This window comes from Rhinolophus sinicus, chromosome 2 (genome assembly GCF_057876585.1).
Source record: "Rhinolophus sinicus isolate RSI-liver-muscle chromosome 2, RSI-T2T, whole genome shotgun sequence".
NCBI classification, from domain to species: domain Eukaryota; kingdom Metazoa; phylum Chordata; class Mammalia; order Chiroptera; family Rhinolophidae; genus Rhinolophus; species Rhinolophus sinicus.
In genome coordinates this window covers 1,952,689-2,410,278 of record NC_142502.1, presented here as the reverse complement: position 1 = coordinate 2,410,278, position 457,590 = coordinate 1,952,689, and the positions used below count along the sequence as shown (strand labels likewise).

At 47.8% G+C, this 457,590-nt stretch overlaps 3 protein-coding genes and 1 long non-coding RNA gene across 18 annotated transcripts; 2 read left to right on the top strand and 2 right to left on the bottom strand.

Annotated features, from left to right (window-relative positions):
• Positions 1 to 1,425: 1,425 nt before the first annotated feature.
• On the bottom strand, positions 1,426 to 301,208 carry RPS6KA2 (ribosomal protein S6 kinase A2). Of its 6 annotated transcripts, none has more exons than XM_074333812.2 (23): positions 300,791 to 301,208; positions 296,638 to 296,697; positions 251,988 to 252,041; positions 80,839 to 80,955; positions 76,539 to 76,620; positions 57,452 to 57,532; positions 55,250 to 55,329; positions 52,361 to 52,467; positions 49,603 to 49,640; positions 46,982 to 47,124; positions 41,090 to 41,160; positions 39,401 to 39,489; positions 38,829 to 38,893; positions 31,888 to 31,990; positions 26,337 to 26,467; positions 25,234 to 25,359; positions 17,714 to 17,803; positions 15,973 to 16,131; positions 14,136 to 14,297; positions 11,206 to 11,282; positions 9,491 to 9,608; positions 6,429 to 6,566; positions 1,426 to 4,576 (listed from the first exon to the last, which is right to left on the bottom strand). In XM_074333812.2, exons 1-23 carry the CDS (start codon positions 300,851 to 300,853, stop codon positions 4,451 to 4,453), a joined length of 2,280 nt encoding a protein of 759 aa, XP_074189913.1. In that variant the 5' UTR covers positions 300,854 to 301,208; the 3' UTR covers positions 1,426 to 4,450. The 6 variants fall into 6 exon arrangements, with proteins under 6 accessions (XP_074189913.1, XP_074189914.1, XP_074189917.1 ...); XM_074333813.2 differs by having other exon boundaries at positions 25,234 to 25,356; positions 300,791 to 300,984; XM_074333816.2 differs by lacking the exons at positions 296,638 to 296,697; positions 300,791 to 301,208 and adding an exon at positions 252,140 to 252,243.
• On the top strand, positions 229,926 to 239,333 carry LOC141571740 (uncharacterized). Its single transcript, XR_012496831.2, has 3 exons — positions 229,926 to 230,047; positions 235,584 to 235,691; positions 239,195 to 239,333. It is a non-coding gene; the product is annotated as an uncharacterized LOC141571740 (long non-coding RNA).
• A 39,073-nt stretch (positions 301,209 to 340,281) lies between the features above and the next one.
• RNASET2 (ribonuclease T2) lies at positions 340,282 to 359,577 on the bottom strand. Of its 4 annotated transcripts, none has more exons than XM_074333821.2 (10): positions 359,464 to 359,577; positions 359,101 to 359,274; positions 357,021 to 357,081; positions 354,177 to 354,295; positions 353,018 to 353,075; positions 349,717 to 349,787; positions 346,239 to 346,352; positions 343,372 to 343,417; positions 341,979 to 342,053; positions 340,282 to 340,681 (listed from the first exon to the last, which is right to left on the bottom strand). In XM_074333821.2, the coding sequence occupies exons 2-10, from the start codon at positions 359,187 to 359,189 to the stop codon at positions 340,490 to 340,492; spliced, it is 825 nt and encodes a 274-aa protein (XP_074189922.2). In that variant the 5' UTR covers positions 359,190 to 359,274; positions 359,464 to 359,577; the 3' UTR covers positions 340,282 to 340,489. The 4 variants fall into 4 exon arrangements, with proteins under 4 accessions (XP_074189922.2, XP_074189919.2, XP_074189920.2 ...); XM_074333818.2 differs by having other exon boundaries at positions 354,240 to 354,295; XM_074333819.2 differs by lacking the exons at positions 353,018 to 353,075; positions 354,177 to 354,295.
• A 28,177-nt stretch (positions 359,578 to 387,754) lies between these two features.
• On the top strand, positions 387,755 to 418,461 carry CEP43 (centrosomal protein 43). Of its 7 annotated transcripts, none has more exons than XM_019712399.3 (13): positions 387,755 to 387,965; positions 388,541 to 388,594; positions 391,847 to 391,901; positions 392,263 to 392,351; positions 393,060 to 393,197; positions 395,702 to 395,782; positions 398,649 to 398,708; positions 405,545 to 405,771; positions 407,803 to 407,915; positions 409,880 to 409,948; positions 414,380 to 414,419; positions 415,323 to 415,419; positions 416,525 to 418,461. In XM_019712399.3, the coding sequence occupies exons 1-13, from the start codon at positions 387,864 to 387,866 to the stop codon at positions 416,603 to 416,605; spliced, it is 1,206 nt and encodes a 401-aa protein (XP_019567958.1). In that variant the 5' UTR covers positions 387,755 to 387,863; the 3' UTR covers positions 416,606 to 418,461. The 7 variants fall into 7 exon arrangements, with proteins under 7 accessions (XP_019567958.1, XP_019567961.1, XP_019567962.1 ...); XM_019712402.3 differs by having other exon boundaries at positions 387,759 to 387,965; positions 415,323 to 415,429; positions 416,525 to 416,658; XM_019712403.3 differs by lacking the exon at positions 393,060 to 393,197 and having other exon boundaries at positions 387,760 to 387,965.
• The last annotated feature ends 39,129 nt before the right edge of the window (positions 418,462 to 457,590 follow it).

Genomic DNA, 457,590 nt, shown 5'->3' with positions numbered 1-457,590 from the left:
CCATAAGCAGGTCTATACTCAGCTCGATGTAGTGTGGTTGACAGGATAATGGGCCCTCAAAAGTTGTCATGTCCTCGTCCCCAGAACCTGCGACTATGTCAGGTTACATGGAGAAGGGGGACCGAGACAGCTAATGAGTTGACCTTCAATAGCGGAGTGTCCCAGTGTCCCCGTGTCATCACAAGCGTCCTCAGTAATGCAGGAGGAGGCAGAGGGGTGAGTGCGCGACAAAAGGGGAAGTGGACCTGCTGTGCCTGGCTCTGAGGAGGGAGGCAGGCAGGGACCTCCAGGAACTGGGGGAGTGGGTTCTGCCTCTCCCTGCAGCCTCCAGAAGGAGCGCAGTCTGGCCGACACCTTGATTTTAGCCCCAGAATACGTGTTTTGGACTTCTGACTTCCAGAACTGTAACCTAATGAATTGTGTCATGCCACTAGGTTTGTGGGACTTGGTCATGGCAGCAACAGAAAACAACACACATTGAATGGAAGGGATGTTTTTCCAAGTTTGCAGCATTTTCAGTCGGCACTCTCCGAGCGCTCTGGTGAAGCAGGAGCCAGAACTTCTCGGGCAGCAGTTCTTGGCCCTGAAAGTCCCCGGCGGTTTCAATGTGCCTGCAGGCGCAGGCAGTCTTGGGTTTCAGGGAGAGTCCCTTACTCTGCTGGGGCAGCAGCCACAAAATGAGGGCAGAATGTGTGTGTGTGTCACCTGGTGACACAGCAGGTTAGGAACTGGCCAAGTGGGAAGAAGATGGTACATTGGAGAGCTGACGACCAAGCTCAGCTTCTTGGTTTGTTTCTGTACAAAGAAAGGATGGGTGGGCATGTGGGGGCAGGTGACACAGCAGGGATGGCCCCCAGCAGCCACCGCTGGGCCACCTGCTTCACCACCAACACCACCATCCACTGTCTCCTGCCAGCGCCCCCGCCCTGTCCCATCACACAGCCAGGCTCTGCGTGCACACACATGTGTACACACATGTTCTCACTCATGCAAATGCATACCACACATGTACACTACATACATGTTCACCACACAGGCATGTGCACGCACACCATGTGTGCACCATAGATGCACACACATACACACCACACACAAACAGGCTGATACCACACACGTGCACAGTATACACACAAACATGTACACACATGCACACACCAAACATGCTCCCACGTCACATGGAAGTACATGCTCACCTGACACATTCACATGCACACATGTACACACATACGAGCATGTACACACACACACACACACGGTGCTCCCTGTGGAGTGCATGGCAATACTGCCCGCATCCCCCAGGGAGATGCCATCTCGTAGCAGCAGAGGCTGGCAGCCGCCCCAAGACGGGGGAGTAAGGAGCTATCTGCAGACTATTATTGGTGACTGTGTAGAAAGTCTAAAGGTTACTGTAATGCTAGAAAAATATTACACTTCATAAAACCCATGTTTATTTAAAAAATCTATTCAGAAAGTCTGGAAAGCGTAATAAATATCTGTACAGTGGCCGCCCATCTCCACATAAAACAGAAAGCATGAACAAAAGAATGGCCTGTAAACATCAACGCGGCTTGTAAACAAAGTGCTGAGTCAGGGGTCTGGGTAGAAAGCGTGCTCCATGCCAGCGACCACAGCGTCTGGACAGGTCTCGTCCTTTCCCCAGTGGTTTCCTGAGCTCTGCAAGGCCACCCTGGAGTCACCACTGCCTTTTCCTCACCACTCAGGGGCATTTTCTATTCTAGAGAATTCACGCCTCTCGGAGAGGTGAAGGGCAACCAGACCCCGTGGGAAATGAACAGAGTGCAAATCAAGTTATCACGTGCTTGAGGGACCCAGTAAGCACGAGGCAGTCCGAGAGGCCGCGTCAGGAATAACACCGTGTAACGAGCAATACTGGCTGACACTGAGCACTACTGTCACCGAGAAAGCCAATGCAGTTCCAAACATCAACACACACAACGCTAGTTTAAAACCAGACAACAATCTGACCTGAGGACAGAAGTGATGGACGGCTCACTCTTGCCCAGTCTGGGGGGTGGCATCTATGAAAGCTCCCACACTGGTGGGGCCACTCAGGTGTTTCTCCTAAACAGGGGGGCTGTCAGGGTGGGGTGACACCACACCTGTGGGTGCCGTGAAGGGGCCCTTGGGGGTGGGCTAGGAGGCCTGAGATGTGGGCCTTGGTTTTCTGGCGACAAATGCTGTGGTTTCCTGATCCAAGGGATGTGGTGAGAGGTGTGAGCAGGGCAGCTATTTAACTGTCACGTGTGCGATCCTACCCAGCCTTTCACTAAGAGAGGTGCCTGTACAGGCGCCATGAGAATGGCCATGACACCTTCGTTCACATGCCGACGGCACAGCCATTGGCGTTTGAACGTTCACTTTGCGAAACGGTATCATCACTGCTCTAGGCTGACTTTCTGCTGAAGGGGCTGTTGTGGGTATAGGAGAGAAAGCGGTGGTACTGGACAGACATTCAAGTAGCGCTGGTTCAGCAGAGCAGCTGGCACAGTAGCTCTGGGGACGCACACCCACTCCCCGCTGAGGGCAGAGTGTGGGCCACAGGAGCCTGGGGATCCCGCTGGGGCCGGCAACTACAGCACACGCAGGAGTGTAGCCTCCACACCTGCTGCTCCCCGGCACGCCCCTCAGTCCTCAGCCTCCCTTCCCTCCATCAGAACTGCGGACCTTAAGCAAACAAACCGCCCAGCAGACAGGCCAGGCCCAGGGGCTGAGCAGTTGCCCCTGCAGCCAACACAAGATGGAATGACTTGGGTCGACTTCTGAAGGCTCTCCAGTTTCTCCTAAGTTTCTAACAATAAGTGACATAACTCAGGTCTAAGATGAAGCTATTGTGGGTGGAGGTCACGTGAGCCTGGAGAAAGCATTTTCTGTTGAGAAAACATGAGACATGCTTAACGGGGCTTGGTGGGAAAACATGTGCATGAACTTGCCCCCCACCTTTTATTTCTTGTGGTTCTCTGAGAGAGAAAAAACACCTCATGGAATAATTAAAGCTTCTGAAATCGTTTATATTTTAAGGTCTGAAAATAGTAGACCAAGCTAAGGAGTAATTTTTCAGAACGCAGAGTGTGTGTGTGTGTGTGTGTGTGTGTGTGTGTGTGTGTGTGCGCGCGTGTGTGTGTTGGGTACCAGAGAGAGTTGAGATGCAGGGACAAAAGAAACAATGAAATAGCGTCTCCTTAGTGAAAACCTGACTGTGAGCAACAGATGCTCCCGCAGTCCAGCCTCAGCGCAGAGGGACAATTGGACAGACAGAGGGCGGGCTTGAGTCTCCTGTCAGCCTGGCAGGTGGCTCCCTGGCTTGGGACCGGCTGGGAGGAGACAGGACACACGCACCGCTCCTCCAGGCCTGGGCAGTGGCACTGAGCCTGTGCCGGTTTTCTTTACCAAAGCAACGCACGCCCGCTTGCTCTGCACCACACCACACCTGTGTGAACACAGCCCAGGGGGACACTGCCCATCACTGACTGGCCAGGTGAGGACAGACTGTGCAACAGACACACAAGGAGACAGCTTCCACAAAGTGCATCGCTGCTCTGCTCACGCAGCTTCCAGCTCCCCGGCCCCCAGGCTGGGGCAGCGGCCTCATGTGCCCATCCTGTCACCAGTGGGGCTGACAGAAGATTGATGGGAGGCAGCAGAGCTCACGGTTCTATGGTCATAGCTTTTCTGGGACCAGGAAAGCAGAGCAAACCCACAGCAGTGGGGAAACAGGTGGACCGGGCCCTCAGCCAGCGGAGCCAGGATCCTGGAAGCTCCAGTGGCCTCTGCGATCTAGAGCGGGGGGCAGGGGCATGGGCCCTGGGATGAGGGGGATGGGCGACTCTTGTGAAATGTGGTACCAAGGCAGACACCGCTGGCCGGTTCTGGGGGGCTCCTCCCGCTCAGATCCGCGACAGGACACAACACCTCAGTCAGAAACGCAGGCGCAACAAGACAGGGCTCTTTGGGTCAACTTGAGGGGGCCAGGCATCTGCTCCTAGTGCCATGTGTCCCCTGTCCTTCAGCCCGCCAGGAACTCCAGGACCACCAGCCAGCTCCTCCCAGGGAGGCACGGCCGTACACTGCTCGAGACATTCCCTTACATAACGACTAGGGTGCACGTGTCGGAAATCTCACCAGGAGACTGGCTTTACGATTGGAAAAAATGTCTCCGCAAAGCAGGAGCCATGGGTCAGAGGCCCACAGTCAGAAGGGACCCCACAGGCGTTCAGCGTGGGTGCCGGTGGTGACGGGAGTCCGTCTGGTTTTGCTGGGGAAGGAGGTGGCAGGTCAGCAGAGCGAGGAGCTGGGAGGTCACCGTTGATCCTCTCTGGGCTGAACAAGGAAACGCAGAGCAAGCGAAGGCGCTGTGCTCACTCCAGCAGCGCCCGTGACCGGATCCCAGGCCAGCGCCCGCGAGCCGACGATGCTGCAGGCCCTGCTGCTGCTACAACCTCGTGGACGTGAGTCTTTTCATGCCTCTGCGCTGGGCCAGGCTGGACGACAGCACTGGCTCCAGCCGTGGGGCCTGAGGGGTTCTGTTTAGAGCAAAGTAGGTGGCAGCCATTGCGCCCTGCAAAACAAAGGAAAGGGCCAGGTGACTGCAGTGTCACCAGCTCCTGAGTGGGAGCCTGCAGCCATAGGCCTCTCTGGGCCACTGCCGGACACTGGGGTGCTGAGCAGTGAGCCCAGGGCGCAGCCTGGCACACACTGGGCCCCTCGTAAATAACAGCGATTTGTTCTTCTCACCGCATCCATCCACCATCCCACACCAGCCTTGAGCTTTGCTTGTGATGTGCGGTAAATATTTCTGACTCATACGGCGCCCCAGGCTGAGGTCAATGACCCTCACTTCTGGCAAGGGGACCGGGTCTGCTCTGGCCTGCTAGGTCCGTAGGTGCATATTCACGCCCCATAGGGGCCTGGCCACCTCCACTTTGCCCATTCGGAGGAGTTTGGACTAACGCGGGTAACTGGGTTTCTCCTGGAGCAGCTTGGAATCCTCAGCATGGTCTACATGGGACCGCTCTCAACTGAGTAACTCCATCCATCATCGGATGGCACGTCCTGCAGGTTGGGCCAGTCCCCAAAGGCAGCGCCACCTGCGAGAGGAATGCTGCTCTGGGGTAGGTCACTTGTAAAATGACAGCCTTGGTGGGCTTTATGTCATTTCTGGGTGTTGTACTGGGAGTTCTGGGTCTCACACATCCTACTGAGATGAAGAGGCCACGGGAAAGTGTTAGAATCATGAGCCGAGAGGCGAGTGTCACATCTCTGGCAAGGCTGTCCAAGATGGACAAAATACATAGATAAGTAGCTTAGTGAGCCGGTGGTATGCTGTAGACCTCCACAGCTGACCTCACAGGATTGGCATCAGCCCCCACGGGCTGACCCTGAGACCTGGCAGTATGTGGCCTCAGCCCTTTCCCACGCAGAGCAGCAAGAGGCCGCCCCCGGCATGTGAGGCAGAACTGGCTTGTGGCAGTGTAGACCCCCCGTCCTCGGGGTGGCCATCCGTCCGTCTGGACTGTACAAGAGGGTGCTGGTATGTCCCGACGGAGGTGACCAGAAGCCACTCACCGCCTTGCTAGGTAGGTTCGGGGACACCTGAGTGCAGTGACTCAGAAATAACAGCTGTACTAGTAGGTTGTCGGGTGGCAAGCGTCTGCTGTAACACATGAATGAAATGAGTGGCTCCACTGTCGGTGGGAACCTCTTGGTCCCTGGGAGTGACACATGTCTGCTGAGGTCTGGCATGAGCTCAGAGAGGACGGCCACACCCTGAGCTCTGCTCGGCCTATAGCCTTGTGCTTCTTTCATGGCCCCGAGGTCTCAGGACGCGCTCATTTAAGAGGCGAAGCCGATTCCTTGATGCACGTGCCAGGGGAAATCTATTAGGAAATTAAGGGAGAGAGCAGTGGCCCAGGCCAACTGCTTTGCAAATAAAGTTTTACTGAAACGCAGTCACACTGCCTGCAGATGCGCTGTGTAGGGGTGTTTCTGTGCTATATTGGTAGAGCTGAGTCATTGAGAGAGAGAGACATCGGGCTCAAAAAGCCTAAAATATTTACTGTCTGGGCTGTTATAGAGAAGTCTGCAGACCTTTGGTCTAGAATTGAGGATTTGGGGACCTGGAATTGTCACAGCCCCGAGACTCAGTCTCTCTCTCTCTCTCTCTCTCTCTCTCACACACACACACACACACACACACACTCACACACACACACTGAAGCTGTCAGCAATGTTCACAGAAGCTGTAACTCATGTATGTGCGGAAAGCTGTAAAATACAGGGTTGGGATCCCTGTTTGGGTCTGCGGCTCCCTTTCTGCACACTGCGATTCCTCAGGTTTGATCGTAAGGTATCAGAGCAGCTTTCCTGGGTCCCCCACCCCCACACTTTGCTGTCATGCCGCCTGTGGGTACCTTCACGAGGTGGACGTCCTGTCGGCTGAGCTGCTGCTGGGACAGGTACTCTCTGTTCACAATCCACGGGTGTTTGAGGACCTGCACCGCCGTCAGGCGCTGATGGGGGTCCACGTGCAGCATCTTGGACACCACGTCCTGTCGGGGGAGGTGGGGGGAGACGAGGGGCACCATGAGCACGGTCCTCAGAGCCTTCCCGGCAAAAGTCCTTTCTCCCTTTCTTGGCAAAACCCGACCACTGTTCTCAGTGACTCTTTGCATTTTAGGGTCAAATCTTTATTTTTAGGTTCATAAGTATGTGGATGATTTCTAAGCTTTAACCAGCACCAACTTTAGTGGTTCAGCCCCGGTTTATACTGTGTCAAAGATATTTTGTCTACAGAGAAATCCAACATGGAGACGTCACATGCTGCAGGTAAGGCACTGAAATACCATTTTAGTACAGATGACATCTTCCAAAGGAAGAAGCTGAAATAATTAATATCCCACAGATATAAACTAATTCATAACAATGTATATAGTTCCATTTTTATCATATTATCCACAAATATTTGCTACAAATAACCATCAACCATGGAATAGACAATCTGCAGCCATCACATATGTCCAGCGGGCTCCCATCCAGGTGGCATGATTTTCTTATTTGATTTTAGAGTGACAATAAAAACTCCTAAATCTGGTTAAACACAGAGCTCCACGTTACATTTACACGATGCAATACAAGCACACATGTGTACATACGTGTACACACATGTACAGCCACAACTGTGGTTTGCATTTGCACAGCGTTTCTGTGAATGTCTTCACAGGCTGCTGCAGCTGTTGTCGTGAGCCATCAGATTGTCCTGGGGGGAGGGCAGTGATCTTCCCTGCTGTGCAGGTGAAGGTGTGGACGTCTGTGGGGATTAACTTAGTGCCCAAGAAAGACCTATGACGAGAATCCACACTTTCCCACTAGTTGCTCTCCTTCCCTTAGAGTTCCCACCAGACTTCAAAACGAAATGAATACATCCTGCGAAGCTGAATTACACAGCAGAATCATTGATCAAATGATTCTGAATCAAATGATCTTTCTGGTCATAAACGACCACAAAGAAATACCATGTACGATAACAATACCCTTTCTCCATAGAGAAACCCGCTGCTTTTAGTATGTGCTACCGTGAATCTTGGTAACTTCTTGAAACAAATATCTCCTGGAAGCATTGTTGTGCCTGTGGCCACGTGTAAAAGTGGAAGCAGAAAGACCGCTACTGACTTGCTCAAGGTGTCACGGGAAAGCAATATGTTTCTATACACGCAGGATGCAGGCCAAGTAAAAAGAGACGCCCCTGTGGGCTTTGCCTGTTTCTGCAGGACTGGAGGTTTTGTTGGGTGGTGAGCACACAGATGGGGAAAGGTGCCAGGAACTGAGGAAGGAGAGGACCGGGCAGGAAGAACTGTGCAAGGCCCTGGAGGCAGCAAAGCCCTCGGCCCACGGCTGTGATCTTGGTAATGCATCCCCTACATGACTTCACGCTTTTCCTGACACCTTCTCCCTGCCCCCACTCCTGCTTTGGAGATCCCGTCCCAGAGAAACCACCAGCACCCAGGTCCTGGTCTGTGGCTCTGCTGTGGGAAGTTCCTAGTTCTGAGACAGAGTAGATGGGAGGAAGCACTGGAAACGTCAGAGTCCGACACATAGAAAGTGCTCACTAAAGGCCAGCTACCATCACCCCCTCTGCCATCACCTCCTCCATGACCTCACCGTCACCGTCACAATCACCTCCACATCTCCTCCACCACCTTCTTCACCATCCTGTCTCCTTCACTACCACCTCCATCATCTCCTCTGCCATCACCTCCTCCATGACCTCACCGTCAGCTCCACCATCACCTCCATCATTCCCTCTGCCATCTCCTCCACCATCACTGTATGAAGTCACACTGTGCTGGTGATGGTAGAGTTGGAATCGTCTACTCTTCTTCCAGTCACTTTATAGTAACACAGGAAATACACTTGATGCTGCTTCTTACTAGTGGTTGGATTCTAATTTACTATTTGATTAGAGAGAAGTTTGATGACGTCAACTAAAAAAGACCAAGTCTGATGGACAGAAGAAACAGTTCTGGTCACAAAACAGTGCAGCTGTGGGGAAGCCCAGATGCAAAGTATTTTAAAATAAGGATACAGGGGTGGCCAGTTGGCTCAGTTGGTTAGAGCACAGTGCTCTTAACAACAAGGTTGCTGGTTCGATCCCCACATGGGCCACTGTGAGCTGTGCCCTCCACAACTAGATTGAGACAACTACTCAATTTGGAGCTGATGGGTCCTGGAAACACACACTTAAAATAAAATAAAAAAGTTAAAAAAGAAAAAACAAGGGAAATACAGCTCTGCTGCAAGCCCTCTGCTGGATCAGTCTGTGATCACCTTGGGCAGCCATTCTGCAACATCGCTACGAGTCTGATGGTTAATTTTAGGTCAACTTGGTTAGGCTGCAGTACCCAGCATTTGGTCAAACACCAGTCTAGCTGTTTCTGTGAGGTATTTCTTAGATGAGATGAACACTTATGTCTTTTGGCTCTGAATAAAGCAGACTACCCTGCATAACGTCGGGTGGCCTCGTCCAATCCGCTGAAGGTCTTAAGAGAAAAAAGACTGAGTTCCCAGAGGAAAATGGAGTTCTGTCAGCAGATGGCCTTTGGACTAGAGCTGCAACACACGTGCTCCCCTGAGTCTCCAGCCTGCTGCTCTGCCTTGCGGATGTTGGGCTCACCAGCCTCCATAGTCATGTAAGCAACTTCTCTAAAAGAAATGCGTCTCTGTCTCTCTCTCTATACATCCTGCTGGTTCTGACTCTCTGCAGAACCCTAATACAGCAAGACTGTATAAAATGTAAAAAATGCCATAAAATATTTTTGCCTGCAATTTTTAGTTTTTAGCTGAGCAGCTTTTAAAAAATCTATGAGGATAAAATAGCTCTATTGTTTACATGAAAGGTGTCCTCTAGCTTCGTCACAGACAGACGTGCAGTACAGAATCTCCACACCTCAGAGAGACTACTGGGCTATGAGCTCACCTTTGCCGCATCAGAGATGGAATCCCAGTTTCCCCCCGAAAGGGCGTACTTCCCGCTGCCAATCCGCGCCAGAATCTCCTCGGGAGTGTCATCCGGTCCATTTGCAAAAGGGGTGAATCTGTGTAACGAGAGGGTTACGGGAATGAGAGCTTCCATTTTACCATCCAAACCACGGCTCACACTGAATACTGCCTCTTTGTTGTTAAAAAGAAGAGCTTTTTCTTCCTCCTTGTGTTCCAAATCCAGGATTCATGAAAATCACAGTTTATTTCTTAATGCTTCATCCACTTGTCTTGCCGGGTCATGCTAAGGGTCGATAGCACAGAAAGCTCTGTGGGGCCCGGATGACCCTTCTGGACTGTTTCTGGCTTCCGTGGTGACTGTCACAGTGGTCTGCCTGTGACTCAGTTTACATGGTGGTCGCATGATATAATGGATGAGGACCTGACATCTGAAGTCTGAGAAACCCCCGGTCGATCTATGACCAACTCTGGGTTCTTTGACAAATTATTCTTTTGAGCTTCAGTGGCAAGAGGGCCCTTGAATGGGTACGTGAATGATGTACTGACAGGATCTCAGCAGTGACGTGCACACACGCATATCAAGTGCATACGTACTTGCCCCACTGGAAACGCGGGCACTGTCACCCCTTAGCATAAACCAGGGCATGTCAGTATATGCTTTCCTAGAAAGGGAATTATATGTGACTCTAGTGACACTCCCTTTAGTGGCAAAGTTGGTGGCCCTAGTTTAATGTACAGGCAAAGCGAGTATCAGAAGAATCACAAAGTAACAGCAGTGTGGCCTCAGGAAGCGTCGCAGGTTGTTCTCCTTCCATAGTGGACACTAATGACATTTACTATGAAATCGCGCATCAGGCCACAGACAGAGCAGGCCATTCTTACCCATTCTGTGACGGCACTGTGCCAACCAGCACGGGATGGTCTAGGGACCCCATCCCTTTTATCCCCTCCACTCAAGTATTTAATAGACCTAACAATGTAGGGAGCCAGAGGAGTTCTTGGAATTCTAGACCTTTGAGGCTGGAAGGAGCCTTGACTCTCATGCAGTGTCCTCTCCTCACTGAAAGTGTGGGAAGTGCAGTCAGCGGAGGTCAGGAGTTCAGCCCGGGAGCAGAGCTGGCGAGGGCAGGGCTCAGGTGGCAGGCACGACCCTTCTGTAACACCGGTGTCCTGTCCGGGTACAGTCCAGTACACCGGTCCAGTACACCTGTCCAGTAAACCGGTTCATGCCCGTCTGACAGGCACAGAAGTTGGTGGTCAGCGCCACTGCTGGCTGCCTTTCTCAGGGTGCTGTGTCACCATGAACCTACGGCTGCTTCTTGGCTCAGGAGGATGGTTTAAGGGGCAGATGTTTGGACCCTTTAAGGGAGGGCATGGAGCAGTGGCAAGAACGTGGGCACGCAGCCGAGGCCTGGGTTTTTGTGGAGGACCTGAGTTCTGTAGCCCCCCGCACAAGGGGGAAGAAAAAACTCTTCTTTTGAACAATTCTGGAGATAGCTTTTAACGAAAATGCAGGCAAAAACCCCTGTCTTTGGTCTTCAGTTCTGAAAGGGGCTGGGGAAGGCTTGCCCACACCCATGCCTGGGGCGGGCCCAGCGCTGGCCCCAGCAGGGACAACCGTGGACACCTACAGCCTAGCCTCATGGGGGACAATGCCCTTGGGTGCCGGCACCAGTCTGAGGTTCACATTACCCGGCCAGCATGGTGTACAACAGGATCCCCAGACTCCAGATGTCACACGCTGCATCATAGCCTTGCCGTTTCAGGACCTGGAAGGGGACACGCAGACAACAGATAAGCAAGCAGCACAGACAATGCGAGCTCACAGTATGCTGTTCCGATGGCACCACGATCCTGGCAGGTGGACAGGGGATGACATTTATGAAGGTTGAGCCGACTCTAATGCACTGAATAGGGCCCCCAAAGACCAGCAAACACAGGCAACCATCGCTCTTGCCGGATACCCGACAGATAGACTGAGAAGGAAGCTTTTAATTTTAAGGCAGAAGAAATAGTCTTATTATGGTAAAATATACACATCATAAAATTTACCACCTTAACCATTTTTAAGTGTACATTCAGTGTCAAGGACACTCACACTGTTGTGCAGTCGTCTCCACCATGATCTCCAGAACTTGGCATCTTCCCAAACTGAACCTCTTTCCCCATGAAATGCTAACTCCCCCCCCCACCCCCAGCCCCTGGCACCACTATCTACTTTCTGTCTCTGTGAATGTGACAACCCCAGGAACCTCATATTAGAGGAATCACACAGCATCCATCCTTTTGTGTCTTGCTTATCTCACTTCACATGATGTCCCAAGGTTCATCCATGCCATAGCGTGAAGCAGGACTCCCTTCCTTTTGAAGGGCTGGCTAATGCTCCACGGGGTGGAGGGACCACGTTTGGTCCACCATTCAGCCACTTCCACCTCTGGCTGCTGTGACTAATGCTGCTGTGAGCCTGGTGGATGGTTATCGGTTTGTGTCTCTGCTGTCAGCTCTTTGGCTGGGTCCCACGATCATTCCATGCTTAACTTTCTGAGGACTCGTGAAGGCGGGGTTTTCGCGTGTCCCTGGGTTACATGCTCCCACCGAGGGCAATCCCCTGATACGCTATAGCTGGGTCACAATAAGGAAGCAGCTAGCTCAGGGATTACCGTCGGGGTGCAGCGTTAAGTGTGGGTTCAGCGGAGCTTGTTCAAGGTCACTGTCCCGTCTGTGTGTCTTTGTGCCTGCAGCTGAGCAGGGGTCAGCCAGTACGCGGTGAACAAAGTGAGCACTCACCGCTCCCCTTGCCTCAGCGCTCACTGGCTGCGAGGTCTTCAAAAGTCACGTCAACATTTGCAGGCTGTTTGGGTTTGTTTGTGTCTGTGAAACGTGGCTGACAGTATCTATCCTGTCCACTTCATACGATGTAAGAGGATACATGTTAGAAAAAAGTGGTCAAAGTGTTTTGCACACGGCAAAGCAATATACCAATTTAAGGTAGTCCATAATCGCTAAAATCAATACTATCAATATTAATACTGATCAAATAAAGCACTAATAGGGGCTTATTACCAGATTATGTTTGAAGGGGCCACAGGTAAGAGGCTGGAATAACAATGGATGACCTAACAATGGCCCCCAGCCAACCCACCGCTGCAGCGCGCATCCATCTGTTTCTCCACCAGGCCACTGACTGACCCCTTCCTCGCAGGCCGGTGGCCGGGCGAACCTCTGACGGCTCACAGACCAACCACTAGGTGTCAGCATGCCTTCCTCTTGGGACTTGCTGTACAACTCACTGCACTCAGGCTAGGGCCTCTGATACAGTTCCATCAACAACCAGGAGGGTCCACACAGAATTTAATGTCTGTTTCCACCCCCGACCTCCTCTCCATCCGTCAGCAGGACCAGCCTCTACCTTCCACACCTGCTTTCACAGCATCTCAGGCTTGGGTGCTTTTCTAAAAAGCAAGAAACTGGATTCATCTTCATAAACATATCCATGACTTCAGAACTAATGGGCATGATCCCCGGGGATGGACATGATGCCTCTGCTGGGCTCCCGGGTCCTCTGAGATGAGGGCACGAGCCTGTGGGACTGATGTGAGCACTCATCTGCAAATCTCCATGGGGCCCTGACACGAAATTTGGTAGAAGCTGACTTGCTTCTGTCGTGGAAGATCACCTGGAGTGAGAATTACGGCGCACAGTAGGTCCATGAACCTGCTGTCTCTCCCAGTGAGGTTGCAGGTAGGGTTCTGACCACAGGTGACCCACAGCTCCCTTTCTGGATGCACAAGAGCCTGATGGCATCAGTTCTCACTGTAACTCCTACCAGATATGCAGCTGTTATCCAAAAGGGCTGCAGCATAACGACATTTTACATGAAAGCATTATGTGTAATATATACATATACATACATATATACATATATATATGCATGTGTATATGGAGCCACTTTAAAATGGAGCAGGAGCTGCCCTCCCAGAGGAACCGCCCTGCACGTCTGATGCCTCAGACCTCTGGGTGTTCAAACAGGGCCAAGTGACCTGTGGCCTGGGCCTACGCAACACTGTGCCCCAAAGAACTGTTTGCGAGGGTGACAAGAAAGCAGATAGTATAACAACCGGACTGATGATGACAGCACTGAAAACTAAAACACTGTTTACAATCAGCGTCACTATGTCATGTTATCCACACGGAGAGCAGCGCCTTCCATCTGTGGATGTCACTGTCCCCTTCCCCTTCTCATATACACCATCGCCTTTCTCTCCTCATTGGAACATTATTTGGGTTTCTGGAAAGGCAGGAGGAAGATACTGACCTGGGAGGCCTAGGACGCAGAATTGCGAAGCACTGAGTCAGGCAGAAGCCCAAATCAGTTATTCCGATTAATCTCAAATCAGTGCTTATTGTCTCTTACTTTGAAAGCCTTTTATTTTTAGGTTAATGGTCACCATCAAACATTTTATAAAGAGGAAAATAAAACATTAAAACTGTGTTTGAGCAGGACTGGGGGCCGATTCTCCTCGGATTCATTTCTATTCTGACATTGATGCTGTGCTAAATCAGACGCCCCCACACACCAGGCGACACAGGCCTGTCTCCCACGGGCTCCGAGCCCTTCTTACCTCTGGGGCAACAAAGTTGGCCGTGTAGCAGGGCGTCATCAGCAGCCCATTCTCGGCTCGCAGCTGCTTGGCAAACCCAAAGTCACAGATCCGGATGGATTCAGGGTTCCCAGACTCATCCACATACAGGATATTACTCGGCTTCAGGTCCCGGTGAACGACCTGGACGGAAAGGCAGGAGAAAGACGCCTGCCTTGAAGGCCTCGGACGCGGCAGGACAGAGAAGGGGGGATGCATGCAGAAGGTAGGGCTTATTTTGGGGTTCCTTATTCTGAGCAGGTCCTGCAGCAGGAAGCAATTCAGCCTGGATGCTATATTTGGAGGGGCCCTCCCTCCTCTCTCTCTCTCTCTGACCCCTGTGATGGTGGATGACTATTTGAATGAATAAATAAATAAGCAGTTATCTAAGGTGAGGGACTCACTTACTGGGGTCATTACATAAAAGGGGATGTTGTGGTGAGTTCAGGTAATGTGAATGCAAAGATTTCCAAAGATAATCATTTGCCTCATGTCTGCCAAGGTCCAGCACGTTTAGGTGTGTGATGCAGGGACTGACGCAGGCAGGGACCTCTTCTGTGGGGCATCTGACACAAAAGCCCTGAAGCTGCACCTGAGCTGAGGGAGGGTCTGCAAAAGCCATAGTGACGGCTGGGCCAGTGACACCTCAAAGCAAAGTGGTTACGTGGGGGCACTCAGCGATTCCTCCTGAAGGGGACAGAAGCTGACACGAGGGCCAGAGGTGCCACTGCACACAGCTTGGATCCTGAGTGTGTCCACTGTCCTGGTAAAGCCCAGTGAGAGGACACAGGAGGGACATAAAAGGGACACACGCAGGCAGCTGGCTTAGTGTACAGAGGCCCGGGTGGCAGGAAGGCGAGTGTGCTTCCGGTTCCATGACCTCCTCTCATTAAAACAGAAGCTACTCTGCAAAAGCCAGCACGCAGGGGCTGCCTCTAGAAGGGGAGTGCTAGGAAAACCAGGGAATGCTGACTATTCCCAAATCACAAAAAGGGCCCATTGTGTGGTCCTGCAAGGATATCCTCCAGGATAAATGCAGCGATAACTGCATTTTCAAAGCTTCTGACCACACGCATGCTGGCCGAGGAAGTTCGCCTCCTTCATGGAAGCACTGAAATGGGGCAGGAGCGATGATGTGGCACCAGCCTCCCCATGAGGCCACGTCTGGGGGCTGAGACGTGGGGTGGGGAAGCAGTGTTGGGTGGAATGGCTCTATCACTCACTTGTGTGTGACCTGGGGCAAGATGTTTGACCTATGTGTGCTCTAGTGTCCTCATCTGTGACCTGGGTGTCATCCAGAGTCTAGCCGTGAATAAACGAGGAGCTGAGAACAGTGGCTGGGCCACGGGGAAGGCATGGGAAGCTCAGCTATATTGTCACTTTGTCCTACAGTACCCCCCGTTGGTTAAGGAATTCAACTTTAAATAGGGCAAGCGATGAAAATTCCAACATTTCTCTCTATCAAGCTAAGAGCCTCTTTCTGCTGTAATGGATCCGGGTAAACTTAACTTCCTCCCTCAGCTCCTGGATACACTACGGGCACGAATGACTTTAGACGCAAGAGGGACGCCCGTGATGCAGAAGGAAGCGGGACAGCCGAGCAGCAGCTCCCGCAGCTCCCGCGGCTCGCCGCCCCCCCCCCCCCGCCCCCTCCCTCCGGCCCCCCCTGCCCCCTCCCTCCGGCCCCCGCCGCCCCCTCCCTCCGGCCCCCCGCCCCCTCCCTCCGGGCCCCCCCCCCCCCCCCGCCCTCTCCCTCCGGCCCCCTCCCTCCGGCCCCCTCCCCCCTTCCCCCTCCCCCCCGCCGCCCGGGGCCGCTCACCCCCTGCGAGTGCAGGTAGTCCATGGTCTTGGCGATGGTGCACAGCACGTCGCTGGCCTCGCGCTCCGAGAAGCACCTCTGCCGCAGGATCCGGTCCAGCAGCTCCCCGCCGCGCATTAGCTCCATCACCAGGTACACGGACTTGCCGTCGTCGTAGACCTGCGAGGCGACCGGAGCGCACGAGCCTCATGAGCGGCCGTGCGTCACCGGGCGCTGCTCCCGGCAGCGGGGACAGCGCCACAGGGGCAGCAGCCCGTGCGTGCGCACATTGGCTGGGGTCCCCTGCTCCCCGAGTGGAAGCGGACTTCTGTAGGAAGGGCGGGAAGGCCCGTCCCGTCACCCCAGACGTGGCTCTTAGGACAAAACCGGCTACAGTAACTCGCACTGAGGGGGCGAGGCCAGGAGCTCACAGCTGCCCGAGGACATTTAGCTGAAAGGAAGGAACCTCGGCGGTGTCCCCCCTCCCCGCCCCCGGGAAGATGCGGACGCCGGCACAGCAGCCGCAGTCCCAGCGCAGTGCCTTTAGCCCCTTGGGGGACCTTGACCGGCAGGTCTGACCCCGCAGGTCCGGGTGCAGGGTGACCCTGCGTGTCTGACGAGCCCAGCGCCGCTGTGCGTGGAGCAGCCGGACGCCGGGAGAGTCCCAGCCGTTAGGCGTCAAGCGAACTGGAGCAGTGAGTTCAGGAGAGCAATAGAAAGGGGGAGCTTCCGTCCTGCTACCTGTCATCTCTGGAACTTAAAACAAAACCCAACCAGCGCTCAGGCCCTTGTGAGGCCACGTGCTGTGTGCACCAGTCGGCTCACAAGCCCGGCGCTGAGAGAACTGGACGGAAGCGCAGGAAAACACCTAAACACGGTTTCTTTCTAGCTTATAAATCAATGGATTTTCATAACAAATGACTAAAATAATTTACCTGACGCTGGAGTCCATAAAAGATGTTAATTTGCTGCATTTGTTTGAGTTTATGAGCTCAAATACTGTCCTCACAATGTACACACAATGCCGTTTGTGACAGACATGGTTGGAAATGCTTAGACAGTTTTCAAACTAGTTGATTTGTTTGTGGGTCTTAACAGAAAAAAACGACAGGGCCAGGGGATTGGAGGTGGGTGTGACGACTAGGAATACACCCAAACTTTGTTGACATAAGGTACTTGTTTTGTGTTTTCTTCAGATGTGAAGTGGCATTTGGAAGTCCTCTCACTCCAGGAATTTACGGGGCCCAACGGGAAATCGAGGTGGCCCCAATAATGTGTGGTTTCGGGTCCCTGAGGGGACGGTGGAGAGGAAGGAAACTCTCCCCTCTGGCCTCAAACACCACAGCCCCTAGGCCTTCCTGGATTGTGGGGGGCACCTCCTCATGGGGGCGGGGGCTCAATGGGGCCACTAACAGCCCACCAGGGAAGCTGTGAGGAGCCCCCACCGGAGCGGGAGCCTCCAGCCTGCCCTCTCCGTCTCATCCACCCATACTCCCCGTTGCTGCATCTTCAGGAATCTGTAGGAATGGCGATGGAAAGGAACGCTTCTGGATTGGAATTCACACCACTTATCTTTTTCTCTTTTACGTTATGTTGTTTGGGAGAACAGGGGGACGTGAGCAAACGGTCGGGTGGTGCGTGCGGCAGAAGCTGGCTCCGGCATGCGCCCGGGGGCCCTGAACATCAGCCGTGCAGAAAGCTGGCTTTTTGGTGCCAGGTGAACACAGAGTGGAAGCAGCACCGCTGCCTGGAGACCACTTACGTCTTTGAGGGTGATGATGTTCGGGTGCTGGCCGTACCTCAGGAGAATCTCAATCTCTTCCGAGGGGTCTCGTTTACTCTTATCGATAACCTGGGATAAACAGAGGACACGGGCTATGAGGTTTTCCGACTGGCGTCTGCCGGCTTGGACCCTTCCTGCCTCCTCCCCCTCCCCCCCAGCTCACACTCGACCCAGACAATTGATGCCTGGAAAACCGTGACGGTCATCTTTCCCAGTGTAAGATGGGCATTTACCAAAGAAGGGCGTGACCCTTTGGACGTCAGTTTTAAGATATTACAGGGTTGGATGGAGAAGGTTGGGTTTGGGGAGCTCATGCAGGCCCCATCATGTAATGGAAGGTGCTTGTCAACCCTGATAGGCTCTGGGTAGGTGGCCTTTGCCCTCTGCTCTGCCCAAAATGAGACTCCCGCTGCTGTGCGTCTCTGGCTCCACACCAGCAGCAAAATGTGATCAGGTCACTGAGACGCGGGGCTGGTGTACATGCTGCCACTGGCGCTTAGACACAGACTCTCTCTCTTCTTTCTTTGTCCCCACTGCGCATGTCAGGTAACACATACAAGCCTTGTACCCGTGAAAGTGGATGGCTTCCAAGGACAGCGAGCGTGTCATGAAGGAAAGCCCACGTGAAACAGGGAGCCATCAGTTGGCAGATGGCTCACAGCTCTGTAGGTAGCTGACCTCCGCCCTCACTCCCACTTTTATGGGGATAGAATGGTGGGGGCAGGGGACCCCACTCATGTGAAACCTACCACTGTGTGTTAGAAACAACACTCAGAATAGAAGAGTAGTTTGTACTGTTCTTAGCATTAGTCCCACCTAATTTAAAAAGATTTGCAATTTGAAGAATGTGCAATCGTTTTACTACTAGAGTGTGAGGGAGCTTTGCTCTCACCTGTCTTGTCAAAGACTCTAAGCAGAGCTTCGCATAAAACCCTTTCGTGTAGATGAACAGCGTGCTTGGGCATCACTGGCCCCGCTGTCTGAGCTCTGCCCCAGCACCCATCCTCCCCTCCCTTCCCCTCGCTGCTGGGAGACATCGCCTTGGTGCCAGGTTTCTCTCCCATCTCGGTTTGAAGCCCACTGCCAAGCTCTGATGCCGTCGGTGCCCCAGAACTGTGAGTCCAAGGACATGGTAAGCATCAGAACCTCAGGCTCCCTCTCCTGACACAGCGTTTTTCTCCTCTTGCTACATTTAACTCTACGGCCATTCTAGCTGGGACACCGGGACTACTCAGTCATTGAAATGAGGCAACAGATGGAGCCTTGCTCTCAAGGACACACATGTGGAAGCCTCCTTCAGTGTGCGAGGCTGCCTAATATCTGACACTTGCCGGCCGCTGGCAGGCCGGCCGGTCTTCACACAGCTGGGACTGCAAGTTGGCCAGCAGGGCTGTAGGAATGTCTCTGCCCCAACTACCTGCCGGGCACTCTGATCTTCCTGGGCTGGGACCTTCTCTTTGCAGTTCAAAAAGGTTAAAATATATTAGTGGGTTAAAAAAAAATTAGTAGTAGCTTCATTTTTCCCAAATAAATTTCACAATAAAAGAAATGTATTCGTTGCATAAATCTGTTTTGCCACCCTCCCAATGGAACATGGTGTAGGATAAACAAGAGAAATCTTTTACAGCTAGTGGCCGGGGGGAGGGGGTGCAGCCACATGGAGAGGGCTTCCCACAGGACCTGGGGGCTCACCGTCCTCCCACCCTCCTCCCTCCCTGTGGTGGCACTGATGGGAAGCAAAGCACCATGACGCAATCCCTAAAGGTCAGGGAGGTGAGGTGGTTCTGCAGAGAGATGAGACACCCAGCCTGGGAGGGAAGCCCCCCCACCTTATGTTCTCACTGCCCTCCTGGCCCACCTCCTACCTTCCCCCGACCTGCTCAGGGCCACTTCACACCTAACCTGAGCTGGCATGGGCCCAGCTGCACGTTTTTGTTCAGACCCCGTGTTTTGATCCTGTTGTCAGCAAGTGCTAGCTGCTTTTATCCACAAGCCCTTTTCTGGTTTTTGTTTTGTTTTGTTCTGCAGGGATGAAGAGCTCTTTCCGGAAGGTAAGGAAGAAGAGTCCTAAGTGGCCCTGCGTGGTGAGGTGCTGTCACTGCGTGGTGAGGTGCTGTCACTGGCCCCTGAGCGCAAAGCCTCAGCCTGCGCTGCGGACAGCAGAGCCCGCACGGGCGTTGAGCATATTGTCCAGACACGTCAAGGAAGGAATTTCTTCCCTGTGGGGTCAGTTTCGTGGACTTGATAGTGTTAGATCTGCTTCTAGTTCAAGAAGCCTTGGCAAGGCAAGTCCCTTATTTTGAGAATCATAGTGTTTTATAATCTTCCCTACGTAACAAAGCTGAGGGAAGACTTCTCAGTCAGCACATTCACGGGTGAGGTGTCCACTCAGCATTTCCATGCTCAGGTGACAAGGATGGGCCACCAAGAAGTCGGGGGAACAGTCTCTCTCATTGTTATCTGGTAATGGCCAGAGAACGGGTGCGGCCCAGAGGCCAGGCAGCCACCACGGCTGGTGAGGGAGCCTTTCCGGGGTTGCTCCGATAAGCAGCGTGTTTCCTGAGCCTTGTCAGGTCGGAATGCCCGTGCTGTGCAGGGTCTGGCCTTGGCGGCAATGGCCCATGGCGATGGCTGTCCTCAGCAGGGACACAGGGGCCACGTCACATCCATTCCTGTTCAGGGCGCTGAGATGGAGACAGGCCTGGGTGGGGCTTGACCATCAGCAGCGGCCTTTCCTTGTCCTTCTGTCCTTGTGTTTCCACATCTGCCTCGTCTTCCTCATCTCTCTCCAGCGGGGCCCCCTCTGCAGCATTGAGCACTGCGGAAATGGGTGCTGGGGTGGGGACTGAACACGACATGGGGTGGACGCCCTGGCCTGCAAAGCTCCCGCACGACGCAGGTTACTTCCGCTCACCGGTCAAAAAGCTCAATGTCACATTTGAAACGAGAGTAGCAGAGCATGTAATGGGTCCCTTGTTGGATTTAACAGACACCGTCTCCCATATGATTAATTTAAACAAATGAAACAGAGGAAGAACTCCATATTTTCCTGCTGGAAAAAAATTAAATTTCCATGCCAATCAGTTTTCCTTCTAAAAATGAGTTCTATTCATGTCAAACATCTGTTTTAATTCCACTGCTTTTTCAGTTGACAAATGACATACACAGTATGAAAGTGAGCACAGAAACGCTGCCATTATTGTACACGAGCTGTTGTGAATATAAATTGGGGCCCTTCTCAGGAGAGGCTGACCCAGCCTCAGGCGTACGTGTGTCAGCCACACTCCATCATTGCATCAAGAACTGGGTGACACAGACGCTGGCCCAACTGTAAAGCTCTCACGTTTTTTCTTTTAAGCCTGATTCTATTGCTAAAACAAACTAAGGCAATTTTAATAACATGACAACATGTTACTGAAAAGAAGCGTGGCCGTCTCTTAAGGCACGTGCTTCCCGCCAGGAACGCTTGGCCTGTGCTGGCGCTGGGCTCCAGCCCCGCACGGACCTTTCAGAAGGACAAAGGCGAAGCTTGGAAGTGGAACTTTGATGAAGAGATGCCTGTGTCCGTAGGTGTGGAGGTAAATGGCCGATGGGAAAAGCTGCCAGGGCAGTAAAGCTCACTGAGTTGTGGACCCTTCAGTAACATCGCGCTTTCTGCTTCGGCCTATGGTTCTGTGGTCAGTGAATTCCTGAAGGGCTGGATGGTGGTGAGTTTCGCGAGGGCAGGTGCGCGTTCCTGCCTAGACGCTAGCACCGTGTCTGCCATAGAAAAGGCGTCTGTAAGAAACTGCGGAAATGACTGAGAACCGGCTTGCTGAACACAGGCACGTTTGCTGAACAAAATGGAATCTTAGACAAGAAACGCTCTATGGAATAACTGTCGTGTCAACCTGACAATACGAAAGCCAGAGAAAGGGGCAAAGTGACGTGGGATGTGAAGAAAGGCTCCTGACTCATCTTCCTCTTATCCTGGATGCCACCGAGCACTGCAATGTGCTGTGGGGACAGGAGCCAAGCTACGGGGACTGTCGGGGTAACAGCGGCCACACAGGAAGGTACGACAGGCTGAGGAGCACGGCGTGGCAGGACAGCAGGCACAGGCTGCCCAGGAGCAGAGACCCGCAGAGACGAGGTGGCACCCACGCTCAGAGAAAGTTCCAGCCCAGGGAGGACAAGCCGGGTGGTCCAGGTGGGAGTTTCCTGAGTTGTGGGACCAGCTGGTGAGAGCTTCTGACCCCACACATGCCGTGAGGCTGTCGGAGGCCTGATCTTCGTGGAGGTGACAGCGGGCCTGCCGTCCTCTCAGAAAGACCTGCACTTGCACCTCCCCTGTGTCAGTGTCACAGTGTCACAGTGTCACAGCCAGGGCTGCCACGCCCCTGCACACAGCTGGGGAGTGCTGAGCTCTTGGTCAGTGTCATCCTGCTACCAGAATATTAAGCGGAAGCTTAACAGGGGAGAGCCCCTCCCCCCTCCCCAACACCAGCCTGCTGGAACTACCCCCACCCTCAGCGTTTGTGACATTCGGGTCTGGTAATTCGTTGTGGGGCAGTGGGACGGGCTGTCCTGGGAGGGAGGGGGAGGAGCTTCCTGGCCTCTGTACACCAGCCGCCTAGAGCGACTCGACTCGCTCTGTCATGACCAGATGTCTGCAGACACTGCCAGTTTCCCCAGGGGGCAAAATACCTCCCCCCACCCCCGTCATGACTGCCCTAGGGTTCAACCCTGTATTCTGGCCACAGCCCAGCTGTTCAGCCAACATTGCAGGTTCTCTTTCCTGCTCCTTACTCAGTGGGGACGGTTCTGAATCACCCACATATCTGGGTGAGGGGCCCTAACTGACTGGGACTGGATTGCTTCTCAAAATGAAACAGACACCCTTTCCATCCAAGGATTTGGACGCTGAGCTTGCACACTGCTCCGGCGGCAGCTGAGAGAGGTGGTGCTAAATTCTAGTGATGGAATCAAGACCAGCCCCCAGGCCATACTCCGGCTTCTGCGTTACGTAGAAAACACACTTAATTCTTCTGTGTCTTAGTCTCTCCGTCAATAAGGGGGGGTATTGCTGCTTGTCAACAACTCAGCTGACATAGAAAGAGACACAGGAAATCTGAATTCCATTCTCCCTGGAAAATGCTGAAGACAAAAGTGGCATGGGGACGTGAAGGCAGTTTCGGTAGCGAACGCTGACCTCTGCCACGAAACTCCTGCCGGCTCTCTCACCTCGGAGGGAAAGCCAGACAAGGTGTTGCCTAAGCTCAGAGAGCTGGCTGCGGCCAGCCCCCCAGCAGTGCACACGTGCCCTCAGATAGCTCTGGCTCATGGAGAAAGTCACCCTCTGTGCTTGGCTTTTAAGCATCTTCCAGACAAAAAATGGTGGCCCATGTGGTCTCCGAGGGGATCAGGGACCTCCCTGTAAGGTCCAGCAGCTCAGCTGCCCAGGGAACTTCGACGCTCGTCATGGAGAAGCAGGAGGCCAGTTCTTCCTCTTACCGTCACCCGCGGCTGCGGCGCCAATGTTTCTCAGAAATCCTTATTGCAGAGTTTGGCCTCATCAAGGTCTTTGGGACAGAGTTATGAGCCGCTTAACAAAGCTGCATTCAGATGGTGTCCTTTCATGAGCGCTGGACGTGGGAACACGAGGGGGAAACATCCCATGGCCTTTGTCAGTGGGGTTTGTTTTCAGAGGCACAAACGATGGCTGGTCAGCCTCACAGTAGCCGTGTGTCCTCTAGAAGGGCGTCGTGGCTGCCCAGCTGGCTGAACAATACACCCGTTTCTTTGTGCTCACTGGCGGAGGCCATTGTTTTCAGGATTGCTGCAGGTCACCCGATAAACTAAAGAAATGCTGTGAGAAATGACCCACGCCAAAAACAACCCTAAGAAGCCCATGTATGAAGCGTATGTGAAGTACATTTCAACGTGGAAATGAAATTCTCTCGAATGAGGCAGAAGTCAGGTCTGCTCCCCACCATCCTCATCTTTGCATCTGTACACAGATGGGCGAATGCTGGGCGTCCACCCAAGCTCTCCTTTAAAGTCTCCCAAGGATGAGGGAAAATAAAAGGCTTCACCAAGTCAGACCCTAGAAACACAGCACATCACGTGCCCAGGCTGTGGAGGTAGCCGCGTCATGACACAGCTGGTTCTCTCTCGCTCAGAAGTCCGCTGTTGGGCAGTGGGACACGACAGCAATCCTCAGTGCAGTGTCAACCCTGTTCTCCCAGGAAGTTTAAGTAAAATTTAGGCCGAATTTTCTTCCTGCAAACTCTCCTTAATGTGTCAAGGCACGCGACAGGCTGGACATGGAGAACCTATCAGCGGAACTTACAAGTTAATTGTTCCTTCACATTCTTAGTTGTTTGAGGAAGTCAAGACAAATTTGTCAAAAAGCCATAAATTCCCAGCCCGGGGGCCTGAATTTTTTGCCCGGTGTCTTTGGACAGGGCTAAGCATTTTCCTAGCACAAGACACGCTGGGTACACATTCTGGTGAGCATGCACGCCGTTCTTGGGAATCTACCTTTGGAAAGACCTGTGTACACAAAACGGCAGTGGAGCCTGTGTGAGCTGCGATGGGTCAGGACGGGGTCATCTCACCTAGTCATTGTTTTGAACAATGCTTTTGGAGCCTAGGAGAATCACAGTGGATGGAATCCCTCCTCTTTACACTGCTGCCTGCTGAACAGGTTCCATCTTTATCCTAATGTCCTTTGAAGAACATGTACAGTGCCATGTGCTACAGACATGTTTGGGATGAGCCAGAATAGGGCCGGTCACAATGACACCCAGGCTGGACCTGGCTTCTACAGCCTCCAGTTCAGCTTCATGGGAAAGTGATGGACTTAGAGCATCTCGTAGAGAGAATGTGCAGCTTATCCTTTTTCCATAAATTAGAGTATGATTTTAGCAGGAAACCTTAGTTGCAAGCCACACTTTACCAACCAGAAAACTCAAGAAACTGATATTTTGTATTTCCAGATCAAATATTTAATCTAGCAACAATTATAGAAGCTGAAGTTACTGTGTAGAGAATAACAAACTGGATTACAGAGAATTGATACTATTTACTGTTGTTGATGATTGAGAGTAACACCAGCTGTCTGCTTAAGGTTTTGTAAATACTACCAGGTGGTGCTTCTACAGTTACTCCTTGACTTGATTTTGGTGACTCTGTCTTCCTCCCTCCCTTGCCCTCCCTCCCTCCCTTTGCCAATGGCTATGCCCGTCCCCGGCTCTTATTCAAAACACAGTGTCCAGAGCTACTGCTCCAGTGTACACTACATACTGAGCTACTACAGGTAAGCAGCACCCAAATGCTGGGTAGGACTGAAAATATTCATGATTTGAAAAATAATTTTTTAATGGGTGACCTACTGTCAAAGCAAAGTAAATTCTACTATGTTCGCGCCTGGACAGTGGTGAAGGGAGAGAAGACTGCTGGTCAGAGGTGCCTGCTGGGGCCGGGGGCCAGCACCCCGCAGCCCAGGTGGGGCTCACCTTGACGGCGTACTCTGCGTCAGTGGCCTTGTGCACACATCGCTTGCACACGGAGTATGAGCCCACGCCGATGTCCTCCTTGACCTCATAGCCGTCCGTGAAGTGGATGTTGTTCCCGTGCAGCTGCTGGGAGACGGAGGCAGCGCATGGGGTCTGAGCACGTGTGCACGGGCACATGACATAGGAGCAAAGGGGTGCCCAGACTGTGCACTTGGGGACACTGGGGCCACAGGCAATGGAGTCCCCTGGCCAAGGTCACAGAGATAGTAGCGATGGCCCCCTGATCTCTCAGGTTCTGAGTTTTCAGACACCACCGTGCACTGTGTCAGCTGACAGGCCATGTTTCCCCCAAAGCTCTGAAAGCAGGAGAATGTGGAAGTGAAGGGATGGAGCCCTATAGCTCCAGGGCTGTGACTCTGATGCTTGTGTCCCAAGCAGGCATTTGGATGTCACCATCTAACTGGAAATCTGACCCCATCATGTGCCAGTCACAGCCGGCTTCGCCTGTGCACCCATCCAATCCTCCACCCCCTGCTCAGAGCGTACACAGGAAGCCACCAAGAGTGACATACACTGTCACAGCAAGTGCCCACTTTAGAAGGCTGCGTTTTTCCAAAAGGCTTTGGGGAGAGAAACATGGAAATCCAACGCCTTCCAATTTACCCCGTCTCAGTTCTTAGATAAAATTGAATCATAATTTCTTCTTAGAATTCTATCTGGTTATATTTTAAGGTAGGAAACTCCTTACAAAAATGTCACCACATTTGTTGACTTCCTCAAGAGTACGTTTCACAACCGGAAAATGGTACCCACAAACTCTCGGGGTACTGGCTCAACTGTGCACCGTGGAGATGCCCACATGTGACGTCTGTGGGCTCCAGCTGCAGCCCACCTTGGCGAACTTCACCTCACGACTCTGTCCCTTCTTTAGGGTGCGTGTGAAGCAGGGCAAAGGGCCACAGTGCAGACACCAGGGCCGACACTCAGCAACCCCGGAGGCCAGTGGAGAGGCAGGATGACAGGGCTGTCTGCATGTGACCCTGGTGCCAGCGACTCCTGGTCCTGACCCGCTGGGGACGCACAGATCCGGGCACTCCCGTTACCTGCACGATGGGGTGAACTGTGGCCTTGTGCACATCTTGCTGGGGGGGCTCCTGGACCAGGCTGGAGGCCACAAAACTGAATCCTCTGAACAGGTGGTGAGCGTTGGCGCTGGGGGGGACGCCAGGCGAGTCTGCAGGGCACAAGGACAGAAGTCAGCCTTCCGCGAGGAGCCGAATCACAGTGACCGTGGCGGGTGATAGCTCCGTGGTGTGTGTGTGGTGTGTGTGTGTGTGGTGTGTGTGTATGTGGTGTGTGTGGTGTGTGTATGTGGTGTGTGTGCATGTGGTGTGTGTGCATGTGGTGTGTGTGGTGCGTGTATGTGGTGTGTGTGCATGTGGTGTGTGTGGTGTGTGTGTGTGGTGCGTGTGTGTATGTGTGTGGTGTGTGTACGTGGTGTGTGTACGTGGTGTGTGTTGGAAAAGGAGACAAAACGGAGGCTGAGAAACGAGGAACCATATGAAACTGCACTTTATTTTGGGCAGTGCCAGGGGTGTGATTTTTAAACAGCAAAAATACCTAGAACAAGGACTTTAGGAAAATCACAGCTTACTAAATATTCTCAACCACAACCCTCTGCCCCTGTCCGCTGCAGACTGAGGCCCAAAGCTGAGGGTGCAGCTGTCAGGTCAGGACCCATGCCCTGGGGCCGCGTCAAGTACTGAGGTTCAGCAGGAACCTCGCTCAGGGAGGGAACGGGGAGTGAAGGGCTTTGCTGCCCCTCCTGCTCTGCTGCGCTGCCAGCCCTGCCTGCCCCAGTCCGCTGAGCTGTGTGCAGCCGGAGCCTCTGCTCTTCAAGAAACAGTGGGGGAGGGTGCGCTCTGATCATGGAGGGACAGGGTGACAGGGGTTATGGAGTAACTGCCCCCAACTATGGCTCCTCGCACTGCACCATTTGTTCAAAAGTTTGGCTGCTGTGTGAGACCGTCCCGTTTCAGGTTTACCATTAAGTAAAACAAAAGGATACATCGCTGGTAGGGTGAAAATATTTGCACCATAAATAATAGACAAGGGGCTGAACTCTGTCACCCAAAGAGCACGCAGAAATTGATGAGAAAAAAGCAAAATGCCCAGAAGAAAAACGGGTAAAAGATGGACTGGCAATTGCTGTCCTGCGTAAGCAAGGTGCTCGTCTGTCTGACGAGCAGGCATAGGCGCATCTGAGATAACAAATTAGCAACAATGAAAGTGATCCATCATGACTGCTTGGGGGGTGGACGTGACGATGGTGGGCGGGAGCATGGCAGGCAGAGCCTTTGGAAGGTCATTTGGAAGTGCCTACCCAAATTTAAAGTTTGCATGTCCTCTGAAGGCCACTCCCCCTCTAGGAATGGATCCTACAGAATCACTTTCAAAAGTGCTTAGAAGTGTACAAAATGTTTGTTTCAGCTGTATTTGTAACAGCAAAAACAACCTAAATGTTCAGCATTAAGGAAATCACAGGTGTGAGCAACCACACATGCACAGAGGGGGCCTTGCCCGGGGTGCACGTGACGCTATGAGACACCACAACCAGCATGGGACAGCCGCGGGGACTGACCCCAGGGATGGACCCAAGAGCTCGTCAAGTCAGAAAGAGAGAACAAGCTGCAGGATAAGATGGAGAACACATGCATTCAAGAAAAATGTAAAAACATGTAATGCATTGTCATATACATTATATTACAATGAAATGATAAGCAGTACATAACACTGTAATAAGAAATCCTATGTGTACATTATAAATATGTAAATCTATAAGAAAATGTGTTTAAGTTTTTTCTCACAATGTACATATACACAAAATTTAAAACACATCTTTTATATAAATCCCTGGAGCGCGGACTGGAAAACCCACAGGAGTGGCTTTGCCTTTCTGCTTTTTACCCTTTGTGTTCATACTTTATTTTGACATGGAAACCACACACGATAGTTTTAGTTTTATCCCTTCATGGTGGAGCAGGTGGGTGGGTGGTCCAAGAACAGGGTTCTTTCATCCTCAGCATTTTATCTGGGGACAGTGGCGAGGTAGGCGGCTCCTTCCAGCCCAGGCGCTGAACCTGAGCTCCTGGTCAGCACTGTGGACAGCGAGGGGCCAGACTCTGGGCTCAGCCCTGACCCGTTACCTTGCAAGCGCCTCCTCAGTCACCCACCCAGCAAAATGGTCAGAGCAGAAGGTGCTTGGAGATAAACGGCCAACATGCTAGAGATGCTTAATTAAAACCAAGGTGCTCGTCTGAGTAGATTTTAGGATGTAGAAATTACAGGCTGCGAGGCGCGAAGCAGAGGCAGCACGCACCTTCGGAAGACCCAGGGGCAGCACGTGGCCGGCCGCTCCAGATGGGGGCTCGCTCCTGGGCTAGCTCTGCACCCTGGTTCTCCTTTTCCTGTACAGAATTCTTGCTCTGAGGTTGCCCTGCTCATAAAAATCCCCCAAGCTACCACGTGCTGCACCGTCTCCAGCCAGCACATAGGTCCACCCTGTTTTAAGCAATCGCCCACCCAGGGGCGCTCCAGGTCCGCCCACAGGGCTCTGCATTGCAGAACTCAGCGCCCTGGTGACTGAGGGTGACCCTGCTAAGGGCGAGTAGACCAGCACAGAGTAGACCAGCACAGGGGAGTATGCGCGGGCAGACGGCACAGCGCTGTTAATACCGTCCCTGTTATTTAACTTGAATTGATACAGTTTCATTAGGGATGGAAACTTGGTAGTCTTTTAACTCACAAAGGGGCGGGAAGGACACGGCCACGCCTCCCGTGGCCACGCCTCCCATGGCCAGGGGCTGCCTCTTCCTATACAGTCAGATGCTACCTGAGGCTCTGAAGGATCTTTAGGCTAGACGCTAACAGTGGACTGATGGGAACAATGTGGTTAGATGGGAACAATGACAGATGGCACAAATAGCATTTAAAATGCTTTATAATCATCTTGGGGATGCTGATTTGCTTTAGCTCAGTACTTAAGAAAGATAATATATGATTTGGAAAGAATAATTAAAACTGAGTACAATCAACCTTTGTTAATCCCATGGGTATTTTCTGACTTGTGCAAAATGTTTGATGGGTTTTTAAATCTTAGACTGGTGTCGCTCTGCAGTCAGCACGCTACAATGGGCAGCTGATGTGTGACCAGGAACTATAAACTAGCTTTAGCACTGACTGAAATATTAAAAAAAAAGAAAAGAAAAGACTCGGCTACTACTGGAAATCCCGACACTGCCTCCAGGAGCCTAACCGATGGCTGTGGACGATCTTCAGCTTCAGTCCCGTCGCTGCCGTCTCCCTGTAGTCTACCTATGTGCTCAGCTCACATGCCTAGAAAACTCTACCCTGTTGTCAGTATACAGAGAAGGATTTTTCTGTGTCCTTAGCACTTCCATTGCTACCTACCTCAAAGGTGTAATAAACTAACTTTAAGTAAAATTGATTGGAGAACTCACAATAGTAAGGCATGAAAAACCCATTTCTAGACAGCATTAGAATGCACTGTGTCTAATTTTGTTTTCCTTAGGCCAATACGAAAATGAAATTGAATTCTCTATGTGCACAAAAGCCTTATAAGGTGCTTAAAACAGCTAGCTGGCCGACTAGCTTGGAGTTCCTGTCCTTTATGGATCATTTAAAATGCATGTGTGTATGAATAGTTGAGAGTTGGCTGTATTACCATTTTCTTATTAGGTAGCACCAGTATGGTCCTTATTGCAGCATTTTAAACACACCGCTCCAAGTCATGTACACTCATGATGAAACACCACCATGCCCTTAAGGACTCAGAGGTTTGCGTCCATGCTCACAGGCAGTGCTCTTTGTGGGGGCGGAATGCGTTGGTGCTCCTTTCCCACTCAGGAAAACCACAACAGGAGAAATAAAGCCACCTGCTCAGGTAAGCTGTGGGCAGAGGCAGGATGCAATCCCTGGCTTTCCAACCTCTGATTCTGTGAAATGGGTCAATTTTGTCAACAATAAGGACCCACCCTGACATACAAATACTTCCTAAGGCAGTTGGGAGCCCGGTGAAAGTGCCCCGCCTCTATTAGAGAGGACAGACCCATGGCTCCCCTCCTTGGTAGCCGCATTAAACCTGGCACCAGTGGCCACTCAGCACTCTGACGGCTGTCATCACTCAGGCGACAGTCTTGGTTTCATCTGGGGACAACAGGAGGACCGGAAAGAACTCAGTGACAGTTTATGTCAGGACTCCCTAGGGCGCCCCGAATCAGCTTTCTCCCAAGTTTAGGAGCCAATGCCACCGGTCAGGAGCTGCCGGCCCCTTAGGGTCCCCAGAGAGCCCCGAGGCTCCACCCCTCTCAGCTCCCACCTGGCGAGCTCACCCTGGTGGGCAGCGGCTTCTCCAACAGCCTAAACCAAAGGAGCGAGTGGATTGTTGGTCCCAATGTGACCCACTTGATGTTTGTATTTCAACATCTATGTATTTCTTCCAAACATCACAGAAAATTTCAGATTCCAAAATATTAATAGTAAGGACCCCAGTAACCACCAACAGGCTGACGCCGTCCCACTTAGATCTCCGAAGGGGGCTTGTTGATTTGTCTGTTTGTGAGTTTTTAAGTAACTACTAATGTTATGGACTGAATTGTGCCCCCAAAATTCCTGTTGGAGACTTAACCCCCAATGTGACTGACTACATTTGGAAAAAGGGCCTTTGGGAAGGTAATTAAGATTAAATGAGGTCATGAGGGTGGGCGCTGCTCCAATAGGATGGTGTCCCTTATAAGAGGACGAAGAGACACCAGGGACCCCTCTCTCCTCGAGCACAGACTCAGCCTGTGTGAGGACACAGAGCGGGCAGCCGTCTGCCAGCTAGGAGGAGAGCCCGTACCAGACACCAAAATGAACGTCTGCTGTTTAAGCTGCCAGTCTGTGCTATTTTGTTATGGCAGGCTGAGCAGACTAAGACAATCACTGTATCTAAACATGTTACTATTAATTCATAATATCACAAAAGGATAACTTTTAAAGGGAGCTGACCAGGTCTACTTGAATCCGATAAGCCTTAAGAGTAATTTTAGACATACCATGAAAGCTAAGTTTATACATCCGTCTGCTAAATCCAGTGATATGCTGAGATCCAGTGATAACATGTTTCAAACAGGTGTTTGTTTTTGCACAAAGATCTGTAGTTCACAGAGCTATGCACTTAACTGACTGCCTCCTTCTTCCAGTAAAAACTCTCTAAATGAGGGATTTTCATTGTCCTGAGGTGCTTGCCTCTGTGTGTCCCTCTGGAAGAGGTGGTCACAGGACTAGCAACTCAGACCAAGAAGTGGAGGGTGGGGGGTCTGCAGGACACTGGGATGATTTCTAAACTGGATGTCACAGGGCAGGGTGGGGTGTGGGGTGGGGGGTAGCTGAGAATTGGTTCTCACCTAAACCTTTACAATTGAGCAGAGAAAATTAAAACATCAAACAGCACTGACTGTTATCTTCCATGAAAGCATTCTTGATCCTCGGACTCTCTGGTTCCTGGGTATCCGTCCCTACCTGGCCAGGTAGGAGGGAGGACCCACCATTGGCAAGAACCACAGATCTGATCCCACTCGTGCGGGCACACACCTGTGGGTGTCCGGGCTGTGAACTCAGGGTCAAAGTGGAAGGTGTCCTCGGGTCGGCCCACTGCTGGCTTGAAGGGCGGCTTGATCTCCTTCCTGTACAGCTTCTGCAGGAAAATCAAGTCAGGGACTGAGTGGGTGGTGCAGGGGCCACAGATGGCACGAGAGCACGCTGAGAGGCAGCAGAGGCGTATGACAACTCTGTGAGGACACTGGAAACTGCCTCCTGTAAACACTCCAGGGTCCCCTGCTGTTCTCACACCCCAGGACCCGTGCTCTGGGGGCCTGGGCACCCTCCCTGCACACCTACTCTGCCTGTCCCCCTATGTGGGCGGCCAGGCCTCTCTGCTCACGTGGGTTGGGGCTGGCTTTTGTGTTCTTTCACACGGTGTTGTGCTCTCTAATGGCCGTCGGAACACCTGTGTCTGATGAGAACCAGCCTTCCCGGGGCCACATCTGGGGCCCTGAGCTTATTTCACTGCTATGACCGGGATGCAACGCACAGAAAACCCACACCGCCTCACTCCAGTCTCCAGCACATTCGTGGAAATGCCTTCCAACCCGATAGACGTTGTTTCCAGGCCTCTCAGGCATGGCCATAACTCACTTCGGGGGGGTTGGCGATTCAACTTAGGGAACAACACAAAGGCGTTTGGGACCAGGCTCAGTGGTGCGTGGACCACTGCAGGTGTGGGTGGAAGGGAGCCGGGAGGCTTGGGGTGCCAGCCGGAGGAAGGGTTCTGGGCGCAGGGTGGCAGGGCATTGTGGAGGGGCTGAGCCTGCAGCAACCCTGCTCCCAAGGAGCCCTGACAGGGGTTTCCTCCCAGGTGTGGAGGGGTTCTAGCTGGGGAGGATTTAGAGGTCACAGTGATGGCCAATGTGCTGAACGGCTGTGCACCTGGCAGGCTGGCACGCCAGCAGCTGGGCTTGGAAACCAGGTCTTGCTGTAACCACTTAGCAGGTATTTCTTGAATCCTGCCAATCAGAGTCCCCCAGGTGCTGGCTGAAAACACCAGTTCCCAGACCTTCCATGGCTCTCTGCACCTCAGCTGAGTCAGGGACCCTGATGGCTGGGCAAGTTTGGGAAACAGACACAGTGACTCTTGTGGAAACTGCCCTAAATCTCTCAATAACGCTGAAAAGCAGATTTTTATCACTCCCATCTTACAGATGTGCAAACTGAGGCTCAGACAGGTTAGGTAACTTGTCTAAGGTCAAGAACAACTAAGGGGCAGACAGGAGGGCGAGGGGACCTGGGTGTTCTGGGTCTCCTGAGTCTTCCCATTACAGAAGAGCTCGGACGAAGGTGCAGCTGGAGGCAGGAGGTGCAGATGTCCAGATCCCTGCCCAGAGCACAGCCTTCCGGAAGCCCCTGCGGCCTGAGGAAACTGCCGACTCAGCTCTCAGAGCCACAGCCATGTCCAGGGATAAGGTACCAGGAGGCCATTCAGACTGGTGACCGCTGGGCTCCCATTCGCCTGTGCACTTGGGAGCCATCAGAGGAGGAACCATGAGTGAATGCAGCCCCGAATTATCTGGTCGTTTCCTGCCCCACATGAATAGATTTCATTTGAAATTGAGCTACTCCTTAAGCCCTTTTCAGAATGAAAGATGCTGCTTGCCGTGGTGAGGTACTTGTCGGGCTGGACAGACTCCTGGCTGCTGCACTTGTCAGAGGAAACCTAACAAGCGGGGCAGGCCCTGCACCCTGGTTAAAATGCAGTCGTGACCAGGACCCACAGCCACCCAGTGGGGCCCATGGGCTTGGCCCTGCCCTTTGTACTAGTGAGTCTGCTTTTGCCACATCTGAGCCAGGTTATTAAATAAATGTCTGTCCTTCTCACATCAAAGTCACATCCCCTCCCTCTGCATGCTTCCCAGAGAGGAGGGAGGGTGGGAGGGAGGGAGGGAGGGGGAAGGGAAGCCTCTACCACAGGGCCAGGACCCTACTTTCATTCTCAAGGGGCATTTATTTACACAAGAGATTGCCACACACACACACACACACACACACACACACACACACACGCCTGGTCTTCACTTAATCCAAATGAAAGATGTTTTGCATCTGAAAGCTGAAACTTGTACATTTCAGTTCTTCTTTTCACCCCAACTCCACGCCACTGGGACCCACAGGAGCCCACAGGAGCCCACAGGAGCAGGAGGGAGGGCAGGGTAGTCTCCCATGTCTGCCCCCAGCTTTACAGTGGCAGATAGAACCATCCCCTTGACCCAGTGCTTCTTGACCAGGCGGTTCTGCCCCCACGGGACAGCTGGGTTGCCACGCTGAGTACGACTGGCACCCGCTGGGCAGAGGCCAGTGGTGCTGCTCTCTGTCCACTGTGCTCAGATGGCCCAGCAGCCTCGCTTCCTGTCGCCCCTCAGCAGTGTGGCCGTCAATCAGCCTTGTTCTGGGATGTGGAGGTGACTCTGCTTTCCTGGGACCCCTCCCCAGCTCTCACGGCTTGTCTGCCATGGCCCCTACCCCACCCTCCCACGGAGGACCTCAGTGCCTCCAGGACCCAAGCTGACCGCAAGCACAGATTTCATCTGTAACCAGGCTGCCTCCCACGGCCTCACGCGGAGCAGCCGCCGCCGTCCTCCTCCCACGAACTCGCAGGAGAGTTCGGCCGTCGGGCCGGGAGGCTGTCCTTGGAGGGGACGCCGCTTCCCACCTCCAAGTCTTCACCCACAAGGAAAAAGTTCACCAGCATCAGATCTGTAAGCCAGCAGCGGGGCTGCTGTGAACGTCCTTTGGCTGGAGAGCCCCGTGTCCCCCTCATTGAAGTATTTAGTGGTAACTCAGGGAGGGAGGGAAGCCATGGTGCCCCGGCACCCCCATCCCAGTATGCCGTGTCACGGGGCTCAGATCCCACTTAAACCCGGCTCTGCCCTGTGCTGAGTCCCAATTCCAGCATGTCCCTATGTCATGGGACCCAGCAACCACGCAGCGTGTCAAGTCCACTGGCTTTACACCGTAGCTTGTCTGCTGTCCCTCGCCCTTTCCAAACCGTAGGTGTCAGCCTGTGCTTCAGGGAAGGAGATCCTAAGTGACCAGAAGGGAAAGCATGTGCGAGTCCCCAGGGCTGGGCCGGTGGGCGGGGCTTCGCCGGTTGGTGGGCGGGGCTTCATCATGCCGGTGGGCGGGGCTTCATCAAGCCGCAGGAAGGTCCCGGCAGACCCTTCAGGCCCCCACTCTGGTCCCTGTGCCGGCGTCGTCTATGAGCGTAATCGGCCCCCAGGACAGCACCTGCTCCGAGCCCTGATGTCGCTGTGGCTTCGTTCTGGTTTCCCGCAGGCAAAACGGGCGGCATAGGCCCCCGGGTCTTCTGGAGCCGTCACGGGTTCGTTGGCGTCCCCTCGGGCTGGATGCAATCCCGAAGGCCGGCCACTCCTCCCGGTTACTGGATAACATTGTGGAAAGCGCTAGTATGTGTTACTTTTATACATGCTTTCCTTTCCGTGCCCAAACCTAGGAGTGGGTTTGAGGGTGCATTTTAGGGGAAAAGTAACCTGCTTTCCCTTTCCTAATGTTCACACAGGGTTAAACCCAGAATGGACCAGCAGCAGCGTTTTGCGTAGGAGTTTGAGCTGACGAGATGCATTACATTATAGTTCTGACCTAGATTTCCTCTCCGAGTCTCTGGAACAGTGCGTCCCACACGGATGACGTCTCCTGATCAAAGTCACCGGCCTCACTCCAACGTGTCGTCTGTCCCCGCCCGGATCGCAGGGGACACAAGTCGTAGGAGGTCAGAATGATTTCCCATACCTAGGAACCTCTGAGCAAGTGCATTAGGTTCCATTTATGCCTGAAAGACCATCAAAGGGAGTCAAATAAAAATGGCAACTGGATAATGCAATCGGAAAGTGTAGTGTTTGGGGTCACAGACCCCACATCTGCTTTCTGCAGGCACTTTTGGCCCAGGCATTTTAAAGTTAAATGTTCCAGTTAGGCAAAAGGCACAGCTACCGATGATTCCTGAAACTACACTGTCCAAGTCGGGCTGTGCGCAGAGCACTGCCAGGGGGCAGGGTCACCGGAAGAGCTTGGATGACACCAGTACACAGTGGTGGCTCTCTGAGCCGGGGGTCGGAGGACCAGCACTCTGCCTACACAGCTGTCCCCCGTCATAAGCGATTCCAGCAAAAGTACCTCGAGTCACAAATCTGCTGAAGCCCAGGGTGATCAGTCACTGAACAGAGTCCTGTTGGATCCCTGGAAAGGATGACTTTTCCTGGTGTATTTGACACGGGAATCAATGGATGGAAATCTTTTTCCTGAGCAGCGGAAGGAACAGCTGCACACTGCGGCCTCCAGTTCTGCGAGGTACTGAGCTGTAGGGACAGGTCCCAGGAAGCAGCCCCCTGCCATCCACCTTCCGTGCAGTCCTGTGTGAACCCCACTGGTGGGAAAGGAGCCCTGGGGGCCTGCAGCCTTCTCTGCTTCTGCTGGTACGTGCTGTCAGACCACCCAGTGACCCTGGGCACTCTTCTCACTGCCCTGTGCCTCAGTTTCCCCCAGGACTTCCTCCCATCTCACAGAATAACAACTGATGATGCGCTTGGAAGGGTTTCGGAACGTCAGCAGAACAATGCAAGCACAGCTCCCAGCATTAATAAGAGCAACTGGAATAACAAATACCCACCAGTTACAGTGAGGGTCTCGCCTTGGGCAGGAGAGGAGGAAGCTGACCTGCAAACGGCCGTCCCGTGACGGGTGCTGTGGCAGCCCCTCACTCCCACTGAGGCTGACGGAGTCCTCCACCTGCTCACTGGCCTGCACTGAGTCACATTTATGGAGCTCACCTGGGGTTTGTGCTGTGTTCTGGGCACCGCTCCAGCCCCAGGGCAAGGAAACACAGCTCACTGTCTGGCCGCTCCCCTAACCATCCACTGAGGCATTCCATCTGTAATTAACTCTAATTTCTCATTCAGCTAATCAAATGGAGCACGCTTTCGGGAAGAAGCCTCCTGCACAAAGCTGGGCTCTGAAGGCAAGTGAAGGGCAGAACCGGGCAAACAGGCTGCGCCCCCCACTTCTATTGTCAGTTTACTTATTCTGCTGCCGCAGATCACCTGGAGACCCTGGAAGACGTGTTAGATGGCAGGTGTTTACTTGAAAAACAGACAGACTTCTGCTGGCAGTTTTGGGACACAGAAGGAAACAGGAAGCGAAATAAGTATCCTTGTCATCCAGACTGCATCGGAGGCAGGCACAGGGCTGAGATGAGAGCGGGCGGCCAGGGAACCGGCTTCTCACCACCCTGAGCGTCTTCTTGACAGAGGGGAGGCCTCTGGGTCACAGCACGTTTTACAAATGCGACTCCACTGTGGTTTTCAATGATCACAGCTGCTGAAAACGGGGCTAGGGAGTCAGGGTGCTGGGTGAGGAGCTGTTTTGTCAGGGGCAGGTTTCCGTTTAAGAGAAGACTTGAGGAGATGAAGTGAGCTGTTCATCTTGGGGAGGATTCCAGAGGACAGACCAGCTCCAGAGCAGGGAGGCCAGCAAGGAGAGCTGCGGGGGCAGCGAGGTCCCGACTCTCCCTCCCTTTTCTCCATGTCTCCAGCCCTCCCTGCTCATTCCTCTTCATCGCGTGGCCTTCTCTTTGTGACCAAGTGCAGGTCCCTTTGTTTATTGCCTCTCTCCCAATAAACAATCTTACCATTGCCCAGATGGTGAGCCCCGGTGGGTGTAGGGCTTTGCCCACCCCACCCACTATTCTGTCCCCAGGCCTGGAAAGTGCCTGAAACATGGTCAACAAGCATGGCTGAATAAATGGAGAAATGAGTAACAACTGAAGGGCCGTGCGGTTCTACCCTGAGTACTCATGGAAGGGGGAGGGGGCAGGGGAGCGGGCGGGGGAGGGTGGAGCACGGCGGAGCCCCCTCACGTCACCAGAGTCACCAGTGCTCATCCACTCAGGCGTGTGCCGCCCTGTGCTGTGTAATACAGAGCCCCGTTGTCACCTAAATTGTGCGTCCGAGGTCTAATTATCACGTGCAGCATAGTTTCCACCGAAAATCATTCCGACTCACAATCAGCTGCGAATGGTCGTCAGGTGCCCATCCGTGAGCTGAGGACGGCCTGAGGTCCTTACAGGCCTACGTGTCAGGGAAGCTGAGAAAAAGGTTTCAGACGGAGGCTGTGGCCTTCACTTCTTTGAGGGCCTCGACTCTCAGTTTTGTGGGTGACAATTTAACAATCTGATTTCTACTTTGTCTTTAACAGGCTTTTTTTTTTTTTTTAACCTGGCCTCAGAGGTCACAGATATGCTGATACTGTATCTGCTTCTCTCTAATCTTATCTTTGGAAAGAAGGCTAATCTCATAAAAGCTCTATAAGCAGAACTATAAAGCTCATCAGAGGTGAGCCCCATTTCTCTCCCGACTGAAGACCATGCTGCCAGGGTCCCTACACCCATCTCGATGGCCCCCTTGAATAGTCTCCTTAGGTCTTTAACAAGTGTCATGAATAACTTTAACAGCCTGGGCCATATTTTTTCTTTAACAACAAGAGAGCTGTGTGGGCCTGAGCCCCGTTGGAGATCAGAAATGCAATGCAGACCCTGGGGTGTCCAGAGGCCCCAGCACTAAAAAGGCCCGCACAGCCCCTCCGAGCAGCCCTCCGAGCACCCCAGGATCCTTGTTAGCTGAGGAGGATCTCTGCTCTGTCCTCAGTGTGGGGAAGGGCCGCAGGGTCACCTAAGCCCCCTCTAACGGGCCAAGAATAGTAACAGATTTCAGGCCCAGAGCTGGTGGGGAGGGGTGGTGGTGGCTCCTGGGCTGCAGCTGCGAAAGGCCAGCCCCTGCAGAAGGCTCGTGAGAGCCCACCCCTTTCCAGGGCACAAGCTGATGTTTACCTCTGGTTTGTACTGAGCGGCGGGTGTGCCCTGCACCCCACCTCCCTGCCATTCGTGTGCAGTGGGGACTGCAGCAACTTACGTTCCAATCTATGGTGACAAAGAAAGGGTGACGCTTGATCTCCTCCACGCCATCAATACCAGCACCTGTCACAGTGACAACAGAGTGGCATGAGGACAAAGATTTCATAGATGTGTGACCTATGGAAGTTCTAAATACCCAGTCACACTGTGCGAGATTCCCACTGAAAGGCAACTATGTGAAATCTTTCTGTAAGGAATTATCTTAAAAATGAATTGTTACTTAGTTACCATTCATGTAAGTCTCGACTTCAATATATATTGAAATTTCTTAAGGGACATTAAACTGGAAGCAGCTTTTCAATTGTTCTGTCCTGAGTTTGTAGAGTTCCAAAAGTAAGGGAAGTAAAAGAGTTAAAAAAAAAAGTAAAAACAGTGACTTCTAGAAAATCGTTTCCACTAAAGCTTGGGCGGTGACTGTGTGTTTGGGCGTCCTCAGAGCTCGCACAATATGTGGCAGTGTTCCCACCCACCTTAGGACCTTTTGCTTTCAGGGACCTAAGGGGCAGGCAGTTGGCCCATGTGTCCCCATGGCACCCCACCGCAGCGGGCGCAGGGCCCTGGGGCTCTTACCCAGCCGGTTGCAGGGGTTCCGCTTGAAGAGGGCTCTCAGCAAACTCTGGGCCTCCATGCTGAGGAACTGGGGCATGCCCAGCTTGGCTCTGCAAAGCAAGTCAGACTTAGGGGGAGGGCAGCCCCTAGGGGACCGGCTTCTTCAGGCTTTGCCGTCCTGCTCAGTTAGCATCAACAGGCCAACAGGCTCAGCTCAGAGTGACCGCAGCAGCGCGCCCTGCCGTTTTGGCTGTAGGGCCTTTTGCATGGAGAGTCAGTGGGGACACCAGAGTTTTTGTTTATGTGGGTTGTACACATTAGAGACGGAAACAGAACATTGTACACTAGCTAGTTAATAATTGATCTTAAAAATAACCAAGCCTCGACAAATAGACAATCCCAATCCCAGGACTGTCGGTCGCATTTTTAAAGGGAATTAACTAGGATTTCCAAAGGAGCAACATGACGGCTTTGAGCCAAGCGGTGAGATCCACTTTGGGAATCTCTTCCAGGCCTGCCGGAAACCAGCGGGGTTCTCTTTCCTGCCTCTGAGCTTCCTCCGTTGTACTATTACAAGGAAATCAGGGAAAGGGGTCTTGCGAGCCCCCAGAGGGTCTCAGGCCCCTGGGACCACACTTTGAGAACCACGGGACCACAGCTGGGTGCTGCGTCTCAGAAATGTGGCCCCTCCTAAGTGACCGGTCCCGAGCCCACACCTGGGATTTGCTGGAGGGAATTATTCTAGCTTTAGAAAAGGTACACATCTTATGACCCCTTAAAATAAACAGGAACTGAGGTAATCAATACAAACACAAGGCACTGCGGCTACAGATGTCATTCACAACGTAAGGCCACCTGACACAGGAAGACACTGATGAAATCTTCCTTTTGGGCCTCCTCCACCGACCTCTCTCCTTCTATTTATACAATGGCACCATCTACAAAAACTTAGGCTTTTTAGGTGCCTCTGGGTTGCATAAAGGTTACAGACCATTTGTAGGGTTTGAGAGAGCTGGTCGTGAGGACCAGCGGCTGTATGAGGTCCCCTTCAGGCGCACAGAAGTCCCCTTGTAATGGTTTCCTGGCCTCCTCCCCACTCCCGGGCACCCTCCCATCTGCTTTCTTCCTCCTAGAGCTCTCCCTCTGACATGCTGCTCAGACAGAGCCTGGACACATTGAAGACATCACAGTAGACGTCTTTCTGGGGCTAAACTTCTTTCTGGGGTTCTGGGAGCCAGAACTTGCGTGGTAAATGATTCCTCATGAGCATTAAGGAGAGAACTATGTTTATATTCAGTCACCCGGGCAACTTGGTTCCTGCCAACGTCAGGCAGGAGAGCTCAGGTATCTGCACAAACGGGGTCAACAGGCAGAGAAGAAAAGAAGCCCCAGCCCTGCATCCTCTCTGGAGCCTTAAGTCCTCTGCCCTCTGATCTGTGCTTCACTTCTGATGGTCACCACTCATCACATCTAAACACTTGCTGTTGGGCAACTTAGAGGATCCTTACTGCTGGAAAACTTTATCTACGGTAGAAGCGGTCGTCAGAATCACTCAGTGCCCCGTTCACGGCTGGCCATTCACTCCATCCACTGTAGCCATCATTACTGCCAGTAGCTGCCTATCACCCAGGTTTCGAAGACTGAAGCTCTGAATATCAGAGGTGCTAACAGCTCTGGGTGGGTCCCCAAGGGTGGGCGTTTCCTACTCACTTGAGGATGAGGGCCATGGTCTCCTTCCTGTCCTTCCCCTGGAACGGCAGGGATCCCGTGAGCATCTCGAACTGCAAAGGAACACAGGACAGGGAGAGCGCGTGTTCAGATGGCGGGACGCAGCCGCAGAGAGTTCCAGGCAGCCCAACGCAGCCCATTCACTTCCCGCTCAGTGGGATGCAGGCATCGCCGCCCTGCTTGGTGAACATCAGCGAGCAGAACTGCTCATGGAGGTCACGTGGGGGGGATGTGGACAAACGATAAAAGCAGTCAATAAATCAACTCTGTGGTAGGTGAGGAGGTGCTAAGTGCAATGGGCAAGAGAGAGTGGGTAGTGGGGGATGGGGGGAGGGCATCTCGGGCCATACGTCTTCTGTGGGGTTGGCCAAGGACCCCGTCCTCTGGCAGGTGCTGGGGAGGGGGCGGCAGCTAAGTCGTACTGAACATCATTACGTGTCAGGACGGGCCGGGGAGCACACTGAAATGCACACAAACGCTTTCCTAAGAGTAGGACTCATCCTTCTCACAGTCTCCTAGGAGGGGAACTACAACCCTAAAGACAGGAACGCATTTAAGGCTTCACTAATGTCACTGGTCTACTCTCTGAGAGCAAATTTCAAAAGAAATTAAAAAACCCTGTGCATTCGGGTGTTTGAAGCTCTCTCACATTAACTAACGTCTGCTGTCCCTGCCACGTGTACCCAGTGAGTGAAGGCACATAGAGCAGACAGGCTGCAGGAAACGATCAATATACAATAAAAAACGAGAGTGAGAGGGTCCAAGGAGAATCTAGAAATAGACAAACGCGATCAAATTGAAAGGCTAGAAAGCTCTGGCTGGCAGGTGAGCTAGTCTTCTGATAAAATAGGACACATTTTATAAATTGATCACACAAATTAAAATATTTCTTAAAAAAGAACCACATTAGCAGAGAAAATTCTCTTTCTATTTTAGTTCTTCCTTTTTCCCTCTTCTTTCTTTCTTGAGTCTAGTACGGATGAAATTCCATGTCAGAGGAAAGCCTGTCTGGCCACGTGAAATGAAAAGGCTATTACTTGACTTGCTGTTTAATCTTTGCCACGCAGACAGCGCCCATTCTGATGCCTGTATATCATCTACCTGTTGATGACGATATCATGCAAACACTTGCTGAGTGGTTTCTTTTCAGCTTTGACTACAAATCCCTAATGATCAGGGTCTAAATCCTTTGTGTTTCTCTCCTTCCGTCCTGTTCTTCCCTGCACTTTGTTCTTTCCCCTACAGGTCCTTAACCATTTATCAACCCGCAGAACATCCAACACAATGGTATGCATGGGTGTTCAGTAAATGTTTCTTGGGGATGAGGTGGTGGTGGTGGTGGTGAAGCTATTCTTTTTCAGCCCACACGTGTCATGGTGCTCTGGCTTCACTTCCAGCCCCCTTCAGCGTGCCCTTTTCTGTCAGCCGTGGAGGAAGGGGATCGTGTCAGTATTACCATTCTGAATAAAGCCGCTGAGGAATTTCTCAGCATTTAAGTGTCTCATGAAATTGGGTTATTACGGATGAGCACCCCTGAGACACCTGCCAATTGTGCTCTGGTGTTGGACAGTCTCGAGACTGACCCAAGTCTCCAGGGCCAACTGATAAAAACCACGGTGGGCGGTGGGCTCCCACACTGGATCACATGTTTGGTGGGATACCTCCAAGCGATTCATTCACAAGTCAGCACCCAGGCCGGCTGCAGAAACGGAGAGGGGACCCGATAAAACATGGGTGCAGTTTCACTGTGAGTAGTTACGATGCTCCCAGGAGGGTAAATAATTCGATGTACTAAAGCAGTGGTTTTCAACTGGAGACAATTTTGAGGCATGTCCCAATGTCCAGACACAGTTTTGCTGGTCAGCACTGGGGGTGCTGGTGCCCGTGGCCAGGGGTGCTTCTCAGCGGCCCACAAGGCCCAGGACAGTCTCCAGCACAAAGAACTGCCCGGCCCCAAACCCCAACAGTGGCGGGGTGGGAAGCCCTGTGTACACGGACATCTAATGAACCTAGAGGTGGCCAGCCCTGGGGCACAGGCATGTCACCACTCCAGGAGCCTAGATGGTGCTGGGCGCAGAAGAATGAGAAGGTCTCGGTAAGGGAGACACGGGTCAGAGGGGGCCAAGAATTCCAGTTCATTTGGCTGATCAACATTCTCAAAACAAAAGGAAGAGCAAGTTGCTGTCTTTATCTAAAAGTGAGACGATCTGAGGGGGCAGCAGCCCCACTGTGTGGGGTGTGGGTGGGGCTGGATCTCGCTCGCCAGACGAGCGTGTGAGCATGTGTCAGAGCCTGTGGGACACACGTCTTGTGTGAGAGCTTCAGATCTCGGCACTGACCCCTCCTCCAAACAGCCTCAGGAGGAAGGGGCAGCTCTTCCTGCCTGTTGCGGGGGCCGCGCCCCAGCCCAGAACCAGTCCCGTTTGCTGCAGCAGCATAAGCCTTCACACGGAACCCGCATGTGATGGCGCTTGCACTTTCAGGGCCATGGTGAAGAAACGGGTGGAGAGTGGAAGGCGGGCTTCTGCACGAACCCAGAGCGTTCAGCTGTGTGTGGAACGTGCATGAAATGCAACCCCGACGTTATCCTCGACACCGACGTCCAGGCCATGGTGCGGATGTGCTGGCGATGCACTGTCGCCGTGTAGCCATCAGCGTTTGTTTGCGCTCCTTTCTGGTCACAAGTGCGTTGCCTCAGACGTTCCATTTTGTGCAGCACAGGCAGCGCCACCATCAACACGAGTGTCTTCCCTCCAGCTGTGCGGAGGGATTGTGGATTATCAGAGGACATGGGTGGACAGTCCCGACTGAGGAAATTCAAGGAGGGGATGGGCAGCGGCCCCTGTAGTGTGAAGACCCTTTCCGCAGAGGTAAGTGTGGATTCTACAACAAGGAAGGGGTCTTATCCAACCTCTCCTGTTCTTTGAGCCTTGGTGTCCACTTCTGTACACAGAAACAATGCTACCTTTCCTGCTTAACTTAGTGATTTCTTGGTTCAGATCAAACAAACGTGAGGACGCTTTGTAAACTCTGAGTGCGGTGCAGATGTAACTTGTCATCAGTGTGACCGCCCCTCCCCCGCTTCATGCTAATGAGCAAAACCTCGGTTCTGGGACCAGCGTGATCCACTTCTCCAGCTGCAACGACGCACTGAGTGTGGAGCCCCTTTGACCAAAATGACTGGACAACTCCAACAAACAGGTGAGCCAGTCGGTTAGAAATGTGCTGTGTCCGGTGAGAAATGTCCGGGCCGTTCCTGCTGTGTCAGAGATGCCAGGCGCCAGCCGGGGCAGGCGTCCTTTAGAAGCAATGAGCCAGCCTCTGCATCAGCTCCTCACTTCCCGGACCACTGGGGACATGGGGAAGGTCCCCTGGTGCTTAGGAAATGCCCTGTGCCGGAGACGTTCCGAGAAACGGATTTTCACAATGTAAGATGACAGATGTTGCAACAGCAACATGTCCAAGTGCCAAGAAGACACAAAAGACAGTGCCACCAGCTCTGCAGGGAGAATTGGGAAGGCTCCGGGAGTGCCTGTGCCGTCCTGGGGGACACTGAAGGGAGGTAGTCTGGGCAAGGCCTGGGGAAGGGAGATTAGCTCAAAACAAGTCGTATTTCCTCTTGTCTTCCTTGGTCCTCATTTCTGCTGTCCTTTCTCTCAGGTGTGCGTGCATAGGTGTTTTTTCTTTCAATCTTTCTTGTTATATACCTCTGCTTTTCTTATTTTTTTCTTTCAGCTTCTCCATTTATTTCTTTAATTTGCAATGATTCTGACCAGGACACACTTTTGAGGTCTACTTTGTATTATGGGATAGATTTTATGGTCCATTGTGTTAATATATAGAAACAGATTAGGGGAATATCACATCCCCCTCTCCACCCCCCGGGAGGCTCCCCATAAGTCAAGTGGGCTTTGACGTAAGTGTGGCTTTGGCTGCCGGCTCCTCACTGCGATCACCTGCTCAGTTGTCCCTTCTCTCCAGTCTCAGGCTGGCCTCCTGTTGAGACATCAGTTACACTGCGACACATGCAGTCCCAAGTCGTGACTTCAGCTCACTAGGAGAGGGTTATCTGGAGGACCGCTGTGTGATCCCTCGCAAGCCCAGTTTAGTCACTACCTGTCATCTTCAAGGGTTTTGGGTTTGATTTCAGAGGAAGCGATAACAGCTGGGGGTCCCCAGCAAGGAAAGACAGAACTGAGCCAGGGACAGGATGAAGCATGGGGTCCCCTACGGGAACCTGCCTTTCTGCAGAGGGATGCTCTTTGCAGGAGGGCGGGACTTAGAAACCGGAATTGCTCCTGAAGCTGCACACCTGTGACCTCCGACTTATCACCCAGTGTTGGGAAGGCAACCTCGAACTTCCCAGGGAACTCTGCAGCAGGTGGTGAGGCCAGTCCTCACCCCACCACCAACCTCTCCAGGCAGGGGACACAGGAAGCCCCGGCCAGTGAGAAGGAAGCAGAGCAGGGAAGTCTAGAAACAGTGGTGGGGTCTCCAGCGTGGGGACTGACTGCACTAGCTTATGCCACTCCATTTCTCAAAAACCGTAAAGACAGTAACCCAACTCCTCCTCTTAGCTGACATCTATGGAGCCTTATTATGTTGCAGACGTGTCTCGGTTCCTTTGCCTCTAATAAGCTGTTCAGTGCGTTGTGATCCCATTTTAGGGAGCGGCCTTCTCATTACAATTCGAGTTTCCTGGCAGGTGGCTAACAGGCCAGAGAAGGTGCTGGCCCTGGGGACAGGAAACCACCAAGATGGTGTCATGTAGGTCTGCCTCACAGAGGGAGGTCAGTAGTCTGTCTGTGTGCTGACAACCAGACGCCGCCAGCCTTTCTGAGCCCATGGGGCTGAGGACCGGACCTACAGACCAGTGACCGTGCCCCTCAAGGAGTCCTGGGTGCCGGCCGAGGGCTCCCCAGTAACACCTGGGAACCATGGGAGATGCAGCCCAGCGGGTCCATAGCAAGGGGAGCAGGTGTGTGCGGTGGGGTGGGGGGCTGAGGGAAGCTGGGGTGCAGACGCACACAGCTGTGCCTCGTGCTGGCTGAGCGAACGTCGGCAAAGCTACTCAAGCTCCTGCAGCCTCAGTTTCCTCATGTGTTGCCTGTACAGGGTGCAGGTGGGGTGGGGGGGGGACTTGGACAGCCCTGAAATGCCACCACACCACTGTCATCCAATGTCAGATTCCACAGTGTCTCAAGTCTGGTCTCCCCTGAGGGCTGGAGAGCATGGAGGCCACAACACGGCGTCTGGCTGGGAGGATGGACAGAGTGAGCACGTAGAAGGAAGGGAGCGCGGGAAGGGCCACCTGGGCGTTGGGGACAGGGAGCCAACACCATTCCTATTATGACGATAGGGTGCCTGGTGGAGACAGGGCCTGTTTTATGCTCTATCTGTGAACATGATCGAAAGAAAATTCAGGTTTCTGGGTGTAGATATAAAAATGTTTAACTCCATGTGTATTTTGGCTCATGTTAGTTTTTATGACTAAGTGGAAGGATTTTGTGTTTGAAGAAAAATATGTTTAATATGGAAATTGCGGCACCTCTTAAAATCTTCATGTTAAACCTGCAAGAGCATTAAGTATAAAGAAGGTTTGGCTCTTGCTACATTTGTGTCCTTATTTGAATCCCAGTTCTGTTTCCTGATGGTGGGAATTTGGGATGGGCAGAGAAGGAGGCGGCCAGGAAATGTAGGGGTCAGGACTGGGTGGCTGCGTCCTTGCTGAGTCACATAACGGGCACTGGTTGTGTACATTGCAAGCACTGTTTTCCCCGGGTCATTCCCGGATCTGTGAACCAGCCTGGGGCTGGAGGCGGGGGAAGCAGGTACCACGGGCACTGACGCGGGCCGAGCAGGACGGGCCGTTACCATGAGCACGCCGAAGGACCACCAGTCGGCGCTCTGCGTGTGTCCTCTCCGGTTCACCACCTCGGGCGCCATGTACTCGATTGTCCCACAGAAGGAGTAAGCTCTCTTGTCGTGGTCGATGGCCTCCTTACTCAGCCCGAAATCTAAAGGCAAATAGCACACAGCACTGCTCAGTCTCCGAGGGGCACTCAGGGCCATTTCCATGCCGAGTCCTAATGGGTGGGCTTCAGTGTCACTCCTGTGAATTCTGTCTGACCGGGCGTCACTTCCCCAGCTGCTCTACCTGGCCCCACAGAACCCCTCCCTCCCCCCCAGCATGGAAGCATCATGGCCACACATGCTGTGGAAAGCCTGGGAATTCCCCAAGTCAACGGTCTTTAGGAATCTGCAGACTCAGAAGGCCTTGTGAGGAGGTGAAGAAATTGTATTTCTTAGTGACCAACATGTGCTCCCCAGGACACCGCTTCCTAGCAGGCCCAGGCAGGTGGACCTCAGAGCGCTAAGCTGCAGGTCAGGCCGAGACAGGAAGGAAAGGACCGGAACGGAGGGCTACTTCAGAAGGAGGTCCCTGGTTGGCGAGGCTCGAAGCGGAAGACAGACAAGTGCGAGGGGACGTCAGGGCACCTGCCTGGGGTGTGCAGTGAGCACCCTCCCCTCCACCTCCTCCGTGAAATCTTCATTAAGTTCTCCCTCCCTCTGATGCCCGTGTGCTCACGCACTTAGCGGAGGGAGCACACAGAGCACGTGGGTTCTAAGATTATAGCACCGCTCAGTTGATCATCTATGAAAATAAGGATGACATCAGCTCCTCCCAGGGCCACGTGAAGGTGGAGTGAGGCCACGTGCTGAGTGAGAGTGTCAAACACCCACGGGTGGCTGCTCGTTCACTGCTGCAGTGACTTGCTCGGCACATTAGACTTTCAGGGGTTTGTTTGTAATTTGTGCCTGGCCAAAATGACAGATTACCACATATTATTTACTTGGGTCCCAAATAAATGATACAGACCCTGACAATTAAATCACAAAAAGCCAAAACTCTAATATTACAGATAAACTTGATGTGGTAGCTCTACTTTCTCCAGCTACCGCTGCACATGGGATTTATATAGGACACGGGCAGCTCCTCACTCAGCAGAGAAAACGTGTACAATGTGAGCAGAATCTTAGATCCACACGAAAAGCCACCATGAGCCACCCTAACCAGCTGTGGAAGCTGATTTGACTTTCTCAGCTTGTTAGGGGTGGATTCCTTCTGCCGTCACACTGGCCGGGGAAGGCACAAAAGGCAAGAACACATCAAACTAGAGGGAGCCCAGGGGCAGCCCTGCCTGCTGCCGAGTCATGTGACACTCCAGGTGCCCTAGAACCTGTGATTCTCCTGCCAGCTGCGTGTAGTCTGAAGGTTCTGCTAAAGGGATAATCACGATCTTGTGTATAATTAGAGAGAAATTGTAAAGGTCTAACTTTTCAACTTTAACAAGCATTTAAAAATATTTCCTGAGTACGTATGGTCAGCTATTCTGTTAGGTACTGGGGATCTGGAGAGAGCAGGGGAAACCTGCCCTGGAGAATGACTGTGTGGCCAGAAGCAGACCAGTAACTGAGTGGCAGGGAGACCGTGTGGGAGCTTCGGGAAGAAGGAGCAACCCCTGAAGGAAGAGCAGGGGTTGACCAGCTGCTCGAGCAGGGATGTGCTCGAGCACATGTGGATGTGGGAGGGGATGTGTGTGGAGGTGAGGCCGGGCCCAGGTCAACCCCGGAACCTGTGACTAAGTCACCGTGCACGGGAAAGGGACCCTACAGGTGTGGTTATGTCAAGGATCGTGACACAGGATGTTACCCTGGGTCACCAGGGGGGCCCATGAAGCAAAGGACCCTTACGAGAAGGAGGGGGCAGAGGCCAGAGTCCCAGAGATGAGAGGCTACGCCACTGGCTCTGAAGATGGAGCACAGGCCTCGAGCCAAGGGACGCGGTGGCTCCTAGAGGCTGGGAAGACAAGGACACGATGCCCCTCCGGAGACTCCAGAAAGGAGCGCGGCCGGCCCACACCTGATTTCAGCCCCATGAGCCCCATTTTGGACTTCTGGCCTCTAGAACTGTAAGACGATATATTTGTGCTGTTTGAAGCCCCCACGTTTGTAGTAATTGGTGACAGAAGTCAGAGGAAACTAACACAGATGGGTGTCGTGGAACTAGAGAGCACGTCCTCAGGGTGACTGAACTTGGCATTGATGAGAAGGGCTTGAGGTCTCAGCAGGGAATGGGTCCCTCAGAAATGATGAGGGTGGGAAGGGGTGCAGGGCTGGTGACGCTACAGTGAGATCATGGATATCCGTCCTAAGATCAGAGTGGTGCATCGACACTCCTGGGCCAAACACACAGTGGTGCCCAGTGTCCACAGGGAAGGTGCTAGAAGGGTCTTAGGCCAGAAGGAGAGAAGGAAAGAGGGACAACCTGGGATGTTTGAGCATTTCTCGATGCTGCAAGGACACATAGCCCCACACTCATCCATAGCGATAGAAAGTCAGCCAAATCAGAGGCACGTGTCTGCACACGCTAGCCCCAGATTTTACCAGGACTCAGATGTCGGCAGCGAGGGAGACCAGCACCTTTTACAAACCTGTGATTTTAATGTGTCCCTCTTCATCCAGGAGGATGCTGAAAGACAGGGGGAGAAAACAGATGCTTTATGAGACCTGACATGCTGGGGACATGGGAGCCAGGGCCGCTTGGGGTGCAGTGTCCATGCAGGAGTTGCCTGCTGTCCCAGACGGGGGCTTTCAGATTGCTGCTCCCTAGTCAGCAGCTTCTGCTGGGTAAGGGGGAGTTTGGATCCATGGTGCCTGGTTAACCAGGCACATGCTAGGACTACAGGTTTGAGAGCATAAGCCCACGGGGAAGGTTTGGGACCCTCCAGACTGTCCAGTGTGAGGAATGGGACCGAGAGGGCCCGGACTGCCCTGGGCCATGGACACTCAGAGCCGCTGAGGGGATGTTTCTGTCCCTGCAGCCCCTCAGTTGCTGGAGGCCTGCTCCTGCTCCCCTGATCGCTCCCGGAGCCCCACCTGGCTCTCGGGACCAACCTGAACTCCGGGGAAAGCCTGTGACGCCTTGGGGGTCCTTGGCACTGAGGAGCCTTGGGGTCGGCAGTCTTCACCTTGTTATAGGAGCTATTCCCGCTGGGTCCCTGCCTTGTTCCCTGGTCCATGCCCCCGTCATGCCAGCATCTGACATCTAAATGCCCCACAATGGAGAGCTGGCCTTGCTCTGCCTAGCTCCCCAGTGGGCGGGTGGAGAGAGTCTACAGGGTGGACGCAGGCCAGCTCTCCTGAAGCCATTCTTCTAGGTGGTCAGCCCTCGGGGTCCCTGGGCTCCTAGCCTCCCGTTTCTCTTTTTTGCTGTAATTAAATCCTGTTCCACCAGCTCCCAAGAGACCAGGAAGTGGACAGGACAGAAACCAAAGCAGGCTATGAAGATTAATATGTGATAACTTAAAAAAATATCTGGGAAACGAAGGAAGTTCTGACACTTGCTCCCACATGGATGGACCTTGAGGTTTGTGAGTATTTGTCACAAAAAGACAAACACTTTACAATTCCACTCACATGATGTCTTAAAGGAGACAGAGTCATAGAGACAGAAGGTGGACGGGCAGTTCCCGGGGACTGGGGGAGGGGTGGGGAGTTAGTGATTCATGGGGACAGTTTCAGTTTTGCAAGATGAAGTGGGTTTGGGAGATGGACGGTGGGGATGGTTGCAGCACACTGAGAACACTGAACACTACGATACTGGACCCTTACACATGGTCACGATGCTGCAGTTTGTTAGGTTTATCTTACCACAACTTAAAACATCTGCCATGGGATTAAAAAATACCTACTATTTTATGGAGACAGGAAGGGAAATGTTACAGGGTGTAATTAAGATGACAATTTATAATGAAAGAGGCAATGTTTTTATCTTTGCTTTTCAGTTAGACTCAATCTTTGCCCAGAAATGAGCAGCGCTCAAGACAAATTCTAATTGACAACAAATCTTTTTTCTTCAACCCTGTAATTACACATCACTATTTTTAACTGTAAAGATCCCTTTGACCTTTAAACAGAGAGAGAACCAGGGCTCACAACCGGTGAGCACGGGAGATCTGCCCTGCTCGCTGCAGGAAACAGCCTCATTAACAGGATGCTGATTTCTCTGGGGGGACCCTCGAGGGAGGGCCTGTTACAATTACACAGGCGGTTATTTACATGTGCAGCTGTGATGCTGCACCGTGCTAGTTACGTCACAGTGTCAACGTGCACACACGTCACCGGGCACAGGCAGACGCCCTTTGCATCTCCCATAGACGACCCTGCGTGGCATAAAGTTGGCTTTGGAGAGGAGTTTGTGTCTGTCTCAGTCCATGCAGGAGAAAGAGGAAGGGATCTGGAGCACGGGCCAGAATCCCCCTTCCTGATAAGGTCTTAGCTCACGGCGGGGGCTGCCTGTGCCTAAAGCTGGTGGGTCCCACCAGGCGCCACCTTGTCCAGGGGCAGGAGTGGGCTGCACAGGACAGTGACTAGTGAGTGACAAAACCAGTGACTTTACCTTGGGGTCAACCACTAGGTCAGCACTTGAACCTGAAATGGCCTCCACTAGATCGCTCTCTCTTTTCAAGGGGCTCACTCCTAATTCGTGGGTCAGCTCTCCATGGAAAATATAAGAAAAAAACCTGAAATGGAAAGTGTTATTACAGAGGCACTTTCCTCTTCTAATTTAGACTAGATCAGCAAAATATCCCAGAAACGACATTACAGATGATCTCTGCCAAACAAGCACGGATCTTACTGGAACTTGGGCCTGGGCAATCCGGTGCCATTGTCTTTGAGAAAAACTCTGGGAAGAACTCATCTGACTTGTCACCTAGAAAGGGGCTTCTTGAAGTAGTCGAAAGGGCTTCCTAAAGCTGGGCACCGGAACAGAAGAGACAGACCAGCGGGGAGGAGGCCAGGTCTGACGCTCCCCAGGGCAGGATGGGCGCACCTCTGGGAAGGAGACGCCTCGTGGCAGGAAGCGGATGTGGGATCAGGAGGTGAGGGCGGGCTTCCCACCTATCCAGACTGACCTGAAGAAGAGGGACACGGGCTCTGCCTCGTCCCCCCCAGGATCAGGGCAGAGGGGGCTGGGAACGTACTCTACAGCTCACCTGTGTCTGGGTACCTCGTCAGGCGGCCAGGTGGAATCTGCTGACCACACCTGGAATCCCAGCCCGGGAGGTGCCAGCATGAGGATATGCCCAGCCTGCCTCCTGATGTGCAGTCATGTGGGAGCTACACACTGAGCAGACGTGGGCAGGCAAGAAACGGGGTGTGGGGGCTGCGCCCTGCTGGCTCACTTACTTCTCAGGCTTCAGGTCCCTGTAGATGATGCCCAGGCTGTGCAGGTGGTCCAAAGCCAAGGCTAACTCAGCCAGGTAGAACTTCACGTCCTCCTCCGTGAACATGACCTAGTGACAGGGACACAGACTGTTCAGCACCTTTGGGGGCTGGCTCGCTTTCAGGAAGTCTGCCCGAGAGACCATGCCTCAGCCCCACAAGTACACACTGGGGCTCTGTACAACATCACGGCCCCCCAGTGATGCACTCTGGCTCCTATCATGGGAACATGAGTTCTGTTTATAGCTTTAAGATCGGGGAAGGCAGAAGAGCGCTTCTTACAAAGACGGCTTTGTTGGTCTTGTGAGGGGAGCACGTGGATCTTAGTCACCTGCCGGTCCTTCAAGCCCTCACAGACCACGCAGCTCTGGACTGCAGCTCTGGGTTTATACTTTGGTACGAGCGCTTCTGATGTGAATTAGTAAGATTTTAATACACAACGAAACCACACTATAAAAGCCTGAAGAGCTCCTGGAAACATGTGTAACTCACTCTTCTCCCTTTGATTTCACATCTTCACGTTGGGTGCATGCAAACTAGCAACCTGCTGTCCAGCCAAAGTGGGCCGAGTTCTACCAAAGACAACAAGATCGTGCAGAGTCAGTGGGGTGCCCCAGGCCTGGGGAGGCTGGCTGGACAGGGGACGCGTGGGTATCAGGGTCCATGAGTCGGGGCACCCTGATTCAGGCAAGCTAAGTCACACATGAGTTCAAGGTCATGGTCTCATAGTGACACTTCTCTGTCCCTGGTGGTTCTGAGAAGCAGCACATGTTTCTGTAGTCACCTTACTAGGAAGGCAGATCATTATCAGAAACCATTTTTCACATTCACCATGAGGTCAATGTCACAGAGACTAGGAGTCCACGGTGCGCTCTCTGAAGGCAGACATTTGAAAAATCAATACAAGGTTGTCTGATAAGCATGGACTTAGGAATCAGGGCGGCCAGGTGATGGATGGTGGATGTCAGGCTAATGCCAACGGCGCACATCCATGTCCCGGAAGGGGTGCTTCCCAGTGGGGCCGGGACGTGCCCCTCGTCCTGGTGGGGACGCTTAGGAGCTGCCCCCTCCAGCCCCTGGAACCTCCGGGTCCATCTCCCATGTGCAACCAGTGCCTTTCCTGGCTAGACGTTTATTTTCTAAACTCTTCACAAATTCATGGGCTTACTTACAGTCAAGTTCTGCTGGTCACCGACTTCTCCTTCCTCTGACCTTATATATAAACACCACGGGGTCGTGTCTGCAGTTTAGTGCTCAGAGGGCAACCGGATTTCTCTACCTGCCCATGTGAGGGCACATCTCAGTGTAGCCCCCAAGTACAAATGACAGACCAAATCTCCACAGAAATTAAACACCTCAGGAATGTGAGTCCCTGAAGGTGGTCAGCATAGTGACCTGACTGACACACTGCAGGGGGCCGTCCAGCGGACGTGCTGAATGAGAACACACGTGTTTCCGTTGTGCGGCGCCTGACAGCCTCACATCTACTCTGAGGTAAAGGACTAGGGGATTCTCCCTGTGAGGCGCGACAGGGCTTTCTGCTCATTACTGTTGCTTTTTTGGTCGAGGAGACCAAAACATGGTATCATACTAGACACTGAACAAAACCAAAACCAAGATGGCCTGATTTTCTGTAAACAAGAGAGGGGGAGGGAACAAATCAATAGAAATCAGATGAGAAACTGGAAGACGTCAACAATCGTCCATCTTTAGAAATGTGAGTGCAAACGGGGGGCATAGGAAGGGACTAGACTCCTGCCCCAGAAGCAATAAGACATCTGCTTGAGAAGGGACCAGAAGACAGCAGCTCCAGAAGGGACGAGACATCAGCTTCAGAAGGGACCAGATACCTGCTCTAGAAGGGCTTTTTCTAGAACTTAGATCTGATTCTTTAGCCTTAGGCTTTGAACCTATACTTCAAGGAGCCCAATTATGTCAATTTTGCCATCGCTGGAGGGACCATAGGAAATAGAGGGAGAGAGCAAACTGAGGTCCCTGGGCCCTTCATACCTGCCACACCCTGATCTAGCATTCATTTTGGGGTCTCATGCAAGATGGAGGGAATCTCCTGATAAAAGAGGTGGAAGGGGTGAAAAACGGGGAGAGGGCAGTCTCAATCCGTTATAGTCCAATAAAAACCTTGTGCTGGGGTAGATTCCATCAGAAGGGCTGGAAACCTCTTCTAAGCATCTCTGTAATGTGTTGTTGCCTTTACCCCTCTGTATAAAGGATGTTCATATAGACTCAGGGTGAAAGCCCAGTGTTATCTCCACCTCGGTGATGGTTTCTCCCACCCCATGAAGCAGAGGACTCTTCAGGTCAATTAGGGCCAGGGAGCCTTCATGTTGCATTAAGTAACATTCCAGAAAGTTCCTACGTCAGGTACTGACAGATCAAGGATAAATCTTGGGGCTGTGGAGTGGCAGCTGGTCATGGAGACCTCATGTGTGAAGACCTGAAGCTCCTCCCTGGATGTGTGGTGAGCGTGTTAATAGCATATTCATATGGTGGGAAGTGAGATACTGTGGGATACTGTCTTTCCCAACTGTCACCACAAACCAATCTCCTGTTTTCACCTGGTCTACATGGGGCAGGAAACAGAGTGCAAGGAAGGTTCGAGAGCTTCATAGGGGTCTTTGGAAGAGTCAGTTTTCTTAACATCTTTCAAGGACAGAGTTCTTCCCTGTGCAACATGTAACTTCTTACACACACACGCGTGCGCGCACACACCCCCTCTATATACCTCCCCATAATCACCCACACCCCACCCTTCCACTCTGTTTTCTGTCCCTCTTTGTCCCTTGAATCCCAGACAGAAGCCAACAGCCTGTGGCCTCCTAGGAGGGACATTACCTCTTTGGAGAGCCTGGTGAACAGGTCCCCACCCCGCAGGAAGTCCAAGATCAGGTAGAGTTTCCCTTCCGTCTGAAAGGCTGTGGGAGGACAGAGAGTGAGCATGTCAGTGTCACGGTCCTCATGGTCCCCTGGAGTGGACAGGGTGCTTTAACTCAAGCAATACTGTGTAGTCATTTCAGAAACGGGGCTGGAACCAGTTGCCGACAGCTTGCCAGGGGCAGAACTTAGGGACAGGGAGCCAATATTAATGAGTTCTGTCTGCCTCTGTCACTTTTATTACGAGTCTTGAGACTTTTTCCTCATTTCTCTCCCTTCCCTTCCTGTCTTCCTTCCCCCACTCCTTCCTTTTTTAATCATAAAGGGGATTGAAAGGCACAGGGAGAAAAGGATTTGTAGGTTCCAACTCACTGTCATTATCACCATGATCAGCGTTGGGCTTTGGGGACAAACAGGTATCAGCAGAGACACTTTTGCTAGAAGCTGTTTGGAGGAGCAGGATGACAGCCTCTGACCATGTTTGGCCGAGTCCCCTTTCCTTCCTATCCCATTGCATTCTTACAACTTGGCGTTCAAGGGCACCCGTTGTTCGAATCCTTCTTTAATGGCAGCACTGGTGACGGGTCGGCCCGGCTACTGGACATGGCAGTGGGGCTTGTGTTCTAGGTTTAATCAAATGCCACAATTATGGGCTTACTGCTTAGGCTTCAGGCCTCTGGCAGCACACAGCGCTCCCACCCACCAGTGAGCCAGGGCGTGCCTCAGTCAAAGGGGGCTGAATGCCATGTGAGGGTCAAGAGAGACCAGGACCATCACTACTGGGTGGCCAGCCAGTTCAGTGGGACTGATGCTGTGTCACTGGTCATCTATTTTACATGCATAGGAAGCACGGCAGGAAGGGTCCTGATGGCTGCACACCTCAACACTTTCTGATTTCTAAAAGTAAATGCGAAGGTCACTGTAGATGGTGGCTTTCAGAAACACATGGCCTCTAACTAGAAAACCCTTGGTTAGAATTGTGTGACCTGGAGTGTGGATTAAATGCTCTATCCTAGGGCCTGACGGGCAGACGGAGAACACGTATCATTTGATCAACCAGAGGTAACGCAGAGGATGCGATTAAAACTCTTTGTAAGACGTCCAGTTCTCAACTTCTGCAGAAAACACCCTGGATGCCAACTGCAATGACATGTGGTGTTGGATCTGCCAACAGGCCTGAGGGGTGACAGCCACCACATGGCTTCCAGAAAGTCCACACCTGTATCCGCTCATACTACTTCTTAAAGAAAAAGCCACAGAATTTCCAAACAGGAATGAACCGTTTTCTTAGTAAAATCAGAAACTCACCAGCACACAGCAGCAGGCCCCGCCCTCCCACCTCTGGGCCAGTGTTAACGCTTAGCTCCCGACTTGTGCAAATGTCACAACAGTGTCTCCCAACTCTGCCCGCCCCGGCGCCTTTCAAACCAACAAGGTGCCACTTTTGTTCTTTTCTGTACGTTACTCATGTTAGTTACTCAAGCCAGGCGGTAAACTTTAACACAGCACACATGGCTCCACTGTCCTCATTTTATCCGTTTTTACACTTATTGCTTCTCTTAGGAGATAAAAAGGCCGAAGAAAAAGTGAGCAGAGTTGTGTGTTTCCCCAGATATGTGGTTCTGGGAAGACTGTTTGATTCCAGCCTCAGTTTGGTCTTCTGAGAAATGGAAGCAATACTCGTAACCTACCTTGAAAGCAAGTTTTGAAGGTTCAATAAACTACCATCTTTAAAATGCTTGAAACGCAGTATTGACTTAAAATGCAGGAGGGGTCACCATTTCTGCTTTAAAGAAATTACTGGGTCACAAAGCATTTTATTTTGAAGCAACACAGAAATATGTCATAGATTCACCCCAATCTAGGTCAACAGACGTGTTTTCATCAGTTAATTAATAACAGTAATTTAATGAATAGTAATGTGTAGCCGCCTCACATTAGGTCTTGAGTGAAAGATAAGGCATCTTGCTCTTTTAAAGAAAAATACAGAGAGATTAAGGAATCGGGGAGAGGGTAACTCCGTCCAGACAGGGCTCGACACTCACCCAGGAGAGTCTCCCTCTGACAAATCATGATTTTTTGATGTCCTGTGATTTGGGGAAAGTTGCCCTAGGTTCTCTCAAAAGGAGGTTATTTTATTTTATTTATTTTTACTGTATTTACCATAATGAAGCTTTACAATGAAAGGGTGATTCACTTCTGCCAATATGTCTCTCTCCATTTTTGATCGGACTCGATCCCGAACTGCAAAACAGAAGAATAAAAACTGTTAAGAGGCAGGAATTAGGGTTCTGATGAACATGGAATATAAAACACTGAGGCAAATAATTTCCACCAACTGTTAACAAAAATTTTCAGACACATACAAAAGTTGAAATAGGAGAGTAATGATTGCCCTGAAACCCTCCACTAGATTCAACAATTGCTTACATTCTGATACATCTATGTTCTCTCTCTCTCTCTCTCTCTCTCTCTCTCTCTCTCTCTCTCTCACACACACACACACACACACACACACTTTAGCTAAAAATCTGACAGTAAATGGTCAACACCATGACACCCGACTCTCAGGTGTACTGTCGTGCAGCACCCCTGTGAATAAGGACAACCTCTTACATAACTAACTCGACTGTCACGCCTAAGAAAATGAGCTGTCATTCCATAATAACATTTAATATCCAACCCAAATTCAAACCCCACCCCCATGTCATTTACAGCTGATTTTTTTCCCCCCAACCTAGGATCCTGTCAAGGTTCACACATTACATTTGGTTGTTATAGTTATGTGTTCTTTTTACTTTTACAAATAGCCCCACACCTTTTTCCCCTCTGTCCTTTTTGGTGGACTTCTTGGTAAGTCCAGGCCAGTTTCCTATAGTTTCCTCCTCATTCTGGGTTTGATAGATTAACTGTTTGTTCTGATGCTTATATTTCTTGCAAACTGAGGACAGGTCTGAAGGTTTTATGAGACAGAGGCTAAACATTTTTTCACAGACACCTCTGGGTGACGCTGTCGCCTTAGATGGAGGAGATGATGGGTGATGCTATGTTACTCTTCGCTATATGATGATAAATTCAGCGACATGGTTAAGGTGGCAGGTCATCTGTCTCTCACTGTAAAGAGCTACTTGTCCCTTTGTAAATGAGTCACCTGTGGGGTGATGTTTTGGTATCAAATGACTTGGGGTTCCCTACCAATTCTTCATCCAATGGTGACATCAGATACATATATATACCCTTGCTTGAATCATTTAGGGTTACAAAATGGCAGTTTCCTCATTTCTGGTGGAACTGGCAATCATGAGGAAGCTTCTTCTCCCTCTCTCCCTGAGACTAACTATGGAGTATGGATTTTGTTATAATGAATTACAATATTACTCTGTTTGGTGCTGACATTGTGCAATGTTTAGCCATCTGTGAAAACAGATGGAATTAGTTTTGAGGCAAAAATAAACCAACCAACAAACAAAGACCACCACTTGAGAATAAGAACAACTCCAAGATTCCCACAAACAAACTGGTACACCCAGGGCAGTATCCATGTGACCTCATGTGGTCCCGTGTGGGTGATGGCAGAGAATTTCCCCAAATACCAGTAAGTGTGACACGTAGGTGAGTATTGCATCGCTGGGCCAGGCACTTACATTCATCTGTACGTGGCCCTGTGAGACGCACTTTTACAGTGTCAGTTAAGAAGTCTCCCTACAGGTGGCCGTAATGAACAGTGGTCACAAGCACTGGCAAGGACATGGAGAACTTGGGAGCCTGTGCACTGCCGGTGGCTGGAACAGGCGCCCTGGGAGGCAGCTTGGCAGGTCCTCAGAGAGGACGTACGCAGGAACTGTTAGGTTTTTAAGAACTGGTTTCTCTAAGTTTCCTCAGGCTACCGAGGAACAGTTTTTCCAAATAAGTGGATATGTTCATTTAAAATAACAAAGATAACACAGTTTCATTAAAAATACCTTGACTTTTTAGTTGCAATTAGACTTTTTCTCAGTGACTCCATTAGTTTTGCTGTTTTAAATACACAGTGAAACAGTATGTTAATTAATAATTTGAATTTTAGAATCTGAAGAAGTATACATTTATTTCAAGCAGTGGACAACAGACGTCTGCAAGAATTATTTTGTTCCTAACTGTTCTCCAATTAAAAGCAATCCCAGTCATAAAAATGGTGGCGTGAGGTGAGCCTCTTAAAATCTCCCCTGAAATTTACAACAAATTGAACAACTATAACTCCACATAGGATTCCCTCTACAGCAGACAGGTAAGACTAAGAGGCTCACTACTGAATTCACCTACAGGTGGGCGAATCTCGCGAGCGGGAAGGAGGGAAGGGAGAAGTGCGGAGATGGAGCCGCGCGGGCGCAGGACGCAGACCCAGCTCAGTGCTCCGAGCTCGCTGCTTCCCAGAGCTACCGCAGCTGCGGGACAGGGAAGAACTCGGACTGCTAGGGCTCCGCTTATGGCCCACAGGGCTGAGGGGGCAGCATATACCACGGCTGAACCCAACGCTCATGGCAGAGACCTCGGAGAAAAGACTGAAGGAAAAAGGCTGAAAATGGTGGTTTAAGCCCTCACTGCCGAGCAGAGAATGGAGCCTTAGGCACTGAGACCAGCTGCCCCCTCCCTCCCCTCCCAGAGCTCGCCCCGCCCCCACCTGCCCGGTGCTAGAAGTGGAACAGTAGCAGTGTCAGATCAAAACAACAGAAAATTTGCAGTTCTGAGAACTGTGGTCTGCAGACACGGACTCGCAGCCCAACTAGTACCGGCAAAGGGGAGGGAGCTGTGGAAGCAGGACCGGCTGTGGTGGTGGTCGCCGCCATTGCTCTGGGCCACCTCTCACAATCCACCCTGCCCCAGTCCCCAGCTGTCTGGGTGGATCCCTGTAGGAGTAAACAGAACTGCTGAAACACACGGGCTCTGAATCTGGTGCAGGAAGAGCTTTGAAACTTCAGAAGTTCTCCGCATCCCCACACGGAGATGGCGCTGTCAGACCCAGGTGAACTATTCACAGAGGAGAACCCCACCTTCCAGGGAATCCCCACATTGTGTGAGAAGCTGGAATAGCGCAGAGAAAACATAACACTACAGTGTGAGAGAGAATAAAAGGCTGCAATCAGAGAGAAAATAAAATATTCTATCAGCACCTACTGGAAAACAAAAGAAAGACCTCTTTCTATCAACCTGTTGCAGAACCCATTCCTGTAGATGTCTAGGAAGAGAAATAATAAGTCATTAATTGCCATGGTATATTATGGAATACCATGGTATACATGGAATAACCAAGGTAACAAGACAGCTCAGAAAGAAAATGAAAAGTCTTCAGAAAATGAATTTAAAGACATGGAAATATGTGACTTAAATGACAGAGAATTCAAGATTGCAGTTCTGAAAAACTCAAAGAAATGCAAGAAAACACAGATAGGCAGTTTAATGAACTCAGAAACACAATCAAAGAAAAAAATGAACATTTTACCAAAGAGATGGAAATTTAAAATAAGAACCAAATAGAATTTCTGGGGATTAAGAATTCAATAAAAGAAATGAAGAATGAAATAGCCAGCTTAGGTAGTAGAGTTGAGCAGATGGAGGAAAGAATCAGTGACATCGAAGACAGAAATCTGGAAATGCCATGGATGGAAGAAGAAAGAGACCTGAGACTTAAAAGAAATGAGAGTTCTATAAGAACTTTCTGATTCCTTCAGAAAGAGCAATATAAGAATAATGGGCATACCAGAAGGAGAAGAGAGAAGGGAACAGAGAGTATATTCAAACAAATAGTCGACAAGAACTTCCCAAACTTGTGGAAAGAACTGGATCCTTGAATCCAAGAAGCAAATAAAATGCCTAATTACCTCAACCCCAACAGGCCTTCTCCAAGGCACGTTGTATTGAAGCTGTCAAAAATTAACGACAAAGAAAGAATCCTCAAGGCACCCACGGAAAAGATGGTAACCTACAAAGGAAAGCCCATTAGATTATCACCAGCTTTTTCAGCAGAAACTCTACAATCCTGGAGGGAATGGAATCAAATATTCAAACTATTGAAAGAGACAAATTATGAGCCAAGAATAATATACCCAGCAAAGATCTCCTTTAGATATGAAGGAGGAATAAAGACCTTTCCAGACATACAGAACCTGAGGTAATTTTCTAGCACACGACCTGCACTACAAGAAATACTAAAGGAGGCTATTCGACCACCATCAACAGGAACAATCTGTGGCAACCAAAACATAAAAGGGTGGAGAGTAAAGGCCTGAACTGGAATATGGGACTGGAGAAAGTAAGCGTGCTGAAGAAAGTGGAATACTCTAAATACGAAACTTTCTTTTACATAAACTTAATGGTAACCACTCAAAAAAAAAAATAAAAAAAAAATCCAGAACTGAAATACAGAACATAATAAAAGAAGAAACAGAGGGGAAAATCATAGAATACCACCACACAGAAATAACAGACAACAACAAAAAGACAAAGAACAATGGAAACACAGTCTTACCAGAAAATCAAAGATAGAACGATAGGAAATCCTCACATATCAATAATCACCCTAAATGTAAATGGACTGAACTCACCAATAAAAAGGCACAGAGTAGCAGATTGGATGATTAAACTAAACCCAACCATACGCTGCCTCCAAGAGACACATCTCAGCTACAAGGACAAACATAGAGTCAGAGTGAAAGGGTGGAAATTGACACTCCAAGCAAATGGTATCCAGAGAAAATCAGGTGTAGTCATACTGATATCAGATGAAACAGACTTCAGGATATAAAAGGTAACTAGACAAAGATGGACAGTTCATAGTGATAAAGAAGACATAACAGTCATCAATATGTATGCCCCCAATCAGGGAGCACCGAAATACACCAAGCAACTACTAACAGAACTAAAGGGAGAAATTGACCAAAACACAATTATACTAGGGGACCTAAATACATCATTGACAGCTATGGATAGATCATCCAAACAGAAAATAAAGAAAGATATAACAGCCCTAAATGACACATTAGATGAAATGGACATAATTGACATTTATAGAGCACTTCACCCTAGAACATCAGACTATACATTTTTTTCTAGTGTACATGGAACATTCTGAAGGATAGACCATATATTGGGACATAAAACTAGCCTCAGCAAATTTAAGAAGATTAAAACCATATCAAGCATATTCTCTGATCACAAGGCTTTGAAATTGGATATCAACTGCAAAAAGAAAGCAGAAAAAAACCACAAATATGTGGAGATTAAACAACATACTTTTAAAGAACGACCGGGTCAAAGAAGAAATAAGAGAAGAGATCAAAACATACACAGAAACAAATGAGAATGAAAATACATCCTACCAAAATTTTTGGGATGCAGCGAAAGTAGTTTCAAGAGGGAAATTTATATCATTACAGGTCTATCTCAAGAAACAAGAAAAATCCCAGAAAATAACCTCATCTTATACCTTAAAGAACTAGAAAAAGAAGAACAAATAAAACCCAAGATCAGCAGAAGAAAGGAAATAATAAAAACCAGAGCAGAACTAAATGAAATAGAGAACAAAAAGACAATAGAAAAAATTAATGTGACAAAGAGCTGGTTCTTTGAATAATTAACAAAGTTGACAAACCCTTGGCTAGACTCACTAACATAAAAAAAGAAAAGTCACTAATAAAATCAGAAATGAAAAGGGGGGAAGTTATCACGGATGCCACAGAAATACAAAGGATCATCCAAGAATACTATGAAAGACTATATGCCACCAAATTCAATAATCTAGAAGAAATAGACAACTTCTTAGAACCATATAGCCTTAATCGGCTGAACCATGAAGAACTGGAAACTCTAAACAGACCGATCACCAGTAAGGAAATTGAATCAGTCATCGGAAACCTTCCCAAAAGCAAAAGTCCGGGACCAAATGGCTTCACTATTGAATTCTACCAAATCTTCAAAGAGGATCTAATACCAATCCTACTCAACCACTTCCAAAAAACTGAAGAATAAACAATACTCCCTAACTCATTTTATGAGGCCAACATTACCCTGATACCAAAACCTGGTAAGGATAGCACAAAAAAAGAATATTACAGATCAATATCTCTGATGAATACAGATACAAAAATCCTAAACAAAATTCTAGCAAATCGAATGCAACAATACATTAAAAAGATTATTCATCACGACCAAGTGGGGTTCATCCCCGGGGCACAAGGATGGTTCAACATATGCAAATCCATCAATGTGATACATCACATAAACAAAATAAAGGACAAAAATCATATGATTATATCTATTGATGCAGAAAAAGCGTTTGACAAGATATAACATCCATTTATGATTAAAACACTTAATAAAATAGGTATAGAAGGAAAATACCTTAACATAATAAAGGCCATATATGACAAACCCTCAGCTAATCTCATAATTAACGGTGAAAAACTGAAGCCCTTTGCTCTACGTTCAGGAACATGACAGGGCTGTCCCCTATCACCTATGCTTTTCAACACAGTGTTGGAAATCCTTGCCAGAGCAATCTGGCAAGAGAAAGAAACGGCATCCAAACTGGGAATGAAGAAGTTAAACTGTCACTTTTTGCAGATGACATGATGCTATATATAGAAAACCCTAAAGACTCCACCAAAAAGCTATTAGAAACAATAAACGAATACAGTAAAGTTCCCGGCTACAAAATCAATGTACAAAAATCCATTGCATTCCTATATGCTAACAATGAAATCTCAGAAAAGGAAACAACAAAAAAAACCCAATTCCTTTTGAAATTGCAACAAAAAGAAGAAAATACCTAGGAATAAACTTAATCAAGGATGTGAAAGACCTATATGCTGAAAACTATGAGACATTTTTAAAAGAAATAGAAGACACAAAGAAATGGAAAGACATTCCGTGCTCATGGATTGGAACAATCAACATAGTAAAAATGGCTGCATTACCCAAAGCAATATACAGATTTAATGCAATCCCCATCAAAATCCCAATGGCATTTTTTAAAGAAATAGAACAAAAAATCATCAGATTTGTTTGGAACCACAAAGGACCCCGAATAGCCAAAGCAATCTTAAGAAAAAAGAACAATACTGGAGGTATCACACTCCCTGACTTTAGCTTGTACTATAGGGCAACAATAATCAAAACAGCATGGTACTGGAGAAAAACAGATACATAGACCAATGGAATAGAATTGAGAACCCAGAAATAAAACCACATAAATATGGACAGATAATTTTTGACAAAGAAGCTAAAAACATACAATGGAGGAAAGACAGCCTCTTCAATAAATGGTGCTGGGAGAATTGGATAGCCATGTGCAAAAGAATGAAACTGGACTGCTGTCACCATGTACCAAAATTAATTCAAAATGGATCAAAGATATAAGTATAAGACCTGAAACAATAAACTGCAGAGAAAAAAAACATAGGTACTAAACTAATGGACCTTGGGTTCAAAGAGCATTTTATGAATTTGACTCCAAAGGCAAGGGAGGTAAAAGTTAAATAAACGAATGGGATTATATCAAACTTAAAAGCATCTGCACAGCAAAAGAAACCATCGACAAAATAAAGAGGCCACCAACTGAATGGGAGAAGATTTTTGCAAACAGTGCCTCTGATAAGGGGCTAATATCCAAAATATACAAGGAACTCATGCAACTCAACAACAAAAATCAAACAACCCAATTGAAAAATGGGCAGAGGACCTGAAGAGACATTTCTCCAAAGAGGACATACAAATGGCAAATAGACATATGAAAAAATGCTCAACATCATTAATCATCAGAGAAATGCAAATAAAAACCACAGTGAAATATCACCTCACCCCAGTCAGAATGGCTATCATCAACAAGACAAATAGCAACAAGTGTTGGAGAGGCTGTGGAGAAAAAGGAACCCTCATACACTGTTGGTGGGAACGCAGACTGGTGCAGCCATTATGGAAGGCAGTGTGGAGGTTCCTCAAAAAATTAAGAATAGAATTACCACATGACCCAGCAATCCCTCTCCTGGGTATCTACCCAAAAAATCTGAAAACATTTATCCCTGAAGACATGTGTGCTCCAATGTTCATTGCAGTTTTATTTAAGGTGGCCAAGACATGGAAACAACCAAAATGTTCTTTGATAGATGAATGGATTAAGAAGTGGTGGTATATATACACAATGGAATAATATTTGGTGTTAAGAAAAGATGAAATAGGACCATTTGTGACAACCTGGATGGGTCTTGAGATTATAATGCTAAGTGAAATAACTCAGACAGAAAAAGTTGAGAACCATATGATTTCACTGATATGTGGGATATAACACTGAAAACAACAAAAGAACAAGATAAACAAATGAAGAAACAAAAACTCATAGACACAGACAATAGTTTAGGGGTAATGAGAGGGTAAGGGGGAGCTGGGCTCTAGAAGAGGGTAAACGGAGTCTAATATATGGTGATGGAAAGAGAACTGACTCTGGGTGGTGAGCACACAATGTGAGATATAGATGATGTATTACAGAATTGTACACCTGAAATCTATATAACTTTACTAATAATTGTCACCCCAATAAACTTTAATTTTAAAAAAAGCAATCTCACCTGCTATTTAAAAAACAGAAAAAGGTATGTGTAAACACAGTACTGCTATACAACCCAGCAATTCCTGTCCTAGGTGTAGACCCAAGCTAATTAAAACGGCTCTAACAGACACCTGTAGTCCTGTCTTCACAGCAGCGTTATTCACAACAGTCAAAAGGTGGAAGCACCCCAAGTGTCCCTGGACAGATGACTGAGAAACGACATGTGGTTCATCCGTAAAATGGAGTATAATTCAGCCTTAAAAGGACATAAAATCCTGATACCTGCTCAATATGGATGAAGCTTGAAAACATTATGTTCAGTGAAATAAGCCAGACACAAGACATGAATACTGTGCGATTCCACTTCCATGAGGCACCTGGATTTCACATTTATAGAGACAGAAAGTGGAACGGTGGTGCCAGCGGCGGGGGAGGGGAGTGAGGAGCAGTGTGTAATGGGGGCAGGCGTTGTTTGCGGTGATGGAAAGTTTGGGGGATAGATGGCAGTGATGGTTACACAATACTATGCATGTGTTTAGTGCCACTTACAAGTGGTGAAAAGGACCAATATTATATTATGGATTAGGGTTAGGGAACCCAAAGGCCATAACAGCCTGGTGAAACAATTAGAAAAAGATCTTACATCCAAATTTCCAAGGGCTGTCTAGTTATAGTGAAAAAATAAATATCTATTTCCTCCCTACATTTTACATAAAAAAGTACATCTAGATCTATGAAAGAGTTAAGTGTTAAGCAGAATCGAGCCACAAAAATGGTAACGAAGATGAATACCTATCTGATGTCTGGGCGGGAATCTCTTTTTCATAAAGGCAACTGAAGCGATGACAGGAAAGAGAGAGAGGCTGAGTTACAAAACACCTGCAAATTGGCCATCCAGAAAGATCGTCACATTCAAAGGCAAACAAAAAATTGAGAGATTGTCTGAAACACACAGAAAAAGGGCCAGGAGCCTAAGTCACCACAATATATAAATCGTCTCATCAAGTCTAAAATAATAGAGAAAGGAACCAAGACTACAGCCCTGACGACAACGTAATGTAACACAGATTAAACACATCAGTTTGGGAAAACGTGTCCACAAATGTGTTTTATAAGATTGACTCCATGGGCATACATTGACAAAACACAAGCAGACATCAGCTCTAGGGTGGCAGGAAACAGGAAATGGCTGTGTTCACTCCAGGACAGGATTTATCACTGCGGACAACTAACTGTGTAACTGACCATGCCTGGTTTCCATGGACCCATGCAGGGACACGTGAAACACGTCAAAGGACGGTCGTCACACCAGGCGATGCCCTTCAGATATGAAACAAGCCCCATGAGACCAGCTCTCTAAAGGTGACTGGGGGCTCTCCAGGTCTGTGCAAATTCTACTGTGTTGGGCAAGGTCCCCATTCTGACCCTACCAGTGCCCTCTCTTTGTGGTGTTGGTCACTTCTGGGCCAGATCCACAGATGGAGTGAAAGGGCTGGGACCATGGCTCTGCCATTTGACCGACAGCCACGGATGGTCCTTCCACTAAGAAAGAAACAGACATGAGGGAAGGTGCCCCATTTCTGAGGCCGAGCATGTTCACGCTGCCTGGTGGACAACTAAGGCTTCCGAGACGCTTTCACTCCTAAGACCTAGATGCACGAAAAAGAAAGCCCAGAGATGACTCCTTAATCCTTCCACTGTCACTGTGCCAGTGAGTCACAGAAATCAGACAGCAACATGTGGGCAGCACTCGCCCGCCGGGCAGTTGTAGACCAGTGTGTGGAGTCTGCAGCCAGGTGATGGGCCCCCGTGGTGGTTTTCCTCAGATACTTACGGGTGAGCCCGGAACCAAGTGAGCTTGCTACTATGGATGTAAAAAGAAAAATGTTCCAGGCTATTTTGAGATTCACTAACAAACCGCAGGTATTGGGGATAAATGAGCCTTTTTCGGTACTTTAAATCAAGCCTGTACTTGTGGCCCACCTGAAATGGGGAGCGCTAGGGGGACATGGTTTTGTGGTTTGCTTTGCTCTGTACAGCAATCTGTACCTGCCAGTACCAGCTCTGACCTTCATGTGTCCTTCAGCCGGCGTGGCCCTTGGCCGCCCCTAGGGCTGAGATGAAGGTGGGGACACCTATAAATTCATCCTGCTGTGCAGGACACAGGCTCCTCCCCAGGAACCCAGGGAGGAAGCACATTCTGACGTCACCCTGGTGGACATGAAACACTAGGAAACCCAGAGCGACCCTCTGGCCCCCTCCCCTTTGGATCAGGCCACGTCTTCACGACTTCCAAGTCCCACAGCCCTTTACACGACTTTGGGTGGACCTGCTCCTTTGTGCTCATGAGGAACTGAAGGTTCAGGACATTCCGAACTGTTGATTTTGTTTCCGCAACCATGTGGACTGTTCTGAATGTTTATGAGTTAAAGAGTGGGCCAACGCCCCTGTCAGTCCTAACAAGATGTCTCCATAACCACAGTCCTTGGAGGGCTCAGGGCAAGTGAAAATCAAAATGCAAGCAGGCCTTTTTGCCAGAACCTGATGAGGTGGACACTGGAGCCAGTGGTTGTGAACCTGAGGCCACCTCTGGGCAGCTGCAGGCCCACCCTCCTGCGAGTCACCAAGACTCCCTGTAGATGGCCGACGCAATCTTATGGCGCTAGTTGGGGACATGCTCATGAAATTGATCTCAAAGTATGTGGCAACTGCAAGCTTCATAAGCCTCCCTGGTAAGAATAAGTAACTTATTTTGGAGGATGGATTTCCTTAGCAAAGCTCCATCTGCAACAAGGGGACCCGAAACCCTCTCTTCAGAGTTGGATACCATTGCCTGCATTTGTCTGAGTTTCAAATGATCTCTACCACTATAATTACTCTATGTTACATTATATACCAGATTGTGTCACATTACATTATGTTACATTACGTAACATTTCATTATATTATATATAGATGGTATTTTAAAAGAAAATTGAGGGTAAGATAAAAATAAATGTTAATAAGCGATCTATCAGTCACTGTGAAGATGAGAAAGGGGCAGCCAGTAAGCACACCTTACAGGGCACATGGTGGGTGGGACGCTGCACGTGCAGTGACCACCCAGAGGACCGGAGAGGACAGCGTCCACCCACACCACTGCAGACTGCTCCAGTCACAAAGAGGCATGACGGTGACAGATGGTGGCTCGGGGGTCCAGGCAGCACAACTTTAAGGATTCTGAAGACAGAGGTGGGGCACAAGGTTTCAGCCACATCAGGTTCCGCCTGGCTGAGCGACCGCTGCTCACCACTTGTTCCTTTGCCCGTGAAACGCTACTGGGTTTGAGATCACGCTCTGAGCAGCCTCCTGGCTGCAGAATAACAATCCACCTTCACACACCGTCTTTTGCCTACAAAGGTCTAACTCAGCAAAAAGTGGCCCCCCATGAGAAGTGGCCGAAAGCTTGCACTGTTTACTCCAGAGAAAAAAGAGAGGAAGAAAACTGTGAGGAATAAACACTGTGAACCACGTGGATTACCAGGTCAGGCACAGCCCCCCAGGATGTCAGCCTCTTTCTCTATACTAAGTTATTTAAAAGAAAACCAACCTGCTTATTTAACTAACTTCTTTACCAGAGAACTTTTCTGTGGATCTGTCTTCTGTATTTACACTGCACAGATATTAAAGATGACAAGTAGTGGAAAAAAGCAATTTCCTACTTTTTCATATCTACAAGATATGCAAATTTGGTAGAAACAAACATACAGAGAACCCCCGCGTATACAGGTGGTGTATAATAACGAATGGGAGTACCTAGTACATTGGGACAAGGGACAAGACACACCCCTAAGAGCCCGAGAAAGACAGGAGCCAAAGGTGCCTAAGGGGGGCTCATTTCATTGTACCTTTCATCTCAGACCATCTACTGGGAAAAGAAACGCCCGAGGGAGCAGAGCCCTCAGGCGCAACCAGCTGGCACATGGCCTCCTGATGAAGACACGCGGCCAGGTGTGGCAGGGAGGCGGACGGCCTCTGACTCCACGCCCTCCAAACCACGGGACTGTGTGTGAGGGCTTCACTGCGTTGTGCCTCAGTTTCCTCCTTTGTAAAACGAAGATGATAAGACCAGTAGGGACACTTAACACATATGGTTGAAATTGGCCTTAGCCCTCCACCCTCGGAATTTACAATCATCCAAATGCAAATCAAATAACATACATGAATTCGTGTAGAAATAATATCTATTCAAACTAAGGGGCTGATTGAAGCTTAGTTTCTGAGTAAGTCCGTTTCTAAAGGAAGCATCTCAGTGCAAGAGAGAAGGACATGAATAAAATGGTGCTGAAAGTGACATTCTGAGGTTGGAAAGCACTGAGCTGGCTCTGAGCAGGGACTAGGGCATGATGTTGTCACCCACAGGAATACAATACACGCGTCCCTGTCCTGGTCCCCACGTGCACTCCACACGGCCTAGTGCACCTGGGGACATTCCAGGAGATGGAAGCGGAGCTTCTTAAAGAAGGTGGGGGGTGAGCAGCAGTCAGCCTCAGGTCCACGTCCCTCCCCCCTCACCAGCCAGGCCACTGCCGGAACCCACCCACAGACGCCAAGAAACACACGTGAGATCACCAGAACTGTCTGTTCGTTACTTAACTGTATAAACAAAAAGATTTTCCCAGAATATTTTTCTTCTCCTTGAGAACCAACAGGACACAAACCCCATCAATTTCCTTCTGATTTCCTTCAAAGCAGGGGATGTATATCACCGTTGGCCTTTGAAAATGTATCTTACAGGGAAAATGGTGGAAAACCTAGCTAGGCATGAAAACACAGGTGAAGTCCTACCAGAAAATCATCACTGCAAAGAGCTACTTCACATAGAAGCTCTGTCCCTGTGGACGCTGAAACAGAGTGCAGGAGAGCTGCCCTGTGCGTGTGCGGCCGCGGTCACGACACAGGGACCAGCTGTCCTCTGGAATTGGCATGATCCCAGGCTCTTCACGCCACAGCTGGAGGCATGAGGCTGAACCAAGAGGTAACTTTTCTAACCTGACGGCCATGTCCTGTCCGCCTCCCTCCCCACTGCCCCACTCAATCAGACCCAAACCAAACCAAACCAAACCAAAAAGGCCCAAAGACAGTTTTTATGGAGCAAAGACCACAGGGGAGCACAGCTGGCCCTTGCTGAAGCTCGGCTGTCCAGCAGCACCGCACAGGTAGCGGGGAAGCTCGTCCTCACTACGCTGTGAGACGGGCACTGTTCTGACACCAGGCCACGCTAAGGAGCCGGACACGGAGGCCAGGAGCGCTTGCCCAAGGGGACGCAGCCAGTCAAGTTCGGGATGGATGAGGCCCCCGAGTTGGGCTCCCAACCACAGCCCCAGGGGTGGCACACTACAGACACAGGGGTGGGGGTGTCCACCGGGGGGAAGGGGATACCAAGTCTCCCGCCCAGAACACTCCCAGAGCCACTAATTTAGAATCCTGGGGAGTGGCCCCCAGGTGTCAGCATTGTATGAATGTCCCATGGGCACTTCCAACCAGCAGTCAAGGCTGGGAACCACTATTATCACCATGGTGACAGCCGCCACTTGGCAGCTCACTAAACCGGGACTGAGATCAGGGGCGCTCCAGTTCTGGTGTCATCATGCTTGGGGTGTTTATAGTCTTTTATGCCGAATTCCCACAGCACCAAGTGGGCACGTCTCCCTTTGGCACTTATTCCACGGAACTGTGACCTAGAACAATGGAATGTAGCATTGTGGACACAGAAACTGTCAGCTGAAGAAGTTGAATATTTTCAAAGGGTCCTTAAGTGATGAGGAGACACGCAGTGCCATCCACGTGAGGTGGGAAGATGAGGAGAAAGGAGCCAGGCAGGGGCCAGCACCCCTGCCTGCCTGTGACACCTCCCGCTGCTGGAGCAGCTGGCTTTCCCGCAGAAACGAACGCACCACCTCTCTAAAGAGGGGCAGGCGCCTGACAACTGCAAACTGCTGAAAGACCAAACAGAGCTGTCAGACTTGCATCCTTCATGTCTAGTTATTTGTTACCCCACTGACAACAATTCTCACTTCACACACGACACTCGTGTCTTTGAGAACAATCTGGAGTTTTACAATTATTTCCACAAGGCCGCCGCCCCCTTTCCATCTTTTCCTTTTGCAAACAATTTCCCTGTTGCATCTTCCCTCGGACGGCTGTCTGTACTTTCAGGTTTCATCGCTGACAGTGGGGCGTGTCAGGGCCATTGTCACAACACTCCTTTTCTCTTTCACATTCTTCAGAAAATGAACTGGCTTGCAAACTGCTGAGGCTGTACAGATGGAGCATGAGTTATGGACTATTTTCTGAGTTTACGGAATCTTTTAGTAACCCAGGCTAATGGAATGCAGAGGTGTCGGAGCAAAAACAGATTTAAATAATCCTTTGAACCAATCCTCCTCTTTCACAAAGGGGGAGAAGCGAAAGTGTAGAGGGGCCCAGCGGTGCACGAGGGCGGCGTCCCCTCTGTACGTCCCCATCCTCCTGTGACTGGCTGCAAGCACCACCTCACGCAAAGGACTGTGTCATCAAACTTTTTTGTTTTCTCTTAGGAAAACAAATTCCAGTTGCATTTCTGGAAATAAAAAACACCTGTTTTTTTAGTGATGGACCATTATGGGAAGCTGGAAAAAAACACTGTATGATATAAAATAAAGTTTGGGTTTAAAGCTGGGTTTTAAGGAGCACAGGGAACGGGAGATTTTTCTACTCCTTTATGCTTATATGGCCCATTGTCACGATGTAAAAGTGACTTTACACAGTCAAGCACATTGTTCCGGAATATTTTATAATAACTTTACATTACAAGTCAAGTATGTTTCATTTGTGTTGAAAACTTGAAATATGGAGAAGAGAGAAGAACGTAAACGCTACCAATAATCATACAGCTGTTTTCATTGTGGCGTCTTTCCTGTGGCATATATTTAATATTTAGTGTTTAACATCAGTACATCTCCTGTACTGGTGGAGATGCTTGTGCCTTTAGCAATATTAGGATCGGTCTGCACACATGCTTATCTCCTGCCTCCTCCATGTAACACGGTGCCAGAGACTGTCTCGGGGACCCCGGGCTGGATGGTAAATGAACCTGGAAAGTCATGCATCCACAGAGGTGAAATCACTGAGACAGAGGGCTTTGCACCTGAGCGGAGAGGTCAAGTTAACACAGATGGCGTACAGACTTAGCAGCCATTCAGCAGAGAGAATCCCAGCTCCTGGCCTGACCTCGCCCCTTCCGAGCAGCGTGGACAGCCAGTGCCTCAGGTTCCAACCCACTCCTACTTTTTCTCCTCGTCCTTTCAGGGGCAGGAGGAGGGGGTTGTATTTGAGGAGAAAGAAGGAGCAGGTAGGATTTAAAGAGAAAAGGAACAACTGAAGGTCACGGTGCCCTGACTGGCAAGTTGAATATGGAATCTGCTGATGGAAAGCAAGCTGCTGACGGGTGTGTGATCAGGATCGGAGGACAATCCGCCTGGGAGGATGAACCGTCACAGCTTCCCGTTTCTACCGCCTTTGTCTTAATCTGCAGAAACCTGCCTGCTCTGTCGGGGAGGGTCGATCTCAATGCTTTTAGGATGAAAAAGTGGGTTTTAGCAAATGGCCGTGTTATTTAGCAGCTATTGGCTTTAAAATGACAGCTTCACTGAGACGTAATTTGTATACTATTCAATTTTCTCGTTTAAAGTGCACAATTCAATGGTTTTTAGAACATTCACAGCTATGCAGCCATCACCACAATCAATTTTAAAACAGTTCCATCGCTCAAAAAGAAACCCCATCCCTATTATTAATCATCCCTTTTCTCCCTAAGTGCTCCCCAGCTCCTGGCAACCGCTAATCTACTTTCTGTCTATGGATTTGCCTCTGCTGTTCTTTCACATAAAGGGAATCATACAATCTGGGGAGCTTGCTGCCTGGCTTCTTTCACTTAGTTTGCAAGATTCATGTTCATTGTAGCATCAGTATTTCTTTTTTCTTTTTATTGCTGAATAATATGCCATTGCATGGCTATAACACATTTCATTTTCCCATTGATTGTGGGACATTTGGGGGTTTTGTCCACTTTTCGGCTACTGTGAACTGACTAGTGGGGCTATGAACACTTGTGAAAAGTTTCTGTGTGGACACGTTTTCATTTCTCTTAGTTACACACCTGGGAGTGGAACAAATGGGTCATAAGCTAACTTTGTGTGTGACCTTTGGAGCGAGGGTCAGAACGGCCATTCGTTTCTCAGACACCCAGGTGATTTGGAACTAAAAGCTGCCTAATTTTCTATTTCTCTGCAATTGTTCTTAAGTGAGGAGATTCTTTCACTAGTAATAAAAGGTGGGGACAGAACGTCAAAACCTGTTTCCTATGCATCTTTGTTTCCCGCACATGCTTTAATGCAGGATAAGGCATTTGACAAAACCATTCTTCTTTTTTTAAAATTAAAGTTACTTGGGTTTACAATGGTCAGTAAAGTTACATAAATTTCAGGTGTACAGTTCTGTAATACATTATCTATATCTCGTATGGAACCACAAAAGACCCCGAATAGCCAAAGCAATCCTAAGAAAAAAGAACAGTGCTGGAGGTATCACACTTCCTGACTTTGGCCTGTACTACAGGCTACAATAATCAAAACAGCATGGTGTTGGCAGAAAAACAGACACACAGACCAATGGAATAGAATTGAGACCCCAGAAATAAAACCACATCAATATGGACAGATAATTTTTGACAAAGAAGCAAAAAACATACAATGGAGCAAAGACAGCCTCTTCAATAAATGGTGCTGGGAGAACTGGATAGCCACGTGCAAAAGAATGAAACTGGACTGCTACCTGTCACCATGCACCAAAGTTAATTCAAAATGGATCAAAGACCTAAGCATAAGACAAAACAATCCTTTAAAATTATATTATTATGAGAATCTTGGAATATGTGGCCAAGTTCAATTGACAGTTTTAGAAATATAATTATATGTTTCTATATAAATAATCATACATACATGTATATATTATAAAAAGCACTCACTATAAAAAGCAAGGCTTAAATTATGTTCTATTCATAGTGCGGCATTAAAAACTCAGGCGTCTGCAACAAAGCAGAAGGCCTAGTTCAGAGGGTCCAAAGCTTTGTACAGAGTCACTGGGACAAGTTGTTAGAACGGTCAGCTTCGAGGCTCTAAGGATTCTGATTCAGCAGGTCAGGAGGGGGCCTGGGCGTCTATTTTGAACAACTTTTGCTTCCCAGACACACATAGGTGGTTCTGTGCAGCCTCCAGTCTGGCCGAAGTGGGCACCACTGGCCGCGGTGACAGTGCCATCCTGATCCCTGCCTTTTCTTCACCCACCGTTGCAGACTGGAGTCTCACTTACCTTCTTACTCCCTCGTGAATGACCTCATTTGGAGCAGCTCTTCGCCTCCTTAGCATACTAAAATGTTTAGGTCTATCTATTTGGTGTATATTGTCCTACATTTGTAGTTCAGGATGTGTTCTGATTTACCAGCTAGACAGTAAGCAACTTGAGCACAGGGAATGACAGATTCTTTGCACTGCCCCACATGCACTTGCTGAGGCCACTGTGACATAGGACCGACACATTCAGAGTTGCCTTGACATCTTTGAGTTTCATGGCCCCAAAGCTTCACCATGAGTCCCTGCTCTTGAAAGGTGTCTGTCCTCCCCCATCCTGCTGGTTCCGCTATGGGCTGGACCAGCTGGACCTCATCTGGTCCTCAGACTAACAGGCTGCCGTTTCCTGCCCACCCACAGAATTATCCAAACAAGTCCATCACATCTGCCGAGGAACCAGAGGCCACCTCACCCTCTCGTTACTACAAAGCCGCCTCCCACAGCCCCAGCTGGTTCAGGCTGCTGAGCACCACCTGTGTGGCCCAGCATGGCACGTGCCCTCCTCAGGGGGTGATGAGCTTAGGTGACTAATACAGTCCATTGTCTCACCTGCCCAGTGACGGTGTCAGGTGTTCAGCCCTCTTGCACTGTTAAGGGCACAGGATCCCTCCGTCACCAGCGGTGACTAGGAGGTGATCAGAGCAGACGCAGTAGGTGTTCAGTTCTTGTGTATTGTTGGCTAGATGACCATGATCGTGGAGTAGAGATTTTAGACAACAGCTTTAGTTTGACCTGGGTTTAGTGCTGTTGCTTTACTGGAGGGTAGGAGTACCAAGGGCTGGGAGCCAGGTGTGGGACTGTATTTCTAAATCCCAGTCACCAGGACAACAAAGGGGAATATTACAGCCATAGATCACGTTTTGTTTAAAACTGAGCAATCCAGTCGGACAAAGAACTTAGGCTGGACTGTTGTCTACAGGCAGCCGTGACAGTCTGCTTTGGCTCCCCCGCCATGCTTTCCGCCAAATGGTTCGCTACAGAAAAAAACACATGTGGAAAGATGGGATTTACGCATTACGGCTTTTCTCTCTAAAAGTGGTGGCAAGTTTGCAGGGATATGTGGACTATGCTGGGAAATGTTGATACCGTTTATCATCAACTAGAGAGTAACGTGTCTGATATACTCCTTTGGAGATAGCTTCCGAAACCCTGCGGCATGGAACAGAATGAGCAATTTACTCAAATAACGAGCGGAGCATAACGCAGTTATATGCCTCAAACATGACCTTTTTGAAATCCTCACCTTTTAAGGTAGCTTTCTTAAGAACCTTCATTGCGTAGAGCTGTCCTGCATCCGACCCCTTGATCTTCCTCACCAGGAACACCTGATAAAGAGAACGCAGAACACATGAAATTGACAAGACTTCACATGTAGTTTCCTTATTTGATCTGACAAGGGGTTTAGAAGAATTCCAATACAATAACTATGCTGTAGGAAAAATTTCAATGTAAAATTTTCTCTGACATCCAGGCTGCCAGGAAAAGTGTCATCTAATTCACACAACTCTGTGGTGACATCATTACGTGTTTGTATGAAGAATTATCATGGTTTTGGCCATTGACTTTCCATTAAACGTTTTATAGAAGTAATAGCAACTTTCTTCTTTCTTTTCTTTCTTTCTTCCTTCCTTCTTTCCTTCCTTCCTTCCTTCCTTCCTTCCTTCCTTCCTTCCTTCCTTCCTTCCTTCCTTTCTTCCTTCCGAAGACTAGTTGTTTAGAAAACCAACTACTATTCACAAGTTTTAAGGGAGAGCATTTGGTTTACTGTAAATACCCCTTTGTAGCCCCGCCCCGTGAAGACCACCCGAGAGCTAGTACCAATCACACAAGACAGATTCTGAGTCTCAAGAGCAACTAGTTTCTCTTATTCTAAACTTGCTTTACTTGAACGTTAGCTTTGAGTGGCTTAAGCTTACAGACAGGCTGCTTTCTAAGAGGCTCTTACATGGACTCACGCGGACATTTAGGAGCGCTTTCTGAAACACTTTCTGGGGGGTACATTGAGAACCACCGAATGATCTTGCTGTATTTTCCAGTGTTTCATTGCTTTCCCGTTTCAACGCGTATGCGTAAATCGCTTTTCTGTTTGAAGATAAGGCTGTGTTTCTCTTGACCCAAGCCCTATTGCTACCCGTGCTCCCTGGACAGCACAGAAATCACGATGGTCTGAATGGACTGCAAAGGGCCATCGGCTGTCTCCTTTGTTCCAGCAAACTGGTCCAGCACTGGTTTGTTGGCTCCCAGTGCTTTGCAGGACTGACCTCCAAGATGAGAGCACATGCGAGTGTGTGGTCCTGTACGGAGGACACCTCACAGTTCAGCTGCCAGTTCAGCTGTCCCCGCACCAGGGGCTCATTCCTCCGGGGTTTAGTGTTGCCTCTGTTACAGGGACAATCTTATTTTGGCTGCCCAGCGAACAGTAGATGTTGAGGATGAGATTAGTTAGTGAAGGACTCGTGCAGTCAGGATGCGATGACAAGTCACTCAGATGGTTCCTTGGAGTTTGGGGTCAGGAGCAGGCATCAGCGCAAAGGTCTACGTGGCAGAGACTGCACTTTGTTCATTTCTGCATCTTGAGCCTCTGCAGTCACTGACTGAATGAAAGAAGCACTGGGGGGACTGGTGATGGGCAACTTGCGAGCCGGGGACACTGTGGTCCAATGTCACACCAGCTCTCAGCTCTTTGGAGCAGAGGCAAGAGGTAGAAACGTGTTTAACAGGCGTTTTCGGCAGGAGGAAAACATTTAGTGTCGCCTTTCTTTCTCGTATAGATAGCAAAAGGAAGATTACTCCCACATAAAGGCACTTATTTGGATTTACAGATGAGGAATAAAATAATACGGGCCATTAGAGCACACGGCTTTCCCTCCTCTTGTCATCAGTTCTGCTTTTATAAAACATTCATAACCAACAATACTGAGTGGACAAATACAAGTTGTACTGGGGCTCTCAGTTGCCTGACATTGGCTCTGTGCTGTTCCCGGGGAACCTCCGAGCGAGGATTTCCAGAATAATAACTCTCTTTTCCAGAGTCCTGGCACGTTACTTCAGCACCCTCATCCCCCCGCGTCCTGAACTTTCCCTCCAATGCCAACAATGGCACTGACCGGCCGGCTGACCCGGCCCCACACACATGTCATGGTTGAGCTGGTGAATCAGGTCGTTCGTGGAGGTTAAATGTTCGTAGGAGCTGCCTCTGCCTTTCACTTCTCCTGTTCATTGTCTTCTGAACTTTATCTTTTTATTCCTCATATGATAACGGCTGGGAAGGGGAGATACGGACTCTTACCAAGGTGATCATGCCAAGAAGATCCTGCCAAACACCGGTGTGTCACGTGTGGTTTTCCACAGGACGGTTTCTTTTTTTAAAGCAAAATTGAAATTCAAACTTTGAAATTTGGAGGGAATTGGGAAAAGCCCTTTCCCTGTCACTGTTAACCTGCCAGCCTCCGAGGAGGATGTGGTCAAGTTGCTTTCATTCAGTCGAGCTTCTGAACGGACACACAGAGCCTCACGTGTGTCGCCACTGAGCCCAGAAAGCACTGCCCCATCTTTGCTGTCACCAAGCACCGGGACACGGGGGCAGCATCAGAGTGAAAGATGAGTCACTTGGTAACGACTAGTTAGCCATGGTCTGGCCGGTGCTCGCTGGACCTCGTCTTCCTTCACTGCGGACACAGGGCACCCGGCTGAGCCTTGCTGGCCTGGGTTGAATTCGTTCTCAGGACACAACACGGAGCACGTCTTCAAAGGTAGGAAAGGGAGACAGCTTTGTTGGTCTCTATTTCCAAGTCATGGTTCTTCGAGAAAGAATCTGCCCCTTTCCTTTTCGCCGACATTTCTAATCAATGGCGGGACATTCCATCACCACATCACATAGGTCCTATTTCTGTGTTTTCAGTTCCAGCTATTTTCACTGTGAGAGACTGAAATCTTTACTACCATAAATACCTGATAAACTACATCAAATAGCCATTTTTGTAAGGGACAAAATTTTGAATACTGGTAATCTCGTATGATCCAAACTAACATGCTTGCGTGTACATTAGTACAAACACATTCCTTACCACATTACAGTGTGGAAAAGAGAAAGAGAAAAGAAAAGACATTCCACCCGATAAGAATGCCAAAAGATAAATTTTGCACAATCGAATCTTTGTGGTCTGTAGGAGACCATCCAGAACATCATTAATATACTATTGAGCCTACATGAAATCAACAGGGCCCGAGTTCACTTTGGCACAAAGTCCCATGAAGAATGGAGAGTTTTGGGGAATGCCCACATACCATAAATAATAGTTATTTTAAAGAGCAAGGATTCTGTTCTGCTTATACTCCAGGAGAGGTTGGCGTCAGGGTTTATTTCATATTATGGAAATCATGCTGTTAGGGTCGACATACTTCTAACAACGACACCAAGGACGTAGGGAAATGAGCATGGCGCTGGAGTAACTCACCTCTCCCTGTAACGGACAGGATTTACTGATAGCCTGTTGTAGAGGACGTGGCCCTAAACAACCAGCTATTTCTCATTTCCTGAGGGGAGTTCGCTTTATTGTAATTGGAACATAAACAAGAAAGGAAACAAACAATTTATGCAAAATACATCTTAGGCAACTACTAGGAAGGATTCGTGTCAAATTAAATCACACAGTATTAACCCCCTTTTATAGATGGGAAACTGAGGCCTAACCAGGTAAAACAACCAGGCAATTGACTTGCAGGGTAAGGAGAGGAGCTGGTCCCAGGCTTCCTGAATCCTGAGTGACCAAAGGGGACGTCGTTTCCCCCTTTTCTTTCTTTCTTTCCTTTCTTTAAAAAAAATACCTGTAGAGCATGCACTGTCAAAGATGCATTGGCTCGAGTTCAATAACCTGCTCACTACGGTAATAAACTAAAAGCCCAGGGAAGCTATTAGAAGAGGGAAATGTATGTGATATTTGGGAGGGCTACGGGCAGCCCCTACTTTGCACAGCTCTGTGGTGATGGAATTCCAGCCACGCAGTGAGATCGCAGTTCTGACATGCTGCCGGGTTCCAGGTACTGTGTTTCCCCGAAAATAAGACCTAGCCGGACAATCAGCTCTAATGTGTCTTATGGAGCAAAAATTAATATAATACCCGGTCTTATTTTACTATAAGACCAGGTCTTATATAATATAATATAATATAATATAATATAATATAATATAATATAATATAATATAATATAATATAATATAATAAATATAATAAATATAATTAATATAATATAATATAATATAATATAATACCGGGTCTGATATTAATTTTTGCTCCAAAAGACGCATTAGAGCTGATTATCCGGCTAGGTCTTATTTTCGGGACACGCGGTAGCGTGGGACCCTGAAGCGGGAGGGCCGCCTGTAAATTTCATTCCGTCAGGCGCAAGGCCATGCTTCCTTTGTGCTCAGGAGGCATCAGCACCATCTTTCCTGTCACCAGACATTTGAGGACTTCCGCCTCGAGATGGGGACCAGCCCCAGTGGAACAAGACGCTCTCAGGAAAATCAAAGACCAGCTTACCTTTCCGTAGGACCCTTGTCCCAAAACCTTCAACAGCTCAAACTGGGAGGGGTCGGCCTTTTCAAACCCTTCCTTCACATGATGGCTGATGTCAATCTCCTTTACGACGCCTTCTTCCTACAAAACAGCAGTGACACCAGATAAGCACACAAGTCAGAGGGTCCTTGGAATTCACGTTTCATCCAACATGGAAGTTAGGATGAGTTGGGTATGCTATGGAATTTTAGGGTTGGAGTTTCAAAGTCATGATGTCATGTAGCCTTACATAATTAGCCTAGCTACTTGTGCTGATTACTCCATTTGCAGGCCACGTGAGCTGGTGCTTCTTTTCTCCATGGATTTTTGTCATGTGGTCTTACCAATACAACAAGGAAATGGAAAGGGACTCTCAATGAAATCCATTTTGCTTCTGAACAGTTTGGGCAAAAGTCTGGATAGGGATGGATATGGAAACTAGGGAACAAAATGGTCCTCCGAAAATGTGTGTTAATGTCCACACTGCCATGCTCGAAAGCGCCATCGGTGGGTCCCACGTGTGGAAGCAGCTTGTGCAATGCTGATTTATTTCTCTTCCTCCTCCTCCTCCTCCTCCTCCTCCTTCTCTGTCTCCTTCCGACCATCCCTGGCATTTTTGCCACAGCTCACACAAGGAACGTTTCACTGCCACCCTAGAGATTATATTTCAGAAGAAGCAGAAGACATGTGCTGCCAGTCCAGAAGCAAGATTCCCAACAGGAAAGAAAAGTCCCTGATCTTTGTTTTTTTTATTTTTTATACATTTTATTGGGGAATATTGGGGAACAGTGTGTTTCTCCAGGGCCAATCAGCTCCAAATTGTTGTCCTTCAATCTAGTTGTGGAGGACGCAGCTCAGCTCCAAGTCCAGTCACCGTTTTCAATCTTTAGTTGCAGGGGGTGCAGCCCACCATCCCATGTGGGAATCGAACCAGCAACCTTGTAGTTGAGAGCTCGCGCTCTAACCAACTGAGCCATCTGGCCACCCCTCCAGAAGCTCAGCAGCAGCTCATTGTCTTTGATCTAGTTTTGGAGGGCACAGCTCACTGGCCCATGTGGGAATCGAACCTGCAACCCTGTTGTTCAGAGCTTGCGCTCTAACCAACTGAGCCATCTGGCCGCCCCAAAAGTCCCTAATCTTTAAATTAAAACATGAACAGGAAGCACTAGAAACATTCATCAGAGAACTTCCTGTCCCCAAAGGTGTATTACTTCACTTGTAAAAGGCGATGCCATCTGCCCAAACGCCAGCAATTGGAAACTGGAGAGTTGGAAAGTAGGGTGTTTCCTGACATTAGAGCCTAACTGGTCTTTCAGGTTATCTCTGGCTTCTCCGGGATCGCCCTGCAATCCCTCCGTCCATCTGACTGTTCCTCCCTGCTTGTACTTTTGCCACTGGTTGGATATAGGAAAACGTCAACCTGGACTGGCAGAAAAGCTCTAAAAATAGCTGTCAGCGATTGCAAACTGTGTTCTGGGCACCCAGGGCTTTTCATAGATTATTTCTTTTCTTCCTTAAGAAATCCTATGAAGTAGAGATTTTGTCCCGATTAAGGTCACACAGCTATAAGTGTTAGAGTTGGGCTTCTAACCAAGGAGTACTTTAAAGCCACACATGTCCTCCCTATATTTAAATCTAAGGGCCAATATTTTCCAAAGAAATCATAATAGCAATAGTTTACAGTGGTATCTAAAATGTTTGAAAAATTCAGCTTCTCAAAAGTTACAAATTTTATCTCCATATAACCAATATGGGACGCCTTTAAGGGTAGGCAAGGTCATATGTGCTGTCAAACCTCACTCAGCAGGTCAGTGGCCTAAGCAGTTACCATTTGCTTTTTTTATTGCGATGGTTAAAGGAAACACTTCAATGTCTGCATCTGCAAGGATTATTTACCATTTTTGGAAAAACACTGGTTCTCGTATTTGTAAAAATAGCGAATATCGCCAGCCATGATGGAGTCTCTTCGGTCCGTTCATAAGGCTTGTATAAGCGCAGTTAGGAGACAATTGCTTTGCAATTACTTCCTGAATAAGTCAGTAAGAATGCTGGGACCAAGCCAGCCAACGTGCATTCTGCTTAGATCAGAGTTTTGGGGTCACATTGGAAGCCCCTTCAGCTTTTACTGTGGCTTTCTGGGGCTGCAGGACCCTTTTAGCCACGGGACAAATCTTTCCATCTGTAACAGGGAAAGAAGGGTACGGGAACCTTGGGGCTCATGGTGTCACCTGGCTTTCTGAAGGGGAACAGTCTGCAGCGCGGCTGTGGCAGACTGATTCCCACCTAGAACACAAGGCTGAAAGCTGAAGTTCAAGAAAATTCTCCGAGTCCCTACAGAAACATAAATGCATATGTTGCCTTTTCCTCCTGGTGACTTTCCAGAAACGGAAGATGATTTGCCACTCAAATAAGAATAAAAGGCCCCTTGCCTGTTATAAAGCTCTTCCCGGGCAGTGGGCCCGTGGCCATCCTCTACCTACACACCTGCACAGCGTGACTCATCCAGAACCCCAATTTCTTCCTAACATATCTTCAACCACGCAGCTGTGTTCATGCAACACCTGTGTTATGAAAAGGTGACGTTCAGCCAGTCACAGCTTTCTGTGACTTCATTTTGGTCCTGTGAACACATAACGTCATGCTGCTGAATAAAATGTCAGATTCAACACCATCCAAAGATGGGGCGTGGGGTGGAGGGAGAATGTGATGCCAAGGAAAGGGCCATGGAGGCAGGTGACAATGGGGGCAGGGACTCTGCCTCTGCTGGTCTCTTCCCTGAGCACATTCCACAGCACACGTGTGCATTTACCGAAGGTTTCCAGACCATCCCTATTCTTCACTTGCTCTTCTTGGAGGTCCAGAGGCTCAGAACTGGGGTAAGTAAGGTCACTCAACCCGCTGGGACGGCAGTGGCCGCCTCTGCCTCTGCGAACCGGTCATCACAGGTTTGTCCAGCTCTGGGTGGGAATCTCGGGGCTCCCTGCCCCCTGTGCACGGTGCCCCAATCCTGGAGGTGGGGTTCACACCTTTCTAAGAACACTGGGGTGAGCATCCCGCTCCTCTCTTCTCCGGTCCCTGCCCCCAACCCCATCTCAGTAGTTCACCTTCTTGAGTCATCGCCTTAACATTTCAAATCAAAGGTTTTGACACAAATGTCTCAACATTTCAAGTTTTGTGTGGATTCTTGCTGTCAAAGTATTTAGAGCCAACGTACCCAAAGCACACACCGGATTTCATCTCCGAGAATGGCACTGAAGCCTCAGGGTTATTCCCTGATATGACTGCAGTACCGTTCACTTCCCACTTAAAGTAATAAGGTCTTAATAGCGAAAAATTTCAACTGCCGGCAGATAAAGAACCAAGAGTGTCACACTGTCGATTTTAGAGTTCTGCATTCATACTGACGTTTTGGCTTGAACTTGCCTGAGGATACTTTGCTCTTCTCTTTCCCAAGAAGTTTAAAAAAAAAAAAAAAAAAAAAAAGAGGAAGGAAAGAAAAAAGGTCTGGGATCCAGTGCCGACTGCAGAGGTCTGTGTGCACAGAGAACATCTAGAAGGAGGCGGGAGGGGAACACGCCCAGGCACGTCTGCTTCTGTTTCTGGGATGGTCCCATTTTCTGGATCATTTCATAATTATTGCCCTAAAGGGCAACCAGAATTAAAATATCATACATGCCTTATTTTGAAATAATTGCCTTTTTTATGGGGCAGGTCGTTTTATCTAGAACTCTGGGTTTTAATGCCATTCCCCTAAGAAAATAAGGTCTGTTCCCAAATTCTCTACCTACAGTACTAAACATTTGGTTTCTAGCGTGATTCCTGTGAAAGGGTATTTTCTTTTTAATAATTTGGGGGAAGAGGCTGGTATCATGATCTGAGGCTTGTTCCTCAGGCAAGTATTTGAAACATGTTCTAATGTGAGAGATAGAAACTGGAGAAATAAATTGCTTGGGTGCCATTTTGATATGAAAAAATAATTTGTGACAATGAATTTTTAAATCCCCGTTGAACTGTATTTGAAGTTCTGACTGATTGGAGACATTCCCGGGCAGGTTAACTAGCAGCTGTCGTGAGAGGCTGGTGAGTCGGAGAGATGGTGATGAAAAGGGGCCAGAGGGAGAAACTCACAGCTGTTCACCCTTCTCTGCACCGAAGTCACCTTCGTAGGTAATTTCCTCTGTTCTGAATCGTCTGCTTTCATGTTTTTAAAAGGAGAATATTTATGATGCATAAATGCAAATTAAGTTGTGAATATTGATGATAAAGACATAAAAAATAAAAGTTGGGCAAATGCTAGCTTTATCTCCATAAAAAGGGGAGAGGTCATTCTAGAAATCCCCGAGTCCCATGTAGGATATCAATTTATAGGAAGATTATGGAGATTTGAAGGGGGACAGGGACAGGTGTACCTCTGGAGGTCTCAGCTTTATGTAGGTAGGTAAGAGGTCTACTGGGAGCCAGCTGGGGCTTGGTCACCTGTGCCCTGCCTTGGGGGGTTATGAGTTCACGAACCCCAAGTTCACCAGCTTTGCCAACTGCCCTCAAGGGGAAAGTTGGCTTCAACTGTCTTCTCACCCTGGGTTCTTCCTCTAACACAGATTTTGGCCTCTGGGTATTTCCTTCTAACTTCCCAACTCACCCATACATTTAAATATTTTAAAAAGGATATTTTATCCAGTACTTCTAATTGTTTTTAGCAAGAGGGCTTGCCACATCTAGTCTACAGTATTGCTAGAAATGGAAGTTCAGGAATGCTTTCCACATGGAAAGAAGAGCCACCACGTAGCTTTTGTGGCTCCTGTGGGGGGAAAGACAGGAGCAGACCCCCAAAGAGGTCCTCATGGGAGGGACGTCTCCCAGGGGCCTGTCGCTGTCCAACGCTTCACTGCTTGTAGTTTTGGGGTCTTTGTTACCAGCCAAGCAAATGGCACCAATGAACATACGCTGTGCACTACGACATCCTAGAATGGGTGATTTTGTACAGATGACCAACATAAAGTAAGAATAACCAGACACTTGAGCCCTGGACTCTGGGAACCGGGAGGAAGCTCCTCCTTTCAGACAGGCTGGCGGCTTCTCCGAGAGAACCCCGGCAGCTGAGCCAAGAGCAGATTCTGACCTCCCGGTGCCTACACTCGCACTCCAGACAGCACCACTTCCCTCTAGCCAGGCCTCAGGAGGTTTGGAGAAGCAGCAGTCAATGAATTCCAGTGTCGTCTCTGCTGTTTAAATAGCCTTTACGCGTCTCAGCAAATGCGTCTGCTTTCACGGCTGTGAGCAATTGTGAAATGGAATTATAGGACCAGCTGCACTTATCTAGTCATTTCTTAGGAAACTATTCCTACAAAAGCTTTCCTCTCCATCTCTGATGGGCTAAGTAGAGGCTGAGCCTCTTAGGACGGTGGCACCACTCCCCACAAGTGTCAAGCTGGTTCCATGGGCACTTGCTGGAATTCAGACAAAAGGTGGCTTATTTAAGAAGAATGAACTCTCCACAAAATCAGGAGTCAGAGAAGCAGGAAGGATAAGGGGCGGGGAAGAAACAGGAAAATACTGGGTGAGATATTCAGACGGAGGCAGTAGCTCTGAAATTTCAAGCGTGTGACACACCACCCCTGAGTAGGTCGGAAAGACCTGCTCAGCTGGCCACCCGAGGTCTGTCCTCCACCCCTGGTAATTTTCAGTGCTTGAACTACAGATATATTTGCCACGATGCCAACTGGATGCAGCAGATTTCCCAGAGGAAATTTCTCATCTTTCCAGGAATACGGCTTTTCCTTTTTCTTACCAAAGAAAGTGATTCCACACCAGGGAGCCGTCATTGAAGCGGCTCACATGCAGTGAGAAGCAGAAAGGCGTGCGTTGGTAGCTGAGGGCCGGATTCCGCCTTCAGAAAGAAACCGTACGCTGCTCACCGTAGCCCTCAGAGGTGCAACTGGGCTAAACTCGGGGTTCTTAGGTCACAGCACCATAAGAAGGGGCCGTGGAGGACGAAGGGAGGGGGGCTGATGAAGAAAAGCTCCAACAGTTGTTTTCTTTCTTTGCCTTTCTATCCAAACTCTTGCCTTTCAACCTCCTCCACTCCTAATAATTTTGGTTATTAAGGCAAGATGAATTTTCCCCTCCATTTTTAAATGAAAGCTCCACCCCTCACTGTTCCTGTCTTTCTTCGCCCCCATTGCCTATTGTTCCCCCAAATAATTTTCCCTTCCATCCTTCTGAAAACCTGTCGGTCTGCTGGTGTTTTTATAAATCACACTCTATGCAGGTCAGGCTCCCTGAGAGCTGGGATTATTAGCGGTGACGGCAGAGGGACCGCGGGTGTGCTTGGGCCTCCCTCACACGGACGGATTTGCAAAGGGTGGGGGACGGTGTCCCACAAACACAGGCTCCCAGGTTCTGACAGCCACCGTCCTGGGCGCGGGTGAATTCTAGGAGGTTCCCTCAACCCCTGAGCTCCCCGAAAGAGCAACAGATAGCAGGTCTTCAAATACTGTGGTTTTGTTCACTGACGAGATGCTGCAGGAATCTAACTCTCGTTTCCATCAATTAGCCAAGAGTAACACTGGTTTTTTTACACATTGTTTCATCGCAGTTCCAAGAACCCATTGATGACGTCAAGTGAGGACGGATTGTACTATGAAAAGCCAACCGTGAAGGGACAGTGACAGCGTGAGGCTCTGGCATCTGATGCTGTGTTTTACATGTTGACCATCTCATCTTGAAAGCTGCCTTCAGTGCTGGGCTTTATAGAGTCATTTCTAACAGGAGGGGATCAGGAAGCTGTTACCTATTGATGCAAATGTGTTAACATGGACGGAAGAACCTCCCAAGAGCCTCAAAACTGGGAAGGGTGGGAAACGCACGCCGTTGGTCCAGCCGCAGAGGGGTGTCCTGACGGAACAGACAGCTTTGTCCATGACAACGTCTGTTCCGGGCAGTTGGCTGTGTGCCCAACGGGGGCTCAATAAATTCTTATTCTTCAGCACAACTTTAAGAGCACTGTCAAGGGAGACCCGGCAGAGGGTAACGCAGTGATAGCTGGCTGCCCGCCTGGTGGGACCGCCAGGCAATGCTCACACTTCTCTTTCCCTCCCGCACACTCAGAACACGTCCTCTGTCTTTGGGATGCGCAGTAGGGAAAAAGGACGCTCCCAGGGGAGAGAAACCTGGTCTCAAAGGCTGTAAAATCCCAAACGGAGACCTACACGATGAAGCCCACGGGATCAGTATAATCAGGGAAATCACAGCCACGCCCCAGGGACATCTGCGGGGACGAGCTTCCTAATTTTTCCAGAAAAGGGAAGATGACAATGACCTGAATGTCATCTTCTCCAAGACTTAATCATTTACATGTTTCTGACCTGATAGCCTAGTTTGTTTGTTGTTTTTCCAAGTCAACATTTTGGTAAACGTTTTGTAACTGTCTCTATCAGAACAAGTGTGGCTACCTGTGGGGCTGCTGATAAAGTGGAGTAAGGAAACGCTGAATATCAGGCAGTCAGGACGCTGTGCTCACAGGACTCCTCACTCACACTGGACAGCGCCGTTTCTCGCCTCTGTAACTACCGGCCATGCGACGCTGGCTTCCCTGCGCCCACGGCCGCCAGTCATGTGAGAATGTGCAGGCCGCCGTGTGAACAGCCAGAGGTCCGTTCTAACGACTGCTCATGGTCAGCGCTGGTCCCTCTCACACGACAGGTGGCAGAGTCATCGCAAAACTACATACTCAGAGGCAGAAGACTAACTACGAGTATCATCCCAGAGGCTTCATTTATTTTTCTCATCAAGAGAATTCAAGGTGTGGTTCTCCAGAACCACCAAGAATTTCTTTACATTCGAGGCAGGTGGTCGGATGGTGGGTTTGCATCTTCCAAAGGGCACAGACTATTCTCAAAGGTAGTGTGAACGCTCAAAGCCTTCATAGATTGTTCTTCGTTTTCCTTGCCATATTGGAAGGTCATCACTGTGAATTTGTCATTGGAACATTTAAGACAAACTGTCATGACAGTTACAGATTCTCTAGCCCTCAACTGGCAAACTAGACCTAAAAAGTGATTCAAGGGTGAATATCAAACTATTGGGCAGAACCATGGGCTGCATGAATTCCACCATTCAGACGTTCACTGGGAGACACCAGTGTGACCCATTCTGCTATTTAGTGAGCAGAGAAAGGTGCACACACAGGACACACATAGCATCTCTGAGCAACACCTATGTAGAGAAAGGTAATTTGGGTTCTGCAAAGAAAAAGGTGCTTAATATAGTTTTTTTCATGGTCCAACAAATGCACAGCAATAGTTACTAAAACCGGTTGCTATGACTGGGAAAGTCTTACTCAAGAAGGTCTATATTCACAGCTCGTCCCCTGAAAGCGGCGATGGAAAGTCCCCCCAACCCCCATAGAAGAGATGCAGGCGTATGTTTGTGACCTGCAATGGGGCAGGAAAAGCAGAATCTTTAGGGTGTAGAGAAGGATGACTTCTTCAAATTGATAACATCTTAGCAAATGTGAATAATTTGCAAGGGGATCAGAAGGGGCCACTTGGGTGGGAGGATGATGGCAGCACATTTAGCACATAGGCAAGTACGCAGGATGAGGTCATGATTTGGGGAAAGTAACTGCCCTATCAGGAATTTTATATTGTGATAGAGAATAATCAACCCCAGTGCCCAAAAGGATCTAAAGAACCACTGAGTCCATGTTCTAGAAAGAGAAATGGCACTGTGACTGGTCGTATTGGGCAGACTGGCAGGCACTGTGTTCTTTTGTTCCACACACACACCCCCCGGTCAAACAAGAGGCTCAGGCGTCCAAACCTTCTGACCCAGGGATCTCCCTCCTCAGACTTCATGAAGAAAATCTGAATACGAAAGCTGTTTGTTACAATGTCTTTTATGAGAGTGAAGCAAGGGGAAACCATTTAAATGTCCAGCAAACATGGGAAAACGAAGTAGATGCTGACACCTCCATCAAATGAAATTTTATGTAGGCATTAAAAGTGATTGCGCCGTTTACACTTGCCCCCAGAATAATGAAACCCTTAGGGAAACGAACTTGTACAGTATCCGTGTGCTGAAAACGACAGACTGCTACGAAACGAGAGAAGGAGAGAGCTAAATAAATGGAGACGTGCGGTGTTCACAGATCAGAGGACTCAACACAGTAAAGACTTTAATTCTCCAAAAATTGATCTGTACGTATAACGCAATTCTTATCAAAATCCGAACAAGGCTTTTTGTAGATACAGAAAAGTTTATTCTACAATTTATATGGAAATGCAAAAGACCTGGAGAGCTAAAAAGAGTTTTGAAAAAGAATGACAAACTGGGCGGGATTATTACTGCACCGATGTTACAATGTAGCTGCATCGATCAGGACAGGTGGTATTTGTGGACAGACAGACGCATAGACCAAAGGAACAGAACAGGGGCCTGGAACAGATCCATTCAAATATACCCAACTGATTTGTGACAGGGATGACAAAGCAATTCAATGGAGGAAGGAGAGTCTTTGCAAGAAATGGTGCTGGAGCACTGGACCGCCAAAGGCCAAAAGAGAAAAAAGACATTTGATATAAATCCTGGACCAAGTTCTTGGAGAAAAATTCTTAAACGTGACAGCAAGAGCATGATCCATAGAGGAAAAAATATGTTAAATTAAACTCTAAATGTTAAATCAAAATTTAAAACATTTGCTCTGCAAAGATTCTGCTAAGATGAAAAGAGAAGCTACAGACTTGGAGAAGTATTTGCAAACCCCTTATCCAATAAAGGTCTTGTATCTGTAACATATAAAGAGTTCTCAAAACTCAACGGTAGAATAAAACAACCAATCTAATTAAAAAATGGGCAAAAGAGATAAATGGTCATTTCACAAAAGAAGATACACAGATGGCAAATAAGCACATGAAAATATATTTCACATTGTTAGCCATTAGAGAAATGCAAAACTACAGTTAGATATCACTACATACCTATCAATAACTAAAATTTTTAAAATAATGATAACATCAAATGCTGGCAAGGATGCAGAGAAACGGGTCTCAAACGTTGGTGGTGGGAACGTCAAGTGGTACAGCCACTGGAAAACAGTCGGATACTTTCCCATCGAACGAAACCTGCACCTACGTTACAGCCAGCAGTCGTGCCCTTGGGCATTTGTCCCCGGGAAATGAAGACCATCTTTCACACAAAAAGCTACATGCGATGGGTCCCAGGCGCTCATCGCTTAACACCCCAACTGGAAACAACCCAGACGCCCTCCAGTGGGTGAATGGTTAAGCAAACTGAGAGACCATCCCACAGCAATACACGGGAACAAGCCGCTGACACGCAACTTGGATGACTCTCCAGAGAATATGCTGAGTGATGAAAGCCAAACTCAAAAGATTCTATTTATAGAATTCCATTTGTATAACGTTCTTGAAATAACAATATTATAAAGAAAAAGACCAGTGGTTGTGGAGGTAAGGGACGGTGTGTGTGTGTGTGTGTGTGTGTGTGTCCCTAAGAGTAGCAGCAGGGGTCTTTGTGGAGAAGGAACAATTTTGTGTCTTGACTGTGGTGGTGGTTACATGAATCTGCACACGTTATGAAATTGTGTAGAACTAGGTGTGTGTGTGCACACACGCACACATGCACATGCGCACACACATGCACACACGCACACCCATGCACACGCACACATGCACACATACACACATGCACGCGCACACGCGCGCACACATGCACATGCACACACACACATGCACGCACGCGTGCACACACACACGTGCGCACACACGCACGCACACGAAACGGGAAATCCAAGTAACTACTGATGGCATCAAACACAAATTCCTAGTTTTAATATTGTACTATAGTTTTGTAAAATATTACCAGGGTAACTGGGTGAAGGGCAGACAGGAGCTCTGCACTAGTTCTTGTAACTTCCTGTGACTCTGTAATTATTTCAGAATAAAAAACAATTCATAAGTGATTTTGAAGTCTATTCGGCAACGTTGAAAGAGCCTTGTTAGAATGTTTTAAAGAACTCACTAAATAAAATTTATATATGATGGTTACCATGACATTTAAAAGATGTGGGAAAAATATTACGGGAAATAATTTGAGATATTAATGGTGACAATATTAGAAGACTATAAATGGTTAATTTTCTTTCCTTTGTTTTCCAAATTTTTCTATATAGAAATATGAAAATGATCAATGCGACCCAGGCTTCTATATGAGCACATTTAAAACAATAAAGTCACCTCACTAACCTCCTATGTGGGGTTCCTACGTTCAGCCACTGCTAGCACATCCAGCTACACTGATACACAACGCAAAGTGTAAGCAAAATACACTGAGCTAATTAACCAAATACGATTAAATACCTGGCTGCAAGAAACGAAAAGACGGAAGCGAACATCAAATAATTTGGAGACCATTTCTGGATGCGATGAATCAACCTGCCATTTGGTGAAAAACAAAGGCTCAATATTTTTAAAGCTATCACAATTTTATACTCAACATGCAAGATTCATCTTGTAGATTAACACAGAATTTCTAATCAGGTACAGATGGTAAACATAAATACATGCATATGGAGACCCACACAAGCTTGCCAGCCTGGCAGGCAGCCAGGGCGCTAATAGGTTTTCTTCCTGGGAGGTGGGGGTGTTTGGGGGTGGGTGGTATGAATTTACTGGAAACTGACAAAAGAAAAAAACTGGTTTAAAGTGAAAGTAGAGATGACTGCTAGAGCTGTTTAGAATGAGTTAAGTAATACATTTATTTCTCTTAAATAATTTTGCAGCTATAAATATGAAGTGCTTAAATTCTTTTTCTTGAATAGTCATGAGTAATAATGAGTGAAATCAACTGTAGTCACTTTTGTAGTGTGTGTGTGTGTGTTGGATTAATAACCCCTTAATCGTTGAGGGGAGGTCCCATGTGAGTGATGTCCCTGTGAGGCCAGTGAATAAATGTGACACCTGGGGGGATGGGAGAGAACCGTTTCTGTCAATACTTTGATCTCAACGACTTTTCCAGTTTCCAGCGGCTAAAAGTAGGTCATCCCCAGTACCCTGAGGGAAGCTTGCCGACTTGGCGATCAGTCTCAGGACACGTGTGACATGTAGTGGCCCTGCTGCATGCACGATTTTTCCTATCGCAATGGTTCTCAACAATAACACTCAAAGACAGAAAGCTACCATGAACTTCAGAACTAAGTTTAAACGATTTCAGTGGTAATGTGCAGGTAATCTCTTACTAGTTTCCAAAATTGTTAAAAAGATGAAAGTTTTGGACAAAAACCTCGTTCAAAGGAGTCAGCTGAATAACCGACCGTCCCCTGTTCATTTTTTAAACCAACTTAGTTGACATTTTAAAAGAAAAAAAAAAATCAGATACGGCTTCAAGATTTCAAATCCCCCCACCAGCCGGCCCATCACATTGTCCTCGACCCCCCCAGAGCTGTCAGGCTGGGAGAACGTGGCCCAAAAGACCAACTCAAATGGAATTAAGCTAACTGTTGAAATCCACACATATGTTCGTTTTGCCAGTCAGCTACAAATTACAGATCTCCACAGTCACGGCACAGATGCAGTATTTCAAGCGAGGTGACAAACTGAACTGGTTTGCACAGTACAGCACCCTTTTCGGCTCTCTTACAGCTCACTGCCACCACATTGCCACTGTTGTCCCCATCATGGGACACCAAGGCTCCTTGGAGGCATCCAGACAACTAGAATTTTACTCCACAGTAGGTGGATTTCCTCTGCCTAAAGTGGCCTGGGGTGCGGGGTGGAAGCTCGCCAAACTGGCGAACGCTTCTTGGACAAATCAGAGGTCGCGCACAGGGTGGCTCGGGATCAATTTCATTATCAGTTGACCCCCCATCGCCTGGCCCCTTCGTGTGAACCGCTGTTCTGATCTCGGTGGACCCTCCTACCTGGCCAGTGCCCAGCACGCAGTATTTACTAGGTGAGTGTTTGTACAGGAATAAAGGCAAGCTTGTGGGTGGTTTAAAAAGCATGTCACACCCTCACGTTTGGCATCCACAGGACGTCCGGCTCAAAGCGTCATCTGTGGAGCCACACGTGTGCGTGGTCACGCCCCCGTGATGACAGGTCATCCCATGGACGGTCTAAGACATGGACTTGGGAACTGTTCACACTCTTGGAGTCATTATTTGTATTACACATAATTTTTAAACTCAAAGAAACCATAAGCATTTTTAAAAGTCTACCCTGGCTTGGGGTTTGGCCAAAATGCTTCAGTCACGTTCAACAATTCCAGTATCTGGCTGCAGGTCGAGACCACACACTTTGTCCATAACAGACGTAAGTGGGGGAGAAAATCCCACAACTTTTCTGAAGCTCTGGCACAGCATGCCAGAAAGTCATCTATACTAGAACAAATGATCTGAAAACTTGTCTAGAAAACCCCGTCAGGTGAGGATGTTCTACTGAACAGCTGAGAACTTCTATCACCTCCTACAGAAGGCACAGCCGCGACAGACCCACACTACGCCGGCCCCTGAACTCCGGGTGCTGGCTGGCGTCCTGGCGGCAGCCACAGGCGCTCAGAGGCTCTCTCCATCCATTCTGTGGTCCAGCTGTGACATGCAACCCAGCAGGTTATGTTAAGGGTGTAAAATCGGAATGGTTCCGTAAGTCATTAGCAGACGAGCTCACTATTGTAACTTCGCAGAATGAAAATTCTCATGGTGGGCTGAGCTCATCTCTGTTGGCACCAAGGACCTTAGCCACTGACTCATGTTTATTCTCTTTCCTTTTCTTTCATTTTCTTTTCTCCTTCTTCTCCTTCCCCTTCCTCTTCTTCTTCTTCTTTTTTGCTTCAACTCATTAATATGAGACAATGCCTACAAGGGACATGGCTCATTTAAGCAGAATGGCGGCCAGAGGTGGTGTGTAAGAGCAGCAGGCATCCTGAGCAGAGCAGGACGGACCCTGCAGGGTAGCCCCGCCCTCCCCTCTAATGCACTGCACCCCTCCTCTCTGCGGTGCCCCCCTCTGACTCAACTGTCACATGTCACATGTCTGACTCATTTCACTGTTGAAGACACTATGACCAAACATGGTACTGCTTTCCATGGACTTGGCTAATTCCTGTGGCAATTACAGCTGAGATATTTAATAAAGAGAACGAGCTTCCTAGCATCTGTCTCTGAACGTTTCCAAACTGCTCTTCTTTCCCAGAATGAGAGCTTTGAAACATCAGTGCAAATCCCAAGAGATGTGCATTGTGCTCTTGGACCTTACCCAGAACTGACCACACAGAAGATACACAGGTTACGTCAAAGTCTGTCGGTGAGAAATGGGCACTAGTGGTCAGAAGGAGCTCCTGCCAGCAGGCTGCCCGATGCGATGGCTGCAACTGCACCAAACCCCATGGTGTGTGTGTGTGTGTGTGTTGGGAGGGGCTGGATGGAATGATCTAGTGCAGTTCTCACAGCTGCCATCATTGAAGCAGCGAATGCAGTTCATAAGTTCAGCTTCCAGCTCCTTCTTCCCACAGAATGACATATTTTTCTTATTATCCTTGGAACTTTTCAAATAATGGTTACTGGGAAATGGCTATTTCCATAAGAACGCTGCACATTTTCACTAGCTCGTGCAAATTTTAACTTCTGTTTCAAGCCTCAGGACTACCAAATTCCCAGGCTAGCTTTGTAAAGTTGAATGTGACACAGAACTTAGCCTGCCTTCTTTTGCTGTGAAAATTGGATGCAAAGAATTCACAACTGGACTAGGAGCTGCTGACCGAGTAAAATTCCCACGGGAATTACGCTTCCATTGCCATTCCTCTTCCCGACTCCAGATGTGCACCCGTGTGGGGGAGGGGGAGAAGCGCAGGAAGAACTGAGCCCGAGGCGTCATGTGATGAGAAAGCAGAGGCAGGCGTGCCGCTGACGGGCAGGATGTGGTCTCCCTCTGCTGTGGTTCCCAAAGGACACACACTGGCCCAGAGGTGTCAGATCTGTAACAGGTGTTGTTTTTTTTTAAAGAAAAGAAGTGTGACCTTCCGCCCTGAGGAAACCCGACCTAGGATGGGATTCTGACATACAGGTGAGGTGACACTCCCACACTGTGACTCCACCCGCAACTTTATTGCAAGTGTTAAAAATACACCAACTGCATGTGCACTCAGGGCCCATCAACGAATGGCAGTCATGAGTGTCACAAAGATAAGTTGGGAATCGAGAAAACCTGCTTTGAAATGGTTTTGGGATTTCTTTGCTCCTACACCCGTTCTCTGTGTAGCTAGAATACTGTTCAAATGACGGCACAAAACACCCATTCAATACACACCGTGTAAAAATTTACAATGTCTTTAGCAATTTGGACTCAAATACACTGAAAGCTTGAACAGGGAGCAGCCTAAGGGAATCTGCACTCCTCGCAGGTCTGTGCATGGAGGGTTTTACAACCAGAAAAGGGGCTCTTCTTCAAGTGAGTTATTTACGCATCTCGTTACGAGACAGTTACCCTGTCACCTTTAGTATCGGAGGTTTCTTTATTCTGATAAAGGACAAAGAGTCATCATCATCAAGACAGTGTCCTTTGCACAGAAAGGAAAGTGCCTGAGGCGTGTTGGCCTCTAGATAAGGGACCACGGAGGGTGAAGGTGACGGGAGAAGTCCTAGGACACTGCCAGGACCTAGATGTCGGGCTTCCCCAAATCCACACGATGAAGACTTAACCTGAAGTGTGACGGTATAGGAAGGGGTTCTGGGGTGACTAGGTCATGAGGGTGGAGCCCCCATGATGGGATTAGTGCCCTTATAAAAGGGACCCAGAGAGCAAATGGTGAAGCTCTGGGGGTCTCTGCTGATGGGCCAAGACCTGTTTGCAGAACGCTGGGGACCCGTCTGCGCAATGCTGAGAATGAAGCCTGTGCTGGCCATGTCTCGTGCTTTGTTTCCTAAGGAAACTGATCTAGTCAGACGAGCAGCCAGGCAACGTGGCCCAGGAAAAGTAAAAACTCATTCACAAAGCAATTAGGCCCGTTTTTATCTCCCTGTCCCCTCCAGGTCCTCACTGTGTCATCCGAACCTCTCTGCCGGTGATGAGATCAGAGACCAGCTATCACGTGTCACATTTAGACCTCGTTTTGGCCTCATTGGCACTTACGGCCCTGGACTCCTCCCCCCGCCCCCCTTTCCTGTCATGTTTCCTGGGTTGATTTTGGAGTGACGGGTGCTGTCTGGAGGCAGAGCCGTCACTCAGTTTCCAAACCCGGCCTGAGCCTGGCATTTACATCAGCAAAGTGCTTGGCAGCTTTTGTTCTTTTTGTGCATTTTATCTCTTAAGATATTTGCTGTCTGTCCCACGCATTCCCTTCCTTTTTTCTGTCTCATCTCCAATCTTGAAGAGTTTCTGAAGGAAACAAAAATAAGAGTTGACAAATTTCTAGGCGCCTTTTTCTTCCTTTTAGCTGTCTGCCTCGCACCTGCACTTTAACCTGACATGTTCTGAATATTTCCTTCTGTTGTACGAGTGCTCATGGTGACACTATGAAATGGGCATTTTGCTGGCACGCATTGGGCAGTCTAGACAGATGGAAGCAAACGTGGGAACTTTCCACCGAGGAGTTGCATGTTCTCCTGGAGGTCATCTACCGGGCATCGGTTCACTGACCGAGGGTCGCCAGTCCTTCCTACATGGCCCAAGTGACCAGCTCTCATTTCAACAGACCCAAGTGCCAAGGAGAGGGTGGTGGCTTCAGGATCCATGACCCCTTTTCATATCTGAGGCGTCCATGTGTGGCCATCAACGCTGTCAAAGGTGATCATTTTAATGACCTGTGAAGGGGCTTTTCCCGAGTTACACTAAGACACCACCACAGGGAGCAAAGTGGACAACTGAGACCACTGGATAAGGTGGCGAAGGCCCTTCTTAGAATAAGTCACCCTTTCCAGGTGACTCCTGTTTGAAGTTCCTGAGGCTGGCAGACCCTCCCCCCTTACCCGCCAGGACCTCCAGTTTATGGGGTTTTAAGAGAAAAAAGCTGCCTCATGCATGACCACCAAATTGGTTCTATTCCTCTCAAAGGTTCCCGAAGTAAATGCCTAACATTAAAAAGAGAGAAGTGGAATGTTCTAGAAAACCTCACCAAAGATCACACTTCATGTTGCACAGCATAGAACTGTCTTACATTCCAGATGGAGACACGTGTAAGAGAAGCAAGTCTATTCTCCCACTAACATGAATCTAAGCAGTGACTCTACATGAACAGTGCGCGTGGGGCTCTTTTAAAGCTTAACCCCCCCCACTGGCCCCCACCGTGCCTGGAGCAGCTTTAGAACGACAGCTGCTTGGCCACCTACTGAGGGGTTACTGGCTCCGCCTGGACCTCCTTCTCCAAATAATTTAATTTACAACGAATTCCGAATCATTAAACTCAGGCTGGGGGACAGAGTGTCACTGTCTGAGCTATAAGACACTCGTGACAATGAGAAGGACTTGGCTTTACATTTTAAAATCCTGAATTCCCTCTTTGGCGTTGTACTTGGGTCTTTTTTCCAGCTTCCCTCAGGAGGTCTATGATGTGTGTCTTCTTCCGGCTCTTCGGTCCCTGGGATGCACACACCAGTCACCCTTGGTGACGTCAGTGATGTCCAGTGTCACGGGAGCCCTCCCCCGCTGGCTGTCCCGAGGGCTTGCCGAGCGTGTACAGTAACTTTGAGCCACCAGAACCAGCCTGCCCATTGCCAAGAGCTGGCCACTGCTCCTCGGCTGTGCTGGTATCTCGCAGGAGAGGACGGCCAGTCCCAGGTGGGTTAGACTTCTGTCAGCAGTTGGTGCCATGAGCCAGCCCACCATTGGCCGGAGGAGTCCAGTGCCAGACCGACGGGTGTGTGACAGCCTCGGAGGACCAGCAGGGCCCCAGACAACGTCCTTAAAGATGGGGCGCTCTGTGCGAGGGCTTGGGGTTGCACAGGGAGCTAGAGCCCCCTCACCAGGAGGGGCCATCGCTGGGGGGACGCCACCAGGAGGGACGTTTTCCTGTTTGGTGAAATTTCCTTGCAGTTCTGGTGACTACTGCTCAAGAGAGACGCATGGAACTTGGGGGAGTAGGGATAAAGAATGGGAAGGTTTTCACACAAATCCTGGCTAGAATTTTGGAATCAACCTATGAGTCAGGTCTGAGATCTGAGACAACTTATGACATCATCAGGGTTTGCACAAGAAGACAACAGACTTCTCCCTCCGCTCCCAGAACCAAGTGTCCTCGGCCTGTCACCACCCATTACTGCAGGGTAAGGCCACCTGCCTGCTTCTGACTGCACTGCACTGGGAGGAGCCTACATCAGCGGCACTCCTGGAACATCCCCCCGAAAGTGTTCACGGCTGTTTCCGGCATCTCCCGAGGACCCTCGCACGCACGGCCCTGTCGCAGCCCGACGAGCTCAGGCCTGCTGTCCCTTCCAACCGCCTCGCCTGCTACGCCGCTGATGGAGGTGCTGCCCCTCCTTTGTCCCCGGGACCACTTGCCGTTGCCACAGGCTCTGCCTCCGGGTACCCTGGAGGCTGTGTCTCTGGATGGTTCGGAAGGGCCGCCCGTGGTGATCTCTGGGGGAGCAGAACCCACCAGGTGGGGACGACGGCTTTGTCTCTAACTGTGGGCCGTGCTTTGCCATCAGCCCCAAGCCCTCATGTGCATCTAAGCTCATTAGGCTCTGAACATCGCCCGCCCCTGCCTGGGAGGTCACCAAGCCCTTCACAGGAGGGGGCTGTGGATGGGGCTCCACCGTGGACAGCTAGAGGGGAGAGACGGACACTGGCTAGCATCCCCTCCTGCACCCAGCTGGGCCCAGACAAGCCCTCTCACTCAAGGTCACACAGTAGCCGACTAGAGCGGTGCAGTGAGGAGAGAACACAAGCTCGTCACAGCCAGGGGAGCAGACTGACCAAAAGGGATTTCCCTCAGATTCAGTGCCACAGAGCAAAAGTCCTCTTTACACAGCAGATGGCGAGTGTGAACTGAAGGGCTGTGTTAGCCCACAGTGTGGGGAGGGCCCCAAAAGCTTCCAGATGGACCAGGAGAATTAGCGCATCAAAACCCATGGTGAGCTATTGAGGTACATGAGGAAGGCATTAAAACACCAGGGGTCCTGGTCCTACCTTCCACCAAACACCTTTTCTGCTTCCTGTAAAAACAGGCGCTTACACGGATTGACTGTGGGTCATAGCCATTGTGGCCGGCAAGTCTGATGCTCCTTGTAATTTGAGAAGAAAGTCCCCTCCCGGCCCTCCCTGCGCTGTCCTCCTCGCTGAAGCCACGGCCACACATCCTGGCCCGTCTCCGCATTCCCTTTCCACATGGCCCTGGGCATGACGACAGGGGACCATCGCCAGAAGATTCACACTAGTGACTCCAAAGCCAGAAGGAAACCAGGGGCAGCTAAGTTAGAGTGACAGATGAGCAAAGCTCCCAGGGGGAAAGAAGGAAGATGACTAATTTCGGTCCATTTCCCAGGGCTCCAATTTAACACAAGAGTGCAGACAAGGACGGATTAACTATGGAGAAACGCCGACATGTTAACAGTATTAGGTTTCTAAGAAAATGCTTTTTGACCAGGAAACCAGCTTAAAACAGAGTGCTCCATCAGCAGTTGACTGCCTAGCTTATAATACGAAGTATGATTAATTCACCGCATCACTGAACCGAGCCCGGGTGAGACTAGCTGGATTGGGACATCCCAGCACTCGCTGCCCAGTCTGAACCGGGAAATCTGCTCAGAGGAAACCCATGGTTTTGCAAGGAAATAGGCAGAATTTCTCAGGCCCGTAGTGTACAGGAGGTTACACCTCTCTCAGGCAATCTAAGATCAACTTAAATTTCCCAAGGGTCTGTTAGAAATAATGGCTCAGAGAAACCTATTTCCCTTTTCTTAATCGAAAAGCTAACCATTTGGGGAAAGAGCACAGCACCCCAGTGAAATGACCCCACACTGCAGGTCGCCCCCTGGGAACCCACAGGCAGGCTCACGTCTCGCATCCAGGTGGAGGACAGACACCCCCCTGCTGGCCTCGGGGTGGTCCCCTCAATGCCACTCCCTGCTCTCTGTAACCACCAAGGGGAACCTGGTGTCATGTAACAGATCTCGGCTTTCCTGCTGACAGAAATCCTTGAGAACATGACGAAATCTTGGCACCTTCTCCCCAGAACACTACACAAGTGACACACACACGAAATGTATCCCAGAATGTCAGCAATTCATGAGGCCCATCCACAGAACCCCGAGTTAGGAACGCCTATTCACGTTAAGAGAACAGAATCCGGAGTCTATAATTGACTATTATCTTTTGGGGCTGAATTTATTTCAGTGTTTCTGAAACATAGCAGACATCAGAAAATCCACTCGGCCTAGAGTCTGTACATAGAGTCTAACTGTCACACTTCTCTGGGTAGCTGGTAACCACAGCACAGACCCCAAGCCTTCTCTGACTGGGACCACTGAAGGTTTTTGGCAAAATTCCAGATACTGGAAAACAAACAAATAAATGTCCAGGCCGCCAGTTCCCTGTCCTTCTAACGGCGATGTCCCTTCCGCGAAGGTGTGAGGACCGGAGCTGCCAGAGGCGGCCTTACGTACGGGGGCAGCATCCATGTGTGCTTACTTTTTGTACGTTCCTCTCCCTTTCTGTATCCCATGTATTGATGTGTGCTGTCTTTTTCTATGGAAGGACCTGGGTGGCTTGGAAAAGGCAGGACCATCCTTTCGGGTGGTCTGTGCTTTGTCACGGGTTCTCCCTTCTGACTGCCTGTCTGAGGCCAAGCTTCCTTGCTGGGCTCTGGCGGTGGGTCCGGCAGCTCTCGCGCTGGCCTCCTGGTCCTCAGTAGGAATGCTCTGTGGGGGCCTCCTGGCCACTCCTACGATGCCCCCCAACTCTGCCCTCATCAACTGTGAGGACTGTACCTCGTGGACTGTTTTCTGGATTCTCAGGTCTTCACAATCCCACTGGCGAAGGACATTTTTCCTGCCACTGTGACTCGGGAAAATGTTTCTGAAAAGACTTCCCTCGCTAACCACACATCTTCCCAGCATGGAGTTGGTGCTATTTCCTAGAAAAGCATCTTCGCCTCCGCCCACACAGTTGCTGGGGGAAAGCTGCAGCTTAACATTTGAATTCTGCCTTCCCAGGAGAAAAGAAAACTTTTAACCCCTTCCTATGCCCTCCCAGAGAGAATCCCCAGAAGTGATTAAAATTCTTTTTTCACTTTGGGGTTCCAAAAGCTCATAATACAAGTATTGGTAAGACAGTTACCACTTGGAAAGACATTCAGGAAATCATATACATAGACCTGAGGAAGAAGCCCCAGCATTTAGGATGAACTAAAAACATGTTGACACGCTCCGCAGCCTGAGCTACCGTGCTTTGTTCATTTAATACCGACTGACACTTGTGCTCTGTGCTACGCCAACTTCCAGAGACATAGCTGGGTTGACCTGGCCACTGCCCCCGAGGAAGGCTCACCGACAAAGCTCCAAAACCCGTGGGACAGCGACCCTGCACACGCAGGCTGGGACATCTCAGCACGGGCCATTATGATCCAGTCCATAAGATGCACATATGACAGTCCCTCAGAAGAGGCGTGTATGACGGCCTGCTGCCACCTACCTGTAGGAAGCTAATGCTGACAGCTATCACCGTTCCACAGTCGGAAAGTAATGTCGCCAATGAAAATACTTTAATTTTCGTTTCTTGTATTTCATGCAAAACACAACAACCAAAACACCCGAAACTACAGGATTTACAAAGGTACACATAATTACCACCATTACTTGCCTCTCCCCTAGAAATTCGAGAAAGTGCGATAAGCACAGAAATAGAAATAAGAGCGGTAAACGTAGCTCGAAGGCAGTGTGTGCATTTATATGGCCCCAAAGAGCATAAACCAAAATAAATACAGTAGATCTAATAATAGAGGGTTTCAACACAAAACAAAACACACAACTCAATTCCATTCTTATCAACCAAAATTAGCAAGATAGTAAAAGCAACAGGGAACCAGGTAACAGGCAAAGCAGTAATAAAATATCAAACATAACACCTCACAGGTATATAGAAAAGCAGAGTAAAACATTATAGAGACACAAAAGTAGATTTGAATAAGTAGAAAGAAATGGCGGGAAGACAGTGCTGGTAATTCTTTCTGGTGTACGTATGTTTAACCCAGTTTACTGAGGTATATGGACAAATAAAATGGTGAGCTATCTCAGGTCATTCGTGCAGATGTGCTATACAATGTGTGCCCACACTGGGGACAGGGTGCCCCATCCAGCGACGCAAAACATCCATCACCTCATATATTTATAACCAACTTGGTTTAAGTCTAAATTTTAAGAGGTTTCTTCTGGGATTTAAAAACAAAATTTTCCTAAACTTTATGTGAAATAATAAAGAGTAGCACCAAAATTTTGCAAAAATAAAAAGCCTCTCAGGGGATTTGCCCTCTCAGGGACTGAACACTATGGTAAGTATGTAGCCGTGCAATGGTGTGTAATGTGTGCGATCACTGCTAGAGGAATGGGTACACGCACTGAGACCTTGGGCCGACGCTGCAGACACGGAGCCTCACACACGGTGACAGTGCCGGCATTCGGTGACAGGGAGTAGGAGGCAACCAGCAACTGAACTGGGAGAACTGCCTGGGCATTGGGGGAAATTCAGTCCTTCCCCCACTGACATCAGATACCCAAATACCTTCCAGTTGGTTTAATGGAAACGTGCACACACACTGACACACACACACACACACACCCCACAGAAAACTAGGAAAAATCCAGGCGAAGACATCACCGCTGTCAGAACAGAAGGAAGTCTAGAAGGAAAGGCAGAGCAGAAGGGTAAAGATTTAACCACGTGAATCGTTCTGGACTTGAAAAGCTCACCAAAAGCACTAAAAAGCAAACGACAAACGGAAACTATTTGGAACCTAAACAGCTGTCCATGTATGGGCTCCAGCGCCCGAAAGAAAAAGCGGCCAGTGCACTGAGTGGGAAAGTCTCGTGCAAGGAAATCAAACATCTGAGAAATGCATGTTCAAAGTCGTCTCCCCAGTGCGCATAGAGGAAAAATATTAAATAGATGAGATACTTTTATTTTGTTGGTCTATCTAGTTAGTCAAGATCCTGAAAATAAAATCGACCAATGTTTGCTGAATTGAAACCAGGTGACCCCCTGCTGACACAAACACAGTTAAGTTCCTGCCAGGAAGCTACTTGGGACCTTCGTGCCCTCAACCTTCATCTTGAAACAAACGATTTCACTTTCAGGATTTCTGGAAACAATCAGGGGTAGGGACATATAGTTCAGTGTACAATGCCTACCAGCTCAGCATTATTTATAGTGAAAAGATTAGGGGGGAAAAATCCAAAACATTCTGTGTTGTTTAAATAAATTGAAGATATACAACTGACCATTATATAAAACATACTATTAATTTTGATGGTATTTAATGAGATGGGAACACACTTATGCTATAATATTCATTGTTTTAAGGAATCAAATTTCTATGTTCAGAATGATAACAAAATTCCTACGTAGGCATACACTTCAGAAAGAATGCACGTGTCCCCAAAACTAATATATAAACGGTGCCAAAAATATGTATACACATTTTAAAAAAGGAAAAAACTATTAAAATAGAAATAGTCAATATATACTGCTAACAAAAGATGAATACAAGTCACATGTGACTTCTGCAATGACAAGAGGTGCTCAAAGTGGTTCCCATCAGCGTCCAGACACTTCTGGTTATGGCGAACTCCTGCTTGAGCAACATTGACCAACGTGTCCACTTGTACACTTTGTTTTTGGCTCCCCCGGTATTTCGTTCTGTGCAGTGGGATTCAGGAGGGCGTCTAACTTGCTGGGTAATGTTCTGCATCCTGGTGCAGTGTATCCAACAAATGAATTAATAAGTACTGGTGAAGAGAAGGAAAGCATTTCAAATTACCAGCATGAACATATATACAACTACTAATTTTATATTAAGAACAAAAACAACACATTATAAAACAAAAATTAATTTAAAAATGATCGATGTACGAGGGCAGTCCCATGCCTCCAGCAAGTGGCCTGTCACCTAGCTGTCCTCCTCGGCTCAGGGGGTGTCAGATCTCACATGCTCAGCTGCTCCCTCGGCAGCTCTAGAGGATTTGAGGCGCTTCTTACATACACGCGAGACAACTCCCCTCACAGCACACACTGCCCACTGCTTCCCTGAACAGCTGTCAGCCCTGCCCCTGTTGCCACTGGCAGTGACAGATACCAGGGGACGCAGGTTGTGGAGCCTGTCCCTCCCAACACCGAGTTTCCTGGGGAGCAGCAGCACGGGGTGGGGGGGCTACCCGCATATCAGAGCTCCCACGTCCCAGGGCCCCTAGAATCACATCTTGGGGTCTCACCACTGCCCACCTGCAGGCGGGCAAGGGGAGTCTATTCAAGGCCAGGGAACAGAGGCCATGGCGGGATGGGAGCAAAGGCTGCCTCTGCCAAGCCCCTCGGCTTCACCAGGGGACAGTGGTGCCCATGAGTACCCAGGAGTGCCCAGGGACTGTCAGGACGCACGCAGGGAACCTCCTTCCCTCCGTGCTGGGGCTGCCCGCATGGGGAGAGAGGGAGGCGACAGGTTCCTTGGTCTCTGGGCGTGAAGCTGCCCCAGATGCGGAAAGTCCATTTCAGAGACAGCACTGGTGGCAGAGTTCAGCTGCTCATGGCCTCATGGGGTCACACTCCCTGGGAAAAGCATGGGCTTGCTTCTAGCTTAGCTCCTTGTGACCTGCAAGCTCCATCACACACACAGACGTGGGATGTCACTGTCATCCCAGAGGAGGTGGACGACCGCTGAGGATGACCAGGCAGGCTTGCAGGGAATTTATCGTCTTCTGTGTCAAGGACAACAAACCACATGCAGATACACCAGCTCTGGAGGACTGACTGCTCTTCATTTAAAGTCTGGACCAAGGCAAAACCGGCCGGGGAGGTGGCCAGGTGCCTCTGTGCAGAATGTGCGCCGGTCGTCCTGTGTGGTTGACAGCTTACAGGGGGAGCTTGTCCTGCAAAGGTGCACGTGGTTCTACCACAGCGGTCGTCAGGCGCTGCCGACTGTGCTGGTGTGACCCCTGCCTAAGGTGCCGGGGTCATTCTCCGAAACACTCAAGTTCTCTCTGACAGCCTGAGAGGGTGACAGTCCAACCTAGAGGCAATGAGCTGGATAGTGAAGTTGTGCTGAATTTGGCCAATTTTGAAATAAAATTAAAGATAATACAATAAAGGGTTCAAAGGCAGATGTTCAGTTCTCATCTAATTGAAATAAAATCATTCCTGTTCAATGCAATGAAGATATCCGTAGGCAACGTCACGGGTGATCACGTTATCTCTTTACCACATGGAAGGTTAAAACATAGACTCCTCACTCGTTTCCTAAGTCCTAATATACTGACCATAGCTGACCACACGAGTATTGTAAATATAACCTTATATAGATATCACGGTAAAATAGAAACAGAAACCACACAGATGATTACAGGAAAACCATGTTAACTCACCAGCTGGCTTGCTTGAAAGGCAGTACTTTCTGAAGTAGTAAAATATCTGACTAATAGTCCTTATAAAAACAACACTTTTATTACCTTAACTATAACAGTCTTATTAAGATGCTGAGAACAACCCAGAAGAGCTCCGTGGGGATCCTACTTTTGCCAACAGATAAGAATGACTTTAAATTGACAAAGTAAGATGGAGCAAATGCTCTCAGAACTCCCCTCTCTACATTGCGCACTGTTTCTATCCGAGCCAACAACCACAGGCACCGCCAGTCTGAGCTGCACACATAAACCTCCAGGCTCTGAAACACAGCTTTGGCTTCGAAGCTGAAGGCTGATAAAAGCAATTCTGCTTCTCACAGCGCATTGGATAAATATAAAAACGATGGAGTTAAACTATAGAAAACTATAACGCTTTATGTCATTTTTTTTTTTTGTCTTTACGGTAAAATACAGAAGCATGACGCTAGGCTGCATTTGGCCAGGGCTCGGCAGGGGCACTCAGGAACTGAGAACCGTTTTCCGTGCTGGTTTTGGCGTGGAGGCCTGAGTCTCCAGATCTGGCAAGGACGGGTACCTTAGTGCAACATAGAAAGCACTTCATCGGTGTGGGGGCAGAGCCCCAGAAAGTAGTTTCCAGGCTCTCGGCCTCACGTGGAGGGGTGCTGGCTCGGGTAGTAGATGGCCGTCAGCTGTGGCTGGTTGGCCGTCAGCTGTAGCCAGTTAGCCAATTAGCCGCCAATATAACTGCTGTGGCTACGCTAGCAGAGAGAGGAGAGAGAGAGAGGGAGAATGGGGGCCTAGCAAGAAGATGGCGGCTGGGCTGGCAAGTGTGGATGGCGGTTTGCGGACAGTGTGGATCCAGCCTCCAGTGAGAGTATAGTGCCGCCAGAGAGAATATAGTGGTATGACTCCCCTACCTATGGCTCCATGGGTGTTCCTTTTTGGCCTCACCATATCCTGCGTTATGAGGGGAGCGGGACCAGAGACCCCGCAGGCCGCCCCGCATGACAAATGGCGCAGCGAGCAGGGTCTCCCGCACGACAATCGGCTTTGTCCATCACATGCAAACGTGGAATGTCACTGTGCAATCTCAGAGGAGGTGCTCAGGTGGTTCATTCTGTTTGTTTTGTTTGTCATGAGATAAACAAACTGGATTTTCAGAGAAAAAAGCCAATTTCTGTTTTACATGATAAAGCACTGATTAGCCAATGAGTTTAGTGGTGTTTTTTGTTTATTCTCCACATCTGGAAGTATCTCAACATTTTGATGTCACAGAAATTGAGTGTCTTTCACATGCGCTTTTGTTATTAAACAGTTTATCTGAAGAGTTAAGAACTCAAGACAATGCCCATCCCCCTAAATGAATGGAAGATGGTGGTGGTGGTAAACATGATGGGTCTGTTGTCTCTTTATCAGCAAGGATCATCATCTCTCTTTACAAAGAGGGTTCCCTTCTCACTTGACTCTGAAGAATACAATCTTCAGGTGGAAGGGAGCTCGTTGGGAAATCAATCAGTTCATTTCAGATGAAGAAATGGGCTCCAAGGCGACAGTGAATGACTTAAAGTCATAAACAGGACAACCTGGGCCCCTTCTTCCTGAAAGCATGTGCCATGCACCCCTCATCCCTGCCCTGGATGGGTGGCTGCCACACACAGGTGTGCCATTACCTGATGAAAGAGTTTATAACTGAGCAACCACGTGAAGTTGAAGGCTCCCGAAACAGCAAGTCTGGAAGAGACCCCTTATGAGAGTGAAGCAGCCTGTTAGCCCTCAGACCCGAGGACACTGGATGGGCGGCCTGGGTCCAAACCATAACCCTAACCCTAACCCCTAACTCTAACCCTATCTCCTAACACTAATACTAACCCTAACCCTAACCCTAATCCTCTCACCCTAACCCTAACCCCTAACCCTAACCCTAACCCTAACCGTAAGTGTTCATGAGCTGTGTGACCTCAGCAGGTGTCTTCATCATTTGGTACCTTACTTGTCCCCTCTGTGAAGCGGAGGTGAGTACCTCAACAGTGACAGTCAACACTGTTAGATTCTGTGGAGCCAAGAAAGCATTTGAAGAACCTTAGCTCCTATTGTAATACAGTTCTCTCTTCTTTCTTAAAAAATTGTGGCCTAAAAACCCTCTGGACCACCAGGCTCCAATGTAGGGGAGGTTCTGCCAAGCTCATCCTTAGGTGACGGCTCGTGTCCAAGCCAGCAGGGCGCTTCCTGCCAGGTAGGGTGCTGGGCATGGCCTGTAAATCAGGGCCTCTGGGCTCAGGCAGTGAACTGTCACCATGTGTCCCAGGCCATTGTTACACGGAGAAAAGTGTGTGCACTGACCCAGGTATTGCAAGGATTCACAGAGACACGGACAGCTGTGGAACAGCTTAGAAATGAGACTGACGAGATTCCAAACAGCGTAAGTGCATTCAGACAGACAGACAGACAGACAGACAGACAGACAGACACAGACACACACACACACACACACACACACGAGCCTCTGCATTTCACCTTCAGTCTTCAGTGCGGAAACCCAGGTGGAGAGGAACAGTCAGTCGGAAGGAGAGCAGCACGGAACAGAGACGATCACAGCAGAGGAGCCGGTGAGTCCGACCCGCCCAGAGTCGTGGGCTCGGCCACGGCCACGGACGGATTTGAGAACGTGCACGTGTGTTGTGTACGCCATCCAGTAAACTGCATACAGTTGTGTTCTGTTTTCTGGGCTCAGCCCTTTTTGCAGCAACGCGTATGTTGTCATCTTAAAGTTATTACAAAACGCAGGTTGCCATGGGCCCAGGGGACGTCACTGCTTCGTGTACAGAACGGGAAGCAGAGCCCGCCACAGAAGGGTGCCCCAACAAGACGCCCTGGTGCGCCATCCTCGTGCTGCTTTCCGCCCTGCAGTGTGCGCACCTCCCGGGGGTGGGTGTGGGCAGGTGTGAGAGAGCAGTGCGCTTCCAAGGGCTCGGTGGCAGCAATTCCACCGCGATTCATAAAAATACATTATCCTGGCATTGCTAGTTATAAGAAGATCGTATTTAAAGAAAATTTAGAGAAAAACATTTTTTAAATGTTGCTAAGTACAAAACCGTTTTCGGAGAAGATGGACGCTATGTCACCGTGACGTCGGCACAGCTGAGTTCAGGCCAGTAGGAAGTGGACTGGCCATGGGCAGGGCGCAGGGCCGTAAACTCTGGTACAGCTCACTGGGCAGAAAACCGGCAGTTCCGTGGTATTTCACGTTACTACATTTCACGATTTCACATCCTCCACATGTTCTCTTTTTCCACGATGTAAAGATCACATAATAATCTCATTTCTAGATTAAAAACGAACCTTTTAAAAAGTCCCCTTTTGTGATTACACAGAAACTCAAATGCTGTTTTCAGAAGGAAAAAACAGACAATTAAATACTTTGACAATGATTTTTCGGACCTCCAGGCCAGAAAACAAAGCGGAACGCAAAATTAGAAGGCACCTCAATTGTGACTGTCAGAATCCCGGCACTTCATCAATTCATGGCATTCAAAGTGCTGAAAAGAGCTATTTTTCTACAACACGCACCCAGAGGTTCTGGGTCGTCCTCCCATCATCACAGCGGCCTGTTCCCTCACTCTGGTGACCAAGGATGTCCCCACTTACCCAGCCACCTAACCCCCGAGCCAGAGGCCATGAGGAGCTGGAGGTGAAAGGGCCCATGGCCCTCAGGAATGTGGGGGCAGGCCACGTCAACTCAGGTGCCCACTGTGCCCAGCCTAAGATGGCGGCCTCAGACCCTGGCTCCAACACACCTCGGTTGGCCTGTCCTGTGAATGTCCACAGGTCTGAAAGAAACCTGAGGCTCCACCAAGCCCACGCATGGCCTTGGATGGAACTAAACGAAGCAGAAAGATCTGATGTGGTCACTGAGTGTCAGTCAGTGGTGGTTTTCAGTTTACTCCTGCCCCCTCCTCGTCCTCCATCCATACCCCACGGGGCATGAGGGGGTATTGCTGACTGTCGAGGCCTCTGCCCTGAGTCCTGGGCTGTGGGGCACAGGGTGGATGGGGCACAGCAGAGCTTTCTTGTGAGACGTGCAGACACTGCAGGAGGCCGTGGGTGTTAGGGACGAGCAGTACATGGAGTCAGGGGACCTCCGGGGCATTGTAAAATGTAAAGCGTCTTACAAAGCACAGTCATGATGGGCTGACACCCTCCAGGGATGGCTGTCCCCACAGTGTTACCCTCATCCCCTGGTGACACTCCCACCAAGTGAGGAAACACAGGCGTCAGCACACGTGGTGGCGGGCAAGGCCCACCCGGGGTGACATGACACGTGCCGGTCACCGTCCCTGGGGCTGGGCGAGGACTAGATGTCATGTCTGGTGGGGGGAGGAGAACTGGGGACATCAAACCTCTACGTGGCTAAAGACACAAAACTCACAGCAATTAAAACCTCCTCACTGCATAGACACACTGCCCATCATTCTCCATTTGAAAATCCACTCAAATATCCATTCAGCTTTTGACATTATCCACTTTTCTCAACCCAAAAACTTTCCCACGGCGATATGTCCCAGGACCCTGGCCCAATGTGTCCTCTGGGCCTCTCTGACCTGGGGCCCTCTCCACCCAGACTTGGCCCCACCCCATATCCAACTGGACACGAGGTCCACCTTGCTCCCCAGGAGGGAGCTGATGTCCCCTTACCCCCCCAGGAGGGATTCAGTATTTCCCACAAACCCAGGAAGTCACATGAGCAGAATATCACATAGACGAGAGGTTAGTGGGGACGGCCAGGTAATGCGTTGTGAATGTTTACTGTACATCACCTTTCCATTTGTGCGGAGATGCCCACTAGTTTAGATCTGAAAAGCCCATGGCTTTCGTCACTTGCACCTCAGCCAAACAGGTGCGGCCCAGAGCAGGAGGGCCCAGTAACAGGGCCTGTGGAAGGCACACACTTCCCATCTACCCACTGTGCCATCAAAGGCGGCTGGATCTGGGAGCCTGGCTGCTGGGGACGCAAACTTTTTGAAATATAGCCTTCTACATGTCCAATAAAACCAAACTTCTAGGGAGAGGGAAAGATTTTTAAATTTTCATCTCCTGGCCCATCGCATGGACCTTTCAAAGCAGCTTAGCCCTGTGACCTCAGGAATGGGTGTCCATGGATATGCAATAATCTTACAAGTACAAACTATACTCACAAGTTAAACGTGCCATGGATCTGTGGGAGTCATTTTTTATCACAAGTGTTATAGTATGACATTAATTTTTACCAAATTCCTAGCATAACATAAACATATACAAAATTTAACAGGCATTTATTTTCTCTATGGCAATAAAGTGCCAACAGATAAGCAGATGGTGATAAAATTTCTATTATTAAAAATGTTAGATGTGATTTCCATCTTAACTGAAAAAGCAGAAATTGGAAAGCACATTTTAGAGGTCTTATGTCAGGACGCCCTTATGCATCCAATTTACAGAGTGGGAAGAAACCTCTTGAATATGAAATGCATAAAATACAGCAGTGTAATGATGAGCTGGTTTTAGGACTTAAATATTTCTGTAACTTGCTGTGGATAAAATTTGAAGGCTTAGGAAAAATACCTCACAATGTTTCTTATCCTCCGTGCTTTCTACTAGTTTGAAATTCATTCAACTCATCTCAATTTGATTGCTGACTTCTTTATTCATAAAAAATTCACTTTGGGGAAAAGAGAATGAAAGCATATACACATATTAAACTTGGAAAAACAAAATAATTATTTCAATGTCAATTCTAATTAAGATAAAGCAATCTAAGTGTTACTGTAAATTTGCATGTTTTTCAAAGCATTATATTACACATAAATTAGTTCCTGGAAATTACCAAATTGCTGTGTGTGAGCTAAAAGCACTGAAATTGTGCTTACTTAGTAAGCACATGGCCTGCCTGTGTGGGTTTGATCCATCATTAGTCACCAGGCTCCTGGCAGGACCGTCTCAGCGTCCATCACCTTTGACCTGTGAAAGTGACACCCTCCACTTTGCCTCCCAGGTATCTTAGTGGCTGAACTGAACAGCTCACGAGATTCTCGCACAACTTCGAGAGTGCAGGGGGGAAAACCCAACTGCTAGAAGGAATTGGTTAGGAAGGGTATGGGTATCCTGCAAATCTTTCATAGCTCTGGTCAGGCTAGTGTGGGACTTTCGGGCACGCATACCTACGCAGGCTCCCTCCACTGCCCAGATGTGACGAAAAGAGACGCCCCTGAGAAATATTTGCATGTGACAGCATGTCGTAAAAAATGAGGTAAAGCCATCACATTCCTTTTGGGTGCTTATTAAAAGCACCCACAGCCAAGAGCGACGACAGCATCACGAGACCCTCGGCTTGCCCTCTGTGAGACTGTGGACGCGCCTCTCTAGTCTCATTTCCAACCAGGGGCACCGCGCCAAATGAAGACTGCGTCTGTTCAAGAAGCAATGTGCAAGCTTGCTGGTGCTCCTGTTTTTCTACAGCACTTTACCTCCATCAATGTACCAAGGTTCTGTTTAACGGGCACACCGCTTACAGCAAGACGCAGTCAGTATATTTGTTTTATTGATAGTAATCTCAAAAGCTCACCCCGTGCAGGGGTGAACAGAGACTCTCCAATTAAGTGCCCATAAAAATGTACATCTTAACATCTAATTTATGGCCAGGAAATGCCATATAGTTATGCCATGAAATACTGTCACTAAGTGAAAAAAGCCCAGGCTTCCTATGGCTACCACACAGCCCTCAGTGTGTAAAGAACGCCAATACTGTACCCCAGTTTGCTCATTTTCACACTGTGACTGTGGCCGTGTGTGGCACTCTTGTCCCCCTTATTTTATAGCATGTCCAACTAAAAGTTTAAACAAGACAAAGAGGTGACGCTGCCATGCCCACTTTTCAGTGAATAAATTCTTTCAAGAGCTGTGAACACAGACATCATTGCAGGAGATTTCGTTTCCCATGGAGCAGATCATGAGTGACCTATTTGAAATGTGATACGGGTCCAGAAACTCACACTTTTGGAGAACTCGGGGTTTGCACAAACAACAGCAACTAAAGATTCACTTTGGGGATGTTTAAGATCTTCGGAGGGGGTGGCCCATCAGAGTGTCTTGGAAACATACAGCAGGTTTCTATTACGGCCATTCATGGGCGAAACCTACAGCTTCTGGGCCGTCTGTGCCCCTCCCGGCACCGGCCACACCCACGCAGACAAACGTCCACAAGGACGCAGGGCTCTGGGAGCGTAGTCTCCAGAAGAAGCCCAGGGCCAACACATTTTCTTTCCACCCAGAATGTCCTGAATTGACAAAGGAGCCCCAGCACTGCTACATGCAGAAGGTGGTGGGCTGCGAGGGGGTGGGAAATCACGGCACCGCCCCCCAGGATACCATTTTGCACACGTTCAGAAACTGCATCTTCTTTGTTATGATATTTTTCCTTTGGAAAATGAGGAATTGAGGGTTGCTCACATATAGCATTGACTAGTTACAGTTCTCCATTATGTCCAGCTGTCAATCTAAGCACAGAACCTAATTCTGAAATTTATTTATAACTGTTTGCAACTGTCCAGGCTGATTGTTTTTAACATTAAAGTGAAAAACTCAAACATGATATCAAAAGATTTTTAAAAAAAAATAAGGCCTATGAACTTCTCCATAGAATTAGCAAAGTTTATTCTGAAGTAATGACAGATTTAATGTAAATCAGTTATACATGAAGTCAAATTTCCTATTACCACTGTGAACAGAAATCTATCTTCTGCTGTACTGCAAGGGCCTCCTAGCAGGACTACATTTCCCAGCCTTCCTTGCAGCCAGATAGGGTCATATGACTAGTTCTCACCAATGGAAGGGGAGGGGATAGTATACCTTTAAGAAGCTGCAGCCTCCTTCAGTTCCTTCCCCTTAATGGGGAATGCAGAGTCCTTCTGGTGGGGGTGGGGGGGTGGGATGGGGGATTGAGGGGATTGAGGGGATGGGGGTGGTGGTGGTGGGGAGTGGTGCTTGGGGGACAGAGGGGTGGAGCTATAAGATGTAGAGACTGTAGCCCCAACTCACCACCACAAGGAAGAAAACTGGCCCCTGACCAGGATCACTGACATTAGACTGATACTTGATCAAGAAATGAACTTTTATTAACTCACTGCGATATCGTGTATGGCATTGCTTTAAAATACCAAGAAGGTGCAGAGCCCCTGGGAAACTCTACAGGCCCAAGAACCGCTGGGTAAGCCTGGCGTCTGAGCTCACACACTATGTGGGACAGCACGACACAGGTGAACGCAGAGCAAATGAGCACAGCCGGAGCTAAGCGTCTGCTTTCACGAGGGAGCAATGGCACCAGAACCGATCCAATTCCTAGCATCCCGATGGTGTGACACTGGGCAAACACCTTACGCTTTCTTGACTTTGCTCTCTCCTCCACAGAAAGGGCAATCCTCCCTTAATTGGTTATCATGAGAAATAAATGAGCCGTCACAGGTGAAACACTCATATCAGTCCCTGGAACGTGGTAGGCACTCAAAATATTACTTGTCATAATAAATATCATTATTATTATTATTCCTGAATATCTGACACAGTGATATGTAATGTCTCCTTCAAAAAAGTTTTTGCTTCCACAGTAAAAGATCCAGAATTTACGTCATCATAAAGTCATCATAAAATAATACACAAACTCAGAAGTATAGGATGGAGGGCCTGAATCTTTGAAAAAACAAAGCTTTAGATGATAACACTAGAGAGTTGGTTTCACTGGAATATCCAGTAGAGTCTGACTTTCTCCTGGCAGGTAACAGTGTCATATATGGCAGGATTTTATAAATACTTGTTTTCCTGCAGTGTTGGGGAGCCCCGGCTCCCCGCCTACTGTGAGTATCCTGAGGCGAAAATCCTCACCTGCCATACTCCCCTCGCCCTCCAGACAGGCCTTCAGTCAGTGGGTTTATTTTGTTTTTATTTGTCTTCTGATTACATCCTAATGGGAAAGTCTTGGCATAAAATGAATGAAAATGGAGACCCACGTGTTGGTCAGAGAATATCAGTACCATGAACTAAATGTGGACTTCTTCAAAATAGGAGGTATCTTCCTTTTGCTCCCCAATTTAAAACCTCAAATGCAGGCCTGACGTAACCCGGTGCTCCCGTGGAGAACGCAGGAACTGAGTCCCATCACACTGCCTGCACCCTGGGCTGCTTTGGGACGAAGTGTGAGAAAAGGGGTGGACACGTCCACAAAGTGGGCTCCACAATGAGGGAGACTAGCAATAGCAAATCTTCTCATGGAAATCGCACACACCTGTACACATGTGTGAGTTCGTGTGCAGACGTGTGTGCCTGTGTGTGCACCACCCTCCCTGACACCCTCAGGGCACGGAGGCTGGGGGGCGTTATACTTTGTGAGATAACCTGCGCGAAACTCCACCCTCCCCACCACCGTAAACAGCCGTGGGACCCTGAGGAAATGAGTTAACCTTCCCAAACGCACTTTCTTCTTCTTCAGGACAACGTGGAAAATAATATCTACAGTAAGATTGTTTTGAGAATTGGATAAAAAATTAAAGTTTTAAAGAAACACTGAAAGCACCATTTATAGGACTTGTTACATGGTAGCTGCTCAAAAAATATATTACTGTTTTCAGGTGAGGAGAGAGCAAGTCACCGCACTTCCGGTGGGTGAGCGGGACCGCCAGGTGCTAGTACATCTGGGGCATGTCGCTCCTGGAACTCGGGTGGCAGAGGACTCCTCTGTCCCCTGCTGGCCTCTCTCCACAGAGGACCCTGAGCTGAGGGCCCCCAGCAGGCGCCTAACAGGCCGCAGTTCCAGTAAAGCTCTGCATGTCCCCACCCTCTGCCCCGGGCCAGGCTGAGGGTGTCAGCATGAGAGCAGACTCACCTGGTGACCTGTAGCTGTGCATGTACATGATTCCTAGTCCTACAGGAAAGCAATCAAAGGTTTACTGGTTCCCGCCACCTCAGTGCCACCACTGCCAACTTTGTTGCTGGGCGATTGGGAGCACCGCTAGCCTGGGGTTTCTGTGTGGCCCTGTCACGTGTACAGGGGTCCCTGGATGCCCGCGGTCCTGCTGAACATGGTGCTGCATATTCGGGCCAGAAACAGTCACTATGCCTGCTGGATGCCATCTACTAAAGCCCAGGTGTGGCTTCGTGCCTGTGAGCAAGTCACCGGAAAGGTAGCTTTGTCAGAGCTTATTCCAAGTGGGGGAGGAGGAGTGGGTGGTTAGGGGACGCTAAGGGCCGGGGGGCCGGGGTTGGGCCCTGCGCACAACAGGCGGAGAAAGCTCTCAGCCTTTGATGCATCACAGCCGGAAGCAATAACGTACCTCCCAAAGACATCCAGTTGTCACCTCTCTCTCATAAGTTAAGTGCTGTGTAAAAGAGCCCTGGCACAGATGGTCACATTGAAATGAAAATACTGGCCGTGGGGCCGATCGCCTCCTACCACCACCAAAAGCCAAAGTCCACTGTGTTTCACAGCCAGTGGGTAAATACTGAGCTCAACATGTCACCACGGAACTGAGTGTCCCCAGGGCCCTGCACAGCACACCTTTTCCATTTTCACATGAAGAAGCAAAGGGAATGGGTGGGATGAGTCTGCAGCTCAGATAAGTATGTGGTTTTGTGAACACAGGATCGAAACGACGGCCGTCACATAGTCACACTGCAGGTGGAAAATAAGCCGGTTCTCTCACTGGCCCAGTGGACCCAGCCTCCATGGTCGGAGTCCACCCTACTCCTGACAGCAGACATGGTGCCTCCGGAATAGAAATCAGCTGCACTTTGTCATGTTTTATGGAAAACTGCGTTAACAAGGCATTCTGCGCGTAGGTCTTTTATCCATTTTTTTAAACTCAAGGACGATAAGGGCGTAACTTGTGGAGACTGGAAACTGGCCTTGCTTTTAACACTGGCTCCGATGTTGGCTGCTAGTAGGAAGAGAGTGAAAAGTGGTGCTGATGCTGAAGAAAACGGAACACTCTCAATATGAAACTTTCTTTTACACAGACTTAATGGTAACCACTCAAGAAAAATCCAGAACTGAAATATAGAACATAATAAAAGAAGAAACAGGGAAAAATCATAGACTATCACTACACTAAAATAATAGCAACAAAAAGGCAAAGAAACAATGGAGACACAGCCTTACCAGAAAACCGAAGATAGAATGACAGGAAATCCTCACATGTCAATAATCACCCTAAATGTAAATGGACTGAACTCACCAATAAAAAGGCACAGAGTAGTAGACTGGATCAAAAAACTAAACCGAACCATATGCTGCCTCCAAGAGACACATCTCAGCTACAAGGACAAACATAGACTCAAAGTGAAAGGGTGGAAATTGACACTCCAAGCAAATGGTATTCAGAGAAAAATCAGGTGTATCCATACCGATATCAGATGAAACAGACTTCAGGATTTAAAAGGTAACAAGAGACAAAGATGGACATTTCATAATGGTGAAGGGGACTGTACAACAAGAAGACATAACAGTCATCAATATTTATGCCCCCAATCAGGGAGCACCGAAATGTACCAAGCAACTCGTAACAGAACTAAAGGGAGAAATTGACCAAAACACAATTATACTAGGGGACTTAAATACATCATTGACAGCTATGGATAGATCATCCAAACAGAAACTAAAGAAAGAAACATCAGCCATAAATGACACATTAGATGAAATGGACATAATTGACATTTATAGAGCACTTCATCCTAAAACATCAGACCAGCAAAAGAAACCATTGATAAAATGAAGAGGCAACCAACTGAATGGGAGAAGATTTTTGCAAACAGTGCCTCCAATAAGGGGCTAATATCCAAAATATACAAGGAACTCATGAAACTCAACAAAAAAACCCCAAACAATCCAATTAAAAAATGGGCAGAGGACCTGAAGAGACATTTCTCCAAAGAGGACATACAAATGGCAAATAGACATATGAAAATATGCTCAACATCACTAATCATCAGAGAAATGCAAATCAAAACCACAATGAGATATCACCTCACCCCAGTCAGAATGGCTATCATCAACAAGACAAACAGTAACAAGTGTTGGAGAGGCTGTGGAGAAAAAGGAACCCTCATACACTGTTGGTGGGAATGCAGACTGGTGCAGCCGCTATGGAAGGCAGTGTGGAGGTTCCTCAAAAAATTACCAATAGAATTACCGTATGACCCAGCAATCCCTCTCCTGGGTATCTACCCAAAAAGTCTGAAAATATTTATCCATTAAGACGTGTGTGCTCCAATGTTCATTGCAGCTTTATTTCTGGTGGCCAAGACATGAAAACACCAAAATGTCCCTTCGATAGATGAATGGATAAAGAAGTTGTGGTATATATACACAATGGGATACTATTTGGAGGTTAGAAAAGATGAAATAGGACCATTTGTGACAACATGGATGGATCTTGAGATTATAATACTAAGCGAAATAAGTCAGACAGAAAAAGTCGAGAACCATATGGTTTCACTGATAGGTGGTATGTAAAACTGAAAACAACAAAAGAACAAGACAAATGAAGAAACTAAAACTCATAGACATAGACAATAGTTTACGGGTTACTAGAGGGTAAGGGGGTTGGGGGGTGGTAGATGAGGGTAAAGGGGATCAAATACATGGTGATGGAAGGAGAACTGACTCTGAGTGGTGAACACACAATGGGATTTATAGATGATGTAATACAGAATTGTACACCTGAAATTTATGTAATTTTACTAACAATTGTCACCCCAATAAACTTTAATTTAAAAAAAAGAAAAGAAAAGTAATGCTGGGCTTTAAAGACACATCACTTGTGCCCCCAACATGTCTTCATTAAAAACAGCATGTGATATCAGTCTCATAAAAGACATTCAAGAAATGTTTAGACCCAATTGTATTTGTGAGAAACATTTTTAGACCCAGTTGTACTTGTGAGAAACATATTCAAAATTTCTAACTCTCTTCCTTTGTAAACCAAATAAACTAAACTCTCACAATGAGAACAGAATGGAGATAAACTTGTAGTCTCACTGGGAGACCAGATCACATATCCTCAGACAGAAACATGGAGGTCATGGAGATGCAATATGAGATGTGTGGACAATGAGAGAAGGAGAGGTCAGATGAGGGAGGTCAGAGGACGGGAATGGGTCTGGCTTGATAAGGGTTTGCTTCCCGGAGGAAACAGGGCAATTGGAGGGATCAAGGATTGTGGCAGGGAGAGGACCTTCACGGTGAGACAAACAGCTCAAGTGAAAGACGCAGGGGCTGGAGGAGGCAAGCATCTTTTGGACAACAAGGCCTAAGTCTATCTGATTAGAACAGGCTTCTTTTCTTTGTGGTTGTTTTATTTTTATTTTTTGCTTAAAATGTGGCAATGGTGGCAAATAAGATCAGATTAGTAAGTCACGAGTTTCCACGTCAGTGAGCTTGGAGAAACAAGGACCTCCCAAGAATTAAGGTCTGGCAGATAAAACATCAATTTAAGATTGGTTTACAGATGCCCAGATGTGACCTCAAATGTCCCTCAGAGCTGGGAGAGACAAGATCCTATTTCGGGGCCCAGCGCACCCAGATGGATCACTTTAATCTTTAATAGATGGAGGAATGGAACGACAGCTAATACCAAGGGCTCACTCAGCGAAGATACCAAGCATGCCTTCTGGTTCCAGTGGTGCTGAGGGCGAATCTGAATGACATCAGATAGGGAGCAAAGCTAAGAGCTCAACAACACACAAGTTCTACGCATATGTGGCACTAGCAGCATGTGTGTGGCCTGGCAGTGGTGGGGCTGCTCCCACCAAATGGTCATTAACGTGTGCTAGGGATTGAATCGTGTCCCACAAGAAATATATGTTGAAGTCCTAGCCCCTAGTCCCTGAGACTGTTACCTTGCTTGGAAATAGGGTCGCTGTACATGTCATTAGTTAAGATGAGCTCAGACTGTAGCAGGGTGGGTCCTGATCCATAGACGACCACGAGAACGCACACACAGACGAGTGTCACGCAATGACGGGCGGAGGCTGGGGTGATGATTCCACAAGCCCAGGAACGCCTGGGGCCAGCAGAGGCTGGAGGAGGTGAGGGAGGGAGGGTTCTCCCCGAGAAGCTGTGAAACAGCAGGGCCCTGCTGACACCTTGATTAAGCCCCCAGTTTGTGGTAGTTACGCCCACCACAGGAAACTAACCTAGCACGCACCAAACACTGACCCTTACTAAAAACATCGTCAGTGTCCAATGTCCCCAGTGGTGAGCATGACCACCTTTGGGATTGTCTACGTTATACAATTTATACCACAAAATATAATAACAATAAAACACGAACCAACACAAAAATCATTCATACCTTTAAGGGAAAGAAAGCATGTCTGATATAGAAATAGTTTACCGTTTACGAAATGAGAAAAGGACGGAAGGTTTACTTAATAGAAAGATAACGACCCCACAGCCTTGCTGGAGACCCCGGCAGGATGCAGTAGTGCACCAGAGAGTTTGCAGAAATCCTGAAAGGTGGGCAAGAGACAGGACACTGATGTCACAGAACGAGGACCATTCCCAAGGGAATCGGGAGGGTCAAAATTATAAACGGCAGGCGTGGTCATGGGAAAATCAACGGGATAACTGATGAGCAAGTGCATTGGGAAAAGCTGGCCTCTAAAGAGCGGCAGCTGGGTGTTGCCTCCGACTGAAACCAGGGAACTGCTCTCCCGGAAGGAAGGACCTGGCGTGGGTGCTGCGGCCACTGACAGCAGCAGGTGACCCTCGACGCCTGCCCTGCAGGCTGTTCTCCGTGCTTTCTACGCACCAAGTGAACCCACGGCCCTGTGTGTTAGCCTCCTTCATGTGGGGGCCTAAGTAACTTACCAGTCCCTGACTTAACTAGTAGTAAGTGAGGAGCTGGAATTTGAACCCAGGACCCAGAGTCGATTTCTGACCACTCGACTCTAATGTCTGACACACAGGAGGCAGCACATCAGGACGGGAGCCTGTGCCGGCCCCTCCATCAGACCCTGAGTGATGAGAGAGAGGCGTCGGGAGACAGGGAGGGGGCAGGTGGCGGAGAGCAGGCAGGCTGCCGGAGCCTGCTCTCTACGGGAACAGCACCCGTGCCTGAGAACAAGCTTGTGGGAAAGCAGACCAGAGCAGCACCTGTCCTAAGTATCTCCATTTAGTCAGAAGTATGACTCAGTGACAAAGAATCATTAGGAGTCTGAGAACAGAAACAACACCAGCACGAAATCTTGAGTATTCTGAACTTCTAAGCCAACGTCTAGCTGCAACATTCCTCAGAGGACAGGGCACAACAAAAACACTTTAAAATGTCATTCAAGGTCTCAGCTTATGACTCCCAGGTGCACCAGCGACAGAGCAACACAGGAGAAAGGGTGACATGAGTCACCGGAGAGAGAGGCTGGGGAGCGTGATGTGAGAGCCAGACGGCAGGTGAGACACCCGACAGAGCGCATTCGGTCTCAACACTTAATTTTCCTGAGTAACTGATGAGTTTATTCCAACCCCAATCAAATCCCAACGTGTATTTTTGGGTCCTGAAAAGAATTTTAAGTGTTTGGAAGAGAAATGCTTTCAAGGTTACACCAGTGCTAAAAGAGAAAGAAGGGACGGAAGAAAACAGAGTAGGACAGAGTGAAGTCAATCTGAGAACATATTAAAAACGCACATGACAAAAGTAGCATTTAAAATTGTGGGTAGTTAGCTGGTTCCAAAGGCAAGATGCTGTCTCGCACTACAAAATTATGTGAAGTCATTGTGATGAGGTGTTAAAAGAGAAGATGAAAACACAGCTAGTGTAAGTAAAGGTAACATCTTCCCAAATCTCACAGGGATGCAGATCTTTCTTATTTAGGTTCAAGAGCAAAGGGAGATGTTACAAAGGAAATGATTTACAGATTTGGTTACGTTATTATTTGTATGAGGTTGGTGCAAAAGTAACTGCAGTTTAAAAGGTTAAAAAATTACAAAAACCACAATTACTTTTACACCAACCCAATCCTCACACAACCTACTAGTAGATGAAGACAGGCAGAAGGGTATAAAAGAAGCTCGGAAGAACTCACAACTAATGGAAGGGATTCCCTTCAACTGATCATTGCCCAATCATTAAGCCGGTCTGAGGACTCAGGCAAATGCAAGCCAAGGGCAGACCGAGACCTCCAGAATGGCTCTCAGAATGCAGTGGGGTGGCATGCAACTAAGTTTTAAAAGCTTAACATTAGATAAGTGTAGAGGCACAGACGGGGTCTGGATACAGAAATCCTTGAGCAGTCACTGCTATCTGACCTCGTAGAAAGGGACCTGCACGCCGATGTCATGGGCACTGCTCTGGACTCCACATGCAGGATAGTCTGGACAGCGGGACAACCTCGCGGCCGTGGGAAAAGCTGTGAGGACCAGACTGAAGGGAGGAAAAGGCAGATTTGCGTTTCATGGCACACACCATGCGAGCAAACGCACACACTGGACCTGCACGTGGACGATGAGGCGTGGAGGATTCCAGCATGGAGACTGTCACTCTGACCTGAGAATGGTGGTGCCACTGCAGAGAGATGCGAGGGAGGAGGGGAGATTCTGAGGGAAGATGGTAACATCCACTGACGTGTGGCGTGAAAACCTCGAGAGACAGGCCTGCGTGACAGTCACATGGAGATGGTGGGAACACCCTGCCAGCGGGTGAGCTCGCGAAGGGAGAGAAGGGAAAGCTGCTGAAACCAGAATCTGACACTTTAGCTGTGCAGCTTGCCCACGTTACCAAGGAAAAGGAAAAATCAGCGACAAGTTAGACAGGGTGATATGTCAGAGAGAAAGGGGGCGGATGAGATCGAAACTCGGCAGCAAGGGGGCGGGAGCCAAGTGGTTCCAGTGGAGATGGCAAGTGAGTCAGGAAACTGGTGACCTGAGCTGGGGGCGGGGCGGTTGGTGAGATAAAGATATTCAGTCTGTCAGGGAAAGTTAAGATGGCAGTGATTTCAGGAAGAAAATGCAATGACTGTGTAGTTGATAATGCACAAGATTATAGATCTAAACATAATGTGGGCAAAACCACCATTTTCATGGGGTTTTCTTTGATTTAACCAGCAGCATGTACACACATCTGCAGAGCCGGGCGGACGACGATGGTCCCGGGTACCCACCCGCTCTCCAGTTGTGCAGCCTGCAGGGCACGAGTCGCTCTGGGCTTTCACACCAGCTCCTGCTGCTTCATTTGCAGCACTTGTCCCCTAATGGCACCACCGCAACCATGCAGCAGGCAGAGCTCTGGTGCAAGCGGCACTGTCTTCTGCTGTTACCATGTTCCACTGTTCCCACCTAAATGGGCTCAGGAGCAGCCCAGGGACATCTGCAGTCACACTGGGCATGGTCTGCTGTGACACAGGCGCCTGACAACCATAATTGTTGCTACTGTTCACCTCTTGGGCAGAAGCTGCACTTCTTAGGAGGGAGGGAGGGAGGGAGGAAAGGGTAAAGCAGGCACTGTGGGGCCCGCGGGAGCACAGGAGCGGCCTCTGTTGGAGGCTGACTTCCTCTGGTGTCACCACCCTGCTGTGGGACACAAAGCCTGTCCCCCTCCTCAGCCTGGCCTGGAAGGCGGCCCTGCAAAAGGCAGTGGGGACAGACCCACCACACTCTTTCCTCACAGGCCTTTATGCTCCTACAGAAATAATGTAGAGAGGCACATGGATGGATTACATAGTTTTCAAAATTAAGACGGGATTCTCAACAATGGAGACAGGCAGGAAACACAGAGGAATGAAAAGTCAGGCGACATCCGGAGCTGTTTCAAAGCCAGCTCTGGATGGAGACTGTGGAATCAGATAACCCTTTGAACTTCAAGGCATTTGGTTAAACAACCTGGAATCTGCTCACCATGAACTGAATCCTGAGTGGTTTGTGTAGGTAAAGCTCTAAACATTTTGGTTGTAAGTGTCTTTGTTTATACAACATTCTTTCCTGTTGCGTCAGGAAAAGGAAGCCTGTTTTCTTTGAGAGAACGGAGGCAGGGAAGAGAAAGCATGTCCGGCCTCTGCTGGCTTCTGGAGCCGTCCAGGAAACAAAGGGGCTCCCGTGAGTGGGCACCAGTTTTCTCCTTCCTGCTGCCCAGCTTTCTGTCCTCCGTCCTCGTCCTCCTTCCCAGCTGACCGGGACTCAGCCGCCAGGCACCACCTCCATTGCTCTCAGATGACAGGCTCATCTGGTGCCTCAGAGCCCAAGTGGGGAGGGCTGGTGCGGGCAGGAGGACGGGCATGGCCCAGGTCACCTGCCAGGCCCCATCCCGTGGTGTCAGTGTCACAGCTCAGTACCTGAAGACCCACTCCTGCTGGTATTTGAATAAGCTGAACTGACACTAAGGACATGCAAGGACTTTAGGATGGCAGATTCTGTAACCTGTGGGCCAGGGGGCTTGAGGGTAGTTAGAACGCGTTAGACAGGAGGCCAGGATCGACGGTGGTCAGAGTGACACTAAAAGTAGGCTGAGTTCCTTTCCTTCTGTCATGAGGCTACCAGACGGGTGGATGAGGGTGATGAGGTAAACATACTGTCTCTGGCCCTCGGGAAGACATTATACAAGTTGTTCTCAGAGCTGCACTGAATAAAATGGACCAGTAATGGCTGGTGGGCTAAGTGCTGCTGCTAAGTCCCCCGAAGCGGAGCATGGCTCAACCAGGAGGCAGGTTTCCAATGGGGATCCTTGGCCCTCTGCCAGGCCGCATTCTCACGTGTGCCTGGGTGACGCAGGCAGCTGCCTGAAGCTGAAGGGACAGAGCTCTTGCAGGGTGACAGAATACATATGTATCTCTAAAAATAGTGACAAATGGCAAGGAAGGATTTAACAACAAAGACAACTGAAATACAAAAAATAAATCTATGGCCTCACTCTCGTTAAACAAAAACCAAACAAGCTGCAGAATAGCGATGGGTTTGAGCCCCATGTGAGGTCAGCAACATGACAATAATGACAATGGTGAGAATTACACGCAACAGGGCACAGGACAGTTCAAGTGTCTTCTGAGAAAGTCAGCTCACATCTAGAGTTACTGCTCCTCTTCCTCCCAGGAACACTCCCTCGACCTTGGCTTGTGCAGTCTCCCTTTGGTTTGCATGTTCCCCTCCAACTATAGTTGCCACTCACTGACCTGTCACTCCTTTGTTAAGACTTGGAGCAAACGCCACCTCTTCTAGGAGGCCTTTCCTGATCACCAGTTAGGGTAGATCCCTCAGTTATATGTGCCATGGCACGCTCTGGTCTTCTGGTTACGTGTGACACTACATGCTGGTTCCCCAGTAGATCACGGCTCCGAGGACAGACACTGTTTCTGTCTCCCTCTTGGAGTTTTCCCCAAGGTAGGGCCTGGCATGCTGTAGAAACCCAATAAAGAGGTATTCGATGAAGAAATGAATGAGTCACCCAGTCAGATGTGACATCTCCTCTCTGCAGTTATCTAGCGTTTCCTCTTTGACACACTGCCCCAGGAACTGGGGGACAGCTCTCACTTTTGACGGATTTAAGACCCCTTAGAGCTGGAAGCATGCCTCACTGGTCTTCGAATGAGCACCTACGAGAGTGTCATGCCCCAAGGTTGGCTGGATAAGTGAGTGGGAGCACAAAACAATGATTCTTTTAACACACAAGTTGCTGTTCTTGCCCCATTTTCAGGACTAGATAATAAAAGCTGCATGTCGACTATTTTAAGTGAAAGGAAATTTCAAACATGTAGAAATCAGTGAAAGAAGCTCCTTTTTTCACAAAGTGAATAGAAATGGCAAATGGAATACTTGTGCATTTTGAAAATGGTCTTATCACCATCAGTAGGAAATTAAATTTAAACTTGAAGTCACTTTTATTGCATTATCCTACTGAAATATCTTGCTTTTGCCTAGTCGACATAGGGAGCAACTTATTAAAATATCCTGCATATCCAGTACTTCTTAAAAGGAAAAAGAAAAAATCGAAAAACCTCTTGCCCTCACCTCAAAAAGATGGTAATAAATGAAGAAAGAGAAATATAAAAAAACCAAAACCGGCTAACTGGTTTACCTGAGCCTGGCTAACTAATGATTCCGTTCTGGTATTTACTGAGCACTACAGTCCACATGACATTATAAAGAGAAAGTAATAAAAATCAAGCCATATTTCTTTACTTGTAAGCAAGTTATATACTAGCAGACACATGGACTATAGAGAGGGATCTTAAATCCATATAAACCACGACACTCATGATACGAATATCCACAACTCAAATGTACACAGCACTCCACTGCTCATAAAATACTTCCACGTCAGACTTCCTATTTAATTTGAGAGCAAGCTAATCTGGTTAAGGTACAGGGCTGTGTCAATGACCAGCTCTCTCTAAAGGCAGCTGGGAGTGTAAAGCCAAGACGCTATTGAAGAACAATGTGAACGTAGGAAAGACTTGCTGCTTTTGATGTCAAGACTGACTCCACAGCGATGACAAATAAGTCAGCGTGGGTCTGGCCCAGGAGAAGTGGAAGAGACATAGGCCCAGTCCTTCTGGGAACCTCGTAATGTGACACAGTGGCCGCGAAGGCCAGTGGTGAAAGGATGGACAATTCAATAAGCAGTGGTGAGAAAACTGGTTATCTTATTTTACAAAACAGAAAACAAACTTAGTTCCATATCTGGGTAAAGAGCTGCAGCCTGAGGCAGCTGGACTCCTGCGAGGTCGTCATCAGTGCTCTGCAGCTGCAGCCGGCAGGGCACCGTGAAGACGGCAGCACGCTGGAGGGTCCTCAGTGTGGCTGAGCCTTGGGGCACGCTGGGGATGGGCTGTGGCCCAGGCGCTGCACAGGACGGACTGTCAGGGATGGTGGAGGGTCCAAAGGGCCCTTGAGCCAACACCAGCCAACCTGGCAGTCAGGGCTGGTCCAGGCTGAAGCGGACACCTCCGTGTGTGTGTGTTGGAAACGGTGAGGCTGCAGCTAAGAACCTGTCCAGCTGTCCCCAAGGCATCCCCCCCTTCTAAGGTCACTAAGGAAAAGGGGAGGGGCCACAGAACAAGGGGAATGAAATGTCCAAACGTTTAACAGTGAAAAGGAGTGATAATAATAAAATCAAGAGAAGCTCCATTCTTACTAACCCTCCATGAAGAAATTCCCAAGAAGACAGTCCCCATTTAAAGTGTTTAACTGTGCGCGACACGATTTTAAAAGACACGGGCACTAACTTCCCCCTTGCAAACAGCTCTGGCTTTGAGATGTAAGGACAAATGGTCTAGGAAAAAATTAAAATCAGTGTTTGGAAGTTTCAGACTTTACTTAAATTGGAACATCACAGTTCACGAATAAAAGTAAGAAAAATGCCTTCCTTTCTGTTTAAAGCTTCCCCGCAACACAGGTTTCCTTGAGGACCTGTTTGGGGGTTTGGAGTGGGCTTGTGGAAAACTCAAGGAGAAAAAGGGAGAAAAGCCAGAAGCAAACAAAGGAATGGACTCCACATTTCCTACTGTCCAGAGCGGCCACATTCCCTGGTCGGTGACTGAAATCGCCCTGAGCTACTTAGCGGGGGGTGCTCAACAGCAGACGGGGTGAGAGGGCTGGGCCAGCTGAGCGGGAGGCGAGGCTGGGCTGCTGGCTGGCCCTGGACCTCCGGGGATGGGTGACGGGGCCTCCGAGCCCTCACTGCCTCACCAGCGAGGCGGTTGATCCAAGTGCTATCTGATGGGACTGCTGTGTGAACCCAGCAGAAATGTGGAGCGAGCGCAGAGCACGGTGCCTGAGGTCGGCGGAAGCACACCACTGTCACACAGGGACATTTCCACAGCAAAGCAACTGTCCACAAGATGTGAGGCGACGATGAGACGGCAGAGCGGCCCCTCGTGGGGGCACAGCTCTCCTCACCGGCGTACCCTCCCTTCTCCAGGCCAGCACCCACTCCCTTTGCCTCTCCACAACCACCTCCAGTCTGACGTTGTCTGAAGATCCCAGCCGGGGAGACGCTGCAACTGGCAGCCAGGTCTGCGTTTGGGTCCTGGTTCCTAAGGCCTGTCCGCGGACATTTGTTCATTACATCTATGAGGAGGAGCTCGGCCCTCCAAGACTTTCCTTTCTTCTAAAGCCCCATGGTTTTACAGTCGATTTATTTACAGTAGACCCCTGCTGGTCTGTGCCACGCACGTAACATAAAATCCTACCGCATTCACAATTATTTCAAGAATACTACTCTTGTCTCCTTAATTAGGTTATAAGCTCCTTAAAAGGTCATCACATAGCCCGAAAGATGAGCCTTAACATGGGTTCCTAATATGCCAGTCTGGCTTGGACCTTCAAATTGCTTGTTGAGGCTTAATCCAATTACAATAGCATAATTTCTATTTGTGAGTCTCCAGGAGATATCTGTATTTAAAATATCACGCTTTCTATCTTGGGCATTTAAATTTGATGTGACATTACAACAAAAAATTAACAGACAGCTTATGATTCTAACAGCAAAAGGGCTGCGTCGGGGTGGCATTTTAGAAAGAAATACACGCAGGAGTATGCACACACTCCCCGTTATGCATCCAGCGGAGACGTGTTAAAGGGTTCATAAAAATAAAAATGGCACACAAATTTTACTGAAAAGAGCAAACTGCTTTTTGGGGTGGTAAGACCTGAAACAAAAACATGGTGAATGGATGAGCTATAAAGACATTATCCTGCCTAAGACATAGCAACTCAAATAGACAGGTTTTTACTTGGCAGGCTGCTGTGAACTTAGCCAAAGCCACAAAACACCACTGGCCTCTGGGCCCTGATTTCCTCCTGCAGGTTCAGAACCCAGTTCGTGTCTACAGGAAGGCAACACCTGTGCAAGGTCGCCCCATGGATGGGAGGAGGGGGCGCCACATATTAGATTCTCAGTACTTCTCTGTTACAGCTGCAGCCCAGGCGTCAGCAGTCCTGCCTGTGTGAAAATAAAATGGTGAACACAGTACGAGACTGTTTAAATAGATCAGACGTTAGCCAACTGTACTCTGTTTCTTTTGTGACCCATAGAGATGCTTGTAGAAGGTTAAAATTGGTTTCTTTGAAACACGCTGTGGGGGAACCAAGCTAAAGAGACACCTTGCCTTCCTTGCTTTATGACACGAGACAAGCAAGTGGCACTGTGAGTTTGATTCTGCACAAATCTATCCTGAACACAACACCCCACTAGAAATCTGGATGTCTGAGCAGGGCTGCAAAGGCCCTTCAAAGTGCCTGCAAATCCTGGTGGATGACATAGTTGACACAAAACTTACGGCATTCGTGCTGTAAACTATACCACCAGGAAAGTGAAGAGAGCCTGCAAAATTCAGAGAAATATTTGCAAATAACATATCTACTAAGGGACTTGCACCCAGAATATATAAATAACTCTGGCAACTCAATAATAATTTTTAAGTCACCTGATTTTTAAAACGGGCACGTGATCTGAACAGACGTGTCTCCAAAGAAGACGTCACTCATATGAAAAGATGCTCAATACCAGTAGTCATTCGGGAAATGCAGCTCAAAACGACACTCATACAGCCCTTCACACGCACTAGGATGGCTGGGACCATAAAGCAAACGACAACAAGAGTTCGTGAGACACCGGAGGGGACATGCACCCCTCTGCTGCTGTCGGTGGGGATGGAAACTGCCTCAGCCACTTGGGAAACAGCCTGGAAGTTCCTCCAAAACTTAAACAGAGTTACCATCTACCCAGCAATTCTAGTCCCAGGTTTAATACCAAGAGACATGCAATCGTGTCCACCCAGGAGCTTGTACACAGCGTACACAGCGGCACTAGTTACAAGAGCAAAACAGTGGGAACAACTTACATGTCTATCAACTGATTATTGGATAAACAATGTGTGTTATGTCCATAAAACAGAACATTTGGTGATAAAGAGAAATACCTGCCATGATGTGGATGAACCTTGACAACTACACTACATGAAGCCCATCACAAAACACCACGTTTTATGATTCCATTTACACGCGGTGTCCAGAATCGGCCAAGCTGCAGAGACACAAAGCGACTGGCGGTTACCTAGGGCTGTTGGAGGGGCTGTGGAGGGAGGGGAGTGTCACAGCTAATGCGTACAAGGGATTTTTCTGGGGGGGTGATGAAAGGTTCTAGAGTGTGACGATTGCGTAGCTCTGCGAACATACTAAAAAGCTTGGAACCGTACTCTTTAGATGGGGAGTTGTGTGTATGTGATTACAAAAACAAGGAAAAGTCATGGCATTCAAGGGAATTTAGGACAAAACGACTGAGGTGACTGAAAGAGGAAACTTTCTTGCTGGCTTTTATGATAATGCAACTTCTAACATGGCACGGAGTTCATTTTTCTCATCAACCTCATTACCTCATTTTAATTCTGAATCAGTTCTCGGGAAAAATTTTGGAGTTGGCCCAATGTATGATGGGCAATCTCCACAGGGTATCTGCTTACTGACAACGTGAGAGAATTCAGGATGGGGCCATTGCACATTTCAGAAATGGACAACCACTGCTCCCCTAAAACTGTATAAACAGCCACGTACATTTAGAAGTTGGGTACCTTTACTTGTGTGGTGGCAACCGGTATCTCTATATCCACAGAAACTTAACCCAATTTGGCGCTACAAAAATAAAACGCTTGTCTCAAAATTCTCACATCGGATTTAACCACCTATGGGTATGTGGAAGAAAAAAATCCCATCGAAGAATTTCCAGTTATAGATTCGGGATTGTTTTGTCCATGAGGGAGGAAAAATCAGGAGTGACTTTTGAGTCTCAGGGAGAACCTAACATTTTGACTACTGTTTGGATCTAGACGGATTAGAGCAAAGCCCCTGGACGCCACGCAGATAAGGCAACATTTTAGATGTGGGTAAAGGGCTGTCACGGCTTTATTCCATCTCTCCCACAGTTGATAGACATTCACGCACAAAGTCAAATCCAAACAATCGGGAAGCGCAGGATATCTTTTTATAATAGAACTTTCATGAAATAGAAAAATGAACGAAACACAAATAACTAAACAATTTAAGATCAGATTTACTTCCAGGGTGCATAATGGGATCAGCCCAAATTCAACCAGATGGCTGGGGACATGTGGAAAACTGTCAGGCAGGACACAGCGGGGGGCTTTGTTTCCTCAGGGTGGGACAGTGGCAGGAGATGATAAAGATGAAAAACGCTTGTCTAGGCTGGTGGTTTTCAAACTGGGGTTCTCTGGGACCCTGGAGTTCTGTGGCCTGGTCTCAGTCCCTCAGAGGGACCAGGCGGAAGCCACAGGGACATCAAGACCCCCCACATCCCATGCAACCAGAGTGGCTCTTTGTCAAAATCTATTTCATATACTGCAGTTCTGCACAAGACGTTTGAAAGCGGGGTCCCAGTGTATGAGACGAATGGAAACATTTTGATTTAAATTTACTTGCAGTGTTATTACAGGAAGGACCGCTGGGCTGCTCGGCAGCTGGATTAGATATCACATCATTTTTATGATATGCTATAGTTAAAGCTATGGTTGTGGATGGCAGTGTCTGAATTTATATCAATGACCTAAGAACATTGAAACATCATAGAGCATATTCTGAATTATCAAAAGCTTAATTTTATTTAGAAAATATATTCTATAAAATGAATACATGCATAACCATTTATTATATAAAGTTGTAACTCAGGATAATTTTGAGAAGTGGGAAGCCAAGTATAATAAATAAAAGACCTTTTCTAGATCCCGTCCCCATTTCTGTCTTGTTTTGAATCCCTCTTGAAATTATTTACAGTCTAGATTTTAGGCTGAAGGTTACTATGAGAAAGCAATGCAGAGAGGAAAGGGACACAGCATCCGTGGCCCCACTTAATCCAATGAGAGGGATGTTTCAGCTGTGCTGTAGGAGATTTCACGCACTGCGGGGTCCCCTACCCACACGTGGACACTGAATTCACTTGCGGCTGGCGTCCTGGAGTTCTCGATGCCTCAGCTACACGCAGGCGAGGAGGACACCGTGCTGGATGCCGCTGCCCCTCTCCTGGCCACTGGGCTAATCCCGTGACTCTACTGAGGGTCAGGAAGACAGTGCTCGGAGCCCACAGGTGTCACCCCACCCACTGCGGTGCCGGAGGCCTGTTCAGGTGCTGACGTCTCCCCATCTGACGCTCTTCCTAAGAGGTCAGACCAGATCTCAGTGTCGTCTCGCACCTTTTTTATGCATCTTTCTCTCTCCCTGTGCTACTTCCTTGGGCTCCTGCGGACGGCACCCTTCCCTTCCCTTTGCTTCCCTCTCTTCTCTCGCCTTCACTCCCACCCATTAAGTATTTCTTCTTAAAAGTAAGTTGTTGGGTGTGCCCAGGACGCACAAAGGCGGCTTAGCCAGAGGAATGGAGCCGTCCGTTTGTATTCCATTTTCAGGACCTTTCCTTGAATTACAAGCCTTTGGTGAAAAGCATCGTGTCTGAATTGTCTAAGTCAGAGGGGAAGTTCGACCTCACAGTCAGGAGCAGTTCCAGCCCTGGAACGTGGCCGCTCGGCCTGGAGCGCCTCACTTTGCGCTGCATTTGCGACTTTGTACTAATGCTCCCGACGCACGACTTACCAACCTCACTGAGTTGCGGCGAGTCCCAGGCTGGCACGCAGGACCCGCAGCAGTGCTCCGAGAAGCTGGACTCGGTGTTGTAAACAGACGGCAGTGTAAGGGGAAGGATGGAGCTTTTCAAAAACAATTTTGTCTACTGCCTTAATTTGCTAAGCAAATCGCTGTCTGAAGGCATCTGGAAGCCGCACCTACACAGGGAGTCCCGATGTGCTTCCCACCCCCACACCCGCAGGTCTTCCCACTCAGATGACACCTCCACCGGCAGCTCTGGCCAAGGCCTGGAGTCATGCGATTCCTCCCTCGCGTATGCCGGGTGGTCTGGGTTCAGAACAGCCGCAAGACCTACCACGCCCGTCAAGTGGCAACTTCTCCTGCTCCTTCTGCCACCTGGTGTCCAGCTCCCACACCCCATCCAGAGGGCGTGCCAAGCCAGACCTGCTACCACGCCCTGGCGTGACACCCTCAGGGTCTCCATGAACGGTGCACTGCAGCCCATCCCTCCCACGCTCTGGCCTCGTGTTTCTGGGTCCTGCGCCCTCATCCCACCCCTCCTCTCCATCTCCTCCTCCTCACGCCTCCTTCCTGCTCTGGGGACAGACCTACTAGGGTCCCACCTCAGGACCCACACACGTGCTTCTCCTTCGGAAACACTCAGAAACACGTGCTGCTCCCCATTTCACTCAGCTCTGCTAAATGACCCAAGACATTTTCCTGGGCCTCCTTATCAAAACTTGTTCTCCGCTGCCCCCCACCCCCGGAGTCCCCCACTCACTCTGCAGGGATTTTCTCACCAACATGTGTCGCTACTTGAAGTTGGTGCATTTTTCTGTGTAAACCTGGCTTTTCCTTCCTCCCCACTAGAATAAAAGCTCGCGGAAACAGGTACTTCACCCTGCTGGTGAGTGACCCACCAATATTGTGTGCACGACACAGGAGCCTCCTGTGACGACGGGGGTAGAATGCCAGGCACCACTCCTAGGATGCACAGAGAAGGCGAGTGGTGGGGTCCGGCATTGGCCACGCTCCTGGAGCCCCTGCAGGGGAGCCCTGCACCTCCCGACACCCCGGGATGCCCCCACATACATGCTCAGCGTCGATTGCTCCTGCCACTGTTTCCTGACCTGCCCCATCCCCCGAGACTGGAGAGGGGAGGTGAGCGCTCACCGCCTCACTCTTCCTCTCCCAAAAACTGGAATCTTCCCTCGAACTAGACTGATCTGTTACGTCAGTTCCCTTCTGCTGCTGTGACAAATCACCACAGACCTAGTAGCTTGAAACAGCGCACGTTTTTCTCTTGTGCTTCCAGAGGCCAGACGCCTGAAATCCATGTCACTGGTGTGGACGGAGCGGTGCCTTCTGGAGGCTCCGGGAGAATCCGGTCCTGGCCTTTCCTGGTTCGTGTCCCTTTCCTCCATCACCAGTCTACTTCTGCCGTCACACCCCCGCTCCTTCTGATGTCACGCCTCCCTCAGCCCCCCTCCTGGAAGGACACCTGTGATTACATTTAGGGCGGACACTCCAGGACCATCTCAGATCCTTAATTTAACCCAATCTGCTGCGTGCCTTTCGCCAGGTGTGCTGACCTTCACAGTGTCCAGCCCCCCAGGTGCCGTGTGCCCGCACTAGAGCCCAGAGAGTCCATCATGTGGACACTGGGCTGGGTCCTCGGGCGCTCAGGGCCTGGATGTGGGGGCTTCGTGGGGTCTTTTTACTTTATTCCCTGCCACAGGAATCCCAGCAGGACACGCCAGCCTTGTTCATTAGCACCTAAATGGACGTTTCCTCTCAGTGGACTCACCCGACTAGGAAACAAGCATGTGGACTCCACGGGTGTGGACACTACGCCCGTCGGCTTTGCCGTAGAGAACACGGCCCCATACTTGCGGGCTCTCGCGGCACTGTTGGCGTCCCGAGCGCATGGGCCAGGCCTGGCAGAAGGAAAGAGGCAGAGGAGCAGAGAGCAGACTGGGATGAGGGCTGGCTTGGGAAGATGCCAGATATGGGGGCTTTTTCCTTTTCACCGAGGGGAGTCCTGGATGCAGGTGAGGGTAGGATTTCACGTCATGTCGGGATGGACTGCTGACCTGGAACCTGAGAGTAGCCGTCACTTTCCTGCCTAAACCATGAAGAACAGAAAGTTCTTGCCCATAAAGTGTGATCTGGGTTTGAAGGGGAGCAGTGACAGTAAAATGCCTGGGGCTGGGAAGGGTGGAGGGAGGCTGCAGATTAGATACTGAGGGAGGGTGCCCACAATTAAGAGGGGGAACAAAATGAGGACCCAAGGAAGAGCTGAGCCTGGAGGCCCGTGCCACACTCCTGGAGGGAATCCTGGACAGAGCCCGCCCTCCTGTGGGGAGGTACCACCTCACGGAAAGCAGCCCTGGGCTTATAAGCTTGAAACTGACATTGTTTATTGCCAAAAAATCAGCCTTAGCAGTTCAAAAGCTTTTAAATTTGATTAGAAACTGCCTTCAGGGATGTCACCAGAGCCGTCCATCTTCCTGGAATCAAACCTATTCTTCCGTAAGCACCAGCTTTACAAACAAAAACCCTTATTGACTTGTCGTGTGTACCAGTTATTAAAAATTGCTAGCGGGAATACACTTTGAAATTTCTGAATTTACTTTGAAAATGTTGAGAGTTTCTCCACCTTTTAAGATATTTTACAGCTTTAGAATTTTTAAGTGATAAAAATGATTTGCTTTGTTTCTGCCCACAATCCTTACTGTGAGATGGCACTCGCCTGCCTGCTGTGTTGTGAGTGTAGGTTAGATGCCATTTCCATGGGACGTTTGGATCACCGAACAGTAGACTTAGGGTTTGTAAACTGCCTAGTGCCAGGAATAGCTAAAGTTGACATGCGGTGCTAATGGCTTCTTACTGATTTCACACATGCAGTGGTTTTGATCCCCCCACTGGTCTCAGGTCACAACCGTGTTTCCTACATTTCAACCCCTAGACCTACGTCCTACAGATCATTTCCAGGCACCTGGTGAGTAGTCAGTTAAGACCTGAGACAGAAGTGTCTAAGGGACCTCCAAGGACCCAGAGACACGCACTTCACAGAGAACGGCCATGTAGGACAGAGTGTGGGAATGGTCTTGACAGTCAGTCCTGGCTGTACCTGGACATGGAGCCACCGGAGTCCAGCCTGATGTGGCCCAGACCTGCCACACGATGGTTCAGGAAGGTTTTGTACAAACGCACGTGTGACGACCAAGTCCTGAACTAGCACGGAGGAGTCGTCGGGTCCGCACAGATGACACTGGTGGGAGGACGGAGGGAGGCCCGGCATATTCTGCCCCAACAGCAGAGGGAGCATGGAGCTCCCGAGCCCTGGCCTGGCCTGCAGAAGGACACGTGATGCAGAGAACTCTCCGAAACGCCAGAACATCACAGGAATGCGTGCCGAGCCCACAACACAGGGGAGAACTCTTCCGGTCGTCTCTCCGTCCAACACACTACCCTCCCCTTAGATGCGATTTTGGACACGAACCACCCAATAGGCTGGACTCAGGGCCAGCGCACTGCACTCCAGCCTCGGCCATTCAGCAAAGGACATTTACCCTCCCCGCGTCCCACAGATCCTCCCGTCCAAATCCGAGAGCTCAAGGGCTGGAGTCCTCCAAAGAAAGAGATGACTCTGAACCCAACCGGCAGATGAGCTCAGAGCAAGGTGGGCTGGGTGTGGACAGAGAGCAGGGTGCAGGGCCATGGGCTGATAACAGCCCCGAAGGACAGACGGTCAGGGGAGGGAGGACTCGTGGGGTAGAAAGTGACACGAGGGAGGGTCCACAGATGGACCAGGCTGGGGTGCAGGCTAAGGAGTGATGACAGAAGAGCCATCTCATAGGTGGTGAGAGGTGCTGTTTAGCTGGCGCAGCTGGGTGGGAGGTGGAGATGTTAACACGGAAACACAGGGCCGCTCCTGACCTCCCATGACGGTTTGGACAAAGGTCCATCACCCTATTAAGCGTAGGTTCTGTCAGGGTCGGGATGGCGTCTCAAACACACACCTCTTCTCCATCCCTCACCCACATAGAGAATGACTACAGCCCGTTTATTGTAACAAGTCACTGTCACTTCCTTAAATCGATCACTGGAGTTCTACCCCCTACCGGGGGTCAGGGGAGTCACCAAGCTCAGCAACACACAGGGTGTCACAGGAAACAGGAAGACATGCTGGTGGGGATTTAAGCCAAAGGCCTGAATACTTACACCCACTGCAGTGCCCCCTGAGCGTGTTGGGGAGCTCGGCCTCTCAGCGCCCACATAGCGGGCCGGCCGGACATCTGTGTTCACTTCTCAGTTGGGGTGCACCCTACAAAGTCTTGACTGAGTCACACATCAACTTTCATGCCTTCTCTCTTTGCTGAGGTCTATAAATACAGGAGTCCTGCTCACCCCATGCGGTTCCCGGGTTCTCCGGGATGAAGGCCACTCGCTAGAATTGCTCCTTTATTCCAGCGCCCATCTTCCCTGCTCCCCCACGAGACCACAAACCAAGTGAATGCAAGGAGCCCACCATGCTCTAAAAATAATGTCTGTTCTGCTTTGTTTGCCTGGTTTCCTGTCCTTACTGTATCTTCAAAGTCAACCAGAGTCACTATGGCAAGTCACAGAACGAGAGTGTCTCTGGTGGCACCTCGCACGTCAGCCACGTGGGCCATGGGATGTGATGCACCAGCATCTCCAGCGTTTCACTGACAGCCGTGCAAACGGGATGCCTGGTGGGTGCTGCAGGGTGGGCACACTTCCAGGGGCCCCTGCAACCTCTGCCGGCTGGGCCTCTGCTTTTCCAGCCCCGTGCCATCTCCTGTCACACAAACAGTCTAAGGCATCTCTCCCCTCCTCTGGGGTTACTCACATTTCTGGGTTTTTACATCCTTAGAAAGAGACTGTCCACACTATACTTTGGATGTAAAAATACATGTGGCTATTAATATTGTGTCTAACCTTAGTTCTAGAGAGTTTGCAATTATCCTGGGTCAGGAAATGATCAAATTGGGACCGTCAACGAATGAGCAATTTTTTAAGTAGGCACTAGAGCATTTCTACCAAACCATTCCAAAATAAGTCTTTCGAAGGCAAGTCCCCCATCCTTTTCCCTGAAAAATTCGGCCACACATTTTAATGAGTAAACACTGTGAGTCTGTGGGTCTTGGGCAGGATGGTGTGGCCGGGATGTCACACCACAAAGCATGTCACAGCTCACGCTGACCGCACAGACACGCCAAGGCAGGTCCCAGCCTCGAGTTCTGGTTAGTGTCCAGCTGACAATGCCAAGGCTGGGAAACGGGGCAGAAGAATCGATCCAGGGAAGCCTGTTTTTCTTAGTTTGTCAATCTTATTTAGAACCTTTTCTTTGGCCACTGGAGGAAACGTGCAGCCAACAACCTAAACGTCCATCCTCCGATTCATGTTTCAGAAACTTACGCATTTCACACAGGACAGCAGGATAGCCAAAAGAAAAAACCAATTCTTTTCTGTAAGAAGCCAGATACTTTCTGCCAGCTCCTCACCCCTCCCACAATGAGCTAGGGGGCTGACCCCAGGAACAGCAGGAACCCCATTCTCTGCTTCACAAGAGCCACTATCTCCCTGAATTATGTTTAAAATGGCAGCAGTGTAGATCAAATCTTCACTCTCGGGAAACTTAACAGAGTTACAACCTAGGAAAAGCTGGCTTCGTGGTGATAATACTAATTAGAAACAGATGTGTCCTCAGAAGGTGAGGAAGAGGAGGCTATCAAGAGGAAGACCTCCCCCTGCCCCGTTCCCCCCCACACAATATAGTGCAAAACCCCACAGACAGGGTCCAAGCAAAGCCAGCTTGGTGTAACGCCACAGAAGGTGAAGTGCAAACTCTTCCCTGACAAGGCACAGGCCGCGTTTGTAGCATCCGGTCACTTGAGGTCAGCATTATGTGGTCATCCCGGATTTGTAGCTGAGGAGACAGAAGGATGAAGTGGCCTCTGAGGCCGATGCCAGGCAGGACGAGGGAACATGAGGGACCAGGACGGGCGGTCAGCAAGCTCGGGCATGTCCAACGCAGGGAGCTCCGTGGGGGTGGGGGACAGGAACACAGCCTGTGGGTCGTGGGGACTTTTGCAAATGAACCCTGTGGACAAGAAGTGGCTGCCGAGTACCTGTGGTTGTGATCAAGCAGGGCTCTCTGCTCAGTGCTGGTCCTGGATGCCCTTTAATGGTCTCAACCAACACATGCAAATGACCCACAAAATATGTGCTGTTCTGATGCTGGCTGGGGACGTAAGAAGCTTTTTTTCAAGGGACCACTAAGGTGGGGGAGGGCTTGAGCCAACGTAAGGAGGAAGCGTGGGGAGTTATGGGCCAGGGAGTGTGTGTGTGGGGGGTGGTCAGTGATGGAAATGTACTAAGAGGGCCCGCTGATTCCTCCCAAAGTGACCGACCAGGGTTCTTGTGGAAGGAAGGTCAGGGTCACCAGACATCACCCAGGGGATGGTGGGGATGAGGAATGTGATCAGACGTGGAGGGTGGGGGTCCTCTCTGAACCGACTCAGCAGGATTCTTGCTAAAACTGGGTGCTGCATGTCCTGCAAGGACCACAGAGAAGCTCAAGGTCAGGGCCTGGTGGAGAAGGGGTCAGGTGACGCTGAGTAAAGCTGCTGGAGGACAGTCTTCCTCAGTGCACATCCCGGCGGTGCCAAGCCCTGCTCTTGCTTCGTGACAAATCACAGCAGTATGGCTCCCGCACAGTCACCCTGTGTGCCCTGGTGTGCAGGTCCTCACACTTAATTATAGCTGCACTCCATGACGTCGCCTCAGCCAACACGTCAGCAGCAAAGGCTTCTGACACAGCTGCACATTCTATACGATGAACCAGACTGTACACCGAATAGATTTGTGTCTGAGCCATTTGCTTCATTAAAGTCACACTGTAGCTTAAGACTATTTGTTGGTCATTCCACTTGAGTGTAATGTAATAGCTTTTACCGGTGTAAATGTATTAGCAAACATACAATCACAGCAGTGGGGAAATGCAACGCAACATAAGCCAGTGTCCTCAGGAGTAAAAGGAGAGCATTCTAGAGAACGCTGTTTGTGCTGGGCTAGCTTTGCTTATAAACAAGCACAGAGCCTGGGAGAAGTATTTCTGGCTAAGCAGCGGGCAGCCCTCCTCTCCAGACAGAACGAACTCATCTTCGGTCTCCCCACATTTCAAAGGGGCACATCCCACTGCAGCCCAGCCCCAAATGCACTGAGCGACCCACACCACACCGCTGCTGTGCCCCGTTCTTCATCTGTCTGCTCAAGCACCAGGGCCCCTGTCCCCACCCCTCCCTGTCTCAGGGAGTGCAGATGTCCATCTCCCATTATTAATTTGCCACAGCTAAGACACTGCCCCCACCCACCCCCAGCATGCAAGACAGCGTGAAATCCCGGGGAATCAGTAAGTCAGAGGAAGTGCAGAAACACTCCGCTTCCTCACTAACTGAGCTTTCATGTCAGTCTCTGCTTCTGAAGGCATGAAACATACAACCACATAGTCACTGTTGCATCGAGGCGTGTGCTAGAGGAGACGGCACACGGGGTTACTGAAAGAATGGGTAGAGGGGATGAAGAAAGAAGAAGGGCTGAAATCTCAGTATTTTTGGCAGTCTTCTCACATATATTTGAATAAGCAGCAATACTCTGGGACGTTTACTTGGATGTAAGGAGAGAAAGTATGTAACGAACTTGCAAAGATAAGGCGTACCACAGAAACAGTGACCACAAATAAGGAATGTGATTTAGGGTCTTTAAAATGGTGATACACAAATTAAATAGTCACTAATATGCACCATTTATTGTGGTCCTCTCTGATTTTTTTTGGTCCTGTTGCCCTAAAGTCCAATAAAAATCAAGATTAACATAGAATTCCTTTGGGTGCATGTATTGAAAGTACCTGAAAATTATTTTAATTAGAAATGGTTTTCCTGGAAAGCACCCAACATCCAGAAGAAGAGCTTTACCTATCAAACACCAAGAAAAAGCCTTAATGTTTAACTTTCCAGGAAGCCTTTTTTTCCATGACTGGAGCCAGCACTGCTCACAATATTTGCTAAGAGTCCCTTTATTTTAGTAGGACACCATGTTTCTCTTAAGAAGGGGGAAGCAGTTAAAATACATTCATATGTACATACAGATAGCATTTGGTTATCTGCAACCACGAGAGATAAAAAAGACTTGACAATTGACACCATGATGCTACTCCAGTGATGGCAGAGACGTCTCAGGATTTCACCCTACAAAGCAGTCTTGCATTTCCGTTTTGGCCTCTCTCGCTAGATGTTAAGTTCATTGAGGGCAAGGCTCCCGCCCTTCCACTCCAATCGCTCAGCACAACACATGTGGGATATGCTCATTTTTCTGAGTGTGCAACAAATGAGCACATATAGAAATAAATGAAATTCTTCTTCCACTAACAGTTTACCACGATCAATATCCCATGTAAAAACTTCCATTTTGTTCTTCTTACACGCCCCCAATCATCTTTCAGTAAAAATGTCAACAACAGGTGAAATAATAGGTAATGGAAGAGAACCAAGCCCGACCTTGCTATCCCCAAACTAAATAACCATTCCCCAAATGAAGTACTTTGGGTATTGATATCTGTAGGAAATTGGTAGATAAATTGTACCCTGAGTAAATCATATCACTTTTCATTCATTGAAAACCTATAAACCCTCCTAGCCACCTCTCTCAACTCTCCCCAGCCCCCCAGCCAGGCTTGGAATCTTGCAGGTCCGGTCTTTGGTGGCTTTCCCGGAGTCCTGAAGGTGAGGTGGGGGAGGATTCCTTCTGGAAGATCTGCTAAGTTGGGACACTGGTGCTGGCATTTCCTGGCTCTCGAAGCCGCCTTAGCTCATGCTGCCACGGCGAGAGCACCTGCATGGCGATGCGTTCGCAGATCAGGACAGCTGACTCACGGGCGACGTGCAGGCTACGGAAGAGGAACACTGACATCCCGGGACGTGCTTTACCAATATCCACAGCTAACAATGATTGACTAGCGTTTTTATCATCCAGACTCCATGTTAAGTCTTTACATATGGTAGCTCATAACTGTCCTGTCGATCCTATGACGTGGGGACTATTATCACCCCATTCCACAGGGGAGGAAAAGGAGGCTCACAGAGTTTAAGAAACCGCCCTGCTCGAGAAAGGTAGAGCTGAGAATCCAATTCAAGTGCACCTGATGCAAAGCCCAAATCTGCCAGAACTTTCTAACTTCCAGAAAAGGCTCTCTAGCATAATTTTAGGTTGTGGAGCATATTCCAAAATACCTCAGAGAGTGATTTCTTTTTTAAAATGACAGTAGCCCTCCTTCCTGTCTCGTCTAATACATGGTAAACTCCAATACCCACACGACCGAAATGGCTAAAATTAAAAATAGATAGCATTTGCTCTTACATTAAAAACTTCCTTTAAAATATTTTAGGAGTAGGAGCATAATAAGCAAGTCATTCTGCTTCCCCAGACCCCGTTTTCTCATGTGTGAAATGGACTGACGAGTGAGGCAATGGTTACACCTTCCAGCTAGGGGCTGGTTCTTAGCCAGTGTTGGCAATGACCTGAAACCACAGCTTTCCTGTGGGTGAGAGTCTAGCAGCCCCTGAACCTGGACACTTTTCCGGGGTGTGTACATGGCAGTGTATGCAAGGCATCCGATTCCCTTTAGAAAGCCTGAGACCATTCTTGCCAGAGTCAATTATGTAGCCATCTCACCTGCTGCAATGCTGATACACCACAAAAATATTTAAGCTGTAATTCATAAACAGTTCCCAAATCTGATTAAGTAACCTGCCTTCTCTGGTGGTTAGAGTTTACCAAATGTTGGGTTCTTGATGTACAGTTACTTTTAAACTCAAGTATGAAAACATAAATCTCTCTGTGAAAGTCTTTTTAATAAAATGATACTATTTTAAACTTACAGTAACTACTGTTACTTTCCTGTTTGTGTCACTAGATTTTGAATTTCAAATAACATTTTTGAAAGTCTCCGTGTATATTTTAAAATATAAATTTCACAGAAACAATAAAACCTTTTTTTTTTTAAACAGAATGTGTTTTCTTTTTTATTAGTCCAAACAGAGGAATTACACATCTTTGTTAAGTGCTCCGTATGTCCTATTTCTCACCTTCAAACTATTGACAGACCTTCCCTCCTAAATTTGACATTTTTTTTGACAGGTGATTCTTAGGCTATAATCTGCTGTGAATATACAAACGAATAGGCAGGCTTCTGTGGAAAAAGATGGGGAGGCAGCTGGGCAGGGATATGGAATTTACTGGACTGAGGCACAGGGTCAGACCCCACAGGTTGGGACACAACGACTCCAGGCATTCTGAGTCTTGTATTTTTTTGGAGCTACAATGCCCAGAAAAGGGCTGAACCCACAGCAGGTTCTCCATAAACACGTGCAGAATAAATTGGTTGGTAAGCTTCCAGCAAGACCCTCCATTTCTCAGGGCTTTTCCGCCTAGAATAGAATGAGGATAGTAAAACATGCCTGCCCAGATTTTCACAAGTACCAACCAACAGAAGCTGGCAAGGACACGTGCAGTGATCAGAGCATGGGCCAGTGATGCTCATCTTTATTAGGGCTTCACCCAGCACCCAGCACCGCCTCTGGGTCAGATGGAGTGCTCACTGATTACGTACCCACAGACTGCATTTCTTTCTAGACAATTTGACCTTCTGCGTATCTGATGGTTTACTAATGGTTTTTAGATACTTAGTTTTCACAATGAAAAAATCTCATTTCTCTCCCCTCCCACTCTTGGCTCCCATTATATTTTCTGAGGCACTTCCACAACCCAGTTCTCCTTTTTGAACCGTAACATGGGGGTGGGGGGGAGGATGGGGGGGAGTGTATCCTCCCCCACCCCCCCCATGGGTTCGCCCGGTGCCTTCCTGAACATGCCAGGAGCTGGGTCACACGTGTGCCTCCCCTTGGAAAGAACAATAAATGGAAAGTGACGAGGAGCTGTATAATAATAAACCTGGTGTTTTGATGACTAAAAACTTATCAGGTATAAAGGTAAATACTGTTCTGAGTTTCTGTTCTTGTCAACTTTAGCTTTTGAAAGTGCATAAGACGCAGGAAAAATGACTTACTTCAATGAACTTAGGTTTAATTTCTGTCAGCCTGAGGTTTAAAGCAAGCCCTCCTCCATTATTTGATTAATAGTTGCATTTGTTTGAAAAGACATTTTACCGTCAGAAACCAGCCACAAAGACCCTTTCCAGTACTTTAAATTCTGATTTACTGATACCATAACAGAAACTTTTTAAATAAGTAATTCCCTGTTGCTTTCATGTCTATTGCTGAGCTTTGCTTTAAGATCTCTTAATTACAGAATCCATGCCTGTAGCTCATATCATGGCAGCTGCAACAAAGAACACCAAGATGAAAAATGTGGCATTGTTCCAATTGATTTGACTTCATTAAAACAGACACGCCAGAAACCTCCATAGGTGCCCGCCTTGTGGCAAAGCCAAGGGCACCGTTGAAGGAAATCCCTACCGTTGTGTCATAAGCCCCCCCCCCCCCCGCCCCCTCTGCCACAATGTATCTTTTTCACTTGAATGTATTTCACCATTTTGTCATCTGTAGCTTCAACAATACAATTCGGACACTGGGATGAAGATAAGATTTGATTGTTGAAGAAAGAAGGAAAACACATTACAGTACCAACTGTCCACAGATGACTTTGGAAATCTGAAGATGACAAGACGAGGGACAGGAGAAAAGGACATGATTTTCAGGGTTCCCTGGGTTTCAGGACGAATCCCTACGAAACACAGAGCGGCAGGGGCATTGCATGAGCACCTTTCAGACGGGCTGGAGTCGATTGTGTTGCTGCAATTTTTTTTCATCATTTTTCGTTAATTCTACACCGATTGAAATACTCGAAGGATCTGCCCCGTGGAGTAGTACTTGTGTGGCTCCGGCTACTGTAACACAAACCCCATCAACATGAGCAGAGGGCAGGGCTGGGGGGTCCAGCAGAGGGGGCTTCTGAGGTGCCAACCTGAGCGGCCGCCTAGCCTTCCTCATCCAGCTGACTACCCAAATCCTGCTGTGACCGTGGAACAAAATTAGTTAGAAATTCAGCAGGGGCAGAGTTTAGTCCCCGCGGAGAACCGAGGACCAGTCCAGTTATTACTAGTAAGTCCCAACGATAACGTTCGATGTTAGGAAACCGGGACCAGCTCTCAAATAACTTTCACTCCCTGACATGCGTCTGCGGGCACAGTGCATGTGACAATGGGAAGGGCTCGGACGGCCCCGGGACCCGCGGCGGGGACCGGGAACCTGCGTGCGTGAAGGCAAAAGCATTTACCTCGAGCCGACTTAGACTGGAGCTCTTGGAGCGCGATTTCTTGCGCAGGTACACGGAGAAGAACCTGCGCACGGTGAACTTCTTCATGCTCAGCTCCATCACCCCGCGCCCAGCCGGGAGCAGCCGCAGGGCCGGAGGACGCGCATCCCCGGCGCATCCCAGGCGCGGAGGTTAGGTCCGTGGGCTGGCGCGCGTGGCCAGGGAGCGCGGCGCTGCGGCCAGCCGCGCGGGGCGTAGGCTGCGGGCACAAAGGGCAGGCCAAGCGGGCCACCGCGGTCGGGGCCGCGATCCCTCCTCCTCCACCTCCTACTGCTGCCGCCGCCCGGCGAGGACCAGGCAGCCCCGCCCCGGCCCGCCCCACCCGCCGCCACTACCACCAATCAGCGCCCGCAGCTCCAGGCGCTCCGAGCAACCAGCTCCAAGCAACCCCGCCCCGCCCCGCCCCCGGCTACTACTGCCAATCGGCGTCCGCCGCCACGCCCAGCCACGCCCACCTTCTCCCTCTCCTCCACTACCACCAATTAGCGCCCACCGCTCCACTGCTCCAGGCATCACTCCTCCCCCTCCTCCTCCTCTTCCCCCCTCCCTCCGAGTAGTCCGCGCTCGGAGAGGCCCGCTTTGCCTCCGCTCCGCCCACCGCACCCAGCCAATCAGCGCCCGCCGTGGAGCATGCCTAATAAGCCGGGGCGCTGCGCAGCACCACACAGGGACGGTAGTGCCGGGACTCTGCTACGCCGGTCGCGTGTTCTCTGTTTTCCTCCAGTGGCCTACTAGGCTTTTTTTCTACTTTAGGAGGTGTCGTTATGTTTTCCTTCCCTAAAACATCCTTTTACTCACTTTGGCACAATGCTGTTCTGTGCCGAACAAAACTTTGCTGATGAGCAAACACTTCTAGAAGGTGGAACAAAATCGGGAATACGTGCACTCTGCACCTCTCCCCGATCCAGCCCCATGACCCTTTCCTCGCTCCAGGTCCTGCAGCCCCAGCGCCCCGATAGGGGAGTCCACCCGTCACTAGCCCCACGTGGTCGGGACGCCGGCAGCCAGCTGGGAAGCCGCCCTTGGCAATGGTTGGAGAACAAAGACACATCCGTTCACCTTGACCTCCGACTCCATATATAGAAAATTATCCAAGGGATGACCTATCAGGGCCTGCACAGACAGTGTCCTGAGACAGGACTCTCAGAGGCCAGCGGCTGGCTGTGGGTCTGCAAGAGATTTGCCTGAAAGGGAAATATTTTTTTTTTTTTTTACAAATGCAGTCCCAGATAGGCAGGCGGGCTCTGTGCAGCCTGTCCTGTTTCACTCGTGTGCAATGTCCACCTGTGGAGTTTATGTTTAAGATAGGGTCAGCCGATCTCATTAGCATACTGCCACCAGCTGCTGAAAGGTCCCGAAACAGTTATGTGGTGTTGCTCAGACTGAAAATCCATGTGTCATGCTATGCCCTTGGCTAGATCAAAAGTTGTATTAATACCTGTGATAGGGGAGCAGCCAGATGACTCAGTTGGTTAGAGTGCAAGCTCTGAACAACAGGGTTGCAGGTTCGATTCCCACATGGGCCAGTGAGCTGCACCCTCCACAACTAGATTGAAGACAGCAACTTGGAGCTGATGGGCCCTGGAGAAACACACTGTACCCCAATATTCCCCAATAAAAAAAATAATAACCTGTGATAGACTATCTTTGCTGAAGTGAGTAAAGAGGGACCCCAATAAGAGTTCATGCTGCACCCAGGTCACAGGTGACGCCAGATGGCTCTCGGGGATTCATGGATGCCGCATGCTCCGTGGTGACAAGCACCGAGTTCGGTGTCAGGAGGCTGGTGCTGCCACCTCTTTGCTTGGTGAACTTGAGTTCACCGGCATGTTTTGTGTTCCCACCGCAAATGTCTAAGGTAAAACTATGCCAGTGAAAACCGGTTCCTGTTTCCCTGGAGGGTTCTGGTGGAGGGCGATTATTCCGACTTTGGGAACCAGCTTCTTACCACCCTGTGTCCACCACCCTCACCCAACCATTACCCCATACCACTCAGGCATCCCTGCTCTAAGCACACAGGCTGTGCCACGTTGCTGTTCTGACAGACACTGGACATCTGGCTGGTCACCAGCAAGGGATGAGGGAGGGCACATCTCCTTCAAGCTTCACTGCGGGGAGTGGGTCCAACTTACTGGCCAGGAGTACCATATGCCAGTTACGCCAGCTCAAGGCAAAAGGCTTGGAGCAGGCATAAATCCAGGCTGCATTTTACAACAAGAGCACCTGACCTGGTGTGACAGAGCCGGAAAGGAGACGTCTTATGGGACATTCATGACTCTCCAAAATTTGTACAACAAAACTGTTCTATTGTACTTGGACACCTCAAAAGAAAAAAGAAAAAAAGCTTTCATATTTCAACTGTGTAATTCATTTCTTTGCTAGAACAAATCTGTTTGCCTTTGTCTGCGCTGGTAAAACAGAGGTATGTCAACATCCCTAGCAGTCACCTACCACCATTCCATGTGCTTATACAATGAAACCCTCCAGGCCACCACATCTGGCGTCGGTCTCAGGACCCACTTGAAGCTGGGCCCAAATGATCCTTACCAAACACTGGAGAAGAAAATGTGAACTTCACAAAGGCTGGTGCCCAGAGTGGGTGGAGGGGCTTGGAGAGAAGACACAGAGTTCTATAGACCCCTGGTTATCTCCAGTTTCTCTCTGACTTAGGCACCTAAGTGTGTGACTGAACTCCATGGCTGCTGCGTGTAGAGTCCCGGCATGACCAGTGCACATTCAGTTTAGTCCACCCAATGGCTATGGGTCACCTCCTAGCTCTTGGCACTGTGCTTGGCATCAGGAACGCAAAACAAAGGTGACATGGCTCCTGACCTCCACATGTCCACAGTCGTGTGGCAGAGAGGGGGAGTGGACAGACAAACGCAATGCAGTTTTATGAAATGTGAAGAAACATAAGAAAATGCTATGTGAACAGAGATAAGAAAGAAGTCCATTCTAACTGGAGAAGCGCAGGAGGAGCTGGCATTTGGGGTGACCCCTGGGGTTAAGGAGATGTTTTCTGAGCAGGCAGGGTCCCAGGCTGCCGAGAAGTTAGAACAGGATTTCGTGACTGATTAATAAAAAAGTAAAAGTTAAAGTTCCTACCAAATGCTCCAGATACAGGAGGTATAAAATTTCAAAATTTCAAGGGCAAATGATTATGTCAATCAAAGGAGATGCTGAGAGCCTGTTCCCCACGCGGGGGACTTCCACCGGCTCTGAGAACACACAGTGTCCTGGACACTGCAGGAGTGGATGCTTTTGTCAGGAAGGTGACTGAAGCAGAGCATGCGGTCGCAGCCTTCCCTCTCCTCCCCTCAAAGGCCTAGGAACGGGTGTCGCCTCCCTTATTTTAAACCCCACCACGAGACCTGTGACCTGCTGGGGACATGGCAGCTTAGGTCTGGCATCTGGAGGAGAGAGCAAGGATGGACGTCTCTCAGGGAGGCCCAGAGGGGCTGCTCATTGAGCGGACCTGTATTCACAGGGCCTGTGTCAGGCAGGACACAGGACAGTTTCCTACAGACCAGAAGTGACCACGCAGGACGGGGGCCAGTCTGGAAGTGTCTGAAACCCTGTCGGGAGCAGAAATGTGTGTGCAGCACCAGGCCCAGAGAAGAATTCTACGTGACCCCCAAACCGAGGGCCCTCTGTCTTGTAAGTGGGCTGCAGCCTGGGGCGGGAGTTTTCAGTCACAAAAACCTTGGAAGAGGACACGACAGTTCTCCCTGAGAGAAAGGGTCAGGCTGGGCTCAGGGATGGGGGCCAGCGCACTTGGGAGCAACGCAAGTAAATTTCTCTATGCCTTATCTCTCCTCTCCTCCATGAAAGGGACCCTGCAGGCTGCCAGTGTGACGACGGGAACTCAAGCCAGGCAAAGAGGACACGTCTGAGTTGGATCAGTCCCTTGGATGGGAAATCCCAATTTCTTAATCAAGTTTTAAAACTTAAAACAAATGTGACAGTGGGAAGAAAAGCTAGAAATTCACAAGCGTCCTTCCGTCGTTTGCTCCACAAATACTGAAGGGTGTGTTTTGATCTGATCACAGGCCAGGTTTGTTCAACAAACCAGTTACACCTGGATGCAGTGAGAGAGGAGAAGGAGGAGTCAAGGTTGGTGTCCAGGTTACATCACAGAGATTCCATTTTGACAGCCGGCAGGGCCCCAGAGGACAGGAGCCCACCCACCCGTGTGTGGGCGCCTCGCAGGGCTGAGCCTTCAGTGAGAGGCTGGGCTACCATAACCCCCTGCAGACATGACCCAACTCTGGCACTAAGGGGGTGTGACAAGTGTGCCCTGGGATTCGTGAGCCCAGGCAGCCCTTACATAAGCTGTGGCTTCGATCACTCTCACTCTCTGTGCAATCCAAAAACAACAACAACAGTTGGAGCTGAGAATTTCAAGGAGCCTCAAGTTGTTCTTAAACCAGGTTCCTAGTAAAGATGCACATGAAATCCAGGCTTCAGAGAATTCCTGGGATACAGTTCGGGGCTCCCAGTTACTGAAAATGCAGTTCACAAGGACACTGGGTATCACCGATACAAGACAACTGGCCACAGATTCAGACATGTGAAGTTCGGCTCCTGGACTTGTCAGACGGAGAATAAAAAACTCATCACGCAACACTGTGTTTAAGGGAATGAAAGAAATGAAAATACAAGGTGTGATCAAACAATACAGTGAATGTTTACATTTTTTAAAATTTATTACAGTAAAAGTCACATTGCCATTCATCCCCCTCAAAATAGTCCCCCTCACTTCGAACACACTTATCCCATTGTTCTTGCCACTTTCTGAAGCAGTTCTGGAAATCGTCTTTCGTGAGTGTCTTTAGTCGCACTGTCCTGGCTGCCTCGATGTCCTGAATCATTTTGACTTTGGGAAAGAGTCGGAAGTTGCACATGACAGATCCGGCGAATAAGGTGGATGAGGACACACCGTCATATTTTTATTTGACAGAAATTGCCACACCAGAAGGGATGTGTAACACGGAGCGTTGTCATGATGGACAATGACATAAAGACACTCAGGAAAGAGGACGTCCAGAACTGCTTCAGAAAGTGGTAAGAACGATGGGATACATGTGTTTGAAGCGAGGGGGAGTATTTTGAGGGGGATCAATGGCAGTGTGTCTTTTACTGTAACAAATTTTTTTATTTAAACTTTCACTATATTTTGTGATCACACCACATGATTGAAGAACAAGAGACTCTAGAAGTGACCGAACAAATAGAAAAATGAACAATATACTTCTGGAAATGAAATGATGTCATACTAGACACAAAACAGATACAGCTGAACATAAAGTGCTTGTCATGCAGGGACTCATGTGGGGTCTCTGGTCCCCCTCCCCGCACAAGAACGCAGGATATGGTGAGGCCAAAAAGGAACACCCACGGAGCCATAGATAAGGGAGTCATACCACTATAGTCTCGCTGGCGGCTGGGTTGGAGACACAGGAAGCAGGAGCCACACTGTCCGGAACCCGCCATCCTAACTGCAATCCGCTCTTGCTAGCTCAGCCACCGTCTTCTTGCCAGCCCCCATTTTCTGCTAGCGTAGCCACAGCAGTTATATCAGTGGCCAATGGCTCACTGGTTACAGCTGATGGCCATCCAATCACAGCTGATGGCCATTTACTACCTGAGCCAGCACCTTTCCACGTGAGGCCGAGAGCCTGGAAACTGCACTCCTGGCTCTGTCCCCACAGTGCTCCTTGTTACAGAGCAGATCTGCCAGCTGCAGACGGTGAGAGATCTAAGCTGACGAAGCAGCACGTGAAGTAATGTGAAGGAACATGCATAAGAAAGTGACTGTGGGGGCGGAGCCCCAGAGAGTAGTTTCCAGGCTCTCGGCCTCACATAGACAGGTGCTGGCTCAGGTAGTAAATGGCCAACTGTGATTGCATGGCCATCAGCTGTGGCTAGTTGGCCGTCAGCTGTAACTAGTGAGCCATTGGCCACTAATATAACCGCTGTGGCTATGCTAGGAGAAGGAGAGAAGAGAAGAATGGGGCCTAGCAAGAAGATGGCGGCTGGGCTGGCAAGTGTGGATGGCGGTTTGCGGACAGTGTGGATCCAGCCTCCAGTGAGAGTATAGTGCCGCCAGAGAGAATATAGTGGTATGACTCCCCTACCTATGGCTCCGTGGGTGTTCCTTTTTGGCCTCACCATGTCCTGCGTTCTTGTATGGGGAGCGGGAGCAGAGATCCCCCGAGGCTGCCCTGCATGACAGTGACATATCTTGAATTAAATTTCTACCCGCTGTTCTGAGGGTGACTTCACCTTTGCTGAGATTCTCTGAGTCTTGAGAACAGGGGTTCTCAACTGGAGGGGACTTTTTCCCTAAGGGACATTGGGCAATATCTGGGGACATTTTTGGCTGTCACTGCTGGGGTTAACAGGAGGGGTGCTATTAGCATCTAGTGGGAGGAGGCCAGGGATGTTAAAGACCATCCCATAGTGCACAGGACGGCCCCTCAACAAAGAACGCCCCCCGCCCCACCACGCAATGAACAGGGAGCAAGGGGAAGGCAAAGGGGGAGTAGAAACCTGCGGCACTTTTCTCATAAGACGGTTATCTGCAAACATGGCAGTTCCATGCAGTTAAACTACTAATGTGGGAGCACCCTATACAGTGTAAAATGCTCAACAAAGTTATTTGTTAAAACCCTAGAGATCCACACAGAAAACCAATGACATAACTGGGCAAGGAGCAGGTCCCCCGTTCTAGAATTTTTATCTGAAAGCTCTCTCTATGAGACTATGCTTTTTATGCAGGACACGGCCATTCACCCCATTGTCCAACCCAGAAGGTGAGAAATACCACTCCCTTCCGTCACTTCCTTATTCCCTGGGTCTAACACTCACTTATGTCAATGATCCTTTCTAAACACTGTTCACATCTCCCCTTCTTCCCAGCCCTGCTCTCAGTAACACAGTATGGACCCCAGTCAGGTCTTACCAGAACATAGTAATTACCGGCCAAATGTTGTCCCCCACAGCCCCCCTGCAATCCTGCTACCGAGCTGACCTTTTTAGAAGTGGGTCGAGTAACTGTAATGCAACACAGCTGCCGCCTCAGCCAGGATGGAGTGCGACCCCAGGCTCGGCAACCGTGTTTTGATCACGGCTCCTTGCTTGCCCTTGGCCTCTCCTCTCTCTCCCCCAGAGCATGGCTGTGCCCTGACGCGCGGTGTGAAGTTGAACTTCCAGTCCCCTCCCGATGCTTTGTGCACTGTGGCCACTGCCCAGGACGTCTTTCCTGCCCTCCGGCCACACCTACCAGCCACACGTCTTTCCCACATTCTCCATGATTCCCTATTGCTCCTGGAGAAGCCCACTGACATCCCTCCACGCCACGGCTGTTAGGGAGTCTGCGCCTGGGGTCCTCAGTTCCCTTGTTACAACTCCTGGCTTCTCTGTCTGCCTCTCCCACCAACTTGGAAACACTCAGGGGCCACTGTCTATAGCAACTGGGACATGTTTGTTTCATGGGATTTTAGATGGTTATTTTCAGAGATTTACTGGCAGTGAAGAACTGGTCCTATATCATAATGTCATCTCTGTAGCAGGCTTATGAAATCTACAAAACAGACACCAGGTCGCCAGTCTCACGAGGTGAAGAGACTGAGGCCCAGGAGGCCAGCCGACCAGCTACACTTCCACAGGATGAAAAGGGTTCCGACAAGGTCTGGGTGTCAGCGAGTTCTCAGATTCTCCACGTGCCAAGCACTATACCAGCTGCGATCCAGAGAAATCACAAGAGGGAGTGGCACCGAGAGGGTGACAGACCGGGGTCCTCACTTCCCTAGACACTTCCACTTGGCCCAGACATGCCACAAGGCCACCCTCCTGCGGTCAGAGCATCTCTCAGACGGAAGTCTGGGAGGCGGCCTCAGACGCTGAGGGTGCCCTGACAGCTGGCATGCTGTGGTCCAGAGGCAGAATGGCTAGGTTTTCTTGTTAATGTTTTCGTTACTCACGAGACGGCAGAGGGATCCCAAAGTGAGACTCATTCCATGCAGTCATGGCCTTCAGAGGAAAAGGCGCCCTGCTAGGCATGCTGAGGGTAAGAAATGGGAAGACATTTGAGGCGGATGTTATGACTTGCCTGGTCTTCCTTAACCGTGGTATTTTTAAAGGGGCAAAGGAGCTGTTCTTTCATTCGGAGGTGACAGCATCTGTAACTTTACTATTGCTTACATGTTGTTGTGGGTTGAGCGGTATCCACACCCACCCCCACCCCACCGCCAAAAAAAAAAAAAAAAGTTATATTGAGGTCCTGACCCCCAGGGCCTCAGAATGTGACTTTATTTGGAGATGGGGCGGTTGCAGGTGTAATTAGTTAAGATGAAGTCACATTGGGGTAGGGTGGGTCCTAGTCCAATATGACTGGTCCTCCTGAGGCCACGTGAAGGCCGAGACAGCATGAAGAAGGCCATGTGACAATGACGGCAGAGGTTGGAGCTGTGCAGCCACAAGCCAAAGACTGTCACGGCCACCAGAGAAGCTAGAGGAGACAAAGAAGAATTCCTTGACACATGTCAGAGCAGCGCGGCCATGCAGACCCCTTGATTTCAGACTCCTGGCCTCCGGGACTGTCAGATAATCCATTTCTGTTGTTTTAGGCCCCAGTTTGTGGTGCTCTGTCACGGCAGCCACAGGAGACGAACACACTTCTCATTCCATAAATGTTACAGGGAACCTTTGTGACAAAGATGGTCCATAGAAAGTCTCCCCTGTTGAAGAGAGTCTTTGGGCTAGCAGTATATAAGGAAACTTAGCTGTAAACAGAGAAATAAGGGGCTTTTGGGGGGTCAATCCAAGCCTAGCCATAAATTACAGAGGAACTTTCAAAGGGAGCTCGCAGGAAAGAGGAAACAGGTTAGAACTATAGCAGGAAGGATTTCTGTTACTTAAAGAGGAAAAATAAAATCCTCGTAATAGAAAAGTCTCCCAAGACCTGGAACAGATACAAAGGAGAATATAAAAGTCTTGCCAGAATTTTTCTTTTTTTTTTTTTTAGGCAAGAAATGTTCATCTTTTAAAAATATTTCATAGACATCTACCGCATTTCAGGTAGTAAATACTTACATTAGAGATGGGAACTAGATGGACTCACAGAAGAAGCCCTCAGGGACACCAAACACAAGGGCGTTTAGGGTCCCTGGCACGTCATGCCTGCTGTTCCATCTCCCCTCCTACTCGTCAGAGGGGTCCGAGGGCCACGGGACGGGGTGGGGGCACCATTCTTGGCAACACAATGGATTACATATGTAGACACATAAAAATGCTGGACAACAGAAGGGGACTAGCCTCTTCTTTTAAAAGCGTGGCTGATCTAATAGTAAGTGGGGGAGGGGGAAAGGAATTTAGGCAAACAGTAGGGAAAGAAGATATTCCCCCAAGGTAAGCAATGTTGCAAGTATGTGTGGGGTCTATGTGGAGCCGAGGTTTTCACAGGGTCTGGAGACGTGGGAAGTGGAGAAGGCCAGGGCCCCACGCAGCGTGGGGGTTCCGTCAGACCCTCAGAGAACAAACTGTACCGTGAGCTGGGAGAATCTCTGTGCTGGAGGAGAGGGGCTTCTTCAGGTGTGAGCGCTGGACAGGGCGTGGGAAGGGACTGTCCCCTCGCAGACTGCACCAGCTCATGTCTACTAGTGAGGCCAACGGAAATCACTGCCTGGAAAACATCCACCCAAAAATTTACTCTGTAAAGGTCCAGATTGTAGCGCCTCACGGGCCAGGCAGAGGTAACCAAGTCCTCTGACACAGCTGTACGTGTGTCTCAAGCTCACACACAGAGAACATTCTAAGGGACACGACTCATAATCCTGAATTGCTGCGTACCGACCGGGAACAAGAGTCGGGAGAGACGACAAACTGCAGAATGAGACTTGTAAAGACTGCAGAGGGTGACATTTTTCTAAAAATAATAAAAAACGTTTGCTTAACATGTTTAAAAACCAAAAAGGGAGATTGAATGCATTATATGGAAATTAGAGATGATAAAACACTCAAGCAGATTGGTAAACGTAAGTAAAACTTTAAAACTTACACTATTATACTTTAAATTATAATCTCAATAGACAGATTAAACAGCAGTTTAGAGGAAGTCCGAGAAAGAGTTAATAAGAGACAAGTTAGGTCAGCTGAAAATTGAAAAAACCAGCAAGTCAGAAAGGCAGGAAATACAGGCAGACTGGAGAAACATCCAGCACGCCTCTGAGTCTTAGAGTAAGACAGCAGAAAGAGAGAAAGGAGATAGGCACCATCCAAAGAGGTGAGACAACAGTTGAGAATTATTCAGAGTTGATAAAAATACCAATCCTCATATTTGTAAAGGCCCAAAAATCTTAAGGAGAATTAAGTAAGTATAAACCCATTCCTAAATACATCATATTAAATCATCAGAATGCAAAAAATAAAAAAAAAAAACAAAAAAAATAAAAAATCTCTCTCCAAAGCACCCAGAAGAAAAGACAGATTTTCTACAAATGAAGGCTAAAGTGTCAACTAACATATCACTGGAAGCCAAAAGAGAGTTTCATATATGTGAAGTGCTAAAATAATTTCAACCTCAACTTCTCGACCTTGCTAAAGATCTTTGAAGAACAAGGATGAAATAAGGACACTTGTAGGTGAACAACCAGAGGAAGTTTACTTCAGGTAAAGGTAAACACTCATGACTGCATGACAGAAATAAAAGTATCGCCTACTTTGTGGACTTAATTCAAGTCAGGAATGAAACACTGATTTTAAAAATAGCATTTACAGAAGGAGGGTGATCAGAGTTACAATCGTCTCATGTCCTTGTATTTCTCAGGAAGTCAATGAAGATGTGGGTTAATAGTAGACTAAGTAAACATATGTGCTAAAATTGCTAGGGTAAGCAATAAAAAACAGAAATTCACTGTGTAATTGCTAAACTAATAGAGCATAGAACAAGAAAAACATTCCAAGAGTAGGCAAGAAGGAAGGGGAAAAAGGAACTCAGGGATAGGAGAACGCACAGGAAACACACAGCCGGAGCGGCAGCGCCATGACCTGAGTGTCTCTGTCAGGATAGGAGAACGCACAGGAAACACACAGCCGGAGCGGCAGCACCATGACCTGAGTGTCTCTGTCATTCAGTCTTGAGTGATTTCATGGCCATGTCGGTCAGTCTCGCTGAGCACGTGAAGAATAGCAGCCCCTGCCCATTCTTGACCCACCATTTCTCAGGGCTGTGTCTGCAACCAGCAACCTTGAGGAATGAGGCTCTGTTCCCTCCAAGACAGAGCAGGCTTGCTCACCCCTTATTATAAAACAGTAGGGACCCCAAGTTCAGGCTCCCTGGATTCGGTTGCAGTTTCACTGTGAGCATAGCATCCATCTGGGCCCCCCTCCATTAGCCACTTGAGATTTGTGGGGCAAAGGAAACCAACGCAAACATGGTACTCATGCCACGTGAGTGATAAAGTCCCTTCTTGCCGATCCTGGAAGCTGTGTCTTCTTTTAGCACCCACAGAACAGTAACGGGTGAATTATTAGTTTGTAAGTAAGGTGAAATGCAATCCTAGACCTTACACAAACTAAACGGGTAAAAACAAATCAAAATATTACAATCAATGTTCATGGGCTACATCTTCCAGTTAAAAGACAGAGTGTCAAACTGCTCTAAAGTAAATGTATAGAGACACGTCTAAAACAAGAGACATGGAAAGTTTCAAATAAAATAATTAAAAAAGATATATCATGCAAGTACTAACGAAAAGAGCTGATGCAGCAATATTAGCGTCACACAAATTACACAACAAGCATTCAAAGATACAAAAAATTCACTACATATTGATGAATGTTTCAATTCGCTAGGGAGATACAATAATTATAAACTTGCACACACCATATAGTTTCAAAATATACAGTATTAATCAAAAAAGGCAGAACCAAGAGGGGAAACCCATTATCATTTCAGGAAATACTTAACACATCTCTGAATAAGTGATAAATCAGCAGAAAAACAAAAATCAGTAAGTATATGAATAATCAAACAATACACTTAAGAAAGTTGACTTAACACTTTGTATGCGGGCATTTTCCCGCCAAATCGCATCGTAACGCGGGGCTTTTTTGACATTTTCTCGCCAAAATTAGACTTTCCGTAAAATATTCATATCTTTCAATCTATTTGATATTTTTCTATGAAACTTTCAGTGTTTTAGTTTAAAAAGAGGTCTCTATTTATTCACTTTGCAAAATTTTTGCCGGTTCCAACTAGAGGCGATATGACGAGTTTACTCGTTTCCCACAAACAATGTGATATTATTTAAGGAACACGCATTGCACACAACAACCAGCCACTTCAGATTGCGTCTTCTTTCCAAGTACACATGAAATAGTTACAAAAATTGATCACGTTGTAATCTAGGCCACAAAGCTCAGGTCAGGAAATTAACTAGAAGAATCTCACAAGTAATTGTTATCATATAGATTAATAGCTTCTTACCAAACCATAAACACCACTTCCATTTCGTGTGACTAACTCCATGTGATTAGATTCCACACACTCCAGTGTACAGAAGCCAGGTGCTCTAACAGGACGCTTCCCGAACCACCCAGGACGTCCTGACACACGCCTGGGCCCTATTTCCAGATCAATGACTTGGGCTACATTTCTTTTCCTACAAACCCAGGCAAGGCTGCTGGTCTTCCCCAGTTCTACAGAGCCAACCTGATGTCAACACACCCCCTGAGCTCGGCTCTCTGTGCCCATCTCACCACACGCTTTCTCTTGCTGCCTGACTCAGGGTTTCAGATGCGCCATGCTTCTTGCTGTCTCGGGGCCACGGACATCCGGTTACCGTCCTCTGGGCCATGCTGCACCCCCACTCTAACTCACTGAGATTAGCCCTCCTCCAGCTCTCACCTCCAACACCAGTCTGTCAGGGACGCTTTCCATGCACCCCAGAATCAGCCCGGCCCCCGGAACATGCACTGAAGGTAACGGGAATACTTAGTGTATGAGGACGATTGTTGGGCTTGTGCTGTCATTCCCACGGGACTGCAGACTCTGAGGCCAGGAACTGTGTGTTTTTCCAGGCACTATTCACAGCACCCGTTGTGATGCCTGGTACATGTGGAACCAATATGTGCTGACTGCAGATAAGTGACTTGGGCAGTGGACGGGTAGCCCGTCAGCCACGATCACTTTTGGACACGACGTGACCCAGCACAGAGTGCAGAGTGAGGACTGACTGGGAAGGGTCGCCCGCCCCCACTGCAATTATTAGCACATCACCTCCACTACCTGAGGCGACAGCGACCCTCAATGCTATTTCTAGGACTGCTAAGGACCTATGACACATACTATTTACAGAACACAGAATTCTTTAGCAGAGAACAGATGTTAGGTGCACAATGGCACATCCTGAAGCTCAGCACTATGTACGTATAGCCCACATTTCTGACCCGACGTGTGTCCCCTGCACCGTTCCTGCTCCCCGGCCGGTGACGTCACTGCTTCCAGTCATTCTTGTGATTGCACTTCCTTCCCGGGACAACTGGCTGGGGAGTCTGGTGACTTTTCAGGACGTCTGACACTCCAGTCCTGTCACCACTCGCCAGGGACAACTGCTAGAGCTCAATTTCCCAATCTCTTCAGGGAGGGATTAGATGCAAGTTGCAAACAGGAACGAACGTATGTTGCAAAAGCATTTTAGCTTGGAAGTATTTTAAATAACAGACTAAAAATATGAAAACCCAAAAGGAAGTTAAGGTCTGAGAATTTTTCTTTTCTATGTAGTGTGAACGTGACTACTGTGGTGATGTGCTCCCTCCCACAAAAGATGGAAGTCCCAGCCCTACACCTGTGAATGGGACCCTATTTGGAAATAAGGTCTTATTTGCAAACGGAATCAAGTTAAGATGCTGCCATAACTGGATCAGGGAGGACCATAAACCCAATATCTGTCATGTTCTGATAAGAGACACACACACAGAACGCCATGTGAAGGTGGAGACAGAGGTTGGGGTGACGCGTCCACACGCCAAGGGCCACAAAGGACCACGGCAGCACCACAAGCTGCACAGAGGCCCAGGACAGAGTCCGAACCTTCAGCGAGAATACGGCCCAGCCCACACCTCGCTCGTGAAGTCCTGGCAGGAGGAGACCACCTGAGAGTCAGGGTGGGGGAGGGGCCTTACTAGGGTGACTTCCACGGGGTAAGCCCTGGAGCGAGAAGTCCCGGTCAAAAAGGCAAGAGTCCCTGCAAGCAGCGAGGTGTCCTCTTTCTTTCATCGTCCTCTTTCTACTGCCAGCACTTGAGGGTCAAGAAATGATTATTTCTTTTCAGGCCTGTGTCCTACACTCGCCATTCATTACAACTTGCCTCAGACACAAAGTCCATTGGCATCCTTCTCTTGCAAGGTCGTGTGTAAAGGTAAATTGAGTCAGACACATTCTACAGGCTGGGGAAAGCTCAACGTGTTGGCTTCAAACTCATCAATTCCTCCCCCTCCTGTGTGTCCCTGGGAAATTCTAAATGATTTCAGCTCTCGGAGCAATCTGTAGACAGGTACCCCCACCCAGGACCCTGGACAAGACTGCGGGTTGTGTCTGCATCTGGACCCCCGAGCAGGATTTGGGTGGGTGCGTAAGCTGGGGAGGCTCAGGACGGTTTGGGTCTATACCTGGTCAGGCTGTATTTCTGTTTCAGCACCTACATGATGGCCCACGCACATCTCCATGCGAAGGTCCCCTGCCTGCTGGGACAGGGACCAGCTACAACCGCATTCTGTGCCCTTGCCCAGCTTCTCATTTTACAGCTGCGGACACGTGTAGCAAAAGATGTCGGTGCTTTGCTCAGGCTCACGATTTAGGTCAGAACCCCGGTCTCTGGGTTTTACATTGCTACTTTTTCTACTTTATCTCATAGTTACATCTTAATTTTTTTTCTCTTTCTTTTTTGGTGAAAAGCAGAATATATCTTCTACTTCTAGTTGACCATCTGCAACCACTTGCACAACTCAGCAAGTACAGAAAAGTGTTGTAGTATGTGGGCAGCATTTCAAAGGTTTTTTTTTTGTTTTTTTTTTTACCAGATTATGCAATTATCTCAATGCACTGAATTATGTAAGCGTACCTGAAAAACAGGTTACTGCAAACGGTAAAACTAGAGATTTGAAGTGGATCTACTTCTTACATATTTCTAATCTTTGCAAAGGATTTGTAATGTCCACTGGCTATTTTCTTGCTTAGTTTAACATTTTTGTCAATAGTAGAAAATTCCTCACTGAAAGATACAGAAAAGCCCAGGAAAGGCATGAAGGCTGTTAGCTTAAGAGGAGGAAAACTTCTTTTAGCACTTCACACTGTCACTTTGAAATACTGGTGACAATGATCAAATATGCCACCAATTCCTAAGCTTGCTTAGAATCCACACAGATGACCACAACACTTACACATGGTCTTAACTATTATGTGTGACAGGCCAGCTAATGATGACATTTACGTGGTGACGTGTGGCTTATGAGGTGTGTACACAATACTCTGTTGGCCGGCTATTCAGTGAAGACATCACAGGAGGTTTTCCCTGCATCCATGTGGAAAGTGACATCGCTCCTAGGAGCCACGTGCCAGCTGCTGCTCTGTATTATTTCAGGTGTCCAGGCAACTGTAGCCAGGCCGGTCAGTCCTTTGCTTTCTGCCCCACCCTGAACGCTGGCAGTGAGCCGTCCACATCCAGGGCAGGACGCTCGGCCTTTCAATTGTGTTCATATTCCCGCCACACTTCCACTCACCTGCACTTATTTCTGCTCTTAGGTTCTTACAAGCGTGGATGCGAAAAGAATTTAAGAATGTTGAAGAATGTTAAAAGAGAGCATCCATGAGAATGTTGTCCTTAAAACATGGTCAATATATGAAGAGTAGTGGAAGTTGGAAGGCTGGGCTGAGGATTTTCCTAAAGAAAACACCTTGAAACTACATGTGGCAAAGGCCATTTTGGGGTATTCCATCCTCTCGTCTCTATTTGGTATTTTGAAAAAAATAAAATCTCCCCAAGAACTTATTTCCATGTGCATTTTCATTCCAATTCTCTCCTCACTTCAAAAAGAGCATTGAGTATCTAAGCTTGCTTGGGAAATTTACACCAACTGGTTCTACCCAAAGGGCAGTTGACGAAGCTTCGCCAGTTTTCAAAGCAACAGCAATTCATCTGCTTTCCTTTAAATGTCTCCCACGTGAGTGGACTGGACGATGTTCACTTTGTTCCCTCGAGGAACTTCGCAGAAGGCTTTCAGATGACGTAGCTGCAAACCCAACACCATTTCTTGACTTAACCAACTTATTTCCTATTTTTGCTCAGAACGAGCTTCTTTATGTTGCTGAAAGACAGCCTGCACCCTTGGCAGAGGGCGAAACTGTCACAGGCTACACTGGTACCTTGTTGTAACACCCTCTTGGATGCCTGGTGTTAGCGGACATCCAGGGTAGGAACCTCAGGCTGGGCCGCCTGCGGACCTGTTGGTCACTGTGAGTGGGCTGATTTTCAAGACTGGTCTTGAACGGTGTAGCGTGATACAACCGTTGTTTCATTAAAGGGCGAGCAGCGCGATTCAACTCCCATGTCACCAGCTCTGGCAGAGCACACGCAGCGTGCCGGGTCCCCCCCACGGCCCAGGCTCCCCGGCTGGCCCCTCACAGGCCCCACTGGGCCCAGACACCGGGCTGCAGAGGTCCTGTCTTCCCAGAGTCGTCCTGGGCCTCAGAACCCGCCACAGTGCTGCTCATTACTCCACGTTTTCTCCTACGTCCTGAGTCAGGCTCATTCTTGGTACGAGCGCCAAGCAAGCCGGGCCCCTCAGTTCCTGAATCAGACACAAGAAGGCAGAATGTCTACTGTCATCAGCGTTTAGAAAGCTGGTAAGCGCTTCGCAAATCAAGCTTCCCTCCATGGAAAAGCACGCACGTTTCCTTGGATTTCGTTAGTAACAGGCATGCTGAGGGCAGAGCAACCTAAAGCCCACACAGGTTTTGTATGACTTGACTAAAGTAGCCAACAGGATGGAGAAGAGAAAGGATGATAATGCCTTCAGGTCTAAGAGGCCCGTGAAACTCCAGTTAGGGGTGTCCCAGTTTAAAACAAGAACAGAAATAAATGGGGTGCGGCGGGGGAAAGCGGGGAATACACCCAGAAATCCCAGAAAGGGGGAAGTGATGCAAAGCGCGTTCACTTGTTTCATAAAATGCAAATAAATGTGCTCAGTAACCCCTATGTTTTATTTAAAACATATATTTTCAAAGGTTTACTAACATGGATTATATGGCTTTGTAAAAACCCCCGAGTACTCTTCATCTGTTCCACTGAGACATTGTCCCACCACACACTGTGAGGCTGAGCAGGTCCCCTGCAGGAAAAATACCTGTCGTGACAATGCGGGAACACAAACAAGACCGAAGAGCGGATTGTATCTTTATCTAAGTTGAATGATTCTCCAACCACACTGGTCAAGGTTTCAAAGGCATTTACTTGCCCATTCTTCAGGGTAAAAGGTTCTTAATATCCTCTCATTTAATGAGTGTTTGCCTCCCAACTATAGAAACAAGAAAGATCCACAGTTAATTACAGGGAGTAATGTGCCCCATGCTGCATGTGACCCTTGTGGAAATTAGACATTTTTCCACGGATGTTCTGTGGAACAGCAAGAAAGGTCGTCACAACGCTTCCCACTGGCATTGAACACGGAGCAAGCAGCCCTTCCCGGCTCCACTCAGCAGGACAGGGCCTGGGTGTCCTTCTGTGGGCTCCCCTGTCACAGCAACCTTGGCAGGAGGGGGTGCAGCAGAGGCTGCAGGAGGGTGGAGTCAGGGGCTGGTCCTGAGGGCAGCTGACTTAGTCCCTCTCAGCCCTTCATCCTCAGTAAAGTCAGGGTGTTTTACTCCGTAACTCACAGATGGTTTCCAACACATTATGATCAAAGAGTTTAATTTTCTCAAATAAGAGGAAATAATCTGGAATGTGTGAAATAGGGCCCACTAGGATGTCCCCCTTCCTCCACGTGGCATTGCCTCTCCATGTCCCCGAAAGTGACACGGCAGAGGTAGGGGTGGGTAAGCCACCTCTGAGACAGCTGAGAGCTATTGAGGGTCTCGGGACCCGGGGGGGCTTCAGAGCCTGCACCTCCCTCTGCTTTCCACCCCGTGTGACTGACAAGCTGTCACAGACCCACCAGACCAAGGAACGCCAAGGGACAAAGTCCCCCCATGTCCATAGGCCTGCAGGTGAGCGAGCTTAGGACTGAAAAGGAAACTCCCGGGATCTGGAAGACCCTGTGAGGTTCTCATTTCCTCCCAGCTCACACAAGCTGCCGGACACTCAGCGGGAAGTGAGAACTCACCCTCATGGAGCCCTACGCTGCACCTCGTCTGAGGTGCTCCCCGTCTAAGACGCACTCCATTTCGCTAGTGTTAACACGGACACAAATGTGCATCTCAGCACCAGTAGGATATGGGGAAGTTTTAACCTTAATTTAACTGGCCAGTTTAGTTCATGGAAGTCAGGGGGTCTGTGACCTGTGGGAGGGCTAATGCGCTCTTTTCTTGGCCAGAGGGGTTCGACACACATCTGCCCGTAATCCCATTAGCTGTCTGTGTACCTGCTGCACCCTCGTGGATGTGACTAACCAGAAGTGCTGTGGACCCCAGCCCCGCTCCGAGGACGACCCCTCGGCGGCCGTGAGCTCAGGACACTTTTGTTTGTCACAAAGTCGTGACCCACCATACCAGGAATCACTCAGACACGGTGCGTCTCCCCACTGTGTGCTTCCTGAAGGGGAGACTGCAAGTCCCTAAAATAGAGCCATCTGCAAGCAGTTTGTACTCAGCAAATGTGCATTGATGGGCACGGAGGGAGTGGTTCGATGAGCCTCATGTAATGCTTCCCACCTCCCGCACACCAGCTGTGTGCTCCAGGAAAGACGAGGGCACACAGAGTGCTGCCTGGTTTCTAGGAACTCTTGATTTAGGTTGGGGAGCGGGGAGTGTGGGGGAGCAGCCATTCGCACCGAAGCATGAAGCCCACAGGCTGTGAGCACGACGGACCTGCACACAGGGCAGTAAGCTCTGCCGCCAGCACTCAAGCCACGTGGCAGGATATGCAGCAGGACGGCCCTGACCCAGAACACAGGCTCAGGCGCAGGCCGGAACATTCTGGCACCTCTCAACCCATTTATCCAAGAAGATGCCACCCCTCCCAGGGCTGGTGATCGGACACACGCTGGTGGAGGTAAACAGGTGGTGCTCAGTTAACAGAGCAAGTCCTGCCAGCATTTGGGTTTTGGGAGATGTCAGCTGACTAAGAACATGAAGACAGGACAGCTGTATTTTCAGTCCCTAGGACCAAGGTCTGAGCCACATACTCACTCCACACCTTCAGCAAGACCCTCAAACCCCCGAGGGTCGGCTCCGTCACCTCGCAAGGGGCATAACCAGGCTGAGGTGAGGAGCCAATGGGAGTGCTTGAAGCTGTAAGCACCACCTGAGTGTCTGGCATTGTCACCAGGCCCGGGGCCCAGGAGCCCCGTGGTGAAAATTAGAACTGTCATCATTGGATCTGACGCCCACCCCTCTTCTGGTTTGGAAACACACAGAACAGAAAGCAAGCTGAACAACGGGACCCTGTCCTCACGCTGGGTAAAAGTTAGATGATAAACACCGGTTCTGCTCTTGCTGATTTTCTTAAAAAACAACAACAAAAAACAAAAAACTTTAGGGAAGCTTTCAATAGCTACTAGGAGAGAAAAACAAAGTTTCAACAACTAAAGTTCACCAAAGGATGACCCAGATGAGGCTCAAATATGTATAACACACATATTCCTCGTGTTCTGTAACAGGTGCCGCAAAACTTGGGGGAGTGGTGGGGGGTTCTGCAGAGCAGTGCGCAAACGGTCACAGAAGCACGTGTGCAAATACGCACGAGACGTTCGGGGCAGAAACCCAGAACTGTGGCGGCAGGTCCGCAAACAGGCAGCCAGCATCAGCCTCCCGTCTGAAGGAGGGTTGGTTTCTGAGTCCAGCGTCGCTGGGACACCAGGCAAACAGTAAAGCAGGTGACCCAGACGGGTCGCAAGTGTTCACACTTACTGCGCGTGCGCTATGGGTCCCCAACTCTAAGAGTTCACATGGATTCTCACCGTATCCTCCGCACAGCCCGTCCGACAAGTGACTGGGGCCTCGAGAGTGGGCCCTGAGGACGCCAGGGCCCGGTCTGCCTGCTGCACTTCGCAGCCCTCACTTTAGGTGACCCCGCGGGTGACACGCAGCAGGTCAGCACCCGAGGGGCACAGGTCAGCTGAAAATTGTGTGAAGGTCCTTCACATACGAGGCCTGACTGCCAACAACAGCCATCTTCAATCTGAGGATGCACCTGGACACCCTGACAGAATCGCCAATGGCCCGGGGGACGGCAAAGAAGCCCCCCTGAGAGGGGCTCCCGGGGCTCCCCGCACAGCGCAGGAGCGGTTGTGGCTTCACGGTGGCAATTCTGACACCCCTGCCCCCCGCATCTCAAGGGGACTTGCTGAACTGACATCCTGAGGAACTCAGGCCCCTCCCCTCTGTGTCCCTTAGCGTCCTTAGAAAGATCCTAGGGAGTCAAGTTGTGGCTGGGACTTGTCCTTGGGGGGCCAGAGTGGACAAACGCTGCCCTCATGCCCCTTGGGAATGGGCTCGTGGTGTGGGTTATTGGGCCGCAGGCTGCACCCCAAGGTGAATGACCAGGGAAGGCACCGAACAGGTGAGCAAACTTGGTCCTGCAGAAGATCAGCCCAAGTCCCCTCGGTTCCTTGTGTGCTGGGTGTGACGTGTGTGTCAGCTGTGGTGCAGGAGTGCATGGGTCAGAGAGGGGAATGCATGGGGACACACCTTGAGCCTCAGCATCACAGCCCTGACACGTGGCTAAAAAACTAGATTCCACGGAACAACGAATTCTAAGTTGTGCCCCTTGACAAGCGTGTGAAGGGTCCACGTCCCTTCCAGAATTCTATACGCTTCTCCAGTAAATGAACCCCTGTCTTCTTCCTCACCCCCAATGGACGTGACGGTTAAGCAACTTCACTTCTCAAAGGCCTTCGGTGGCACTCACATGGGGACCCCAGAGCCATCAGCTGAATAGGGACAAATGTCCCAAAAGAAGTGGCAATGAGGCAGGAAGAAAAACAAGTCAAGTGTGTAAATATATTAAGACGGCGAGTCCCTCTCCCAATCTCAGCCTAATAATTAAAAACCAAAATCAAAATTATGTAGGATAAGTCATTAAGTCTTTCATTTAAACACAGGCTGGCAAAACTAATTGCACTAAAACTGTCCCCCAGCTGTTCCCTGCAGCCTCAGTTCTGGAAGGACTCGGTGACGGTGAAGGCACAGAGGGCTCTTGCTGGCCACAGAAGGACCCCACGCCGCCCGTGGCCCGTCCACAGGAGGACAGAGCTGAAGCAATTCAGCGGTGACGGGATTGTTTCCTTTTCTACCCTGGAAAGAAAGTACTTCCGTCCAAATTTTGCTTTGTTTCTTTCCTAAACGGGCTGGAGCTACAAACATGCTCTGTGCAAATAAGTGGCATGGGTTCTTAGGCCCAGGGATTTGGACAGAGGAGAAGGAGGGGGTCAGGGCTGCTGGTCCTGGGAGGCGGTGATGGGAGCCCACGGGGTGATGTGCACACTTGGGTCCCGGAGCTCCAGTCTCGGTCCTACTGCCCTCTGGCTCCAGCGCCAGTCACATGACCGGGGACAGTGCCCCGGATCGCATTCCCTTCGTGGGAAGCTGTGGGAGACTGCTCTTATCTTACTGGGCAAATCCAAGGAATCAAAGGAAATTAAGAACATTCAAAAATCACTTTTGTAAACTGGAAAACACTAGACAAGCGCAAGGCATTAATACTCACTATGAGGACAACGGAGGAATTTTAAAGTCGTTTTAATTTCTTTGCAGTACTTATGATAGATGGTTGTTTCCTAAATCAGATGGGAACATATGCCATTTTTTAAAAGTAAAGAATCTTACTTCTGTAATCAGTACTAATATTTTGGCATATTCTCTTACAATGCATATGAGTCAGCCTGTAGCTCACTCCCTTTGTGTGTGTGTGTGTGTGTGTGTGTGTGTGTGTGTGTGCGAGAGAGAGAGAGAGAGAGAGAGAGAGAGAGAGAGAGAGAGAGAGAGAGAGATTACTGAACAAATATTTGAGAAATATTTATATTTGACTGTCTGCCAAACACACGGCATGCTGGGAATATCCCTGGGGATTCTGTGGCCAAGAAGATACACACAGTACCCACCTCCTGGGCACCAGTTCTGTTCGGAGGAACATAAACAACCACACAATTAAAGTTTAATCACAGAAAGGGCAAGCATTACGACGAATACTTTGGGTGACAGGAGAGTGTGTAATGGGAGAGCACCTACCAAACTGACCCTTTACAGCTCACACAGTTTTTAAGCCTGATCTCCCCACTTAACATTGTTTAAAAGGCATTTCTGCAAGCTTTCATACTATTGTATAATAGTCTCATGTTGTGGGGTAACATAATTTGACCATCTTCCCGTTTATTTTTAAGTGAAAATATAATACTGCAAGGAGCATGCTTGAACATAAATCATCGATTAATGTCTTATTATTTCCTTAGAAGACATTTCAACAAATTGCAATACTGAGTTAAAAGTCCCCAAAACTTCTAGGTTAATAATACATATGCCAAATTGTTTTCAAAAAGCTTGAAGCAATTCACACCCCCCAGCAGAGTCGAACCACATCGCTCAAAGAACACCTACCAGTGGTCAAGTTTTGCCCTTAAAAAAGTGCCAAAGCTCATGGCCAAAAGTCATTTACTATTTTAATTTGCATCTATGTGATTATTAGTGTTTAAAAACAGTTGGTGGTTGTTTGGATTACTTTTCTATTCTGTAAATATATCCACGTCCTTGCTCCCCTTTTTTTAGAGTTAATATTTTGCTTATTGTTTTCTAAGAGTTCTTTGTACATTAAGGAACTAAGCCTTTGTCAAAGTTTATGTATAGATATTTTCCCAGTCTATCGCCTTCTCATTTTATTTACAAAGTGTGACATAGAAACGTTTTAAAAAATAGTTTAGAAAGTCACATCAAATGATGCCTTTTATGAAACACTTTCCTTTAACTGTATGCCTAGAAAATCCTTTTCCACCCTGAGATTGGTTAAATGTTCAACTATATTTTCTTTCTTTCTTATTTAGCTATTTCTATTTAACTTTGATCCATCTGTAGGTTTTTGGAGTGCATCCTTCTTTACCCAGACTCGATTTTCCAATGTGATTTCCTGAATCGTATATATGCCCCCATTTCCAATGCATCTTTAATAATACACTAAGTATTAAAGGACTATTTCAGGCTGTTTGCTCCTGTCCTGTACCTCATGACACAAACTCTCAATGGTCCAGTGGGAAGCCTTACTTTATTCCTGACTTAATGGGGCTGCAAATTAAGTGAGTGAAGATAGGTTTTCTTTATCATCTTATGAATATTTCTTTATTTGTAACTATTTAATATCTTAAAATCAGAAATTATCTTCGATTTTAGAAAATTACTTTTTCTCTTTTAAGATTGTCATGGGTGTAGAATTCACTGCGAACATAAATCCTATTTCTGGGATATTGTCATTCTAAGAGCTGTTGCAATTGTGAGTGACAGCCTTTTGGTAAAGTAATTTAGCTGTCGACTGGCTGGTGATGGACACGCTTGACGCAGGGTGGCAAGCGGTGGCAGCACAGGAGGCTCGGAGGCTTTCCAGACTCCACATTACATTACAGGACTCCATTAGGCGTCTGCGCTGGGGGGTGTAAGCACGGGTCTGCCTGCAAACCCACCCCTTGTCACACTAACACGTTTTCATGTTTGGGAGTCGCTTAGCATTACGAGGGGTCGTTTATGGATCAATACCAGTCAGTCAGTACCAGCTCCAGGATGCGGGAACATGGAAAGGGACCAGCAATGAAATTCAAAAGAGAAGACTGGTTTCTTCACTTAAGCACAACAGGTGAACAAGTATGTCCTCTGAACCAGCCCAGCCTCACGCAGAAGCATCTGTGCCTCCCTGGCTCCCTAAACTCGGTGCAAGCGTGGAACCAAACTGAAAAATAAGCTTTACATGGCGACCCAGTTTAACACATGTGAATGGAATCAAACATGGTGTTGGGGCTCTCAGTGTGGCTTGGACCAGCCTGGGTGCTGATTTAGCTTATAAATCCAGTATTTCATCATAGCATAGCCCTTTAAGCCAAGTAACGGTGGGGGGCTTCACCTAGCTCCCTGCAAGCCATGTGCTAAGGCCCCAGGACCACAGAATGTGGCTGCATTTGGAGCTGAGGCCTTTTAAGAGGTGATTAAGGTAAAAGCAGACCGTTATGGGCCCTGATTCAGCATGATGGGCGTCCTTGAAAGGAGCAGAGATTTGGGCATGGACAGAAACCAGGGACGCGCACACAGAGGAAAGACCATGACAAGAGGGAACAAGAAGACGGCTGTCTGCACGCTGAGGACGAGGCCTCAGAAGGAACCAGCCCTGCCAACACTGTGTCGACTGCTTCCTCACCAGAGATCTGCACGGCGAGACTGTCCAGAAACAGCCAGTGGACGACCAGCGTCCTCCTGCGGCCGGTGTGCACGCCCGACCTTTACCGAGCAGCTCTGCTTCCAGCCTGGGCTGTGCTGTCAGACGCAGTGTGCCAGGACGGCTCCGGGACAGGAGGAAACCCAGGGTTGCAGCTTCGTCGGCCGCAGCACTCTGTCACTCATCCCACCCAGGGATCTGGGTGTCACATTTGTGAGACGTGGAAGCACGGTGAGCTCCCCACAGAGGGGCCTCCCCATCAGGGCCCAGGGCTCTTCAGGAACGTGCCAAAGGCTGGGGGCATGGAAAGGGCCTGCCCGTCCTCGGTGGCTTGGACCTACCTCTGCTCCAAAAGGAGGACGGATTGTAGTTTCTGCAGCATGATGGTTAGAATAATTATTCCCACCCTCCCTGGAAGACTCTAAAACACCCAGAACGGCACTTTGTGGAGAAGCAGCTGTTGGAGGTGCTCTCCGTCCTTCGGGGTGGGCTCTAGGGGAGGGAATCGGGGGAGGAGGGACCCTGCAGATGGGGAGGCAGCATGGCCACTGCGACTGGCTCCAGTGCCCAGGACACAGGCGGCGGGCACCACACGCGTCCACTGCTGAAAGGGAGGAGCGGGTGTCAGGAAACAGCACGAGACACCACGTCAGGGCCCGAGTCTGAGTTCTACACTGACAAGCCAGTAGTTGTGGGACTTTAAACAAACTACTTAGACTTGTGACATCTCGGTTTTGTTTCCTGTAAATCAGCACCACCCCTCTTGCAGGTTTTCTGGAAGTTCAATGACGGTTGACAATGGTCTGTAAACTTTGCATTCTAGAGGAAGTTCGTTAGGACTGTTAGAAACACATGTGTCACGTGCACGTTGCGAGCAGCATGGGCCGTCCAGCACTGCGCTGGCACTGATTTCATGTCCCTCGTTCTGCCCAGCCTCCTAGACCTGCGCTGACTCTGTGCCATCTGCACTGGCCTTTGCTCTGCGCAAACCACGGCAAGGTCCAGGGCGACGTGCCTCTTCCTGCGGAGCCAGCCCCAACCCCCACCTGCCCTCCCCCACACACACACTGGACCAGGGCTCCAGACAAGTGGGAAATAAACACACTGTACGAGACAAGTCATCGCTGGTCACGGTCAAAGTCTCCCATGTTCATGAAGAAGAAACTTTCTTAGAACCACTCACTGACCAAAACACACACTCAGCACCAGCTGTGAGCTTAAGACATTCAAGACCTGTGTCAAGAAGAGGAGGTTGTGCTGAGCTTGAGCTACTGAGGCGCGCACACACACACACACACACACATTCACACACATGAACATTTACACACATTCATACATTTACACACATTCATACACACATTCACACATGTAAACATTTAGACACACACCAACACATTCATACACACATTTACACAGACATTTGTTTTATTTCATTTCACTGTGTTTTGCTTGTTTAAGAATAGAATTTGCAAAGCTGTATGTAAAGAATCTTGAATGGTATAATAAACAAATTATTAGGGTGAGCCACATGAAATTGCCAAAATTTTTAGCATTTTTCAATAAAAATTATGATTCTTATACGTCATATGTTAGAACCTAAAGAACACACCATGTACCAAAATTAACTCAAAATGGATCAAAGACTTAAGCATAAGACCTGAAACAATAAACTGCATACAACAAAACATAGGTACTAAACTTATGGACCTTGGGTTCAAAGAGCATTTTATGAATTTGACTCCAAAGGCAATGGAAGTAAAAGCTAAAATAAATGAATGGGACTATATCAAACTTAAAAGCTTCTGCACAGCAAAAGAAACCATCGACAAAATAAGAGGCAACCAACTGAATGGGAGAAGATTTTTGCAAACAGTGCCTCCAATAAGGGGCTAATATCCAAAATATACAAGGAACAAATGTAACTCAACAACAAAAAATAAACAAACAACCCAATTGAAAAAACGGGCAGAGGACCTGAAGAGACATTTCTCCAAAGAGGACATACAAACGGCAAGTAGACATATGAAAAAATGCTCAACATCACTAATCATCAGAGAAATGCAAATCAAAACCACAATGAGATATCACCTCACCCAAGTCAGAATGGCCATCATCAACAAGACAAATAGTAACAAGTGTTGGAGAGGCTGTGGAGAAAAAGGAACCCTCACACACTGTTGGTGGGAATGCAGACTGGTGCAGCCGTTATGGAAGGCAGTGTGGAGGTTCCTCAAAGAATTACGAATAGAATTGCCATATGACCCAGCAATCCCTCTCCTGGGTATCTACCCAAAAAATCTGAAAACATTTATACATAAAGACATGTGTGCTCCAATGTTCATTGCGGCTTTGTTTACGGTGGCCAAGACATGGAAACAACCAAAATGTCCTTCGATACTGAATGGATAAAGAAGTTGTGGTATATATACACAATGGAATACTATTCGGCGGTAAGAAAGATGAAATAGGACCATTTGTGACAACATGGATAGATCTTGAGATTATAATGCTGAGCGAAATAAGTCAGACAGAAAAAGCAGAGAACCATATGATTTCACTGATATGTGGTATATAAACCAAAAGCAACAAAAGAACAAGACAAACAAATGAGAAACAGAAACTCATAGACACTGACAATAGTTTAGTGGTTACCAGAGGGTAAGGGGGGTGGGGGGTGGGAGATGAGGGTAAGGGGGATCAAATATATGGTGATGGAAGGAGAACTGACTCTGGGTGGTGAACACACAATGGGATTTATAGATGATGTAATACAGAATTGTACACCTGAAATCTGTGTAATTTTCTAACTGTCATTCCAATAAACTTTAACTAAAAGAAAACAAACAACAAAACCCCCCCACAAAAACAAACAAACAAAAAAAGCGATCACACCCCCCAAAAAAAAAGTGAAAAAAAAGAGCCTGAAGAACAAGAAAAGTCTATGAAGTGGTATTTGTGGAGATTATTCTCATGGGTGGTGGACGAGGAAAGGAAAGAGGAGACAATACGAATGACAACACACCGCCAAACTGGAGGTGCACACGAGCAGTGATTAGTGACCCAAAGCAGAACAGTTATGGAAGGCAACGTGCTTCCAGCGGATTGACCTGGAAATGATGGAAGAAAAAGCTGAACTCTCATCAGAAGTCCATGTCGACAACCAGGGACTCGCACCGTAAGGCACGCCTGGGTCACCATGTCCACCAGCTCCAGAGGCTCTGTACGTCAGAGAGAGGGCACGTCCTGTGGCACCTTCCCAGGGGAACACGGGCCAGGAAAGTGCCCTTTAAAAGTCACTGATGGTTTCTAAACCAATCCATTTTCCTGCTAATGTCAATAATAATATTCCACTTAGTGAAATGTTTGGTCAGGTGTCTGACGGCTGACACTTGTCTGTTCTGTAGAAATGCAAGAAAGTGGCATTTTTAAGAGCTAGTAAGTTTTGTTTTTGTTCATGGAACATGAAGATACTTTCTCCAAAGAAGAGACACGGATGGCTAACAAGCACATGAAAAGATGCTCAATGTCACCAATTATCAGGGCAATGCAAACTGAAGCCACAACGAGATGTCACCTCACACCCATTAGAATTGCTACAATTAGGATGAGAATGTAGAAAACAGTACAGCAATTACTCAAAAAATTAAACACAGAACTGCCACAGGAGCCAGCAATCCCACTTTTGGGTACACACCCCCAAAAATTGAAAGCACGGCCTCAAAGAGAGACACGCACACCCATATTCATAGATGTGTTATTCACGTCTGACTGTGCGTGTGCAGCGGGCTGAGGAGCTGACTGGGTGGGGGGGACTGGGGTAAAACCCTCCATGCTTCCTTCTGATAAAGAAAGTCGGGGAGCAGCACAGATGCCCCTGTAGAGCCGGAAACAGGAAAAGCCGAGTTCCTCCCCAACACAATCCGTTACAGCCATCCATGTCAAGAAATAGATTACGTTTAAAAAGAAAGCAACGTAATGCATTCAGTAAGTTATTTATGGGAAACAGGAAAGTTTGCGTTGGAAAAAGCTTTTGACTTCAATTAGGGACAATGGTGCTTTGAACACAGTGGCAGGTGGCTCTTGGGGAAACCACTGCCTGGCCAGGCTAGCGAGGGAAACACGTGAATTCCCGTTTGGTCCTGGAGGAGGACGCGTGGTAGGGCGCTGACCCAGGGGAGAGAGGGAGGTCACCCAGTTGTAACATCTTGAGTCTGAGGGGACCGCTGCACACATTTCCAACAGGCACCCAGAACAATGGCTGATGTCTTTGGAGGGAGGTCGGGGTGAGACGAGGACGGAGGAATCCGGAAGCACACAATAGGAAGTCAAGGAATGCACTCAAGAGTTATTTATGGAAACAACAAATCTACTTGAAAGAGGTAGGAAGTGACAGAAATAAGCATTATGATCGCAAAGGATTTCTTTTTTAAACTGTGTTTCTACAAAATCTTTCTGACACTAATGCAGATAGATACGTGGAAAGTGACCTTCGGCCAACAGATAAACCAGGTCCTGAGGATCTAGAGAGACTCCTTTCTCCTACCAAGGCCACGGCTGTGCTCTCTGCACATGCCCCCACCCAGCTCACTGAGGACCCAAGGTCAGTATCAGACCCAACTCTTCATTTCAAAAGGATGCAGAAAGACAGACACAGCAAAGAGAGTCTGGCAGGCATGTTTCACCTTGACCCTCACTTGTTCCCGACGGGTAAGGACCCTGGTCGTCCCACCCCCACCCGCACCTTCAATCCCACTTTCCCCATCATCATCTCCCAGCCCTGACGCCGGCCCCAATTGTCACCCCCATTTCTCCTCTTTGTTCATAAGCTACCTTTACAAATATTCATGACAGGTCCTACATGCAGAAGGTCATCAACTAAACAAAACAGAAAGGCTGGGGACACACGGCAAGTCCCCGGCATCTCCCCACAGTCCCAGTGTGAGATGGTCCTGACATCAGCCTTTCTGGATGGTTCCCTCCGAGGGTCTGGATAATGCGAGATACCTTCTGTCTTGGTGCTTGAAGACTATGATGGCGTCACCGACAGGACAGGTGAAGATCGAATGAGGTTTCTCCTCTTTTTGATCATATGTTCTCTGTCTGTTTCCTACATCTACATACTAGAAGAATTCCTCAACATTTTCCTAACTTTTCTGGTGTTTTTTTCCCCCAGCAATCATATCTTAAATCTGGAAGAACGCTTTCTTCTTCCACGGTGATTCCTCCTTCATTTCATCCTGTTTGATTTATGCCGTTAGTGTCCTATTTTCTGAAATCTCTCAGGGTTTTAAAGGTCTCGTCTGTTCCCTGAGCTAATCTGCTTCTTCTGAGGTCAGTTTGTTTGCGTTTGTGTCAGTGGGTAAGGGAGCTGGCAGGGAAGAGACAGAAGACCCAGTGCAACCTGGCTCAGCCGTGATAAGCGACTTTGCCGGCTCACACGTGAGCTCTCCACGGAGTCCAGCTTCAGACACCGCCTTATCATTTCTTTGCCCTGAACTTCCGAAGCACCCTTCTCTGGCCTCCCCTCCAACACAGCAGATTAATCTCCTAAGTGCCATCCCATTCTTGTCACTGTGCTCCTTAGGTCACAGTGGTTCCTCAGCCTAGTACACTCTTTAATGCCTCACGCTGCCAAGGAGAGTCATCGCAGTAAGCGCTCACCTAACCCCCATGGAACTTAGATCCAGACGGTTCCCACTCTGCCTGCCCTGCTTTCCCTCTGGGAGTGTCCCCGAGCCACACCCAGGAAACCAGCTTTCTGGACCCCAGCTGCTAAGACTTCCCCCCTCTGAACTCCGCTCTCACTTATGGCACTCATCATGTTGTGGGGTGAACGTGACTCTGCAAGTCTACACGTTTGGACCCCATCAAACTTCCGTCAGCGTATAGCTCTGCATGTCCCTGCAGCCAGGCAGAGTGCACTGCACATGCCAGAGGCTGACGATGGCGCCTGAACTATTTCCCTTGTTCTCCTCACATTCTGACTAATCAGTTGTAGACACCGCCCTTCGTAACCCAGCACAAAAGACAGCTGTGTGAGGGGGACTGCAGTTCTCTTCAATGTAGTTTTAGTTAAATGGATGAAACTCTCCTATTACTATTGTACGCGACTCTAGCAAACGTAGGAGAATTCCCATAGAGTTGTTTGCATATTTTGAGAATTTATAATCCAACACAGAAAATACTTCCAATACGTCAACAACTCCCCCAGGGAGCTGGGCTGGTGTGGAGGTGGGGAGGGCCAGCACTGGCTGTCCTCCCAGAGGCAGGACGAAGGACCAGTTTTCCACACACGAGGCAGGACTTCCTGGTGTCAGAATTGGGCAACACCCAATGGGACACAGGGAGGCGCACGGTCTCACTACAGGGAGTTTAAAAATAATAACCTTGCTCACATCAGCTTTATTTGTCAACTTGAGTAGGTGTTGGGGCTGCTCACTTTCTACCCTTTAAAGGAGGAGGGGAGATTTTCGGATTAAATTATAGGATTATTAGGATGTGTCTCAAAATAATGTGGAGCTGGTGGGGGTTGGTACAGGAAGGTTAGATGCATAAATAAAACAAGGCTGGCCTTTACTTGATAATTTTTGAAATCACATATCTGTGACAGATCCACGGAGGTTTCTTATACTCTTCTATGCGCGCTTGTAATTTTTGATAATAAAATTCATTTTTTAAAGAAGGGATTTAACCTCTCAAGCAAATGAGTGTGGTTGTAGATTATTTGTAGCGAATATGACTTTTTAAATGCTTCTAATATTAACATCACTCCCAGAGCAGCATGGAGTAAGTCATTTTTAAAGGGTGTGCTCTGATGTGGCCGCGATCCGGCAAACAGAGAACTAACTTCATATGTCTCCACACCTGGGAGGTACTCACCCCGCCAGCCCCGCTCCGGATGCTCTGCCATGTCTCACCACTGTCTCCTGCACCACCCAGGCTCCCCTCAGGGTTCAAGCCCCAGGCCCCTTATCTTTCCACTTCTCTCCCTCCGCTTTCCAGCCTCACTCTCCTCTCGGGCGCCTCAAAGCCCCTCTGCCCCATACAATGGCTGTTCCATTCTTTGGAGCATCTCACCCTCCCTCCCACCACAGAAGCAAATCTTCTCGCAGCTGCATTCTTCAGGATGCAGGGTACGTCGATGATCACAGGCAGTTGTATTCCTCAATCATTTAGATCAAAGTGTTCTCTTCTCAATTTTCATTTCACTTAAATACAACATACAGTTTACTCTTGAACACTGAGGGGGCTTGGGGCCCTGATACCTTGTGCAGTCAAAAACTTGCATATAACTTTGGACTCTCACAAACTTGATTGCCCCTTGGTGTCCATGGGGGATAGGTTCCAGGACCCCTGCAGATACCAAAATTCAAGGACACTCAAGTCCCTTGTATAAAATGGTGTAGACACAGTCAGCCCTTTGCAACCGCTGACTCCCAGCCATAAATGGAAAACAGCTCAGGAGTTTATTGAAAAATAATCTGCATATACGTGGACCTGCACAGTTCAAACCCATGTTGCTCAAGGGTCGTCTGTAAAAAGAAACTCAGTGCTCTGCCTCCAATTCTTCTATTTTTAATTTCTTATAAGTAATTTTGGTTCTCTTGAGACTTGCGCTCTGCACGATGAGGAGAGTGTTTTCATGTCTTTCCCAGCAGGTAAGCGCCTCTGTGTAGACTTTACAGTGTGTGTTCTCATACATCCCAACAGGTACATCAGTGCGATTCCTGATTCCTACCCAGGAGGGCTGGGGAGAGGTGACAAAGGACGACAGGGACTGAGGTCCCAAGAAGCAGGACCGACGCATCCGACTCCAGCGAGAAAGTGGCCAACAGGGGCTCAAAGTCCGGTCTTCTCACTCTGAGTGCCTTCTGCCTTCCGCTGTGCTGGGCGACATTCAACCCTGAAGGCACAGCTGATATCGGGTGACCAAAAATGAATTTCTAAAGTTTGGCCAAAGGGTCAAGAACTCCAGGAACTGTGCACATTTAGATGTCTACTCCCCAAGTGACTTTATTACTAATTAGAATACATTTTTTGGATCATGGACTTTCGTAGATGAAACCAGATTTGTTCACCACAGATACGAATTCTATAGGATTTAGTTCATGTTACAAAACCTGGCTGCCCACCTATCAGCACCAGTAGCAGAGTGGTAAGTCTGGAAAGTCAAACGGCGAAGAGAAAGACAATTACACGAGAGTTGTTGCTTTGTCAATCACCGCACCACAAAAATAATAACTATTTTCTCTTCTATTTGCCATTTAAATAAGATAACGAAGATTTAGAAAATAAGTAGGACACAGCCAAAAAGAGAACGTAAGGTAAAATAGACATTCTGCCAGCAGCCACGTCGCTGAAGTTTCGTCCAGATGTAAAAGCAGACAGTGCCCCCGCCCCTCTGCCATTCTTCTCTGACCTTGACCCTGAGCAGGCCAGCCGTGGCCGTGAACTCGCCCCTCAAACCGAGTGCCCTTCTTCCCTATCAGCCACTGTCTCCCTGTCTCTTCTTATCTGCTTTTGCTCTAAGTGAACCTTTGCTCTGCAGTTAGGAGCAAAGGCAGGAGGAGAGTTTAAAAAAGAAAAAAAAAAAAAGCCAGAAAGACAAAGGAGTGAAAATTAGAGCACGAGCAGAGTATTCCACGATGTGCCAACCCGTACACGCCTGGAAGAACACAAAGAAATACACACAAAGCCCGCAGCTTCAAACGCGCCATTTGAAGACTCACCTGAGTGCAAGAAGTAGCTACGACACTCCAGGGCAGAAAGAACCAGAGGGCTGCAGGGCGACTGTCACCTTTCCTAGCACAAATGACCCTCACTCTCAAGCAAACGAGGCACATTCGATGTCCTAGGAGACAACGCTATAAACCAGTTACTGCCCCTGGAAGCCAAGGCCCTGCCCAAGCTCTGTCTTGACACAGGGGCCAGGCCCCTCTCTCACACTTGCCGTCCAGGACCGACCAGGACCCCAGGAAGGTTAGCATCACACCTCGGGTTCTGGGTGGCCTCAGCCTCAGCCCCTCCCTCCTCACGTGACTCCAGTTCTGAGGACCACCCTTCTTGGTTTCTGCCAAAGACTTGCTCCTGGTGGCGTCTCTCCCAGAGACGGAGTCCCGTGCTGACCCCCCGAGCTGGGGCTGGGGCCCTGACACCCCAGTGGCCTCCTAGGATGCTAGGACAATGGCTCCCCCGTGTCCACAGCTGAGTACCCTGGTCCCTCAGCCCTCCTGTGAGGGGACCCTGGACTCAGTTCCTTCTGTGTGTCTCAATTCACCATGCCGTTCTCCCCCAAGGTGGTGGGCTGAGGTTTACATTTTATAATGAGCAGTAAGAATATAAAAGAGAAATGGCCTATACAATATGCTGTTTAATTGTAAAATTTGACCCATCCTGAAGTAGAATTCTAAGGGTTTTCAGATGCCGCCTTTATGTTTAACCTACAGGCAATGACCCGAGGAAGACGTTTCAGAACAAGGCTCCACTGAGGAATTACAGGTGACAAACTGCCCCAGCTTTCTTCCTTGTTCTTCATGAATGAACTGGGGAACCTAAAACTCAAACATGGAGACGCAGGCATCACTTAGTGGGTCTCTCAGACCTGTTAACTTAGTAAGAGCTGGTGTCGAAATGCCATTGCACAAAGTAAGTGTCACGGTTCTTGCTCTTGCCGGGGTTCACATCCAGCTCACATCGGACGGCCGGGGGCCGGCTCGCCTGAAATCTCAGGTCCAGGGACAAATGAGGACAAACTGCGGGAGTAAGTCGGTGCCTTCCCAGACCCCACAGCGGGGGAGAGCGTTTGATGAGGCAGAGACACCAAGCCCACTGTGAGGGGGCAGCGAGGGTCTGGAGAGCCAGGGCCCGGGGCTGTCCTCTGACGGAGCCAGGTCGGTCCTGCTGGCCCATCACCAGCGACAGAAAGCAGAGCTAGTGCTGGTGCCAGGAGGGGATGTGGGAAGACCCCAGAACAGCTTGCTCGTCTCCGGGCATGGGAACTCAGAGAAAGGGGACATCCTCATCCCCTCATGGACCCCTGAGCTCCTTGGCACTTGGGGTGCAGGTTGGGGAGATGCTTCAGGATGAGCTCTGAGCTGGAAGCCTGATGTGTCACTGCTGAGCACCGCCAGAGCAGTGCCACCGCCGGCCAAGTAAACGCGACCCAGCGCACACCTGAGCACCCATGGCAGCCTGCGTCGAACCTGGGGACCCCACGCCTTCCGCGGCAGTGCACGCCCTGGCCTCAGGGCTGCCACCCACCACACTCGGCCCACCCTGTTCATCCTGTGGGACATGTCGCTTCTTCCATGAAGCCTGCCTTGGCTGCCCCAGACTACACTCCTCCAGACTGCGTTTCCAGCACCTGCGTCCGCGCTCTCAGCAGGCTTGCACGAGGATGATTGGTTCGTGCCGCTGTCGCCCCACAAGCTGAGAGCTCCCTGCAGGCGGCACCGTGTCATCATCTGTTTCTTTGCAGCCGGCATCTCACAGAGCCGCTGCACTGACCCCTGCCAGCACCAGTGCCATGCAGTGGCAAGCATGCATGCTGGAATGACCCTTCCGTTCCTCGCCAGCAGTTTGAAGGGGACAGGGAAGCGGAGGATGGCGGGGTCCGAGGGTAAGTGGTGAGGACAGAGTCTGTGGGGGGCCTTAGGACACAGTTCTGGAGCCCTGCCCTCCACTGTGATGACAACCGTGCAGAAGAGGGAACGCGCAGACGGTCTGCAGTGACTTTGTGTCTGTCCCCCGCAGACCTGGGCACAGAAATGGCCAGCACAGCTCCTGCAAGTATTCAGCTCCCCCTGCCACTGTCCCTGATCCTGAGGACAGCGTGTAAGCAGCAGCCACCACATGGTGCATGTGCCACGTGCCGGGGCGATGTGAACGCTAACACTGCTGTCTCGCGGGAGCTGGGCCACAGGCCCAGGCAGCAGGCTCGCGCATTCTGCCCATTCTCAGAGGGGCACGTGGGGTCGCCCGCTGTACTGAAGAGCTGGGGGCTGCAGTGCTGCAGAGTACACACCACTGTCACCAGTGTAAACTGGCCATTTAAACACGTGCGACAGAGGACAGCGGCAGGCCCCCTGCTGACCCTGGGCGTCTGTGTCGTGGCTGTAGAGTCGGGAGGCCAGGGGATTTCCAGCCACTAACACGAGAAAATGGAGGAGGTCGCTGGAGGAACAAGTTTGTCTATAAAAATTCTATGTCATCATATTTACCGTGTTTCCCCGAAAATAAGACCTAGCCAGACCATCAGCTCTAATGCGTCTTTTGGAGCAAAAATTAATATAAGACCCAATCTTATTTCACTATAACACCGGGTCGTATATAATATAATATAATATAATATAATATAATATAATATAATATAATATAATATAATATAATATAATACTGGGTCTTATATTAATTTTTGCTCCAAAAGACGCATTAGAGCTGATGGTCTGGCTAGGTCTTATTTTCGGGGAAACAGTATTTTTCCATTAAGATACTTTACTAGAGTACGTGGTGTGCAGGAATCCACCCACTTTTATTTGCTCAGAGGTGACTTGTTAAACTCTGATTTTCTGAGCTGAAGAGCAAACACAGAAGGTCGAAACAGCCTAGCTTTAAGGATGTTTGAAGGTGGGACAGCACTGCCCATGAGCCAGCGGAGGTGGATGGTGAGCGCCACCCAGGTTCGGAGCTCGCCCAGAGTGAGCACAGCCAAGCGAAGCTGCCACTCCTCGGAACCACTGCCCACGGCCTGTAACGCTAAGAAACACTTGTAATCCACCTGCAGTAGGAATGAGACCCAGGGGATTTACTCAATGACCCGAAGCCACCCAAGTGCCCCTGGGGAAGGTTCTGCTCATGGGTTTCGTCACTAGTTCACATGCCCCAGTTTGGGGCCAGAGATGGCAGAGCTGGCACCGCTCCCGGTGGCCTGGTGAGGATAAGATTCCCGCCACTACAGCAGCGCCTGTGAGGAGGGACAGAGCTCCCCAAGGAGCTCGTGAGGGGGAACCACTTGTTAAGTCAACACTAAGTCATTTTTACCAGGGCCACTTACAGCCACTGGTAAAGAGCAGAGCCATGAAGCAATACAGCCTGGTGGGTGCTGAGGACACAGAAGGAGCCCAGGGGCCACGCAGTGTCGCCCCTGCGAGAGAAGTGGTGCCTGGTCAGAAGGAAGTGGGAGGCGAGGCTGAGGACAGGAGCGGGTGATGGGGAAACCGAACCCGCTGGAATCATGACTCTGGTTAGGGTCCAGGAAATGCCCCAGGGGAGCGACGGGACACAAACCCTGTGTGAGAGGCAGTCTTGGGAACATGCCAACACACTTACGGGACCCTGTATACTTGACCTCGTACCTCAATTTCCTCTTCTGTAAAATGGGGTAATAAGTGTGCTCCTCCCGAGGGTTATGAGGATTAGATGAATGGTTATGTGGAATGCACGGCGTGCCTTGGATCGCTGAAGAACCTGGGATCTCACCCCAACTGCTTCGCTTCCCAGGTCTAAACCTGAGGTTCGAAGGGCTTAACTGGCTTCGCTAACATCACACTTGGTTAATTAGGAGAGACTTGGAGTGAGTATGCACATACCAGTCATGGCTGCTGGGACAGAGAGGGTCAGAATCCAAAGGTCAAGAGGAAATGAACCAGCACAGGGACAGGAATCCTGGGAGCTGGAGACAGGAGTCAGCTCCGTGCACACATGAACACCACGCACGCACACACGGATGCACACACGTACACGCTTGCACACATGCGTACACATACAGATGTCCACACATGCACACCCAGATATGCACACATACACGCTTGCACACATGCGTACACATACAGATGTCCACACATGCACACCCAGATGTGCACACATGCACACAGTGTACACATACAGATGTACACACATGCACACCGAGATGTGCACACATGCACACTTACACACACGTGTACACATACAGATGTACACACATGCACACCCAGATGTGCATACATACACACTTGCACACACGTTTACACATACAGATGTCCACACATGCACACCCAGATGTGCACACATGCACACTTGTACACATACGTACATATACAGATGTCCACACATGCACACACAGATGTGCACACATGCACAATTGCACACACACGTACACATACAGATGTCCACACATGCACACACAGATGTGCACACATGCACACTTGCACACACGCGTACACATACAGATGTCCACACATGCACACGAGGATTCACACACACCTCTCACACCTAGCTCCCAGGAAATCACAACCAGGAAGAGAACCTGGGCTTAACCCTGAGTGAGGTGGAAAGTGAACGCAGAGGAAGACACCACAGCCGTGGGAATTAACAGAGGGAGAGTGTGACCTGGGGAACCGGGAAGGCACAAATCACAGGAATTGTGCATCCAGGCCTCCCAGCGTGGGGACCGGCCACAGGAGCGCCAGGGCCTGACAGTGAGCCTCCGTCCTGAGGCAGGTCAGGCTCAGGACACGCTGGCCCCGCAGACAGCTGCCCACAAGGCCACCCAACCTTTCTGGGCTCCAGAACCCTCCCTCTTCATCCCACGTCTCCCCAGCTTGTCCCAGCACAGGTAGGGCCTGTTGTGCCTTTGGGAGTAAGAGGGTTTCACAGCGCCAGGTGCCCAAACACACATCTGTGACACACAACACGCTTGTTGCTTCTCATCACAGTCTCACAGTGGCGTGGGTCCCCCACATTCATCAGGCTCCCCTCTTTTGGAGGAAAAAGGGTCCTCATGTCCACAGGCCACGGACGCATATGTTTCTAAAAGGTGCAGCTGCCCACAGGGGCCTGGCCCGCCCAGCTGGCTGACTGCTTTAAAGCTCAGCAGGTTCTCTCAAATGACCCACATTTCCTGAGAAAGGGGGTCTGTCCCCCCCCTTCCTCTACAGGCATCATCAGCACGGAGTGAAATGCTTCAGTTGAGTGAAAATACATGTCACTTCGTCCCTCAGTGACGACTTGGAACAACAGCAGTGAAAACAGCTTAAACAACAGGACCCATCCACCCACACCCGAGGCAAACCAGAGCCCCCTTCCTTCTCCCTGATGAGTGTCGGGGCCCCCCCAGCCGTCCATGCACGCAGGCTGCTGTGCTAAAGACCCTGGTCCCCACCCCGTGTGACTCATGCTTTTGGGTGAATTGATGCTGTTGCTTTACTTCCGTGAAGGGCTGTTGTCCCTTTGCACAAACAGAATTCATGTCTGATTTCACGGAAGATAAACCCAACCCTGGGAGTCAGCCTGGGAGTCAGAGCACAGACTGTGATATGTCCCTGTAATGTGTTCGGGGAAATCCTGATGAGAGACCTCTGAGTGTGCCTGCCATGGGAACGTGTGTCCCCTCAAACTCGCAAGGAAAAGGATTAAAAAAAGGGTATGTACCACATAAAAATGTTACATACCTACTTGAATGAGCAAACAAAGAACACCGGGAAGAGTGGAGGTGAAACAGGGCAGGTCAGTTCCACTCGTTAAACTTCCCAGTGTGTCTCCAGGACCAGATCTGCCAGCTGTGCCCCCAGATCTGCGTGACCGGTCCCTGTAGGACAGGCATGGTAACCGAGTACATCTCTTAAGACAGCTGCCAGAAGCTGCACACTTACATAAACTCCCCATAGTTTATAGGCAAATATTTGGCACTTCTGGACAAAACTGTCGCCTGTCACTCAGGAAGCTGGCACAGCGGTGCCAGCACCTTCTCCACGAATGGCTGAGCCCAGCGTCCCCGAGCGGTTTGCTGGGGCAGCACACTCTGCCTGCCCTGCAGGGGGGAGCTGTGACCGCCGAAGCCGTGCGTCAGGCTGTGCCCAGCCCCTCATGCTGCACAGCGGGGCACACGCCAGCATGTCAGCCCCCGATGATGACAGGGGCTCAGGTGGGACCGCCAGCATTGCCAACGCCCCCGATCTTGCCAGTGGAGCCCGGGAGTCCTGACTACGACCCTCCCCAGGGAGAGACAGAGTGGGAGGCGGAGCTCCGAGGGCCCTGGGAGGTGGCCGGTGAGGACTGGAGGGAGAAGGGTACGGACAGACGCCGCACGTCTCTGCAATGTAACGTGACGGTCCTGGGTCAGGACCCGCTCCTGCACTGGGTCACGTCACAGCTCTCAAGCCCGTCCTCAGCACCCACTGCTGGAGTGGCAGAGGCCCTGCTCCTGGGGCTCTGACATAACCCCAGTCCTGTGGGATGATGTGCCAGGGCGCTTACACCCAGCAGGGGCCCCTGAGAGCTACTCACCAAATCCTCCCATTGCACCGGCTCTGATCCTGCACACCGCACGCGCGCCCCGGAGCCGAGACAGACACACAGACCCGTCAGCTCAGAAAGCCACACAGGACTCCCGTCCGGTGCCTGTCACCGAACCAGACACCGATGTGCCTTTGCTGCTGGAATTATGTCTCATGGCCCCACACACGATAACCCCAGCTCTGCCGTATATGAGACCCGTGGACCGGACGGACACGTCTGCATGGTTCCTTGAGCTGTTTTCCTCATTGGCAGCTGAGGCTAATTCACTCCGGGCAGGACTGCGTGGGGACCCCTGCTCTGCATCCAGCATGCCGGGCTCGCACTCCGCATTTCATCAAGAACTGTCTGAGTAACTGAACAAGTCATTCACTGAGATAAGCCTCAGTTTTCTCATCTACAAAATGGGCTTAAACATCCTATTTAGCAAGCGCTGCTCCTCTACGGCAAGTCCCAGCAGCGACTTGTTTCAGACTTAAATGGCCACTGTATACACACAAGTACTGAGTGTTTGCGTGGATGGAGACCTCTGCACGTCCCCACCACGGGCAGATGTGGCATGCACATTGCGACTGTCATGTTTGATAAGGAACACTCACTAAATGAAAACATTAAATAAGCGACTTGTTAACTGGTCATGACCAGCGTGCAGGACCTGTGATAGCAGCAACGTGCAGTTATGCTATATATTCTTGAGCGCTTTAAAATAAAATGAAAGTAAAAAACACAAAATTCCTAGGTTTAGAAGGTTCAGGCACTGCCAATGCACTTTGCGAAACCTGAGCTCACTGTGATACTATCTTTCTTGCTTTGCATGTGGCTGTGCCATGTGGTGTGGAAATTATGAAAAGGAAAACCACGCGGGAGCAGAGCCAGCCTTGGAGTCTCGTCCTCAGATGGAGGGTGTCAGGACTTGACCTGAGCAGCTCTTTCCACTCCTTCCCTCCTGTGCGTTCTCACCACTCCCGGGCCTGCTCGGGCCTCCCCCACGTTGGGACCCGCTGACTGTGACAACCTCCACAAGACTTCCTGGTTTCGGTCGCCCCAACCTCCCGTCAGCCAGCCTAAGGCCTGCCAGGCGGACGTTCCAAAATAGCTCCGCTCCTCTGTCCCTGCCCACTCAGTGCCTCCCCGCTGCCTGTGGGGCCTCCACCCCCGTACTTCCCACCTCTGGCACCTGAGAGCTTGGAGCGCTCAGCCCACTGCCCCCCGTGGGAGTCTTTGCCCCTGCAGGGCCCAGGAAGGTCGGACCCTCCCCACGGAGCTTTCTTAACATTGCACCCACTTTCCTCTGAACCCCACCATGGTGGCATGATGGGTGTGACATGCCAGATGGGTTACATTTTCCAAGGACCCCCCCCATCTCAATAGTTTATCTTCAAAAGGATTGGAGGCTCCTTGGGTTTGAGGCAAAGGCATATTACAAAAGGACAGTGCTGTGTCTTTTCCAGCATTTATTTCTGTAATAACCTATTTATCCAAAGATTAGACTAGAAGATCAAGAATCTTCTAGGGAAGGCTAGACGGCAGCTAATCGGGCCAAAGGCCCCCATGCAGCCATTCAGGAGGCGCAGTGAACAGCCACTGACCAACTGAAATCATTGCCTTGATCGGCATGAGGAAAAGAACCGGGCAGCTGCATTGGGGGAAAACAACTACAAATTAGCAACAATGCAATGAAACTAAATGATATTCAAGACGAAGAACCAGAGAGATGGGCTTGAGGGGCCTCGTGACAAAGTCCCATGGACCAAGGACCCCACCCCCAGCTGACTGTCTCAGGGGAGGAGGAACAGGACAAGACAGGTGGGATAAAATGAGAGAAAGATGAGAGAAAAGTGAGGAGAGGAACTATAAGAAAAAGAAGTAAGCACGGCCCATCCTACCACCTGTGCTCCAAGCTCTTGATAAACGAGTCACCCCTTTCCAGAGACAAACCACGGGAAGTTCACGGTCAGCATTCCCTCGTGATCCGAACTTGCAGAGAGAAATCCGAGAGTAGCTGACTGCCATCAAACTCAAGGACGAGATCAAGTGACACTAGACAGGGAACGGATGTGATGCAGAACGGGAAAGGTGCAAGCCAAAATTTAAAGAAAAACAAAAATAAAGGACAACACTTTGATACCTGAACAAAGAAAACAATGAGGAAGGTGCTAAAAATCATACTTCAAGTTTCATACTAAGTAAAATATTAAGACGTGAGGGGGAAAAGTTTACCAATGTCATACATAACTTTGAAAATATAATTACTTAGCTGACTGGCCAGTTTGGCTTCCACATAAGATTGGGAGACCATCTTAAAATAAGAAAAGAAACACCACCGCATACTCCAAACTGCTTTTTAAAAACGCAAACACAGGTACTTACTAACAGTGCCCCATAGAATTTAGAGAAGGCTTGGCGGAAGCGAGAAAGCATGTCGCCAAAGCAGCGATGATGATGGTGACGGCCAGGGAGCCACAGTCCTCCCCTTCAAGCATGGAGACTGTCACCCTCCACGTGTCCCAGAGCACACCTCCGGCGAAGTCTGTAAACATTCGGGCTGATTCTCAGCGGGCACCCTCCAAAGGCAGCAGCAGTGAGGAGAAGTCACAGGCACTTTTAGTAACTGACTTAACCCAACACCTCGGGTCACTTACTTAATATAGGGAGTGCTATTCCCATTGGGCAGCAAGCGAGCAAGGCTGGCCACCTGTTCTGCTGCCCGTCTGCCTGTCTTGAGCGAAGCCCAGATTGGAGGGAGCCACGAACGTGATGCCAACCGAGGCGCTGGCAGTGGGCTGACACCTCCGCCCCGCAGCTCTGTCCAGAGGTCCTGTTCCTCCCACATGCCGGGAAGATGGCAAATCAAGTTGCCGAGAAGCGGTGATTCTGCTTCTTGTTGTGAATATTGCCTTTATGCCTTTCTTTTCCAGAGACCATTTTTGTCATTGTAAGACTCTGATCGACTTGTCGCACTGGTAGAGACGCTGCTAAAGAAACTTAAAATGGGGAGAATGTAAGCTACGTCCCAGTGGCCACACAGCTTAATCTCAAAAGCCACAAAGAGTCACTCTTCCTCATGGGCAGCTGCCCCTCTCGTCTCCTGAATCAGAACGGCACTCCAAACCTGTGGCCACAAATGTCTCACGGAGACGGACTGGCGGTCAGTTTTGTAATGATGTACCTACAGACACCTCCCACTGACACGCCACCCGCAGTCCTGACGGGAGGGGCCGGCCGCTCAGGCCAGCGTGCCCAGCAGCTTGACACTCAGCCATACCCACTAGCTTTCCCAAACAGCTTGACTGCTGCTAGCATCTGGGGAGAACGCCAACAAAAGTAAAAGCAATCTGTACAGAGCACATTCCACTCGCCACACTCTGGCTCCGCCTGGTTCCTGAGTGAAGGGGCCAACACTCCGTTCACATCGCCTCTGGGTTCTAAGAGTCTCCCGTCCTCCTGCAAGGATGCCCCTCTCTGACTTCACTACGACTGTCACCGTTCCGTTGAATGACAACAGTGCTAACGGTGCCTGTTGTGCGTCATCTGATGCTGCTGTTGGTCGGGAATCCATGTGGCATTTTTCATAAACGGATTGAGACTATCTCTATGCCCGTAAACCCCCACAGAGGGGTGGCCCTATCCAACCACCCCACACACTTGACCTGCCTCACGGGCACCTGCCTGGCGAACAAGCTCATGTGGCAGCTCGTCTGACCCACACAGAAGCCGCCTGCTTTGTTTCATGTTGCAGTGGTCACCTGCACCACAGACGAGCAGGAGAACGTCCTCCGGGGATTTGCTGAGACGTCCCGTGTGATTTGGAATCTCCCCCCATGTGTTCACTCAAGGTCTCCCCAGGCAGGGAAGGCACCATCACAGGAGCTGCTGACTCATTAGCTGGTGAAATTGTGGGGCCATCTGTCCGCAGGCTGAGGCGCTGAGAGGAGCTCGCGATCGGATGCAAAACTACCTGAAGCAGCCAGGTGCGGTCTGGCCCAGCGGGCTCTGCCTTCCATCTTCTGAGTGTGCCCAGCTGGGGTAGCTGGCAGGTGTTGTCCTGGGTGTTTCACTGAAGTCGCAGTTCCATGATCCGGAAGGTGGGGTTTGCTTCCACCCACGCAGGGGGGACCCCTTACCTTCCCATGGCTGAACATCACTCACTGCTGGGTCCTCGGTGTCTCTAGCTGACACCTGTCCTGAGCCAAAACCTGCCCCAGCCACCTGCTGAGAAGGTCCTCCGGATGTCAGGGTGTCCGGTGGGCGACAGCATCCCAGACGGCCCTCCTGCTCGCCCATGGCTGCTTGTGCCCCGTAACTGTCAGTCACAGCACATCCTCCGCCCAGCCGCTCAGGCCAAACATATGGGAAGCTGTTTTCATTGTCCTTCCTCTTCATCTCCCACAGTGACTCAGTCTCTCTATCGTGTCCTTGAATCGCCCTTCCCCTCCCCCCATGGGTGGTTTCTCGGGTCAGAGAGCCCCGTGTCTCCCTAGGATTTGTTTCCAGTCTCCCCACCTCACTCCGTCCCCCACAGGGCAACCAGACCGACTCCAAAATGAAACCCGTGAAACTCCTTCAGGACCCCGTCCTCACCTGCACACGCACCCCCAGCCCGGGAGGGCCCACAAGCAGATTCTCCTAGGAGTGCTGCTCCTCCACTCCCACATCGTCAGTCTGTCCGACCTTCTCTCCCCCTTCAGCTCTCAACGTCACTTCCTCCACCAGCCCGCACTGACCCCCAGGATGGGGTGAGGCCCCGATCCTACCTGCTTCCCGAACACCCTGGATTCCCCTGCATGGAAATCACTGTCTTGGTCTGTGTCGTCCCCTCGTCTTAGGCCACCCAAGCCAAGGAAGGAACTTACTCATCCTTGTATACCACAGCACCCCCGTACCCAGGAAGGACTGGGCCCCGTGCTTTAGGAGCCGCATGTTTCACACACACAACCAATTATTAAAGAATGTTTGTGCACAGCACAGCCCGTAACCATGAAGGTTCACTGCCATGACGAAGTCCACTCAGGATCCAAGAAGTGCTATTCCAAACTCTCACCCTGCATGTCAAAACCCAAGTAGGTGACAGCTATGAAGGTGAGTTCTATGGTGCCCTTGGGGACAGACGCCGTCCCAGACTCTGAGAAGCAGAGCCCTTAGGTAAGAGAAAGGGAATGTAATTCTCAAATCCATTCCCTCGGTGTGGATGCAACAGATTCTTGCATATCAATGTCCCTTCCCAGTGGTGCCACTTGTACACTTTCTTGCGTTTCTTCATGGTCCAATTCATGATTTAAGAAGTACTCAGGAACTGCTGCGGGATTTGCACAAACTGTATGTGGGGCTGGCTCACGTTTTGCATATTAAACCATTTACATTGCTTTTACATTTGCACTTGTAGCCCTAAATATATGTACGCATGCACGAGCAAGCCACTGATTCTTTAGTCTTTACTGTATGAAACCAGGTGCTGCTTTAAGAAATAGTGAAAGTAGCAATATGGACAATATCTATTTATATGCTGCAATAAAACGCTTTGTAATATTGTTAACAATATGACAATCATGGGCCCTCATTACAACGTTTGAGCATGACATGCAAAATTCACAGTTTGTATCTGAATCTAAGTATTCCTTAAAGGATTTTACTGACAATTTCAATTGTTTGGGGCAGAGTTAATTTCTCTAAAATTAAATGAGAGAAAGTTAACTACACTGATTCAAGAAAGAGTAACTAACTTGTCATTACTGTTCATAAAACACAGTGTATGTGAGAGAAACCGTCCCCAGGAGCTGGGAAGACACTGACCCAACCACCTGTCACTCAGGTGTGAGGGGTGATGGGAGAGCAAATAGCTGGAGGGGGTCCCAAAGGGAGTGCGTTCTCGGGCCACCCGGGCCAGAGGTAAAGCCAGCAGGAGGAACACTGAGAGGAGAGTTTAGGAGGCAGGGAACGGAGATCGGGGAGAGGGCTGTCCAGGGACGCCAGTGTTTGGGAGGACGTATGGGGCAACAGCAGGAATGTGTGACAGTAACAAACGACTGGTGAGGCGGCCCTCTGAGTGGTGACCTACAACAAGGGAGGCCGCAGGTGCTCATTTCTGGGCATCTTACAGGAGCGTGCCCTGCCTCTGGAAAGTCTCCTTCAGGTTCATAAATTAATTACAGCTGTAACTCCATCTTTTATCCTTGTGTAATTATTTGACAAAGACTCTGCACTGTGTTTGTCTGCTGATATAAATAAGGTCAGTCTGATTTGGCTGGTTCTTTATCAATCGCTTTTTCTTTTGTAGATACTCGTGAACTGCCATTTTAACTGTCCTGCCCTACAGTGCACCCCAAAACAAGAAGGCTGGGGGTCAGAGAGTAGGTCTGCTGAGTCCTGGCTCTGCTCATTACCAGCTCTGCGACCCTGAGAGGCTTATGGGGACGCCGAGCATTGCAATTTCTTCCTCTTATAATGGAAATAAATGCACTACGCTATTCGCCCTGTGGGTTGTTGTCGCCGTTGAGTGGTGAGACCTCCGTGAAATACGGCGTGCTATCACGCTCACAGTAAGCGTGCAGTAATTACTGACTTTTTGTTCCAAGCACAACATAAGACAACATACATGTTTAAAAATACCTCTTACCCAAGTTGGGGCCTATTCTTTCTGGTGCTCTAATTGGATTTCTGTGCACTCACCTGGTGTGTTTGCTTGTCACCTTTCACACCTGTCCTATTCCGAAACTGTCCCAGGGACGCTGCTGTGTGATCACATGGGATTTTTTGTAAAGTAGCTTCTCCATTTTCCTTTCGTTAGGACCACATGAGGTTGTCTCACCGCAACTATGCAAAGTGAACGTCTCTCTTCTCTGGGGACTCACTTCCCTCAGGCTTTGTCACCGTACCTACTTCACAGACCTGCCTCCCCGAAAGCTGGGGACACGTCCCACGTCCTGGCTCTTTTTCCTTAACACGATTCAGACCCTCCCTCCAGTGAACCTTCGCCATTTGCCTTCTTACAGGATTTTCCTGCAACGCCTGCCTTTGGGGTGGGGTGGGATGGTGCTTACAGCGTTATTAGGTGGAGTCTGACCCCCCCCCCCCCATCGTCTCTGAATCATTCATAGGCACCTCCTAACCCCGACGCATCTCACCAAACAAACGGGTGAAGTCACATTATCATCTATGTAACAATGTTAAGTTTAGTTCGCTATCCACAGAATGCTTCTTCATAGGTGGAGGTCAGTGGCCACCATACGGATTAACACTCGCTTTCCAGCTATGTCATCGCGGAATGACCGGACACATTTCAAATGTTAATTTTCTTTTTGTGTTATATCTTAAGTCGGATGAGAGGTCAGCTTCTCCGTGGGAGGGTTATATACAGGGCTCAACTCACATTAGCTGAGACCAGCTTTTAAATTCAGAGAATATACATATTAACTTCATTCAGAAGCAGAGAACTTGATTTTACCAAGCTCCACATTAATCAAATAGAGACACAGCCTTGAACAGGAGCTAGTCTATAATCAAAGCTAAAGCAGAACAGCGCGTTACACAAGAAAGGCTGATATCTAAGAGTGTCATTTCTTTCATACCCCGCGTCATTAAAAATACCTCTGTTTTTGTTCTCAAGTCTTTCTCTTGATTGTTCAAAATTTCTTCACAGAAGACATATGAAGAAGAAAAACGGTGATACAGAATGTGAAATCAGAGAAGCAGGGTTTTGTTTAGAAGAATGCAAAGCTGTATTTACCGTGACTGCAATTCAAAATTACTGGCAGCTTCCAAGTTCTCTGCAATTCAATTAGCCTCGTGTGTACCTTTTTGCTTTGAGGGGTTAATTTTTCCACTTGAGAAAAAAACAAAAGGAGAATGGATGGAATGATGAGAACGTGAAATGTACCTGATGGTGGCATGGAACAGTTTGGCATGTTTTCTGCAGGTGATATTTGTTTGAAGAGCCTTCTTTCAATTCCTCTAACTGCTGTCTTCAGAGGAACTTAAGTGGATTCTCGCTGCTATTCTCATTTTTTGGAAGAAACTGGCTCACATTTCTTACAGACAGTCAAGGCGTTGGAAACTGCTTTTGCACAAGAGGTGGGGGTTATGTGTGGTAAAGAACTGCCCCAGTCCCCAGTCAGGATAAGTTCAACTAGACCATAAGTAACACACACCCAGGCACTGAAACACCCCTCCCACTTAGGAGAAAATCTTACAATAAAACAGTAAGAAGGCAGGTGCTGACAACACACAGCACGTAGCCAAGGTGATTCGAGATGACGTTCTGCTTCTAGAAGTATCTGCAGATAGCCAGCATCTCCCTACCGTCTGCCCAGCCTTCTCTACAAGAAAAGGAAAGCCCACATTGGCAAGCTGCTGATGAAACGCAGCTTGGTTTGCTACGGGCGTATGTTTCATAAAATGCATTTGCAATCGAAGGGGCTGGGACTGACAAGGTATAGCTACAACGCAAATGTGGCCGTGGACATAGGCACATTTCTCTGGCACACGGAAGTTCTACGTCGCCACAGAGATCGCAAGTGAACACAACGAGACACGCAAGAGAACTCTTCCATGAACGATGCCCTCTGACCCCATGTTTTTCCTCTTGATTCTATTTGGCCACATGTTCAGCCTTGAAAATGTTTTTGCATGGCTTTCCTGGATCTTTGTGAAAGCAAGCATAGACAACGGTCCAGAACACCCGCTGCTGGCATCACCGCGTTTCGGGCAAAGCCTGCAGTCATTGGTCTCTGTCCTTGTCTCTGAGGCCTGACACCCCCATCTGTCCTTACCTGTCCTTTCTCTGTATTACAATAAAGTTCTGTGTACTGCGGCCTATTTCAGTTATTAGAACTCTAGTACATTTTTTTCTACCCAAGGATTTTTAATTAGGACTCTTCCTTTTTTTGGTTAGTGCTCTGGTTCCAAATTTTCCAAGGTTTTAAGTGTTCTGTCCCAACCCCATGTTTTCCCACACGCTTGCTATTTTCAGTGGGTGATTCTGCAGGTTTTCTCAGGAGCACATGTTACTTTACAGCTCACACACTTGCACTGCCAATCTCGTAGTGGAAACTCTAAACCTAAACCACCTCATTGCTCACTTTGTTCCAGATATGCTGTTGCTGTACGGAGTTTAATCCATACAGGCAAAATGCATTAGCTTCTATTAGTTCATGTTTATTAACGAACCTTTCAGGAGTTTATAATCATTCACTTATCCAGACATTTAGGTGCAATTGCTGTAATTTGTGATGTAACATTTAGGCCGTACGAACAAACTTTCTGCCCAGATGAGAGTCTCTTCAATTTCCCCGCAGTGTGATGACCTCTTAAGTCGATTTCTGAGTTTTTCCCCCCAGATAAATAGTTATTTTCAACTGTGTCTCTGGTTATTGCTACTGTTTTGGCTGTTCCCCCAAATTGCTACTGTATTGTGTCCCCCGGAACACCTCAAATTCTGACTTCACTCCGGTTTCCCACTGTTCCACACCTATCAGTTTTGACGATGTGTCAACCAGGCCTGAGACGACCACCCCCACACTCCAGGTCCCTCTATCCAACATCTACTCAACATCTTGTCTCAAAACATGTCGCATCAGTATGTGCAGAGTCAGTCTCACCTGCGGCACAGCTTTGCCAACCCGGTTACGCAAGCCAAGACCTGGCGTCATCGTGACGTTTCCCTCTCCTCTTCTCCCCGTCAGGCTGTTACCGAGTCCCATCGATTTCACCCAAGTGTTTCTCAGGTCATCCACTCCCTCGTCGCCACCACCACCTCAGAGATGGACCACTGCCCAGCCCTCTCCTGACCCTCCACTCACAGTGGCCAGAGGGACCCTTACGACACTCAAATCTCAGCATATCACCACTTTCTGCACTCACGTCCAGAAAACCAGGAGTAGCAGAAAATACCTTCAACTTGGTAAAAGCTAAATTCCCAAACATTTAGTATATATCACACTTAGTGGAGAAACCTTAAAATCACAAGCTAGATGCCCATTTCCATCACAACCGTGTAACATGGCACCAAAGGTCCTCACCAGTGAAATGAGGTAGAAAGAGGACGCGGGGAGGAGAGAGAGGGACAGGAGGGGGCAGTAGGCGGAGGAGCAGAGGAGAAAAGGAATGAGTGGCCCAAGGTTTGGAAAGCGGAAGAAGGAAAACTATCCTTATTGACAGATCACACGATCCCACACACAGAAATTCCAGCAGAATAGAGAAACTTAAAGCTAACGGCAGTTGAAAAATGTTGATAGATGTAAAATCAGCTTAAAAATCAATAGCATTTCTCTCTGCCCACAATAACCAATTAAAATTTTTATCAAACTTATGTGATGAAATTTTATCAACTGCCTTTTCTGTATCAATAGATATAATCACATAATCAGCGTGGTTTTCAATGAGAAGAGTCAGGGACCTGATCAAACAATAGGAAAATTATGAAAACAGTTTGGAGCAAAAGAAATTTGTGGGACTGTATATGACTAAACATAACTCACTAAACATAATCAGAAAAACATAAAGTGAGAAATGTCACTTTGCAACTGTCATATTTAAAAGTCTAAAAGTACAATGGAACCAAGAGTTGGTGAGCATGGAGAGAAATACGGATGCCCGTGCAGCTCTCCTGGGCTGTAAGTGCTTGGGAGAACATTCTAGCAGTAATGAAAATTACGTTAGTAGGATCTGTGGTCTGTCCATCCAATGCTATATGGCCTGGAGACCCTTCCCCAGTGACTGGAAGGACACATGGGCCAGGGGACAACCACTCGGGCAGGCTTTAAAAACAGCACTGGAGGGGAGAGTAAGCCCCTGTGACAATAGCAGTGTAAATGAAGACCTCACACGTGGCCTCTTACTCTGCACTGTACGAGGTGTGTATATATCTAAGGACATAGAGGTGGCCCAGCACAGCATATTCCCATGGGAAGGGAGGTAGGAGGGGAAAATGAAACCAAGTAAAATAAGAAGTGCGTTGATGGGGACCCCTGTATATGGTGACCTGAACAGTAGCAGTGAAACTCGGCATCCGAAGTTTTCAAACAACGCTGAAAGATTCAATGGTGATCTTTAGAATCATTGCAGAGTGGTGATGGCCAGTCAAATGAGTAGTTCAGTTTAGGGAAGGATTCCCTAAATAGAACAATTTCCAAGATGCCTATAACTAGTGTTGTGAAGAAGAAAACTATCCAGGAAAGTTCAGAATAAAGGGTGCTCAGAGAAGAGAGCCAGAAGGAAAGGGTGAGACAGCCAGCACCGACCAGGTGCCTACTTTCATGTATCACCTCTGCAATGTCCTCAGTGTCACTGAGGTCCTTAGGAGTGTCATCTTCTTATATGTACGGAGAGCTGACGTCCCTGAAGCCACACAGGAGGACTAGAACCCGGCTCTGTCCCTCCCAAAGAGCTCGAGTTCAGATGGCAGAGAGCCTGTCCAGAATAACAGAGTGACCCATTTCCAAAATGAGGCATTATTCTTACTGAGAAAACACTGTTGATTTACTGAGAAACAGGTACACAGGAACCTTCTAGAAACAACTTCAGGGGTGTGGTGAGGATTATAGGTGGAGTACAATGGGGAGGCAATGTAAGAATTAAAATATCTTGACTGATATTAAGGATAGTGAATATCTGGGCACATTTGAAATGATGGAAGAAAATCTGGAAGAAATATAGGTTAAAGGTGCTAATGAGATAAAGGTCAATTATGAGAAAGCAGTTCCAGAGACAGAGAGAGGAACTGGATTGAGAAGTTGACTAAAGAATGATCCCATTATTTTCTTTATTATTATTATTATTGCTTGTTATCTTTATAGAAGAGAATTTTTCATGCTAATATTGTATAACCACAGAAAAAGAGGAAAACGTTCTCTAGTATAATTAAATCTATATATTAACATTTAAATTCATATTTAGTTCACTAAAATGTTTGTGATCTTTATTGGACCAGAAAAAAAATGAATTTAAATTAGTATACAAGGTATGATCAAAATAAATGGTGAATACTGCTGCTTGTGACATCCAGGTCATGTTAATTGTGTGTTTTGACCTTGATGGAACTGTACAAGCTGAGTTTGTACCCAGGAAGACTACGATGAACTCTGAATACTAAAAGGGCTTAGTAGAGCATTTAAGAAACAATGTGTGTAGGAAACGGCCTGAGGAATGGGCAAACAGTTTCATCCTCCATCATGACAATGCTCTGTGTCACACATCGCTTCTGGTATACAGCAAGTCTGTCAAACAAAAACATTACAGTGTGTCCTCATCCACCTTGTTCACTAGATCTAGCACCGTGTGACTTCTGGCTCTTCCCCAAAGTAAAAAATGATTCAGGACATCAAGGCAGCCACGACAGCACAACTAAAGACACTCACGAAAGAGGACTTGCAGAACTGCTTCAGAAAGTGGCAAGAATGATGGATAAGTGTGTTTGAAGCGAGGGGGAATAGTTTGAGGGGGATTCATGGCAATATGTCTTTTACTGTAATAAATTTTTTAAATTTAAACATTCACCGTATTGTTTGATCACACCTCGCACTTTTGTTGTTATGTAATAATTCTGTTGGAAACATAATAGGATGGAGCTTGATGTCAAATAACGGAGTTAAATCACTTTTGAGAGAAGTTACTTGGATTCTACGTAGAAAATTCCTATCTCACAAAGTTAAGCTATACCCAATAATCTTTATTAGAATGTTGTCAAGAGTTAGGATATTAACCAGATAATTTCATTGTAAATAAAGACTCTTCCTTGCAACTCCCCATTTCTCCTGCCTGTGACACAGAAGGTGCTCAGTGATGTCCCCAGACCCAACATTTTAACGCACATGTAATGTGGCAGTGGACAGACGTCACTACTAACGAAATAATCACCACTTGTTCACTTACTCTACGGTTTTACCACAATGACTTACTTTGCACAACAACTGAAATCTTTTCATTTTCAACTTTAGTTTACATTTTCAGGATGGGTGACTTCTGAATTGAAGTTTCCACCATTGATTTTCATGAGCAATAAATGATAGAAAGAGTAAACTGTACCACAAAAGTAAAGTGTATTAATTAAGTTCTGTGAACTCAACTGAGCTAATCATGCCGACAACTGCGGGAAACACGAAGCAGAGGTAATGTGCTGCTCAGTGCGGCAATATTCAAAGAAACTAAAAAACGGGAACAGGATTACGCACGTGCCACAAGCAGTGAGCCCAGACAATGGTCGTTCCTGACTCTGCCACTGACCATTGCCTGCTCTTGTCCTGACTGGGGCTCAGTTACCTCTTACTGAAAACTGGGCAGTAATTCATGCTGCTCCCCACACGGGGCTGTGTCAAGGTGTGCCAGGGCGATGCGTGTGGGGTGCTGTCTACACCGAGTCACCGCTTTTAGTAATAGAGGAACAGGACGACAGTCTCAGAAGCCAGAAATGAAAACAGGACATGTACTTAAGGAAAAATACAGCACAGAGAAGATGAAACTATTTAAGATTGCTTTGTGTTTTACCTTAATTTCAAGTCCCATTCCATTTCTAAGCATTGTTATTCTTTATATCACTTTTTCCCTCCAAGTCAGAATCTCAAGTGAAATTGGTGAAGAGCCTGATGTACAGGTGGGTTAAGAGGATTAGTAAATGTCAAAGAACAACAAAAGGAAAAGAAAGAAAGGGATGAAATTAAATCCTGGCACATTCTTTAGTCAGCGGTATTTAATCTTTCTGGCCCTCGCCATCTCCTGGACTTACAGGTGTGTAACTGTACCCATGATTCTCCACGAAGGATTTAATTATCAAGAAGTGTTTTTCAAATAAACACTTCAGTTTCTGCGTCTGCCTCTGACTCATCGCAGCTGAAAGCAAAAGGGTTGAAAGGTCCATATCGTGCACAGAACAACTGTGAGTTTTCTAAATGGAAGGACAGCTTTAAACATTTGAGGGCTTCAAATTTCCTATGTGCCATATTCTGTATTTAACCAGAATCTTCAATATAAAGTCATTTTCAGAACCCCAATGGAATACTAATCAAATCCATGCATCTTACGTTGAATTGTGTTTACGTGCTCTATCACCATGGAATGTCTTTTTCCCATTTGGGTACCAATCCCTCGGGACTTGGCGCCAGAGTTAACACCCATCATGTAGGTTTTTGTATGAGGCTTTGCAGCTGTACCATTTATTACTGAACAAGTATTTACGGGGTGCTTGTGATGAGCAGGAGCTGGGCTAAGCTTACAGTCTGGTGATAGAAAGAGACACAAATGGAACTGTGGCAGCCTGGGGAGAGAGGTGTGACCTGCCTACAGTATTGGTTGAGCCCCACATACCCTGGTTTGCTCACTGCTCTCCCCACGCTGTTTCTATGTGGTCCCACCGAGGTCCACAGGTTTGCTGTATCTCTAGGTGTCCAGAAAATGTACTGACAGCAGAGGGCTCTGCCTTCTCAATTCCTCATCATATATGTCGCTATGTGTTCCACGGATAGACAGACATCACCTGTGTAGCTACTATGACAAAAAGTTTACCCTGGGCTTGCTGTTTTGATTGGTAAGGAGGTGAGCTAGTCAGCATCTCACCAAGGTGGGTTCATTAGAACACACTGGTGCATATTCAAATGGGAGCTGACTACCTGAGATTTCCCACCTGGTGGTGATTTCTTCAACACTGTTTACTACTGCCTCCTCTACCCTCAGGTGGGAGTCAAGGTTCTGCTGAGAACAGAGGAGGCGTGCTCAGTGATGGAGGCCTGGATTCCTGACAGCTTATTTAGAAGTTGAGCCAAAAACAGGCCCAGATCAAGAAAGCATAGTCATATGATCACCAGACATGATCCACCTTCTCGCCATGCTCTTGGGTTTGTTCCCAACATTGGTTTTTGATGAGCTTTCATCATTTCCCTGTAATCCACAGGCTGCCACATCCCCTTGGCACGTACGTCCTCGGCTACACCACCTACACTTTGTCACCACTGAGTTTCACTCACCACCCTAGTCCAAGAATACATCGTACATTTGTTTCTTTTCAAAGTGTAGGAAGCCCAAACTGTGGCTGGCCGGGGTCCTATAAATCAGAAGAACAGGACAAATCCGTGGTTGGTTTGCACACCTGGCAAAGGGCGAGGGTTGGTTTTTTTTTAAATCATACTTGACTGGATAAAATGAAGAAAAAACGTAAACCTAAGGGATACTGAAGGGGAAGAAAGAGCAGATTTTTTACGAAAAATGGGTGAGATGTCTGTGCGATGGCCCAAGCAGGAAAAAATATAGAAAGCAGCTACTGCTTGTGGCCACTACTTTTAAATGACCAACGACTAGAAATCTGGGTGACAGCGCTGGGCAGAAATACAAAAACATTCATGCATGATATGGAGGGAATACAGAGAACAGAAATATCTAAGAGTGGCTGAAAACACAAAAAGAACAAACAACGAATGAACGAGGTGTCCTAGAGGCAGAATCACTCCTTACCGCAAGCAGTCATCTGTTCACATTCACTTAACTAGTGACTAAAAACCACAAATCAGTTTCGTGCACTAGTCAGAATGCAACCACAGGCAAAAGTAAATGAGTCAATCAGTCGTCTGTGATGGACATCCTGGAGGTCAGTTTGGCCCCACCATTTGTGGCGGTGACTGATGGCACGGTGTGATGCTCTAAAAACACAGGAAGTTGACCAGGTCATTAGCGTACCAATAGGTCAGCCAGGCACCATGTCCTATTGGTTTTTTCTACTAAGTCGCTCTGCTGTCACCCATATTGACCCCATCACTGCTGTCATCACCCAGTTCAAAGTCTCCATGCTTCATGCCTCAGCTCCAGCACTAGCTTGTCTGATCCTGCTTCTCCTTCTGGTTCATCTCGAGACGCTATTGGGCTAGTCTTCCTGACGCCCTGCTCCAGCCACCTGAGTTCCCCAAACAGTTGTCTGTGATGGATCCGTCCTTCCTGGCCTGTTGGGTCTGACTCCAGCCCCCACAATATCATCCAGGGGCTCCCCAACTTCCTTTAGTGGGCAGGCCGGGAGGGGCTTGTACTCAAGCTTTGTTTGTGTGCTACTGTCTTGAAACATGGAAGACAGCAGCCTCACAAGAAGCAACACCTTGTGCCATTTTTGGTTTTTCATGAGAAACCACAGAAAAATCATTCGACTCAGAGCTGAGCCTTGGTACTTGAGGTCCAGGTCTTAAGAAGACACGGCCATGAGATGGAAGATGTAGGAGAAAGAAAATTAGTTTATTTCTTGGTCTGTTACGGCTTGAATGTGTCCCCCATAAGAGGTGCTAAAGTCTCAACGTCCAGGGCCGGTGAAGGGACCTTACTTGGAAATACCATGGTGGGCCCTCATCCACTTGACTGGCGTCCGTATAAGACGAGAAGCCAAGATGCACAAAGGAGAGAGGCCCGTGAAGACGGAGGCAGACAGTGGGGTGATGCACCTGCAGGCCAAGCACGCCAAGGACCGCCCACAACACCGGAAGCTCAGAGAACAGCGTGGAACAGCTCCCCCTTCAGAGCGCCCAGGAGGAACCAACTCTGCTGACACCCTGATTTCAGCCTCCTGGCTTCCAGACTGGGAGAGAATACATTTCTGTTGTTTAAGTCCCCCGGTTTGTGGTTCTTAGTCACAGCACTCTAGGACTCCGACACCTGTCCCTGGGCAAATGTTTGTCAAAAGGTACAATTTGGCTACAGCACCCTGTGTTGAACCCCACCTTCTAGATTGTTCTCTTTGGGTGCGAGGGCCCAGGTCTCGCTCAGTGCTCGGCATCTGTGCAGAGGTTGTCCCAGGCCTGGCCTTGCGTCCTGCCAGTGCTTCTCCTTCTTGGGATCCTGCTGAGGGACTGGATAACTCAAACGCAGTGGTTCAGTAAGGAGCTCAGGACCAAGCCCTCTGCGTTGTGACAGTGAGAAAGGAAAGAACAAGGACAAGTGGCAGGAGGGTCCCTGGAGAGGGAGGCACACAGGAGGCTGCAGAGCGCCACCTCCCGGCTCACCTGGTCCGACCTGAAGCTGGAAGCCCGGAGTCCAGGCCATCCCTTCCCATTGCCTCCTCTCCACCTTGGCTCAGGCAAGTCAGGAAAACTGCTTCAGGAGGAGGGAACCGGTACCTGGAACCAGCCTTCTGAGCCGCAGTTCTTCTAGTGTGCGGACATGTCCCCTCAGTATCAAATCAGGTGGGGATGTGACATGCACTGAGGAAGCCCTCACAGCCCCGTGAGCTGCCTTTTAAAAAGGAACACCTTCAGGTGCAGGGTGGAAAAATGGGTGAGGGGGGTGAAAGGTACAAACTTCCAGTTATAAGGCAAGTCCTGGGGCTGTAACGTGCAGCAAGGCAACTGTAGTTAACAACTATACTGCGTACTTGAAATTTACAAAGAGAGTAGATCTTAGAGGTTCTCATTACAAGAAAAAAGTGTAACTACGTGTGATAGATGTTAAATAGACCTATTGTGGTGATCATTTTGCAACACATATGAATATCAAATCATTATGTTGTCCACCTGAAACTTCTATGTTATATGTCAGTTATATCTCCATACAAATGATTTTAAAAATTAAAAAGGAATGTACTTATCCAGAAGACAAAATAACCCATAAATTATTGGAAAAGAAGAGGAACAAGAGGGAACTTATCGCAGCAAATGTTAAAATATAAAATTAAAAATTGGCAATGAATTTTTGGGTATGAAACCAAACACATGAGCAGCAACAGCAAAACTTAATAAATGGGACTACACGAAACTAGAAAGCTTCTGCGCAGCAAAAGAACCCATCAACAAAATGAAAAGGCAACCTAGGCAACCTATGGAACGAGAGAAAATATCTGCAAACCATATATCTGATAAGGGGTTAATGCCCAAAACATATAAAGAATTCATACAACTCAATAAGAAAAAAAATCTGATTTAAAATAGGGCAGAGGATCTGAATAGACATTTTTTTCAAAGAAGACACACAAATGGCCAACAGGTACATGAAAATGTACCTGTCACTAATCAATATCGCTAATCATCAGGGAAATGCAAATCAAAACCAGTGAGATGTTACCTCACAGCTGTTAGAATGACTATCATCAAAAATACAAGCGATAACAAGGATTGGCAAGGATGTGGAGAGAAGGGAACCCTTGTGCACTGTGGGACTGTAAACTGGTTCAGCCACTATGGAGAACAGCGTGGAGGTTTCTCACAAAATTAAAACTAGAACGCCCATAGGATCCAGCAATTCCACTTCTGGGCGTATATCCAAAGGAAATGGAAACAGGGTCTCAAAGAGAGATCCGCAGTCCATGTTCACTGCAGTGTTATTCACAACAGCCAGGACATGGAAACAACCTACATTGTTCACAATAGGTAAAGAATATACAGACGGTGCCAAAAAAATGCACCCACATTTTAAGAAAGGAAAAATTGTATTAAAATCGCAATACTCAGTATATACCGATAACAAAAGGCAAATACAAATCATGTGTATACATATTTTTGGTACCCCTGGTGTGTGTGTGTGTGTGTGTGTATATATATATATATATATATATATATATATATATATATATATATAATGGAATAGCGGAATTATATGCATCCGTGAGGAAGGAGGACATCCTGCCACCTGCGACAACATGAATGGACCTTGAGGGCATTGTGCTTAGTGCAATAAGTCACACAGAGAAAGGGAAACACCGTATGATGTGACTTCTATGTGGACTCTAAAAGAAGCCTGACTCACAGAAATAGAGGAGAGTGGCGGTTACCAGGGGCTGGGGGGTGAGGGAAAGGGCAGATGTTGGTCAAAGGGTACAAACTTCCGGTTATAACATGAATAAGCGTGGTGATTATAGTTAATAGTACGCTACTGTATATTTGAAGTTGCTAAGAGAGTAGATCCTGAATGTTCTCTCCACAAAAAAGAAACAGAGATTACGGACAATGCCGCAGGGGCTAGCTAACGCTACGGTCATCCTTTTGCCATATGTAAGTGTATCAGATTACTACACCTTAACTGTATGTAATATTACATGTCAATTTTATCTGAATAAAGCTGGAAAAAATAGTATGAAAAGTCAGATAAATGGAAGAGAAAAATCCAAAACAGATCCAGGTATATGCAAGACTTGAGGATAGAAGTGACATCTGAAGTCATAACAGAAAGACAAGGTTATAATAATAAGTGAGTAGTAAAGAACAACTGAGCAGTTTGGAAAAATTAATTAAATCTCTAGGATACACCTCGCGATCCAAAACGCCAGAAAAACCAAAAGTCTAAGTGTAAAAATTTAACACCCAAGTACTAAAATAGAATGAGGCTGAATGTTTATGTTATCTTTTGATGGGTGCAAGTTTCCGAAGCATGAAATCAAGACTAAATGTAAAACTTTTGGATGTCAAAACACTACAGTCAAAATCTAAATCAACTGCCAAGAAACAGTGTCAACATGGATAACAAAGGGTTGGTGCGCGATGGAAAGAGCGCACACAAATTAGGAGGAGATAATGAACCAGTTTGTAAGCTGAGGGAGAGACGGAATTGCAGACTGGAGAACGGGCGGGTGGACAGTCTGGGCGGGAGCGGAGACAGAAAGGAAACAAAGGTGGAGGTTCGAGAACATTGCGGTGGAGGAGGGGACGGGGCGTGCTGGACGTATAGAGCACATGTGTTGATGTCCCCGAATGTTCCCACAGTACAAATCAGCGTGCCGGAAATGGCCCAGAAATGTCACCAGTAACGTGTCTCGTAATGAACTCGTACTTGGGACAGGTACCTTTGATACGGACTTTTCACTAATGATTGTTTTAGTGGACATTTTTCTACAAAGACAAAAACAGCTTTGTGAGTCTACATTCACTTGCCCTGAAACAGTTTCCTTACTTACAGGCACAAAGGGAACTCGTGACAATCCTGTTTGCCACGGGCCACCATTCAGCCTGGCAGAGGGCAGTTAGGAGAGGCTGGCCTTGGGAGAAGCTGGTGCCTGGAGCTGCCTTAGGAAATGGTGCCTGGCCTTACTTGTCAGACTGAATTTCAGTTTCCAGAAGGACTCCTACACCAACCCATCAGGCAAAACTGAAAGCTTTTGAAAACGATTTTCCCTCTAAAGGGACTAAGCATTCCACGTCCATTGGAATAAAATTCATAACCTTAAGGTGATACCAAAATCCAAACCAGAATGTATTGACTTTTTAATCCTACAATGAAATACAAACATATCTGAAATTACAAGATGAAAGAGTCTGTGCCCACATTCCTTTTCAAGTGGTCAAAATAACGTGATCCCCAAAACATGGAGTAATGGTGACGTATTTTCAATAAAATAACTAGCAAATATTTCAATGCATACACCATGTGAGGTACCTGTGAGGTGCCATCACTTAGGGTCAGTTGTGTCTCAATAACTGATCTTGAGCTCATGAAACATCAGATCCCAATATTTCTAAACACACTCAACAGGCCTTTTGCTTGCTGATGAAACTGGGGGAGAAAGAAGAATAACCAGGTTAAAAATCCAGCCGTTACACTTTTCTGACTAGGATGTGTGTGTTCACATGTACACATGTGTGTAGATATAAACATTGGACTTTCGAAGGTTACTTAGAATTGCAGTAAGCCAAAGATTCTGAGATTTGCCTACAAAGCCCAGGGACGAAATCCTCAAGGCTTTGCCAGGAAGGTTACTCTGAACACAAAGCCAGTAGATTCTGGTAGCAGTCAGCAAACTTTTCCTGCATAAGGGCAGGAGGTAAAGATTTTAGGGGCCACATGGCATCTGTCACAACCACTCGACTCTGTGTTCTTCCTTCTGCTCTTTATGTCTGCCTGACCTTATGGCCACCTCCTAAAAATGGCCCCAGGTACTCCCAGGCCTCTTCCTTCTTCACATTTCACAGGACCAGAACTTGTGCGAGGTTTGTCATCAGTGAGGACCTTAAGCAAACCTACGTCTGCTCCAAAGTCAAGTATGTGCTGCCTCACTCGGCCAGCTCCCCCATGTTACGCTGTCACTCAAACAACACATGCTCAATTTCTCTCTACAGCCACTTCCAAATGGTTTTCCTAAACCCCACGATGGATATTCTGGATCTAGTCCAGTTCTTGGCAATGTCTTGTTAAACTGTCAGATGTGGAAATGATTAAACGAATGAGTCTCCAAGTCTGCTCACTTATCATGAAAACTCTCATCAATGAAGAGATAATCCATTTCACCCTTTTCCAGGTTGGAAACTGCTCAGGAATTGCAAGGGAGCGTGGTCAGTAGCCTTGCTTTCGTCTCAACAAACACCATCCTAGCAATGTTGATCAGGCAGCCCGCGGCGTCTTGTAAGGAATGTTCATATTACAATTTGCAAATTCTAGGTCCCAACAGTGAATCATGATCTTCCCAAGGGAATTCATGTCAAATTTCTAAAAAATGGCAGCTTTGGGATGTGTGGGAGGAAGAATTTAGATCTAATCTTTAGCTGGCTTCTTAAATTCCCAGTTTAGAAAGCTTCAAGCATGCCTCCTCCCCTCCGCACCCCCACTATGGGTGAAGAAGGTGAAGGGATTAAGAAGTACAAATCGGTAGTTACAAAATCGCAATGGGGATGTAAAGTCCAGCATAGGGAATAGAGTCAGTAATATTGTGCTAGCGTGGGACGGTGTCAGATGGTTGCTGGACTTACCATGGTGACCACTTCTTTAGGTGTATAAATGTTGAACTCTGGTGTACCCCTGAAACTAATATAATAGTGTATGTTAGCTATACTTTTACTAAAAATCTTTTTTAAAAGTGGAAGACAAAGAAAGGCATTAGAGAAGAAAGCTGAGTGAGTCCTTGAGTGAAGAACGAGCATTGAATAATTAGCTTTCTGAGATGGTTTCAGCATAGTCCTACCTCAAACTGAGGGTAGTAAGAAACGTGGCCTCCGTGTAGTACCTGCCTAGTCTGTGCCAGGGACTTACATTTCTGTCACCTCACATGTTTACTGCAGCCCTATTAACTTGTTATCACCACTCTCATTTAACTGAGAAGAAAGAAAGAGGAGGCACAAAGAGTTTGATTTGTCCAGTGACAAGGCCACGCCCCGCTCTCTTCACTCCTCCCACAAAGTACCCAAGGCCCCGCCCCGCTCTCTTCACTCCTCCCACAAAGTACCCAAGGCCACGCCCCGCTCTCTTCACTCCTCCCACAAAGTACCCAAGGCCACGCCCCGCTCTCTTCACTCCTCCCACAAAGTACCCAAGGCCACGCCCCGCTCTCTTCACTCCTCCCACAAAGTACCCAAGGCCACGCCCCGCTCTCTTCACTCCTCCCACAAAGTACCCAAGGCCCCGCCCCACTCTCTTCACTCCTCCCACAAAGTACCCAAGGCCACGCCCCGCTCTCCACTCCTCCCACAAAGTACCCAAGGCCACGCCCCGCTCTCTTCACTCCTCCCACAAAGTACCCAAGGCCACGCCCCGCTCTCTTCACTCCTCCCACAAAGTACCCAAGGCCACGCCCTGCTCTCTTCACTCCTCCCACAAAGTACCCAAGCAGCTATGCAATGAAGGCCCCGGTTTAACCTAAGGGATTTGAGGAGAAGACACTTTCTGAGAAGCTGCGTGTTTAACAGGAAAGGGTAATTGTTACAAGTCCTGTCACACAAAGTGCACAGAAAATGGAAGCAACTTCCCCGGCTTGCACGTGTTAAACCCCTGAGTTCACACAAGTACTCTGTTGTCATTTTGTGAGATGCGTCATTGCTGGTCGCCTTAGTGAGGATCTCAAACCAAAATCTGTAATTAAAATTGTGTCACTAATTGAAGAGTTTAATGCTGAAAACATTATAGACCAGGGCAAATTGAACAACAAAAGTGATGCCGTTAGAGACATTGATGGTGTCACTTGAGGTCCCCTTTCTTTGAGCGGTTTTCCAAAATACCTGCAGCCACCAAGTGACAAAAACCACCAAGAGGCGTCATCGTGGAGCGTCCTAGAATAGAGCCTGCTGGCCAGGCCCCCAACATGGAAGACCACCTCTCGGGCATCCTGGTTTCTGTACCTGAACGAGACATTCGGTTTCGGATGATGGGGCCAGCATGAGAGGGGCCTGTTGCTGGGGAAGCTGAGCCAACACCGCGGTCTCAGGTGGGGCTCAGTGAGCTGGCGGAAGTCAGCCTGCTTCCCTGTGGCTGTCAACAGTCAGTCTCCAAGTCTGAGCTTCCTCACCTTTCAAACGGGGAAGCTGGAGCCGATGGCTGTGGGGGTCCTATTGGACCCTGTAAATGCAAAGTTGGGAGACTTCTTCAGGCAGGGTCAGGCTGGCACTAGGAAGGTGGTTAGCAGGCCATCAGTCCTGAGATACTCAAACATCGGTGTTTATAATAGGAAAAACCAAAATACCCGCCTACAGGGAAATGACTTACTATGCTACGGCACTTTCCTGCTGCTGTTTAAAAAAAATAATGGAGATTTACCTCCGAGACACGCTGTTGAGAGCAAAAAGCAAGTTGCAGCCTGTAATGATATTAATCCTCTCAAAATACTACCGTATATTTTATAACCAAATATAAGTTTCTATAAATAAGAATAAAACCACTCTAAAAATAGGTGCCTTTGGTGGGATGAGCAAAAGGGTGGGAGTGTACTTTATGGTTTTAGTAGATTTTCACCTTATCCATAATGTTTCTATTTTTCACAGGAACATTATATTTAAATAACAATGTACAACGAGCGGCATCTGGGGTGTCTGCCATGTGACTGTGGGTGCACTAAGGCTGCACTTTTTCCGGTTTGTCTGGCGAGCCTGGTCCTATGGGACCGGCCTCCCCACGGGGACCCATGTCGCACTCAGGCTCTCTCTGTCAGGCCTGCCTGTGAGCAGCGTCCTGGGGGACATGGGGTCCAGGACAGCATGCCCAGCCTGCAATGGGCCCCGGCCTGAGGGACCCCACTGGTCCAGCTGAGAGCCCTTGGAGATGGACAGGACCCGGGTCATGGTCAGTTGGGCCTTGAGAGGTGGGAGAAGCAGCTGCACGGGGGTGTGGATGGGCCCCGAGGCCTCTGGGGTACTGACAAGCCGATCCTTACGTCTGATGAAGAAGGAGCCGCAGAGCGGGCACCCAGGCTTGGAGTGAGGACATGGGGTCAGCCCTGCGCTCGGCCACTGGGGGTTTTGGATACAGGGTGTGGCTTCTCTGAGCTTCAGTTTCCTTGTCTGGAAAATACGGCTACTCTGACACAGTTCCACTTCCCACGGTAGATTTAGGAGTCAGTGAGAGAACGTACACCAACGTCAGCTGTAGACTGTACAGCTCTTTAACGATACATCTGCGACAAAACACTGATTTCCTCAAAGCCTCTGAAAACTTTGTACAGCTCCAACTATCAATCCAGAGCAAAGGATGTCAACAAAAAGAGTCGGCAGGAACAATGCCAAAGCCCGCACAAAACAGGCAGGATCCAAGGAGACGATGGTGAAATCGGGCGGGTCATCAGTGGATTAAACAAGTGGCCCTGAATAAACGAAAAGCTCGCACGCTGTCAGTCACTACATGAAAGCAAGTGGTTGAGAGCAGAGTCCACAGCCAGATGGCACAGGTTCAAACTCCACGTCCCCCTATCAGGAGCAGTGTCACCTTGGCCAAGCACCCAACATCTCTGCTCTGCAGTTTCCTCCTCTGTAAAATATGATAGTATTTGCCTCCCAATTGTTATGAGGACTAAATGAGTCAATACTCATAAAGGACTTAGAACAAGGCCTGGCACACAGCTAGTAATGGATAGTCATTTGTGAAAGAAAGAAAGAGAACATGACCATGGTCTTCACACCTATTACGAGGACGCCTGGACTTTCCTGTACATTCCCATGATGCTTCGGGGCTCATAAAGCATTCCCAGGCAGTGCAGTGCTTGGTGGGGCGGCCTTGTTTCTCTCATAGCTTCCTGCTTCTCATTGCTTACACGTGGGAACACTAGGTTTGAAACTGCCTTGTGCATACTTCATTCATTGATTCACCCATTCATTGATTCACCCATCCATCCATTCCAACATTGCAAGGTTCTTTGCTGGGAGCTGTGGAGGACAGAAGGTAATGGAAGCTAGAGTCTTTGTTTTCACGGTGTTGATAATTTAGAAAGGAGATATGTCATCAGGCAGATACTAACATTTCAGGACCATATGCACTTTCTTTGTCAAATCTCTCTCCCCCTCTTTGCAGAGAATTTGATTTTTTTGCATTTGATCATAGCCTTCCATTGTAGTTTCCAACTTTGTCTTTCTGCCATCATCCAGTGATGATTGTTAGAACAGGAGGAGCAGTCCCAGCCCAGCTTCCTGGCGTCCTCGTGCAGCAGGGACGGTGGCCACAGCCCTTGGCTCCAATCTCCATTTTCAAGTCCCTCCCTCTCCAGGGATTTCTCCAGACAGTGTTTGTTTTTTAAAAAGCTTCTAGAAGATCTAATTTTTAAAGTGGCTCTTTCTTAAAAGACCATTGCTAGTTTTCTGAGCAAACATCACATATACACATGGTAGAGCTTCCCCCAAACAAAACGGTAGGGTGCTTTCTTGGCAATGCTGGCTGATCACCGTCAATTTGGGATGAAGCCCTTCCTTCCCAAGGTGAACCCCATGGAAAGGCCAGACACACTGAGCTGCTTTGGGGATGCTGCATAACAGAACTAGCAGAACTGGGAGTTTCATCCAAGCCCCTTCCTTGTTTTGCTTCTGTCCGTCGACTGAGCCATTTGCCTTCAGAAACTGCCAACTGAGAGCTGAAAGGGTAAATGCCAATGTGGGGTCTCACTGAGATCCAGGTTCTTCATCTCAAAATCAGCCCTGCTTCTGTGACTCGTACACTACGCTGCTGCTAGGGCATCATTTCTGTGAAATACTTAGGTGCCCATTTCACACGTAGAAATGTCATGCAGAGTAAATATAAAATATAGTAGGAAACATAATCAGGACAAAAATACAGTGAGAATATAGTAGTATAATCATGAAAAACCGGAATACCATATATACGCAGAATAAATCTGTAGGTGGTAGTCTTCTCAGGGGCTAGTTATGAAACACTGGATTGCCTAGAAAAGCAATTTACATTTGGGGAATCGGTTAAAAGAATGTAGGGTAATAGCTAAGATGGTCCAAAAAGTTCATTCTAAATTCTAGTGCTGTGTGCCAACCACTGAACAGACCTCCTCTTTTCAAAGTCCTGTCAGAACAAGGGCGTGAGGTCAGAGACCCCACTTCTCTTTTTCTCCAAGAGATGGAGAGGCGGAAAACAGTTAAAGAGGAAGGCGGTTGTGTCAAGTCGGGCAGATAGTCACCAAAGCGGACCCAAAGGACGCAGGAGTGGAGGAGCTGGGGGAGCGGGAGACACAAAGCACAATGGGTAGGAGACCCCCCACCTCGTTACCTTGTCCCTCTCTCTGTCAGTCCTCAGGACTCACAGGTCACCGGGTCCCAAAACACTGTTGCCCATGTCAGGAGGACCCAGCCCACCACTGGGGGCAGCTTCTGAGCTCAGCATCACCCATCAACCATCAACCATCCCTTGGGGTAAAATGCTCATTCAACTTTGAGTTTATCGTTTGCACTTCTATCCTCCTTTCTCTGGAGGTCCAGAAGGAAAATGCTGACACCTGTCAGTTGGAGCTGCCTGAGGTCTGTTGTCGGAAAGGTTTTTGTTTTCTCTGATCCCATCTCAGAAACCTTTGACACTTCATGCACCTCCCTTCTTGTGATTGGCCCTGGTCTGTTTAGATTTTACTTCCAATCATTCTTCAGTTTCTATGGGATCTCCTGCTCTATTTTTAGTTCATGAACGCTTTACCTCTGTATGTTTCTGGAATAACTGCAGTTCCTCTTCTGTGAGCAGCTCCAGCTCCACATGTCCACGTGACTCCCTGTGATTCCACATGACACCAACACCTCAACACATGTCTGTTGCTGTCCTTAGCTCCTTGTAAAGGTCCCTAAGCTGGTGGCACCCTTGTTGGCCTATATTCCCAGGGGTACCCAGCGTCCTTGGGTACTCGTGTAGAGTCTCATAAATTCTTTTTGCATTCTGAGAATGACTGGGGGTTAATTCTACACCAAGACAAAAAGACCAGCAGTGACTTAGGGCAGGTATGTCTTCCATAGGACCCAGCCCAGCAGAAAGAGCCTGGGCCAAGAGCAAGCGTCCTGGGTTTGATGCCACTTCTAGTGCTTACAAGCCCCATGGCCCCGGCTCATTGCAGATTCCCCAGGCTCCCTTCTGAAAGGTAATCAAGACCAAGTGAGGCTTCACGTGGGAGCACGCACACACACCACGCACATATCCACGCGATGGTACATGTGACGAGAGAGATGAAGCCACACGCTGAAAGCAGACTGTGCCCGCCCTACAAGCGTCCACACAGCGTGTTGCAAAACGTGCTCTAATTCTCTCCTCCAAGAAAAACTCAGTCATCTCCTACAAGCAGAATTAGTTCCGACCCTGTTCTCTGATCACACTGCAACAATGGAGAGAGAACACGCTGGCTTTTGTTTTCTTTTTTCTCCTGTGTTTGGTTCCAGCTGCCACTGTGAGGCACGAAGTCTGGGCTGAGGAGGGCAGCTCAGAGCACAGGCATCCTAACAGGCGAGCGAAGTTCCTGCCTTGGTGATTCCTTTTCTCCTGTATTTCCTGCAGTTTTGGCTTCATGAGCTTTGAAACTGATGGTTGATTTACGGCATTTACAACAGTTAGAACCTCCCTGTGGATTATGCCTTTAAATCACAATAAGTGTCCTTCTCTAGTCTTTTTCTTCAATTGTTTGTTATTCATGTTGCAAACTTTGCTTCCTTTTTCATTTGAAAGCCTCTTAATCCAAACTTTTAGTGTCTGTATTTCACAGCTATACAGCTAGGATGCATTTTTTTATACAAATAGGTAGCGTTGATTTTATTAACTAAACCTGAGAATTATTTTTAATATGTGTTTATCCCATTTAAATTTTTTGAAGTTATAACTATGCTGGGTCTTAGTTTCGTCACCATACTTTATGTTATGTTCTTGGTTTCCTGTTCCATACTTTTCTATCTTTTGACAATTGGCCTGGTTTCTTAGGTTTATGTTGTGAGTCTGTTTCTACTCTGTCACCTGGGACCATCTGTAGCTTGTTTTAATTACAAAGTCTTACAATAAATGTAAACATCTATTCCTTGATTCATCAACTTCATACAGACTCCCTTACTAACCTATTATAAAAGATAAACATGTTTTCTTCCGTCCCCCAGCTCCTTTCATTTTGGTTTATTAAATTACAATATTTAATTATTCTAGTAATTCAGTATCTTTATACTTGATTCATTAAGCTGAAATACTCCCTACTGATACAGGCTTTCCCCATCACATCCTCTGTCACTCCAGAGCTTAATTATTATTTTACGTGTTTAAAGTTGATGATATTTACATTCTCTTTTATAACAAAATCCCCACTTATTTGGCTTTGCTTCTATATTTAAATAGACTCTATGTTTTCTTTATTCCTCCCCCACTCCCCCCACACCATGACTTTTTTTGTGTATCCTTTTGTTTGCTGGACTTGATTTTTTTTTTTTTAAGACAGGCTCATGATTGCTCCGTTATTTGATTTCTCCTATATTTAAAAATGTCTCAATTTTCTTTATCCTTGAAGACAACCTTGGTTCAGTATTAAATCCCTGTGTGTTACGCCACGTGATGTTTTCTCTTTTAAACATTACATTTAGAAAAACTGTGTGCAGTATATGCCCTACATTCTAGAACTTAATTTTCAATCTTTATTTATTTATTATCTATTAAGATGAACAATTTTCATTTGTTAAAAATTATGACTGAAGATTATCTGAGACAACGTCAAAAATCAGATAATAGTTTAAGAATCCTACACATCAAAAGGAAAATATTCAGACTTGCATTTAATTTTAAAAATTGGTGGTGAGTATGATCAACTCCTGTTTCAATATCCTATTACTTAGTAGCCAAATCCGCTTTAGCTTTCTTAAGATTTAGATCTCATTAGGTGGTAAATTGCCCGTTATGTCTCACTAGCGTGTTTCCCTGAAAATAAGACGTAGCCGGACCACCAGCTCTAATGCATTTTTGGAGCAAAAATTAATATAAGACCTGATCCTATTTTACTATAAGACTGGATCTTATATAATATAATAATATAATATAATAAAATATATATCAATATAATAATAATATAATACCGGGTCTTATATTAATTTTTGCTCCAAAAGACGCATTAGAGCTGATGTGTCTAGGTCAATAAGACCAGCTAGGTCTTATTTTTGGGGAAACATGGTATGTGCATGATAGAAACATGTGCGATTGCTTTCAAACTATCAGCAATTAAGCTAACAGTGACAGGTGGGACATAGGGCAGAAATCAGCCCTCTATTAAAGTATGTATTTCCCAAACTGAAGAAAAACAGTTTTCTGAGTGAAAGTGGACTGTGCACACACTAAATGAACGTGGTTGTGAAGGGCTGTGCATTTCTCTATCCAGTACTTCAGGGCCTACCCAGAGCCAGGCTTTGCGTGTCTGTGAATGAACACGTACATATCACACTTTCATACCCCTCAGCCTCCAACAGTCCTGCTCGTCTGCTGCTGAGGAGTTTGAATCAGAAAGGAGAAGCAAAGGGAGGGCAGAGCTGCCTCCCCTACCAGAGGGAGAAGGGTGAGATGAGAGGCAGGCTGGGAGAAGGGTGGGCTACACCCGGGAAAGTGGAGGAAATGCTGGTTGGGAAGCCAGGGACACAGGGGTTTCCTCGAGGCATAAAAGAAGATGGACAGACAGCTGTGCACATCACGGCGGGACACAGAATTGGGCTGGAGAAATGACCGATGGCCCGCTCTCCTTTTCCCTGTGTCTCCTCGTTTATGTGGCCTCAAGTATCTCTGGAACACTTTGAGACAAGTCCCCTTTCCCGCTGCTCGTCCTAGAAAAGTTATGGATGACCAGGGCCAAAACTATCCTAACCAGCAACCCAGCTCACTCTCACAAATGACCCGTGGGCCTCACTTCACAGTTGACAGCAAGGTCTCGGGGAGGTGACGACATGCCCGGGTCACATAGCTTTCAAAGGGCTGACAACCTTGACGTTGACTCTACTACAAACATCTACTTGAATGACACGTCTACAGTTACTAGTCAGAGGTTTGGAAGTCGGAGCTCCCACGCCTGTCTGCCGTGGAGGCAGGGACACCCAGGTGACAGTGCTGTTCTTAGGACAACTGTGGCATGCCAGCGCCCTAGGGCGGGCAGTGGGAGGACTTCACGCTACTGGCATAGGTTTGTCAGAAAAAAAGAGTCTGGAATTGCCAGAGCTTGGAAAAAACAGCAGCTTGCAAATCGGAAAACAAGAGACCAGACAATGGGTTCCGGGAACGGAGTGTTAGGGGAGGGACATGACAGCAGGGCTGGCCGCTCAGGGCGTGTTCCCCAACTCCCCAGAGACGCTGGTTCTATGGGATCCTGACGGCAGGACCCCAGTTGTCTCCAGGAAACTCCCCTGCAGCCCAAACCTACTCCTGCCGAAGGAAGCTGGGAATTCGTGTTCTGTGGGTTTTCCAACAGGATCGCGGAGCGTGCGATCAACACCACATGCTTCCTTCCGTATTTCCAAGGTGGCCATGTCTTCGTTTGCATGGGTCACAGCTCTTCCTTGGAATCAGCTACGGAGGCTGGAGGGGAACGGACGTGCCTGGAGGATGTGAGGTGAAGCCAGACAAGCCGCACACGTGGTCTCCGTGGCCAGAGCTGGCGTGTCTAACTCTAAGGCACTGGTGGCACCCTTGCCAGTTTTACTTGCTTTGCTTGGTAGAATTTACTTGGTGAGCTGCCCTTTAATAATCATATAAGCTGAGAAAGAAGCGACCACTGGAAAAACTGAACAAAATCAGATAAAAGGCTGGTCTCCATAAAGTGCCAGGCACGTGGCACGTGCTCCAACCAAACAGGGTCTTTCCTTTCCTGACTCTTTTCTAGGACCCTTCCCGCTAGGCGACACCTGAGTCTCTACAGAGTACGGACACTATCTACAACCAGCCTTCAGCCAGACCCCACAGCTCACTGCCTGCTCAGCAGGGACACAGCGCGGGGGGCATTTCCCACTGGCCCCCGATGAAAGGGGCTGCCATCACTCAGGCACGCAGAGACAACACGGGCTGATCAGCCACAGTGACTCTAGGGACGTGCAAGGGACATCAGAGTCACCCACCACTGCTTTGCATGTTGTTTCTAATAACACAAACAAAGAAATACAGACATTTTCTTTCAGGAAATTTTTTAAAAAGTTATGGGAACTTCCAATCCTTCGCTCTTGACTGACTAACCTGACAAGCCACTCAGAATGAGTCTGCGGGGAGCATAGGGCGGAGAAGGGAACTGTCATGACTTGAACCCGCCTACTGCCCAGAAGCCAGTAGTCTCCAAGTGGGAGACAACTGTCGAGTTGTGCCCCCCCGCCACGAAAGGATGTGGAAGTCCAAACCCCACAACCTCAGAACATCTCCTCCTCTGGAAATAGATAATCAAGTTAAAATGAGGCCATTAGGGTCAGCCCTCATCCACCGTGACCAGGGCCCTTCTGTAAGGGGAGATCGGCGCACAGACACGCACGGGGAGAACGCCATCAAAGACAGAGGCTGGGGTGATGCGTCTACAAGCCCAGGAAGCAGGGACTGCCAGCAGAGAAGGTGCCGCTGGGGGCAGGCCTGCTTTGCCCTCACAGCCTCAAAAGGAACCAGCCTTTGATCTCACCCACAGCTGGATCTTGGACTTCTGGCCTCCAGAAACGTGAGGAATAAATTTCTGTTTTTAAGTCACCAAGTCTGTGGTACGGTGTGACAGCAGCCCTAGCAGACTAATACAAAAAGGGCACTTCTGAAACCTGACTTTAAAAGCATTCTATCAGTCCGAACTTCTTCTGCTCCCTTGTTCCTATCTGACTCTCCCCTGCAGCCCTTCACAGCTGTGTCCAGAGACTAAACGCAGGGCTGTCACCTAAGTCAGAGGCCACGGGTCCCCAGGCCATGGGCTGCCTCTGGCCAGGCCACTGCCCCAACCCGTGTTCAGACCTTGAGCTCTCTGGCTCCGTGTGGGCCACGCACCACCAGCGTCACCTCCACTCTTCTCCTGTTGACCTGCCACAGACGCCAGGGCCATGCCACCCGGCGCAGGCCCACCAGAGCTGAGCGACGGAGCATGGCCGCAGGGTGGGACCTCCTGAGCTCCACGGCCCACGAGGGTGATGTGGACGGGTGAGGAGCGCCCCACACACTCTATTTCTAACATCTGTCTGGTGGCAGTCAGTATATAATGAATTCTGAGCCCAAAAGACAGTTCTAAGAAACTTCTGGAGAGAGGTTTGGCAACAGCTAGTGAAACTGAACACGTCCTTGCTCGGCACACAGCGACTCCCATTCTAGACACACGGGAGAGAGAAGGGGCGTGGTGGTGTTGGGATGTGCCCGGAATGGAATCTGCAGCCTTGGTTGTCCTCATGAGAAATCAGAACCATTCCCAGGTGAAACACAAGCAGCAGTGAGAAGGAGTGAACAGCCGCAGGTAAATCTTAGCAACACACGCGGAGTGAAATATATACCCTAAATACACAAGGGGCGGCCCAGGAGAACCTCTTCCTGGACAGGCCATGACAGAGGTGAGTTTTGGAGGCCGTCTGAGGGTGACCCTAGTGGCCCTGGCAGTGAGTAGCCAAAACAGAGGCTGGAGGCATCCAGGGGATGTCTGGACTGATGTGCAGGGGACATGCCAAATACAGGTGGCCTCAAGCCTGGGGGGCGTGCCCTCTACCCTCTGTCCAGACACACATCCTTGGTTGGCCCCTAGCTCTGCAGGCCACTCCTACCCGTCCGCCTACCTGGGGATGGGGGGTGCCCATTACCATGGACACAGGACTCAGGTTTTAGTGAGCAACCGAGGAGTTCGCTTACCAAGATTTCTCGGGGTGCATAACCTCGCGCTTAGTCACTTAACACTCCTCAAAATTCGTTACGGACAAATCAGAGTCACAGGAAAACTCTGTACCTTCTCCCTAGAAAATGCACCGAATGTCGCATCCATGAGTATGTCTGGTGACTCAGGACAGCCTTCGAGGGGGCTTTCAGGAGCCTGGGGCAGGAAGCTCTGTCCAGAGAGAGGTGAGCCTGCCCTGCTGGCCCCACCGACACCCATCAGTCTGCACCCTGAGGGCTCTGTGCCAATTACATGGGACGTGGCGTTTTCAGCCTAAACAGGAAGGGATATTAAGAGAAAAGCTGCTGCCATCAGGCTGCAGGGACATTGCTAATCGTGCTTTTCCTGAAGGCACAGACCCACTTTATAGGCCCAGGGAGTGGTGTCTGCCCAGACAGTGACAAGCAGCTTTCATTCCCTGGACCAACGCATCGCCTGGAGATGATGGCCCACTAACTAACTGGCCTCTCCCTGCACTGTCACCTAGGAAACGTAGAGGCACACAAGGGCGAGTGTTTACCTCTTTCTGAAGGTCAGAGAGACCCCTAAGGTGGGAATGGTGGACGCCAGCCTTGTGCATCTGCTCTTCCCCAGCCTGACCTTGCCCTCAGCCTCCTGGGCTCGTCCGCATACAGTGTTCTGATTTTATCTTGTAGTGTGGACTATGTGAGCCAATGTCAATCCTTTTGGGAACAAGGTGGGTAAACAGACACCCCTGGGTTTGGAGATGCAGAGGTTACCAGTGTCCCTGGCGGGGCACCTGGCACAGGTTGCAGGACAGTGGGTTCTGGAGCTGTCATGGGCCCCCAGCTCAGTCTGGAGCCAGCTGGGGAAGAAGCGACCACCCTGCAGATATTATCCCCAAGCTGCTGAGGAGAGAAGGGGACAAAAGGGAAAGCCAAGGGGAATTGTGAACAAAGGAAAGTTTCTGAGTTTCTTTGTGAGAAAGGATATGAGAAAGAGAGAGAAACCTGGTGACATAAGAGAGAAAGTAAAATGAACAAAATAAGATCTCAAAGGACACTGTGGGGGTGGGACCGGTTGCTGCATTAGGGAGTGTTGACCTCCAGTGGGATGAGGGCCTGTCATCCCTGGGCCATGGGGATCAGAGAAGGAGGGTCGGGCAGATGTGTCGGGAAGGGGGAGACAGGAAGTTGCAGTAATCTAATGGATCCTTTGCTTTCCTCAAACAGTAGGAGATGAGTCCATCTGCTCAGAAGTTGGAGGGCCTTGATAAGGAGATGACCGTTCAGGATGGCCGCTGACCAGCAAGGAGGAGCCCAGCGCCCCACATGAGCTGACAGATGGCAGGTGTGAGCTGGGCTTCCGGCTGCCCATCCGTAGCGCCCTTTAACGGACCCAACTTCTGCCACCTGGCGCTCTCTCTTCAGTGAGGTCTAAGGTTTTCACATACACCCTTTAGTGGGATTGTTTATACTGAGGTGGCCACAGGCACGAGCTTTTCTCCTGCGCCACCTCCCAGGTGGAACACCAGCGCCTTCTCCCGTCCACATTCAGACTCCGGGAAACAAATCTAAGTTCTCAGCAAGTGTGTCCGCATCTTCCACTTCAGGAGGCTGGCATCACGCTGCTCATGAGCGGCGACTGACAGTTGCAAAGTAATTAGTAGGTTCTAGCAATCAATTCTTTTACCGTGTTTCCCCGAAAATAAGACCTAACCAGAAAATAAGCCCTAGCACAATTTTTCAGGATGACATCCCCTGAACAGAAGCCCTAATGCGTCTTTTGGAGCAAACCTTAATATAAGATCCGGTCTTATTTTCGGGGAAACACAGTATTCGCCAGTTACAACAGTCAGCCACTATTTATTAAGAGCATGAAGAAGCCTAATGAATTGAAACACAGGGACGTGGGGCCTGACAGCATGGCTAGTGTAACGATGGCAGGTTTACGTTCCCAGCGACACGGTGCGTGTCCCACGCCTGACACACCTGACGCAGAGCCAGTGCTCAGCAAAGCCTTGTTTTATTTTTAAAGCAGTTTCTCCTTTAGGGGCCTGTAAAACATCTTCTAAACCTCTCTCGTGAAATATTAAACTACCCCCCCTTTCTGAGGACCGCCTTCATACACAGAATGATAAAACATCCTAGATTTGGAAAGTTTGTGTCCCCTTGTTACTGCCATAGTAAAACACTATTCATGCAGAAAGCGTCTCAGTTTGCAGACTGTACAGCTCTGCACCTATGTCCGTGTGCTACTTTAGATCCAATTTCTGAGTCATGCTTCATGGTAAAATGACCTCACATTAAAGTCCCACCACACCTAAAAGAATCATGAGGTTACGTTGCTTAGCCACATGGGTGAACCATTCAGCAGCACCAGCAAATGGAAATGATCACGCTTTCTTCCCAGCCATTCCACTTCAGGCACATGCCAGACACATGAGGAAATATGTTTATGGCAATGATTTACAGAGCAAAATAATAACACCAAAAATGGGAGGAAAGCTGAATGTCTACAGGTAACAGAGCTGATAAAACCCTCTCGTGATAGACTACACATTTAAGGACAAACTACAACAGAACTCTCTAGAAACCTTAGTAAGAAAGAGGCTGTATGGTGTATGACTTACAGGTACAACTGGAATCCAACTGAATAACGTACTGATTGTTTTGTTAAAAATGTTATGTAGGTGCCCAAATGATAAAGTTCATCGTAAAACTCCCTAAAACAGCCAGACCCATCAAGAAATGCAGAGCAAACAATTTTTCAGTTGTGTGTCACTGAAATAAGACTGAACATATGCAAATAATTAGGAAATTACATCGACCTGGGTGATAGCTCTGTTTTACCGTCAGAAAACTCTTGTGGCTCATGGCGCTTCACATCTTACAAGATGGAGCTGAAGTCATTTGTCTCAAAACATATTCCATCCGCGAATTCATCCCATTCTGTTCTTTCTTAGACGTTACTTCAAAGCAGTGATCTTGGCTGATTTTTCTCGTCACTTGCAATCATTCCATGTGAGAAGAGCACGTTGTAAAATTCTGTGTCGCCTGAATGCTTTTCTCCTGTGATTCCCAAACTGCAATTTTATTTCTGCCACCTTTGCCATTTGCCATTTTAATGGACTCCACTGACTGGATTCTGTAATGTTTTTCCTGTCCTTTTCTTCCAGTTCCTTTCATTTCTCCAGTATAATTTATTCAAACTCAAAAGAGGTACGAAATATCCAGCTGCACATAGTGGGGAAGGTCAAGACCACTCTAACGCTTTTCCTGGCCACATAGAAATCCACTCACAAATCTGCAAAACTCTAAAAACTCTAAAATGCCATCTGCAGTTTATCCTACCAAGACAGTAGTCTAGTTTCTCACCCAGGTTCAGCGCCGCCCCGCCCCCAATCCCTGCAACAACCTCTGTGGGGTATCAGAGATTAGGGAACGGATTCGGAAGCAAAGAGGGGGCGGGTGGCTAATTGATGACGGGGATTTTAGAGGGAGTTGGAAAAGCCTTTCTCTTCCAGTTATAAAGTTCATGAACCACCGCCTAGCTGACAGTTATAACGGCAAGAGGAAATGACAGACATCTCCTGGCAGATTTGACAAAATTGGAAAACCCCTAAAGATCTGTAGGACCAGACCATGACTGACGGAAGGGAGGGAAGACAGGAGGGGGGAGATGCCTTGGAGACAGGAAGGCCTCTGTTCATAGACCTACACTTTTATAACAGGTGAAAGGATAGACAGACATAAAGATCTGACATCCCTTTGTCTCCTATTGTGAGGAAGGTTCTAGATTTGGAATTTATCTGAAATCCTAAGACACAAATTTTTCAGGTCATTTCTTGCCCGTTGCAGAACAGTGATAATTCTGTGCTTAATCAACAAAGAGAGGGACTGCACTTGTAAGATTATTTAGAAACAAAGAGATCTGCAAAGCTGTCAACGTCTCATTCCCTAATAAATCATGCTAAGCCACGACCCTTCACTCCAGTGGCAGCCTGGTGTAAAACTGCTACTGTGTTTCCCTGAAAATAAGACCTAGCCGGACCATCAGCTCTAACATGTCTTTTGTAGCAAAAATTAATATAAGACCAGGTCTTATTTTACTATAATATAAGACCTGGTCATATATAATATAATATGACATAACATGACATGACATGACATGACATAACATAAAATATTGGGTCTTATATTAATGTACCCAGTTTGCTTTTCACTCCAAAAAGCCTTATCTCCCTGCGATTACTAGGTGTGTATGTCCAGACACCTTGTGAAATGACTCAGACCTTACTCACCTGATATATAGTCAGAACCATGCAGACAGGAAAAAAATCTGTAAATTAGAGAGAAGCTGCACACTCTAGAGGTATGAAAGAGAATTCTAAACTTCCTCTTTACGAATTGGGAAGTTAAACACAGAATGAGCTTTCTCACAGTAGGAAACTACCATTTACGCATTTAAAGCTACAGAGACAAAAAAAGACGTGGGGAGCGCCCGCACACTAGGATGGCCCCTCGGTGTGGGCCCCTGGCCTGACGCTGGTGTGGAGGGTCCACTGACAGTTATGGCTCAACCAGTGCTGTGCCTGGGGAAGGGGGCGCTGTCCAGGGCCGCTTCAGGCAGGAGAAGCGGTGACTCTCTGACTCTACATGTTGTCCCGAAGCTCTGCACTTAGTCACTCTTCCTCCCTTCATGTAATGACCTTGACATCTGAAAAACTGGACCAAAAAACAGAGAAAACTTGCCATTCCCTTCTGAGGGAGGAAAAGCAAAGTGCTGCAAAGGGCTGTGCTTCCTTTGAAAGGACTATGAGGAGGGTCACGTTTCTAAAATTAAGGTCACTGTTTTACTCACTGCCCCTTGCTTTTGCTCAAGCTATCCTGGGTACCCACCCCAAAAAAACTGCATCACGTGGCAGGCAGCCTTCTCTCGTGAACCCCACTGAACACATCACCCAGTATGCAGCCCCTCGTGCCACCCCTCCCCTTAAAGTGTGGACTAGAAGGTCCCTGCTGGTTGCCATTAGGGTGCAGGAGATTGTAACTTCTGCCTTGCCAGCAATGGAGTGCTTTTGTTGCCTGCCTGCTGTGGCAGAGCAAGCTGCTGAGTTGGAGATTCTCACATGTCAAGGAATGGAGGCTCGCAGGCCAGTAGCCCCGGGCCGGGGACCTGAATCCTCCCTCAAGCAAGCGAGGTTGGAAGTGGGTCCTTCCCAGCTGAGCCTCAGGTGGAACCATCCCTCACCAACACCCAGACTGCAGCCCGTGAGGTGCCCTGAAGCTTAGGACCCAGATTCCCGGGACCCAGGAACCACAAAATAATAAATATGTGTTAATTTAAGCCACTAAGATTCTTTGCACAGCAACAAATAACTGATACACCCATCTTTTATTGCGTTGTCCAAATACCACCTTCTTCCTGGAAACTTCTTGCTCTTCTCACCTTCTCCTCACTCCGCTACTAGAAGTAATGTTTCCTTCCTGATCTTTCCACGATACACCTGTCTCCTCTCGTCAGCACCGCACTTACCCCTTTCTGATCTGTCTCAAAGAGTTTTGAGCCTACGGCCCTAGCTCGATCAGCTAGCCGAGGCCAGCCCTTCCCAGGCCCTTTGAGCCCCAACGTGGCCAGACACAGCAAGAGCTCAGATATCGGCTGATTTCACCTGGCGGTAACAAGGTGTGCCTCTACTTTTGGAAAATCTCGGGCAGGAGGCGCACGGCCGTCAGAGGACACAAGAGGCCACCAGGACCAGCAGCCACTATCCCCATTCTCACCGCCCAGAAAAATTCTGAAAACACATTGCCTGTGTATTGCTAATTTATTCATAAAGGAAAATAAACCTATTTTTTCTGAAGATTAAAAGAAACACTACTTCTTATTGCAAAAGAAATGGAAAAGTTTACCAAGTAAAAGAAAATAATAACCTGTCACAGCATCACTCAGTCACTTTGACATTGCCTTTCACGTCCTTCTAGAATTTATACGTCTACACACTTACTGACTTTTAATTAAATTACACTTTTTGCCATATGACTGTCTCATAGCCTGCCTTTTGCATTTCATACATGTGGATATTTTTCTTACCAATTAACATTTGAATATCTATTGGATTGTGTAACATTCAAATCCTGTATTAATGTACATTTAGGTTGTTTCCAGTTTATTACTATCATAAATAAAACGACAGAAAGGGAAGTTATAACTTAACAATCCCAGAAGCCACTGTTTGGGAAGGAAGTCCCCAACATTTTAGAAACCCTTCCAGCAAATTCCCTAGGTCAATTCCCAGGCACATATCTTGCAAATTCTCACTTACTGCTGGAAGGCCAAAGGGAACAGTGGGTGGAAACCAGGAGGGACAGGTGCAGGGAAGAGGGGCGGGCCGGCCGCCAAGGCCGTTCCAGAGCAGAGCAGAGACTAAGGCAGAGCTTGGACACAGAGGAGTCCCCTGAAGGCCACGGTCTGGTGAGAGACCAGCCAGGGCCACAGAAGCTAACACTCTGTCCTGGTGCCTCGGAGTCTGGCCCTGCCTCCCATCTTGGCAGATTTAATTGTCCTCAGGCTAGGCTAATTCCATCGTCCCTACAGCCCTAGAAGGAGTTACCAGAATTAGTCCCATTTTACCAATGAAAGAGAATGTGACTAATCCATGGAGTTGCAAAAGAAAAGTCCCGATTGAGAAATGTCCCAGCAAAGGGACCCGCCACCAAGAAACTATGCAAAGGTGTTAGATGTTATTCATGCCTTTCCTGCCAATGGTTCTCATGAGATATCCCCGAATCTCACACAGCAGGTGCACAGTTAGAGCCGAGACACACCCACCTGTATGTTTGCAGGACGAGTGTTTGTGGAAACACATACGCGGCGGGTTTGGAAATGTGCACAGTCTCATACAAGTGCCAGCAATATCGCTCAATGGAGATGGTAGGAAAAACCAAGAGTTATTTTTAAACTGAGAGACAAAAATGAGAGAGAGAGAAAAATACCCTAACATCAGAAACAAAATTTACAAGAGTTAGCAGATATTTATAAAACTCCTGACAATCTTAACGTCTGCAGTGAGTCATTCAGATTTAACTTGTCTAAACTTGTGTCTTCAACAATTTTACATTTCCTATTTTCCTTGATATTTTCCATGGTGCTGTTTCCATATTTAAATAGTTCTAAATGTGCGAGTCACTTAAAGCTATAATGCATGAAAACTTTAAGCAGATAAACTTAGCAATGTGAACTCCAAGAAGCCCACTAAGTATAAGGTTCCCAAATGAATTCCTTGAACACAACTGTCAGGTCAAAAGCATAATCCTCAATGTTTGTGAAAACACTTCGGCTTTCTATCGAGGAAGCTTAGACCAGACTGCGAGCCCATCAGTTTCATTTGCAAAGGTTTCACCTGTGCTTGAGTCAGGTGCCTGAGACAGTACAAGACGCCACTGTAAATTCCATGAAGGACAGAAAAAGGGCTTGTCACCAAATCGGGAGCTTCAGGTTACGGGACCCCACAGTCGTGGAGAACAAGCACACGTCCACACAACCCTGTCTCTGGCCAGTGCAGCCACACGGGAGACCCCTAGAGACAGGGCACACATCTCTACCTGGGCAGCCGTTCATCCTTGGCAGGTTCTGGTTTGAGAAGAGCTGGTGTGAACCAGACCTGCCTCCTCACAGCTCCCACCCACCGGTCCCCTGGTCTCTAGAGCCCCTCTCCACGAAAAGGCTAAGCATTTGAAAACCTACCCTATTTGTACTATGTCCGTCCCCTCAGGTTAAGGACACCAGCTCCTTCACTGTTTGCTACAGGGCATGCTTTAAGATAATTTACTCACTAAATATTTATAGAACACCGACCAGGGCCAAGATCCAGAGCCAGGGCCCTTGCATGCCGGCAGATGGGGGAAGGGTGTCCCGAAAGCCTCTTCTACGAACACGAACACACTCCTGGTTGTTTCCAGTCCTTACGTAGTGCAGGGCGTGAGCTGAACACAGTAGTTGGGTGTGGGCCGCCCTCCCTCCCGCGGCACCCTAAGGTATAAAGGGACGTGAGCCCAGCACTGACGTCCTGGCGCCCAGGCCAAGGTCACTGTCATCCTAATAATGTTTACTTTACTGGTGCCCAAGGGACTCGTAGCGCCTAACGTGTACGTTTAAAAGCAGCAAAAAAATATATACAGAGGGGGCCAAAAATATATATATATACACATTTTAAGAAAGGAAAAAAATGATTAAAATTGTAATACTCAATATATACCAATGACAAAAGATGAATACAAGTCATGTTTGACGTCTGCAATTACAAGAGGTGCTCAGAGTGGTTACCATCAGCGTCCAGACACTTCTGATGATGGCAAATGACTGCTTGAGCAACGTTGACCAAAGTGACCACTTGTATACATTTTTTTGGCATATAATATAGTATTATATAAAATATTATATTAAAATTATATAAAATATTACATAAAATATATGTTATATGTAGTCATCCAAAGAAGTAGAGAGACATTATTCAAAGATGGGCTATTCACTGATCCATAAAGAATAATTGTCTTTCTATGGGAAAAATAAAAATAGATTCCTATACCACCATACATAAAATTGAATTTAGGACACTAATTTAGTACTAGAAGAAAAAAGAGATAGTCTTTATGTTTTTAGGTAGGAAGAACTTCTTAAACAACAACCCCCAAAAATTAACTAGAGTACCGATTGGTTTGAGAAATTTGAAACTTTCTTAACTACTAAAGACCCCACACAGAGAAAGGCACAGACCACAAACCACTTGGAGATATTTGCAGCATTTGTGGCCAGGGATTAACGTCCAGAATTTACAAGGCACATCAGCAATCATTAAGGAGAGGACAGGTAACCTAACTGAAAAATAAATGATGGATATGAACAGACATTTCACAAACAAGGAAACCAAAATGGCCAAGAAAATATTTCAATAAATGCCCCACGTGCCCCGTAACGTAGAAACACAAATTAAAATACTTCATGGATCAGGTTGGCAATCTGGGTAAAAGGTCTGAAAACATCAGAAGTTCTCCCACTCGGCAGAAAGCTGCACAGAGAGGAACGGGCAGTACCTAATAAGATTGAAAACGTGCGCACTTTTTGATGCAATCCACTTCTGTGCATACAATTGCGAGAAAGGACCCAGCTACAGGGACATCTAACACCCCAGATTTGGAGACAATGAGATGCCCATCAGGAGGGTGAGACCAGGAAAATCAGTAACACGCGGAAGGAAAAGGCAGGTTGCAGAAATGTAACACACTGCAATTCCACTGATGCAACTTTGAAAACGCCCAGAACGCCACGTACCATTTATACATATATTCTTATCCATATGCTATACAACGGAAAGGCGCACGTACAAAGGGCTACACACCAAGTACAAGCTGGTGGCTGCCTTTGGTGCAGGAGGGGTGGTGGGGAGGGATTGGGAAGCTTCTCAAAGGGGCTTCCGCGTGATTCGAGCACCATCAGATGCGCATGTACTAACGCAGTTCTGGTGCCTACTAGCGGGCTGTGTGGCAGCGTCGGATGTTGAAGGTCAAATCATCCTTTGTGCTTCCCTAAATTTAACTTCCTCCCAACTGGAAAAGGGAAAGCACAAAAATAAAAGTAAGCTGGAACTTGAGTGGATAACTTGGCCCCTGATTAGCACACCACCTAATGGAATTAGAATAATTAGGAGGCCCATGTCACTAGTAACCAGCTCATGACTCATCAACTGCTCACACACCCTATGTGTGCCAGCACGGGGCCGGCCTACACAAGGTGGGAGCGTCCGTCCTGGTGCCCGAGCGCTGGGTGCAAAGGGGCTTGCAGGCTCACCTTGTGCCACGTACCACCCCTTGCTTCACTCACCCCACCAGCACCCTTCCCAGCGCTCCATTCTTCTCTGTGCTTTATTGTTCTCCACTGCACACATCACTGTCCCACACCATATCTTTTTTATTAATTATGTTGATGAATTGTTTAGTCAAATGAAGGTTCCACGTGGGTAAGGGTTTGGCATTATCTTACTGGCACAGGCCCCAGGGATGAGAGGATAAGGGTGGGGTTCCTTGCACCAACGCTGAGGGGCAGGCACACGCACAGGCCCAGCACAACGGGAAAGTCCCCAGAAAGAAGCAGGAATGGCTCCCCACGGGCACTGGGGTCACGACCATGACCATCCACCCAGCAGGGAGCCAGAATTCCTCCCGAGACGTTTATCACAGGGCTAAAGACCTGGTATAGAAAAAGCTAATATATTTCCCCAAAGACTATTCTGATCACAAAAAAACAGGGCAAGACACACCCGTGTCCACTGCACCCAATCTGGCATTTCCTTCCCATGCTTTTCCTCTGCATATTTCCACAGTGATGCACTTAAGCTCTGGAACTGGGGCTGTCCAAGTGACCCCAACCTGCCAGCATGAGACTCCTGCACTGGGTGCAGCTGTCACCCCAGGACAGGAGTCACAAGGGGAACCTCAGGGTGAGCTCCATGGGGAGGACTGAACCAGCACACGTGGGGCGCAGCCCGTGAAAGCTGCTTTAGCAGGGTCTCGGGCTCACGGGCCCAGGTGGCAGGTGAGGGCCCTCCTGGCACCGCCCATGGCCCCCAGCAGCCCACAGGCAGGAAGGACTTGTTGCAGGACACCACCTGGGAGAAGCACACAGCCCGACCGACTGAAAAACGAGTAGGACCCACACAACTTCCAAATCCACGGCTCAGCTGTGTCCCACCCCTTACGTGAACAGCAGGTGGGCAGATGTGCAACGCTACACATGTGTGAACATCAGCGGAGGCTGTGCCCTTAGTTGCTATGACAACCATGCTGCTTACACTACAGAGTCATTAGCGCTCCCTGCACCCCACGGGGCCGAACCCCTGGCAGTCAGGACCTGAATGCGGATTCTACATCGGTATTCACCTGGCTGACGGTTGCTGCAAGGGGGTTCACCTCCTCCTTCCCTGTATCACCCAAATTACAAACCAGGCCTCCATCAGGCAGGTCCCAGGCTCCCTCCCGATTAGCCCTCCCAGTCAGCGGTCGGCCCGGCCCTTTCCCAGCAGAAATGAGGAAACGGGAGATGGAGACACGTTACAGCTTTGAATAGTTTCTTTGTCATAGCAGCTTCTGACACTGTCTCCCATGAACCAGCGAGGTCAGCGCTGGGACCCTGACATTTCGCAGCTGCAAGTCTACGTGTCTCTGTGGGTCCCCCGAGTGTCCCCTGAGCACCAAGTTTCTGCGGGCGGCGCCCTATTACCACACTCAGGAGCAAAGGCTTAGGAGCCGGACACGGGGCCCTCCTTGCACTCCTGACATGCCTTCCACCAACCTGCATCTTCCTTTTCAAACGGTCCTGAGGGCATGCATCCTGCAGATATGGTGACTCCCCGGGGCCATCAGCCGTCCCTCGCCCTCCACCGGGGAAGCAAAGGGCTCCGAGCACAGGTGCTCCCTGGCCGCCACCCTGTGGTCACTTGTGGGCCATGGTGGCCACCAGCGTGAACACACGGAAGCTTGGCAACTGCTGCCAGCACATTCCCGTGGTCTGGGGCAGGCGCGGAGCCAGGAGGCCACCCCTGGTGTCATTAGGATCCCGGGGGCATTTGTCTCCTCTGCAAACACAGCCTCTATGGCAACAAGCTCGGTAAAGAACAGCGCCGTGTCCTGCACTCTGTGGACACTGAAGCAACAGGACCAGAGGGCAGGGAGGACACACCAGGATGAACACAGGGCCCACAGGATGGCGGACAGCGGCGTCCTCCCACCGGCTTGGACATGGCTGTGTCCCCTTAAGGAGAGGCACAGAACAACTGTGAGGTGAGAACACCTGGGGAGAGTGTGGGATGGGGCCCAGCGCTTTGTTTATCTTGTGTGTCCTGTCAGCCTTGCTCTGTCCCCACTGACGGGAGCAAGCGCGAGTGGTCACCCAGATTCAGTGGGTGACGGGACTCTGCCCTGCTGTGGCTCCAGCTGGAGACAGGGGAGGCGGCCTGCAGGACTGAGGCCCCTCCCCAAAGCTCCCGGGCACAGCACCCCCAGCACAGGGAACACGGCTGCTCTGCCGTGTCCTCGGTGCCCTCAGGGCAGAGTTGGCCGGGCTGCCCGACACATACTGCACACATGTATTCCTCACAGTTCTGGGGGATGGAGTGGCGAGCGGCGGCCGGCACGGCTGGTCTCTCCTGAGGCCTCTGTCCTCGGCATGAAGATGGCCATCTTTTCTCTGGGTCATCACATGGTTGTCCCTCTGTGTGTGTCTGTGTCCTAATCTCTTCTTATAAGGACACCTGTCTGCCTGAGGGCCTGTCTGCAGGGAGAATCGCCAGTTGGTGACAGACAGATAGCAGATGAGGCTGGGGTGTGGGCACAGGGACCCTCCCCCCTGCTAGACTGCATGCTGTGGTGACCTGAGTCTTTCTGGAAATGCCGGGATCCCATGTGCAGCCTGGAAAGGATCCTACACAGGAGGAGCCAAGCATCTCTGAGCTTTGAATGGTGGGGTTCCTGACTTTTCAGTCCGTGAGCCCCATAAATTATTGTTTACTCAAACCAGTTGGATTGGACTTTGTATCACTAGTGGATTCCAACACTCAGTCAATTGGGGGATTTTTTTGCAAAGCCAACAGACACACAGACCCCTGGAAATCTATACAATACCCAGAATGTTCTCATAACTATTCAGTCAAGCCCTATGGAGCGAAAAAAAAAAAAAAAAAAAACATGCCAAAAGGCAGAAGCCTGTCTCCCCATGAGAAAGAGACCCCACCGAGCAGAGGGCCAGGACCAGGCAGGATGTGTGGAGGTCGCGATTCTTCTCTGCCTGCCAGTCCCGCTGACAGGGTATTTAATCTGTACCCGGGAGCTGGAATGTTCACAAATCTTGCTGTAAAGGCTCTGTCAATGGCTCATGGGCACTGATTAGAAACTAGGTAAAGTCAATGTTCATTATTTTAAATAGAGACTTTGTTTCTAAGTATTCAGTTGCTCATGACCTGTGACCTTCCACACAGCGACAGCCCAGCTCCCTGGGCAGCACGGGAGGCCTCGGGGTAACTTCAGGGAGAGGAGATGGGCTCTGAGACGCACGGCTGTTGGAAAGAGCACTAGAGCACAGACCGATGCTTTGCAAACCTCAGCTTCAGATCGGAGGACCAGGGCACACACTTAAGTTTACAGAGACAACTTAGAATTAAGTGGAAGAGAAATCTTAAAAGAGAGAGAGAGAAATCTTAGGTTATGCATTAGATTGTAAAATGGTAGGGAGGCAGCTACTTCAAAAGATATCAGCTAAATATATGGTGATGGAAGGAGAACAGACTCTGGGTGGTGAACACACAATGGGATTTATAGATGATGTAATACAGAATTGTACACCTGAAATCTATGTAATTTTACTAACAATTGTCACCCCAATAAACTTAAAAAGTAAATTAAAAAAAAGAGATATCAGCTAAGAATATCGATGAGTCTTAAGTATTCAAACTAAGTCCGGGATGACAGAGCCACAATGAGGGCTAAGGCGGTCACAGAGGAGGACAATTCCCTGTCTTGGGGTCACTCACTCAAACCCTCTATTGTGCAGATGGAAGGACTGTGGCCACAGGGCCGGTCACCTCCCTGGGAGGGTGACGCAGGTCAGAGCCGTCCCACTGTGTCCCCTGCCTGCTGGGATTAGTCCCCACCCATTCCCCGCAGTTCTGAGGTGACGAGGCTTTACTTCTTGGTGAAATCTGGCCCACATGGGTGCACACCCTGGGGGGACGTTCAGCCAGTGGTGACCGCGGCCAGGCCCTGACCCCACATGAGCCTCATGATGCCCTGGGCAGCTGACGGGTCCCACCCTGGCTCTGACGCATGGCCTGGGTCACTGTTCTGTGGGCTCAATTCTGCAGAAGGCAGAAGCAAGATGCCATGGCATTAACTGCCACCCCTCCCGTCTGCCGTTACCCTATTTCTGTGTGAGTGCCATTGACCCTTGAACAACGAGGTGGGGCACCCACCCCATGGTGTTGAAAATCCGTGAACAACTTTTGACTTTACATGGGCCCTTCGCATGGTAGGTTTCCACCCACAGATCAACCAACTGCACACTGAAAACAGTTCCCATCACGGTTGGGAATCCGCTGCTGGGAAAGGGAAAATACTTACTCAGCCTGCAGCTGGCTGGTTGACTCCCCCAATGTGAGACCCGCAGATAGGAAGGGTGGGCTGTATTTATTGAAAATCAATCAGCGTATAAGTGAAGCACGTAGTTCAAACCTGGTTGTTTAAGGATCAAGGACACATCCTTTGCCCAGGACAGAGGGGCTGCTGGGGGGAGGCCCACCGACCCGTTCAGGGGTGCACCCCTAGTACCCAGCTTGCAAAACTCAACTGCTCCATAAAGAAATACTGTGGAATGGGTGCACCAACGTCCTTAGTTAGAACAAAGAGAGGCCATCTCTGGTTAGACAGCAGTACTCACCTGACTTTAATTGTCCATTTCAAAATTAACCTCTTGCAAATTAAACTTTAGTCATAACTTCAGAAAAGTCATCTCTGCAAAGAGCCAATGAAATCTCTTAAAATCTCTGTTGCGTTTTTCAACGTGAGCAAGCTGGATACTAACTGGGGGTGCATCTTGATATCATCTTGATGTTCACCACCCTTTGTGACTGAAAGTGGATCCATGTTTCTGTCCACTCTGGTTTGTAAAAGCAGCATCCCTAGTCCCATGCCCTGCCCCCATGTGTCTCCAGGAAAATCTTTTACTGTAGCAGATGAATGAACCAGTATCAGACTCCACCGAGCTGAGAAGAAGAGGTTTTAAGAGCCACAAGAGTGACCTGAAACTATTGGAGCCACAGAAACACGTCAATCCACCGCATTCTAAGAATTACCTGAACTTCTTCTGTAAGATTCCAGCTGCTACATTTTCACCTACTCGTCACAATTTCACTAAAGCTTCACTGCTACAGATTTGCTTGAAAGAGAATCTTTCCTTGACGAAGTGGGAAGAGAGAATGACTAAATCGACAAACGTTTATTGAACTAGTTTGTAGACTGTCTCCTTCTCTGTGAGATAGGCCATTACAACCCTGCAGCCACTTTTTAACAATTCAAATAGTAAATGTTTTGAGTTAGCTGTCCTTATTAGCATTCAAAAATAAACTGCTTTTTAAAATTCCTATCCAATTTGTGCTTTAAATGTCTCTTAAAAGTGATAGAAATATATCTCAATTTTTTGTTTCTAAAGCAATATAATTATATTTCTCCTCCCTCATTCCAGGCAAGTCAAAACCTACTTGACCTAGATTTTATTATCTAACCCAACTAAATTGTTGCTTACACTTTATATTACAAAACAACTGTGTATAATGCTGTCAGAGTTTTTCTTGTCCTATATTAAACACAAAAGGTCCTATATATCTATGAAAATCACCAATTGGTGTCGGCCTTGTTCCACGCTCTTCTACAGCTATCTTTCTAATATTCACCACATTCTAAAAACAACAATGTGTCAACTCGGATAAGTAAATAATAAATCACACCGCGGGTTAGAAATGCGTCCCCAGGGGACATTTAACTGTTGTCACTCTGAGAGATTACGCCTCACTAGAAACACATCCTGCTGTTACCTACTTAGATTGTGTTCATGAGATGTACTTAATTAAGCTGTTATTTTTATTATTATTATTATTACATGCAATGTGGTTAAACAGTCTCAAACATCTATGAAACTGGGAAAATATATGGACTTGCCCGCGGGCCATCAAGAGTTCACCAGGAGGGGCCCCTTAGAGACAGACCAGTATCAGAAACGGCCCATCCAGCCCAACAATGACGAGGAACCAACGTTCTGGAAATCGCCTTTGCTTGTGCTGGTGCTGGATCATTCTCTCCGGCTGCCCCTCACCCGCTGTGACCCACCCAGGGTGCCCCCACCGCACACGCTCGGCAGGGCACAGGGTCACTCCCGTATTGGTGCCTACATTTCATGCCACCCCCTCGAGTGTCCATCTTATCTCCTGGAGTGGTTTCTCACATGCAGGTACTTGGTCTTACCTATCTTCTCATCTCCTACGACATATAGGTTGAGTGTTCTGAAAAGAACTGACAGTGTTTTAAAACACAGATTTTATTATTATTCAGGTACGTCCAGGCCAATAGATCAGAAGACAACTGCCGCTTAGAAGACAGCTTGCTACTCACAGTTCCTAAGGGGAGGGGCTATGCCACACCGAGAGCCCTGGGGTCAGTCAGGAGGCAGGGAGAGTGGGGAAATGTGGGCGAGAGCCTTTCCTGCAGTTCCCACGGAAGGAGCAGGCGAGCTCGGGGAGGCAGGCTTGGGACTGGCTAATCTGCAGATTCCAGCAGCCTCTGGGGCCCATGGCTGTCCCTAGTTGTCTGGTCCTGGCTCTGGGGTGATTAGGGCAGGAGGATGTGGCCCCCAGTGTGAGTTCCTAGAGGAGGTGGGCTCTGGCTTGGTTGAAACGTACACTCCTGGGCGAGTTGTTTACTGTCTTAGAAATCAGCTAAGCCGGGGAGGGACAGTCTCCAGGGCCAGTATTCCCCAGATGTCAAAGTATCAGATGCAGAAAATAACAACCTGCTTAACACAGGTGGGGAGGCTCACTTTCCCGACGCTCTGATTCTCGGGCCATTATACTGAACCCTCCCACTGCCCTTCTTGACCATCATGTGAAGGGAGGCGCTCTGAGTGGGTGTCCACAGCCAAGGGTCTGGCCCCCCGCTCTGCCACTCACTCACTAAATGGTCTTGGACAAGGCATTTCAACTTCTGGGACCCTCGGTCTCCTTGTCTATAAAATGAAGTGGATGGGCTATGTGATTTCTAAGACTGCTTCCAGTTCCCAAATTTTATGAGCCCCTCCTGTAACCTGCAACATAGAAGATCTGCACTTATCAAAGAATCCAAACTCAAGACCACCACATTCTAACAAAATGCGTGGGTCCCCCCACTCGCCAACATGTCGGGGGATCGTCTGAGGTGTGGCTCCCACTCGTGTTTCCAGATGGCTGCAATGTCCCTGGATGAAGTCAGATTTTCAGGGAGCTGTTGACGTGGACCCCATAGGGTGGACTTCTCATAGAAATGCTTTCTCCTGCTTTGTATTATATTTGATCTCACCCCCTCCGCCTACAATTCAGGGCATCACAAAAGACATGACTCAGAAACACACTGTACTTTACAGAGGCTATTATGGGGGCCTGCCTTTTCCGGGTGCCCTGGTTTGAATGACCTGCGGGAGACACTTGTCTCTGGGCTCAAGGGACAGAAAGTGCCCTGGAGAGCCGGCTTTTATTTTTTGTTGGGTTGGTTAGGTTTTTGTTTTTTGGCTTGTCTGTTTTAGCTTTCACGGCCGGTGTCCTGTCCTTGGGAAGCCAGCCGTCTCAGAATGAAGCCCACCGCCCACCTCAGGAAGCCTGCTGTGCCTCGGACCTCCTCGGGGAGCTGAACCGTAGGCTACCTTATTTCCTTTACCTCAACATACGTACTTACTTCTGGTAAATCTCATAGTGAATGTTAGTTAACTTACTGAAGTCTTTGGGAATGAGAACAGTATCAGGAAGGAAATGCCCCCAGGGGTGTGGTGTTCATGTCTTCAGAGCCCACGGCCCCCTGAGGGATGGCTGTGGGTCACAGTGGGCTAGGACTAGGGACACTGGGGGGCGGGCTGGAACTCGGGGTGCCACTTCCACTGGACTGTGCCTCCAACCTGTATACATGACCTTGCTTGCTTTACCCCCAAAGTATGAGAAAACCCTTTTCATTCACCTTATAAAAGCATTTAAAAAATTATTCTAGGAGTGATTTTAAAGTGAAATGTAAGTTTACCTTAAAATTATATGTTCACGCATAGAGATGTACAAATACAAAACTACTGATTAAGCCCAAGTCTGCACATACGCGCTTAGAGACAGTGAGTAAAGCAGGGTCAAGGTATCTCCTGCCCGGCTTATACGGCTGTATGCGCATAGCTGGACAGCCACAGATGTGCCTCAAAACAGTGGTGAGACTCACAAAGCCCGTGCTCGCGTGTGTGGCCGTGATTTTCACATCCCTGTGTCTCACACTCTCCTTTTTACAGAGTTATGGTGACACAGTGCCGAGTAATTCCTCTAACGAATCCAGCAGGCATTGTAGGAGCTGTTCTCGTGACCTGTTGGACTGTAACCTGATGCACATACGAGTTATTTAATTTAAAAATGGGAGAAGTCTGGGGGCTGGGGGAGGGGGAGTTAGCGCTTCATGGGGACCGAGTCTCAGTTTGGGGGTGAAGAGCTCTGGCGATGACGGAGGGGACGATGGCAGAGCAGTGTGACTGAGCTGTGAGCCTGAGGTGGTTAAGATGGTGACTTTCAGGTTGCGCATGTTACAATTTAAAAAGTTTTTTAAAAAGCAAAAAGAAAATTTAAATCCGATTCTTCTTACCTAAAATATTACCTTTTAGTAATAGTTTTAACAAACACGAACTTTGTCACATTTTCCCCCTTAGCTTCTAATATTGCAGGAAAATGACAGTATCCTCACTCTCCTTGATCGTGAAAATACTCGTGAGACCCATAACACTGAACTCATTTGTGCTGCAAAGGACCCTCAAAACCAAGACGTGCTTCTGAGGGACAGCGTTCACCAGAGTTGTCACCTGCCCTTTGCCTATTTCTGTGATCTGACACTTTCCCGTTTGATGACACACAGACTTTCACTCGGCCTCCGAAAACAGCTTTTGAACTTGCCCTTTACTGGCCCAAATCTATCACATTAGTAATTTCCCAGCAAAAAACACAAATCGTTGAAACTTGCCCAGAGCCCCAGTCCCGGAGCGCAGCCCCCCCTACCTTCCTGAGGAACAGGTCCTGCAGCTTCCTGTGCGGCTGCCTGGTCATCCCGCAGCCGTGGCGCCCAGGGGCCAGGTCCACAGCCTTGGAGCCATCCCGCGCCTCTTCAGTTATCACCGCCCACGGCCGCTGCTGCTCGTCACCAGGCAGCGTCTCCCTGCACATCCGCCCGCCCCGCCCTCCTCCCAGCAGCAACAGATTTGCAATCAAAGGAGTCCTCAGGCTCTCCCTCCTTCCACACCCCAGTCCGGCTGTGAGACGCCAGGCTGCAGACAAAACCCCGCCTGGGACTCACCAGAGGGAAAGGGGGCCGTGGGAGAGGTGCAGTCTCCGGCTGTCCCCTTCTGATCTGAGGGCAAAGTAGCGTGCTCGGCTCTGATAAAGATAAGCACACACTTTATCTAACCCCACCTCTGCCAAACAGTCAAAGGTTCAAAACTGTCAGAGACCCTGAGAGGGGCAGGCCACAAGACCCCTCCCCACAGGGCACCTGCCACCTGCCAGAGCGTGAAAAGGCAACTCCCAGTCTTCTTTTTAATAATTAGTCATAATTTCAGTCCTTTCAACTAAAAGGAGGGAGATAATAAAGGTGGTGGCTTATTTTTTAGGTGATGCTGGGTCAACTAACACACATTGATTTTGCAAGGATTGCATTCATTATCCATCGTATCAGTTCTTTGAGTAATACCTCACCATGCTGACACGCACACATGCACACACACACACACACACACCTGTGCACACACATGTACACACAGTTTCTCTCTGCAGCTACCACGGGCTCACTTGTAGTATGTCCTGTCTGGGTAATAGAAAAATCTGCTTTGCCTTCCTCGGGAAAACTGGGTTCTCACATTTCCTCCACAACAGCCAGCCCTTTATGGCTGTCCCTTGCCTCATGCCTGGCCTTGGTCCAGACAGAGGTGTGCAAGGTTTAGTGTGAACGCAACCTCGGAACAGCGAGCAATAGGTTAGAGGCAGAGCTGTGATGCTGGCCAAGTGTCCTTTCTGATTTTTATTTTTTAAGCCTCTTGTTAGTATATAAATAGGCTTCTCCTCTGAAGTTGGAAAGATGCACTATGACAAAATGACCAACTAGTAATTAGTTTTTAGACAACAGATAACAGAAGTCATGGTGAAGGACATGGGTGTAGAATTAAACTGGAATAAAAATATAGGGCTTAAAAAAAGGACTCAAAGGCAAAGAGGAAATTCAAGACAGAAATGGACAGAAATTGCCCTGATTTACGGCTGGGCAAGTGAGAGGTATGGCCCTGTGGTCTCTTCCTTACTCTAAAATGCTGAAGAATATGTCTTTTCCAGCCAAATGAAAACAGTCGAAGTACAATTGTCCTTTCTTAAGTGGCCACTATTCCAGGAAATTTGTTCTAACCAGGCTTTCATTCACCCCATTGCTCCTGGAGCAGATGCACTGTGTGCTCTTTTTCTCAAATAGGACATTGATTATCGTGCATCTATCCGTGTGAATGTGTTTTCGTGTGTAAGTGTGTATATACATACACATGCGCACATATCTCATACAAACAACACAGGAGAGAATGGAAGAGTAATTAGTTCAGCCCTTTGAGGGGCATTCTAAGATACAATTCTCATTAATCATACGTTCCATTAGAAAAATTATTAGGAACCTACTATACAGGATTTTTAAAAACGTGTACCATATGTCTACCATTATACATGCATCTTTTCCGTTCTGGAGCCATCGGCCATTAGGATATCTAAGCAGGCTGATCGTCCTCGGGAGCTGTCACTTGGAGAATAAAGCATATGCTCTGCTCAGGCCATGTTATGGCAATAGAGCAAAATGCCTCTGTTTGTAAAAATCTCTCAATTACTTTTTGCTACTGATAGCTGGCACAGAATAGTAACAGGGAAATAAAGAGAAACTGGCGTTCTTCCTCTTCTCACCAAATTTCTTACCCATTATTCTGTGTGGGTCTAGGCAGTCCCTGCCCATTGAGTCTTGAGTTCTCCCTTTGTCAAATCAGCAGAAGCTTAAAAACAATTCCAGGTCTATACCTTTTCCCTAAAATGAATGCACATCTCACCCATTTCCAAGGTCCTAGATCTTAAACTCTACCGTATGTGCTTTCTTTCACAGAAACAAGCAGTCTTTCTTGGGAACACCCTTCACCACGAACAGAAGACGCGCTCGCACTACAAGCATGGCGCAGCCCACTCCTGCCCTCTTGTGGGCACCACGCAGAAGCGTGGAGGATATTACAGAGCGATAGCTTCTCTTCAAACCCCACGCCACCACATTTCTGAGTGCTTAAGGAGGACAGTATGAAATACTTTCCTTAAAACCTGGGTTCTTGTGGTCTTCCATGAATACTTTGTTTAATTACTTTATTATTAGTCCTTGTTTTAATTATGTTATTATTAGTTCTTTGCTTTAGCCAAAGAATATAGTACCAGGCTGAATTGAGACTTAAAAGAATTTCTTACTGACTTTCTGCTGGGGGGCAGTGTTGAGACTCTGGTATTATACTTCACACACACGAGGATACAAATGGAAAGGTTTTTGCCACTATCAGTCTGTAACGTATTGAACCCCTTAGAAACGGTGCTTCTCTCACATGAAAAGTATTCCCAGCTTAGCCAACAGCAGTGCCACCGGCAAGTGGCTATAAGACAAAAGAGAGTGGGCTTATTTGGGGCACCATCACTTCCTTGGATTATTTTGTATGCGGAAAAAAAGAAAGGCTTCTTAAGACAAAGTTTAAACATCTACTTCTAAGGGTATATCTATCTGATCTACCACATAAAGAAGAAATCCCCAGAGCTAAACACCTCAACCACACCCAAGAGAAGCTCACAGAGCTCTTTGTTGACCGTGAGGTCGACCAGATAGACGATTGCTCAGTGGAGACTCCCTCACTCAGTCTGTCTGTAGACAAGGAGGAAGTATGAGCCTGGTCTGTTTTTCCCAGGAAACTCTCTAGGTTAGATCAACAAAAGCCACACAAAACTTGAAAAAGGTTCAACCAAAAAACTGTCATCTTTCCTACACTATACATTTTGCCCAAATCACTTTAAACAACCTGTTTACTTGTCCCTCATGACCAGGGTTGTGGGGAGGGAGAAGGGTGGTGCAGGGCTAAGAAAAGACAGTAGCCAAGATCAGAGTGCTAGCAGGGCCAAGGGACTCCAGCCTCAAGGACTGACTCCGACTGGGCCAACGCATAGTTTTTATTGGTAAACTCCTAAAGAGGTAAAAGACTGTTAATCTCAGGATCTGTGTGTTAGTAGCCTGCGGGCTGTCTTTCCGAAAGTTCCCATTGTGCTCCAGCTTGTACTTTGCCTTCACACACGCACATCTCCAAGGAATCCATTGAAGGGGAGGGACCGATATGATTCCATCGGGCCTCAGTTTGCTGAAGCACTCCCTTGTGAAATCCTGGGAAGAGCACAGGGCAACAAACGGTTTGGCAGCTACAAGGCAACACTTACTGACAATTCTTCTTCCCTGTCTGGTGGCGGTATGCCCGAGGACCAGAAGAGAGATGGAGGGGCAGACGGTCTGAACAAGCCTGACCTAAAGTTAGTGGGTTTTTTATAACAATATCCCAACTGCAATTCAATGCAAATTTCCATAAGAATTAAAAGGTAATTATCTAGAGCTTGGTCCTTTTGAAAATGCATTAGCAAAATAGATGCGGGTCTTTGGTCTCTGGCTGAATGGCAGTCATGTTAGATCTAGTTGCTTTGCAATAGAAACCTTTCATTTTTAATGGGACTTAATTGTAGGTATATGTAGTATGTGAACTGAATGTTACCATGGTGACTATGGCATGAAATTGCCTTTTATCTTGTGCATGAGAGATTGTCCTAACAATCTTGGCTTACTCATCTTCAAATTATTTTGAAAAACAGCTATCACTGTTTACTGGCCGCTGCTTTGAAGGGACTGCTGCTGCCGTCCCTTGGGGCGTCCATCCTCCAGTAACAGAACCAAAATGCTCACACAATTAAACCCAAGAAATATACAACTGCCACCACAACAAAAAATATTCCTTTCATGTTTACATTAGACCACCATCATGTCAACCCTGAAGCTTCAGTACGTGTCTTCCTCTGCAAAACCTACGATTCTGTTTCCTTGGCCCGTCCCATAGAATCAGACAGGCCACCCTAGAGCGGCAGTGTCCAAGACAACACTAGGTATTCATCATGTCTTTTCTCTTCCCCGGCCCCAGGGACAGTAGGCAGGATGAGTGCGGTTAGGTTGGGACCGCATGGCTGAGTCCTCACAGCTGGGAACGGGAATGGAAGTGATGTTAAGAGGGCAAGAGATAATCACCCCCACCCAGCCCTCGTGACTGGAACAGAGAACCTGGAATAGTGGGGTTGCCAGATGGAAGACTCCTGCAGATCTGAGCCTGCTGGACCGAGCTGCCAAGGACAGCCCCTAGGCTTGGCAACCTTGTGTGCCTCTTGTGGTAAGACCCTGGCATTTGGTGCTTATTGGTCACCACAAAACAATGTAGTCTTTGCCATAGGCCTAAGACACGTGGCTAAAACATTACAGATGGATCGCCTGGCTTCACAGAAAGGAAACTGAAGCCCAAAGAGGCCACACAGCAGGGTGGCAATAGGGCTATGTCTCCTACACTTCCTTCCTCAGTCTCTCCTCTGTCCCCCATCCCACCACTGCACCCCCAGACGTGTCACAGTCATTGTGCTCATCACGTCACCATGTTGACTGAATCCCTTAGCACCTTTAGAGGTGATAGGTGTGTGTGTGTGTGTGTGTGTGTGTGTGTGTGCACGCTTATGTATATGTGTGTCTGCCTACATGCACGTGTGCTTATTTATGTGTGTGTACATGTTGGGGGGAAAGGAAACAGGACATATCCTAAACTCCCCCCCAGACCTCTCCAGGTGCTGGCACATGGCATGTGTAAAGACATTTTTTAATGAAGCATCATTAGGGAAGCTGCCCCCCCTGCAGGGGTAGAGCTGGTCTCTAACCACTCAAGTATCACATACCAAGTATGTGTGTGGAGTATCTGGTATCAGGTACTCCCTCGATTCCAGTCACTGGGAAACTCAGCCTCTAGTGGAAGTCCAGTCAGCTTCTTGTTGGCAGGTACATCAATGATCCACAGAGTAAAAGCAGCCCGTTGCCATCCCACCCACCCCCACGACTTCCAGGGCAAATAAGACAATGGAGCAATCATGACCCCCAAGTTTTCCATGTAGGACACAGAGGCCACTGTAAGCTGCTGGTGAACACCTGGGGACACAGGTCACTCCCAAGTACACGTGATACTACTTACAAACATGGAAACTATCATGATGAATACCATTTAATTGCATGTAGAATTGAAGGACTGGTGAGGCTTTCCCAATGCATGGATAACAGGAATACAAATGCTATGACGTGGGGTCTGTGATTCATTGTTATTCATTTTTATTACTATTATTTTAAACAAGGAGTTTCATTTTGAAAAAACACTTGGGACCCACTAACTCAGAAGCCCCAGGAGCAATTGCCGGGCTGTGGGCGGAGCCTGATTTGGTACCTTGCAGTCTCTGGTTTCCAAGCTCAGCCGAACCCTATTAGATGTCATTTGCTTAACATGAAAAAAAAGTAAGCGTATGAAAAGACACTCTACTGAATGGGAGAGGCTGCCAATGATACATCTGATAAGGGGCTAATATCCAAATTTATATAAACAAACAAACAAAAAATTCATACAACTCAACACCAAAAAACACACAAAAAAACAAATCAAACAACTTAAAAAATGGGCAGAGGACCTGAATAGACATTTCTCCAAAGAGGACATACAGATGGCCAATAGACACATGAAAAGATGCTCAGTGTCACTAATCATCAGGGAAATGCAAATTAAAACCACAATGAGATATCATTTCACTCCTATTGGAATGGCCATCATCAACAAATCAACAAACAAGTGCTAGTGAGGATGTGGAAAAAAGGGAACACTCGTGCACTGTTGGTGGGATTGCAGATTGGTGCAGCCACTATGGAAAACAGTACGGAGAGTCCTCAAAAAACTAAAAACAGAACAACCTTATGACCCAGCAATTCCACTCCTGGGTATCTATCTAAAACACTAATTAGAAAAGATAGATGCACCCCTATGTTCATTGCAGTATTACTTACAATAGTCAAGATATGGAAGCAACCTAAGTGCCCATTAATAGATGACTGGATAAAGAAGTGGTACATTTATACAATGGACTATTACTTGGCCATAAAAAAGAAGGAAACCTTACCATTTGCAACAACATAGATGGACCTAGAGGATATTATGCTGAGTGAAATAAGTCAGACAAAGAAAGTCAAATACCATATGATCTCACTTATTATATGAGGCCTGACAATTAAGTTTGCAAACTCATCCTAGAAAAAGTTCTACCTACCTCATTGCTGAATATCACTATGGTCACCTTTGAAGTACTCCCCTTGGTAAGCTATGCACTGACACCGGTACCTAGTGCACCTTTCAAAGCAATTCTGGAACTCTTTTTCCGGAATGGCCATCAGAGCTGTCGTCATATTACCCTTGATGTCCTGAAAGTCATCAAAATGTCTGCCTTTCAATATTTCCTTTATCTTCGGATAAAGAAAGAAGTCATTGGGGGCCAGATCAGGTGAGTAGGGAGGGTGTTCCAATACAGTTATTTGTTTATTGGCTAAAAACTCCCTCACAGACAGCGCCATGTGAGCTGGTGCATTGTCGTGATGCAAGAGCCATGAATCGTTGGTGAAAAGTTCAGGTCGTCTAACTTTTTCACGCAGCCTTTTCAGCACTTCCAAATAGCCAAGTTGGTTAACTGTTTTTCCAGTTGGTACAAATTCATAATGAATAATCCCTCTGATATCAAAAAAGGTTGCAACAAGTTCTCAAACTTAATTGCCAGACCTTGTATGTGAAATCTAAAGAACAAAATAAGCAAACAAACAAAACAGAAACAAACATAGATACAGAGAACAAACTGATGGGAAGGGAGTTGGGGAATGAGAAAGGTGAAGGGATTAGAAAGTACAAATTGGTAGTCAAGGGGATGTGAAATACAGTATGGGGAATATAGTCAATAATGTTATAAAAACTACGTAGGGTGCCAGATGGGCACTAGAGGTGTCAGGGGGATCAATGCATAAAACATGTAAACGCCTAATCACTACCCTGTACACCTAAAACTAATATGAAATAATATTGAATGTCAACTATAATTTTAAAAAATACATATTCCCAGGGTGTAAAGTACAGCACAGGGAACATAGTCAATGGTACTGTAACAGCTATGTACGGTGTCAGAGGGGTAGTAGACTGGGGTGTTATCACTTTGTGAGGGGTGTAAATGTCTAATTAGTATGTTGTTTTGTACACCTGAAACTAATATAAAAAGGTTAAAAAAAAGGAAAAAGAAAATTTAAAAGGTCAATGAAACTCCAAAGAAAAAAGTAAGTGTAAGAGACATTAAAAATTTTTTTTGACCCATCAAGAGGTTCTGTGACGAGACTGTAGAACTGTTTTTACTTCACAAAAGAAATTACAGGAGAAATTTATCTTTGATTTTGGCAGATGTCCACATCATAGCACCCGAGTTTTGCTAAGACTCTAGAGCCAGGTGGCTCATGTTCAAACCCCAGAGCCAGCCCTTGGCTGTGTGGCCTTGAGCGCTAATTGTCTCAGTGTTCTCATCTATAAAATGGGGGTAGTAACAGTGGTTTTGGTTATGAGTGTTACCTGAGATAACATTCGTAAGGTGCTGGAATAGTGCCTGGGACATAAGTATATGTAAGGGTTCGTTAAATAAATTAAAGGAAAATAAAAAAACAGGAAAAAGGAAAGATACCCTTGATTGCATTGAGAGACCACTCTGGAAATAAAGTGGTAAGAAAGAGTGCTTTGTCCAGTGTCCTCACTGCACATAAAAGGGCTTTACGAGAAAAGCATTTTATAAATTAGAAGGCACTGTACGGACGAGCGAATGACTTCCTTCATTGGTCTGGTCATTATAAATCAAATTCCAAGTGTCCCATCCTGACACCACCATAAACAATTAACAGCAAAACAAGAGCTATGAGTGTCCTTGCACCTCGAGAAAAACGGAACCACGGAGCAGTCCTTTAAAGATCTTTTTTCAAATTCATGACCGCATGATCCGGTTTTGCCTACATGTCCACCATCAAATACGGAGCCATACCGCTCAGTCATAGGCTTTTCCTGAATGACTGCAAAGCCATTTCTTTTAGAATTCTACTGTTTAGCTAGAAATGATGGAAAGCATCCAGAGAGTCCTGAGTGGTAAAGGAGTGAGCCTGCGTGCACTGTGCGAGCCCCGGGCCGTAGTGCAGCTTCTCCTAACCACGCCCAGCGTTACACTCCCACTAGGGCCACTACTCAGGGGCCGTGACCCCACTGCCACGGGGGGCGGGGGACAGGACCACCGGGCACATGTGAGCCAGGAAGCCACTGACAGTGTTTGCCGTTTAAGGACATTTAAGTGACAGGCAGGGGATAAAGACCCAAAGGAGGAGACTCACGAGGAAGAGCCATGAGGAGGACAGCACTGCCTCCATGGCCTGAAGGGAGTGGACACTCCCAGGAGCGTCCACAGTGCATGGTCAGCTGCCAGACTGAGCTGGGACGGACCCAAAAATCGTGGGGCTGACAACATGGAGCTCGTTTTTCCCGTCTTACAAGAGTAGGTACGATGGACTCTAAGGCAGGGGCTCACCATGGGGCAAAAAGGGAGTGAGAGTGGGGAGAAGGGATGCAGAAACACCCCCGGGGGTGTGGGTGTGGGGCAGGGGTGCAGCCCATGTGGGGCGGGTCCTGTCCTCCAGGCCTTGAGCTGAAGTGCCCCATCCTTTGAAAACGAAACGGAAGTCTGGACCGGGAATGAGCAACTTTTGATAACGTGAGGGGACATGTAAAAAGAACCTGGAGACCAACAGAAATAAATGTGTCTGGATCTTTATAAACATATCAGACATCTGTGGACCACATGTTTCCATCCTTCTGTGTATGTACGTGTGTTTATATGCATACGAGTAAGAATCAACATCCGTATGAAAGGAAAACCAAGTTCCCAAGGCCTGACAGTGTGTCTCATTCCACTTGGGCCTGTCAGCTGTCGCCCCAGGTGGCAGCCTCACCAGGCAGGGCCCAGCTGCTCAGTGACGCAGGCAGGAGTCCGGCCCAGGTCTAGGGCGGACCCCACGGCACTGCTAGCACTGCTGGGACTGTAACAATGTGAAATGCGTCTCTGTGTGCTGGGAAATGAAAACACCCCACAGCAAAATCACATAAAAGAACCGGGTGTTAGATTACGTTCCACTTCTGACAAAGGAGTATGGAGAACTCAGGCTGAAAGCCAGTCGAGGCAATTGTGGGTGTTGACATCGAAAGGACTGTGACAGTCTAGACTAAGAAATCGTCTGTCACGCTGTGCCCCCCGAAAGCCAAGGCCCAGAGACGCCTCCCAAGCTGCCTGGCTGCCACCCACAGCCTCTGCCGGCCTCTGACTCTTCGTGACGTCCGGCGACAGACAGTGCTGCCACGAGCTCAGCACCAGCGCCTCCCCCACGCTCCCACCTCTGACGTGTTTAGCACCTTCTTAGTGTGGAGGAAATGGGGTTCCTTGGTGCATCTATTGGTCATGGACAAGCACAGTGCACATCAAGAGTCTCTAGAAGCCCCCCGGTGATAAAGAAATACTAGCATTTCATAGATTCAAAAGGAGAGGCATAATTTCCTATCGCTCCTGAGACCATCATTTAGAAAACACTGGCCTCAATTGGAGCAGAGGGTGTAAGACGTCAAGCTGGCATCCGCAAAAGAGAATTTAAAAAGCATCCTAGTTGTTTGAAAGACATGAGGCCAAAAGCATGACCTTTTAGCGAACAATGCAGCAATCACTCCACTTCTTGTGACCTGCATTTTCATCTATGAAATACAACAACGATAATAAAGAAACAGTAACCATGTACAATTGCCTGGGACGATGGCAGGTCCTCAGTAATTATCAGTTCTTCTGATAAGTGAAAGGAGCTAATGGGAAGTAAGTATGCTGTCCCTCCACAGTGACACAGGTCTAAATGGCTGTTAAAAGTAAACAGAGCACTTCCTACTTCTTCTGGTTCACCAGAGGTCAGAGTCAAAATGGCTACCATTATGTTATGAGACATTCATAAGGCGATTACAAATTTCAAACAGAAAGTTCCCGTTGGGTTTTTGGGGGTATTATTTTGATAATGACATCTTTCATTCTGTATTAATAACTGGCAGTGACTTGTCAATTAATGATCTACTTCTTCTCATGTTATTTGTCACTAAATGTCACTAAATTTCACCCTCAACTGGCGAAATTATCTAAGACAGTAGAGTTACCCATGTGTTACTAGCCCAACATATCTGTAATAGATCATCATCCAATGACTATAATTAATTTAATATTTTTAGGATGAGTTGAGCCTTAACAAATTAATTTCTTAAAATATAATTATGTATTAGTAATTTAGGTATCTTCGGAAATTTTGGAAAAATATGGAAAAAAAAATCACCTGTGATCCTAGAATTTCATGAAAAACCTTGGGATTTTTTTTTTTTTCTTCTAGAAATCTTGTCTGGTTTTCTTGGGAGTTGGGACGTAGGCTATAGCCGAATATACTAAAATTTGGGGTCAATGTTTTTTCCTAAAGTTAATGCTTGGTTTTTCTCCAGCTATCTCCAAAGGAAATTTAACAGCGTAACCCTGATTGAAGGGTTTTCCTGGCTCAAAATTTGCCTCTAACACTTAACTAGTTTCTATGGGAGCGCTGCAGAGACTGGGAGAAACTTTCCACTGATCACAGTAATAGGAGTGAGTCTGTATTAGCCCCATTTGAGATTATTCAAGGATGGAATTTAAAAAACTCAGAGGTTGCCGATGAGCTTCTTTTCAGTTACAGGTACCTCCTTCTGCTAACACCCCTGTTCTGGAACCTTCCTGCCCATGGAGAGTCCGCCCCACCCTGTGGCCGACTGCAGTCCCGACGATGACCACCAGGGGGCCCTCGGGGCCCCTTAACACACCCAAGGTCTGTGAGGGCGAATGCATCCTCCCCCAGGCATCCCCGGCCCTCACAGCCAGCATGAAGGGATGCAGCGGCCGTGACTGGGAGCTGAGCTAGCCAGCCCCAAGGTGGCATGTTTGTGCCTGAAAACAGACTGGAAAACCAGGATTCTGTATTTTACTCCCTCTACTTCACCCATTTTCCAAGGTCACCTGTCACCTTCACATTATCAACACCATCTGAAAGCAAAATGCATCTGTGAACCCCATTTCATATGCTTCAGGATGCACAGCAGAAGCGAGGAAAGATTGCGTGAAAAAGAAAAGACAAAGACAAACAGGAAGAGCAGCCATCTTCAGTGGCGATGAAGGCTCGGAGGACCCGTGTGGCCCCAGGAGAGAGACGAAAACTCAGGAGAAAGAAAAACAGGAGGGAGAACCCAGCTCATGGTCCAGTGTCAGAATCCTAATCTGAAATCTGGTGTTGTGACTCTACTAGGGGCTCATGTGACAGGAGCCTCTTAGGCAGGGCCTCTGCTCGCCAAGAACGGTGACAAGAAGCTGGGGTGGGGGTCACGTTCGAACAGTGTTTGCTGAGTGGCCACCACCTACCATGTTTCCCCGAAAATAAGACCGAGCCAGACCATCAGCTCTAATGTGTCTTTTGGAGCAAACATTAATATAAGACCTGGTCTTATTTTACTATAAGACCAGGTATAATATAATATAACATAACATAATACCTGGTTTTATATAAGACTGGGTATAATATAACATAACATAACATAATATAATATAATACCGGATCTTATATAATAAAAGACCGGGTCTTATATTAATTTTTGCTCCAAAAGACGCATTAGAGCTGATGGTCCAGGTAGGTCTTATTTTCGGGGAAACATGGTAATAGGCACATTAGAATTTTAGCTCTCTAAGGTTCTTCTCAAAAGACTAGGTTTGAGTCATCAGTCATTTTATTTGCATATCGAGGTGTCTGGCAAAAGAACAGATTGTTTCACAAATTATTAAGAATTGAAACAACACCAAAGCACACACACACACACACACACACACACACACACACAGATGTCAGGCAGGCAGCTGATATGTGTGTATCAGGCACATGGCATGTTATCACTGTCCAACCACAAGAGTTAGAGTTATGTTTCCTCCTTTACCAAGGGCTGAGTGGTCAGCCTTGGTCCGTCCATCGGAAAGCTGTGGCCTGGCCTCCAGTCTACACCTTACTGATCAGTAGTGGCCACTCCCTGTCTCCAAATAGCCGGAGACCTAAGGAACAGTTGTTTTTCTTTATTCAAGTCCCAGGGAATCAATGGATGTCTGAGCGATGCAGTCCTACAAAGAGGACGTGTGTGTTCACGCCAAAACAGTAAAAAAAGAGGAAAAGGAAGGAATGGAGACAGCCCAAGGGGCAGGAGCTGAATCAGAGACCCTCTTCAGGGCTGCGTGCCTGCACAGGTGACACGTCTGCCCCCGACAGCCACCCTCCCGGCTCTCCTTTTTACATTTCTTTTTAGAAAATCAAATAAATGCAGAGTGAAACCATAACAGAGAAAGAGAATTCAGCCAGCTGTTAGACTGGAGCGAGCTTGCACGTCCATCTGGTGAAACACCTGCGAGACGGCTAATTGAGGTGTTGGTCACATGGGCAGCTTCCGCCACTTTCCTGGTAACACTCACGCTTCTCAGCAGAGATGTACCCACTCCTGTCTGCCCCACAGCTAAGAGTGTGTTAGGATTTTAAACAGGAGGCCCTACAAGCCTCTCACTCACTATAATGATCCATTTAACACAGGGCTGTCAGAGAGAAGGAAAGGCAAACACTTCCCTTTTACGTCACTGCTACCTGACTAGCTGTCATATTTCCAGAGTGTTCCCAGTGATGCTGTGAGGGGCAGTTGTGCTTTTACATCCTGGACATAAGATGTGCCTCCTGCCTGTCATACGAGGGCGAATCTGAGACGTGAGTGGGCTGGCCACCCAGGCCCCTGACCTGCAGTGTGGTCAGGTCCTGAGGGAGACAGCACTGGCCTTGGAAAGCTTTCCAACTCTGGCTCGTGTTGGTGCCACCTTGTAGCACTGGTCATTGGTTTCCAGGGAATGATTCTCAAGTGACACCCACGTGCATCTCACACCCTAGGATTCAGTTCTGATTACGCAGCAGACTCGGTCTCATTCAATCTGCCTACATTCATTTCTACAAGAGAAGAGAAACGTACTCAGTACTGAAACTCTTCTTTCCTGTTCGGCGAGGCCAGTCTAAATGTGGACAGTGATGGTTGGTGGGAAAATGTCACTTGAGTTTTTGCAAGAGACACAGTCCCTCACATCATATAAAGCCAAAAACAAGTTTTCCTAAGAATCACCAATGAGGGCTTAGCTGTTTTCTGCTTGACCGGGTTACAAACTACACTGAAAGGAAGTTAGAAGAAAAGAGGAAAGGGGCCAGTTCCTCTCCCAAGACATCTCATTTGCTGGGTTTATGTAAATTAGGAAGCAATTCGAGAGTATTCAGACATTTTTCTAGTCACATAGCTAAAATAATTTCAACCACCTTGAGATTTTTCTCATTATCCTAAATCAGTCATTATTAACCTTCAGTTCTACCGCCACAATATGTATGTCTAGTCAGGAAATCTAACTTGTACAAGCTAACTTGAACCTTTTTTCCCCAACAAAATTCTTAGTGTTACGCTGGTAATGGAAACATATTCAGACCCAGACAGGAGTACTGCAAGTTTGTAAAAAGTAAAACAGTGGAATTTGCTCATAAGTGATGCAAATTCAGTGGACGACAGCAATCAAATGTAAGGTCAGCCACTCGGTGATGGGGTGCCTTTGCTCCAGGTTACAGGCTCCTGATACCAGATGGCACTCTGCAGCCCTCAGGTGAGCTGCTAAGAAGCCCATGATGGCAGTACAGCTCCCTACCTACACACGTTACAAGGCCGGTGAGGTAGGGCTATCAAAAAGCAACCAGATGTGCAGGGAACCAGGAGTATCTCTGTTTAGTGTGAACCTCAGTGTAGTTTGATGCATTCATGTAAATTAAAGAAATCTGACCAGAAGCACTGTACCTGCCATGCCTGCCGTGAACACTGAGCCCAACAGCTATCAATGCCATGGCCTACCTGCACACGTGGCATCACTACCTACCAGGACTGGCAAAAACACCATAAAACTACATCATAAGACTTTTTGTTTATAATGTTACCACTCAAACCACACAGCTGCTTGAAATAGAGAAATCTACCTCCACCTAAAATGATCCATTTTAGGCCTAATTCCTAGAACAGCTTCCCACATGACCCAGGACTCTACCTGCGGTTGGCTGTTAAAGCCACTTGGCCACCGAGCCACAGCCTGTGGGCCGGCTGACACAGCACAGGGCTGGCCCCACATCCCAACGGGGACTCGCTTTGATGTCTTTTTGGCCATTTGTAACTCCAGTTTATTGTGAAAGGATATCATAGCATTTTAAAAGGAATACTGCACATAAAATCATGTGTATGATATCCATGATGGTCTACAAATGCAGAATAAAACAGTCTTAGTGGAAAGCAGGAGGGCATTTCCAATTTCTTACATGAAATGGACCCCTGCTGTACAAAGACCCTGTTGCATAACTCAAGGCATTTCTGTATTTCACACAGAATGTCAAATGATTTCCATTTCTGTCGTGCCCCACTCTCAGCACGCCACAGCTGGCTGTGCTGGACGTTGGGCCATGTATAAAACCCAAAAGACTGAAAAACGATTTCACATTTAACATTTTTAAAAAATGTAATTCATATTCACATGGAGAAAAAGAAACCGATGCGAGTATCTCTTACCTCTGCTGGCGCAGCTGATCTCGCCTTCGGCAGCAAGGTTGAGTCACATTTGCCCTGTTGAGGCAGAAAGTAAAGAGAGAATCCCTTTGATTCACAGGACGTCACTTGCAGTGAGCAGCTTTGTTATGGAAGACATTTACACGGACACTCACCAAGCCTGGGACTTTCTTGTTTCTGAACATTAATCTCCACATGGTTTTAAATAATTTGAGGGGCCTCTCTAGCTTTTGGGAGCCCTTTAGTGCACCCTGAAAGAAGGGAACTTGCAAACTTTTGTGCAATTTACATTCAGCCAAAGGAAGTGACGATGTTCCCATCACCAACCTCAAAACGCAAGCCAAAAAGAAAAAAAAAAAAAGTTGCTTGTTCAATCTCCTGATGCACGGTATTTAACTAATCAGCCGTGGTTTCAGTAAGGGAACGAGACAGACACTGTATGGTGACTTCTAGGTTCTCCATTCTAAGAACATTCATTCCAGCTATAGGAGAGCAAATTGTAACCTGTAAACACACGTCTAATTAAAATTCTAATCAGGGTCGGTCACCGCGGTTCAGGCCCATCTTCCGGGCACCAGACATTGGGCAAATCCCTTAAGCAGTGGCCTTGGTTTCACCATTTGCAAAGCTGAGGTCAGGCAGCACCTGCCTTATAGGGCAGTTAGGAGAACCGAGCTGGTACATTCGCGCCCAGCAGTCACGGGGGGCCATGGTGGTGATGTACCGTGTTCCCCTGAAAACAAAACCTAGCCGGACCATCAGCTGTAATGCATCTTTTGGAGCAAAAATTAACATAAGACTCAGTCTTATAAAATATAATACCAGATATAATATAGCATAATATAATATAAGACAGGGTCTTACATTACTTTTTGCTCCAAAAGACGCATTAGAGCTGACTGTCCAGCTAGGTCTTATCTTCCAGGAAACACGTAGGAATGAAGGGGGTCCCCACACTGGAGGTCCCCGAGACATCTCGCCCTTCTTTGAGAACACTGGCATGGGTTTCTCATCTGGGATCCCTTAGGAGTTGACCCTCCAGGTGTTAGACTAACTGTCCTTGTTTGTGACTGGGCTCCAACTTCTGACTAGTGAGGGTGGAACAGCAAAGGAGAACCAGTAGATGGCGCCATTGTCCACAGGACCGAGGACCTGCGGACCCTGGAGACAGGCTCAGCCTCCCCCTCGGAATTAGGCCATACTCAGTGTCAGGCTGGGCATTTTGAAACCGTCTAGAAATTACCTACATAGGTTATTTAAGAGGTTGGTTTTCTCCAGCCCTTTCTCTGCAGTATAGAGTCTTTAAATGTCTCTGGGTGGTGGGTGGTTTCGATACACACATCCACCCCCACCCCACACGCCCCTGGAAGGCTCACAGCCCTCCACTGGGCGACTCCTGGTCCCAGCTAGTAAATACGGCGGGGGCTCCCTCCCAACCTGCACCAAGTCCGCCAGGAGATGGCAGCAGAGGATGCAGCCGAGGGCAACCTCCAGGACTGGTACTGCTGCAGGAGATAGGCCTCTGCTCTGTGAGGCCTGAATGATGTGTCCCGGGTGACAAAACGCAAATTCCTTCCACGCGGGACCAAACTGTCAGGAAGTGGATCTTGTTTCCCACGGCACCTGCCTGTCCCTTCACGGCCCCTGGTCCTCTCCCCTGGGGACCCAAGGCTCCATAGACCTATCAGCTCAACCTGGACGTGTACAGACTAAAGCAGGGGTGTCAAAACTGCGGCCTGCGGGCCAACTGCGGTCCGCAATCCATTGTTAATTGGCTGGCAGCAAATGCCAAAAATATATTTAGTTTACTTAAATAAACCAGGTGAGGCAATACGTACTTCACCTCGAGTGAGTGGCCCAGCTGTTTGAGTATTTTACCGCATATGGCCCTTGGTGAAAACCGTTGAAATAAGTTTTGACACACCTGGACTAAAGGGTTAGTGGTGGTGCTACAGCGTCCAAGAAATGCTCCCTCTTCTGCTGTTGGCTGGTTCCTGGGCTGTGGCCTGTTTCTTTTCTAGATAAAACAGGCCAAGAGGGTGTCTGACTCATCTCAGCGATGGCCAAGCCACGACTAGAAGTGGGTGTCTCAATCGCAGCTTACCTACCCCCAGTTCTATGGGTCAATCCGTGATGAAGGAGAGGAACAGAGAGCTGCCCAGGGGACTTCTAAGGCCAGCAAGATGGGCAGGTAAAAATCCCGAGAACACTCTCACTATGCACACGTGGGAATGATGGAAAATCAAAACAAAAAGTGCCTCAATGAATAGCCAAGCCGTAAGAAGGAAGGAGGGGCGAACCCACAGGGGCTGAAAGGGAGCAACGGAGGGGCTGGACCACTGCTGAGGCTGCCCTGGGAGGGGGGTTCACTCGCTATAATCCTTGAATTCAGATTTTTTAAAAGCATTTTTTAATCGAGGTGACTTTCAGATAACACAAAATTAACCACTTTAAAGTGAATGATTCAGTGACATTTGGTACATTCACGAAGTGTGTAACCATCACCACTATCTAGTCCCAGAGTATTTTCATCAGTCCAAAAGAAACCCTGTAGCACTATTTCCATAGCCTAGAAGTGGAAGCAACCTGGGTGTCCATCGATGGATGGCTGGCTAAAGAAGAGGCGGTACATTTATACAATGGAACGTTAATTGAAAATGCCAGACCTGTGCCTTCCGTGAGTTTCGGTGTGACTTATAATGCCAGCCTGATTCACCTTAAGTTCCACATGAAAGTTGGTCTTATGCCAGGAATATGCTTCAGTTGCCCAGTGGACACAAAGCAAACACACCTCTGGGGGGACATGACCCCAAACCAGGCCCCGAGGATGTCCCACAGAAGAAGCAAGACCTGGAAAGTGTGCTCACTATCAAAAAATTGCAAAAACCCAAGGAAACAATACACCCCCGGAAAAAATAGTAGACACATGAAAAAGCAAGAGTTGAGCCAAGAACGTCAGAGAGCACAGGGACAATATAAGAGAGAATATAAAATAAGTATTTTTACGTTCTAAAGACATAGTGAAAGCAATAAATGTAAACAAGCCGGGAAGAATAAAATAAAACCGTTATGATTCATAAATGATATAATCCTCTGTGAAATACAAGAGAATGCACTGACAATTTATTAATTCTAATCAGAGACTATGAAAAGTTTACTGGACACAAGAGTAATATTCAAAAGTTACCGTGCTTGTGTACATCACCAGGAAACAAAGAGATGGCATTTGCAAAAGCAAAAAAGGGGAAGCATGGGGAAAGAAAAGAACAGAGTAGAAAAGGAAACCAGTAAAATGCATAAGAACTTTACAGAAAATATGATAAAGTTTATTGAAAGAAATAAAAAACAAAAACCAATGCAATAAAGTTAAATATCATATTCAAGAATGGAAATCTTAATGTGATAAAAACAAACGTCAATTTCCCCTAGATCAGTCTGTAACTTTAATGTCATAACAATCCAAATCTAAGCAGGCTTAATTTTTCCTGGAATTCAAATCCAAGAGTGCAGGTGGACGGCCAGGCACCACTATTTGAAGCAGAAGGGCAAGCAGGAGACATACTTCCAACCAGACAGCAGCCCTTAACTGATGGTCGTACCTGAATCTGTTCAGGGAACAAACGGAACCTGGAAGACCCACCTGTACAGAGAGCTCGGAGAAGGGCAGACTTGACACTGAAGGATAATGGGGGGAAAATGGTCTCTTCAATGAATGACGCCGGCCAATTGAGCCATCAGCCTCATGCCATGTACAAAAATAAATTCAAAACCAAAATGGGAAAAAGCTGAACTACATAATTTTTAAAAGGACATTCAAGAGATTGTATTTTTTCACTTGTAGTACTCAAGGCTTTTTTCAACCAAGTCAAAAATCCATACGTCATTTTTTAAATATCAATAGATTTGACTCCATTTACATAAGATATTTTGCATGACAAAAGATACCACAAGGTCAAAATAGGCCACAGACCAGAATAATATACTTGTAGCCCATATGGTTCTGAAAGAGTTAGCACGAGGGGCATATGAAAAGTCAAGGTTAGTACTTGCAGGAGAGCTGTTTCCCTGTCATCAGACAGGTGAAGCCTTTGCTCCCACCAATAGCACACGTGTGCCAAATTGTCTCCAGTGGGAGTGGGCGAGCATAGGGAAAAACAGAAACCCTGATACATTGCTAGAGGGAGAACAAAAGAGGTCAACTACACTGCAGAGGGATTTGTCAAGAGCAAGTTAATTTGTGAATGTGCAGATCTTGTGGCCCACCAATTTCACTTCTCAGTATCAAGACTGGGAGCAAAAACTCAAGTATATGTGGGGGCGGGGCATACAAAGTTTTTCATTGAGCGCAGCTTTAAAAGAGGAAAAAATGAACATTATCTAACTTGGTTCCTTGGTAGGGAATGGAAAAAGAAATGGGCATATTTCATACCATGAAATACTATATAGCACTCAAAATGAACAAGATCGAACTGCATGAAAGCATGAATACATCCCCAGAGGGGTTATTTGTGGGCCAACCCAGAATAGCCAGAGAAGCAGGTCAGTGTATCCCCTGACTGTAGTCACTGCACTTGAAATATGAGCCAAACCCAGACACGGAAGAGTCTATTGGGGTTGTTCTGTGGGCACTTGTGCTATTTATAGCCTTTCTCTGCACTTGTAGGAAACGTGTACTTATCTTAGAGACTCAGGCTAACTGATGTGCCCACAACATAGCTTTGCAAATCAGCCTGGCTGGGTCATGGAGACCGGGCCTGGCATTTTTCTAATGACTCTGAGCCAAGCATTAACACTGCTTGGTCTGTAGTCCAAGTAGCCGGAATCAGAACCACTCAGACGCACGTGTCACTTTGCTTCCAAAGAGAGACTGCCAACTGCTTGTCGACACGTCCTACTGCAGCAGCAAACTCCTCTGCGGACTGGAGATCTCTCTAGAGCAGCAGGACTGCAGGACCACAGAAACGCAAACCATCCTGGACGTTCCCTCTTTGCCTCCCCTGAGAAAGCCATACCGTTAGATCAATGGCGTGTAGTCTGAAGGCCGAGGACCCGGGTGTACAGACACATCCATCCACCAGGCGGCTACCAGAGTACTTAGAACAGGGTGTCAAGTACTCTCCCAAAGCAATGGAACTACATTTCCTTCTCAAAGTACCATAACTTGCCGGTGCCTTCTGGGATTATTTGAGATACTGCAGGAGCTTCTCCCCACACTGGGAGCACGTCCTTATTTGGCCTTACACTGAGGCAAGCACGGTGGGGTCATGACCCCAGAACTGCACGCACTCACCAGGGTTGGGAGGGAGCTCGGCAAACAGGGTCCAGCTGCGAGGGATGAGGAAACCACATTCCTGCCTGTGGATAACAGAGCAGCCCAGGTGTGCGAGATGGCGTCTGGAAATCAGTGAGGAGCTGAGCCCGGAGCCAGAGCCGGGCGGCACTCAGGCCCCCAGCAAGGTCCCCTGACACCAGCATCTGGGCCGCAGGCCCCCGTCAGCCCTGGGACACTTGTCTGGGTAACTCTTGGTCTGAGGGCTTCCTGTGCGCTGTGGGATGACCTCCTACATCCCAAGGACCCCCCCCCCCCAAGTTATGACCAAAACTGTGTCCACACCTCACTAAGCATCCTCCACGGGGGTAGGACCGTCCCTGGTTGAGAACCAGCCACATCTTTAGGAGCAAGGCTCCAGCCTGGCAGGGGACATGGCGGGTTTGGGGTGTGGAAAAGACCCACATTCACAGGACTGTGAAAACAGGCCTGAGTCATGCTCGCAGCGCAGGTCAGAAGCCCCAGTCCTAAGACTATGACTCAAGGTCACAGCCACCAGCAGAAAGTGTCTCCATTCAGAGGCCCAGGGAGCTGGGCCGGTTCCCTCCGCCCCTCTGAGCACAGGCTGGACTCATCCCAGGCCTCACCTGCAGGTGGGAGGCAAATGGCTACAGCTGTGCTCCTGGAGAGGCCGCGGCCAGGCCAATGCGGCCCCACTCCCGATGTCAGGGACGGGCCCCCCTCAGCCTGGAGGATGCCACAAAGCAGGGCAGGAGCACACACTTATAAACGCATTCATTAAGTGATTTGGAGTTTATGAGGCAGAGTGCTTCTCCCTCTGTCCCTGAGAGTCCATTGAGACCCCAGGACCTGTCTGCTCACCCTTAGCCAATGACCTTCAGTTCCTGGGAAGGTTAACTTACCTGTCGACTTGACTGGGCCTCGGTGCCCGGTCGTTTGGTTAAACACTAGTCTGGATGTTGTGAAGCTTTTCTCAGATGTGACTAACCTTTAAATCAGGCGGCTCTGAGTAAAGCAGACGTCCCATCACGAGGTGAGTGGGACTCAGTCATCAGCTGGGCCTTAGGAGAGAAGCAGCCTGAGGTCCACCTAGAACAGGGGTGTCCAAACTTTTTTCAACGGTTTTCACCAAGGGCCATATGCGGTAAAATACACAAACAGCTGGGCCACTCACTCGAGGTGAAGTACGTATTGCCTCACCTGGTTTATTTAAGTAAACTAAATATATTTTTGGAATTTGCTGCGGGCCAATTAACAATGGATTTCAGACCGCAGTTGGCCCGTGGGCCGCAGTTTGGACACCCCTGACCTAGAAGGAAGGGGTGTCCGCCTCCAGACGGCCCCAGACTACACCTCCACTGCTGCTGGATTTTCCAGCCTGCCGGCCTACACATTTCCGACTTCCCCCACAATCGCATGTGCCAATTCCTTCAAATAAATCTCTCCCCGCCCCCTCTGTCATATTCACATCCATGCTAGTGGTCGGTTTCTTTGGAGAACCCTGACTAGCACGTCCCTCTCTTTCCTAACGGTAGTTCTGATTCTGAAATTAGGAGATCCCCATTCCGTGTAATTCTCAAAGCTTCTAGCTTGGTATAAAAGTCTCTGTGTTCCTGGGGTCTAGCCCAGGAAGCCAGGGAACAACCTGGTGCCTCTTCCCGTCAGCCCTTCGTGTGTCACCACTCACTCTGCTGCCTGGACAGGTCACCCCGATTCTGGGGGCCTGGGTCGCCTCACCACCAGGTCAGAAGTTGTAGGTGTGAAACACAACTTATATGTTTGCTTTTTCGGTCTATGGGAGCGACTGCTCTCTTCTGTTTACTCGAGGGTTTGTTACTTCTAAAGTAATTACTTTCCATAGACTACGTCCCAGGACACCTCTGAAGGACAGCAAACGAGCTGGATGATCTCGGGGGCCTCCACTAGGGTCCTCACGGCATCTCCACGCGGTGCGAGCTCCCTGTGTCCCAATGAAATGAACGGTGAGGGATTTTCCCAATCACACAGCTAGTTGTTGTAGAGCCAGGGTTTGAACTGAAATTGAGCAAATTTCGAAGCTTCTATTCTTAACCATGTGATTCGCACCCAAGCATTTTGCTGTCTTAAAGCACTTGGGCTCTTACTGCATTAGTCTTGTATGTATGAGATTTGTCTTCTGATGTATTGTTAGAACATGCTAGTATAAAACTAAAGTATTGCCAAGAGAATTCTACCTTTATTCCTTTCTGTTCTAGCTCAATAATAATCTAACAAAATTATAGCAGATAACAATTGAGCACATAAAATCTGACATTTAAAATTCCAGGATCAAAAGGGTTTTGACAAATGTGACAGCGAAAAATGCACACGTCAGCGTTCCTTTTCCCATAATCATTAGGGGCATTTCTTCTTATTTGAGGGAACTAGGATAGGCACCATGGGCACCCCATCCACGGACCCATGTCGAAAGCTGTCCCAGTTGATTGCCTCCCTCCCATGGTAAACCCGCTGCATTACTGCTAATCTCAGGGGAGCTGGACTAAGATAAAAACACACGAGGACACAGGTTGGGTCCCCGTGAAGCCAGCACAGTCAGCTGTCACCCCAGGGGTGGAGGGCTTGCATTGCAGGCGCTGGGTGGTCTTGGAGCCACTTCTCCGATGGCTGCTCCCTGATACACCCTCTCTTCTCTGCCTGCCGTCCGCCTGAATCTCTCATCACCAGGCGCCAGGCAAGATAAATGAAAACAACACCCGGAAATAGCCTGCTGCCCTTTTTGACACGCGAGTCCAAAACACTGCACTTCCTACACCCCAGGGGGTTTTGTCCACAAAATGTCCAGTGAGGTTGGCCAGGATGTTCTCTTCAAAAACCCTTAATTGCAGAGTTTTGAGAGAAAAAGACGGTGGCCCAAGAGTTCTGTATTCACATCAGTCGTTATTCAGATTTAAGACAACAGACAGAACTTCTCAGTTTATCATTCATCTTAGTCAGTTCAGTCTGCTGAGCCAGAATACAGACTGGGGGGCTTATCAACAACGAAACTATTTTCTCACGGTGCTGGAGGCTGGAAGTCCGAGGTCGAGTGCAGCTCAGCGGGGTCCTGGGCAGGGGCCTCGCACCAGGTCATACTGGCTGTCTCCTCACTTTGTCCTCACACACAGGGAGAGGGGAGGGCGCTCTCTGGGGTCCCATTTATGAGGACACTGATGCCATTCTCGAGGGCGCCACCCTCTTCGCCTCCCAAAGGCCACCTCCACACACCTTCACATTGAGAGTAGGATTTCAACGGATGAATTTGGGGGGAACAGAAGCATTCAGTCATTCCATCATTCATGTACTTGTCCCAGGAGAATTACCTCTAAAAGTGCATTAGTCTAATACACCCCGATTCAAAATAAATAATATAAGAAAGACAATTTACAGGTAAATAACAGCATCAGCAGGAAAGGAAGTAAATCAGTGAACACAGAATTGAGTGAGACTAGGAGTCACTAATATGGCTATGAAACGACGCAAATGACAACACGAATTATTAAAGTAGAAAAGACGACAAAATAACTTATTAATGATAGCAAAGATATTTTTAAAATCCTGACTATATCAAGAAACACTTGTAAATGGTGGGGAGTGGGAGAGAAGAATGTAAATGTATTCTTTTAAAATGTATTTCAAACTCTGCTGGGTTAATACATGTGTCATTTTATAGCGATAGAAATAAAAATGCTAAACGTATTGTTTTAAAAGGTTGAATAACTTCCACATCCTGGAGAAAAAATGTTTAAAAATCCACATATCAAAAGAGAAGGAAATAGAAGTTATACTATGTTAAATGTTTAGCAATTGTGTTCTAACCCATCAGTAGTCTAGTTTATGTCCCTTTATGCTTAATTTTGGTTATATTTTTATCAGTTGAATGACATAATTCCCTAGCCACATTTTTTGGTCTCACTGCTTCTCAGGACAGCCACCAGGGGGCAGGAGAGGAGTCCCAGAAGCGGGGAAACCAGCCGAAAAAGCAGGTGTGGGTGGGTGTTGTTGCTTAAGGGCTGCCCATCCAGGAATTGGGATTTTGCTGTGCCTGTTACCTACGTGCGAGTTGCAGTATCTGTAGAGAGAACTCGAGCCTGGAAGTAAAATGTTCTGCCTAAATGAAGCCTAAAAATATCGTTTTGCATAAGACTTATAAGATGTAAAATAAGCGTGTGTGTAAAAAAATATCCAAATTCTTTGACCCAATAACTTGTAGGAGTTGATCCGAAGATAAAGACTTATATATATGGGCGTTTATTATAGTAATTTTATAATGGTGAGAAATTGAAAGTTTACCCAAATATTCAACAACAGACAAGTGGACAAATTACGGTATAGCTGTCTGATGGAAATGTCTACAGTTGTTAAAAATATTTATGAGTCTTTTGGGGAAAGTTATAAAATGTTAAGAACTTATGAAAAGTATGATGCGATGTTGATAAATTATAAAACTGTGATGATGTAAATATAGACACATATATAGATACTGACCTAGATAACCACACAGGAATGGATGTGTGGATACAGATATGAAGAGAGGAAGGTCCTGGAAAAACGGTCACGAGATAAAGAAATACACCCACTAGTAAGAACGATCGTCTCTTCTTTGTTACATGAAGGTGATGTTAAATGTCTTATTTATACTTTTCTATGTTCTTCACACTTTCTATTTTGCAATATATTCCTTTTAAATTCAGGGAGAAAAAGAAATATACATTGTGTGTATTTATAAAACAAAAACGAAATGTTGGTCTGTCAACGTCTTAAAATCACGAAGCCCAAACCATCTGGGATAGACTGAGATCTGAAGTTCAAGGAAATCTACGCATCCCAACTGTGTTTGTATTTATTTTGCTGTTCTAACAAAGCTGTTTTATCACAATGGGAAAAACTAAGGAAAAGCAGTCTTTAAATTAAAAGAACACGACACATACACACGCCAACTGCTTTTACTCCAAAACCCTACAGCTACTAGACACTGAAACTAGTCCCCAAGGGAGACTGACCGTGACCATGAGGCAGTGAGGAGCCACAGCCGCACCAAGGAGGCCCCCCTCCCGACCTACTTCCTATAAAGCCACGCGGAGCCCTCGCTGCCCCCACACCCACACACAGTATCTCCGCTGCTCTCCACGCCCACACGCGGGGCCCTCGCTGCCCCCACGCCCACACGCGGGGCCCTTGTTGCCCAGGCCCCCCTGAGTTTTGCAGGCTCTCCCGTTCCCTGCACACTCCAGGTAACCATCAGACAGAGGCTCTCCAGGTCCCCTGCACCCAGCTAAGCACCAGGGCTCCCTGAAGGAACTCAAGGCTCAGAGAGGCTGACAGCTCAGCTCCCAGGTGTGACAGGTGCCCTGCAAACTCAGGTGTGGGCGTGCATGTACTGCGGTGGCTGTCACCAGGACCTGTGCTTGAGTCTGGACTCTGGGGAGACTGGAGCAGGGTAGGTGTCCCGCAGAAGGAAGAGAGCAAGACCAGACAGATCCAGGACGGAGGCTGAGTTCATGTCTTGTGCACCAGAAGTCAAGGACGGAGTAGGATGTGGGAACAGCCCCTACCTGCTGCGGATTCACTCAGAACCCCAGCGCTGCGCTAAGGACGATTTTAAGCTGAAGACACTTGAAAGCCAACAGGTGCAGAAAGCAGCCTTCTCCGAGCTGCCCTCCTCTGACTAAAAGCGGACACTTAAATGACCCCTGCCGTGAATGTCCTGTTGGGGCAGCTTTTATTCCCAGGGGAGACTCAAGAGCAAACTACCGTAAATCTCCTTACGAAGTTTTACAGCCTTACGAAGATGGAAAGACCACTCACACCTGTATAGAGCAAGAGTATCACAAACTTTCTCCTAAAAACCTCCTTACCTTTCCTAAGGGAAGCTGTTCTTCCCATAGGAGCCTCTTCTCCCTCCGCCCTTTCCCTACTAAGTTAGGTGTAGCAGACCCAAATCTAACTACCCCTTTGAGTTACTCGGCACTGAGCACGGCCCTGTGTACGCGCGCTGCACTCGTGCACACACAACCTTTCTTTTCTCTTGCCAGTCTGTCTTGTCAGTGTCACTCGCCTGATCATGTGGTATTATCACCCATTTGGGAAACGTGCCACCAGGTCTGGCTGTGTTCACACTCTCAGGGGTAGAACGTGGCCCGGTTCTAGAACCAGCAAGAGAGAGGTGGCCTACGAGCGATGTTCACCACTGCACAGAAGTCCAAACGTGAAGCCTGGCACGAAACACTCACGAGGGTGAGTGTGAACTCTTCACTACTGAAAGGAGACGACTCTGGCATTGATATTTTGTGCCCGTAACAGCTCATCCGGGCAAAATCTCTGGAATCTTTGTGCCAAACGAGGTCATTCCCGAGCTTGCCCCAACAAGCCCCAAATGACCTCTGCCAATCTGAGCTCAGTGCAGACTGTCACCTGCCTGGCTCTCCCAAGGGCTGTGCTGAGACCTGTATGCTGGCCCTGCCCTGGGTGTGAGACCCTCTCACCTCAGGGGCCCTCTCACTGGGCAAGTGTAAGTGCAGAGACCTTCCCGGGGCCGTGTGCATATAATATTTTTAAAGCAATTATTTATAATTTCCAGATCCTCCACTCCATCCTAAAAATGATGTAAGAGCCCCTCGGCCCAGTTCCCTTTGCTACCTCCCCTTCACAATCTCCATCTCCCCTCTTCAGACAAAAGGCTCACCTCTCCCCCCTTACGTCCCCACCCCCAGTGCATTTTCCTGGGGGGTGGAAACCTCCCCCACACTAGGCAGAATCCTGTTTGAAGTATTAGTACCTCCCTGTCTTCCAACGACCAAAGGACCAATTCTCCGGCGAGTCCAACAGTCTCTAACTCTGCTGTCAAGAAATTTGCAGGAGCAGCTACTCAAATTGTCAGCCAACAGAGCTTTAAAAATAATCTCTTATGAACATCACAAGGTGATTTTTGGCATTCAGCTCAAAAGGAGCTCAAAAAAATTGTGACATTATTATTATAAATCTTTTTCTGTTGCCATCTTTCATTCTTATTTATGTGAACAAGTTTCTTCAGCTGATAAGAATAAAAACTAGGGAAAATATTGGTGCTGAGACCTTCCCACTGTGGGCGCTCTCCAAGCACACATAGCCCTGGGAGGGGGCTGTCCCCATCAGCTGTTCATGTCACCTACTCTGAATTTCCTATCATTCCACTTGTTACATTTAATAATTATCAACTTTAAAAGTATTTTCCTCAATTGTATCCCAATAATAATTATAATAATTCAAAAGTTAACACTTAGTCTTGTTACAGAAAATTAAATTTAAAAGTCAATTTCAATTTGTAAACAGATTTCTACTGCACGAATATAAAGGAATGAATAAAAGACTTTTTAGCAAATATCCACATAAATGATAATACTCTAAGGAGTAGGTAGGATGGAAATCTGAATTCAAGGAGAAAACGGAGTCACAAAACGTTTTGCCTGCTCAGAGAAAAGCATTTCCATGTCACTTTTTAGAAAGGATGGTGGTGATCTAGCCATTATTGCATTTGGATTCCAGGGGAAACACTTAAGAGAGATGTGCCAGTTTATTCTGAAATACCAATATTTTTAAATGCCGGAAGACACCCCTTTGTGACTAATAGGACCTACACTTGGATGCACGTTTTAAAGGCGTCATCTGGTATGTCCTCCTCAGCCCCAGCTAAGGCGACCCCTCAGGCTGCCTAGGGGTATCTGCTCAGCAGCAGCTACGTCAGGATTGTGGGGTCCCCTTTCAGAACGTAAGCCCTTGTTTGGGTCCTAGCCGTCTGGCAGCCTCTGATGTAACCCTGGAGAACGAAGCTGGTAATATTGCCATTTCAGCCGGGCCGACTCCTTAGGCATTCTGGAGAAATATTTGAAGCCAATGACTCATTTGAGTCCTAGGTGAGTGGACACTGGTTCAATTAGGCGGACACAGCAGGAGTCCCGGAAAGAGGTTTAGAGGTTTGAAGTGATTTTGACGTGTTTTAGGTGAGGTCTGTCATCAGCCCTCCACAACACAGGCAAGGATGGAGACACAGCCAGCCCCCCAAGGCTGTGGGCACGGCCCCCTCCACACTCTGCTCCCTGCTGCATGGGGGGGGGGTCTGCTTATAATTTTAAAAAGAACAAAGTCGGGGAGGGAAATATACACAGTAAGAATGAGCTACCAGCCAAATTACACCTGCATGGATTTGTGTGGCATTTCTTTACCTGTAATTTCAAATTCCAGGGCCCTCAACTTGAATGCTTGTCCCAGGGCAAACATTTTATTTTGTTAGAAACACTGGAAACATAGGCCTTCGCTTTGCCCTGTAACTAGAGAATATTTATAATGTAAAAGAACTGAAATAGGATTCCTCATTTCAGCTTTTAAAACAGGAACAATCTAACAGGATTAAAACGTCTCTACAAAAGGATTGGATAAATGCCAAAGTTTTAGCTATAACAGAAATTAAAAAAACTGAGGGTTGCTAGATGGGAGGGGGGTGGGGACGAGGGAGAAGTTAAGGGGATTAGAAAGCACAGTCGGTAACCACAAGATTGCCATGGGGATATTAAAGACAGTTTGGGGAACATAATCAATAATGTTGTACAGATTTTGTATGGTATCCGATGGACACTTGTCTTATTAGGGAGACCACCTCAGGGATGGTGTAGATGCCTGATCACTGCACTGTACACCTGAAGCTGATAATACTGTATGTCAACTATAATTTAATATATACATAGTCACGGGATGTGAAGTGCAGCATAGGGAATAGAGTCAGTGGAATTGTAACAGCGATGTACGGGGTCAGAGGGGTAGTAGACTGGGGGTGGTTATCACTTTGTGAGGGGTATAAATGTCTATAACATTGTTTTGTACACCTGAAACTAATAATGAAAGAAGGAAGGAAAGGAAGGGAAGGGAGGGGAGGGGAGGGGAGGGGAGGGGAGAAAGAAAAAGAAAGAAAGAAAGAAAGAAAGAAAGAAAGAAAGAAAGAAAGAAAGAAAGAAAGAAAGAAAGAAAGAAAGAAAGAAAGAAAGAAAGAAAAGAAAAGAAAAGAAAGAAAAGAAAGAAAGAAAGAAAAGAAAGAAAGAAAAGAAAGAAAGAAAAGAAAGAAAGAAAGAAAAGAAAGAAAGAAAGAAAAGAAAGAAAGAAAGAAAAGAAAGAAAAAGGAAAAGTGAAGAGAAATTCTCTCGTTTTTCAGGGGCTTGTGTCTCGGTGGAGGCAAGAAGATGAGGAAACATTTAAACCCTGGCATGAGCACTTTTGTAAATGGTTTTGCTGACAGTGTCACCATCAGTTTTGAAATAATTTGATTATGTAGATTTTTTTTAAAAACTTAAAGCACTTAAAAGGATCTGATATGCTAGACTTGTGAAAAGTTTAATTGATAAAGTTTGTGACCAAAACATAAAAGAGTGTTTGGAGAGAAAAGAGAGGTTGAAACACAGGGGAGGGGAAAAGACAAAGAGAAAGTAAAGGGAAGGGAAGGTTTATACGATTTTACTGAATCTAATTCTCTTCATCTTACTTTCAACTTTTAAACACTAAAAATATTTTGTTTATTTAAATGTTCTATGTACATATACTCACACATATAATTTTAAATAAATGAGCATTTTTCATTGCAAAAAACATAATGTTTTGAGAAATCAAATCAGTCAAATTTTTGTTTTATTATTTTTAGTTGTGTAAAGAGTTTATAACTGATTGGAGGAAAACTACTTGGAGGAATAATTATTTAACAGTCTCAAAGGTGTGTAATTTCAAAAAACTGGGGGAAAGGAACTTCCAAAATTTGTTTTTTAAAATCCCTCCCTAGACATCAGCAAACACTAAAAGAGAAGCAGATTACTTTTAATTAGTTGTAGTGACCCTTTACTTTAACTTATTTATGCAAGAAGGAATACTAGGCAACTACACTATATTAAATAAGATTCTAAAATAAGACCCAGCCTAGGATCAGCAAGGTTCTTGTGTGCTCAGTATAAGGTGAAATCGGACAAAAGGTGACAGTCGGCGCAGACACGTGCCGCTGCCCCAGGGGTGTATGCTGTGAGCTCGGTGCTGTGCTGGGTGTTTTTCAGGTGGACTCTTGGTTTTCAGGACATGCCGCTGAGGGGGTGTCACAGGTATGCCCAATTTGCAGGTGGAAAGTCTGAAACAGAGATCTGCATGGTCTCTCCAGGTGCCCCCAGCTGGCCAGTGACCCAGGCAATTCCCTGGACGAGAATACATCATGTAAAGTTTAGCCAGCGGTTCGAAGTTTGTCATTTATTAAGAAATAGAGAAAATTAGACAAGCCACCTTATTAATAGAGAAAACAATTTACTGGTAATTAACCATAGTGTTAATTGCTACTTAAATTATTGTTACTATTTTTAAAATGATCTCTGTGATCAAGTGATAAACACAGATAGCACTGTAAGGGTGACACTCAGTAGATCAATAATGTAATAAACTTAGCTAGTTTGCAGTTTGATCCATCCGTATATTCAGCTGTTTCCTCTTTGTTTCTCCTCCCACTGATTAACTGAAGAGCTCTGTTCAACAACATCCTAACCTGAAAAGAGCGGTTTCTTTAATCCTCAGGCGCCCGGATGTCGGATGTCAGGGCCCATGACCACAACTGCCGAGCAGTTTTTCACAGATGACTTTCCCACTATGGACAATGAGATTTAAGATAACACAGAGGCAGATCTGAGGCCCCAGAAGATGCCAGAAGATGCCTTCTCAACTATTAGCCCTGAGGCCTGCTTTCCTTTGTTCTTTGCCATCTACTCGACTGTAAAACCTCTTTTACATTTTGGTTCCGTGGTTTTTTAGACATGAGTCTGCGATATTTCCTAGCTGCTGGCATCTGGAATAAAGGGTGCTTTTCTCCTCACCAACCCTTGTCACTCTCGTTTTGGGCTCTTCAGCAAGCAAGCGGCACTGAGCCTGAGTCTGGTAACAATATGTATGTAGAATCGTGAAGTGAGACCATTAGAATAATTTTAAAAACGTACATTGATTTTATGTTATCTCTTTTCACCTATACTCCTTAAATAGGGGCTATGAAATCTGTCTCTTTGGCCCTGAGACTTTGTGCAAACTAACTGGGGTCTAAGAGCAAAGGATGTCCAGGGATAGAGACCAGAAATCATCGTGCACTTTGACTAAATTTCCTCCGAGTGGAAAATCACAAGTATTCGAGAAGTGAAGCTTCCACCGGTGAAGTACAGGAAGAGCTGATGGTTGTTAAACCACTCAGTAGGTGTCACCTGGACAGGTGACATGTGCCTGGATTTCCAGGACAAGTGTACCAACAGACGTCACCAAGTGTCACCCTTGCCCAGGGTTCTTAAACCCTGCTGAGATGCAGACGAATGTGTCATGTAAATGCCCTTCTTACTTCAGACACGGTTTTGTTCGGGTAAACAGAAGCCCGCAGCAGGAAGCCCCCCCCACACACACACAGACAGGTCACGCCGTCCCCCCCTGTGAACAAAGTACTAAGGAAACAGCAAACCAAACCCTCTCATATTCAGCACCAAACAGTTAATGTAAAGATCTGAGTCTGAACCATCGCGTGGCAGGGATTCTCCTGACAAGCCCAGGTGACAAGACGTGCATTATGGGCCCAGCCATGACAACCAATGTCATTTACACACGTGGGACTTTCACAGGGTCTGTGACGAGGACCCCACAGAGAGGCTGTGCCCCTGAGCTATTCACAGTCACCACGAAGTAAAAAGCTGGGAAGCATGTGATGTTTCAATTTATATAAAATCTAGAAAATTACCCCTAATTTTCCATGGCTGAGCTGTATTCCTAAGACTTTAAAAAAGAAATTCAAAAATGGAACCTTCCTTGAGGATGAGCAAAAAATGACTGAAAATGGCTTTAAGACGTGAGCGGATGGCTAAACGTAATGCTGCTGTAAAATTGCAGCTGAGATACGCTAATGTCGCCTTCCAATCTGTTCTTGTGGGACCCAGATAACATGCTGAAGCCATGACCCCCTACATTGTTTCCACTTGAAATGTCTGTCAGGTTTCTAAATCCTCTGGTGATTCTGGCTGTTGATCTGATACAGCAGCTGATTTCTATAATTGGGTTTTAAAAGTTAAGCACTGTGATGTGGTAATAAAAGGTGACTAAAATAGTGTATAGACAAAAAGATAAATTAGTTACTAAAGCTGGAGTTAACACTAAAGTTTCTTACTATAGGATAAATAACGACCCATAAAAATAAAGAGTTCAGTGAAAGGTCAGGGCACTCCCTGGAGAGCTTGATATCTGTCTGTGTATAAGTATCTTATGTTTGTGTGTTTTATCCCTTTTGTTGTTATTATCCATTAATTTCTAAAATTCTACCAAAGATATTAAGCATTCTGTACATTCATGTTCTCTGGTTTCCTCTGTGGGGAGATGAAAACTTGTTCTCTTTGAACAGGGGTGACAGGTGCCCCTATTAACAGGAGGCATGATCTGCGGCAACAGGATGAAAAGCACCCCAAATACACAGATTTTATCGAAGAAAAAGAACCTAATAGTGATATCATAAAAGAAAATACTCTCACAGGTACCTGAGCCAAGGCAGCAGGCTGACCTTTCTTCCTATCTCCTCAGACATTGTTATTATTATTAAAAAGAAATATACCCGGGGTAGATGGGTGGCTCAGCTCTGGGCAGTGGGGCTGCCGGTTCAATTCCCACGTGGACCAGCGAGCTGCGCCCTCCGCAACTAGAATGAAGTCAATGAGCTGCTGCTCAGCTCCTGGGTGGCCAGATGGCTCAGTTGTTTAGAGCACGGGCTCTCAACCACAAGGTTGTCAGTTTGACTCCTCGACTCCCACAGGGGATGGTGGGCTCTGCCCCCTGCAACTAAGATTGAACACGCACCTTGAGCTGAGCTGCCGCTGAGCTCCCAGATGGCTCAGTGGGTTGGAGAGAGTCCTCTCAACCACAAGGTTGCTGGTTCGACTCCCACAAGGATGGTGGGCTGTGCCCCCTGCAACTAGCAACGGCAACTGGACCTGGAGCTGAGCTGCGCCCTCCACAACTAAGATTGAAAGGACAACAACTTGACTTGGAAAAGTCCCAGAAGTACACACTGCTCCCCGATAAAGTCCTGCCCCCCGTCCCCAATAAAATCTTTCTAAAAAAAGAAATATTCCTTCCCCACTGTCCCCCAAAGCGGCCAATAGACTCGTCCCCCCTTATCCACAGGGGAGACATTCCAAGACCTCCAGTGGGTGCCTGAAACCACAGATAGAACCTGTATATACTGTTTTTTTCCTCTACATGCTCACCTTTCACTTACAGGAAGCACTTTACAGCTTCACTCTGGCAAATATGAATGGCCACTATCACTACTCTTGTGCTTTGGGGTCATTACTAGGTAAATAAGAGTGACTTCAACACAAGCCCTGTGATACCCAACAGTATCGATAATCGATCAGTTGATTTGATCTGATAACCAAGACGGTTACTTAGTGACCAATGGGTGGGGAGGGTCTACAATGTGGGGACACCAACGGGAGGATTCACGTCCCAGGTGGGACAGCATGAGATTTCATTGGGCTACGCAGATAAAGGGGCCTACTGTGCACACTGCTGTAATCATAGGCCCCAGGTCAGCTGTGGACAGACAGTGCTGGATGTCTCCCGAGCCCTTCCCAGGACCGCAGGACAGAGGGTGCTATGTCAGCCTCGGGAAGCTTGGCTTATCCCAAAGCTAACCCACATTTCCCAGGACTTCTGTCTGATGTGAAGTGTCTGCAGAGCTTACAGGCATGGAAAACATGTGGAGACAGTGACACCCAAGGCCTTGCACCTCAGACCATTTCTGGAATTAAAAAGTGAGTTTCCTGCTGTTGCCCACAGCAAACGAGCATGAGTCTCGCCCAGCGACTTCACTTTCCTGGTTCTGTCGAAAGCTCCTCTTCTGGAAGAGCCAGTCCAGCCGAGATGCGTAGTGCAGGGTGTGGAGTCATCGCCCACCCTGTTGGGCCCTGGCCACCACGGGGACGGGCCACTGCAGGCTGGTGACTCCGCTGGCATGACCTGTGCTCATCACCCTCAAAGTGCAGGAGTGGTTGGTTACAAAGACAAAATTAAAACTCTAGAGCAGAAAGTGCCCCAAATGTGTGGCAACAGAATTTTTAACTGGTGTGAAGCGTCCCTTTGGAATCTCATGCAATCGGGGCTCCCCACAGGAAGACGAGATTGACAGGGCACCTGCATGTGGTAGGTAGGCCCATTCACATAGAAATGCTCGTGGGCTCACAGACAAGTGTCGGGTAAGTAAGGCTGCCTCAGACAAGTTCGCCTTACAAAAATCAATAACATCTATCCATCCCAGCAAAAACCAACTAAAGATACAATAAAAATAAGCATCATTCACAATGACCGGAAGTGCCCATCTCGGCATTAATGTAGCAGGAGACACCATGGGCCAGGGGTCAAGGACACAGGCCCTGAGTGTGGGCCTGCCTGTGGCTCCCCAGCAAGTTTACTGGGTTCCCCAGCCTCGAGGCTCCCGCTACAGGAGGGGCGAGTAGCACACAACGCCCGCTTCCCCGCTGCCCACTCCCCCTGCCTACCACTCCCCCTCCCCCCACCACGCCCACTTCCGGTTTCTTTGATTCTCCTTCTTCAGCTTCTCTCCTCCCATCTCTCTGGAACTCGCCCCTCAACCTCAGCTGCTGTCCGTGTTGCTAAATCAAGCTGTCATTCTCAGTCCTCACTTTGCCTGCCACACTAGACAACTCGCTCCTTCTTGGAGCCCCTCCTCACTCAGTCTTCAGCACACAAACTCATACGACCAATCTTTCAGACTGTCTTTCTGGAAATGCCGTTGGCTCTGCAAACCACATATGCCCATAACGTGACCGCTTGTGACCACTTCCCTAGCTACCTACCCCTCCAAGCCATCGTGCTCTCTTGCTTGGATTATTACAGAAGTCTCCCTGCTTCTGCTCTTGTCCCTCTCAGTCTCTTCCCAACATGGTGGCTGGGGTGACCCAGTGAGAACACAAGCTGGTTATCACACAATCCCATTCACTGAGTAGCCCCATCCTGACAATGGTCTGGGAAGCCCCCCAGAGTCTGGTCCCATGACCTCTGTGACCCCACCCCAGTGTCCTCCCCGCCCTGGCTCTGCACCAGTCATGCTGGCCTTTCCCTCTTCCTCATGGTCTTCAAATGGCCAGTGCTCTCCTGTCTGTGCCTGGGACACTCGGACTCACTCCCTCGTCTCCTCCCGTCTTGATTCAGATGGCATCTTAGTGAGAACTTCCTTGAACAACTGCTCTTCTCCCAGATTCCCAACTCCCCTTACCCTGCTGTACTCACTTCTTCCGTGGCACTTGTCACTGTCCCGCATACCAGATAATTTCCTTGACGTGGTAGCCCTGTTAACACAGAGCTCAGCTCTCCTGCTGGGAGCATGGTAAGCTGACCACCAGCTGCTACCCACCTGAGACTCTCCCGTCCTGCCCTTTCCTTCCTTCTCTCCTTCCAGGTGTCAGACCTGCTTGGTGGTCTGTGCACTCCCTGCCCAGTAAGTCTCATGCCTGTCTAAGCCTGAGTTGGCATCTGCTTTAATCTGATCTTTACTTGGTGGTTTTGGGAGAAGATGATCGCTGCATAAGGTCAGATTCCCAGTATCACTACAGATAATGACAGGATCCTGGAAGGTTCAAGAACTAAACGCGGAAAACTAAACTATAAAACTCATAGAAGATGCATCATCATATATTCTACATAAAAGGAGCATCAGCATATATTCTACAAAAGAAGATTTTTGTGACTCAAGATGGAGAAAGGTGTTTAAATTAAAAAAAAACCCAAAGCTCAACCCTAAGGCAAAAAGAAGGTGGGTTTGATAACATCAACTTTAGAATTTGTATTCACTGAAGAGCAAAGTTACTTACAATAAATTGGGAGACGGTGTTTGCAATTTTTAAACCAACAAGGGACAGCATCAAGAAGAAATGAAGACAGCCTCATTAAAGACAAGAATTCAAACACAGAAATGGGCAGAGGACATGGACGGATGATTTTCAAAACCCAAATGGAGACCAAACCTATGAAGACATAGCCAAAACTGTAATAAATTAGAGGGGTGCGGAAACAAGATACCACCACACACACGTCAGATTGGTGACGTTGGAATGTGGGACGGTGCCAGGGGTGGTGGGGTGGGAATGCAAGGCTTCACTGCCCGGCAGTGGGGTGTGGACAGTGTTGGTGCAGATTAAAAACACACACGGCCATGACAGAAAGTCCTTCCCTAAGAACATACCCAGTTACAAGGCCCATAAGGGGCCTGTATGAGGATGTTCAGGGTGGCGTTGTTCGTGGCAATGGAGATCACCAAAATCATGATAATGGCCCCAGAACAGTGTAGCACATGTCTCCACACAGCGTCACACTGGTTGAGACGGCTGAAACCTCAGTGGGAATCGGGGAGGACACTGTCTTCTCCCGGGAAGCAGGACTGGGCAGAGCCAGCACCCTGAGGCCTGTGCAGCTGGGAAGCGGCTGACAGATTTTCAGACAGACTGCCTCTTAAGGGCCAAGACTGTGACAGTGAACGGAGTCGAGAAGAGACGACGCGATCTTAGAAAACCACTGTACAGTGTAGGTCAAATGCACATGCCGTGCGAGTGCCCAGGAGGTGGGCAGAGTGCTGCTACTGGGAGAATCATTCCTGTTTCCCCCAAAATAAGACCTAGCCGCACAATCAGCTCTAATGCGTCTTTTGGAGCAAAATTTAATATAAGACCCGGTATTATATTATATTATATTATACTATATTACATTATGTTAAGACCCAGTCTTATATTATAGTAAAATAAGACTGAATATTATATTATACTATATTATATTATGTTATATAAGACCTGGTCTTATATTATATTAAAATAAGACCGGGTCTTATATTAATTTTTGCTCCAATAGACGCATTAGAGCTAATTGTCCAGCTAGGTCTTATTTTCAGGGAAACATGGTAGTACCTCCAATTACACTGACTTGACTTTGCACTGTCATCTAGTCCACCTGCCCCAGCACCTGTCAGGCCCTAAGCACTGGCCGCCAATCACCCTGGGCCCCTCTCGGCCTTAGCCCAAGCTTGCCCAGAATATTATTATCTATGCCATATTTCCAAATGCTTATCAGCTCATGCTATTATTATAAGCTTTATTCTACCCTGTACTGTACACCTGAATGGGCTCCCGAAATCTTAACTACATGAACTTAGTAATAAGAAATAACGAGTAATAACTTAGCAAGATACAGTGGACCCTCATTATTAGTAGATTCCATACTTGGAATATTTGGATATTCACGAGGTCACTTACAACAAAAGCCTCCCCATTCATGTGGGAAGACCAGCGCCTGGCCCATCCTGTGTGGTAGGTGGGGCCAGACCCAAACACCATTCCCTTGGGCAGCCATTATCCAGTTCTCTCTCCCTGCATAGAAACGTCCCTGCTCACTGGTCAGAGCAGGTCTCATGCTGGTGGGGGAGCTCGTGGTCACAGATGGGTCCCCTTTGTCTAGAGCACAATTGTCCCTATTGGACATGGAGAGAAACAGCTGTGGAAATGTCCTCGTGCCTAGCATTCTACTTGCACTTAAGTGGTACCGATGGGAGTGTGGACGCCGGGGTGCAGGAAGAGTCTGTGGAGAAGCAGGCCCTCTGTTAACGCCCCCAGATCAGAGCCCGTGGCACCTGACACTGATGTTGGGGAATCTGCATGAACTTTTGGCCCCTTCAAAGCACGACACTCTTAGGAGGTACTGAATCCCTACCTACTCTGAATCAACATTCACTAATTACAAGAGATATTTTCATGTACAACTTTTTAAAATCTTTTGACCTATAGAAGGCATCCCCTGACCTTTAAAAACATCAATTTTGCAAATCTGACTAAAGTATGGTTTCTGCTACTGTTGCATTGTCAAGAAGTGAAAAATCTTGGTTAATTACCTGCTCTTCTTAATTGAGTTATCACATATATAACTCCTGGAACAATAGCTCACAAAAATTAAAATTTACTTAGAAAGAAAATTCTCCTGAGCACAATGCAATCTTCCTCTAGCGATTTCACAGTCCTCTGTGGATATTTCAGTGCCTTGTTCAAGGTATTAATTAGGAAGCTGAATAATAGTTAGCAGCTCACTGTAGACTTGGGATTGTATAGAGGGAACTTCTTATAAAATCTGGCGAACATCGTCTCCTCTTGGGAGATGAGGGGTGAAAGCAAGTGTCAGGCCCTCACAGACATCTGTCTCCCACCCACCGCCCCTGCCTTCCGCCTGCAGCCCCCTTCACCTTCCTTTCATGTAACACAAAGGAAATCCTCGACACCATGTGTGTTCAACGCCTGGCCTCCCTCCCTCCCCACTCAACTGCACAAGGTGCGATCAAAATATATGGTGAATGTTTAAATAAAAATAAATATTACAGTTTAAGTCACATTGCTATTAATCCCCCTCAAAATACTCCCCCTCGCTTCAAACACTCTTATCCCATCATTCTTGCCACTTTCTGAAGCAGTTCTGAAAGTCCTCTTTCATGAGTGTCTTCAGTTACCCTGTCGTGGCTGCCTTGATATTCTGACTCAATTCAAAACGCTTTCCTTTCATGGTCATTTTGGCTTTGGGGAAGAGCCAGAAGTTACACAGTGCCAGATCTAGTGAATAAGGTGGTTGCAGACACACCGTAATGTTTTTATTTGACAGAAATTGCTGTACCAGAAGCAATGTGTGACCCAGTGTTGTTACGATGGACGATGAAGTAAAGACACTCCTGAAAGAGGACTTCCAGAACTGCTTCAGAAAGTGGCAAGAATGATGGGATAAGTATATTTGAAGTGAGGGGGAGTATTTAGAGGGGGATTAATGGCAATGTGTCTTTTACTGTAATAATTTTTTTTAATTTAAATATTCACCGTATTTTTTGATCACACATCGTAAATGGGTAAAGCTCAGATGACCTGCTTCCAGCACCTTCTCAGGCAGGTCCAAGGACCTATTCTCTGCAACTTCACACCTCATTTCATGAGTAATTTTAAACTAGAAACTTAAAGTACCTTAAAAGACCCTACCCATTTGCACATTTTCAAGGGATCAATTTAACTGCATGGCCCGTTTTTCATCTTTTGGCTTCACCATTATTTCACAAAGAAGTTATAAATTCAACAATCCTATTCAAAACTGAAGAGCGCGCAGATAAACAGCACTTCCAACAGAAGTCAGAAAACTCTTCCTCTCTAACTGAAGATAATTTTAAGACAATTCAGAGGGAAAACAGTCTCATAGGTTTTATTTTCAAATAACTCAAACTAAGTGTTGACACCCTTGACCTTCTCGCTGTACGCTCCATCCTGTTTGTAGCTCAAGGGCTGAGGGGAAGTTGGAGGTCCCAGGCAGGAGCAAGAACCCCAGCTGACAGGTCCCCCTCGCTTTCTTCTATCGACCCTCAGAGCTACCTCCAGCCCAGCTTCCTAGGACGGCCTAAACTTGTGGAGCGATTCCACTAACACCCTACATTTGATCTGTTTAACTCTAATGAGATTACAAGGTCTGTGTTCTATATTTTATAATTTATTTCCAAGGCCATTTATAATGCATTGTATTAGTGTGCTAGGGCTGCCATAACAAAGTACCACAAACTCATTGGCTTACGACATAGAATCCTGCCGCACTGTTCTGCAGGCTAGAAGTCGGAATCCAGGTGTAGAGAGGGCACCCTCCCTCCGAAATCTGTAGGGGAGGGTCCTTCCTTGTTCTTCCAGCTCCTGGTGTTCACTGGCAATGCTTGGTGTCCTCAGCTTGTGGACACATCACCCCACTCTCTGCCTCTGTCTTCACGTGGCCTTCTCTCTGTGTTTTTGTATCTGTGTCTCTTCTCTTCTGATAAGGACACCGGTCGTATGGATTAGGGCCCACCCTGATGACCTCATCTCAACTTGAGCACATCTGTAAAGTTTCTCCTTCCAAACAGTCACATTCACAGGTCCTGGGGTTAGGACGACAACACCTCTTTTGAGGGGACTCGAGTCAACCCATAACATATAGTGTAGAAAATCTACTTTCAGTATAAAGAAAACTCTGGGCATTTTTGGTTTTTAGTAAAGGAAGTATATTAATATTATGACTGAGTGTAGAGTACATTCTGGAGTAATAACTAGATTTTTACTTCATCTTCCTCCAGCACATTGACATTGGTTATTTAGGTCAGGTTATCTTGTGCTTCAAAGTTTAATTATGGCTGGTACCTAGTATTCTACCTGGCACAAAGCAGGCATTAAATAAATATTAACTGACTGTTTGATAGTTACTGATTAATTCCATGTTACTAGTGTACACACATTTTACAATAATAAACACAAAATATATTTAAAGTTTTTCAAAGATATGAATGGTTTTACATTTAAAACTTTTAATGGCACCAGGATCATCTTATTGGAAAACCATTTAGAAGGGATTATGTGGGGGTTTTTTTTAAAGATTGTCTGTAAAAAAAAACAACAGTTAAAATCAAGAACCATTTTTAAATTTAGCTATATTAACCAGTAAAGAACAAAGAGAAAAATATGTTTAAAACCTAATCTAAAAATCATGTGAGGTTTTTCACTTTAAGGCACAGTAGATCAAGGACAAACACCTTGCTTTTAAATTGCTCATTATTAGTCACCGAAGCTAAAGAAAAGACCTCAGCAGTACATGCTAATGCTTTCTCATGAAGCCATGAAAGCTAGAATGTATCACCCCAGCATTTGAGAGATGGCATTCTGCGTTATGACAAAGAAGAAAAGAGAACTCTAAGGGAAGGCCTGTTTCTTGTATATGATCTGTTAAAGAAACAATGATCAAAGATCACTTTTTATGAAGACGAAACGTGAGTTAAAAATTGTTCTGCAGTCACCATTCCACATAGTCTAGAAATATTTTCATCTCTTTCATTTTCCCTCGTAGTGAGGCAGTGAGGTGCCTGGGGCACAGTGGGGTGACCAGGTTGATGGAGTCAGGCTGCTCACTGCTTGCAAAGGCTGCTCACCAAATGCTTTGTTGGATGTGATATGGGGGAGGGGTGAACGCTTAGTTTGTCAAACTGCTGAGCTATTAGGATAGTTATTGTTTTAACCCCGCTTTGATCTCTAGTTGCTAACATACAGTAATACCCTTGTGACACAGACACTACTGAAACCTAAATTGAAACTAATACTCTACCAAAACGGTATCATCTAGCCTGTAACTTAAGACCTTCACGTACCAGTCAATTTAGGAAGCAACCTAGGGCACAAAAGGAGACATCTTCACTGACAGCGGGCAGTGGCCTGCACGTTCCAACCCGTCGCTTCTCCCTGTACACAGGGCCGTTTGACTAACTGTGACAGGTGTTTCAGGAAGGCAGTATGGTCTGAGAATGGCGATGGAATTGGAGAGGCGGAGACAATACAAAGAGGAATTCAGAAGACTCACTGACTGAGAGGTAGGGAGTGACCGCAGAAGTGTGCGGCCTGAGGGAGAAGGGTTCAGGACCCTGGACAGGGCTCCTGCAGCTGCCTCCTTCCCTGCTTCTTCATCTAAGCGAGTTCACTCTACAAGGAAAGGAGTGAACTCACACCAAGTGTAGCTTTCATAGGGTAGCCGCAGGCCTACTTATTTCTACATAGCACCAAGCCTGCGCGAGAGCTCTCAATAGCTTTAAAAACAATGATTGTGGTCTTCATGCTGCTTCTGAAGAGGGAAAAAATGTGTCAGAAATGAAGAAGTGCAAAAACTACACCTTAGTTTTTCAAACGTGAATATGGATGACGGGCGACGGTAAGACTTTCATGGAGAAATTTTAAAATAAGGTAAGAATTGTCCCATAACCTGCATAGCAAAATCCTGTTTTGTTCCCCACAACGCTGCCTCCATAGCCACACCTTCACCCCACAAGGGCCCTGCAGGGTCTGTGTTAGCAGCATGTGCAGTTTGCTTTGACCAGTTACTGAACTGAAGATGGTGAATTGGAAGATGGTGGTAACGCCTTCCCCGTTCCTCGTTCCTCGAGGAAAATAAATAAGAAATGGATGTAAAATGACTCAGTCTGATTACACAGCATTTTAAACAGAACTTCTTGCATGTGTTTCTCCAAGGAAATATTGAACAATGAGCGCTGTCTCAGGAGGTTGTTGAACAGCCAGGTAGAAACAAAGTGAACTAACTTCATGCATTCTCACACGCTTCTTTCCTAAGGCAGGTGAACTGTTTTTCAAAAAATAACTCACAAGGCCCTGCTCTGCAGAGTGGCAACCCACTGACAAGTACCTGGGGTGAACATGGGCTGGAATCTCCAAGGCCCCACACCCAGGGGTCCACAGCCAAACACAGTCAGGCACAGGTCCCCGGATGGGGCTGTAGTGACCTGAAGCCATGATTCCAACAAAGTAGGCAGCATCTTATTTTGCACAGAATTGGGATGAAATGTGGGAGTAAAGGGTGAACAGGTGCAGAGAAAACACAGATTTCATTTTAAGAGCATCCAATAAAAGTCACAACTCAGGCCTGAATATCAAAGAGCAGTGTCCCCCTTCCCTATCCCCCCCTTAGCACATGATTTAAGCACTGAATTTGTAAAACGTTATCGGGAGCCAGTGGTATTTATTTCCCAGCCACAAAATTCAGGACTCCTCCTGGTGGCTCCGTCTGCCCATGGCATACAGTAGTGCCACTACTCTGCAGTCGGACGGGGAACTCAGATCCACAGGAATCCAACAAGAAACACACACGTGCACACTCACAGCCCCACACATGCCCGTGCACACACCATGAGCCACACACAGAGATCGACACATACAATCAAAAACCTGCCGGGTAACTACTATGAGAATGCCAAGAGTGTATTAGCAAGCTTCTGAACTTCTGCAGACAACGACAGATGACAAGGGATATGTCAGGGTGGTCTTAACCACATTTTTTGTCCCATGAGTATGGTTAAGGGTCACTTGTTTATTGTTTCATGCGTTATCTGTGCATACCTTTGTTCTTTTATAGTGCGTATCCAGGTAACTGAACAAAACCTAAATTCTGAGGCTCTTTCCTTCTAGATCTGTTCATATGCCTTTGTATGGAAGACTCCAGCCCTCCTCCCACCTCTGGCCGTCCCACCCCTCCCCTCCCACCGTCATGCCTGGACAACTCCTAACCATCCTACTGACCCCACACTAATGCCTTTTCCCTTCCTCCCTCTGTCTCAACCTGAGATTGAGTTCAATGCCTCTCCTTTGTGTCCCAAGTTATCTGATTTGACCTTGGTTTAAATTATGTTTGGATTCCTAGGCTGTGTCAATGGAATTTAAGAAGAAGCCTTGAGCAAGCAAAGGGTTTTGCCTTGGAAATGTGAATCCCCAGGCTGCTCAAAAACAGAAGAACAAGTCAGAAAACATTCACATTCTTGCTAACATATGATTCAAAGTGAACGCTCAAATTGTTACCATAAAGTTGAGTGACTATGTATGTCTTTTTGCTATGAAGACCAAATTCCTTCTGATAATATTGAAAGATTTGTTCCAATGATTCCAAGAAGAGTTGACTTGCAGCCTTGAATTATACCAGGGGTGCCAAAAAATGTATACAAGTGGACACTCTGGTCAACGTTGCTCAAGCAGTAGTTCACCGTAATCAGAAGTGTCTGGACGCTGATGGTAACCACTTTGAGCACCTCTTGTAATTGCAGAAGTCACACGTGACTTGTATTCATCTTTTGTTATGGGTATATACTGAGTATTACAATTTTAATCGTCTTTTTCACTTTCTTAAAATGTGTATACATGTTTCTGGCACCCTCTTATATGTACGTTATAGGAAACCACATTTCTCAGAAGGCTTGTTGTAAAGAATTATGCTTGTGAAATTTTAAACTCCATTTGTCATAGGAGACTAAATTGCCTCCTTAAAAAAATAATTAACCCACCTATGATAGCATCAAATTATTTTAATTATAATGAACCAATTACTAAGTTGAAAGAGCACTGTTAATTACTAGTTTAGGAACAGTATTTTAAATCACTCCTCTTTGCCTAAATTCTAAGCAAATAAAAATCAGTAAGTATCTCTAACAACTGGATTTTTAGACATAGCACAAAATAGTATTTTATCACAGAGGGGGCTTCAGGCCCAGGGCTACTGAGATTTGAGCACTGCCATTGGGGAGGGGGGACCATATTTGTACTTACGGGCTAGATGAGCTAGAACATGTGAGTTATATGCATTGATTGGGATGAAAACGTGTAAATTAGGCACATTTGAAGTGTTACTTCAAATTTTTTAATGGTTTTATTTTTTTAAATAGAGATGTGCCCACATAACACCAAGACAACATTTCTTAAGCTCTTTTTCTACCAAACACACCCCAAGAATGACAGGTGACATTTACGTCATCTGGACCCTGCTCGGAGGACAGCACAGAGAACTGAATTGGAGTAAACTAGGAGTGCCTTTGCCATACAGATGAGCTTGAATCCACCCTAATTGGAAAAGTAAAGGAAATCATTTGCAAACAACCCTACATTAGTAAAAACACCTCCTCTCAGTTATTGAAGATGAGCTATTGGTGTGTTGGTTGTGACCAAATAATTTCCATCGAGTCTCATAAATCCTCCAGATGATCTGGCATATTTAAAAATTGTCTCTCTTCTTTCTTGCAGACTGGGAGAGAGGATGTCACAACAAGCCCTAGTTAATGGAAGGGATGAGTGGTCTTTGAAATTTCCAACTTCTCAGAAGGGGATTGCAGACAGGCACCCAGTGCGTGGGTCTGTGGTGTTGATGAGGAAATTGATGGGCATGATAATTGTGCCCCTCTTAGCTACTGAGTAAGGATGATAAATCCTATACAGATGCCAAAATGCAAAACACCTTTAAAAACTATTATGGAATATGATTCATCATTTTAAAAATGGGCTATCAAGCCATGAAAAGACGTGGGGAAACTTAAATGCACATTACTAAGTGAAAAAAGCCTATCAGAAAAGTCTGCACACTGTTTGATTCCAACTATATGACATTCTGGAAAAGGCAAAACTGGAGACAGAAGGAAGATCATGGTTTGTGGGGTTGGAGAGAAGGAGGAATGAACAAGCAGAGCACAGAAGATATTTAGGGCAGTGAAACTAGTCTGTATGATACCATAATGGTGGGTACAGGTCATTATACATTTGTCCAAACCCACAGAATGTACAACACAAATGCTCTTTGGGTGAAAATGATGTTTCAATGTAGGTTCATCAATTGTAACAAGTATCCTACTTTCCTAGGGGTTCTGATGGGGGGGGGGGGCTATGCATGCATGAGGCTAGAGGTATTTGGGAACTCTCTGTACTTTTTGCTCAATTGTGCTGTGATGCCAAAACTGCTGTAAAAAATGAAGTCTATTTAATCTGCTGGGATTTCAGTTGGCATTGTATTAGACCTCAAAATCAGTTTGGAAATGGAGCACCTTAATAATATGTCTTCTTATCCATGAACATAGTACATCTCTTCATTACCTTAAATCTTCTCTAATCTCTCAAACCTGCTTAAAATTTTTCAGTATACAAACCCTGCATTGACTGTATTCTATTAGAATTATCCCTATGCGTTGCAGTTCAGGGATGCTGCAGTATATGATTTTCATTTCAATTTCCAATTCTTATTGCTAATATATAGAAGTACAGTAGGAGCATGGAGGGATTCCTGACCCTCTCTCTTTGGTTCACTTTAGCCTGTACATCTTCCTCCACGTGCAGGGTCCTGCCTCCCACCAAGTGGGTTAGGCTTTTGCATCACGTGAGGTGGGTGGGATTATGAGCCAGTGCATCTCTGAGGGGGCCTCCTTCAGTTCCTGCCCAGTGCACTGTCTTCCTCACATAAGAGGTCTGACAATTAAGTTCGCGAACTCATCCTAGAAAAAGTGCTACGTACCTCATTGCTGAATATCACTATGGTCACCTTTGAAATACTCCCCTTGGGAAGCTATGTACTGATGCCAGTGCCTAGTCCACCCTTCAAAACAACTTTGGAACTCTTTTCCTGGAATGGCCATCAGAACTCTTGTCGTATTACCTTTGATGTTCTGAATGTCGTGAAAATGTCTGTCTTTCGATACTTCCTTTATCATTGGATAAAGAAAGAAGTCATTGGGGGCTAGATCAGGTGAGTAGGGAGGGTGTTCCAATACAGTTATGTGTTTACTGGCTAAAAACTCCCTCACAGACAGTGCTGTGTGAGCTGGTGCGTTGTCATGATGCAAAAGTCATGAATTGTTGGTGAAAAGTTCAGGTCGTTTCACTTTTTCATGCAGCCTTTTCAGCACTTCCAAATAATAAACTTGGTTAATTGTTTGTCCAGTTGGTACAAATGCATAATGAATAATCCCTCTGACATCAAAAAAGTTAGCAACATCGTTTCAAGTTCTTGAACTTAATTGTCAGACCTCGTACCTCCAGTGAAGGCCTGTGGAGAGGAGATGTGAGGCCATGTGGCCCCTGGGCTTGCTCCCCACCCCTCGTAAGCTGGTGCATGATCCTGTTCTCAGCTGTTTTCTTTCTACCCATTTTGATGATGGCTGCATTTTCCACCTGATCTCCACCACAGGTGAAGTAGATCATGTCCCAGCACCTTAGAAGGGGCTTGTCATCCTTTGGGATTAAATTCACACGGTTGTCTTGCTCTCTGATGGGTTCAAGGCAAGTTAGGACTTTGTGGCTTATCTGGCTTTTCTCAGTGTTGACAATGTTCTCTGTGGCTACCTACATCCCAAGTGAACCAGAACGCCTATGTTTTTTGTTGCTTGACTGCTTGTTTGCTGGCTTGCTTCACACCAATATCTATCCAATAGTTTTCCTTCAGAACTAAACAAAGCTTTCATGTGAGAAATGACAATCAAGAAGCAGAATTTGCCCTAATTCACAAATAGCTAGTTTTCACTCTGGCTTTCACGGCACACAAAAGTAACCCTGACTCTGCATGGTGGGCACTCCTAGGCGGAGGCTCTGGATACAGCCCTGAATCAGGGGTGGGGCACCAGTTCTTTAAAAGCCTCATATGAGGGGGTCATCAGGTCACGCCCTTTGTTAAAATCAATAGCTAGAAATCAATGCCCTGTCCAACAAAAGTACAAATTAGCTGGAATTGATTCTTTTCTGGAGGAAGTAAAATAAATGAAGAGAAGGGTGGGTAGCTTTTAACTTATAAAGTGAAGTGCTTCCTAATTCAATGGTTTTGAAGAAGGCAGAATGAAAGCATCCACTGTCAGTCAAAACGGCATTTGCTTAGGTAGGAAATGTTCTTATTTTTGAGAGAGGCACATTGAAATATTTAGAGGTAAAATGTATAGTTTATATACTTCAACTTGAAATACTTTAGCAAAAATTATTAACAAAAAAATGAACAAAAGTCTTGGAAACAACCAAAGTGTCCTTCGATAGATGGTGAGATAAAGAAGATATGGTATATATATATACACAATGGAATACTATTTGGCCATAAGAAAAGGTGAAATAGTGCCATTTGTGACAACATGGATGGATCTTGAGATTATCATGCTAAGTGAAATAAGTCAGATGGAAAAACTCTAGAACCATATGACTTCACTCATCTGTGAGATATAAAACTGAAAGCAAGAAATAAACAAGACAAACAAACAAAAACTCATAGACACAGACAACAGGTTAGCGGTTACCAGCGGGAAAGGGGGGAGGGGGATGGTAGATGAGAGAAAAGGGGGTCAAATCCTATATGGTGATGGAAGGAGCACTGATTTTGGGTGGTGAACATACAATGTAATAGACAGATGATGTATTATAGAATTGTACATTGAAATCTATATAATTTTACTAACCAATATCACACCAATAAATATTTTTAAAAATTAAAGAAAAATAAACAAAAATATTATCTAGTTCACATTCAAAATTCTCCAGTTGTCCCAAGACATATATTTTACAGTTGCTGTCTTCAAATCAAGACCCAACTAAGAAGTATGCACTCAAATTTGTTGTCATATCCCCATGGCTCTATAATACACAGCAGTCCCTCCCTAGTCTTTTGTTTCAGACTTGTTAAGAGACCACACCAGTTGCCCCATAGATGGTACCACTATGGTAGACAAAATGATGGCTCCCCAAAGATGTCCGCATGCTCAGCCCCAGAATTGTGACTGTGCCACCTTCCATGGAAAAGGGGACATTGCGGTTGTGCTACAATAAGGATCTTGAGATGGGAAGTTATCCTGGATTACATGGATGGGTTTGATGTCATCACAGGGGTCCTTATAAGAGGGAGACCAGAGGGTCAGAGATGGGGAACAAGATGTGACAATAGAAGTAGAGGTCAGAGCAATGCCATTGCTGGAGGGGACCCTGAGTCAAAGAATTTGGGCAACTCTAGGGGCTGGAAAAGCAAGGAAACTAATTCTGGAAATAAAACACTGCCCTGCCAACACCTAGATTTTAGGACTTCTGACCTCCAGAACTGTAAGATAATAAATTTGTGTTGCTTTAAGCCACTAGGCTTGTGGTCATTTGTTTCAGCAGCAATCAGAAACTAATACTGCCACCTGCTCGCGTTACGCTAATCACAGTATCTGTTCCCGTGTTTCTTTATCCATTTCCCCCATAACTTGGTCGTTATGTTTAAAGTAACGTTCTGCATTGTTTTTGACTTATCACCATATACCTTGCCATCACTTCTACACTCCAAGCACCCTGAAGACTGGGGCATGTGCCATTCGTCTCTATAACTTCTAAGTTGCCTCCTTCAGGATAGAGTCTGAAGAAACAGTTTGTGGATAAATGTTCACACTTCATATGGTAACTTTAAAGGAAAGTAAAAGAAGATGGAGTGAAGAGGAAGGGGGACCTTTACCATATCTGAGAGTTTAGTTACTTCATACTTAACAGCATTTTCTAAATGTAAAACTAAACCGACTCACTTCTTGTCTTATAATGTGGACTTCTGAGTAGTACAGTTCACCGGTTTAGAAACAGATGCCGTCCCAGTGTAATCACACAGGTCTTGTGAGGGGAAGGCAGAAGGATCCCAGGGAGACAGAGGAGATGTGAGGATGGAGGCAGGAGTCAGGAGGGAGGACACCATGCTGCTGGCTTTGAAGAGGGAAGAAGGGGCCACGAGCCAAGGAATGAGGTGCCTCCAGGGTGAGGAAAAGCAGTGAAACAGATTCTCTCCTGGTGTTTCCACAAGGGACACAGGTCTGCCAACACCTGACTTAGCCCAGTGAGTCTGACTGCAGACGTCTCTGCTCTCCAGAACAGCAAGATGATAAACGATGATAAATTCATGTTTATTAAAAATAATAATAATTAAAATAGAATGGACTAAAGTCTACCTCCTAATAGGTAATGACTTGAAATACTGAATAAAATTAGCGTATACACACACACACACACACACACACACACACACACACACACATATATATGAATGACACAGCAGTAAATGTAGGTACTAAAATTTAAAAAAAACTAGGGCCAGCCCGGTGGCTCAGGCGGTTAGAGCTCTGGGCTCCTAACTCCGAAGGCTGCCGGTTCAATTCCCACATGGGCCAGTGGGCTCTCAACCACAAGGTTGCCAGTTCAATTCCTCGAGTCCCGCAAGGGTGGTGGGCTCTGCCCCCTGCAACTAAAATTGAACACGGCACCTTGAGCTGAGCTGCCGCTGAGCTCCCAGATGGCTCAGTTGATTGAAGCGCGTCCTCTCAACCACAAGGTGGCCAGTTCGACTCCCGCAAAGGATGGTGGGCTGTGCCCCCTGCAACTAGCAACGGCAACTGGACCTGGAGCTGAACGGCACCCTCCACAACTAAGACTGAAAGGACAACAACTTGAAGCTGAACAGAACCCTCCACAACTAAGATTGAAAGGACAACAACTTGATTGAAAAAAAAAGTCCTGACGTACACACTGTTCCCCAATAAAGTCCTGTTCGCCATCCCCAATAAAAACAAACAAACAAAAAAAACAACTAGATGTCACAATGCCACTTGCTTGGAGAAAAAAGGATTTGGAAGTCAATGACCGACAGTGTCCTCGCCCAGGTCACTCCCTTGCTTCTAGAACAGACTTCTCTAGCATCAAGTATCATGCCCTTGTTCTGAGGTCCCCGCCACTGGGACTCAAAGTGGGATCTGAGCGCAGCCCTGGGAAGGAGCCGATTAGAGATGCAGCATCTCTGGGGCCCCAAATCCACCGAACCAGCATCTGCAGCTTTTCCCAAATCCCCAGAGGTCCTGGAACACAGCAGAGAGAACCCGACTGAAGTAGGACGGCTCCCCCCGTCCCGTCCTCAAGGCTGACACAGCTGGAGGTGCCTGGGGACCTGCTGTGGCACAGCCCAAGCCCACAAAGCAGCTGACACCAGGCCTGCAGGCAGTGGTCTGGGAGCTGAGTTCCAAATGTGCCATCACAGCCCCACATAACACAAAGTACAGGACGCCCTCACCTTTGGTCAGCAGTACTTGTGGCCTGGACCACTAACCGTGTCCTCACCTCTGTGGTGACCGCACTGACCTGTCACAACAGGCTTTGTGAGCACAGGCTTCACTACCACGCATCAAACGACACATTGCAGCGTCTCACGCTGCTGAAGACGAAAGCGGAATGTTCCTGAACGTGCCCATTCCACAGTGTCTTGTGTGTGGAAGGAGTGATGTCTGGAAGCCCACGTGCTTCTCGCCACTGAGGCAGGGAGGGGGCTGCCACCCCTACTCCCTGCCAGGCAGGGTCTCGGGGAATCACAGCCAGCGGAGGCAGAAGGGGAGCGAGTCACGTGTCAGGAAAGTTGCAGAAGATACGGTTTTCGGATCCAAAGGAAGAAACGTGAGTACAGGAGTGGAATCTACCTGCAGAGCTAGAAAACATGAACCATCGCAAGGCGTGACAGTGGCTGTTTAGACAAGAAGAGGGACTGCTCCTGGCCTCCCAGAGGCACACAGCAAAGAACCTGGTGACCAGCCTTGTTTGCCGAGAAAAGCTGCGTGAGGGTCCACAGCACCAGAACACGATGTGGGCTTTCTTCCTTCCTTCAACACAGTGTCTGTGTGACACCCCACGACCATGCTCTGAAAGGGACAAGGGCTGACCAGGGCTGAGGGCTGTGTGGGAGAGGACAGGTGATCTAATGCAAAACAACGCCCAAAGTGTTCTCCAGTCCCAAACTGGCCCCTTCCGCAGCGGAGCGGCCAGGTCTGCCACAGGCACACCTAGGTTCTGGTGCCTCCGACGCGTCTTGTGTCTCGAGTGACCTAGAGTCTCCTGAGTGAAGCAAGGGCCACACACAGTGCAGCAGAGAGAAGCTCCGCCCACTGCCTGGCCAGGAGCAGAAGCAGAAACGCTGAGAGCAGCAGCAGCATGCACTCCAGGATCTCAGTCCAGGCCCTAAAACGGGGTATCTGGCAAAGTCTCCGAGACCCATGAAACCAGCAAAAGCGGGCTGTCCAGGCAGCATACTGTGGTGGGTTGAGCTCTGCCCCCAAAGAGAAGCTGAAGTCCATAGTCCAGAACCTCCGAATGGGACCTTACTTGGAAATGGGGTCATTACAGATGTAACTAGTTAGGAGGAAGTCACTGGGGGCGGGGAGGGGGGGCAGACTGCCATGTGACTGGTGTCTTTATAAGAAGACAGCCGTGTGAAGACAGGAGAATGCCATGGGGAGATGGAGGCAGAGACTGGGTGCTGCGTCCACAGCCAAGGGACACCAAGGATCGCCAGCCACCCCCAGAGGCCAGGGGACAGGCGTGGGCACTCTCCCCATGGCCTCAGAAGGACCAACCTCCATCTCAGACATCCAGACTCCAGAGCTGCAAGGGAACCGACTTTGGCTGTTTGAGCCCCAGTTGCGGGACTATTTCTGCAGCCTAGTGGGGAGCCCAGTGTATTGAAGCCAGAGGTGCCATCGCAACAACTGACAGACCGGCTGGCCTTGCCTTCCAACCACAGCCTCTTGCCTGGACGCCTGCAGCAGCCTCCAAACCAGTCTCTCCGATCTAACTGTTTCTCCATTAACCCAACACCCAGAATGACTGTGCTTGAAAATATCAACGAGATCACACCATTTTCCTGCTTACAAGGCCCAGTGGCTTCCCAGAAAACCTGGAATAAAATCCAAACACCTGCCCTGCTCTCCACATCCCTACTGCTCCCTCCGCCTCCGCCTCCGGTGGCAGCTCCCCCAGCCCATTGCAGGCAGGTGCTACTGGGTCCCCGCAGCTCTCACGCTGACCCTCCCGAGGCCGCCAGGCTGATCCCTCTGCCTTGAACCATCTTCCCCCAGGCTTCGTTGGTTGGTCCCTTCCCAGCATTCGAGTCCCTACCTAAAGCCCCCGCTCTGCTCAAATGCCGCCCCCTGCACATCACTCTGTTTCCCTTTCTTTCTCCACAGCACTTCTCACTCTATGGAATGATCTTAATGAGTTGTTTATTTGCAAGAACACTAAATGTGAGGTCCAGCTGCAGACTTTTTCTGCCTCACTTATCTGAGTCACCGGGTCTGGCCCAGTGCCAGGCACATGGCGCTCCCTCCAACAACATTTGCCGAGAGAACTGAGAAGGGAGGCCGAGGGAGGCAGGAGGAAGGAGGGGACGACTGGCTGCAGCGTGGGGGCTGTGATGCCGATGGCAACCCGCCACGCTCGCCCGTGGGGACACACGAGCCCGCCCTCACTTCCAGGACCCTGGAAATTGCACGCTTGTTGTGTTTATCTGACGACTTTGGACATGCACATGTACGGTCTGAGTCCTGAGACTGTATTTCCTGAAGGACAGGGGTGTGTCAGTCGTATTCCTGTAAAGCTTAACACGGATACTCAACAACTGTTTCTAGAATGATTTCCTCAGCGACACTGCGTCCTTACTTATATGTAGTTTGCTCCGTCTGTTCCACGTGACACAACAGCAGGTGACAGTGTGACCGTAGGGACGGAGCGAACCTCAGCCCTCAGCAGTGCTCCCGTGGGGAGAGAAGCGTGCTGGCGGGTCACTCAGCACGCACTGGGCACTGTGGGGTGTTTTGCACGACATCTTGGAAAAAATATGTTTCAACAACTCCCTAGAGATTTTCATGACTCACACAAACTGCAAAGCCTGTCTCCACACCCAGTTCCCAGCTGCGTCTGTGTCATGAGGGTGAGATTTTGCTCGTTTTACTTTTATTACTTCAGTCTATCTGCGAGACAAGAAGCTGCACAATTTTCTACCTGACACCTTGCATCTGACCCACACACATGCAGCAGGACACAGAGGAAAATCCACTCAAATAAAACATATAGATCTTTTCTACCATTATTATCCAAACTACCCATTTGAATAATTAATAAAATCTCAGGATTTTACAAAAGGAGCTTTTATCACTCGTGTAAGTTGATAATGTATTCCACCCATGACAGAGACAAAAGAGAAAAAGCTGGGGGACATACAATTTTCAACAACGTCTCCAGCGAAAACTCCCCTGGATTTTTGGCACACGTTACTAAAAAGAACAATTTTGTATTTTCCCAATATGCAGACAGAAGAGAAAAGGAAGGCGAATCCTCGTGTGACACAGTGGAGTCAGTGGGTCCCCACAGCCATGGCCAGCACAGATCTGGGCCCAGTGACGCTGCTGCTGGGATCTCCGTGTGGGCGCAGCAGGAGATGGAGGGGCGGGAAGGCACGGGCAGTGAGGGCCAGGCCACCGGGTCACCGAGGGCCTTACTGTTGCTTGAAACCCAGAGGAAAGGACCAGCCATCGCACTTGACCCTGGGCCCTGTTCCATTAGCCAAACGCACTGCCCGTCAACAGGGCCGTGATGGACACTCAGTAATTCTAGGAAACTACGTCCATAGGAAAAGCTCATTGGAAATTATTCGTTGGCTCTCTGCTATGCTCAGCAAACGACATCCCCTTTGCTGCCTCAATTTCACCTCCTGAAAAAGAGGGAAAGTAACAGACCCCTCCTACCTCGGGGGCTCAGGAAGGATGGGCGGGGGTGTGAATCAGATCACTGAACAGGCAAGGTCCTGTTTCATCACGTTATTGTTTCCTCTGCAGAAGGACAGGTGCACTGCCATTCCTCAGGTGTTCAAACACAGGAGCCCCTCAGACACCCTGAACTTGATCTCAGGGCTTCCAACCACGCACAGCTCTGCATCCAAGTGCAGGGAGCAGACAGTTTTAATGAGGTGTTTTGCTTTGTGACTTAGCAATGATCTCAACGTGGAAGGTCTGTCATTCTTGCCCATGGGAGGAGAAGCACAATTTCCCAGGAGAAGCAGTGTTTCTGTGGACGGCCCGTGAAGTCTGTGCTGGCACGAACGCTGGGCTCCTGGAGGCGTCGACACAGCCACTGAGGGAGCCAGCTCTTAGTAAGACATGAACAATGTGCTCTGCTCGCCCAAATAAGGGACCGTGTCACCTTCTGATGTGTCCAAGACAGCAGGACAGAGTCACCATGGTGCCGGGGTTGGAGAGAGCATTGTCATTAGCACCGAGAAATCCATTCATTTTCAGAGAGAAAGCACTCTCAGAAATGTGCTACCTGCTGACCTTGTTACTGGAGCAGAAAGGTGAGGGTGGCAGAGCCTAGAAGAGCTGTGAGGCCCCTTCATCCACCCAGCAGTGATTCCCAGCAAGCAGTGAGTGGTAACGCAACAGCTAGAAGGACACATCTACGGATGACAGAGCCGGACTTCTGGTCTTGTGTTGATTCTTGCAAATATCCCCACTTACACATCAGACAACATGCCACACCACTTTTCATTATAAAATCTTGCATCTTCCTTCACTTCTGCCTCAATATGCGCTAATGTTTCTGGAAGCCGGTGTTTTTGTGACCCGCCCTGTGGTGTGTTTACACAGATGGGGTTCCCAATGGCATGGCTACATCACCCTTCCTACTAAATGCACTGCTCTTCTAGAACTTCTGTAAGGACTGAAGTGATTCCTGTCTGTTGCTGGACAGAAAAACAATAAGAAATACAAAAGTAAACGGGTGAGCTAGTCGTCGCGACTTCACTGACACCAGCCTGTAGAGAAGTGACAGATGCTTTAAAGGCAGGTTCATAGGCCAGGCTTCCAGGGCTGTTGCATCCATCTCTTTCCAGAGTTATTATCTGTCTCTGTAAACCAACTGCATCACTCCTACTTGCTTTATTAGCTCTGAAAATTCATTATTCTTGTCTCATTTCTATTCAAACCAGTTTGGGTTCTTTCTTTCTTTCCTTCCTTTCTCCCTCCCTCCTTCCCTCCCTCCTTCCCTCCCTCCCTCCCTTCCTTCCTTCCAAGGAATGATGAAACTCTCGCCTAGATGATGGCAGGACAGGTGGGACGTTGTAACCTACAGGTGGTCTGGGTCCAGGTGGCTCGTCCTGACCTGGGTACGATGCTGCTGTTACCGACGTCAGTCCAAAGGGCTCTGATAACACCCTTTGGCTGTTCTTTCCTTCAAGCAGGAAGGGTCCCCTGTGGTCCCCCAAATCTCTTCCCTGGCCTTGCTCTGAGTCCCTCTCTCCCCAAGTAGAGAAATCGAGGGTACAAGCCATAGCTGCTCTGAAGTAGGCTTGCTGGTTGCTGAAGGGCGTCATGGATGCTGGGCAGTCACAGGACATCCTGCCCCGAGGACCTGCCCACGGGTCCACCTGACCGCTGAGAAGAGGCCAGGGGCCAGGCAGCTGGGGCCACATCTTCGAGCACCCTCCCAAGGCCACAGAGTTTCTTCTTTGTCCCGCCTGGGGGCAGGTGGCCCGCAGAGCACTCCCGCCAGCTGAGGAGCCAGCTGACATCAAGGGGTGCCACCTTCCCACTCCCAGTTCTGCTGGGACCAGAATCTCTGCTATCAAACAGAGAACAGAGTTCCAGCAGGGAGAGGAACAGCGCAGGGCTCACGAGGACATGAAACCATGCTGCTCTGCAACTGGCACCTCTGGCCTGGTCTCCAACACTGGCCAGACCACACGATGGTCTTTATCAGTAAGCATAACCCTGAAATCAACGCCCTTTAAAAAACACATACGACAAACGCTCATATTTTTCACAGGTTGTTCTGTGAAATGAGAAGCCCCCTTAAAAATCACGTATGTGTCTAAAACACGGAGACAGAGGTTAACCGCTGTGTGTCCATGAAGGAGTCTGGGGCTGGGCTGTATTGAGCGGCTCGGTGTCCGCACCGTGGAAACAGCCGGTACCACTGGCCCTGCTCCTCCGTCCCCACAGGCAGCCCCCACAGGCTGTGCGGTGGGTGGGGGGCCCACAGGGCTTCCCGGACACTGAGTGACCGGCGGGGACCCGAGTCTGCAGCTCCACGTCCAGGCCCAGCGAGGCCTGCTCTGCACTGAGCTTTAACATCTCTGGTGCATTTTGAAGGGCTTTGTGACGCAGAACCTGCAAAAAGGACGTAAGGCCTTACAAAGCGGCACCTCAGACACGTGCACGGGGAGACTTTCTTCCAGCCTCTTCTTTCAGGGCCGTGGCTGTCCCTAAAGTGAGCCCCTGCCAGGAACGCTGTGAAGACTTAGCTGAGGGAATACTTCCTACTGGGACCTGCTCAGGTTTTGGTCTGTTTTTTCTTCCCAGAATCTAAAGGGTGCCACCCCTGCCGTGAATTTAGACTAAGGGTGACCCCTCCCATGACTTTATGACAGGAGCTCCCACTTAGGGACGCCACGGCTGGAGAGAGGAAACCTTTCTCTCAGCAGCGCTGGGGAGAAGGCCCAGTGCGTTCACAGCCAGCCTCCAACACTGACTGCCTGTCCTATTTTCACTCTTAATCCTGACCTGTCAGAAGCTGGCTGGAGCCACTGACACGAGACATAAATGGACAACAACATACACCATCCCAAATGTGTTCTATACTTAAATATGTAGAAAGACAACATTCCACACACAAAAAGCCGTATCAGTTAAAGCAATTCCTAGGTTGGAGTGTTACAGTTACAGCCCAGCCCTCCTGCAAGACAAGCCCTAACTCCATCCTCAATGATGAGCGTCATGTTTTACCACAGGTTGTCAACAAACATTCCTTCTTGATTGAATGAATGAATAAGTGAGTGAGTGAATGAATGAATTGTTGATTCAATGACTTCGTTTCCTAAATAAGTGTGTTTTTAGTATCATACACATCCAGACTGGCAAAAGTGAGGGAAACCTGTTATACTCAGTTCTGTTGCCCTCTACTCGTATGTAATTCCCCTCATTACCTGAGTGACAAACCCTTCAGCTATGACCTTGCAGATCACCACTCTGAAGGTCAAGGAGGATATAGGAGGAAAGCTTGGCCCTAAGAAAAAACGAGACAACAGCCCAGGAAACCCAAATGATATCCATCTTCTGCCAGGCTGGAAAAACGCACGTTGGGGTTTCAGCATCTTCTCAGAAACGTCATAAACAGCTGGTCTCCGGAGTATTTTTCAGCGTTCCCACAAACACCACAAACATATCTACACAGCAACATATGTCATGCAAAATGCTCCTAAAATTTGTTTGCGACAATCTTCCTTCATTGACTAAGAGCCAAAGGTACACTGCTTTCTGTCATGCAGACAAGATCACACCAGGAAGCTGTAATAATCTCCTTTATCTCATTTTCCATGATCAGTAGTACCTTTGAAGAGGTTGATAGTTTTCCCTGCCTTCCTGCAATAAATTACCGTCTACATTTCTATAAAAAAAATGTGAAGACTAAGACAACTGGAGATTAGGAGGTCTGGGAAACAAATACTGGTAATGGGTTAAAAGACCCTGTTTGCCGCCTAAGTGTGTGTGAGCAGAGCCTGCCACACGGTCGTGTTGCCTACCCAATCGCTTGGCCCCCAAAATGAACAGTCTCCACACCCATGTTGGCTTAGAGCCACCGCCTGCCTCCTGCGACTAATTGCTAAATTACCACATTAATCTGCCTGTAAGGAACACACTGAAGGTTTCCTGGAAACCAAAGTCCCCACAAACGCCTAAAAGTGTTATTAAAAGTGGCAGGCTGTGTTTGGCTCCTCCAAGACCCAGGACTTTTGACCTTGTCAGTTTGCATGAGGGATACTCCTCCGGCCTTTACTCTGCTGCTGTGTGGGCAGCAAGTTGAACAGCCATCTTTTCAGGCAAGCCACTGGCTCACATGTCCATTCACTCTTGACCTCCGTGGAACTGGCAGAAGCAGGACTACCCCTACTCTCCCAGGGAATGCAAAGCTGCAGGGCCAGGCCAAATGTCTTGTTCAAGAAAGCAGGAAGACAGACCACTGCAGAGCTCGGAGCAGAGCCGGTCCACTCTCCCGGATCAGCGACAAAAGCCCAGGACTGACAGGCAGCCAGCTAAGGTCAAAGTAGCTTTGTGCGCCTTTCTTTATTTAGCCAACATATGATGTCACGTGATCACAAGATCCGGTGGCACTAGGCTTAAAATGTGTACTGCTGTACATGCGTTTGGACGGAAGTGAAATGCAGCTCTCAGCATCTGAGCCGACCGTTCCGAAAAGCCAGCAGTGTTCACTGACCTCACCAGCTATTTTTAAAAGTCAACAGAGTCGCAAATTTTACAACTTTCATGGTTCCAAGTGATGCACGGCCAAGCAACCCCCCAGGTGGCTAAGTCTTCATAACTAACTGCCTTGTCAACTTTCCACGGTTCCAGCTGCCTTTGAAAGAATTTCTTTACCAGTGACAGAAATCTGACTGCTCAAGTAGAATTCCTTTACCATTGCTCCAACCCAGCTTTGCAACATCCAGTGTTCCCTCATACAATACCTGTCGTTACCACAATTTCCCCTGGGATACCACGGTGCCCTGCAGCTTCTCACTCTGTCAAGAAATGCTCCCTGTTGCTCCTACGTGACAAGAAACACACAGTGACAGCCCAGGCACTCTCTTCTTTCTCATCTTATGTCCACCTCAGGATGTTCCCCGCCCAGCACACCCCACCCTTAGTTTCCACTCGCTGTCCCCACCCCCTCCCTGAGGCGGCCCCTGACTGCCCCCCAGCTCTCATTCGCTCTCCCCCCACCCTCCCGTACACATCACCAGACAGGTAAAGGGGCTACACCTCCCACCTTCCGGCACGTACAATGACGTATCACTTCTGTGCCCTGCTGGTGTTTCGTACACATCTTTGTTGATAAAAAGGTGCCTTTTCCCCTCTGAAAAGTCCATACCAGAACACTAGCAACTTTACCTGGTTTGTAATCGTTCTCCCTGTTTCTCATCACCCCTTCTGAGGGAAATGTTGGCTATAACATGCACACAACATGTGTGTCTGTGTATGTGTGTGTACAGACACACTAAAACAACAGCTCCTGCTGTGGGCTCTGCCAGCTTGCATCCCCCTCCCCGATCACCAGGCCATAATAGAAAGTGCATAGTTACTTCTCCCGCGGTCTCTTCTGCAGCAGCCTCAGAGTCCACGTTCAGCTCCTCCTCGGTGGTCTGGTAACAGAGACATATATGAAATAGTTAGCATGACAACGTCCTTGCAAACAGCATCGCACAGGCAGTGGATGCAAAGGCCTAAGGATCATTCCACGTAAGTACAGCAGATGCGGGACCTGGAGCAGGGCCCTTCCTGCCTGAATCAAGCTTCCTGCCAGACACGGGACCTTTAGAAGACAGGCAGCAAATGAGGCAGTGAGCGTTTAGAACCACAATTACAAATTACCACATCGAGCAGTGTGCGTGACTTATGCACAACTGAAAGGAGCAGCAAGGTGACTTATGTCACTCGCTGGCCTACAAGGGCTGGGGGGGAAGACGAGGGGCCAAACCCTTAACGCTGGGAAGACAGACAGACGTGACGGAGGGTGCCTGGGTGGCTGGGTCCTGTTTGAATGGAATAAAGTCATGATGTCAGGGTAAAGCTCCGAGCATGAATTAAATCACGGAGGATAAAGTCCTCGCCAGAAAGACAGAAAGCGCAGTCTGCAGGATGAGGGTGGAACAGGAACACGAGGAGTCTTCACTCGCGGCTCAACAGTTTCAGACAAATTGCTTAACGTGGGCCTTGGTCTCCCCACACACTACACCAGGGACCAACAGCGCACACGGCCTAGAGCTGCGGAAAGGACTCAGTGATCTCAGGCCAGCTCAGCACTCAGGTCGGTGCTATGGGGGGGCAGACACTCAAGGTAGCTACTGTCACCACCATCTCTGGTTTCACCTTCTAGCCTGTAGCCCTAAAACAATCCTCGTTGTAACAGCTGGGCTCTGAGACTTCCAGGGAGTCGGGTTTGATCTGCATTGCTTAAAAATGGGGCTTTTTCACTGAGGGTTGCTAGATGGGGGGGGGGGGGGAGATAAGGGGGAAGGTGAGGGGATTAGAAAGCACAGTCAGTAACCACAAGATGGCCACGGGGATACGAAAGTCATTTTGGGGAATGTAATCAATAATGTTGTAAAGATTTTGTAGGGTATGCGATGGACACTTGTCTCATTAGGGAGACACTTCAGGGATGATGTAGATGCCTGATCACTGCACTGTACACCTGAAGCTGAAGCTGAACAATAATGAATGTCAACTACAATTTTAAATACATATATAGTTACAAGAAGTGGACTTCAGCATTAGGAATAGGGACAGTGGAAATGCAACGGCTGTGTGAGATGTCAGAGGGGTAGTAGACGGGGGGAGGGGAGTTGTCACTGTCTGAGGGATATAAATGATGAATGTCTATTACATTGTTTTGTACACCTGAAACTAATTTAAAAAAAAAAAGAAAGAAAGAAATGGGGCTTTTCTTCTCTAATGCCTGATGACATCCCAGGAAGCAAACGCATGCTTAGTTCTCTGAAAGAGCCAGTCAAACGGGCCATCAGACCTGTGAGCTGGCTCAGTACTTGCCGCCCTCAGCCCGTCTACAATTTTCTCAGCTCTCCAACGTGTGCCCTTGGCCTTTGTAACCAACCCTCCATTTGAGACCTGCGTTTCACTTCCTAAACGCAATTCCCACAATAGTGTGCGCTTCTTTTTTGTGCCCGGTTCTTTGGGAAGTTTATGGAGGTCCCAGTTTTTAATTAGCACACGTTTCCTGGTCAACACACCTCATTAATGGGCAAAATATCCCACCCCAATTATCTCAAAACAATTCATAGAACCACAGATACATGCCCTACACAACCAACTTAATTTCCCTGGGTTTACAGGTTGATGATTTTTATAAAGGAGAGACAGAATTTTCTCGTACAGTGAACCTCACGCCCAACTTAGCTCAGGTCCCTCAGACGACAGATGAGAAAACAAGTCAAAAGGAGGCAGCTCACAAAGGCTAAACAAAATGACAGCCCAAGGGCGTCAGTTCCCAGCCCCAGAAACCATGCATCTGTGTAAAAGCAAGTAACACAAGCACTACCACCCCAGAGATTCCTTGGAAGAAGAACGTGTGTGCTCTCTTGCCAGGATTTTATCACTAATTTGGAGTTCAGAATCCAAGCATCCTCCATCTAGTTTTGCCTGACTTCTTGGTGAGTTATTTCAACATCATACAACACACAAGATGGGCAGAACTGGAAAGCAAACTCAGCCTCTGTGTTCCCAGTGTTCACATCTCTGTGCACTTGCTAGTTGCCTCCAGGTCAAGATGTCAGGTTTAATCTTTGGGTAGAAAGATCTCTGATTTTCTGGGTTTCTAGTCTACAGGGATGCAATGCTCTTGCAATAGACACACGCCACAGGGCATACTGTTCTGAACCCTTTACCAGGAAGCCTTTCTTTGGCTGTGGGACCATCTAAGTGTTCCCATTTTTAGTTTCTTTTTTGTTGTTGTTGCCCCCAAAACTTTTAAAATCTGCCCTCTAACCAGGTGGCAAGGCAGTGCAATCTATCCATCAAACTCTGACTCAAATTCTTTCTATTTCTAAGCTCTTTCTAGGATCATGACATAGTTCTAAAATAATAGGAGTGTATTCATTGCTGGTCCATTTTCAGTCAATTTAAAAAATACCTGAAACACAAGCTGCTCCTTCGAGCTTTGGTCAGAGGCATAATGTGAAGCCTGGACCTCCAGGAGATATCCTCAGGGCCCTCTTCTCCCCTCTCCCGACCTCTCCAAGCCCACGGCCAAATCCTACCCTGCACAGGGGCCTCCTTCACGGGGCCCAGTTGTTGGGGCGGGGGGAGGGGAGGCTGACAGCTAGGCCTCTACCAGGGCCACACATAGTTCAGATACCCAGAGGGCTTCAGAAAGCACCAGGACACAAGCAAAGGACTTCTGGCTAATCACTAATTCAATTCATTAACTCCATTAAAAAAATAAACTTGAACTGGCAACCCTGGTAAGTGACAGGCTGTCTAAGGCACTGCCTTCAATGCCGAGAGCAGCAGCATTATAATAATTAACAAACAGAACAACCAACAGCAGGAAAGGGCCATGGTGTCACCTCTCTCCCGAAGTAGGAGCTTCCCAGAGGCAGCTCTGTGGTGTCCCATCCCAAAACAGGCTTAGTGTGTGTGCTGTGCTCAGCGGCTCCCACTGGACCCCAAGATCAAGTTGTTCTGTTTGCAGGTGAAGGATTAAGTACAAAACATTAAGTGCATCGTCTTCTAGAACAGAATCTCTCCTTCAGTTCGAAATTGCTACGTGAGTGACGCAACCCATAGTATGTTCACATAAAAATAAGGTTTAAAATAGTAAGCATTGAATGTATAAACATGGTGCTGGGTATAGGACATAAGGCACAAATTAAAGCTTGGATGTTGTGCAGATTGAGTCAGTTATTACAATGAGCCATTTTCAAGTGCAATTTGAGTTGCTGGTCCCACAGCCCAGGTGTATCTATCTAATCATTCACTCGGTGGCAAGAACTTTGGGGAACTTTCTCTTTTAGGAGAAAAGTATATTGATTGTCTGTAATTTCAATGAAGCAAATCAAATTCCGGGGACAGAGTCCTGTGTCCCTAGGGAAGCACCCAGTACACAAGTCAGAGGGTCCCTGCCCTCCAGCCGACCCTGGGACAGGAATAGACACATTCATTTCCTTAGGTCTCAGCCTTCAAACTCCTCTCCCCTGTACACGTCCCTCTGAAGATGGCATTCTCTGCTTGCCTCTGCCCCTTCAGAAAGAATTCGTCATTTGTTTGCCCTCTGGCTGCATCCGTCACTGTAGCAACTGGAGTTCACCTCATTTACAGGGACTTGTTGGAGTCCCTTTACATGTTGGCAATCAAAGCCATGCAGATTAATGTAGAAGCATATGAAGACTTCACGACACACAGACTTTAGGAAGCATGCTGAAGTTGGGCTTCGGAGCCACCATTTTTGTCTTCATTCATTTCCATTTAGATATTCATACCCCACCGCATGCCATGTGTGTGTGTACATACAGACAGTTTATGTGTATGCGCATATATACACATGCATACAGTACAACGCAATAGATGTGTCTATACACGTTAGATAGCCAAGCCCCTGTCGCATAATTGTCACTCATAAATCTGAATTCATTATAGTAAAGAAACATTCTGTTTGCTACAGAGTGTGAATTTTCAGGAGACGGTGAAGAAGTAGACTCTCTTCTCCTCTGTACTCACCTCTATCTCCATGGGCTCCACCTCTATCTTCTTCCATAGCTCCAGCAAATGTGCAATCGGCATTTTCAAAAACTTTCCTTTCCCTCTGACCAAGTATTGACAGTGAGACAGGAAGCAGAGGCACCAAACAGTACAGAGAGGTGGCCAGACAGGACGTCAGAGCCGGAGGGCAGAGGCCGGCAGCCTGGGAGGAAGAGAGATGCTGAGAACGAGACGGAGAGGACCGACCGCGGGCGCCGAGCTGGGTCCTGGGGTGGAGGGGCCCAGGGGTCTCCAATATGGCTGCTGGATGCGTCCTCTCCCCGCCAACCCCGGGGCTCGGGCAGGAGCTGCAGCTGCTTCCCGCTGGCTCGGGCTGGAAGAGGGAAGGAGGAGACGGAATCGCAGCTTCAGAGTCTGCTGCGACTTTGGCCGAGCTGGCTGTACTAGCAGCATCGGACTGGATTCCCTGCCTCGCCCCTCCCCCTCCATTGCCACTCCCTCCCTCCCGCCTCCCCTCACTATTTTACCTTAATTGTCTCTAAACGATGGGTGAAAGTTGGGTCTGAGGATGCTGCTGCCATAGAAACTGCATAGCAACCAAGGGCTGGGGAAGAGGGGAGGGGAGGAAGGAGGGGGGCCCTGCAGCAGGTTCTGCCCTCTTCCCTCCCAGCTTGGGCACACACACACACACACACACACACACTCACACACCTCCCTCCTTTTGCCTAGGGCTCCTCTAAGCCCCACAGGACCACCTTTAGCCACCGGGACACTAGGGAACAAGGGAAGAAGCCATGTGCTGAAGGGCTGCATTTCCTGCATCAATCCTGAAGAGACTCCCTGAGTCTGGGTCCCCACTGATGGGGCAGCAGAGGCAGCGGCCTCCCTCATGCCCCCACCCGCGCGCCCCAAGCACTGGGGAAACACCTAGGAAAGCAGTAAAGTGAGGCCCAAGCAGGGAGGAATGGGAGTGGGCACCTGGCCGCTGGTCTGGCACCTCTCTGCCTCCTGCAGGAGTCCGGGTCCTGAGGCAGAGCAATGGCTTCAGTGACCTGGACTGTGGCAGCGTGCTGTCCTCACTGGGACAGAGAATGCAAAGAGTGGGCTGTTAAACTCCCAAATGACAGGATCTGCTGAAGTCAGGACCAGGACTGTGGGGAGAGGGAGATTCATTCAAACAATGTAACACCAACCGTCCATGGAGTCCCAGGCAGAATGCCATGTGCATGGTGCCCGGTTCCCCTTTAACCTCCCATCGAATGTGGAGATGACAGTCCCGTGTCACAGCTGAGAAAGTCCTGAGGTTCAGAGAGAAGGCACTGGCCCAGGACACACACCCAAGAGGAAATGAGGTCCTGGGGTTTGACTCATGGAGGGTTGGTCTTCTCTGTCTCCCAAGAGGGAACACTATGGGTGAATTTTCTGGGGGGACAATTCCCAGTTATTTTCTTTCCTTTTTTTTCTTTATTTGGTCTCTTGTCTTTTTTTTTTTTTTTTTCACTCCATTTCTATCTTAGCATAAAACACATGTGAAAATTCATTAATTTCCCCAGATTTCTGAGTGCTAATCTGAGTGTTTTTGGGTCCCTCTTTTGGGAAATAGCATTAAAGTCTAATACAATTTAATGTTGCTTCTGGAGTGCATTCATTTCTATAGCAAATGCCTTTCACTTTGAGAAAAACATCTAAGGAAATGGCTTACGGCTTCCAAAAATTACCAATCCTTTTGCTTTTCCATCTTTATAAACTCACTAAGAAATCCAGTTTATTAGCAAAAAAAATAATTCAAAACTCATAAAATCCCAGATACTTCATATTTCAGAGTAAAAATGAATAGAGTCAGAGTTAAGAGGTTTCTCAATGTTGATTTACAAGAGTCACTTTATCTTTCTACAAAATGAGGCCAGTAAGGATCTTGAAACTTAATTCCATTCACGATAAAAATAATAATATTGTTCATTTTCAAAGTGGACGTCCGCTGACTGACAGCAGATCAAAGGGTTCTGACAGTTCGCCACCATGAGGGGATCTGGAATGATATGAAAGGTCACAGATTAACCACAGATAAAACGAAATGGTTTTTATGTACTAAAGATAGGAAGACCGTTGGTATAAAATATAGTGCTGAAGAGATGGCAACATTTTTTCATCTGAAGGACTGAAAACATCGGGAAAGGAAATGAGCGGGGAGTCCTTACTGGGTGTTTTCAAAGCTTCCACCTCCTGGGATTTCCCATCAGTGCTGCGAGTTGGGGCAGACAGAGGGGAAATGCCAGTCCTTTCATTTGGGGGAGGAATGTGCAGGAGAAGAATGCTGCCGGAACCTCCCGTGACTGTTCGTGGGTCCACCGAGGAGGGCGACGTGACCTCTGCTGAGAGCTGACAGAGCAGAGCCCTTGGGTGCTGGGCTGGCACCTCACCAGTCATTGTCATCAAACACGGAAGAGCTATCACTACAGCCATATCTTAGGAATTGCTGAAAATATGGTTCATAATTGAGCACGCTGTCTCTTTTTAAAGTATGCAAATGTGACCGTAATAAAGGGACTGAGTATCATTCAGTCCCCTCGCAGGTGAAGCCGAGGACCCTGGAACAATGACGTGATTGGCCAGAGGGCCGGACGAGACATCATGCAGCCCACGGGCTCTGGGTTCACAGTTCCACGCTGAATTCACTCTTCTGGGTTGCCTTGTAAATACCTAAGATTGTCATTTAAAAGCAAACAACCACCTCAACGAGTTATCCATCCTCCTCGCCCCCCCGACCCCCCTCCACCCCAGTTTTTACGCCTGGCACTTCTTTCTCTGGGTCCAACCTGCCAAGACGTGTGCTGGACAGAGCTGGGAGAAGGACACGGAAACAGACCACCTAGGAAAATGAAAAATAAAAGACAACTTTCAAGAAAATGTCAATCCAACAAATGTTAGCTCCATTTAAAGTTGCATCAGGAAACATGAGCAGTTAGAGAGGACACTTTTTCTGAACAGAAACAATGATTCCCTCTTAATACCTAAAGGGATGGAGCTGCAGAGAAAAGACCAAAGAAATCACATGTGATGGGATCAGAGTGTCCAACTAGATCCCAAGAAGCCTTGAACAACGTTTTCAAGAGAAACACCACCTTAAAAAGCTAATTTCCAGGAAGCCTGGCACACGAGCATCAGTTTCCAAGCAGTACCTGTGCTGAAGCTCACTTGCTGAGATGGGTCCTTAATGAGGCCCACGCGCATGAACAGCAGAGGGCAGCGCTTCAAGAGTCCCCAGTGACAGACTCTTTGTGAAATGAGACATGTGAATCAGCCTCAAAGTCACTGAAACCGGTGCTCAGTAAAAATCATCCTCTCCTAAGCAAATGAAAATCTGAGGACTGCCGCATAAATCTTACAAAGTGTCTCTTTTCTTAGAAAGGAGGGAGGGGGAAGGGGGAGGAGAGGATATGGGAGAGAGCCCTTCAGTCTGTGGATTTCTGAAAACCAAGGAAAAGCTCCGTCTCCCCAAGCACAGACGTGGGTGTCAGGAAGTGTGACATGGGCAACTTCTCTGAAGTTCATCTCCTCTAGGGAAGAGCTGTTGTGATGTCTCACAGATTATGTGACAATAAAGGAGTGGCTGTGAATGTTTCCTGATGGAGAGGAGGGACTCCAGCTAACCCCTTGGGCACCTGCGGCTTGAGATAAGACTGGCTTGGCGTCTGTGCTCACTGCCCCGGACATTGTGTAATGACCCAAACAGTTTATCCTGGGCTGTTCCATTTTGCAAGTTAATACCGGGGGTGCCACAAAGAATGTACACAAGTGACACTTTGGTCAGCGCTGCTCAAGCAGTGGTTCACCATAATCAGAATTATCTGGACACTGATGGTAACCATTCTGAGCACCTCTTGTAATTGCAGAAGTCAAACATGACTTGTATTCATCTTTTGTTATAAGTATATATCGAGTATTACAATTTTAATAGTTTTTTCCTTTCTTAAAGTGTGTATACATTTTTTTGGCACCCTCTGCATGTCCAGTTGATTTGGTAAAGTGAGGAGAATTATTAATTTCTAGTGGTGTGATCACCACTAGCCTTGGCATTTTCACTTTCCAGAAACCTCAAAAACAAATTAATTTAATTGTAACAAAAAGGCATGGGGAGGCCGGATGGCTCAGTTGGTTAGAGCGCGAGCTCTGGACGACAGGGTTGCCTGTTCGGTTCCCACGTGGGATGGTGGGCTGCGTCCCCTGCAACTAAAGATTGAAAACGACAACTGGACTTGGAGCTGAGCTGCGCCCTCCACAACTAGATTGAAGGACAATGACTTGGAGCTGATGGTTCCTGGAGAAACACACTGTTCCCCAATATTACCCCAAAAAAGTTTTTTTAAAAGGGCATGTTACCCATTGTTATGGGCTGAATTGTGTCCCCCCCCAAAAAAAAAAACACACAACAGTTACCCTGTTGAAGCTGTAAGCGCTTGCCTTAGAGTGTGGCCTTTTGAAACAGTGTCTATGTGGTTGTAATTCATTACGACGAGGTCATTCTGGAGATGGGTGGCCCCGATCCAATGTGGCTGGTGTCCTTATAAAAGGGGAGAGGTAGACACAGACATGCACAGGGAGGACGCCATGTGAGACTGGAGTGACACTGCCACAGCCAAGGGGCTGCGGGGCCCTGGAGAGAAACCTGGGACAGACCTCACCAGCATCCTCAGAGGGAGCTGGCCCTGCCCACACCCGGACCTTGGGCTTCCAGCCTCTAGAACTGTGAGACAACGCATTTCTGTTGGTTAAGCCCCCCAGTTTGCGGTACTTTGTTATGGCAGAGGAGCTGACATACCCCTGAGGAGGAGGAGAGAGGGTGACAATAAATCAGGAAGCACCATCACACTTCAGTTCCACGTGGTCAGGAGCCAGAGGCCCAGGTGCAATGGGTGCGTAAAGTCCCACAGGCCCCGGCCAGGGCACAGGACATCATGTCAGATGGCAACTGTTCAGCTTCAGAGAAACTAACAGAGGCTCTGGAGCCCACTTTACATACATCCTGCAGTTTGGTGCGAAAGACACAAAAGGTAACTAGATGCTACCCAACGCCTTTAGCAGGATAAACCCAAAGCCCCATTTCCAACACAACGGAATCGTGACACACTGAACCATAACAGCAGCTTTTTTCCAAACGAAATTATTCACAAGGAAGAAAGAAAAGGCTGAGCGCAGAGTAAACAGCCTCTATTATGAAAAGCAAATTATGTGCTAGGAGAACATTTTAGAGAAGAAGCGTTTACACGTCGTCCTCGTAAGCCTCCCAACTAATTTCTCATCTCCCTGGTGAGAAACGTGAGTCACCGTGACGCAGGCCACGTGGGGTCCCAGTCACCCCCAACTAGGCCCCCGGGCTTCGTGTGTTGTGAAGATCTCTCCCTGGCAAACACTTACCAGTTCCAGTCCCATGAATCTCCTACTGAAGATAAGCGAGAACACACACACACACACACACACACACACACACACACACACTACTGAAGGAGCAAAAATGGTGAAACATGTAAACATGCATTTTTTAGTCACTCATCTTATTGGTGTACAGAGCACTCATTCTGAACACGAAATGGACTCTAAGCACCCTGCTATGTCCGTCACAAAGTGACTTCATGCCAGAGCATCCCGGGAAAGGTGCACCCAGGGAACGCCCTGACCAGGTAACTCCAGACACAGGGCGCAGTGTGGCATCTGACGGTTTATCGGACCACAGACGGGGGCACCGCACCGGGTCTCCGGCATAAGAACGGAGCTCTCTGACGGCTCCTCGCTCAGGCCTCAGCCGCCGAGCTCACAGCCGCACCTGCACTCGCCCCAGACGGAGCGCTCGAAGCCTCGCCTGCTGACCGTCTCACCGGCCTGGCCTGACACCCGACACTGAGGACCCCAGCGCCCAAGGGACTCTTGCTGAACACCGACTCTCTCATCCTCCTTGCATGAGACTCTCTGTCCGCCTGGCCTAACCCTATCGCTTGCAAACTTGTGTGACCTTCTCGTGTGAAACCGCTCTACCCCGACTATTGGAGCTGTCCTCTGGCTGGACCCTGTTTCATGCCCAGGGGAAACCGAGTCGGTAGGACTAGATCCATGGCTTTATTCTAATCAAGTCTGACATTGTGGGAAGACACAAATGTGTGTGAGACGGCTACGGTGATAGCCGTGTCCAGCTCACGACAATTGAATACTTCCCAGAACTTAGCACAATGGTGTGAAAAAACTCCACAGTGTTTCCTAGCCTGCCTGCAGAGATGCTAAGACAGTAGCTGTACCTTTTCTAACTGGGCACACCTTGCAGTAGTCGTCCATAAGTACTTTGCAAGGATTTATTTAATTTAGCCTCAGGTCCAACGTATTTGTTCCAAAATTTACTTCCACTTTCCGAAGGCTGATCGTGCAACACTTCAACTCAGGCCATGTAAGCAAAATAGCACTTAGGGGGTACACCCTTGGCCTTTCGCCGAAGCCATGCCTCGCCCACAGACGTCTGCGACGCACAGACCAGCGTTTCTACTGAAATTCGCATGAGTGACCGTGGCCTTCAAGGAAGACTCAAGGAAAACACATGTGTTTCTAGATTTCTTAAAAAGCACCACCTGTCAAGCCAACTCAAGTTCCTTTTGAAAACAAAATGTTGGCATTGATGTCTATAAGTTGAACGTGTAAAACGACTTTCTGAGAAAAAACAGGGTGAAATCTGTGGAAAGTATAGCATCTGGCCTTGAGAACAAGCAACAGAGCACTGACTACACGGAGGTCGTGGGAGACATTCTGGAGATGCACTGCCTTCCCTCCTTCCTGTGGCTGAGGGCCTACAGCCTTATTATTACTACTACTATTATTTACCTAAGTGTGAATAGTACTTGAGTTTCTACTGAGAAAAAATGACCATCAGTTATCAGGTTAAGAATGGAAGAAGGCAAGAAATAAATCCATAAAAATGACAAAAGACTATAACTGGTAAAACTTAGAAGACTGTGGTTTCCTAGACTCTGCATTAGGTGGTACTAGACTTTGGAAGGAACTGGAACCTGTCATAATTTGTACTAACAATAGAAAATTAAGTATATCCATGAATGGGACTTGGTAAATTCTTAAAACCAGGCTAGTTACTTTCTTAGAAAATAAATAATCACTGGAAACAGGACATTTACAGGAATCTTCCAAACGTCCTATGGAATCAAGTATCTACTCCTGCCGAAAGTATTTAAAGTACATCGTAATATTCACAGTTACAGAATAATGTCTATTGTGATATGGAATTCCCTTCTATAAAAGAAAAGGAGAAGTTTGAAATGTGGTGTGTCATTTGAATCCACAAATGAATGAGGCTCCTTGAGAAAAGAAACTAAGGTCAGGAGCGTGTCCAATGTAAATGCAAGCTTCCAATGACAAGAACACATCCAAATTCCAGAGTCCGTAAGACCCAACTCTGGTTCTTGTGTCTGCGTGGAATGGACCTTTCATGTTCTTCACTTTAACTTCATCTGATTTAAAAAAAAAAAAAAGAGTGCTTGCTTATCTTGTTAGGAAAATGTGAGAACAGAACGGACGAGCTCACCTTGACACATGTCTGCCAAAGAGAAACTTTTTCCATGAAGTGTGTAGCCGAAGGCGTCACTAGAACTATAGAAATGATTGGCATAACCATTTCTGTATCAGTGCTTGAGAAATGAATATTCAAAACAAAACCATGAATTGCCCTTAGGATAATAAACTAAAACACGAAAAGACCGCCACTACAACAAACCAACACTTCATGGCACTGGCCCTGGCTGACCTTGGATGGCGAATTAAAATTCCTTTTGTGTGACAGGTGAATGGAGGCACAGGGGCAGATGTCAGCTAACGACAGAGACCAGCACGTGTGGGCAGCAGGCAGAACCAGAGAGCTGTCGTTTTCCGGCTGGGATGTCAGGAAGTTTGTAAGACAGGGAAGCAAATGACAGTCCTCTTGGTGTGGAGAACGGAGGTGTCCTGGGTGCAGGCTCCGGGACCTCCTCAGGCAGTTGCTGTCACTCCTTCATAAACAGTTATCAACACAAAGCGAGGCTTTCAGAAACTCCTACAGGACGAGTTACTCTCCACGAAGGCACCGAGCACAGTGCTAGGTACTCATCAGCGCTTAATAAATGATCATTTGCCAAGGGAATTTTATACGGCATCTACAAGATTGCACGCACGCGCGTATGTGTGTGTGTGTGTCCACGCACGCCGGCACATGTACAGGTCACGGAAATGTCCCGTGCCCTCTACCCCTCTGACTTGGTTCCTCGGCCATCCAGGCAGAACGCTTGCAGGTGCTCCAGGGGGCAGGACTCTCGCTGAGGCCCTGACGTCTCGGCAGCCAAGCAGAGCACTTGGTTCGCATTCAGTCTTTGCCAAGCAGAGGGATATCTGAGGCCCTGGGGGCGGGAGTAACAGAGGGAGGACCAATGGGCCGGGACCCAGCAGGTCCGTCTCCCAGGATCCGTGCACTGAGTACCAACTGTGCCTGGTGTCACAGTGCTGGGTTTCCCTAGTTTTAAACACAAATTCTACAAGATGAATACTGAGTATATTAATAAGCACACTGATAAAGGAATCAGCACAGCGGGACAATAAAAAGAAAAAAAAACAAGTGTCCCTTTACTATTGCTAGGTTATCTCTTGAGATTAGCTCAACCTAACCTTGAATTCTCAGACTAAGGCAGGGAATGAAGTTGGGTGTATTTCTTAAAGGATAAACAGTCTTAGGGAAAAGCCAATTCTGGCTCCTCCCCCCAGCGCCCCAGGGGTCCCCTCCGTATACCACGATGGGAGGTGTGTGGTCTGTGGCCCCCCAGAGGGCAGATGGAGCCTGTGACAGGATTCACTGCCTTGGGAACTCCGTTTGCCCACGGCGCACCTCCACCACTCCTGACCGCCCCAGCCACCAGCCAGGCTCATCTGTGCCTCCTGCCTGGGTGGGTTCCCCAGTTCCCCACAATGAACACAGATGGACCTGGAAGGACAGGTGACCGGGCATTGGCCCCTGGTGCTATACAGTCATCATGTAACTGGGGGAAGATTTCCCAAGGTCCCCAAGGGCCTGAGGTGACAGGGACTTGTTCTCAGAATTCATTAGCATTACGGAAAAGAAATGTGATGCTTCCTGCACAATTACACTCATGGGCTGAGTTTCCCCTACAAGGCAGTGACAAACGGTGGTGGCCCTGCCTCAGACCTGCGCTCACAGCAGTCAGACTCCGTGGGCTTCTGGGTCATCAAAGTACGTGTGCAGCTGGGCCGCGAGAGCAATGGCTGTGCTGTCCTTCCAGCTAGTGCATGTGACACTCAGCACACAGTGTCCACATGAGGCTGTTCAGACCCACATCCCGCCTTCCTGTGGGCCGGGCCCGCCAGCCAGATTGGCACACCTGGGGCCCTGAACGGGGGACAAGAAAGGACATTCACTTTCCTGTGCCAGCAGTTCCCGTTCATTGTGTGTTTTCACAGACCTGAGCGTCTCTCACATAAAAAGACTCAATCTTGGCTGTTTAAAACAAGCCAAAAAGCCTCTGATTTGTGTGTTTCATCCAGCTTTTTTTGCGATCCGTCTCAATTTTCTTTAAAACCAGCCTTTTGTCTCGTGTTCTAAATGTTTTTGTTCCACACAGCTGATTCCCGCAGCCTTTTAGATGGCACTTCTGTCAGCTGAGAAGGCTCGGCTCGACTTTCTTCTTCTTCAGTAAAAATAGATGTTTCATGATTGGGGTTTGTTTTTCTCTGCATTATCACGTGCTCATCCCTCATCAATGTACATCTTTGCTTTCCCTTTAGAAATGTTTTCTAAATACCTCGTGAAAAGCCAGAAGAGAGGAAACAGCATTTTTCCTGACGTCCGGATCACGTGTCACTGACTAGCTGGCTGACCCCACCGGGGGCCCTGTGGTGCAATCCCACGTGCCCAACGTGTCCGTCATGCCAGCCTTCAGGAAGTCTTTGCCGAGGTGGAGATGTCAGCTCGAGTCAGGCCAGTGTGTTTCCATGGAGCCAGGATGAGTCCCCTGAAGACTTGGCGTGCCCGACCTCCTCTCTCTGCATCTGCTTTGCCATCCCCTGACCAACACAAAGTCATCAGCCCCTGGGACACAAAGTGTGACAGGGCAGAGACCACTTTCACAGGTAATGGGTACCAGGCGGAGCCACACTCACCCGACACCGACCGCCTCTCCCTCTCCATCCAGAGTGAGGGCAGGCGGGTGTGAGAGGCCGGGGCTCTCCCGCTACTCCAAGGGCGAGACTTACCCCGTCTTGGCTCCACCCAGGGAAGCAGTGCCCTCCCAGCTTTTCTGAGACTGCCCTCAAGAAGCTGATCAGAACTGTGGCCTCCTTCGGTCAGCCCATCCCTCCAGCCAGTTTTGTTTCTTTTCTACTGGCTTTCTTCAGTGACAATAAAGTTAGGTGAGCCAAGCTGCTGCTCCCAGAAGCCCGGATAAGCCTTCCCCATGGTTCCTTACGAGCTTGCACAGCCAAAGGAGGACATTGACAAAGTAAGGTCCTTGGGCCCTCTGTCATCTCACATTTGTTTTCAGTGCTTGTTTATGTGCCCAGGTGTCCTTACACACGGCCTGGGTACAAAACCTGCACAAGACGCACAAAACTCCTTGTCCAGGTTACAATTAGTGGGAGGACCGACAAGAAACAAATCAGTTCTACACAGTATGTCACACGATGAACGGAAGGTGGGCAGGGTTGGCAGGCAGGGACCTGCAGGCGGCAGGGAGCTGGGCCAGGCTGCCCCCTGTCTGTATAGGTGACCCAGCAGGGACAGCAAGCACAGAGGCCTGGGGCGAGTGTGCGCCCAGGCGTGTGCTCAGGCATGTGCTCAAGTGTGTGCTCGGGTGTGTGCTCGGGTGTGTGCTCAAGTGTGTACTCGGGTGTGTACTTGGGTGTGTGCTCAGGCATGTGCTCAAGTGTGTACTCGGGTGTGTGCTTGGGTGTGTGCTCAGGCATGTGCTCAAGTGTGTGCTCGGGCGTGTGCTCGGGTGTGTGCTCAGGCATGTGCTCAAGTGTGTGCTCGGGTGTGTGCTCGGGTGTGTGCTCAGGCATGTGCTCAAGTGTGTGCTCGGGTGTGTGCTCGGGTGTGTGCTCAAGTGTGTACTCGGGTGTGTACTTGGGTGTGTGCTCAGGCGTGTGCTCAAGTGTGTGCTCGGGTGTGTGCTCGGGTGTGTGCTCGGGTGTGTGCTCAAGTGTGTGCTAGGGTGTGTGCTCAGGTGTGTGCTCGGGTGTGTGCTCGGGTGTGTGCTTGGGTGTGTGCTCAGGCATGTGCTCAAGTGTGTGCTCGGGCGTGTGCTCGGGTGTGTGCTCAAGTGTGTGCTCGGGTGTGTGCTCGGGTGTGTGCTCAAGTGTGTGCTCGGGTGTGTGCTCGGGTGTGTGCTCAAGTGTGTACTCGGGTGTGTGCTTGGGTGTGTGCTCAGGCATGTGCTCAAGTGTGTGCTCGGGTGTGTGCTCGGGTGTGTGCTCAAGTGTGTACTCGGGTGTGTACTTGGGTGTGTGCTCAGGCATGTGCTCAAGTGTGTGCTCGGGTGTGTGCTCGGGTGTGTGCTCGGGTGTGTGCTCGGGTGTGTGCTCGGGTGTGTGCTTGGGTGTGTGCTTGGGTGTGTGCTCGGGTGTGTGCTCGGGTGTGTGCTCGGGTGTGTACTTGGGTGTGTGCTCGGGTGTGTGCTCGGGTGTGTGCTCGGGCATGTGCTCAAGTGTGTGCTCGGGTGTGTGCTCGGGCGTGTGCTCGGGCGTGTGCTCGGGTGTGTGCTCGGGTGTGTGCTCGGGTGTGTATTGGCACGTGCAAGAGGCAGCCAGGAGTGGGTTTGACCAGTGCAGATGAACACAGGTGAAAGAAGGAAGGAGCATAAGGAAGAAATAGTTTGGCCCGACACGCTTCCACGTAGCCCTCTTTGAACACACAGTATATTAAAAATGTTGTACGGCATTATAACACCCTCAAAACTGCTTAACATTTCCATGGAAAATTCCGTTATGTTTGTGGATCATTCCCCATAGAAGAACATTTTTGCTTCAGTGAACAGCTCTGTGCATAGAGCCTTTGTGCTAGGCTGAGGGAAAATTCCCAAACGTGGACTCGCTCAGTAAATGGGCGTGAGAAGCGCTATGCCTCCTGTTATACCCTGCATAAGACATTTTTATATGCAAGGTTCATCTTACAAGTAGGAAAAGTGAGCTCTGCTTATGTGGGTGATTGTAGAAGTGGCGGAAAGATCTCTGTGACTCAAACACACTGCCCATTGGGCCCATTTTCACAAAAGCAGATATGGCCGCATTAAAAGCACTAACTTACTGCCATAAATAAATTAAGTAATGTACCCTGTTCCTGGCTAGGAAAACTGAAAAAATGTAACCATGTATATTCCACAAAAATTAATTTTAATTTTATTGTGGCTTCAGTCAAAATCCGATTGTGATTTATAACTTAAGACAATAAACAAGAGTTTAAACCTAAATAAACAAAAAGAACAACACCTACGATATAAGATATAGCATATACAGTGGTACCTCGGTTTTCGAACATAATCTGTCCCGGGAGACCGTTCAAGTTCTGAAATGTTCGAAAACCAAGGCACAGTTTCCCCACAGAAGGTAATGCAAAATGGATTAATCCATTCCAGACCTTTAAAATCAACCCCTAAAACTGCAAATTTAGTATGAATTTTACTATCTACTGATACCATAGAGCCATAAAATTTACGGCATTTGTAAACCTAAATGTTCATCAACGGAGACGTTCGAAAACCGAGGAACCACTGTACTGTAAAGGCACATTAATTAGAGGCAGAGTGGCAGTGGGACAAAAGCATGCGCATAAATCAGTGGGATGAGGGGTTCGATTAGTAACTACAAAAATACATATGGACTTAAAATATGTTACAAAAATATTGAACAACAATCACAAACGGATAGACTATTTAATGACTATTATGGGGAAATTGACCATTTGGAAAAAAATAGTTTAAAATCTCACTTCCCAAACATACAAAATTACTTACGGATAATTAAAATCTTTATTGTAAAATATGAAATCATAACAAAGAGAAAATATAGCTGAATATCTACCTGACTCGGTTGGGGAATAACTTTTTAAGCATAAAAATGGAATAAATCAAACAGATTGGATAGGCTAACAGATTTGTCTATATGACGTAGAGACTGTACTTGCCATCCTAAAGGGAACAGTGAAGGTTTGAACAATCACTTTTTGTAGCGGAACTCACGTTATTACAAGCTTTGAAAGCGCTGACAAATCACATCTTCACTAATGCGAACACATGGGTGAAATCCTCCCTTTCTTTTTTCCTTAGAAACCACAACTTCTGTCTTTCTCCCTATTTGAGAGGAGGGAGTCTTTTTTACCATGAAACTGAGCCATTATCCGTACATTTCATTATGTGTCTGTAACACTTTTGATGTTTTCTACTACATTTTAATGAACCATCTGTCTAGAAATTATTTTCAAAAATGGAGACATTTCGTAATCGGGTAAATTATGGACTTGTTGCCGCCTGTATTATTGGTTGTCATTGAATGGTTACCATCCAGCTAAACGTTCTGAGAAATGAGGGGGCGACTGTAGGCTTGGAAGCAGGACCCCAGGCAGGCGGCTCAGGGGATCACGTGAGGCCTACAAGTGTGACCTGAAGGCCACAGCAGTCCCCAAGGGGACAGGAACGCACACTGCTGTGCAGCCAGGAGAGCATTTTCAAGTGGATTGAAAACAAAACAAAAAAGCTGGGTTCATGTGGACTCAATCAGAGTCAAGAACAGAGGGTGCCCGCGACCCACAGAATGAAATACGGAGCCAGGAGGGTGGGGACCAGGAGCCAGCACTGGGGCAGCCGACAGCAGGCGATACACGGCCTGAGTGTGAACAAGAGAAGGTGTTAAATCCACCTACAGAAAGAACACAGGCTGGAGGAAAGGAGGGGAAGCCACCGAGTCCAAGCCCTGGCTCCATCACTTACTTATCACGTGACCTGGGTTCCCTTCTCTGAGTTCAGTCTCCTCCACAGAAATGAGGAGACAGGTGTTATAATAACAGCAGCAACAAGCAACCCACCTGAAGACCGCAGCCCCAGGTGACCAGGATGCTTCCCCAGCTCCACGACTGGCCGAAGGAGCACTCCTGCCTGTGCTGCCAGCAGCCCCCAACCCCGGAGATGGGAACGCAGGGCCCAGGAAGGAAAGGCAGGACAAGTGAAGGAGGCAAGCCGGAGAGCTGTCCGTGCACCGGCTGTGAGGGAGCTGAGCTCGCGGAGCATCAGGAGTAAGTGGGAAGTGAGTCCTGTAGGGCTGACAGAGCGTTGCTCTCAGTGGTGGGCCTTCAGGGGCCAGTGGCCACCTTACGACCACGAACCCAGCTGGCGTGGAGAGATGGGGACCTTTCCCCCTCTATCAATCTCACCAAGTCTTGTGGGGGTCAAATAGGTTAATGTTTGCACAAGTGTGGAGCGTTTTCAGACCACAGTCAACTATGGGACATTAATGTATTCCATCATTGTTGGCAATTCATTGCTCATACTTAAAGTTTCCTTCAAAATGTGCCTCCCCGGAGGCTTTCCTGTACTCTTCCAAGGCCATCGTGTGCTGTTGTGCAGGTCGTACACTGCACAATGCTGGGGGGCTCTAATGTCAGTGGTGCACTAGCATCGTCCTGGGCCTCCACGGCTGTGCAGTGTCCCCCCCCCCCTCCACAGGGCAGATTTGTATGATTTTTCTCTTAAGTCCACACTGGACTTCATTAGGATCTTTACGACAACTACCTAAGTGCCTTATACTCACTTGCACACCTGTTCCCTGATCCTTTGGCCACCTGTTCACTCTTCTGACCTAGAATCAAATGCATTGTGAACAGAGACCTTGAATTTCTCACTTTATCTCTAACATCTACACAGTGCCTGGGTATTTGCCTAATGAATTAACAATATGAGTTTTTATTGTATTACAACTTGAAATCTGCTTCCATCACAGGATGATCAAAGCCCCTTTCAGGTGGGACTATGTGCCAAGTGACCCAAGGGCTAACGCGCGTCAGCAAACAGATACGCACCTGGGCCAGGTGGCGGAAGGAGGGCGTCACGGGTTGGCTGGGAGGTTCCAGCCTGGGCCCAGGCGAGGTCCAGAGAGGAAGGAGGAAGCAGAGGGATGAGGAGTACTTTCACGTCAGTTCTACTGGTGGGGTTAGTGTGAAGGATTAAGTACATTGCATTTTTTTAAAGAAAAGGTAAAGTATGGATTCATCTCTCAATGGAACAGCCTCCCATAAGTAACAATCACTGACTATCGTGTTTCCCTGAAAGTAAGACCAGGTCTTATATTAAGTTTTGCTCCAAAAGACGCATTAGGGATTATGTTCAGGGGATGTCATCCTGAAAAATCATGCTAGGGCTTATTTTATAGTTAGGTCTTATTTTCGGGGAAACACAGTACATGAGAAAATACAAAAACAGCTCCCCGAAGGCTCTGAGAGTAAACTAAAGCAGGCAGATGCTGGAAGGGAGACAAATTTGGAAGAAAAATGCCACATGGCAAGCTCCTTATTTTCTGATTTTTCGTTCCAGTCATAGTATGGTACAGCTGAAAGCTTGGATTAAAAATCCAGAGATTTCTGTTTCCAGCCAGAATGGAGTAACATGCTGGATTTACCCTTTTATCTTAAACTAAAAGATATAAGAAACAAACATTTTTCAAAAAATGTGAAACAATGGATATGGGTCATATTTTCCTGTTTCTTTGCATGGCTGATAATTTTGACTGAACATTGGACATTTTAAATTTCAGCTGAAGACAGATTGCATTGACAACTTGCTTGAGAAGAGGGAAACAGATACGGCAAGCCCTCAGATTTCCCCACGTTACTGCCTGGAGAGTTTATAGGTGACAGAGCAGAAGCACGTCCAGACAGAACCTGGTGGTCCCTAAGTTGAAGAGACAATTAGAAGACCCAATTAGAAGTAACCATTTCCCTGAGTTCTGTGGGCCACTCTAGCAAATTAATTGAACCCAAGGAGGGGCCTGTGGGAACCTCTGATTCATAACTGGTCGTCAGACGTACAGGTAGCACCGTGGACTTGCCACTGGCTTCTGAAGGCAGGTGGGACAGCCTTGTGGGGCCGAGCCCTTAACCTGTGGGGGCTGTGCTGTCTCCAGATTGATGGACTAGCATTTAATTGATTTGTAGAACACCCAGCTGAGGTCACAGAACTGCTCAGTGTGGGGGCAAACCCACACATTTGATGACTAAAAGTGGGATACAAAGTATTCTGTGAATTAGCAAATAAGTGGAAATGAGTTCTTTTGTCCAGGGAGCCATGAGCCAAGAAAGGCAGGAATCCAACGGAAACTGCACAAAGCAAGGAGACAGGTTCTCGCCTGGAGCCTCCAGACAGGAACACAGCTCTGCTGACACCTTGATCTTAGCGAAACCCATGTCAGACTTCCATCCTAGGGGGCTGTACATGATAAGTGTGAGTTGTTTACGCTGCTGAATTTGTGCTAATTTGTTACAGCAGCCATAGGACTCTAATACAGCCAAGTTAAAAAATATACGAAATCACAAATACTGTATGATTCTAATTTTGTTCTAATTGGCTAACCTAATTTATGGGTAGTTCTAGCATTGGCTAACCTAATTTAGGACGGGAAAAAGCTCAGAACAATGGTTACTTGTGGGATGGGGGGTGGGGATTACCAAGATGGGTGTGACAACCTCAGGGCTGGTGGTGGTGCTGTGCCCATCGGGTCAGGGTGACGGAAGTGTGTGCGTTTGGTCAAAGCCCGGTTAATGGACACATGAGATCTGTGCGTGCCACTGAGTATAAATATTACATCAAAAGTAAAAAAGTAAACAAATGTTGAAATTTAGTTCATGGTATACCTGGTAAAGTGTCTATGTGGAAGTGTGGAGATGTCTGCAATCTATTTTGAAACGGGTCGAAAGCAAATGGGTCGATGGATGGATGGCGGGATTGGTAAGTGGATGGACGTGGTTACACAAGCACAGTGACAGGCAATGGTGGAATCTAAGTGGTGAGTATGGAAGTGTTCACTGCAAGAGTCTTTCAGCTTCACCGTTTGTTTGAAATGGTTCATTTTTTTAAAAAGTAACAGGTTGGATCTGGATGAAGAATGTAAGCAGAACTATGAATCAGAAAACCCAAAGCTTTAGGTCAATGGTTGGATCATTGAGGAAGCTTTAAAATGTCATGCCTGAGGCACCCCAGAGTTTGAGACAGTCGGTCTGGCCATGAATGATTTTTAAGACACTCCAGTGACTTTAGTTTGTAACCAGAATTGAGAGCCACTGTGTTAGGGGAGAGAGGCAAGGAGAGGCATTTTTTAAACAGTTCCCTTTGCATTATGGGATCATGGCTAAATTTTATTTCCTTCCTTGTACCTATTTGTATTTTCCAGATTTCCTTTAGTAACCATGTATTCTATAATAATTAAGAGATTAACCCAAGGTTGGGCCGGGCCGGTGGATCAGGCGGTTAGAGCTCCGTGCTCCTAACTCCAAAGGCTGCCGGTTCGATTCCCATATGGGCCAGTGGGCTCTCAACCACAAGGTTGCCAGTTCAATTCCTCGAGTCCCACAAGGGATGGTGGGTTCTGCCCCCTGCAACTAAGATTGAACACGACACCTTGAGCTGAGCTGCCACTGAGCTCCCGGATGGCTCAGTTGGTTGGCGTGTGTCCTCTCAACCACAAGGTTGCCGGTTCGACTCCTGCAAGGGATGGTGGGCTGCGCCCCCTGCAACTAGCAACAGCAACTGGACCTGGAGCTGAGCTGCACCCTCCACAACTAAGACTGAAAGGACAACAACTTGAAGCTGAACAGTACCCTCCACATAAGATTGAAAGGACAACAACTTGACTTGGAAAAAAGTCCTGGAAGTACACACTGTTCCCCAATAAAGTCCTGTTCCCCTTCCCCAATAAAATCTTAAAAAAAAAAAAAAAAAGAAAGAAAGAAAGAAAGAAATGTGACATGGCTCTTAAAAAAAAAAAAAAAGCCCAAGGTCAATGTCAGTGGCAGAGTCACTGCCACAGGTGGCGTTTGCTGGACCCACACAACCAGGCAAGGCCCATGTGTGAAGAAGTGCAGGACAGCCAGGGTTTAAGAGAATACGCAACGCGCTGGCACTGTCGCATGTTCTCCACCAACGCCACCTCGTTTCTACCAGTTTTTTGAAAATACAGATAGTGTATCACTGGAATTAAGGGACTTTTCATCTGAAGATTTGCATAGGGTCTGTGAGGGGTAAACAGAGAAACACAAGAAAGGGCACTTGACAGGCAGGACCCCACAGTAGAGTCCAGAAGAGCAGGCAGAGAGGAGGGCTTGCTGGGCTGCATGGCCACCCGTTCCCATGTGGCTCCCTCCGGAGGGACACATGCCTTCTCATCTCTGCTTCCCCCGCGCCCAGGGTTGGACAGCTCAGTGGGTCCTCAGAAATGTTGAACAGAGACTGAGGGCTCCTGCCTTCTCTGGCCGGCTACACAGTCACGCTCAGCTGTAGATGTTCCACCTAGAGACCCACTCATGCTCAGCACTTAGCCGGAGTCCCACTAGCCAGGGTGGTAGCCCCGCTTTGCAAATTTAACTTCACGCTTCAGGATGGTGAAGGGACTTGCCCAGGATCACTCCAGCTGGTGGCAGACCAAAAACGTATGCCCATCTGTCTCATCCAGAATACTGCTTCATGCCTGTGGTCTGGCTGAAGAAAATTCAAATGAGAGAACCTCTGCTCTTTTCTGAATAGAGGAAATAAGGGTAAATTCATTGAGATCCCTGCATTCTACTTTTCAACAGACACCGCCCTGTAAAAGAATTAGTCCTAAAAAAGTGTTGGCTGAAAGCCCATCTGTTCCAAGCAAATAGGATTGCTAAAATAACACCCTTTCGTTACCATCATGACTGCTCATTTTCTTCCAAAAGCATGACCTCTGCTTTGAGGGGGGAGATGGCGCCTGAAGCAAAGCCCAACAAGGATTAGACAGTATGTTGTTCCCTTTATAAGCTCAGGTGGTAGGTGAAATACAGCACATGCACACACATACATGGACAGACACACACGTCAGAATAATGGAAAACTGGCATTGACATTGAGTACGAGGTTGAATGGTGTCCTCCCCCAAATTCAGGTCCACCTAGAATGTGTGACTGTGTGGTTCTTTGGAAATAGGGCCTTTGCAGGTGTGATAAGCTAAAGCCATACTGGATTAGGGAGGGCCCACATCCAATGTCTGGTCTCCTCATAAGAAGAGAGAACTTGGGACACAGACACACAGGGAGGAGCCATGTGACAATGGAGGTAGAGATGGGAGCAATGCAGCCACAAGCTGTGAAGCGCCTAGAGCCCCCAGAAGCTGAAAGAGGAGGAAGGACCCTCCCTCCCTCCATGCAGAACGAGCGTGGCCCTGCTGGTGCCTTGGTTTTGGACTTCCAGCCTCCAGGACTGAGTGGGAGAGAACAAATGCCCACGTTTGAAGCCATCCAGTTTGTAGGAATTAGTTGTGACAGCCCTAGGACATGAATACCAGCGAGACATCTCCTTCCAGCTCCATCGCCCATGCTCAGTGGAAACGGGCAGGTGTGCAGTCCTGGCATGAGGTGAAACCGAGTGAGAGCTGACGCAGCAGCCCGGACACGCTCCCAGGGCCACCGCTGTGTGGCCTTCACTCCCACAAGAGCGTCTGCCTGGAGGGCGTAGTTATCCTGTCCGTGTGACTGATAACATGGTGGCAGCCGGCCTGCTGCCCACAGGACCATGGACAACTGAATGTTGGAGGTCTAGTCCCAGGGTCACCCCTGTGCAGAGGCACAGGGGACAGACATGGTGGCAGAAGACGTGCAGAGGGGCTGCGGTCCTGACTGTTCACTTCTGTCCCTGGGCCTGCGATCTGTGCTTCAGAGCCAAGACACGTCTGTCTGTCCTGAGCTGAGAAGCTGCGCAGCTAGTTTCCCTTCCAGAAGCAGCTCTCACTGGGGCTACCTGAAGGCTGAATCCTACCCAGAATGAAGCAGGACTTCTGCCAGCTCTCACTCATTGAAGAGAGTTTTTGGTGGGTTTATTGACCACCGATACGAGCAGGCGCCCAGATTTAATATTTCCTCCCAGGGTTTGGAGAGGATATGCTGGGTTCATCACTATGCGTCAGAGTTTGGGAACACAACAGACACCAGATACTGAAACCAGAGACTCACACGTGGCCCTGTCTCTAGTCTGGCCAACAGATGTGAAAGAGGTGGGTGTCCTTTCCCAGAGGTGTTAAGAAGTAGCTGTGCCGCCTTCCAGCCAAGATGGCAGAGCAGGTAAACGCTGTGCTTGGCTGCTCCCTCAAACACGTCAGAATTACAACGGAATTGCAGCACAACCTTCATTGAGAACCACCTGAAGTCAGCTGAACCGAAGTCCTACAACTAAACACATATAGAAGAAGCCACCTGGCGACAGGTAAGGGGGCAGAGACATAGAACAGGCTGGTCCCACACCTGTGTGTGACAGTTAAAAATCAGGAGGGATTTCCCAGCTGCAGAGGTTCTCCCCTGAGGAGCGCGGGGTCCCAGGGCCACACCAGGTTCCCCAGCCTAGGGTTCCAGTGACGGGAGAGAAGTCCCCATAGCTTCTGGCTGTGAAAACCAGTGCAAATTATGGCTGAGTGAGCCGAGGATGGCTGCAGTCACGGCCACTCCTCCTAAAGGACCCGCCCAGCTCTGTGCCCCAGTTGTGTCACCTGAAACCACACTTCTCACATGTCCTCTGGGACCCTGTGAAAATGCAGATCTAGGAGGGGCCGAGTCTGCATTTCTCACCAGCTCCCGGGTGGTGCTGATACTGCTGCTGGCTGGGGGCCACACTGGGTGACACTGACCTCTAGGACGTTGGTTTTCTAGCCTTTACAAGGGGCGTGAGCCAAACGTGCTCAACCAGCTCCCTGGGCTGCCGAGGACCATGTGTGTCACAGCAGGAGGAAGCAGTGAGGCCACAAAGCACAGCTCACACCTCAGTGGTCTGCTCACTGCCTTGGGGACCTTTGGGTTCCTGCTGCCAGTCTCTGTGGAATCAGAGGGGAGATTTAGCACCTCAAGAAGGGATGATGGCAGGGGCTGGCTGGCTGTCAGGCCACACAGAGGATGAGGACAACAGCAGGGGCCAGCGAGGATACAGCAGCCACGAGACGCCACTCATCTGACGGTTCCTGGCTCGGCTCCCAACATGGGTGACACTGGCTCGGAACAGCACTGCATGTTACAGTACCAGGGGCAAAAGGCGCCGGCAAATCCCAGCCTAGGATGGGGCTGGGGTGGAACTGAAAGGTGAAAACACTGTAGCGCTGGCGGCCTGTCCCTTGCCTTTTGAAGGCTTAACTTTAATAAATGTTAGAGCCACTGCACACCTGCCTACAGGGTCCCCACGGCCTTCTGATCCACCCGGTCATTCTCCACGCGTACACACAGCTGAGAAAGAAACCTCCATGGGTGGGTGCCGGACGCCGGGCAAAGGAAGGAACATGGGCATGTCAGCGGGCTGCTGCCTGGGCACTGAACCCCGAACCCTGGCTTGAGCCCAGCCAGACGTGGGCAGTACACCCTCAGGTCACACTCGCAGCGCTGAGAGCACAGTGCAGCATGTAGCTCTCTGTGTTCTATGGCAGAACACATAAGATTCTATTCTACTGCTGGCCTCCTTCCTGTCTCGGCGGGAGGGGGACCACTGGCTGAGCAAACGGGGCTTCCATGGAGGTGCCACATGCTCTGTGCACCTCCCCCCCAGCACTCTGTTCTGGACGCAGACAAAAGCGCGTGTGCAACACCCACAGCTGTCAGCAAGGACATCCAGTGGTCTTGACTTCCTCAGACACTTCAGGGGCTTCGCAGAGACAGATTTCGTTTTTTTCCCTTCTGGAAACCATGGAGACAGGGAGGGGTAGAATCTCTACTGAAGAAATCAAACAGAAGGTGGGAGCAAAGAGAAGAGACATGTGGGTGTCCTGAGCGTGGCCTGTGACGTCCTCGGTGGCTTCCTGTGTCCCAACGCTGTGCCCGCCCTGGCTCACCCTCACCACCCCCATCACACTAGACCATTTAAGTGTCGGTCTTCTCTGGTCAACAGAAGAGGGAGGGGCTGCACTTCTCCTGTTCACATCATGTCCCCAGCCCCTGGCTCACTCCTCACCCCCCCCCCCCCCAAGTAGGCCCTCGCGAATAAGTAAAGGTGACGCAGAGTGGGAAGAATGAGAGTTGCAGAACCAGACTCACTGGAACAGCTCCTGTCACCATAAATACACCCACAGCACACGTGTTTCCTCCCAGTCCAACTGTCTGCATCGTATCCCTTGCAGAGGCCTGATTCATCGCCTAGTCTACGTGGCAGCTCATACCACCCAGGCTTCTGGGAGGCCCTGCCTCGCTCTCCCACCTGTCAGCGTCCTCTGAAGCCAGCTCAAATCCCATCAGAGGCCGCTGTCCCTTCCTCGTGGTCTGTACCACATTCGGGCCAGCTCTCATTTCCTGCCTGTGCAGCGATTTCTTCTGAACGTGCTGTCTGCCCAGCTCTACGACAAGCCCCTGACGGCTGGGGCCACGTCCCATTCTCCTCTGTACCCTTTCTGAGTCCTTACATGGAGTCCTATGAATGAATTGATCATGAAGATACTATGAAGCATCCCCTGGGCACATCACGGCAAAAACGTCATTCACTCTGAAAAATCAGGGGCTAAAATAAGACGGGTGACAGGCAGGACCCCCCCCCTGAGCGAGCGAAAAGTCTGAATTATGTACACAGCAGCAAACTCTATTCCGCCAGCAGCACACGTGAATTGATCACAGCCACATTTCTTGAGCTTATAGTGTACAGACGCTCCTGCCCGTGGACTGGATTTCCCTTTTCACGCAGTAATTACTCCCCATCCTGACCACTAAGCTGAATTACGAGCTTATGCCTGCAGATCATTACCAGTAACTCACTCAGTATCCAGTGTCCTCTTCTCGTGCACAGGTGCACGGTCCCTGTACAGGAAGGGGGCCGTGACGGGCAGCCCAACCCTTTCGAGGAAGGTGGGAAAACTCAGACCTTCTGGCTCCTGCTGAGAGCCTGCAGGGCACCAGGAATGAAGGTGCCGCTGACAGTGTCCCCTTTCGGCCACCAGCATGCTCCAGATGCCTCCCGGAAGGCCTGAGAGGCCATGATGAAAAAACTTTCTTTAGGGGGATCAGACCCCCCCAAGATGACTGTATTTGGAGTCACAGGCTCAGCTGGATTTGGTTCCTGCTAGAGACCGAGTATCTGTGTCCCCAAATATTCATGTCGAAACCTAACCCCAATGTGATGGTATATGGAGGAGGGGCCTCTGGGTGATTAGGTCATGGGGGGGGGCATGAATAAAAGGGACCCAGAGAGCGCCCTGGACCTCCACCATGTGAGGACACAGAGCGGGCAGCGGTGTGTGAACCAGGAAGAGGGTTCTCCCGACACAGACCCTGCTGGCGCCCGGATCTCAGGCTTGCACCCCCCAGACTGCGAGGTATAAAGTTGTGTTGGTTCTAAGCCTCCGTCTGTGGTGCTTTGTTCTGGCAGCCAGACGGGCTGAGACAGTCCCAGCCACAGGACGAGGGTGGTGTGCCCAGGGCACTGGGGGTGCTCTCTCAGTGGCCGCACTTCTGACTGAATGGACACCCCCAGTTTCCAACTTGTCCAGTGGCCGCAGCATCCACGGAAATGGGTAAAACTGATCAGGGATGCCTGGCTACATATCTGGATAGAAGAAAACTGTCACTGAGATGGGACAAATGGCAGCTGGGCTTCAGACTGGGGCAGACCTGAGCTTGAATTCTTGGCCCGGCACTTGGCATCCGTGTGGCCCAGGTCAGGTCACCTCATCTGTCACATCTGCTTAGCACTCAGACACCCTTTGTGTTGTGGAATCACGGGTAAGACGTAAGGTGCCCACTAGGCAGAAGCACTCGAGCGCCAGTTACACGTTAATAATAAACATTACAGAATTCACACGAAAGGAAGAATAATTAATTACAGCCACGGATCAGAAGGCCAAGGAGACGGTGTACGAGGACGAGGAGAGTGGGGTGCGGTGAGGGTGGCATAGGGACGGGAGACGCACCAGCTGGAGGGGTCTGGGGGCAGCTCAAGGTCATTTCTCTCACGCTGGCACGAGGCAGGGAGCTGGTCGTCGGGGGGGGGGGGGGGGCAGAGCAACGGCTCCTCCGAGCCTCTGATGGCAGAAAATGAAGTCACGGGTCTCCTGCACGTGCTTCCCGCAGAGGCGGGGGGGTGCCCACCAGCTGGGCCCTAGGAAGCCGTTGTGCCAGCAGGTTTGGGGTGCCAGCGCCCCCTCGCAGCCCTGGCCCAGCAGACGACAAGCATAGCAGTGTCCGAGCTGGCTGAACATCAGTGGACACGGGTGGACGAGGCTGGCTTCCCACGGGCTGCAGGGTCACGAGCCGCCCTACCGCCTCGCCTTCTTGGATGAAAATCCCCCTGACGCTTTTCTTTCATGCTGGTTAGTGAATCCCACCTGACCGACTTTCTCCTAATTTAACACATCTCGCCTTTTGTGAGCGCTGTCAACAGCTTCTCATGGCAACCTGAGAATCACGGTGGGCATCTGGCTTAAGCTGAAAAGTTAGTCCTCATAATGCAAAAGATTTAAAAAGAGGCTTTTATTCCCTCATCTCCTGAACGTCCCTCTCCACTGGGCTCTCGTCCTCTGTCCCTAAGCCATATGCGCCCCACTACCCTCCGAACGGCTCTCCCGCCTTGGGGACACCATGCAAGTATTGCTCTCAGGTGTGACTAGCAAACGACAATTGATTAGGTGTCTCAAGCTAACATGGCCGCTCGCTCATAAACACCCTGCTAGGGGTCGGTGGGGCACATGAGTTCAACAACCGTGTTTGCCAGGATTTCCTCAGCTTCATTTTGACAAAGACAGAGCACGTGGGAGACTCAGGTGTGAGGACCAAAGCACGGGCATACACACGACTTGGGGGCGAGGGGCAGATACTGGTGGCCACTTTCTGTGCCTGCCCTTGACCCCTAAGCCGCTGATGGGCATGTGACGGTCAGTCGGGGGTGGCACTGCCTGAGGCTGAGGGTCAGGTCTGAGTGTCTGCCTGGCAGAGCTGCTGGCGTGTTGCACGACTCTTCTCATGACTCACAAACGAATGACAGTGTCCCCCTTGTTCACCCACTGGGGGTGAAACCAACGGAAGATGGCATAGAAACAGCAGGAGAGTCACATACTGACTGTCCAGCATGTCAAAATACGGAGATTTTCATACCCAGAAATTCTGCTTCTTTGGTCTCCTACCTTTGGGGATTTCTGTGGTAAATCGGAGAGGGAAAGACGTTTTTAAAATGACACCGCATGCTATACACCTGCCACGTGACCTCTGGGAAGAGATGGTGCCCGTGCCATCCCCATGGCTTCACTCAGGCCGCCCTCGCTGGACACCTGTTACGCTCAATGGCATGTGCAGCAACGTGACATCTCTCCCCACAGCTCAAGGTCATTTCTCTCACGCTGGCTCTCTAACAAGGCAGGGCGCCTGCTCCTCAGCTTTCCTGGACCCTTTTCCTCCCGCTTCCTCAGGTCACCGCCAGGCTTCCAGCTGACACTCTCTCCTGGGGACGCACACATCCATGGAAGGTCCGGGACCCCTGCCAGTCAGCCCCGAAAGCAGATGTGGCGAAACAAATTGTTTTTAAAAGGTGTCATGACATCATCACCAAACTCCAGGATAAAGGGAACCAGAAACGCCGAGTCGGCTGGACCTCTGCCCGGCGGGGAGATACCCAGGCAGCCTCTGCGTTCCGGTAACACTCGGACGAGGCTCCTAGCAGCGCCCCACACAGACGAGCACGGCAGATGCAATCATGTGAGCGTTTGCTGTTGAAACACTTTCATTACCACACAGATCATCCTTTTCTTACTGCTTCCGTTTTACATCTTCTTGAGAATTTCAGTGCCCAGACATGCCCGTGCATGGACTTTATACACTGTAAAGGGCACACTGTAATAATGCCTTAAAGGTGCTAAAACTGCCCTATCTCTCCCGGTCCTTTCCTCCTGCCTTCCCTCTGGGGTGTTGGGGACCCCAAGGGGATGAGGATGACAGAGGCCAGCGTGGGGTGTCAGACTTGTGCACAGTGAGGAACCATCCCGGATCTGAGAGGAACAGCCGCTGGGACATGAGAGTCACAGAAGCCCCGAGGAACGTTCCAGACTGAAACTGACTAAGGGGCACGGCCACTAAGTACAAGGAGGGGTCACCTCAGCCCAGGCAGGGTGACCCACGAAATGAACCATCAGTCTGCTCTGAGCTGCTCATCTTTCTTGGAGGTGGACAGGAAGCCTGCATGGAGCGGTCATGTTCTCTCTCCATTTGCCCTTGAAAAGGAGAACCTCAGGAAATCAGCTAGGTGCGAGCCTGGCAGGTGTGAAACAGGCAATGTTAGCTTCACCCAGTGTATATATTTGTCAGGGGTCTCCAGAGAAGCAGAACCAATAGAACCAATCTCGTTTAGGGGAGGGGCGGGGAGACTGATTTAGTTTGAGGACTGGCTCGTGCAATCACGAAGGCTGGCAAGTCCAAAGTCTGCCCTTCAGGGCTGAAGTCTGCTGGAGAATTCCCTCTCATTAGGGGAGCTCAGTCTTTGTTCTCCCCGGGTGGCCGATCAGATGAGGCCCATCGTTTAAAAGTTAATCTCATCCAAAAACACCCTCACAGAAACATCTGGAATAATGTTTGCCCACGTATGTGGGCGCCGTGACCCAGCCACGCTGACACGAAATTCACCCTCACAGTGGATCAAGGCGCTGTTGATTGGAAAGACCAAAGGGAAAGCCGAGCAAGGGCCATATTGCCGTGTGATAGTTTCATTCTCTTACTGCAGAAATGGTGCACTTCACAGCTGAGGGCCAACGTCAGTGCCTCCCAAACATCCATGTCCCTGACCCTCCTTACCACGTACGTAAAGGGCACAGTGACCCCAGAAGCACTGAAGACCACACAGAGCAGAACCATTCTGAGCTCAGTTTAAAAATGACTGACCAGTCTGTGCAAATTAAAATAAGTCTAAGACGTGCCACATTCAACAGGCTCTTTCCAAGAGAGATTGTCAACTACAGAAAATCACTGATGGAAAAACATGGATCCTATCAGACAGGGAAGAAACAACGTTACCATGAAGACCAAGGGGAGCTGCACAGCAGGGTCTGCTTATCGCTGCCAATGCTGTTTTGTGAACTAAGGGGGAGAGGAGGAGGCGGGGGAGGGAGAGCAGCCGACACTAAGACTTCAGAGGAAGCCCACACTTCCCACTCAACAAGCCGCCTCACCTGAGGAAAGCACTAACTGCCACTGCCTCTGCTTATAGCCTCAGGCAGTCAGCATCCAGTTTCTTCTAACCCACAAACACGGCTGTCACTGGAAAATTAACTGTGAACAAGTACATGAACGCCCCTGGGCCCCAGCCGCCTGCGGTGAAGGGAGGCCAGCTGAGCACAGGCTGAGACCCGCACAGGCTTCCAGATCCAGTCGGCGCCTCAGGCTTAGGCCCCTCTCACCCAAATCTGACCTATTTGGTGTAAGTCGAGATTAAGAAAACAGGGACTGTGACATGAGGCAAATAGCGCACAACCAGGAAACAGTTTTGCTTCAGTCTCAAATGGTCTTCGGAGAGCTCATCCCCAGGACACAGACGCCAGGGAACCCTGCCTCCTACGTCCAGCATAGAAGGAGGTAGAGCTCTCACTGGACACAGTGACTGCAAGGCAGGCAGCATGTGACATGCACCGAGCAGACAGCGTCAGGCCTGAGTCACCACCTGCCTCCTGGTCTCAGAAGAAAGATGGAGAAAAGGGGGTCATCACAAACCCAATCTGCCCTAGTGTAAAAAAACTGCTCGGTAGTTAATCGCATTCCCGGCCAGTGGCACGGCTGCCCTGAGAGCAGCCGGATGTCTCTGAGCGGGAGTAGACGCCCAGGTCTCAGTGCATTCTATGAGTCGCACTTTGGCGAGCGGGGACTGCTCCCTGCCCAGTGGGGAGGGGCAGTGTCCCCAGGAGCCCTGTCCTGCACCGCTCCCTCACCTGCAAACGTGGGCATGTGGGGTTTGCACCTTGCGCTTCGTGCAAAGCCTTGGTGTAAGCGCTACCTGTCCCAGGACCGCCCTGCCAACTCCTCTCTCCCTGTGCAGGAACTGGGGCCCAGAAGAGAGGGTGATAAAAAGGCTTGGTCTCAGGGCAGCCGGTTAGCTCAGTTGGTTAGAGCACGGTGCTCTTAACAACAAGGTTGCTGGTTCGATTCCCCACATGGGCCACTGTGAGCTGCGCCCTCCACAACTAGATTGAAACAACTACTTGACTTGGAGCTGATGGGTCCTGGAAAAACACACTTAAATAAATAAAAGTTTAAAAAAAAAAACAAGAAAAAGTTTCTTCAAGGAAAAAAAAAGGCTCAGCCTCAACCTCAGAGTTAGGGAAGCTGGAAGGCGCTGGCAGTGGGCAGCTGTGTGTGCTGAGGATGGAATGACTGCATCAACTCAGCTCCACAGCACCAGCTGTTTGCACAGAGCACCGATGGCTGGTGGTGGGAAGTGCCCTGCAAGGCAGCGGCTGCTCCCTCGGCCTCCTTACTCCTTTCACAAAGATACTTCGGAATCTGCTTTGTGGTAAGGAGTGGGCTCAGCTGGTGCTTTGAAAAGTTCAAATGCTTTTCTTAACTCCAGGCACCATCACTGCGTCCCTAGGAAGGTTGGTTAATTACCTATTCCTGTTTTCAGGTGAAAAGGCAACGATTACACCCTGCAGGGCTGCTGTGAGAATTAAATAAGAACATACACGGAAAATACCCAGATTATGGCTTTAGGCACTTATTATATACTATAATCAAACATAAAACATACAATGTGGTCCTTTCACTACAATCCTCTTGTGGGGACAGAGCCAGGAGTGCAGTTTCCAGGCTCTCAGCCTCACATAGACAGGTGCTGGCTCAGGTAGTAAAAGGCCATCAACTGTGATTGGACCGCCATCAGCTGTGGCTAGTTGGCCGTCAGCTGTAACCAGTGAGCCATTGGACACTAATATAACTGCTGTGGCTAGGCTAGCGGAAAATGGGGGCTAGCAAGAAGATGGTAGCTGAGCCTGCAAGCGGTGCAGTGAGGGTTGCGAACAGTGTGGCTCCTGCTTCCTGTGTCTCCAACCCAGCCGCCAGCGAGAATATAGTGGCATGACTCCCTTACCTATGGCTCCGTGGGTGTTCCTTTTTGGCCTCACCATGTCCTGCGTTCTTATGTGGGGAGCGGGACCAGAGACCCTGCAGTTCCCTTGCATGACAACTCTAGCTCTGAATAATGCCTTAAGACGGGGACCACCTGTCCTAACTCCTGCACAGAAAAAATGAGAGGCTTCCGGTCAAGATGGTGGAATGGGTCAATGCTGTGCTCGCTCCTCTCACGACCACATCAATTACAACTGAACCACAGAACCATCCTTCAGAACCACCTGCAGTCTAGCCAAACAGAAGTCCTGCCTCTAAGGACACATAGAAGAAGCCACTTTGAGACTGGTAGGAGGGGTAGAGACGCGGAATGGCCTGGTCCCACACCTACATGTGGCGGTTAAAAATTAGGAGGGGTGTCTCGGCAGTTGAGGTCCCCCCTGAGAAGTGAGGGGTCCTAGCCCCACACCAGGCTACCCAGCCCAGGGTTTCAGTGCCAGAAGGAGAAGTCCCCATGATTTCTGGCTGTGAAAACCAGTGATTGTGGCTGAGTGACACAGAGGGTGGCTGGAGTCCCAGGCACTCCTCTTAAAGGGCCCACACATGAACTTACTCGCTGGTGGACTTACTCTGAGCTCCAGGACTGGGACAGCAGCTCAAAAGGCTCCAGGGACATACAGGGAGGAACCGAGTTGTCTGGCCTGAGAGCGAGGACTGGAGGGGTAGCTTCCTCCCAGACAGAAGTGCTACCAGGTGCCTTGTTCCTTTGTTGAGCCCTCCGTTCTCCTGGCATGCAGACACAGGTGGCAGCCATATCTGAGTTTCCACCCACCTGGCTAACACTGTTCACCCCAACCTGCTGATTCCCTGAGACCCTGCCCACCTTGTGGACCCACCCAAGCCAGTCCCAGTGGCTTTTCAGTGCAAACGGCCTGTTTTGGCTCAGGCTGTGGACTTTCCTAAAACCTCTCATATGTTCACAAACCCCAAACAAGCAGCATCTGTCCTCAGCATGTCTCATACATCTTGCTAAGCAGCCCTGAGCCCAGCATTGACAGCAGCTGGCCTCACTTTATAGCTCAGGCTCTCGTGGGCACCTCCAAGCCTAGTATATGTGGCAACCATCTGCAGATTACATTGTAGCTCATATCAACTGGCCCCAGCAGGGCACAGGTAGCAGCTGATTCTGGCCTGCACCAGAGCCAGTCCCAAGAGGCCACAGAACTAATATAACTGGTGGCCAGCTTCAGACAATATCAAACCACCACCCAACCACCTCCACAAATGACACACACAAAGGGAAAACTGGGCAGGCACCAAGCCCTGCTAAAGTGAGTCCTGCTCTGTAGGGTCAGACCCTGCACTACAGCTCCTCCACTGTAGTCATGGCCAGTCCTCACAACCAACCAGCCTGAGGATCAGTCCCTCCCACTGATGTGACAACAGCAACCAAGGTTCAACTAAAACAAGAGGACACACACAACCCACACAAAGTAAACACCTGGAGCACCTGGCTCAGGTGACCAGGGAGACTGCACCACTGGGTCCCACAGCACACCTACTACATAAGTTCACTCTACTAAGACTGGGAGACATAGCAGCTCTACCTGATACACAGAAATAAACACAGGGAGCCAAAATGGGAGACAAAGGAACATGTCCCAAATTAAAGAACAGAGCAAAGCTCCAGAAAGAGAACTAAACAAAATGAAGAAAAGCAACCTACCACACACAGAATTCCTAACACTGATTATGAAGATGCTCAGTGACCTCAGGGAGAACTTCAACAAAGAGATAGGAAACATAAAAATACAGATAGAAAACATAAAAGAGAACCAGTCGGAAATAAAGGATACAATAACTGAAATGAATAATATATTTAGAGGGATACAGTAGGTTATAATGAAGCAGTGCATCGAATCAGCGATTTGGAAGATAAGGGAGCAGAAAGCACCAAATCAGAACAGAAACAAACAAACAAAAGAATCAAAAAAAAAAAAAAAAATGAAGTTTAAGGGGCCTCTGGGACACCATAAAGCATACCAACATTTGCATCATAAGGGTACCAGAAGGAGAAAAGAGGGAGCAAGGGATTGAGAACCTATCTGGAGAAATAATGATGGAAAACTTCTCTAACCTGGTGAAGAAAATAGACATACAAGCCCAGGAAGCAGAGAGTCAAAAACAAGATGAACCCAAAGAGGCCCACACCAAGACACATAATTAAAATGCCAAAAGTTAAAGACAAAGAGAGAATCTTAAAAGCAGCGAGAGAAAAAAAAGCCATTAGTTACCTACAAGGGCGCTCCTATAAGACTGTTAGCTGTTTTCTCAACAGAAACTTTGCAGGCCAGAAAGTACTGGCATGAAATATTCAAAGTGATAAAAAGCAAGGACCTACAATCAAGGATACTCTACCCAGCAAAGCTATCATGTAGAATCAAAGACCAGATAAAGAGCTTCCCAGACAAGAAAAAGCTAAAGGAGCTCATCACCACCAAACCAGTATTACAAGGAATGTTAGAGGGATTTCTTTATGAAGAAGAAAATAAAGATAAAAAATATGAATAATAAAATGGGAATACCTACACATCTGTCGACAATTCCTTTGAATGTAAAGGGATTAAATGCTCGAATCAAAAGATATGGGGTGGCTGAATCAACAAGAAAACAAGACCCCTAAATATGCTGCCTACAAGAGACTCACTTCAGATTGAAAGACACACACAGATTGAAAGTAAAGGGATGGAAAAATATATTTCATGAAAATGGAAACAAACAAAAAAAGATGGGGTAGCAATACTTACACCAGACAAAACAGACTTTAAAACAGAGCCTATAACAAGAGACAAAGAAGGACCCAGTAATCCCACTTCTGGGTATTTATCCAAAGAAACCCAAACCGCTGTTTGAAAAGACATGTGCATCTATATGTTAATTGCAGCATTTACAGTGGCCAAGATATAAAAGCAACCTAAGTGTTTATTAACAGATGAACGGATAAAGAAGACATGGTACATATATACAATAACATATTACTCAGCCATAAAAAAGAATGCAATGTTGCTCTCTGGAACAACGTGAGTGGGCCTAGAGGGTGTTGTGCTGAGTGAAATTAAGTCAGACAGTGAAACACAAATACCATATGATCTCATTTATATGTAGAAAGAAGAAAAGCAAAATAAATGAACAAGCAGAAACAAACTCACAGATACAGGAAACATGCATCTCATGGTTACCACATGAGAGGGACTGGGGAGATGGGTGGATGAAAGGGAAGGGATTAAGAAGTACAGACTGGTAGTCACAAGGGAGTCACGGGGATGTAAAGTACAGCCCAGGGAACATAACCAGTGATATGGTGATAACTATGTATGGTGTCAGATGGGTGCTAGGCTTACTGGGGCAATCACTTCATAAATTACATAAATGTCTAACCATTAAGCTGTGCACCTGAAAGTAATATAATATTATGTTGTATGTCAACTGGACTTGAAAAATAAAAATTATTTAAAAAAAAATAAAAAGGAATTATTTTTAAAAAACCACACACACGAAAGAGAATAAGGATAAGTTTAGGGAGACTCGATTTGAGGGAAGTGTTCTGCTTTACGAAGGAAACGACGTGGAACCTTCTGGAGGGATCAGAGGCCTGGCCATAGTCCGTGCAGAAGGCCAGGCAAAGCTGCCATGTGGAGGATGACAGAACACAGCCAGCTGTGCAGTAACTGAGCTGGACCCTGATCACACTGTACCTGAAGGCAAAGGTCTCAATTATCTGAGCCAGTTAACTGCCTTCATTTTTAAGATCACTTCCACTCTTCTGTTATTTATAACTGTAAGGGTCCTAAGTGATAAGCATATATGTACATCGTGTTTCCTTGAATGTGTATATTTCTATTTACCTTGGTGATATATATCATAAATGTGAAAGAAATATCTATAAATGTGGTCGGGGCTCACAAAGTCACACACTCACAGGGCAAGCGTCTCCCAGGTCTAGTAACCCCGCTTTCAGCAGTGCCCGCCTGGTACCACCCTACACCGCAGATCTCTCACCCCTCTGCGCCAGAGAAAAACCCTCCCGGTGACATTCAAGTCTGTGATTGGTGGGGTCCCATGCACCAGAACAAGGGAAAGATGCTGGTGATTGGCTAATTTTCCACATTCAGCTATTGGTGGCTTTTGATGGAAAAGGTCATCTTTGGGCCATTACTGACCGTCTCTCTTCAGTTCTGGTTAAACTCCATCCAAGCAGCTGTGGGGCACTGTGCCAGCACAGGGAGCTCCCACCTCGAGGTGGAGACCACAATGTACCCCAATACTAAAGAGAGCAGGGCAGCATGACCGGGCCACCCTAGCTGCACCAACATCTTTGCTGTAAAAATGGGGTTGCGGGACTCTGCAGGCTCTTTGCAACACCAATAAGAAATAGGAAAAGTCCTTGCATAATCTCTGCTTCCTGAAAAAAAAAAGGGATTGTGAACGTATGAGAGCTGCACAGGTCTGAAATATCCGAGGCAAATTAGTGTAAATTCAGTGCAGCTGGTGACAGCTCTTAACCTCACACACCTGCAGTTTTCTAATAACCTGATCATGAGCCTGAAACACTGATTCTGTCCTTCGGGTCTAAAATGAATGGAAGACTCATTATAGTTACCCCAAAAAAAGAATTCCCATCAGAAAAATAGCGTAAAGTTGCAGTGTTTCTCGTTGTCTGTCATAGGTTTTTGCTTAGGATAAAGAAATCCTAGCTACTGCCTGCCCCCTTCTGTGGGAAAATCGGCCCACCCCATTGTGGGGACAGAGCCCCAGAAAGTAGTTTACAGGCTCTCGGCCTCACGTGGAGGGGTGCTGGCTCGGGTAGTAGATGGCCGTCAGCTGTTGCTGATTGGCCGTCAGCTGTAGCCAGTTAGCCAATTAGCCGCCAATATAACTGCTGCGGCTACGGAGGAGAGTGAAAGAGAGTCGTCGGTGGGTTGCAGACAAAACGGACAGCAGGTCGCACGTTCAGTGAACCCAGCCTCCAGTGAGACCGTAGTGGTATGACTCCCCTACCTATGGCTCCGTGGGTGTTCCTTTTTGGCCTCACCATATCCTGCGTTCTTGTATGGGGAGCGGGAGCAGAGACCCTGCAGGGCCTCCCGCACGACACCATAAACAATGTAAGACATGTCTTGTTACCAAAATACAATTTAAAATCTGGGACTGTGGCCGCTCATTTCATGAGTCAGAGCCTGGGAAGGATCGCTATCTTAACATCATCTAAGTGTCTTCAGCGCTCTACAATGAGTACAGGTAATACAGTTGAATTTTGGAAAAACATTTACAGCACAATTTTCAATTGCCTCGGGACCTGGATTAAATTCTCTGTGTTCCTGGTCCAAAGTTCACAAACACCACCGAGCAAATTCGGCAGCTCATTGCTTTCCCGTGTGGCCTCGGTGAGAAGCGACTGGCTGCTTCCCCCTCAGCACTGGGTCCCACAGCAGAGAGACGAGGGCCATCTGTCGTAAGTGCTGAGGTGCACTTATGACGAAGAGTCAGTGAGTGGTGCTAAGTCAGCGAGGGAAAGGAGGAAATGACTACGCTTAAGAAATTCTTTTCATGATCGAGGGGAAACAGTAACGAAAAAGAAAAGCTCCAAGTCAACTCTGCAGTTCTCACCTGGGTGAGAGCGGGGACAGTGACATCACTGAGACCGAGGGGAAGAGGTTTCCACGGGGAGATGAACTCAGCGAGTGCACCACAGCAGCTGGGCAGGGTGGTGGGCACAGGTGTGATGCCCTCGGCCTGTGAGCCCCACGGAGGCTGTGCTACCCTGAGGCCGCAGACAAGCCCCGGGTGGAGGGCCGGCTGCCTTCCGAGGCCACACACAGGCCTCAGGCGACCCTGCCGACCAGGGCCTGTGGTCTCTTCTCACTTTGCTCAACATGTCTTTCCACCACGGCCACTGTCCTCTGGCTCCACTTCCAGGGTCCCTTATGGATGCTCCCAGGCAAAGGCGTGCTGCTCTGCGAGCCCCCAGCAGGGCCCTGGGCTGCCCTCCTCCTGGTGGGCGTCAGTCTGTGGTCGCCCCTCCTGCCCCAGCCCCGGCTTGCACACCACCCCCACCCAGACCCTCCTCTCTGCACGCGTTCAAACCCTCCAACCAGCTCGGCCCTGAGGCCTTGAGCGGCCTGTCAGCGACCATGGCCGGCGTGAGTTGACAGGGACAATGGCCTGCCCAGAGCTGCGTTCTGAATGATGTAATCATTTGGTGCTGAGCCCTCCGGATGCAGACCTCTACTTCCCCACCTCCATGGTCATCGCCGTGCCTTGGATTCATTCGATTTGATCCAAGTTACCAAACACGTACTTACTACCGGCTACCATGCTCTCCACCAAACAGAAACGTTGATAAAAAGTCACAAGCACTTATGGAGCCAGGCGCCCATTACAAATGGCGAAGCTTTCTCGTGGGTTCTACTCCGTGTGGTCCCCACAACAGCTCTGAAGCCTGTGTGACCCTGAGCATGTCCCACGCCCCACATTTCACCCCACAGCCTGTCCCTCTCACTCCTATGCCTCCTGTTTAAGCCCAGTCTACCCTCAAGACATGCTCAGACTAGTACAATAATACATATATCTTACTCTTAAAGGAACAGCTTATTAAAAACCGAAACAGTGCATTTAGACAGACTGATGGTGCCAGACCTGTGTGCCTTGATTCTGCAGGGCAGAAAATAAACGCAACCAGACAGGAAGTTTGTTTAAACTCATCGGCTAGTCTGCAAATAACAAGACCTGGAAACCCCAGCCATGAGTCAGGTATTTGCAAAAATGATTCAAAGGAAACAACAGCCATCTTTGAAAGGACTCTGAGGTACAAAGGTCCCACACGAAGGGCAGTGCCGGAGGACAGGGGCATGACAGGGACAGCGTAACAGGTGACGTCCCTTCATGTTTTCACCAACAGCCCAAGACAGACCAGTCAGAAGAGAAGCACACTCCGGCCCGCAGGCCCGCAGGAAACGCGGGAGACAGGGCTGCTCACCTTGGCGAGGGCGGGCAGGGTCGCTTCTCTCCCACGAGGCTGCACCTGGCCCCCACCCACAGCACACAGAAAGCAGGGCCGAGTTCCTCCCTCCGTTACAGAAAAGAGAAAATAAAGGTACCGCTTTTATCAAACTCCTGATACGGCCACTTTGTCACCCGTCTGAAGAAGCACCATGCGGCACCACGTAGCATGTTTGGGAAAACCTCAGGGTGGTGCTTACTCTTTGGCCTGACCAAGCTCTCGCTGCCCGAGTGCCCCGGGAGACGTGGATCCCGCGGGGTCTGGTATGAGGGCTACACCTGCTTCCCTGCTGTCTGCGTTGCCCAGCGAACCTCTGCCCCGCATTTACTTTTTGCTTTGCTGAATCATGCATTTCAGGTGTGTCTCTTTTACACACCGTGGAGCTAGGCTTTGCTTTTGAGCCAATTTTAAGATCTCTTTTGAAATGGCCAAGTCCACTCACATGTATTTATGTGGCTATTGTGTCGGGTCTGTCATTTGTATGACGCTGCAGTTACTGTGTGTATATTGTGCACCCTTTCCCTATGTGGTGTGTCCTTGCTTTGTTAAAAATTTTGGTACTTAGGAAGGTTTGCATTTTCACTCGAGTGGCTACCGTTGATTAAGACTCTTCACAGTGTATGTAATTGCTGCCCCTAAAAAGGAAAAGTATAACATCAGCACTAACAGTTATAACTACAATCCTTGAAAACATTCCGGAGATAAAGGATGAGCCTCTGCATGTGGGAGGAGAAATTGACCTCAGGAACCGCTGAGACACATCCGGCAAAACTTCCCCAGGGAGCCAACGTCGTGGGCCTTACCAGCTACCACGTCCTCTCCCCAGCGTTAGGCCGTTAGCAGCCTTCTCTGTGCCCCAGTTTATGCATCTGTCAGGGTCCCGAGTGCCAGTTAGCTGTGACTACACTGCACACATCTTGAATGTACCTGTCAAGAATCTATAGGTGTGATTATCTCATTTTAGTCTTTACACATTATCAGAAAGGCAAAGTCACAAGGGATAATCTTCATCCTGTTTACAGAATCCCTTCGGCCCTGACCAATGAAGCAACTTGATTGCACGGGTTTTACCTGCGTAAGATCCTTCAAAGCTCTCGTTCTGTGATTCCCAGACTCCTCGTTTTCTTATGTGGATAATTTGTAGCGGGCTCCTCTTTGGAGCATTTAGACATCATGCCAGTAAGAGCTGAAAAACACAAAGACAGGCAGCCAGACCGGTCCTGCCTATTGGTAGGTGTTTTGGGTGAACTGTGTTCTCCAAAGACATGTCCACATCCAAACCCACAGGCTCTGTGAAAGGGACCTTATTTGGAAATGGAGTCTTTGCAGATGTGATCAAGTGAAAACGAGGTCATTAGGGTGCGTCCTCATCCATGTGACTGGTGTCGTTCTAAGAGAAAGGAGAGGGGATTTACATAGAGACAGACACACATACAGGGAGAAGCCACGGGACCAGAGGCAGAGATTGGAGTGACGTGTCTAGAAGTCAAGAATTGTCAGAAGCATCCTTCCTGTCGGACAAAGGACCCTCCCTGAGCCTTCAGAGGGAGCAGCCCTGGCCACGCCTGAGTCGCTCAGACTTCCGGCCTCCACACAGTGAGAGAACCCACTCCTGTTTTAAGCCACCTGGTTCGTGGTGATTAGTCACGGCGGCCCCAAGGACACACAAAAAGCCTTAGTGATTCACCTTGCAGGGAACTAAAATCAGGATTTTCTCTGAGGAGGAATTCAGAGAAATCCTGAATTTTTATGCTATTGGAATCAATCATAGCTACTTGTTAGCTAACGATAGTTACAAAACATGAAAAGGGAAACTTTGTTCCTAACAGTACCATCATCTTTCAGAGTCATTCAATTTACAGCAAACCCCCTCATCTATGGTTTTGCTTTCTGCAGCTTCAGTTACCCACAACCATGGTCTGAAATATTAAATGAAAAATTCCAGAAAGAAACGATTCATAAGTTACAAACTGCTCACCATTCTAAGTAATCTGATGAAATCTCACGCTGTCCCACTCCGTCCCGCCCAGGGTGTGGACCTCCCCTCTGTCCCCTTTGTCCCATGTCTCCACACTGTACGCATGTACATACGAGATATTTTTCAGAGAGAGAACCACATAACTTTTATTACAGTATATTGTTCTATTGTATTATTAGCTAGTTGTTAATTTCTTATTGTGCCAAATTTATAAATTAACCTTTATCATGGGTAGAAATGTAGAGGAAACACAGTATATGTAAGGTGCAATATTATCCGTGGTTTCAGGGTCTTGGAACGTGTCCCCTGCAGATAAGGGCGGACGACTGTAATAGGTTTTTAAAGATAGGATTATTTTGAAAATATGCTTGTTCTGAGGATTAAATAAATTGATATTTTAAAGCACACAGAGCAATGCCTCACAAATAATAAGTTCTATTTTAAGTGTTTATTAAATAAAATAGATAGGACATCAACCTGATTTAGACAAACAGATGAGCCGTATTTTAACCCCCACAGCTAAAAACATTAAAAAAGGGCGAAGACCAGGGAGAAATAATGCTAAAAGGCCGTTTTAACAAAGCCTGGGAAGTCCACTAGGTGTCCTCGTTTTACAAGCCAAGTCCCACTGCCGCAGGTGAGGACAGGTATGCAGCAGCCCAGAGGCTGGGCTCTCAGCATGTGCAAAAGCCACCTCATCGTCCACCAACAGGAAGGGCTGCACGGGGCCACATCTCATCAATATTTCTAAGTACGGACTTACCAGCAGCCCAGGCCACCTCCTGACAGAAAGCATGTGAAATCTGTATGAACTGACCTGCAGGTTTTGTTCTACAAGGCAGCATCTACTGCCTGGACAGGAAGCTACCTCCAGTCTATAAAGCACCCACATTTCCTCTGGCAAGAGAAGAATCCACCGGCCACAGAGGGAGACGCTCATTCCCAGGTGACCGTGTTTTGTCACCCGTGGCTTCGTGGAACAATGAGAACTGTCAACCCTGAGGCAGGAGGCAGAGACACCCTCCAGCTTGACAGCAGGTCCCAAGATGCCCCCACCGCCCCCACCTCCAGGCCAAGAAGGCAGCTTCCTGAGGAAACTGGCGAGAGTTGCCCTGAGTCCGTGCCATCTGCCCAAACACCCAGGGGCCTGCCTTGTCTTCCAAAGATGCCACAGAGATTAATAAAGGAGAAAAAAAAGAAAACCTAAGCTTTATTCCATGTTCTACAAAAATCAACTCACAGACCGGAAGTGAAAAGCAAAACAACAAAACAGGCTAACATTATAGGAAGTTGTAAGAATGTGATTTCACATTGGAGTTGCCCTTTGAAAAGTAATGCTTTGAGAATTTCTCTTGCTGTTCAAACCAGAGTATTTCCAAAATGTGGAAATCAGCGGTTGGTCTCCTGGGGAGGGGGGTAAAAGACGGGACCATCCTCACAGACCTGCAGGTTCATGGCTGCCCCTGCCGGCTGCGCTCCCTGCCCGACGGCCACAGGCTCCCCAGGCTCCGTACAGTTTCGCAGCTGCAGGTCCTTGGTGAAGCACAGCTCGATCTGACCGATGGACTGTACCTCCTCCCCCTAAAGATGGGCAATGGAAAACATGTTAGGATTCAGAGCTGGGATAACGGTCACAGCTGTACGACCATCACGACTCGGAACTTGAACAATAGGCAGCTGTGACCTGGAGTCTGGGCTCCAGGAACAAGCTCCTGCCTAATGCTGAGCTGGGCGAGGGGCCCAAAGCGCCTGCTATGACGCCAGGTCCCCACCCAGAGGCTTTCGCGCCCATGTGGCGGCCGTGTGTGAAGCGCTTTCACCTCGGAAATCTGCACAGCCAGAGAGGCAGTGTAGACATAAGCACACACGTGGCACAGGCGTCGCGATCCCGGAGAGGACAGGCTCCTGCAGACACACAGGTGGAGAGCATCCTGCCGCCCAAAGAACTGAGTCTCCATCAGCTGACAGAGCAAACCACAGCTCGTGTGTATTTGGACAGGTAACCCCAGCTGGTGTCACTAAGACTGACAATGTGAACATCCCCACCTCCGAAATGTTGAGTACAGAAGCACCCCACTTCCCACTCCACTGGCCCTTCCAGAAAGGTGCCTTGGTGGGAGGGGAGTCGGGAGAGAGCAAACCCTGTCTTAGCACGGCGGCCAAGGACAGCCTGCTATTCAACACACAGCACACGCCCTGCACATGCCCGAGTGCAAATGCACACGTGCACGCACAGCACGCGCCCAGAGCATGCCCATGTGCAAATGCCCACGCATGCACGCACAGGCACGCACACACACACACGGCACATGCCCAGCACATGCCCATATGCACACACAGCACACACAGCACATGCCCAGCACATGCCCATATGCACACACAGCACACACAGCACATGCCCAGCACATGCCCATATGCACACACAGCACACACGGCACATGCCCAGGGCGTACCCACGTGCAACTGCACACACGTGCACACACAGCACACACCCAGAGCATGCCCATGTGCAAATGCCCACGCATGCACGCACAGGCACGCACACGCACACACAGCACATGCCCAGCACATGCCCATATGCACACACAGCACATGCCCAGCACATGCCCATATGCACACACGGCACATGCCCAGCACATGCCCATATGCACACACAGCACATGCCCAGCACATGCCCATATGCACACACGGCACATGCCCAGCACATGTCCATATGCACACACAGCACACACGGCACATGCCCAGGGCGCACCCACGTGCAACTGCACACACAGCACACACATGCAACCCCACCCCAGGAACTGCACAGAGAGCACAGCTGCCAGGGAAGGGGCCTTGTCTTCTCAGTAAAGACAGAGGACAGAGCAGCACGTCCGACCTGCTTTGGCAGAAGACACTGGATCTTTGGTACGACTCCATATAGGCCGGCTAGGGCATCTCTGATATCCGCGATCTGAAATTCAACAAAGTACATTAGAAATGAAACTTCAACAGAGAAAATCGAAGCACTGTCTATTCAGGCAGGACAGATGCTGAAAACGAGCCCCACCCCCACCGGGGGACAGGATGTGGCCTCCACCCACCTGCCATCACTCACTTTCTGTTCTCCTCTATCCACTCTTCTGTCTACACCCAGAGCCTGGGTGCCGGCTGCAAAGCAGAAAATCTGCTGATGGCAAATCACAGCAGCTCTCACAGGCCAGCACCCACCTGTCTCGCTTAGGCGGCGCGCTAGCTCTGATACCTGACAGTGCCTCCAGCACAGAGAAGCTCAGGAACACTTGCTGTCATTGTTGCTTTATTATCATTGAAATTGGTTCCCTGCATGTCAAGTCCGGGCAACAGTGTAACACACATTCCCCTTATCTACTGGAACGTGTCCCGATGAGGGCCGAAGGGCTCAAACACACACTCTCGTGGCTTCCTGGAAGGGGGGGTCACAGGGCAGCTGATGCTGTCCCCAAGGTCACCGTCCCCCGCCTCTACGCTCCATGCAGGGAGGGAAATAGGCTGCCAGCTGAGCACAGACACCACAGAGCAGGGCAGAAGCGTATGGATTTCAACACCGTCAAGACACCTCAGATGCTTCCGTCTCCGGCCACGATGCCAGAACCACAGGGTTACTCTCACAGACTAAACTTTTTCATCCACACCTGTGATAAATATAGAAACTATCTCCAAGAATCTGATATGCTTCTCTAAAACGAGTCAGCAAGCTTCTCCAGGAAAGGGCTAGAGAGTATGTCAGGCTCTGCAGGTCACGCAGTGTCTCTGCTGGACGGCTCCTCAGGCAGGTACCACAGACGACAGATCGGAAAAGGGCAGGCGTGGCCAATGCGACACTGCTTAGAAAACAGGCTGCCCCGAGGTGAAAACTGCTACCTTCTGTGTATGCTTACCAGCCAATAAGATCTGGTCATGCTTAAGTTCCTATAGTTTTATCATAAAAACAAAAACAAATTGCATGTTTCTTCCTCAAAAATAGAAAACTGAATGCTTTCCAAACTTATTCCACCTGCCCTGTCCGAACCCGAAACACACCTGTGTGCTTCCAAATCACTGCTTTAGTCGTCCCCAGCCCTTACCCACTGGGCACAGGGAAACAAAATGGAAACAAAACCCACTTAGCAACGTAACAGTCATGTAGGAAGGGAGCTTGTTTGGGTCCCTGTAACACCCACGTGCAGCTAGCTCACAGGCTGAAGTGACAGCTGTGCTGCCAGGTGCCCCTTACAAGAGGCATTTGACAGGAAGCTGAAAGCAAGACTTACCTGATAGTAATTGCCAGAAGGGATTATCCCCAGTTTCTGCAGCATGCTAAAAGGAAAACACAGGAGCTGTAGAATGAAGCTACGTGTCCTTCATTGTTCCTTTCAAACATCACATTTCACAGTAAAAATTAAGACGCTCCTAAAGGTGAGTGCTTCCTTCCAGTCTTTTGGGCAGTAAATCTGTTAACAAGGACAGTAAATAAGGGCTCCCGCACCCCAGGCCCCACTGAGCAGGCCCTCTCCAGGCCCTAGATCTTCTCTCCTACCGAAGCACCAAGTGCTTAACCTACTACATTATGGAGGTATATAATAGAATTCTTAGCTTCCAAATTCCAGACAACTACTCCAGCCCCATAACGCCCCTCGGGTGACAGCCACAGGGCAGATGTGGGCACGTGGGCTGTCTCTCTGGGCGCGGACGTCCTTGGGCAGTGAGTGACAGCGGCCTGGGAAAACAAGCCTGCCCAGGACGCATCTTCAGCCATGACTTTCGACAACCGTATACTGTTAACACGACAGCTTCTCAGGACAGCTGGTCTCCAGGTCTGGGCTGTGGTACGCCTGCAGCCAGCAGGGGTGGGGGGGTGGGTGGTGGGTGAGGGTCCTTGAAGCCCCTAAACAGACTTGCCCACTGCCTGATCTTGTGTTGTCAGCATGGGATAAACTCCAGATTTCAAAGACTTTGTGCCCCAAGAGGCAAGATTTCTCAAATTTTTATATTTACTACAAGTTGCAGTGATAATGTTTTAGACATGTTGGATTAAACAAAATATCAAGTTAACCTGTTTGTTTTTGCTCTTTTACACGAGGCTACTAGAAAAGTAAAAAGTGCCCATGTGGCTTGTACCCGACATGCCCTGGGCTGCACCATGTAGAACCCTCCTGACAGGTCGAGGAAATAAGGGGGAAATGCTTGGGGAGGCGGCCTCTCGCCCCAAACAGCGCAGCGTTTTCCCGCGGAGCTCCAGCTGCTCGGGCATTCACCCCAGGCCCACCCCGTGGTCATCCGACAAGTTCCGGACAGTTAGCATTTTGTCGGGTTGGCTACCTTCGCATTCTAAAGTGAATTAAAAACTCCTGCCTTATGATAACGTGACAGGCTTGCCTCTGAGAAAAAGGCAATCTGTAGTAATGGTTTATAATAGAGAGAAAAAATACAAGGGATTTTGAGGTTGGACGTAATGTTAATTTTGGGAGTGCTAAGATTTTAGATTTTCCTTGGAGAAACTGGGAAGGAATGTGATTTCTCTGCAATTGTCCTACTTAGTTTTTGACAGACAGGAGCTCCCCAGTCACGCTCGTCCCTCGGCAAACACCGGGTCTCCCCCACCCACGGGTGGGCCATGCTAGCTTGCTTGTGAGCATGGACGTGCCACTGTGCACATGTGTGCCCACATGTAAAGCTGCCGAGACTCAAAGGTGTGAACTAAGAAGTACTTAGTAAGGAGTTGAGATATTTAAATCTTGCAGCAGTATCCACCTCTTCTCCTCGCCCGGGGCTGCAGGCAGCCGGAACTCGCACAGCACGTGGTCTGTGCCTGGACATCATGGCTCACAGTGGACTCCCTCAGTCCTGCTTCTCCCTCCCTGCCCTCTCCGCTGCCCCCGGCACTGGACACTGTCACTGAGTTCTGTAAGGACCTGGGAAGCGGACATCACCTACATTCTCAAGCAAGGGAACGTTTCCATAGGTCCTGCTCTTGCTGCAAGAAAACACGGCTTCCCGGACAAAAACCTAGATAATCACATAATCACACCACACAGGACTGGGACACGCTGCTGCCCCCGCCACGTCCCGAGTCATGTACTCAGTGCTGCAGACGGAAAAGCTGGAAGGGACTGCAGAGTCTGGGGAGCCCCAGTCATCATCCCACAGCACGGAAGGAGGCCCGAAGAGGAAGAGGGCAACCAAAGGTCCAGCTGGTGGGTCAGGGCACAGCGGGGTCCCGCAGGAGCTCGGTGAGCCGGCCTGTAAACCGTGTGTGAGGGGCAGCCCTGCTGTTCCGTCCCAGCCGTCACAGCAAGCGGGACAGTACGTGTGGGACAATGACAGCCTTGGGGACGCCTCCAGACGCCGAGGGGTGGAGGCTCAGCCATCTCCCAGCAGATTTCATTCACAGCTGACCAGCAAAGATTCTCCACAGTGCTGCTCTAACCAACACACGCTGTATCTTCTCCTGTTCCGGTTATGAAAACTAGTCAACGGTTTATTATGACCACTTACATAAGGGAGAGTAAGAAGTCACAACACCAGAAACGCTGCTCAGTGATGGGCCAGGCCTGATGGACGGGCTGGGCTGGCCCTTAACAGGACAGCTTGGTGGTGGTTTTTACAAGTTTGGCAGCTCATAGGCGGTGACCTGCCTGTCTCCAGGGCTGAGACGAGGGGCAGGCAATGGCAGGACTGCGCAGGTCTGGGTACGTTCTGAGGCTTCAAGGACCCTCAGCCACCACCTCTCCTTGCTTGTTCGAGGACCATACAGCAAAGACCCAAAGGGTACTGCTCAGTCCCGAGAAGCCGATGTGCTAAGGTATACTGTTGTCGGAAGTCATGGCGGAAGACGCGCCCCGGACAGACTTGTTCCCAGGCTGCCTTCACTCACCATCCAATGACATCCGTGTCCGGAGAGGTAGCCCAAGTGTCCATGTCCACCCTGTGTCCACCCTACATGGCCATCGCCCAGAGTAACTTGGGAAGGCCTGGCAGGACACGCGAATATTAGACAGATCCCAGTGGCCGTTCACTAGGGTCCCCAGCACTCGAGGCAGGGCTCTGCTGTCATCCCCATGATGGGGACCGTCACACCTGAGAGTGTCAGGTGCAGAGGTGACGCACCTGTGTGGAGCAGCAGCCGAGCGTCACCTACCTGTTTAGGGCGAGTCCCTTGTACAGATCCAGACCTTTCCCGAAGTATTTCTTTTGTGAATTGAGAGCGTCCAGCTGGGCCGCACAGGTCCCATGCTTCTGCCACTCATGCTTCCTGTGGGGATGTTTAAAAAAGTCTAGTTGAAAAGTAATGGAACTAATAAAAGGTTCACAGGTTCTCTCCTAGTACAGGGTATTCACATGCCAGGGACATCTCACTTCTTTCACAAAATAGAAAAAATAAAACTTGTTTGTAACACAGGCCGTGATTTAAGCTTCTCCTCCGCTTAGAACAAGGCCGTGATTTAAGCTTCACCGTCTGCCCAGGTCTGCACGGCCGACCAGCTCCATCGCCTCCTACCATTAACCACAAGTGAGGCTGAGAGCAGAGCCAACGCCATGGCGCCCACACCACCGACACCAGCATTCTCCTGCCAGAGCTGGTGCTCTGCGCAGGGCCTTCCATGGCAAGGGTGAGGCAAACGTCACTTCTAAGCAGCTGGCAAGAAAGCCAAGAAATGCCCGAGGACCCGTCCCCATTTCAGCCTCTGCTCACTATGACAGCCTGTACGGCAGTGTAACAACAGCCAAACCAAGGTCTGCAAACACACAGCCATTTGTATCCAAGAAAAATGTTGTTATTGATAATAATCCCCTACATTATTGCAGATCAAAGTTTTACAGAATGTTTTCAATCTTCATTCTCACAACTCTGTAATGCGAAAATATCATTGCTGGTTTAGAAATGGGGAAACTGAGGCTCGGAGGAGTAGCTAGCTGCCTTACTGAGGGCCAGTCAGCCCGGAAGTCCCAGGGCTCGCACTTCAGTGTCATTCTGACCCCACGTTCAAGGCCATCCCGTGGCGCTGCCACACAATCCTTCCAGTCAGGACTGAGGGTAATTTACAGCCACCTCAGAACGGCCACCAGCCCGTCAACGCAGGCGGCAGCCACTGTGAGCATGACACATGAAACGGGCATCAGGTGTCTGGTGGCTTTATCGGCAGCTAAGCCATGAGGTGTCCTAAGTGACATCATGCGCGCGTTCACGAGGCACTCGGACGCAAACCGTCAGGACACCACCAGCACACGCTCCCATTCACCAAGACCGGCCCGGGAACTGTTCTCAACGCCTGCAGTGGCTGGGGGTCAGCCCGTCAGACCCGAGCAAGCCGCGAGGAAGACCACACATGGTGATTAACCAACACTCTTCACCTAGAACAGTTTCTAGAATCAGTTATCTGATGACTTCCTCTCTTCTGTGGAGCAGGAATGGGAGAGTCTTTCCAATAACTGAAAATGTAACCTGAATTGTCGGTGTCTTAGTTTGTGCCAAACAGGAACCATTGTCCTGGAGCCTTTCCTTGGGGAGCTGGGGGGGTGATGAGAGGAAGCCCTCATGTTTACACTCTGTACAAGCAAACACAGTTCCTAGCTCATAATAAATATTCAATGTCAACTATTACTATTTTTGGAGCAGGTTTAACTCAACAGACATCAGGGATAAAAATATATTAAAGTATCGAGATTAATATAATTCAAAACATTTAACATCATTTGGAGCTGGACACTTTCCAAGCAACACAGCTGTCGGTTACCAATCAGAAGTGACTCTCGTGTGGCCCTCTCAGGGCCCAGCCCCGCCCAGGCAGGACACAGGAGCAGATGCTGGGATCACCCTCCCGCTATCACCTGGGCCACCTCAGGGATGACAGGCAACTCGGCCCAGGGACCGACCGCCGAGGCCCAGGGCCACCTCGCACAGCGGGGCTGCCTCGCCAAGCCAGGCACGGCCCAACTCGGGTTCTTTTTCTGACAAACCAAAACAACAGACCAAACCCTATGCTGCTGAGGGTTGTGTACATAGCATTTTTCAATATGGCTCATTTTACTAATAGATTTAATCTCAGGAATGAGCTCAGGGCCTCCACTCTGCATACTCTGTTCTTATATGGACTGAAAACAACAGTTTTCTGACTGACAACAAAGCCAAGGTGGAGAGGCCCAGGGACGCCTCCAGCAACTGGCGCAGTAAACGTGATTCGGGGACCGTGACCCGACTGCATAATTAGGGGGACAGCACCCCACAGCGACCTCCACATGTCCTTTTGTACTTGGGAGCTCCAGAAAGCATAAATATGAATCAGTCTTCACAGTGACCTTTCTGATTTAGAACAAAAATTGTGTAATTTGACTATCCAACCTCAAAAAGTAAACCATTTTGCCTTTATCAAGCACAAAAAAAGTGCCTAGTTTGCCCGTATTATTTTGATTAAATGTTCAAGGGCCCAGCCCACAGGAGGTCTTCATCTATGTTTGGTGGTTTGTTTTTAAGCCCCTGGTCACAAACTTGGCACACTGTAACAACTAGAACTATTGTATTTGTGTCCTTAGTTACCATATGGTCACGATTTCAAAGTGTACTGTGAGGTGCTATATCAATGTTTTTTCATTGTTTTCCCTATTTCAGTTCAGTAAGGCCACCACCCATTTCGAAAGCACTGTCTGGAATCCCGGCTGCACACAGGTGCTAGGGACCCAAACGATCCACCTGTCCACTCTTCACGAATGGTTCTTTTTTGTGTTGAAGGGATTTCAAGCTACAGACCCAGGATCCACGGGTCCTAAACCATTTTCCTGCCACTTCCCCGCGAGAGGAACCTCAACCTGAACACCAGTGACCAGGACCACACACGTTATTTTCATTCTATTTTGTTTTCAAAAGCTTTTCTCTAAACTCTTTTCCTAAAAAGTCTACACAGAAGTAGTCTAGGTAAAATTAACTGCTCTGGACAAAAGCTGATCAGTTGTAACCTGAATGATAAATTGCCACATTGGAGTGCGATGGAGAGAATAAAGAATTAGCTTCACTTAATATAAATAAAAGGAATGTTAATCTTATCTTCTTCAAAAGCAATGATTTTAAAAGCCGTCTTCAATTAAACACAGTATTGTTCGCTCAGCTCTTGCTAAATTGAGAGGCATTTTACTGGCACAGACTGGGGACTGAGCCTCAAGTGAAAACCTCACTTTCTCGCCTCCGTGAGTCGTTTGAAGGAGACCATTAACTATGTCTTAACCACGTCTTCTTTTTTCCGGGTATGTTTCAAGATAGCAGAACAATTTCTTTAAGAACTATACTATCCTGTCTGTGTTGGAGAGACAGCTTCTTAGATATGCAAATATTGGTCTGAGTTAAACCTCGGTAGAGGACATTTTTAAAATGAAGTAATGAATGAAACAACAGCTCAAAAACAAGTTTATAAGTAAATCCCACTTGTCCTCATTTTTTATCCATTGGTGAAAGGCACCAAAAATGGCCTCACATATAAAGGGTTGCTCCAGATTAAAGGTTGTTCGAACCTCTCGGCCCAGAAGACAGTCCCAGCGTCTGCCATCTGTGCTTCCCAGGTCCATTCAGAGCGCATGTGTGAGGCTCTCGCCTGCGTCTCAAGGCGCGTGAGGGCTGTCATACTCACCAGAAGGCGCTGCGATTAGCAGACGAGTGGATCACATCAGGCCAGTACATCTTCATATCTTGCAAAAGATCCTAAGCATATAAAAAAGAACGTATGTAGTAAGATCTAACAACCAGAAACCCAGAAGGCAAACTTGACAAACTAATACACTAAAAGAACTGAGCTGGTCACTAACAACGCTCAGGTGAGTAAAACGATTCTGCTTCTTTTGCCCCAAGTGTTACACATCTAAGGAGAAATTTGAGTAATGAAAAAAGTGCATTTGAAAATACAAGCTCATAGGTGAATGGATAACAAACTGTGGTCCACCCAGACAACGGAATATTATTCAGCTCTAAAAAGAAGTAAGCTATCAAGCCATGAAAAGAACGTGAGAGAAGCCAGTCTGAAAAGGCTACACACCGCAGGTTCCAGCTATAAGACATTCTGGAAAAGATAAAACTACGGAGACTGTAAAAGGATCCATGATTGCCAGGAGGTGGAGAGGGGGATGCAGGGATGAACAGAGAGCACAGAGGTTTTAGGGCAGTGAAGCTAGTCTGTATGATACCGTAATGGTGGGTACAGGTCATTGTCCATTTGTCCAAAACCCACAGAATGTGCTACACAAAGAGGGATCCCAACGTAGTCTACAAACTTTAGTTAATAATCAAGTATCAATATTGGCTCATCAATTGTAATGTGCTACACTAATGCAAGCCACTTAATTTTCCTAAAGAACTCTAAAACTGCTCCGAAAAGCAGCATCGGCTAATTGAAACAAACAACACGAAACACAGCTCTCCTCCCCACAGAAGAAGCCCTTGGGGCTGGGCAGTCTGCGCCCCTACACTCTGCTCGTTAACCTAAACTGAACGGTGTTCCAGTTTACTTTTCACTTTCCAACACCCGCTACACCAAAAGAGAAGGTTCTGTTAAAAAGGTGTACAAACCAACAGGATGACGTTTCTCAGCTTTGTCACCACGCCCAGTGTGGGGGTCCTGCCATGAACCCCTCAGTGCTGAACAGATTCAAGCCCCGGCTCCTCCCCTGCCCAGGAAGCCGTGGCCTGAGCCTCGTGGCCTGAGCCTCGTGGCCTGAGCCTCATCCTCCCGTGGCTGAACATCTCTCAGGAAGCTGTCTGCGTGGCTATCTGCATTCCCACCTCCACGGTCTGGCTTCAGCACCCCCAGCCCTGGGGGAATGATGTGCAGTGAGTAGGCAATACATTGCCTGAACTAGGCCACTTTGGTTTGGGACAAATACTCAGTGGGACACTCTGCTACATGTAAAGCAACACTATCTGAACAAAGCCTAGGTCACGGTCACCTCCCTGCTTTGACAAAGGGCATTTCAGTGCCTTTCACAAGCCTGTTAACGCCCTCAGGATCTGAACCTCCTTCTCCCGGCTACTCCTGCTCCCCCACTTGCCCTCTCCTCTCTCCTGCTTTTCAGACAACAGGGCTTCTGGTGGCTTGCTCCCACCTTCCTGCCCCCTCCATTCACACCCACAGTGTGAATTTGGCATCTCGCTGCTGATTGAGTTCATGGCCAGCCCAGACCTCTCTGGGGACACACTCAACCCACCTGGGCTATTTCCTGGGCACTTCGAACACAACTGCCAAAGCCCAGTCCCCTAGCAGTGTCCCCTGTGCCTGGGAAGGAGACTGACGCCCACCTTCACAAGCTCATAAGCACAGTCCTGCCTGACGCGGCCTCTCCAGGCCAGTCAGTGAGCCCAAGAGTCTCCTTCTAGGACATCCTCTCCCCTCTCCCTTGGCACAGGCGGCCTCCAAGTAGTCAACCTCTTCACTCCCCGCACCGACTCTCAGCACTAACACGACAGGCAGGCAACACCAGCAAGATCCCCTGGACTATTTCACCTCCGGCTGCAACGCTTCGAGACTTCCCACTGGGACTTGGGTCAGAGAAACGATTCTTAACGGGCACCCCAGGCTCCGTAGCATCTGGCGCTGAACACTATCCAGGCTCAGAGCTCACCCACAATGCCTTCCTCCCACTTCCCCAAAAGCTCCGTACTTTCTACCCCAGGGCCTTTGCACATGCAGCTTCCGCAGCCTTCCTCGCCCTTCACCTAGCTGAGTCAGATCATAGCTCGCACATCACTTCCTCAGAGGAGCCTCGCTCAGTCCCACTATCCTCAGCTCTGGCCACTTTTCTCTCCAGACACCAGGCTGTAATTCTGTGTGTGCAGTGACTCCATCAGTGCCCGGCCCCCGACTATGAGCAGGCGGGCCAGACGCCGTCTAGCTCTGCTCACCGTGCGTCTCCAGCCCCAGCACAGCACCTGGCCGACAGCAGACGCTCAGCACGCTGTTACTGAATAAGTTCAGTTCTAATTTCACTTACAGGGCTGCACAATTTACCCAGAAGCATCCCTAAGGTATTCGGGGAGGTGACGTGAGTCTGGGAAGAAGTGTGTCTGAGGAGGGAGATGTCACCAGGCTTTGGTGCATACTGATTCTTATAGCTGGCCCAGCCTCTCGGGCCGCCTGGCCCAGGCCACGGAAGGACAAGGTGGAAAATCATGCCTTTTGGGCCAGAGCCTGAGAAGGGTTTAGAACTAATTACGTTGTCCTTCTGGGGGCTGCACATTCCTGGGAAGGACACATCATTCTAGCAAATCCTGACTCTGCCAGCATCGTCAGGGAGGCCCCAGTGACCTTGGGGACCCTGCCCTCTAAGTTCAGGTACCAGTTACCCTGACAGATGACTGGTTACACACAGGCTTGTTGGCTTGCTGAGGAAAGGTGAGCACGTGCGTGCGTGCGTGCGTGCGTGTGTGTGCGTGAGGCAGGCATCTCTCGAAGGAGCACTTCCGCTAACACGGCTCGTCACTCCGTCCTGTGAGTTACTTGGTAACACAAGCCCTTGTACTGGTAAGGCTGGCTCATCACTGCCCCCCACCCCCGTGCCTACTGAAACCTACCCCACCCACAGCCAGAAAGGCCAGCCGTGGGTACCACGTGCCTGTTTCCCAAGCCCAGACATCTGGAAGTCCCTGACCAGGAGTGACAAGATGGGGGACTGTGGGGCTGGCAGGCGAGAGGCGCCCCCGTGCTCACGGCCGCTTGCACTTCCCAGTGGGTCACTCCCCACGGTTTGGGCCCAGGACAGAGGAGGTTAGTTCTTGTGTAACTTGTGGGGATAGTTTAGACACTCATGTATAGTAAAGTGCAAGCCTGGTGAACACATTCACGATCCCCTCATTTTGCAACGCGACTTGGAGGGTGCTCCTAGGAAGAAAAGGCAGGCCCTCGTGCAGTGCCCTGCAGCAGTGAGCTAGTTAAAGGTTACTACCTTAATCTCTTCTAAATGAAAGTGCCAGGATCGATTACATTCTTCTGCTTTATCGGGCCTGAAAATGAAAACGAAAACGACAGAGAGAGAGATTAGTCTTGGTTGGGATGGCTTCCCAATGACATGAGAAAACAACGCAAACACAGAGGAAGACTAATAAACACCCGGGTCCGTTAGGGTTTGCAGCTGGGTCCAAGCAACTGCCCTCCGCAAACCCGTCTCCACAAGCACAGCATGACAACAGCAGTGTTCCCGCCTCATTAGATGGCGGGTGGAATAAGGGACAACGTGAACAATGGGCCCAGTGCCTGGTAACGGCAGAGGACGGCCCAGGGTGATCTTTTTACACCATAAGCACGTTGCCTCATATGTCACTCTGTCCTCACTGTGTCAATTCCGCATGTGTCAACTCTCAGTCTTGAGATGCAGCTTAGTCCACGAGGTCACCAACTCTACTCCCTAGACCCCTATTATGTGTCTACCGTCAACAGCTGGCCCTGACCTAAAACCAGCGTGACCCAGAGGGAGGGGAGCGTCACTGCACTGTCATCCCTGCTCACAGGTGAGGCAGCAGAAGCATCAGAAAACCCCAGAAAACTAGGGTCCCAGAGACCTAAGTGTCCAGGTCACCGACAAGCCTGGGAGAAGGTGGGACTCCAGGCCGGGTCCCCAGGCCCCAGTTTAATCTGCCTCCTGCTACCCGTTTCTGCGGGACACACGTGTGTCAGCAAAGGCTGGACGGGCCTCCTCTCATCCCAGCAGTGGGACAGGACGATCCCTTTGATGGGACAAGCTACTGTGCACACTAACGCCATGAAGACATGTGCAAGTAATGAAATAGTAAAGAGAATGCAGGCAAAACCAGAAAAATAACTGGGCGTCTGCAAAGTGTGCACGATAGTAGAAAAAACCTATATACACACATTTACGTACTGTCCCAAAAGAATAACATGAGGAAATTAAAATTTAGTGATGCTAAAATATACGCAGAATCCTTACATGCATATTAAACTAGACTGTTACTGTTCTATCACAAGAGAACAACAGAATTAGCGTTATTTTCAAAAGACTAAAGATATTTTTAAATGAGGACTTAGTCTAATGAATAAACTATAGGGTCCACTAAAATAATATTAAAACCAACTCCTAACAAAATCACAGGGATAAACGTGAGCCCAGACTCGAGCTCGAGTCTCCAGTTCCCAGCGCATTGAGTGCTTGCCATAACCCGTGTATTGTCCAATAATCCGGGGGATTTCTGCAGTCATTTTCAACTTCCTAGGGAGCAAAGACACAAAGAAAATAGTTGGGTCGTGGCTTATTTAAATTCATCTAGCAACCTAATTTTCTTCTGGCATCAGTGACATACAGTACAGGACCAGCACAAAATACATTCCGCGTTAATTTACAGTAAACTCATCTGGCGGTACGTTCATGGGGAAACTACACAGGGCCAGGTGTTCTATTTGTAATGAGGGGACCATTCTTCAATCTAAATAACAATTAAAAACCTATGTTAGCTCTTTTTGTATGTGCTCAGAAATTAAGTAAATCTGATGGGAACACTCATACTTGCCCATGAATAATCTTATCATATAACCATAAATAAATGTTTGAGAAGACTGATGGTAAACTGCTAGACTCAAGTTTGTTCAGGCACCAAGTTCAAATACATCAGTGACATATAAAGCACTGAAAATTTGGAGCCATAAAAATGCCAAGGTGAGAGTAGGAGAATGTACTTAATAACAGAGATAAGATCAGAGATAAAAACCTCAGTCTAACACTTTTTAGGGAGCTCCAAATTGTTCAGCTAAAATGGAGTTTTCCCCAAATAAACAGTCATTAAGAAACAGATTTTCACTTTCAAATCCCCATGGTGAATGCACAGATAAAAAGCAGACATCAGTGGAGAGCAGCAGGTGAGGGGGCATGCCACATTCTCACCCCCGTCCTCTGCTATCATGGTGTGAGGGGAGGCAGCTTCTTTCCATGGCTGCTCTGGACATGAGGGTCTATGGGTGACTGAAACACCTGATGTCAGGAGGCTACAGAGTCACAAGGCAGAAGAGTAGGTGACAAAGTGCGGGAAAAGAGCCACAGGTCCCAGATGTCACCTCTACCAACACGCCCATTTCATCCCTAAGAAACCACAGGCAGAAGCAGGCAGGTCATTTCCCACAGTGCCCAGCAGGTGAGGGGCAAAGCCAGGACCCAGCACCCAGGGTGGGTCTTCTGCCGGCTCTTCGTCCAGGGTCTTGGAGGTGCCTTTATGGGGTGACTGGGGCCAAGGGTCGCTCTCTTTCATGGGCAGCAAGTATTCACCTGCTCCTGGCAGGCGCCTGAGGTGTGGTGCTGAGCACAACACAGCTGTCCCAGAACCTGCAGTGCCCACATCACTCATGGGGAAAGGCGCCCAGACGCCCAGTGCCCAGGGGACACCTCGACCTTGTCCGACTAACAGAACCTCTGCCATGGACTCTAGATTGAAATTAATTCCCTAACAATGACACTGCACTGGTAATTCATTTTTTAATTTCATTTCTAAAGCCTCAGGCAGGAAGGCACTTCCCTGCATATTTGCATCAGCACACAGGCACACCCACATTGTGTCACAGAAATGCCTCACCCACCTAAGGACCGTGTCCCACGCCCAAAGGACAGAGGCTCCAGCGGTACCCAAGACAGGAGCTCCCGGGCATAGGTCCTGCCTGCACGAAGCAGGGGCTGCCGCAGTTCCTAACTGCCCGGGGTCCAGGTTTCCAACAAAACTGAACACTGGGACAGGCAACTGCACTCGCCTCGTCCAGGGCCGCTCTGTCCCAGAGCAGGGACAGCGACGGAGGGAGAAGGGGACAGGAAGTTGCAGAGAGAACGAGAGCAGAATGGCCTCACACAGTCAGTGCACATTTTAGAAATGAGTTTCCACATCGAGAGTATAATTTGGTGAGACTAACAAGTGAAATTTCATTTTCACTTGTCAACAGGAAAATAAATCAGCGAGGAATGGGAAAGAATGCCACCAGTCTGAGTGCTCCAAACGGCGGACAAGCCCAAATGACCCAGCAATTACAGGCTGCTTCCAGCTCATAGAAATTAAAAGACCTCTTCTGATTTCTTGAGTGAAAATATCAGAAACACTGTCAGTAAAATTAGGGATAGCCCAGCAATATGATGAAACACGTGAGAACTGGAATGCATACCAGCTTTACAAACTGCCCAAAAGTCGGGTGCGCAGGGGTAGAGTCTGTAGGGAGCAGGCTGAGGCAGCGCCTCCACTGGCACAGGGTCCCCTCTATCTCAGGCAGCGCCCCTCCACTGGCACAGGGTCCCCGCCATCTCAGGCAGCACCCCTCCACTGGCACAGGGCTCCCTCCAGCTGACTGCTCCACGAGAGCCTCAGCGGTGACACTCTAAAAGGGTAGGTGCCTGTGGGGGGTCGAGTGTGTCTCCCAGGAGTTATGCTGAAGTCCTGACCCTCGATATCTGTGAATGTGACCTTATTTGGAAATAGGATCAAAAGTCATCAAGGTAGGGTGAGGTCAGACTGGATTGGGGAGGCCCCAAATCCAACCTCTGGGCTTCTTACAGCAGCAGAGACACAAAATGGACAGCAGCATGGGACGACGGAGCAGAGACTGGGGTGACATGTCCACCAGCCACGCAACGGCAGGAGCGAGGAAAAGGCCTTCCGGAAGTGCCTGACCCTGTCACCCTCTTAGCTTGACTTAGTCTCCAGAGCCGCGGGACATCTTTGACATTCTGAGGCACCCAGTCTGTGGTGCTGTGTCACGGTCCCCAGGAGTCTAACACAGGGCCCTCCTGGAGAAAGTGTCCTGAGGGAAGGCCGCGCTGTGTGGGAGCAGCTGGCTACCCCCACGCCTGGCAGGACACGGGCAGGGAGCCAGGCTGTCAGCCAGAGGCACTCAGGGAGAAAGCGTCACGTACGCCAGCTCTACGGGTTCCCCTGATCAGCGCGTTCGGAGGAGGCTGACACACTCACCTGGCACACTGTCGCAGGCCAATGATGGACCATAATTAGTTTCTGCCACTCTTGGTCGCCACTGTTAAAAGACGAGGAACTCATTTTTCAAGAACTTTTTTAAAGTAACAAAAAACCCATCCACCCACCCATCTATCCATCTATTCACGCCATCATTCATTCAAGAAACACTGAGTGCCTGCGACAGGCCAGACACCACTATGGAAGGAGTGCAACACCCTGAGCGCAGGGCGAGTCGCGTCTCCTGAGGTGCACGGGCCTGTGAAGGAGTAAAGCCCATTCCTGGTGTCTGACAGTGAGACGTGGTGAACACTGTACCTGAGGAAGCAACAGACATGGCAGGGGACGTTTATTTAGAATGGGAGCCAGGAGGTCCTGCGGGCAGCAGAGACCTGCACTGAGGGAACAAGCCGCCAAGTGCCTTAGCGGCAGTGGTGAAACTCACAGGCCCTGAACACAGGACTGTTTGGTCGACCATTTGGCAGCAAACAGGACCTGCACTAGCCTGCGGAGCTCCAGACAGCACCCACTCGGAGTGAAGCTTCCCTTGTCTGTAGAGGCGACATCTGAGCCCCAGGCGCTCCTTCAGAGCCCGGGCTCTGTCTAGACCTGGCTAGGACTTCCCCATAGGGGACAGCGGAGCTGTGTCACACTGGGAACTCTCAGCAGGAAGCACCAGGAGGCAGAAAGGACTGCCTGCCTGCAAAAGCACTGACAGTACAGACGGAAAGCAGCAGCAACGGAGTACGCAAGCAGATGCTTCATTCGGGGACATCTGAGGCAAGAGTCACAAGGAAAAGAGAACTAAGTCCTCACACGTTCGCTTTTGTAAATAAGTGAGCACTGCTGAGTAAGCACAGAACTCACAACACCTGAAACTTGGTTTTAAATAGGAAATCCTGATGCAGATGCTCAATACGAGAGAGGAACCACAGCGTGAGATTAGAGCTGGGGAAGTGTGAGCAGCGTCCACCGCCCCCAGGGGCAAAACCTGGTTTCACACAGGTGAACAGAGGCTGGAAGCTTAGGCCATGGCCAGGAGACGTTAACACAATGTCCACCTGCAACCCAAGCAAAATGCATGTGGGGGCAGAGAAGCATCTCCCCAAAAGCACAGCCCACTGAGCGGAGGACGAGGCCCATCCCCGGGTTCTCGGGCTGGTTCGCACTGGCGGACCTGTGCAGGCCTCCAGATCCAGGGGATCAGCTGTGTGTGCCACAAGCCTTGCTCAGGTGCTTGTCCAGTTCAATCAGGTGCACGAATGGGGCGGGGGGGGGGGGGGTACCACATATTCCAGCCTAGGTCTGCAGGTCCCATTGACCGATGACTCTTGGTCAGGCGGGGTTTCTACCTACAGGGACTGATTTAAGGGCAGATGCTGCTTTTATTTCTATTTACAGATGAGCAAACTGCCACCCAGAGAGTCCCGAGGTCACACACCTACATCTGAACCAGCAGCTCATACTCAGCCAGGACAGCACACCCCCCTCCAGTGACAGACGCCTAACACGAGGGGCAATAAGTAACTGATGAACAAAGCTCTTCTTCAGAAAGTGGCTTTCTGGGAAAACTGAAATACAATGTTACCTTTCAAAGTACACGATAAAACAGCAATGGTTTAATTAAAACGTTCGTTAAAAAGTTAAAAGCCACCTTTTCCCACACCTACTATATAAGTATGAAACCCTTCTATTAGGTCGACCATTAACCAAATACAATAGAAGGAAAAAACTCGCATCTGGTATTCAAATTTCCGTTTCCTGTACAAAGTGAAGGGTCAGCCACAACACTGCCATTTACCCTAATCCGTGCGCTGCGACAGAAAGAACAAAGGGGCCGCTGAGGGGGGGAGGGAGGCTGGCTCGAGAAACTCAAAAAAAGGAACTACCACCATGTCAGATTAAAGCACTGAATCTAAACTAAAGGTGTGTCAGCCACCTCTGACCCGAGGCCTTCAGCGCACGGAGGCGCTGCGTCCGCCCGGCACCTCCCCGGGGATGCTGGACCCTCCGCGGCCCACCCCGGCCCGGCCCTCGGCCGCGCAGGAACCCGGGGCGCCCCACGCGCCCGGCGCCGCACCGTCTCCAGAGCCCGTGCGCGCAGCACAGGCACCCGAGCGCCAGGCAGAGGCAGCACAGGAGCACGTGGCCGGGGGCTGCAGGCTTCATGGCGCCGAGATCGGTGAGAACGGCAGGCGGGCACACACGCTGCCAAACACGCGAGGCTCGCTGTCCAGCGCCGGCCCTGCTGTCCCTGAAAACGGACGTGGTTCCTTAAGCCAGTCTGCGCGCGGGCCTGGGGGAGCGCCGGCGGCGCCTCCAACCCGCCCACCAGGAGGCTCCAGCCCGCAGGGCCCCGCCGCGAGCCCGCCGTCACGAGTGGGCCCGGGCCTCGCCCGCAGACCACCCGGAGCCCCCAGCGCCGCCGGGCCCGCTGCCTCACCGGACCCCGCCAGACGTGCACTGCGCGCCCTCCGGCACCCAAGGGCTCCGAGAGCTTCCGCCTCCGGGCGCCGCACACCGCGCCCAGCCCCAGACACGCCCCCGCAGGCGGACACGCCCCCGTAGGCGGACACGCCCCCGCAGGCGGACACGCCCCCGCAGGCGGACACGCCCCCGCAGGCGGACACGCCCCCGACGCCGCACACCGCAGACCCAGCCCCAGACACGCCCCCACAGGCGGACACGCCCCCGCAGGCGGACACGCCCCCGACGCCGCACACCGTGCCCAGCCCCAGACACGCCCCCGCAGGCGGACACGCCCCCCGCAGGCGGACACGCCCCCCACAGGCGGACACGCCCCCGACGCCGGACGCCGCGCGCCCAGCTGGTGGACACGCCCCCTGACGCCCAGACGCCGCGACCCCGGACACGCCCCTAGCCCGGAGGACGCGCCCCCGCCCCGGGTTGTCCTGTTTGTCCTTTGTCCCCTTGAATAGGCTTTCTTTTCAAGCTGGTCCTGCCTCCCTCCCGTCCCGCACCCACGAGGTAGATTTTAGAGACACCTTCTCTGACGTCCTCGGTGTCCCGTCACCTCCTCCCCGCGCTGCGGCGGAGAACGTTGCTTTCTGAGGCCAGGCTGGTACGTTAAAGGAGCTCGGACCCTCACGGTCCAGGCAGGCGGAGTGTCACCTGTCCCCTGACCGCCCTGCTGCGGGGCCTGCTGGAGCAGCAGCCTTTGATCTCCATCAGGGTCCTGTCTGTCCAGATCCAGGACCACGGAGGGCAGCCCTGCACCAACCCCCTTCCTTCTGTCTGGCTGGGTTCGGTTCACATGGTCCCGACTGCGGCAGCACTTGGGACACTGGAGAAAAGGGCCGGCCTGTCAGACCTGAGGCTGCCTCCCCTTCTCACTCCCCCCCCCAACACCCCATGGTTAGGTCTCTGAATGTTAGGTCGCAGAGACCTTGACTTACAGGCAGAGCCATGTGTGCAAGGAAACAACAAAGTGTCTGCTGGCCTGTACCTGCAGACGAGAAACTTGCGATAACAGAAAACGCCACAAAACAGCCACTGGCTTGCAGGCAGCCAGCATTTTCTGTTCAAACAAGGCTCCCCTGTCGGCACAGCCCCTATAAAACCCTCCTCGTCCTCTCCCTCGGGGCTGCAAGTCTCCTTTAGACGTACAGCCCGGGCTGCAGCGGTCTTTGCTCAGCCTGATATACTTTTCTCTCTTACAATAAAAACTTGCTTAACTTGTCTGACCATTCGTGTTCCTTTACCAGCTGACCCATCACTCATCAGCCTTCTTTGAGAACAAATGGAAAAGCAGGCCTGCGGAGCAAACCTGCCACCAACCAGCAGCAGACGTCCTTGGGCCTAAGAACCAGGGAGGTGCAATTGATGTAAATGATGTGGGATCTGCCAGCAGTTTCTGAGTGTGGGCCGGATCGGGTCTCGTGAGACCAAAGAATGGAAACACAGACCAGGACAGGCAAAGAGTTTTAAAAAGAGGACAGTTTATTGAAAGCAAAGGGTCAGAGCTCTCAAGCAGGAGGGGGTCCCGAATGGGGGTGCCCAGTGGCTGAGGCAAAGCTCTTACTTTTATACCTTCCCTTGCCTGCTTGGGGAAGGGGGCTGGAGACTTGTAATGGAATTTACCTATTAGGTTTGTCCTGTTTGCTCATCCTGAAGGGATTAGTGAACCAACCCATTCCTATCTATCAGATCTGCTTCTTTGACCGGCCAAAAGGGATTTGAGATAATTTATTAACCTTAAGGCATGTTCTCAAATCCTTGTCCTGGAGTGAAGGGAAGGGAGAGGAGGGAGGGAGGCCTGCTCCCAAATGATGGCCCTCCCACCCCTTTGCCACTTGCTTCTCAGGGCTTTACAGCCCACATTACTCCTTCCAGGTCCTCAAACACTCTACCCTCAGGGATTGTTGGTGACCTCACTGCAAAAAGTGCCTCATCCTGTGGGTTTTCTGCTGCTCTGACAACCCTCACTCTCCATGCTGAGGCCCAAGGGTGGCTCTAAAATTAGACATGATCTGATCAGGGCAATTCCCCTGGAAAAAGGATTCAGGGTCTTGTAATCAGTCTTTGGGTATAGGACAGAAAGCACACACCCATCCCAGAGGCTCCACTCCACAAACGCTGACCTTTTCAGTTCCTTAGCCATTGCTCTGTTGAGATGCTCCACTCCTGCCTTCCCCTACCCACACACGCATTCCCAAACGAGTTAATGCCCATTCTTATCTACCTCTTGAGTAAAAAACATATGGCTTCCTCAGGGTCCTCTGCCACCCAGGACTGTCTGACTATCAGATGCACAGGACATATGTGCTGGCTAACCCTGCCAAGCTAACTGGCTTCTCTAAGCCCTGGGTTCCTCATTTGTGGAGTAGGAAAGCAATACTCCCTAATAGTGTGTCATGATGATTAAAAGATGTCAGCTGTGGCTTATTTGTGCCTGGCACGTATTAGCTCAGTGTTGCTTTATCTCTTATTACAGAATCAACGGACCCTCACCTGGGAGGGAAGGAAAGCAAGGGGTTCCCGGTGGGAAATCTGGAGATGCTGCCTCTGGCCAGAGCCTGGCGTCGGGGGGTTGGTTAGACCCCGTGTGTTAAAGGCCTGACAAGAGGACTTTGTCTCCAGTCTCTGTTGCATCCATTCAGGATTCTCAAGCTCTAAATAGCTTTCTTATGCTTTCAGGAATCGTCCCTGAAAAGCTCCTTTACAGTCTAAATTATTTTCATACTGAGAAAGTTAGGACATCTGGGCATTTGCCCTCTGGATTTCCTCTTCCTCTAGTACCAAACCGTGGCCTCCCCACGTCAGCCTGCGACTGTGGTACCAGTGAGGTGAAGTTGGTTTATTCTGAGCTATGGCTATGACCAAACAGGGACAGGAAAGGAACAGAAAGAGTCACTCAAGTGTTTCTCACAGTATAATTTTTCTCGAAGACATCACTTTAATAGTTGGAACAACAGGGAAGAAGTGTTTTGAAACAGAAAGACTAAATCAAATCAAACAGCATGATATTCTGAAATGTGAAATAAAGGAATGTATTACCTTTCTTCTTTGATGACAAATTTTAGACCTCAAGGCCAAAGAATCATCTCCAAAATTTTCCCTAAAAAGTCATTATTTGTAATATTTCTGACTCTTATTGCAAAAGGCTCCAAAACAGAAAAAGAAAAACATAAGCTCGCTGGCACACATGTGTACCCATGTGCATACCCCCACACATATTCATATAAACTACATGATATTAGAAATGACTGTTCCCTTGGGGGGTTTTCAAAAATTATCTTAAAAGCGTATGTAAATTTCTGAAGTTTTACTACATAACTGAGCTGCTTTTCTTTAGAGAAGCACGCTGCATTATGGATAACAGTTGAATATTACATTAACAATTAATGTAGTAGATATGCTCTAAATATTTAGTCTTGACTGATAGCTTTTAGTACCATGTTTCCCCGAAAATAAGACCTAGCCAGACCATCAGCTCTAATGCGTCTTTTGGAGCAAAAATTAATATAAGACCAGGTCTTATTTTATTATAAGACCAGGTATAATGTAATGTAATATATAATATAATATAATATAATATAATATAATATAATATAATATAATACCAGGTCTTATGTTAATTTTTGCTCCAAAAGATGCATTAGAGCTGATGGTCCGGCTAGGTCTTATTTTTGGGGAAACACGGTAGCTGATGTAAATACAAAGAAAGAACTAATGCCCAAATATCCGGAAAGAGTGCTGGCTCCAAAACCAGCCCCCGACGTGCACCAGAGCGTCTTCATTGCCTCCGCGGCCTTCGACAAGGTCACATGAGGTTTCAAGGTGTGGCCACGAGCGCCTAGGAGAGCGCCTGGCACACTGTACTCATTCCACCACCCCCACCCTTTCCCTAGAGAGACCCTCTGAGTGAGATGGGCAGAGGGAGTCCCTACATGTTATGTAGGAGCTGCTTGCACTTACTTTGAATGTAAGTCCTAGAATAATAACTATCCCTCATATAGAAGCGTTTACAAGTCAGTTTTTATAAATCTCAACTCCTTCAAACAGGAATAAGCTTCCTTATTCCTGTCGACTGGACAAATAATTCTCCAGGTAATCCACCAAAAGAACGGTTTATTCGGGAAAAGAAAACGAAACAAAGCCACCAAGGAGTGTGTATATGCACACTCACCAATGGTGTCCCAACCAGCCACCCACGCAGAAACAAGAGGCAAGACCCACACGGCCTCCCCCTTTGTTTGCATCCCTCCCGCAGAAGTTACCACAAAGTTCAACAGGAAGTGAAGACCAGAGAGTTAACAAGGGGCCCAGCTTCACCCCATAGTCCTCCCAGCTCTATGGTTAAGCATCTTAAGATGCCAGTTCCCTTTTGTCACTCCCCATAGTAAATGGAGAAATATGTGCTTCCTGCTGGCATTACAGATCAGTTCTCATTCTCAGTTCTTAGGCCCCACTTCCTTTCTTGTGGCTTCTGTGCTCCTTGTCACCACCAGGGCCCAAAGCCAACACACTATGGAAGGCTGTTATCCAGCTTTGCCATTTCTTCTCCTGTCTCTAAACATTCCAAATGGAAGGGCAACTCAAAACCTCATTAAAATGTGATACTTCGCATTTTCCCAAAGTGGCCATGGCATTCCTTCCAGCCCTGAGACCCTTCCAGAGCTCGACCATTCCATTGAGATTTGGAGACACCCGTCCCCTGTGCTGGCTGGCCCCTGCCAGGCAGAAGGCAGCAGAGCGATGCTGTACATTTCTGAGGTCACATGGCCTTCACAGGCTTCTTGTCAATTATCTCAGGACACCAGGTGGCAGGCCGTGTGGAGAGGCTCATGGCCCGTCCCCCGGGAAAGTCTGAGAGCCAGCAGCCCTGTTACAGGCGCCCCACACCCAGCCTTGGACTCCCCCAGCTGAGGCCTGCACATGAGGAAGCAGACTCAACTCATCCTGTCTGGCCCTCTGAACTGCTGAACCACAAGGTCAGGGAGGGTCATAAATGGTCGCCCACTCACTAAGTCTTGGGTAATTTGTCCCACAGCCTTAGGAACTGGAGCAAAGCATTATCCATGGAGGGAACTAACAAAGGGGACAAGTGTGGGAGCCCGAACTTTTGGAGAGCGATTGTGTTGTAGACTTAACTTTACAAGCACGTAAATGTCGCACATCACTATGAAACACAATTTCATTCTTCAAGAGGCAGCCCCTAACAATTGAAAGCAAAGTGGAAGACATGGACGTCAGGTAGGTATTGAGTAGATTGCTTAACCACACGCAGAAGAATTTCAAGTAACTTTAAAATACAGTAATTTGTACTCAGGAAATGCAGGGATGTGTCCTCAGGCAAAAAGCCTGCAGAAGAAACTTAAACTTTTCAGTCCCTGTTCTGTTAGTAGTTACATAATAGTAAGTGTAATACAAAGACGATGCAAAAATAAAAATTAAGGAAATCAAGAAATGTATTAAAAAGGAGATAAAAGTTCTGTCATGCTAAGTTTGAATTGTAAATCGCAGTAGGAACTCATGATACATTTTCTGCAAAAACAGAGAAAACTGCAAACAGCTGTTGACGAGAAAACATCCAGCCTGAGAGAAAACTTACAGGAGTTTATTTGAGCCAAACTGATGACAATTGCTGGGAAGCAAAGTCTCAACGGATTGAGAAAATGCTCTGGAACATGGCAGTTTGCAGCTTATTTTATACATACAATCAAAGGAGGAGGGTTCCAGGAAATCCACTGGTGGTAGATTAAGGGGGTGGGAGAAAGCAAAGCGGAAAAATCTCTGGGATTGGATAAAAAATAAATTGGGGAGACAGGTACTTCTTTCACATTAGTGGGTACAGGGCAATTAATAGTAAGCATTTCACAGCACATAGAGATGGTCTTCAGGAGACAAGAATAACAATGAGGGACTCTGTAGTTTCCTGCTTTGGTCAAAAAGGGATGACTGCCTTTCCAAGGACATGTTATCTTAGATGCACAGAGACAACAGACAGGCTCACTTAAGGTAAAGACTGACCTTTGTCAAGGAAGCTACAGGCCAAGGGTGTGACTACTGGCCATAACCCACTTTTAGTTAGGACTTTTCATGTTCAGACCATCCTGTGTGGTTACTTTCAGTCTCTGAGTTTGTAGGGCCTGCCATGTGGCTCCCCTGAGCTCGTCAGGTTTAGTGTGTGGCCCCCTTTTCATCCACACTGCAAACAAAACACCTTATTACCTAGCTCTACCCACCGAAAAGTCCTAGTAACAATGACCAGCTCAGTACACACAGCACCAGGACTGTGCTGTCTAAATGCAACTGTTTCCTGAAAGAAACCAGGGTTCCTGGAGAAAGTGGCTACTTCCAGGTCTGAAGGAGAAAACGTTCAACACAAGTCCTGGAATACGCCCGTCACATCAGAAATCACCACGCCTCTGGGCCAGGTCAGAAGAACTCAGAAGCAGACTCGAGGGGCAAAATGAAATGACTTTTGAGCATCAAAAAGAATAATCACTGCAATGGGTTGAAACACATCGACTATGTTAAAATCCATGAATGCTTAATGAAAACCCCCAGGAAAAAGCCCTCATTTTGTAATGGTGACCCTATATCTTCTATTTTTGAAATTTAAACCTCTGATATAACTTGGTTTGACTGAGGTTTGGCTTGGGACGTTTTAAAAAATTTTTTGCTTTCCTTCCCTCCCGCCAAACTTTAACTCTATTTGCTATACACTCACTGTGCAAACCAGTTTCAATGGTTCTGTTTACTCCAGGCCAGTGTGCATGCCTGGAAGCCCTTTTTCCTGAGTTTACCTGGCCAACTTCTCCTTCCTTTGTTCTGCCGCTCCATTGCATGTCTGTAAAACCTTTTGGTGGTATTAAGAGAGGGAAGGCAGTCCTTGTGACAGGGAGTCGCTGTCTTGCCCTAATGCAGGCACTTTGGAATAAACCTGCTTTTCTTTCCACCAACTTCCTCTCTGGAGTTTTGGCTTTCGTGCAGCGAGCAGCCAGACCTTTGACCTGGTAACAGTATGTCACCTTAGGAACTGCAAGGGAAGCAGCTCGTTATTCTGAAAACTTGTGACTCAAGAGTAAGAATCACACATTTATTCTTCCCTTCCTATATGAAGCGCACCTCAGGCTAATCAAATAATTGGTGAGGGAAAGTTTGCCTTTATAGAATCCCAGCTAAAAAATGAATAATAATATTACAGTATTACCATTTCGCAACTCCCCTCCCTTCCTCCCCCGCCCCCCCCCCCAAAATAATGAATCTGGGTGATGAGCATCAACAGAAGTTAAAACCATGAAGAAAAAGCCGAGAGGGAAATTTAAAAAGGACGGATCACTGTGATGACCCTGAAACCTTGGTCAGAGGTGACAGCCCGGATGTGACGCCTTCCTGATTGGATACCACAGGAATCACACTGCACCGCGGGGGTCCTGTGTGTCTGCGCATTTTGCTTTTGGGTCATTTGGTGCTCTAGCTTCAGGTTTTCTTGATAAAGTTTCCCTTTTATAATTAAAAAAGTCCCTTTTTTATAATATATTGGCCTCCAACTGTACAGCAGTTAATATCCACATTGCAGCCCCTGTCTGATTGTGTTAAAAGGAACCCCGGTTTCTTTCAGCGAAAATTTGTATTTGGAGCCCACGGTCTTGGTGGTTACTGCTATGGGGTTAGTCACAGCTTCCAGGCCTTTGCAGTGGACAGAGCTAGGAAGTAACCACCAAGTTGTTGGTGGTGTTCCGTGTGTTCATTTGTTTGGTGTTTGTTTCTTTTAGAGAAAATACATCATGAGTTCATGCTGACACTTATGAATCAAACTAGGATGACAGAACTTAATTGTCTTATTATTTTGATACATCTTTGCTTCTCCCTTTGATCTCTTTTCAAGCATTTAATTGGCCACAGACTTAAAAGGGGACTCTACTTAGTCTAAATGCTATCTTGCTCCTTCTTCAAAATCTAGCCAGTCATTACAGTAATCTGCCGTCTCCCTTGGGGCTGATTTTGGCCTGGGAAGCTGATGAAACCAAAGGATATTTCACCTGGACCGATGAAGACGCGGACTCATTGTGCTTTAAGCAGCTTACACAGCACTTCAGCGTAACTTGGCTTTCATCATTGTCTTAAGAAGTCTGTGTTGTGGGGGAGTGCTTTGCGTCACCAATAATATTAACCTGTTGTACCTGTTTCTAACACAACATCAAACACAGCACCCGGAACAAGAGTTAAAAGCAGGTCCTGGGGAAGAAAGCAAAGGCTGCTTCTCGCTAGCCCAGCAGTCGGACTAGAGCTTAGCAGGGCCCCAAATGTAACCCAAATGTAAAGGTGGCCATGGCCAGGGGCCTGAGAATACCAAAAGTCATGCTTCCTCCCAGCCTTAACTGTTCCTGCTGACGGGCTCGGTTTTATTTGGGTCCCGTTGGGGCTGCTGCTCTCCTGTACTTCAGAGCCCATCCTGTGAAACCTGCAATGTGGTGACAACACCAAATGGCACATCTGAAAGCTGCTAAGAGAGTAGATCTTAAAAGTTCTCATCACAAGAAAAAAATGTGTCCCTGTGTGGAGATAGGTGTTACCCAGATGTGTGGTGGTGATCGGTTCACGGTACAGGTGACCCTTGAATAACATGGTTTGAACGGTGTGGGGCCACATAGGCAGGTTTTTTCAATAAATTGTACAAATTTTCTCTTCCTCATGATTTTCTTAGCCGTGTTGTCTTTAGGTTACTTTAAGAATATGGTATATAACCCACGTAACATACAAATGCATTAAATTGACTGTGTTATCGGTGAGGCCTCCGGTCAACAGTAGGCCATTAGTAGTTAAGTTTTCGGGGAGTCACAAGTTATGTCAGGTTTCTGACTGTGAGGGTGGTCGGTCCCCATGCTGTTCAAGGGTCAACTGTGCAGTATACACACATATCCCGTCACCATGTCGTGCACCTGAAACTACTGCTGTCAATGATGTCTTAACAAGAAAAGGAAGAAACCCTGTCCTCAAGGCACAACTCCTGTTTCATCATTTCTTGAAACTTGGCCCCTTCACCTCACCCCTCTGTCCCATACCTGAACTTTACTTTCTCTTACAGCCTAAATCCACTGACAATATCGTCTTGCGTGTTGACTTTATCGCTCTCTCACACAAAATTATAAGCACCTCAGGACAGAGCTGGGCCTTCTACTTCTTGCAGGCCACGACCATGCTGTGACGAGGGTGGGCATTTAGTAGACACTGGCTAAGTTATTGTTTTAGCTGTGCTTCATCCGCTGGGCCAAAAGCACTTTGTCCACAGATAGCCCCATATATGCTAAAGAAAATACATTTACATGGATTAGAAAACATTTCACTTTAACGATCTTATGTAGTCTTCTAACAACCCTGTAGGTAGACAAAGCAGGCGTTTGTACCCATTTCCCAGAGGAGGGAAGTGAGGCCTTGAGAAGCTCAGCATGTGTTGGAGGAGACAGCTCCTCAGTGGGTGACCCCGGTGTCCTGAGTCCTCGTAGAATTTTCTTCCCCCAAACCACAGCGGTTCTAGAAAATATTGAAGAAATGTGAACTCTAATGGAAACAATGCGAAATGTCGCTCTCAGGGCCTTGCAGTGTCACCCTGGAACATCATTTCAGCAGCACAGCCAAGACTGCTTTCTTCTTTATCATAGCAGTTCTCAGACGTGCTGGGCTCAGGCTGCCTTACACCCGTACAATTACTGAGGACTCCAAGTAACTTCTGTTTATATGTGTTATATTTAACAATATTCACCTTATTTGAAACTAAACCTGAGAACATTTAAAACATTTTTTAATTAATTAAAAAATAATGGTAAACCCATTAAGTATTAACATAAGTAACATTTTAAATACAAATTACTGTTTTCCTAAACTGAAAAATTTAGTGGGAAGAGTGGCATTGTTTTTACATTTTTGCAAATCTTGTTAATGTCTGCTTTAATGGAAGAAAACTGAATTCTCATATCTGCTTCTGTACTCAGTTTGTTGCGAAAGGTTGCTTGGTTAGAGTTTGTAAAGAAAATTCAGTCCCACACAGATATGTGCTGGGACGGGCAGGAGTAATAGTCTTTTAGATGCTAGATAAAAACTCTCAATTTATAAAACGTCAGCTGCTATGTGCAATACAAAACTGTTTCAGTGAACTCTGCCCACTTAGAACCCACTGCTCTGTCTGGAATTTGAAGGCATCTGTTGTCCATGTGTGGCAGGCAGAAAAAACGGCCCCGAAGGCATCCACATCCTGCCACCCCCCAATCTGGGACTATGTTACCTCACCTGGCAAAAGTTTGCTGATGTGACTATTAGGGACATTGAGAGGGAACTTTAATGACAGAAGAGAGAGAGAGATGCCATGTGGAAGGACTCAAGCCACCTTTGCTGGCTTGGAAGAAGGAAGCAGAGTCTCATGGATCAAAGAAGGTGTGGCCTCGAGAGGCTGGAAAAAACCGGGAGCCTCCAGAAAGGAACGCAGCCAGTGCAGCAGCGGGTCCGTAGCCCAGGGGCACTGCAGACTTCGGGCCTGCAGAATTGCAGGGTAAGAGTTGGATCGTTTTAAGCCACTACATCTGCATCTGCGATAGTTTGTTCCAGCAGCACAAGGAAACTCCAACAGCACACAAGCCTATGTGGCACCAGGCATCGGTCTTTGGGGAAACAGTGGTTGCCTCAGTTACACGCAGACTTTCCCACTACCAACATGTTTCACTGTACACGATCGAAGAATCATCTTCACTAATATCCCGCTGACCTCATCAGAAAACTTTTCCAATGTTGGAAGCTTTCAAGTACCCGTGGCATGACAGACACCAGCCTTCCAAAATTTTCACTTGAAAACTCGAATTTTATCATTGGCAACAAATATTGTAGGTTGTTTTCCTTGAGGTGATAGACTGACTTCATTCATTTTTGAAAAAACGTCTTCTAAAGCTGATGCTTGAGTAACCAGATTATCTGTCAGTTGTTCTTTCGATGGCCTGCAGCTGGCGACGCAGCCCCGACGTGCTTTGGAGGCATCTCAGCACCAGGGTGCAGCCCCACAGGCCCCCACTTCTCTCTGAGATAGTTCGGACGGTGTGCACAGGGTCAGGACTGGGTAAAGCGACCACACACTCTACTCCCTCATCAAGGACACTGCACGTGAACTGCCTTTTCTTGAAATTTGTTGTTTTAGTTTAATTTTTAATTCTATTTCGTAAAACAGCTTTTTATTTAACATTAAAATGATGTTTTGAATAGCGTAACACGGTAGTGAATAAAATTGACCCTCAGAATCAGGGCCCGTTCTCAGCCCTGTTGACACTTGGGCCCCAATAATCCTTGCATGTGTGTTGGGGGATGTGGAGGCAGTGCTGGCCCCCCCACTAGATGCTAGGAGCGCCCCTCAGCGGTGGTAACCAATGTTTCCAGACTCTGCAAATGCCCCTGAGGAGCGAAGTTGCCCCAGCTGAGAACCAGCGCCCCAGAAGGCACCCAACTCCTACCACTGACCTGGCTGGCATGTGACTGTGACGTGGCCAGTGGACTTCAAAGGGTTGTGCTCTCACACTTCTGAAAGAGTTTTGGAAACTGTAAACATTTTGTCAGTTAACATCTAAGCGTTTTTATCGTAAGTTCAAATAATTATAAAGAATCTATTTTCTACTGTATTATATATTCGAGACATGCTCTATTTTATTCAAACCTTAAACCTGGAGAGAACTGATTAAATTTGTGGAGCCTGTCAGCTAGAAACCTGATCTTGTCCTTAGAATAAAACCCATCGGCCAACTCAGGCTTACTCTTGATTAGAAAAAGAATCTTACCTTCCTAACTGAAATAAGCATATTAGGCTCTCACTGTCTAATTCTAATGTGCAGATAAGGCATCTCAGGATTAAGTCTTTCCTCTCTGGGAAACTCCCTGAGGGGCTGTCTTCTTTAATTGTCCTTTTGTTGCCCTAGAATGTTTGTTCCAACTAGGAACACCCCAGGCAACGCCCCACAGAGAGGGTCTCCAGGGGCGTAAGATGACATCTTTTATATCTAGGATCGGAGGAGGTATAGACAGAGATCCTGGATGGGCCAGAAAGAAGTCGCTGGGTCTAAAGCACATGAAGCCTGAGACATCGCTGGCGGCAAGTGACAAAATGGGAGCTGTCCTACTTCGGGCACATGAGGAGAGGGCAGGGTTCTTTGGGAAAGACAAGAATGTGGGGGAAAACAGAAGGCTGCGGAAAAAGAGGAAGGTCAAACCAGACTGACAGATTCCATCAAAGAAACCACAGGCTGAGTGTGCAGGAGCTGAGGAGGGCAGTGAGGACAGGACACTCAGGACGTCACTCATTCATAGGGTCACCAGGGGTCAGCGCTCACTCAATCTCATGTAACACTCAGGAGAAGGCTCCCTCGTCTCAAGACTCCCTTCCAAGAAGATCGGTACTGGGGAAAAGTATCCTTGGAAGTTGTAACGTGGCACTCAGTCTCACAGTTCTGCCATCCTTGCAAAACCTGTGTCCCCAAGGATGTAAGCATCCTTAGAGTGACAAAAGACGAAGGCGCACGGACTGAGCTGGGACAGATTTTGCTTCACCGACTAACGGCTCCTTAAGGAAGCTCTCACACAATTTTATTAACTTTATTATTTATTAAGAAGTCTCTGGTGTAAAATGAGGGCTCAGGTTCAGACAGTGGTACGAAGTTATGTGACTGAATAGTCTTCATACACAAATACAAATGCCCTTTGGATAAGGCGGTGCCTCACACTCTTGGTGGCACTCCCTGGGCTGTGCCAACAATGGTGACATGCGCTATGGCCATTGGGACCCAGACCTCATTCCTTGGAAGTATCGACAGCAGAAAGCATGTGAGATGAACCTCAGAGGGGAGAAACCTGTGCTAGGAGAAGCATGCTTTTGGATCAGGGAAAACTGCTTGTTTCCTCCTGATTAAAGTGAACTGACATGTTGGGATGCTTAACCATGGAGCTGGGAGGACTGTGGGTGGAGCTGCCCCCCCCCTTGACTCTCCAGCCCTGACTTCCTACTGAACTTTGTGGTAACTTCAGGGGGAGGGATGCTAATAAATAGAATAGCCATCTTGGAACTGGGGGCATTATTTTCCTTTTTCATGAGGCAGCCTGTTGGAGCCCCGGGTTGGAGGTGTGCGGTCCTGCGCTGTGGTTGTGGTTTTTGTTTCTTTTTCCTGTTTTCCCGAATAAACCGTTTTTCTTGTGGATTTATCTGGAGAGTTATTTTTGCCAGTCAACACTCCACTGGTAGAGGTGTACGCATTGGAGGCTGGCAACCAGCTCTCATCTGAGAAAAACTCAGAGGCAACTCAGTAAAGGAGACTTTGAATGTGGCTTTAAGGAGAAACCTCTCGATCCTTAGGGTGACAATTTGGATCGCGCTGCAAACAGAAGTTTGGCGCTGTGTTCACAGAGCCCTTCAGGAGAAGAACACATGGCTGGCTGCCTCCTGGGGCGCGTTTAGGAGCTTCTGACGCTGAAGTTAGAGGCTGGCCCTGCACCTGTTCAGGTTTCTTCCGGCTCAAGGAGGCCACGTATGCAAATAATAGGTAATTATTCCTATTAAATATTAACCCATATAGGTTGTACTGAATCGTATGCAATCCTAGGAGTAGTGTTGTTGGTGGAAAAGCAGTGGAAATTCTGGACCTAGCTTTGCCCGTAGTAGCGGTGGGTTCTGGAGCAGGTCACTTAGTCCCTTGGTTACAGCCCCTCTGTGCTGTGCACCGGTCTGTGGGTATGAGCAAATGCTGTCACGCACGGAAAAGCACTAGGTAAATGCAGGTTAGAAGTAAGACTGTCAGCAACAGGCACCGTTGTTTCCCTAAGCCCAGGGCCCTAATCAGCCTAGACATGCCGGCAGCCTAACCCCAGCCCCCGCTGACACTGCACTGCCTCGGTCACATGTATCCGTCAGTCCTGTCGAAATGCCCCTTGGCTCTGTGCTGTTCTCTCCAGGCTCGGTGTTCACTCTGCTGCAGAGAAACCACTCCAGGCTTTGCAGCGTGAACCAGCAACACTGTTATAATTGTACAGACAGATGGCATGGAAAGGCCCAGCTGGGAGTCTGTCCTTGCTCAGGCATCTGGGGGCTCTCCTGGGAAGAAAGACTCAGTGGGCTGGGGCTGGAGGATGCACTTCCAGGCTGTGCCTGGGCTGGGATGGCTGCAAGGTGGCCCCCGGGGACCATCGCCCAGAGCCCCTGCATGTGTCCTCACCACGTGGTGGGGGACCTCCCACTGTGGCGGGCGACTGGGAGAGGAATGTTCCAGGAGGGCTCGTGGAATAAGGGCCCACGGAGCACCAGACGGCGCTGCAGGCCCCTCCAGCCGACTCACCCAGATGCCAGAGAGGGACAGAGTCCACCTCGCAAGGGGAGGAGCGTCAGAGAATTGGGCGCATGCGTCTCCAGGAATCCTTGCTTAGGTTGGATCAAGCCCCTGCGTTGGTCCTACTACGCTAGTCCATTCCTCTTCCAATCCACTGTAGAGCATATAAATGTATTACATATGTTAGATTGAGGTTTGCAAAGCAAGTTGTTTACTAGTAGGGACAGGACTGTGGCCACACATGTGTGAGACTGATAAGAGTGAAGTAAAAAACATGTTTTTGACTGAAACTGAGCATCACAAAATTGAGTGATAAACCAAGCAACTTCTGGTTATCACCTAAGAGATAAACGACTCCTGGCAAACCACTTCTGATTACCACCTAAGAGGTAAACAAGTGCAGGGAAAAGAGGATAAAAGCAGAACTGCAGAGCAATGCTGTGAGTGGTCTGCCTGGGCGCTCTGGCTAAGAACCTCTGTGAGGCTCTGGGTGAGACACTATCCGACAGAGTCCTGTGCGAGGTGCAAGCTGCGATAATCCGGGACTCTCCGAAGTTCTTCCCTGCAAGACCAGCTCGCCTCAGACCCGTCGAGGGCCCAGTCGTCTCTCCCGGACAAGGGACCTTCATCACCTCAATTGATTCTGGAACTTGGTTCGTTATTAAATTTGATTCTATTCTGTATAACCTTCTGTGCTTACCAGAGCGTTGGCTTCTGGAGGGACATTGGCTCCCAAATAAAGCTGTGTGACTCATTCTATCTGAACATGTGTGCTGGGACTTTGTTCCCCACTCATGTCACGAGTACCATGCAGGGATGTAGGGCTCTGCCGAAGAGTTAATGTCCCCTTGACTTTCAGGAAGAGACTGAAGTATGGTGACTGCCCTACAGGCGCTCGCAACATTAAATTGGCGTAGTCGGCAGGATATGAAAATTTTTTTCTTGAAATCTATCTGGTGCTCGAGGACAGCGGGTAACAACGTATGGCACGTTGGATAGCCAAAATAATATATGAAAGAGCTGACTGGTGTGAGGAAAAATTGAGACAGAATTTGTTAACAGCTGGAACTGTGAAATAGAATTTTTTTTTTGAAATGGAAATTTTTGGTTTGGAAAACTAACTGCTTATATTCTCTTGCATCCAAACTCCTATAGCATATTTTCTGTTTCCTCTCTCTCTCTCTCTCTCTCTCTCTCTCTCTCTCTCTCTCTCTCTCTCTCTTCTATAGGATGTGGACCCTAGCTAAGTCCCTAAAAAAGGAGCTTCGTGTTAGGAGACGTCCAAATACTGTGCTTATTAAGGACCCATGGTATGAGACAGAGGTAGAAGTCAGGAAACAGCTTCCCGTACAAACCCCTGAGGATGTATGGATGGACCTCAAAAATCCTAAAAATGCGAATCCTTTCATTTCAAGGGCACCCACACAGGAAATTCCTGCGATTTTGCTTAAAAGCCTCTTGCAGGTCGGTGAGGACAGGAATAAATGAAAGACACTGACCAGGACAGTATTGAGCAGATCTGCAGAAAACCTAAAAGTTAGGTTTAAAAATGACGATGAATGGAAACCAACGGATCCGCACTCGGAGGATCCAGGAGATTATGATAATCCGTGGGCCCCAGAGGAAGTCTACCAGGCTAGACCGGTAATAACTAGAAAACAGGTTACAGATTATAACCATGAGCAGGGAAAACCACAACACCTAGAGAAAGGAAGAGAATTCACTAGAGCAGAACTCCAAACCATGAGGACTGATTTCTCACAAAAAGATCTGGCAGACGCAGAATGGCTCCTTCATATTTGGGATAAAGGAGCAAACACTATCAAGCTTCCAGGAACAGGGATGAGGCAAATATCAGCCGTCACTGAGCAACCTCAGTTGAATGACCAGCTATTGGCCACAACTCAGGCATCCCCGACAGGGATACTGACACTGTGGGATTGGATCGCAGAGGCCTGGCGAGCCATATACCCTATAGTGGACCTAACTTCCCTGGGGGGTGGTTTACACTGGAAGGACACAGCTCAAGCCATCAAAGTCACTAGAAAATTGGCAATTCTGGCCATGATATATGACGAAAATATTAACACTCCCGTGCAAGTTACTGCTTCAAATGCAATAAAGAAAGCCATTCTCAGAGGAGTCCTGCCACACCTAAAAATGTCAAAGGAATTCAACAGCACAGGAATGGATAATTGAAGACATAATTGGGGTCTTCAGACTGGCGGAGGAACTCCAAGGCATTCCAAAATTTATATTCAATGCAAAAATCAGGAATCTGAGCAGAGGCTCTATGCCACAGCAACAAACCAGGAAACAGGAAAATCCTAGGCAGATATTTAACAGGCCCTGGAATGGCAGATTTTTCCAAAAACCAGGACCAATTATTAATATGTTCAGGGGATGGTCTCCAATAAATTGGACTCGAAGAAACCAGCAGGTGAATAACTTTTCAGGGAATCCACAGCGGAATTCCAATTTTCAGGGTAATTCTTACAGGAGCCCTAATTTTCAAAATAAGTGTAGGGGAAATACCCAACCCTTAAGACGACCTCTCAATAGGAATCCTAGATGGAATCCTAGAGATGACCAACAATCACAGGTACAATGTACTAAAAAATTCTTTTCAAAAAACAGGTAAACCCGCGGGTGGACACGGCTAACATCCATGATCGACCCGGGGATAATAGACCTTATATAAAGTTATATAGAGAAATTTTTTCACACCCTCAGGTGGCCGAATTCTTAACTGATACAGGCTCACAGGTTACTCTGTTGAATCAAACAGATAGCAGGAATTTGGGAACATTCCCATCCTGCAATATTGAAGGGCTTGGGGGTACACTCTCCAAAGCAAATAAAATTCCTATCATTATACGTAATTATGATGGAAACCCAATTAACACCTGTGCCTCTATGGGACAAAATTTAGAAAACACCCTGGGGATATACTTTATTTTCTTTCTTTATTCCACTTAAAACCTTAAAAAAGAATGTAGTTGGCTTCACATGTAATTTAGCGTCTGTCCAGATTGACCCAGTAAAATTTCCAAAACCTATTGGACAATGCTTTACTAAACAGTGCCCTCTTAAGGGGGGACATAGGGAAATTACTGCTAAAATTCAGGAAAAGGTGACTGAGGGCATAATCCCTAAAGGTCACTCTCACAGATTTAATAGCCCTGTGTGACTGGTTTTAAAACCAAATGGGCAATACAGATTGACTATTGACTACAGAAATATTAATAAAAATAGATCCAAAATGCCAGGGGCATTGCCTGGCCCTGAGGAGGTAATTAATAAAATTACCCAGAGAAACAGCAAATTTTATGTGACAATTGACATGTCAGATATGTTCTTTGCCATTCTTATTACAGAGGACAGCGAGGAATATACCACCTTTACGTGGGAAGGTGCACAATATCAATTCAACAGGTTACCACAGGGATACGTGAATCGTCCAATCATTGCGCATTCCATTTTGGCATCACAAATTGACAACTCCAAATACTCCCCTCTTATTGTCTCCTACATTGATGATGTCATTATGATGCGTGATGAGGAACACATATTGGAACAGGAGAAACAAAAATCGATACTGGACTTAAGATCAAAAGGATGGACCAAAAATGAGGAAAAGACCTTGGGTCCCGCAAGAGCTGTTAATTTTTTAGGCATAACATGTAATTCACAAAGCAGACAAGCACCGCCATCAGCCGGTGACAAAATGAAAGCTCTCACAGCACCAAGGATAAGGTACAGGCTCAGAGGCTGACAGGGTTATCTGGCTGTTGGAGACAGCGCATTCCTTATACGGGAGCGTTGCTGGCACCATTGTACAAAGTAACTAAGACGGCAGAACATTTTGTTTGGGATTCAGAACAGGAAAAAGCTTTTCAGCAGCTGGAAGACTATATTATCACCTTTCAAACCCTAGCATATCCAGCACAAGGCGATGACTTGTGCTTGGAACTAGTACAGACAGGTGATCATGGCACATGGTCTCTATGGACCAGAAAGAAGGGGGTTAAGCTGTTCAAACGATGTGGTTTCTGGACCAAGCGATTTCCATACTCTCCTAATATACTAAATTTGAGCAATCAGTCTGGCTCTTATATGAAGCTTTAAAATCAACGGAGTCTCTCACGGGCAACACCCAGCTCACTGTCCGAAGCACTATACATGTCCTACACTGGACTAAGCTGACGCCAGAAGAAACAGTGGGCGTCCCATGTGACCAGTGGTAGCTCGCCTGGAAATGGTATATCCAAGGCAGCGATATTGCCACGAAGGGGCAACCTAGTCTTCTCACAGAGGAGAGTCACAAGGCAGAGAGATAGACTTGCCAGACCCTGGTCCGAGGGATGAGCAAATAAATCCATGTCCCAATTGGAAAATGGGGCTCATCCTGGTCTCCTGTCTTGCAGAACATCTGGTTCACGGACGGGTCAGCAATGGTAACTACGGGCATGACTGCATGGACAGCAGCAGCTTTCAGGCCAGAGGATGGGGTGGTTTTCAAAGAACAATGTGAGAGCCGTTCTGCTCAACACGCAGAGCTCATAGCTGTGGTGCTGGCAGTGAGACACTCAGTACAGGAAAGGCAACCTATGGTCAGAATTTTTACTGACTCCTGGGCAGTTGCTAATGGAATTACAATGTGGTCACGAAGATAGAAAAAGACAGATTTCAAAATTAATGGCAGTGAGGTCTGGTGCAGGGATTATTGCAAAGAACTAAGCCTATTGGATGAAGAGATTAAGATCTTAGTTACACATGTATCAGCGCATAGAAAGGGAGAAACGCCAGAAGAATATTATAATAACATGACAGGCTCTCTCACCAAGGAATAAGAGGTAAGGGTAGAATCTAAGGACTCACTATCTAAGCTAAAGAGACAAATCAAATTTCCTATTAAGTATCAGGACGATGATACAACTGAAGCATTTAAGGTTCCTAATGAACCAGACAAAACACAAGCCTTAGACCCCAAAACACAACCACATAGACCATAGAGGGAGCATTAGCCTCCAGCTCATCTAAAGGACTATGCAACACAAGTTACAGAACAAAAACCTGTTATAATTGATGATACTATTAAACAGATCCATAATAACTTAGGGCATTTAGGAACACATTCCACTTATAATTGGCTGACTAAAAGAGGTTTACAAATTCCATGGCAACGCATTAAGCATATTATTTCTACATGCGTTGACAGCAAAACATTTAGTGACAAATATAGATACAAAGAACCACCGGATACTACATCTATACACACGTTTCATTTTCTTTGTCAAATTGATTTTATTGGACCCTTAACACTCTCATACACCCAAAAACATACATGCACCTTGGTGGATAAATACCCTGGCATCGGCGTTGCACTAGCCTGTCACAAACGCACATCGAGGGCAGCCCGAGCGATTCTTCGATGGAGTTGTTTCTATGGACCACCTAAGGTTATTGAAAGCGATCAAGGTTCACATTTTACCTCCACAGCAACTAAAAAACTGGCACAACGTTTAGAAATCCAATGGCAATATCATTTGCCTCATAGTCCCACTGCTTCAGGCAATATTGTAAGATTCAACCGACTTTTAAAAAGGGAACTGAAATTACCAGAGCAACATTCTTCTTTTCAGTCGGCACTGGATGTTGCATGTTTCCAATCAAATCAAAGGGAAAGACTTGGCCGTGAGCCGCCTCACTCCTAGTATCTAAATCACTCACCAGACATTGTCGATTTGCCATTGACAACAAACCTTGTAAAGTTCCTTATGAAGGCGCCATTAAGGATCATAAAAATAAACTCTCCCACAGGATATGATCGGTGATGGAGGAGGGACTGCTTACTGGACTCCAGGAGGACGCGGACGGTTACAGCGCCACAAAGCCAACCGAGTCTCCCCAGACTTTTAAGTATTCTTGCTTCTTTCATCCATGCACTTAAGAAAACTCAATGACTACAAGAATGATATGAGCAGTTAGAACAAAGTGTTTTCTTTCTTAGATCCCAACACTTCGAAAACCAGCTAAGAGGACGCTGTGATAAAATGTACACTTTGCTGCAGCTTGCCTATGCTGACATTCAGAGACTCCTTCATTATGGTATTGCATCTACTAATTCTTGGAACACTTCTTCTCTGTTAGAAATGGACTATTCCAGGCCATCTGGCTGTACAGCCGATGGTGAATGTCAGATCAATCTAATAGAATGAATAGATACAGCTTCAGTACTTTCTATGGCATTTATACTACACCCATCACAATTCAGGGACGGACCTCTGTTCCTCTTGAAAGCCCCTTTTATCTACAAGGCTATTACCTTTCTGGAGATCTTGTTCATCCTTTCACTTCATCTATTTACTTCACTATGCATCCTGTGGAAGTTACCTTTTCTGATATTCCTATGGTACAAATTGAAACCCCAACACTGGTAAAGAGTTTGGGTGATGGCGCATGGATTTCGTGTACACGCAACACATCTCAGTTACTCTATTTTAATCACACAGCCATGTCAGATAACAAGTTAACCTTTACAGCTTGCATTCATGTTTTGAATGTCATTAATATTACTTTTAATGGTCATAGTTATATGACACCTACCAATACACATTTCTCATACTGCTTCCTTCCACCACGATGGCAGATACTAGCAAACCAATTCCTTGGATTAATTCCACCACAGTCAAGGAAACTATCCATCAAAATCTGGACGTGCTAAAGACCACTCATGATGACACCATTAAACACCTCTAGGCATTGGAGGCACATACAACAAAAACACAGGCATTGGTTTATACCATGAATGCAGGGGTATCCAAGGAAGGCATAGCCACTGAATTAAGTACAGCTTGTTCCCTTTGGGGACTCATGAAGAGATCCCTGTGCCTACACATTTGTTCTGGCTCGTGGAGCACATATAACCCTGTGTATTTCTTTTGCAATACCTGGAATTCTATCATTGGAAATGTTTGGTGTCGACTTAGAGAAATTTTGCTTTTTATGATATGTATTGTTTTAGGATGGTATTTGCTGAAATATATAATACACACCTGTTGCACAGGTAAACTTTTTGCTAAAACACAATAATTGTGATTTCCTCAAAGTTTTCTTTGTAACATTTCAGAAATCAGGGGATGGCATGTATAGAGCATATAGAATGTATTATATGTATTGGATTGAGGTTTGCAAAACAAGTTGTTTACTAGTATGGACAGGACTGTGGCCACACATGTGTGAGACTGATAAGAGTGAAGTAAAAAACATGTTTTTGACTGAAACTGAGCACAACAAAATTGAGTGATAAACACATTTACCGAGCAACTTCTGGTTATCATCTAAGAGGTAAACGACTCCTGGCAAACCACTTCTGGTTTTCACCTAAGAAGTAAACAAGTCCAGGGAAAAGAGGATAAAAGCAGAGCTCCAGAGCAATGCTGTGAGCAGTCTGCCTGGGTGCTCTGGCTAAGCCCCTCCGCGAGGCTCTGGGTGAGACACTATCCGACAGAGTCCTGTGCGAGGTGCAAGCCACGATACTCCAGGACTCTCCGTAGTTCTTCCTCTCAAGACCAGCTCACCTCAGACCCGTCGTGGGCCCAGTCGTCTCTCTCTGACCAGGACCTTCACCATCCCGATCGACTCTGGGACTTGGTTCGTTATTAAATTCTATTCTACTCTGTATAACCTTCTGTGCTTACCAGAGCATTGGCCTCTGGAGGGACACTGGCTCCCAAATAAAGCTGTGTGACTCGCTCTATCTGAACCTGTGTGCTGGGACTTTGTTCCCCACTCACCTCACAAGTACCACGTAGGGACGTAGGGCCCTGCGGAGGGGTTAATGTCCCCTTGACGTTCAGGAAGAGACTGAATCGTGGTGACTGCTTTACAGGCGCGCGCAACATCCACCCACACTCCTGTATTAACCACGTCTTTTTTCTTCTTGTTTTGGATACTTTGACAGCTGGGGCAGTGGTGACTGGAGGGACTAGCCCTCCCAGGGTAGACAATTCCTAGAGCTAGTGGAACCTCACCGTACAGAGAGCCTTTCATGTGCAAAGCAAGCAAGCCAGAGCCCCACCCCCACCACCTCCACTATGGCTTTCACACTCAGACCACATCCTCCGGCTCAAATCCACAAGGGCAGGTACCAGACAACCAGGGACGCCCCCGTGCCGCAGAGCCTGCCGGGATCATTCCAACTCCCCATCCTCACCCTGACACGCTGTCTCGCCTGGAACTGCCCATGGAATCGCAATAAAGGCTCTTGGCCACATGTCCCTCACCCCTGCATCCTGACCGTTACAGTGCTTCCCCGTGTGGCACGAATGGTGTGGCATGGCGTGCCCTGCCTCCTGCTTCTAGGGCTCCCTGAGGATGCACTTCATCCTCCATGACAGTCATTCTGTGTCTGCCTGGCTCACCACACCAGGTTAAAACAAATCCCTGTTATCCTCAGACCACTCCCACCAGAGTGCATTTCTGAATGTAACCGGATGACTTCTCCTCCGAGAGTTCTCAGTGTCCCGTCGTCGGCTGTTGGGTACATTCCAGACTTCTTAGCCCGGCCATTCCTTCATGATGACCACCCCCCCGTTCAACCTGTTCTCCCCACTGCCCGTACGAACTCTGCGTTGGCCGAGTCCAGCTATTGTTCAAGGGCCCCGGACACGGGAGGCCCGCACGGTCCTCTCCGTTCCCCACCTGGAACAGGCTTCCTTGTGTTGTCTGCCCCTAAACCCCTCCTTCCCTTGAAGATCCAGCTCAGGTGTGTCTCAGGGGCAGCGTAGCCGCTCTCTTTCCACGTCCACACAGCAGTCACCCAGCCCTCCTCTGTCACACGTCCCACACTGCTGCACTTGTGTGTCGCTTACGGACCATTTACAAGTGTTTGTCTCAGTAGATCACAGACCCTTTCAGGAAAGGGTTTCCTTTTAGGAAAACCAATTTCTTTTTGTACTTATTTCCCCCAAATAGATGCCAGGCATAGGGTAGGAAACATATGCGTTGAGTGAATAGATTACTGGAATGACTCTAGTGTCATCATCTATAGAAGAGATATTTTCCTCCTACAAGAAAATACAGGGAGTAAATATGCAGACATTACTCTGAGTAATATTTTTACTGCTATATCCCCTTGGGCAAAGGAAGTAAAAGAAAAATATATGGAATTACATCAAACTTAAAAGTTTTTCACAGCAAAGGAATCCATCAATAAAACAAAAAAGCAGCCTACTGTGTGGGAGAAGATAATTGTCAATGATACATCTGATAAGGGGTTAATATCCAAAATTTATAAAACACTCATTCAGCAAACTCCAAAAAAACAAACAACCCAATTAAAAAATGGGCGGAGGACATGAAGAGACATTTCTCCAAAGAGGACATACAAATGGCAAACAGACACATGAAAAAATGCTCAACCTCACTAATCTTTAGAGAAATGCAAATAAAAACCACAATGAGATACCACCTCACTCCTGTCAGAATGGCTATCATCAATAAATCAACAAACAACAAGTGCTGGCGAGGATGTGGAGAAAAGGGGACCCTTGTGCACTGTTGGTGGGATTGCAGATTGGTGCAGCCACTATGGAAATCAGTATGGAGGTATCTCAAAAAACTGGAAATGGAACAACCTTATGACCCAGCAATTCTACTCTTAGGTATGTATCCAGAGAAATCCAAGATGGTAATTTGAAAAAATATATGCACCCCTATGTTTATTGCAGCACTATTCACAATAGCCAAAACTTGGAAACAACCGAAATGTCTATCGGTAGACGATTGGATTAAGAAACTGTGGTACATTTATACAATGGAATATTACTTGACTGTAAAGAAGAATGAAATCTTACCATTTGCAACAATGTGGCTGGACCTAGAGAACATTATGCTAAGTGAAATAAGTCAGACAGAGAAAGACAAATACCATATGATCTCACTTATACGTGGAATCTAAAGGTCTGAATAAATGAGCAAAGTAAACAGAAACAGTCTCAGATATAGAGGAAAAACTAATGGTTGCTAGAAGGGAGGGGGGTGGGGATGAGGGAGAAGGGGAAGGGATTAGACAGCATACATTGGTAACTACAATATTGCCACGGGGATATGAAAAATAGTTTGGGGAATATAATCAGTAACGTTGTAAAGATTTTGTAGGGTGTCAGATGGGCACGTCTTATTAGGGAGACCACTTCATGGTATAGATGCCTGACCACTGCACTGCACACCTGAAGCTGAAGCTGAATAGTGCTGTATATGAACTATAATATATATATCTAGTCATGGGGTATGGAGTACAGCACAGGGAATGGAGTTAATGGAATTGTAATAGACATACAGTGTCAGAGGGTTAATAGATTGGGGGAGGGGGGTTATCACTTTGTGAGGGGTGAAATGTCTAACTATTGCATTGTTTTGTACACCTGAAACTAATTTTTAAAACTTGTATAAAAAGTAAAATAAAATAAAAGATATTTTCAATCAGCACACACGTGATGTGTATATATACATATACGTGTGTGTATGTGTGTGCGTGTCTGTATCTCACAGGCAATGTTTTGCAAGAGAAACCAGATACAAATATAAAGTCTCTGAATTTTTCATTCTTTGTCCTTTTAGAGGCTTCCTTTCTATTGGTTAGCATTTGAGTGGCTCTTAGGATAGTTCCTTGACAAACAGAATGGAAAATTTAAGTTCTCTGTACTTTATGATTTATACCAATTTTACATAATTTAAGCAACTTAAGGCTGAATTTTTCAGCTTATAACTAGGGTTTTAAAGCACCCATTTTGGAATTAAAATAAGACTGGTATCTAATGGTTTTAATTAATTTATCTTAGCTTTCATGCACTGGCCAAATTCTGAGCTTGAATGTTAAAGACATTTAAGTAATGGGTTAAAACAGTGATTCAAAATATAGTAACAGCTAGTCAAAGTCATTTTTGAAAACCCCGATTCTTCAAGTGTGAGTAGTACACAGCTTCTGAAACACTGAGAAGGTGCGTTTCCAAGGTTTGAGTGGATAGCTATGTCTTCCGTAACAATTGGTTATGTGTACACTCAGCAACAGGCTGGTTAAATTCACAGAGAAGGCTGGCATTGTGAGGCTAAATAAATAAGACCGCAGGGAAGCAGAGCAGGAGAACGCAAGTGCTTTCCTAGTCTTCTCAGCATTGAAGAACAGCTCGTGTAAGGACGTCAATTAAATGGAGAGTCCATTAACTGATGGCCCTAGCTGTCCACTTCCACGTCACCCCTTTCAGCAGTTAACGAAAGACAATGAAGAAGGAGGCCCTGCCATTTGTCCTGGTGCACACTGTCCCCTGGTGGCAATGAATGTGTCTTTGGGAAGGTAGAATCACCTTTCCTCTCTCGTTTAATTGAATTACATTCTATAAATATTGGGAGGAAAACATACGGTGGAAAGAGTATGTATTGGGAACTGAATAGACTTGGTGGTTAATCTTAGCTGCCAGCTGTGTGACTGTGGATAAGCTACCTAACTTTTCTGAGCATTAGTTGCAACAAAATAACAAGTAACTCAAAAAAGAAGCATCATGGAGAGAATGAAACCAGGTTGTATATACAAAACAACTACTCACAGTTAATACTTATTGTACTTTCTGTGCTCAGACATTCAGTTCTACCTACATATAGCAATCATTCTAACCACCTGCACAGGGAGATTTTTACCCCATTTACAAATGGGAAACTGGGGCACAGAGAGATTAAGGAACTTGCTACAGTCAACACAACCAGAAGTGAATTTGAACCTGTGTGGTGGGGCTCACAATGTCCTTCTGTAACCACTACACAAAACCTGGTGTCAAGTCCTTGCTCAAATGATGAGCTAAGCAATTTCAGTGAAGTGTGATGACTATTCCCATGGGAGAGACGCAGGCTTCTTCTCCTTCCCCAGCATGCTGCTGGCTTTTGCACAAACTATAAAACATTTATGGAAACACACAGGCCATTGAGCACCTCAATCATTCTCCACCTCTCTGTAAACTATCCCGACCCTGACACACACGGGATGGCTGACCTCAAGAGAGAAAGCATGGATATTCCTAAGTTCACCCTGAAAGGCTACCACCGTGGTTCAGTACACCTTTTCTATGTTTGACTGTTAAAGACACAGGGACTGTCTAGGCCAAAAATGTGTGACTGGGAAGTCAAAGGCATTTCCCCTTCTCTGGCCTCCTGCGCTTACTGTCAGAGTCTGGTTGCAGAGTTGGTCCCTGTAGCACATTTGTAGCTCAGATCCATTCTCTTCTCTGCACCATCGCTGTAGCATAAGTCCAGGCCCTTCCTCTTTTTTTTTTTTTTTTTTTTAAAGGCAAGTTGTCTTTAATTTTAGGTGTCAATCTGAAATATGCTGAATAAGTATATGTTCACACAAAAACGTGTATACGAGTGTTCATAGCAGCATTGTTCTTGACAGCCCAAACTAGGAAACAAGGCAAATATCCATAAACTGATGAATAAACAAATGGCGTTGTAATACAGGGTCTCTGGTCCCGCTCTTGGCAGGTGGACAGACAATATGGTGAGGCCAAAAAGGAACAACAACAGAGCCATAGATAGGGGTCATACCAGTATATTCTCGATGGCAGCTGGTCGAGACACAAAAGCAAACATCCGCCAGTACCCCAACGAGGGGTTTTCCTGCACCCCATTCTCACTGGCAGCTGGGCGAGACACAGGAAGTAGGATCTACACAATCCACAATCCGCCATCCGCGCTTGGTAACCACACTTGCTAGCTTCAATCCGCACTTGCCAGCGTAGCCACGGCAGTTATATTAGTGTCTAATGGCTAACTGGTTACAGCTGATGGCCATCTGATCACAGCTGATGGCCTCTACTACCCGAGCCAGCACCTTTCCACGTGAGGTCGAGAGCCTGGAAACTGCTCTCTGGGACTCTGTCCCTACAGGCGTCCATCCATCCAATGGACTATTACCCGATATTGGTAGTAAAACATTAATCGTTGGTAGGAAATGCAGTAGGGACACAGGCTACAACATGGATGAACCTTGAATACATTAGGCGACCTGAGAGAAGCCAGTCACAAAAGACCACGTTATATGATTCCGTGTATAGAGATTGACCAGATAGGCAAAATTACAGAGACCTAAAGTAGATTCATGTTTGCCTAGGGCTGCGGAGTGGGGTGCAGAGTGAATGCTGGTGAGTATGGGGTACTTTTAGGGGCACCAAAATATCCTACAATTACAATGTGATGATGCTACATATTTCCGTAACTATACTAAAATCATTGTACACTTTAAATGGATGAACATATATGTGAATTATTTCTCAACAAAGCTGTGAAAAAAGAGCATCATATAGAATAGCTGGGATAAGGAAGTGAATTCAATAACATAAAATCGTCAACTGTGCAGTTGTTCCTTCTTTATAATGTTCTAACATAAAATATGGAGACCAAATTGGTAAAAACAAGAACAAGCTAAATGTGAAGCACATAATTAGTATCACATTTAAGGGCACTTTTTTCATCGTTTTAACCTTAAATCCATCAATTTTGGTGAGATATGAAAATTAATAAGTTAATAGCTGTCTTAACTCCCAAAGCCAACCAGTGATGCACTTCCCATTTCTTCCTTCTTAATTTAAGGCTTATTTGGGATATTCTTTAAGTGTAATAGTATGTTTTCCTTCAATTATTAAAAATTTTAAGCATCACCCCAGACCCCCACCGCAGGCACCGAGACCACGCCCCTTATCCCTAAGACCCCGCCTTTCCTACCTACCCGCGTCACGAGGCCGTGGGGGCGCCTCCGCGGTCAAACCTCCCGCCTCCGTTGACTCGAGGCCCCGCCCCCGTTGACTCGAGGTCCCGCCCCGGCCCCGCCCCCGCGTCGGCTGCGCTCCGAGGCCCCGCCCCTGGCGTGAGGGGCTGCGCACCGGCGCCGGGGCGTGGCCTCGCCGCGTTGCCGCGAGGAATCTGCGGCGGCCGTTGGCCGTTGGCGCGGCTTGGCCGGTTGTCTTGGAGAAGCAAGATGGCGGCGACGGCGGCGGCGGTGGTGGCGGAGGAGGACACCGAGCTGCGGGACCTGCTGGTGCAGACGCTGGAGAACAGCGGGGTCCTGAATCGCATCAAGGTGGGGCGGGAGGCCGGCCGGCCGGGGCCTGGCGGAGGGGCCGGCCGCGCCTGCGGGCCGTGGAGCCGGTGTGGACGGTCGGCGTCACAGAGGGACGCGGGGAGCGTCAGGCTGGCCTCGGGGCAGGGCCCGGGCCCGCGGGCGGCGGCCGGCCATCTCGGGGGTCGGGGGTCACTCCCGGGCGGGGAGACCGCGGGCCGCGCGGCGCCTGCTGGACGGGAGGCCGCCACCGGCTTGCGGGCGGTTGAGGCGCCGCCGTCCCGGGCGGGGGGGGGGTGCCCTCCGCTTCGCTGCACCTGGCGGGCGGCCGGCCGGCGCGGCGTTGCTCGGCGTGTCCCGCTCGGACCTCGTCGGGGCCGGTGCGCTGCGCCAACCGGAGGGTGGAAGCTGGGAAATGCCGGGGGAGCGGAGCTGGGACTGTCCAGCGCCGCGGGAGGCGTTTCCGGCCGCCTTGCACCTGCCCCCCAAGCACTGTCCTGCCCGGGCGCGCTTTGGGCTTCAGACGGGGGGACGGTGCCGGGGGAACCTGACGTCCTCTTGAAGCAGTTTCTGTTCCATTGCCCCCCTTTTTAAAGGCTGAACTCCGAGCAGCTGTGTTTTTGGCACTAGAGGAGCAAGAAAAAGTGGAGGTACGAAATCTACAGATTTTAATATGACTGTATTCGTTTATGTTTAGTTTCTGCTTAAAAACCGTTGTAAAACACGACATGTGGTAGTGTGCAAGCAGGGATCGTTTTGAACTGTTAAGGATTGCATTTCTTTGCAATAGAGTCAACATTAACCCTTTTGTGTATATTTCAGAAGTTTGGGGCCATCTGAGGAAAGCTAAGGTGCCACAGGACTCCTGAGGCCAGTGTTAATCTTAGGTGTCATAGGTCCTCTTGTGTGGGGGACAGTGAAACACAAGGTCATGGGAGCTGGTGGGAGGAATGGTTCTGTTCGCAGAGTTGACTGCAGGATCCCTCAGGACCGTTACTGTGCGTTGTGAACCCCCACCAGGTGGGGGGATACAGTGTGCCAGTTTTCCCCAAACTCTCAGACCACCTAGTTATTGTAAAATCACGTCGTCTTTCCTACCGTCACAAGTCCCACCTCCTCTCTGTAGTTAAGTGTGTTTAGTGTTTTCTCCCGACTCCAAGTCTCAGCACCACCCTGAGTGAAGAGCCTGCATCCTTGTCCGCGTAGTCACTCCATAATCAAGGTCTTCAGCTTGTTCTGTGACAAATCAGCCTCCTCTCCTGTCACTTCTTCAGACCCAGATGCCTGCGCCTCTCTAACCTCCCGAAGCTCTTCAGCTCTTGGCTCTTGGCTGTTCATCCAGGCATCAGTCTGCTCTTGGCTGCCGTTCGGCCCTGACTAGTCTGGACCCATGGTCCAGATCTCCAGAAGCCTGACTGCCTTGCCTTCCAGCTATACTTGGTCTGGAAAAAAGATCTTGTTGGTCATTTAATTCAGCAAATTAACTGCCTTCCTGTTTGTCACCCAAGCCTGGGGATTGCTGGTGTCACTGAACGGAGGCTGCAGCCTGAGCAAGGCCCTGACAGGCCCAGGCCTCTGCTGTCTGCATAGCAGCTCCCGCTTCAGCCTCAGCGTAGCCTCCCGCCCGACCCCCTTCATCTTGACAGCAGGTCTTGTCTTTCCCTTGCAGGGAAACAGAAGCCTCGGCGTCAGGCCCTCACTGTGTGTGTCCTCCAGCTTCCCTGCCTCTGCACACTGCACTTCTTTCCTTCCTGCTTGCTGTCGGAGGCTCTCTCTTCACCAAGAATCATCACCTTCTCTGGGTTTGCCGTGCTGGTCCTCTCGGCTCCTCCCTCTTTGTTGGCTCTTCTCTTGAGCGTGAAAACAAGTTTATATCTCAAGGAGAAAGCTGTTGCCCTTGTCTCATGTTCTGCTTTTAATACCACTGTTTCCCCCCACTGTCAAGTTTTGAAAGAATGTGTATGTCTTACACGATTTATATTCCAGGCACCCTTTAATCCATTAACGTCTTAAATCCATCACTGCTACACCTTAGTACTTTCTTTTGCTGCTGTCAAGAAGAATCCTAAGTAAGTATATGTTCTTACCTATCTTAGTGGCTCTTTGTGGCATTTGACATTCTTAATTCCTTCTTCCTTCCTGAAAATCTCCTTTGAATTTTGGGACTTTTTGTCTTCTGTTTCTTTTTCCTTTTTCCTTTGTGCATTCCTTGGTTTTTGCAGCATGACCTTTTCCTGTACACCGCACTTAAATTCTTGGTGCAGTATCCCACGGTCCCCGTCTGGGTTCTCTGCCTGGGTGACCTTGACCACACCAGTAACTCAGCCCTGTATCTCTGATCCATATCACCCTCCTGAGCTGCAGACTGTAGGTCACACTGTTTGTCTACGGGGACCGTCACTTATCCAAGTTGGAAATCCTAGGGCCCTTGCTCTTTCCACATGTCTGTCAGTTCTGTAGCTGAGGTGTTTGAGGAGGTACCCTGCTGACCCCCTGGCCTGCGCTTAGTTATTCTTTCCAAATCACTTGACCTCTGCCTACTCTCCTTCATTGGTAGTCCTGACGTCCTTTCCACGTCGCTCCTAGATTGGCTAGTCGTAACACACGTTTGATTTTGCTCCTCCGTTTTCTTCAAATATTTCAGTTGACCCAATGTCTTCAAATTTCCTGGACCAGCCTACTGAGGACCTTTGTGATCTTTCCCCTCATCCTTTTTGGGTTTTCTTAAAACTTTATTGAAGTATACTTGACCTACAGTAAACTCAGCATGCTTAAAATGTACAATTTGATACATTATAACATACTTACGCAAAAAAGACACAGTCGAGATAGTGAACATATCCATGACCGGCAAAAATTTCTTCCAGCCCCTTTGCAATACCTCCATCCTCACCTCTAACTCTGGCACCCAGTGTTTCTCACAGCTATGCAAATGGAATCACACAATCCGTACATTCTTTCTTTTTGTTTTTGTCTGGCTGCTTTCATTCAGCATGATGCATTTGAGATTCACTCACATTGTCATTTGCATGGGTAGTTCATCCCATTTGATTCCTGTTATTCCATTGTATGAATCTACGATAATTTACCTAGTCATTCACAAATTGTTGAGGGACATTTGGGTTGTTTCCAGTTTTCAACTCTTATACGGCTGCTGTGAACATTCAGGTACATGTTTGTTGCTTGGGTCTGTGCTCTCTTTGCTCTTGAGAGAATACCTAGCGGTAGAGCATTTGGCAGGGGCATGTTTAACTTTGTAAAAACTCCACCAGATCGCTGTCCAGAGTGCTGGCGCCATGTTACGGCAGGCAACCCGCGTAAGACTGCTGCTGTGCCTGTAATTCATGTGGTCTGCTTAAAGAAGCTTTGCTGTGCTCAGAGCGTTTTTTTCTTTACTCAAATAATTGTCTAATGACAAAAATCAGTTGACCTGTGCACTACGTAAAGTCATCTCACATCCTACTGATGGACTGGGAATTGTGAGTGTATAATTAAAGTCTTGTTCATAATAAGTATGCCACAAATGGTACATGTCGAAGATGACAAAATAGCAAACTTCATATATTTGAAACAATAATCAGTTTTTTTTAAGTAAAGTTGAGGTCATTTCACATGAGTATTTGAAGATCTAGCTTCTAAAGCAGTTTAATCAATTTATAAAACATTTAAAAATTAAAAATAAGCACAAATCTATATGTGGCTTTCTTTTATTAACTTTGAGATATTATTAAATAGCACAAAACAGTTCTTTTAGTAATCAGTTGTGGAATGGGGTTAGCCATAATTTTATGAATGACAATATTTTACTTATATCTTTGCTAAAAAAATTAAACTTTAATCCACATTTTGTAGTTGTTCTTAGGGTAATCACATGACACTTACAGTCTTTCATTTTTTAACAGAACAAAACGCCTTTAGTCAATGAAAGCCTGGAAAAATTTTTAAATACGAAAGATGGTAAGATGTTTAGCTTGTTCTTGTTTATTTTGTCTGTCTCTGAATTTTCAAATCTTGACTCTATTTGGGAGAAATCAGGAATTTCAGGTTATTGTTTGAAGTCTGATTCTTCTAAGTCCTTACTTTAAAATCATATTTTATTGGACAACTAATAAGTTGTTATAAATTTTATTGGTCATGGGAAACTGTTGGATGAAACCAGTTTTACTGTAAGAAGCAGAACACTCAAGTCCGTTTATATTGAGAAGCCTCTTTTCTCCCATTAATTTAGTTTATCCCTTTTGACAGCGTTAGTGAAGAAGCCCCAGAAGCCCCAGGGCTCAGACTTGCTCACCATCTCTCTCCCTCTCGCCCTTCGCAGGCCGGCTGGTGGCGAGTCTAGTTGCAGAATTTCTTCAGTTTTTTAATCTTGACTTCACCTTGGCTGTGTTCCAACCTGAAACTAGCACAGTAAGAATGATGCCTTTTACTTACACCTGCTTTTGAAGACTTTGATACAAATGAGTTCATTATAAGCTGAACGTTAACAAAATTGGACAACTTACAGTGTCTCACATAAAGATTATTCTTTGTAGTTAGCGGTTTTTCCTGAAAGCCATCTGAGCTGTCAGCTGGCACCAGTGTCCCTACTTTATGAACTTGAAACAAGCGTTGCTGTAGAGTTAATTTGTTAAGAGTTAGACTGTACCTGTTAATGTAGACTTTGAATGTAGAGACTTGGTAAAAGAAATATATAATTAAAAAAAAATTGACTTGCATTTCCTGTATGCAGAATTTCAAGTAGGAATTTGCTCATGAGTGGTGTTGTATTTAATGTGTTTTTAACACTCACATGAGCAACTCTGCTTCCTGTGAAAAGAAAAAAATACCACTAAACAGTGTGGGTGTTGGAGCCTACTGTTTCATTCAGTGAGTGTGTATTTGGGAGTGAGCCTCAGGGAGGGGCGAACTTGTGGCTCCCATGGCCACTATTACTCAGTCCCCCTGCCCCCAGGTGTATATAATTTATAAAAATGGACATTTCATTCACTAGGAAAACGGTCTCTGAGTTTAGAGATGTCTTTGAGTTCTGGAAATATTTTTCTTTAAACTCTGAAAATAATTTCGCTATATTTTTGTGCACTTGTAGCTTATTTTTACATCTTATTTCTTCCCTAGTTTCAAGGTCTTGAAGGTCGAGAGAATTTAGCCCGAGATTTAGGTATTATTGAAGCAGAAGGGACTGTGGGTGGACCCTTATTATTAGAAGTGATCAGACGTTGTCAACAGAAAGAGAAAGGGCCAACCAATGGGGAAGTAAGTACAATCCTATCCTTTGTTATCTCTTTAATTATTGGCTACCTAGTGTAGCCATGCAGATTAGTGCATACGTAGTGAATCAAGGTTTAAATAAAAAAGGCTGTTCTTTAAAAACAAACTGACGCACACTCAGATTGTACAGATGCACATTTTAGTGAAAATCAGGGAGGTGGCCACTCAGGATGCTGCTGGCCTGCTCTGTGGATCGACACTCAGCAGTGTTGGGCCTGGCTGTCGGGGACCCACCCCCGCTCCTCTGCCGGCTGGCGCTGCTCTCCCGGGTCCTTCTCTGAGAACGGGAGCGGGGGACAGGACAGCAGACTGGGGGCGTTGTAAGGCTTCCACACAGGAGTTGGTGCCTGTGGAATGGGATGGCGCCCAACCTTGTTACTGTCTCAAACAGGAAAGGGCTGCGCTATGTACATGCTCATTAGCTAAGTCTGAACTGAAAGGCTTGTTTAAACTACGCCTGAAACTGTTTAAGCTATTGATTTTGCTGAGTTTCTAAACATTGTTAAATTTCTGTTTTTTGGATTAGCCGTTACCTTTCTTACTCGTATCCTTTCCTTTTAGCAGTACTGCTAATGAGATTAATGGTCTGATTTGTATTTACATACATTGCTTTATGTAAAGATACGATTCTCGACGTAGACAGCACCCTACCTGGTCCAGATACCTGGTTAAGTGTGTGCTTTTAGTCACAAGTTTACAGGTAAGAATGTGCAGGGTTATGGCTGCCATTCATTCCATTTGGAGTGGCTCAGAGTATGTTTTCTGGTAGAATTTTTGGAAATCAGTAAACTTGACTGAGTACTCGTTGCATCTGAGGCATCATAAATAGATTCTTTTAATTAAACGTGTACTAGAGGAGTGGAGAGCTATTCCAGGTAAGATGCTTTCATAAGAAAATGGGCATTTAAACAATGGTCTATGGCTGTAGAGGAAGTAGCGTAGAATAATGATTAGTTCTCAGCATCCTGAGTAGTTAGTTTTAGTTAAAAGAGGGCAGTGGTGGTTTCATGTTGAAAGTTTGTTAAACTCAGCTTCGGTGTGAGCACTGGGGAGGGTGTTCCTGGAAGGACGTGGAAGCTGATGAGAGGGCGGGAAGCAGGACCACACCTGGCAGTGGGCGTCGCCAGCCAGCCCGCCAACCTGTCCAGGGCACAGGTGGTCACCACAGCCCGTGCGTTTCCGTTTCATTCCTGCGTAATTATATGACGAGTTTTTGTGTGTGCTCATTATGTGACGGGCATTGTGCTAGACGGTAGTGAATAAAAGATCCAGAAATGTAAAGAACAGTTTGGTACCTGCTCTCCCCTGAGCCAGCAGTCTGCAGCTGGTGGCGACATCTGACTTCTGTGGCCCTGACCTCTGTCTCTTTACCAACCTTTTGTTTCCTTTCCTACTTGCTCTTGGGTTCACCCCTGGGTTGCTCACATTTTCTGCCTGTATGCTTTCCCTTTGTCAGTCTCCCAGTAACAGCTTGGACTCTGGGGCCAGACTGCTTAGGTTCACCTCCCAGCTCTGCCACGTCCTGTGCATGGCCATCCGAAGTCACTTAAGCTTCCTGTCCCTTAGGTCCCTCACCTGTGGGATAGAGCTAAGAGAAGTATCAGCGTTTGCGGTTGTAGTGGGAGGGCTGAAGGGCTCAGCGCAGGGACGGCCTGGGAGCAGTGCGTGGCATATGGTGACCATACAGGCTGGCCATCCTCCTTACTGTTCCTAACTGCACCATTACTGTCGGATGGGTCCCCAAGGCCAGCTCAATCCTCACCCCAGCTTAAGACCAGAGCCTCATACTCCTCACGTGACATACCCACCTGCTTGACCCTCCAGCCACTGGAGTCCCGTGTGAAAAACAGGACTTGATTCTCTTTACTTGTGACAATAGTGGAAGCCATAGGAGACAGAAGACCCCCCAGCACTCGTTCTTCCACACTTCTCTCTTCCGCAGACTCCTTGGTTTCAGCCCAAGGAGTTGCCCGTCCACTTGCTAGAGTATTCTTTAGTACCCAGTTAGCTCTGTGAAGTTGGGCACAGAGGCAGCTGGACCGGAACCTGTGCTCTAAGAAATGAAAAGGAAGTGATGGGTGTGAAGGAGGAAGGCAAGTTGTGCCATATGAGGAGAGCACGTTGCACGAGAGGCTGGCTGTTTGTTATGCCTTCTTGAGACTAAACGATGTAGGAGGAAGACCAGCTACCCAAGAATCCCAGGACCTGGGGCAAGGGCTTCCTGCTGGAAAGGAAGCTGGGGGCATATTTAAATGCTGACTGATGAAGTGACAATGTAGGTAGTTGGGATCTAATTGCATTTTATTTTGTTGTGGTTTTTAATTAAAATTAGGGGAAAATTGAAGTGTGTTTACATTAATCAGGAAGAAATAAACGTACCAATATGTATAGTGGTTTTATAAGCTGAAATTCTGTTGAGATATAATTGTTAATAGTATATTTATGTTTATTTTAAAATATGTTTTAATTTTAAACTGTGGCTATTTTAGGGTGTACTAGATCTGTCTGATGTACATTCTCCACCGAAGTCACCCGAAGGAAAACCAAGTACACACACAGCACCCAGCAAGGTGAGTTGGCCACCCAAGGTGACCCTGCACTGAGACCCTCGGGGGCTGGTCTGCTCCCTCTGGTCTTACTTCTTACAGGTTGTGTTGTTTGGCAACACAAGTGCTGTTTAGTTTCTTGAAAGTGCTTTTTCCCCTTTGATGAAGTATATATTTTAAAAGATTAATTATTTTGCTTTGTTGGTAGTTTTTGAATTTTGTGTCATAGGAATATGCTATTAAATAACAGTTGTACAGTAGTTGGGCTAATTTGGTACTTTGAACATTTTTTTCCTTCATTGAACAAAGAGGTTTACTTAGTTTTCATTTACAAAATTCCTAGCTTGAGAATATTAGGTTCTAGAATATAAAACCTTTGTGTTGAATATGTAGATGGGTGACCAGGCTTGGAATTGTAAATCATGATGGATTTTTTTATATGAATGAGTCATTTTGAGGATTTACAAGAAAAGCTGTGTGCTCTGGTTATACAGAGGGGCCCCAAAAAATGCATACACATTTTAAGAAAGGAAAACTATTAAAATTGTAATACTTGATATATACCGGTAACAAAAGATGAATATAAGTCACGTTTGACTTCTGCAATGACAAGAGGTGCTCAGAGTGGTTCCCATCGGCGTCCAGACGCTTCTGATTACAGCGAACTCCTGCTTGAGCAGCGCTGACCAAAGTGTCACTTGTACACATTTCTTTGGCCCCCCTGGCATTTGTGAGGCTTGTTAAAGTGAAGGCCGTCTCATTCCAGGGACTTGGTATATAATGGAGAAATAAGTTGAGTGGGCTCTTGAATTTCAAGTCAAGGGTGTTTGTGCTGCTAGCAGGAGTGGATAGAAAGATGATTGCCGGGAAGCTGCTGTCCCGTTGGAGTAGACAGTGCGTTGATAGAGCCAGCCTGTGTCAGCAAAGGGTGTGGTTGCAGCCGAGTGTGGGCTCTGGGTGGTCCTCTGGGTTCCACCCCCCAGCAGTGGACTGGTGCCCTGGAGTACATCCCAAAGGTTCCTCGTAGATATACATCGTGTCCTTAAAATCAGGTGATCTGGGAGAGGGTAGTCATTATTCTGCTAGATTTCTTTTTCCTCGGTGCCTGGGCACAGAACACTGGTGAGTGGTTCCCGTTTGTTGCTGGCTCTTTGGTGATGTTGCTTCTTTTTATCTTTTAAATTTAGAAGTGAAAGGAATTCTATGCTTTATTTCTAATCAAAGAGAGAGACCATCATGCTGTTGATACCATGTTTCCCCGAAAATAAGACCTAACCGGATAATCAGCTCTAATGTGTCTTTTGGAGCAAAAATTAATATAAGACTTGGTCTTATGGTTAGATAAGATGTGGTCTTATGTTATAGTAAAATAAGACCGGTCTTATATTAATTTTTGCTTCAAAAGATGCATTAGAGCTGATTGTCCGGCTAGGTCTTATTTTCGGGGAAACACGGTAGTAGTTCCTTTTCTCGGAGATCTGGTTAGCCTGTTCCGTAGGGAAGGTCGGTCTTTGAAGGCTTGTCCCGTTGATGCTGTGGGAGGCCGTAACCACGGTAACAGAGAATGCAGTCCTGAGAAAATGTGAAGTCCTTTCAGTGGACTGCCAGGTATAGAGCCTTTGTAAGAAAGCTGTGCTTTCTGTGACAGTAACTAGCTTCAGAGGGGTTAAGATGAACACATAGTCCAAAATAGTTATCATGAACTTTTGGAAGTTTTCTTTTTAGCAAATTAGTTTTTTAAAGCAAATTAGCAATACTAACCTTCCATAAGTTGTGTGTCTTCAAGACAAAGTATTAATGTGTGTTTTACATATAAGAGGATTCTCTTTAAGTTTTTTTTTGTTTGTTTGGTTTTTTTTTAAGATTTAAGAATTATGATGAGAATCTTATGTTTTAAGTCAAGTTAGGAAATGTTGCTCTAAACCAGGGGTGTCCTAACTTTTTTCAACATTTTTCACCAAGGGCCATATGCGGTAAAATACACAAACAGCCGGGCCACTCACTCAAGGTGAAGTACGTATTGCCTCACGTGGTTTATTTAAATAAACTAAATATATTTTTGGAATTTGCTGCGGGCCAATAAAAAATGGATCGCAGGCCGCAGTTTGGACACCCCTGCTCTAAATAGTCACAGGAATTGGTGGTGATTTTTCAGGTTGGTTTAGAGAACAGTGATGTGTCCTGCAGATGCGGCCACACTCCTGCCTTCTGTGGTTCTCAGTTAGTGTCCTAGGCCTGTGGTGGCAGGGGTCGCTTCTGAGACACTGGAGCTCTCTGCTGGGGCTGGGGTGGATCTGTTTTAGGACAGGGCTTTTTTTGGGGCAGCTAAAATGCAATTCCCCTCCAGTCTTAAAGGATCTGGATTTGGGATTCCGGTACTTTGCTCACCCTTTTCTTGCCAGCTGCCTTCTTTCTCTCAGTGGCCTTCGAATACTTCTTAGGGTGCCTCCTCACTCCTCAGACTGGGAGCGCTGGGGACTCCAGGGAGCTGTGGCCCAGCCCAGGGTCCAGCCCGAACTTGGGGAGCCCGCCTGGTGCACTCCTGACGGAGGTCGGCAAAGCCGGGGCTTGTTCAAGGCCGCCGCTCGGGACTGCGGCTGGATGGAGTGTGCTGCGTGCTTCTCCACGGCGCTGGCACCGGGTGTGCTGGGCAGGCCAGGGGCTACACTGGGGCAGGTACCTGCTGGACAGGAATCGACGGAAGCTGAAACCACTGCAGGAAGAGAGTTAGAAAAAGACCAAAAAAGGGGGTTTAAAAAAGGAACATGTTAATTCGATTTTTCCATGTTTAAGAAATTTTCTAATAGGAATCTTTTAGTTTGGTTATGAATTAGTTTATTTTAAAATATTTGTACTTTGTGGTAAAATGTCATTTTATTCTCATGCTCAGATACCAAGGTATACAGGACAAGGTAAGAAGAAGACAAGCGGGCAGAAGTCTGGTGCCAAGGTAACACGCGTGAGGGCAGAGGGCGCAGCGCCCGAGCCGGGCAGGCCGGGCTCTGCTAGTGCCGCCTCCGGTGGGCCTGGGCTCCGTGGGCCCGGGCTCCGTGGGCCTGGGCTCCGTGGGCCTGGGCTCCGTGGGCCTGGGGTCAGTTTGCTTTGCAGACGGCACTCTGTCTCTAGTCAGAACGTGACGGCGGTGGGGTGGCGTAGAACTAACTACAAGTGACCTGACTTCCAGTTTTTACCTGGGTGAAAATCATACTGTTGTAGTTGAAAACTACGCTCCTAGTTTTATTTTGCGAATTCCTTGCTTTTTGGCAATAAAAGAAGTTGTAAATGTTTATTTTTTTAATGGATCGTCATGTGTATATTCTTAATTATGACTTTTATCTGAGGTAAATAGAGCATCCTATTACTTTTTGGATAAGTTCCAGTCAATAAAGTAAAGGCTAAACTTAGTTTCCTTGCAGACGTCTTCGTGATCAGCAGCTTATGAAACCACATTGATTAGCTGCCTCTGGTAGTGGGGCCCCGCCATTGTCGGTGGCTTGGCTGCTTCTGTTTCGTCCCCAAAAATGACAGAAGTTAACTGAGCCAGTCAATTAGTGACCTTTAAAATGTACATATTGGAGGCCTTAGAGTGTTGCTATCCAGTTCTTAACAATTAGAATCAGAGAGTTATGTAACTGAATTCTGTGAGATTGATTAGTCCTGTTCAAACCTTGGTTTTATGTGTAGATTATTGAGGACCTCCAAATGAAAGGGTTGTTAAAAATTGTGTTTGTTGTGTTTGCTGGCTTTAGTTCTGTTGGTTTCAGTGGGAAATTCCTATTGTATTTTGTTCGCACTATTTTTTCTGCGTTGCTGCATGAGAAGATGTTGTGATGTTATTTAGTGAGCATTTGCGCTGCCCTCGTGAAAGTCACCTTAACACGATGCTCTGGGCAAGACCCTTCAGAGGCCCTCGCTCACGCACTTGACAGCCTTATTGGAGAGCCAAGGCAGGAGGAAGAGAATTTAAAATATAAAACAGCATGTTTTCTATACATGCTTTTAATCTGTTTCCTGGACTTCTAAGAAAAATGAGTATATTTCATCATATTAAATTTTTGTAATCTTCCTGGTGCCGTGGGTTTTAAAGAAGTTAAAACCTTCTGGAGAAATTGCTCCCTAGGCCCAGAGCACACAGAGACGCATTTGTACTGTGTGAGGCCCAGCCGTGACCTTCACTCTGGGACGGGCACAGCCTCCACTGCTCCCCTGCACTGGGGGCACTGAAGTGCAGCCCCTGCCTGCAGTGGGAGGCTGTTTGTCGGCCCCTTTTATTGACCATCATTTATTCCTGAGCCCAGGGTACTTCCTCCATCACTTGGAAAGCTGCTTCTCTCTACTTCCTGATCTGGTTTCTGAATTGCCTTATAAGGAGTCTGTTGTACCCAGCACTGAGAGATGAGCCCTTAGCTCTTCATGCCTCTGCCTTTCTGCTTTGCCTCGTGCATGTAGTAGGTCCCCAGTATCCTTAATGTCCTAACATCTTAACAAGTTAATAAGCCAAATACCAAGCTGCCCTTGGAGCTTGAGGTCGGACACAGCAGGACTCCAGGGGGAGCCATTGCTCAGCTGGGCAAAGCCCTAAGTGGTGGCCTTGCTGGTCCATGAAGCAGGCCTTCAGTGCGTGACCAGACTGGACCAGCGGACGGGCCCAGCGCACCCAGCAGGCCGTGTTGCTCGTCTGTCTGGTGGCTGCTGTTGTAGGCAGAAGGCACATGTGTTAATGGCTTGTTCTGAGGCCCTTGGCTGTTTTCAGAGAAGTTATATTCATATCACAAATGAACTTTTAAAGTCATTCATGTGTATGTAAAACTGGTAATTACCTACCATGCACCTGTCAATACGCAAAGCAAAATCTAAAGTTTCTGAGCTAATTTATTAAGTTAACGTGGGTAAAAATAAGTTACATTTCTGGCTTGGTTATTATGAGAGTTATGGATAGATAGAAGAATTGGAATACAAGGTGGATAGATGCTGGAAGGGAGGGTATTTCTTTAATGAGTTAACATTGTTAAATATATGTTAACACTTACTTCCAAAGTATCATATTTCACTGTAAACCATGTCCTACCATTGTGCTAGTTGTCTGAAAACAAACAAACAAAAAAGACATCAAAATACAGCAGGCTGTTTTTGGTAGGCTCCACTAACTTAGGTTTTTACACTCAGTTGGAAAACCCGAATAAGATATTAGATGGTTTTTTGTTTTGAACATTTAGAATAAGATATTTTTTAATCATCATATTAAATGTAACATGAATGGTTAGCTTTCTTATAATCAGTTTTCGGGTGTTTTAAACTAGTATATATTGAGGAATTTTTTTGTTTCAAGTTCTTAAAAGAGAACAGTTCTTAATCCATTGCTCCTTATTTTCAGGAGCTTTGGATTGATTAGGGCAGTGATGGGGGTTACATTGTGTGTATGCTGGGGGTGTTTTTGCGGTTAGTCTCGCAGTCACACAGGGTTTTCTAGATAACCCAAGTATTGTCCCCTGCACCCCCTCACCCCCCCCATGAATGAATCCACACGGAGGAGGAGGAGCAAGCCCAGGCCCCGCCCTTTGCCCTTGGCTGCTGCCTGGCTGGTGGCTCCACCAGTGCCAGCTGCTGCTTCACACACAGACCGACACCTTGGCACTACTCGCTCAGCCCTGAGCGGCAGGCTGGGTGGGGACAGGGCAGCTGTGCGCGTGTCGCCATGTCTGACTTGGGAGCCCGGGAGCCAGCTCTCCTGTGCATCTGCGGGGGTCACAGGTGTTCACACAGCACAGCAGCAGTTTCTCTAGAAACCTGGGTTTTCAGAAAGGGCTTTACGTTTTGTGATGCTAGAATTCCACAGTGTTTACTTTCTAGGTGAGTGAACGCAAGTTTCGAATATGTGAGTGTGTGTTACAGCTGTAGTAAATCACTTTTCCAAGTAAATGAAGGCGGGGTCAGCGCTGCTGTTGGCGGGGCGTGGAGGTGGGGGTGTGGGCAGGAAGCCAGCGTGGTGGGAAGTGTTTGCGAACCTGCAAAGTGGGGTCTCCTTGGCTTTGATGGTCCTCTATTATGAGCAGTGCAGATCAAGGCTTTTATTTACAAAAACACTTTTTTTCTAGGTTCATAAGACATGCTAGTGGTAATTCAAGTTTTTGGCTAATGGAAAATTAGTAGTTACTTTTACTGTGAAACAGCTCCATGATGCCGATTTTCTGTTAATCTAGAAATACTTGCAAGTTTGAATATATCACTGTACTAGTAGAAAATTAAATATATACTAAAACTTTCCTACGAATTTACTGTAATTTACCATAAAACTTATTAGTCTTGAGATCCAGCCAAAGGAACTGAATGGCTGCTCCCATGCTGTGCAGGGGTCTCTCGCTTTTGGGAAGAGGCAAACTTTTTTATAAGTTGTAGTTACTGTATTTGTTATAAACACCTCTCAGTTCCTAGCTTTGCTGTGACAAAGCACCACAAACTTAGTGGCCTAAAACAGCCTAAATTTCCTGCCTCGTGTTCTGGAGGCTGGATGTCTGAGATCGAGGTGTGGCAGGGTCGGTCCCCAGTGCGGACTGGAGGGGGAGTGGCCAGGCCTTGTCCGGCTTCTGGTGGCTCCCGGCAATCCCAGGCGGCCCTCGACTGTTCTCTGGCACCATGCTCACATGGCGTTCTCCTGTGTGAGGACCCCAGGCATGCGGGGTGAGGGGCTATCCCACTCGAGGGGGACGTCAGCTGGCTCCCTCTGTCGTGAGCTGACCTGTGCATAAGGAGTGGCATACTCTGGAGTAGTGGCAGTTGGCACCCACGAACGTGTTTGGGGAGACACAGTGTGACCCGGAACCGCCCTGAGGCCACTGGGGTTGTCCAGGGAGTGGATTCCAAGGCATTGTGGTGCCATTCTTTTTGGTGGTTGATGTTCACACAACTTGTTTTAAACAGTTCTTAACTTTAGCTGTTGATTCATCCTGAATCTGAACTCTATCCCCAGCTAGTTGATAGAACCAGTAACCGAAGTTTCTGTATGTGAGGTGAAGACTGCTCTTAAGCCAGGATGGAGGTTTGGAAGCAGATCCCGTGGGGGCCGCCAGGAGTCGGTTTGTTGCTCAAAGATGTGGCGTCCGTGGAAACTGCTCTTCAGTTGTCCTTTTGTTTTAATCTGCAGAATGTTTCGATAAATCTCCTCTTAGTTTGGATTTTTTAAATAGGAAACATTTGGAATTAATTTAGTGAATACATTAGTAACCCAGTGGGTAGTGGTCTTTTGGTTAAAAACATAAAAAAGCCTAGTTAATAAAGTAATGCTACCTTCCTGTGTGGTGTAGACATTGATTTTGAGAGCAGTTCCAAAGCAGATTGAGTATTTTAAAGTTTAATTTTACTCCATAAATAGGATTGTAGCTGTAAAACAAACTGGTGTCTTTAAAAGTGTGTGTTGTGTTGGACATGATGGTGTCCTTTCCTCCGTGAAGCCTGTTGTCCTGAGACTGTTCTCTCCGCAGCGGGTGGCACTAACCCAGGGAGAAGGGTGGCGGGCGCACGTCAGTTACTAAGTAGAGAGCTCATTATGTGGCCTGGGTCGTGCTGGTTTGGAGACCGCTGGGAGAATTAATTACTGCTTATCGTAGTGTTGCTGTGCGTTTACGGTTCCCTTCGTTTTTATGCCTGTTACCTTTGAATCTTCTCAGTGTTTTCAAGGAAAGAATCTATGACTATCATAGTCTCTCTAATTGTAAATGTGTTCAGATATCGCAAGACTTGGGGTATTTGTTTCCAACAGCATGTGCTTTTGCAAAGGTAGAAATCAACTTCTAAAACACTTGTAAATTAGAAATTACAGTGGGCATGAATCTAAGAAGTACATAGGTGGATGTTGCTTCTCTACATTTGAAAATGTGTACCAGGAAAACGTCAAGAAAGCTGGTACGACGTTTTTTAAAGCTTCCACTTCTTTGAAAGTATCCTGTGTCGTCTGAAAGGATGGTAACTGGGTATTTGTTTCCCCAGCCGTCTTTTTACAGCCATTGATTGGTCTGTGTTAATGACACGTGGCGTGCAGAACTGCAAGCCCTAAAAATTGTGTAGCGTATATCTTGGCTGCTGTCAACTAATTGTGGCCGGTTACTAGTATGAAAACATAAATGTCTGAGTATGTATACAGTACGTTTTGTCTATTCACATATTAAAACTGAAATCATCCTTAGAGAGAGTCTTACTCAGTAATTTCTAACCCACGTTTTTACTACCTGGCTTCAAGTCAGTCACTTTTCCACAGCTTCCCGTTCTTAACTCATAGCAATAGTGGGATTTGGAAAATGCTACGCTGGTTCAGTTTTTTATTTTAGTTAATTTTATTGGGGTGACAATTGTTAGTAAAGTTACATAGATTTCAAGCGTGCCATTCTGTATTATATCATGTATATATCACATTGTGTGTTAGCCACCCAGAGTCAGTTCTCCTTCCATCACCATGTGTTTGTGGTTCAATTCTTGAGGAAATTCATGCCTGGGAACATTAGTGTTCAAGATTGAGTGGTTAGTAGCAGAGTGTGAACTGTGCTCCCCATCTGTGTTTCAGGAGAGCGCTTCTCTCGCATACCACCGGCCTTTTACACAGCACTGCTCTCTATAGGGTGGAAGGTGGAATCTTGAGAAATTGCCATTTTGAACCCACAAAAACTGCAATTTCATATGACTCAAGCTAATAGTGTAACATATGTATTAAGAGCTAACCCCTGGCATCATATTTGATGTTGCCCTGACCCTTTAGCTCCCCAGGGACCTTGGCAAGTGCCTGAAATTCTGTATGTTTCCTTTTCCATATCTGCAGAGAAAACAGAACCTACCCCCAGGCCATAGGGTTATTTTGAGGATTAAAATGACATAACGTGGGGGAAGCATTTGAAAGCTTTATGTAAATGGTAGCTACTTTATTATTGCTATCTTGGTGTTTTATTGTTATTTTTATTGTTGACATAGGCATGTCTAAGGACAAAAGGAAATCTGAAGGAGGGAATAAACTAGGTTATCAAGGTCAGGGTTAGCTGCAAACGAGGAAGCACAATGCTGTTTTGTTCCAGCACCGCCAGCTCAGTAGGATACGTGAGTCGAAATGCTTGAGAATTTTGTACATTGGTGGTTTAAGATACATAGGGACATGTACGTACACGTGTCCGTGGACATTTAAGAGGTGTGGATTAGGGAGTTACTCTGAAAGTCTGAGTCAAGGTCAGTGTTGAGACTTTACTGGTAGCAGGTGTGTATGTTAGAAGCATGAGTGGTCCAGGCGTCATCTTTCACCCTGATGTCTGTTATATTTGGCGCTGGATGGAAAACTGCTGTCTTTACTGATGAGCACTTTGTTTTACTATTTGGTTAGTGTGTGTGAACTAATCTTCTCTACTAATTATCCATTTTCCTATTTGCAAGTTGAAAGCAGTAAGATAATGTATGAAGCAGCGCTATATATATGTAAGAAGAAATGGAAAAGTTATTTATAAATGGGATAGGTATAGCAAACATACTTCCATTTAGGGAGGGTTGAAAGGAATGGTGTGGGCATATTTCTGTGACATTTTCCCCTTCCAAAGTTAGCCATGGCGTGAAGCCCAGGGATGAGCTGATAGGTCGTAGGGTTCCTCTGGACCTCATGCAGTTCAAGACCCCCCCGCCCCCCTCCCGCCACACACACTTGTGCTCACGCGCCTACAGACACAGATTGCATATGTTCACATGACTTTATATTATGTAAAATATTAAAGTTTTATTTCACCAAGTAGACCTTTTCTCTTTCCCTCTCTCTTTTTCTAGAAGGCCAGCAGTGATGCTAGTCAGAGTGATACAAGCATTTCCTCCTCAGAACCCAAAAGCAAAAATAGTCTTCACTTATTGGCCCATGAAACAAAAATTGGATCTTTCCTAAGCAACAAAGGCCTAGATGACAAAGACGGAGCTGGTCTTTGTCCAGATGAAGATGATACGGAAGGAGACTCTTTCTTCGATGACCCCATTCCTAAACCAGAGAAAACGTATGGGTGGTGAGTAAACTGTGTTTATGGATTATCAGACTAGAGGCTTAAAAATACAATTTCTAAATGTTTTACAGTTAAAAAATAGCTGCTAAAGCTTCTAAAATGACTGAATTCATAGGTCTGATCTTGTGCCATTAAAGCATCTTGTGTTGTAGTGCAATTGCAGATTTGTAAAAACCTAGTGGTGATGTCAGTGGGAAGGTGCACACTGAGCGTCCCTCAGGTGCCAGGTACAGTGTGACGTGCAGGGCGCAGCGGCGAGAAGAGGCGGAAAGCCCGCCTCGGGTGAGAGCTGCCTCTGGACAGAGGCGGGGAGAAGTGAGAGTCACGTGTGGTGGGTGTAGTTGGTGTCCGGGAGAACAGGGCAGTGAAGGGAGGGTGAGGTGGGGGGGCGTGTTTTCAGTGGGGTGTCAGAGAAGGCCTGCCTTTGAGGGGCCTTTTGAGCTAAGAGCCCGAGGAGGTGCGAGTGGTGACAAGGGCCGTGGGAGCTCTGGGACGAGCCTGCAGAGGGAGTGACAGGTCGGAGAGGCAAGGGACAGTTGTAGGAGATGGGCTTGGGCGAGGGGCGGACCCGCCGCAGGAGGGGGCTGGCTCTGCTTGGAGACTGCGTGACTGCACCCCACACACACTGTCGGGGTACCCCCTGGCTGCTGGGATTCGAGCGCAGGTGCAGGGCTTCCAGGTGCGAAGCTTTTGGGATTGTCCGGGTGAGAGGTGGTGGTGGACGTGCTGAGACACAGGTGTGTGGAGGTATTCTGGGGTGAGGTCCAGGAGGACGCGCTGGGGAGTGTTAGAGAAAACAGCACATTCCCGTCTGCAGGTGGAGAAACAGAAGGGGGCCACTCCCTGGACTGAGCTGAGAAGTGGGAAGAAGGCGGGGCCGCGGCGGGGGGGGGGGGGGGGGGGGGCAGCGCTCACTTCCCACCCATTACCTCCGAGAAGACTATGGAAAGGTGAACAAGTCTGGGCCTGAGGGAGGGTCTGGTGCCAGGTACCCAGTAGGGACTCATCAGTGTTAGTGCGGAAACGCTGGGGCGCAGGAGGAGGTGGGAAGGGGCTGAGAGAACTGCTAGCGGCCCCCTTGGAGCAGGGGGCGGGCTGGGTGAGCAGCACGTTGCCTTGAGCCCATGACCAGAGGTCCAGTCGGAATGGTGGCAGGTGAGGGGGCGGGTCTTAAAGGAGTACAGTGGGTTCAAGAAAGAACGATGGAGAGGTTTGTGGGTGGTGAAGACTCTTCTGATGACTTGATTGTAAAGGGGTGCCGAGGAATGGGGTGAAGGCTGGAGGGCGGGGTGTGGAGTTCAGAACCGCAGAGTGGGAAAAATAACAGCACGTGTGCATGTTGATGAGAAAATCTGGTTTTGGAGAGGGAAAGGTAGCCATGTCAAGAGTGAGGGCCCCTGGAGTGCTGCGCGTGGTGCCTGGTGCAGAACCCAGTCCCCAGGGGGACGCTGGAGAGTGGGTGTGGAGGCTGGTGGGCGGATTTGATGGTGGGAGCCGCGGGTGTTCTCGTGGGTCACAGTGAAGGACAGAGGAGGGCTGGAGGTGTGAGGTCGGCAGGAGGCATGAGGCCGCTGGGTGAGCAGGTGCAGGGAGTGGGCTGGGGCACTGGGCAGTGCCAGATGCCACCTGAGGCTGTGACCGAAGGCGGGTGCAGCCGGCGTGGCTTCCAGGCGCTGTCTGGTCTCATGTCACGGTGTTGTGGCCTGTGCCAGCTGAGTGCTGCGTTGGCCGTTGTGGACATTCCTGGGCCGTGGAAGCGGCTTCTGGTAGGATCGCAGACAGTGGAGGTCGAACAATTTAAGTGTAAGGTGTTCAATAGAATCCTAGAGACCGGCGAGCTGACACCTCCCCGCCGCCCGCTGCCCCGCCGCGGCGCTCCTGGGCCTCGGTACCCGGCCGCCTCTCCACTGGCACTACCTGTTGTTCTGCACATTCATCTCCCTGCCACTGTGTGCAGATACGATCTGTTTGAGTTCTACTGTTCTAGTGCAGAGCCTAAGAGGACCGTTTAACTGTACACTTGTTTCTTGTTAGGAGAAGTGAACCTAGTAAGCGAGTTGGAAGTCTGGCATCGCTCTCTGACGCACCCCCCCTAAAAAGTGGACTCAGCTCTCTTACGGGAGCCCCCTCATTGAAAGACTCTGAAAGTGAGTGCCGGCTCCCTAGATGTGTGACTGAAGACGTGGACGTTGAATACTGATGTTATTTTTCTCTCTAATGAATTAAGTAGTATGTGATCATTGTTTTTGTTTTTTCCAGAAAAAAATTGTATTAAATCTTAAAAATAGCTCATAATTTTACCGCTCAGAGATTGTTCCTGTTACTATTGTGTCCTGTTTCTTCATTTCTTTTTAATATAGTCTGTATTCTGCTTTTCCTGTGCCATCAAAATATGTACTTGTAGGAAAATGATTTTTTGGCTGCCTGTCATAATAGATATGTAATTTTCAAGCCCTCTTCCTTATTGGACATTTAGACAGACTTGAATAGGATTTAAATTGAATTAATTTTTAAATGTTTGTTTTCTGATTTATGTGCCACCACAGCAGTCATCACAGGGTGTGAGAAAAGGCTGCTGCCTTCAGGGGTTGGACCTGGCACAGCTTTCTGTGCAGCAAACAGAGGGAGTGTTAGCTATGTCCACGTGGAAGGGCCGTGCTACTGTCCAGAGCGTGACAGGACCAGGGGTTTAGAAACATGGAGATATGTAGATGAACTTGTATGCACATCGTAGTAAGTATAGGATTTAATCGGCAGTGTTTACAGCATAAATGTGCCTCTTCTGAGAACATTCTCTAAAAAGCAGATCTTTATTAGGAAATTAGAGAGTGATTCTGCATAACTGCAGTCCTTACTAACCTTTTTTTTTTTTAAACACTTCTTCCTCCCCCCCCCCCTTTTTTTAATTTTATTGGGGAAGGGGAACAGTGTGTACTTCCAGGACTTTTTTTTTTTTCCCCAAGTCAAGTTGTTGTCCTTGCAGTCTTAGTTGTGGAGGGCGCAGCTCAGCTCCAGGTCCAGTTGCTGTTGCTAGTTGCAGGGGGTGCAGCCCACCATCCCTTGCGGGAGTCGAACCAGCAACCTTGTGGTTGAGAGGACGCGTTCCAACCAACTGAGCCATCTGGGAGCTCAGCGGCAGCTCAGCTCAAGGTGCTGTGTTCAATCTTAGTTGCAGGGGGCGCTGCCCACCATCCCTTGCGGGACTCGAGGAATCAAACTGGTAACCTTGTGGTTGAGAGCCCACTGGCCCATGTGGGAATCGAACTGGCAGCCTTTGGAGTTAGGAGCACGGAGCTCCAACCGCCTGAGCCACCGGGCCAGTCCCTTACTAACGTTTTTGTGTTCCGTGATAGAACTGGAGGATACTCCAGGACACGCACAAGAGATGGCTTGTGGCGTCTCTTACCGTCTAGTGAACTAGGCATGTATCTGAATATGGCCCACTGCAGTTTCCCTCTTATGCTTCTTTCCCATGGCTATTGTCACCTTCAGTAAAGGAATGCAGAATGTCATGATCGAGTCACTCTCAACACTGATTAGGGAAGAATGATTTAGAGAGCACATTGAAAATGAAGGACTGGGCGACCGCGTGGCTCAGTTGGTTAGAGCGCAGTGCTCATAACACCCAGGTCGCTGGTTTGATTCCCACATGGGCCAGTGAGCTGCACCCTCCACAACTAGATAGAAAACAAAGACGACCTGGAGCTGATGGGTCCTGGAAAAACACACTGTTCCTCAATATTCCCCAATGAAAAATAAAAGAAAACTAAGGACTGAAGAAATAAAACCAGTGAAAGGAGGTCAGTTAGGTAAATGAAATAGAGTTTGAATTGAAGCAAAGTTTAGAGGTTCAAACGAAAATGAATGAGAATCGCTGTAGTCCAAGAATTCGTACCCAGTGGGGCTTTAAAAGAAAGAAGGTGGTATCTTGACAGTTGGGCAAAAAGTTACTTGGATGGTCAGGTTCCAGTAAAGAATAGTATTATGTGTGGCTGAAAAAGGGATGTTTCTGTTGTAAAGAAACCCTGTTTTGTAAACACTAGTTGATGTGTTTTAGAGAGTGTTGTATTCTAGATGTTGATGTAATGTGGATATTCTTTCCTGTTCACAGGTAAAAGAGGAAACACAGTTCTGAAAGATCTGAAATTGGTCAATGACAAAATGGGATCCCTGGGATTAGGTAACGAGATTTCTAATTTTCGTGCCGATTGCTTGAAGATGATTCTTTTTTAGAGTAACATTTTAAATGAAGTGACTTGGTCGGCCTGCAGCGCGCACCTCCTGAGCACACGTTTGCATGGTTTTTATGTCCAGGCTCACTCCGTGTGCCCGGCGTGGACATAGTGGCAGCCATGCAGACTGTCCTCATGGAGGTTTGTTCTCGTAGGGCAGATGGGCAGCGGACGGCTGCTGCAGACACACTGAGTGGTGGCAGAGTCAGGGTGCACTGCTGTGAAAACGGGGAGTGGGGTGACGATCCAAGCCAGGCATTCCGGGACAGCCCCTCCTAGGAAGTGATGTCTCTGCCGAGACCTGATGGGTAAGGGAGGAGGGAGGAGATGGTGATTCAGGCTGGGGCTGGACCGTTTGTGCAAAGGCAGAGGCGCCCCTGGGTGCCTGCAGGCCCTCGGGAGTTGGTCTAAGGGAGGAGCCAGATGGGTGCCCGGAAGCACGGGGATGTGGGGTGCAGCTCTGTTATGTGGCGCCGCACACTGTCCTGCAGAAGCCAGAGCCCCTGTGGACCCTAGAGCCTTGGGCCACTTGTGGAGAACGGGGTTCGCATCCGGGTTTCTGTCTGTGCACAGCTGCAGATGCTACGACAGGCATATTTTAGGCATGCTTTACTCAGTCGCTGACCAGAAGGAAGCAGACAGCTCAGCTGGTTCTCGCTGGCCATTTTCTTCCTGTCTGGGGATGTGAAGTGTGTGTGTGAAACAGCGTTAGGCTCTCCCTGGTCTCAGGACTCGCTCGCACGTGGCGGCGCTGGGGCACGTGCCACAGGCAGGTTGGCAAAAGGGATGTGTAGCCCCTGGGCTCTGTACCCCTGTGATTGCAGGCGTCTGAGTGGGACAGCTCCGAGAAGTGCCCTTCCCTCTTCTGGAGGGACATTCTAGAGAGTGGCATAGATTTAAGTAACACCGCAGATGTGGCATTAATTGTTTAGTACGGTAGGTGGGCAAACTGAGCTGTTTCCTCATCTGTGAAGCGGGACTAATAACAGCTACCTCGAGGGAGGGAGGGAGGGGCTGTACGTGCCGTGCAGTGCCGAGCAGGGCAGGTGAGTGCCTAGTAAATGCTGGTTCCCTCTTGTTCCCTTGTTCCCGTTGGCAGCCATTGCCACAGAGCAGGTGTTCCCTGAGCTGCTGGACTCTGTTCACCGGTGACCTGGACTCGTGGGAACTGCCGAGTTGCCAGTTGCTGGCTGGCCAGCGAGGGGCTGCTCCCCTCTTGTTCCTTCCCCATTTTCACTTAGACACTCTCTTCCACAGCCTCAGGTACGCGTCTGCTCCAGGCTCGGTTCCATTGGACAGCCACCTGCCTGTCATCTCTGGGTTTTGTGTGTCTCCCCTTTGAACGGCTCACTCTTGCCGAGCCCTCGCTTCCCCCGACTGCTATGTTCCCCCCGTCTGTGGTTGGGGAGGAGCTGCTGAGAATTGTCCTCGGTGATACCCCCTCAGCGGGGCTTCTGCCGCCTCCGAAGGGGCTGTGGGGTACGGAGGCTGTCTGAGCTTCATCCCGCTCCCTGCTGGAGCCTGGGCAGGCTTGGGGCTGGCATTTTGGCTGGTCACACAGGTGAGACTCACCATTCCCAGGCTGGGTGTCTGGTCACCAAACCAGACATTAGGATTCAGGGTAAATAAGGTTTTATTCAGTTTTGTTTGTTGGTATTGCAACAGTATTGTTTTGTGTTTGTTTTAACTTTCATTGTAAATATACGTTATTCTCACTGTTGTAATAATATGTGAATGTTAATGGCCCAGCCTAGGATGATGACGCTAGTGATTTCCCTGGCACTGTGCCAAGACACGGTGTTATCTCAGTTCTTATTCCACGCGGCAGGTTTTGTTATCACCTCCATTTTTACAGGTGAAGCACTTGGGTTACGTTAGTTACCTGAGATGCGCTGCTTTTAGAACCCGGATGTAGCACTGACCCTGAACCAACCGCGTGCTTCATGGCGCAGACATGATGTCGTGGGAAGTCAGCTCTGGGTCCCAAAGAAACAATTGACACACAGAACGTTAGAGCACAACTTGCTCTAGTTTGGTAGAAGATACTAGCCACAGGCATCCATGTTTGGATAGGCTCTTCACATGTTTAAAGCACAAATCGGCAAACTTTCTGTAAAGGGCCACGTAGTAGACCTTCAGGCTTTGTGGGCTACCTGTGGTCTCTGCTGCATAGCCTTTGTTTTTCTTTAAACCATCCTTGAAAAATATAAGAGCCATTCTTAGCTTGCAGGCTGTACAAAAACAGGTTGTTAGCTGGACGTGGCCTGCAGGCCGCACTTACGTGCTGTGTCTGGAGCCCATAGGTAACGGAGTCAGTGTCAGGGTGTGCTCCCCACACTTACTCGGGGCCTGTTGGGTCTCTGCATGGCTGCAAGAGCTGGAAGGTGGGGTTCGCTTAGCTCTTCGTCCGCACTGCAGCTCTGCTGTGCCCACCGTCTTGGCTGAGCTTTCGCTTCTGTCTGCACTGGAGTTCACATGAGGACACTGCGACTGGTCTTGGATGCTGCCCCCCGGCTCTCGTAGTGGCCGCTGCTGTGCTGTGTCGTGACATTTGCACACCAGCCACCTGTGTGGCTTGTTTGATCAGACGGTTTCCACCCCCGTTGTGTCCCACGTTTGGCGTGATGGGTCTGTTTTCTTTTGAGCATCGTACACCCCTAACCGTTGAGTCCATGAGTTGTGTTGGCTGCGGATGCAGACGGGCTGTTTATCCCAGAGGGGAAAGCCACCTGGAAACTGCCCACCTGCTGCCTGTTGTCAGCGACTTCTGGTTCGTGTCGCAGTGACTGGGGAGCAGTAGCTGTGATTCTTGTTTCTTTCGTTTCCTCCATTGCCCTCCCGTCCCGTGCCGTCCGCCCCCTCCAGCCTGCAAGACACTTCCCTCCCCACCCCTTAGCCCCGTCGCCTGGCCTGGGCCTCGCAGTGGTGGCCTTCAGCTTCCCTGAGCCATTTCTTCCTGCAGTGGTGGGCAGTCTGTGGAAAGGAGAAATCAGACCTCGCTTACCTGTTCTCTGTCACTCCTGCCTCCCCCCATTTGGGCTGAAGTCCTGATCGTGACCTTCCGGCACTACATGTGCTGCTCTCTCTCCTCGTCTTTCCCCACCCTACCCCCAAATCCATGATTCTGTGCTTACACTGGCTTCCTCTCTTTTCCAAACCACCACCCATCCCCCATCGGGGCTTTTGCACGTGTGTCTTCTAGGAGCACCGTCCCCGGGAATGTGTGCGTTGCTGCCTTCTTAGGTTTCCTGTCAGCGGCCACCCCCGGCGTCTGGTCTGTGCAGCTGCTGGCTGCCCCTTCCTTCTGCTGGACTGTGGGCTCTGTGAGATCCGAGCCGTCGCCTCTCTCACCGCTGTACCTCGGGGCCCTGAGAGTCCCTCGTGTGCCACGGGCGAATGAACTCTCCATGCCTCTGATGGGGAGAGGCGGCTCGGCTGGCCTGGCTGCCCACCCTCGGCGGTGCCCATGACGTAGGGATGGCCCGGCGTGACAGGGCTTCGAAGGACGCGGGCACCCACACCGGAGCTGCCTCTCCGTGGTCTGCGTCCTGCTGGGTGACATATGACCCCACGTGTCTTCCCCGCACCGGTCATCCCGGTTTAACACGGCTCTCACGGCCCCTGAGCCTTTGCTTTGAGGTTGGCAGCCCTGTGTGCTCCACCATCGATGTCTCAGAGGACCCGGCGGGAGTGACAGGTGATGTGACCGTCCCAGGCTCCCGTGGTGCACTGCAGATGCGAGCAGCCGGCTTGTTAATCGGCAGCCGTCCCCCATCCCGTCATGTCCCTTTAGGAAATGCTGCGTGTTAGCACTACACACCCTGCGCGTGGGTGGGTGTGCCACGCCTAGAGCTGAGGCCACCTGCCTGCCCGCAGCTCGCGACCTCTTCAGGGCCGGGTCCAGGACTTGAACCCAGTTCTGTCTGAGTGAAGGTGCTCGCGCGTGCTGTGCTCTGCTGCTCCTCACACCTCGGGGCCCGTTTTAATTTTAGAGCCGGGCTGAGTGAAGGCTTCCGCAGTTCAGACGGGAGCCCCTGGGGCTGGCTGTGTCCCACCTCGTCAAATCCTGGGTGTGATACCAAATGGCGTTGTAAATGGGAAACACACAACATGCTTCAGGTTTGGAGCACTTGGAGTAAAAGGCTAGATATTAACTGTATTTGATGATAGGGTATAACATTTTATTATTTCTTAGGTAGTTTATTTTGTCCTTTGCTGTCATGCTACATGTGGTATTATCTCTGACCTTTGAGACTTCTTTTTTAATGACGCAATATAATTCAGTGATGTAGTTTTTTTGGAAGAAAATGTATTTAATTGTAGATAAATCGTGAGGTGTGTTTGTATAAATGTAACGTGTGTCTTTTTCCTAAACTCAGGGACTGGAGAAGGTGATGACTACGTTGATGACTTTAACAGGTAAGAAGAACAGTTGGCAGCAAAGATAGAGACTAAAAACATCCGTGGGCACAGGAAGTAGCACAACATTACGCTGGTGCTTATTTTAGTGTATTTAACTTCTTGTTTTCATTCATTGAAACTGAGTAAAAGATGGTGGTTAATCCAGAATTATACATTGGACTTTGAAGCATGTTTTTGATTTTATGTTAGCGTGTGAATGTCCATCTACGCTATGTTCAGGAAACTTGATAAGAATAGATAAGAAATGACACTGAGGAAGTGACTCTGAAGTCAGTCAGAAGCAGCTGAGTCACATGTGACAGGTACTTTCTCCTCTCATCTGTCTCTGGTGGGAGTGGTCCTCGTTCGGCTTAAAAGATTGCCTTCTCACGTTATTGTTCTGCTTCAGATGACATTTCGTAACATTTTGTTTCAGACAACATTTTTACATACTCGTACATAATCTGCGTTGGCTGATGATTAATTTGGAGGCAGTATCTCCTGTGGGTATGATTAGAAATTATAGAATCTGAGAATTTTATATGATTGACTGGTTTTTTCCCCTCCCAAAATTGGGAATTTATGCTTATTTTTTAACAGTGATTTATTATGCAGTTGTTTTGAGAAGATGGCATGTCATAGTAGATGAAATCATGGAAGTCTGCGTTTGCTTCTGTCTTGTGGTGGTGATCAGTGTCACCGTTATGAAGCTTCTTTTCTCCTCTGTCACATTGACTTCCTGCTGCCTTTGCTAAGTTATTTTAAGGGTCAAGTGAGAGAACGTGTGTGCAATTAATGATATGTAATCTTTCATTATATATTTTAAGGATTAAAATAAATATTTGAAAGGTTGAAGAATGGTAGTTACTCTTTAAGTGTTAATATTTAGAATTCTTTTTTTTCTTTTGCACCTGAAATTAGTACCAGCCATCGCTCAGAAAAGAGTGAGCTAAGTATTGGTGAAGAGATCGAGGAAGACCTCTCCGTGGAGCTAGACGACGCCAATCCCAGTGACAAAGTAGGGTGGTGTGCGTTTCCCATGCAGTGCTGCCTTGATTTACTGTAAAGCTTCAGGAATTTACACAAATGAGGAAAAATAGAGTTGAAAATTGTGAAAAGTTTATGACAGAGTTACCTGATCCAAGTCTAAAAAGAATGCCTTTACTGAATAATGTAAGATTGTTTTCAGTTGTCACTTAGTTAGGTGGCTGATCAGGTGCTTCTGAAACGTGTGTGTATTGTCACTGGGCCATCCCTGCGATGGCTTCAGGTGGGCCGCGTGGGTCAGCACTGCAGTGGTGTAGACCGTCGGTATGCAAGAGGTCATTTTCAGAGAAGTCGGCACCAAAATCTGGTGTGTGTGTGAGCCCTGTGTGTGTGAGCCCTGTGTGTGTGTGTGTGGGGGTGCAGCTGCGACTGAACGCAGTGTTGGTGAGCTCTGGGCTTCAGGTCGGGCGTGAGACACCCCGGGGAGATAAGACATCTAGCACAGAATCAGAGCATAAAATGAGGAGTCTGTGCTGGAGACCCGAATTGGACCTGTTGGGCGGAGAGAGAATGCACTTCTGAGATGTGTGTTAGATGGGAGAGGGGAGGTAGCATTTGAGGGACGCTGATGGGTGCCCACAGGATGCTGGACCCTGGGCGTGGTTCTTACTCTTATGAGTTGTTTTCTTAGGCAAGCCTTTACCCTTTGGTCCTCAGTTTCTGTCCTCAGGACGTGGAAGTTTTAATGCCTGCCTCATGGGATTGTTTGGAAGTTAAGTGATATATGTGAAGTGCCTTCTCTAATTCCTGACATACGGGCTTATACTTTCTTTCTCTTGCCTTTTCACGTTATGTTATCCTTAAGAGGCCTAAAACTTTTGCATTAAAGTAACCAAAAGAACTACAGAAGGATTATTTTAACAATCAGTTTTCTTGTTTACGTTGAGTTCAACTGTTAGCTTAGCCTTTTGGTCTGACCACAAATTTCAAACTAGGAAGAAGGTGAGGAAACGGACTTTTGAGTGTGAAGCAGTTTGTAGCGTGTCAGTTAACGTTTAAAGTACAGCAGGATGTTTTAAAACTTACTTACGACTCTGCTTGCACCTGACACTAATCTTTTCCTCTGAACCCCAAAGCTTGACGACCTGACGCAGGACCTGACTGCGTCCCAGCTCAGCGACGTCGCGGATTACCTGGAAGATGTGGCGCACACATGAGGAAGGGAGGACAGACGGAAGGGAGGACGGACGGAAGGGAGGACTCTCATCCACGGAGACAAAGGGTCCAACCAGTTCCGTTTTGTTTTTAACAGACAATCACTCTGCTGGAATGTCTGCTCCCTATTGGTGCCTTGTTTCAAAAAGACTGCAGATATTTTTAAAAATTAACTTTTCATTATACTAAACAAGGTACTTCCTGTTTGAGCCCACGTGGGGAAGATTTACTGTTCTTAATTTGGTTCACCAACACGTCTGAGGAAATTGGTTACACTCAAACTCATGACCAGGAGCGAGCCCACGAAAATCCCAGGATTGAAAGCGTCATGAAAGGTGTCAATAAAGCTGTAGGTCCCCACAACTCTACGTGTGTGTGTGGGTTCAGCCATCTGGAGTCAGCGTGTCTGAGGTCCTGTGGTTCTACAGGCAGCTGGCAAGGTGGCTGGTGGTACTGAAGCCTGTCACTAAGTTAAGTGTGATGTGGCAGCTTTATTTTGTATTTCCTTCCATTTGGAAGGTTTGTTAGACCATGAAGGTTCTATTCAAACTCTCCTGTGTGTGCTGCCTAATTTTGCTCCTTTTTAAAAAAATGTAGAGGTGGTGAAGACTGTTAATGAACGCACTTGTCACTGGCAGCATTTGCGCTTGCTGCCTCTGTCTGTGTGAGGTGCTTCAGTCCTAGGTCATCGTCGTCATCGTGGCTCTAATTTATTATTCGTAGATGCCTAGAAACGTTAAATACCAAAATGCATCTGAAACCAATAAGCAGTGCTTTTCTTTCAGGTCTGGGAGTTGATTATATTAAAATCCAGATTGGACTGTAGCAGTAGCAATGGCCTAAGACCATCTCCGGATTGGCAAGCTGTCTACACTGCACGTAGTCTCATCGTAACCTTTTAAAATGGAGTCAGCAGTGGCGTTTCAGGCAGTCTTGTTTACACTGTCCATCGTGCTATTTATTTATGTAGGTTACTGCCATTTGTGGCACTGATGTACTGAAATGAACAGTCTGAAGGGATGCATGCGTATAAATGTAAGTAAAGCTGTGAGTGTGTGCGAAATTTTGTACTTTTTGTTTCAATTAAATGGTGGCTTTTTGTTAAAAGTCAGCAAATTATACCTAATTCACTGATTTTAGAAGGTGAGCCGACTTTTTGGTTTGTGTAATGCCAGTTTTCATTCCTATTAGCCTCACCATCACCAGAGTATTTGCTGGGCCCTGTTATGTAAAGGGAGGAGCAGAGTCATATAACATTAGAATCTGAACCTAGAAAATTGAAGTGAAACTGAGCCGTAAACACCGAGAGGAAGCAGGGCAAAACGGGCTGCCAGCCTGCCCTTCGTCGGTGGGCCTGGAGCTCAGTCTTGAGCTTTCTGTGTTTATGTGTGTGAACAGCACTATGTGAAGATGCAATCTGTTGCTAAAAGTCCCCCAATATGCTCGTTACAAAATGCATTTCCTTGGATGTCATCTCTGTCCAGTCACTGCCTGTAAAACATTATAGTTCTCTTTTGGCCCTCTGGAATCGGTGTCAAATGTGTGATTTATTTTTGATATTATTTGATAGGAGCTAGATTTCAGTGAAACGATTTGAAACTATAATAGGAGGTAGCTTTTTAAATTTGTGAAAAACTTTTGAATAGTAGCATCTAAAATTTGTCATTTTTCTGTTACCCAGAGAATCTGACCTTTTGATAATATCTGGAAGGATGGGGAGAAAAATGCCAAATATGAAACTTCCTTTGTCATCAGCACTGCATACATCTGATGGAATAATTTTAAATAACTTAAAATTCAGCTGTGAACATGTCTTATTTCCATGTGTTTTCCTCGATTAAATAGATTTTGAGTGTGATTAGTGTTTCCTTTGTGTTAAGAAATATACATAACAGTATGGAGATTCCTCAAAAAAAAACACACAGTAGAACTACCATATGACTCAGCAATTCCACTTCTGGGTATTTTCCGAAGTAACTAGAAAAGATATACGCACCCCTATATTCATTGCAGCGTTATTTACAATAGCCAAGATACGGAAGCAACCTAAATGCCCATCAATAAACGAATGGATCAAGAAGATGTAGTAGATACAATGGAATATTACTTTGCCATAAAAAAGAATGAAATGTTATCATTGACGTGGATGGACCTAGAGGGTATTAGGCTAAGTGAGATAAGTCAGGCAGAGAAAGACAAATACCATGTGATCTCACTTATATGTGGAATCTAAAGAACAGAATAAGGAAAACAAACAGACTCATAGATACGGAGAACAGAGGGTCTCCATATGGGAGGGGGTTGGGGACAGGGTGAAAAAGGTGAAGGGATTAAGCAGTACAACTTGGTAGTCACAAAACAGTCCTGGGGATGTAAAGTACAGCACAGGGAATTTAGTCAGTAATAACGGTGATAACTATGTATGGTGCCAGGTGGGTACTAGGCTAGTCAGGGGGTCACTTGGTAAATTACATAGATGTCTAACCACAATGCTGTACACCTGAAATTAATATAAAACAAGATTGAATATCGACTGTAATTGAAAAAAAATCTGTAGAAAAAAAGTTCTCAAAAAATTAAAAATGACATACTGAAACGTTAACCCATGAAATGCATTCTTATGGTAAAACTTGTATTTTACAGAGGAGTTTTCAAGTGCTAGTCTCACTTTATGCCGGTAACTAATAGTGAGGAGGAAGCTCCCGCCCTGGATTCTGTGCTGTGCCAGTAACCAGGCGTCGGGTCCCTGTCCCGGCCCCTTCCCGCCCTGCCCAGCGCAGCACAGCGCCTGCCTGTGAACTCATCTGGCCGCCTGTCCCCAGACCTGGGCCAGGCTGGCTTGTCACCACCTCGTCCTCGGAGAAGTTCCAGCTTGCCCCTCAGTCGCGTTTCCCTTTACCCCTGCATTTTACTCCCCTCGCCAATCTGAAACAGGCCTGTCTGTTGCCCACAAGCCCCATCAGAGCAGGGGCATTTTAAACCACCGTGTCCCCAGTGCCTGGGAGAGCACTCGGCCCATAGCATGTGCTCAGTAAGGCTCTCGGGATGCACACGAGCCCTTTAAGCTTTGACAAGACAAGGGGGCCTGGTAAATGTAGTTTCTGGGGGGCCAGCTGTCCTTTCCTTTCCCTGGAAGAGGTTGGGCTCCCGGTGTAGTAAAGGCTCTCATTATAATGGACAGCAGGTCCTTGGCTGCCCCTTCCACCACGACGAGGTGGGACATTGCTGTCAAAGGAAGTGGCTTGGTGTGGATGCCGCACAGGAGAGAAGCAGAGCGGGTCCTAAGTAGCTGACTGACCCCTCTGGACAAGGAAGGGGGGCAAGCAGAGAAGGGCCACACTGTCCAGACAGAACTACCCACCGAGCGAAGTGGGGCGTCCAGCTGGCTAGGATCACACCGAGTTGCCCAGGCCCTCTGGATATAGTCTATGCTGCTGCCTTCCATTCTAGGAAAGGGCATGTTTGGGGAAGCTGTGGGTGGAATTGGGGCGTCTCCATTTAGGAGCCATCATGCTACTTGCGGAATGAAGAAGCCTGGCCTGTAAGGAAAGTGAGCCACGTGTTTGAAAAGGCTGAGATGAACAAACAAGTTTATCTCAGAAGAAACAATTCAGGGAACAAAATAAGTAAAGAATGAAAACATCACGCTACACATGGTTGGAGATAACTTGTACCTAAGAGACTGCTGTGAAAAAGGTGCGATCAAAATGCTGCTCGTTAAAAAGTGTGGGCTAAGTCATTCTGTAGAGGGCTCAATGCTGGGGCCACTGAAAGCAAGAAAAACTAGTAAGTGAGCTCTGCGTGTTGAGCAAAAAGACCGAGGCGGCAACAGAAGGGCCCCGAGAGGACAGAGGACAGTTAGGGACGGCAGCCTGGCCGAGGCCGGGATGCGGCCACAGGTGCAAATAGCAGGCAGAGGTGGGTGCTGAGCCAGACGGCGAATATGGCCCACAGTGATGTGTCCTTGTGACACTGGGCGATTCTTAGTGTAAAAGACTCTTCCAAGGTGACCAACCAAGCGAGAGTGGAACCTCCTACACTGGATGCTGGCGATAACGCCAATAACTGCATGTGAGGAGGCAAAACGGTGCTGAACGTGAAGTTGTACCTGGTGAGGACTCTGTCTGCCGGGAGGAAGCGAATCCAAAGGTGTGGTCCACCAGCAGGGAGGACCCACGAGAGCCCTGCCCGGGACACACTGCACCTCTGTCCCTGCCTCGCCTGCTGGAGGCACAGCCGCTAAGTCGGGTGAGGTCGGCCGCTTCCCCAGAAACGGAAGGAGAGCGGGCAGGGCACGTCATGGGCCCTGGGCCTGTTCTCAGGTAGACTAACCGCAGGAAGAGAGGTCGGTGAGGCACAGCGTGACGGGATCCGGGCCATGTTCTCTGCGATGGGCATTTCTCGTTTTAACTTGAGTTTGTTGTTCTGGGCAATTTATGCAGTCTTCAGATTTGACGAAATTATTTTTCCCATAAATGTTTAGTTTCAAACATTTGTAGTTGCAAAAAAAGCCAATTTTGGCAAGTTGCCAGATGTTGAATATAGACCTGAAATTTTCTGTTAAATCATTTCTAGTTTGTGAAACTGAATGGCAGCTTTTCTGAAATGAAGACTTGATGAGCTTCCATTTTCATTTAGCGCATTTAGCATTTCTCAGTCCATGTGGTGTGTGGTTTGGATCTGACCTGCCTCGCTTTAGATTTGGGGAGACGGTGGTACCCTGCGCCAACCACACTTGATCCTGTGTCCGGGCCCTGGGGCCACGCGCCTGCCGCTGCCCTGTTGCCCGGTACACGCCGCCTTCCTGCCCTTCCCCCGCCCCCTTCCTCCTCACACACACCTGGCAACTCGTCTTTCTCTTTCAAGGCCCCGTCACAGAGCAAACATTCTCTGTTCGCTCCGTGTGCCAGGAACTTGTCACTGTTCCCTTTTACTCCCTGCACACCCTGTCCCCAGGGGAAATGGCACCAAATTTTCCACAAACGTTTAGGGTTCTGGGAGCGAGGCACTGTGCCAGGTGTGCCCACAGGCAGTGACTGGGGCCTGCAGCGGGGGAGGGTGTTGCCCGCCGTGCTTTGCAGAAACCTCACGGAGGGAAGAATGGACTCGGTCCCTGCGTGGGGCCTGGTAGAGTGTCACACACAACTACCAGAAAGACCATATCTGGGATGATTTTGAATTTTGGTTCCCTGGCAAACGGCTGGTGGGGTCTGCCCAGGACTGATGGCATCACATGCAGTGAGCAAAGGGCCGTTCTGAGAGTGTGGGTGTCACCAGGCACGCGGTGGGTGGAGCGGAGATGCAGGCTGCCCAGTGGCAGGTGCACATTTTGGACCTACTGTGTGGATTAGAAGCCCGAGTGCCACATTCTCAGCCTACTCAGGTGAGAGGGAGAGCAGATGCTCCGACCTCCCGGGGCTGCTGAGTAATGCAGGTCACGCCTGTGCTGTGATTGGCATTGTCCTTGGCAGGCAGTAAGTACCCATCAGTGTTATCGATTCTTCCTGAGAAGCTGGGAGTCACAGGGCTAGGTGTTACTTGGATGTTGAGGGAAGGAGAAGAGAGTGCCTTGGGTGATTGCTCACTTTCTGATGAATTTCTGTTCCTCCTTTAAGGCCCGGTTCACATGTCACTTCCTCTAAAGTCTACCCCTGCCCCCAGCCACTTCCCGCGTGACATCGTCATGATCTGGTCTCTCTCTCACATCCCTGTTGATGGCATCAGAACCTGGATTTCCAGTCGTGACTCCTCCACTACTTAAAGGAGACGGGGCATATTAAAAAGATGAAAACCAACATGGAAAAATCAGGGTACGTCATAAAAGTTCACATTGGATTTGATCCTGACACCCCAAAATGCACTATAATTCTGCTCCCAGGAGAATCAAAGGATTGACAAGCAGCCCCTGCAAACACTGTCCAGGGATGTGGTGCAGACGCTCTCCTGATGTCAAAAGCTAATTGTCACAACATACCTTTGAGATTATGCCCAAAATAGTAATTCATGAGTTAAATTTTGAATAGAAATAACGAATACACTCTTGCATTGTTTGATAACCCAATTAATGAGTGCATCAAGTAAAAATACTTAAATTTATTACTGATTTGACACAATACTGATAAAGATAAAGCTATAATATGCCACTATGACAAGGGCGTTAATTAAAAACTGGTGAATATCATTAAAAGAGCATTTATATTACAAATAGTTACCAGTCACTGAAAGAAAATTTAAAATACTGTAAGTCCTAAACTCATAGGTGAAAAAAGAACTTGAAAAAAGTTTCCATAATTTGACAATGCTGAAACTTACATGACATTTCCAAAAGTGAATTGTAAAGTTCGATGATGCTCTTAAAATACATCAATAATTGAACAAGCATTTTGATCTATCATTCTACAGTAAAATTATTGTTTGTTTTCATAGAAAGATATATATATATATATATATACATATTTAAAGATTTTATTGGGGAAGGGGAACAGGACATTATTGGGGAACAGTGTGTACTTCCAGGATTTTTTTCCAAGTCAAGTTGTTGTCCTTTCAGTCTTAGTTGTGGAGGGCGCAGCTCAGCTCCAGGTCCAGTTGCCATTTCTAGTTGCAGGGGGCACAGCCACCATCCCTTGTGGGAGTTGAACTGGCAACCTTGTGGTTGAGAGGACGCGCTCCAACCAACTGAGCCGTCCGGGAGCTCAGCGGCAGCTCAGCTCAAGGTGCCATGTTCAATTTTAGTTGCAGGGGGCGCTGCACACCGTCATCCCTTGCAGGAGTCGAACTGGCAACCTTGTGGTTGAGAGCCCACTGGCCCATGTGGGAATTGAACCGGCAGCCTTCGGAGTTAGCAGCATGGAGCTCCAACCGCCTGAGCCACCGGCCCAGCCCAGAAAGATATTTTTAAAAGTTATTTCAAAATAAATAGCTGATATTAAAAAAGTATGCCACTAAATCAATGTAGGAAAAATGTATTTTAAAGATATGTCAGGCAATTAATGAAAGTATGTGATTATTTTAGTATATTTTGTGACGTTTGTGGCATTTGTCAGCTTTTTAAAATTTATACTTTGTTGGGATTCTGTTTCTTATTACAAATATTTATTTTTATAGTTCATTTTTGTATGCCTTTTCTAAAAGAAGGTAATACCAAATGTTACAGCTTCAAGCCTATAAAACAAACCCCGCCCGGTCAGTAGGTGAGGGATCTACTGGAAAAAATAGTGCAGCTGGAAAAAATTTAAATCCATTACCAAGTAGCATTGGTAGTTATGGAAAATATGCAGTAGTCTGAAATTTGAGCAGAGTTTGCACATCAGGTAACTTTGAGAAATACTGAGTTTCTTTCCTGAAACTCAGATCCTGAGAACCTTTGATGGAAGGGCCTACCCCTTACGTGACCATCCGCTTCTTCCCTCATCCTCACCCCATTTCACGCGGATGAGTGTGTGAAGCCATTGAGTTGTGACCTGAGCCTTTCCTGACGAGATGCTCAGGAGCAGGACAGGAGTTCGTTCGGAACGCAGCCTGTGGAGAACCTGGGGGCCCGTCTGCCTTCACACAGCTCTGATAGTAATTTGCGTAAGTTTGGGTTGGAATCTGTAGAGTGGTCTAGGATTGATTCTGACAGTGACAAGCTCAGACACGGACATGGCTTCATAAGTTTTCAATATCCGTATTTATTTGTATTGTCCTGAAAGTAGACAAGGGATTCCTAGGAAAGGGCCATATTATGCCTCAGAGCAATAACCAGATTTGTCTCCTTGATGCTAATTCTTTCTCCTTCTGTGGTGATGTGGTGAGGGCAGGTCAACACCAGGTTACCCATTCTGGGGTCTGTATGTGGGGGAGAACCCCCAACATAGGAAGCTGGGGGCTTATATGCACACTGTTCCTCTCCCGTCTTGAGAGAGGAAAAGAAACTTCCCAAAGGAACTAAATGCTCCTCAGGAAGAGAAGGGGAGATTCTGGGCCTTCCTCCTTGGGGTATAATTACATGTCTCAGGAGGAGAGACTCCAAGTGTCTCTGTGGCTCCTGGGCCTCAAACCCTCTTGCAGTGAAAGCACAGACCACAGGAAAGATGAGCCTCTTACTCTCTCTTCAGTGACTTCTGAGGCCTATTCTTTATCACAGGTCCCAGTACAATTTGTTCAGAAAGCCCTAACCATGAAGAAATAGAAAACTACCTCTCTACCGCCTGCAGCCCCACACCCAGCATCTACTGGGCAGAATGCACCAAACAACAAGCCGACGAGCCATGAGCTGGAACTGCTGAGACAAACTTCGGGGCCAGGAAAAGGCTGGGCTGAGCATGGCAGGGCAGGTCATGCCATAATGTACGTCATGTCACTTTCCAGTAATGATTTTAACAGCTTTATTGCGATACTGCTCACACACGATACAAGTCACCCGTGTAAATGTACACTTCAGTATTTTTAGTACATTCATAGCATTGTGCCGCTGTCCCCACACCCGATTCTGAAACGTTTTCATCACTCCCAAAAGCACCTCGTACCCATTAGCAGTCACTGCCCATTTTCCACCACCCCTCCCACCTCAACCCAAGGCAGCACTTCCTGTCTCTACAGAGCTGCCTCTTCCGGACGTGTCGTGTAAATGGAGTCATGCAACATGGCATAATGTGTTGTCTTTCGTGGCTGGCTTCTTTCACTTAACATAATGTTTTCTAGCTTCATCCATGTTGTGGCATCTTTTCACTTTCATTTTTTTTTATTGTCACATGCTGTTCCACTGTATGGATCTGTCATATTTGATATAGCCATTCATAATCTGGTGGACACATGTTGTTTCCACATTTTATTCTACATTATGAATGATACTGGTAAGGACATCCACAAACAAGTTTTTGTGTGGACGTGTGGACTTTTCGTAGGTGCATACGTAGAAGTGGGATTTGTGGGTCATCTGAAAACTGTTCAGTGTTTTGAGGAATTGCTACAGTGAATTCCAAAGCAGCGGTGCCATTTACACGCCCACCGGCAGTGCACGAAGCTCCGTGTTTCTCCACATCCTCACCCCTCTCTCTTTTTAAATGTAGCCGTTCTGGTGGGTGTCAGTGGTGTCACCCTAGTCTGAGTTTGCATTTGGAGCATGTTTTCTGTGCACCTGAGAAGGATTTGTGTTCTGCTGTTGTTAGAAGTATTCTTTAGACGTCTTTTAGTGTTCGAGTTTGCTCTTTCCTCACAATTTCATTCTTAGTTGTTCTATCCATTATTGAAAATCGGGTATTGAAATCTCTATTGTGGAATTATCTATGTCTTCTCTGAATTCTGTCAATTTTTTTCTGTAACTGTCAGCTTTAAAATCTCAGTGACTTAACATACTAGAACTTTCTCACTCACATAAAAATCCAGTCATCTAATCAGCCTCCAGGAGGGAGTGGCAGGCTTACTCCACGCAGCTACTTATGGACTCAGACTCCTCCCTCTCGCTCCCCATTCTCTGTGGCCTTTGTAGGGTGACTTCAAAGGTGACATACAAGGTGACAGCTGGAAAACAGCAGCATTTGGGTGTAAATGTAGCGTTTTCCCTACTGCTCTGCGGTGAGAACTGAGACGACGTTGACACTGAGGACGACGATCCTGAGTTAATGAAAGATCCTAAATTATTTAAAAAGTTGAGTGTTCAGTAAGATGACTAATTTGTATTTTAAACATGTTTTCAATGTTAAAGTTTTCAAATCTTTCATTTAAAGAGAAAACTCATTTAAGGAGAGCACTCCATCTCTGAGTCATCATGAGCCAGGGTTTTACCTTATGTAAGTGTGGCTGAAAAAAGGCAGATGGACAAGGGGCGTACAGTCGCTATTACATAATAGAACACACTTTGAGCGCACACATTATTTCTAAAACCACAGAGGCCAAACCACAGTGGAAAATTCAGCTACTCTGGAGAGAAATAGCAAGATAATCTTCTGCAAAGTTTCCTATTTTGATATGCATTCTAAGGTGGCCTATATTTCTAATGCTTCTTAAAACCCACGCAATTAAGGAGGAGTTAGTCTCTATGCAGAAAGTGTACATATAAACTTCATATTATGATGGATAAAATTGGGAACGGATCGTATATTAAATAGTGCTTGTAATGCTATGCTTTGTGGAAAAGAATCATTTGTCCATTCTTTCCTGCCTTCCTTCATTTCTGCTTTTAATACTATGAGGTATCTACCCTGTGCTAGGTATTGTACAAAAATAAATCCTTTCTATTAAGTTGTTTTCTTGATATTTGCTTTACTCTTAAGGTGATGAATAGAAACAAATTTTAGTACAATGTTTCTTATTAGAGGGATTCAATCAAAGGCAAATTTTACTGAATTACTTGGGGTAAAATAGCACATTGGAGGGAAACAATAACAATAAGTCAGGGTGATGAGGAATGGCAATGACTATCACTGAAAGGTTACATTTTCTTGCTCCTTTTCCTCTACCGTTAAGAATAGTTCTTATTCACCAAAAATGATAGCCATGCTAAGAACCTGAGCAGGACATTTTGTTGTTGTTGTTTAAAAAAACAAATGTACTCTTAATACATAATCCTGGGGAAAGAGATCTATTAGAAAGTCGATAGCAGAACAACGATGACAGAGGAATGAATCGGGGAACTGCAAGACTGATCAACAAAATTGTATAATTTGAACAACAGAGGAAAAAGAAAATGAACAGAGTCAGTGAACTTTGGGATAATACCAAAAAAGGCTAACATTTGTGTCATTGAAAAACCAGAAACATGAAAAAGAGTGTGCAGAAAAAATATTTGAAAAAAACAATGGCTAAAAACTTTCTAAATAATAGCAAAACATATAAGTCTACAGATTTAAAAACCTTAGCAACCTCCAAACAGAATAAACCCAAAGAAATCCATCTCTAGACAATCAAACTACTGAAAATTATACACAAAAATGTCTTGAGAACAGTGGAAGTAAAACAGTACATTACTTATAGAGAAAAAAAGATTCAAATGAATGCAGATTTCTCATTAGAAACTGAATGAAAGAAGGATGTACTGAAATAAAAGAATTGTCAGCTAAGAATTCTATATCCAGTGACAATGTTCTTCAAGAATAAAGGTACAATAAAGATGTTTTCAAATGAAGGAAAACAGAAAATTCATTGGTAGGAGATCTGCTCTAAAAGAACTTCTAAAGGAAGTTTTTCAGACAAAAGAGATGCTACCAGAGGGAAACCTGAAATGTCAGGAATAAAGAGAAACATCACAAATGGTAATTATATAAGTAAATATCATATAGTAATCTTCTCTTGAGTTTTTAAAATATGTTTGGTAATTAAAAACAGGAAGCATTGCATTGCCTGTTGGGGTTTTCAGTGTATGTAATGTATATTGATGCAATACATAATAATATAAAGGCAAGAAGTAAAGGGACCCACATGGTGATTCAGTCTCTCTATTTAGCTTGAAGTGGTAAAATGTTGATTCTAAGAAGACTATGAAAGTTAATTATGTATAGTGAAATCCCTCAAACAACCGCTAAAAAAAAAAACCTGTACAAAGAGATATAGTAAAAGACAAATAGCAATAGAATACCATAATATGTTCAAATAATCCAAAAGAAAGCAGGAATGAAGAAACAGATAAATGAAAAACAGACAAAAACAAAACAAATAATAAGATAATAAACCTGAAGGCAAATGTAGCAATTAAATTGAATGCAAATGATCTAAACACCAATTAAGACAGACAATTTCAGAGTAGATTTAGAGATAGAGCATAACTGCTGTCTATAAGAAACTTACTTTGGTTAGAATGATATAAATAAGTTAAAAGGATGGAATGCATCTTTTACTTTTTTACAGAGCAAAAACTGACAAAAATGAAGCGAGAAATAATTCAACAATAATCATTGGAAACTTCAATATCTAATTTCAAGTAACTGATAAAACAACTAGAAAGAAGATCAACAAGCAAACGGAAAACTTTGAATAATACTATAAATCAACTAAACCTAATAGACATCTATAGAACACTACACCCAACAACAGATTATACATCTTCTCAAGTGCACGTGGAACATTCTCCAGGATAAACCATATGCTAAGCCAAAAGCAACCTTTAATAAATTTAGAAGTCTAGAAATAATATAAAGTATGTTCTCCCACCATTTTGAAATTAAATTAGAAATCAATAACAGGAAAAAAATAGGGGAAATCACAAATATGTGGAAATTTAAAAACAAAGTACTAAGTAACAAATAGACAAAGAAGAACTGAAAAGGGAGATTAGAAAATACTTTGAGATGGGTGAAAATGAAGACACAACATACCAAATCGTATGGGGTGCAGCTAAAGCAGGGCTTAGAGGAAAATTAATAGCTATAAAATGACTATATTAAGAAAGAAAAAAGATCCCAACTTAATAACCTACACTTCCATGTTAGGATACTGGAATAAGCAGAGAAAACTAAACCTAAAGTTCAGAAGAAAGGAAATAATAAAGATTAGGTGGAAATTAATGAACTAGAGACTAGAAAAACAATAGATAAAATCAATGAAACCCAAAACTGGTTCTATGATAATTATCAACAAAATTGACAAACCTTTAGCTTGATTGACTATGAATAAAAGAGGGAAGATTCAAATTACTAGAATCAGAAATACAAAACATTAATTCTGAATTTACAGAAATAAAAATGATTGTAAAGAAAAGTTATGAACAATTATATGCCAACAAATTAAATAACTTAGATGAAATGGGAAAATTCCTAGAGAAACATAAAAAACCATAATCGACTCAAGAAGAAATAGAAAATCTGAATAGACCTATAACAAATGAAGAGATTGAATTATTTGTCCAAAAAAATTACCCACAAAGAAAATCTCAGTCCCAAATTGCTTCACCATTGAATTCTACCAAATACACACACACACACACACACACACACACACACACACACACGCACACACAGGTAAAAGAGGTAGTCTCAAGAAATATTAGAAAATATTTTGAACTAAATGAAAATAAAAATACAATATCTCAAAATGTATGGGTGCTTAGAAAGAAGCCATACAAGCAGTGTTTAGAAGAAAACTTAAAGCATTCAGGGGCTTATATTAAAAAAGAAAGAAATCAATCTAAGCAACTAATCAAATCAATCTAAGCAACTGTAAGAAACTACAAAAAAATAAATAAATACAAAGATGATAGAAGTTAAATGAAATTGAAAACAGAAAAACAATAGAGAGAATCAATGAAACCCAAAGCTTGCTCTTTGAAAAATCGTTTTTTCTTTTTTAGGAATTTTTTTTTAAATTTATCGGGGTGACAATTGTTACTAAAATTACATAGATTTCAGGTGTACAATTCTGTATTACATCATCTATAAATCCCATTGTGTTCACCCAGAGTCAGTTCTCCTTCCATCACCATGTATTTGATCTTTGAAAAATCTTTGCAATTCATTAAGCTTTAGTAAGGAAAAAGAAGACACACATTTTAATATAATAATAAATAAAATATATGGACTGGACCGACATTCAAAGGATAATAAAGGAATACTACAAACAACACTATGCACATAAAATTGACAACTTAGATAAAATAGACAAATTCTTTGATAAACACAAGCTACCATAATTCACTCAAGAGGAATAAACCTGAATGGTCCTAAGTCTGTTAGAGAAATTGGATTTGAAGCTAAAAACCTTTCAATAAAGGAAACTCAAGATCCAGATGATTTCACTGGTAAATTCTACCAAATATTTAAAGACAAAAATAATACAAATCCTGGGCCGGCCTGGTGGCTCAGGTAGTTGGAGCTCCATGCTCCTAACTCCGAAGGCTGCCAGTTTGATTCCCACATGGGCCAGTGGGCTCTCAACCACAAGGTTACCAGTTCGATTCCTCGAGTCCCGCAAGGGATGGTGGGCTCTGCCCCCTGCAACTAAGATTGAACACAGCACCTTGAGCTGAGCTGCTGCTGAGCTCCCGGATGGCTCAGTTGGTTGGAGCACATCCTCTCAAGGTTGCCGGTTCGACTCCCCATCCAAGGGTTGAAGGGCTGTGCCCCCTGCAACTAACAACGGCAACTGGACCTGGAGCTGAGCTGCGCCCTCCACAACTAAGATTGAAAGGACAACTACTTGACTTGGAAAAAGTCCTGGAAGTACACACTGTTCCCCAATAAAGTCCTGTTTCCCTTCCCAATAAAATCTTTCAAAAATAATAATAATACAAATCCTTTACTAGGTGAAATTCAAAGAAGAGGGAACACTTCCAAACTCATTTTATAAGGCCAGCATTAACCCGACACCAAAACCGATACAAGAATAGGAAACGTGTCGATATCCCTTATAAACACGGATACAGAAACATTCAGCAAAATATTAGGGTATTGACTCCAGCAACAGATACATAATACGTGATGGCTAAGTGTCGTTTATCAGGGGAATGGTAGGGTAGTTCAGTATTTGAAAAACACCCAGTGTAATTCAACACGCTAACATTCGAAAATACACCACATGATCATGTCAACTGATATCGATAAAACATTTGATAAAATTCAACATCCATTCATGATTTAAAAAACTCAGAAAACTAGGACTAGAAAGGAACTTTTTCACTCTGACCGAGCACGTCAACAAAAAACCCACAGCCCACATGTTAGTGAGGAAATGAATGCCGTCCGTCTAAGACTGGGGACAAGACAAGAATATCCAGTGTCATCACTCCTCTCTCATATTGTGCTGGGAGTGACAGCCAGTGCGGTGAAGCAAGAAAAAGAAATAGCAGGCACACAGACTTGAACAAAGATACGAAACCGTCCATATTTACAAAGTATGTGATTTCCTATGTATAAATCCCGGGCTGGTGACTTTGTGCAGCCTGAGCCCCTCTACCTTGTCTGGCTCCTTGCCAAGTGACAAAGGGCCCTGACCTCTGCAGGACATCTTTGTTGCCAAGGTCAGAGGCAGAAGGCGTTGCCCCAGGTGTGTGTCTCTCCTCATGGGGCTCCAGCTCAGGCCTTCGGGTCCAGCTGCCCTTCTTCCCTGATTTATATCCATATTCCTTCGTGCCTGTCTGTCCTGTGGACTTCAAGCTCCAGCATGAGAGGCACAGAAAACGGACTTAGAGACTGAATATGTACATATTTTACTGGTTTTGCTTCTCTGGGTGAACCCTGACTCAGTTATCTAACCTGTCAGTTGATCGTCTAAAAAATGGAGATAATTGTACCTGTTTCATCAGTTCATGTACATTAAAATTGAGGTAGCATATGTTCCAAGTCTGTATTTATTATGTCAGATTCTTGGAGGATTCTCTGCTTTCATTATATAATGGTTTTTATTTTAGAAAATAAATGGAATTAGCAAACTGTGGTGTCTTCCCTAAAGACAAGTGATACACATTGTGTGTTGTGCATGGGAGATGAGAGTGTTTACAAAATGTGTTATGTTTACAAAATTCCTGTGAAAATTCCCTTTATTTCTAGAAGTATGCTACCTTGTTATTTTTTCTCTTAGAGAAAAAAATAGAAGGTAAATCCCTTTTCTCTTTTTTGTTTCAAATGTAGTGAGAAGGATAATTAATGTCCTCACTGAACCCTGGCCCAAAGACAGGAGTTATGCTTGAATAGCAACACTGGTCTACATTTCTGTACAGTGGGACGTGTTTAAAGGGGTGAGAATACCCCCCTTTGTGAAGGTGTCACTGGCCAGTGCCGAGTCCAGTGTGGCAGAGCACCTCCCAGCGTCTGCCCCTGAACCTCTGTGAGCTCACGCAGGCGTGGGGCGGGTGCAGTGGTTTGGGTTGGACTAATGAGACAGTGAAAATGCTCCACTTTCAACAGGGGGCTGGGGACAAAGCAAGGGACATTTGGACACTAGCAAGCATTGTACCTAATAGGGACAAGGGACAGCAGGATCATTTGGCTGGACTGTTTCTTAGTAGCCTGGGACGTGCCTCACTGTAATTCAATCAGCCCTAGTTAGACTTTGTCCAGGGGGGTGAAGCCACCTCTAATTTTATCCCGATTCTGAGTCAGGTCCTGGACCACTTAGCATTTGGACCTGCTCCCTCCCCTCCCCTCTCCTGGGTGTTTACATGGAACATTTTTGTTGGTGAAACTCTTTTTACAGTGGAGGGAATGAGACATGCATTTTATACATCCCAGTTAGGAGATTTCTTAAGTTAAATTTCCAGGTAGTTTTAGTCTAAACTAAAATAATTCCTTGATTTTTAATTAAAAGTAACCAGGATAGAAATAGAGTTGGCCCTTCAATTTTTAAAGAAGTTTTATTAAATTTATTGGGGTAACATTGGTTAGTAAAATTGTGTAGATTTCATTCTGTACTACGTGTACATTTCTGTAATACGTCATCTATCTATTGCATTGTGTGTTCACCACTCAAGAGTTAGTTCTCCTTCCATCACCATATATTTGACCCCCTTTTCCCTCTTCAACCACCCTTCTCACTCTGGTAACCACTAAACTATTGTCTGTGTCTATTTTTGTTTGTTTGTTTATGTGTCTTGTTCATTTGTTGCTTTCAGTTTTATATCCCGCATGTGAGTGAAATCATATGGTTCTTGACTTTTTCTGTCTGACTTATTTTGCTTAGCATGATAATCTCAAGATCCATCCATGCTATCGGAAATGACAGTATTCCATAGTGTATATATACCACATCTTCTTTATCCAGTCGTGAGTCGAAGGACACCTTGGTTGTTTCCATGTCTTTGACACTGTGAATAATGCTGCAGTGAACATAGGGGTACATATCGTGTTTCCCGGAAAATAAGACCAAGCTGGACCATCAGCTCTAATGCATCTTTTGGAGCAAAAATTAATATAAGATCTGGTCTTATTTTACTATAATATAAGACTGGGCTTAATATAATATAATATAATATAATATAATATAATATAATATATAATATAACATAACATAACATAACATAACATAATATAATATAATATAATATAATATAATATAATATAATATAATATAATATAATATAATATAATATAATTATAATACTGGGTCTTATATTAATTTTTGCTCCAAAAGACTCATTAGAGCTGATTTTCTGGCTAGGTCTTATTTTCGGGGAAGCACGGCATATCTTTACAGATAAATGTTTTCATATTTTTTTGGTAAATACCCAGGAGAGGGATTGCTGGGTCATATGGTAATTGTATTCGTAATTCTTTGAGGAACCTCCACACTGCCTTCCATAGCGGCTGCACCAGTCTGCATTCCCACCAACAGGGTATGAGGGTTCCTTTTTCTCCAAAGCCTCTCCAACACTTGTTACTATTTGTCTTGTTGATGATAGCCATTCTGACTGGGGTGAGGTAATATCTCACTGTGGTTTTTATTTGCATTTCCCTAATAGCTAGTGAAGTTGAGCATTTTTTCATATGTCTGTTGGCCGTTTGTATGTCTTTGTGCAAGAAGGGTCTGTTCAGGTCCTCTGCCCATTTTTAAAATTGGATTGTTTGTTTTTTTGTTCTTGAGCTGTATGAGTTTTTTAAATGTATTTTGGATATTAGCCCCTGATTGGAGGCGTTGTTTGCAAATGTGTTTTCCCATTCGGTTGGTTGCCTCTTTATTTTGTCGATGGTTTCTTTTGCTGTGCAGAAGCTTTTTAGTTTGATATAGTCCCGTTCGTTTTTATTTTTGCTTTTACTTCCCTTCCCTTTGAGGTCAAATTCATAAAATCCTCTCTGAACCCAAGACCCATAAGTTTAGTAACTATGTTTTCTCCTATGCAATTTATTGTTTCAGATCTTTTGATAATATATTCTCCAGCTGAGTGACCATGTATCCGAAATGAGGGGAGAATGGATTTGGTGGGAAAACCAGCTGCAATTAAATTGCCTTTTTCTGTCCAAAATGAAATCTTACCAGTTTATCCAAAAAGCCGTTAGATTCTGATTTCTCCTTAAAAGAACCTGGACAGTTGATGATTTGAATCAGAGCTGACTGGGAATGGAAGCAGCTTCCCTCTGACCCGTGGCCTGTGGGACGGAATTCTGAAGCAGTAGGGCTTCCTTCCGCTGCCTTTTCAGCATTTCTCGTCCCTCGTGTCCGTGGCCCTGTTCCCCACGCTGCAGCTGTCCAGGCACCTGGTCTTTCTGGAGACCTCCAGGGACAGTTACCTGCCCTCTGCAACCCAGTTCTGTGAGGCCTTGCGCCGTGATATGGGGAAAGGAATGACTTTTAGGAATCGCATCTTCTAGGAGCTAATAAGCAGATAGAGATGGATTTGGACCTGTCCACTTGGAGCCCGGAGCCGTGAGCTTATCAGTGATGCAAACCTGCATATAAATGGTCCTAATAGCTATTAAGTATTTAATACATAATTGGTGCAGCAGAGATACTGATAGCACAACTTTTGCAAAAAAGACAACAGATTCCTAGAGACTATATTCCCACTTAAATAAAACATTAAAATAAAACATCAGAGGAAAGTTATTATTATTGGTGACAACTTTCCTGCTGACAGATCTGTTGTTAAATAAGACCCCACGAGTTCTCTGTTATGTCAGGGAACTCGTCTTTCCTAAGATCTTTCTTTTTTTTTTTTTTTTTTTTTTTTTTTTAGATTTTATTGGGGAAAGGGAACAGGACTTTATTGGGGGAACAATGGTCAAATTGTTGTCCTTTCAATCTTAGTTGTAGGGGGTTCTGTTCAGCTTCAAGTTGCTGTCCTTTCAGTCTTAGTTGTGGAGGGCGCAGCTCAGCTCCAGGTCCAGTTGCCGTTGCTAGTTGCAGGGGGCACAGCCCACCATCCCTTGCGGGAGTCGAACCAGCAACCTTGTGGTTGAGAGAATGTGCTCCAACCAACTGAGCCATCTTGGAGCTCAGCTCAAGGTGCCGTGTTCAATTTTAGTTGCAGGGGACAGAGCCCACCATCCCTTGCGGGAGTCGAGGAATTGAACTGGCAACCTTGTGGTTGAGAGCCCACTGGCCCATGTGGGAATCGAACCGGCAGCCTTTGGAGTTAGGAGCACGGAGCTCTAACCGCCTGAGCCACCGGGCTGGCCCCAAGATCTTTCTTTAAGTAAGAACGATCGAACGCCAGTGTGCACATTTCCAAACAAGCGGTAGCTTTAGGAGGTGATCCCCGCAGTTGGCTTTAGCGTAAACTGTGTCCCTCAATACAGAGGCAACACTCACAGCAGAAACACTAGGCGGACTAAGTAATGACAGTGACAAGGACAAGTCCGGTTGTCAGCGGGTAAATTCCAGGGATTAGGGGATTAGAAATAGTCAGACAAAAAGAAGCGAAACTGACGAGTAACAAATTTATAACTTTCCCCGGGTGTGTGGTAATGCTTTCATTTGCCGAGGGTGCATTTGTTTGGAAAATAAGTAAGTAACGACCACTGGGATAACAACGCACCTGAAAACGCTTCGCTTGGTGTCTGGCTGACAGTGGGCGCTTGGCAAGGTTCATGGATCACAGACGTGTTGCGTGGCGCTGCCACTGGTCGTGTTTCTGCTGCGCGCTGGGTGTGCCTGGGAGCCTTGGGGAAGTCCCAGCTGTGTCACCGAGGCCCTTTATAAAAGTGTCAGTTTCAGGTCCTGAAGGTGAGAGATGTCCTTTCAGCCAGCTTGTGCCACCACCAGTATCAGAGCAGGCCTCGTGAGGCCTGTGAGTGCCCTTCATGCTTGGTGGGCCCACGTCCAACTCATGGTGTGTTCCAGCACCTGCTGCTCTAAGTGGGGTCCTCGCACTGTGTTAGCTCGTGTGGCCCAGAGCGCGTTAGACGTGCAGCCTGTCGGGCCCTGCGCAGGGCGGTGGCATCCGCAGCTGAGTTTCCATAAGACTTCAGGACATTTGTGTGCATGTTCGAGCTTGAGAAAGCAGCAGCCTAGGGAACAACTCCGCATTCCTGTCAGATTGAAAACGATGCTTTTCTGGGGCTTTTCCCTAAAAACGGACAGATGCACAGCTAATCAACGAAGACTGCTTTGCAACCCCCGACTTTTAAACTTCTGGCAGGAAGTCATGGCTTTCTTTTCTCCCACACTTTGCTCTCCAATGATGATGACCGGAGCTCCTCATGGGACAACAGATCAGTGACACTCAGCCCAGCCCACGGCAGGTGACCCAAAGACAACACTGTCAGAGTGTTCCCTCGTGTCTGGTCCTGGCCCTGTCCACCCGCCTCGTCTATGCCGGCCATTCTGACTGTCCGTTGAATGTGGACCACTCGCAGTGTTCTGACCACGTCAGCCAAGGAGGGGCCAAGTCCTGTGGAGGCGGCGCCAGTGAGGTGAAGTGAGCACCTGGTCCCAGGGGGTCCACAGGCTCTTCTTGGAATCACGACTCTGCCCGCCTTTTGATTTTAACGATCTGCTCTACGGGTGTGTTTCCTTGCTTCGCAGCTTTCGTGGCTTTCCCTCATGTGTTTGGCCCTGCTCTTGAGAGCCAGTCCCTGGTTTCACCTTCTGCCCTCCCTGGGACTGCCTGTGGTCACTGTCCCCAGTCTCCACTAAGTCTTTACCTGGTGCGTCACCTTCTTAGCCTGGTCAGGGCTCTAATGGATTTTACCCAGCACAGAAGGAAGGGAATTAAACACATTATTAAAAGGTGAGAGTCTCTTGTGAAGGGGATGCGTTGGTTTGTCCCAGCCCCCAGAGTCACACAGTGTTTAGGATTAAACGCCCACTCTTACTGGATGTCTGCCTCTTCTTTCTGTGCAGAAAGCCTCAGGAGACAATTGCTCCCATGCTTCAATAAAGCAACACTAGGTCATCTACAAAATCACAGCTTTTCTTGAGCCCTTCAAAGACCTTCAGGTGCAAGACAACTGTGTGAGCTGAATTCCAAAGAGAAGGAAGCCCCTTTGGGACAGATGGGACTCACGATCTATGCCAAGCTTGGCAGAGGAGGTAGAAAGAGGTGGCTGCCATACCATGGGTAAGAACAAAGCAGTTAGTTTTAAAGCATTTGGGCTAACAGAACAGTTTAAAATAGGGGATCTCTGGGACACAGGGAAGTTCCTCTGCACTAGCAGACTCTTTTCTGTGGTCCCTCCCAAGAGATGTTGGGGGTGAGGCCTGGAAAGAGCCCCTTGGCACCACAGGCTTGTAGGAGGCCATTGGCGGCTCCTGGGAAGGTGACACAAAACTGTGTCCTTTCTCCATTCCTTTTTCTGCCAGTATAAACAAAGCCTTGAGCTACTGAGAGAAGGTCAGGTAAGCCTCTCATCCCAGAATACTCACAGAGATCAAGTGTTGCAGGGTCAGGACAGGAAACTTTCTCCCACCAACACCAACCACAAACACAAGGCCAAGTTTGGCTTCCATGGGAAGGAGGAGCAGGGATGCTTAGAAAACCTTGCCTGCAAGGCCCAGATTCACGGTGTTTGCCTAAGACTCAGGACCATACAGAAGCCTTCCTTTGATCACTAGCAGCTTAGCACATAATGAGCAACAGTTGTCTATTTCTGCAAGAGGGGCAAGAGCAGGACAGAGAACCTCTTTCTAGCACAAACACGCAGGAAAGCCTGAGAGGGGAAGACAGAGCAGGAACACTGAGAGAAATCCTCTATCACTTCAGTGCTGGAAGCAGCCTAGAGGGTTTTGAAGTCTGTGGTACACAGAACATAATGATTAAAGACATAACAAAACTCAAACCCAGCTCAATTCCTGACTAGATTGACAACCACCTTGCCCCTTGCACCACACATAAAATGATTTTTATAGGCATAAAAACAACTTACTTCAGGTTCTGCTATGGATGCATAATTTTCAGCAGTCAATCAAAAGTTGACACAAAACAAAACAAAACAAACAAAAAATTAATCGTCAAAGTAATCAACAGAACCAGAACTAGACATGACCTAGATGTTAAAGACAGAGACTTTAAAATAACCATGATAAATATGCTAAATGATTTAGAGAAAAAAGTATATAGCATGCACGAACAGATGGGAAATTTAAACAGAGATAGAAGCTATAAGAGACAACCAGGATTGCTACAAATAAAAAAACAAATACAGAAAACATAAGTAATTCTTTTGGTCAGCAAGTCAGTAGACTAGTCTCAGCTGAAGAAAGATTAATGAACTTGAAGATAGGTTAATAGCATATAAAGTGATAAACAAAAAGAATAATAGAGTGACCAAAAGAGAGGGACATCCAAGAGCTGTGGGACAGTATAGAATAATCTAATATACATGCAATTGGAGTTCCAGAATAAAAGAGAGTGAATAGAGTATAAGAAACAAAGATAATGGCTAAGAAATTTCCAAAAATAATGTAAGACGATAAACCTCAGATCCACAAAGCTCAGAGAACCTCAACAGTATAAATAAAAAACAGCAACCAAAAAAACTCAAAACAGCCAAAAGATAGATAAATAAATTAAACAAACAAACAAACAAACAAACTCCACTAAGACATGTCATAACTGAACTGTTAAAAACCAGAGACAAGGAGAAAATAGAATAATACATCCAGAGGGGGAAAAACATTATATATAGAAGAAGAAAGACAATTATAATAGATTTCTTGTCCAATATTATGAAAGCTAGAAGATAATGGTGTGACACCTTAAAAGTACTAAAAGGAAAAAAATCTATTAACCCAGAATTCTATACCCAGTAAAAATGTTTTTTAATATTGAAGGCAAAAAATTAAACTTTTGTGGGCAAACAAAAACTGAGATAACTCATTGCCAACAGAGCTGTGCTACAAAAAAATGTTGAAGGAAGTTCTTTGGGCTCTAGGAGAATTATACCAGATAGAAATTTGGATCTACATACAAAAAAATGGAGAGCACCAGAAATGGTAAAAATAAAGTAGATATTTAAAATATTTTTTCTTGGGGGCAGCTGGATGGCTCAGTTGGTTAGAGCACGAGCTCTCAACAACAAGGTTGCTGGTTCAATTCCTGCATGTGATGGTGGGTTCTGCCCCCCACAACTGGATTGAAAACGGCAACTGGACTTGGAGCTGAGCTGCGCCCTCCACAACTAGATTGAAGGACAATGACTTGGAGCTGATGGGCCCTGGAGAAACACACCGTTCCCCAATATGCCCTAATAGAATTAAAAAAAAAAAAATGTATATGTATATACATGTATATGTATATATGTATATGTATACATATATACATATATATATATATTTTTCTTATAGTTAATTCTTTAAAAGATTGAAGAAAATAGTAAAGGCGTTCATGACATGTGTTGAAGCAAAAGACATGGAAATAATTACACAAAAGATGGGATGAAGGAGTTGGAATTACGTTGTAAATGCAAACTGCTCAGGCATGATAATTTTTTGAAAATTTGAGATTTTTTTTTTAGGCTTAAAGCAGTAATTATAGTTCAATTGTTAGGGTCAGTGAAAACTGTTATATGTGAAAAAAAGTACAAGTGTCAGTCTGAGACCTAGGTTTTGAGGAAAAAGAACCTTTTTATTTAATCAGTGGTTCTCAAATTCAGCTAACATCAGAATCACTTAAGGGAGTTCGTTAAAATATTGAACTTTCTGGGCGCCACCCTGAAAAGTCAGATGACGTGGATGTCCCTGAGGCAATGTCCCGTTTAACTCAGGTGAAGCTTCCTTGCACACGTCCTCCAGAAGGGCCTGGGGCGGCCCTCTGGGGTGGGCGATGTTGTGTGGCTCCTGAGCCAAGTGCGGCAGCCCGAGCCACTGCCAAGACAACCCCTCCCCCCCAAGAGGTTGTGTTCCAGCAGGGTCAGCGTGGGGAAATGGGGGTGCCTGGGGACAACGGGATGTGCTTGATAAGTCTAAGGGCCTTTCACTGCAGGAACTTGGGGACCACGGAAACTGGGCCACGGGCGGCCATGTGGTTTAGAACGGAGCCTGTGTGTCACGGAGAGCTCCCGCTGCCCTTCCCTCCAGAACAAGGCCACAGGTCAGCAGCGGCATCTCTTCAGGGACCCAGGCTGGCCGTGGGGGCAGCATGTTCCGTGAGCCCTCGACATACAGACAAGCTTGCCAAGAGCTCCTGAGTCAGTCTCGGTTTCGGTCCAGAGGTGAAGACGACAGCAGAAGCAGCCCTGAGTGCTGGGCCCAATCCCCAAGGATGGGGATCAGAGGTGGCTGGGCCCTTAGGCTGGGGCGCCAGGGCAGGACCAGAGTGGGCCCTTCCTCCCACGGTTAGAGCAGCAGATGGAGGGTTTTCTTTGTCCCACTCAGGAGGGGAAGTTTGTAGGCTCTGCCAAGTAACCCAAATAATAGAAACTCTGACATCTCCTTAATTAGCCTTGTATCTCGTCCAGGTGCCAGGAAGAACAGCAGTCACCCCGCCTCTTGTGGCTGTTTTGTTTTCCCCTTCTTTTCTTGTTCCTCCAGACCCACTTCCTCCATTTGGGGGTTCCTGTATGTAAAGCACTGGTGGGCTGACGCAGTGACTGTACCTGTCAACCTTACACCCGGTGAGTAACTTTCCTACCAGCTTTCTGCAGAGATGGGTCCCCCGTCAGCGTCGCTGGCCGTGCATCTGCAGCCATCGTCCAGAGCTGTGGCTGTGCCTCTGGAAGTTGCCGTGCCCTCTGACAAGTGGATTCCTATAAAACTAGATGTGCCCTTGCTGTCTGAGCTGACTGCGACATCACATGTGTGCTCCTCGCCTCTCAGCTCTGGACTCTGTAACGCCCACTGCATGTCCAGCACACCCTGCCCAGCACACGTGGCCACATCCCCATGTGTCACACGTGAGGGAACAGGCCCGGAGAGACGAGCGCTTCATACAGCCTCCCAGGAATAAGCGGTGGGGCCGTCAACTCCGCCCGAGCTCTGGGGCTGGTCCCCTGAGTCCTAGTCCAGCCCAGTGAGCCTGGCCTCTGCACTCACCCCCGCCAGTGTCCCGACTGTCACTTCCAGGTCCTAGGCTGGACCTCTGGAGTCATTTACCGAGGAGGGAATTTCAGCTTTGAAAGGAAATCCCAAAGTAACAAGGCCCTGGGTGGGATTGCATCCATCGCCCTGAAATGTGTTTGTCCCAATGCCAGAAGCCTGGCTGTGTCTTGTGTCAGACTGAGAAGCTTTGGTGCACACGGGCTTTACAGACACCGGTGGCCTCTGGCCAGGCGCTGAACGTGTGAAGGGCGTCCAGAGCAAGGAAACGTCAGAAAGGAAGTTGCCTGGCCCCGCTGAGCTTCGGGTAGTGTCCCACATAAAGGCCACCTACATTTTTCTCTCTTTCAAGTGAAAACCTCTTCCCTTTTTGAGATGACAAATCACAAAGTCGGCTTGCCCCAGATTGTGGTGATCGCCCCCTATCTTTGCATCAACTAGAGCCTGATAGGAGATCAGGTCTAAAGATTGCTGCAAAAATGAGATAAGCTTTTTAAAAACCTACGCTCTTTAATTGTCATGACAATCACTGCTTCACTCATTTGTTCCCTCAGCAAGTATTTCGGGAGTGGCTGCCGTTGGCAAGGCTGTGTCCCGGCGCGTGGGGTTTAGCTGTGAGCAGAACAGGAAGACCTCCTTGTCTCCTGACCACACGCTGGTGGCCACAGACCGGCAACGGTGCCAGACGGGAAGCCTTGAGCAGGACCTCGGAAAGTGCTGTGAGCCCCGTGGTCAGGACGGCCTAGCGTTTGGGTAGACACCCAAGGAAGTGACGGGGAGGCCTGCTTACAGAGAAATAGCAAGGACAAAGGCCCCAAATCAGAAACATGCTCAGCAAGCTCAAGGAGAAGCCTGGTCGCCAGGGTGACTGGTGTCAACAGCCAGGGCTGGGGGCTGGGGGGTGATAAGGCAGGGAGGGGACGAGGGCACAGGTGGGCAAGTCCTGTGTGGGTCCTGGAGGTCATGCTGAGGATGCAAAGTTTTTTTCTGATGTATTTGGGATGCCCCTGGAGAATTTCAAACAGACAGGATTCGAATAATTTTAAAAGTCCCACTTTGTCGCATGGAGAGCAGACTGCTGAGGGCAGAAAAGCCCTTAGAAAATGAAAACATTGGTCTGTCCAGGCTGTCAGTGGGGAAGGGGCTGAGAAGCCACTGGTTTGGGATCCAAGAAACATATTAATCCCAGTGGAGAGCAAAGAGGATTTGCTGACGCGTTTGATGGAGAGCAGGAGCGAACTCGGGGTGACTCGGTGGTTTGTGTCCTGAGCACCGGAAGGCGCTGTCCATGGCTGAGACAGGCAGGGCTCGTGGACGAGGTGCCTGAGATCCTTCTGAACATCCTGAGTGGGCATCTGAGTCTGGAGTTGCGGAGAGAGCTCTGGACTAGAGATACAATTTAGGGGGCGTAGATGGTTGAATAGCGTCTCCCTGAAATTCACATCCGCCAGGAACCTCAGACTGTGACCTTATTTGGAAAGAGAGTTTGCTGATGTAATTAGGGGTCTAGAGATGGAGTCATCTTGGCTTGAAGATGAGGTGCCTTCTCGCTCCCCCCGCCCCCCGCAATGCAGTGTCATTATAAGAGGAGAGGACTCAGGGAGACCAGAAAAGAAGATGAACGCAGAGACTAGAGTGATGCGTCTACAGGCAGGGGGCAGGAGGGAGGCGTGGGTGGTTCCTCTGTCAGAACCTTCAGGAGGAACCAGCCCTGATCCTGGACTCTGGCCTCCCAAACTGTGAGAGAGAGAGTACCTACCTGGTGTTTGAAGCCGCCAGGTGTGTGGTACTTTGTGACGGCAGCCCCAGGACCCTGGAGCAGGGTGTCAGGGCACCCTGATGTTCCCGGAGGAGCGGTGAGAAGGGTCAGCAGAGAAGCTGACAAGTCCCTCCCCTTTCACCCGTCCCATGGAATTTAGAGACAGTAACCCGTGGAAAGCAGCAGAGGAAGTGGGGAGCATAGTTGCAGAGGACTGAGGACACTCCTGCGTGGCCTTCTCTGTGAAAGCGTTGTTCCTGATTCACCATCATGAACTCTGACCTCTACCCCTGTGCCCAGTACTAGAAATCAACCCGAGAATATCTCAACTAGCTTGGGAGGGGTGTCATGTTTTTAAAATCAGCTTTATTGAGATATAATTTGCATACAACAAAGTGCACCCATTGTCAGGGTTATGTCTGCGAGTTCTGACAAATATATACCCGGGTACCCACAACTACAGTTAAAATATGGAGCGCCTCAACCACCCCTCGCAAGTTTGCTAAGCTCCTTCCCTGCCAGTCCCTGCCCCTCCCTCCCTGCTCCACGCAATTACTGGTCCTCTTTCTGTCCCTCTGTATTAGCTGTTTCCCCTGGAGTCTCACGTCCACAAAACCACACAGAAGGCACTTGTGTGTGCTGTGTTCAGAGTCCTCCTGGCGTGGTGTGTCCGATGCTCGGCTGGTACGAGCAGTGCATCCCGCCCAATCCTGTCCCCTAGCATCTGGGAGGTGGCTCAACTGGCCAAGGCGGGAGTGTTTACACCACAGAAATGGGCAGGTGCTGTCACTCAGGGATTTTCCTCTCCTGAAGAGCCTGTTGATAAACGTCCACCCGCCCCCACTGGTCATGTCACTTAGTATTCAGAGGAATTTCCCCATCACTCTCTGGTCACATTAGCAGCAAACAGCAAATTAGCTGTTGCTACTCCCGTCTCCCAGCCCCGCTCACGCCTCACTCCTCCATGTCCCACAAGAGTCCTGGCAACCTGGCCTCAAGCGCTGGTCTGCCTCCAAAGGCACCACAGAGACACATGAAGGTTCTGATCCCTCCCCTAGCTTGAACATGTGGGGACACATTTTCTGTTGTCATTGCTTCTGCCACACGGAGAACTGGTCCTGTGGCAGGAAGGTGAGTGGTGCCCTGCCATGGTTTGTGTAGGACCATGTGCAGGCCGGAGGGGTTTTTCAAAGGCAGCTGATGCCACCCCTGAGTTAAGGGTATGTTCTGTGCTCACACATGCTCCACGTTATTCTGACAGGCACTCAGCTCCCTGGTGGGGGGACAGGAACCTCTGATCAATCTTGTGGGAGAGTGTTGAGTCCTGGTCCCCTTTCTTCATGGCTTATTTCTCCCAGGGGCTCTTGATGTTCGTTTAGCCGGAACACTTCAGCTGAGACTGCCCTGTGCATCAGAGAAGTTTCAGTGATGTGGAACCTAAAAAGAAAGACACTTCTTTTCTCCTAGGGGTGCCCCTGGCTCTGATGCCAGTCTTCCCAGGGCCAATGAGGGACGTTTCATTCAACGTTGCAAACTCAGAGTCAAAGAACAGATGTAGTTGAGCCAGCGCCCAAAGGTCTCGTGGCAGCTCGCGTCCCTGACCCACTTGTTCTGTTTACGTAACTTCTGAGAACCCGGCTCTGTTTAGGGCGCCTCACGGTTTCTCCTGAGACAGAGGGAGGCTGTCCACTTTGAACTCTCCGCTTTGGTGGTTTTTGATTTCTGGAGAATCTGCGACCACACCTGTCTCCCACAGCACTTCCCAGCATGAACTCCTCAAAGCTTCATGGGTCTCTTGCTTTTGTCAGGAAACAGAAGCAACTCAGCGTGATGCTCTTGCTGTTCACACAAACCCCACATCTCACAGTTCTGAATTGTAACTCTTGTTCTATTAACAATAGGCTTTCCGTTAGGCTCAAGTCAATAATTTCTCTGTGGGAAGGAGTAAACTTCACCAACTACATGGGAACCATGACTCTACTGAGAAGTCAGGGCACATGGCATTCTTTCAGGGTCTGTGGTCAGAGCCAGGATGGTGTGCTCTGCACACATCAGCACCCACAGTCTCTGTTTCACTTCCAGTTTATCCAGTTGTCTCACGTGATCTTCAGTCACTTAACCATCCTGTACTTTAGTGTAACAAAACAATTTACTAAACACCTAGCAACTTGGGACTGGTTTTAACATCGATTGTGACGTCTGACTGGAGCACTGTGTATATCTAAATGTGTCTGTACACACAAACCGAGCCCGAATGTGTTCCCACAGATCAAACCATCGGAGGCCAGCTTCTAGAGCTGAGAGCTGGAAGGTCGCTCAGAAGGCAGCAATATGACCCACATGGGAGAGGAATTCCCTCATAATGCCTGTGTGTTAGTCCTTTCTGTTTCAGAACTCACCTGTGGCAGGTGAATTATTTGATAGTAATGATGTGTTTCACTTGTTAGAAAGTTCTCCTTTGGATGAACAAATATCTACTGAAACTTCACTCATTCTGCTTTCGTCTCTGCATCTAGCAATTCCTGGCATGTAACAAACCCTCAGAAAATATTAGGGAACTGAGAACAAGATGGTTTCTTGCACAGGACAGCTCTTCACGATTTGAAGATGGCTTTCATGTGGTCTAATTTCTCATTTTGGGACTGAACACATTCAGTTCCTATGATTCTTTATAAAAAGGTGGTCCCAAGTGCTCCGCCATCCAGGCTGCAGTCCTGAATGCCGGCCACACCACTTCTAAGATGTGGCGCCCAGGTCTGGAAGAAATGATCCTCTTGTTGTCCGATCAGCATAGATACCTGCTGTTTCCCACTTCAGGAGGATCGATGGCATCAGTGACCCCAAATAAGGGCTCCCAGCACCCCTGTCCTTAGCTGTGTCACCTCAGAAGGCAGACTGGGCTTCAGACAGTGAACTGGCCTTGGCCTGAGACTTGCTTTGGTTAATGGGATGTGGCAAAGTGTTGGCGTGCCTGTTCTGAGGGTAGCCCCTATCATGAGGGCAGGCTTGGGCTGGTCTGGTGAGGACGAGAGATGAGTTGTCCCAGCTGCAGCCATTCTATAGCAGCCAGCAGTGGCTGACCTGCTGGCTGAACACAGGAGCTCAGGCACACTGGCTGTTTGGCCCAATCAATAGAACCATTTAGCTCACCTGTGGACTTGTGAACAATAATAAAGGGTTAGTGTTGCATGCCCCTGAGGTTTTAGGGTTGTTTCTCATATACCATACTATCAAGTGCCATCCAAGATTGAATTATTGTAGCAGCTTATGTCAAATTTGTGATGAAGTGCCTTCATCTGATAATTTTTGCCATTTTTTGATCTATACTGCCCAATATAGTAGCTATTAGCCACATGTGACAGTGGAGCTTTTGAAATGTGGTTAGTCTGAATAGAGATGTGCTATAAATATCAAATGCACATTTGATTTTGAAGACAGTACAAAAAAAGGGTAAAATATCCCATTGATAATTTTTATATTGATTACATGTTGAAATGATTATATTTTGTATATAGAGTTTAAAATATTTTGAAGATTAATTCCCCAGTTTCTTTTCACCTTTTCAATGTGACTACTAGAAAATTTTAAATTACATATGTGACTCACATCATGTCTGTGCATAACAACACCATTCAAGACAGTGTCCTTTCAGCCTATATGTTTATTATTTTCTTATCTCTCTTACAGCTTTCAGCTCAGAATTCCAACTACATAAAATAATATGGAACTTTGAGCACTGTCTGCACTATTAGTTATTCATCACAAAGCTTATTTTTCAGAAAATTAGATAAATATCAAAATGATATTTTTGTCCAATTCATTGATCCAAAATAATTCTTGTGAGCACAAGATTACTATCATAATCCCATAGCATTTCATTACTCAATTCCAGGATTTACCATTTCTGGTTGTACACAGTGGTTCAACCAGCTAAGAATCTGCCTAAGAGTAGTGTCATTCAAACTACATTTTACTACATTATACAGAAAGATTTAAAGAGAATCTTTGTGAAATTCTTTGCTAAAATCAAGATATTTTGTGGAAATCAAGAGTTGCATTAAGGGTGGTAAAATCAAGATCTGGAGTCCAGGAGGTGTTCCCTGAGGCACTGTCATGAGGGAGACCCTGCTCGCTGTGCCATTTGTTGTGCAAGGCGGCCTGCAGGGTCTCAGCTCTTGCTCCCCACATAAGAACTCAGGATATGGCTAGGCCAAAAAGGAACACCCACGGAGCCATAGGTAGGGGAGTCATACCACTATAGTCTCACTGGAGGCTGGATCCACACGACCTGCAACCTGCTGTCCACTTCTCGGCCTGCCAACCAACCAACTGACTAACCAGCGCAGCCGCAGCAGTTATATCAGTGGCTAATTGACTAACTGGTTACAGCTGATGGTCAGTTAGCCACAGCTGATGGCCATCTACTACCCAAGCCAGCCCCTTTCCACGTGAGGCCGAGAGCCTGGAAACTGCACTCTGGGACTCTGTCCCCATAGGCACCAACAAACTAACACACCCAGAAAGGAAACAAGGCAGGAATCAATCAAGATGGTGACATAGGAGATTCCCGGGCCCCATCTCACATGGACACACTGAATATACAACTTCACATGGAACAAGTCCCTCTGAAAGATGTCTGGAAACTACTGAGTGACTGCCATACTTTGGATGAATGAGAGAATATCCCCATCTAATTGGACAGGAAAGGCTGAGGCACACTCTCACCATAAACCCCATTCCCACAAGACCATTTTTACTCAGTCTGGAAGAGGTGGCTGTTTTACCTCATGTGCAGAAACCAACACAAAGAGTCAAGGAAAATGAAGAAACAAAGGAATGTGCTCTAAGCAAAGAACAAGATTAATATCCAGAAAATGATCTTAATAAAGCAGAGATAAGTGATTTACTAGTTAGAGAATTCAAAATTATGATTATAAAGGTGCTCACTAAGGTCAAGAGAGCAACGCAAGAACAAAGTTAGAATTTCAACAAAGGGGTAGAAAATACAGTGGTACCTCGGTTTTCGAACGTAATCCGTTTCAGAAGACTGTTAGAGTTCTGAAATGCTCGAAAACCGAGGCGCAGTTTCCCCATAGAAAGTAATGCAAAATAGATTAATCCATTCCAGACCTTTAAAATCAACCCCGAAAACTGCAAATTTAGCATGAATTTTACTATCTAATGATACCATAGATCGATAAAATTTACGGCCTTCGTAAACCAAAATGTTCGTCAATGGAGACGTTTGAAAACTGAGGTACTACTGTATTAAAAAGTACCATTCAAATTCACAGAGCTAAAGAATACCATAACTGAATTGAAAAATTCAATAGAGGGGTTCAACAACAGACCAAGTCAAGTGGAAGAAAGAATCAATGAACTCAAAGACAGAGCAGTGGGATTAAATTGGAGGAGCAAAAAGGATAAAGAATAAAAAAAAGTGAAGATTGCTTAAAGGATTATGGGACACCATCAAATGGATCAATATATGCATTATACAGATCCCGGAAGGAGAACAGAGAGAACGGGGCAGAAAATTTATTCAAATTAGTAATGGCTGAAAACTTCCCTAACCTAGAGAAAGAAACACTTCTAGATCCAAGAAGCCAAGAAAGTTCCAAAGAAGATGAATCTAAAGAGACCTACACTGAGACACATTATACTTAAATTGTCAAATGTTAAAGACAAGGAGAGAATCTTAAAAGCAGCAAGAGAAAAGCACCTTCTTAGGTAAAAGGAACTCCCCATAAGACCATCAGCAGATTTTTCAACAGAAGCTTTGCAGGTCAGAAAGGACCAGGGAAAATATATTCAAAGTGCTGAAAGAAAAATGTTGCTAACCATGAATACTCTACCTGGCAAAGTTGTCCTTCAGAATTGAAGGAGAGATAAAAAGTTTTCCAAACAAACAAAAGCTGAAGGAGTTCATCACCACTAGAGTGGCCTTTCCGAAAACATTAAGGGGAGTTCTTCAAGCTGAAACAAAAGACCACTAATTGGTAACAGGAAAACATATGAAAGTGTAAAACTCATGGATAAAGGTAAATATACAGTTAAATTCAAAATACCTTAATGTTGCAGTGATGGTGGGTAAGTCTAGTATGAAGGTTAAAGGACAAAGTATTAAAAATAACGATACTACAATTTGTTAATGGATACACTCTGTAAAAAGATGCAAATTGTGATATAAAAATGTGTAAGTAGGGGAGATTTGGTATGTGTTCAAAGCAGAGTTATTATCAGCTTAAAATAGACTGTAATAAATATAAGGTGTGTTATGTAAGCTTCATGGTAGCCATAAAGCAAAAGCCTATAGTAGTAGATATACAAATGATAAAGAAATACAAGCATACCTGTCATAAAATCACCAAATCACAAAGGTAGAGGGCAGAGGGGGAGAAATGAACAAAGAAATACAAAACAACCAGAAAACAATGAACAAAATGGCAACACTAAGTCCATACCTATCAATAATTACTTTAAAGGTAAATGGACTAAATTCAGTAAAAATCATACAGTGACTGAATGGATAAAAAATAAGACCCAACTATATGTTGCCTACAAGAAATTCACCTCAGCTTTTAGGGCAGAAATAGACAAAGTGAAGGAATAGAGAAAGATATTCCATGCAAATGGAATTTTTTTTTAATAAAGCAGAAGTAGCTATACTTAGACAAAATAGACTTTAAGCCAAAGACTATAACAAAGAAGGTTGTTATTTAATAGAAAATGGGTCACTTCATCAAGAGGATATAACAATTATAAATATTTATGCACTGAAAATAGCACTGAAATATATAAAGCAAAAATTAACATATCTGAAGGGAGAGATAGACATCAATACAGTCATAACAGGGACTCCAATACCCCACTTTTAACAATGGATACATCATCCAGACAGAAAACCAATAATGAAAGTTAAACTACACATTAGATCAGATGCTCCTAACAGACGTATGGAGAACATTCCATCCGACAGCAGCAGAATACACATTCTTCTCAGGTGTACATGGAACAGTCCCCAGATTATATGTTAGGCCACAAAACAGTTCTTAATAAATTTAAGAAGACCAAAACCATCAAGCCATCTTTTCCATCAACAATGGTGTGAAACTAGAAATCAATTACAAGAAGAAAACTGGACAATTCACATATATGTGGAGATTAGACAAGCCCCTGAGCAACCAATGAGTCAAAGAAGTAAAAAAGAAATAAAAAAGTATATTGAGACAAACGAAGATGGAAACACAACACACCAAAACTTATGTGATGCAGCAAAAGCAGTTCTGAGAGGGAAGTGGTGAATATGTTCATTAAAACAAAAGAAAGATCTCAAACAACTTAATTTTACACCTCAAGGGACTTCCTACCTCAAGAAACTTAAAAAAGCAGAACAACCTAAACCCAAAGTTAGTAGAAGGAAGGAAATTAAGATCAGAGCAGACAAATTAAATAGAAACTAAAAAGTTAGTGGAAAGATCAATGAAACTAAGAGCTGCTTTTTTGAGACAATAAACAAAATAGATACACCTTTACACTTTAAAAAGGGAGAGAGGACGCAAATAAAATTAGAAATAAAAGAGGAGATGTTACAATAGATACCATAGCAATGCAAAGGATCACAGAGACTACTCTGAAAAATTATACACCAAAAGATTAGATAACCTGGAAGAAATGGATAAATCCTAAAACAAACAACATACCAAGGCTAAATCATGACAAAATAGAAAATTTGAATATATTAATTACTAGCACAGGGATTGAATCAGTAATCAAAAACCTCCAAGCAAACAAAAGTCCAAGACCAGATGGTTTCACTGGTGAAGTCTCCCAAACATTTAAAATAAAATTAATACCAATCCTCTCAAACTCTTCCATAAAAAAAAAAAGAGGAGGAAACACTTCTGAACTCATTTTATGGAGGCCAGCATTACCCTGATACCAAAGCCAGAAAAAGACATTGCCTGAAAAGAAAATTATAGGCCAATATCCCTAATGAATATAGACGTAAAAATCCGCAGCAAAATATTAGCAAACTATATTCAACAATCTGTTCAATGGATCATACACCACAATTAAGTGGGATTTATTCCAGGGAGGCAAGGATAGCTTAACATCTGCAAATAAATTAATGTGATACACGACATTAACAAAATGAAGGAAAATCTCATCATCTCAATAGATGCAGGAAAAGCATGATATCCTTTCATGATAAAAACTCTCAACAAACTGGGTATAGAGAGAACACAGCTCAACATAATAAAGGCCCCATAATATGACAATCCTACCGCTATCATCATACTTAATGGTGAAACACTGGAAGCTTTGTCTCAGAGACCACAAACAAGGCAAAGATGCCCTCTCTTACCACTGTTATGCAACACACCGTGCTTCCCCAAAAATAAGACGGAGCCGGGCAGTCAGCTCTAATGCGTCTGTTGGAGCAAAAATTAATATAAGCCCGGGTCTTATAGAAAAGTGGTTGTCTGGGGTTGGGGGAAATAGGGAGAGGTTGTTTTAAATATTACAAACTTTCAGTTATAAGATGAAAAAGGTCTGAGGATCTAATGTATAACATGGTGACTGTAGTTGATAGCACTGTGTTGTATCATTTAAATTTGCTAAGATAGTAGAATTTAAATGTTCTCGCCAAAACAAAACAAAAAGTTAATTAGGTGATGAATGCATTAATTAACTCAATGGGGGAAATCCTTTCACAGTGTATGTCAAATCAGCACGTTGTATACTTTGATTATCTTACCATTTTTTTCATCAATTACGTCTCAGTACAGCTGGCAAAAATGAAGAAATGAAGTTGCTTTGTGATGATGCTCTGATACTGTTTACCACACTCTTTTCTAAATGCTCAGAGAAATATTTATGAAATAATATGTTTTAAAATATTTCTGGGGTTTCAAGTCATGACTGGTCTTAGTGATTGTTTTCCATGCTGCGTCACTTTTTCTTGATGCCACAGAGGCTGGTGTGCAGACTTAGGGTCTTTTCTCTGGGTGCCCATGTGTCCAGGCCAAACAATTCTATTATGGAAGGAGAGACCAGAGTCAGGGGAGGTCGTCTCTGCCACAATGCCCACCTTCACTCCCTTCACACGCTCAGTCGGCGAAAGGAGGCAGAGACCTCCCTGTCGCCTCCCCCGTGGGGCCACACGTGGGCCTGAAGACAAAACAGTCAAGAAGTTTTGGTGGCTTGTTTGTTCCAGGCCTTTCTGTTTGTTCAGAGGTGGTGCCTGACCCAACCGTCTTCCTGGAGTCCAACGGAAGCACGTTATTTCCATTCTTCCTACAAAAGGTGCAGTTTTAGCTGGTTTAAAAGCAGAAAATACACATGTAAGTGCTTAGAGTCTCATAACAGTAAGGGAAGACAGGCTGCTATCATCCTAGATTTGTCCTACAAATGGGATGGACAGCTAAGACCTGGAAGAGCTGGGATGGTGAGCTCAGTGCCTGCCCCCCGGTAACTGAGAGAAAAGGAAGCCGACCTGGGCGGGGGACGACACTGAAAGTGCTGTGGTGCAGGGTGCCCTCCCATTGCCGCTGGTAACTAACACGCTCAGAGTTTGTTTGGTTAAAACCACGACCCCTCAGGAAGTGAATGGGAGAAAAATAAGAGACAAAGCATTTGTGAACAAGAAAAATAGGCTTTGTTTCCAGGATGCTCAGAGAAAGTACATAACTAATGACTTTTACTGGTACTAACTAGAATGACTAGTGATGGACAAAAATCACTTCTGACACTTGTATGTCCAAGGAAACATCCCAGGAAGTAAAGGTCACAGTCCCCGGAAGATATCTTGATTCTGGGGACTAAATGAAGAATGCAAGTTTGGACTCAGTGATATTTCTGCCAGAAATGTGTATCCTGAATCGAATTGCAAGGACCCACTAGACAAACCCAAACTGAGGAACACTCTACAATCTGCCATCCTTGGAAGTGTCAAGGTCACGAGACCAGGGGAAGACTAAGAAACTGTTTGATTTTGAAGGAGACCTTGAGAAGTAAACATGTGATTCTAGGCTGGATCGTGTTGCTATGAGCAGCTTTCATAGGACGGTTGGTGAGACTCGTGGTGACACTCGGAAGGTGTCAGGATCAGATGGCAGGGACCTGTGCCAATGGCGCAGGGGTCTTCTTGTTTCAGTGTATCAGTTAATCCTCACCCCTCCTTCATAAGGTCACAAAGTGCACGTGGGCCACAAAGAGTCTCTTCTACGTTTTCTGACCACTTAGAGCTGTGAGACATGATGGTGACAAGCAAAAGAGAAAAAATGTCAGGAAAAGAGAGGAGCATAAAAGTAGATTTGGAAGAAATTTAATGGAGAATGAGACACGAGAGAGATCTGTCCAGTGGGTGAACCATGCAGACCATGGAATATATATATATATATATATATATATATATATATATATATATATTCATCTCTTATCCTTTTAGCATCAGACATTTGGGATCTTGATCTACGTTTTAGGGTTAACTTTTCATTTATTTTTATTAACACTTTGTTTTATTTGACCATATGTTGGTTCCAAAGCATTAACGTACAGAAACAGGCGAAACCACGAGAAACTCCCTCTGCAGCTCCTACCTGAATGCCTCAAGGTGGCAGACGTTTCAAAATGTACTCCTGAGCAGTAATAGGCTTATGGCTGGGAATGATAATGGCAGGTTCCAGCTATTCTGAGTTCAGCGCAGACTTTCCACACGGGCGCCTTGTCTTGGGAGACGGGGGGAGGGAAATGAGGACGGAGGATGGAGCCTTTCTGTTCCAGTCATTGAAATCTGGCTTTTAGTTAATAATCGCGTCAATCCGATACACAATAACAGATGCCAGCAGGCAATCTTTCTAAACAATTCGATCCTGATAGAGATTAGAGGAGGTGATAACCCTGAGGATTAGAATGAGTCTTAATTATTCGTATTCACACTGAACTTCCCAGTTCCTCTGTGTCCAGGACGTTCTCCAGTCATCACAATCCAAATGCTCTCAGTAGTCGCTGGTTCTTACTTAAAAATAATCCAGTGCTTCAACAGTGTTCCATCTGGCTGGAGGAGGCGGAAATGGGATCGTTTCGTTCTTTCCGAGTAAATGAATTTTGTCACTCGCATGCGTTTCTTCTGCAAACATAAGGAACTTTCTTTCCAGGTGGTTCTTTTGTTCACTCTGCCATGTCCCATTGGCATCGTTAGGACTGTGTATATCAACAAACCAAAACAAAATGTTTAACTGTAATATATTTTTGTGTGTACTGAAAAAAACAGTGAGCCGCGCGTCATTACTCTTGGGGAGAACCAGGACGTGTGACAGAGATATTTCCAAATGTCAAGTGTCCTTCGCTGTGTAGATGAAGTGTGTGCCACAGCCGCGCCGCTGTAGATGGAGCCTTCCTTGGAGGAATGCCTGAGCTGTCAGGAGGTCAACACCACACCTTGCTTGCTGGAGGGGGAGGGCTTGTTCGTTCTCTAAGGAGAGTTTACAGGAGATCGGGCCACAAGAAAGACGTGCAAGTGTGACCTTCTCCTGGAGCTGGAGGAGAGGCTGCACTGGACGCCGGCTGGGGCCTGGGGCAGCCTGGCCTGGATGTGTGTGGCTGTCCAGGGAGTGTGACTTTTCAGGGTGACATCTAAACCAGGTGAACTGACCCTAATGGTATGTGGTGACTCTTCTGTCGGGATGGGGGCTGCTCCTGTGGATGGTCTGGGTGGGGTGGCGATGCCCATGGTTTCTGAAGGCAGAAGCTCCCGCCGTTGATGGGGCTGGAATGAGAGGTCAGGGCCTCAGAGGAGGGTGCTGGGCGAGGCTGGAAATGTCCTCTTCACTGGCTTCTGGAGCAGGGCCTTGGGGTCTGTGGCTGACTGATCGAACTTCCCCTGACCGCCTTGCCCAGTGAGATGGCAGCCAGGTGACCACCCAGGAGCCCAGCACCGAGGTCCTCTGAGGGTTCCCTGAGGACGGCTCTTGAGATGTGAAGGTGGAGGTCGCTTTTTTTTAATTTATTGGGGTGACAATTGTTAGTAAAATTACAGATTTCAGGTATACAATTCTGTATTACATCATCTATAAATCCCATTGTGTGTTCACCACCCAGAGTCAGTTCTCCTTCCATCACCATATATTTGATCCCCTTTACCCTCATCTCCCACCCCCCACCCCCCACCCCCCTTACCCTCTGGTAACCACTAAACTATTGTCTGTGTCTATGAGTTTCTGTTTCTCATTTGTTTGTCTTATTCTTTTGTTGTTTTTGGTTTATATACCACATATCAGTGAAATCACATGGTTCTCTGCTTTTTCTGTCTGACTTATTTCGCTTAGCATTACACTCTCAAGATCCATCCATGTTGTCACAAATGGTCCTATATCATCTTTTCTTACCGCTGAATAGTATTCCATTGTGTATATAGACCACAACTTCTTTATCCATTCATCTATCGAAGGACACTTTGGTTGTTTCCATGTCTTGGCCACCGTAAACAAAGCTGCAATGAACATTGGAGCACACGTGTCTTTATCTCTAAACGTTTTCAGATTTTTTGGGTAGATACCCAGGAGAGGGATTGCTGGGTCATATGGCAATTCTATTCGTAATTCTTTGAGAAACCTCCACACTGCCTTCCATAACGGCTGCACCAGTCTGCATTCCCACCAACAGTGTATGAGGGTTCCTTTTTCTCCACAGCCTCTCCAACACTTGTTACTATTTGTCTTGTTGATGATAGCCATTCTGACTGGGGTGAGGTGATATTTCACTGTGGTTTTGATTTGCATTTCTCTGATGATTAGTGATGTTGAGCATTTTTTCATATGTCTATTTACCATTTGTATGTCCTCTTTGGAGAAATGTCTCTTCAGGTCCTCTGCCCATTTTTCAATTGGGTTGTTTGTTTTTTTGTTGTTGAGTTGCATGAGTTCCTTGTATATTCTGGATACTAGCCCCTTATCGGAGGCACTGTTTGCAAAAATCTTCTCCCATTCAGTTGGTTGCCTCTTTATTTTGTCAATGGTTTCTTTTGCTGTGCAGAAGCTTTTAAGTTTCATATAGTCCCATTCGTTTATTTTAGCTTTTACTTCCATTGCCTTTGGAGTCAAATTTATAAAATGTTCTTGAACCCAAGGTCCATAAGTTTAGTACCTATGTTTTCTTCTATGCAGTTTATTGTGTTAGGTCTTATGCTTAAGTCTTTGATCCATTTTGAATTAACTTTGGTACATGGTGACAGATAGCAGTCCAGTTTCATTCTTTTGCACGTGGCTTTACAATTCTCCCAGCACCATTTGTTGAAGAGGCTGTCTTTGCTCCATTGTATGTTTTTAGCTTCTTTGTCAAAAATTATCTGTCCATATTTATGTGGTTTTATTTCTGGGTTCTCAATTCTATTCCATTGGTCTGTGTGTCTGTTTTTCTGCCAATACCATGCTGTTTTGATTATTGTTGCCCTGTAGTACAAGCCAAAGTCAGGGAGTGTGATAGGAGGTTGCTTTTAATAGCAAGTTCAGTTCCCGCATAGATTGTAGCTTCCTTTTGTTGTTCCCTAACGTTCAGTAAGATCTCGCTCAAGAACTGGTCTCTATCACACAAGGGAAGAGGTATAAGGCCTCACTTCGTGCCTGAGTGGAGCAGAGAAGGGGGAGCGGAAGCCCTGTGTCAAGGCCAGGTCAGAGTTGCAGCCGACACACCGTGGATGTGGTGATGGCTGCCCTCCAGCCAGGACCAGCCTGAGAATCCACTGAGAGCCGACATCTCAGGTCATCCAGTACGTGGTTGGGAGTAAGACAGTCCCACACGTTGCTCCAAATGCCATAGGATCTAGGGCAGAGTGGTGCCTTCTGAGTGGTGAGGAATTTCAGCCCCAGATGCCTGGGTCCACAGGGACATGGCCGAGGACACAGGTCCTTTTGACGTTGGAGCACTTACTACCGCCCTCTGACCCATGTGAGTCTTTTCAAAGCATTTCAGCTTTCTGCTCTTTCGCCTTCTCAGCAACTAAGACACCACGGTAGTGAACCAGTGTGTTGTCTGCGGGTGGTGCCCCAACGAGCTGTATTCACTTCCGTGTGTGCAGATGATGAGGTCATTCCAGGCGGTGAAACTCTGAGCTGACGGAGCAGAGCTCAGGGCCCCCTCCCAACCTCATGCTTCTCTGTAGGGCATGGGAAGCCCTCCCTGCAGCGAGGACACATGTCGAGGGAGACGCCCAGAGAGCAGACACCCGGGGCACGCCCTGGGCTCTGCCCGAGTCCCCTTGTTTCTAACATTATTCTGGGCCCCTGGCCTCACTTGCACTTTAGGTGCCAAATTCTGAGGACCCTCTTTTCTCTTGATTCCTCTAAACCACCTCGAACGTAGGTCTAATGTACATGTGACAGAATTTTTCTCACGGTTTGAGGATATTGG

Coding starts and splice junctions, on each gene's coding strand:
- RPS6KA2 (XM_074333812.2), bottom strand. CDS start 300,853: ATGCCGATTGCACATTTGCTGGAGCTATGGAAGAAGATAGAGGTGGAG. Junction 17,804..25,233: donor ACGCAGAGTACGCCGTCAAG/GTGAGCCCCACC, acceptor TGTTTATCCCAG/GTTATCGATAAGAGTAAACG. Junction 6,567..9,490: donor CCATCTCTGATGCGGCAAAG/GTGAGCTCATAG, acceptor CTCCCCCGACAG/GACGTGGTGTCCAAGATGCT.
- CEP43 (XM_019712399.3), top strand. CDS start 387,864: ATGGCGGCGACGGCGGCGGCGGTGGTGGCGGAGGAGGACACCGAGCTG. Junction 398,709..405,544: donor GGCAGAAGTCTGGTGCCAAG/GTAACACGCGTG, acceptor CTCTTTTTCTAG/AAGGCCAGCAGTGATGCTAG. Junction 414,420..415,322: donor TACGTTGATGACTTTAACAG/GTAAGAAGAACA, acceptor ACCTGAAATTAG/TACCAGCCATCGCTCAGAAA.
- RNASET2 (XM_074333821.2), bottom strand. CDS start 359,189: ATGAAGCCTGCAGCCCCCGGCCACGTGCTCCTGTGCTGCCTCTGCCTG. Junction 357,082..359,100: donor GCGCACGGGCTCTGGAGACG/GTGCGGCGCCGG, acceptor GTCTTTTAACAG/TGGCGACCAAGAGTGGCAGA. Junction 342,054..343,371: donor CTTCTGGCAATTACTATCAG/GTAAGTCTTGCT, acceptor GTTGAATTTCAG/ATCGCGGATATCAGAGATGC.